General features: G+C 40.8%; 4 protein-coding genes across 7 annotated transcripts; 2 read left to right on the top strand and 2 right to left on the bottom strand.

Moving 5' to 3' along the window:
- Positions 1-3,845: 3,845 nt before the first annotated feature.
- Positions 3,846-4,658, top strand: LOC127574445 (leucine-rich repeat protein lrrA-like). Its single transcript, XM_052023461.1, has one exon. It carries the CDS (start codon positions 3,846-3,848, stop codon positions 4,656-4,658), a length of 813 nt encoding a protein of 270 aa, XP_051879421.1.
- Positions 4,659-11,209: 6,551 nt separating this feature from the next.
- LOC127574446 (collagen alpha-3(IX) chain-like) lies at positions 11,210-26,349 on the bottom strand. The gene is made up of 9 exons (XM_052023462.1): positions 26,281-26,349; positions 25,649-25,684; positions 22,517-22,561; positions 21,908-21,940; positions 17,420-17,566; positions 15,010-15,064; positions 13,984-14,166; positions 12,650-12,727; positions 11,210-11,596 (listed from the first exon to the last, which is right to left on the bottom strand). Exons 1-9 carry the CDS (start codon positions 26,347-26,349, stop codon positions 11,385-11,387), a joined length of 858 nt encoding a protein of 285 aa, XP_051879422.1. The 3' UTR covers positions 11,210-11,384.
- Positions 26,350-26,389: 40 nt separating this feature from the next.
- Positions 26,390-101,018, bottom strand: LOC127574447 (collagen alpha-1(IX) chain-like). Its single transcript, XM_052023463.1, has 29 exons — positions 100,960-101,018; positions 100,545-100,630; positions 99,298-99,381; positions 98,146-98,275; positions 92,088-92,484; positions 90,659-90,739; positions 81,610-81,780; positions 80,790-80,825; positions 78,114-78,185; positions 75,974-76,018; positions 68,602-68,637; positions 66,215-66,238; positions 65,910-65,954; positions 63,178-63,231; positions 62,755-62,796; positions 61,103-61,159; positions 59,971-60,024; positions 56,588-56,641; positions 55,597-55,650; positions 54,147-54,200; positions 52,917-52,970; positions 52,375-52,428; positions 47,555-47,608; positions 44,638-44,691; positions 44,105-44,149; positions 39,845-39,898; positions 29,349-29,402; positions 26,749-26,802; positions 26,390-26,404 (listed from the first exon to the last, which is right to left on the bottom strand). Exons 1-29 carry the CDS (start codon positions 101,016-101,018, stop codon positions 26,390-26,392), a joined length of 2,073 nt encoding a protein of 690 aa, XP_051879423.1.
- A 75,067-nt stretch (positions 101,019-176,085) lies between these two features.
- On the top strand, positions 176,086-425,550 carry LOC127574218 (protein FAM135B-like). 4 transcript variants are annotated; one of them, XM_052023030.1, is made up of 21 exons: positions 176,086-176,292; positions 182,467-182,540; positions 231,021-231,116; positions 255,616-255,695; positions 289,798-289,937; positions 317,792-317,862; positions 326,519-326,692; positions 327,444-327,570; positions 344,085-344,238; positions 346,890-346,939; positions 350,719-350,874; positions 354,199-354,272; positions 361,011-361,165; positions 368,462-370,526; positions 376,802-376,968; positions 379,734-379,825; positions 386,420-386,517; positions 403,776-403,927; positions 410,318-410,428; positions 417,069-417,182; positions 418,865-425,550. In XM_052023030.1, the coding sequence occupies exons 3-21, from the start codon at positions 231,040-231,042 to the stop codon at positions 419,068-419,070; spliced, it is 4,263 nt and encodes a 1,420-aa protein (XP_051878990.1). In that variant the 5' UTR covers positions 176,086-176,292; positions 182,467-182,540; positions 231,021-231,039; the 3' UTR covers positions 419,071-425,550. The 4 variants fall into 4 exon arrangements, with proteins under 4 accessions (XP_051878990.1, XP_051878989.1, XP_051878991.1 ...); XM_052023031.1 differs by lacking the exon at positions 176,086-176,292 and adding an exon at positions 176,795-176,896; XM_052023029.1 differs by lacking the exon at positions 182,467-182,540.
- Positions 425,551-576,716: the final 151,166 nt, after the last annotated feature.

Consider the following 576,716-nt stretch of genomic DNA (forward strand, 5'->3'; position numbering starts at 1 on the left):
AAGGAAGTGATGAGCCGGTGATGGACTGGGTAGTGTTGACCACTCTCTGTAGGTCCCGTCGGTCCAGAGCAGAGCAGTTGCTAAACCAGGCTGAAGCTCCAACCCATCAGGATAGGGAAGAGTCAAATGGAGAAGGGCAATAATTATTCTTGGCTACTCTTTGTCTGATGACCCGTGGCATTCACGGGATTCTTCTTCTTGCAATCTGCTGGGGCTCGTTGACAGCCGCTGAAATTTGACACCCAAGAAGTTTGTTTCATTGTCTGTAATCCTGGCAACATTCATGTGGGTTTGACTCCACACTCACAGGTCCATAGAAAAAGATTGCAAATTACTGGGGTTGATGAATAAACAATTTATTGAAATGCATGAATAAATCACCCACTGCAGGAAGGAATGCAAGAGACGGGCGGTGGAGGGCGGCGGCCCCGTCACGCCTCCGATCTGGGCAGCTTGGTCCGCGCCATGGCAACGGCGGCACGCGGCTCCGGCCGTTTCCTAGCGACTGGCCGACGCCGGCTTGTCCATCACCGCCTGTGGCAGTTGTCTCCTCCAATCCCCGAGCGCCGCGGCTCCGGGCCCGCTGCCGTCACGGAGAGCCGCAACCGCAGGAAAATGGTGGCAACAGCTGGTGGTAGGGCGTAGATGGAGTCGACTAAATGCAATGGTTCAATGACGGTAAGGTCTATATTAATGCTTTATGCATATATATGCTTATAATAGTTTGATTGTAATGAAACTTTTAATGGTATACTGGGTACAATCGCATTTAGTGGTATACTGGGTGCAATCTGCCTATCCATAGCAGCTGTGGAATTTAATTGCAATTAATGTTTACTCTGCAATCTAAAAAAACGCAACTCATCTTAAGTAATTGCAACTGGCGTGTTGCAAAACCCATCTGGGTCACGAATGTCTTTACCCAGTCTGGTCTATGTGCAACTCCAGAACCACCAACGTGTCGAATTCTGAAATGACCTCCCACAAATATCTAAAAGTTGTAGTCCGCCTGGATGGTGGTGCCGTGAGCCCAGTTTGGCTAATCCAGAAGGATTGCATTGTGCTAATGAAACAGTTTGACAGTCTGATGATGATTAAAAGAGGCTAAATTTCACGTTTATACATCCATGTGGAACCCATATTGGCCAAAAGAAGGACAAATGCTAAAAGTAAACTGCAGGAAGGACTCAGCAGTTCAAGTAGCATCTGTGGAGGCAAAGGGATAGTTGATGTTTTGGGTCAGCATTGAGAGTTAGAGAGATGAAAGCCAGTGTGTAGAAGTGAGAGGGAGGGTTGAGACAGAGGCTGGTAGGTATTGGTTTATTATTTTCACTTGTACCGAGGTACAGTGAAAAACTTGTCTTGCATACCAATCGTACAGGTCAATTTATTGCACAGTGCAGTTACATTGAGTTAGTACAGAGTGCATTTAGGTAGTACAGGTAAAAACAATAACAGTACAGAGTAAAGTGTCACAGCTACAAGGAAGTGCATTGCAGGTAGACAATAAGGTGCAAGGTCACAACAAGGTAGATTGTGAGGTCAAGAGTCCATCTCATCGTATAAGGGAACCGTTCAATAGTCTTATCACAGTGGGATAGAAGCTGTCCTTGAGCCTGGTGGTATGTGCCCTCAGGCTCCTGTATCTTCTGCCTAATGGGAGAGGAGAGAAGAGAGAATGACCCGGGTGAGTGGAGTCTTTGACTATGCTGGCTGCTACACCAAGGCAGTGAGAGGTAAAGACATAAGTGGAACCAGGTTGGGGGAGGGGATAATGGGCAGATGGAGCCAGGTGGGGGAGAGGGAAAGAGGCAGTGTTGAGACAAAGGTTGGCAGGTGATAGGTGGAAACAGGTAAGAGGGACAATAAGCAGATGGAACCAGGTGGGGGAGGAGATGGGAAAGGTGAACCAAAGGAAAAGAGAACCAGGTGGAGAGGTATGAAGGTGATAGGTAGATGGAACCGGGTGAGGGTGTGCAACAGGTCTTGGTAATGAGCAGGGGAGGGATGGAAAAGGTGAACAAAGAGAGAGGGAACCTGGGTGGACCTGGTTGGGGAGGGGGAAGGAACACCAGGTGTGGGTTACCTGAAATTGTTGAAATGACAGACATCTGGAAGTTAAAGTTGGCCAGTGTAGACAAAGTGCAGGTGCTTTGCAAAATGTCATCTAGTCTACACTTGGCCTTGCTGATGTAGGGGAAGCAACATCGCAAGCACCAAATGCAATAGACCAGGTTAGAAGAGGTGCACATGAATCTATGTCTCACTCAGAGTGTTGTTTACATCCCTGGATGGTGGTGAGGGCGAAGGTGAAGGGACAAGTATTGCACCTCCTACAGTTGCAGAGGACAGCGGTGGATGGTAAAGGATGAGCAGACCAGGGAGTCATGGAGAGAGTGGTCACTGCAGAAAGCAGATAGGGGGGAAGATATGACTGGTGGTGGGATTTTGTTGGACCTGGCAAAAATAACTGAGGATGATATACTGGAGGCAGAGGTTAGTGGGGAGAGGAGAAGATGAGAGCAGATGTGCGGGAAATGGGCGTTAGGGCTCCATCAACCATTGGCAGAGGGGAAGCCACATTTCCAGAAAAAGAATATTTCAGAAGTCTTAGAGCAGAAAGCCTCGTCTTGACAACAGTTGCAGCGGAGATGGAGAAACAGAGAAAAAGGGATGATGTCCTTGTAGGAGATGGGGTGTGAGGAGGTGTAGTCAAGATAGCTGTGGGAGTCCGTGGATGTGTAGTAGATATTGGTGTTATTTTATCTCCTGAGATAAAGACAGAGAGATCCAGAAAAGGAAGTGAATGTCAAAATAGTCCATGAATTTGAGGGCAAGGTGGATATTGCTGGCAAAGATGATAAAATTGACGAATTCCACATGAGTGCAGGAAGCAGCACCAATGCAGTTGTTGATGTAGTGGAAAAGAGTTGGGGAGGGATGGCAGAGGACTGCTCCATGTCACCAACAAAAAGGCAGGCATAGCTGGGACCGATGTGAGTGCCCATGGCTGCACTTTTGATTTGTAGAGAGTGGAAGGAATTGAAAGAGGAGTTGTTGAGGGACAACCTCTTACAGAGCTTGACAGGCTGGATGCAGAGAGGACATTTCCTTTGGCTATAAACTCCAGAACTAGAGGTAACAGTATCAGAATAAATTCTTCAAATTTATTCATGGAATGGGTGGTAAATTTTTTTAAATTCTCTGCTTTAAAGGGCTGTGGAAGCTAAGTTATTGAGTTAATTCAAAATAGAATGATTTCTGTACATTTAAAGGAGTTAAGGAGCGTGGGGATAGTACAAGTAAATGCTGTTGAGATGGAGGAGCAGGTATAGCCGGTTCATAAGGCTGAATGTTTCACTGCAGCTCCTATTTCTTGTGTAAATATGTTTATATCAATTAAAATAATTCAAAATTGCAAATTGTCTGAAATCTTCTTCTCTTTCTCAGAGCTAATCCTCTCCTTTGAAATAAATGGAGTTTCTAAACGGTGCCAGAGTTAACCTTACATAGGTTCAGGATCTGGATTTTCTGACACAAGTTCTGAGAAGCATCAGGAACATAGCGCTTTACCACTGGGAAACCCAGCGTCAGGAGGGCAGGCAGTATAACAGTGGCAATAACCTGTTAGGAAGTTTGTGACTTCCATGATAACAATTGTTGTCCTCTGCATGTGTGTTGCACAGGGTTTGTTAAACAACCCCAGAACAATGTGCAAGTTTCAGACCGTTGAAACACTTTGCTCTAAACTGGAACAGATGCTTCAGGATTCTGCTGTAGAATATTGTGTTTGTCTGTAAGTGGCTATACATTTAAATTTCCGTCAATGTAAGTGAGTCGCCAAAATGTCCGAACAACAATTGAAATCATCTCAGACCAGCCCGTCACTCTACTCTGCCAATGGCATTGTGGACAACCTTTGGAAGCACAGGATTGAGGTTGATTCCTTCAACAATGGCAAGAAGAAATTAAAGCTAAAGGGCAGAGAGCTGCAATCAGTTCCCCGGGAGATATTTGACCTGAGGGGGCTTCAAGTGCTGGAGATGAGCCCGAAATGGGAAAGCTGCTTGAATTATAGGATGGGCACTGTCCCTCGGGAAATTGGTCAACTGACCACCCTTACTGTGCTGAATTTGGACACCAATGAACTGCGGGAGATCCCACCTGAGATCGGGGCCTTGCAAAATCTGGAAACTCTGACTCTCAGTAACAACCAACTGATCTGCCTGCCTGCCGAGATCGAGAAGCTGCAAAAGTTGCAGAGCCTGCACTTGGCCAACAATAATTTCCTGGAGCTCCCTGTTCAGGTGTGCCAGCTCCGCCGCTTGACATTTCTGGATGCCTGTGACAACAGGATAAAGTTCATCCCCCACAGCATTTGCAACCTGGAGTGTTTGGAGACTCTGCTCCTGTACTTCAACGCATTGCAGAGCCTGCCTGACTCCATCTGCAGCCTCGCAAACCTACGCACTCTCTGGCTGGGAAATAATAGCCTAAGGAGCCTTCCCATCCAGTTTGGGCACCTGGTCAACCTTGAGTGGGGCCGCAGCCACTCTTCTTCAAACTTTGAGGGCAATCCACTTGAATCCCCCCCTCCTAAGGTATGCAGGGGTGGACCTGAGGAGATCAGCCGTTACTTTGCTACATGGGATGAATGAGGCAAAATGACCAGGTCAATCATTTTGGAAATTGTAAATTTATAATTAACAGAGTGCACAGGTATCTAACTACATTGAACTAATAATTTTTTTTTAAAAAATGTTAATTTTATACATTTCTCTGAATGACAAAATGAGTTACCTACCTCCGGCAGACTGATAACATCTCATGATTGTTGCCTGCTTAAGTTAAAAAATATGCATTTTTGTGAATGGAACTAATGAATGAGGGACTTAGAAAAAAATCTAACAGCTATACAACAGTTGAATACTAGAGATTTGTGCTGTTCCATGTTTAATATTGTGTTGGAGTTTTAACTTTTCAGCTGGCATCATTTCTGTGGTGCTAATTGGTAGGTGGGAGAAGTTAGTTGCATTTGTTTCTGGGGCATTGTGATGCAATTAGCTGTCTGAAGAGGGCAGGATAAAATTTGGCATCAAGTTCTTGGTGTAGTCTGCCAATTGATGCCTTGGAAATGCAATAGCGGGAGAGTCCATTCCTTCCTAGGGTGTCACTTAGCCAAGGGCACTCACTATTCAACAGTCCAAGCCTTTTATTATAAAAAAAACTAAGCTGCTTGGATTGTCAGTATGGAGGCCATCTCCTGATGCACAGAAGGCTGAGAGATTCAAAATTCCACAGGAGTTCACCAACACAGCAAGGAACCACCTTGACTGACAACAGGGGGCCACTAGATGGATGGAAGATCATGACTGGTATCCTCCTCTGCCAAGGGACTCATCTTCCAATCCCAAAAATAAATACAGGCATTTATTTCTGAAGCTGCCCGTCAAATAGTGGATATTCCAGTCCATCATTTCAAGTCAATAAACTCAAGGAGTTTTGCCCAGCTCCTCTGAGATCTTTGTCGGTTGAGGGAGGGGAAAGAAAATGGGCTAGAAGGAGGGGAATAAGCCCATGTTGACAGATCTCTGTAGTATTAAACTGGTGCTGCTAGTTTCCAGGTAGCCTAAAGGTACCATACTTGAGTAAATGGATGGAGTATACTGTGCAAGCTGCACAACTAATTTTCTGCAAGCTTCTCAACTAGCATTAGGACCCAGATAGGATATACTTGTTTCATGTGGATGTCCTATCAGAGTTAGAAACATTAGCTGCCACTTGTATTTCCAGGAAAACAAATGATGTAAGAGTCCACAACCCAGAGTTATTTGTTATAAAAACAGAAACTGCTGAAAGTATTCGGCAGGTCAGGCAACATCATTCTCTGTCCACAGAATGCTATCTGAACTGCTGAATGTTTTTAGCACATTTTATTTCAAATTTCTAGTATCTGCAGTTTTTGATTTTCAAAGTAGAGGGATGTTTGCCTTAAAATCAGAGGTAACAAGTTGTTACTCCTTTACAACCCCAAGCACTTCCCTACATGCCTATCATGTGTCCCAGCATCTGCAGTCTCTTGTGTCTTCATTTTGCTACTCCACTGTGGTCTCTTCACTTTGAAGACATTTTCCTCCTCTCTTCAATGGGAGTTCTATGGGGCCTTCTCTCTGCTGCTGTCCTACGCTTCGATCACACTGTCACCCAGACTCACTACTGCAGCCATGTGTCCTTCCTGGGTACTTGACTCCACCACCATCTTGTCCCAAGTGGCTTCCAGCTCCGTTTCAGGCCTCCCAGTTCAGCCCCAGCCAGGAACTAAGGTATTTATACTCCATTCATTTCTTCTCCCTATGTTTCTCCCTCTGTATCCTATGCGCCACCCTCTCTGCCATGCATCGATACCTTCAGGCCCTCTCCCTCCCACAGCTCCGGGCCTTCCGTGACTTGCCACAGACCTCTCCTCCACTTCGTCCTCTGCCAGATCCACACATGCAACAGCTAGTTCTTCTCCGTCCTTCTCATCCACGAAGGCTCACAAGCTTGCCCACCTCTGGGCGGAGGTCCAATATCGCTGGAGCCCACCACTGCCCCGGCTGCCTCCAGGTCGAGGACCCCGACGCTGCCGCTGAGTCCTGCCGCTCTTCCTCCACCAGTCATTTTAACATTACTCCCCACCCTCCCCTGGTTTTTCACACCACCCCCAACCTCTCACTCCTCTGAGCCCTTCTCTTCCCACTATCTCAACTCAGCTGAGCCCTCTACCCCATTGGCCTTCTCTGATCCCATGCCTGACCCCTGCTGTGTCTTTACCATCCCCTCTGACCTCCCCGTTGAGGCAAAACAGTCTGTCCTCAGCAAAGGCCTCACCTTCATACCCCTTCGCCCGCACCTAACAAGTTCTGGGCCTGCCGTGACGTCAAGTTCTTCTTCAGTCACCTCTGCACCTATTCCTTCAGCTCCCTCACTGACAACCCCTTCTCCTACCTTAAACCTTCCTCCACCTCTTAGACACCCCCTTCTGGCCTTTCACCGTCTCTTTACTTTTCTCACTGCTGACGTGACATTAACCATCTTGACATTTCCACTCCTCTCACTCACTCCAACCTCTCTGTCTCTGAACATACTGCTCATCATTCTCTCCATACCAATTCCAACATTGCCATCAAACCCACAGACAAGGGCAATGCTGTTGTAGTCTGGCAGACTGACCTCTACCTTGAAAAGTCCAGACAGCAGCTCTCGGACGCCACCTCTTACTTACCCCTGGACCAGAACCCCACTATGATCATCAGGCCACTGTCTCTAGTAACATCACAGACCTCATTACCTCTGGAGATCTCCTCTCCATAGCCTCCAACCAGATTATTCCCCAACCCCAAACTGCCCGTTTCCACCTCCTACCCAAGATTCACAATGAGACTGCCCTGGTAGGCCCATTGTTTCTGCCTGCTCCTGCCCCACTGAACTGATTTCCTCATTCCTCGACTCCATCTTGTTCCCCCTGGTACAGTCCTTTCCCACCTACATCCAAGATACCTCATACATTCACCACCACTTCAACAGCTTTTGGTTCCCTGGCCCCAACCGCCTCACTTTCACCATGGATGTCCAGTCCCTGTATACTTTTTTCTCTTATCAGGAAGGCCTGGGGTCTCTCAGTCTCTTTCTGGAACACAGACCTAACCAGTTCCCCTCTACCAACACCCTCTTCCGCCTGGCAGAACTTGTGCTTATCCTTAATAACTTCTCTTTTGACTCCTCCCATTTTTCCAAATCAAAGGTGTAGCCATGGGCACTCGCATGGGTCCCAGCTATGTCTGCCTTTTCGTTGGCTATGTAGAGCAGTCCTTCTTCCAAACCTACCCGGGCACCACTCCTCAGCTCTTCTTATCAACTGGATGGAACTTTTGTTGCCTATGAATTTCATGTGAAAAGACAAAATAGGGAAGACAAGGTTGGCAAAGGAATTCCAAATTCTTCAGAAAGTACAAATCAGCACAAAATCATGAACTGGATGTTGTAGAAAAAGAATTTGACAGGAAAATAAATACAAATAAAGTGATCAGAGTGAGGTACTATGCTTCTTAACATGAGCACTTTCATGTTGCCTTTGACTAACAATTATTTGGTTATGTAAACTCTGTAGCCAATAAAACATTTTATCATTGATTTGTTGGTTGAGAATTCTTCACATTGATAGTTCTTAGTACATAATGCAAAATAAAATCTTCTTGGATCTTCTCACCACCAGAACACACTAACAGATAATTTTAAAATATTGTAATCGGTGTATGTGCTGGCATTGTCAACATCTTGGAATAAATTTTAAACCCCATTAACCAGCCAGTATCAATTGTGGAAAGGTTCAAACTTGTCTGAGTCCACCTACTGCTGGGCAAGATTTTTACCTTCAACAATATTGAAGTCAACCACAGCTCCCACAATATCTAAAAGTTGTAATTCACCTGCATGGTGGTCCCATGACCAGATTTTGGCAAATTCAGAAGGACTGCGTTGTGCCAATGAAATGGCATGACAGCCTGAGAATGATTCTTAAAAAAGGCTAAATTATATGTTTTTACAAGCATATGGGGCCCACATCGGCCAAAAGAAGAATGACAAATTCGATGTGCCTCAACTGACCGCTACCTCCCATTCGTTCTGCAACCCTATGGGGCCCATCAGGTCTTTGCTGGCTCCCAGCAGAGCAATCATATCAGTCGCACTCTCCCTCTTTATCTGTACCTCCATACGATGCCTCACAAATACCTATCAACTCCCCTTTTACAATGTTTTTTTTGTTTGCTACTGACCTACACAAACAATAATTTGCGGTATTCAATTAACCAGCCAATACGTCCTTGGAATTTGAGAGGAAACCCACATGATCATGGAGAGGTGCGGCAAATTCCACACAGGCAGCAATCGAGGCGAGAATCATCTCTGGAAGATCAACCATGTCCTTGCCATTGTCCACCAGTCCAAATATTATTTCTACCAGCATAGATAGGGAGGCAGACATTTTTAAAAATATCATGGCTAGGCATTATAGAACAGCACAGAACATGTACTGGCACTTTGCCCCACAATGTTGTACTAAACTAATTAAGCTAATGATGCCTACTTAAACTAATCCCTTCTAACCGTACATGGTCCAATCCCTCCATTCTCTGCATATTCATGTGCCTATTAAAAGCTTCTTAAATGCCTCTATCATATCTGCCTCCACCACTACTCCTGGCAATACATTCCAGGCACCCACCACGCTCTATGTGAAAAAAAATGGCCCCACACATCCCCTTTGAACTGTCCCTCTCTCACCTTAAATGCATGCCCTCTAGTGTTAGACATTTCAACCCTGGGAAAAGGTACCAGCTAGCTATGCCTCTGATAATTTTATAAATTTCTATCAGGTCTCCCCTCAGCCTCCACCCCTCCAGAGAAAACAACCCTAGTTTGTCCAACATTTCCTTATGGCATATGCCCTCTAATCCAAGCAGCAACCAGCATCTCTTCTACACCCCCTCCACTGTGCCCCTACTTTGGACATCCTACACATAATTCCATCCCCATTCTCTGAGTACTTGTACAATATTGTTGCAACATCCAAGTTCTAGAGAGAAGAAAAATAAAATCAGATTTACGTTCCCAGTTATTCCACAGTTACCAATCTCAGAAGAATGCTGATGTAGGTGACAATAATATTGAACTTTACTTCATATTCTTTATGTTCACATTTGCAAATGAAGGACACCCACAACTGGAACGATTTGTCCAGAAATACCACCTTACGTCATATTCTAAACTGGACTCTGGATGAGTCTTGTTGGATGAGGTGGCAATGGAAATCAGGATCTTTCCATTCTCAGCTTTGCTTTATTGCTAATGAAAATCGTTTAGTGATACAAGCAGCACAGTTTCTACAGTCAGGTAAGGGGAACTAAATCTTCAATTTGAATAATACTACTTGTTGCTTACTTTGGCAATGTTCCAGCACCAGCAACTCACCAGTCCAATTATTTGGTCCAAACCCAGAGACATTGCATAGATAATGATAGGAGTCTTGGACTAATTTCATAAAGTGGCTGTGTTAGGCATCTTTACCATTTACTTGTGTTGGACTTTTTAACAGTGCAAAGATGCCTCCCACCTCTCCACTGCTTCCATTATTATTGCATAACTGCCTTGCTAAAACAACTTATCAGGCTGGTAATTTATTTCAAGTTAATTTCGATGGGGTCAGCAATCAAACAAAGCAATAAAAATAAAATATGCGAAATATTTATATTTCTTCCAAAGAATATACCATAGTATGAATGCTAATTGGGAATTTGTGGAAAAATGCAAGAATATCTCCAAAATTGGTTCAAGATTTACGCAGAAATAATCAAACCATTTAATGATTGGATGACATTCCCATTTAACTGAGAACAGGAGAATATCTACTATGCTTTTATTATTTTGTGAATGAAAAGGCGTAGAGATGCAAGAGTGTACAGGGTCATTACATTGCATTCCAATCAGTTCCACTCACCACATACAATGACCTGGATATTGACTGGGGTAGATTGTGCAGAGGGAGAAGTGAAATTTCTGATAACCTGATGTTTTAGAATTTTGAATCTACAGTGTGTACCTTGAGATAAGCCTGATTAACCCTTTAATTGCCAGTCATTCAAAATAGATAATGGTCTAATCCTTGACTTTAGCAGTGAGTGGGACTGTTGAAGTGATTTACAACCACATAAGCAGATTTAAAATGCCAGCTTTTCTCTGGAAGCAGTTTAACTGTTTGCCCTTTGGCCCACTTCAGTAAAATACAGAAACTGAAAGGTTAGAATCAGTTTTTGACATACATTTTCCTGATTTAATCCTCCTCCCACCAACTCCCAAGGCCACATGCTTCTGAACATTACCCCATACCTGAAATGTGAAGTTCCTGAAATATGAGGTTGTTCATTTCAGACAAGTGTGCACTTGGTAGGTGTGCATCAAGTAGCTTTGAGATGTTTTAACAGAAAATATGATAAAGCATAAAAGTATGACTTGGTGAAGAACAATCACTTTCAATGCTTGAAATGTAATTTTGATTCTCAACAAAATGTGTTTTATTGGGTTAATATACAATCCAAAAGTTTTTACGTTGATTGAAGACTTAAAGCTTCCTCTGATAATCAAGATTTCAAATATACATCGTTCTGACAGACAGAACTTAAGAAGCATTCCTGAGAAAGTGAAGCTACTGGTTCAAAACAGTTTAAAATTCTGGGAATCAAGACAAAGTTTTTTTTTAAATTCATGGGCATTAAGTGAACTCTTGATGCTTTTGGAGCTGAAGAGCAATAGGTAATACATCAGTAACCTCTGCATCTGTTTTTCTGTTATTTGGATGGCCCTTTCATGCTCATAGATTTCTTGCCAATCCCCATTCCCATGTAGAGATGAGGTGGACCCATGCATGAAGAAGCATCACAGATACCAGGAAAGCCTCTTAGTCCAGGTGGGCCAGGATGTCCTTGTTCACCTGGGAGGCCAATTTCACCACGGGCACCATCACGACCATCCTTTCCAATACCAGGCATACCATCAACACCTGCAAAAGAGAATAAATGCAGTGAGATCTTTTCAATACGTAGAAGTAACAATGCTTGTTTTTTATAGCCATGTTGCTTGAAAGTGAGTGGGGATAATACTGGATCCCAAAGAAGCAAGTTCTCTTTTCCAAATTGTAAAACCCATATAAAAGTGTTAAGCACTGCCAAAATTAAGTTAAACATGAAGTGAAACTACTGGTAGCAAACCTTTTAAAACTCTGGGAATCAAGGTGAAGAATTTTCTTTTAGAATACATGGGACTTATCTAAACACTTGATGCAACTGTAGCTGAAGACCAGTAGGTAACTGGTTGTAACCTGAATGGTGCTTTCATGTTCATCAATTTCTTGCTGCTGCCCATTTCCAATGAAATTGGAGTGAAACTGGTCTTTGGAAGAAGTGGAAAAATGGAAAGGTGGACTAGTTTTTAAATGGTGAGAGACTGGTGTTCAAGGTGCTGGGTATCCTTGCACATGCATCACTGAAATTAAATATGTAGATTCAGCAAGTAATTAGCATGGCAAACAGAATGAAAATCAAAAAGGGTTCCACTTTACTCTGTTAATGCTTTCTGTTTCCGTAGATGCTGCCTGATCTGCTGGTCCATTTATAGAGATCCCTGCTGAGACTGCAGCTCTGGTCCCTCTACATAATGAAGTGTATACTTATGATAAAGGGAATACAGGAATACAGCAAAGGTTTTCTAATTTGAATCCTGTGAATGTAGGTTTGTCATGTGAGGAGAGATTAATGGTTTATTCTTCACCCTTGCCAATGATAGCAAAATTATTAGCATCACTGTCATTACCCCGTGAAACTAACAGTAACTTTGGAATTTTCCTACAGATACTGTTGAGGATACAGAATCATGTTTTGTATGCAGATTTTATTTATCAATTCTGCTTTGACTTATACCACCTTATCCAGCCTTTTATGCTGTGGTGTTACACACGTACATGTCTTGCCAATACCAAATGGATCATTTTTCACAAGAATGAATAGCTTGTATTAAGAGGAGTTGTAATATTAAAACAGGAAATCTTAATGTTTACCAGGTGGTCCTTGGGGTCCTGGTGGCCCACGAAGTCCGATACCTTCTTCGCCCTTCTCGCCTCTTTCACCTTGTTGTCCTGCCGCACAGAAAGTCAGAGTTCCAGTCAATTTCAACAGTGGAAATCAACACGAGAATAACTTTCATTATTTCTGAAGAAGTTGACACTTGTTCATCTGATCCTGATGCCAGGGTCTCAAACCGAAACGTTGACCATCCCTTTGCCTCCACAGATGCGACTTGACCTGAAGAGTTCTTCCAACAGTTCATTTTTTGCTTTGGGACTCCATTAATGATAAAGCCACCTCTGACCCTGACAAACCATTAGGGCTGAGATTTTTAGAAGACCGGTGTTTTCCCCATTCAAAGCCCTCATTTAGGACCAAGCATAATTATATGAATGGATGCACTCAACGGCAATGTTCCTAGTTTTTGTTTGTAGTGGCAATAAGTTAGAGTTTTGAGGCAGAGTCGAGGCTGGACCCCTCAGGAAGTGGGCTGAATGAAAACTAGTACCACTTTATCCAGCCTCTTTTGCTGTGGTTTAGCACATATACACTTCCCACAGTATCAAATGGCCTTTTCTCTTACTCAGCATCCATTCCATAAATGTCAGCAATTTCAGAAGCAGGAAAAGAGAGCAGGTACATTCTGGCACTTACTGGGACTTGGGAAATTTTTAGCATTGGACATTAGTGAAGTACACCAACCGATTCAAACTCTCAGGGTGAAAATTTTGCAAAATTTCTCTCTGAACCCCAAATTGCTATATGGAAGTGAAGACAATCATGGAGTGGTCAGTTTGTACCATTTGGTTAAATCAGTAAGACCTAGATAAACTGAGTCTGGATCTTAAGCTAGAGTTTCATTGATAGCAGAGGTACCTCTGACCACTACACGGCACAAGGGCTGGGATCACTGGAAGATCAGTAGTTAAAGCAGATCTCAGATTATATTTGTGGCACATGGACACATCATTTACCAATCAACAGACCAACACACCACCTGGTATTATCAATGTCCAACTGTACTTTACATGGAAGTGAAAAAAAGTGTGTAGACCATATTCTTCCACAGTATTCAGGAGACAATTGTTCTACCTGTACTGTTTTAAATACTTGGAGTCCCATGGCAATGCTCAGTGTGGAAGCAGCAACCCCTGTATTTCTCCAAAACAGTATAGCTGAGATCAGTGTATTGCCATTGCTCCTAATCCACCAGTTAAGTTACTATTCTTGCTCAAAAGAGATCTTGCCAACAAGTATGTTGACAGAAACCAGACACACATCTCTTTGCTTTCATAACTGAAACAAACAACTCAAGTAGTTTACTTGCCTTTTGATCCTGGTTGACCAGGGTAACCTTGGTGACCTTTGACACCTTTTGGGCCTATAGCACCTGGATGGCCTGCAACTCCTGGAGGCCCAGCTGGTCCTGGAGGACCAGGTGATCCAGGCCGACCTGGTTCTCCAGGCATTATTGGTCGTCTTAGGCTAGCAGACAGCTGAGCCATTTGCTCTAGAAAAGGAAATAATGGAAATGAGAACTCATTTCAAAAACCCATTAATATATTTAATGTTCTTTTAATATTCTTTTAATATTCTTGTTGCTCCAAGAAGATGAGTCACTACCAATTTCCCAAGGGTAATTAGAAATGGGCCGTACATGCTGGCCTTTTTGGTGAGAACAGCATCCCACAATTGAACAAATGTCCACTGAAACTTGCTGGATTGGGTAGAACAATCTTTACAGGATTTTCCCTTCCCCATCTCAAGGATACTTAAAGGGCAAAACAGGCTTGAGAGGTTGATTAGAAAATTAATGTTCTTTTGTTCATACATTTTAATTGCCCTTGCAATCCCCTACCTAAAGGTCAACTTGTTCAGACTTTGACACAACTTTGGGTAAAATCTCAAGCCAGAAAGAATAATAGTGGAACATTACTTCTTTAAGTAGAACGTGAATCTGGAATTCTCTACTACAAAACTGATATTCTTGATGTTCAGTCTTCTAAGAGAAGAATTTAACAAATATTAATAGTTACCAGCAGAAAATTACCACCAAATTTTATCCTGCTATTTTGCTCAAAAAGTAATTGGAAAACAAAGTGAAAGACAGAGGCCTTTGAAATTTCACTGGGCTTATACACACACTTAATGAATTCACATACATACCTTCTATTGATTAATTTAAAGGATTAAACTCCTCTAAATAAAGTAGAAGACAATGGATTTTTACACACATTTGTTAAGTAAAATATTTTCTCAGGATAATTTCAAAGCCATAAAGATCAGCAAGGGAGAAGAGTACCAGACAGTTGGAGGGTCAGATGGAAAATTTCAAAGTCCGGCACTCACTCACCTTGAATTATGCTCATGCACACTTCTCTGATCCGGTGCTCACTTGCATCTTTGCCCTGTGGAAGAATTGTTTAACACAGCACAATATAGTCAGCGCTTCCCCCTGAATTTGCATCACTTAAATACTGAGGTGAATTTTAAAAGAATTTTGGTGTCAAAACAATTGATAAATTGTAGATCCATAAACTTGTATGGTTTTTAATGCATGACAGCTCTGAGAAATAAAAAAAATTAATGATAACTTTACCAAAAGCACAGCGACCATTGTCTCTTAAAACCCAACTGAGAATCATGCCCATCCTGCTGTGATATATGCAAAGGCATTATGTCACAATCTGAGTCCTAGGGGAAGTAAATATGGAGCTAAATTTAGGAAAATTGCCATTAATACTTGGCATTAGGCATAAATTTATTAAATAGATTTTCCTTTTCAAAAGGTAGGCAGAAAAGGCAGAATCATTTATTGCCTAGGCTAAAAGAGGGAAATCTGCATAATACTATCATTCCCCGTTTGCCATCACCTCACACACTGCCTTTCATTGGACTGATTGGTTGGAGTGCTGAAAGGGAACTTCAAATCTTAACCAAAAATACAAAAGCGATCTTTCCTCAGAAACTTAATAAATAGAAATCTCACCTCAAAGTCAAAGAAAATTAATCTCTAAAAAATAATCAAACATAATTCTTGGCAGTGTCTTTAACCAAATGGGAAACAGGGACCCCCATGATGAATTAATAGATTGTGTTTCATTAAATCTGCAGCTGTGACATATACAGTTTGGCTAAACAGAAAAACAGACAACAATATTACATCGAGGTAATTAACACACCCTGAAAGGTGCAACATGATTGCAGCCAGAATGGCGTGGTATCTCTGAGTTATGATCCAGTTAATAAAACAGTCAATCTTCGTAGATGCAGAGCATATTCTTGCAGTTCATCTAACTTCCTTAAAATGGATTCCACTCTTAGGATGAGCATTGCATAGAGTCATACAGCATGGAAACAGGACCTTCAGCCCAACTGGTCCATGCTGACCAAGATTCCCATCTAAGCTAGGCCCATTTGCCTGCATTTGGCCCATATCCCTCTAAACCTTTCCTATCCATGTACCTTTTCAAGTAGCTTCTAATTATTGTTAATATACCTGCCTCAACCACTTCCTCTGGCAGCTCATTCCATATACTGACCACCCTCTGGGTAAAAAAGTTGCCCCTCAGGTTCCTATTAAATTCCTCACCTCTCACCTTAAACCTATGTCCTCTTTTTCTTGATTCCCCAACCCTGGGAAAAAGACTGCGCATTCACTCTACCTATGCCTCCCAATGTTATACACCTATAAAATCACCCCTCATTTTCCTATGCTCCTGCTGATGAAAGTCCCAACCTGCTCAACCTCTCTTCACAACTCAATCCCTTGAGTCCTAGCAACATCCTCGTAAATCTCCACTGCACTCGCTCCAGCTTAATGGCATTTTTCCTATAGCAAGGTGACCAAAACTGAACACAATATTCCAAATGCAGCCTCACGAGCTTCTTGTACAACTGCAACATGATATCCCAACTCATATACTCAATGCCCTGACTGATGAAGGCAGCATACCAAAAGCCTTCTTCACCACCCTGTCTACTTGCGACGACACTTTCAGGGAACCATGTACTGGTACTCCTAGGTCCTGCTGTTCTACAACACTCCTCAGAGCCCTACCATTCACTGTGAAAGTCCTACCCTTATTTGTCTTCCCAAAATGCAACACCTCGCACTTATCCAAATTAAACATTTTGCCATTCCTCGGCCCACTTACCCAACTGAGCAAGATCCCTCTGTAAATCCTGATAACCAACTTCAATGTCAATGACACCACCCATTTCAGTGTCATCTGCAAACTTACTAACCATGCCTTGTGCATTCTCATCCAAATCATTTACTGTATAAAGATGACAAATAGCAATGGGCCTAGCACTGAGCCCTGGGGAACACAACTATTCACGGGCCTCCAATCTGATAAACAACTTTCCACCATCACCCTCTGCTTTCTACATCAAGCCAATCGTGTATCCAATTAGCTAGCCCTCCCTGGATCCCATGTTACCTAACTTTCCAATAGCAGCCTAACATGCGGAACCTTATCAAAAGCCTTACTGAAGTCCATATGGACCATGTCTACCATGCTGCCCTTATTGACTCTCTTGATTACTTCTTCAAAAAACTAATTTATTGAACATTCCTGGTTGTCCTTGCAAAGATGGTTGTGGTACATACTCTTGAACTTCCTTAAATGAGCTGACATTGGAACGTGGGTCTGGGTTTGCTCATTGTAATGTAACTACATGCAGTCTTTGAGAAGCAGTGGGTTCAGGATTGCAGTATCTTCCCCACAGTAAACAGGGAAAATCTCTTAGATACTCACCTGTTTACCTGGTGAGCCAGGAAGCCCAGGAGCTCCTTGTACTCCTTCCATTCCTCGAGCACCTACTGGACCTGGTGGTCCCTGAAGACCAGGCCGTCCACGGGGCCCCTGTGGCCCGGTTGGCCCACTTCCCCCAGAGGCTCCAGCCTATGAAAGCAAAGCAAAAAGGCTCAACTCTGGCAGTTGCATATATTTTACCTTAATAGAGCCAAACAGTTGAAAGGCTGTTTGTGAACTGCACAAATTTCTTCAGCCAATTAATTCTGGATTGCTGTGTAACCTCACTTTACTTATTGTTGATTTAGCATAAATATTCTGGTTTCAATACATAGATCTTCATTTGCACTTAATTGATATTCCTGTCCAAGTTGAAGATTTGAATATATTTCTCATGTTTGAGCAAGTTCTTCCAAAAGACACATTAAATCAAATAGTTCCTGGCAGGATTAAATAGAATGTTCACTAAAGTAATCCCCATACAATCATGTAGTGGTTTAATTTCTTTACAATTTTAGAAAACAGACTGTTAGGATATGCAACTCATTCCTCCTTTGTTGTTTTGTTCAATTCTATTAAAACATAATGTATCTCCTGGATTCTAGTTTTGATGAAGTTCTACATTTAATAGTCTAATCTGTTTTTGCTCCTTGCAGATGCAAATTGACTTGCTGAGTATTTCAAGTTCTTTGCAATTTTACTTCAGATTATTAACATTTCTAGCTTATTACTTGCTCAAAAAATGCCATATTTGAAAAATCCTTTTGGTCCTAAATCTTCTACCCCTCTCCAGCACAATTGTTCATGTCTTTCTGTTTTATTGATGCTTTCATGTTCATTCCAGTTTGACATTTCTTTTTATGATTTTCATTGAGTGGAATATTCTCCTTCAGTTTTGCATGCTATTCCCTTCTCTCGTTATTGCATTAAAAAAAACTTGGATCTATAGAGCTTCTTCCCTAACCTCCAAGGACAGAATTTCCTCAGTACCACACTGTACTGTCAGTGAAGTCTCTGGAGTGGGGCTGAACTTTCAGCCCTTTGAGTCAGAGGCTAGAGACTGAGAAACATACAGCACGGAAACAGGCCCTTCGGTCCAACTCACCCATGATGTGGGTAGAGTTAAGAAACTACAAGGGTAAAAACGACCCTGATGGGACTTGTGTACAGGCCTCTGAATAATAGCCAGGATATGGGGTACAAATTACAACAGGAGATAGAAAAGGCATGTAAGAAAGGCAATATTACGGCAGTCATAGGGGACTTCAATATGTAGGTAGACTGGGAAAATCAGGTTGGCACTGGATCCCAAGAGAAGGAATTTGTAGAATGCCTATGAGATGAACTCGGGAAAAGGAAATTCCGGATTTGGTGGTATGCGATGAACCAGACTGGATTAGGGAGCTTAAGGTAAGGGAACCCTTTGAGTGATCATAATATGATAGAACTTGCCCTGCAGTTTGAGAGGGAGAAGCTAAAATTGGATGTATCAGTATTACACTTGAGTAAAGGTAACTACAGAGGCACGAGACAGGAGCTGGCCAAAGTTGATTGGAAGGGGACCCTAGCAGGGATGATGGTGGAGCAGCAGGAATTTCTGGGAGTAATTCAGAAGATGCAGGATCATTTCATCCCAAAGAAGAAGCAGCATTCTAAAGGGAGAATGAGGCAATCGTGGCTGGCAAGAAGTCAAAGACAGCATAAAAGCAAAAGAGAGGGCATACAATATTGCAAAATTAGCGAGAAGCTAGAGGATTGGGAAGCTTTTAAAAACCCAACAGAAAGTAACCAAAAAAGCAATAAGGGGAGAAAAGATGAAATATGAAGGGAAGCCAGCCAATAATATAAAAGAGGATACCAAAAGTTTTTTCAGATATATAAAGAGTAAAAGAGAGGCAAGAGTGGACATCAGACCCCTGGAAAATAACACTGGAGAAGCAGTAATGGGGAACAAAGAAATGGCAGATGAACTGAATAAGTATTTTGTGTCACCCTTCACCGTGGAAGACACCGGCAACATGCCAGAAATTCGAGAGAGTCAGGGGGCAGCAGTGAGCGTAGTCGCTATTACTCAGGAGAAGGTGCTTGGGAAGCTGAAAGGTCTGAAGGTAGATAAGTCACCTGGACAGGATGGACTACATCCCAGGTTCTGAAAGAGGTAAGCTGAAGAGGTTGTGGAGGCATTAGTAGTGATCTTTCAAGAATCACTAGAGTCAGGAATGGTTCCAGAGGACTGGAAAATCGGAAATGTAACTCCACTCTTCAAGAGGGGAGGGAGGAAAAAGACAGGAAACTTATTGGCTTATTATTATTTATTATTGGTTTATTATTGTCACTTGTACCGAGGTACAGTGATAAACTTGTCTTGCATACTGTTCATATAGATCAATTCATTCCACAGTGCATTGAGGTAGTACAAGGTAAAACAATAACAGAATGCAGAGTTAAGTGTCACAGCTACAGTCCAGTGCAGGTAGACAATAAAGGTGCAAGATGATAAGGAGGCAGATTGTGAGGTCAAGAGTCCATCTTATCATTTTAGGGAACCATTCGGTAGTCTTATAACAGCAGGATAGATGCTGTCCTTGAGCCTGGTCATACATGCTTTCAGGCTTTTGTATCTTCTGCCCAATGAGAGAGGGGATAAGGGAGAATGTCCGGGGTGGATGGGGTCTTTGATGATGCTGGCTGTTTTACCAAGGCAGCAAGAAGTATAGACAGAATCCACAGAGGGGAGGCTGGTTTCCTTGATGTGCTGAGCTGTGTCCACAACTCTCTGCAGTTTCTTGCGGTCCCAGGCAGAGCAATTGCCATACCAAGATAGGATGCTTTCTATGGTGCATCGATAAAAGTTGGTGAGTGTCAAAGGGGACATGTCAAGTTTCTTAAGCCTGAGGAAGCAGAAGTGCTGGTGAACTTTCTTGGCCATGGCATCTACATGGTTGGACCAGGGCAGGCTGTTGGTGAAATTATAGGCTGGTTAGCCTGACTTCAGTGGTTGGTAAGGTTAACATCTTTATTATTAAGGCTGAGGTTTCGGGGGACTCAGAACCTCATGATAAAATAGGCCAAGTTAGCATGGTTTCCTTAAGGGGAGATCTTGCCTGACAAATCTGTTGGAATTTCTTTCTTTTTCAATCTTTTTATTAGTTTCCAAATTAATACAGATTAATATCTAACATTGATGTTTGTACATTTAATACAAAGAGATCAAGAGAACAATCATGGCATAGATAATCATAAAGAATAAAATATAAAAAAATCTGTAGATCTCACAATCTCTTAGTAAATGAATATAATACAAAAGAAAGGAAAGAAAAAAGATTTAAATTTCTTGAGGAAGTAACAGACAGGATAGACAAAGGACAGTCAGTGGATGTTGTTTACTTAAGTTTTCAGAAGGCCTTTGACAAGGTGCAGCACATGAGGCTGCGAAACAAGATAGGAGCCCATGGTATTACAGGAAAGGTACTAGCATGGATAGAAGATTGCCTTCTGCTAGTCAGCCAAAGAATTGGAATAAAGGGGGCCTTTTCTGGTTGGCTGCCAGTGACTAGTGGTGTTCTGCAGGGGTTGGTCTTGGGTCAACTACTTTTCATGTTATATGTTAATGATCGGGATGACGGAATTGATGGCTTTGTGTCCAAGTTTGCAGATGATACAAAGATAGGTGGAGGGGCAGGTAGTGTTGAGGAAGCAGGGAGCTTGCAGAAAGAGTTGGACAGGCTGGGGGAAAGGGCAAAGAAGTGGCAGATGGGATGCAGCATAGGGAAGTGTACGGTCATGCACTTTGGTAGAAAGAATAAAGACGTAGACTATTTTCCAAACAGGGAATGAATTCAGAAATCAGAGGTGCAAAAGGGACTTGGGAGTCCTAGTGCAGGATTCCCTAAAGGACAACTTGCAGCTTGAGTCAGTAGTAAGGAAGGTAAATGGAATGTTAGCATTCATTTAGAGAGGACTAGAATACAAAAGCAAGGACATATTACCATGGCTTTATAAGGCATTGGTCAGACCATACTTGGAGTATTGTGACCAGTTTTGGGCCCTATATCTAAGGAAGGATGTGCTGGCATTGGAGACGGTCCAGAGGAGGTTTATGAGAATGATCCCCGGGATGAAAGGGTTAACATATGAGGAGCGTTTGATGGCTATGGGCCTGTATTCACTAGAGTTTAGAAGGATGGCGGGGGGGGGGGGGGGGGGGGGGGGGGGGGGGGGGGGGGGGGGGGGTGGTGGAGATCTCATTGAAACCTGCCGAATATCGAAAGGCCTGGATAGAGTGGAGAGGATGTTTCCAGTAGTGAGAAAGCCTAGGACCAGAGGCCCTAGCCTCAGAATAAAAGGATGTCCCTTTAGAACAGAGATAAGGAGGAATTTCTTTCGGCAGAAGGTGGTGAATCTGTGAAATTCATTGCCACAGACGGCTGTGGAGGCCAAGTCATCAGCTGTATTTAAAGAGGAGGTTGATAGGTTCTTGATTATACATACCTCTCCTTTCTTGCCTTGAACACCAGGAATTCCCTGTAAAATACAAAACCATAATTCTCTATAAGAGTAAGAACTGTGGTAAAGATGAGTAATATTTATATTCCAGTAAAGCAATGGGCCTGACATTCATCTCCCTCTGCAATGTATTGGGAATCCGGTGGGGCAGATCATAGTCCCTTTGAAGAATTCTCATGATTTTCAGCTCATCTCCATTCAGCTATTTCTAAAAACACCCCTTAGTCTTGACTCCCATGGGATGCTTTGGAAGACTGACAAATATCTCTTCATCCAAATATGCACAGAAGCTGTTCCTTACTTGGAAAAATGGGACAGTGGCAATTACTGCCAAACCAGCTTCCAACAATACCATTATTTCAGAAACCATTATGGTTACTAAATGAAAAGCAAAGGAAATCAATTTTTAATAACTTTAAATTAGTGAGGAAACATTCTTCCTCAAACACTCAATGATTATTAAATATTCAACTATGGCTGAGCCACAAGTTGGCTTGGGGCATTTCATCAGCCAACATGTGAAGCAAGAGTCAATGAACCATCTTTAAAAAAAACTCAGTATGTAGGACTTGTAACTTTTTTTTCATGACTTACCTGCTCACCCTTTTGTCCAGTTTCACCTTTCACACCTGGTTTTCCCTTTTAAGTTAAAAATCAAAGACATTCAATTAGCACCTCAATCCACTGGACCCCAATAAAGTAACATTGTAGTTAATGTCCAGTCAGCGGTATTTTTGAGTGCGTCACCCTCAGAGTTACCAACCATCAATTCTCAGCCACCTCTCAGTGTTATTCAGATTATTGCTATGCTGCCTGGTCTTCACATTAGTAAAAAAAAATTCCCGTGTAGCGGTTGCTACCGCGGAATAAAACAAGACTCTACTCGGAGGATTGCCGAACAAGAACTGGTTTATTTTCCCGCCTTGCGCGGGCCCTTTAAGGGAGAATGTTCCCGCCCAAAACAACCGGCAATGACGTAAGTCCTACGTCATCAGGACTTTCCCGCGCGCGGGTTCTCCCCGTCGCTCGGAAAGACGAGGCCCGCCGCCATTTTGGGCCTCGTCGCTCCGACGCCGCGCAACCCAACTGCCGAGCCGGTTCGCCCGACTAGACGGTGAGTCGCCACACCCATAACAATAATGAGTAAATAAAACAATTTGAAGAATGCAATTGGAAGTGCATTTCAAAGATATTTCATTGGTGGGGAAGAATTTTGGTTGGTCTGAACATTATGAACAACACTTTAAAAATGCAAATCCTTTCATTATTTAACAACCACCTTTACAGTACCCTTATTATAATAAAACCCAAAGCACTTCACTGAGGTTTTAAAAATATGGATATTGAAACAAAGGATATATTGGGAGGAATACCCTAAAACAGCCAAAGAAGTGTGTTAAATGAGGAGTGAGGGGTGGAGATCAAGAGGAACTTAAGGGAGTGTTTTGGTGGCTGAAAGAATGATTACAAATAGCAATTTGGGGGAAGGAGATGTGCAAGAGGCCCGAGTTAGAAGAATTGACAATTGTTTGGTTGTAGGATGTTACAAACTTAGGAAGTAAAGATATAAATGGATTCATTGGTAAGAATTTTAAATTGAAGTGCAAAGTTCAATCAGCATGACTTGGTGCAGAATAGGGTATGGCAGCCTAAATACTTAACACCAGCACAGCTGTCTATTAAACCAATTGGTGAATTCACCATTCTGTACACGAAATGGTGAATTCAGTACACAGAATGGTCAGATAATTCACCTCCAGAGTGGTGATTTTGTAAAATCGAGGCTGGGAATGAAAAAGAACTTATGTTTATATATTGTGCCTCTAATGTTTGTGAAAAATCTCAGGCTGAATTTTGACAAGATACAACGTCAGATGAGCAAGAGCTTAGTCAAAGAGGCCGGTTATAAGGAGCATTTAAAGGAGGAAAGAGTTTTAGAAAGAGAGATTATAAAGGGAAATCAATAATATATAAGTAGGTAACAATAGTAACAATCAAAGGTAACATTAGTGGAGCAGCTAACTTCAGGAATAATCAAGAGATTGGAATTGGAGCAGGTATCTTAAAGGATCAGAGGCTGGTAGAGATCACTGAGATAAGGAGCAGCAAAGCCACGGAAGAACTTGAAAACATTGCTGCAGTGGGAGCCAGCATGATCAGCAGGCACAGAACTCACATGAGATAGAGCACGAATTGCAGCGTTTCGGATGATCTCAAGAACACAAGAAAATAGGAGCAGGATGAGGTCACCAGGCCCCTCAAGCCTGCCCTGCCATTCAATACGATCATGGCTGATCTATGCTGGCCTCAAGCCCTCCTCCATGCCACTTCCCCTTAGTTCTCAGTTCCTCCATCTTTCAAGTATTTCTGTATCTCCACCTTAAATATATATAGTGATCTGGCCTCCAGCTGGAGGCAGAGAATTCCAGAGGTGCACTACCCTTCGAAAGAAGACATTTCTGTTTACCTCTCACAGGCATAAGGCAGGGCCTTATTTTGTAAAGTTTATGACTTTCTCACTATTGAAAACATTTCACCCTGTCAAGCCCCCATAGGATCTTGTATATTTGAAAAAGGTCACCTCTCATTCTTCTAAACTCCAAGGAATACAGACACAAGTTGTTTAGCCTCTCATGGTGAGACAATCCCATCATCCCTCGAATTAACCTGGTGAATCTCCTTTGGTCTACCTCCAATGCTACTAGATCCTTTACCTATAAAAACGTGCACAGTATCCCATCAGCCCTTCTCTTTCCCCTCAGGTGATCTGCCGCAGGTGATCTGCCTATCACCTCTTCATTCCTCCCTCCAGTTCCCCTCCTCGCCTTCTCTTTTCCCTATGGCCCACTGTCCTCTCCTAACAGACTCCATCTCCTTCAGCCCTTTGTAACTTCCCCTTATCACCTCCAGCTTCTTACATCATTTCCACTCTCCCCCTCCCCCACTTGCCTATCATTGCCCCCTCACCTGGATTCATCTGTCACCCGCCAAGCTCTTGCTCTAGCCCTTCCCCCCAGCTTTTTATACTGGTTATCTCCCCTCTTTCTTTCCAGTCCTGGCGAAGGGTCTTGCCCCAAAACGTCGACCGTCCATGTCCCTTCATAGATGCGCCACCTGAAGCGCTGAGTTCCTCCAGCATTTTTTGTGTTGCTACAGTACTCCAGGTTTGGCCTCAACAACATAATCTCCTTATTCTTAAATGCCAACATCTTCGCAATGAAGACTAATGCATTTGCCTTGTTAACCTCCCAGAACTTAGAGAGTTTTGAAAAATATTAACTAATGGTTCCATTATCTCTGCAGCTATTTCCTTTAAAATCCTTGGATGCAGGCAATTGAGTCCCAGCCACTTGTCTATCTTTAGCCCCATTTGTTTTTCTAATACTTTATCCCTTGTGAATGGGATTTTTTTCAAGTCCCTCACTAGTTATTTGGTTATTTTTAATTAACCAATCTGTTATCTCAGGAATATTTGCAGTGTCCTCCACGGTCCTCCAAGTTAATGGAGGGTAAACTAAGTGAGGCCAGCCCAGTGCGTTTTGGGCAAGTCTGGAGATAACAACCACTTTAATAGCAGCAGGAGAATGGAAGGCAACTAATAGGCGAGGAGATAAATTTAACTCTGGCTAGGATTCTCTGCCAAAACAAAATCAAATGGCTGTCATCATCCTTTGCTCGTTGTCTTTCTGAACACAGACATTATAGGATAAATGCACATTATTTTACCTCACTTCCTTTAAGGCCAGGAATCCCAGAAGAGCCCTGAAAAGATGAAATAAATGAGTTCACAGTATCTAAATAAATCAGCAGAAACAATCTAACATGATCCTCAGTTCCCGGACTTAACCAATTAGTAGAGGAAAGCACTTGGATTTGAAGTGGTTTTCTGCAATAAACTGATCAGTGAACCCAATTCCGATGACGATAGTTTACGTCTGTAGTTTAGGCAATTTTGCCCTCATTGATGTACAGTAAACCACTGATTATCTGTTCTCTGAAGTATACAGAAATTCTTACGGTTGGCATCTGGTTCACTGAGTGATGTTCCTCACACTCCTTTTAATCTCACCAAGACCCTCTTTTCCTCACTCCCTTGAAACTCACTGAGATCCCATTTCCCTCATTACTTTGAGACTCACTGGGTTCACTGAAAAATTTATTGTACTACTTTATAACATTTAAAAAAAAGTGAATTAGAAGTATATTGAGGTATCCAATAGTTAAGAAAATCTAACACTCTGGTACTATCAAAGTCCCAGGCATGCCATATTAATGAGTCTTACTATGTTAACTTTCTATATCAGTCCTTCACAAATACACAAAACATATAAACTATAACTATTTACGCAATGTCTTACCTTATCTCCTCTCCCTCCAGGAAAACCATGAGGGCCCTGAAGCCCTGGACGACCACATTCACCTTTCATTCCCTATTAACCAGAAAATAACAACTAAGTAAATATACAATTAAGCTCTTTCAACCTATAGAATACAGATCCAGGATAAGAATCAAAGCACTATAATGCTATATTCCTTGCAAATGTGACTAGCCATTAGAAATCTGGAATTATCATAAGTTGAGTGGGTCAATTGCCTTGTCAAAAAGAGCCTTAGAGGCAATGGGAATACTTTCATATTCAGACAAAAGTTGGTGAAAAACTTCACAGGCAACTTTGCACCATATTCAAATAGATTTAACTCTTCTTCAGTATACCTTCAGTGGAAAATTATGGATGAATTGTTCATGAATATAAATGGAGCAGGTTTCTCTTTAACTTTACTTAAAATACTAGTTAATAATTCAGTTGAGGCCTGATTTTACTCACAGCAGAACCTGGTAAACCTGGAGGTCCAATGAGTCCTGGCTCTCCAGAAATTCCCTGTTAAAAAAAGGCATTGCATTAGACGTTTACCACTATAAAATACAGGGGGTAAATTGGAAGGTTTCAGTATGGTAAAGAACTAGATACATTTTAAAGAGGTAATGAACGAGTCTGGCAAGTAGGAACCACGGGAACATGAAAGCTGATTTTGTTATCAAATCTTTTCTGGAGACAAATCTACAAAAAATTATATTTACTAAACTGTCATCTTAAATAGGTGGACAAGCCTTAACAGGGCTTAGAAATCTTATTCAATGATGTTGAGAGCTCTACTGAGTTACTGAATAGAAGGCCCCATAGGACCTTACCTGGATGTTCTTAATTAACAGTAATGCCAAATGGTGATATCTATTCTTTGATTGATACATTGATTTATAATACTTAGGCGGGATTCTGATTTAAAGATATTCGGTCATAATCCTGCGGATGGTAACTTCACACCCTTGGCTCCTCAGCCAAGCACACATACCAAACATCCAAAACTTCAGTTCCTCTCATACCGAGCAGGATTACTATTGCAGCAACACGTCATTAGTAGGGCAAAACTAATCCAGAGTCTCAAATAATTTATGGAAGTTATTGGGGTTTGAGATTAAACTCCAGGATTTGTGAGCCTCATTAAGTTTCTCACAATGGGACAAAAGGCTGCCATTGGTGCTGTTAATTCTGAGCTATTTTAGGGCAGAGTTTAACACAGGTGAAAATGAACAAGCCAGCACTGAATGCAATTTATAATTTAATATCCAAAAAAGGATAAAAGTTTAAATATATTCTGCCTAATCAAGTCATCAACTCAAGACTGAAGCAGAATGGGAAATAACCTTTCAGGAGTTTGAGTCTCCCGATGTGCCTAGTAACTCTCCACATTATCTCCTGTGTGAGTGCTTACACAGTGAGCAATGAGGATCTAGAATGCACTTCCAGCGATGGTAATGCAGACAGATTCAACTGTAGTGTTCAAGAGCAAGCAGGATAATTATCTGAAAGTGAAGATTTGCAGGGCTACAGGAGAGGACTAGAGCGTGGGACTAGCTATATTGCTCTTTAATAGACTGATACAGATTTGATGGGCTGAATGCCCTTTATCCATTCTGTGACTCTATGATTAAAAGGTGCTGGTCAAAATATAAAATGCAAGTTGTTTGTTTGTATCAGCACTAGTAACTGGAGACTGTATCCTAAAGTGACTCAAGGTCAACTTAATGCAAACCTTTCTTTTGTGAGAAAGCAGGAGTCAAAATTTCCTGCCTGGCAAAACTTATCAAGATGCAACCAAGGATCTCTGTAGACCCTAGGTTCAATACTTTCAAATCAGTGATATTTCAGCCCAGTCCTTAAATGCTTCACCTTTGTTTCTCTTGTCACTTTTAATCTTCTGCCTTGTCAGCATTCAGAAAAGCTGCTTCTAAGTTTAGATGTCATTTTGAAGCTCTCCTAAGGCTGGCTCAAGTAATAGGCCATTACTTAAAATGTTTATTTTAACCAAACTAATTTGGAAGATGAGAAAATATGTCATTCACTGTTGAAAATAAAGCTGAGAAATGGAACAATGAACACATTTTTGGAGATGTCTTATGCCCTTTATTCATTCAACTACTTTTGATACAATTCTCCGCAGACTTCATCAGTAGAAACTATGAAATTAACTTTGCTAGACTTAGTTCAACAGAGAAAAAACTACAGCCTTGAAAACGTCTCATTGTCATTAAGTGACTGCTCATCCATACCACAGTCAGTACTCATTCTATGTCTCAACACAAGGGTAGCATTATCAGGAAATGTTAGCAAGTTAAAAAAGGAAAATAGGGAAAGATAACTTGAAGTGTGTATTATATTTAAAACTGTAAAAACAGGATAATATGTTCTTGGATCAGATAAAATATTTCATTTTTATTGCCTCATTGTATAATTAGTTTACACAACTAATGCAATAAGTAAGTTCATATACTACCATCACAAAGGATTCCAGCTCTTGGCCTGACATAGTGTAAATGAGCAAGATGGATAACCACACTTTAAACATGGTTACTTTAGATAGTGACTGGCTCCACTAATGCATGACCTGTCTTGCTTTTGAAAAGACCCAAATATCACACACTGATTAATTGCCCATTATTTTGTGAAACCATCATCAAAAGCTGGGTTGCACAGGGGCTAGCCATCCTCTAACACATTATGCAAAAGGCAATCTGTTGATTCGTGCTGAAAGACTATTTGTGTGTGGAGCCACCATGGCCAAACATTATTTGTCCTGCTGCCATGAGTTTCCAGAATGAGTTACTGATTAGAAACTTTGTTATTGGGTACCTTCTCTTCATTACCCATCGTATTTCAGACGAAACGTGGCTTATCTGCCACTGGCCTGGCTAAAATAACTATGGGATCTGATCCTTTTAGCTCAGTTCCAATAGGGCAGATTAACACTAAGAATTCAATCTCTTAAGTTTTCCGCCCATTGTGGTGGGAAAATAACATACTTTTCACCTTATACTGTACATGTGGAACAAATGAAAAAATAATGGACTGGAAGTTACAGTACTTACAGGAGGGCCACGTGGACCTTGGGCTCCTCCTTGTCCTGGTGTTCCTGGGTCACCCTTGGGAATAAAACACTATTATTAAAATATGGAACATAGCTAACATACATAAGAATATACAAGAACATTATAAGTTAAGGGTGCAGGATTAGTTCATTCACCAAGATCATGGCTGATTGTTCATCATGCTGTCACTTTCCTACACATATCCCTTACCCTTTCCTTCCCATAATTTCCAAAAACACATTTTACAGGCATATATTGTTGAATTTTGAGAAGTGCTGAGAAGATGGCTGTAGGAATAATAGGTGTGTAATTTTGTTCAAATTCACCCTATTGATTATGCTGAAATCAAAATTTATTGTAAACAGTCTGCCACTCTAACCTATTTCATTGTTCATGATCTCAAAAAGTGAAGAATTCCTTATTCATTCAATGGTTCTTCTGGATGTAAGCATCACCAGAAATTACTGCTCATTCCAAGATTCCTTTGTGAAGATGGTGGTAAGTTGACTTCTTGAAGACAATGCAAATTTGCTCCATCGATACTTGGACTTGAGGTTTAATTACTAGGAGAGACTGCATAAATGTAATTCCTAGAATATGGGATATTAAGATTTAATCAAAGTTTTCTTGAGAAATTATCAGGTAGATGTACAGAAACCTTGTTGGTTGGAGAATATAGAATTGGGGGATATCACCTAAACAGGCCTTTCAGAAGTGAAGTTGGGAGATAATTCCACATGCATATTGTGGTAGAATAAAATGGGAGTTGTTGTTAAGTAAGTGTTATTTTTCAAATCTGAGATCGGTTAGATTTCTGTTAACTAAATTTGTGTACTTTCAGACAAAGATGGTTGTGTTTTATTTCTAAATCACTTATGGGATGTAAGCATTCTTGGCCAGACCAGCATTTACTACCTTTACCTTGTCGCTCTAGAGTTGTTGAGAAGTTTGCTCAGGTACTTCAACCACACTTCCATTGATCTGGATTTACAATAGCCCTTAGAGCACAACATGCCCACAGTGATTTCATACTCTTTGAGTCAACTATCATATAGCCAGTCCAGTGAGGACAGTGACCAATTTCTGTCCTAAGGAGACATTCATAAACCAAACAGATTTTTGTAGCAATTCAGTGGTTTTATGCTTACCATTACTTTTTGTTCTTAATATATTTAAACAATTTAAATACTCCAGCTGCCTCAGTGCCATGCATCTCAAAAACATCAATGAAGAATCTATGTGTTACTAGTTCACCAAAAGAACCACTATATCATCATACCATAAATATATGTGACCCGACTCCTTTATACAGTACAGAAATGTGGCGCTAAATTACAGATTAGCCAAAGTTCTACTAAATAGTGGAAGTAGTCTTGTGGCACAAAATGGCCAACGCCTGTCTTTATGCTGTTTTTGTTTCTGTCTGCTCTCTAGCATTTACAAGGCTGATCCATTTGACTTTGTTAAGCCTGTCTTGCTTCCTGTGATCCACAGGACTTTAAACCTGATATCATCAAACTTGTTCTTTATTTATTTCATCTACTCTTCTGTGCTTTGCATCCTGTATAGCGCACTGTGCCATAAGTCCTGGCTTTTCATCCAGTCCAGTCTTGTTAATAATAAAAGGAAGCTTAATGTCGTCATAAACCACAGAACTGCAAGTAACACATTCTTTTACTCTCACTGTCCTACAAAGTATATATGGTCTCAAATGTAGAACCAATGCTCATAGTATGAAATCAGTGAAAATAAGATGAAATCAGTGCTAGTGACCATAAAAGGTACAGCTGAATTGTCAAATTCAGCTTTTGAGCAACATGCTATGAAATCACCTGATCAGGATAAATTGATTATTTAATTTACAAAGTGATAAACAAAACTAAGATAACCCATCTGGGCTCAAAAATATTTGGCATCAATTTGGACTGACTACTTTTTGTTTTCGGGTCATGAATCACATATACTTGGCACTATGTCATTGAAAATCTCATTTCACATGACTAAAGCTACAGTGAAAACAAAAAATGGTTGACTCAAAGAGTATGAAATCTCCGAAGGCATGTTGGTGCTTTTAGGGCTAATCTAATTGCTGAGTTGAGAATTTGATGCCTTCAGTCTTTTGCACTGTTACAGCTTGGCCAGTGATCAATGAATTTACCTCCTAGGTTATGTTATGACGTGTTGGCTTTAAGCGTATTAAGAATCAATCACTTAATTCAAACTTGGAGTCACATGTAGGCCAGACCTTGTGAGAGCAGCAAGGCAATTTGCTCCCAGATATTACCAGATTTTTTTCAAGTGAAACCAAAAACCTTGTTGTGGGATTTAACTCAATGAACTCTGGATTGCCAGTTCAACATCACAACCATAGAGTCATACAGCATGGGAAAACAGGCCCCTTGGCCCCAACTCAATCCATTCCAACCAAGATGTTTATCCAAACCTAGTCCCCATTTGCCTGCATTTGCGCCTGTATCCCTCAAACCTTCTGTGTACCTCTAAAGTAGGAAAGAACCCTGATATCTTACCTGAAGTGATGCTATAGAACTGGAAGATTATAAAGATAAATCCAGCAACTACAGTCTAATTAATCTCAGTGATAGGGAAACTGCTGATAACAATACTCGGGGGCAAAATTAAGTCATTTTTAATAATGATGGATTAAAGGAAAGCCACCATGGATTTGTTTGAAGGCTAATTGTGCTTAATTAACTGGATGGATCATTTGTAGAGGTGACAGAGAACTGATGAGAATAATGTGACATACAAATTTACAAAATATGTTTGATAAAGTACCGCACAATAAACTAATCAGCAAAATTAAAGCCTGCCAGACTTCTTCCCAGAGTTTTGAAAGAAGTGACTAGTGGAAACATGATGCATTGTATTTCCAAAATTCCAGAATTCAAGCAAGGTTTCTTTCACATTGGAAAATAGCAAACTTCTTCAAAAAGGGAAGGATTCAGTAAGCAAAAAACTTGAGGGCATTTAGCTTAACCTCCGGCACTGTAAAAATGTTAGGGGCTATTAAAATCATGGCACTTAGAACACTTCAAGATAAGCAAGCAAAGTCAGTGTGGTTTTGTGATAGAGAAATCACGTTCAATCAATTCTTTGGAATTCTTTGAAGGAGTAACATATACTGTGGGTAAAGGGGAAGCAACGGATGTATTACACTTTGATTTCAAGAAGACATTTGAGAAGATGTCACATCAAAGATTATTGCAGAAAATAAAAGCATGGTAAGAAGATTAGCTGGAGATCAGGGGTCATTCTCCAACTGGCAACATAATAAATGGTGTGCCACGGGGATTGGTGCTGGACCCTCAACTTTTTTATAATTTATATAACAACCAGGATGAAGGCAACAAAAGTATGATTGCTACATTTGGTAATACTACAAAGACAGATAGTAAAGTCACATAGATCTCGCAAATGGATTAGAATATTGGATTGTTTATTTTGGCAGGAACGTTTTTTAAAAAAATCATAGATTCTAAATGGCAAGAGAGTGCATAGTTGTGAGAGGCAGAGGCATCTGGGTGTCCTGATGCATGATTTACAATATATAATAATGTTGGTAAAGCAAGTAATTAGAAAAGCTATCAGATTAGTATTGCTTCTTGCTAGGAAAGCTGAATACAAAAATATGTTACGCCTCAATTATCGAGGGCATTGGTGAAACCACACCTGGAGTACAATATTGGCCTCCTTATTCGAGGATAGGTGTTCATACTCTAGAAGCAGTTCAGAGAAGGCTTAATAGGCTAATACTTGGAATCGATGGGTTATTTTGTGAAGAAAGGTTGGACAGCCAAGCTTGTACCTGCTGCGGCTTAGAGAAGTGAGAGGAGATTTGATTGAAACATAAAAGATCTCGAAGAGTCTTGACAGGGTGGATGTGGAGAGGATGTTTCCTCATGTGGGAGAATCTAGAACCAGAGATCACTGCTTAAAGTTAAGGATCACTAATTTAAGACAGAGTTGAAAGTTTTTTTTCCCTCTCAGAGGGTTGTGAGTCTTTGAAACAACCTTCCTCAAAGGATGGTAGAGGCAGAATCTGAACATCTTTAAGTCGGAGTAGATAGACAGCAAGAAGATGGGAGCAGGGGAGAGGTCACTGCAGGTAGACGGGAGTGCAAAGTTCAGTTTACAATCAAGTCAGCTTTGATCTTTGTTCAAGAGGCCCTATGGCCTATTCCTGCTCCTAATCCACATGTTTGTAAACCATCAGAATATAAAAGGCAATGATAGTATAAATTGGCAGATGAAATTTAATGCAACAAATTGTAAAATGCTACATGATTAAAGAATGCAAAAAAAATGCAACATAAAATAAATGGCACAATTCTAAAGTGGTTGTAGGAAAAGAGGGACATGTTCTAATCTTTGAAAGAGACAAGACATTGATAGAGTGATTTAAATCACATACAGGATCTTGGCAAAAAAGCATGGTGGTCATATTGAATCTCCATAAAACACTGAAATAGCTAGAAATAGAGCAATGCTTCCATTTCTGGGTACCATATAATGAGAGGGACTTCAATGGCCAAGAGAGAATATGGAAATGATTTAGTAGACAGGTTCCAGGGATAAGGAGATTCAATTATATGTATAGACAGGAGAAGCTGGGATTTAGACGATTATATGAGTGATTTGATATGTGTTCAACATCGTCAAATGTTAGTATAAAATGAATATAGAAAAACCTTTTTCCCTTTCTGAAGTAGGTGGCACTGATTTTAAGTAATTAGCAAAGCCTTTACATATAGCTAAGTAGCCTATGATTTAGAATTTCAATTCCTAGAGAAGTGACGGAAGTAAGTCCTGTCAATGGTTTTCAAAAAGATAGTGGATAGACATTTGAGAAAGGGAAAACTATAGGGTTCTGGGAAAGCAATTGGGGATTGGAACTGATATCTAATGCGGAAGCCAGTTGAGGCTTGATGGACCAAATGACCTTCTTTCATGCTGTCATGATTTCTGCTGATTTAGGTTGATCTATTCCTCAATCAACATCATTAAAATAAATGTATGTGCACAGTTTGGCAGCTGCAACTGTCATTATATTCTTTAGGAGAACCTGAAGTCATGAAGAAACACTATATTAATTCAGGTCAATAGCCCAGATCAGGTCCCAGTGACTCACCTGCCTGCATTTATCATTGATCTGTAGGGAAGGTTCCTAATCGTATCACACAGTTTCTACCCAGTCCTTTCCCACCACCAGCCCAACCCCTGTGGGAACATGCAGGACAGAAGCTACCTGCAGAATTTTACAGCAAGGCCCTACACAGCAACAGGGCTTCCCATCATATGGTTGGGAGCAGGGCAGAATAAGCTCTGCTCACAAAACAGCTGAATAAAACTGATGGCCAGCTGGCCCACATCCTCTGACTTAACTGACAGTAAAGCTTGTAAAAAAGAATCTGAATGTCCCTGATCAGACTATTAAAAACCACTAAAGTCATTCAAACAGTTAAATGATTTTAAAAATGTTAAATAGTTTTAAAAATATTAAAAGTGTAAAAAAAATTAAAATAGAAGTATTATAAATACCTAAAAGATTTAAATAAACTAAAACAATTAAAACAAATCCAGAAATACAGCAGTTGCCTTTGCGCCTCATAACTGTTCTCCTCTCTTGAAATGAATGGGAAACACTGGCACAGGTGTTCAGTATTAGTAGTAGGGAACTCCCAAAACTTTGCAATCCCTCACAAAGTTAGAGTGCAGTCAGCATAACTATTGCCAACAATCCGTTTACAAATTTGATACTTCGATGCTCGTGAGGAAATCCCACAGTTTAAATTTAAAAATTTATATATTTTTTTTTAATTTTGAATTTTTTAAATTTTAAATTAAAAAAAAATTATTTACAGTGTGGTAACAGGCCCTTCCGGATGAACGAGTCCATGCTGCCCATTTTAAACCCAAATTAACCTACCCGTACGTCTTTGCAATGTGGGGGGAAACCGGAGCACTTGGAGGAAACCCACGCAGACACTGGACAAGGTACAAACTCCTTACAGACAGTGACGGGAATCGAACCCCGATCGCTGGCACTGTAATAGCATCGCGCTAACTGCTACGCCACCGTGCCGCCCACTTGCAGAGACTTGTGCAAGGAAATATTGGCAAATGTGCAGAGAACTATTGACATTTTCCCACAAAAACCAGGGCATTCTATTTTTTTTGGCATGCTTTCTACTGGAATCGCATGCATGTAGTTTGGAAGACACCTAATGAGAGGTTGCTTACAGGAGCTAAACAGAGTCAGAGAGCAACACAGCACAGATACAGGCCCTTCGCCCCAATGAGTCCATGCCCACCACATTATCCACCTTGTTAGATTCAATTTCGTGCATTCACCCCACATCCCTCCAGGCCCCTCCGCTCCATGTACCTATTCAAGTGCCTCTTAAATGATACTACTATACCTGCCTCAACCACATCCTCTGGCAGCTCGTTCCATATACTCACCATCCTCTGCGTGAAAAAGTTGCCCCTCAGGTCCCTTTTATATCTTTCCCCTCTCACCCTAAATCTATGTCCCCTAGTTTTGGACTCCCCTACCCTGGGGAAAAGATCATTACCATCCACCTTATCAATGCCTCTCATAATTTTAAACATTTCTATAAGGTTCCTGGTTAAATCACGTAGAAACCACGGCCAAGAAAGCTCACCAGCGCCTCTACTTCCTCAGGAGGCTAAAGAAATTTGGTTTGTCCCCTTTGACTCTCACCAACTTTTACCAATGCACTACTGAAAGCATCCTATCTGGATGTATCATGGCTTGGTACGGCAACTGCTCTGCCCAGGACTGCAAGAAACTGCAGAGAGTTGTGGACACAGCCCAGCATATTACGGACACCAACCTCCCCTCCTTGGACTCTGTCTTTACCTCTCGCTGTCTTGGTGAAGCAGCCAGCATAATCAAAGACCCCACCCACCCGGGACATTCTCTCTTCTTCCATCGGGTAGAGGATACAGGAGCCTGAAGGCACGTACCACCAGACTTAAGGACAGCTTCTACCTGACTGTGATAAGACTATTGAATAGTTCCCTTATACAATGAGATGGACTATGACCTCATGATGTACCTTGTTGTGACCTTGCACCTTAATGCACTGCACTTTCTCTGTAGCTGTGACACTTTACTCTGTACTGTTCTTGTTTTTACCTGTACTACATCAATGCACTCTGAACTGACTTAATGTAACTGCACTGTGTAATGAATTGACCTGTAAGATTGGTTTGTAAGACAAGCTTTTCACTGTACCTCGGTACAAGTGACAATAATAGACCAATACCAATACCAAGGTTGCCCCTCATTCTCCTACATTCCAAGGAATAAAGACCTAGCCTGGCCAACCTCTCCCTAGAACTCAGGCCCTCTAGTCCTGGCAACATCCTTGTAAATCTTTACTGCACTCTTTCCTGTTTCACCATGTTTTTCCTATAACCGGGTGACTCCTCACCAATAACTTACACAAGTGCATCATAATGTCCCAACTCCTATACTCAGTGCGCTGACTGATGAAGGCCAGTGTGCCAAATACCTTTTTTACCGCCATCTACCTGTGATGCTGCTTTCAACGAACTATGAACTTATACTCCTAGGTCCCTCTGTTCCATTACACTCCCCAGTGCCCTACCATTCATAGTGTAAGTCCTACTCTGGCTTGACTTTACAAAATGTATCACCTCACACTTATCTGTATTGAAATTCATTTGCTACTCCTCTGCCCACTTCCCTAACGGATCAAGATCTCCTGTAATCTACAATAACCTTCTTCACTATCAGCAACACCTCCTAATTTTGTGTCATCAGCAAACCTGCTGATCAATCCTTGTGCATTCACATCCATATCGTTTATATAAACAACAAGGGTTCCAAAACTGACCCCTGCAGCACACCACTAATCACCGTCTCCATTCCAAGGAACAACCTTCAACCAGCACTCTCTGCTTCCTACCCTCGGGCCAATTTTGAATCCACCTAACTAGCTCTCCCTCTATTCCATGTGACCTAACCTTACAGACCAGCCTGTGATGCAGAACCTTACAGACCAGCCTGTGATGCAGAACCTTACTAAAGTCTAAATAGACAACATCCGCTGCCCTACCCTCATCTACTCTTTTGGTTACCTCTTCAAAGAGCTCTAAAAGATTCATCGAACATGACTTCTCACGCACAAAGCCATCCTGACTTCTCCTAATATGGGTTAGGAAGTTGTGGGCATGCTACGTTGGCACCAGAAGCATGGCAACACTTGTGGGCTGCCCCCAGAACACTCTATGCAAAAGATACATTTCACTGTGTTTTTCGATGTACATATGACTAATAAAGATATCTTATCTTAATCTATCCAAATGCTGGTAGATCCTGTCCCTCAGAATTCCCTCCAGTATCTTCCCCACCACCGATGTCAGGCTGACCAGCCTGTAGTTCCCTGGCTTGTCCTTGCTACCCTTCTTAAACAATGGAATGACATTAGCCACCTTCCAGTCTTCAGGAACTCCACCAGTGGCTAATGATAAAGCAAATATCTCCGTAAGGGCCTGCGCAATTTCTTCTCTAGCCTCCCACAAAGTCCAAGGATGCATTCAGTCAGGCCCTGGGGATTTATCCACCTTAATGCACTGCAAGGCTGCAAATACCTCCTCCCTGGCAAAATGAATTTTCTCCAATACATCTCTACTTGTTTCCCATATCTCTCAAGCAAACATGATTTTCGCCTCATTAAACAGAGGAGAAATATTCCTTTAAAATCCCACCCATCTCCTGCGACTTGAGACATAGGTGGTCCTGCTGATCTCTAAAGAGACCTACTCTCTCCCTCGCCACCCTAGTATTCTTAATATACCTACAGAACCTCTTGGGATTTTCCTTAACCTTACCTGTCAGGTCCATCTCATACCCTCCTGATTTCCCTCTTAAGTATATTCTTCATCTTTTTATAGTCATCAAGGGATTTACTTGTCCCCAAACTCCTAAACTCAATGTATGCTTCCTTTTTTGTTCTTGACCAGAGTCTCAATACCTTGTTGGCCAGGGTTCCCTAAACTTGCCAGGTTTACCCTTCACCCTAACAGAAAATAATGAAATTGCAGCAAAATAAAGCAAGAGTCCATGCTGCCACTGGACTCTTGATATCACAGTCTTAAAAGCCTCCCACTTGCCATTCATTCCTTACCCTTCAAACAGGCTCTCCCAATTGACCTTTGCTAGATCCTGCCAAATTCCCTTGAAATTAGCCCTGCTCCAGTTTAAGACTCTAACCTGTGGGCCTGTCCTAACCTTTTCCATCACTAACTTAAAACTAAATTAGTGGTTGCTCGAGTCAAAGAGGTCCCTGACTGCCCCCTCTGTTACTTGCCCTGCCTAGTTTCCCAAGAGGAGGTCCAGTATTGCACCTGCTAGATATTGACTCAGGAAACTTTCTTGAACACATTTCACAAGTTCCACCCCATCCAAGCCCTTAACACTCTGGGTGGCCCAGCCAAGGCCAGAGAAATTAAAGATTCCCACTAATATAACCCTGTTATTCTTACAACTATGAGCAATTTCTCTACACCCCTGATTCTCAAGTTCCCACTAACTACTGGGGAAGTCTATAATACAGCCCCCTGGAGTGACGCTCCCCTTCTTGTTCCGAAGTTCTACCATAGGGCCTCACTGAACGATCCTTCAAGGATGTCGTCTCCAAGCACTGCTGATACGTCCTCCCTTATCAAAAAGCCAACACCCCCTCCTCACTTACCTGTACCTCTGTCACACCTGTAGCATCTGTATCCTGGAACATTGAGCTGCCAGTCCTACCCTTCCCTTAGCCATGTTTCCCTTATGGCTATAGCATCCAGTTCCCAGAGCTAATCCATGCTCTGAGTTCATCCGCTTTACCTGTTAATGCTCATGCTTTGAAATAAATGCAGTTTAACTTTACTGTGCCCCTGGCTATCCTGAATACTAAACTTGCTCTTGATGGCTACTGCTTTATCCCATGACTTGCTCCTGCTCAGAGTCCCAACCTCCTGCCAATCTAGTTTAAAGCCTCCTGTGTAGCACCAGCAAACTTCCCCGCAAGGACATTGGTCAAGTGCAACCTGTGGTTCAAGTGCAACCTGTGCCTCTAGTACAGCTTGCCTCTACCCCAGAAGAGATCCCAATGGTCCAAGAACCTGAATCCCTGCCCCTGTACCAGCTCCTCAGCCACAAATTAATCTGGCCTATTTTTCTGTTTCTGACCTCGCTCGCACGTGGAGTAATCCGGAGGTCACTAACCTCGAGGTCCTTCTTCTTAACTTCTTACTTAACTCCCTATACTCATTCTGCAGGACCTTATCCCTTGTTCCTAATTCATCAATTAATTAAACCTTTTAAAAGTGGGGAGAAAATTGCCTGAACACAGAAAAGCATGTTTTAACATCATTCTCACAAAGGGTATCCAAGTGTCTAGCTGGAAATATTCTTTACAGAAAAAGATACTTACAGGCTCCCCTGGGATTCCAGGAGGTCCCATCGGTCCCATCTCACCAATATCACCCTGAAATTAGGCCAATACACATACATAAGCAGTAGTTTTACCAACATGAAAAAAAAACATAAGAATAGAAGGAAATAGGAGCAGGAGTAGGTCACCAAGGCCCTCAAGCCTGCCCTGCCATTCAATGTGATCAAGGTTGATCGATGCTGGTCTCATTTCCTCTTCTTTGGCAGTTCCTCACAGTCCTCAGTCTTTCAAATGTTTATCTATCTCCACCGTAAATGTATCTAATGATCTGGTCTCCACCACCTTAGGGAGCAGAGAGTTCCAGAGATTCCCTACCCTCAGAGAGAAAAAACTTCTATGCACCACAGTTTTAAATGGCCAGCCACTTGTTTTGTAGCTATGTCTCCTAGTTTGTGACTCCCACACTAGTGAAAATATATCAACATCTACCCTGTCAAGCCCCCTTAGGATCTTAGGTGCTTGAATAAGGTCACCCCTCATTCTTCGAAACTCCGAGAAGCTGCAGAGAGTAGTGGACTCTGCCCAATACATCATGGGCACATCTCTCCCCACCACCGATAGTATCTACAGGAGGCACTTCCTCATGAAGGCAACATCCATCATCAAAGATCCCCACCATCCAGGTGATGCCATCTTTTCACAGCTACCTTCAGGCAGTAGGTACAGAAGCCTGAAGTCCCACACCACCAGGTTCAAAAACAGCTACTTCCCTTCAACCATTTGGTTCTTGAACCAACTGGCAAAACCTTAATCACTACAGTTAAGCAACACTATGACCACTTTAATTACTTTGCAATAAAATAGACTTTGCTTTTTTTTGTTCTAATTGTGTTCTTTCTTGTAAAAATTGTGTATAATTTATGTTTATGTTTTTTCTTATGAATGCTGCTTGTGATGCTATGTGCCTGTGATGCTGCTATAAGTTTTTCACTGCTCCTGTGCACACATGTACTTGTGCATATAACAATAAACTTGACTTTAACTTTGAATACAGACACAAACTGTTAAGCCTCTCTTGAAATAACTACTTTTCATTCCATGAATTGGCTTGGTGAATCTCCTTTAGACTGCCTCCAATGCTTTTACATCCTTTGTTTTTACAGGACCAGAACTGTGTACAATATTCCAGGTGTGGCTTCACAAACACCCTGCACAACTGTACCAAAATCTCCCTCTTCTTAAATTCCAACCCATCTGCAATCCTCCGGGTGCTCCGGTTTCCTCCCACATTCCAAAGACGTATGGGTTAGGAAATTATGGGCATGCTATGTTGGCACTGGAAGCATGGCGATGCTTGCGGGCTGCCCCCAGAAAACTCTACGCAAAAAGATGCATTTCACTGTGTTTCAATGTACACGTGACTAATAAAGATATCTTATCTAAAGGCCAAAGTCCCTCGTGATTGGAATTTTTACTTTTTACTCCATGTTATTTCAAATTGACCCATCTGTTATCTCAGGGATATTTGCAATGTCCTCCACTGTGAACATTGTTACAAAAAATTGATTCAATATATCTGCCACTTCTTTGTTTCCTGTTATTAATTCACCAGCCCTTTTAGCTTCCCAAAATGCATCACTTCACATTTATCTCAGTTTAAATTCCATGAGCAATCCCCTTGCCCACTTTACCAGTTGATCTAAATCCTGTTGTAACCTTAAATAACCTTCTACACTGTCCACTATATTGCCAATCTGAAAACTTACTAATCATGCATTCTCTTCCAAATGATTAATATATATAGAACATAAAACAGCAGAGCACAGGAACAGGGCCTTTGGCCCATGTCTGTGCAAACCATGATGCCAATTTAAACTGCACATCTGCCTGCACATGATCTATAACCCACTATATCCTGCCTGTTCATGCGCCTGTCAAAATGCCTCTTAAGCACTGCTATCATATCTGCTTCCACCTCCTGCCCTGGCACAGCCTTCCAGGCACCTACCACACTCTGTGCAAAAATTTGCTTTGTTATTCTCCTTTAAACTCCCCCCCCCACCTTAAAACTATGCCCCTCTAGTATTTGATACTTCCACCCTGGGAAAAAGACTCCAACTATCTTCTCTATCCATTTCCTTTTCAATTTTATATACTTCTATCAGGCTGCTCCTCCACAGAAAACAATCTAAGTTTGTCCAACCTCTCCTTATAGATCCTACTCTCTCATCCAGGTAACATCCTAGTAAACCTCTTCTGCACCCTCCCCAAAGCCTCCACATCCTTCCTGTAATGCATTGACCAGAACTGCACACATTACTCCAAATGTGGCCTAACCAAAGTTTTATACAACTGCAACACAACTTCTCAACTGCTCAGTGCCTGACCAATGAAGGCAAGTATGCCATTTACCTTCTTTACCACCCTATTTACTTATGTTGCCACTTTCAGGGAACTATGGATCACTTTGTACATCAATGCGCCCAAGGGTCCCACCAATTACTCTGTACTTTCCGCTAATGTTTGATTTCCCAAAGTGCGACAGAGCACACTTTTCCAGATTAAATTCTGTCTGCCATTTTTCTGCCCATATTTCCAACTGATTTATATCCTTTGACAACCCTCCTCATTATCCACAACTCTGCCAATTTTTGTGTCACCTGCAAACTTACAGATCAGCCCACCTACATATTTTGTCCAAATATATATATATATAAAAAAATCACAAAAAAAGAGGTTCCAGCACAGATCCCTGCAGAACACCACTGGTCACAGGTCTCTTGTCAGAATAACACCCCTCCACCACTACCATCCGTCTCCTATGGTCTAGCCATCTTTGAATCCAATCCACCAAATCTCCATAGATCCCATGTGCCTTAATCTTCTTGACCCAGTCTACCATGAGGGGCCTTAATGAATGCTTTACTAAATTCCATGTTAACAACATCTCCTATCCTACCCTCAAACATCTTTGTTACCTCCTCAAAAAACTCAATCAAGTAAGACATGACCTCCCCTGCATAAAACCATGCTGACTATCCAAGTCCATCCTTTTCCAAATGCAAGTAAATCCTGTCCCTAAAAATTTTCTCCAAAAATTACCTTACCAGTTGCGCAAGGCTCACCAGCCTATAATTTCCTGGTTTGTCCCTAATGCCCTTCTTAAACAAATGAACAACATTGGCTGTTCTCAAGTCCTCTAGGACCTCACCTGTCGCTAAAGTGGACACAAAGATCTCTGTCAAGGCCCCAGCAATCTCCTCTCTTGCCTCGCTCAACAATCTGGGATAGATCCCATCAGGTTCTGGTGACTTATCTACCTTAATGTTCTTCAAGAGACCCATCAGCTCCTCCATCTTGTCATCAGTATGCCCTAGAATTTCAGCATTCACCTCCCTGATATCACTATCTCCCATGTCCTTCTCCTTAATGAATACTGATGCAAAGTACTCATTTAGTATCCTGCCCACTTCCTCCAGCTCCAGGTATAAATTCCCTTCTTTGTCCTTGAGTGGTCCTTCATGTCCGTAGCTACCCTCTTGCTCTTAATGTATATATACAGTGCCTTGGGATTCTCCTTAATCCCACTCACCAAGGACATTTCAGGCCCCTTTATAGCTCTCCCAATTCTCTTTTTTAATTCTTTCCTGCTTCCTTTATATTCCTCAAGGGACCTGTCTGATTTCAGTTTCCTGAATCTTACATGTGCTTTCTTTTCCTTTTTGACTAAATTTACAACCTCTCTTGTCACCAAAGGTTCCTGAACCTTGCTATCCTTGTCTTTCTTCCTCACAGGGACATTAAAGGACTCAGCACTGATCCCTGTGGCTCATCACTGGTTACAGGTCTCCAATCTGAATATTAACCCTCCATGGCCACCCTCTGCCTCCTACCACCAAGCCAATTTTGTATCCAATCTCCCCAGATCCCATGTATTCTAACTTTCTGGATGTTAAGGGCACAATATACATTGCTATGTGCATTTTCCAACAACTCCACATTTCAATCTTTTTCAAATGTGCCCACGTGAAACCACATTTACATTGGGCCTCCCTGTGCCAACATTAGATTTCAAAGTAAGACTCATCACTACCTCTAGTCCAAACTCATTGTTTGCACCAGTTTTGCACTGGATGTTCTAGAAATATTCTAGGTATGTCGGCAGGTTCATAACTTTTGTTTTTGTACTTTTCAAGAATCTGATGGATTTCCTATTTTGGTTTTCCTTGCTCTGGGACTGTCAGTATTTGGGAGATTATATTTGTGTTATTTCTCAATCTGAAAAAATAAACCAATTACCTTTTCCCCAATGGGTCCTTTCTGTCCTGGTGATCCATGTAATCCCTTAAAAAAAACATATACCAGATATTATCAACTATCCCCACTGGATAAACTAAAAAAGTCATTGTTATCTGGCAACCAATAACCTGGCAATGAACAATCAACCTGCCACATTTATTGCTAAACTTCAAGTCCTGTGATTTGTGGAAGTCACTATTAATGCTCACATCTTCTACAGGAAATTCAAAACAGCATAAAACTGCCTTCATACAAACATTTTAAGAATTTGTACCTGCCTGTAACTCAGAAATGATCACATCTCTTCAATTACTTATCAAAACTATGCTTTTTTTTGAAGTTTTAGTGACCAATATGCATTTAATCATCTCTCTCAAATATATCATGAATATGTTTCAGAGAATTAATTAATAGGTGCAATCATTGGTTTTAGGGAAATAGGAATTTATACAGGAAATTGATTTTGTGAAGTAAATAAATGGCTTAGATTTTGCCCTGGAGATTTTTTTTATTATTGCAGCTGAAATACTTACAGGTAAACCTCGAACTCCAGCTTCTCCCATTCGGCCGGGTATTCCAGCATCGCCCTACATTAAAAACATAAAAGCATAAGGATTTGTAGGAACGTGTAATACCCATGATCCCAGCAGGATCGATCTGTTCAAAGCTTGCCTATCGTATTGGGTGGACCACATTACTTCACAGGCAGTCTGGGTGGGTCAGAGCTGCTAGCCCATCAACTGCTTTCCCATCACTAGGTGCACAGTTTCCATTGTGAATCCCAACAAAAATCAGGAGTGACCTCGCGCCCTGTTGCATTCCCCGCTTTCACTTCTTGTGTTAAACTGGTGCAAACAATTGGAAGATGCATTTTGGCACTCAGTCGAGCAGAAAGGCTGCTCCAAGATTCTCGGATGTTCCACCGGAAATGAGCAAAAAGAGAAAGCAACGATTTCCAGAAGTTGGAAGGACAAGGTAAAGCAATCTGGAGACAAGACATTCTGCAAATGCTGGAATCTGGAGCAATACACAAAAAGTGCTGGAGGAACTCAGCAGGTCAGGCAGCATCTATGGAGGGAAATAAACAGTTGACGTTTCAGGCTGAAACCCTTCATCAGGACTGGAAAGGAAGAGGGCAGAAGCCAGAATAAGAAGGTGAGGGGAGGGGGAAGAGCACACACAGGCAGGGGATAGGCGAGTTCAGGTGAGAGGGGGAAGGTGGGTGGGTGGGGGAGGATGTAATAAGTTGGGAGGTGATAGGTAGAAGAGACAAAGGGCTGAAGAAGGAGGAATCTGGTAGGAGAGGGCAGTGGACCATGAAATAAAGGACAGAAGAGGGGGAGAGGTGGGGAAGGGAGCCACAGGAATAAGGGAAGACAAAGGAGTGGGGGGGGGGAAGAAAAAGAAGGGGTGGGGTCACCGGAAGTTAGAGAAATCAATGTTGAGGCCATCAGGTTGGAGCTCCCCCAAGGCGGAATATGAGGTGTTGTTCCTCCAACCTGGACTGAGGTGGCTAGAAGCCTAAATTCCTCCATCGTTGTTGCTGCTTTCTCAACAACAAATGGGAGCAGCCAATGAACGTTGGCTTTTTCAGTGATGCACATGTCCCATGAGAAAGGAAAACACAAGAGGGAAGTTCACTTTTGGTTTGTAGAGCAAAAGGCAAATGAGCATGACACGTCATTGTACTGCATTTCCAGTTCATTGAAGTCAATACAATCAAATTAATGGAGGTGCCAATCAATACTGTCATAGTTAGAGATGCAAATCAAAGGCAAGTTCTTCACTCCTAATTACTTAACCTCTTTTAATACTTCACCCATTTTTTTCCAATTTCTCTGATATCATTCCAAACAATTCCCTTGCTTTAGTTACCCCAGCAAACTGCTACAGCTTTTCTCATTCTATCAAACCCACCTTTCTTTGTAACATATTAACACCCATGCCTTGTCATGCAGTTATGGGTCCACATCCGTGACCTATTCATAGCACTCCTTCATTTCCCACTCCACTGCATTCTGCTTGTCCCTTACTTCACATTCCACGTTCAGCTTAAATCTATTGTCATCTTTATCTCTTTCCATCTAGCATCTTCTCAACATATCTGCCATATGTACATCACATCTCTCCTTGTCATTTCAATAGCTATTATCTTACTAGCAACCTCTCTCACTGTAACAATAAACAGGGCACAATGAGATGGAGAGTCAATACCTCGAGAAATGTACCCAGCTTCCTTCCCCTCATCAAGTCCTGGAGATCAAAGGCCCAAGCAGAGGGAACACAATCAGAGACAGCAAAAATAGAGGTATATTATACCAGAACAAGGCTTCTTTTCCCCCTTGAAAATGATGGGTCAACTTAGATAACTTCAATCCATTCTCTCAAAATTATCATCAACAAATGTCCAATTTATCCATCCTGACTCTTTTTTTTTCTCTTCTCCAGGTCCAGCAGGAACAGGAGCATCCTGTATCACATGACATTTTGGAGGAGGACAGACCTTGAGGATGAATTACCAAGTACCAGCACATTGCAGAAATCAGTTAAATAGTGTGTTTGATTGAAGCTTTAAATGAGCATCAATCAGCAGTGGGTGTTGACGGCTGGGTCCCAGCACATCAAGGTCTCTGCAATGACCCAGCCATGAAAAGAACATTGATGGGATCACACAAAAAACAGCAAGAGCCATAGGAAGGCCAACCAAAAATCTTTCACCTTTTCTGCCTCAATCTTTTACAAACATTTTCTGTTTCTCTTCAAATATTAAACCATAATTTGCTGTGGCAGGGCAAAGAATGGCTTCTGCCCGTGATGGTGTCTTCATGTGATATTTGTACTGCTGAAAGTATGAGCTGATTTCTTCTTTGCTTTACAGGAAGAGCCACTGTGTCTCTTCTTAACCACTAAGGTTGAAGAGCTGCAATATTAACAATGAAGTTAATGTCAAACCAGCTACCGAAAGTGAAATAAAAATGGGAAAGAATGATTGGATTAAGAAAGAGTGAGAAATTGGAAAAGTGAAAAAAATTGTACATCTTTAATATCTATAACACCAATCAAAACCTGAAGAAATAAGATTCATTGCCCATAACAATAATTTTCAGTGCCAGTGAGATTGTTTGGCCATTATTAACACAACATTAAAAGGGCACTTGCATTAAAATGAATGTGATACAACTTTAGCTGACGAGTTTAATTCATACCAATCACATGAAAACAACTTTGAGTCATACTGGCATTCAGTGATGAAGCAGGGCCATGATGTTTTCTTAAAGCCAGAGACAGAAAAGCTTATCCTTGCGTTTAGCAGCATCTGACCTGATTTGTAACTGAAGACAAACCATTAGCCTCACTGTTACTTTCACTGCAAATTATGGGCCAATCTAAATTTGTGCATAGAGAACATACTGGCAACTTAGTAGGCCACATAGCTTCAATTCTTGTTACCTTTATGCCATCAGCTCCAGGACTCCCATCTCGTCCAGCAGGCCCAGGATCACCCTAAAATGAAAAGGATAATGCAGTTGTGACACCATTGCTTTCTTTTTCCCTTTCAAAACTTTCATTTTGCAACATTCTCCTTTCTGAAGTTGCTGATGCATTCCCAGGACACGGTATCATTCTCTAAGATACCAGAAGACAGCCAACAAGTACTTCACTAAACAAAATAATTTATAGGGAGACAGTATTGCTTTCTGTATGTCTCCTTCATTATAGAGGAAGACTTTTTGGAAGCTTTTCCCTAAACATTGTTACAGTATATACAAAGAGCAGTTGACCAGATGTTATATTCCTTAGAAGGTTATGCACCCAATATTACATGAGCCTAAACCCTTTTTTTAAACAATGAAAAACGAGTAAAATTAAAAACATCCAAAATAACCACCGTGACAAAGGGTCATCATCCCAAAACATTAACTTTGTTTCTCCTTCAGCAGATGCTGCCTGACCTGCTGAGTATTTCCAGCATCTTTTATTTTTATTTCAATCTCTGTGAGCTTTGGCATAAAGTTGTTCAGGTACTTAGGTGGATGGAGTATCCTTTCAGATTTGTCCTTGTGTCTCTTCCCCCAATCTGTCCACCTTCTGTCATGAACTCGTGTGATCTGGTGTGTGGCTCGTGTTGAGTCACTACCATGTTCTGCCATATCTGATCTCAGTGACGGTTCTTTGGCACATATGTGGTGGTAGTGTAGCTGACTTCTTTTCACTGTTTCCAGGATCCTGCCATCATGTACCTTTATCAGTATCATCCACTGGAGTGCACCACATCCTACTATAGATGTGGCATCTTTCAATCTTAATGTGTGAAATCCGCACCATAGCTTCCTTGATTCTTTGGGTTCACCTCTTTCACCCCTTCAGAGAACATCTCTCAACCTCACAGTCTGTGATCTTGTCCATCAACAGCATGTGACTAGTTAGTTTTGACAGTACATGAGTGGTTAGTTTTAACAGCAATGCCTAGAGATTAATGGCTTGCTTTAGTACATATTATGCGTTGCTCCCAAAATATCACTGGTTGCTCTTGCACCAACATCTTGAATAAATACATTACTACTTTAGGTAATGAAATATTATAGTTACTTCCACAGGATGGACCTCTTTTGTGACCAGATACTATGAATCCGACACTTACTCTGCCTTGCATAGCTCAGCTCAACCATAGACTTCAATATCCACTTCATTATGCACTGTTTGTAGAAAATGTTTTCTAGTCCATGGCACGCATACTTTTTCCCATATGTGGAGTATTTCTTTGCCAGCTCCTCATGTTGCCATCCATAATACTTGCAACATCTAAGCAACCTTGGCTGTACTCCCTGTCTTCCTTTTGTACCTCAACACATGTACTTCCTTCTGTCAGCCATCTTTGGACAACCTTAATGTTTTTAATCACTTTTCTAGAATTAACTCAGTCTCACAATAGCTGTTTCTTCAGGCTGGACTTCTGCATTTTACAAGCAGATCTGTGCTAAGCAAATCCTACAAAGCTGCAAAGTTTGAAATCATCTTCTATCAGTTTTAACTCTATTAAGTAAGTATCAGAAGATTCTCCTTGCTAATGACTATAAGGATAAAATTGGTGAAGATCCACTGTTTCATTCCCAGGTGAGCTGAAATGTGCTAGTAGTATATCAAAAACATTTTCTAGAGTCCCATTTGAGGGCTTTATGGTACAGTTCAATTCTCTGCCTTTGGCTAACGAGGTAACGAGATATAACAGCATCTTTGCTTCCATTTGTTCTGGTTTATCTTGCATAACCAGCTTAAAATGGAGTGTAATCTCTCCCCCTCTTCTCCCCACCCACACCCTTGTCTCCATTCTTTAGAATGGAAATCCTGTGGCTTGAGCACTTTTATTTGTTACAATTTGTTCCATGGTATGGCATCTTGCTTGAATCAAACAGCCCTCAGCATACGTCTATGAATCTTGATTTTCAGGCAGACTGCTCAAATTTCATTGGTTTAATTAAGCAGCACTGCTGGCACCATATGTCAGTATCACTTGCTAAATTACTGGAGGATAGCCAATAAGTTAAACCAACAAAGTGATTTATTAAACAAAAGCACTTATAGGGAGAGAGAGAAAGCATTTCTTGCTTTCTTCCAGAGACAAGCAGGCAGCTTCTGGTTTAGTTGTAACTCGTTTGAGGATGGACCAATCATGTGAGAGGTGTACTAATATGATGCTCACGTAGGTAACGGTAGCATGGAGATTAGAAACATGACAATAAATGAAAGTCGAATCAGTAAATCCATGGATTTGTGGAGTAGCACCACAGAGTAACAGCAAGTTCACTAATGTTAACATCCACCTCTCTGGTCTGCCCTGATCTTCCTTCTTGTTGCGCCCTGGGTATCTAAAAAAAATAAAGCCGACTCTCACAGCCTTTCAAGTCACTGGAAATTGATAATGAATGTCACCTCACCATATAACACACACTCTGGAAACTAATATTGTTACCGACACACTGATTACTGTGCTCCTGTTCTGTACACACCTCAAGCACATAGACATTCTCCTTGGTATTCAGTACTTTAGTTAAGTTAGAGCTCTCAGTACCAGCATTTTCTGCCACTGCATGATTTATTCAAACCAGCTGGCATTTGCCTGTTTTTTATGTCTGTAAATAATATGGAAATTAAGGCGATTTCCATCCTAACTGCCACTTACAACAGGAACTCCAAGGACCATAGCAGAGTAGATGAAACAGTCCACAAGTTTGCCCATTGAAAGGAGAGGGGCTAATTGTGCCCCCAATTCCATCCCTTCAGTCCTCTACCTTGCCCTGTGACGCCACATGGAGCCCTTTCTTTGGTTGGTTAAAACATCCTTCTGGGCAGATTTGCCCCTTTAAAGCAGGCAGCTGCTCCTAGGGTTCTGCAGGTCACCATACATCACCAATGGGCAGGCACGGTAGTGTAGCAGTTAGCATAATGTTATTACAGTGCCAGCGACCCGGGTTCAATTCCGGCCACTGTCTATAAGGAGTTTGTATGTGTCTGCATGGGTTTCCTCTGGGTGCTCTGGTTTCCTCCCACATTCCAAAAACGTACAGGTTAGGAAGTTGTGGGCATGCTATGTTGGCACTGGAAGTGTGGCGACACTTGCGGGCTGCCCCCAGAACACTATGCAAAAAAAGTTGCATTTCACTGTGTGTTTCAATCTACATGTGACTAATACAGGTATCTTATTTTATACTTCCATTGTATTGAATAGCAGGCTGTGTGTTATGAAGTAGTGCACTCAGAGCATATCAGAGCCTTGGCCCAGGAAGGGCAGAAATCCATCTTCACTTACACCAGAGAAAAACCCAGCCCCAAATTTGTGACAGCCTTTCCCAACCATAACTCATCAGTGTTCAGTGCTTACAGTGAGCACTGCAATGAGCATGAGTAATTAAACCAATGAAATTTGAGCATCCCCCTGAAAATCAAATTGCATTGACATATGCTGAGAGCTTACAGGGATCAGACGTTTCTTTCCCTCAGATTCAAATGTTGCCCAATGTGTAAGCTCCTTAGGGGCTTTGGTGGTACAGCTCCACACAACTGGAGTACCTAAAAACAATCATTTACATTAATCTCCTGCCATAGGCTCACAGTCAAAATGTATCCCTCAGCCACTCAGATAGGTGCAGCAATAATCAATGCATGGCAGGGGATGCGTTACAAAATTACAGATTGGCGAAAGGATGACATAGTTCTTATCAGCAGGAAAAATAATAAAATGATACAAATTATCTATATGGTAAAAACATTGCAGAACTCCGAGATGTAGTGGAACCTGGGTGTTGAAATACATGAGTCATGAAAAGCTTGTAAGAGGGACGAAGGAGTGATTAGGAAAGCTAACAAAATGTTATTATTCACTGCAAGGGGAATTGAACACAAAAGTAGGAAGCTTATGCCACTGTTTCACATTCAAGTTTATTGACATGGGCATACACAGCCAGGGTGTACATGCCTTGAAAATGAGCTTTTGGCGGCAGCAGCACAGTACCTTAGAAACACGCCAAACAAGTTACCTAAACTTAAATTCACATAACTTATACACAACTTACGCAATAGAATAAACAAGAATAAATATAACAACACTTGTGCAAGTTGAGGGTAATATTAGTCCAAGATAGAATTAGGGTCTTTCAGGTCGGTTCAAGAACCTAATGGCAGTGAAGATGAAGTTGTTGTTGAACCTTGAGGTGTGCGTCCTCAGGGTCCTATACCTCCTGCCTGATGGCTCAATGAGAAGAGGACATGGTCTGGATAGTGGGGGTCCTGTTATACAGGGCATGGGTGATACCACACATGTAGTATCGGGTACAGTATTGGTCTCCTTATTTAAGGAAGAGTGTTAATGCATTGATACCAATTCAGAGTAAGCTTACTGGATAAATAACTGGAATGGTTGGGTTGTCTTATGAGAAAAGATTGGACAGGCGAGGCTTATATCCATGTTTAGAAAAGTGAGAGGGGATTTGATTGAAAAATACAAGATCGTGAGGGGTCTTGACAGGGTGGATGTGGAGAGGATGTTTTGGTGGTGTGCCTACAATGAGTGCAGAGGTATACCCAGCTGGCTTATAATCCTTGGTCAGATAGCCCAGTTGCATTCAGGCCTATAGTTGTGTGTGTGGAATGGGGAGGAAATCAGGGCATCTTCAAGGATAGGGGAAGAAAACTTAGGAATATTATATATCATGTTCACCAGATAACGATATATTTATTTCAGTATTGTAGTTACCATGGTAATAAATACTTACAGGTTCGCCTTTAGGTCCTGGAGCACCATAAGGCCCTCGAGGTCCCTCTGGACCCTGGAAAGAGGCAAATCACTGTTGAAGTATTTGATGCACAGAAACCTCTCGCTACCAGAGGATTTAATTTGTCACTTCAATATCAGTTCAATCCTCAGTCTGCGCCGAGTTGGTTCTTTTCCATCAGACATCTGTGGAAGCCATCCTCCACTTTGCTTCAATTTGGGGAACAAGCAAATTCACCAAGACTGTCACTCTTGCTATTCACTAATTGCTCTGGAAACTGGATGTTGGGGAACAATAAGGCTGTGCTCAACTATACCAATAACTCCAACATCTGGAAGGCAGGTAATGTGCACATTAAACTGTTAGTAAATGAATGAATTTTTCTTAAATCACCCCTATTTTTATTTGAAACGTCAGTTAGATTATTGCCTCATTGTCACTTGTATTCACCATTCACCTGAAAGAAAGATTCTGATAAACAATGAATTATACAGAAAATAACACAATTTGTATGCAAGCAATATAAAAAAAGAAATAATTACTTTGGCGCCATTGATGCCCGGTTCTCCGATTGCACCTCTTGCACCTTCAGGGCCCTAAAATACAGAAGATTTATTGATGACATTCTTTTCATCGCATACAGTTAATCACATCTGAGCAATGGTGATTTACAAATAGTTTCTTTTCTTAAAACATTTTGATGCACAGTATCAAATATGAATATTGCCTCTATTTATTTTGCTGCATTTTAATTGCCACTGATTTAATTGTGATTTAATTGCCGTATTAATTTCTTCCTTTGAAGGATCACCTGGGCATTTACATGCATCAGTGAATGGAGGAAAAGTAAAAAGAAATCCCTATACGAGTTTGAATTCCATGCTTGTAGGTCATCCAATTTATTAGTCTGACAACTGTTAGTCAAATTGCTCCAGAATGTTAGCTTGCCTTATTCCCCAACATTAGGATTTGAGTAAATAATCTACCGTATCTGATATTCAAATGCAGCATTGTCAGAAGAGGTTTGATGGACTTTAAACTGAAATCTACTTAAATATCCCACTGATTGGCCAAACTAGAATCTGCCCATTGTTACAATTGTAAAGTAAGACACCAAGGCTTTGTGGGTTTATACATCCTGTATGAACCAGATGAAATTCCCAATGAGACAAAGCAGAGCCATTCATTCTGCCCATTCAACGGCTGCAAACCATCATTGTCTGGTATACTGATCCAGTTAATGCTTTTACCAGAGACACAAGAGACTACAGATGCTGGAATATGAAGCAAATCACAACTGCTGGAGGAACTCAGCGGATTAGGCAGGCATCTGTAGAGGGAAGTGGATAGTCAACATTTCGGGTTGAGACCCTCCATCTGCACCTAGAAGGGTCTCGACGTGAAACGTCGAATGTTTACAGGTGTAACATGACCTACGGAATTCCTCCAGCAGTTTGTTTTGTGCTCTAGTGCTTTCACTGAGCCGTTTACAGCACATCAATATTTCACCTTTGAAAACAACACAAGTTACAGCCTTTTAGGGCTTTAATCAATCAGACCATTTAGAAAGTTTTTGATGCAGAAGGCAGCCAGTGTGTCTGTGACCATTGAAAAAGAGCTTCCCAACCTAATCCCACTTTCCAGCAATAGGTCTGTAGTCAAGGGACGTAAATCAGCACTTTGTATTGCTCATTGGTTCTACTCTCTAATCTACTTGAAAAGAACTATCATGCACCTTTAACCTAACGACCATAAAACTACTGGAAACTTACAGTAGGCCCAGGTGAGCCTGGAGGCCCTGGCAAGCCATTAAATCCTGTAGCTCCCTGAAAAAAAAAACACACTTAAATATTGATAAGCTTTAGACTTTACATTTCCTGCTTATAAAACTGTTTCAAAAGTAGCTGGAAGCCTCTTATTGTGGAATGGCTTGTAACTTCAATTTTATGTGTTCTTTATGTTGTGAAGTGCCACATAAAGGTCACTGTATAAGAAATAAAGCTGCAAGGGAGAAACTTGTTAAAGACTGTATGAAGGCTGTATTAAAATTTGAAAGCTACAACATTAATACCGGTTCAGTCCAGTAATCGTTATCCTGATGGTAACCAACAGCAGGGTGCCTTCCACTGGTTACAAATTACACCCAGTCAAAGCTTAAATGTTCCTAAATCATCCCTGGACAGACTAGGATTTTACAATAAAATAATAGTAATGAGCAAAATAAAAGTTCAAAAAAAATTTTTTAATTAGTTCTCTAATTAGCAATTAGCAGCTCTAAATAATTCAACACCAACACATACCTTTGATCTTGTGTCTGCTAACAGGCCTGACTTGGAGTCCCAGAATTGGATCCAAAGTAAGTTTTTATTAGTGCCACGTGGCTCTATATTTGCACAAGCATGCAGCACACTGTCCACCACATTGGCAAGCACAAACAAGAGGCTTCACTTACATGTATATCAAAGGGTAGAAAAGGGAATTTTTGTCAAACTGAGAAATTAGAAAAGGAGAGCACTAAGTTATTAAAAAGCTGCAAAACAAAAGGAATGATTGATTAGTTTTAATTCCAGAAGTTATTACTTGATAAAAATTGAGTGGTGATATTCCTTCTCTAAAGCTTTCAATTGCTCTGCAGTTCACCCAAATGCCCTTGATGTTTAATGAGATTCGATACCAAACCTTTATTTATTAATATTGTTAAAGTACCACTTATCGTTATTATTTATTCAGGTGGACTGAAAATCTGAAAGGCAATTTGAAAAAACTAACTTGGGTGTCACTGCCATGTGAATGTAATCTTCCAGGATGATGCCACCAAAGAGGAACAGAAACAGTGTAAAAGAAAATGCAATGGCAGGCTTAGGGTAGAACTTTTGGGGCTTTGGATGGAAATTATAGTAAAGCACTGAGGAAGTGTATTAAGTGTGTTGAGACATCACAACTGGATCAATGAGAACCTTGCTATTGCAATGGAGAGGACAAGCATTGAAGGAGAATGAGATGCTAACATTGCGTTGCAGAGGATCAGGAAATTGGCTTGGAAAAATATCACAAAATCAGATGATTAAATGAGACATTGGTATCTGTTTCAAAAATATTAATATGTGCATTCCAGAGATGATGCAGAAAGCAAGAAAATCTTTCTTTGCAAGTGTAACTGATAAAGTGACTGAAAATTATAATATACATCCTCTTGGAAAATACTATTAATATGGTACTCACTTTGCTCCCTTTATTTCCTGATGCACCAGGAAAGCCTCTAGGTCCACGAGAACCCTGTAAGAATTATATTCCAGAGTAAAATAATTAATCATAGGATAAAAAAAAACAAAGGGCCTGGAACTCTTGGGTTACTGCTTCAGTGCTGGCATTGTAATGGGGGACCCCAACCCAAATTCTGGAAACAAAATAGTTTTAATATTTTTGACAATCTGCATCTGAAATTGAGGTGCACGGCATGATGTGGTGTTGGAGAATTGGAGTTGATCCCTGCAGACAATTGGGACAGACAGACGCTTATGATAGCCTGAAAGTTAATGAGGGAACAGACCTTGGGATATGTTGGGCAGAAAAAAAAACCTTCTTATGAAGAACTTACAGAACTGTCCCTGAGCTCTCAGGTAGAAATCATATAGGTGCAATCCTCTTTCCAACTTTGATCGATTCTACTGCTTAGCAATGACAAAGATGCTTCACCTGAACTAATCTTTATTACTGATCATTTAAACAAAATTGTTGAGGAAAAGCCTGCAAATACTGTAATAAACACAATCACAATTTACACAGGGTTATTATATTGAGTCTTGCATTGGACTTTAGAACTTTTATTTTCAAAAGGTTTAAGATGGAGAGAAAATTAGATAGTCAAGCTTAACATTTGAAAGATGGAAGGTAAACACCTGCTATTTACACTATGGTTTGAAATCACTTTCAATATGAATGAGGGTAGCAATGATTGTTGAGGGGATGGTTATAAAAAATATTTAACATACCTGTATGAAGTGCCTAATAGAGACATCAGGCCAGTTATAGTAAACTAGTTAACTCTCATGTTCCTTCAGCAAATTGAGGAGCATAGTATGAATATTTTAAACATTTGTGTCATAACATCACAGATGGTATTTATGAGGATAAATGGAAATTGAAATATACTTAGGAAATCTGTATATATTCAGAAAATCTTTGCTTTAATTGGATGATACCACATACGTACCTCAGATCCAGGGAGCCCGCCAATACCCTGTGGCCCAGGAGAACCTCGATCGCCCTATATTTTAAAAGCAATAACGTGAAAGAACACATTTTACAGATTATATACAACTTTGCAATAATAGCACCGTTACTGAGAAAGTGTTTATTGCTGAGCAGGGAATTCCCTCAGTCTGAGTATTGAAAAATCAATCAGAAATCTGAGTTGCCAAGACTCCTTTGGATGGTGCTACTTAGATCAGGAAACTTCCAGTTTTCTTCATTTCTCTGTGCTCAGTGCTTCTCAAAACAAGCTCTCAACAATAATGATGTACACTTTGTTGTACATTTGCACAGAACAGAGCAATATCAAAAGGTGATTGCAAGAAACTGCCCATCTATATTAGTGAAAGCAGATTCAGACTCTTTTACAATGTCAGCTCCTAGACTGGACAATATCTAACATCCACATTTTCCAAGGTATCCACTTGGATGAAACAAATGAAATAATATCATAGTGGGATTCAGGCCAATTAGCGCAAACTGATGAAAGTTGACGTCATTCTTCTTAAGTCACTGGACCAGCAATGTGCCCTTGTTCAAAATGGGGTGCAAGGGCATACCTGACAACTGCTGGCCAGTTGATGTAATCCTGGATTAAAGTGGTGCTGAAGCTTTTAGAAGTAATAGACCCTTGGAGGTATTTGAATTAATAAAGGACAGACACATGGATTTGTTAGAAGTATAACGTATTTAACTAATCTGATTGAACTTTTTGATGAGGTAACAAAGAAAGTTAATGAAGGGATTCACTAAAGTTATGTATACTGATTTTCAGAAGATGCTTGAGAAAGCCCCACATTAAAGGCGGTTAGCCTGTGGATACAGGCATCAGTCACAGTGTGGATAAGAAATCATGTCGGTCATGTTAATTTTCCTAAGTATAGTTGACAGTGTTCCTCCCTAGTGGACAGTACAACCTTTTTGATTATATAGCAGTTTGCTTGGATACGGTGTGCATGCTAAAATGTCAGTTTGCAAATGGCATAAAAATTGAAGATATGGTGATGAGGATAGTAAATGACAACAAGAAAACATGGATGGACTGACAGAATGGGCAGGCAAGTTGCAGCAACATTTAATACAGATAAATGTGAAGTGATACAAGTTGGCATAAAGAACAAGGAGCGACAAATGGCTCAGATACCATAGGTTGTGTAGAAACAAAGGGACTATGGTTTACATGCGTGAAAATCTTCAAAGTGTCAGGGTATGTTGAGAGATTGGTTAGTAAATGTAAACAGAGGCCCAGAGTGTGGTTCAGCCATGATCTTATCAAATGGTGGAGAAGGCTTGAAGGGCTGAGTGGCCTTTCCCTGCTCTTAATTTGTATGTACAAGTAGGGAGGTTATGTGGAGCATCTATAAAACACAGATTAGACCCCAAGTGGAGTACTGCACCCAATTCTGTTCACCAGACTTTTGGAAGGACATGAAAGTATGAGAGGATTCAGCGAAGGTTTGCTAGAATGGTTCCAAGGAGGTTGGATTTCAGCTACAATGTTAGATTGGAGAATCTGGGCTTGTTCTCTTTCAAAATCAGAATGCTGATAGAAGATTTGATGGAGGTGTTCGTGATGGGTCCAGTTATGGTAAATAGAGGGAACCTATTCCGGAAGGAGTGAGGAAGAAAACAGGAAACTAGACTAGTTAGCCTAACATCAGTAGTGGGAAAAGTGCTGGAGTCTATCATAAAGGTTGAGATAATGGGACATTTAGAAACCATCAAAAGGATTATCCAAAGTTAACGAGGATTTCTGGAAGGGAAATAGTGTTTGACATTGGAACTCTTGAGGATGTAACTGGTAAAATAGATAAGGGAAGAGGGTTCAAGAGGCTTCAAGATGACAGACATATTGAGTGAATGGGTAAAAACTTGGCAGATGCAGTACAATGTGCATGTACTTGCATTTTCAGAAAGCCTTTGATAAATTCCTACATAAAAGGTTAGTATGAAAATAAAACTGCATGTTATTGGGGGTAATACAGTGACATGGATTGGAAATTGGTTGAGAGACTGGAAACAGAAAGTAGTAATAAATGGGTCATCTGGGTTGCAGATGGTAACAGGTGGAGTAGTGGAGAGATTAGTGATTTGGCCTCAATTCTTCATGATTTGAATGGCCAACAACACTAAACTGGGTGGGATTCTGGATTGTGAAGAGGGTTCAAGAGGCTTCAAGATGACAGACATATTGCGTGAATGGGTAAAAACTTGGCAGATGCAGTACAACTTGGATAAATACGATATTATCCACTGTGCTAGGAAAAATCGTATGGAGGTGTGTTATTCAAGCAGCTTTAGATAGGGATGTGTTGGTGTGCCCTAGGTACAGAGAGCAAACATGCAGGTGAAACAAGCAGTTAAGAAGTTAAGTGGTATGTTGGCCTTCACAGCAAGAGGATTTGAGGAAAGGAAGAGGGATGTCTTACTACAGGTGTACAGGGCTTTAGTGATACCATACCTAGAGTATTATATGCAGTTTTGGTCTCCATTTCTAGGAAAGGATATACTTGGCAGAGAGTGATTACAGCAAAGGTCCACCAGGCTGATTCTTGGGTGGCAGTACTGACAAATGAGGAAAGATTAGATCGAATAAATGTCTAGTAACTGGAGTATAGAAGATAGGGGATCTCACTAAAACTAATTAAATTATGACAGAGCTCGGCAGGCTGGTTTTTGAGGAGGATGTTTCCTCTGGCTGGGCTATCACGAAGGAAGGGTCAGAGTCTTCGGTAACAGGGCAAAACATTGAAGACATTGAAGCATTGTGGAATTTACTACCACAAAGGGATGTAGAGGTCAAGTTGCCAAGTATATTAAAAAGATCAAAAAAGCTCTAGATGCTTAAAGAAGTAATGGGCCTGGGGAGAGAGCGAGAATATGGTATGGGAGATAGACAGTCAGCCATGATCATCATAAATGATGCAGCAGGCTTGAAGGCCCTGTGGGCTACTCCTGCTCCTATTTTTCATAGTTTCTAAGTTTCCATGATCCTATTATGGATGATTTGAAGACTAGAGGAGAAACAAAACATTGGTCAAAAGCAGGAATGCATGGAAAAGCTTTCTTAAGCTAGGAGTGGTTATGGTCAGAACTCAGTGCCAGTAAAGGTGGCGCAAAAATAGAGTCAATCAGACCTTTCAAAAGGGAACAGGGTGAGCATTTTGAGGAAACATAATTTGCAGGTCTATGGGGCGGGGGGTGGGGGGTGGGGTGGGGTGGTGGGAAGGCAGGGAATAAGAGCTGGCAGAGACTTAATGTGAAGAATGGCCTCTTTCTATAGCATAGCAATTCTTAGAGAACTTGAGAAATAGACCAAAGGGAAATTTGGCTCTGTTCACCTACCTTCAGACCCTCCTTGCCCACAGCTCCAGCAACACCTTTTTGGCCTTTATGTCCCTAGAAGAGAACAGGTGATTAGTTTTAAGTATCAGTACTAAACTGGCTCATGTAGGGAACTGAAATTCAGCATCATGGAATAGTGAAACACAAAATCTTCTCAACTTAGCTCAGTCATGGCCCCTTGAAGGTATAAACCAAACAGCCCTTCACAAGAGAGAATTGGAATCCTGCCTTGTCACTCTGATGTGCTGCAAGATTATGGGCAGAGATGGGAAGACTCTGGAATGACACAGTGACACAGCTAGTAGAGCTGCTTCCTCAAAGCTCATGATCTAGGTTTGATCCAAACCTCTGGTGTCTGTGTGGAATTTGCACACACTCTCTGTGACCATATGGATTTCCTCTGGGTGCTTCAGTTTCTTCACACATCCCAAAAATGTGTGGGTTGGTAGGTTAATCGACAACTGTAAATCATTCTTAGTGTGTAGGTGAGGGGCAGGATCTGGGGGGAATTGATGAGAATGTGAGGAGAAGAAAATTGGATAGAGTGAATAGGAGCTTGGTGGTCAGTGCAGACCTGGTGGGCCAATGTGTCTGTTTCTGTGCTGTATGGTTCTGTGACTCTGTGGAACCAATGACTACTCAAACACAGTGATGCAATAGTGCAGCAACAGACCTGACGGTAGACAAACCACAGAGGAGTATTTATCTCTCCAAACCCTCACACAACAGTGAAAACGGTGCTGCCACTGGCATAATACAAAGAAATCTGTCAACACAACAGAAAAGTAAGCCTCTTTCTAGGCAGTACCATCATCTGTGAATCAGCAGGTTGGGTATTCAACATTCAATCTAGGACTTAAGCATGTAACTTAGGCTACCACTATCAAAGATTCCACAGCATAATTCAAAGAGCAATGGGGTCTCTGTCCTATCCAATATGTCTCTCCAAATGACATCACCAAATAAATAGAACCTTTCCTCAAATCTGAAGTGGCTGTGATATGATAGATTGTTAATGGACAGTAAATAAAATCAATTTGTTTGATGTAGTTCTTAACCATGGTTTCTTACAGGACAGGATTCAGTTCTCAGTAAAATTTGGAGTAGCACAATATAAATGACTGTTGTTTACCTTAAATCCTGGTAACCCAGGTGGTCCAGGAGGACCTGGAGGACATGATACTGTACACTGAGAAACAGAACAAAGATTCTCTTAGTTAAATTGCACAAAAATATAAGAGCAAAGCATTTAAATACAAAAAATATATAATTGTTCTTGTAAGTTACTTTTATCCTATATTTGGGAATTCTTTGTTCAATTCTATGTTGATGGGCAACCTCCAATCTCATCTCCTTCCAGCTGATCAATAGGGTAGTTCAACTGGCCAACAACAGAATCTCCACTGATCCCACTGACAAATGACTGAATGTGTGAATCAATGAACTAGAGAAACCAACTGATGAATAGCTTCATTGATAACATTCTGACCTAATCTCATTAGTACAAGTCCAAGTCATCTCATCTTCACTGGAGTAATCAAACAAAAATCATTTGGGATTCTCTGTACCTTTAGAAAAAAGGCAATTTTTGCACACCAGACATAGTTATATCCCCTTGGAGAGGTCAGTAAAAGCAAATCACAGTACGCTGAACTGTAAACTCACCAACACCATCAGTAAACCAGGCTTCCTATATTGTGAGTATTCAGAAAAATCAGGTGGTAGATTTTTTGATCTCTGCTTAATTTAATATTCCCTACTACCCCCCCCCCCCCCACAGCCCTTAACATCCCAAATAAATTTCAATTTCTTTTTCAGACATCTTAATTGGCTCAACAAGATGCTTAAAAGGGTGCTGGACATTCTCCTCAATATCCTCATAACCTTTTGTGCTTTAAAATGTTCCCCAGCTGAATTTAAATGTTAAAACCACATTTCTTGGCATATTCAAATTTACTTTTGGCAGTTCATTAAAAGTTCTCCCAGCATGATCATGTCCAAACTAATTAAAAACCTCACCAGATATGGAAAACAAATAAAAGTGCAGATGCCGGCAACTGAAATAGAAGCAAAAATTGCTGGAAGAACTCATTGTATTAAGTATCTATGGAAAGAGATAACAGTTACTGTTTTGGGTCAGGGACCCTTTATCAGAACTGGGATATTATAAAATGCCTGACAGTCAGTATTCATGCCCCTTATCACCTAATCTGTCTTAACTAATCTCCATATAATATTTTGTTTTATACTTCATTCCTTCCCCCTGCTCAGTTTTTAAAACTGTAACACCTCCACTCTTCCCCCAGCTCTGAGAAAGGGTCCCTCATTCAAAACCTTGACTAGTTTCTCTTTCCTCAGATGCTGCTTGACTGGCTGAGTTCTTCCAGCATTTGAGTTTGTCTCACCAATTATGTTTTTCAACCTCTCCCTTTTCCATCTGCTGGGCTATCCTGTTGGTTATAATTCATTTTAACTTTTTTGTTAATCAACAGGGTATAAGTTGCATTTGGAAACACATACAAGTAGAGTTTATGGAGTGCACACAATCATTTTTGGACACATAGAATTAGGAGCAAGGAAGCCAAGGGGAAATAAATGGGAGGGGGAGGGCTAACACCAACCTGGAAAAAGACAGCTTCTGTACCAAAACCATTAGATTGAATAGATGGTGATGAGGTATTCAGACACACAGCTGTGTTCTTGGATGCCTATAACATCCAGATGAGGGGCAGATTGAATGCCATTCTGTATAGATTTTAGCTTTTAAATATTTTGTGCACTTACCACAACTTCTCCGCTTCCATCTCCAGCTGTACCTGGTGGGCCCTTTGCAAAGGAGAAGAGCAGGATTTAGCATTTTGTACTGTACAAAGTACATGAAAACCAAAATATAATACACAATCTTACTTTAATAATTAAAGTATTTTCTGCAATTCTATTTTTGCCTCAGACTCGATCAAGAATACCGAATGCAAGAGGACATTATACATGATTATAGAAAATGGGGGTCAAGATGCTACTCAGTTATGGGAGAACAAATAGTTGGGATGGATGTTCAAGTAAAGTCTGAATCATTCAAGTTTAGGATCTTCCTTGTAAGTCTTCTAAATGGACTTTGCACACAGTTAGGAGCAAATATATAGAGCAATCCATGGTCAATGGAAATACTGAAAAAAAAAGGCATGGAAAGGATAACAGTAAACTTACCATGGGCCCTGGAGGTCCAGGCAAGCCGGGTGCTCCCTTTGTTCCAGGTTCACCCTAACGTTCAAAATAAAGCACAAAGCCGAAAACTTTCTGTGATTTTGTAAGGCATCAGAAGAACCTTAATTCCAAAGTTTGTCCGGTAATGCACATGTCCATAAAATCGTATTTAAGTAAAAAGGTATTACTAAGTAACTGGAGGTCAAACCATAGTATTTAATAGAGAAATCTAAGCATCAAGCTGGAAAGTTAAAAAAAAACTTTATATTGTAAGCTTAGTAACATTATGTGAACCATTAGAAATAAGAAACAAAAGCAGCATTATTTATAATGCACCTTTTAAAACCTTGGATTATTTCAAAAAAATAATTGAAAAGTAAATCCATTGCAGTTAATTTGCTTACAACATCACACAAATACCAGATAACCATGACCAGATCAACATTTTTGTAGATTAAGCAGTAAATAATGGCAAGTCAACAGTGATAAGTCCCAGGCATTCATTCAAAACAGGGCACCTAAAATGCCTTGTCTGAAAACCAGCACTTCTGACAGTGCAGCATTTCGACTTGAACCAGTCCCATCTTTCTCTAGCTTGTTTAGTGGTGATCCAGTGGGTTAATTTCACAAGCTCACACCCTTCAAGTGTTTAGACATTGAGTCTCTTGTTTGACACTGGAGTAGCAGACCTTTTGGAGGAGCAAGGCAACTTAATATCAGCTGCTGATATTTTGCATTTAACTGCATGTGTGTGGAGACATGATGCTTCTGTCCATTTTAATCTTAACAATGGTGAGAATATTGATAGCTCATCATTGCTTCTGCTGCAAAATAGATGCTACAACACAGAAACAGCAGTTTCAACCAAACATGACAAAGTTTACTCAACATATAAGTAGTAACTTTTAGCCAGTACAGCCATATAGCCAGTATCTTTTTCTTTCCCAGAATTGAAGTGTCTAGTACTAGAAGGCATGTATTTAAGATGAGAGGGGGAAAGTACAAAGGAGATGTGCGAGGCAAGTTTTTTGTTACACAGAAAGTGGCAGAGGCCTGGAAATGCACTGCCAGGGGTGGTGCTAGAGGCAGACAGCATTTAAGGAGCATTTAAGAGACTCTCAGATAGGCACATGAATATGCAGAGAAGGGAGGATATGATCAATGTGCAGGGAAGAGGGATTAGATTAATTAGGAGTCATTGGTTTAATTAGTTTGGCACAACATTGTAGGCCAAAGGGCCTGCCCTGTGCTGTACTGTTCTATGTTCACAACAGAAAATAGTCCTAATCACAATTTACAACTCTTCATCTTTCTTTCCTTTATCTTGAATGTTGACAAATTTTCTGCCTCAACTATTAACTCTTTAATTGAATCAATTTTGGAGACAGTGTGCAGTGTGCTAACATCACTGTAAAGTGCATTTAGTGTTACCAACCAGGGATACAATGTTCTGCAATCATGCATCCGTCCATCAGGAACCACAGATTAGTGGCAGCAGTACTCTCATATTTTGGAAAGCAATTCATATTGGCAAAGGCTCTGGATACTGGAATGCAAAGGGTTTTAAGTTCTGTAACAGTTTTGTGATGGTCGTGTTAGAGTGAATTTGGAATACCATATTCCATTCTGGACATTGAAACTCAAGAAGGAAAAATTGGTAATGAAATAGCTGTTGCGTTAAATTCTCAGAATTAGGCAGGGTTCAGTTATAGCATAAAGAAATTTTGGATACACTTGGCTTATAAACATTTAAATATAAAAAAAGATTAAGGAATGGCATCACTGATCTGAGAAAAACCATTTCTGCAGTCAGGGAAGTACAAATCAAGGAGACGTCATCTTCAAATTAAAGTTAGGCTGCCCAGTGATGATGCAGAAAGCACTTCTCAGAAGAACTAACGTAAATCTAAATTCATTCACCTTAACAGTCTGAGGGGAGATCAACTGCTAATTTCAAAACTGCAATTAATAGCTTTTTTTCAAAAAAAAAGGGCATGGAAATAAAATGGGTGTTCAAGTCTAAAATGTGGCTCAGACAATATCTAACAGAGGGACAGAACTGAGTCAAAGAACAAAATAACCTTTTCCTGCTCTTGTTTCAACAGCAGCACAAGAAAATATATAAGCTTAATTACTCCTAATTATTATCTAAGTAGTTATCACTTAATTGATTATCTTCTGCAGGAGCTCAATTAGATGAAGACAATCATTTTATAACATCTGCTGCAAAGAAAGCTGCTGCTGCCACGCAACAAGAGACTGGCCAACCCAATAAGAGTAGGACATAACTGCCAGCCAATGGGTGCAGCAGCTGAACCACGATGTTGACTAGTTGGGAAGGTGTTGTGGAGTGGTGTAGGAGGTGACCTTCTTTGTAAGCACCCCATGCCCCATCACTTGTACATAGTCCCAGATCCACACCTTGGGTTTCCTTTTGCTCAGACTCTTTACTCCCTCCTGTTTTTGGTCTGATAATGGGTTTGAGATTGTGCAAAACTTTAGGAAATTTTGTTTTCATGGTATAAAATGTAATACTCCCTTTAAATTATCTGCAATCTTGTAAATTTCATTTATAGCATCTGCTGCCATCACTAATTTACCTACATTGAATTAAAACTGACAAACGTGATAATGAGCTCGAAAGCTGGACATAAGCAGCCCATTTTTTATTTCAGACTTTTAAAACACCAAAATCAAAAGATCCAATTATTATTGCTTTGGAGTTAGTGGCTTACAGGTGGTCCAGGTTCCCCATCGAGACCATTTTCACCAGGTGGTCCCTGAAAAATTAGAAGATAGCAAATCATGAGAATGGTGAAGCGTTAAGATTAATGATGCCAGTCATGTGTTTAATATAATCTGACAGGAATTTTAATTCAGGTAAAAGGGCTGATACTACTCCACATAAAATTCTGAGAATAATGGAAAGGAATATTAAACATGTTATGTATTGAATATCTAATTTTTTTAAAATACCAATTTTACAGAATGGTTCTAAAATAAGATTCGACAATACCACAAAATGGTGTTGTTTACTTACTGGATTTCCAATTTTCGACACCCCCTACAGAAATACAAAAAAGAAAAGCATTTATTAAAATATATTATGTAAATTACTGATTGTATTTTATATCCAAATGTCAATTGAATGATCAGAAATATTTGATCTGTAGCCAGTCATGTAGAGTGTCAAATGTATTGCCAGTTTCTTGGCTCCTCCAGACAGTTGGACATGAGCTCCCATCATGAGTTGTTGCTAGGGTAAAGGCAGCAATCAAAATAATGAACCAGATCATATTCAATCTGGCCCATTCCTTGTGCTCAATGCCCACACTATTCCTGCAGCCCAATTCGGACCAGGTCTTGCTGCTAGTGCCATACTGTGAAGTAGAACTGTCTGCAAGTAGTGCTGGAACTCAGATGGAAGATCCTGAGGTCTCACCCCAGAGCCCCGGTGACCTTTTGATAGTCTACTGCTGCCAATGGCCATTTCAACAGTTTTTAAAAGTAATTGATAATCAGATTCTTATAAAAAAAAGTTGAAGATTTAAATAAAGTAGAACATTAAAAAAGAACTAGAAATCATACATTTATTTAAAACATTTTGTGATGGAATAAAAATATGTTTAAGTGATTGAAACTAACTAAATCATTAAGAAAAAAGAAATAAAGCACTTACCTGGACTAACCTTTTTAATCCAACTTGGTGACCCTATTTAAATGAGTAGGGCTGCACCACATAAACCAAACTGAGAAACTACAAAGTGCACCTGACCCCTCAATTCATTGCATTTGAGCTCTACCCCTGGACTCAACGCCAAGTCTACTGGCAAAGCCAGAGACCAGATGCACCAATTAACCTCCATCTCTTCCTGAATTCCACCCTTCAACGTAGCTGACCCATGGACTGTGGCTAGTTCAGGACCCTCTGACCCTGGCTGATGAACAGAATGATCCAGATGCAAAAATGTGAAGTACAGGGTCTCAAGAACTCACTGCATGCAACTACCTGCCATACACCAAGAATTTTAGAGAAACTGGAATCATTGCATTTTACCAACACACGGTCTCTGCTTCCCTTGTGGAAGTAAAATGGTTGGTAGGCAAAACAGCTGCTAATTTCTTTAGCTATTACACGTTGTTGGGAAACAACTTGTGTGTTTATTCAGCAGTTAACTAATGCAAGGATAAAAGTCTGCAAACAGCCCCGGGCCTCTTGTTAAACAATAAGCCATTGTGGTATAAATGGGGATTAATAAAATTGATCCAGCTAAATTGCTCTTTATGATAAAGGATTCAAATATCAAGATTTAGGAAACTGGGAGGCAAAGAGAGTAGGAAAGTTAGACACTGCAGAATACTGTATTAAGATATCAGAAAACCAATTCAAAAGCGGTCCCTACTCAAATATTCCAAAACTTTCCCAGCAAGCCCACCATTGTTAATCCTGTGTAAACTTCAGATCCTACTTAAAAACTATTCAATTCAACAAAACCTTTGTTTACCCATCCCAATGCTTCCATGCTTACCTCAGGGTATGTCTTTATTTTATTGCACTTCTGTGAAGTTCCATGAGAAGCTAACCATGCTACTAAAATGCAACAAACAATCTGCTGGAGGAACTCACAGGTCGAGCATCATCTGTGGGGGGAATGAATTATCCACATTTCGAGTCGATACCCTGCATGCAGTGTCTTGTGTCTTTATTTAAATGCAAGTTGTTGTGAAAAGAAATTGAGTGATATGGTATGAAGACAGGGAAATGGGGAAAATTTACCGAGCTTGATAACTCTGTTCTCATCACGCACCCGAAGGAATGCTGTTCCTAGACTTAACTGCATTGATCATAACCTCTTATTCTGTGGCAACAGCTATAGAAGTAGCTTGGCATAATTTGGAATTATATTGTATTTGTTTCCACTTCAGTATTAATTACTTATTGCTGATGTAGACTGTCCTTTGGGATCAAGGTTGACTTGCTTGTACTGAAGTACCTGATGAAATCAATGTGGGATCCACAGATTTGGGCACAGGTGCGGCAGGAGGTCCTTGACGAGGAGGTAGGCACTCTTTTTGCCATTTTTGCTGATGTTCTCAAGGTTTCCTGTGACATCATGGATGTTCTCTCTCTATTTTAATCAGTTGTGGGCACAGGATTCCAACAAGTCGGTGAGATGCTACTTTTTTTTATTAAAGGAAGCTTTGAGAACATCCTCAAAGTGTTTTTTTTGTGTCCTGATAAGCCCATGTTATGACAGGACTCAGATTAGAGGGCCTGTTTCAGGAGTCTGGTGTCTAGTCTGTAGCTAATTTCAGTAAATTAGACATTGGCTCAGTATTGCTGTGTCAGTTCCCTGGCATTTTCCAATCAGATCAAGCCCAATAAAGATTTCAATGTGCGATAGTATTATAAAGGTTAATACTTACTGGTGGACCTTCTGGACCAGGAACACCAGGAGGACCCTTCAAAAAGAAATTATTGGAAAATGATTACAGTCATGTATTTCAAGTCATACTTATGCAATAACTCATTAGATGATGTAGTAATGAAATTCTTGTCTCCATTTTATCTTTCAGCTGAAATAGGATAAATAAGTCATTCTTAATTCATTTGCTATAAAAATCTAGCATGATTTACTTCAGCTTTCTCTCTTTGTTTTGTCAAGAGCAATTTGTGTTGCAGCCGTGTACCTGGATACCTTTGCATAAGTGCTGCCTTTTTTATTTCATGGACCAGTACATGTAGAAAACATTTACCTTCACTCTCAATCTTTCAACACAAGGTTTTTCTAGTTACAGCAGCCAGAGTAGCAGAGGGGAGGAGCCATCAGATTTCAAAAAGTTGTTTCTGATTGGCTAAGTGTGTGGCAATTCAGCCAATACAAGAAAGTAGGGTAAAGCAAAGTGGCTATTGTGAGAGTGTGGAGGCACAGGTGAGTAGCAAGTAAGAACAGGTAAGGTTTTTACTTTCCTGTTGGTCTGTGAGCTTTGAGTTAGTATAGACAAAATGGTGGTCAGGGCAGTAGAATACTCCTCCTGCAAGATGTGGGAAATCAGGGAACCTCATGGCCTCCCTGATGACGACCTCTGTGGGAAGTGCACCCAGCTGCAGCTCCTGTCAGACCAGGTCAAGGAACTGGAGGTACAGTTGGATCATCTGGGAGGCTGAGGATATCATAGATGAGAGTTTTAGTGACATGGTCACACCTAACATGCAGGCTGCAGATAGATGGGTGACCACCAGGAGGAGTAAGGGGAGTAGGCAGACAGTGCAGGGTTCCCCTGTGGCCATTTCCCTCAGTAACAGCTATACCCCTTTGGATACTCTTTGAGGGGGATGGCTTTTCAGAGGCCAGCAGCAGTAGCCAGGTTAGTGGTACTGTGACTGGCTCTTGAGGCAAAGAGGGGAAGAGTGAAGTCAGGCAGAGTGATAGAGGACTTGATAGTAAAGGGTGCAGATTGGCATTTCTGTGACCATAATTGAGACTCCAGGATGGTGTGTTGCTTTCCCGGTGCCAGGGTCAAGGAGGTCTCACAGTAGGTACAGGACATTCTGAGAGGGGAGGGTGAGTAGCCAGAGGTCATGGTCCATATTGGTACCAATGGCACAGGCAGCAGCAGGGATGAGGTCCTGCAAAGTGACTTTATGGAGCGAAGTAGAAAGTTAAAAAGCAGGATTTCTAGGGTTGTAATCTCAGGATTACTACCCGTGCCACGTGCTGGTGAGGGGAGAAATAGATACATGGTGCAGTTCAATACGTGGCTAAGGAGCTGGTGCAGGAGGGAAGTCTTCAGATTTATGGATCATTAGGCTCTTCCAGGACAGATGGGACCTGTAGAAACAAGATGGAAACCAATATCTTCGCCGGGAGGTTTGCTAGTGCTAGTCGGGAGGGTTTAAACTAGAGTGGCAGCGGGATGGGAACCACAGCAGCAGGGCAACAGGTGGTAGGGTTTGGTATAATGCAAAGACATTTGGTATAATTTGGCATCAAGATCGGCACAACATAGTGGGCTGAATGACATTCTATGCAAGATGCTCTGGAACATCACCACCCCAATTTTGCTCCCAGCTCCAAAGACTTTTTTTTTATAATTCACTACACAATGGAATTAACAATACATTGCAACTGCAGGAGGTAGAGAGGGGGAAAATATCTCGTGAGAGAAGAGCATATCAAGTCCAGTTTGCATTGAAAAGGAAGGAAGAAGGAGAGAATACATGTGAGAAAGAGAAGAAAAGGAAATCCAAGTGCTGAAGAAAGGAAGTGGAGTGTGACACTTGAGGAGAATGTAGGAAAAGTAGCATCAGTGAAGAGCAACGTTGAGTGACAAGAAGAAACAGGAGTGCAGTGCTAAAGTGTGTGCCAGTGTGAAAGGAACAGCTAGGAAAGTGGAAACAAATTTTAAGAATATGCTTGAATGCACTGGGATGTCTTCATGAAATGGGGATGTTGGAGAGACATGAATTGGGGAGAAGACATTTCGTAGGAATGCCTTGTCATCTGAAGGTGTTAATGGAAAAGAAAGTCCTTATGATCTTGAAGAGAAACAGAAAATGCTGGACTGATCACAGACCAAACGCAATGACTGTTTCTCTTTCCACAGATGCTACCTGACCTGCTGAGATTTTCCAGTGATTCTGTTTTTATCGTCATTTACTTATGATCTGGGGGCATTGAAAGGGAAGAGGGTCTGTATGTATTGATTTGGGTGTTAAAAGAACCCAAAATTTTCAGGGAGAGCACAGCTCCACACTTGATACTTGGAAGAACTAAGAGCACTAAAGTTTTGAGGCTTACTGCCTTTTGTATTCACATTGGGCTTAAAACATTAATTATGGAATCCAGAAATTAAAACAATACTGAGACTTATTTTTGTTAGGGAAAAAAATAAGGTACAAGAAGGAAAGCATTCAACTGAATGGCAAAGGGATTTTCATTGCTTATTGCTTTCCAACTGAAAAATTGTCTTTCATTTTACAATTTTAAAATTATTTCCACTCTAGAAAAATTAAAATGCATCAGATAAAATGTACTTTTTAAAAAATTTCAAGGGAGGTGGAAAATTTCCTGAGTTTTAATTTCACTACAATTTATTCCTCTTGAGACTTGAGATATTTCTCTTTCTGTCTCACATGAGGAGGTAACGGGTACCTCTTAATTATAAGCCCATTGACCCTATTAAATCTTCAGACTTATTCACCTTCACTTACTTTTTCCATGTACAATGGAGTTATATTTAGACTAGCCTTGGAATTGCCGAGTTTTCTGGAGTTTTGTTGCCTTTTTTTGAAGCAATTGATCAACTTCAGTTAGCTTTCTGTTGGCATGTGTTGAGTATATAAATGCATCTTATCAGTCCAAGTTACATGGCACATTAATAATATTTTAGGGAAGCAGAATATTTTGATTATCACTTGAACAGGTATTGGGTAAGGAGTCATAATCTGTGACTGTATCAAACCAAAAGGTTTTCATAAAGGTATGAAAGACAATTGTTGGTAAGACCACAATTTTTTTTGTCTAGACAGAAGAATTCATTGGAAAATTTGTCACTTCCTTTACTCTGGAGCATGTTCAGAGAAAGAGAAATTTGCTTTAGAGTCCTAAATGTCTTGGGTCCCCTATTTAAATATTTTAATAAGGCTCCTACCTGTTTTAAATGGAAACATTCACCTTGTAAATTGAGACTGGGTTGAAAAGCCTCTTTTTTTTGAAAGCTCCACCAAGTTTATCATCTGCTGTACAGACTAGAAAGTGAGGCAGCAGACAAATAGAAATGGCCTCCTACCAACTGGCCCCCAACTGTTTAATGTGTTTTACAAACATTCTTATTTTGGTGTAAATTATCTGTATCAAGTATTGTTACAACATTGGCAGTGGTGAAAAGATTTGAAGACCAGTAAGTCATTAGGAGGATGATTACTTTTGCAAGAATAATGAAAATTAAGCTCAATATTGTTCAGTAAATGAGCTTGCAGTTATGAGCAACATTAAAAAAAATGCTGTATTAACAGCACTGTGATGCAATGTTAGTTGGTTTTTATGCGGGAAGCTTAGAAACAGAAACGTGGGGGATGTATAATTTAGGACTTAAGATAAAATAAATATTGTGGAATTTTAAAGTTGGCTGGAGAGCATTATATTGTCTTGTAAATTCAAATTTGCTATCTAATGGTTGTTTTATTCCAAATGCCAATACATTCAACAATAATGTTTAATTAAAACTAAGTTTGCAGCTCAATCTGTTCAAACTATCATAGATTAACCTTTCTAAATAGAACAGCTCAAAGCTTGGAGGTTAAAAAGCTGAAAACAATTGCTATGAAGCAATTGTCTCTTGCATTGTTTATTGGTTTCTAGTAAATTGTACAAACTAATCCTTAAAGTTAAGAAAATAATTCACTACATTTATTCTTTCTTTTGCTGTTAAGAATTAATGACTGAATAGAAGATCGCACAATATCAGATAGGGTCCAGTCTTCCTAATTAAGTAGATGCTACTGGTTGGTCTCAACACCCCTGAATCAGGAATTATGAAAAAAAACATGGTCCTCATTGGAAAGTTCATATCCATGGATACCAGGTAAGGATAGGGTCGGGTTCACTGTTTAGACAAATCCTCCATCACGCAAAATGGCCTCTTGAAACTTATAGCCCAGCTCAGGTAGAAGAACAACCAACAAGGAGGAATACGAAGCACAACTGAAACCTGTGAATCTCTAACCAGGCATGACACTGTATCTTCAGAAGAGGCAAATACTGAGGAAAGAGTGAAATCAAGCTTTGTTAGCAGTACTGAGACAAATATTTTGCATTAGCATTCAATGAAGTTGCTTTAAAAGAAGCTGCACATCTCCATCTCTTGAATTTCTATCTATTGAAAGTTATAGTTTCCTTTCAGTTTACAGTGAGACTCTAAACTAGAGAATCCCCACTATCTTTAATTCCTAGAAGGGTGTAAAATGCTTACGGATGTTCAGCCATATTAAAGGTGTTTTGTGAGTATAACTTGCTGTTGTATTATTTCTAGATCAAAATGGCATCATTTGTGTTTCCTTATTTTATTGGTACATAAAGCTTTACAAGAGCTAATATTTGGTAAACCTATTAACAGACAAATATGTATTCTGAAATCTGTCATAAAGTCTCATTATATTTGAAATAACTAGGGCAGCTCCATAAAATCGTGACTCAAGAATTTCCTTGGGAGCCTTGCAAATGTATAATTTGAGTCTCTCACAGCATGAGTTTAATAGCAGCCTGAAGATCATCAGATTCCTTATTAAAAAATAGTTCAGCATCTGGTAAAAGAGCAAAGGCTGCAACATGTTGCTGTAATTGTTAATTAGCTCAGCTTCTAGGCACTTGCAGTGAGATGAAAGAGAAGAATTTTCATTAGCTCCCCTGCTGTGATTATCAATGATTTATCCGGCTGCTATTCTGAGGTGTTGAAGTTGTACCTCTGGGCCATGACAATGAAAATTTGTGTCTGTGCTTTGGTGCATTTCCTTTGAAGATGAGGGAAAGTGGACCTTTTTTTCAAACACCTAACTCAACCACTACTGCTGAGCTTTCTCTGAGGATGTGCAGCAAAAACAGAACACTGTATTAGTTACTGCATGGAGAACCAGATCCATGTGTATCTATGAAATAGATAGACTTTCACTCTGGCTCTCTTTAAGAGGGAGAAATAGAAAGAGGGGTTCGCAGAAGAACACATCTGGCTATCACCAAGCAAGGGATAGCACTGATGAAACTTTGGATAAATTGTGCCTACTATTTTTTGACTGAAAATGAAAGTGTGGTAAAAAAGCATCATAGCAATGAGACAAGGAACAGATGTTACACAGATGTTATGGCTTTAATGTAGAATTCCCAGACAGGACAACAGCAGTTTACAGTATAGCACCACATTTTACTTATGTATTTTTTCCTTTAGATTTTTTACCCAAGTAAATTGATCATGTAATTTTAAGTAAATGATTATTAGCACTGATCAATGGTATGTTGGTAGCCTTGTCTGAAGGATCTTTAATTCAGACTTGTAAATCATGTCCCGTATTTACCACTTTCTCTTGCAATTATGAAGGTGGTGTCTCATATTAGATGTTCAATTTCATGAATGACATAATGAAAGACTGACAGCATCTGTAAAACAATGCAAGGCTCTCTTTCTGGCTGACTCTAGAAAATGACTATTGCATTAAGAGTGAAATGTCAAAACTGAGGCTTATCTTGATTTTAGTCAACTATCCAACTGGTCAACAGGGTAGATACTGGATACAGGATCCTGGGTTGATCTTCTTTCATTTTTTCCTTTAATTTTAGATACCATGTTCCCTACCTGAAATCAATCTGCACTGAAAAGATTTTACCTGCTTGCTGTAAAATAGCCCTTTATATCAAATATAAAATTGAAGTTCAGACACTTGAGAATCCAACATCCCTTTAGGTGGTCCTATAAAAATTCCTAGTCCTTACCACTGCAATCTTAAATATTTATTATGACTAGCTACTTTTTGAATTGTTTGAAAACCATGTGATTATTCCGATTTCCATTTCACAATTCATCTTCTGGATTTACCTGAGGATATTTTGTTACAGTTTCATGAAACAAATACCACACTATTCTACATAGCTTTCCCCATCTGTTGGTATCTAAGTGAGGCAGGTAACATTATGACATGATAGATTCTAAGACATATCAATGAAGCCCTGATGGAATTTTGCAAGAATAGTAACTCAAGATTAACTGTTCCAAGATTCTCTTTTATTCTTATATATGGCCCCTGATTATTAGATATGAGTATTTGCCATTCTCTATTTAGTAACTCTCGAGTAGTGGGTGTGAACAAAAAAAGTGCCCAATAAAAAATAAATTTGTCTGAGCCATCTGATTTGTACTTAGTCTTCTTGGCGATTGTGGTTGTGAAATGCAACAAAAGTTTAAGAACAAAAGAGCCAGCTGACAAGCAAATATATTGCAGTTTTGATCTCTATAATTGAATTGTGTAGATTCGTCTCCAGTCAGTTTTTATAGTTGGAACAATACATTTTACTCTGGCTCTCATACACTTCAGTTCTATAATGGACATGAATTTCAGAGATAGAGGGTAATCCACTGTCACCATGATACACTATGCTTTCAGTATTCACAAGAGATAGGGGCACAACTTCCTGTGGATAACAAAAAAATGCAGATGCCACCAAGGCCACTCCCAATGATGCCAAGACTGCAATGACAAACAGTGGTCAACTCCTCCATGGATATAACAACTTCCATGTAAGCTTCAGCTTGTTTTGACATGCTGAAACATGCATGCACTCCCAAACCTAGTTCTGGTCATATCCCTGGCTCATGTTCCTGACCAGTGGTTTTCCCAATCTTCACCCCAAGCCCCAGCTTCAGTCATACACTGACTATCGATACTTGACAGCACAAGATATCAAATGCAATCCCTCTCATGGTAAAATTTTCACTGGACATCACAGGAGAATAATGCAATATTTACAAATGCTCTCAATAACACACAGCCAACCTCGTGTATGTGAATCTCAGATTGTAAATAAGCAGATAAGGAAGACTTAGTGTACAACACATTTAGCATTGTTAAGCAGGGATGAATTTCTAGGTGACTTTCCTTTGTTGATTTCACACATAAGCTGTGTGCACTTCCTCAAGTATATGTTAGAAAAACACCTTTGAGTGCATATTATACCTTTGAACTTGAAATAGCAACAAGAATAAAAAGCACCTTTCATACATTTAGATCATCATCATTTTTGTCACTTACCACTCGACCTTCTGGTCCCATTGGTCCAATTGGACCTGGCCGTCCCTGGTGAAAGCAAACAGCAATATTTAATCATTTAGAATTTAATACAAATCTCCCTGAAAACATAATTTCCATGTATTGATTGAACTCAACAAGGATAAGAGATCCATGGTACAACATAAAGCAGTTTGCTTCCAGTAAGAGTTGAGTAGTTAGACTGTGGGAATACAAATGTATAATTAATATCCCAATTTTCCACCAAATAGTGTCAGCTGTATTTGTGAGCTTTTATCTCTTTTTGGGAAGGATCTGAGGTACAATGTCAGCTGTGCTTTGCTTTCTCTATTAGGAATTTGAGGTAAAGTCCAAGGCCCTCAAAACAATGCATTCCATTTGTAATAGAACATAAGAAACGCATCAGTTTGATGCCTTTTAGAAAGTATGGGTTAAAGTAGTATAGTGAGTTTTCATTTTAGTGTGGTGGACAATGGAGCCTTTGTAACTCAGAAAGATCATATGAAAAATGATTGGATTAATATAAGATAAAAGAATTAAGCAAATGATGATAAAACATTTGAGAAGAGATGAAGTTTGGCTATGAGAGACCAAAGGGTCTTCGACTTTGAGAAGAAAAGCTTTTAACTGCTTGTAAGGTGAGCCTATAGACCCAGAGATTGGAATGCTATTCATCTAGAATGAACTTGAGACTTATTAAGAAAGAGGGGATTGCTGACCTTACTACAGCCTTGGTCCAAACATGGACCAAAGAGCTGAACTCCACAGGTGAAGTGAGAGTAACTGCCCTTGACGTCAAGGCAGCATTTGATCGATTATGGTATTAAGGAGCCCTGGCTAAACTGGAGTAATGCAAATCAGGGGGAAACCCCTCTGCTAGCTAGAATCATAGCTAGCACCTCAGCCACAGAACATTTCTGCAAGAATTCCTCAGAGTAGTCCTCGGCCCAACCATCCTTAGTTGCTTCCTTCAATTATAAGGTCAGAAATAGGGATGTTCATGTTCAACACCATTTGTGACTCTCAGATAATGAAGCAGTCCACATCCAAATGCACCAAGACCTGGCCAATATCCAGGCCTGGGACGATATGTGGCAAGTAACATTTGTGCCACATAAGTGCCAGGCAACGACAATATCTAACAAGAGAAAATACAGTTATCACCCCATGACATTCAATTGCATTCTCATCACTGAATCCCCCACTATCAATATCCTGGGATTTACCATTGACCAGAAACTGAAATGGAGAGGTCATGTAACGCTGTGGCTAAAAGAGTAGGTCAGAGGCTAGGAATCCTTCGGCAAGTTATTCATTTCCTAACTCCCCAGTGCTTGCCCACCATCTAAAGTCTCAAGTCAGGAGTGTGATGGAATACTCTCTACTTGCTTGGATGAGTGCAGCTTCAACAACGCTCAAGCAGCTCAACACCATAAAGGATATAGCAGCCCGCTTGACAGGCACACCATCTACAACCATTCACTTGCTCCACCACTGACACACAGTAGCAGCATTTTGTACCATCTTACAGGATGCATTGCAGAAACTCACCAAGACTCATTAGACAGCACCATCCAAACCCACAAGCTCTACCAGCTTAAAGGACAAGGGTCACAAAAGCATGGGAACACCAACACCTGGAAGTTACCCTCCAAGCCGCACATCACCCTGAAATATATGGCTGTTCCTTCATCGTCACTGGGTTAAAATCCTGGAACTCCCTCCCTTACAGTATCGTGGGTATACAAGCACCTCAAGGACTACAGCAGTTCAAGAAGGCAGCTCACCGCCATCTTCTCAAGAGCAATTAGGGGCGGACAATTAAATTCTGGCTCAGCCTGCGAAGCCCACATCCCTTGAATGTTTTTTTTTAAATGTGGAATATTTTCACACCCTGCACCTAGCAGTGAAAAGGTGCAAGGTTTATTTGGGGTCATAGGGGATAATGAGATGGAGAATATCAATAAAGATTCAAGATGGAACTGTCAAAGGAAAAATGATGGAGCTATGACTCGGACTTCCAAACAACATGCAGAAATTGTAGTGAACTGAATGAAATCTATATACCCAATAAGGAAACTCAGAAACTAGTTCTGCAAGTTTCATAATACAGAAGAATCTGAGAATAGCTTGTAGTACTTACATTAATTCCTGGAAGGCCAGGCTTTCCAGGTTGTCCTGTGAGCCCAGTATCACCACGCTCCCCTTTCTGACCCTGAATAGAACAAATTGGCACATTTCTTACAAAGGCTATCTTACTCAAATGAATTTCAATGAGAATATCCACAGGCTAGGTATTTCACTGGTAACATAGATATCAACGCTTTGTCAAAATTAAGGTCAATGGGGAGATGATAGTCTTTCAAGGAGAACATTTCAATTTGAGATGTAAAAGGAAACTGAAGGCTTGGGGACTGATCATGAAGTATCACTGGTATCCTCCACTATGTTTGACAAATTTTGCATCTGGACAATTTCTTGTTGTGGAATTCTATCTGTAATTGCGATTTGCACTTACTGTGAACATGGCCATTAGTACAAGGCAAAAGTCAGAAGAATAAGATACTCTCCACTTGTCTGGATGAGTGCAGTGCCAGAAACTCTTAAGAGCTGGACATTATCCAGAACAAAGCAGCTTGCCTGACTGGTACCCCATCAACCATTCCAAACATTTACATCCTCCACCAGAGACACATAGTTGCTGCAGGGTGCATCATATATGAAATGCACTGCAGTTACTGGCCAGGGCTACTCTGACAGTTCCTCACCAAACCCACAACCCTTACTACCAAGGACATGGGCAGCAGGCACACATGAACATCTCCAGGTTCTCCTCCAAGTCACACAACATCCTGACTTGGAAATATACTGACAGTCCTTCAGTGTCACTGGCTCTAAATCCTGGAACTTCCATCCAAATAGCATTGTGGGAGCATTCTCACCAGAAGGATTATCCCAGTTCAAGAAACTGGCTCACTACCACCTTCTTAAGGGAAATTAGGGATATGCAATAAATGCTGGCCCTCCCAGCGAATCCCAGATCCCAAAATGAATTTTATAAAAGAAAACAACGTGGTAATTGTTTTACAACTTTATGTTTAAATTGTTACCTTTACTGTGAATAACTAAAGAGAGCAATAAAAATGGGTACCTCCAACTAATCATTTAGCCCCATTTTGCATTATTTTACATTGAAAAAAGTAACGACAGGCAGATTGGACATCAAAATTTCTAAAATATGCCAAAACCAATAAATAAGAAATGATTTCCCTGCATAATTTAATTAAATAATTGTTACTTTTTCCTTTAAGCATGTTTACCCAGCGTATCATCTTTGGCAAGAATCCAAAACTGAACACAAGGTGTATTGCAGTACATTGCTGCAAAAATTGCCTCAATAATACAGGTCACAGTATGTTTATGAACTTGCTTTCATTGGAATTTAGTTATTATGGTACTGCAGAATTCAAATTTAAAAACATGGCATATACAAACAAGTTAATCACATGTATTAACACCTCACAGTATTTGACAGTTAATCACTTTTTAAAAAAAAGATTTCATCAATTGGCTTTTAACCAGGCATACTGGATGTACAGTATCATGTGCTTTGTGATAGGAACTTTCTTAAGCTTGAGGATATGCACTTAATGAAGAGCTTTCCTCAAAGCTGAACAGAAATACCTTGAATTGTCAAATGTTATTCAGCCCTGAGATCTGATGAGGCGAAGGCACCATCTTTACACAAATCCTACCCTAACCCATGTTATTCTTCCCCCATTTCGATTAATCCCACTCTTTCCCCTCCCCCCAGATTCTACCACTCATCGGCACACAAAGGGCAATTTAGGAGGTCCATGTAACTGTACGTCTTGGGTAAAATGGGAGGAAACAGGAACAATTGGAGGAAACCCACCCGGCCACTGGAGCTGAGGCAGCAGCTCTACAAGCTGCACCATTGAGTTATCCCACATCTTTAAATGTTGTTCAAACATCTACGCCTGGGATCCATGAAGTTCATAAACTACTCCTCACATTCAGATCTGTTGCAGACAAGTTGAAAGAGATTACAAGAGGAGAATAAACTGCAGCAACATAGGTAGAAAATAATGAAAATTTGCAGCAGATCAGGCAACTTCTCTGGAGAGGGAACAGAGTTAATCTTTCAGGTGATGCACATTTGTTTGTCTGAAATGTTAACTGGCTTAAACACTTCCTCATTATTTCCCTTTTGCACTATTTATTTATTTTTGTAACTTATAGTAATTTTTATGTCTTTATGCCTTGCAAAACAGCAAATTTCACAACATATGTCAGTGATAATAAACCCGATTCTGATTCTATATGATTTCCTGCACTTTCTGTACTTAATTAACAGGGATTTACTCTTGACACTGGTGTGCAGCTCCATTACCACTGTATTGTCTGACTGCTAGGATGGCAAAAAGTAATTTAGATGGGCCTTGGTCTTTTACATCTTTCAATTATCTCTTCCCTGCTGAAACAAAAATCAGAAGGTTAACAGACCCAAGTTCCCAAATGAGTAAAATAGAATCCTACTAAATTCACTCTCAAACCTCAATTGGCCATGCAACATTGACAGTGAAAAGTACTAATATACTGAAGGTTGGCTGGAACTAATTTTGAACTTGTGGGGAGAAACTTGCAGCAGACAGGGTAGTAAACACAACACCTCATGGAATCTCCTACAAGATGGTGCAGAATTCATCTGGCTTCACTAATTGTACCCTTGTTCTTTATATAAAACTTCACATAGTTGCTACTAGCCAAATGACTCTTGAAAACAATCAATACTTACTGGAAGACCTGGCTGACCAGGAGGGCCCACTCCTCCCTTTGAAAAGAAAATTGGACACAGTTACATTTACAATAAGCACACAGTATTTCCTACATATTTATTTATTTTTAGAGTTAATTTTGAACGCAGGTCAAAAGATGTGGGAATATGTACGTGAGGCAGAGGATTAGCCACAACCTAAATAACTTGCAAATGAGGTTCAAGAACTGCAATCCTTCCATAAAATGGTCACGTAATCTTACAATTAGAACCAGGCCATTTTGTAGTCAGGTGGTACTGTATTGTGCATTATGTAAAGGGTAATGGATTTTTTGGAACTTACTCTTCTTTGGGAAGCTGGGTCAATTGGGATTTTCAGACTCTGATTAATAGATTTTTGTTATTTAAAAGTATGAAGAGAATAAATGTTGCTAAATAGGAGTACAATCCCAGGGAGTTCAGCAACCTATTGATAGTATTTTGTTCATAGGTACACAAAATGGAATTGCCCTTGGCGATGCATGAATCAGGAATTGTATGCTGCATTCTCAATGAATGCACAAAATCAAATGTATGAAACCAATTCTGGAGATCTGATCAGACCTTTATATCAGTACTGCAGAATCTACAACTTAACAGCCAGACTAATAGCAAGGCCAGGTAGTTTAGGATCTTACACTGACTTGCTATGAGAGGAAATAAGTTTTGACATCTATACCGAGCTTATTGAAGAATATCTGCAAAAATAAGTGCTTTGAAAAACTGAATATGTGGCACTGATTCCATGAGAGCTTAAGAAGTCTCTCTGGGCATTTGGAATAAATAAGCAGTAAAGACTTACATCAGTTCCATCTCTTCCATCCAGCCCAGGTGATCCTGGAATTCCTGGAGATCCTGAAGGACCTGGTGGACCAGGAGAACCTGGTGGTCCTGCAGGACCTGGAGGACCCATTGGACCTGGCAGGCTTGGTTTTCCATAATCAGGCCCCGGACCTCTGAAACCGAAATCAGGCTAATAAAAAATAACACATCAGTAAGAATTAATAAAATGACATGCTAAGAGGAATAAATTACCATAAAATCTACCTAGGTGGGGTATCATAATTGCACAAAAAGACCTATTCATCAGTCTATAATTGGGGAAATGCTGAACAGTGAACTTGAAGAAATGTCTTCAATTCCTCAGTTATAATGTCAGTGAGTATTCTGCACCTTTGAGTTTACCTTGGGAATTTTATTATTATTTTTCTAAAGATCTACGAGACATATCTTTTTCTAAAGATATGTTTAATTCACTAGCACCTATTATGGCAATCAATTCCAAGATAACACTTGACAAGAACTCCTCTGAGATAATTAAAATGGAACATTTGGATAAATTCAATAGTTTTAATAGCTTCTTTCTTCTCACCTCATGCTCATAATTGTGCATCCAGTTCAATTAAAAATATTCCACTCATTACTTTTTCTTTCTAATACATTCTTCTGATATGTAATCAAATTTTTCCCTGATTTTTGCAAATGATGCAAAGTACGAAGCACATACAAGAAGTTTTGCATTACTTTATAGCCATTTTAGAAGGAAGGAATTTACGCTTTTTAAAAGCTTTCTTTATTAGCATATTTATTTATCTACCCCTGAAGGAAAGATGTTCCACCACAATCCTAACACTCTGTAGTGAAGAAACAAAGTTGTTTTCCCAGAGGAAAGGAAGATTTACAAAGAATGTAGGGCAGCATTGGGAAGGCATCTATCTCACTCAGGGTTTGCTTGTCTCCTTAAGTAGACCACAGTGTATCAAAAGCAGATTTTACAATTTCATTTTGGGGAACTCTTCACATGCAAGTACAAACTAGGGTGGTATTACACTTTGATAACAGTGCAAAGTGGACAATGGCAAATTGTCAACCTATATTATACCTAAATTGCATTTTTTTCCCTGCATTGATAACTAGGGTTAAGCATAAAATCTCATTATCAGGCCCTTATCACAGCCTCTGAATTTCAATTTCACCTTCTAGTGAACACATCTATGGCTCCATTTATTATCCACTTTCTGTTTTGAAAGAAGATTAGATTAAGATAGAGGATTTAAGTATTTACATTTTACCAGAGAATTTCAATTTTCAAATCTTAAATTTAACACACTCAGGACACCCCAAAGTGCTTTGTAGCCAATGGAGAATTGTGAACTTCAGCCTGGGATATTTTGCTTCAGCTCATATGGTACAGGCTGGGAATACATCAGAAAAAAAATCAGCTAATTTTCCATATGTTAAAATTAATGGTCATAAGCCCACAGGTCAGCAGTGAGTTTTTCCCTGCAGCATACCAATGGGCTTTGCCAAGTATCAGTTAATTGGACAAGATGCTGCAGGAGTGCCTGTGAATGTGAGTCCATTCCCACTAATGGTTCAGCAGCTTCAGGGGAGAAAGTGAGAAGACTGCAAAAAGGCAACAGCTCACAGGTGCCACACAACATTTCATTAAATCCCCAAAGGCATTGTAATCCTCATCTAAATTAGCTTTTACTTTCTTTTGAAACATGGGTGATTACTAAACAAAACTTGGTACCACTCATGAAATTCCCACTGGGACTTAGTAAAATAGAAACTAAATTAAAACACTGCAATCACTGAAAACATTTCTTCAAGCAGTTCAGATCATTTCGTCCCAAAATTTTGATCTTACTGATAACATACAGACAAGCATGCAACTACTTGAAGAGACAGCACCTCATCTCTTGCTGTTTTTTCTTTAGGCACCATATGAGAAGTTGCTTAGCTTACACTAACTGCAATGTTTTGCACCGCTATGTTTATGTATGTGTGCATGAATATGAATGTTGTGAAAATGTGACTGTACATAGGCATGAATATATTCTACGTGGCGACAAATAGATTTTATTTGCATTCCTGTACCTGCCAGAGACATTACTTTGGTGGATGAACGTATGTAATGCATGACTGAATGCAAATTTTCATCTACGGTTCTACATCTCAACATGTAGCCTGCCTGACAGGATGTGCAAGTTTCTCTCTCTCTATCTCACTTCATGGAGCAAATTTAACTCAACAAATTGATGCATCAGGGTCAGATCAGAACTTAAAATTTAAAAAGTGCTCATACAACAAAACTTCTGGAGCAGGAGAAGTAGGCATGACTTTCCACAGTTCATTGGCCTTACTTCCTCCTCAGAAGCCTACCACCTTCAACACACCCTTCACCCCTTCTGCCTAGACTTCCCAGCCAAACATATCCCTGTTCAGGGATTGGATTCCATACCCAGATCAGATTAGACATTCTCTCCAGGGTTGGGCATCAGATCCTCTTAATAACAGCTGCCTACCTTCATTTGTGGCCTGCATGGCCACTTCATAATAAACCTTCCCCACCACCTCTATCAATGTCAAGGCCTTTATTTTTCTCCATTGCACTGAATCTCTGCTGACCTGTGCATCTGGCTGTACATTATTATATCATTGGGAATCATAGACCATTGAGCTAAATATGACCCTTTCTGAAGAAAGGCACCTACAATAAGAGAGGTGAAGGATGCAAGGCTTGCAGAGGGTGGACTGTGCGGGGCAAAATGAACATCATGGTTTTTTGTTGACATTGGTGGAGGAGGATTCTATTTTCTTCACGCTTGGGTATCTGTCAAGCATAAAGTAGAAAGATATCACTCAGGAGGTCAATGCCAGGAACAACATCCAGAGAACACGGCTACACCCAGGAATAAAACTCAAGGATCCAATTGAAGATATTAAGATCAGACTTCTCTCGTACTCTTTCATTACAGTCACAGCTTTGTTATTTATAATACCCAGTGCACCACATAACATTAAGTACTCGAAGTTTCGGGTCGAAACCCTTCACGAAGGGTCTCGATCCGAAACGTCGACTATCTCTCTGCATAGATGCTGCCTAACCTGCTGAGTTCCTCCAGCATCTTGTATGTGTTGCTCCAGATTCCAGCATCTGCAAAATTTCATGTCCACAATAAGCACTTGTTTCCTCCTGCAGAGATTCTACCATAGCCACATTCTACAAACCTCCCACAAGGTTCTCACTTTAATCCTTTTTGAGAGAAGATGACACATGAGTGTAAGCATCAGGTTGCAACAAGAGGAGGTAGAACATGCCTTCACACCAGATTCTAGAGAGTGAAATTCAAAAAAAAACTGCAAATGCTGGAAATTGTAAATGGAAACAGAAAAAGCTGCTGCCGACGCTGGAAATCTGAAATGTTGGAATCACTCAAGAGGTCAGGCAGCACCTGTTGGGAAAGAAACAGGGTTAGCATCTCAGAATGAAGACACTTCATAACAACTGTTCTGACAACGGGCCTTTGACCTGACAAGTTGACCTCTGTTTCTCTTCCATGGATCCTGCCTGACCTAATAAGTGACACCAGCAAGTGATTTCTAGAGGGTGTCCAGGCAACAATGAGAAGAGGAGGGAGGCCATGTCAATGCTCGAGGAGATGTGCTTAGTTTCTTTCTATGAAATGCTTTTCCCTCACAACATGAAAACTGTCACATATACCTGCACTTTCTCTTTGCTCTCCCACATCGCAAGTTCCATTCTTTTACTTCAGATCTTGAGAACAGTGACAGCCTTCAGCCAATTGAAGAAGGAAAGTGCCAAGCTGCTAAAGAGGCCGTGTCAGACCATCTAACTCTTTGAAGCACAGCCCAAAATGTTGACGCTATACTGACTTTAAAGGATAGATAACACTGGAAACCAAGATTTAATTGACCTGATACTGTGTAGATGCAACAATATCAGAACTGTGCCTAGAGGTTCAACCATGATAACCGCCACTGTCCTGGTTCACGGAACTCACTAATTAGACTATGAACTAGACATCACTATTCCCTTTGCACTGCACAAAATCTAATGACAAACTTAAACTGCTGTTGAGCGTGTGCACAATGGACTTGAGTGAAGATATTTCCACACTAAGGTCCATTGTGCACATGCTCAGCAACAGGGTTTGCAGTGCACCTGGCATTATCTGATGGATGTGTGTTAGCCTTCTTCAGGAGCTGGGAGTTCAAAGCATCTTAGACCTTTCTGTGGCATTGGTTGGGGGGAGGGGGGAGGGGGGAGGGAAAATCATTAACGCTAACAAAGCATGAAATTAAATTGCTGGACTGGAACAATCAAATAGCTGTTGCAGTGTTTTACGCCTCTCTTGAACTGCTAATTTAAGCACAGCAGAATTTCTGGGCCCATGTTGCTTTAATCCTACTTGGTCTAATTCTCCCTTATCTCAATAACCTCCTCCAAGGCACCTGTGCCTTCCTCAAAATTTCCAACCCTGACGTTTGGCAAACCTTCCTCCTTCACCTCATTTAGTGTTTGAGCCACTCTCGAAGTTGCTTAAATTATCACCGCCTTCTTCCCCAACACAGAATCCCACCTTTTTGAATGAGTTTTTGGCCACTTTTCTAAATTGGATTCCTATTTGCCTTACACCTCTGAGAATCACCTCAGATTATTTTCCACAGAGCCACTGGTTGATAATACATCTTGAAGACATATAAATAAGGGTTATTACCATTTTTATTCTCTAAATTGAAAGAAAGATGTTTTCTATATAGAAAAATAAGAAAAAAGAATTTTTGTGTTTTAATGACATGGTGAAGAGTTTAGTACAACCATTAATCCTCTTAATAAACCAAAGGAAAAATTCAAAAGAGATTGATACTGTCTCCTGAATCTAAAGTATTTTAAATATAAGTAATTTATGGCACTTACAGCACATGCAGGCAAATAAACAAATTAAGATTTCTAATGGGATTGTACCAAAAAATTTGCATGCGTTCTATTCTACTGATTCGTGCATAAATTGAGATACTACAAGGTACTTTATTTAACACACACTAATTCTAAAAGCTATTAAAATTGTCAACTGCATCCATTAGAAGGAGTCATGGAATACCTCAGAATTAGGGATAATTCTCTGAGGGAGGAAAAATGGAAAAAGTAATTGTTAGTACAATCTTAAATGTGCAAATAACTCTCCCATAGTAAAGAATTCTTCATGACCTTCCTGGTTCCAACCGCATCCAATTAATCTCATTCGGATTTAAAAGAGTGATACTCTACATACCACCTGGGTCCCTGGAGACTTTTTCCACACTACATAACAGTGTCTCATGAAAACATGCACTCTTGTTATCTACATTTGCTCATTGACAGAAAAGATGCCGCGTGCAATTGAGTTGGTCAATTTTATGCAGAGAGAGACAACTGTTTATTTTGAGTATCTGAACATTTGTATATAAATTTGTTTACAGGCAGTGGTGACGTTAATGTACATTGTCCATCAATTATTGGAAGTCAACCACATGGTATGGCCTGGAGCCAATCAGGCTTTCCTTTTGGTGAACTACAAGTCATTGCCATGAACTCACAAACATGGAGATTTATTAAATTTAGTTACACAACTTGCTTTTGCCTTGATTTGAACTCATGGGTTGTCAGCATAGTATGATAACTGTGCACAATTCTGAGATATATTATTGTTTTTGGTTTAGTTCGCCACTTTTTGTTTAAATAGAACTTCACCAAACAAGACTAATCTTAGATCTAGCCAAATACTGGTCCAGAATTTAAGTATATACTTAGGTATATTCCACAAACATTAAGCTTAGCTGGCTATCTGTTCAAAAGTTTCTGTTTTTGTTTTCCCAACCTGTTTTTCTCCCTACTTCTATTAATGTGGATGTTTTCCCACTGATACCAAATCACCATTTGTCACCTCAGCCAGGTGCTTATTCTCAATTTATACTGGGTCAGCCATAATTCTTTAAGTAGTTTTTTGCTGCCTCATCAGCCATAAGGCTGCTGGCAATGAATCAGCAGTCATGGTGCCCAAATCTCCATGGACGTCATATGACAGAGTCACTGCTTTTTCATTTCATTACTGCCACCCAAATTTGGATTTTATGGCCAACATCAACTCAAGTGAGAGATTACAGAAATGGCAGCACCTAGCTGTGAGTTAGCACAGTTATTTGCTGAACAGTTTCTTGATGTATTCATGGATGTGGGCAGTCCAGCAAGGTAAACATTTCTAATCCACTAATTTCTTTGAAAAAGGTTATGGTAAGCTGCCTTCTTGAAACAAGCATTTCACTGCTCTTCAGTGTAGTTAGAGTTTCAGGATCTTAGCCCAACAATGAAGAAGGTTTGACAATAGATTTCCAAGTAATGATGGTGAGTGACTTGAAGTGGCTGCTCTTCCTTCTTAGATCCATTGGCCCAGTATTCAGATACGAGATCTCCTTATCTAGGTGGATCATTGGACAATGCTGCACAACTGAGACTTAGAGACTCCTAATAAAACTGAATGCACTCACCTCCCTTGCTCCTATAAAGATATCATTCAGTGATGGGAAAGGACTTTAGAACTCACTCACCCCTCATTTTGTACAAAACATGATTCTATACTTATCTATGCCGAGGTTTAATTTTCAAGGGTAGTGAGACAAGAATTAGTACATTAATTTAAAAGAAGTATGTCAGTTGAAGGAAATCCTTTCAGAGTAAGAGTTCATCTCTTTTAAACAAGCACATAAATAGTCCTTTAAATGGAGATTATCTGGCTCATAAATTCAGCAAGATGTTCAATCAGTGACAAGCTGAGCCACAAGAGGCCAAGGGGATCTCAGTTTTGATTCTGTTAACTAATTATATCCTCATAGAACTTAAGGTTCTCACTGTGATTTGTCATTCAATATCACATAAAGACATGTTATTGTCCAGATCAGTCTCTCATGGCCGTAGTGCCTCTGATGATCTGATGTTTAGTGTCTTAGTGTGCATCTGTGAACATAGAACACTACAGCACAGTACAGGCCCTTTGGCCCACACTGGTGTGCCAACATTTTATCCTGCTCTAAGATCTACCTAACCCTTCCCTCCCACATAGCTCCCCATTTCTCTATCATTCGTGTGTCTACCTAAGAGTGTCTTAAATGTCCTTAATGTATCTGCCCCCACAACCTCTGCCAGCAGTGCGTTCCACGTACCCACCACTCTCTGTGTAAAAAAACTTACCCCTGACATCCCCCTTAAACCTTCCACTTTGAAAGTGGGTTATTTGGGTCAATCAACCAATCCTGTGAGAGAATATTTGGGTAAGAGTCACCGATTTTAGGAACAAGATTGGGAGGGGTAAGGAAGTAAAAAACTGAGAAGTGAGGAATGGTTAATGAAAAACACTGTTGTTGACAAGAAATTAAACGATATAAAGGTCATAGCATGGAGATAGTATCTTACTAGATTGGGTCCACCCTGGCACATTAAACCAGGACATTGCTGCCAAAGCACGATAAATGGTATAATGTCTTCTCAACTCCCTTGGTAGCTCTATTTTTAGATGCACTACCCGATGTCAGTGGGTAGTTGCACTACCCAATGTCAGAACAGGAAAGTTGTCTGTCGTGAGCATCCTGATTTCAAAGGGAACAATCAGAATGTTACTAGCAATTTGTTCAGAATACCTGAACTAAAAACAATCAGAAACAGTGGTTATTCCTGTTTGCTATCCAATCATTTTCAATGACAAAATGCTCAAGGACATCATGGAAATGTCACCACATGGTTGAATACTCTACTGGCATCCACTATTCTGGATAACAGAGCAAGAGTAGATTCTTAGGTGAGGTGGTAGAGAGTGGCTATTGCCCATGGGCTCACATTATAACATCAGCGTCTTTGGGGATACGGAGAAGCAAAAAAATGGAGAGAAATTAAAGAATAATCTGGAGTTACTATAAATGTTTTCTATTTGTCAAGATGTAGTAAACAACAACTATACTTCAAGGGAAGTTAATTGGCATTAAATTATTTTGAGAAATGTTAAAGTTATGAAAGCTACAAAATAAATTCAAGTATTTTCCATCTCAATAACCTGTCTTCCAGTGTATTACTTTGCCTTTGTTATATGGGACAAAGTTCTGAATAATAAAAAAAAGTGTTTAAAAGGACATAGTGTGAGGGAGAAAGTGAGGGGTGCGATTTATAGAATCACGAGCAATGATGCATGCCCTCTGGTGGAGAGCAGAAATTGGAGAAAAGCCCAAACAGACAAAGAGCTGACATTTGAATTATTCATGGCAATTTAGGGGCTGCTCTGGGCACCGAACCTGCTTCAGAAGCAACAACAACAATTAGTTAATTTGTTTTGAAGGGATGTGGGTGTCTCTGGTAAGTACCCAACACTTGTTGCTCTTAAGCCATTGCAATTCCTTTGACAAGTCTTCCTGGGTTATAAAGCAATGCATTTCTATTGATAGAATCAAGGCACTAATGCTCTTGGCATCATTCTACACTTCTCATTATTGTGTTCAAAGAGGAATTGATGGGAAGCCTGTGCATCACAGGGGTCCGAGGGTGTGAAGTAGAAGATTTTAAATCCTCATCAAAACAGATTCCACTTGCTAAAATTACAATCAACTGCATTTCAGATTGATAGCAACAATGTCTCTAAACCTAATCTCTTTTATTGTTTCTTGAATTGTAGCTCTGTGACGATTTATGTGACTCACAATCTAATATAATTTAAAATTAACTCTAAATATTTTGTGATAATAATCTGCTCATGTCAATATATCCAAATAAAAGAAAGAGAAGGAGAAAAAGAGAGGTGGAATCACACACAAAAAGTCAAAGAGGAGAGGGCAAGAAAGGTAAACACAGGGGGAAGATATAAGGGAGCACAAACACAGAGCAGATAGGTGGACCAAGAAAGACAAAGTCCAGAAAGGAAGTTAAAAAAGGAATAAAAGAAGCATAGAAAGATGTGGAAAAGTAAGATAGGCAGGAAGAGTTCAGACTTACGGATTGCAACTTGGACCAGACTTTACATTACCTGCTGTATGGATAACTCGGTGCAAGCTTCACGATGTGCTCGTTGTGGGTCACAGTGAATCAACATCCACTGTAGTTCAAACTACAAGGAGAACAGAAACAATCACAATTACAGTCCTACTGAGTGCTGTTGCTTCATTACAGTGTTTTCTCGTTTGTGCACTCACCACTGAGCAAGTTGCTGATTCATGTCATGTACCAAGGAATACTGACTATGTACCACCTTAGATCACACATAACACCACACTCCCATCATCGTAGCCCACACTCTATTTCACAGAAGCTTACAAGTAAGCTTCAGTCCCGGAACAAGTATGTGTTATATTTACCGTGGGTTTGAGAATGAATGTGACAGATCAAAGAATCCATTAAAATGGGTCTATTTTTTCAAAAAAACTTTACAGTAAGAATCTAATAAATACACCCTTATTTTGATTAGGTAACAAATCAAAAAAACACAAGTGTACAGAAAAAGAACTGTTGCCAGATATAAAAAAGATCTCAAAATGGCAAATCTTAGGACCAGTCACATTTTGCTAGTTCATCAGGAACTTTTCTAGTGTACATTGCAATTTCATAATGAGTATTTGGAGGTGGAGACCTAACCACTCAGTTTCCACCCACTTAGTTATAGAACTAACAAGCTCTATATCCTCCAAGGCAGCTTCTTCAGAAAGGAGTATCTGTTTAAAAATGAATCATGACATTTTATCAGCACCTCCTTCCCTGTACCACACCCACCCCCCCACCCCAATCACCAGTCCTTGGGATACTTGCATTGTCATTAACTGGCACTTAAGTGTTACCTTTTTGTATCCCTACTTCACCCCTTGTCAACTCCTTGTGCAGAAAGGCAGCCATACTTCTGTTAGCTCTGAAACCTATGTAAAACCTCCACACATTCTTGAGGACAGAATCTCAGTTTTACTTCCAGAAGCCTGTAAATGATGCCTCTTACACCTGGCGCTAATCTTCTGGAGGGTGGGGGGAGGAGGGCTTCGTGCTGTGGGATGGGGGATATTGTTGGTAAGCAAATCTTCTCTGGATTCCATCAACAATCTGCCAATGGAAACTGGAACTAAATCCACCCCCAACAGACAGGTCAAGCCAATACTTGAACCAGGCAGCTCCAAACTGACTATTGGAGAGTGAATAGCCAGCTTGCTCACTACTGAAACCCATTGGCATGGACCTTTCTCTGGGTGCTGGGAATCTTGCATGTATTTTGTACTGGTAACTTATCTCATTTTAACTTCAGATACAGTTGGAAGTTCCTCGGTTTTGCTCCACTAAACTCTGGAGATTTAGGTAAATAGAGTATGAAAGAAGTAAATACTCAATGCTGGACAAATGGAAGTGATAGGAGCAAGTATTTCACACTAGCTTGATTATAGCCTCAAACATAACAAACAAGAAAAAGGTTGGCTCACCACCACAGATACTTCAGGGTTTGCATCCAGTCGTCCTATCAGAGTATCACCATCGACATTAACGGTTCCTTTTGGTTTGATGGGTTGGGATGCTACACGATGGCAGTCCACGAATAAGCTGACAGTGTCCCTCTCCACACCCACTAGGATCTTATGCCAGTCAGTATCAAAGATCTGCAAAACCCCTTGAAAAATGGCAGATTGCAAGCTACCATCCAATCCAACTAAATAAAACTCCAAGGACTGGGTGTTCCCGTTCAGCCTCAGACCAACTTGCTCATTGCCAGTTTCGTCCACAATCTGCCACACATTCCACACTTTGTTAACCGTGTTTTTTACCATCCTGAAGGTGGTGACAAAAGAATACTCTTCAGGCAGCCCTCGTGGGTAGATTATTCTGGAAGACATCAAATAATCATTAATATTAGATGGAGTAATAGCTTTTAGCTTTTACAAACTGCCAGCCATTCAGTTAGTTTTCTATATTGTTCTTATAATGTCTTCACAAATGCATTAAGGCACAGTAGAAATACATCAAAAGAAGTAGTAGTTTTATTTGCAATGGATGAGACTTGACCAATACATATGCTAAAGCTTCAGATTTCTGCTGAACACTGCTTGTTTCATAGAGCACAAAATAAAATGTTGGAGAAACACAGCAGATCAGGCAGCATCTATGGAGGCAGTGAGATGGTTGACGTTTCGGGTTGAGACTCTGCATCGGGACGGTCGACATTTCAGGTCAGGACCTTGCATCAGGATTCTAGTGTGTGACACAGCATCATTAATGACATTTTTGATTCATCTGCTTCTGTTCAACTCTAAAAGCCAGATTCAGTTGTACAAGGCTCAAACAACCTCATTCTTCTTTTCATCAACAAGTCTGCAGATGTTTAGTCTATAATAGTGTGTGGAATTGTGGGGGTGTGCATCTCCCCCTTGCCAGTCATTTCAACTCCCCCTCCCACACCATCAGTGATATGTCAGTCCTCAACCTCCTCCACAGCCAGGAGAATTCCAAGCTCAAACTGGAGGAACAGCACCTCATTTTCTGTCTTGGAACCTTGCAGCCTAACAGCATGAACATTGAATTCTCCCACATTAAGTAATCCCCACACAGCCACCACCACCCCCAAATATGCCTCTTCTTTTCTTCCCTTTCCTAGCCTCTCTCTTTCTTTTTACTACCCCCTTTTTTTCCTCCTTATCTTTGACCCATTCCCTGGTGGATCTGCTCTCCCCACCTCCCCTGCACCTGCCTATCACTTTCTCTTACCTGCATCTACCTATCACCACCTTGTGCCCACCTCGCCTTTGTCCACCTATCACTGCTCTGCTTTTCCCTCCTATATAATTGGCTTCCCCTTTTCCTGTCTTCAGTCCTGAGAAAGGGTCCTGACCCGAAACATTGACTCTCTGCTTTTCTCCACGGATGCTGCCTGGCCTGCTGAGTTCCTCCAGCATCATCGTGTTTTTCATCCAGATTCCAGCATCTGCAGTCCTTTGTTTCTCTAACACAAATCCACAGTTCCTTATCTGGCTCCCATTTCAAATGCACTGAACAGTGTGACAAGTCTAAACTCACGTCTTAAATACTAGGGTGAGCCATTCAGTGCCTCGAGCCTGTTATACTTAATAAAATCCTGGCTAATCTGGTCACCTCATTATAGGAAGGATGTGGAAGCTTTAGAGAGGGTGCAGAGGAGATTTACCAGGGTGTTGCCTGGATTGGAGAGCATATTTTATGAAGATAGGTTGATTGAGCAAGGGCTTTTCTCTTTGGAGAGGAGGAGGATGAAAGGTGACTTGATAGAGGTGTGCAAGATGATAAGAGGCATAGATTGAGTGGACAGTCAGAGACTTTTTCCCAGGGTGACAAGGGCTAACACAAGGGGGCATAATTTTAAGGTGAATGGAGGAAGGTATAAGGGGGATGTCAGGGGTAAGTTTTTTTTTTACACAGATAGTGGTGGGTGCATGGAATGCACTGCCTGCAGAGGCTGTGGGGGCAGATACATTAGGGACAGATAAGAGACTCTTAGATAGACACATGAATGATGGAGAAATGCGGAGCTATGTGGAAGGGAAGGGTTAGATTAATATTAGAGCAGGATAAAATGTCGGCACAACATTGTGGGCTGAAGGGCCTGTATTGTTCTATGTTCTCATCCATGATCTAACTTCATATACCTGCTTTTATACATTATGTAAATCTGTGAGTCTTTAAACCTAACAATTGACCTAGCCCTTATGAAAGAGAATTTTAAACTTCTAGTACTCTGACTTCAGACACAATAATGTGGTTGATTCTGAACTGGCATTGCAAGTCATTTAGTTGAAGGGCAATTCAGGATGAAAATTAAGAGCTGTCCTTACCACTGATGTTCACATTGCATGAAATAACCATTTTTATTCTTTCTTTCTTTCCTTTGGTTGATCCAGAAATGCAGAACTAATCCTAGCTAGTGGGATTGCCTTTAGACATTTCACTTTATTTGAAGTATTGCAATTACCCATCAAAAGCAAAACTGTATTATATTCAGTCTGATATTGCCTCAGTTCACTTCCTTGAATCACACAACTTTGATCTTCAAGTTTCCAAAATACCTGTTGCGCAGCTTTCTAAATTTATCCAAAAGTAAAATGCTGCTGCTGGAAATTTAAAATAAAAACAAAAAATTTTGGCAAAATTCAGCAGGTTAAGCAGCATCTGTGGAGAGAGAAACTGGAAGAGTTGGTGCAGTTATGGTGCAATTCCAACTCTAAACAGAACTGTTTGTATGAAAGGTAATCAACCTGATATGTTAACTTCCTAATATTTCTGACCCCTTGAATACATCCAGCATTTTCTGCTTCCATTATTCATTGTTTCTGCTATTTCCTTCATCCATTTAATTTCCATAAAATCCTCAAAAGGATAAAAATTCCCACTACGAGTTTCCTAAGTACTCAGGGAGAAAGCTAATAGATTTTATTCAATGTCTTCTACCCGAGCCTGGTGTTTTGTGTGGGAATCATAGGCAGGTTTCCATGTGCTCTGCTTCATAACTCAGAGAGGAAATCCATTGCCCTGCACCATGGTCCTATTCTGCAAATGACCTTGTCAAGAGGTATGAAGATCTTTACATAGTTCACATCTCCGTTAGAACTGATGTATACAGTTTCAGGAATTGCTTAACATTGAAAGTTGGTGGTATTATGTATAACAAGGTTGTCTAGGGGTACAGCAGGCTGTGGATCAGATGGAAAGTTGGGAAGAGCGTTGACAGATGGAATTCAACCTCAACAAGTGCGAGGTGATACATTTTAGGAAGTCAAATAAGGATATGACATACTGTATACAGTAAATGGTAGAGCACTAAGGAATGTTGATGAACAGAGGAACCTTGGGGTCAAGTCCATAGTTCTCTGAAAGTGGCAACACAGATAGATAAGGTGGTGAAGAATGCATATGGCATGCAGCTTTCACATGTCAGGGCATAGAATATAAAAATTGGGACATTATGTTGCAACTTTACAAAACCACACTTGGAGTATTGTGTGCAGTTCTGGTCACCATGCTATAGGAAGGATGTGGTTGCACTGGAGAGAGTGCAGAGATTCACCTGGATTTTGCCTGGACTGGAGAACTTTAGATATGGGGAGAGATTGGATAGGTTGTATTCGTTTTCCCTGGAGCAAAGGAAACTGAGGGGTGACCTAACAGAGGTATATAAAATTATAAGAGGCATAAATAGGTTGATAAAAATCTTTTTTCCTTAGTAGGGATACCAAAAACAAGAGGGCATAGGTTTAAGGGGAGAGGAAGGAACTTTAAAGGGGACCTGAAGGGAAAGTTTTTTTTTTACACAGAGAGTGGTTGATATCTGGAACTCATTGCCAGAGAAGATGGTGGTATCTAATATTATCTAATACTCATAATACAATCACTATCTTTAAGAGACATTTAGACAGGCGCTTAAATAGGTATGGCATAGAAGGATACAAACCAAATGTGGGTAAATGAGATTAGTGTAGGTGGGCAAAAAGGTTGGCTGAAGGGCTTTTTGCCCAAAAATGTTGTGGGCTGAAGGGCCTATTTCTGTACTGTACAACTCTATGAAGTTAAAAGGAACTGAAGTGGTAAAAACTTTCTTAATAGGACAACTGGGAGACCAGCAGTGGTTCAATGAGCTGGCCCTCCCACTAAGAAGCAGCACTTGCATGGTATGGATCTCTGAAGCTTCTGGGAATGCAGACCATGATTTTCTATCCATTTTGGAGGTAGGCTACCTGTGAGTAGCACTCCCCACACGGAGTGCTGGGCTGTGAAATTCCTTTATCATTTGTTGATCCATTCGGAAGGTTTTAGCATGATCCAATTTTTGATTAATTATTAAAATTATGCAAAATTAAGTATTCCAGGCAGATGCTGCATTATAATAAATTGCTGCTGGATGTTAGCTATTTCATAATACAGCAGCCTACCACAGCAAGACTGTCGCTTTCTGAGTTATATTACACTGCTCATCTTTGTGGACATTTATGCTTGACATTTGGTCAATATTAGGTGTCTGTAATGGTAAGATGGTCACTTGATGATTAATATCACACCTTCCATTATAATGTGATTATCACACATTGACTAATATTAAGAGTCCTGTAATAGTGCAATTGGAACTCAGAGAATAATATTATATAACCATAACCTGCACTTTCCCCTCATATAATGGTAAGATTGTCACTTGCTATCTAATATGACAGTTCAACTAAAATTTAAATTATAAACAAATAATAGAGACCAGTTTTGGAACCACTCATTACAAAAAAAATGGCTTGGATATTTGACAGGTTAATGATATGCTGTGGATAACAAATTATGGTTGGAATTTCCCAAGAGCTTCTCCCAGCCCACTCCTGTGACTTCACTGAACATACAGTGGAAACTCTTGCACAAGAAAATAGGACGAGGTCATCTGACCCCCTCAAGTTTACCTGGCCTTTCAATATGATAATGGCTGATCTACCCCAGGCCTCAACTTTCAGTTGCATATTTAGCAAGTATGCAGTAGTAATGCAGGAATAGTTGGCCAGAAAATACTCCAAGGAATCTGTGAATCCCTGTTCTGTATGTAGAGAAGTAATGCTGAGATATTTTGTTTACCCTGTGTCAGTGACGGCAACATAGCTCACCTTGACAGCAAAACCATTTCTAAATAGTAGCATTCATAGCCTGTGGGAAATGGGTTAATCATCCTGCTTTAAACACTTTGGAGATACTTTTCCCACACTCAAGTTTAAACAATGCTGCAGATCTTTAATGGCATGCTTCCTATTAGTTTTGTAACAAATTTCCAAAAGAAAGGTTGCCTTTAAATACTCAAGAGCTCAAAGTCACGTCAAACTAACTGACTTTATTGTTACAACTGCCAATTACTATGTTGTTACAGATATTATTTGATCTTGGATGGTCAGTCCTCACCAGTTTCCTATTGAGTGCACACATTGATATTGATTGGAGCTCCGATTCTCTCACTTTGAGAGATTTTGGCCACTTCTTATACTGTCAATCAGGTTGGTGCAAACAAGCAGGTGGGCCCGAACTCTCTCTCTCTGTATCTCTCCAATGAGCCCAAGTTTCATACACTTCATTATACTTTGGACTCCACAAGTGTACTAAATGTATGTTTGTTTGTTCATTTAAGCAACGTTTGAGTCTATCTGGCCACTGCCTGACAAATCCAATCATGCTTGACATTTGGTCAGTAAATGTATCATCTTTGTTTTCTCTCAGTACCATTCTTCAGTTCAGCTCTACTGACTCTACAGTTTGTCTCTCTCACGTAGACGCTATAGTGATCATTCCTTGATTAGGTAATATAATGCACTTCTCGCAGTAACACAGGTTTTAACAATCAGTGTGAATACCGTGTCAAACAATACTAACACATTAAATCAAACATGTATGTAGACATATTAAATACTGCTAAATTATTACAGTTTGCCTTTAAAATCAATTTCCATTTGGCAGGATTGCTGGTCAGCAGAGTTCACACAGATTTTGACATGTCTTTCCTACCTTGTTGGAATTTCAAAGTTTGCCTCTCTGTCAAGTCTGAAGGCAATCTGCAGTGGTGTGGAACCTTCCACTCTCCTCACACCCCGCAGTGGAATGGAATCCAATTGGAATTGTGTGATGAGGTCAAATCCTGACAGGACATGCGAGCAAAAGGAGATCAGAATACAAAAGCAAAAGCTGCAGATGCTGGAAATTTGGAATAAAAACAGAAAATGCTAGAAATACTCAGCAGGTCTGGCAGCGTTTATGGAGATAATATTTCCAGATGTTAACCCTTCATGAGAACTGGTGAGCAAACGTAGGTATTAAGTGTTTCTCTGTTTGCAGATGCTACATCACCCGCTGAATATTTCAAGCAATTTTTACTTTTATTATGTATTGAAGAATATAGTGTTGGTTTCAGTCACTAAATGGGGCTCCTTCAGTGTCAGTGTCAATTCCACTAAATGGATTGCACATCATATATAATTAATGTTTGAATTAATCATAATAAAGAAATATCTAACATATTAATAGATGCCATGTATTTTAAATGAAAGCTTGGCAACCGCACAATACAAGATAATAGTTTAAACAATTCCAGCAATCAGCATTCATTGCAAAAAGGTCTGGAGTTTGGAACCTTTTTTAAAAGCTTCTGATTTACTCAGGAAATTGTACTTATCATGTATCATGGTGACTGGAATTACGAGACTCATAATCAAGCAATGGTGTGTTTGCAACAGTTATTGAGCGACTCAAAGCACTGCAAGAAATTCCTCCATAACAGTAATGTTCTTATTTCTTTGATGGCAACAGAGGGATTTCAGGGATCAGCCTTTTTGTGAGAATTGTGACAGAATATTCATCTGCATTGAAGAGGGTAGGTGGTAAAGGTTGGAGGCAGAGAAAGAGAAAAATAACTATAGCAGCCCCCACAACAGTAGCAGGGGAGTGAATCAACTGCCTGTGCTACAGCTCACAAAAGTAGTTCAAGTACATTTAAATCAAAGTCAAAATGAGGTACGAGACCCTTCAGATTTCTTCTTCTGCGAATCTGTGCCAATCTGGATTGAAACAGAAGTTGATCATCTGAGATGAATTTTGCTCTCTGTTACAAGAGCCATCAAGTGCATCTTTGAGCAAAGGTTCTCTTAACATCCAAAAACTTACCTGGTAAGTCATCTTGTCCAATCCTAATATTAGGGCACACAGTGTTGTCATCCAGGCCATTGTAGTTGAGTTTCTGTTCCACAGCTAGATAAAAGCAAACATAATTAGAAATGTGGATAGTATATCATACTTAAATAGAGTCATCTCCACATTCAGTGAGATAACAGAGTTATGAGAGTTCAAATTCCACGACAGAGATTGGATCATCTCAACTAGTCTGATATTTCAGTGCAGTTTTAGGAAGAATGAAGGTGCTTCTTCGGTACATACAGTAAATTCTGTTCTTAGGTGGATTTTAAAGATCTCCTGGCACTCTTAAAAGGGGCAAGGAAATTCACCTGCCATAAATGCAAGCTCTTTATCATTTAAATGATTTTAAATCATGACTGAAAGGAATTGGGGCAATTTGATTATTAAACAAATCCTTTTGTGAAGACTGGACACAGATTTTTGAGAAACTGGAGGGAAGTTGGACAAACAATCTAAATCAGATAAAGATTATTATCTGCAGTTGTAAACAATGTTTTATGGATGAACTTATCAGGAAGAACATCTTAACAACCCATAGAATATAACTGGCAGGAAATTAAGCTGTTTTAAAGACCAGATTTTATGGAAAAGTGGGAGTAAATGGAATAACCTGGATTAGTACTCATTGATATAAATTGTCCATAGATAAAATGGGAGTTTGAGAGGAAGGGAAGTGTCAAATAGATAACAAGCTTTTCTTATCTGAGAGAACTTTATCCAGGAGTATAATCCATAAACCATGACAATAATAATCATGAAACAGTGGCATTCTTGGAGAATGGAACAAAATGAGCATGAAATCCATCTACAATGCACAGTGCATCTGATACCTACCACAAAACATTTGATCATGAATTGAAGGTTATCTCTTTATACCTGGTAAAGTGGCCTTCATAAAGTTTTACGGACTTTTCCCAGATTATTTTTCTTTTGACTTACTGGCAGAGTAATTCTTTTTCTGTTTTTCTTTCCTCTCCCAGGATAGTACATGCCGGATGTTGGAGGGAATAAGGTGTAGTGTGGTTGGTGGAAGGAACAAGAGAGGTGGTGTAGGTTGGATGGGACTGTCAATCACACCCTTACACACAGTAACCCTAATGCAGAGCCAGCTTTATGGACAAATTAGTCTTTTCAAGTTCATCAATTTCATATGTCTGCAGTATTTGTCTTCAAGCACCTCAAAAGTCAAATACATCATTAAAAAAAATGTTACTTACTACATAATACCGGAGACCAAACTGCAGTCTGAAAGGTTGCAAATATGAAAATACACAGCTTCTCCAAGAACCTCTCCTGCTTTTTCCTGGTTCAAGGTGAAATTCAACAATTTTATTTTATTTATGTTTATTAATTATATGCAATTATTAGTACTAGATATTTTATTCAAACAGAAAACAGCATATTATTAAAGCACTCATAGCAATGTCATCGGTAAGTAGGGTTGAAAACTATCCTGTGTTGTACAGGACTTCCCATACCTGAAAGAAAAGATGTCTGTCCATATGGGGTTGATGCAGGAAGTTATTCTTTCTTAAAACCAGCAAAGGCCATGGGATAAATCCCCAGGGTAGTCACAGTTCCTTAAAAGCAGTGACTAGTGATATCATCACTGAGTTTGCCCTGATGACCTACAGGTTGCAGCCGAAGACTTCTGGCTTCAACAAGGTCCTTGTTGACAACAACGCTGACATCTATGTCCTTGTTCTCCAGAGCCCAATTGATGCTGGGACCAGGAGACTCCCAGCATCAGGCCTTGTCACAGGAACTAGTCTGAAAGAGGCATTCGTAGAAAGGTGGTTTTTGAGAGTGGACTGGGAGTTTCATTTGGCTAAGTGCGAGATGTTGCATTTTGGAAAGTCAAATCCAGGTAGGACTTTTACAGGGTCCTGGAGAGTGTTGTAGAACAGAGGGACCTTGGAGTACGAGTACACGGTTCACAGAAAGTGGAGTCATAAGTGGACAGGTTTTTGATACACTAGCCTTCATAAGTCAGGGCACCGAGTATAAAAATTGGTCATGGTGCGGTCATACAGGGCGCTGGTGAGGCCGCACTTGGAGTAGCGTGTTCAGTTTTGGTCGCCCTGCTAAAGGAAATATGTTATTAAACTGGAAAGAGTGCAGAAAAGATTTAAGGATGCTGCCATGACTTGAGCGACTGAGTTATAGGGAGAGGTTGGACAGGCTAGGTCTTTACTCCTTAGAGCATAGGAGACTGAGAGGTTTATAAAATCATGACGGCCATAGATAGGGTGAATACACTCAGTCTGTTTCCCAGAGTTGGGAAATCAAGAACTAGAGGGCATAGATTTAAGATGAGAGGCAAAAGATTTAAGAGGAACATGAGCAGCAACTTTTTTTTTAAACAAAGTGTGGTATCTCTGTGGAATCAGCTGCCAGAGGAAATGGTTGAGGCAGGTACAATAACAACTTTTAAAAGATAGTTGGACAGGTACAGGGATTGGAAAGGTTTAGAAGATTATGGGCCAAATGCTGGCAAATGGGACTAGCTTGGATGGGGCATCCTGGTTGGCAGGGACCAGTAGGGCCAAAGGGCGTGTTTTCATGCTGTACAACTCTATAACTCTATTCTAATCTGTGTTAAAACTTATTGAAAATAGCTTAACCGTTTTTAAAATATCCTTATTTTACGACAATTTTTGAATACGTTTGATATTCAAATATTCACTTGACAGTTGGCAAAGCCTAGGGCATGGCTTTGCAAGTCATCAATAATTTTCCAGCCACTTCCTGAGTAAGACTTGCTCATCCCACTACACCCCTTTCCCCACCAAATATATTTGACAGCACTATAATCACACAAGGCCCAGATGCCATTCAGGATCTTGCCATTTTGGCTCAGGACAGCTTAAGGCAGCAAGTCAACAACAAAAGATCCAGGAAAGGTCATGGTTGATAGAAAAGTCAGTGATATGTGCAATCATAATATCCTCAATGTAACTCGCTACTGATCACTTTCCACTTAATACATAGAAAATTATGTTTCCCAAAGTACAACTGTTAATGCTATTCTAAGTCTACTCCGAACCATGACAGCCAGATCTGGTACTCAACTAATTTGAGATATGTCATGACTATCAGGCTTAGAAGGTCAAGAAAGCCTTGGACCGCAAATGGGGAAACTTGCCTTTGATTGCCAACTCTAGACTCATGCAGGAATATTAGATGCCAGTTGCAACTGCCTCTGACATACTGGGTTCCACTGAAATCAATGGAATTGAACATGTGGAGATAATTGAAACCAGCAGCTAATACATTGGCATGTGTTTAGAGCTGGCAACCAAAGGTCTTCTATATCAATGCCTAAAGATTTTACACTTCTGTATTTCCCTCTTGCTATTTCTGGCTTTGTTGTAGGCTAATTGATAAAGATTAAAGACAAAGAACATAGAAAAGTACTGCACAGGAACAGGCCTTTCGGCTCAATATGTCTGTGCTGACCATGTGCCAAATTAAACTAATCCCATCATCCACTGTACATGGTCCATATTCCCCTATTCCTTACCTGTTCACATGCCTGTCTAAATATCTCTTAAATGTTGCGATTGTATCTGCTTCTACCATTTCCCCCCGCAGCGGGTCCTGGATAACCTACCACATTCTATGTAAAGAAACTTGCCTTGCAAATTTCCTTTAAACATTCCCTGCCTCACCTTAAAAACCATTTCCACCCTGGGAAAAAAGACTTTGATTATCTACTGTATTTATGCCTCTCATAATTTTATGTACTTCTATCCCCTCAGCCTCTGATGCTCCAGAGAAGAAAATCAAATCCTGGTGAAGCTCTTCAGCGTCCTCTCCAAAGCCTCCACATCTTTCCAAGTGTGGCAACCAGAAATGCAAACCATATTCTAAATGTGACCTAACCAAAGCTTTGTATAGCTGCAACATGACTTCCCAACTTTTATACCCAGTCCTCAGACCAATGAAGGCAAGCATGCCATACTCCTTCATTACCACCCTATCCAGTTATGTGCCACTTTCAAGAACTATGGACTTGCACCCCAAGATCCCTCTACACATCAATGCTCCTAAAGGTCCATTCACTGTATACATTCCTCTTACATTTGACCCCCCAAAGTGCATCACCTCATACTTGTCTGGATTAAACTCCATCTGCCATTTCTCCTTCCAGCTTTCCAACTGATCTATATCCTGTATCCTTTGACAACCTTCCTCGCTATCTACAACTAAACTAATTTAGTGTTATCAGCAAACTTATTCATCAGACTGCCTATACTTTCATCTAAATCATTAACATATATTGCAACCAACAGAAGTTCCAGCACTAATCCCTGTGGAGCAACACTGGTCACAGACCTCCACTCAGAAAAACACCCCTCTAACACTACCCTGTCTTCTATGAGCAAGACAATTTTGGATCCAATTTCCCAATTCACCATGAATCCCATGTGGCTTAATCTTCTGGTCTCCAGCCTACCATGAGGTAGATCTTGTGATACCTCATCAAATGCATTACTTAAGTCCATATAGAAGACATCCACTACCCTACCTTCATCAATCATCTTCTTCACTTCCTCAAAAGACTCAGTCAAATTTGAGAGACAGGACCTTCCCTGCACAAAGCCACGCTGACTATCCCTAGTAAGTCCATGCTTTTCCAAATGCAAGTAAACCCTCTCCTCTCCCTAAAAGTTTCTCCAAAAATTTCCTTACCAGTCATGTAGGGCTCACTGACCTACAATTTCCTGGTTTGTCCCTGGTGCCCTTCTTAAACAAAGGAACATTGGCTATTCTCAGGTCTTCTGGTATCTTGTCCATGGCTAAAGTGGATACAAAGATCTCTGTCAAGGCCCCAGTAGTCTCCCCTCTTGCTTCCCTCAGTATTCTAGGATAGATCCCATCAGGGCCTGGGGACTTATCAACCTTAATGTTTTTCAAGGCACCCGACACCTCCTCTTTAATATCGACATGCCTAGAGCATCAACATATTCCTCCCTAATCTCACCATCATCCACATCCTTCTCTTTGGTGAATACTGATGCAAAGTATTTATTAAAGACGCATTATTTTGATTAATCATAGCTGCGTATTGGTGTACCCTGGAAAATGCATATGAATTTAAATGTGACTCTGGGAGGATGGCAATAAACATACATTAAGTACATTGTAAAATATTCTATGTATGAGCTCAATGCTAAAATTATCTACTTGCACACATTGTGCATTGTACCATGGTATTAACAAGAAGACTGCAAACTTTATTAACTCTCGTCCTTTCTCATCCAGCAATTTCTATGTTCCCAAGTGGAGTCCTAACAAGAGGACACAGGTTTAAGGTGCTGGGGAGTAGGTACAGAGGAGATGTCAGGGGTAAGTTTTTTACTCAGAGAGTGGTGAGTGCATGGAATGGGCTGCCGGCAGATACGATAGGGTCTTTTAAGAGACTTTTAAATGGGTACACGGAGCTTAGAAAAATAGAGGGCTATGGGTAAGCCTAGTCATTTCTAAGGTAGGGACATGCTCGGCACAACTTTGTGGGCCAAAGGGCCTGAATTGTGCTGTAGGTTTTCTATGTCCTATGTTCTAACATGTTCCCCATGACTGTGGTCAAATTCACTTTATGCACAGGTTAACTGTTCAAGGTGACAACTACCACCTCCTACCAATACCTAAGCTGCTCTACTGCAATAATATGACATTCATCCTCACAGACAGGAAATTACATTGAGACCCATCATGTGACAACACACAAACAGATCCAAGCTCATCTCCTCACACAGACAAAGGTGGACACATGGCAACAATCAAAAAGTAAAACAGAAAAAATTCCTCCAAATCATGTAACAAGTGGCAAATTGAAATAACACAAAAAAATCTTCAGTTTTACAATGTATAAAGTACAAAATTAATGTTTCTTCTGGTTCTTTCATTAAGGTCCATTCAAAGAATGTTTTGAACTTGAAGTTCATGAGACAGAGGCAATCAGCCCAGGCTGTCTGTGTAGGGGTGAAGCAACGAACCTTTTATCTGCTCTGCCTTTCATATCTCTTTACTGAATTTTTCTTCATTCACTCATTTCCATCTGAATGAAGAATTGACATTGTTTTGTGGCCCTGGAGCTTACTTCAAAAGATGTAGCAAGTGCCTGCTTACATCTAACTATACAGTAAGTAGCATACTTTAACATAAATTAACGACTGATTTGATTTGCTGTTGGAATGTTGTTATAATCCACCCGAAACAACACCCACCTGCGCTATTTCAAAAAGTTTACAACTAAGTCTTTGAAACAGTTCAGTTAAACCAAGCTCTCTCCAGTTAACGTATAACTTCCGAGGTAAATTGAAGTGTTTAATCATTCAAACAACAGGTGCTACGATTTCAATCTTCACTTAACACACGGCAAATATCACTTTATATACGAACACAAACTAAATATACATTGGATTATTTTCCTCTGGGAATATTCCCTACAAAGTTTGGTCAGATAAACGCTAGTTCATTTTCTTGGTTAGGATATTCGCATAGAGAACCATGATCCTTAGGAAAATAATACTGGCCTATCATGAAATCAATAGAAAATTAGGTGAGGCTAATGATGTCCGTTTAGTCAAGGTAATATTCTTCAATTATTTTAAATTTATAAATGTACCATTTGTGATGGTTAAAATCTATTTGTAGAACAGATCAACTTTTACAATTGTATTGGAATTCCTACCTTGATCCGTGAAACAAATATAATCCCATTCTCGTTTCAAATTACAAAACAGGCAAGTGGGAAACGGAGAAATCCTGGGCGAGTTTAGAAGCAGAGAAGGCGAAGCTTTAGAGGCAATTCATTTGCGTCGTGCGAGGATGCGGCAGGACTGGTGGTGCAGGGCGAAGTTCCATGGAAGCTGAGTTCCACAGCCCCCAGCGAAAGCTGCGACCCTACGCCTTCCCATTGGCTGCCAGTTTCACCAGGAGACCTCGCAGACTCCAACTTTTCTCAATAAACTTCCCCTCCTCTGTCCCACCAAGTACAAAGGTAAACCAAGGAAAGGTTTTAATTTGGTGCAGTTTTTATGGTGCATTTGCGCGGTTGTAAAACAGATTCCTCATTCACGATGCAAATCAGCTTCTGTTTGATGCATAGAACAAATTTACTTTTGATGTAGTGGAGCGGACAGTAGCACAATAACTGGGGCGTGCTGGGGAACATACGGCAATAAGATTTGAAATGATATCCTAATGCAGCATCCACGGGACCTATTGAAAACCGTGGACTAGATTTGAACAAAGCAGATGAAACAGTTTTGTTTTCTTCCAATAATTATTTTATAGTCGTCCATGATTTGTCTGGATACAACCTCCGAATGCTAATCACAACAGAGGCCTGGTACCGTACTGCCACTCAGCTGAAAAAAAGGTTGTGTAGTAGGTGCCCAAAGAAAATGAAAGGCGAGGGAAATGATGCAAGGGAAAGAATGATTTATATTTAGAAGCTATAATAAATCTTCATTAAAATATAATGAGATGAGGCAGGTTGTTCAGAGCTGGGGGAAATTCACTAAACATTGATCAGATTAATTTCATTAATAAAGTTAATGAAGATTAATAAAGTTAGCTTGGGAAATTACATTTAAGCATGTCACAGTGAGCAGGAAGATTAATTAATACATGATTTCCCATAAAAGTTATACATTCCTTCAATGTGCAAAAACACAATACAAAAAGTTGTCCAATTATGGATTAGAAGGGAAACTAAAGGTAATATGAAACCACAGAAAGCAATAGTTCAGTGCCAGGCAGTGTTTGGCAATTAGTACAGGGAGTTACACTGGCATCCATATGCCATGAATGAGCAGAAAGAGAACCAAATAAGATCCATTTAATCCCATTGTGTTCAATTATTTGTCTTCATTGGCTGAGTATTTCTACAATTTTCTGTTTTTATTTTAGATTTCAAACAAATGCAATATTTTCCTTCAGAAAAATTAATCAAGATTACCATTTGTGATTGATTTGTTATAGTCTCTGTCGTACATAAACTCGAGATGCCATCAGTTAAAGATAGGATCACCTTTAATTCTGATTCTATTCGAACCTCTGTCCCTCTTCCCCCTTTAGAACTGTGTCTTTGCCTCACACATGAAGTATGTGTTAATGGTAATGTACCAAAAGTGGATGTGATCCAATACAATATTAAACTTGAACGCTTCTGGTATAAAAGAAGTAAAAGGAAGAAAGAAGTTGAAAATCCATTTGAATGGAAAGGAAAACGTGATGAAACAATTACTTAATTTTAGCAATGGAGGGACTTTGAGAGTTCCATTTCAGGTCAAGGGGATATTACAAGGCATGAGCCTTTAATTGTTATATCATTTATGGAATTGTGAGTGATGTTAGCCTAGATTATGCTCAGTGAGGCCCAGTACCTGCATTCATTGTTTGACTTTCCCATTGCCCTGGTCTTAGCTGGTTCAGATCCGTGAGGCTAACCCCTCCAGCAGGGACCATCCTGGAACAGAGCAGTGAGGTTCTCTGTGGATGCATGGTCTGATTATACAACCTAATTGCATCCTCAAAGGAGGTCATTGTGTCCCAACAAAGTCGTCAGAACAAGCACTGCCCATAAAATGCCTCTGGAGACTTTTGAAAGGCAACAAAGCTTCCAGCATTCAAAGTTAATTTTTAAGGTGTCTGAAATCCAGATCTCTTGATTTTATTGCATTAAATCATAGAAGAGAAAGGAGGCCAATCAGCCTATTGTGTCCAAGCTGCACAAATGCTCTCTTAATTATATTAGAGTCTTGTTGGTTATCCAGGTACTTGTTAAGCGAGATGAGGGTCTCCTCTTTCACTATCCATTCAGGCACTATTTGTAAGGTGAATTTGATGAATTTCTTTTTCATCAATTCCTTTCTAATCCTTTTACCAATTGATCAAACAACTTTCTCTTCTTGTTATCCTCTCTGGTATGGGAAATAGATTCTAGCTGTTCACTTTGTATTTATCTCTCATAATTTTATACGTGTTATTTAAATCTCCCCTCAGTATGCTTGTTCTACAGCAGATGATCCCAGCCTCACTGATCTCTGCTTATAACTAAAATTCTACAAGCCTGCCAATATCATCTTAATCTACTCTGGATCTTATCTGGTGCCATTACATTTTCCCTGTAGTGTGAAAACAAGCTGATTGCAGTTCTCTGGTTGTGGCCTAATTAATGTTTTACATTCTAGCACAACCTTGCTGTTCTTATATTTTGTATCTCATCCAACAGAGGCAAGTATTCCTGATGGGGCAGTAACCCTCTTATCCCGTAACATTCTGCAAACTTGCTGACAGAGATCTTTTATTCTATACTTCTGAGTAATCAACTCTTTATTGTGCATTCCCTTGTTTGGTTTGCTATCCCTAAGTACAATACCTCATACCTTTTCAGGCTGAAGTCTATTTGACACTTTTGAATCTAAACCCATCAACATCTTGCTCACTGTCACCCATATTGCTTGCTTTTGTATCACTGCAAACCTTTTAATTATGACACCTACATTTTAAGTCCAAATCACTGAAATATACATAGTGGTGAACCCTGCAGAACTCCATAGTATATGGTTTTCCAGTTATTAAAGCTCCCTTTAACCATTACCCACAGAACCAATTTTAAATCCAACATAATATTAGATTTAAGATTGGGCTTTTACTTTACTGATTAGTGTGCCAATAGACCTTTGTCAAAATCTTGCTAAAATGTGCATAGACTACACCATTTAGTCATTGATCAGATGCAACCTTCCCTTAACAAATTTGTACTAATCTCTAAATTTTGTTTAATGTTGTCCCTTAGAATTTTGTTCCAATAACTTTTCCCCTATGGTTGTTGGGCCAACCAGCCTGTAGCTGGTTGGTTTATCACTTTCTCCCGCATTAGCAGTCATCAGTTCCTTCTGCGCCATAAAAGTAGCTAAATAGAATTGGAAAATGATTGTTTGATCCTCCTCTATTTCCACCTCTTCAGACATTGGGATACATTTTATCTGGGCCTGAGAGTTTATTTATTTTTAATGATGTTATGTAATGGCCCGGATTTTGTTGTATGGGCACACTACTCAGCATCCCAGTGACAATGCAAAGTTGTGTATATAGTCATGCATGAAAGAAAGTGTGACAGGGAGCTCTGAAATCAGCATTGCCTGTTTGGCAGCAGAGATGTGACAAACCATCTCCATGAGCCCTGATAAATCCATCTGGAACGAATGTGGCAATCTCCCCTGTCACAGGCTACGACCCGTGCTTCATTGTAGCAATTGGCAGAGCTCAGACCTTTACTCAATTTAAACTGCAGGCAATTCGCCTGTCTTGTCAGTGATATCATCCCAAAACCACCTGACTTTGTGTAGTTGCAGTTGTGAATTGAGGTGAAGGCAAAGTGATAATTGAGTGTTATAGCACTTGGGATTCAGGCAAGGCTTAAAAGACTGCCGATCAAATTAGAATTGCTGCACACTTAAAATGAAAATCACTCCTGTTGATTGTTGAGCTTGCCAATGCTCTTAGATTCACCTTTGTATTTACCTGTAATTAGTTCTGAAGCCTCCCTAAAATATTTTTCCTATCTTGCACTTAATTGTTTTCTATTTTACCCTAAATCCAAACGCCACATTTTTGTTGTTGTAGGTATCTATCTGCTTTGCAACTGCCTCTGTTTAATATTACCTGAGGATTGGACATGTTTGTTTTCACAGTTTCTGTATCTGGGTGATCAGTGTATCCTACAAACCAGAGAAACTGCAACACCAAAAACTATGCAAAACAAAAACTGCTAGAGGAACTCAGTCAAGGAGCATTTGTGGGGGGGAAAGAAATTGTCAACATTTTGGGTCAAGACCCTGCATCAGGACTGAAATTGAAGAGGGAAGATAGCCAGTAGCGTAGTGGCTATAACACTATTACAGCGCCAGCGACCCGGGTTCAATTCCCACCGCTGTCTCTAAGGAGTTTGTATGACCTCCCCATGTCTGCGTGGGTTTCCTCTGGGTGCTCCGGTTTCCTCCCACATTCCAAAGATGTATGGGTTAGGAAGTTGTGGGCATGCTATGTTGGCGCCTGAAGTGTGGCGACACTTGCGGGCTGCCCCCAGAGCACTGTACACAAAAATTGCATTTCATTGTGTGTTTCGATGTACATGTGACTAATAAAGATAACTAAAGAGGAGAGGGGCAGGGGTGAAACAGGGGCCCATCATCCATTTTAATCCCCCTCCCCCTTGTTCCATCTGTCTTTCACCTCTCCCATAATGGCTTCCATTACTTTCCTTGCTTATCAGATTCCAGCACTAGTAGCCTTTGTGTCCCCATTTATCACCCTCCAGCCTCTTTTTCCACCTTCAACCTCCCCTCCCCACCCCCACCTTGCTCTATCTGCCCTTTTTTTCCTTGTCTGCTTCCATCCATCACCCACTGTCTCCCAACTCCACCTGTCCTCCTCTCCATCATCCTTCACCCTTCCTCGGTCCACCTCTCACCTAGTAGCCCCTGTCTCACCACCAGCCCCCACCCAACTTCTATACTGGCTGTCTTACCTCTCCACTCTCAGTCCTGATGCGGGGTCTCGACCTGAAACATCAACAGTTCCTTTCCCCCACAGATGCTGCTCAACCTGCTGAGTTCCTCCAGCAGTTTTTTTGCTTCAGATCAGAGTCAGGTTTATTATCACTGACTTGTGTGTCGTGAAATTTGTTGTTTTGCAGCAGCGGTACAGTGCAAAGACATAAAAATTACTATAAGGTACAAAATAAATCAATAGTAATTTATAGATTCCAACACCTACAATCTCTTGTCTCCAAACAGAATGCAGTCTGGCAGCAGAATCACAGAATGATTACAGCATGGAAGGAGGTCATTCAACCCATGGAGTCAGTACGTAAACTATAAGGGGTACAAGAGAATATATACTTACCGTTGAGGGAATGTGGTGAAGGTTCTTCAGTCGGATTCCTAGGATGGCAGGATTGCCCTATGAAATCAACGAGGCCTGTATTCAGGGCAGAAAAGTATGAGAGGGGATTTCATTGAATGGTGTAAAACTCTGACAGAACAAGACAGACTGGATAGAGATTGGATGTTTCCTCATGCAGAGAGGTCTAGGATGAAGAGTCCCAGTCTCTGGATACTGCTAAGACATTTAAGACTGAAATGAGGAGAATTTGTCTCAGTCAGAAGATGGTGAACCTGTGGAATTCTCTACCACAGAAGACAGTGGAGGCTAAGTCACTGAAAATATTTAAGAATGAGATGGTTAGTTTTCTAGATATCAAGGGATATAGGGAGGGAGTGGGAATATGGCATTGAGATAAAGGGTCAGCCTTGACTGTATGGCAGAGTAGGCTAGGACTGATTAGCCTACTTCTGCCCTGTGTGTCCTTCAGCTACCAAGGATAAATCTCATCTGATCTTGGTGATTTATCCACTTTAAGTACTATTAGGTTTTATTGTACCTTCTCTTGATTAAGATTTAGCCTACTCAATATTGCAATTAATTTATCTTTGCTGAGGCTTCAGCAGAATATTTATACTTTGTAAAGATTGATGTAGAGGATTCATTTAGTACCTTGGCTCTGCTGTCTGTCTCCATGAATAGATTTTTTTGGATCCTGATTGACCTCGTCACTGACTTAGCTTACTCTTTACATGTCAATATATTTTTGAATTTCCTTTTATGTCTTCTGCAAATCTTTTCACACATTCTTTGCCTCTCTTTTCACTTTCCCTCTGAAATTTCTATAATCTGCTTCACTCTCACTTGTGGTACTAACCAGACATTTATCATGTGATTATTTTTCTGCTTTATTTTGCTCAATACCTCTTTGCTCATCTGGGGAGTTCTGCCTTAATTGCCTCATCTTTCTCCCTTGCAGGCATGCATCTAGGCTATATCTGAATTATCTCCTCCTTAGAGGTGTTGACACCAGGAATAAATGAAGTATGAGGATTGGCAGGACTCCAAGCACAGATCCTGGACAATGTGATTCAAGTGGTCACAAACAAGCTGGGCACTGTTGGAGTAGAATCTATTCAGAAAAATGCTAGCTTGGTGATGGCAAGGAGTGCAGAGCATGGCATCTTGCACCACAGAGATTGCTGGAGAGCTCCTTACTCCTGCATTGCTCCTGCTTTCCCCTGGGGAAGTCGCAAATGTTCCTTCTGAAATAGAGAACCTCAGTGACCTCCATGGTACAGTACTTGACCGCAAATTGAGTAGTGCAGTGAATCTCACCTGAGGCATCCTGTTAGAAGTCTTTTTTGAGTCAGAAAACCAGAGAGTGGAGGCAGCGGTAAAAGAGCTTGGCATTGTGCCGGGCTCAGAATTCATTGAGGTGGGGGCGTAGAGGTACAAAAGTGAGGCCTTTGCTGAGAACAGACCCCTCAGACTCAGAGAGGGGAAGGTCAGGGGGGATGGTAAAGACAGCAGGGGTTAGAATTGGGGCTAGAAGAGGAAGGGTGGGGGTAGGGGGGCTGGGCTGGCGAGAGGAAAGGGGTGAGAGGGGTTGGGAGTGATACAGGGTGAAGAGTGCGATGTAGGACAGGAGCTTGATGTCAGGGAGGGAACGAGGGAGAGCAGGAGGAGAGCTCAGGTTTGGGGGAAGGGATAAGGGGGCTGGGACTGGGCTACTGGAGGTGCAAGTTCATTGAGGTGGGGGCATAGAGGTACAAATTCGTTGAGGTGGGGGCGTAGAGGTATGAAGATTTTTGTGATTGGTAAGTGGGACATGGACATTGTGGGCAAGACCAGATTCATTGCCCATCCCTTACTGTACTTGTGAAGTTGGTGGTGAGGCAGCTTCATGAACCCTTGCTTTCCCTGGGTGAAAGCACTCCCATGATGTTGTTGGGCAGGGAGTTCCAGGACTTAGACTCACAACAGTGAAACAATGGCAGCAAATTTCCAAGTCAGGAAGGTGAATGACTTGAAGAGTGTAATATATTAACATGCATTGACTTGTTCTCCACTGTGTATCTATGTGTGGATTTGCTGTGATCCATTGGACAATCATATGATGAGCCTGCTTTGTAACAATTATTAGAGCACTCATTCTATGATAAATGAGATTTTATGTTATTGGTCATTGGAAAACACAGTGGGGGGAAAAAAATCAAACTCATCTGCAACTTGTAAACAGAAAGCGAGTGACAGACAGACAGCATTGAAACAGGTCCTTCGGCGCACTGAGTCCACACTGACCATTGAGCACCAAACCCATTTTATTCTCCACACATTCCCATCAACTCCCCCCAGATTCTACCACTCACTTACACACTAGGGAAAATTTGCAGAGGCGAAATAACCTACCAACCTGCATGTGTTTGGGATATGGGAGGAAATCAGAGCACGTGGAAGAAACCCATGCGGTCACTGGGGAGAATGTGCAAGTTCCTCATAGAAAACACCAGAGGTCAGGACTGAACCAGGGTTACTGGAGCTATCTGGCAGCAGCTCTGTTAGTTGTGCCACTGTGCCACCTCTCTCATTGGGCTGTGTGAATATTAACAGATAATAACAAGAGTGCATGGCACTGCAAACTACTGTTGTAGCAAAGTGTGGAATCCCTGGACTATCTTATGCATCAAGGTAGGCTGAATAAGATTGGAGCAGCATATCTGCCCTGGCTGGCTCTTTTAGGAGTCTAGGTATGTATAACAGCTTGAAAACCCCATTCAGCTTGTATATCAAATTACAAACATATTCATTAGAGCAAACAACATTATGGAAATTGAAGAAGAAGGTGATATCATGAATGACCAAAATGATTGAATGTACATGTGTTTAAAACAAATTTAGTACTCTTAATAGAGATTTGGATCAATGTGGCATTATGACAGATTTCCTCAAGCCATGCAAAGCAAAAGGTGTCACATTTAAAGATCTTCCTCAGAAAATGGAATTGTCTTTATCCAACGAGATTAGAAATAGGTGAAAGGAGCTGCAAGTAGAGTGAGACAATTCATGAGTACATTACTACATCCAATAACTTAGCCTTGCTTTGCAATTTTTGATGCCCTTTGAGATTTGTGTGTTTGTGTTTGAGTGAACTGGTAGGTGAATAAATTCAGTCACTGCTGTTGGCCACACAAAACCTGATGTTCAATTTTGTATGAAAGTATCAAGGGTAGTGAACCTCTGAAATTCTCTACCTCAGAGGGTTGTGGAGCCTAGATCACTGAGGGCATTCAAAGAGGAAGTAGATTAATTTTTGAAAGATCAGGGAGTTGAGGACTATAGGGAACTGGCATAAAACAGGAGAGACATGGGATATATTGAATGGCAGAATGGGTTTGAGGGGCTGAGTGGCCTGCTCCTGCCCCTATTTTGTTATGTTCCATGTACTTATGTAAATGACTGTGTTGATGCATCCAAAACTTCTGGAAATTTTGTTTACCATAAGTGACTGGTATAACTGCAGTCCACAGTCAGTGAGCCAAAGCTCTATCCAAAGCCATGAATGGAAAATGTTGGAAGAACTCAGCCAGTCAAGCAGGATCTGTGGAAAGAGAAACCAATTTACATTTGACATCAGGGACAGCATTTTCTATGATGCTAAGCTTACAAGTGAGATCAGTTCCACTAGTTTCTATCATTGCAATGGCCATCACACACCAGTCTCTTAAAAGGGAAAGAGCCAAATGGTTCAGTTGCTAAAAGAAAAGTCAATTTTTGACAGCCTGTAGACGTAACAGTGAGTCAAGAAACTAAAGCAATTTCAGTGGCAATTTGAAATGACAGCTCGAAGGAGGACATTGTAGCCTGGAAGTTCATTTAGACATTGAGAATGGTACAGTATCAATGCCACAAAGCCAAATGGCAGCAAACTGACTTTCAAATAAGAAAGTTGACACTTGACACTGTTGGGCCAGTTGACACTTCAAACTGTTGGGCAATGAATAAAGGTACTTATTCTTTCAAATTCAATCGGGTCCATTAATGGAATTCACCATCAAACTGAAAGCCTGCTTTGAAGTTTTGCAGACATTAAGGCAACTGAAGTGGAAAGTAAAGTGGAAAGGCAGTGAGTACGCTCTCCATCAATATAATGACCTGTGAAAATAGACCATCCATGGGGAAGGGGTGGCTGAGACAACGCAAGCAAGATTGGAAAAATGTTTTCAGCATTGACACGTCAAATTCAGACTATGACGTGTTGTTGGAATGGCATGATAATATGTCTATGACTATAGTGGTATAACAGGGTAGATTGTTCACATTTGCACCAGACTAGTTACAAAGCCAATCTATTGCTACACTGGATCAATTCTGTATGCTCGAAAAAGTTAAACTGAGAAGGAATAGGCTAGAACAGAATGGCATGCTCATAAGATCCAACAGTAAATTGGATACACTAATAGTGAAGGTGTCTAAGGCAAACAAAGCTGTACAGAAACAATCACACACTAAATTCAGCTGTAGACAATGAACAATGCCCACTCCTCACTTCACAAGGCTTGTATGTAGAATTAGTAGAGCTAATTCACTATTTATGTAATTTATGATATGATACATTAGATGCCTACAAAGAAGCCCAAATGAATTTATTAATTCCTTCACTTGCAATAAGAATTGGTGCTTCCTGCCACATTAAATTCTTGGAGATGCACTTAATAAAATGAACACCATGCCAGCAAAGTGATTTGCTCATTGCTGGAGTGCCTCAAGATACGAAATACTTCGTAATGTGGTTCTCTCTAATCCTTGTAGGTCAATGTCACTTAAGAACAAACATGACTTTATTTGCTAGCTATGCCTCACAGCCTCCCCAAAAAGAGACAAACAAGTTTATTCTGATCTTAACTGCTAAGTTAGGACATCTGGTCTCACCCTATCAAAGATACTTCCCTTGTTCTACCTTCTCCCTCCCCAGTTCTTCAACCACCTCAAATTATTTTGTTTTCACTCTCTCTCTCTCCCAGTGCTCATGAAGCATTGAAGACCTGAAACATTAACTGTTTCTCTTTCTATAGATGCTTCCTGACCTGCTGAGTGCCCGAGCATTTTCTGTTTTAATTTCATCTTTCAAGCGTCTGCAGTTTTTTTGCTTCATTTTCATGACTTTAGTTTTAATGCCACCATTTCCATTTCTATAGTGCCTTTAACATTGATAACTTGTTTGATGAAACATTTTGCGTACAGAATTGCATGAGAATTTCTTGAAGGAAGAAAGAGTATGTGGGTAATTTCAGAGGTTAGAGTCTGGCAGCTGGAGTAATTAAAGTTAGGAAAGTATTTGTGCCGAAAATGGAGGTGAGCAGATATAGAACACTGTTAATGGGTCGGAAAAGATATTGTGGGGTGAAGCCTTGTTTGGATTTGAAAACAAGGATGAGAATTTAAAAGCAAGGTTTTACTTAACCAGAAAGCAGTGGAGGTGAATGAAAGCTGGGGAGGTGGATTAACCGGAAATGGTGCAATTTAGAAAATGGTCAACAGAGTCTAGGATGACCTCCGGTCTTCAAGGCAACATTTGTGAAGGGTTTGTTGGTCTTGTCAGATTCAGGGGTAAGAAATTAATGCATCAGATGAGCTGAGCAAGGATGGGGCCATGCATTGTTACAGGACATAGCAAATGATGGGGATGGTGTGATTGTGATCTGAAGTCAAATATGACACCAAACTTGCAAGCAGTCTGGTTCAGATGCAGACACCTGAAATGCATGCAGTCAGTGACGAGGGAATAATATTTGTGATAGGATCAGAGATGGTGACTTTCATTGGCAATATTCAACTTAGTTGTTAATACTTAGTGTTTGGATTTAATGATGTTTTGCTGAACAATGTGTGATTAATGAGTGATATAACATAACTGACTTTCTTGTATAGAAGCCAATATTTTGCACCAGCAATTCAAACAAAATGTTCAGTCTTACCCATGAAATCAATTAGTTTTTGATTCTTCATGAAACTACAACATTGTTTACTTGTCTATCCAAAAGAGAAGGAAAGACTTGCATTGCTAAAGCACCCTATTAGCATTAGGATAGCGCAAAATCCTTCAAAGGCAATAAAGTACTTTCTTTATGTGTGGTCACAGTTGTAATTTAGTAATGGTAAATCGCAGGATGAGTCAAATTGACTCGTGTTCATACATCTCATATTAGCATTGGCAGAGATCAGGCTACTTCATATACAGTTGGAGCAGATTGTCGATAACTGCTATTGACTCAAAAGCTAATAAGTGCTCTTCAAAACAACACAAGGAGGCCTTCACATCTGACAGTGGACAACAAGCTTTACAGAGGCCCAAAAGTACCCAAGGAGATTTCCCAGACCACCCAGGGAGTGAGTGCAGCAACTGGAACATCTTCATTGTTTCAGAAAAGGTACCTGCGGGTAAAACTGAAACGCAGGGTCCTAAGGATCCCCTCCCCTCCCTCCCACCATCTTCCTGGCTAATGTACAGTCTCTGGAAAATAAAATTAAAGACATCAGAGCAAGACTGCAGTAGCAGAGGGACATCGGGGACTGTTGTGTACTCTGCTTCACAGAGACATGGCTCACTCCCAGGTCTCTGGACACAATGCTCCAGCCCGAGAGCTTCACCATCCATCGCATGGACAAACAGCTGCATCAGATAAAGGCAGAGGTGGCAACGTTGCTTCCTAATTAATTCATCGTGGTTCACAGATGTGGCAGTTCTGTCTCAGTCCTGCTCCCCCAACCGGGAAAATCTGGCGGTCAAGTGTCGTCCATTTTATCTGCCAAGGGAGTTCTCCGCCATCATCCTGGTAGCGGTGTACATTCCACCCCTGGCAAATGTCAAGCTGGCACTGGAGGAGCTGAGCACCGTGATAAGCAGTCACGAGACAGAGCATCCTGATGCCTTCCCAATCATCACGGGGGACTTCAACCAGGCCAGCTTGAAGAAGTCTTTGACAAACTACCACCATGTCACCTGTGGAACCAGAGGAGCCAACACACTCAATCACTGTTACACCACCATCAAGAATGCTTACCGTGCCATCCCATGCCCACACTTTGGCAAGTCTGATCACCTGGTTGTACTTCTACTCCCGACATATAGGCAGAGACTGATGAGTGCAGCACCAGTGGTGAGGACCGCGAAGGTATGGTCAAGGGAGGTGGAGGAGCGTTTACAGGACTGCTTTGAATCGGTGGACTGGACCATGCTCAGGGATTCATCCTCTGATCTGAATGAATTATGCCACAGCCGTCACCGACTTCATCAAGACCTGCGTGGATGAGTGTGTGCCGTCAAGAACATACCGAGTTTTCCCAAACCAGAAGCCTTGGATGTACTAGGAGATTTGCAGTCGGTTGAGGGCTAGATCTGTGGCATTCAAGACCAGCTTTCCAGAGCCTTACAAGAAGTCCAGGTACAACCTACAGAAGGCCATGGTGAGAACGAAAAGGCAATTCCGTGTGAAGTTAGAGACACAATTGGATGCATGACAGCTGTGGCAGGGTTTGCATTGCCATTAGTCCCTATGAGGCAAAACCTAACAGCATAACTAGCAGTGATGCTTCACTCCCTGATGAGCTCAATGCCTTTTATGCATGCTTTGAAGGGAGAATAACACTGCACCCGTGTGAATCCCCACAGCATCTGGCAACCCTGTGATCTCTGTCTTGAAGGCCAACGTCAGAACATCCTTCAAGAGGGTGAACCCTCACAAGGCATCAGGCCCCGACCATATACCTGGCAGGTAACTGAAAATCTATGCCGACCAACTGGCTGGAGTGTTCAACCTCTTCAATCTCTCACTGCTGCAGTCGGAGGTTCCCACCTCCTTCAAAAGGGCATCAATCATACCAGTGCCCAAGAAGAGCAGGGGGAGCTGCCTCAATGACTATCGCCTGGTAGCACTCACATCTACAGTGATGAAGTTCTTTGAGAGGTTGGTCATGGCTAGAATTAACTCCTGCCTGAGCAAGGACCTGGACCTGCTGCATTTTGCCTACAACCACAACAGGTCTACAGCAGACACAATCTCACTGGCTCTCCACTCTGCTTTGGAGCACTTGGACAACAGTAAAACATACGTCAGGCTGCTGCTTATTGATTTACAGCTAGGCGTTCAACACCATCATCCCCTCAGTACTAATCAACAAGCTTCAAAACCTGGGCCTCTGTATCTCCCTCTGCAACTGGTCCTTGACTTCTTATCAGGAGACCACAGTCAGTGTGGATCTGTAGTAACGTCTCCTCCTCGCTGAAAATCAACATAGGTGCACCTCAAGCATGCATGCTTAGCCCACTGCTCTACTCTCTCTACACTCATGACTGTGTGGCTAGGGACAGTTTAAATGCCATTTATAAATTCGCCGATGACACCACTGTTGTTTGCAGAATCTCCGATGGCGATGAGGCGTACAGGAGTGAGATAGATCGGCTGTTTGAGTGGTGTCGCAACAACAACCTCGCACTCGACGTCGCCAAGACCAAGGAATTGATTGTGGACTTCAGGAAGGGGAAGTCGGGAGAACACACACCAGTCCTCATTGAGGGGTCAGCAGTAGAAAGGGTGAGCAGCTTCAAGTTCCTGGCATCAACATTTTAGAGGATTTATCTTGGGCCCAATATATTAAGGCAATCACGAAGAAGGCACGCCAGTGGCTCTGCTTCATTAGGTGTTTGAGGAGATTTGGTATGTCACCAAAGGCTCTTGCAAATTTCTACAGATGTACGGTGGAGGGCATTCTGACTGGTTGCATCACCGCACGGTATGGAGGCTCCAATGTGCAGGATCAAAAGAGGCTGCAGAGAGTTGTAGTGTCAGCCAGCTCCGTCATGGGCACAGCCCTCCCCACTGTCAAGGACACCTTCAAGAGGCGGTGCCTCAAGAAGGCAGCACCCCCACCAGCCGGGACATGCCCTCTTCTCGTTACTACCATTGGGGAGGAGGTACAGGAGCCTGAAGACCCACACTCAACACTTCAGGAACAGCTTCTTCCCCTCCGCCATCAGATTTCTGAACAGTCCATGACCCCATGAACACTACCTCATTATTCCTCCTTTGCACTATTTATTTATTTTTGTAACTTATGGTAATTTTTACGTCTTTATGTCCTGCACTGTACTGCTGCCGCAAAACAACAAATTTAACGACATATGTCAGTGATAATAAACCTGATTCTGATTGTCCTGTTCATCTATACTAATTCAAAATATGGAGTTTGTGACCAAAAAATTACTGAAGAAAATGACTTAGCAATGTGATCATGGAGTATTTACAGCAATGTTGTTCTTTTGAATGATAGGATGTGACATAAACCTATATCTTTCCCTGTCTATTCACAGCCTGCACTCTGTCAAGCCCAGTTGAGTGAAAGTGATCATTTTCCATTCAGAGAACACATGGAGGGAAGATCAGTGTTCTCATGAATCCTTGAGCACCTGCTGGGGGCTTTGGCAGAAGGTTATCAGTGCACTCAGGCAATCATCTATCATCATACCTTTGTCCGGATAAGTCTGCTGTTGAGAGGAAGAAAGAGACTGCATTTGTGTAATACTTTTCATAGCCTCAGGCTGTGTCACAGCATCCCACAGCAAATGCACTACTTTCAAAGAAAAGTCATGGTTGTTTGGTAATTTGGATACAGTAAGATGGCCAAACAGCAGTGAGAGAAATGCCCAGATAATCCATTTTTTGTTGGTGTTGGTGTTGCATTGAGTCTTTTACAGTGGCTCAGTTTTAACTTCAGCTCTGAAAGATAATGTCATCATCCAGCACATTGCACAGAACATGGCAGATTAGAATGTGCTCAAGTTCTAGAGAGGTTCTGGGATACCTTTGCTTTATTCCACTTCAGAAAAAAAAGTGTTTCACCCAAAGCTAAAATTACACTTTACTAAATTGTTTAGATATTTCTAAAGTATGTATTAGCTAAATACCAAAATTGTCTGACTTTATCTGACTTATTTCTGAGTGTAATAAAGCAAAGGTATCCCAGCTGTATGATCTCCATCCTGCATGCCACCTGGTTGTTCAGGGCTCCTGTCGACTGGTATGTTCTCAGCAGCTACCAAGTGTTGTGACTGCAGGAATGGGTCACTTTTTTAATTGAATCAAATTGGGGCCACATTCCTGAGGTTGAAGGGTGTTGGTGCGGAGGCTGCAGGTGCAAGTGAATACGGAAGGAGAGTATGTTAGAAGTGAGCAGGAATCCACCACTTCCCCGGGTGTGTTGTGCGCCAAAAGGAGCATAGTGTTTTCTCCAGCTTCACAAAACAGTTTAACAAAATATAAATATTTTTGGTGGTCTCCACTCCTTCAGCTACATCAACAGCAGGGAAAGCCAAATGGGGAAGACGAAAGTCCATGTAGACTCAATATACTGCCTAATTTCCGACAGGCGACTTGAAGATGATGTGGCTCTTAGTTACATCAATAAGAGGCACAACACCTCTAAGGCACAAGCCTAAAATAGATTTCTTCTTCACATATTAAAACTGAAAATGTTGGAAATACTCATTTGGTCAGGCAGCATCTGTGGAGAGAGAAAGAGTTAACATTTAGGTTGATGATCTTTCATTAGAACTAGGAATGGTTGGAAATCAAGAGTTGTTGAAGACTGCAACCCTTAAATGCATGAATGGAAGGGAAGATGAATTTTTGATGAAGCTTTGTTTGCAGCAAAGGGTGAAATGGAACTGCTGATCAAGACAGCTTTGAGGTAGAGTGAGTCAGCACTCTTGGAGAGAAAGATCAAGGGCATGAATGTGTTGATGCATTACTGAGGACAGTCATTCAAGAAATGCTGAATATCATGAATGCACCTGTAATTATGAGAGAAAATAAGATAATGACATGTGAAGGAAAATTTCAGTTGGAATCCATGTGGAAAAAGTCCATAAAGGAAAGAAATTAGGATGTTGAAATGAGTTTCAATCAATATCACCTCAAAAACAAGAGGGGAAACACAAAATAATGAGGGTGAGCAAGGTAAAAGAGAAATGGAAGTCCTGTCAGAGAGAAGAGCAGAAACTCTACGAGATGCGCATTCCTGGAGGGCAGAATTGAAAAGCAAAAAAAAACTATAGATGTTGGAAATCTGAAATAAAAACAGAAAATGCTGGAAACATTCAACTGAGAACAGCAGATAAGTTATTCTTCTCATCTCCATCCAACAATTCAAAAATCTTTTCATTGAATGGTAAAATGCAAAGCTTGCCATTTGGTGTTGACAGGTCTGAACTGTGTGTGGGCCACCAGTGGGGGGATGGAAATGTGCCCCTCTCCCATAACAATATGGTGAGACTTGGATCTGGCATTGATATTGCTCTCCAAAATTGGACATTTTTTCCTCTTGCACTGTAGGTCACTTCCCTGCAGGCTCTACAAGTTACCAGTAGGTGGAGTGTTGCTGCAAAAATTGTGCTCAGAGCTCTCCTTCAGCAATGAAAGAACCTGGAATGCTTAAAAAGCAGCAGGTATTTTTCTAAAAGTATGGCATGTAAACTGATTTTCTTTCTTAATGTTGTTATAAATGAATTTAATGGAGTGTAGTGCACTACACATCATGGCCTAGTTTATAATAGAGTTATGTGTTGGTGAAACTGTAAACCAAAGTGGAAAGATTGTTTTGTGTCACCTATGTCTATAAAAGTCAATAAAGCAAACTGAAAGAATTGATTAAAAATGTTGCTGGAAATAATCACCAGATTATTTCTGAATTTCACAAGATTTATATTTTTGAAAAATTAATTGTTTACTGATGTCACTTTTATGGGATAAAGTGGGGATGAGAATCAGTCCTCGGTTTCATTAATATTTTCATTTTGTTAATTTTGCAATCTCTCTTTGAAATCAACTTCTTGTCCTCCCTCTAGTTCCATTAGTATTTGGATTTCTCATGAAATTTTGTTGAACAGCAATGCTTTGCTGAACTTTAATTTCATTTGAACCCTGAGATTATATTGTCTTATTCTGAATTCTCCTGCAGAAGGAAGGAGTTATTTCACATCTGGATCCCTTCATTATTTTCTTTCTCTGAGTCAGATGGCCCCTTAACCTTCTCATCCCTGAGGAATACAGCCCATGTTTACCCACCCTTTCATTGTAGCTCTCTCCTGGCAGCAAGTATTATTATCCTGATTAATCATCACTGGACTTTTGCCAAGGTCAATATGCCCTTCATAAGGAGAGGTTTCCAAAAACCTGAAGACGGTGCTTCAGATGCTGTCAGGCTTCTGAAGTGTTATTGTTCTAGCAGAAAAAAATGCAGCGTTTGTTGTGTGAATAGTTAGACCCTACAAATAGCACTGGCAAAAATGACCATGTAATAAACTTCATATTGGTATTGTAATAAATATTAGCCAGGACACTGCCCTTGCTCTTCCTCGAGCAGTACTGTGGGATATCTTACTTTCATCCTGAGCTGGTATTCAATTTTGCATCTCATTCCAAACAGAGCCTAATAAAACACTCCTCTGGTACTGAACAGGTGCGGATACTGTCTTGAATTAACAACGTGGAAAGGCAAAAGTGCCATCAAAGAGCCTGGTACATGGCTGTACCTCTGTTCCTCTCCAGGTATCTAGGCTTTTCTTTAACTCCATTAAAGGAATGTGAGCATTACAGACAAGACCAACATTTATTGCCCTTTAGAGGATAGTGGTGTGCTGCCGCCTTCAACCTTGTTGATAGTGATAGAATGGAATATATATCCAGATCAGGGCTGAGAATGTCTAGAAGGTGGAGGAAGATATTGGAGAATTGATAGCAAAGAAAACTTGACAAGTTGTTACAGTACATTTTATGGGTGCTACAGACCCAATCATGGGAGGAAGAGAGATAAAAGTTTCATCCACCACGTTAAACACTTGCTCCCTCCACCAGTGGTTCACAATGGCTGCAGTCTGTAGCACCCACAGGTTGTACTGTAACAACTTACCTACTTCCCCTGGTGAAGGGAGCAAGTGTTTAACGTGGTGGATCAAACTTTTATCTCTCTCCTCTCACCCTTAAATATGCTTAGACCCTTCCCCTACTGAGTGTGGTGACTCGTTGCAAGCTGCTCTCTGCAGATCTACTCATTACTTCTATAATCATTCTACTCTTTTAAATTTAATTTCTGTGTACACCTTACTCTGTATTCTGTTATTGTTTTTACCCTGTACTACCTCGATGCACTGTATAATGAATTGTATGAACGGTATGCAAGACAAGTTTTTCACTGTACCTCGGTACAAGTGACAATAATAAACCAATACCAATCCCTCTCCCTCTCCCTGTCCCTCAAAATAATATCTGGTATGACTTATTGGGGAAAAAAAGTGGTTTGTTTAACTTCAGTGTAAATTCTGCAGTGTGACAGGAAGGTTAAATATCCAGAAGTGAGATCCATTAGAAGAATATTTCTAAATCTGCACAGATTTGTTCAAAAAAAAACCTTTGCTTCATGAGACATGATTGCTATAGCAACACTCCCAGGATGAAAGCAAAGTCACATACAAATGTTCGTTCTTAACGAAAGTCTGCTTTCTTGCAGATAAATAAAAAGGAAAGAATGAGGAAGGAGTCACAGCTGCAGAAAACCAAACGAAATGAAAAAGAAGGAAACATTCAAAACATGAAAAAGAAGGAAACATTCAAACACAGGAAGTTCAAGACAAATAAAAGATAAAAGGGAGCTAGAAACCAAGAATTAATGAATATCAGCCTAACTAGTCTCAGTTTTAGTAATTCTAGAAGGTAGTTTTATAAAACACAGAACATTGAACACAGCACAGAAAGTAGACCCTTTGGCCCACCATGTCTTAGCTGACCATGATGCCAAATTAAACTAATTCCATCAGCTTGAACATGGTCTGATCCTTCTGTTCCCTTCCTTTTCTCTCCATTGTCTTAAATGAAATATTAAACATCTTATAATGAATTCATTTTATTTATTTATTTGTTCACTGCATGTAGACATGGCTAACAATGAGAGAATTTATTGTCGATCCCCTAATTACTCAAGAAATGGGGATGCAGTTGAGCATTAACCTTGTTGGTGGGACTGGAGTCACATATAGATAAGGCTGGCAGATTTCTTTCCCTGAAGGATATTTGTGAATCGATATGAATTTCTAGCTATGGAGACAAGCAGAGAGAAAGCTACTGGAAGAGGCACAGCCCCAACCATTTTTGTTTTCTTTTTTTGCAGGTGGCCAGGTTTGCAAGAGCCCTAGTAGGTTTTGAACAGAGTGGAAGAAAATTAAAGGCAAGATATAATGTAAAAATTGAAAGTTGTGGAAATGCACAGTAGGCCAGGCATCAAGAAGAAAGATGTTTTAGGAGTGACAAAGTATCCCAATACAGCGGAACAACTCGATGTTTTGTAAGAATTAGATAAGATGCAAGTGGTTAAAAGACAGACAAAATGCCAGCTACTAATACAAAGTAGTAGCTGAAGAAAAACAGGACATTTTGGTAATTTGGTAATGCAAGGTAATGATGCAGCTCTACAAAACTCTGGTTAAACCACGTGTAGAGTACTGTGTCCAGTTCTGGTTGCCTCATTATGGGAAGGATGTGGAAGCATTGGAAAGGGTGCAGAGGAGATTTACCAGGATGCTGCCTGGTATAGAGAGTATGCATTATGAGGAGAGACTAAGGGCGCTAGGACTTTACTCTTTGGAGAGAAGGAGGATGAGAGGAGACATGATAGAGGTGTACAAAATATTAAGAGGAATAGATAGAGTAGACAGCCAGCGCCTCTTTCCCAGGGCACCAATGCTCAATACAAGAGGGCATGGCTTTAAAGTAATGGGTGGGAAGTTTAAGGGAGATATCAGAGGAAGGTTTTTTACCCAGAGAGTGGTTGGGGCATGGAATGTGCTGCCTGGGGCGGTGGTGGAGGCAGGTACATTGGTCAAATTCAAGAGATTGCTAGATAAGCACATGGAGGAATTTAAAATAGAGGGATATGTGGGAGGAAGGAGTTAGATAGTCTTAGACAAGGTTTAAAGGTTGGCACAGCATTGTGGGCCTGTATTGTGCTGTACTGTTCTATGATTTTTGGAAACAGACAGCAACTCAGATGCAGCATCTGCCCTGAGGAGTGACAAGCTAATATCTCAGGCACAACACTTCATGTAAGCTCATGAAGTATTGATAAAGGTTTAGGCCTGGACTTGCCTCTGTTTTCTATAGGTGCCTATGGTTTATTCAGTGCTTCCAGCAATTTTTGTTTTTGTTTAGACATTATGCGTCTGTACTCTTCTATTTCTTTCAAAAATGCTTGGTATCCATTGGATTAAAGAGACTTGAAGCAGTTTTAAAAAGTTGGAAGGAGGTGATAAAATCTGCAAAGTACATAAGAGACATAAGACCAAAGGAACATATAAAAAAAGAAACAGGAAGCGGCCATGCATCATCCCCTCAAGCCTGCACTGACCTTCAGTAAGATGGTGCTTGATCCTTTACCTCCAGTTCACCTTCCTGCCTAATCTTCAAATCACTTGATTGCTCTGTTGTCTGAAAACCTATCAGTTTCAGTCTTTCAATTTTTACTTCATATCTTGTCATTTAATTTTCTTCCACTTTGTGTTCAAAAGCTACTTGGGTTCTTGCAATGTGAGCCACAAGCAAAAATAAAACTAAATGGTTGGGGCTGTGTCTCTTCTTGCAGTTTTCTCTCTGCTTGTCTCCATAGCTAGAATTTCATTTTGTACACACTGTTGTAGAATCAATGACACTTACAGCATCAAGAATGGCCAGTGAACAGCCATGTCTAGTCTCATTGCCTCACTTTTTGTCCATGACCAGGCAGGTTTCTCATCTCAAATACTTATACAACTTCCTTATAAATAATTTATGTTATCAACTTTTGCTGTCTTTACAGGTACTTAATACCAGGTACATAATTTACAGGTACAGGTACATATGAGCAGCCAGAACCCTCTGGGGTAAAGAATCCAAAAGACATTTCTTCTCAGAAATGGCTGACCTCTTCTTCTGAGACTTGGTTACTTCCCTTGGTTCCAGATTCTCCAGCCTCTCTCACCATGTACCCTATCAATCCCTCTTTGGATATTGCATGTTTCAATGATCACCTTTTACTCCTTGGTGACAACGTCTCAGAGGATCTATTCTGGACCCAGCACATAGAAGCAACCATGAAGAAGGTGTGCCAGTGTCTCTACTTGCTTAGAGGTTTAAGGAGATTCGGCATATCATCAAAGATTCTGACAAACTTCTACAGATGTACAGTGGAAAACACTCTGGTTGCATCATGGCCTGGTATGGGAACTGCAATGCACAGGAATGCAAGAGGCTACAAAGAGTGGTGGACTCAGCCAGTTCCATCACAGGTACAGCTCTCCCAACTATTGAGGACATCTATAAGAGGCGATATCTCAGGAAGGCGACATCCATCATCAGGGACCCCCGCCATTCAGGCCATGCCCTATTCCTGATGCTGCCATTAAGCAGAAGGTTCACACTTCAAGGTTCGACAACAGCCTCTCCCACACTGCCACCATATTCTTGAACAGGTTCTGAGAAACTATAACACTACCTCGGACTATATTTTTCTCTCCCTCTCAATCTTGCACTAGTATTGTTTTTTGATGTAAATTATGTATAATTTGTTAATTTAAGTTTATGTTAGCTCATATTTGTTCTCGTCTTGTAACATACTTTGCTGCTGCTGCAAAAAGCTAATTTTCATGACATCGGGTGCAGTGCCGGAGGACTGGAGGATAGCTCATGTTGTTCCATTGTTTAAGAAATGCTCGAAGAGTAAACCGGGTAATTACAGGCCAGTGAGCCTGACATCAGTAGTGGGTAAATTATTGGAAGGTGTTGTGAGAGATAGGACATATAAGTATTTGGACAGCCAAGGGTTGATTAAGGATAGTCAGCATGGCTTTGTGCATGGTAGATCATGTTTAACAAATCTTGTGGAGTTTTTTGAGGAGGTCATTAAGAAAGTAGATGAAGGTAAGGCTGTGGATGTTGTCTACATGGACTTTAGTAAGGCCTTTTACAAGGTCCCACATGGGAGATTAGTTCAGAAGGTTCAGTCAATGGGTATCCATGGAAAGGTTGTAAACTGGATTCGAAATTGGCTGAGCGGGAGAAGACAGAGAGTGGTTGTGGATGGTTGTTTCTCAGATTGGAGGCCTGTGACTAGTGGTGTGCCTCAGGGATCTGTGTTGGGGCCATTGTTCTTTGTTGTATATATCAATGATCTAGACGATAATGTGGTAAATTGGATTAGTAAGTTTGCAGATGACACTAAGATTGGAGGTGTAGTGGACAGTGAGGAAGGCTTTCAAAGCTTGCAGAGGGATCTGGACCAAATGGAAAAATGGTCCAGAAAATGGCAGATGGAATTTAATGCAGACAAGTGTGAAGTGTTACATTTTGGAAGGACAAATCAAGGGAGGACATACACAGTAAATGGTAGGGCACTGAGGAGTGCAGACGAACAAAGGGATCTGGGAGTTCAGATACATAATTCCTTGAAAGTAGAGTCGCAGGTAGACACGGTTGTAAAAAAGGCTTTTGGCATCCTGGCATTTATAAGTCAAAGTATTGAGTATAGGCGTTGGAATGTTTTGGTGAGGTTGTATAAGTCATTGGTGAGACCAAATTTAGAATATTGTGTGCAGTTCTGGTCGCCGAACTACAGGAAGGATGTCAGTAAGATTGAAAGAGTGCAGAGGAGATTTACAAGAATGCTGCCGGGTCTTCAGGAGTTGAGTATTAAGGAAAGATTGAGCATGTTAGGACTTTATTCCTTGGGGCGGAGAAGAATGAGGGGAGATATGATAGAGGTTTATAAAATGATGAGGGGCATAGACGGTTAATGCAAGTAGGCTCTTTCCACCTAGATTAGGAGAGATAAGTACGAGAGGACATGGCTTTAGGGTGAAAGGGGAGAGGTTTAGGGGGAACATTAGAGGGAACTTCTTCACTCAAAGGGTGGTGGGGGTGTTGAATGGGCTACCATCTGATGTGGTAAATGCGGGCTCGCTGTTAACTTTTAAGAGTAAATTGGATAGATACTGGACGAGAGAGGTCTGGAGGGGTATGGGCTGGGGGCAGGTAAATGGGACTAGCCGAATAATGTTTCGGCACAGATTAGAAGGGTCGGATGGCCTGTTTTCTGTGCTGTAGTTTTTCTATGGTTCTATCTATACCCTGCTTATAAACAACAATAAATTTGAACTTGAACAAACCTGAACTTGATTAAATTCAAGTGAGTACAGAACCATTTTATTCATTCCCAGTCATCTTCGAGTGACATCCCTCAGTCATCCTAGTTTGAACTGCCTGTCACTGCGTTTACTTTTCCATCTCAACCATCCAGTCTTTGCTCATAACTTACAGGAGGGTCATCTTCTGTTGCTTCCATGCCTTTTTGATTCAAGTACTCCAGGCCAGAATCTTCCTATTGTTTTTAATAGCCTCCTCTCCCTTTGAAAATGTATGTTATGATACCCTTGCATATAAAACCCATCATTATCTACTACAGCACAGAAGTAGACTATTCAGCCTATTTCGTCCGTGCCAGCTCCCAGCAGGACAATCCCATCAGTCCCATTCCCCTTTCCCTTCTCCCTGCAGTCCTGCAACCTATTTTCTCTCATTTGATCATCATCCTTTGATTCTTTGAAGGGGTAATTTGCAGTAGCCAGTTAACCAACCATCTTTGGGATGTGGGAGAAAACCTAATGGAAACTCACATGGTGATGGGAGAACATGCAGACTCCGCACAGAGAGCACTCATGGTCGGGATTGAACCTGGGTTTTTGGAGTTGTGAGGTAGCAACAACGCTAACTGCTGTGCCACCATGCCACCCAATCTCATCTATCTTCTCCAGTTGCCATGTTGTCCTTAGCTTTATTTTAAAATATATTGTCACCATACAGTATTACCCTTTCTGTCTGGGCAGTTTTGGTCCAATTAAAGCCTTGTGATTTCCTGTGAAAAGTCAGGAATGATATCCTTTATAATTATGACTCTGGTGCATTATCCATCCTTGAGTACTCTACACCAGTGATAGCCCTTGTTGTTAGTGCTATAGTCCTGCATTTATATGGTTCTGCTGAGTAAAACCATTGCATCCCCAGAAGTATGGTGAGGAAACATTTGTCTTGTAATGGAGAAGGGATGAGGTAGTGAACAATCCAGCACAAGTGGTAGAAATCCAACACAAACACTGTGGGCTGAATGGCCTCCTTTCTGTGCTATAACCATTCTATGAATCTGTGAAATGAATTTTCTTTCTGCCATGCTCAGTCACTTCACTGTTTTATCTTGGGAACCTTGTACCTGCCCCTAGAGAAACAAAGGATTGCAGATACTGGAATCTGGATGAAAAACACAATGATGCTGGAGGAACTCAGCAGGCCAGGCAGCATCCGTGGAGAAAAGCAGGTGATCAACGTTTCAGGTCAGGACTCTTCTTCAGGACTGAAGATAGGAAAAGGGGAAGCCCGATATATAGGAGGGAAAAACAGAGCAGTGATAGGTGGACAAAAGAGGGGAGGTGGGGTGGGCACAGGTGGTGAAAGGTAGATGCAGGTAAGAGAGAGTGATAAGCAGGAGCGGGGGAGGAGGGGAGAGCAGGTCCACTGAATGTGTCAAAGGTAAGAGAGAGAGAAAAAAATAAGCTAGGAAAGTAGGAAAAAGAAGAAACATGGTGGGGTTGGGGGGGGGGTGTGGTTTGTGGGGAAGTGGGGTGGGAATTACCTAAAGTGGGAGAATTCAATATTCATGCCGTTAGGCTGCGAAGTTGCAGGGGCAGGGTACTTGCCCCTTTTTAATACCATCTGCATCCCAGCTTCTACCACGTGTGTAATGACAGTCAGCCGTACCCACACCCTTCTTCCTATCCACATTCCTTCTACATTGCTTAGTTTCTTTCTCTCTATTAACTGGATCACCGATTATCACTTCTCATTTGCCTCCATCTACTTTCTTCTCTCCTTTGCCTCCCCTCATCATCCTTCCCTTATCTCTCTACCTGCTACATTAATTCATGATTTTCACCGTATCACCCTCACTGACCTGAAAAATACACAGTACGTTAAACCTTCTGTGCAGAGTCCTTATGTTTGCTTTTGTTCATTAATTGAAACCATTTTATTGAGTATAAGCTAGAAAATCTTAAGACTGGTATTCCAATGAGCTTTAGTGAAAATGCTGTCTAGGCATTCTCAGCATGCTCCATTATTGAAAGGGAATCAGTCAAACCACCAGCTTTAATTCAATCTGGAAAGATCTTTGTATGAGAATCACCTTCCTCTATCTGACAAGGGAGGAGCCTGGAATAAGTACTTTTATTGCAGTTTATGACAAGTCACATGTAATTCAAATATTAAGGTATTTGCAGGCAATCTTCTTTTATCCAGTGACATTCTGCCTGGCTGTGGTTAAGAATGGGGATGAAGATGAAGACAACATTTGAGAAGTAGTTGCATAATGGGTTAGGTTGGGGTAGTGATAAAGTGGGATTAGAAATGATGACGGGGATGGTGATGATGCAGGACATGGTACTGGAACTGGTAGTAGGAATAGAATTGAGATGGAGGTAGAGATAGGGATATGGATGGAGATGGAACTGTGTGGAAATGAAGATGGAAATGGGAATACCTTAGGTGAGTCTAGAGAATCGTCACATGCATGTGCAAAGCACTTTTTGCATCAATGTTTTACTGATTTTTACCTATGTAGATTATCAAAACTGCAGGTATTCACCCTGATTTTCCATCCATTATAGGATGATTTTTAGTCTCTATGCTTCTGGAATAGAGTTTCACTGGCTGCAAATATACTTTTGGAGAATTGTGGGCAGATTCTCTACTGCAAGGCCATTTTATGAATGTATTCTGCTGGCATGGAGCTTTGCTTACTGGATGTATGAACCAAGGAATCCTGGATGAATCTGTCAATATTTCAGAATCAGCCCTCATATTGCAAGCTCAACTAAACCACTGACACGTCTGTTCACTGCATTTGGTATTTTAGTAACCAATATTCTGAATGATTGAACTTAACAGTTAACCTCTATTTTAGCAACAAAACAGAAGACTTTTGACAAATTCAATAATTTATTATTAGCAGATGGAAAATGGCTGCTTATATAGAACTGTGTTCACTCATTATGAAGTAGTCAATAAACTATGATAAATTTTGATTGTTAAGTCAATACATTTTTAGTTTCACTTGTGCACAAGACATTTATAAATTGCAGATTTATTGACAATTTACAGTGTCCTAAGATGAGTGGTGAAGCTCCCACCTGCAATGAAAGTGAGGACAACAGTAATATAGAGTCAAAACTCTATGATGTACAATGAATCTTCATTGTAATTTTTGAGGTATGTGAATGGATTATGGATAAAGCCCACTTTGTCCGCTAATGCTTAAGACTGCCTAGCAAATGAACTCTAAGTTAATTTATGTGAGGTCAGAAGCGGAAGCTACAAAGCTCCTTGGAAATGCTTTTTGTTTATGCTGTTTTTAACTACACGATGCTAGATAATGGGGAAGGTCACCTGATGTGTTAACCCAGTTTCTCTGCAGAACTAAAAATAGAAAATGCTGGATATATTCAGTAGATCAGGCAGTATCCACAGAGAGACAAAGAGATTTAATGTTTTGGGTCAATGACCTTTCATCAGAACTGGAAAAGTGAGAAAGCAAGATGTGCTTTAAATTGCAGAGGTGGTGAAGGGGTGGAGAGAACAAAGGGAATGTCTGTGATAGGGTGGAGACCAAGAAAATTCAGATGACAGAAATGCAGAAGGTGGTGAATGCTTGTTAATCGCAGCTGATCTTTTTGAAGGAGTTGTAAGTACAAAAGACGAATGAAAGCAGAGAAAAAGCAGACAGTGCTCAAACTGTGAAACGCAGAACACAGTGGTTACAAATGCTTTACAAATACTGTCTGACCTGCTGAGCATTTCCAGCATTTTCTATTTTTACTTTAAAGCCTGCTGGCTGTGTATACATTTAACCAATTGCAATTCCTCCATTAATGCTGAGCTGCCTTTGTTCTCTTGTTTGGTGCATGTCATTCTTGGCACTATATGAAACAAGCCTGAGGCTCAAAATAGCTCAGGTTCATGTGTCTCACAATGGGCAGCTTTTTGACACATTTCATCAGCTAACCACCAAGTGCATGCCTCAGATTAAAAATGACCCCTTGAAGTGTGAATTGGATCACAGCTCCAGTGACCCTGGTTCAATCCTGATCTCCAGCATTGTCTATGTGGAACTTGCACATTTTCCCTGCAACTGCATGGGTTTCCTCCAAGTCCTCGGGTTTCTTCCCACACTCCAAAAATGTGCAGGTTGGTAGGTTAATTCATCACTTTAAATTACCCTAGCTGTGTAGATGAGTGGTAGAATCTGGTGGGGGAGTTGATAGCAATGAGGAGAGAAACAACAGTGTTAAGGTAGGATTAGTGTAAGAATGGGTGGTTGATGGTCAACATGGACTTGGTGGGTCAAAGGGCCTATTGCCAGGCTGCATTTCTCTACAACTCTTATCATATTTTCTTGTTATGTATGTTGGCAGCAATCTACAAAAACCCTTGAGTAACTTAGCAGAGGGAACCATTTAGTAACAGAAAGTTGGAAAGTGACAACCTGATCAGTATTTTCTAATCTTTGCCAAGATTAGTAACTGATTTTAATTACTCTTGATAGTAAGCTTTCCTCGGGGAACTCATTTTAATCAGAAATGATAAATAACTAATTAATAAATGGACATTTTGTTTTTAAAGCTTCTGGTAATTATATGTCAGGGATCAATCTTAAGCAACAAGAAATTATCATAGGGACAGCAGACTAAAGCAAAACAGCAGCCAATAATCATGGATCAGCTTTATCTTTCACTGAGCCGGAAATACCTTTTCACAGTTGCGGGCACATATTTAAATGCATGACTGTAGGCTCACACTCAACCTCCTCTTCAAATTAAATTTTATTTACAGCGTGGTAACAGGCCATTCCGGCCCAACGAGTCCGCGCCGCCCATTTTAAACCCAAATTAACCTACCCGTACGTCTTTGGAATGTGTGAGGAAACTGGAGCACCCGGTGGAAACCCACGCAGACACGGGAGAACGTACAAACTCCTTACAGACAGCGATGGGAATCGAACCCCGATCACTGGCGCTGTAATAGCATCGCGCTAACTGCTATGCTACCATGCTGTGCCTCTGTTACCTATTATTGCATGGTCTGAAACAGAGAATGTATTATGCACTATCATGAATACATATCAGTACAGAGTCTATAGTGGGTGTTAACAAAAGCTGCAGATCTGGTTTAAGATGTCTTTTGGGAACACTGCTATGTTTATTGCCTCATAAAGGTAACCAATTAGACCCAGGTTCTATTTCAGGTCTCCAGCATACCCATCATCAATAAATAAAAAGAAAGGCTTGTATTTATACAGCACCTTTCATGTTCCTTTCAAGGCATTTCAAAGCACTTAGAGCCAATGCAGTACTTTTGGTGTAGTCACTGTTGCAAGATAAATAAGCAAGAGGACATCAGTGCAGATGGGTAACCATCAGGTGCCTACTTCATGCCAAGTTAGCATAGACTTGAAATGATTGTATTGGATTATTAACAATCAGCACTTTATATAACTGTTTAAGATTGTTTTATCCATTAAGTTAACAGAGACATATAATTTATCTGTGCAATCAAATGAGAAAACCAAATCTCTGATTCACTTAAGGTCTTTGAAGGACCATGGCAAATTGGTCCAATGACTTCCTTCATCTACTGCTGGTCAGCTCTGGGCACTAGTCACAACCTGAGAGGCAGATTGCTGATTATCAAACAAACTTGCTCAGCTGGCAAATTGGTCAAAGATCTCAGCCTAGACCTGGTGTGATAGGAAATCAGATGTAAGCCAAGATCTGCCTCCTAATTCCACAATGATAAATGTTAAATGATGAGGTTCATCAGGATCTTGCCTGGATTAGAGAGCATTAGCTATAAGGAGAGGTTGGACAAACTTGGATTGTTTTCTCTGGAGCGTCAGAGGCTGAAGGTTGACCTGATTATATAAAATTATAAGAAGCATAGATAGGGTAGATAAGCAGAGTCTATTTCCCAGGCTGGAAATGGTAGATACCAGAGGGCATAACTTTAAGCTGAGAGGACGAAAGTTTAAAGGAAATTTATGAGGCAAGTTCTTTTTTACACAGAGTGTTAGGGGCCTGGAGTGCACTGCCAAGGGAAGTGGTGGAAGCAGATACAATAGCAATGTTTAAGAGGCATTTAGACAGGTACATGATCAGACAGAGAATGGGTGGATGTAGACAATAAATTGGCATCATGGTTGGCACAGATATCATGGGCTGAAGAACCTGTTCCTGTGCTGTACTATGTTCTATAGTCTGTGTTCTAAAAACATTCCATTTGGGTGGGAGAACCCAGTAGTGCCCTAAGAACAGTTGGTTTGAGTGCTGAGAACCTCATGAAACTGAATGAGTGCACACAGCCCAAGCTGCAGCCTTTTTCTATTGAAATAAGTAAAGAGGTATTAGGCTCCCAATGCAAATAGCATTCATCCAGTACTGAGATGTAAAATGGGTGCACTGTAATCCATTTTTCAGGATCAGAAGAGTTTTTAATTGGTAAAACCAGTTTAACTGGTATCTGTATACCCATCTATACCTTGGCTGCCTTTGCTGTCTCAGCATAGTAGAAGTTGTCAAATGCAGAACGAAGGAATAATTACCTTTGATTTCTTAGGGTCTACAGATATTCAAAGGCTTAGTTGCTCATCTCAGTCCATTCTGCACTATGAATAAAGTGATTTAAATATCATTGGTTTCATGCATAATTAATAACCTCAGCTGGTTGATAAACAGGTGCATCTCAGATAGTCTCCAATTGGTTGTCGTATTGTGTTGTCACTTGGCTAGTATAGATTCCATCAGCTGATGATGGCAGTTTCAGTCAATTTTTGAAAAAACATTCATTGCAGCTGAAAAGAAAAAGCAACAGCTAAAGCTTGCAAATCCGTCAAACCCTTTGTCGATGGAACGGGGCCAAGTATGATAACTAATTGGGAATGCTAACCTTCCGTAGATTCCGACACATCGTGAAAAATACTGTACTTGTAAACTTAAGGAAATTGAAATGTTTTTGTCTGCTACTTAACAGCAGTAGTTTCCAGCCCATTGAGTCTATGCCGACTCTGAGCATTCCCATTAATTCCATTGCCCCACTTATTTCCCTGTAACCTATTCTCTCTCACATGTCCATCAATTCCACTATTGATTTTCCTGCCAGCCACCTGCTTGAGGGGTAATTTATAGTAACCAATTAACCTTACATCAACATGCTAGACAAAGAAATTTTACTTAAATGTATACTGCAGATGACTTGACACAAACCACCATTTCAAGGCTACCATCACAGCAAATTTATAAATCTAAAGTCTAAAAACCAAAATCCAATTTACTATATTTATGCACTCCCCTACTTTCCCTCACAATGTATTTTATGAATTCATTCACAGAATGCAGGTGTTTCTGGTGAGCCAAATATTCAATGCTGATCTCTATTTCCCCTTGACAAAATGGTGATGAGCCACCTTTTTGAATTTCTGTGGTGCTGGTAAATCACTACTGAGTCCATATGGGTGTTAACAAATATATGATGGTCTATCATGTCTCTTGGGATTCCTGTTGTGTGCATTGCCTCATAAAGGTAAATTGTTAATTGGAAGCAAGTTCCAGGATTTAGAACCAGTTATCGCAAAAGGATGGCAATATAGTTCCATGTGACTTGGGGAGGAATATGAAGCTAGTGGCAGCTCTGTTCATCTACTACCCTTATCTTTCCAGAGGTGCTGTTGAAATAACCTCAATAAATCACTGCACTATACCTTATGAATGTGATACACTCCAGCTATCGTGAACTGGTAGTTGAAACAGTGAGCGTTTAGAGTGATAGATGGAGTTTAATGGGTCCTTTGTTCTGTACGGCATTGAATGTGTTGGAACAGTACTCATCCAGGCAAGTTAAAAAAAATTACACCACATGTTGTGATATCAAAATGAGTTTGGGGTGTATGAGGTGAGTTATTCACTGATATCTTCCATCCAATGGTGAGATTTCCATTCCCCTTCCCTGAACATTGATGGTATGGAATTTAGTGATGGTTTTTGCAGTGAAGAAAGATGATCTGTGGATATAGGACAGAGAGCAACAGCAAGCATAAGGTACAATTAGATCGTAAAGCTCTTCCTGTCCATTACAACATCGCATGTGAATTAGGTCGCATGTGAAGCTTCAGACAATGGCTTTGGGGCAGCCATTTAATGAATAATAGCCAGGAAATACCACATTGCTTTTGACAAACAAAATTATGCCCAAACCGAAAAGGGAGCTCCAGTTGTCATATGTGGTGAAAAAAAGTTAGTGGGCAGCACGATGGTGCAACCGATAGTGCTACTGCCACACAGCTCCAGTGATCCAGGTTCAATCCTGAACTCCAGTGCTGTCTGTGTGGAGTTTGCATGTTCTCCCTGTGACTACTTGGGAGCCCTGCGGGTGCTAATAAAATAGAAGACCAGGACAAAGAGTAACAGTATGCTTATGATATGTGTAAAGTATAGCAGCCGTTTAACCCTGCTCCCACATCCCAAGAATGTTCTGTTTGGAAGGTTAATTGGCTGCTATAAATTACCCCTGGTGAAGATGGATTACACGAGAATTGAGGGCAGAGGAGAGGTTTAGGAGGGGAGTTGGTGGGCATGTCAGAAAGAATAGGTCGCAGGGAAATATGTTGGGGAATAGGATTAATCGGATTTTTCTGAGAGAAGGCATAGACAGTGGGAGGAATACATAATAAGGAAAAGTTAGGAATATGAAAAATAAGCAAAATTACTACAGATGTTGGAAATTAGCAATAAAAGCTGAAAATTCTGGAAATACTTAGCAGGTCAGGTAGCATCTGTGAGGAGAAAAACAGAGTAAACATTTTACATCAATGAGAACTCATCAATTAGTTGAATTTATTGTGGAAGGCCATTGACACTAGCACCAGTGCTGGGAAGCTGGGACCCAAAGTTGGCTATACCACTAATGACAGAATCACAGATGCAACAGCAGACAATTCTTCAATTTCATTGTGAACACAAGATAAAATACAAGACTTTGAAGCAGATTGAAGCAGCAGATGCACTATCTAGTCTTTTCCATGAGATTGTGAGCTGTGAAAGTAATGTTCACACTCTAATCAAGTGATTGATGATGTTCTGGTATCGACTTAGGAAAATGCAAAGCAATTATGGACACGCTTTTTGAGCCTAGTCAGAGCTGGAAATATATCAATGAAGAGCTAAGATCATTTAGTTCCACTGAAGTGAATTGTCTTGTGATGAAGAGAGAAACATGATGGGGGATGTGTCAGGTATTAGCTGCTGCTTTAAGACCAAAGACATTGACTGAGTTACATATGGAACACACTGGTTTGGGGTAATGAAAGCAATTGCTCTAATTTTACATAATGGCCAGGTTTGGATAAATTTACAATCTGCCAGCTGTGTAGATTAACACATGTGGAAGGATTGCAAGTGTGGACAAGATCTGAGGAACTCTTTCCATTTGGGCCCATAGATTTTAATGAAGAGAGGCAAGGTTATTTCCAAATTCTAGTTGGAAGTTAAGCTCATGAGAAATCCGACCTTTCAGTAATATTTACAAATCCTGGTCAGCTAGAGGATGTAGTCTTTGAAGACAGACCACAGTTTGGCTCGTGGTAGTTCAACAATTTCAGATGAAGGAATGATATCAAACATACCCTCGTATTCCCTGGTTACTAGAGAAGCAGAATGAACTAACAGGGAAATCAAAGATGCGGTTAAAGATGAATTCTCCTAACAAAGAGGATACAGATAAAAGGGAAAGTGGAACTGCTGCTGCTGTTTGTGGTTCTAAATGGGACCTTGCTCAGCTTATTGACAAAATCAGGAGCATCCACGTAAATCATATGGTTCCAATGAGAGACATATGCCACCTTTGATTTACAGGCACATTTTGATTATGATCCTGATTTGCATTCCACTGTCTGTGACAACAAAGTGTCCACAACGCCATCACAATTGTCAGAGTAGATGATTCAGTGCAGCCAAAAACTGCAGCATTGCCTATTCAAATTGTAAAGGATAGATCATTTCCAGAGGGTGAGTTTCTTGACAACAGTCATCCCAGCAAGTTAGAAAGCGAGAACATTTCTTCTGAAAGTGAAGGTAGAGAAGAAATGAAGCAATGAGAAGAGCAATTAGAATCAGAATCAAATTTATTACCACTGACTTATATGATGTAAAATTTGTTGTTCTGCAGCAGTACAGTGCAAAGACATAAAAATTATTAGGAATTACAAAATTAAATAATAGTGCAAAAAAGGAATAACAAGGTGGTGTTCTTGGGTTCATGGACTGTTCAGCTTGTAAACCCATGGTGAGACTGGATCTATGGTTTGTTCTTAAATGTACACTATCAGTATTTTTCATGATTTATCTATATATAGGTATAACTAGTACATTGAAAACAAAAGGTACATTATGTACTGCATGTACTATATTTTTGGATTAAGGAATGATGTGATACACTTATTTACAGTATAATAGTAATTAGAACTGTCAGTATAGAATAGAAGCTTGTAAGCATACATGCAGATAGTTTAGGTTTCAAGTTTTCAGCTTCGTTTATAAACCATTGATGTTTTTTGACACCTATAGTGTCCACCAGTATGTGCTAGCATTATATATAGAAGACATTACATGAATGTAACTGAATGAAAAGGGGAAGTGGTTACACTTCCTCCTGTTGGAGACACTCCATGAGTTGTACTTGTGGATGTAGATGTTATTTCCCCTACCGAGCCCATGTCTGAATGTGATCTGGGTTATGCTGCAGGCAGACGTAACCTGCTTCATTATCCAAGATTCTTGAATAGAAACAAACACTGTGCAAACATAAGTGAACATTGACTTTCTGGTCTAATAATGGAGGGTAGGTGAAGGATGGAGCAGCTGTAATTGGTTGAGCCTCTAGTACTTCCCTGAAGAATTTCCAACAGCAATATCTTAGGAATTAGATGACTGACCTCCAAAAACCTCATCCACCTTTCTTTGTGCTTGAATGAATCCAGTCAGTGGAAAAAAGTTTCCTTAATTCTCATTGACTTCAAAATTACAGTGACTCCTTATTGTCACACATGATCAAATACTGCCTTGATGTCAAATGCTTCAACTGATATCACACTTTTAGAAATCTGCTCTACTTTCCATGGATATAATGAGGTCTGGCAGGTCACAAACTGAGCATTGATGAGTAAATTCTTTTGTTAGCAATATGAGAACAAAAGAAATTGACACAGTTTGGGAGTCCAGACCAGTAAACAGTATTTCAACTGTGGTCTTAATAGGGCCATATATAATTACAGTAAGATGTCATAATTATTGTATTCAAGTCATCTTAACAGCTTCTTTCCTGCTGTTATAAGACTCTTGAACAGACCTCTTGTACAATAAAGATGAACTCTTGACTTCTCAATCTACCTCGTCATGGCCTTTGCACCTTATTGTGTACCTGCATTGCACTTTCTCTGTAACTGTAACACTATATCCTGCATTCTGTTATTGCTTTTCCCTTTGTACTACCTCAATGTACTTATATTTTGAAATGATCTGTCTGGATGGCATGCAAAACAAAGTTATTCACTGTACCTCGGTACATGTGACAATAATAAACAATGACCAATTACCAAGAAAGGCTTGCCTTCCTACTTGCTTGCTGCATCCTTAATTCCCATTGCTGCTCCACACTGACTCTGCCCAATCATGTTATTATTTTCTACGTGCTCTGACAATTGATGTAAAGCCAATTTGTAGTTTTCTCTTTCCTTTTTTGGTTCTTTAAATTGTTGATGCATATTTCCTTATTGCTGAAGATTGAGTGCAGATTGATGGCTGGTAATTGACCAGAATTCATTTGTCTTCCTTCTTGTGGACAAGACATACCTGAGGAATTGTTAGGTAAACAATTTGCACTCATCGATCTTTCTCTCACTTCAGTCCGGACCAGTTGGGGGTCAGTGGGAAGGAAGCCAGACCAATCGAGGGGCTTTGCAGAGGGAGCCACAAGACTGACAGAGGGGATGTAACAAAGGAACAACCAATCTGACACTTGACGAACCAGCGCCAGTGAAGTTCAGCAAGGGCTGGATTACAGACCTTTTACTGTAATTGAAAAGCAAGAAAAACTGCTGATGTTGGAAAACTAAAATAAAAGCAGAAAATATTGGACATACTCAGCAGGTCAGGCAATACACTAGCTAACCTATTGGGTATCTAGCATTTTCTGCTTTTATTAAAGCTTTCAATGTTCCTTACTTAGTTTAATGTCCCTAATTATTTCCCTAATGTCCCTAATTGTTTTATGTATTTCATTAATGTTAGTTTTATTTCAATATATTTTTATAAACTTAATTTTATTTTCTTAGTTCTTAATTGTCTCTGAAAATCAATGATGTTTAAAGACTGTTGAAATCATTTGCAGTTTATAGTGCTGGCTTTCTGCACAGTCTGACTCAGAGATCAACAGTTGCTAGGGCCAGGGAATAGGTCTTGAGGTTACAGAGGACCAGCAAAATGGGGCCACCACATCTGGCTGAAGTAAGTGGAGGTATGTGAAAGTTGCAGGCAGCATTTCCAGACAGTGTGCCTGGTCCAGCACAACCCAGCCCTTGGGTCTCCATCTATTCACCTTTTAGGACCTTTGTCACCTCTCAATCCAGGAGAGATATGAGGGTGCAGCGTCGATCTACGAATGAGGGGCCTAGGTAGACCAAATAGGAAGGATCTATTTCCCATTTGAGTGTTTAGGTAATGAGAGATATAGATTTAAAGTGATTAGTAGAAGATGAGAGGGAGATGAGGAAGAATTTTTTCAGCATGAGGATTGTAGTGGCCTGGAACTCATTGCATGAAAAGATGGCAGAAGCACAAACTATCATCACATTTATACAATACTTAAAGAACGGTGACCAAGCAGGCCAAGTGTTAGAAGGTGAGATTAGGTTAGGAAGTTCCTTTTCCATTCACACTGATGTGATGAGCTGAACAACATCCTGTGTTGTAAATTTTCTGTGATTCTAAGATTTATTTTTATCCATCTGCATTCCCTTAAACATGATGGGTTTTCTGTTTCATAGCAAGTGTCTCAAATGGTGTATTTTCCAATCCCTCCTCAAGGTTAAGTACTTTCCAGAAGTGCTGTTCAATCCAGCAATTAAGAGAGAGAAGGCCTATTGGCATAAAGACAAAAGTAAAAGATTTCTGTAAAAGTAGGCAGCATGAATTAACTTATGGTAGCCTCAAAGCATCCTTATCTTTACTCAAACGAAAGAGCAGATGTGGCGCAGGCTTGAAAGCGGAAATTTGTTTTTTTGCTGAGATGACCAACTGATTAATTAATACCAAGTTCTATTGAAAACAACATTGTCACACCCTTTGGAAATTACTAGTATAGAATTGTGGTCATATGGGACCCTCGTGGTCCTATTCACAGTCAACTTACACAAAGGACAATTAGTATTATCTGGCATTTGTCTGATGCAATTATCACCTGGCACATCTCAGAGAGAGTCTGGATGTTATCCAGGTCTGAGTTTCAGCTGGCATGGGAAGCTTATTATCGTAATCATAGTCAATGAACTGAATGCTGTAGAGTGGTCAATCAATTGATGACAGCTGAGATGACTGGACCATTCTAATCATCGCAACTTTCATTCTGTCAGGTGTTATCACAACCATTGAAAAGTTTGTTTTTTCCTCTGTTGACTCCAGTAATATCAGTTGGGCCATGTATCCTTGCTGCTTTCTTGTTGAATCCTGGGACAACCACTCTCATTGTGGTATTCATCTCTCATATCGGTGTCTGGTAAAGAATTGTAGTGAGGCCCAGCAGAATCAAATTACTGAAACACAGTGGGGAGAACACAGATGACTGGGTGTTGTGGTGGCATATGTGATGACCATCATCACTTTGATGAATTGCTAGGAGGCTGTTAGACACTGCTCGCAAGGATTAGATGAAAATCAAAAAATTCTGACAGGGCATCTAGAACTGAAAATGTTAACACTGTTGCTTGACCTGTTTGGTGTTTACAGCAATTTCTGTTTTTACTTCCTCGAGATAAGATTTACCCAGTGCTTCTGTGAAAAGGACATATTTGGATAATCTTCCACATTTTCAGATAAATAGTACTGTCATAGCTACTTTGGAACAGTTTGGTTCGAGGAGCAGTTAGTTCCTCTCTACAAGTCCAAAGGTTTACAATATTAAATAGGTTTAATGCATGCACTGGTGTATGTATAAAAGATTTTATGTTTAACAGTGCATCAAAATTTGGGCAAAACTGTAAAGAGAAATGAAATATTTTCAATTCCAGAGAACTACAAATTGTAGATGATGAGGCTAATTAATATGTCCACCGTCCACACATGCACTTTCTTAGAATTAGGATGTAGGCATCACTTCCATGTCCAGTATTTCTTACCCATTCCTAACTGCCCTTTGAGTAGATGGTGGAGTGACCACATTGATGCACCACAGCCATTCTAATGAAGCTACTGGGTTGTTCTGTAGCAAGTTCTTCACCCAGTGATGAAGAAAGAATGGCGATATATTTCCAAATCAGAATTGTGTGTGACTTGGAGGGGAACTTGAATGTGATGGTATTCCCAGTCAATGGTTACTCTTGTCTTGCTGGTGGGGGTTGTGGGTCTGGAAGATGGTGATGACGTCGCTGAGTCTAGTGAATTCAGTGCATTTTGCAGATGGTGTACACTGCAGGTGCTGGTGGAGGGAGGGAATGTTTAATCAGTGAACCAGGTACCAATTTAGCAGGCTGCTTTGTCCTGGATGATACTAAGTATCTTTAATATTGCACTTATCCAGGTAAGTGGACAGAATTCCATTGCATTCCTGATTTTCAGGCGGGGGGAAGATGTAGGGAGTCAGAAGGTGAGTCTCTCACCTCAGGATGAATAACCTGGAAAATGCCCAGGAAGTGCATAGTAACCCATGTATATCCTGGTCAAATTCATTTGAACTTCAAGTTGTTTTGCAGACAAACTTTAAACCATATGCACCAAAAGTCCTTTGAACTTGTGAATAATGGGAAGCTCCGGAATAGTCTTTGCCTAATTGACCCATGTCCATTATACTCACTTCAGGATGCAGACAAAATTTGGCCTCTCCTCATTTGCATGACTTCATTGTTCAGGCATTGCCTTAGAGTACATTCACGGGACCCAATTTTATTAGTGGTTAACACCAGATGAAGCCGGCTATTGCTGATTGAAGCAATGCCACAAGCCCTTAAAGGACAGGTGCTGACCATCTGAAATTGGTTGTGGAAGTCATTCCATAGGTTTAGAAATCCTCATGGAGTTAAACCACACATAAACAGGCCTTTCAGTTCACTAACTCTGCACTATCACTAATCTGGCACTAATCCCATTTTATTCTCCCCCATTCCCTTCATGGGTTAGACTGCACTAAGAGTATTGTGTACAGCTCTAGTCACTACACTACAAGAAGGATGTGACAGCAATAGAGAGAGTGCAGAAGAGATTCATCAGGATGTTACCTGAGATGGAGGACTGTAGTTATAAGGAGAAATTGGACAGGCTGTGTTCATTCTCACTGGAACATAAAGAGGCTGAGAGGTGACCTTATCAAGGTTCATTAAATTATGAGGGGCATAGATAAGGTAGATAGCCAGAACCTTTCTTCCAGGGCAGGAGAGTCTAGAACTACAGGGCACAGGTTTAAGGGAGAAGTTTAGAAGAGATCTGAAGGATAAATTTTCTTACATAGAGGGTGGTGAATATTGGGAGCAAGTCAAAAGAGGAGATGGTGAAGGAAGATATAATTACAATGTTTAAAATGCCTTTGTACAGGTACTTGGATAGGAAAGGCATAGAGGGATATGTGTCTAAGGCAGCAAATGGATTAGTGTAGATAGATATCACAGTCATAGAGTCATACAGCATGGAAACAGGACCTTCGGCCCAACTGGTCCATGCCGACCAAAATTCCCATCTAAGCTAGTCCCATTTGCCTGCATTTGGCCCATATCCCTCTAAACCTTTCCTATCCCCGTACCTGTCCAAGTACCTTTTAAATGTTGTTAATGCACCTGCCTCAACCACTTCCTCTGGCAGCTCATTCCATGTACTGAACACCCGCTGCGTGAAAAATCTGCCCCTCAGGTTCCTATTAAATCTCTCCACTCTCACCTCAAATTTATGTCCTCCACTTCCTGATTCCCCAACCCTGGGAAAAAGACTGTGTGCACGTTCACCCTACTAAGCCTCTCATGATGTTATACACCTCTGTAAGATCATCCCTCATTCTTCTACACTCAGCATGGATGAATTGGGTTGAAAGAGCCTGTTTTAGTGCTGTACAATTCTATCATTCTAAGAACTCCACCATCCCTCCCTGCCCCCACCCTCACACACCACACCCCCCAGAGAGTACCACTTACCCACACACTACGGGCACTTTAAAGTGGCCAGTTAACCTACCAACCCATGTGTCTATGGGATGAGGTAGAAGACTGGAGGAAACTCACCTGCAAACTCTACATAATTAGCATTGGAGGTCAGGACTGAACCGGGTTGCTGGAGCTGTGAGGCAGCTGTGCCATTGTACCACATGTTAACATAGAAAATAGAATGTAGAACATTACAGCACAGTACAGGCCCTTTGGCCTACAATGTTGTGCTGATATTTTATCCTGCTCTAAGATCTATCCAGCCCTTCCCTCCCACTTAGCCCTCCATTTTTCTATCATTCACGTGGCTATCTAAGTCTCTTAAATATCCCTAATGTGTCTGCCTCCACCACCTCTGCCAGCAGTGTGTTCCACGCACCTACCACTCTTTATGTAAAAAACTTGCCTCTGACATCTCCCCTATACCTTCCTCCAATCATCTTAAATTTATGCTCCCTTGTGTTAGCCAATTTCGCCCTGAGAAAATGTCTCTGACTGTCCACTCGATCTATGCCTCTTATCATCTTGTACACCTCTATCAGATCACCTCTCATCCTCCTTCGCTCCAAAGAAAAAAGCCCTAGCGTGCTCAACTTATCCTCATAAACATGCTCTCCAATCCAGGCAGCATCTTGGTAAATCTTCTCTGCACCCTCTCTAAAGCTTCCATATCCTTCCTATAATGAGGCAACCAGAACTGAACACAATACTCCAAGTGTGGTCTAAGCAGAGTTTTATAGAGATGCAACATTACCTGGTGGCTCTTGAACTCAATACCCCGACTAATGAAGGTCAACACACTATATGCCTTCTTAAACAACCCTATCAACCTGCACCCCCAAGATCCCTCTGTTCCTCCACACTGCTAAGAGTCCTGCCATTAATCTAGTATTCTGCCTTCAAATTCAATCTTCCAAAGTGTATCACTTCACACTTTTCTGGGTTGAACTCCATCTGCCACTTCTCAGCCCAGCTCTGCATCCTATCAATGTCCCGTTATAACCTACAGAAACCTTCTACACTAAAGGAATATATAATAGAACATGGGCAAAATTGGCCAATTTTAATTTTTCCGACTTAACATTGGCCTCTTGGTGGATGTAATGAAAGGAGGATTATCTACCCCTTTTTGTGCCAGAGTTGAGGTTTTCATCTTCAAAAGCTCTTTTTCTTAGATGGCAAAGACTAAGTTGGTGCACTGGTGATGGTGGTAAATTTCGTCATCAATATCTGCCTTCATTGAAGAATGGCTCCCGAGGTATGGAAAGTGATTCACATTTTCCATGGTCTCACCATGGAACTTTGTTTTGGGTGGCTGTGTTGTGTGGAGGGGAGTAAGCTAATAAAGGACCTTTGCCTCACAGTTCGGTATAAGGCCCATTTTCTCATAGGCTTCAGTAAACAAGTGAACAATGACTAGGAGTCCAGCTTCCAAGTGTGTCCACATACAAGTGCGATGATTGAGGTTGGAGTGACCTTGGTTCTGGAGTGGAGGAACTGGAAGTTTCCCATTTGGCCTCTAGATTATCTCCATTCCAGTGGAGAGCTTGTTTGAGATGAGGTGCAATTTTGCAGTGAGAAGAATTGCAAAGAGTGTTGGTGCAATGATACAACCTTGTTGATGCCAATCTACACTGGTAGATCCATTGGTTAGAATCATAGCTTACATACCTTTGTGTAGCAGACATACAATGAATTTCTGCAGGTAGCCAAATTTAAGAAGAATGCTCCACAATTCCTCTTAGTTAACAGAGTCAAAGGCCTTTGTGAGGTCAAAAAGTGCCAAGTATACCAATTGATGCTGCTCCCTGAATTTCTCTCGGCTTTGTCAAGTGGTTAATATCATTTCCATTTACCAATCCTAGAGAGATGAATGAGAGTGGGTGAACAGAACACTGGAGGCAATTTGGCCCAAATAAGCAAACTTAATGCAACCATGTGGAGTGGAAGGAACAAACTGAGTGAATTGCAGCTAATAATTCAATTTTTTGAGGGGAATAGCATGCCAGACAGTACTGAAATATAGTAATAGGATGGTCAGGTCTGGGAACTGAACATAACACATTAAAAGTTTTGTAGTAAAGATATGGAAAATTAGAGTCTTTGGGGTTAAGATTTAGGAATGTCATTGATGATAATGTTTGCAGGGACTGGAGACTAGATTGGTAAAATTAAAGCATTGGAAAGCCACCTTCTTGAACCAGTGCTGAGTTTGTGGTGAAGGGACCTCACATTGCTAAATTGGTGGAAGTGTATGTACAAATATTTGCACACCAAAAGTGCAAGGATAAAATATAAGATATTTAAGATATTTATTTATTAGTCACATGTACGTGGAAACACACAGTGAAATGCGTCTTTTTGCGTTACTGAGAATGTGCTGGGGTGCAGCCTGCAAGTGTCGCCACTCTTCCGGCGCCAACATAGCATGCCCACAGCTCCTAACCTGTACGTCTTCTTGGAATGTGGGAGGAAACCGGAGCACCCGAAGGAAACCCACACAGAGACGGGGAGAACATACAAACTCCTTATAGACAGTGGCCAGAATTAAACCTGGATCACTGGTGCTGTAATAGTGTTACGCTAAACAGGATCACCTGCCTAGTGCCACTTTAGCACGTGTTTTCAAGTGTGAATTAAGTTCTAAGCTTTGGTGTTCAAATATAGGATACTCCAGGAATACAAAGGTATATCTAGGGATGCCACTAGCAGTTACTGCCACACGGCACTAAACGTGGTGGAGTACACATCTTTTGTGCATGTTTTTGATGCATGGAATTAAATCTTGCGGAAAGTCATGAAATGATTGGCAGTACTGGGTATAACAGCCACCTCTTTAGGTAGCATATGGATCTCTCACTAATGCTCAGACTGCCATAGTATACTCAATATATTATAAGGCTCTCCTCATTGGACAAGTTTGCCGCTAAGCTTGACAAAATGAGGGCAGAGATCATTGTTCTTTGCGCATTGCATTTGCTGCAATGAGATCTATACAGTCTCAGTAAGCGGAGTGGCTTGGAGACTACACACAGGACTAGCCAGAGTTGGCAAAAGAGAAAAACAATGCTTCTTCTCCATATGTCTACATGTTTGCGACAGAAACTTTTCCCCACATCCCCAGCTGCCTGATGTAAACTGTAGAAACAAGAGAGATTGCAGATGCTGGAATATGAAGCAAAAAACAAACTGCTGGGGAAACTCAGTAGGTCAGGCAGCATCCTTGGAGACAATGGGATTGTTGTGTTTTGAGGCAAGCCCCTGCAATCAGGATATCTGATGCAGGGTCTCAACCCATAATGGTGACTATCGTTTTGCCTCTCCAGATGCTGCTTGACCCATTGAGCTCCCCAACAATTTTCTTTTTCCCTATGTAAGCTCTTGATTACACAAAAACCTGAAAATACACAGAGCTTGATTGGCAATGGAGCTGTAGCAGATAGCAGGACTGTCCAAGACCCTTGCTCTCAGAATCCAAGAACCTCCTCATCCATTAAGTTCATCACTAATCACCAGCCACTGGCTTACTGCCCACCTCTCACCCTAGTGACTGCACTTTGAAGGAGAAGAAGGTCAGTCGAGTGATTATGACACCACTCACTGACAGGAGCAGTGAGAGCAGACTCAGTTCTGTCTTTGATTAATAAATGCTTTCATGCAGTTAATACTGTGTACAGTTTAATTTAGATCAATAAGAATGAGCTAACATTTGTCCTCAGATAACGGTGCTACTGGGGAATCAACAGATTCTTCATGCATATATTATCGGCCCAGAGTGAATGCATACAACATTAAGAGACTAGGAAATAGGTTGGTAAGGTTGAATGGTTGTGGGGTGGATTATCAGTAGATGCTTAAATTTCCTTAAAAGCCTTAAGATGAAAGAATGGTGTGAGCTGCCAGTCAATCTAGCACTAAATCTACATTGTTTTTAAGGGATTGCAGCAGCTTACTTGAACATTGATAAAAGCAAATGCTTTCCTGTGAAAAATGTCAGTTTGTTTATTCTGATTAATATTGGTATAGCTGTTCTGAGCACATGAAACAGTTGCAAATCATCCTGCAGCATGTTACACTCCGTTGTGGGAACAATGGCCATTGGTCTGTGGAGAAGTGTGCAGACATTCTGTTGGGGCAGTACTTCTACTGGATCAGTAATGGCTCGAAGGTGCTCCTCAATCCTTTCAAAGTTACTTCTGTTCCTGAATCCAGTAGGACTTGCTGCATATCAGTATTCCATCAGCACTTTGTTTGCTCAACCATTCAGGCCCCTGTGGAAACACAGCACAAAACCTGTCAGTTGTCTTACTGAAGCAGGCACTGCTCTGTCCAATCTTCCTTGCGTTGCATCTGAAACATGATCAACATTTAGCTACTGTGTACAAGTATATCAGCCCCATAATTTACAGCTGGGACTATTTGTTTGTCATTTAAAAGTAGATTATGTACACTGAGATATGTAATTTACTTTTTCTTGAATATGCCTGTTTCCAATATTCAAGCTCCTTTTGGATTTGTTATTATTATTTGTAGTATTATTATTATTCACTCTTTTCACCATTGGGATAAGGCAGAATGAGTTGTTAAATTACTGGACTAGTTATTCAGATATGTGTACTAATGAGCCAGATAAATTAATTCCAATCCTTCTATGGCAGCTGGAGATTTAATCTGTTATTGTTAATATTTCATCAGAGCTAATCAAATGCAAATGTTAAAACCGTCTCACTGTCTCCACAGATACTGCCTGATCTGCTGAGTATTTTCAGCACTTCTTGTTTTTATGTCATATTTTCAGCAGAATTTTGCTTTTGAATTATTGATTGACTCTTTAGTGCCTCTGAAATGATCCAGCAGGCCATTTAGTTTAAGAACAAACATTGATGAATGTTGGCTTCACCAGTGATATGACTATCCCGAAAATGAATAAGAAAATAGGACAAGCGGTTCTCAATCAAAGCTGTCACTATATATAAATTTTCAATCAGGCAATCCTTTCTTTTCCCTGCTACAGTACCCTCTCACTTTTGTTTGACACAATCAATGACTTAATCCAAAGCAAATTTACAGTCAGCTACTTTTTCCCTTTTAATGTTAGCTTAACATCAGGTTCCAACTTATAAACAAAATTTGTGTTCATGTATTCACTGGATAACAGTATTGCAACAAAAATAGTTTAACACTTTGTAATTGTGTATTTGTGACCCATTCTCCCTTCTTTCTCCAACTTTGCCATCATTAAAAGTTGATAGTTAAGGGAGTCCGAAGGAATGTGTTGTTAGGTTCTGTCAAGAGAGAACCTGGCTATATGTCAGAAGCATTTCTATTCATGGAGTCACTGACCCTTGGATTGAGTTGTAGGCTGCAAAAAAAGTATTGATTTACTGGAAACATTCGGCAAGAAGCAGGATGAATTCCTGGAGGAGGTGGAAATGTTGAGTGATACACCTCTTGGTCACTCTTCTCTCCTGAAGAGCATTGTAGATCAGCTTTTGGAGGAGAAGATGAATTTCCAAAGATCTTTTTTCATTTTTCTGTATAATTTGTTATTCCACTTTGGAAACAATGGCCCAGAAATTGATAAGATAAGATAAGATTTCTTTATTAGTCACATGCACATCGAAACACACAGTGAAATGCATCATTTTGCATAGAGTGTTCTGGGGGCAGCCCGCAAGTGTCGCCACATTTCCGGTGCCAACATAGCATGCCCATAACTTCCTAGCAGGTACGTCTTTGGAATGTGGGAAGAAACCGGAGCACCTGGAGGAAGCCCACGCAGACACGGGGAGAACGTACAAACTCCTTGCAAACAGCAGCCGGATTTGAACCCTGGTCTCTGGCACTGTAAAGCGTTACACTAACCACTACACTACCATGCCTGCCCTCTACACTGCCGTGCAGGGTGTATATTTTTTTCACCTGCTACATAAGCTAACATATTTCCTGGTAGTAGATCTTGTTTTGGATGAGGTGTGTTGATTGTGAAAATAGATCAAGCATTTTCGGATCAATCCTGCCTAGTGCACCTTTCTTTTACCTAGCAACAGGTGAGCACCAAATGACATCACTTGTCACACAATGACTAATTTCACCAATACTGATGTAAATTGCAGAAGAAAGGTCCAGACTGTGACCATCATTGAATAGTCTCAGTAGAACATGGTGCTAATCAGTTGCTTTTTTTTTGCCAATTAAAGGGGTATGCTGCCAACATTGGGAGATCTGACTGGGCATCTTCAGAATTATCTGCAAAGGTCACACAGTGTGCTACAACCAGCAGGAAGTGTTTCCTAAAGCCTTCAGGTCCTGATGTACTCTTTCACTAGGCACCTTGGTGTTGAAACCACCGGCAGCACTCCATTACTGGAGGCATCATCAAGGCCTTGGCTGGCCACTTAGGATGGGTCAGGACCTGAGGGATAGGAGACAAAGACATATCAATTAACCTACTGACAAGAGTTTTCAGCGATTCCGCATCCAACCCAGAATTGGTTTTTTGAGACTGTCACCACTACAATATGTGAGAGTTTGTGGGAAGATATTTGGTCATACTTTTGTGCACGCACTGCTTTCTCCATAGAGATCAAGGTCGTGTTGACTCCCAAGTTCCTCGCCACTGGATCTTTCCAAGTATTCACAATTCATCTCTGCCATGTCTCCCAATGTGCAGCAACAGATGCTGTATTTGTCAGGAATTGATTTCATCTATTTTGATTTCAGTGAAGAGCAGGTGGCATCTTGGGGACTAGGATCTATCAGTATTTGTGGATTCCCATGACTGCAGGCAGCTAGTGACTGCACTCTTCTACCCATAATCGTTTCAATAATAACCCAGATCTTTTTGTAAATTGAGAAGATTTCCACCAGCTCAATGTGTAGATTTTTGCAGATCATGAGAATTTCTTCATGGTGCATGCCATCTTTCAGCGGAGCTCACACAACTTCTTTATCCTGAGGAAGTTCACAATGCTGGACATTTTCAGTGGGTATCACTGCCTGGAGGGACAAGGGCTACTCTTTACTTCTCTGGCTACTCATACCCGTCCTGCCTCTAACCATAGCAGCTGAATGCAGATTAAAATATGTTGTGCATTAGGTCTCCTGAAGAAATCATTTCATTGTCAGCATCAGTCCAGGAGTGAACCAAGCAGATGTGAAGATTTCAACAAAGTCTACTATGTGTTGTAGAACTTTACCACTTGAAGGTAGAAGCCAGTGGTGGAAGAAGGGAAGAAGGAGACTGGAGGTCCATGTCTCAGAGTCTCAGAGCAGCTGGAAAAAGAGGAAGACTACCAGGGATATGTCCTTATTCAGAATCTGTAGGCTCACCTCCCAGACAAGTGAAGAAAACAGGCAGTTGTCACATGGGATATATAGGACTCCCTGATATGGAAATGATTTTCATAAGTATGCTGCAAGAGAAGTTTCCTTCATGTAATGCATACTACAATAGTTAAGAAACATAAACATACAATCCTTTCCACCAATGTAATATGCTAATCAGCTGGGAGAATACAGAAAACACATAAAAATCCCTCACATCTTACATTGCAAGTCCACTGCACTGATAGAATAAATCTCTGCTTCAGTTACTTAATCGGTTTGCTAAAGCATCTCTGCATTTCCTGATGAATAGCATCTCACTTTAGTGCATTCTCCTGGTGAAGATCTCTTCAGGTATAAGCAATACTATGCAGTGTAGTAGGAGAGCACATGGCTGTCACGTGACAGTAACAACACTGACCCCTCTGGTTGGAGGACAGCATTTCTCCTCAGATTGGAAGTGACACCACTGTCAATCAAGGTGTAGCTCCCCACCCATCAGGTGTGGGCATAGGGATTGGACCTGGAGAGCACCTTTGTTCCTGAACCTGCCTGACCATTGGCCTGTCTAAATCACCTGGCCAGGCCCCACCCAGCACTATAAAAGAATGTTGCATTGCCCTAGCTTTTCCTCTTTTGACTGCCCCAGGAATAGTGAGACAATGCTGCAGAGACCACTGGTAAGAGTCTGCACTACCATGTGGTTTGGGAGCATCTTAGTCAGATTCCAGGGAGTGTTAGGGCCAATGCTTGTTTGAGTCAAGGTATTCAGGCATTGAAGTGTTTATCCCTCGATAAGCTGCACCTTGCTTATTGTGTGTGTGTGTATCTCATCCTTGTTGCGATTTCCTCCTCACGTTCGCAGTCTCCTGCGTGTGTGTGTGAGTGTGCATCTGTTCCATTCATTCTGTCCCCATGTTTGTCTTTGTTAATAAACCATTTTTAAATTACAAAGACTGTCCAGAGTTCCTCTACCTTTAAGATTCCAAAAGAACCTTTTCACACAACATGCAGATCACCACACTGGTCCCTGCCTCCCAGTCCCACCAGCACATGGAACCTCCTCCTGACATGTTTCTCATTGAACATGACTTTGAGTGACTGTGGGGAACTATCTTCCCTTTGTTAGCAGTATTCGTCAGCCAATGTATGTGTTCCTGACACCCTGGTTGCTATTGGCAGTTCATCTTTAAGAGCTGATGTCCTATTCTGTCTGTAGTATTAGGAGATATGTGGAGTTGCATGAGGTCTTTCTCTGTTTTAGAGGTTGTCACTGGATTTTAACCAACCTAACATTCTTTCAATATCTTTTTGATTAATTTAGTTACTTTTTTTCTGGGGTGTCCAATTTATCATTGACAATAAATATAATCATGTTCTAGTACACAACAACTGTTTGCAATCTCATTTCTAGGCATGCATAGGTACTGATGAGTCATAATACTTAAATGTGACACAACTTGATGGGTCAGCTTTCTCTTTCTCTCCATCATTTTTGAATGGTTGTAAATTTAATTCATTTTGCAACTAAGGATATGAGTGTGGTTGGTTCATTTGCACTCATACAACTCAAAATTGTCCAATCTGTAGTTTAAAAGAGAAGGCTGAAGATCACTAATATAAATGGGTAGTTAATCCGGTTTCTCCTTCACTGCAACCTGTTTCCCATTATATTTAGTGCTGTCACGTATTCCACAATAAGTGAGGCGGTGATTGGATGGACAATAAGTCCATGAACCATAATATGTAGAGACAGGTAAGAACTTGCTTAAGTCCAGGAAAACATTAATTTTCTTGCAAGATCCTTGGATATTCCAATCTCTGAGACTAGAGTCATAGAGTAATACAGCAGCGATACAGGCCCTTGGCCCGATGAGTCCATGCCGACCACAGTACCCACACAGCTAGTCCCAATTTCCTGCATTTGGCCCACATACCTCTAAGCCCCACCCTTCCATGTACCTATCCAAGTGCTTCTTAAATGATACTATTGTACCTGCCTCAACCGCTTCCTCTGGCAGCTCATTCCATATACTCACCACCCTCTGCATGAAAAAGTTGCCCCTCAGGTCCCTTTTAAATCTTTCCTCTTTCACCCTAAATCTATGCCCCCTAGTTTTGGACTCCCCTACCCTGGAGAAAGAACCGTTACCATCCACCTTATCTATGCCTCTTATAATTTTAAACATTTCAATAAGGCCACCCCTCATTCTCTTACGCTCCAAGGAATGAAGGCCTAGCCTGGCCAACCTCTCCCTATAACTCAGGCCCCCTGGTCCTGGAAACATCCTCATAAACCTTTTTTGCACTCTTTCCAGTTTAACCACACCTTTCCTATAAGAGGATGACTGAAACTGTACACAGTACTCTAAAAGCAGCCTCACCAACAACTTACACAATTGCAAGATAATGTCCCAACTCTATACTCAATGCCCTGACTGATGAGTTGACTGAATGTTAAAAGGAAATAAGGTTCAGCATTAGCTTGACAAAGCCATAAATTATAGATTTACTAAAAGGAATATTACAGAACAATGAAGGGTGAAAACATTAGCAGGTGGAATTAGTGAAAGGTATTAAATTTAACAAAGGGAGATGCTAGAATTGCTTGACTAACAACAATAAGGTATCATTTAGTAAGCAGTGCTGAAGGTCTCTGCTTTGACAGGGCACTGTGGCTGGCTGCTTCCTGGAGCAGTCTGTGACGAGGTCATTGTGGCCAAGACTGGCTTAATGAGCAATGACCTCCTCACTGTGATGCATGTGCTGTGGGAAGTATGGTCTGGTATGGCATGGTCAGGTCAGAATTGCCTGTCGGCTGAAGATTGATATCTTTTACCTAGTGATGGAACAGGCCCAGACAAGAAAATTCAGAATAAAAAACAAAGCTGAGGAAACAATGCCTCGTACGGGAAAACCTGTGGATAGCATGACCACAAACCATTGTGAGAGTTTGTGGTTATTTCCAGGTAGCGAGGGCCGTGACTTGGAGTGAGAAAGTGAGGAGCGGGACTCTTGGTGCGAGAAGTGGAAGCCATATGAAGAGGTGAGTGTCGGGACCCAATTCTTTTCCAGGTATTTCCAGACAATAATAAGAGGTACGGCTGCAAATTGTTAGGTGATAATTGAACAGGAAATTAGCCAATTGGCAACAACCAATAAAAAGAAGGTAGGGTCAAGCAGAGCAGTCATTTTGGAGCAGACCAGTGTTAGAGTGGGGAGCTGAGGCTTTGGCTCAAGAGGCTTCAGCGAGACGAGGTTAAGTTTCTGGTAAGTTTCTTCCTTTCTTTCTTTGTCCATTAGTGCCTAGCTAAAGTAGTGACAATGGATCCAGGGTCAGTGGTGAGTTCTTCCTGCCAGATGTGGGAGATCTGGGAGACCTCAAGTCTCCCTGATAGCAACATCTATGGGAAGTGCATCCAGCTGCAGCTCTTTACAGACCGTGTTGGGGAACTGGAGCTGTAACTGGATGACATTTGGCTCATACTGGAGAATGAGGAGATGATAGATAAAAGCTACAAGGAGGTAGCCACACCTAAGTTACAGGAGGCAGGTAGCTGGGTGACTGTCAGGAGAGGGGAAGGGAATAGGCAGGTAGTGCAGAATATACCTGTGACCATTCCCCTCAATAACAGGTATACCGCTTTGGATACTGTTGGGGGGGGAGGGGGAAACCTACGAGGGGAAAGCCGCAGCAGTCAGGTCGCTGGCCCTGAGTCTGGCTCTGTGGCTCAGAAGGGAAGGGGGGTGAAGAGGAAATCAATAGTAATAGGGGACTCTATAGTTAGGGGAACAGACAAGAGATTCTGTGGATGTGAAAGAGACTCCAGGCCCGGTACATTGCCTCCCAGGTGCCAGGGTCAGGGACAGCTCAGATTGGGTCCACAGCATTCTAAAGGGGGAGGGTGAGCAGCCAGAAGTTGTGGTACGCATTGGTACCAACGACATAGGATGAGGTCCTGAAACATGAATATGAGGAACTAGGTAGGAAGCTGAAAAGCAGGACCTCAAGGGTAGTAATCTCTAGATTGCTGCCTGTGCCACGCACCAATGAGGGTAAGAATAGATTGATTTGGCAGATGAATGTGTGGCTGAGAAATTGGTGCAGGGGGCAGGGTTTCAGATTTGTGGATCATTGGGATCTCTTTTGGGGAAGATACAACCTGTACAAAAGGGACAGGTTACACCTGAACTGAAGGGGGACCAATATCCTTGCAGGCAGGTTTGCTAGAGCTGTTGCGGAGGGTTTCAACTAGTTTGGCTGGGGAATGGGAACCAGAGTGATAGGTCAGAGGATGGGGTAGTTAGTGTACAGGTTGATGCAGCATGTAGAGAGACTGTGAGGAAGGATAGGCAGTTGATTGGGTAAAACTTCAGTCAGTTGGATGGACTGATATGTGTCTACTTTAATGTGAGAAGTATCAGGAACAAGGGTGATGAACTTAGAGCATGGGTCAGTACATGGAACTATGATGTTGTGGCCATTACAGAGACTTGGCTGTCACAAAGGCAGGAATGGCTGCTGGATATTCTGGGGTTTAAATGTTTCAAAAGGGATAGAGAGGAAGGTAAAAGAGGTGGGGGAGTGGCATTACTAATCAGGGATAGTATCACAGCTGCAGAAAGGGAAGATGTCCTGGAGGGATCGTCTTCTGAGTCAGTGTGGGTGGAGGTCAGAAACAGGAAGGGAGCAATCACTCTATTGGGAGAGTGCTTTCCAGATAACAGGGTTGTTATGGCTGATTTCAACTTCCCTAATATTGATTGGCACCTCCTTGGCTCAAATGGTTTGGATGTTGCAGAAGTTGTTAGGTGTCCAGGAAGGATTCCTGACACAATATGTAAACAGGCTGACTAGAGGAGAGGCCATTCTGGATCTGGTACTAGGCAATGAACCTGGTCAGGTTTCAGATCTCTCGGTGGGTGAGCATTTCAGAGACAGTGATCACAACTCCCTTGCCTTGGAGAGGGATAGGAGCAGATGGTATGGGAAAGTGCTTAATTGGGAGAGGGGGAATTATGATGCTATTAGGCAGGAACTTGAAAGCGTAAATTGGGAGCAGATGCACTCGGAAATGCACAATGGAAATGTGGAGGTTGCTTGGAGATCACTTGAGGGGTTCTGGATAGGTTTGTCCCATTGGGGTAGGAAAAGGATGGTAGGGTACAAGAACCATGGTGGAATATGTAGTGAAGAAGAAAGAAGCTTGCTTCAGGTTTGGGAAGAAAGGATCAGACAGGGCTCCAGAAAGTTACAGGGTAGGCAGGAGGGAGCTTAAGAATGGATTTAGGAGAACTAGAAGGGGGCATGAGAAGTCCTTGGCAAGTGGGATTAAGGAAAACCCTAAGGCATTCTACTCGTATGTGAAAAACAGGAGGATGACTAGAGTGAAGGTAGGACCAATTAGAAGGAAACAAGTGCCTGGAGTCAGAGGAGGTAGGGGAGGTCCTTAATGAATACTTTGCTTCAGTATTCACTTGTGAGAGAGACCTTGACGTTTGTGAGGACAGCATAAAGAGGCTGATAAGCTAAGCATGTTGATGTTAAGAAGGAGGATGTACTGGAACTTTTGAAAAAACATTTGGATAGATAAGTCTCCAGGACTGGCCGGGATATATCCCAGGATATGACGGGAAGTGAGGGAACAGATTTCTGAACCCTTTGCAATGATCTTTGCATCCTCACTGGCCACAAGAGTAGTACCAGATGATTGGAGGGTGGCAAATGTTATTCCTTTCTTCAAGAAAGGGAGTAGGGATAACCCTGGGAATTATAGACCAGTGAGTCTTACTTCAGTGGTGGGCAAATTATCAGTAAAGAGTCTTAGCGACAGGATTTATAAGCATTTGGAGAAGCATAGTTTGATTAGGGATAGTCAGCATAGCTTTGTAAGTGGCAGGTCATGCCTCATGAGCCTAATTGAACTCTTTGAGGATGTGACAAAACACATTGAGAGTAGAGCAGTGGATGTGGTGTATATTGGCTTTTGTAAGGTGTTTTGATAAGGTTCCCCATGATAGGCTCATTCAGACGGTCAGGAGGCATGGGATTCAAGGAAACTTGGCTGTGTGGATTCGGAATTGGCTCTCCCATAGAAGACAGAGTGGTGGTAGATGGAGCGTATTCTGCCTGGAGGTTGATGACCAGTGGTGTTCTGCAGGGATCTGTTCTGGGACCCCTGCTCTTTATGATTTTTATAAATGACTTGGATAAGGATGTGGAAAGGTGGGTTATTAAGTTTGCAGATGACACGAAGGTTGGTGGTGTTGTGGATAGTGTAGAAGGTTGTCCAGTGTTACATTGGGACATTGATAGGATGAAAAGCTGGGCTGAGAAGTGGCAGATTGAGTTCAACCCGGAAAAGTATGAAGTGATTCACTTTGGAAGATCAAATTTGAAGGCAGAATACAGGGTTAATGGCAGGATTCTTAGCATTGTGGAGGAACAGAGGGATCTTGGGGTCCAAGTCCATAGATCCCTCAAAGTTGCCACACAAGTTGATAGGGTTGTTAAGAAGGTGTATGGTGTGTTGGCCTTCATTAGTCGGAGGATTGAGTTCAAGAGCTGCCAGGTAATGTTGCATCTCTGTAAAACTCTGGTTAGAATATTGTGTTCAGTTCTGGTCACCATGTGGAAGCTTTAGAGAAGGTGCAGAGGAGATTTACCAGGATGTTGCCTGGATTGGAGAGCATGTCTTATGAGGATAGGTTGAGTGAGTTAGGGCTTTTCTCTTTGGAGAGAAGGAGGATGAGAGGTGACTTGATAGAGGTGTACAAGATAAGAGGCATAGATCGAGTGGATAGTCAGAGACTTTTTCCCAGGGCGACAATGGCTAACACAAGGGGACATAATTTTAGTGATTGGAGGAAGGTATAAGCGGTATGTCAGTGGTAAGTTTTTTTTTAAGAGAGGTGGGTACATGGAATTAACCCTGTATTCTGCCTTCAAATTCGATCTTCCAAAATGAATCAGTTCACTTTTCTGGGTTGAACTCAATCTGCCACTTCTCAGCCCAGCTTTTCATCCTATCAATGTCCCATTGTAACCCTTGACAACCTTCTACACTATCCACAACACCACCAACTTTCGTGTCATCTGCGAACTTACTAACCCACCCTTCCACATCTTCATCCAAGTCATTTATAAAAATCAGGGGTCCCAGAACAAGTCGCTGCGGTACACCACTGGTCATCGACCTCCAGGCAGAATATGCTCCATCTACCACCATCCTCTGTCTTCTATGGAAAGGTGCCGGGGTGCTGGTAGAGGCAGATACATTAGGAACATTTAAGAGACTCTTAGATAGGCACATGGATGGTAGAAAAATAGAGGGGTATGTGTGAGGGAATGGTTAGATTGATCTTCGAGTAGGTTTAAAGTTCAGCAAAACGTCATGGGCCGAAGGGCCTATACTGTAATATAAATAGTTCTCTGTCCTGAGAGGGAAGTATTTATTCGTTACATTCTGCCTCTTTCCAACTCACTTTGGTTTATCTACACAGAAAAATTTTTGAATTTGCACTGTCAGATTTTTGCGAACTAAAAGCAACAGGGCATGTGAGGCCGGATCCAAAGAAAACAACTGGTGAATACATGATCCAGCTAAAGATAGTGGCAAAAGGCTACAATTTCCAGACCCTTTCTGATTGTGCATGTGGGATCACCCAGTTTACATTCTGACTGATGAGAGAAGTCAGACAAAGCTATTTAATACAGTGCATCTAAAATTCAAGGGAGAGTGCAAGGTGTCTACCAGTGTGGAGAAGATCCTGAAAAATGTGAGATAGGAATGATGCCCAGACTGAAACTAAGTAAGGGGCAAAAAACAAGCCCACTAAAATGGTAATGATGGTGTTCTCTTCACAGCTGAGCCATATGCTGCAAGTAGGTTTGGTGGGAAACCAATAGGTCACATGAGTGCAAAAGGGAGGAAGTCTAGTTTGGATGTTATAGTAATCACCAGTCCTCAGAATGCCCTTTCAAGATGGTGCAGTGGTTCAGTTGCCATGAAGTAGAGAATATTGCATGGGGAATAGGTTACTAATGAAGGTAAATGTCAGTAAAGATAGTATTCCCCATATGTCTTGAACAAAGGGACCAAGTTTATTGAAAAGTCCTTCTGGATTATGGACACATGGTAGAATAAGGCAGGCATGGTAGTGTAGCAGTTAGCGTAATGCCATTACAGTGCCAGCAACCCAGGTTCAATTCTGGCCTCTGTCTGTAAGGAGTTTGTATGTTCTCCCTGTGTCTGTGTGGGTTTCCTCTGGGTGCTCTGGTTTCCTCCCACATTCCAAAGACTTATGGGTTAGGAGCTGTGGGCATGCTATGTTGGCACCAGAAGTGTGGCAACACTTGCCAGCTGCCCCTAGAATACTCCACACAAAAGATTTATTTCACTGTGTGGTTCGATGAACTTGTGACTAATAAATATATCTTATTGTATCTTATAAGATAATAAGAAGGTGCCAATGGGATGGTACCTCAGGGCAGCTAAGCCAATATCACAGATGAATGACTGATGCAGACAGAAATTGAGTTAAGAATCTCAAAGTTGCAGCATTCAATATTAAGTCCAGAAGGCTGCAATGTGCCCAGATGGAAGATCGGGTGCTGTTCCTCAATCTTGTGCTGGGCCTCATAACAGTAGAGGATATCACAGACTGATGGATCACAGTGAGAGTGGGGTAGAGAACTAATGTGATAATAAGTAAGTCTGAGCATGGGCCAGGTGACATATCCCAAAGGAAAATGCATTCTGAGTTGAGAGCAGACAAAGGTAATCTATTACAAGTAAGCAGAGGCAAGGGTGGAACTTCAACAATAACTTGGTATTTTCAGAATAATTGGATTATTCACCAACCTTGAAGGCTGGCAGTTAAGGGGAAGAGACTGTAGTCTGTTAAAACAACATGAAAAATAGTTTACAGAAGTTTTAGAATAACAGGTCTGCTACTGCAAGAGTTCACAAAGTCAGAGACAACAGGTGAAGCATAAGTTGCTGCAGTGCAGTGATATGGACTGAGGCTGTTGGAGTTAATAGAGAAGCTGAAAGCAGCTGAGTTCTGGAAAAGAGCTCAGTATCCGCAGGATTCCTGCAATTTAGAGTTGCTAAATGGACTGAATGCTGTGCAGATGGTGCTGAAGCATGGAGAAAAGACAATATGGCAATGTAGAGGCAGTCCATAAACTCTGAAAATCATCTGAAGAATGTATATCAGGAATGAACATCAATATCAGCTTACCACAGTGTTGCCTGAATGTGACCAGCAGACTGACAACAGTCAATTCAGAATTGGAAGTCTTGGATATGATCCTGAAAGAGGAGTTAGCATTGTGCCTTCAAAGGTGGCAGCAAGAAAGATGAAAAGCCCAGTACCTTTAGTTATAGAGATAAGATATTATCCTCTGTGTCAAGGTTTATGTGGACACTTTAGTATGTGGGTGAGGTAGTACAAATTATTCAGAATTGTGAAGATAACTGCGTTGAGGCAATAGTTGCAGAACAGGATACAAGAGCTGATGAGTCTTAAGCCTGCTTGGGAAGGTAATCAAATACAAGTAATTGTGCCTGGAGCAGATATTTAAGAGACGTCAAATGAAATTTGCAGTATTCAGTGAACAAGGAGAGCAAGAGTTTGAGTGAATTGATAACAGGTTGAACTTAAACAGTGAATAAATCTAAATAGTTAACTGATTGAAACAAAGGTGCATATAGGTGTAGGATATCCTTCATGACCATTTTAAATAATGCATTATGATTCTTGATATGTTGCTGTACACAGACATTGCACATTTAGTTATTACTGCCTTCAATAAAGAGTTCTGTTTACAGCTCTCCAACTATCTTCTGTTTATAGTTGGTTTGATTATGCAAGTACTAACATAAAGGAATCTACAGACACCGATGCTGCCAACATTGCAAAATCAATTGTAACATTTTAGTTGGTGTTTCCAGGTCTAAATCTCTAATGAGCTCCTGTGATGACCCTTGTTACTTCCTTGATGCAGAATTACGTAGTCAATATAGTCAGTCGTACAGCACAGAAACAGCCCTTTGGCCCAAATGGTCCACGTCAGCCAAGATTTGCATCTAAGCTCATCCCACTTGCCTGCATTTGGCTCATATCCTTCTAAACTTTTCCTATCCATGCACCTGTCCAAGTTCCTTTTTAAATGTTGTTACTGTACCTTCCTCAATCACTTCCTCTGGCATCTTATTCCATATACTGACCACCCTCTAGGAAAAAGTTGCTCCTCAGGTTCCCATTAAATCTCTCTCCTCTCACCCTAAACCTGTGTCCTCTAGCTTTTGATTCCCCAACCCTGGAAAAAGACTGCACACTTTCTATGTAATGTAATTTTTATCTGTGATCCTGCAGTAACGGTCCAGGGCCCAGGTCCAAAAATCTAGTTATGAGTTCAGATTGTATTTTGCAGCTGGGGAGCTTAATTTCTGCTAATTTGATAACAAGAGTCGATATCCAATGTGTAACTAAGAAACACCGAGCCGTTATAGCTGGTTCACTAGTGCCTTTAGAGAAGGGATTCTGCTGCTTTTCCACTCTGACCTAGATGTGACAGCAATGTGTCCTTGTGAAGTGGTCCAGCAAGCCATTCAGTTCAAAAGCAACTGCAGATGGGATTAAATACTGATTTTTGCTAGTGGCAGCCTTATGTGAACAGATCATAAAGTAATCCTACTTTTGTAATCAAGCAATTGCTTTATTAATCGAGTCGGTATCATTTGTTATATTGGAGCTGAATATATCATAAAAGGTCATTAACCTGAAGTATTAACATCCCTTCTCAGATGTGGTCTGATCTGCTGAGCTTTTCCAGAATGTTTATGTTTTTAAGGTTTCCATTATCCATGGTACTTTGCTATTAAAATAATAATCATTCAAGTTTGCAACAGCAAGTTCATGACTGTTCAAACACTTTCTCATGGAACTCAGCTGAGGCCTAAAACAATGAACTTCATCAAGCCTTGGATGCTTTTGATGGTACAGTAAGAAATAATAATGGATTTTGAATTTGAAATGTGTGGGTACTTCCAAATGTTAAATGTATAAATACAAGCAGTTGATCTTGAGAACCGGATGTCTTCCACATTGAGGAGTTCTTCACTCAGTTTGGTGTATTGGCAGGATTATACTTGTGGTCAGCATCTAGTTTTGGTTCCCCGTGCGTCTCCCATTGTCTGTGGCACCACAGCTCTAATCAAGGTCCAGACTTTACTGCTCTGGCCACTTGCAAAGTAGAGCGCTCCAGGAGCAGCAACTAGGCCTGCAGCAGTGGATCCAGATACCCCACACACAGGTCATATTGCTGGCATTGTGACAGCTTGCTTTGTTTTCAAGTTTATTGTAATAGGTATGCATACATAGGGTATAAATGTCATGAGAGTTAGCCTTTTGCAGCTTTTTGACAAACATATGTTAACATAAACTTTAACATAAATTACACGTGTAAAAATAAACAACAAAGTAAACATAACCACACCAGTCCAAGCTGAGAGAGAGAAAAAGACATATAATCCAAGGTAGCATTAGGGTTTTTATGGATCGGTTCAGGAACCCGGTTGTAGTGGGGAGGAAGCTGTTGTTGAACTTTGAGGTGTGGGTCTTCAGACTCCTGTACCTCCTACCTGATGGCAGCATCGAGAAGAGGGCATGGCCTAGATGGTGAGGTCCTTAAAGCCTTCCTGAGACATGTCCTTGTAGAGAGTCCATCACTCTCTTGTTTCCAAATGATAAAACAGTTGAATCAGATAAAAGTAATTATATTTTTCAGAATTATTTAGACACATATTTACCTGATGTAAATAATTAACTAAAAAAGACACTAATCTTTTTGATCCAAGTCAGCAGTCCCATTCAGATGACTGGAGTTGTGTTACACGAGGCAGCCAGGGCTGACGAAAAGCTAAGAGATGAAACATCCGGCCACTCAGCTTGGAATACGTGTGTCACACCCTCAGAGATATCACCGAATCAGTGGCAGAGTAAGAAGTTAGAAGCAATGCAATCTGACCTCTAGTGCCGCAATACTATGACCCACAGAGAGGGTCGGTTCCAAACCACCAGCTAACTGAGTTAGAAGGTTTCAGCTCATTGTTTAATACAGTCTTAAAAACAAAGGACATGCCTTTAAAAATGCAGTTATCCCTGGCAAATATTTAAACTACAGCCATCTAAACAATTAAAATTAAATCAGCAAAAACAAAATATAAATATGTTACTCTTTACAGGCTCTGCCTTTGGAATATAGTTCTCAAAGATGTGAGAAATTTTCATCTTGAAAAATTACTCATGCAGCATCCAATTTCCATAAGTTTATTCAGATTCAAAATCAATTTTGTAGTTGCAAAGACTGAAATGCAAAAACAACTGGGGTTCCAGACCATAAGACTGCATTCTCTCATGCATTCCATGTGATCTGCCTTGTGATATTTTAATTAAAAATACAAGAATATGTGCTATTATAGCATTGAAAATAATTGATTTCTCTCTTTAGATTTCTGGTGAAGGTTCAGACAAGTCAACACATATGAAATTTTTGGTCTAAACAACAGTGCAATTTTAAGAACTTAGTGGAGGGAACTGAAGAGTATGGTTGTGAATGTTGTACTTTATTATTTTTGTGAAACCTTTATAGCTATTAATTACTAATTGCAAATAAATTGAATTGGTTGTTTTTAACTTCACAAGTTAACTGAATGCACAGCACAGTTCATACTCTGACGAAGAAGGCATGGTAGAAATCCTACAGATATTTCATTAAGCAAATTACTGTAATTTATTTTAATTATTAGGCTTAGAATATATTCTGCATTGTTCAAACACAAAAATACTGGGTTTGGATCATAAAACATGCAGTAATGTAAATGTATTTTAAATCTTCTTTATTAAAAGGTGGAAATAAAGAATTTCAATGAAATTTCATAATTAACAAATAAAACATTGCTATTAATCTGTGCTCCTAAACTTGCAGTCATTATTTCTCTCCTGCCTAATGTGGAGTAGGTGACTGGTTTAATAATAAATCCACCAATGCCACCATTACACCCCCAACAATCCAATCAATTGTTAAGTCTTATTGTTCACAGAACTGTTTCTTAATTACAGTTTAAGATTCAGATCTGTGGCTCACATCATATTTATTTTCAGATACAGGCTGTGTGCTGCTGAGAGATACATTGCCTAGAAATTGGGTTTCACCTATTTTTGGTGTGCAAACTGTCCTTGTGTTTAGTGTTAACAGCAATTTGGGTCTCCTGCAAAGCATTGCAAAATTGGTCAATAAGATGTCTGAAATGGTGTTGGAATGGATCACACATAGAAAGCAGCCCTGAAATGGGACCTAGACTGTTCCTGGCTGGATCTCACTCAGCTACATGCAATTTCTGCCATTTCAATGCACACTAAACTGAGGTGCACTCAGCCCTTAAAGGTACACTCCCCTCGGCAACCAGACAACTGCAACACATACCATGACTAGCAGGATGGAGAAGGAGGCACTTGGGCAGAGGGAGAGAGGCTCCACATTTGGGGAGAGAGGGAGACATGGACATTCTCATGAATGAGATAAGTGCTTGCGGAGAGTTTCTGTGTGCCGGGGGACCAGGAGATCTGCTAGGGCCAACATAGTTCTGCTGAAGATAACTACTGTTGTCTCCTCCAGTTGTCAGAATCCACGCTCAATGAAGAAATATTATGTTCTCACAAAAAAAGCCGGCACTGAGCTGCGTAGCACTGAGAAACACTGCAGCAAAATTAAATAAGCAAACCATAAAAGGATATGGTCCTCGTGGGGAAAATGGGATTGGTGTAGATGGGCAAAAAGGTTGGAATGGATGTGGTGGGCTCAAGGGCTCATTTCTGTGCTGTATGACTCAAGTTGCAGTTGTAACTCCTTGCTGCACTTCCTCTGGTACCAGTTGCTGGGTTTTGTTTGCAATGTTGTGCATCTTGCAGAACGTGATGATGAGGTTTCCATATTGGTTTGGCTTGTACTAGAAGGCTTCCCCTGAGTGTTGCATGCCATGCAATCATTTTCTACTACAATCTGTGACATTTTGTGGATCTCTTGCATCTGCCCTCACTGGAGAACAAAGTAGTGTGAGCAACCAGTGAGAGGGTTGTCACCAACCTCTGGGATCTGGCTCTCAGAGCAGTGCTGGCCACTGAAAATACCCAACAAGGATGACTCCATCACGATGAAGGAGTCGAGTGTACTGTCGGGAAACGTGGCATGAGGAAATTCTTCCGGCTTTTGTGTCATCGTTCCATGGATTTCTATGTAGTCATCCAATCTACGATGAATTGGTGTGTTAAGTTGGTGATATGGTAGTGTTTTACATGTGGCTGATGTTGCTGCTGATATTCCCTGTATTGTCAGATCTCATGTAGGCTGGAAATGGATTCTGTTCTATCTAATCTGCAGTTCATTTTGTTCTCGGCCTTGCCAACCTTATCGATGACTTTAACTCGGTTCCAGGTTTTCTTGTGTTGTACACATAGTTTGCCCTCAGCAACTTTGGTAGTGATTTGGGATGGTTGTTGAATTGTTGGCTTTTTTCCACTTCTGCATCGGTAGCACTGTTTAGTCTTGAGGATATATTTTGCTCAGCAAAGTCGTCTTGTACTGCTTGCCACTTAGTAGGTATATAAGTATAGCCTGGAATGACAATAGGCTATGTTTGGGTCCTGTGTATCTCTGCATTTGATTAGGATACTCTTGACTGTCTGGACACATCATTCCATGAAACTGTGTTCTTTGGATATTGTGGGAGATGAGCTATGTTGGTGAACCTGTTTTACTTTACAAACTCTTTATTTTCTTTTTGAAAATTGGGTGCATGATTGACAGCGGGGAGGAAATCTTTAGACTGCAGGCAGGTATAGATAATCTGGCTGGTTGGGCAGAAAAATGGCAAATGGAATTTAATCCCAAGAAGTGTGAGGAAATGCATTTGGAGAGGTACTTTGTGGGTGGAGTGGAGGAATAATGGACCTTGAAGGATACATTCACAAATCCTCAAAGTAGCAAGACAATTGAATAAAGTATCTGAAAAGCTATGTAGGTTGCTTTTCTGTATTAACCGAGGCATAGGGTATAGAGGCGGAGATTATGCTGGAACTGTATAAATTCGAGTGAACCATGTACTTGCACTCCTAGGTCCCCCTGTTTCACAATACTCCTCAGGGCCCTACCATTCACTATATAAGCCCTACTCTGGTTTGACTTCCCAAAATCCAACTCCTTGGATTTACCAGAATTGAACGTCATTTGCCAGTCCTTGGCCCAATTACCTAGCTGATCAAGATTCCCCTGTAATTTTTGATAACTTTACTATCTAGGATACCACCTATTTTAGTATCATCCGCAAACTTACTAACCATACCTTATACTTTCATTTCTATAAATAATGAACAACAAAGGTGCCAGCACCAACCCCTGTGGCACACCATTAGTCAAGGCCTCCAGTCTAAGAAACAGCCTTCCACCATTACCATCTGCTTCCTATTATTGAGCCAATTATGAATCCAGTAAGCTGGTTCTCTCTGGATCCCATGTGATTTAACCTTCCAGACTAGCCCACCATGCGGAACCTTGTCAAATTTTTGCATAAGTCCATATAGACAACATCCACAACCCTGCCCTCATCTATCCTCTTAGTTACCTCTTTGAGAAACTCTAACAGATTTGTCAGACATGATTTCCCATGCATAAGGCCTTGCTGACTATTCTTAATCAGACCTTGTCTATCAAAATGCTGGTAGATTCTTTCCCTCAGAATCCCCTCCAGTAACTTACCCACCACTGATGTTTATAGCATTAAAATGACATTTTCCAATAAGATGTCATCTCTGATTAACCAATGATATTTTATTGCTGGCTGTGTTTGCCTCAACTTTTCAGGCCATCCTTGAATCATCTGCTGACAAGGCACTTGTAACTCATTTTTACTGTTGGTTTCTTCTCTGAACTTATTCAGTTTTGTTGGTGTTACATTAACTAAATAGTTGGTGTTACATCCCTTATCTAATAGTTCCCTGACACATGAGAAAATATATCTGCAACTGTCATTTCTTTTGCTGGTTTGTATTTTAAAATGAAATCATAAATCTAAATCCTCAGATGTAATCTTTGCAGCCTTACTTGCACTCTACACGATTTTTTTGTAGATTTGCTCTACTTTCACCGTGAATTTCCTTCCATAGAGATAAGTATGGAGCTTCTCACATCCATATGTGCCTGCTAAGAGCTCTTTTTCTATGTTGCTGTTTCTTGTCTACACCAAGTGTGTGTGCTTTAGCTGCAAATGCTATCAGTTTGCCTTATTGTCCTCGGGCTACTCTGATGCATTTAATATAGCCTTCTACCTTTAGAATAATATTTTCTATTGCAGTTGGACAAATTTTCTTTGTGCACACTACCTCCTTAAGTTTGCTAAAAAATCAGTTCATGGGTATTAGTTCTTTCAGGTTTAATGTGTCTTCTGACATAAGGAGAAGGAAAGAGATTTCTGTTATCGCTGTAGCCTCCTCTGGGGTTTACTTAACTGCATCCAGTGTGTATACCATTCCAAGGAACTGACATTCTTTCTGTTTCATGATACTTTTGTCTTCAGTTAGCTTGAGTCCATCCTTTTTTTTCCATTGCCTTGTAGAGATGACTCTATAGATCCGCAATGCCTAATGATCCTTTGTATCCTCTGTAGGTCTTGTCTATTTTCTGATGAAAACTGTCCCGACTTAAGGTAGATGTTGGAACTTGTCATTGCCCAAATGATGTATTGTGTTGTCGTTGGTGAAGATTCTTCATTAGGTTTCACTTCCTAATATCACCAAGCTTTTGGCCTCTGCCAATGACTCAGTCCAGACAAAGGGTCTCGATGTGAAACATCGACTGTCCATTCCCTCCATAGATACTGTCTGATCCATTGACTTCCTCTAACATTTTGTTTGTTGTTCCAGATTCCAGCATCTGCTGTCTCTTGTGTATGTCTCTTTCTGACATTTTTTTCATCTGGGTATTGGTCCCTCTTGAGTACCTAATTCATGTCCATTCAAAATTGGGTCTATTTGCATAATCAAAGACCCCACCCACCTGGGACATTCTCTCTCCTCTTCTATCGGGTAGAAGATACAGGAGTCTGAGGGCATGTACCACCAGACTTAAGGACAGCTTCTACCCCACTGTGATAAGACTATTGAACAGTTCCCTTATACAATGAGATGGACTATGACCTCATGACCTACCTTGTTGTGACCTTGCACCTTATTGCACTGCACTTTCTCTGTAGCTGTGACACTTTTACTCTGTACTGTTATTGTTTTTACCTGTACTACATCAATGCACTCTGTATTAACGTAACTGCACTATGTAATGAATTGACCTGTAAAATCTGTTTGTAAGACAAGTTTTTCACTGTACCTCGGTACAAGTGACAATAATAAACCCATACCAATACTAAGCATATGCTTAGTCATTATTGTGATCAGAGAGAAGACCAATTAACGTTCACCCATTCATAGGTGGAGCAAGATTAGTAGTTCCTTCTTCCACTCCATCTGTTGGACTCCCTTTTTAAGCTTTCTCTGTAACTTGAATAATACTCTTTTGGGGGGAGGAGAGGAGGATGGATCACTGATTTCATTTGAGGCTCAACAGTGATGAGATGATCAAAATTCTCTAAGCATCCAAGGATTTCCAGAATAACATTCTGGGTGCATTTGGATAGGTCTGTTTAACCATATAGAGCCTTGGTAAGACTACACCCGGAGTATATTGTACAACATTGACCTTTTCAATTAAAATAAAAGAAAATTTGCCAGACTGCTTCCCAACATGGCAGATCTGTCACAAGAGGGGAGATTGAGTATGTTAGGTTTCTATGCTTTAGAGTTTAGAAGACTAAGACATGACAAAATTCTAATGAGTCTTGACAAGATAGATACAGGGAGAACATTTCCTTTGGCTGAGGAGTCTAGAATGAGCTCTTCAACCAAGGGAAATATTCTCCCTGTATCTATCTTGTTTGAGGAGGAATCAGTTTCAAAATAGGGGTAGGCCCATTTAGGACTGAGATATTGTGACATTTCTGCCTCCACCCGTCTGAAGGGCTATGGAGTCTCTGTCATTGATTGCATTTCGAACTGAGATTGTTAGACTTTTAGCTATTAAAGGAATCAAGGGATATGGAGATACAGCAGGCAAATGGTGTTGTAGAAGATCAGCCATGATCTTACTGAATGGTGAATGTGGCTTGAAAGGCCAAATTGCCTAATCTTTCTCCTATTTCTCATGTTATTATGTTCCTCACAGCTTCTCAGACTCAGAATGGCAGGTCCTTCATTGACATTCTACATATAATTACTAATTGTGCTTATTATATCCACGCAATGTAGGTCATTCTGAGCTGTGGAATGTTGACTCCTGCATTTGCCATTAGTACGACATTGGTTTGTTTCAGCATAATCTCCTTTGGAAACCTTTTCTCTTCCAGGATTTTATGGAAGATCTTTTGTTGTAATCTGAGTGGTATGGTGTTACTTTATGTTTCTAATTTTAACTTGATTTTGATGGTTGTGAGTTTATTTCATATCCCTTTTTTTGATCTAGACAGTCATTTGATCTCACTTCTCTGGTAAATGCCAGATCCATTCATTCCATTCTGATGTACGGTTCCAATATTTGTGTGTTCTTAAACTCTCTGCCACTTCCCATGATGCGGATGATTTTGTTGCTTTTCCATTCTCACTCTTTTAGCATTAGCTCCGTATATTTTCCTTTTGATTTTTACATTTTCTCCCAAGGGTTGAGGTTGCCACATAAACTTCAGCTTAGTCATTACACAACACTTTTTTTTCATGAACTCACAGGGTCTTCTACCACTCTTGCACAGACATCTCAGTCTGGTTCTCATTCTTCTGTAATTATTGTCTAACTTGGACCATCTTCTTGTCCCAGGAGTGATCATGAGGTTGGTAGTCTGGTCATTGTGGCTTCTTGTCTTGCTATGGCTTCCTGTGGTCTGGCGGTACTTACAGCCCGTGCCAAGGTGAGCTCTGTTTTCCTGACTCGAGCTTTTAGTGCCTCTGGGTATGCTGAACCCCAGATGAATTGCTCCACAAACCTTTCACCCATTTTCCTGAATTTGCATTAATTGACTGTGTCTCTAAGCCTTGTAAAGAAACTTGTCAACTGGCTCACCTGGTTCCTGCCTCAGGCTTTGGATCTCATATCTGTCATTCTCATGATTCATTTTGGATTCAGGTGTGTGATTTTTTTTTTTGTAGAATTTTTCAAGACTTTTATTCTCTAACTCAATTACTGTATTTCCCTGTTGATCCAGATCTTACTCTCCCATCCACAGGAGCAGGTAACTGAGTTTTCTTTATTCCTCATGTCTTTCAGAATAGTGCTTGAATGTCACTTTACATTTTTGCTTAAAGTTTCCTAAACTGTGTCAGCCTTCAAGGTCATCAAAGGCCAAAACAATACATACAATCACCACAAATGATGATATTTTTTAAGTGTCGAATTCAACATTCACATCATTCAGGTGATGTGGAATTTTATTCCTTAGATTGCTGCCACCATGTTACATCTTGCTATTCCCAGAACATTGTGTGTAAATTATAGTCCAAGGTTTAAATCTGCAGCTTACATCATGTTTATTTTCAGACTGCAGGCCATGTGCTGCTGAGAGATACAAAGTGTGTTTAATACATGGAATATAATGCACTGGTGAGTGATGTATAATAAGCATAAATAATATTCTGGCACTAATGACAATATATATCCTTATTCATGCAATAACTTAACACTGACCAGCCAAAAATAGTATTCATTAGCACTCTTTCAAACACATTTCTGCTTGTTCCTTTCTCAGTATTCATTAGTCAATTCCAGTCATTCTAATAAGCCTTGGTTATGAGTTTCCTCATTGTTGCATTCAGTTACTTTGTACTTTGTGGTTAATGTTTGGTGATCAATCAATACACCATTTATAATTTTACAACTTAAAGTATAGATGCAGTCAGCCGTTGTAATCAATAAATGATAGCTCTTCTATTAATACAACTCTGGCTGTGTCTTCAGTTGGCCGATCTTGTCTTTCAAATTTCTCAAATTAAGTAAGCCAGATATCTGGCATTTGATCAGTTAACTCATTTTTTGCCTTTGGTACTGATGGTATTAATATTATATCAACTCTTGGAACACTTACAACTGGCCAGATTCCTTCTCGTAAACAGCCATTGCCAATGCTTACTATGTTTGTACATGTACATATGCCTAATTTTGCCTTTCTGATACTATGTGGTCGATGCCAATATTAACAGTGTTGTAGCTCTGTGTGTTGTCCATTTTTAACTCCCCTTCCTGCTGACCACTCAATGATAATGGGTATAATACTGTAATTTTGTTGGGGCATGGAAAAAAGCTTCAAAAATCTCCCACAATAATAAATGTACACAGAACAAAATACTGTGGATCTGGAAACCTGAATATATTGTGTAAGGATGGCAAAAACACATTAAGTGTAAACTGTTTGTCAAATTCAGTTGGCAACCAAGGGTTGTTGTGAATGAATGGACTGATACCATTTTAAGATACCATTAAACTTAATCAGTTGACATACATGATGAAATAACTGCAATGAGCCAAGCATGAACAATCAGTAGTACACACATGTCTAGAGGGATTGTAATATTCACGTGAAAATCAAGACAGATATGTGCATAAACAATATTAGCTTCTGGAGTTTTCACTGAAACTAACTTACATAGAATGGTCCTAAATTAGTAGAAGAATACATGAAAAGATTCAATAGACTTTGATCGATCATCGCTTTGGCCAACTGGATCTTTAAAACTTGAAGATGTCAAGAGATGCCGTTTGATTTGTTGTCTTTTTAATCCACACTTTAGGATTTTTATAAAAATGATTGGTCGGAGTTTATTCAGTGCTGGTCGAGACCAGCTGCTGTGCAGTACGCCAATGTTGATTTTGGGTGTAGGGGCCAATTAGAAATTCAAGGCTTCACACTTGCCTGAATGCATGTTATGTGTTCATTTCTGGGAGACATTTGTATTTCATTTATATGCCACTTAATAAATGACTAAATTTCAAAACGTGTGTTCCTGTTACGGACTCTATAAATCCCAGTCCAGTTCAAACTTCAAGGGTTGTAAGTGTCTTACAGGGAGGATGTCCCATTGGGGGACTTCTCGTAACTGGAATGATCTCTTCAGCACATGGAGTGTACAAAGAAATTCAGGTAAGACCAAAGCTGAGGCTGGAGGAGTGGGGCTGTTGTGGGAAAGGAAAGTCCAGAGATGGGGAGGGTTATGTGTTCAAAGAAGGATTGGGGTGAGCATCAGCAAAGCTTATGATTTCTGTTTAGCAGTGTGGGTGCTGCTGAGTTGGAAAGCTGTATTCAGTGATGTGAGTGGTCAATTGATTGGTACTTGGGACCGGGTCTTAAGATAGTCATGTGAGTGTCAGGAGGTTGGTGTGTAGGTGAGTTGGGGGATTGATGGGTGAGTGGAGCAGGTGATCTGTTGTGAGGCTTGTGAGCTTTAAATCTTCACAATTTTGTAGAAGAAAGGACTTCTATTTATAAAACTTTGTATGCCCTCGGGGCATTGAAAGATACTTTAGAACCAAAGAAATAGAAGCAGCTTTGAGGGAAATAAGACATGCAAATTGTCCAAACATCAGTGGTAATAAATGATCAGATGATCTAAGTGATATTAGTCGAGGGTTCAGTGTTAGCAACATCTCGGCTAAAACGTCTCTGCTGAAACAAGAAACTGCAGATGATGAAATCTGGAGCAACAATCTGCTAGAGGGGCTCCACCCAAAACACGGGAGGAACTTAGAAGGTCAGGCAGCACCTATGGAGGGAAATGGACCTCCCCAGATGCTGCCTGACCTGCTGAGTTCCTCCAGCGTTTTGTTGTGTTGCTCCAGATTCCAGCATCTGCTGTCACTTGTGTATCCATTTTGCTGGAAGAACTCAGTGGGTCAAGCAGCATCTGTGGGAGGAGAGTGTGAGACCCTCACTCTCAGTCCTGGTGCTGGGTTGTGAACCAAAACGTCAACAGCTCCTCTCCTCCCCTAGATGCTGCTTGACCCACTAAGTTCCTCCAGCAGATAGTTTGTTGCTCTAGTACAAAGGTTGCTCACTCTGGCCACCTCTGCACACCTCAGTGAGGGCATGTAGAAAAATCAAACCTCTGGTTCTTAATCTATTCCTCTTGCTGTTCCATAGTACAAGATGATAAGAGGCATAGATCGACTGGACAGTCGGAGACTTTTTCCCGGGTCGACAATGGCTAACAAGAGGGGACATAATTTTAAGGTGATTGGAAGAAGGTATAAGGGGGATGTCAGGGGTAAGTTTTTTTTAACATAGAGTGTGGGTGCGTGGAACGCACTGCTGGCAGAGGTTGTGGGGGCAGATATATTAAGGACATTTAAGGGACTCTTAGACACATGAATGATAGAAAAATAGGGGGCTATGTGAGAGGGAAGGGTTAGATAGATCTTAGAGCAGGATAAAATGTCAGCACAACATTGTGGGCCAATGGGTCTGTGTTGTGCTGTAGTGTTCTATGTTCTATAGTGCTTCACTACTTGTAATGTTTTGGGCCAGTGATGGTTATGTGAGCTGTTGCTCAGAAACCACACGCACTTGGCCACCCACTCCACTTGCAAACGGTCAGCAGAAATAGATGACTGGAACTCCGGGTGCTAATGCAGTTGGCCGCGCGTCTCTTCACTTTCTCATTACTTTTCGTTGCTGGGTTTTAGTTGTTGCTGTGACTGACGTGACGTCAGCAGCCCAGAAGAAATTTCCTTCACAACAGTTCTGCACCCAGAGACAGAGGAGAGGAGAGAGATCCAAGCTGCAAGGAACACAGAGAGAAAACACGCTGCTTCTGCAGGAGACAAGCATGTGATAAATTCCATCAATTCATGTATAATTGGGCAAACATGGGAACAGGGGGATTAATCAAATAACAGAAAAAATAAAGAAGGAAGATCTTCCGTCTGGAAGGGAAGAAACTGCAGATCTCTGGAAAAAACAGGTAGGAGATAATGATTGTTATGTATATGCTTAATATGTGTATATTGGTATAAATGCATATATCAGTAGGTAGGTGCATATAACAAGGTATTTGTATGTATATGCTTGTCTGTATACATGTGAATGTATAATTCCTACCACGTGTTTAAAGAAAAATATCTATTACATGTTAACACAACGTGGAATCGTAAAGATCAATGAATGAAATGAGTTTTCACTTTGTGGAACGTGTTGGCAGGATTGCTTCATATTTCAGGGCTATTTGATCGGTCTGAAATCGACCCATTCATTGCACTGGGTGCTGGAGTAAACGCATCCTGCCAGTGGCGGTGATTGTTGTGCTGCGGATTGAAGTGTTACACCGCGAGCGACGGGGTGGCTACCGTGTCACCGCACTGAGCAGCGAGCGAAGGTGGTAGCACGATACTATAATGCGGTTTGTCTTCAGCGTTTAACCCTGTTTAGTGCGTGTCTCTGCAGCCCACCGTAACAGCGACAGGCGCAAAAAATCAGAACCCGAAGGGGGTGGCGAGTGGGAAACAAGTCATCGACGCAGTTTTGTTAAAGTCATGTTTCATTGCGGTCAGATCTGGGATTTTTTGAAAGTTCTGTATTGAACGTATCTGGCTTTATAGTTTGTATATTGCATTGTTTTGGGAAAATCCGGGTTTAGAGACGAATTAAACTGCAGATGTAACCAGTTAAAGCTTTGCATTATTTTCAGATAATTAATTGGGATTAGTTAGAGAGTGATTCATTATCTTTCATTTCTTGTTTTTCTTCTGAGATTTACGAATACAAGCTGATCAAAAAGATGAGGGTTCCACATATAGTTAATATATATTCATGGCATCATGATGCCCGTGATATCATTCAGACCACGTACTGTGCATCAAATCAGGCCTTTAATGCATACGGTGTCCCTTTTGATCGTACCTTCATCACCCCGAAATGCATTGGCCCATTATTGTTCAACCTTAACCTTAAATGTGGCATTTCCATGTGTGTGCATGAATAATGAAACTAATATATTAATATTTTTTTATATTTAATGTATTTGTGTATATACAATGCATGTATCTACATGCATTGTATATACATGTGCATCAATGCATTCAGGTAAACGTACACATGCATGTGTATTTGCATATGGACATGTATGCATGTATATCTTTCTGCATTTATCTGCATGTGCGTGCCATAGAGTCATACAGCACAGAAACCAGCCTTTTGGCCCACCATGCTCATGCCAGCTATGAAATCCCATCTCTACTAATCCGTTCACCAGCACGTGGATTGTATCCTTCTATGCCTTGGTGATGCAAGTGCTCATTTCTGTATGTTTGTCCACCTATCTGGTCATATACACAAAATAATATATTTGTGCATGTGGAAATATTAATGCATGTGTGTATAGATATATGGGTATGTATATGAGCATGTGTTTATATATTGAAATGAGCAGGATATAGGATGTATGTATAAGTGTATTTACACATCTGTATATATGAGTATGTTTGTTTGCATATGCGCACCACATATATTAGATTTTTTGAAATATATGCTGAACAGGCTAATAGAGTCCCCCCCCCCCCCCCCCCCCCCCCCGCAAATTGTACTTTAGTCATGAGATGTAAAAATATGTACCATACATTAATTTGTCACCATTCATTGTACAAGCCATACTATTTTTGCTTGGAAAGATTATATTAAATCAATATAATACCAGTTTTTCTTTCACATATATTTTATGACAGAGTTGGCTGAGAGGTTTACTTTATTGAGGTTCCAGCCCCTCAGTGACAATTTAAATTGTCACTTTTCCCATATCACTTTAGGAGATGCCCGCACCAAGTCTCAGTGTCTCTCAGGACATGGTCCTGGACCTTGGACTTTGGACATAGCATTTGGTTGCAGACAACCCCTTGTACTGGAAAACCAGCATGATTTGCCCCATTGAGTCTATGCCACTTTCCAGAGCGTTCCCACCTGTCCCATTCCCCACCAATTTAACATATTCTCTCACATCCCCATCAATTTTTCCCCACTTGTTCTGCTAGCCACTTAATCCATACGGACAACTCACAGTAGCCATTTAAAGGAGCAGAATGTCTTTGGGATCTGGGAGGGAACTGGGCCATATGGAGAAAGTCCATGCTGAAACAGGGAGAACATGCAAACTCCATTCAGAGGCACCCATGGTCAGGATTGAACCCAGGTCACTGGAGCTACGCAGCGGCAACACTACCTGCTACGCCACTGTTCTGGCCAAGTTGATAACCTTCCGGTAATAGTTTGTTTCAGTTTGTGTCTCTGGGAATGGCCCATTGAGCGTGGAGTGCTGTGTCACTCAGCTGTATGGAGTGAACCGTCACCCTTTCTAGATCTTGGTGATAAACACACATTCCAGAAGGAGATGGATGACAACCTCATCAGCACTGCAGCCAACTTGAGGTCAGTGTAAGGTCGCACTGAGACTCCGGCTGTGCACTTAGGATCTGACAGGAGGGAGCTTCTCACCACCAGCCAAAGAAAGTTGTAGTGCATGTTTGATAGTTGTCATGACGACCCATTCTTTCAGATGACTGACAATCTGCTTAGGAACTGTACAACTTGATCAAGCAGTTGGTCTCACTGCAAGGGCTGGAGGACATTCTGTGCAGATCACTGATTGACTTGTGGTCAAAGGTGCTCTTCTGAATAAACTTTTCTACACAGGACTGGCATGATCTAACTGAGCGGAGCATTCCACGGCAACGTGGCTAGAGATATGCTTTGCAACGCTTGGCATTTGCATATCCAGTGACTATCACAGATGGATGCAGCTATGCCATATGTAGCCTTCAGGATGAGGGCTGTGCTGGATACATTTTTCCTATCTTTCCTGGGAAATTTTTATGTAGTGCCTCTGCAGACATGATTCATTTTCAATCTTCAGCTAAAGTGGGGAGTTATTCCTTCCCCCATTATTGCTCACAAGGTTGCATGCAACCATAGGAATACAAGATGGTCTCAACGTGGTTTAATGATAGCACGGTACAGTTACGTCAGCTTATCTGGGCATCTGAATTCAAATAAGGTTCATTCCCTTCCCCATGCCCTCCCCACATTGTATTCATTTGCAATCTCATATTGCTTTACTGCAGAAAGTGATGTGTCCACAAACATCCCTCCATCTCTTTTGAATTGCATATTGGCAAATGCAATCCCACAGAAAGGTAACAGGAAAAGTTTTTTTTTTCCTTTCTTTGCCGTGCAGGACATTAAGACCAGATAGCCAAGCTGCATCGAGACTGAGTCCTGAACTACCAGTTCAGCAGACCTACCTCAGTTCAAGCAGTGGTATTACAAGTCTTAATTAGTGCATTGATATCGATCAATTGTAGGAAAAATTGGAGTTGAGCCAATAGACTTTCAATGTTATACAATATACTTTTATGCAAAACCATTCAGCGCCTTAAATTAGTCCTAGCACAGCGCAAGTCAGCAACAGTGAACGGTTCATCTAAATTTTCCATTCTGCCTGCTGCTATTCAATATTCTAATTATTGTTATGGGAATTTTCAGATTGCATTGCTACTCAATTTAAAGTAGGGGATAATTTAACTTTTTTAATGAACAGTATTATCTCAAATTACTTCTACCAATTGCAACCCAGTTTGGAAGACCAAGTTGTATAATTGTACTGCAGACTACATGATACAGTTTAAGTGGATCTAAGAAAATTCTTATGCCAACCATTATGAAATTCTGTCAGTCTACTATGATAGCAATTTGCCACATGGGTGCAAATGATATTTTGGTATAAGTCTTATACAAAACAATATTAAAGAAAACAATATTAAATTGGTAGAACAAGTTAATTTGTTAGTTTTATAGATGGTATGTTTGATATAAAATTAAGATCTTTTGGAGCAAAGAATAAGATAATCACTCAGCCATCATATTCATAAACAGGGAATCTACAATTTATAAACAATACTTTTTAAACAATATTCTGATTTTTATCAAGCTATTTCAATGTAGTCAAGGAAAGAAAGACTTGAACTTGTTTAGTTCCTTTCATGACCCTGTTGTATTTTTCTAGCAATTAAGCATTTTTTGAATTGTGGTTATCATTGTAATATGGAAAATACAGCAAACAATTTACATACAGCATGCATCCATAAACGACGTAAATGACCAGATCATCTATTTTATTGATATTGTTGAACATTGACAAAAGTGCCAGGAAGGACTCCCACTTCACCAATTGCAGTGAGACTTATTTTTACAGTACATCCAATAATATGGCATTTCCTCAGTACTTGTCCGGAATATGAGCCTAGATTTTGTGCTTGCTTTTCCAGAGTGGGATTTGTGCCCACAGATTATGACTCAGAAGTGAATGCTATCACTGAACTACAGCTGATGTAATGAATAATAGGGCAGAATTAATGAAGCGATGTACAGCCATATATCATACTTCCAAGTTTACAGGAGCAATGGACAAGTTAAGTGAGTGACTGAGAACATAGCTGATAAAATATAATGTGAGAAAATGTGTAAACATCCAATTTGGTGCACATAACAGAAAAGCAGAGTATTTGTTAAATAGTGAGAGATTGGGTGATGTTGATATTCAAAGGAACTTAGCTGTTTCTGAAGTTGCAGAAGACTAATGTTCAGGTGCAACAAGTGATTAGGAGGGCAATTGTTATGTCAGAATTTTTTAATAGGGTAATGGAATTCTTATTGCAATTCTATAGGGCCTTGTTGAGACCACACCTGATGTATTATGTGCAATTTTGATCTCCTTGCCTAAGAAAGTATATACTTGCTATTGAAGGAATGCAGCAAAGATTGCCACTACTAATAGCTGGACGTCTCTAGAGTTTAAAAGAAGAACAAGAGATCTTGTCAAGAGATACACAATTCTTAAAGAGTTTTGCAGTCAAGCTACAGGAAGGATGCTTCCTCTGGTTGAGGAGTCTAGGACCAGTCTAGAATAAATGGTAGATCATTTAGGATAGGTAATAAGAGAAATTAGAGGGTTGTGAACCTTCAGAATTCTGTACCCTAGACATCTGGAAACTCAGATTTTGTGTTCATTCAAAACTGAGGTGGATAGTTTTCCAGACATTGAGGGAATTAAGGAATATGTGGAGAGCCTTGGAAATTGGTATTGAGGCAGAATTAACTATGATTGTTAATGGCAGCAGTCTCAAAGGACCAGATGGCCTGTAAGTGTTCTTAGGATTCCTGGTGAAGTGGGATGTAAAATCCATCTTGATTCTCAATTTTGCTTGTCAATCAGTGACCTCTTTCTAAAAGAACCTGGGCTAGGTCGGAATTCAGCTGTGATTTAAAAAAAAAATGCGGCTCTCAATTATGTATGGTTAATTATGTAAAATATAGGAGAGCTGCTGTTAGCTGTGGGGCTTTACTGGAGCAGAACTCACTGCTTTTCAGTGGGGATGGTAGAGAAGGAAAGAGAATTGGAAAGGGAGGTTGTGGAGTGCGGGTGGTGAGATGGTGGACTGAAAAGTCAGGAAGCTAACGTCCTTTACTGAACATTAGCTATACATTTAAATAACTTGAATATGACCTCAGAATTTAACCAGAAAACATTTCTGTTTAATATGCCAAGAAGAATGTCGGAAGATGCTCGTGTGAGATGGGGTGGAACTCAAAAGGAAAGTTACTGCTGGCAGCTGACCAAGATAAGCATGCATAATCATAAGTGGTTGTGTAAAATCTTTCTCCTTTGAAATTAAAATATGTTTTACAATATAATTTGGAAATACTTTGCTTTCTACTTAGGGAAAATGGAACATGTGTAAATCTTTGATAGTCTAGGTAAGTCCCTCTGAGGCCAGATTGTATTACTTCAAAGAAATGACATCATTCTGTCTCTCATTGTGAATTTATGGCACATGTGACATTGAAGGGGTTTCACCTGGTGCTCTGAATCTGATGTGAATAGTGTACTGACATCTCTTAGCTGTTTTGCTGGTAGCAATGTTAGATCATTGACGCAATGCTATTGTTACAGGCACTGCGCAAATCAATTAATCCATCGGGAACAACAGTGTCAGGACTGTGTTGTGAGGTGTAAACCTTTGGAGGATTGCGATAACTATCAATTTCATTTCAACCTCAAGATGTGTGACTACCAAAAATTCTTTTTTTTCAGAATATGAAGAAATGCGGGTGTGTTTTGCTTCAGCTCAAATGACTGACTTCAGGGAATGGTGCTGCATTTATGAGGTGGGCAAACAGCACATTAGTAACAGCCCATCATAAGTCTACCTACTTGCTAATTGTAATATTTACTTCAATGTTTTCTGTGATTTACTTGGCATGGTGTCGCAACAATTAAGCAGTCAGCTTCTGCAACAGTTGGCCACAGTTCGAGCCTTATCCAAAATTTGGACATGTAAGCTAGGTCAATACACCAGTGAAGTACTCAGGGAGTCTTGTGTTGTCACGGTTGCTGTCTTTCAGATGTTAACTGAGGCCTGTGTGTCTTTTCAAAAGGAAGTGAGAAATGCCCTAGTAATGTTGAAGGACAGGCAGGATGTTCTCCTTGTGTTCTGCCATCAGTTTTTTGCAAATATTTCATGAATTTAGGGAAGTTGAATTCAGATAGCTCTCATAATGGGGCATGAAAATCACTGTGTGTGATTAACCATTACCGAGTGATTGTTTAGAGTGATAAAGCTAACAAAGATGCCTGTTCATTTGAATGATTTTGTTCTCAGACAGGGTTCACACTGATGTTGATTGGCTGGAAGCATCAGCAGAGGGATGGAATGATGAGCTACCAGTTCTGATTAAAACTACTTTACACAGCTTCAAGCTCACCTGTGCCTCTTATAAAGGACATATATTGTGGTTGGCAGCCATGTAGGAAGTGACTGTGAACTGGTTAAACTGGAAGAATGGCATAAGGGAACAAGCAGGGTCCAAGGTTTTCTGCATTGCACTGCTGATCTTGGAGGAGGGGTTGTAGAGAGCCAGTGTGTCTTCTGGAGGTGTACATAGTAGGCAATGGGAACTAATAGTTATGGAGGTCACTGCGACAGGTCAGTCCCCAAGGTGGAGGTTGCAAGACCACAGAAAGTTTGGTGACCTCACATGATATTCTCAATAAGTGAATTCATCCTCTAATGCCTTATCCTTTTAACTAAACCACTTGCCTTTAACAATTCCCAGAGCCCCATCACACAGACATTAACAGTGTCTATTCAGAAGTAGTCTTACATAATATTCATTTTCCCTATCACACCATCATATACTTGGGACTTACTAACAGCTTCAGACACATTCAGCCACGTTTGAAAACTGGTGGCTATTCAGCCACGTTTGAAAACTGGTGGCTATTCAGCCACGTTTGAAAACTGGTGGCTATTCAGCCACGTTTGAAAACTGGTGGCTATTCAGCCACGTTTGAAAACTGGTGGCTATTCAGCCACGTTTGAAAACTGGTGGCTATTCAGCCACGTTTGAAAACTGGTGGCTATTCAGCCCTGATAACGTCATCCAAAAAGATTGCTCAGCAGTCATGGACACATTTTGTTCATTCTTCCAAGGTGAGGTGATGCACAATATGAGGAAGCAGAAGCTAATAGGAAATCAATAACACTGCTCGCAAATCCTAATCCCAGTGGAGGACATGGTATTGCGTATTAAGAGAATGGCAATTGCTCAGCTCGTAGTCGGTGACAGGATGAAATCAATTGAAGATTAATGGATCCTCAGATCCAATTTTTCTTCTGACATTCCACTTCCTTTTTCCTGTAACCGCCTCTGGTTTACAAGCTGTAGATAGATAGTGTAACCATTTGCCTATTATTTCCTCCCTCACCTCAACCTTCTACTTCTGCCTTTCTCCTTTGAGGTATCCAGGAAGTGTGACCTGGTCTGGCTGTGAAGAAACAGGAAGATAGTCCCACTGACAACTACCTGCTCGATTGCTGTTCCATTGCATAATTTTGAAGCTATTGAAATTTCAATTACTTCCCTTGCTGCAGATTCTGAGATTAGAGGGAAATCTTTCCACAGCAGAAGGTTAAGTGGTTTGGGTTTAATCTGTGATGAAGCAGAGTAATCTGCAGCCAAATAATACTGCATCTGGAGGAAGAACCACAAGAGATTGTGGAAACTGAAGTCATTGGGTTGAGTGCACGTCGCTTTGCAATTTATAAAATGAATGCTCAAGCTAAGAAATATAATTGCAATGTGTATAATGATGCTTTATTTAAATTTCACATTGATTTTCCATTGGAAACGCAGAACATGTCATAAGATTCTGCAAACTACTGCTACAAAGGTCAGCTTCGCTACTTTTCAATAGCATACTGACTTGCATCAGCTTTATGTTATTATGATGAAGTTCAAGTTAATGTTAACAAACCTGTCACAGTCCTTCCCAGTTCTGATGAAGGGTTTTGGACCTGAAATGTTAACTCTGTTTCTCTTCCCACGGATGTGGCCTGACCTGCTGACCGCTATTTTTTGTTTTTATTTTAGTTTTCCAGCATCTGCAGTTTTAAAAAAATGTTTTATGTTAAAGCATATTTCAAGAAAAATGGGTAATATAACAGATTAAAATATTTTCCTTCAAAGAGTGGAAGTGGGATGTGAGAAGAAAAACTGGATACAGGATACGATTGTCTTCAGTTGCCTTTCTGATAATACTCAATACTATCTTCAGGTCCTGCAGTATGATGATATGAATCTGGCCAGCTGACCATGCAGTATCAAGGGTTTCAAAGCCTTTTGAATTGTCCAGGAGAAATAGACATGAATATCCAAGACAATACTGCTGTCAGTCTGGGAGAACTTCAGCCCTTAAATTTCCTCTTGCCTCAGATAGTTTTCTCTGCTTTGTAACTTCACTGACTGCTGTAGAGAAAGATCTCTGACATGAGCAGACTCTACCCCGATTCCCATGGTTATTAGCCAAGCGAGTAATAGTTGGGAGCCTGGATTGAGGGAAATAGTGCAGGGCACTCCAGATATTGAGTTACATGTGTCAATGCTAAGCCCAGCAACCGTGTGATTAAGTACAAGAGTTATGACACCATGTTACAGCTGTACAAGACATTGGCGAGGCCCCACCTGAAATATTGTGTTTGCAATACTATGGGAAGGATGTGGTTAAGATATTGAGGGTGCAGAAAAACTTCATAAGAATGTTGCCAGGACTGGAGGGCTTGAGTTATAAGGAGAGACTGGATAGGCTGGGACTGTTTTCCCTGGAATATAGCAGTCTGATTTTAAAAACCTTTTAGAGGTTTATAAAATCATGAGTGGCATAGATAGGATGGACTGTCACAGTCTTTTCCCCAGGGTATGGGAGTTTAGAACTAGAGGGCATAGCTTAAGGTGAGAGGGGAAAGATTTTAAGAAGACCTGAGAGGCAGAGGGTGGTGGGTATATGGAATAAACTGCCATAGGAAGTGGTAGAGGCAGGTAAAATTACATTGTTCAAATGACATTGGGACAGGTACACAGAAAGGAAAGGTTTGGAAGGATATGGGCCAAATGCAGGCACCTAGGACTAGCTCAGGAAGACTACTTGGTTGGCATGGATGAGTTGGGTTGAAGGGCCTGTTTCCATGCTATATAATTCTATGATGCTATGATTCTAATGTCAGATGGTTGCTAGAGTCGTGGCAGTGAGGTCTGAACTGGATTTTTCCGTGTGACTCCACTGGTTCAAATGGGCAAGGGCTACTCGTTCAGTGAGTCTCAAATTATTTGTCAAATTATGAGTCGCTCTTGAATTTAACATCTTCCATGAACAGTTTCCTGTTCACCTGTTTCTGGGTAGCCGCCTGGCACTCCCTTGTGAATGATTATGGATGCAAAGTCACCAGCAAAGCTTCTCAATGACAGGAGACATAATTACCATTCAGTAAGGGGCAGGCACGGTAGTGTAGCGGTTAGCATAATGCTATTACAGTGCCAGTGACACAAGCTCAATTCCAGCCTCTGTCTTTAAGGAGTTTGTACGTTCTCCCCATGACATACGTTTCCTCCGGGTGCTCCAGTTTCCTCCCACATTCCAAAGACATACGGGTTAGGAAGTTGTCAGCATGCTGTGTTGGCGCCAGAAGTGTGGCGGCACTCATGGGCTGCCCCCCAGAACACTCTACTCAAAAGATGCATTTCACTGTGTTTCGATGCACATGTGGCTAGTAAAGAGATCTTACCTTAAATACAATTAAATTTGCAGGTGTCACATGACTGAGCCTTCAACCAAAGTTAGCAATTTCCCTGCTAACTAGGGCAATGAAGCCTCAGAGTCAAAAAAGATTTTCTCTGGTTAGAGAGGTCAAATGGAAGGTTGTGCAAGAAGTAGACATGTTTTGTTGAAGGTGAATCTGATGAAAGTATGCTGATTAAAGGACGTTGAGCTGGAACATTGACCCGGATTTTGCTGAGTGCATCTTGGCAACAACACTCACCAGTGAGATATGCAGTTGTCCTGCAGTTACCCTCTGAATATCTGTAAAGAATAATTTGCTGGATGAAAGCCACTAGTTCATAATTGGCGAAGCACTGTGTAGCACAAGGGCCTTGCATGATGTAATTGGGTCATGTGGTTGGATCAGAACAAGCTCTGCCTATCAAAGGACTGAGAAAACCTTTGACAGATGGCAGAGCCACACTCCCAGTTTTGCCAACGATCAAATCTGTCAAGCTTTGTTGACAACTTTCTGAATCCCTGACATTCAAAAGGACCCAAAACTGATCAAAACTGAAATTAGCAAGTAAAAAAAAGATAGAATTTTAAAAAATCAATTAAAACTCTCTTAAATAGGTGAAAGCAAATACAGATAATATAAATGGTGTAATTTCTTCTTACCTTCCTGGTTGTTGTAAAATCGGCATTCAAATGAACATGTTGGACATTTGGACAGGTACCTGGACCAGAAAGGTTTAGAGGGACAAAGGCCAAACACAGGCAAATGGGACAAGCTTGGATGGGCATCTTTGTCTGCATGGACGAGTTAGGCTGAAGGGCCTGTTTCTGTGTTGTATGACTCTGGCTCTACAACAAGATTCAAGAGCTTAAATACTGGGAGCTTCCAGCAAGTTCATAGTCCACGCTGAGGGTTGGCAACCGGAATCTGGCAGTAAGTTCAGGACTTTCGTACTCGGATACACATGTACTGATGTCCCATTCTTTCTGGTTGTAAAGTGGGTAAATGATGTCAGTTGCTAATGATCTCTTGGCATTTATCAGCCAGTTAAAGACCGTTAACTTTGTTATTCTTTCTACAGATACTGCTTGACGTGCACAGTCTGGCTTTCTTCTATATTTATTTCAGATTTTCAAGATCTGCATTGCTTTACTTTTTTGAGTGGGTGAGATCATCTAATTGGGAAGGACTGTGGAACATGATCAGATGGAAATAGTTAGAGGTGGGAGAAAACCTTTTCGGAATTCTGTGCAGATTAGTGGGACCAATTGTCATCTTGCACTGTTTTAATGCTAATGCAATCAGTATCTAATCTTGTTCATTATTGTTGAATGAATAGTAAAGTCCAAAATTTGATTACTCGATTTTGGGGCTTTTGTTTTCTTCAATTCAGGTCAAAATATTTGCCTGAGTTTGAGGTAATAGCCCAGTGCTTTTAAATTATTTGGAATCAAAACCAGCTTCTCAAAGTACGATGCTGATAATTGATGTAAATTATTAGCTGCTTTTAATCCCTTCCCCATATCAACAACCTCTGCAGAGCACTGCAGCATTGTGGATGAGCAATCCATGAGTCTGGAGATATGAATTGAAATCCCGCCAGGGCAGATGATGCATTTTAATTTAGTTAATTAAATAAATTCTGCAATCGAAAGGGTAGTATCAACAATGCAACAATTGTTTTAGGTTTGATTATGTTAAACGCTAAGACTACTGATTGTGCAAGCCACCACAAAGATTGAACAAAGTACAACATAAAACATGCAGTTGTCCAGGGCTTGTGATCCTGACTGCAAAACTGTGTAAATTAGACTTTTGGATTTGCTGACTATTAGAATACCAAGTGTATTATCCATGTCGGCTTTTGCTACAGAATACATTTCCCATTTATCAATTGACTGTTGCTTAGTTGGCTTCCAGTCATTGTGTTACATTTGTTAATCTTTTAGGTTAGGCAGAATTTACCATTTAATTGACCTGTTATATCCTAATTAAGGTGCAGAGATGTACTTGAATGAGGGATTTCGGTTACATGGCCAGACCAGGTTAAGTGGAGCAGTTATAACTGAAGATGTTAAAAGTATGATGGGTTTCAATAAACTAAATATATACAAACTGTTTCCACTGCCAGAAGGTCAGTAACCAAAAGCTATAGAATTGAGATAATTGGCAAAAAGAACAAAGAGGTGATAAGATTTCTTTTTAACACAGTGTATTATGACTGAAAATCCACTGTCAGAAACGGTGGTGGAAGCAGATTCAATATTAGCCTTCAAAAGGAAATTATGTACAGTGGAAAATGAGATAAAATTCAGGTCATTGGTGAGTTGAACTAATTGGATGTCTCTTTCATGGAACAAGCACAAGGATGGTGGCTAAGTGACTTATAGCTTAGATCTCAGGACCTGAGTTTGCTGAATGGCTTGATGGTTCAGGGAGCATGGAAAATTCAGGGATGTGTAGATCCTTAAATGAATCTTGCTGTTACTGCAGGCTCTAGGTTGGAGGTTTGTCATGATGGGTGATGGAAGAACAGGTTTCAGCTTTGATCATGAGCCATGCTGCAGTCTAGGCCAAAGATGAGGTGTGTTATTTAACAGAGCTCAGATTGGGCCCCAAAGAAGGTTGAAGAATTCTTTGAGATGTTGAGAACCATTCTGCTTCACCTGGCCCACAGTGATTGACATAAAGAGACCCTGTCTTTTGGAGATAGCAGTCCCAGCTCCATTTCACTGCTGGGTTTCCCAAACCTTACGACAAACTCTTGACAGCAGTTAAATTTTATTCATGTTGCCACTTGCACCATGCAAGCTTGATTTAAACACATTAATGAAAAGTTCCACCTCTCCAAGATAGTAATCTGACAGGTTCTGTTATGTGTGCTGTAAGAATGATGGAAAATGCGAGTTGGCTGCTGTGATGTATATCTTTTGGAGTTAAGCCATGACTTTCTCACAGCTATTGTGTAAGTTAAAATCAATGCTCATGACTTAAAACCAACCTAACTTCTTACAATAAGAATTTATTATGGCTGTAAGTAATTAGCAACGTTCATGAACTTTATTTTGTATGCTTTACCTGTGCTGGCATCCTATGTGCATATTTGTCTATAAGCTTTAGAGGTGGTTTTTGCAGCCACCACAGTCTGTGTTTTAGTCAAGCATATGACAGCTACACTTTTTGGTTTCAGTAGCCTTGTGCTGGAGGAGAGTGACAATTAACTAGGGTTCCTGCTCCTGACTGTTATCTAGTGACCCATGTTGTGAAATACACAACTGAGAACATGCTTGGGCATGGCTTTGATGTTGCGCCAAAGCATTGTAACCTGCCAACTATTCCATTCTTGTACCACATGCCATTTGTATGACGTAACCTTTGGCAATGGCATCTGTGACCATATCCCAGAATGAATTGGCATGGAGAACAAGATTAGTTGAATACTCATTTGCATTTCTATGACCTTGTTTAAAAATGAAGATGCAGTTTTGCTGCAGCATTAAAAGCTTTTTCTATAATGTTAACATTGCCCTGAATATTCCATCTCCAATTTCTCTCCCCTACTTTTACCAGCACTACCTCCAAAAGGTTTACCTTTTCCTGAAGCACACTCTGCAAGCATGTTCAATTTTCTATCTAATAATTAATGAGCACTGAAAAATGTTAATCTGCATATTCTGCTCTAACCGAAGCAGCTGGATTTTATAAATAAGATATGAATGTCTGAATGATGTCACAGGAATATTAAGACAATATTAGGCCATTCAGCCCCTTGATGTTACTCTGCTATTCTGGACACTTATGGCTAATTTATTTGTACATCAAGGCACAGCAGAAATGTTTTATTCAATTGCCTCTGTCACCTGCACTGCAATAGGAGACTTTGTGCAGCGGCTAGGACTCACATCAGAAAAGATGGTTCTGAGTCATTTTGCAAACCTTTTGGGGCTGACTTGAAGTAATATATCTATACATTTTTGAGTAGGTATACCAAAAAAAAAAGAGAATACATCTAAGATGCTCCAGTTCAGACCATTCTGCATTCTGTACTTATGTAAATCTGCACATTGTTCTGATAAATTCGCAGGAGAATTCCCATTTACGTTTGAAACATTGCTGAACTTTATATTTTAATGCCTCATTACTCACAAGCTGGTGTTATACTTAGTGCTGGATTACCTATCAAGAATAAAACAGATTTTCAAAATATTTTTCCATAAATTCATCAAAATTTAAAGTGGAGCTGGAATTGTATAAGTAAAAATGATGGGGTTTCATAATACTCCCCACTTTCCACTCCCTGTTTGAGGAAATCTATAATATCTGCAAATCTGTGATTCAACTTGTATGTTGGTGATGGATATAATATAGAAAGAAATCTTGCATTTAGACACACTTCCTGCATGCATGAGCTGATGTGGTATTGGTTTATTATTGTCACTTGTACCAAGGTGCAGTGAAAAACTTGTCTTGCATACAGATTGTACAAGTCAATTCATTACACAGTGGATTTTGTGCGGTTTCCCATTTAAGTTGCTGTCTCTACATTTATATAAATGCTTTATTCTAATCTACCGATCAAAGTTCTTATAAATCACTTAAGAAAAATGAGAATTTATTTTGTTTCTTTAGAAACTGATATTTCTGACATGCAAAGTTTCAAAAAAGGTACATAGAGTTTTTACAGTCTAAATATTAGATTTAGCAATTTAATTTTTCTTTGAGTTTTAATTACCAATAAAGGCTTTAAAGGTTTTGCTTGGAGGCTCATCCAAAATCCTAAGGTTCAAGTTAGTACTTTTGTTAAGGATTGTGCTTCTGAATTTTTATTGTTCATTCTGATTATGTGCAATGTGAAGAATTTGCCAGGATGCATCACTAATTTTTTTTCAAATGTTTCTTGAAGAAAAGCTAAATGACAATATAAACAATCTGTTTCTTTACATATATAATGAATGTTCATTTAAACAATGATTGTGTGCTTTAGTGAACAAAACATGGCTACAGAACAATTGTAGTTTTTGTGTTCTTTTCTAGAAACTTTAGGAAGTGCAAAAGCCTGAGAAACAGATGATTTCCTTACTGTAATTCATTTTCCAATTGAATTTTGAAACAACAGCCTCCAGTTGTTACACCTGACGATCAATCTCTTACTTTGACAGTGGAAATATTTCTAATTAATAAAATAAGTCTCATAACTAGACACAATGGGTACCTTTCATCATTATTTTTTAAAACCAAATGAGCTGTAATTGTAACCTCTGTTTTGATAGTAATTATTAAGATTGCATTTCTACATTTCCTAGTAGATGCAATTCAGCGGAGTGTGAGAAAGAAGGTGAGGGTGAGTGACAGACATAAAGATATATATCAAGGAAACTTTCATGCAACACTCACCTTAGTATTTAGAGGAATGAATGTCACAACTTGCATCAAAACATACCTGGCAGAGGTGGGGGAGGGGTTGGGATGGGCAGAGATTTATCCATTTCCACAAAATGCCGAATCATGTATTCATCTGAGCGTGACTAAAGTCGTACTGATGTCTTCTTCTTAGGACTGAGGATGATTGCTTCCACTCCAGTATTGTGGGTTCCAAGGTGGTCAATGAAACCATTAGGGGAAATATAAACTCTTCCATATATGCAGGTGTAGGCTGATGTTGCATGGAAGGTAATTTTTGAGGTGTTCTGCTCCTTCTGCTGTTTCTGTAAGGGCCTCTATCTCCTCCTGATCATAGCCTCAAGGTTCTCAATACTTTCCTAAATGCTCCTTCTCCACTTTGACAGTCATGGACCAGATATACCCAGGAGTCAGTGAGAATGTTGTATTTCTTCACGCAGGCTTTGAGCACATCCTGGAAACTTTTCCTCTCTCCACCTGGTAATCTCTTCTTCTGATAAAGCTTCTGGAGTTTAAATTTGGGGCATGTGAATGACATGGCCTGCCCAATGCAGCCAACTAAGTGTAAGTGGGGCTTCAATACCGGGAATGTCAGCCTGGTAGAGGATACAGATATTGGTTTGCTTATCCTTCTGGTGAATTTAAATGATTTTGCAGTGAACGCATTTCTCCATGCCTTGATAAGCCTGCTGTATGTAGTCCAGGTCTCAGAGGCATATAGGAGGACAAGGATCACTGCCATCCTGGTAGACCATGGGTTTTCAGCCAGGTTTAAGACCTTGATCTTCAAATACTCTTCTTCTTGAATCAGCGAATTACCCCAAACTCAGTTGTTGAGCTGCAGTATGGAGTCAGTGCTTCCATTTGCGCATCCTCAGAGGTTGAGCTCCAAGCCATCACTGTAACTTTCACTGAAGTGTTTGATAGGATGGGACTTTCACTCAACATCTACAAGACAAAGGTGCTCCATCAACCTTCCCTGCTTTGCCACATTGTCCTTTAACAATGAAGGTTCATGGCAAAATCCTGGAAAATGTGAACCACTTTTCATACCTTAAGGACCAATTCCCAGCAATGGCAGACATTGATGATGAAATTCACCTCTAGCTTCAAACTGACAAAAGTGTACTTGTTACACAGGTGCATCAATCAGGAAATGCTTGGAGGAATTTTATTAAACAGCAGACGCAAAATGAAAGCTTTGTATATATTTCATTCAATTCTAGGAACTGATAACAGTCAAATTAATATAAACCTACCTTTTCCATTGTAAATGTAGCAGTGAGGGAAATTCTCAAAGGGAGCAGTAATAATGGAATCAGGATTAAAAAAAAAACTTGGTAGTGTTAGTTAAGAGGAACAGCAGCCAGATTGGAATCTGGCATCAGGCCAGCTTCTTAACCTTTGAGCATTGAATTTACACTGAAGCACTCCTAGAACTGCACATCCTCTGCATCTTGCAACACTTGTGAAATATTTTTGTTTCTCTCGATTTGTTCCACTGATACTTAAAGCTGTTACAAAATGTCAGTATTATGAAAGCTTTATTTATTTGCCATACATATGGACGTATATTCGGATCAAAGACTTACTGTAGCTTCTGATTATGCTCTCCTAACCTGTTCAAACTCTATTTTAATTTCATGCACTTATAATCTCTCTTTCTTTCACTCTTTGTCTCTCCATGTTTCTCTTTTTCATGCTGAATCTTCTCCTAATTTCATACTCAAAGAAATGGTGCTTTGAAGAAGTGAAAACTAGTTCCATTATTGTTTCATTGAATAGGTATTTCCAAGCAAATGATTCACTCAGTTGAAGGATTCATAAACCTTTAATGCTCAATATTCAGTTAAGTTAGAGAAAGTCACTAAAGCTGTCTATAAATTGGGCTTCAGAAGAAATTTAACCATCAAGATTAAAATCATTCAAAGAAGTAGCTCAAAACCACCTTTCCCAGGTGTGGTAGAGAGATGGCCAATAAATGCTGGCCATGCCAGCAATGTCTATTGCAGGAATGATTAAAATGTTATATATTCTCTTGGAAATAAGGAAGTTTAATGTTTATTGGGGAGGGTGGGCAGCTCTGTGAAACAGGAGAATGTTTCCTGGAACTAATTACATGTTATTGCTTTTATTTTTTTAATTATTACAACATAAGAAAATGGAAGTAAGGTTATATCAAACACTCTTCAAGGCTGCTCTGTTATTCAATAAGATTTTGATAAATACTTTGTCCCCTTTGTCATTGACCCTCATAACCTCTGATTCCCTGTTGTTTGAATATTTATCGATCTCTGCAATTATTGAAAAGAATAAGATTTCAGAAGCTTACAGCCCTCCGCATTAAGGAATTTCTCATCTCTATTCCATGTCACACTGTCCAATGAAGATCCAAGTTAGAATCTTTGTTAAAGTTACTTGCTCTCAGCTGTCATGACAATGAAATGGACACACTGGGATTAGCATACCTGAGGTACATAAGAAGGGAAGCAAATCAGCATGTTCTGCCTATAGATGGCCTTCCAGCAATTCTTGATGGAAAGTGCACAGGTGTGAACTTTAAGTTAGAACTTGACAAAGCTGGTTATGGTACTCTCAGTTGAAGACACTACACATAATTACTGTCTCATATTGCATATGAAGAGTTGTTGCTAGATGAGAACTGAAAGAGTGCTGGTGGCTGGATGTGAAAGCAGCTCGAACCTTCCATAGAGTTGGTGCCAAATTCAGCCTCTAGCATGCAACAGAATTGTTTTTATGGAGCATGCAAACATAATACACATGAGAAGCATTTATTTTAGATCATGGTACAAGATCAGAAACAAATGCTGTAAACTTTAGAGGATATAGTGGCACACAGTGTTTTGTCTAACCCTGTGGTTTTGGGAGAGGAGTAGCAACTTAGAGTCTTGGAGTTCAAATCCCACAAGACATATTATGTAATTGAATTCAATTAAGCTTCTAATTGTGGGCTAGCACCAGAAAAGTAACAATCAAAGTTGCAATTGTATTGGAAAGATCTGACCCCAATTTGCTTTGGTCTATATGTGACTCAATTTCCATAGAATATGGAACACAAGGGTTGGATTGATAAATTCCCAGCATCTATACATTTCAAGAACAAATTAAAAAAAAATAGTAAAGTAACTATGACACTTGTGAGAATATCAGAAAAACAGTTGATCATTAGTATTCTTCCTTCTGGCTGACATGTCCTCTGTCCCACATGCTTGGTTAATTAGAACATAGAACAGTACAGCACAGGAACAGGCCCTTCAGCCCACAATGTTGTGCTGAACTGATTAAGCTAATGATGCCTGATTACACTAATCCTTTCTGCTTGCACACAGTCCATATATTCATGTGCCTATTGAAGAGCCTCTTAAACACCTCTATTGTATCTGCCTTTCACCACCACCCCTGGCAGTGCATTCTAGGCACCCACCACTCTGTGTAAAACAAAAACTTGCCCTGTACATCTTGTTTGAACTTTCCGCCTCGCACCTTAAATGCATGCCCTCTAGTACGAGACGTTTTGACCCTGGGGAAAAAGATACCGGCTGTCTACTCTGTCTATGCCTCTCATAATTTTATAAACTTATATCAGTAGTTCTTTATACATTGCTGCCTTCCCCTACATTTCAAGAACAAATTAACCTTTACCATAAGATTTGCCTCAATAGCAGTAGATTGGACTTATAAAGAGATGACTTTATTTATGTTGTGCTTCTCACAACTTCAGGATGCTTTGGCACTAGAGATCTGCCAGGCAAATATAAAGGCAAAAGAAACAGAGGTAGGAGTGGATTATTTGGCTTCTTTCAGTCTGCCTGATCATTTAGTAAGATCATAAAGTTCTGATGAAGGGTCATTGATCTAAAACATTGATTCTGTTTCTTTTGTCACAGAAGCTGCCTGACTTTCAGAGGATTTCGGGTATTTTCTGTTTTTATTACAACTTATTGTATCTTGATTTTTTTTAATTCTAATAATCTCAGCCTTCATCTTCAAAAATTGAGCATCAGATCTTCAAGGGTGAGCAACTCAATGAAATGTAGAACACAGAGGCAGCACCCCATGAACGTACAAAGAATGAATTAAAGAGCATGGCAAAAACGTTCAATAATGCCCTTGGTAAAAGGCATTATGTGCGAATGAATCCCCTCGTACAGTTTTGGTTACATGTAGTGAAAAGAACAAGCATGTGAGGGCCCAAGGTTGGGTACAGATGGCTGTGGGTAAGAGAGATCAGTGGTTGGGGGTTGAGTGCAATGAGTTGGGCCACAGTTGGGGGAACTCAAAGAATTAAGGCTTGATTAGGGAGTGAAAGGTTTGATTGGAGAGTTTGGATCTGAGCAGGGAGACTGTTGAGTGTCTGGGGGTGATCGGAAAGTTGGGTCCAAAATCATGATCCGGAACTGGGGTATGATCCAGGAGTTGGGTATAGATGGATAGTAGGATCAGGGAGTTTGCAGGCTGGGTTGGTGTTGGGGAGGGTGGTGTTACTGGACACCAAGTGGGAAGCTTGGAGCACAGTCAGAAGGTGATTGGAATGTCTGGAATCACGAGATATGAGACAGAGTTGGAGGAGATGTCTACCGTAATAAAATTACTTAGATCAGGTAGTGTCTATGGAGAGAGAAAAAAACAAGTTAACACTTCAGATTTATGATCTTTCATCAAAATATGACTTTGTTATAGTTTGTTTTGCTTGTGGGACAGATTTACGTTCCTTATGGAGGCCATTGTTTTGCATTGTTCACATTTTTTGTTACTGGATAAATTGTTCATATGTTCCATTTTTCTTAGTCTGATAATTATCTGATGAAAGTTCAATAACCTGAAATGTTAACTTTCTCTTTCTCTGCATATGTCTGCTGATCTGCTGAGTATTTCCATTCTCTGTTTTTATTACCAATGATAATTTATACCAGTCTAATAAGAGCGAGGCTTCAATTCAGAAAATTCTTATGATGCAAATTGTTGAAAATGCAAATTGTTAGTGGCACAGCTGGCCGCCTTAGATCTTGGGAAACAATGGAAACAACGGCCTGTATCCTTAATTAGAAAAAATAAGCATAGTGGGAAAACGGGGGAAAAAAAACGAGAAGGTAATAGTTGAATGTAAAATTAGATACACAAAAAGAAATAAAATGAGGGAGATATATTAGATTGAGAGAGGGAAGAAAAGGGCAGAGAGAAAATGTAAGAAGAAAATAAAATTGAAAAACCTAGAGGTTCAGTTTGCTCCCTGTAGGATTGAAATATCAACATTTCACTATTTCACTTCTGAGCAGCAAATACCAAAAGTGATTGAGGAACACAAATCACATCATTGCAAGGGTCTTTATGACTTTAAATACCAACTCTAACTTTCTGTTCCAAGAACAGTTTGTTTTAACAGCACAATTGCATCAATTTCTTAGAACTCATGGGAAGTTTTTTTGAGGCTTGTGCAGGAGTGGTGCAAATCATAGCAGTTTGTTGTGCTTAGCAAGTCATGGTGTTTCTCTTCCTCACCTAAAGCTGCTGGATGTTTTACACATTAATTAATGCATTTTTTTATGTACATGTGAATGAATTTGCAGAAAATATCAATAGCAAAAGATTTAAACAAACTATTTTGGTTTTGTGCCACTTTATATTCCACACCTCAATGCTCACTCATGAACTCCATCTTGAGCACTGAATTCTCCTGTCTGCATTTCAACTCCCAAAGCTCATTATCAAACTAATATAATAGAAAAAAAAACTTCAAGTGCTTCACAGATTAATAATGAGTTCATTTTATAACTTTCATTTCTAATTGTTCATGCAAGTTTACAAACTGGCTCTCCAATACACTCAGAAAATCTATTTAGATGAGCCGTACAATTCAACAGATTTCCACATCTGATTATTTTCTGTGCTTGCTATGGCTAGAGGAATTGTGTGTGTTTTTAACTCAAAATTCTCTTCCTCCTTAGGGGAGGGAAATACAATCCTGTGACTCCTATCCAGGGAACAGCACACATGCAGACAAAGCCTAATGATATTCACATGACATTAGCTTTGAAATGCAAACTGTTTCTCTCTTCACAGATGCTGCCTGATCTGATAAGTAGTTCCAGTATTTTTTTGTTTATTCAGGTCAATGACATTCTTGGGCTTGCTTACCTTTTGTGCTACTTGTGTTTGAAAACCCTGTCAGAGACTGGCAAATTGTTGAGCTGCTATGGAGTAGTTCGTTTTCCAACACATAATATCTTTATGGCTGGAGAGGAACAAAAATAAAATTCAAATAATTTTATTTTTAGAACAGTTGTGCAACTTAGATTTTTGTTGAGCATTTTAATCAGTATATGCCCAGCTTTTATTTCTTGTTATCATTTGTTGAAGGCAGCTGGATCCAAAAGTTGATTGGTTTCTGTTTGGTGCATTTGGTGTGGCCTTTCTACTTAAGGCAGGAATAGCACTACATAAATAATTTGTCTGTAGTTCTAAAAGGCCAGGTCATCAATAACTTTAATCCTAACAGTTGTAAGTTACAGTAATGCAATCAGGTTGAAACAGACGTGACATTTATTGCTTTGATTTGATCAAAAAAGTCACTTTTATTCAGGCAATCCACTTAGTTGTTACTTCTCCTTTGGGTTGGACTTAATGTATGTTTTTGCTTTTAAGAACATTAGAATTGGAACATAACAAATAGGAGTTGAAAACAAAAATGTTGGAGATACTCAGAAGGCCAGGCAACATCTGTGAAGAGAGACATAATTAACATTTCAGGTCAATGACCTATCATTGGGTAGTTGGATAGGAAAGATTTCCTTTGAACTTTGCAGAAATGAGGAAGTGACAAGAGTGTAACTACTATGTAATTCCCAACTCTAATGTGCAAATGCAAGTTCATATGTGGCAACTTCGAAGTAATTATCCCCTCATCAGAAGGATCCATTGACTTGAATTGTTAATTCTGTTTCTCTCTCTACAGATGCTGCCTGCTAAAGATTTCCAAAATGTTCTACTTTTATTTCAGATTTTCAGCAGAAATCTTTCTCATCCAACTGGGCAATGCCTTTTGTATAGCTGCAGATGGTCCCTACTCACCATCTACAATTGTGCTCCATTATTCAGTTTTCTTCATGATACATCCATCCCTTCAATCACCAGTATTGCTGTCACTTTCAATAATTTTATTGGTTCTCCTGAACTACAAATGTATCTGCAAAATCACTCCTCCCCCCCCACCCCCCCCCCCCCCCCCCCCCCCCCCATCGCAAAGTATTTTGGGGCAAATGTTCTTATCCTGTACAATAGAACTATAGACTGGTTGCTGATGTCCTTGGTATTATTTTTAACTTACCTTCCTCTGTGTTTATCCCTGATGGCTTCCTGCAGTTGCTAATTTGAGCCTCAAACGAATAGCCCAATACTACTACACCCTGCAGTTGAGCAAAAGAGCAGAGGATGAGTTGTCGCTTGGCTTGGAAACTTTTCTCCATTTGGGATTGTGGTTTTGAAGCTTGTTGCTTCATTGGTTAGGTATATTAAGTAAGGCGAGTGGATCACTCATTTATGACTGGAGTAGAGCTGAAAGCCATCTTGTCATCCAGAGCTCAGAATACCAGCAGTTCATTGGAGTTGAAAATGAGTACATTCCTGCATTTTGAGATCACACCAAAAGTAATTAAAAGTTTATGATTTTCAGGGATGTTCCCTCTAGGGCTGTTCAACCAATAAAACTGGTCAGAGAGCATAAAGTGAACGTCTAAAATCTTTGTAAATGCATAGAACATAGAACATTATAGCACAGGAACAAACCATTTGGCCCACGATGCCCACGCCGAATATGATGCCGAATTAAACTAAATCTCTTCTGCCTGTATAGGATCTTTATCCCTCCATTCTCTGCATATTCATATGTCTATCAAATGCCACTATCGTATCTGCTTCCACCACTACCCCTGGCAGTCTGTTCCAGGCACCTACCACTCTGTGTATAAAAAAAACTTGTCCCACACATCTCCTTTAAACTTCCCCCCTCTTCCCTTAAATGCAAGTCCTCCAGTACTTTCTACCCTGGGAAAAAGACTGACTGTCTACCCTCTTTATGGACCTCAAGATCCCTCTGCATAGAATTAGAATTGATTTATTATTGTCACTTCTACCGAGATACAGTGGAAAAACTTGTCTTGCATACTGTTCATACAGATCAGTTCATTACACAGTGCATTGAGGTAGTACAAGGTTAGATAATACAGGATGCAAAGTGTCACAGCTACAGAGAGAGTGCAGTGCAGGTAGACAATAAGCTGCAAGGTCATAACGAGGTAGATTGTGAGGTCAAGAGTCTATCTTATCGCACTAGGGAACCATTCAATAGTCTTGTAACAGCAGGATAGAAGCTGTCCTTCAGCCTGGTGGTATGTGCTTTCAGGCTTTTGTATCTTCTGCCCGATGGAAGAGGGAGAAGAGAGAATGTCTGGGGTGGGTGGGGTCTTTGATTATGTTGGCTGCTTCACCGAGGCAGTGAGAGATATAGACAGAGACCATGAAGTGGAGGCTGGTTTCCATGATGCGCTGGGCTGTGTCCACAGCTCTGCAGTTTCTCGCGGTCACGGGCAGAGCAGTTGCCGTACCAAGCCGTGATGCATCCAGATAGGATGCCTGCTATGGTGCATCAATAAAAGTTGGTGAGTATCAAGGGGGAAATGCCAAATTTCTTTGGCCTCTTGAGGAAGTAGCGGCGCTTGTGAGATTTCTTGGCCTTGATGTCTATGTGGTTGGACCAGGACAGGCTATTGGTGACATTTACTCCTAGGAACTTGAAGCTCTCAACCCTCTCAACCTCAGCACTGTTAATGTAGACAGGTGCATGTGCACTGCCCCTCTTCCTGAAGTCAATGACCAGCTCTTTTGTTTTGCTGACATTGAGGGAAAGGTTGTTGTCATGACACCATGTCACAAAGCTCTCTATCTCTGTACTCCGATTCATTGTTATTTGAGATATGGTCCACTACAGTGGTATCATCTGCAAACTTGTAGATGGCGTTAGAACAGAATCTGGCCACGCAGTCATAAGTATATAGGGAGTAGTGTAGGGGGCTGAGGATGCAGCCTTGTGAAGCACCAATGTTGAGAATAATCGTGGCGGAGGTGTTGCTGCCTATCCCCACTGATTGTGGTCTGTTGGTCAGGAAGTCAAGGATCCAGTTGCAGAGGGAGGTGTTGGGTTCCAGTTCTCAGAGCTTGGTGATGAGCTTGTTTGGAATTATAGTATTGAAGATGGAGCTGTAGTCAATAAACAATAGTCTAACGTAGGTGTCTTTACTTTCATTTTACAAATTTAAAATGATAGTGTCCAACATTACAGAAGGATGGAGTCGGTACTCTGAAATACCATTTGTGGCAGCAGGAGCCAATTCAGTATTTGGATTGAATATTTAAAGTCTAGTCGAGTTTATTATCATATGCACAAGTATATGTAGAACATAGAACACTACAGCACAGTACGGGCCCTTCGGCCCACAATGTTGTGCTGACATTTTTTCCTGCTCTAAGATCTCTCTAACCCTTCCCTCTCACATAGCCCTCCATTTCTCTATCATTCATGTGTCTATCTAAGAGTTTCTTAAATTTCCCTAATGTATCTGCCCCCACAACCTCTGCCAGCAGTACATTCCAAGCACCCACCACTCTGTGTAAAAAAAAAACTTAGCTCTGATAGGTGCAATGAAAAACTTACTTGCAGCAGCAACACAGGCACATAGTATCAGATAAGCAGCATTCTCAAGAAAAACATAAATTATACACTTTTTTTTACAAGAAAGAACACGATTAGAACAAAAAGTTGTAGTGCAAAGTGATCAAAGTGTTGGTATGCTGATTAGAGTTGTGCAGGTTGATTCAAGAACCGAATGGTTGAAGGGAAGTAGCTGTGCTTGGATCGAGTGGTGTGGGACTTCAGGCTTCTGTACCTCCTGCCCGATGGTAGCTGTGAGAAGATGGCATGGCCCAGATGGTGGGGGTCTTTAATGACTAATGCTGCTTTTTTGAGGCAGCACCTCATGTGGATACTTTCGATGGTGGGGAGGAATATGTCCGTGACGTATCGGGCTGAATCCATTAATCTCTGCAGCTTCTTACGTTCCTGCTCATTCGAATTGCCGTGTGATGCAACCATTCGGGATACTTTCAACAATTCGAAGTTTGTTTGAGTGTTCGGTGACATGCTGCACCACCTCAACTTTCTAAGAAAGTATAGATTCTGGCGTACCTTTGGACAAATTTTCCAATACGTTAACGCCCAGGAATATAAAGCTGCTGACCCTCTCCACCACTGCTCTCCACTGAAGGTACTTTGAATATGAGCACCTTGGGGAAGTGGCTTCTAAAGCAGCGATGGCTCGAGGAATAGGGTGAATAAAATCCAGATAACTCCATCTGAGGCTGTTGGAAATAGTTTCTGCAAGATTAAATCTGCCGGAGTGTGCCATCTCATGCGTATGCCAAATCTGACATCTTCCGATCTGATTTATAACTTTTTATGATCTAATTGCTTTCAAAGAACGTGCTTCTATACATGAGTGATAATTTCAAGAGGCAAGGCAGCTTTCTGCAATGTTAGTCAGTTGGGAAAAATCATTCATCTGTATCCTGATAAAGATGAAGGGAGAAAATGAGGGAATGAATATGTAATGCCACAAGATTGCAGTTTGAAATTGAATTGACCTTATTCTGTTATCATGATACAAAAGGCACAATGGAAGGCATGAGGCTGCAGTCTGGCAATAGCATCCGCTTACTGACACTGCATATGCTTAATTTGTTCCATTTTACCTGTGGAGATGTTCACTGTTAGCAATGTTGCAACACGTCTAAAGGAACACTTAAGAAACAATTGGGTCTGGTGATAATTTAATGATAATTCAGTTAGTGTGCTATATATATAGGTAATCAGTAGGGGAATTGAGATTTTGGATAATTAACTCACTGTTGCACTATAACACATGCAGGTAACCAAATAAGTCATGTCCCAGTGTACCGAGCCAAGCAAATGTCTTTATATACTTTTAGAAGATTATTTTTAGAAATTCTTTAAATATACCTTTTAAATATTCAATCTAAATATTGGGAAGAATAACTTCATTGTCTTTTGCTGCCACAATTAATATTTATGAGAATGAACTCCATCCCTTCTGAAACCAAACTCTTGCAACTTTGGTGTCATATTTGAGTCTCATTTTATCCTCAGGTTGCATGTGCATGCCACCTTCAAGACCAACCGTTTCCACCTCAGTAACAACACCTTCCCAAGCAAAGCTGCGAAGGAACCTTCCTTTGAATCTTGGCAACTTCCAGAAACATTATTCCAATGCACTGCTGGTTGGTATCCCTCATTATCTATCCTCTGGAAACATGAAGCTATCCCGTGCTAATTTGCATGAAGCTCTATCTCCCCACTGTTTGTTGACTTACACGATTCCTGATTCACTAATGTTTCCATTTCATAATTGTCATTCTTCTGAGCAAAGTCCATTCATGTCCTTGCCCTTCCCTTTTCTGTACTCTCCAACAGCATTCCGGTGTGTTGAGGTATCTGCACTCCCTCAGTTCTGCTCTTCCCAAAATTTAATCATTGTTGCTCCTGCCTTCAGCTGCCAAGGCCCTAAGCTCTGGGATTCTCTCCTTAAATATCTTTGCATGTTTATTTCAGCCCTTCTTCAGTTTGAGAAAACGTGGACGAACTTCTCAGCTAAAATGTTAAGCTAGCTCACATATTTGGGTGAAAGTATTTTGTTGCATAGGTTATGTATAATTTATATCAACTTAAGTTTGTATTAACTGACAGAGACACAAGCGACTGCGGATGCTGGAATCTGGAGCAACCCACAAAGCGCTGGAGGAACTCAGCGGGTCAGCCAGCATCTATGGAGGGAAATAGACAGTCAACATTTTGATTCAGTCCAGATAAAGGGTCTCGTCCCTCGACCCATAGGTGCTGCCTGCCCCGATGAGCGTTTCCCACATATTTGGGTGGATGTCTTACATTTTATGTTACCTGTGAAAGAATGTCCTCCCATCATCTGAGCCAGTACTGACCTCTCATCCAGCATCATTTATCTGCTTCCTGGTTCGTGATGTTGCCACTGTGGAATAGAATAGGAGCCTTTATTTTTGCTAAAGTAATGAGAGTCACTGCATTCTAAAAACAAGTGCAAAGAGTAGAACTGTGATAACCAGTTGCTATCTAAGTGCAAGTGCATAATCCTTCCATTATACTATGGCTCCAAGCAATCCTGAGGCTAGTACAATGCTCCTTCTGTTAGCATGTGTTGTTTACATCCTCTAAGTGATCATGAGGTTGTCTAGATTGTTCCGGAAATTCATTTTATCTAAAATCTAAGCTTTGAAGTACTATACTCAATTTATTACTTTTCTGCTTTGATAACCATTATGTTTGACTGATTTGTTGTTTAGTTCACTTTTTACAATTTTCCATTTAGAATTTGGTCAGTTTTTTGCTGAGTGTTGGAGAAAACATAGAAGGATAATGTCAAGGCAATTTGTGCATGTAGTACCCTTACTATTGAGTGAATGGGTAGACTCTTTAAGGGAGACATGGATATATCTGCCAAGGTTAAGACAGAATACAAATCAAATTGTAGCAGCCAAGATGAAAGTGTTATGAGTAAATATGTCAGACGTGCATACAGATTTCACATCTTGGCTTTCAGTGAAATATGTGTTGAATACTGCGGATACAATAGGGTAAATTCAATGATCCTGGGTTTTCTGTTCTGGGAATTCTGTTTAGCTGGAGGAGTCAGCATTGTAGTTAGTATTGCCTCTCCCAAAGATATGATCTCCCTTTGAGTTCAGCTCCCTATTGACATTGCAGCATCAGAGCATTTGCCCTTACATGCAGCTTTTATTTTCTTATCTGTGAACCCAAATGATATACTTGAGCAGACCATTGATTGCTGGTCATCACATTCTGCCTCATCTGTGGACTCGACAGAAGATTAAAAGAGACTGCAGATGCTGGAACCTGGAACAACAAACAGAATACTGGAAGAACTCAGCAGGTCAAACAGCATCCATGGAGGCAAAAGGTGTAAGCTGACGTTTTGGGTCGAGAGGGAAGAGGAAAGGTTGCCAGTGTATAGCAGTATGAAAGTGGGGTGGGATAGAAGTTGGTTGGTGGTAGGTGGAACCAGATGGGGAGGGGTTGATAGGCAGATGGAACCAGGGTGGGCAATGCAGACCGAGTGGCCTGAATGGCCTACTCTCCAGTTCTTTCTTCTCATGGTCCCAAATGAGGATGAGCTTGCACAGGGCATTGAGCTGAAGATGGAATTTGTTTAGGTATATCCAGTATCCTTCATATTCATGTCTGTACTACAGCAGACTTGGATGTTCCTATTGCAATCAGACAGGGTTGCTGGTGTTAAGTAGCAGGCTCCTGACCAGCTCTAAAATATTTTCATTGCTGCATCCATGACTTCCTGTAACCTTGCATGCCATTGCGGAGATGCTTGAGAGAGGCTGTTGATGACATAATTATATGGCATCTCTTTTATTGCTATGGAATAGCACCAGCAGGCTTTCTTCATAGTTCAAAGAAATTGATTGCCATTGAAACCTAATTGCGATCACTGAGGCTGACTGCTGTAGATCGTTTTAAAAATTGCTGCAATGTTATGTTACTTGTAGTTTGATGTGAAATTTATGGAACCAACCACGTATAAAATGATGAAAATCTGTCACTTTTGCTGAGAACAATTTTGCCCTCAGTTCTGCACTCAGAGTTTTGGTAAATTTACCAGTGTACACTTGGCTGATATTGTGCATTTGGGGAAGAATTGATTTAGTAGGTGGAGGAGGAATGCAAAGAGTTTCTGGAGGAAGAGCAAATTAACAACCCTGTAATGGAAGGAAAGGTTGGAATTGGGAGTTAAAGAAGTAGGTTAGGAAGCTACAAAGATGGGAAGTGTAGGGGGAAAATTGACCATTGTCCTCCTATTCTTTTCTTGCATTATTCCATTTCCAGCCTCATTGCCATCCAAATCTGTACATAAGCCATAAACAATTGAAGCAAGAGGCAAATAAAAGACTAAATAGAGAGCAAAGAAGTGTAAAATATTGAAGAGAGAAAAAAAACCCAATAAAGCAAGACTTTTAGAAGGAGAACTGAGAATTAAAAAGAGTAAATAGTGAAAAGAAATGTAAAAGAATGGGAGAATGTAGTTAACAGATAAGGGCATTTTTTTTCTTTAGAAAATAGGGTCTACAAAGATAGTCTTTCATTACTATATTTTTCTCCGTAAATCAGAAGTGACGCGGATGTATGAAGCACTGGTCGCACAGAGTACCTTGTCTTTGCACAAAATGTCCTCCTCTCAGTGATCAATTTTGAACACTGACTGCAGTTAAAAGTAAAGGGAAAACTTAACCAAATGCATTTAGGAGAGAACTTCCAAGTATTGGATTGTCACTGAAAGCATTTTGTGTGCTGAATCATCAGAATCCTTTATGATTCTTGACTCTTTGAACAAAAGGCCAACTATAGAGAGTGAAAAATATCTTAGGCTTTGGTATATCCAAAACCTAAGATATTTTTCCCTCTTAGGTTGAACAGGGCACATCATGTCATACATAAGTGGAGTAAGTGAAATAAAGCAGGGGCTGAATGTGAGCTGAGTTGGTTGTTGCAGCCTGTGAAGGTGAATGGTGAAGACAATCTATATTTAACCCACTCATTTGCTCTTCAACTTGGTTGAATGATCACGGAATAACCTTGTGACTGGATTTACTTTTAGGCCAAAAATGTCAAAGTAATTATTTTAATTACTTTATTAATAAATCGTTTGTAAAGGATCCTAAGATGCTTTTTCCCCTCAATTTCCTTCTCTTTTCTCATTTTAAACACTGGTCAATTAGAGACTTACTACTTTTCTGGTGACTTTAAGCAGTTGTTAGGAATCCATTTTTGTAAAATTGTTATTCCATTAACGTAAGGAAGGAAACCTCAAAAAAAATCCCGGAAGAAATATTCAGAAAGGTCCCAGACAAATTACTGAAGTTCAAACAATTTCTCCTAAATGAACCATTTTGCTTCTGTCTTGAAGCATGCTGTGTATTGTTGCATGGATCATTATTTAGAGCTGCCATTTTGTGCAGAAATGCAGATAGATTTTAAATGTTTTCTTTTCACATTTTTATGGGTTGTATAGTTATGGATCTCAATACTGTTACCAACCTTATGATCTAAGATAAACTTAAATATCCTAATACAGAGAGACTTAAGAAAGCCTAAAATTGATTTTGGCCATGACTTTATAACATTGGACATCATATTAGTATTATGTGCATTAATTGCAGAGCTGATACTATATATTTTCCTAAACCTTATCATCTCCAAATATTTCTTTCCTTGAGGATGCTTTGCCATTGATGGTAGTTTTTTATCCTCTCATTTACACTTCTTTTGTGGCCAGCTGACTTTTTGTATTAGTCTTGCTTTGTTTTGAAGAAGAATCAGGTTTATTATCACTGATTTACATGACATGAAATTTGTTGTTTTGCAGCAGCATTACAGTGCAAAGACATAAACATTACTACGGTTTACAAAATAAGTAAATATTTGAAGGAATAACGAGGTGGTGTTCATGGACTCTGCAGAAATCTAATGGTGGAGGGGAAGAAGCTGTTCCTAAACCATTGAGTGTGGTCCTATACCTCCTCCCCGATGGTAGTAACGAGAGGTCATGTCCTGGATGGTGAGAGTCCTGCTACCACCTTGTCATTTCCAGGCATGTATGCATAAGGCATAGTTTAACATTGGTAAAATAATACTTAAAAAGACAAATTGGTAAAGCCAAGGTTAAGCTGAAGTTTAGGTCGCATTTCATGACAAAACTAGAATTCTTAACTTTTTGTTGCCTGATATTCTATTAACTCTGCTGCTGTAGTCAAAGTTAACAATCTAATTTGCTCCTACTAATTTGCTTAGGGTGTAACTTAATTCAAAATTAAATCTTCTGCAAGATTTTCTCAGTTATGTGCCTGTTGGATTTTTGAATTTTATCTAGTTATGGAAGATCTGAGTGGATTTGTTTACTGGTTCAAATCAATTACTTTGATCTAGACCTTTAGAGAGGTCATTTCACTGGAGTACGTGAGATGCATTTACAAATGCTGTGCAACTTTGCTAGTTTATGAGAAATTATTTAAAAGTAATAATTATATTCATAGTTTTAGAATTACAATTAGTTATTACTGAGATGAGTGGCCAGCATATGTCAGAAGTAACAGCTGACAACATTTGTGCCTCTGAGTCAAAACTCCACAGATTTGAGCAGAAAATGTAAGTTTACCTTCCAGTGTTGTACTGACAAGAGTGAGACACCATTGGATGTACATCTTTCAAATGAAAAATCACAGCAGCTCCCTCAGGTAGACATAAAACATTCCTGGCACTATTTCAAGTTATCCCTAGAGTCCTGACCAATATTTATCTCTCAATTGATATCACCAGAAGGATTATCTGGTCATCATTACACTGGTGTTTTCGAGTGAGCTGTATGTAAATTGGATACTTGGTTTCTGATAATATGAGGTGCTGCAAAAGCACTTAATTGACTGCAAAGTAATTTGGGATATTCTGAAGTTAATGGGTTCCTTTTATGTGGAAATTATGTAGAAATTATGTAGAAGTCTCAAAATCAGCTTTTGATGTGCTTAACCACATTTGGTAACACATTTTACAATCAGGGCCACTAAATATATCATGAAATTGAGACATTTTCCTTTAAGAAATCCTTACTCTGTTTAATTACCTTAAGGAAGCATTGTCATGATTTGCATGATTAAGCAGGCAGTGCTCTCTTATTCGCCCTGCGTCCATCAATCTCTGTTGTTACCTCCTCAGAAACTTCAATCAAATTAGTGAGGTAGAATTTCCCCTGCACAAAGGCAGGCTGAGAATCCCTAATCAGTCCCTGTTTACCCAAATGAATATAAATCCTGTCCCTCAGAATATTCTCCAATAATTTCCCCTCAATCTTCTCCCTTGTTTCACATAACATTCTTGGATAGATGTCATCTGGCCCTGGGGTTTTATCCATCTTATGCATTCCAAGACATCTAACACCCCTAACTTCTTAATAGGTACAACATCCAGATAACCAATGTATCCCTCCTTGAAGTCGCCGTCCTTTGTGCCCTTCTCCTTGGTGAATACAGATGAGAAGCGTTCATTTAGGACTTCAACTGATCCTGTGGAATGGTTAGCCCCAAAGCACTGTAAGAGTGGTACCATTGGCACCACAGAGTGGGCTGAAATTATCAGTGTGTGAATGCTCAATCTGTGCTCAGGTTGCTGACTATAAGATTTTTCACTCATTCGTTTTATGAAATATAAAGGCAATGTTCCAGCAGAGTTACTTTAAGTCACCAGGTTCACTGTGTTCAGCACAAAGTATTCCTTGTTTTATTAAGAGTTTAAAAATGGCTTGTAGGTCATGGCTTGTGAATCAAAATCTGTCACTAATTAATGAGCACTGCTCACTTTGATGATGACATCACGTGTGATACACTACAGGGTAATGACATGTGCATTAAGGTGAATTGCAACAGGAAGTGATTGGTCCAATTCCTTGACAGATGGCAATTCAACAGAAAATACAAGCAAGCACATTAAAACAAACATATACACAATTAAATATTTTTTGTGATTCAGGCATAGAAAACGGGTACTAATGGTCTTTTTCTTATTCAGCTCCTAGACATCCAGTCCATTGGTTAATTAATTTGTTTTCCAGAAAGTAATGTTACTGACATTAAGCAACAAAATTTCTGCTAAAGGAACTCAGTGGTTTGAGCAGCATCTGTGGGGGGGGGGAAGGACATTGTCAGTGTTTTGGGATGAAACCCTGTATCAGGACGACGAGTGGAGAGGGGAGATGGTCAGTATAAAGAAGAGGGGGGAGTGGTGAGACAGAGGCCAGAGGCGATTGGTGGACCGAGGAGGGGTGAACGATGACGGGCAGATCGAGCCAGGTAGGGGAGGGGGAGCGGTGAAGTTGGGAGACAAGAGGCAGGTGGATGATAGATGGAGGCAGACAAAATAAAAAAGAGGCTTATGGAGGCAAGTCAGGGGAGGAGAGGGTGAGGTTGGAGATGGCCAGGAGGATGATAAGCAGGAACACAAAGGCTACCAGTGCTGGAATCTGATAAGGAAGGAAGGTGGTAATAGGAACCATTAGGGGAGAGATGGAGGACAGATGGAACCAGATAGGGTAGGGGTGGAGTCAAAGGGTGAAATCTGTGGGTAGTGGGTGGATAGAATCAGGAGGGGGAGGGGGCAAAAATGAATGATGGGAGCTGGAGGGGGCTAGAGTAATGCTACTAACATCTCTCTGTTTATGTCCAAACGTAAGAAAGGTATAGTATATTTATATAGTTTTTATTAACGAATAACTAGTTTCTAGGATAAATTAAAATTTTACTTAATTATATCACAGGAAAAATATAGACTTAGCAACATTTCTTGTATCTAAAACAACCTCATCCATTTCAGTTGGCCCACCTTTTTGAGTACTTGGAGTACCTCCCTGGAGTGTGAGCGGCGACCTTATCGAGGTTTATAAAGTCATGAGGGGCATAGATAAGGTGAATGGCCACAGTCTTTTTCCCAGGGTCGAGAAGTCTAAAACTAGAGGGCATAGGTGTAAGGTGAGAGGGGAAAGATTTAAAAGGGACCTGAGCGGCAACGTTTTCACACAGAAGGTGGTGGGTAAATGGAACGAGCTGCCAGAGGAAGTGGTAGAGGCAGATAAAATTACACTGTTTAAAAGTACATGGATAGGAAAGGGTTCGAGGGATATGGGCTAAACACAGGGAAATGGGACTAGCTCAAATGGACAGCTTGGTAGGCACGGACGAGTTGGGCCGAAGGGCCTGTTTCCGTGCCATATAACTCTGTGACCCTCTGATTCTACTTGTTCTTCTCTTCATGATGTTGATGTGATGGTCGTCATGGTACTTTGGCCTTCTGCCAAAGTTTGGATTATTTTCACTTTGACCTGAAATCAAGGTTGCAAGATAATTCAGATAAGGATTAAATTCAGCTACAGAAGTCCTTTAACTTTGTCTGGTTTTAAATGATGCCACAAGGTAATGCAAGATAAGGATAGTTCTCCAAGGCACCTTACAGCTTGCCGTCTAATTCAGAAAAGCTTGGCGCTGCCTACATTTGAGAACCAGATGCAACCAGTAAAAGATCTGTTAACCTATCTTATGTGCACATCTTGGGTGTTATATTTCCTGTTTTCCCAGAGTTTGGCACTTGTGAACTATTTTTAGGTTAATTCTACAGAGCACACAAGCCATGGCAGAATGACACTGCTCTCTGAAGGAAGAGAGAGAGAGGAGATTAGGGGCTGTGGAAGATGATAGCAGTATGAAAGGGGGCTGCTGAGGCTATTGCAGTGGTCGATGGGACCCAAGGTGCTGGGAAATGGATGGCTGGGGAGTTGATCAGGTAAGTGCTAGAAGATGCAAGTGGGCTTGTGGAAAAGATTGGAACAGCGGACTTGTATTTATACAGCTCATTTCCTGATCTCAGAACATTGAAAAATTTTATATAGCTTATCAGGTACCTTAGGAGTGCATTTACTTTTGTAATGCCTGAAATGTAGTAACTGGTTTGCACATGGCAAGGTCCCACGAACAGAATTATAATAACAACCAGTGAATCTGTTTGAGTGATGTTAGGTGAGGGATAAATATTGACCAGAATGCCCTTGCTCTATCGTGGAAAGTAAACCAAATCCTTTATGCTCTGCTGAGAGAACTAAACAGCTCTTCCCAAAGATAGTTCCAATAATAGTGCAGCATCCTGTTAGTGTCTTGCTGATGTGACAGTCTGGATTATATGCTTAAGTATTTTTTACTGTGTTGTGACATTGGTTTTGTATCTTCACATAAAACAAAACCTCAATTTGCATGTTGTGATTGATTATATAGAATCAGTGCTGGCCTTGAAATAACATAATACCACTGTGTTTGCTCACTGGGGATATTAAGTTCCTTAACTACAGCATAATTTCCACTGGTAAAACAAGCTCTCCCATCTTGTTTGTTAATTTTCTAGTGTTCTGTTTATTCATTATTTTTCCTAAATCGGTGTGGAATGCTTTACCTCTTTCTCCTTTGTCTTTCAGTCTTCATCTCGCACCATTTGCATGTTTTGTCATTTTATTATCATTTCCTGATCCATTCTATTTTTGGTTATTTTTAAAATTCAGGATATGTGTTGACAAAGGAGAATAATTCATACAAGAGGTATGCACCCATAAAATTATCAGGACAGGAGTGATCTTTACAGTCAGTTTTGACCACCTGAGGGGATTGGAGAGAATTTTCCTCAGTCTTTTTTCCTCCAATAAAATGGTTGTTTTTTTTATCTGATTCTTTACCTCTTAGAGGAAATCAGTGGATTTGGATGGAGCGTTAAGTGTACATGCTATTGCCAATACCTCCAACGAGATACCAAAGACATCTTTGACTTACTTTCCCTTTCAGCATTCCCATTCAGACCATTTATTCATTCCTCCATCTCTATCTCTGTCCACTCTCCTGCTTATGCCACTTTTTCATGTAACCACAGAACATGAAGCACCAGTACTTTTTCCCTCCCACCATTAAGAGCTCCAAATTCTCTGACCCAGACTCTCCAGTTTAAGCAACAATTTTCCTGAGCTTATTTCATTGAGTGTTCAGAATCATTACTTTAATTCTCTATTTTACTACCAGTCTGAATATTCTGCATTTGGCATTGTGCACTGTTTCATTCAAGCTCCATGTAAATTCGAAGAGCAATGCCCCATTTTTTTATTGGATGCATTATATTTAACAATTTCAGTTAATGAATAATCCCAGCACTTTTTTCTCCAGATTTCCTGCATCTACAATATTTTCCTTTTATAATTTTGGATAATGATTCTGTTCCTCCTGAATTTTCACTTGAACAATTGCCACCCTCCTTTTGCCTTACACTATCATTTTTTTTTATCATTTAATCTCTACTTCTTTCCCTTTTGTTCTGTCCTGCCCATCCTCTTTAAACTGCATCTCATAACCTGTTTATCATTTCCAAACCTCATGAAAGGTTGTGATATGAAACCATGGCCCAAATTGTGCTTGCCTTCATTGAACCCCGCCCTCACCCTGTCCTCCCTGTTATCTTCCCTGAAACCAAACCATCTCTGCATTTTGGATCTTCTCCCTCAACTGATCATCTCCCCAGCTAATCAGTTGCCTCACCAGCCCCTTCCAATCCTCTGTCATGATCTTCCCCGGCCTCTGATCTGCCACTCCCAAACTAATGTTAATGGAAGATAAAAAGAAAAGAACTAGGTAACTTAGCCCTGCATTCTTCCACTACCATTCAGTAAGATCATGGTTGATATGATGTTGGCTTTACCTCCAATTCTTTCCAATTTCCCTATAACATCTGATTTTCTTGTAGTCCTAAAATCTATCTCAGATTTGAATACACTCAATGATTCAGCATCCACTAGTCTCTGGGATAGAGAATTCCAAAGAGTTACAATCCACTGGGAGAAGAAATTCCTTCTCTCCATCTTAAAAAGGTGATCCCTTATTCTGAAACAAGATGGGCTTTTGTTCTTCCAAGCTGTAGTAAGCACTGGCACAGTGTGTTCAATTATTCCTTATAAGACAGTCCCCTAAATCCAGGAATCAACCCAGTGAACCTTCTTTGAACTACCTTCAATACAAGTGTATCCCTCCTTAAATAAGGAAATGAAAATGTACACAATATTTCAGGTACTCTGGAGAATTGTTCCATTTGTCTTCCTGATTATTAGCTGAATCTGAATCCTAACTTTCTATGTTTCATCTATAAGGATACCCAGATCCTCCCAGACATTATGTAGTGCTTCTCCATTTCAGAAATATTCCACTTTACTATTCTCCTTAAGGACCCCACCACCTGGGACATGCCCTCTTCACATTACTACCATTGGGGAGGAGGTACAGGAGCCTGAAGACCCAAACTCGAGATTTCAGGAACACATTCTTCCCCTCTACCATCAGATTTCTGAACAGTCTATGAGCCCGTGAAAACTACCTTGTTATTCCTCTTTTGCACTGTTTATTTATTTTTGTAACTTATAGTAATTTTTATGTCTTGCACTGTATTGCTGCCACAAAACAAATTTCATGACACATATCAGTGATAGTAAACCCGATTCTGATTCTGAAAGTAGATAACTTAATATTTTCCCAAATTATACTCCATCTGTCAAAGTTATATTTAATTCCTCAACCTATCCTCTGCAGAGTGCTTGTTCTGCTTTCCAAAAAAATTTGGCTATTATTAAGTTGATAGCTTCCTCTAAATCTTTAACGTCGCTTGTGAGTAGTTGAGGCCCCAACACTGATCCCATTGGTTACAGTTTGCCATTCTGAAGAAGCCCTGGTTTTTCCTCCCTTCTGATATCTGTTAGACAGCCCATCCTCTCTCCATGCTAATTTGTTACCTGCAGCTCCATGAGTTTGTCTTGTGCAGTAACCTTTCATGTGGTTTTTATCGTTTGCTTTTTGAAAATTTTCTGCATTTTGTTTTACCACATTCAATCCTGTCCCTAGTAAGCAACTGTAACCCCATGCATCCTACTCCATACATTCTCTGCTGAGCAATTGAGGATGAATTTTTAGCCCTGAGGATATGTGGAAAATAGCACAGAAAGTTCATGTTTAATGTGAAAATTAATACAGTGAAAATCATTAAGCTTCTGTAGTCCCTGTAGGACACTGCGGACTTTGTCATAATCTGCTGGATATGTCTTTGGAAAGCATCTGGAGGAGGTTCATTTGCAAATATGTTCTGACACAGTGTGACTCACTGTAATTATTGTGGCACTTACTACGGATTCTGAAGACTGGTTAGGATTTTAATGTTGGACTTCCTGCAGTGCAAAACAAGTTTTTGGAAGGAACCACCCACATGTTTGCATTCCAGAAACTATATCAAGATAGGGATTTGAAGTGTTCCTTGAAGGTTGGTGAGGTTGATATTACCTTAAGGGACAATATCACGTGTTCAGCTATTGCAAGCAGACAGCTGAGTTTTGGATGCTATAATAAGCAGGTATGGTTTCCTGATACCACATTTTCTAAAATTCATTTGTTGGAATCTTGGCATTGCTGGCAGGCCAGACCGGGTAAGGATGGCAGATTTTCACCCTTCAAGGATATTAGTGATCCCAATGGATTTTTACATTGTCATCATTATTAAGGCTAGTTGTTTGTTGCAAATTCCAGATTATTAACTGATCTTTAAATTCCACAGCTGCTGTGATTGGTTTTGAACTCAGATTTCTGAATTGTTGTTCAGAACCTCTGTTCAATACAACCCAATAAAATACAGAAAGAGAACAAATTTGGAAGGTGAACTGATATAGGTTATCAAAAATGGAATAATGCATGAGGAGGGTTTATTTTGGTAAGGGAAACCTGTGTGGTAAAGTTCTGAAAATACTGGAGACTATGTAGGGCAGGGGGTCATGTTGGTCAAGACACAGAACCGATTGAACTCAAGCTTCCACATTGTTCATTGAATTCTTGCCAATTCCATCTCTCTGCCCACCCACTGCATTGGGATAAACCAGATAACACAGAATCTAAATATGCCAAGATAATAGTTCACACCCTCAGACAGTTTTGCCAATGAAACTCATATCCTCATTGGCCAACTTCAGTGCTCTACGAGGTCCTTTTGACCTATTCTACAAGAACATTCCCATTCTCTTCCTGTTCTCACTTATCTTAATTTTTCATAACTTAATTTTTATTTGTTGTGTGGATGTGAAACTGTTGTTTAAGCAAATAATTTCTTACTACACATATTACAGGTAAATATTACATTTCTGGAAGGGTACAGAAAAAATGTCCTGATTTGGAAAAAAAAATCCAGTGGAAAAATATAAAATGTGATTTACTTTGAATTCAAGATGCAACAGAAGGTTGTGAGTATTGGAAAAGTTAAACACAAACAGAATCGATCTGGAAGCTTATAGAAAACCGGTTTATCACCACCCAAAATGTAAAAGGCAGGTTAATGTTTCAGGTGAGTATCTTCATCATAACAGCTGCAGGGAGATGGAAGAGGCTGCCCAAAATGGAGGAGAAATCTGTCACTTACTATTATATTAAGTAAGGGACCAACAATTCAGTTTCTTAGTTATTTAAACTGCTGTCAATATTCTAGTTTCGGTAAACATTGTTCATTGATACTGATGTGTTATATCCTTGAAGATGAAAGTATAGAATGGTATAAGGCATACTGAAATATGCTTTGGTAATGCAGACATAGTACAGTTCAGCTGCGTTTTAGCTATAACTTGATAAATTGCTTTACTCTCCAAAATAAACTGTGAACAATGTTTAGAACAAAATTCAATTTACTTTCAGCTGACTGCTTTTCAAATGAGTGGCCTTTTTAAGATTAAGCATTCTTAATGGCAAGAGATCATGTGGCTTTGATCGTAACAAATAAAGTGGCTGGAAGTTCATTTTTTTTAAAGTGGCTCTAATCACAGTAATTGCTATTCTGTGGATGTTTACTTTTGTATAGGAGTGTGTAATGATAATTATATGAAGTTTAAATGTGCCTTTTTGTCAGTTCTATTTTTATGCTAGAGTGTAATACTGCAGACTTTTTGCATAGAGTGTAACCATTTCAAGGAACATGGTGAGGCTGATTTAATGCGAGATGTTGTCTGGATATATGAAATGCAGTAGTGAGACTGATGTTTGCAGTGAATTAGAGGCACCAAGCTAGTTAAGGTGGCATGAATTTTTCTTCTAAGCTTATTGAAAATGCATGTCATGTGCATTTGTCCCCATTGCTGAAAATCAGTGTTTAAGAGAAATAAATTGTACCATCTCTCTATCCTTGGGACCAGGATTAGGAAAGGAACAGTGAATGGGGGAACGTTGTGTACAGTGAGTCAGAGATGAATGGCAAAAGCAGATGAAAATTTATTCTGCTACTTGTTGAGATTATGGAGATATTAAACTTTCCTACTGGAGATTGATGGGTGGAGCATACTATGAAATACATGAAAAGAAGCGGTGCTGTTTTACGGTCTTTTATCCCTCTTATCAATTGCCTTGGTGAAAATGTTGTTTGTGTAATGTGGGATTGTAGATCCTGATAATGACTATCTTAAAAAGCTGCTGGGAGATAAATGAAAGCAACCCAGGAGGAATTTTTGATTGGTTTTTCTTTTTTTTTATGTCACTGTTCAGCTCTCTTTGACAGGACATCTCAAAAGCACAACCAACACAGGCACCATGAACCATATTCTGTTGCTCTATAATGCATGCTGACTCAAAGCAGATGAGTTTGAATTATCAGGTGTCTTTTTTTTTACCCTCGTTAAAAGATTTGACATGGTTAACCTTTCGGAAGTCTGGATAGATTCTCTGTCAGAATGTGGACATGTAAAGGATGGCAAGCAGAGTTTCCACAGTGATACTGAAGGCTCTTGACACTGATGAAACTAAAATATTATTCTTATTGCATAGTATGAATTTCCTCAGATTTGTGTTGGAAAATATGGCAATGATTTTGCCTCTCCATTATTGGTAATGAGCGCCATCTTGCCAACACTTACAACAACATAGAAGTATAGGCCAACACTTCTGTGACCCACTTACTGAGTTTGTCAATCTCTTTATACACAAACATATCTAATTGCCACAAGTTCTGATATATACTCATTATTTCAAAGCGTGTCCACAACCCTATTACACTTTCTATGGAGCAGCTGTACTTGTCTTCTCTTCATACACTTGACTTAACTTTTTATTTCTTTTAGGCTTTGAACTTTTGATCATAATAAAATATTTGTTCAGATCAATGTTGTTAACTATTAACAATACAGATTTTGTATTCAGTTGGTATTTTGAAAACCAAGTGTCGGTTTCTTCACCCTTGTCTCTTGATAATACATTTGAATTCATGAAGCCTTTCACGTTCAGTGTATTGCTTTTGAGATTTAAGATGAAGACATAAATATTTGAAAGATCAAGAATTGAAAGCTATATGAACAGACAAAGAAAGGGAGTTGAGGCCAGAATAGATCAGCCATGATTGTACTGAATGGGAGAACAGGTTTGAGGAGCCTGGTGGCCTATTCCTGTTCCTATTTTTGTGTTCTCGTGTGTTGCTGTTCTTCTGGAGGCAAAAGTAGCAATTTGCTGATTATTAGTGATTAAAAGATCCCATATACAGAAAATGAGATAAATAGTTGTTTTTGGTGATTTAGGTTGAGAAATACTGGCAAAGCTATGCTTTGAAAAGTTTGCTTTGAATATTATTTCACTTGAACAGGTTGATGAGACTTTAATGTAACAACTCTTTAGAGAGGTGCCATCTCATACAATGTTGTATTCTCTCAGTACTAAACTGACATGCTGGCCTAGATTGTATAATGAATGAAGAGCAGGTGCATGGTTTGAACTGGCTGTGTTTATTGACTCACAGGGCTCTCAAATTGACCTTAAGGTTCACGTGATAGTACTCATTCCCCAAAGTGAGTTTAATGAGTTCAAACAGAATGCCAACTCTCTTCTGGCCTGCCTACCTCTAGATCATATAATGGCAGACAAGCTCCCAGGAGGCAGACTTAACCCTTAAACATTATAGTTAGACTAGGAGCCTCGAATTTAACTTCCAGAGTTTAACTCTGGATCGCTGCGCTTGCCATGTTTGGGGAACCTGGCAGCTGAATGGAGGTGAAAATAAGTTTGAGGAAAATGTAAGAGTGCTCACAGCCCTACTGTGGGCCTTAAGGAGTTCGAGTACTTCCTGCTAGCTCAACAAACTAACATGCCCTCAGAATTGTCATATGTGGCCCCACCACCATCCAAAGATTCCCTCACCTTTGACTCAGGCCAAACTTAAACACCATGTTCTGTAATTTTAGCCCTAGTCACACCTGTAATGTAAACTGTTTCACCAAGATCCACCCCCTCTGCTATTACTCAGCACCCGCACCTGATCTGTCCTCATTGTTTCCGCAGCTGTCACCTTCTCCATTCCTTCTAGTGTTCAGTGTTGGAGCTAAGCCTGTTAATCTGACTCTTTGCTTGACACAGAATCTGTTGAAATGGATACACAGCGTGGAATTTAACATCCACTATGTGCATGGAAATTGAGCGCGTGCATCACTGCAATATGGGACCTGGCAATTTCATTTCCACAGCTACTGATAAAGAAGATTTATTACCCAGAATCATTTTGCTTTCTTTCCCTCTGTAGAAGAGTACTCTTGAGATTAGTTAACCAGAATTTCTCACTGTCTTCACTGGTGACTGACTAATGCATTATAGAATGACATTAACCTCATGCCGTTTTATTTATTGGTGTTTTAACAGCATGCCCATGATGATCCATCCAGTACCAACAAATTATTATAGATCATTACTTTTCTTACAAATTACACTTTGTAATTTTGTATTGACATTTATAAATGTTGTAAGTCTGTTGAAGTAGAAACTTTATTCCTTTAAGTTTTAAAATATTGATTTAAGTGTATAAGAAGGCATGAATAAGGAAAAGCTTTGAATTTTTTCATTCATCTAATGTACTGGTCAATTTTCAGGACATAGCTCACAATTTATCTCATGCTCTAGATTTAACATAGGCAATATATTTTTTCACCCTTACTCAGATCTAAGACGCCATCAATTTCTGTAATTAATTCTTCAACCAAATGTACAGTCTTGAAGTGTACATCTTCATGACAGTAACTATGCAGTAGCTATTCATTGAATCTTACCTGGTTTGTTGTTATCTCCTAAGGATATTATGGTGCAGGAATTCTATACTGAAGTACAATATTTTTGTGTGTCATGCCACAGAACGTTACTAAAACTCAATCTTTAAATATGATCAGGCACTTAGGACGTCAACTTGCACCCATTCCCTCTGTGCCTATAGCATACTTGTATACAAAGCCATCCGACATATGCAGTGGTGTTATGTGTATGTTTGGATGCCAGTCACTTAAACTGCACAATCTGTGACCTTGGCACAGGCTGCTTGGATGGAAGTAGGTTTTCACCACAGATGATGTCATTAGCTTTATATATTGTATTTACTGGGTGTATTTATGACTGTATTTCATGATGAGTTCTGTCTGTACATAGTTTTAAATAGCCTCTTCATCCAATAAGGACATGGCTTAGCTTAATACCGAGTATCCAGTATGTGACTACAGTAGTGACTATGATGCTTTATGTGTCCCACCCATCTCCCCTTCACACCCCTGCAACCTTTCCTGATGCTCCATTACGACTCCTGGGTTCCCAATCCTTCACTGATTGAAACTTGATACTTCTTGCCCTAACAGGGTTTCTCCCCACTGAACTACTAAAAACTTAAAAACTTTATTTATACAGCACGGCCCAACGAGCCCGCGCCTCCCAATTACACCCATGTTAACCTACTAACCCGTATATCTTTGGAATGTGGGAGGAAATTGGAGCATCCAGAGGAAACCCACGCAGACACGGGAGAACTTACAAACTCCTTACAGAAAGCGGCGGGAATCGAACCCCGATCGCTGGCGCTGTAATAGTGTTATGCTACCATGCCGCCCATACCATACTATGACCCACAATCTACCTGAATTCTTCTACAAACTTGAGCAGAAGTCCCTTGTATATGTTTAGTTATTACGACCAGCTCTATTGTACACAGTGCATTGCACCTCATGGACAATAGAATATTGCAGCTGGGGGCCCAAGCAGAAAATGTGCATCAGGAAACCCTTGCAAGCTAGCATAATTCACATTTCCCAGTGTGGAACAGTTTCTTGGCCCATATCACCCACATCAGTACCTTATAATTAAAATAACACTTGGCTCATAGGTCTTCTTTGTTTCGCTAAGTTGCTTGATATTAAATTCAACAGTTATTGCTCAGCCATGTTAGCTAACTATATTAAACTAACAACTGCAAAAAAAAAACTTCCAGTAATATTGCTGTATTGTTCGCAGCATCTCTGCCTTTTACGTGTGTCCTAAACAACAGGAGCAGGATTAGGGCCATCCAACTTATTCTGCTGTTCAGTTGGATCATAGCTAACCTGCATCTTAATTCCATCTAATTAGTTTGATAGCCCTTACGCCCCTTGCCATACAACAATCTATTAATCTTAGTTCACAAAGCTGCAGCCTTGCCTTAAGAGAAAGAATGACAGATAGCCGCTGCTCTTTGCCTGAAGAAGTGCTTCCTAACATTAAACCTGAATGGCCTATCTCCAATTTTAAGGATTGTTCTTCTATTAAGCCCCATTGTGTTGTTTGTAAATGTTATGATTACTGTGATTTATGACCACGGGGTAGGGAGCTGAGAATGCTGTTGATAGTTATTATCATTTTAAATGCTGCACCACTTCTGTGCTGCTTAACATAATATTATGTCATTGCTAATTGTAAAGGCACTTTGGAAAAAAATGTCAGGTCCTCTGAGTGCAAGCCTTACAGTGTTGTACTGTCTACCTGTTTTAATTCATCATTTTCTGTCATTTATATTTTTCTGTCTTGCTGAATTATAAATTACATTGCAGGCTGCAATATAAGGAGCATTATGGGATGATGCATAACTGAATGAAATGGGAATGAACAAGCATTGCTTTGGGAATCAGAATCACAGCACTAATGGAATCAATTTTGTCTGGTGACCTCAATGAATAGATCTATAAATGATGCAACTTATTTATGGTTCACCAAATGATTGCAGTGCTTAACTAATAACCTGAGTGATCGAACGAATATTAAGATAAAGCTTCCTTGGTTACAACGTCTTTTCTGCACTAATGGATTTCTTATTTACTTTGTATTTTACTAATTTTCCAAATAACCTTCAATTATTTAACAGCTAATGTTGTTTTGAGAGGAAATGCTGGAAATTCTCTGTGGGTTAGGCAGCATCTGTGTAGGGAGAAGTAAGGTTAATGTTTCGGGTTAATTGAATTTTCATCAAGAACTGGGGAAGATTAGAAACAGGAATGTTTTAAGAGACAGAGCAGGGGAAGGGGTGGAGAGAACGTGTGCTAGGTTGTGATGGCAGTGCTGGCTGAGAGATAGCAGTGAAGGCTTGTTCATCAAACCTGGTCTGTCAGGAGGAGATGAATAAAAACAGGGATGGAGAGAGAAAGAAAAATGTTAAGAGATGTATGTATGTCTGTCACCCTCTCTATAAAATTGGAGAATCATATATCACAGGTTGATAAAGCACAGAAGAATGCCATTCTGGCCTTGTGTCTGTTGGCTCTTTGAAGAACTATCGAATTAGTTTTGCTGCTCTTTCTTGGTAGGCCTGTGACTTTTTTTTTCCTCGAGATATTTTTATTTTCTTCTGAAATTTATTGTTGAATCCTGCTTTCACTACTTTTCTAGGTGGTATGAAGAATTCCTTGCTTTCTTGCCTATCACTTTAAATGTGTGTCTTCTGGTTACTGACCTTTCTGCAACTGGAAACAGCTTCCCCTTATTTACTCAGTCAACTGTGCAGATCTTAATCATCCTTATTAAGAGCTCTCTTAATCCACTCTGCCATAAAAAGTGTAATCCCAGAATCTTTGGTCTTTGTACATGACTAAAGTCCATCACCCTGCTACCATTCCAATAAAACTTCCTCAGCCTTTCCAAGAGGAAGAGAGATACATATTTCTATCACTCTTCAAGTGTCCAGACTTAAGCCACAATCAGTTCTATTTACATTATAATGCTATTCACTGCCCTCTGTGCTTGTGTTTTGGCTGCTTTGTGCATTCATATTTTTGCCATTTATCATTCAATCCTAGCTTAATTTTTTAAAAATTGATGCTGTACCTTTTTGTGAATTGGTCCAATTTTTTGAATTATCTTCTGTGCTGTATAAATATCTTACTTCTTCACAGATCTTTTAGCTTTGGCTATTTATTTTAGGTAAGCCTTTTGGTTTAATAGCAGTTTTGCTAATCCTGTTGTAGCTCATTGGTCTCAAACCTAGCAAAAAATGTATTCCTAACCAGCTTTCTCCAGCCTCCACCATCCTGATTTCTTTTCAAAACAATATCATTGTTCAAAGCCATTTTAACACATACCTACCCTCAGATTCTCCATAACACATTTGGCAATTGACGTGTGCACCTCAACCATATAAAGCTGAAGGTTCAGGACAAATTTCTAGATATGTTGAGTGAGTCAACTCAAGAATAGCACTCTACTCTTTCAGTCCAGATGAAGGGTCTTGACTCAAAATGTCGATTGCCCATTTCCCTCCACAGATACTGCCTCGCCTTCTGAGTTCCTTCAGCAGTTGTTTGTTGCTCCATATTCCAGCATCTGCAGTCTCTTGTGTCTTCAAATGTTTGTCAACTTATTCACTGAAGCATACAAATATAGGAACCTTATACTTAATAACTGCTAAACGAAGGTCCTCCACTGATCTGCCCTGTTGTACAACAATGCCAATGACAATTTAAGTGCATGATGAGATCCCGGAAAATGTGTACTGCTCCCATTGCTTGAACAGAACTTGTCAGAAGGCAGATATCGATGATGATTCACCATCATTTTAAGTGCAGGAGCATAGCCTTTAATCATCCAAGGAAAAAAGTGTTTAAGATTAATACTTCAAAGTTAATAGTTGGCCAGGCAGATGTGATCACTGCCCTCCTGTATATTTCCAAGATGTGGACTACCCACTGCAGGCACGTCAGAACTCTGGAGAGATACTATCAATGCCATCTCCACAAAATCCTTCAAATTCACTGGCTGGAAAAGCAAGTCTATGTCAGTATTCTCTCCCAGGCCAACACTGCTAGCATAGGGAACCTAATTACGGTCATTTGGCTTTGATGGGGAGGCAGTGTTGTACACATGGCCAGCACCAGATTCCAGAAATGCACACTTTATTCCAAAGCCCTTCACACAGGAGATTACCAGATGGGCAGAGGAAATGATTCAAGGATGTTCTCAAAGCTTTCTTGTAACAGTGTAATATCCCCATAGACTTGTGGGAATCCCTGACTCGTGGCTGCAAGAAATGGAGAAGGACTATTAAGAAGTTCCAAGCTATTTGCCTGGAGCACACAGGGGCCCACGGAATGGTGGAAGAAGCAAAATGTAGGAGGCTGAGGGGGTGACCTTACAGAGGTATATAAAATCATGAGGACCGTAGATAGGGTGGATGGTCACAGTCCTTTTCCCAGGGAAGAGGAGTCCAAAATTAGTGACACAGATTTAAGGTGAGAGGGGAAAGATTTAAAAGGGAGCTGAGGGGAAACTTTTCTACACAGAGGGTGGTGGGTATATGGAACGAGCTGCCAGAGAAAGTGGTAGAGGTGGGTACACTTAAAATGTTTAACACACATTTGGGCAGGTACATGGATAGGAAAGATTTAGAGGGTTATGGGTCAAATGCAGGCAAATGGGACGAGCTGAAGTAGGCAACTTGGTCAGTATGGACGAGTTGGGCCGAAGGGCTTGTTTTTGTGCTGTATAACTCTTATGACTCTACACTTATCCTATCAACATCTCCTGCCCCTCCTGTGGCAGAGCCTATGGGTCTCATAGCTGCACCTCAGAAACCTCACAATTGGAGTAGAAGCAAATTATCCTTTCCCTTGAGGGACTGGCTATGAAGAAGAAGGATCTAAATTGAAGCATCACACAGTTAGCATTAACCACCTGGGATAGGGAGGTGAAAATTGGCCACAATTTCTAATCCCAATCACTGTGCAGCCCCCACTGTTGAAATTGAAGCCACGTGAAGTAAAAACCCCTTAGTGTAGAATAACATGTCAGCATTTAGCATCTATGCTGACCCGAACAAAATGACCACATGGATAGGGTCTGGGAGGTGATTATTGCCTTAGAAACTGTACTGCAACGTGAATCAGTGACTTGAGGAGAAGAGGAGTGAAAACTAACAAATGAAGCACTCTCTTAAATCCCATTAGGGGAGGATAGTTTGGCGTCATGGTGATCAAATGACGTGCTTGCTACACAGTGCCTTTCCTGTGATTAGAGTGAGCTTTACTACTGAATATTTTTAGTTATTGAGACATAAAGTCTCTGCAGCAGCTGGAGGAGCAAAATTAAATGCTGCATAATTAAATTATTTATTTCATTCCAATATTTTCTCACAAAGTAAGGCAGCTTCATGCTGAACTGTGGAAGATATTTACAATTAATATCTGTAAGCAGAAAATTGTGTTACAAAATACTTCCCTACTGTGAACTTCACAATATTGTAGTGGCCTGAGTTACTTCCAGCCTTAAGGTCCACTGGGAAAAATGCGTCATTACCTTATTTTCTTTCCACTAGCTCTCTCCCAACCCATCCTAACCTCTCTTCTTCCTTATGGTTATGTGTCTCCATAGCTCTGGAGGGTGAACTGGTTAACAACATTCATTCAGCACGGGCCTTCTCACAACTTGGGACTGGGTTCTTCCTCAAGAAGCATTTATTTACTTAAGTGAACTGGAACTGCAATGTTACTTCTTTTCTGCCCAGAATGAGCAAACTGAAACACTCCTGTATGGATGACTGGTCCACATGATGATGGCTGGTCCTCCTGTTGGGTCATTGCTTGAGGCAAAAAGTCATACAAAATCATAAGGTCAGTAAGAAAACAGGCCTACAGAGGCCATACCAACCATCAAACACTTATTTTCTTTTCACTCATTTTTATTCTTCCCACATTCTCCTGAAATCCCCTAGATTTTACTACTCACCTAAACATTAGGGACAATTTACAGTGGCCTACTAAATTACCACCCCTTTCTCTGGGAAACCAGAGCACCAGGAGGAAACACACTCGCTCACAAGGAGAATGTGCAACCTCCACATAGATAGCACTGGAGGTCAGGATGGAACCTGGGTTGCTGGAGCTGTGAGGCAGTAGCTTTACTGGCCCTATCTGTGGGTTTGGAACAGTTGTGGTATGTCAGCACCCTCTGGACACATATATAATGTACCTGCAAATGTAAGACCTTCCCTGTTCATGGTTGCTTTTAATAAATTGATGTACTTTCAATGCGATAAGCTACTTTATAGCATTGGTTGAATGAGAATTCCACGATATAGCAAAGTAGTGCATCGTAAGCATATGCCAGTACATTGTGCTGAGCCTAACATCATTGCTGATCAATTAAAACCTGACTTAACATTATACTTCAATTAGTTAATTAAAATAATATACCTTCTTTTCAAGCCCACATACTTCATCAGATATTTTATTGAATAACTGAGTGATTGTGTAGTACAAAATGCATGAGTAGCTTTTTTTGTTCAGAGTTTAATGGATTTCTCTGCACTGCATCCCCCACAACCCCCTCCCTCCCCATTCTACCCGACATCCCAATATTGTTTTTTTTCATCTTTTTCTTTCAGGAGAGTGGTAACTTTAAGTCAGGCCACCAGTAAAATATTTGGCTAACTAACACATATTGGACAATCTTTGGAATCTTCAGGAATTAACCAGTGTGCAGTTTTGGTCACCACACTACAGGAATGATGTGACTGCACTGGAGAGGGTGCAGAGGAGATTCACCGACATGATGCTTGGGGTGCTTCAGTTGTGCATGATGAGAGACTGGGTGTACTGGGTTTATTTCCCTTAAAGCAGAGGAGGCTGAGCAGGGACCTGAAAGAGGTAAACAAAATTAAGAGAGCCACAGTTGGGTAGATAATAGGAAACGTTTCCCCATAAGAGGTATCAAAAACTAGAGGGCAAAGGTTTGGGGTAAGGGCTCAGAGGTTTAAAGGGGATCTGAGAAAGAACTCTTTCACCCAGGTGTTTGGAATTTGGAACAAACTTCCTGAGTGCATGGTGGAGGCAGGTACTCAAACATTTTAGAAGCATCTAGATGAACATTTGAATCGAGAACATATAGAGGACTACGAGCCAGGTGTTAGAAAGTTGGTTTAGTTCACTAGATGGTGGGCTTTAGGGCTTGTTTCTGTGCTGTTGGTCTATATAACTTGAATTATGAGCAGGTATCTACTGCTATGATACTTAGTTCTAATCTCTTAACTTTTCAGAAGAGCAGTGTATTCTTCAGTCTTCACTTTAGGCTATGCCTGAAGTGTTTCCTGTGATTGCCTGTTGTTCAGCCTCTCATCAGTTACCTGTGGAGTACACTGTTGAGCAGAGATTCCGTCCTTGCATTTAGACAAAATAGGAAAAATTAGCAAAAAGATGGGAGTGGATAGTGAAGAGCTAACACAAGCCCAGTGGACAGATATTCTCATCAAAATTGAAATCATGCTTACATCATTATTTAGTCTCTGGTTATAATAGTTTGCACCAGAACTTTCGCAGTTTGAAACAATATAGTCAATATTTCTGTGCTGTAATATTTCAGTTTGTTTCGCATGCCAAAGGTAGAATTCAGACTTTGCTTCATATATACATACTGTATCCTTGGAGTCAGTTGTATCTGATCAAGCTGGAGGTCATAGGCCCCATCAGTCCTTTTGATGTGCCTGGAAGGATTAGGATGTGTTAGGACTATCCGCAGTTGCGCTCACATCTACTGTGGTGAAGTGCTTTGAGAGGTTGGTTATGGCTAGAATTGACTCCTGCCTGAGCAAGGACCTGGACCCACTGCAGTTTGCCTACTGCCATAACAGGTCCGCAGCAGATGCAATCTCACTGGCTGTCCACTCTGCTTTGGATCACCCAGACAACCTCAAGACATACTTCAGGCTACTGTTTATCGATTATAGTTTGGCGTTCAACACCATCATCCCCTCAGTACTAATAATCAAGCTTCAAAACCTGGGCCTCTGTACCTCCCTCTGCAACTGGATCCTTGACTTCCTTATAGGGAGACCACAGTCAGTGAGGATTGGCAAAAACATCTCCTCGCTGACTATCAACACAGGCGCACCTCAAGGATGCGTGCTTAGCCCACTGCTCTACTCTCTTTACACTCATGACTGTGTGGCTAAGCACAGTTCAAGCACCATCTATAAATTCACTGATGATACCACTGTTGTTGGTAGAACCTTAGATGGCGATGAGGAAGTTTACAGGAGTGAGACAGATCGGCTGGTTGAGTGGTGTCACAACAACAACCTTGCACTCAATGTCAGCAAGACCAAGGAACTGATTGTGGACTTCAGGAAGAAGTTGGGAGAACACATAGTAGTCCTCATTGAGGGGTCACCGGTGGTGAGCAGCTTCAAGTTCCTGGGCGTCAACATCTCAGAGGACTTAACCTGGGCCCAATACATTGTTGCAATCACAAAGAAGGCACACCAAAGCTCTACTTCACTAGGAGTTTGAGGAGATTTGGTATGTCGCCAAAGGGTCTCACAAATTTCTATATATGTACGATGGAGAGCATTCTGACTGGTTGCATAACAGCCTGGTATGGAGGCTCCAATGCGCAGGATCGCAAGAGGCTGCAGAGGGTTGTAGACTCAGCCAGCTCCATCACGGACACAACCCTCCCCATCATCGAGGACGTCTTCAAGGAGCGGTGCCTCAGGAAGGTGGCATCTATCATTAAGGACTCTCTCCATCTGGGACATGCCCTCTTCTTGTTACTACCATCGGGGAGGAGGTACAGGAACCTGAAGACCCAAACTCAATGATTCAGGAACAGCTTCTTCCCCTCCACCATCAGATTTCTGAATGATCCATGAACACTACTTTTTTTTTGCACTATTTATTTTTGTAATTTATAGATTTTATGTCTTTGCACAGTACTGCTGCTGCAAAACAAAATTTCCCGTAATATGCCAATGACAATAAATCTGATTCTGTTTCCTGCCCTGTTATCTATAACATCAGACTTTGGTTGGTGTGTAATTGTGTATAAACATGAGTGGAGATAATTTATTGTTTATCTATGGGAGTACAGTAGTATAGTGACTAAGTTACTTGACCACTATTGCACACCTTCCTGACTTTTAAATATTTTGCTGGTTCTTTGTTGTCACGGGGTCTAAATCCTGGAACACTAGCCAACAACAATGTAGGAGTACCTTCACGAGAAGGACTGCAGCGGTTCAAGAAGGTGACTCTTCAACTTTTCAGGAGCAATTAGGATGAGCAATAAATGACAGTGATGTCCAGATCCTGAACATGAATGATCCAGGGATGTGAGTTCAAATTCCACCGTGTTGGCTGGGAAATTTAAGCAGCTAAATCATTCTTGGATAATATGCTGGTGTTAGTTACGGTGACCATGAAGCAACTGGATTGTTTTTAAAACCTATCTAGTTCACTGATATCCTTCAGGGAAGTAATGTGATTCCAGATCCATCTCAATAGGATCGACTCTTAACTGAAGTTGCTGAGGAACAGTCAGTGATGAGCAATCAATGTTAGTCAGTCAAGGTACATTCACAACCTTTGAATGATTAAATGGAAAAATAAGATGTATTACTCTGATTTCTATTTGTCTTATGGCAGGCAAAAAGAAATTTAGTTATAAGCATGCAGTGTCTACAATGGTACAGTGGAAATAACATTCCTTAGACTGTTATTTAGGCTGTTTTCTGGTGTTTATACAAAATATACAGTCAGTCTTTTGTGAGAAAAATGAGCAAACAAATTGCCCGGAAGCTATTCAATGTGGAAGCAAAATGGGGAAGACAGAGCACTGTTTGTGAAGAATGTCTTACAAGTAGCTGTAAGCATTGTTTTAAAGCAATTGTTTTTTTTTTGCCTAGCTCTGTGTCCCAAATTACTTGAATGTTAAGCTTTACCTCTCAGAGAATCTGGAATACCAGAGTAAGACAGTCATGATTAATTTTTGTAATGAAAATTTAAAAAAAACAATTGCAGAAGTTGGAAATCTGAACCGGAAACAAAAAACACTGGAAAAACACAGCAGGTCAGCCATCATCTGTGGAAAGAGAAACAGACTGTTTTACTCTCTCTCAACAGATTGTTTCAATTGTGCAAAGTTTGGCTGAACTGCATTTTGAATTTTGGATGCTATATTTCAGAAACTTTATATTATTAACTAAATATTAACTGTAGAGGACTCTTAAAGGGCTTCAACAAAGATTCACCAGAACTCTGCAAGTGCTTAAGGTATTAAATTGTGTTGGTCAAGTGCAGAGACTTGATAAACTCTCCTTTTCCAGAATATCTTATTGACCCTCTCTCTGAGCTTAACCATGTTGAATTGCTACTCCTAGATATCAAAAGGTTCCTGATTCACAAGGAACTGTGTAGTAATTGCATTGTGGCTTTAAGGGGGAGATAAGGGAAGGGGTATTTAACAACCTGATTTATTTAAAACTGATGGCTTGACAGAACATTCAAGGTTCCCAGCAATTCATTCAGTGGGTGGCAGAAGAAAGCAAGCACAGTAGTGTGTTCCAAAGAAAGAAATGGAAACCAGTACACACAATCACTGTGATGAAAAGGTTGGGTATTCATAAATCATAGAAATGTGCAGCACAGAAAAGCACCATTTCAGCCCACCTCATCCATGTCCACTGTAATGCCTATTTACGCTAATCCCACTTGCCTGCATTAGGCCTGTATCCCTCCATGACAAGTACTTGCCCAAATACCTTTTAAATGTTGTAATTGTATCTACCTCTACCACCTCCTCTAGAAGCTCGTTCCAGATATTCATCACCCTCTGTGTGGATAAACCTAACCCTCAGATCTCCTTTCAATTGAACCTGTACCCTCTCGTTCTAGACTCCCCTGTCCTGAGGAAAAAGATTCTGCTGATCTATCCTTTCTATGAGTCTCATAATTTTATAAACCTATGTTTCAGTGAGAATAAGCTCAGCCTATCCAATCTCTCCTTATAGTTACAGCCCTCCATTCCAGGATTGGTTTTCCTTTGTACTATCTCAATGGACTGAGGTCATGGAGTGATCTGTATGGATGGCACGCAAAACAAAGTTTTTCGCTGTACCTTGGTACATGTGTCAATACTAAGCCAATTTACCAATTTACATCCTGGTGAAGTTAGGAATACCTTCATAATGGTTTTTGGTGCACTGAACTTAGAGTCACGGGCTCAATTCTGTATGATGATGTAATTTTTTATTGATTTCTTTTGTTTCCAGGTGATGCGCTGGATAGATCATGTCTGAGGTACAAGGAACTGTTGAGTTCTCAGTCGAGCTGCACAAATTCTACAATGTGGATCTCTTTCAGAGAGGGTGAGATTCTGTACTTTTTTTGTTTATGAATGCTTGTTTAGTATTCAAAAAGGAAATATTGAACTATCTTCTGCTATTTTAAAAATGGCTTAATGAATCAGTTTCTTTATTGGGCCCAGCTTTAACTACCCCAGACTGGCATAAAGTGGGCATGGGGGTAGGAGGTTTAAGGTCAATCCTGTCACTGTGGTCCAACCCCTGTGTCTCCATTGAGTGGATAACTACATAAGAATGTAAGAAATAGGAGCAGGAGTAGGCCAAATGACCCGTTGAGCCTGCTCCACCATTCACTAAATCATGGCTGATCTTTGCTGTCATCTCAGCTCCACCTATCTGCCTTTTCCCCATAACTCGTAATTCCCCTACTATACAAAAATCTATCTAACTGTGTCTTAAATATATTTAGTAAGGTAGCCTCTACTGCTTCCCTGGGCAGAGAATTCCACAGATTCACCACTCTCTGGGACCCACTCACCCGTTCTCCTCACCTGTCTGCTGGATCTTATTGCCCTGGGTCCCTGGATAGTGCCTTCTGCTGCCAGATTTCCATTCCTTCTGCCAGCTAATTGTGGATTAATTTGCTTGGGCAGGAAACTGTGGGAATGCCTGGGCTGAGCCTCCACATTTCTGGATTCCTGGACCATTGCACAATTAAGCCTCATGCACACCATATTCACCCTCTCATTAAAATTGGGCCTTGCTTCAGTCTGGAGTAGACTATGAGCTATGATAACCAGAGACTACTTCATCCAGTTTTAATATGAGCTATGATGAGAAGTGACTCTTAGGAGATGGGAAGAATTGTGAGAAGTCAGTAAGATAGATTCTGTTTCACTTTCCAAGGGTGCTGCCTGACCACTGAGCATTCCAGCACTTCCTGTTTTTATTTCATATTTACGACCTCTGCAGTTTGTTTTTTAGTTTTTAGAATGCCAAAATGGTTGTTTCAGTCTGAGACACAACAAAAGCGGGATTGAATTAGTTACGAAGGAGTTTATGATGAGTCTGAGACAGTGAATTTTTAAAGAGATTTTGGAGCAGTGATTGGAAAAATTAGAAGATAAGATGATATCTTTATTAGTCACATGTACATCGAAACACACAGTGAAATACATCTTTTGCATAGAGTGTTCTGGGGGCAGCCTGCAAGTGTCGCCACTCTTCCGGCGTCAACATAGCATGCCCACAACTTCCTAACCCATACATCTTTGGAATGTGGGAGGAAACTGGAGCACCCGGAGGAAACCCACGCAGAAATGGGGAGAACGTACAAACTCCTTACAGACAGTGGCCGGAATTGAACCCAGGTCGCTGGTGCTGTAAAGCGTTACGTTAATCGCTACGCTACTGTGCAATGAACAAAAAAGCAATAGCAGTCCTGCTCAGTTGGACAGTGGAGCCAAGGTATTTGGGGGGGACGTCAGCAGTAAATGTGTCAAAGGTTGTGGATAGATCAAAAAGGATGAGAAGGGATTGTGAATTACAATCAAGGTCACAGAGAGGGCTGTTTATGACTTCGGTCTGGGGTGCTTTAGAGCTGAGTACAGGGACAGGACCATTTTTGAGGTGCTTTAAACATGTGTGAAAATGGTCTCGAATTTGAGAAAAGATCAAGGACGTTGGAGGGGAAACGTATTTGGGATTTAAGGCAACAGTTTTCAAGAATGGAGAGGTCAAATTTATGTGGAGGGGATGATGTCAGTTTGAAAGTGGTTATATCAGGAGATGAATCTTTAACTTGAAGCTCACAACTCAAGTGGGATCAGCACCTTGTCCTGCAGGAATGGTCAAAGTATCCATCAATGTAACAAACATGTACCTTGTCATTACTTTAAGGTAGTACTTTGGCAAACATACATCAACGATTGAGATTGGACTGAGTATGGTATCAAGATACTGCAGCAAAACTGAAGCCAATCAAAGCGAAAACACTCCCGTGGTTAGGGTCATACCTTACACAAAGGAAGATGGTTGTGATTGTCTGTGGTCTACCATTCCAACTCACTGTGGACGTTTGTGATGACAGTGCCCTAGTCCTAACTATCTTCAGTTGCTTCATCAATAACTTTCCTTCCATCATAAAGTTAGAAGTGGAGATGTTGACTGATGATTGTGCAATTCCATTTGCAACTCCTGAGTAAATGAAGCAGCCCATTTCTCTAGACATTCAGGTATGGGCTGAAGTGCAAGTAAAATTTGTGCCTTCAAAGTGCCAGGCAGCAACCATCTCCATGAGAGAATGTAACTGCCCATCCTTGACATTCCAACACCCCACTTAACTGCATTAACCACATAAAAACCATGGTCACAAGAGCAAATTAGAGGCTGGGTATCCCGTGACAAGTGACTCCTGATACCCCAAGGTCTGCCCACCATTTACAAGGCTAAAGTCAGGAGCATAATGGGATACTCATTACTTGACTGGAGGCATACAGCACCGACAACTTTCAAGAAGTTTGACAGTATCCAAGACAAAGCAGGCTGCTTGGTAGGCACCCCCTCAACCTGCCCTAACCATTCATTCCTTCCATCACAGCAACACTGTGGCTGCATTGCTTATGATTGGCATAATGTCCTGCATTTAATTGTGAAGGCTACTCCAGCAGAACCTCTCAGACCTGTGATTTCTACCAGCAAGGAGGTCGAGAGGAGAAAGTACATTTAAACACCACCAGTGCATCTTCCCCTGACTTGGTAATATATCGCCATTATGTTATCATCACTGATCAAACTCCTTATTTAACAGCACTGTGGATATTTCTTCACCAGAAGGATTTCAACAGTTTGGAGTTGTAGAGTTATACAGCACAGACACAGGCCCTTTGGCCATCGTCCGCACCAACGAACAACTGCCCCTTTACATTAATCGTACATTAATCCCATTTTTATTTTCCCACATTATCATCAACTTCAATTTCCCCTAGATTCTACCAAGTAACCTACTGACCTCATCATCTTTGAGAGGAGACCTGAGCATCTGCAGAAAACCCTCATTATCACAGGGACAACATGCAAACTCCACACAGAGAACACCTGAAGTCAGGACTGAACCCTGGTCCCTGGCGCAGTGACGCATTGGCTCAGCATCACTTTCTCGAGGGCAGTTGGAATAGATGCCAGTGATGCCCAGATCAGAAAATATATATATAAAAAAAGTAAAAAAAAAAGCAGAAGCATAAGAGTTGGTTGTGACTCAGATGATTTTGTTAAAATCATCTGAGTTGAGAGAAAAATGGATTGTTGCAGCCCCACAACTAGTGGGAGGATATAATTACAGCTTAACTGTCGTGAAGTTCAATTGCATTACATCATTTTGGAAATTTTATGTGACTTTTTTTTAATCATCGGTGGAACTTGACAATGTCCATTTCCAACATGCTTCTTATCAAGAAAATAAAACCAGGCACTTCTTGTCATGTGGTCACCCTTGTGATCCTAATGCTAAGATGGCATAAGTGGTGTCATTCCCCAGGCAGTGTTCCCTTTGGGGCATCTCATGGAAACCTGAACCATTGTGTTCTACCCATAAGATTATGTAAGACATAGTCTCACTCCCTGGGAGACCTGCGGGGTAAGTAAAATCAGTTTTATGTATTTTCAGTTTAAATTCCTGTATCAGCATTGCAAACAGAATGCATCAATTCATCCTAATGTAATACATCTTCACATAAGAGTTAATGCTGCCGCAACATCATTGGTGTAATTACAACATAACAAAAAGCCAATTTTGCATATTAAGAGCTGGTATCTTCCAACTTCCCCCTTCAATGGCTGCGTAGTATCCTTGCTTCTGAGTTGGGCAATCATGATTCAAGTCTCAATCCAAGGCCTCAGCTAGAGACCTGACATGACAGGGAAGTACTCCAGGAGTGTTGCATTGACAGGGAGTAAATAAGAACCTAAACCAATGCATTGTTTGCATGTTGAGATGACTATAATAGATCCCATGACTTTTTGAGGAAGGGCAGGGGAATTCTCCCTGCATATGTTTAAATGTCCATCTAACATCAACAAAGCATTTGTTTTATTGCTATGCATGTCTGTGTTGCTGTGTTTCCCTTTATAACAATGACTGCACTTCAAAAGTAATTTATCAGCTGTGAAACACTTTGGGGTCATCTGGGTACTTGGAGAGTGTTTTTTAATGCTTGTTCTTTCTTTTCTGTCTGGAAATCAAAAAAAAGGCTGTAAAATGTATGAGTTACAGTATGTTTCAGTGAATTCCCAAAAATGTGCTTTGAGTTCTTTATCCACCAAACCTATTGTATATTCTGATTACAGGCTAAATTGCATTTCTTATGAATACTCTTCCACTGTGGCTGTTCGGCTGCACATGAAGCAAAGTTGTATTGAAGTGAAATTGTAAGAAATGTGTAAATTTTCTACTCAATTGGAAATACTAATCATCAGTTCCTTGGTGGCTCATTGAGCTCATTCAGTGAGTGAGTTAAGCCAAGAGGGTTCCAGCTTCTGTTGTTGGTTTTCTGAGCAAAATAGTGGAAGAGATTGTTAGATGGCATCAGGATTACAAAGGACCTCGGTTCCAGTTCTGCATTTCCCATTGGTTTCTTTCTTGCAATGAATTCTGGAAACAAAAGCATCTTTTAAACTCACTTATATATGAAAAACTGTGGTGTATGGGATAGAACATGGAACAATACAGCACAGAAACAGGCCCCGCTTCAGCCCAAGATGTCTGCGCCAAACACAATGCCAAATTAAACTAAATCTCTTTTGCCTGAACATGATCCATATCCCTCCATTCCTTGCATGTTCCTATATCTATTTAATGCCACTATCATATCTGCTTCCACCACTCCCCCTGGCAGCCCATTCCAGGCACTTACCACTCTGTGTAAAAACAAAACTTGCCCTGCATATCTCCTTTAAACTCTCCTCCTCTCGTCTTAAATTCATGTCCTCGAGTTCTTTACATTTCTACCCTGGGAAAAGGATTCTGACTGTACCCTATCTATGCCTCTCTTAAATGTTATGGATGTTCTTTTCCATGGCTGAAGTGTATTCAAATGATCAGTTTACTCAAACAAAAAGATTGGACTCTAGCAATTTTTGCTGTGGTAAGTGGCTGATGCCTCAAAGTCCAATATCAAGCTAGAAGTAAAAAAAAAGTGGAATTCTTGATTTAAGAAATTGTTACTGTGATTAACTGGGATTTACTCCCTTTAAGGGATTTTATAAACTGACCAGTGGGTTTCACACACACTTCCACTTGCTGGACAGGAGCCAGCAACGACATTTGTCTGCTGACCCATCAGAAATGGTTCATTGCTATTATAGGGAAAGCTCTGGGGTAGCTTTGGGACAGATCAAAGTCAGAGAAGATGGGGAAATGCAGCAGGAGGGTGGGTACTTGAGTGTTGGGGAGGGGAGAATGGATATATTGATGGGGTGGTGGGAGATTTTTAATGGCATATGGACCCCCTAAACAATGGAGCAGCCTGATGGGACTGTGGGCTGTATAGGTGGCAAGTTCCTCAGTTAGGTTGGGGGGGTGAGGAGGGGGTCACAGTCACACCCCATGCTGAAGGTGGTAGCTATTTTCAATACAATAGAATTCACAGGGGAAACAGTGAGCGGTTTATAAACTGTGGTTATATCCCAGTGATATCCCTTGAAATGATGCAGAATTCACTACCAACATAAATGTTTTATTGTGAGTACAAAGATCATAGATCACAACCTATATATCCAAGAAGCTGAACACTTAAGACATGCAGGAATTGCCAGAGATAAATAAAACATTCATTGGGATGAATGGTGACAGGAAGTGCCTGGTCATTTTCTCACTGGATAGGACTTCCATGGGAAGTGGGCACAAACACATATAAATAGGTGAATTTGGCTACATTTCACTAATTATGTATAAAATACACAACCAAAAATAGGTCTAGTTTCTAGACTTTTTTTTAAGGAACTGACTGACTCACTGGCAGCGTTGTACATACAATATTGAACCCATACTGGAATGACAACTCCACAAGATAGCCATGCATCATATACACATGGTGACATCATTACATTGCTCATCTCATGATCTCATAATAGCCAATTATTGAACTGGATATATTATCCAATTACAAGACTAAACAAAACTGTAAATATATCACATGATCTTTTCACTTTTAAAGGCTTGTTATCCATCCTGCTGCCACCACCCCCCCCCCCCTCCCCCCCCCAAACATCCAGTAACAAATTAATCTTTTGATGGGTTTCTTGAAGATGCTTGAAGTTCTTTTGTACACTCTGGCTTGCAGCACCATGCTTCAACTTGTTCATGGTTGAGTTACAGCTGTCCTTCAGTGCCACATTTGAATACAATAACTGTGATGTTCTTGGTTCGAAATCGTATGCTGATTCAAATAAAGGAGATCTTCTATTGGTCACAAAAGAGGGCATCTTTTGCGACCATCTGAAAATCTCCTATATTTGATTTGGCAGATGAAGAGCAGTAATTGGTGTCCATCCTTGCCATTTTGGGGTCACGTGATCATGGAACTGCTGCATGGATGAGGCTTCCAATAACCCTCTCCCCATCACCACCACCTCTGAGCTGCCAGTGTCTCTAACCAGTGCTAACCAAGCTTCTTTGGCTTTTGCTGTGGTTTTGTTATCATGACCATCAAGTACTCATTGTGTCCAGCATACGACTTGGCGTGTATGTTGACTTTGCGTGAATTATCTTCACATGCTTAGTGGGCAATTCTGAGGTTTTGTTGAGTGGTCACATTCTGTCAAAGTGCTCAGTTTGAATTTCCTCCACTGTAAAGTCATAGAGAGATACAATAGAGAAACAAGCCCTTTGGCCCATTGAGTCCACGCTAACCTTCAAACATCCATTTACACTAGTCCTACATTAATCCATTTTTTATTCTCCTCACACTCTCTTCAACTCCCCCCAGATTCTACCACTCACCTACTCACAAGGGGTGATTTACAGTGGCCAATTAACGTATCAATCACACATCTTTGGGTTGTGGGAGTAAACTGGAGCACCCAGAGGAAACCCATGCGGTCACAAGGAGAACTTGCAAACTTCACACAGACAGCATTTGAGGTCAAGCTTGAACCTGGATCTTTGAAGCTGTGAGGCAGTGGCTGTACTAGCTGCACCGCTGTGGAAATTCTCTTCCCACTGTACAATTGGATAGTAGCCTTGTGCTGAAACAAAATACCTGTGGCTTATTCACAAAACAAAATGACTACTCCCTACTTATGCACTGCTCAGTGCTACTCTCCTGCCGAAGTGTTCTCAGATGCGCACTTTTTTTCCTTGAAATGGATACAACCAACTCAGCCTTGTGTTCTGTGGTCTGCTCTCCTCATTCAACACGCCGTATCTTTGTACACCTGCTCTTTAGTAATGACTGTTGTTTGGGCTGGTTGGAATCTCAAGTGCAGCAGCCCACCTCTTGGATCAGCAATACAGCCTGGTGTCCTTCTGCCTCAGATATATGGCAAATTTGGAAGAGTTGTGTCAGCTTCTTCAGTCTCACGATCACAATTTTCTCTCCTTTGGTAACAGTATCGATTCTTGTCATCACTGTAATGCGTGGGATACTACTTTAATTAGTTGGTGCACATCTGTCAGTTTACCAGGGTTACAAATACAAACCAGCTTGTTTTATTAAGGAACTGACTCACTAATAATTATGTACAGTATGTGCAGGATTAAACCCCTAATTGAATCACCACTCCAAGAGGTAGTTATAAGTTTGAATGTCACATGATCTCATTTTAGGCAATCACAGCACTGGTTATATCATCCAATTAGAAAACTGTACAAATTCCTTAAGTACTGTGGATGCAGCACTTGTGTGTACCAGGATGTGGACTATTGCTGCTGAGAAGTAGATATCTTTTATTATTCAAGCTTTCAAATCTGTTTTGACATGGTGGTGTCTAGAGCAAAGATTTCTCTACCCTGCTCGATATTAACCTAGAAAATAGATCGTAGCACACAATTTTTTTTTAAGCACTGTTAAACTGAAAATCAATTCAACGTGTTTGAATATTTCTGTGTCAAATAACCTCGGGCAGGAATCTTAACTGGGCACTGCCTATCATGAGTCTCTCATTTGTCCGAGACGATTCCCTCTTCAGGATAATGTCATTCCCTGTGCAACGTCCTTTTGGAGAGCATTTCATGGGAATTTGTATGTTTTATTTTTGCCCTGGAGGTCCCCATTGTAAAGTACATGTAGGACAACGGTTCCTTAAAAACACAACACTGATCTGGGACAGAGGTAAAATATTAATTAATACCAATTTTACCCTCCTCCTCCACCCCCCCCCTTACATGCATGTGTATATATACACACACACACACACACACACACACACACACACACACACACACACACACACACACACACACACACACAACTAAAACAACACCTCCCCTCCCTACTGCACCCTGAGCCCCTAATTTATGACCTTCACTGCCAATGCCATCCTGCCCCCTCCAAGCTTCTATTTCAGTGCAGCTCCCAATCCCTCTCCCGGAACATATCAGGCCGACATCCTCCCCAAACCTTGAGCTGCTCTCCAAAGAAACACCTCCCTAGTGCTTTGCTGATCTTCTCTTCCTCTTCCCCAAATGTTGGACTAAACTCCCCATCCTCCATTCTAAATGCCAGTCTGAACTCAGTCCACACCCATGCTCCCACCCACTGTTGGGTCAATCCTCCCTTTGCTACAAGCAACAGTTTCTGCCACTGCAGGCAGTGGTATCTCAAGGACCTTTCTGCTTCCCCAGCCTCACCTCACCCCTACCACAAATACAAGACGGCACTGGAGTACCTCTGATGACCAGTTGCAACGGCATCCACTTCCCCTCTTGCCTCAGGACTGATTGGTGGGGTGGACAGCACATTTTCAAGGATAAATACCTGTTACTTGTGCCAGAGGTGTTGTAATTATGACCGAGTTAGTAGCTGAATATTGGTGCTGAGGGATAACAGTCATAGTTCCATTGCTTTAAGGCCTTTCCAGCGTACCCTTCAGGATGCAGTGGAATTGCTGTGCAAATATATTTCAGCCTGAACTCCAGAAGAGCAGTACCTAGTACACCTGTAGGATAGTTCTCTAATTCTTACATTGTCATCCTAATGGCCCCTTGTGAATCAATTCCAGTCCAATTGATTATCAAATTTGAGATGGTCGTCCCAAACCCTTTGTTCACAGGATGCATACTGCCAGTAGTGAGGGATATTTTTGTTTTCTGCATGCTACAACTGAGCCAAAATCTTAAGACAGTGTCCAATATAATGTAGCATGGAATTTGTTTAGGTCATTTGGATAATGTCCAACACATTGCAATACTAAGACTATTTTAGTTAATTATTGCAGATGAATGGAACCTTTGTTATTTATTTGCAGGTTCTAGATATTGTGTCCTTTCTATTTTAAAAATAACATCATAGAACACATCTAGAACCTTATGTGAGGGGAATTTATTGCTAGCAGGATCTCTGTTGTATCAGGAGAAATGTAATGGCAGTATTTGAAAAGTTGCATTCGGTTTGGGCCACCAATCTTAAAAAAAAATCAGAATATGCTGCAAAATTATAAAATATAATGTACCTCGTTCATCTGGGTACTGTCAATCACACTGTTCTAGACTGCACAGATCAGTTTTAGTTTTACCATAAAAACAACTTGACTGATAGATTTGTGCAAGTAAAAAAACATTCTGTTTGGCCTGTGTTATCACTATTCATATTTAAATGACTGAATCTTATCAAAAGATTCCAGTCATTAAAATTATCATCCTTGACTGATTTTCATTTATAGCTTGACATTTCTGATCTTCCAACAGCAAATCATTAGAGCTCATACATTGATATATTGTCTCCACCTGCTGCTACCCATCACTGGCATGAGATAATGACTGATTGATTTTATGCAGGAAGAGTCCTGAGTATGAAATAGCAATTAGAATGACTGCAGTGGGTCTGATATCATGTTGATTGATTCAAGTTAGTTGGTCCCTGCTCTTTGGAACATGCTGTTTCTTCCAGTGTGCCCTGGGTGCTGTAATCTATTGGGAGAACAGCCTTTAAATGGATGGTGAGGTCCAGTGTACAGTGTTGTATATAGGCTAACCAATAAAAGTGAAACACGTGGCATAAAAGGGGCATTGATGGCATGGATATGAAGTTGGCTAAGTAACATGCAGCACGGTCGTGGTGAATGGTTGTTTCTTGGACTGAAGGTGAAAAGTGCCGTTCCCTAGGAATCAGTGTTAAGGCCAATGCCTTTTTGTTGATCTTTATTAATGACCTGGATTTAGGGGTATAAACCTTAATTTCTAGATTTGCAGATAACACAAAATGGAGTAATTGTGAACTATGAAGAAGGTAGTGATTGCAGCAGATTATAAACAGGCTGCTAGAATGGGCAGATGTGAGGCAGATGCAGATTACAGCTGAGAAGTATTTGTAGGCAGAATTAGCAGAGAATACAGAATAAAACAGTTCTTAAAGGGGTGCAGGAGCAGAGGGATCTGGAGTTAAGAGTGCACATGTTATTGAAAGTGGCAGTGCAGATTGAGAAAGAGGTTAATAAGGCAATAGACAGTTCTGGGATATATCAGTAGAGGCATACATAGAGTAGAAAAGCAGGTAAGTCATGCTGAGCCTTAGGCAGCACAGTGGAGGAGCTAGTAGAGCCACAGCCTCACAACGCCAGAGATTAGAGTTCAATCCTGACCTCGGATTCTACCTTTGTGGAGTTTGCATGTTTTCCGTGTGACCACATTGGTTTCATCTGAGTGCTCCAGTTTCCTCTGACATCCCAAAGACATGCGAGTTGATTGGTTAATTGGCCAGTGTTACTTGCCCTCAATGTGTAGCTGGGTGATAGAATCTGGGGAGAGTTCACGAGCACGTGGGGAGAATAAAACAAATAGTGACTGAATTAATTAAATCAGGTAAGATTATCTGATCATTATCACAATGGTATGATTCTTCCATGGCCTAACCTGGTGCAGGCTCAGCAGACATATTTCTCATCCAAAAAACATGGAGATCAAAGAACATTCACACTGCCCCACTAGACTGAAGTACAGTTGTCCCAGGTTGACACTAAACTGAAGCCAAAGGCTGCTCCTCAGCTAGCACTTGGGAGTTGCCACCCAGTTAAATGGTTAAAAGTTCTGTTGGCTTTCAAGTGGAAGATCTGCCCCATTAAGTTTCAGTCTTTTGAGTTTGGGAAGGCAAAACTACACAAGTCTCGGCAGGATGTTCAGAGTAGGATTCAGTAGGGCAACAAGGGATTCTTAAAGATGCTGGTCTTCTGGCACCAGTTTAGATGAACACACTGCTTACTGACTTATTTGGTAATGCTCACGTTCTTTTGTTCTTGAAGTGTATTTTTATTGCTCTATTTAGATGATTGGCATTCATTACTGAGGTGTCTTTAGCTCATTCCAGATTTTAAAAATAATCTGTTGGGGATTCAGGCAACTAGCTACTCCCAGTGACAGCATTAGAGCATTACTAATTTGTGATTTCAACCTGTTGTTTTTGTTTCTTCCCCGTGATAGTTTTCCAAGGTTCCATTTATTTTTGGAGCTCCATATTTCCGGTATTCTCTGTTATAATTTTAGATTTCACATTTTGGATGTTTTTCTTTTTTGGCTTTCCTCATTCTGATGGTTAACAGTTCCCACCACCTTTCTCCTACATGCCACTGAGTTTAGAACTCATGTCCTTTTTTTGTGTTATACACTATGATACAGGTAGGATTAGACTTTTACCCATCTAAGCCATGAGGGTGAGTAGTTTAAAATTACATTGCACATCAGTGGCATACATCTCAGGTAAAGAATGGCCAGATTTTCAAAGTGCTGGAGAATATTGTAGAAAATGAAGCTGGACAGAAAATAAGAGCTGTGAAAATATATAAACAGCTCATTGCTATGCACCATTATTCCCATCACTCTCGATCATTAGTCATCAGTGCCCATGTGTTTCAATATTTTGCATCAAGCATTAGTTTCCTTCCAGACTTAAGATTCTGATGCAAGCAGCATTTGAAGTAGGGGAGCACAGAGTGAGTGAGTGAGAGAGAGAGAAAAAAACAAAGCCTGTTCTATCCCAGAGCCAGTGATATACGCCAGTGCTATCTCTCTCTCTCTCTGTCCCCCCTCATTCTAACAGAAGATCCCCATAATGAATATGGGCAAAAAGAAATTACAGTACCTTGAAATAAGACCAGAACATGCTGCAAATATTCAGAAGGCCATGTAGCATCTGTGGAGAGGAAAATAGAGGGAAATAGAATTAAAGTTCCAGATCATTAACTTTTCATCTGAATCTTGAAATTGTTTCATTTCCTTAATGCATGACTTACATATTTGTTTTTAGCATTAGTGTTACAGCTTAACTCTTTTGTACTTATCCTTTAAGTCCCAGGCTCTGGGTTCTCTACATAAAATGAAATTCTGTCTGGGGAACAACCAATGACTGCTGTGCTAACTGCTGACCTATTTTGGAAATGCGCAGTTGAACAAGCATATTTGAGGGCAAACAAAATATGGCCACCCCAATTTGGCATCAGGACCAATGCCTGTGAAATTTGGATGCAGGATGTTCCCCTATTAAATCAGTCTGTTCATTTATCTCCTGAAGGAAAAACACCTAGTCATAGAGTCATACAGCATGGAAAACAGGCCCTTTGGCCCTACTGGTCCATGCCAACCAAGATTCTCAAGTAAGCTGGTCCCATTTGCCTGTGTTTGGCCCATCAAAGCCTCTCATAGCCATTTACCTGTCCAAGTGCCTTTTAAATGTTGCAAATATACCTGCCTCAACCACTTCCTCTATCTGCTCATTCATATACTGACCACCCTTTGGGTGAAAAGTTTGCCTTTCAGGTTCCTATTGAATCTCTCCCCTCTTACCTTAAACCTATGCCCTCTAGTTCTTGATTCCCCAACCCTGGGAAAAAGACTGTGTGAATTCACTCTGTCTGTACCCCTCATAATTTTATACACCTCCATAAGATTGCCTTCTATGATCCGATGAAAAAGGTCCCAACCTGCTCAACCTCTCTCTGTAACTCAGTCCCTCGAGTGCTGGTAACATCGTCGTAAATCTCCTCCAGCCTGAGGAGAAGAAAATAATCACTATCAACACTTCCTGACAATACAAAAGTAAAGATTTTAAGTATTAAATGAAAGCTTCTGGAGAAAATAAAATGACATTTCACAGGCAGATCTTAAGATATCAGATTGCAAAATAAAGATTAATTGCTTTTGAACTGCCACACTTTAGCCATAAAGCTTCTTGTCAGTTTCATTTCCTGTGTTCTTAAATACTAAATCGATGTCTCATCTAATTAATTAAATGGTTTATAATTCTGCAGAGCGCACTGAGACTGTTGGCCGCAGCAGCCACAGCAGTGTTTGTGGTGTCAGGTCTGGCCCTAATGTCTTTGATTCAGTAAGAGTGAAGCTTAGACCTTTTTTCATCACCATCCTCTGATCTATTCTGAAAGACGTGATGATTGGTTGAAACCGGGGGGGGGAAGAAAATCACCTGTGATGCCTTAAACTGTGGAATAGCTGGAGAATGTGACTATCAAGGATTGCATGGGAAGAATGGCCAGTTAGGTCTGAAGAACTGTTTATCTCCCTCCTGGATGGTGCAGAATTTCCCATCTTTCTGTTGATTAGGAATCTGTTAACTACTACATAGAACATAGAACAGTACAGCACTGGACAGGCCATTCGGCCCACAATGTTGTGACAGTCTTGATGCCAATTTATACTGAATGTCCTTGTCCTGTGTCTCATCCATATCCCTCTATTCCCTTCATATTCTATCATGCGTCTATCTAAAAGCCTCTTAAACACCAAACTTCCTGCTTCCACGATTACCCCTGGTAACCTACTCCAGGCATCTACCATACCATAAAAAAACTTGCCCCTCATGTTGCCTTTAAACTTCCCCCCTCTGACTGTAAAAGCATGTCCTCTGATGTTTGACATTTCTAACCCGGGGAAAAGATTCTGACTGTCTACCCTATCTTTGCCTCTCATAATTTCAAAGACCTCTATCAGGTCTCCACTCAGCCTCCGATGTTCTAGGGAGAACAACTCAAATTTGTCCAACCTTTCCATGTAGCTCATACCCTCTAATCTAGGCAGAACCCTGGTAAACCTCTTCTGCACCTTCTCCACAGTCTCCACATCCTTCCTATAATGGGGTGACCAGAACTGCACGCAATTCTCCATGTGGTCTGACTAAAGTTTTGTATAGCTGCAGCATGACTTCCTTACTCTTATATTCAACACCCCTACCAATGAAGTCAAGCATTCCATATGCCTTCTTTACCACCTTATCCACTTGCGTAGCCACTTTCAGTGAGCTATGGACCTGGACCCCAAGATCCCTTTGTACTTCAATGTTATTAATGGGCCTACCATTAACTGTGTACTTTCTCCTTTTATTTGACTTCCCAAAGTACAACACCTTGCACTTGCCTGGATTAAACTCCATCTGCCACTTCTCTGCCCATATCTGTAACTATATCCTGCTGTATTCTTTGATAGTCCTTTACACTGCCCACAACAAATCTTGGTGTCATCTGAAAACTTGCTAATCCACTCATCTACATTTTCATCCAAATCATTGATCTATATCACAAACAACAGAGGTCCCAGCACCGATCCTTGCAGAACACCACTGGTCACAGACCTCCAGCCAGAATAACAGTTTTCCACCCCTACTCTCTATGGGAAAGTCAGTTCTGAATCCAGACTTGCAATACACCCTTAATCCCAAGCAACTTTATCTTCTGAATCAACCTACCATGAGGGACCTTATCAAATGCCTACTAATGTCCATGTAGATAACGTCCACTGCCTTACCCTCATCAAACACCTTTGTCACCTCCTTAAAAAACTCAATCAAGTTTGTAAGGCATGACCTGCCCTGCACAAAGCCATGCTCTCTGTCCCTAAGAAGGCGATGCCTTTCCATATGTGCATAAATCCTATTCCTCAGTCTCCTCTCCAATAGCTTCCCTACCACTGAGGTGAGACTCACTGGCCTATAATCACCTGGATTATCCCTTTTTAAACAAAGGCAGATTTGCTACTCTCCAGTCCTCTGGGACCTTGCCTGTTGCTAGTGAGGACACAAAGATCTCTGTCAAAGCCCCAGCAATCTCCTCACTTATTTCTTTCAATATTCTGGGATATATGCCATCAGGCCCTGGGGACTTATCCACCTTAAATGCTTTTTCAGAAGACCCAGCACTACCTCCTCCTGAATCTCAAAATGTCCCAGCACATTAGCATGCCCCACTCTGTTTTCACTATCCTCCAAATGCTTCTCCTTGGTAAATACTGACGCAAAGTACTCATTTAGTGCCTCAGCCACTTACTCTGACTCCAAGCACAAATTCCCTCCTTTATCCTTGAGTGGACCTACCCTCTCCTTAGTTATCCTCTTTTTCTTACTGGAGGTATCAAATGCCTTGGGATTCTCCTTGATCCTGCTCACAAGGGACATTTCATGGCCTCTTTTGGCCTTTCTAATTGCTTCTCAAGCACTTTTTTGCTATCTTTATATTCCACAAGGGCCCAGACTGATTTTAGCTTCCTCAACCTTACATATGCTTCCTTTATTTTCCTGATTAAATTAATGACCTCTCGGGTCATTGAAGGTTCCCTTACCTTACTATCCTTGTCCTTACTCCTTACCAGAATATGCCAATCCTGAAGTCTGATCAGCTGGTCTTTAAACAACTGCCACATGTCAGATGTGGACTTGTCCAACAGCAGCTGCTCCCAATCAACGCCCCTTAGCTCCTGTCTCATCCTGCCATAATTTGCCCTCCCTCAGTTTAGTACCTTCCCACAAGTTCCTATTATATCCTTACTCATAACTACCTTAAAACGTAATGAGTGGTGGCCACTATTCCCAAAATGTTCACCCACTGTGAAAATAGTTGCTGGATTTCAACCTTGTTGATTTTTTTTTATTATTTTCTATCTTTCTTTGTCTTCTTGGGACTATTTGGAAGACGTACTTCAGAAGGCATGTTGTTCAGAACCATATTTTGTCAAAAGCAAGAGCTTTGGATTAAGGGAGAGAGAAAGGGATTCAACAAAATAAACTCTGCTGTCAGATTGTGTTGCAAATCCTACTTACTTTTTCTGTTGACTAACTTCTGACTCAAGTGTCTATTATTTCTTTTTTGCCTGCATCCCTCATTCTGCAAAACCTCCCTTAGTAAGTAAACCAATTCTGGAACTGCAGATTGTCTTTGTGTTAAGGGCAGAGTGCAGTACTTCAAGTCTGTTAAACTGATGTCACCAGGAGATCACAGTTGCATCTTTTCCTTCAGACTGGTTCATTCATCTTCCTGCTCACTCAGTTTAAAGTTTCTTTTTACATTTTTATATTAATCCTACTTTACCAGCCTAGGCTTTAAAATCCTCATTCTTATTTTCAAAGATGTCTGTGGCTTTGCTATTCTGTAAGTGTCACTTTCATTTCTATAATCCCCTGTGATTTCTGCACATTCCTTTAATTTAGGCCTCTTGTACCTCTCAGATTTTCACCCACCATTGGCAACCATACCTTATGACCATAAGACGATAAAATATAGGAGCAGAATTAGGCCATTTGGCTCATCGAGTCTGCTCCGCCATTCAATCATGGCTGGTTTTTTTTCAACCCTGTTCTCCTGCATTTTCCCCGTAACCCTTAACCCCTTTACTAGTCAAGAACCTATCAATCTTTGCCTTTAATACACTCAATGACTTGGCCTCCACAGCCCTCTGTGGTAACGAATTCCACAGATTCACTACCCTCTGGCTGAAGAAATTCCTTTTCATTTCAGTTTTAAAGGGATGTCCTTTATTTTGAGGTTGTGCTCTCAGATCTTAGACTCTCTTGCTAATGGAAACAACATCTTTACATCCACTCTATCCAGACCCTTCAGCGTTTGGTAGGTTTCAATGAGATCCCCCCTTATCCTTCTGAACTCCATCAAGTACAGGCCCAGAGGCATCAAACACAACTGTCTCCTTCATAACTTGGCCCAATTTCTGTAATTCTTTCTCAATTTCTGCTTAGAACATAGAACACTATAGCACAGTACAGGCCCTTCAGCCCACAATGTTGTGCCAACATTTTATTCTGCTCTAAGATCTATCTAACCCTTCCCTCCTACATAGCCCCCTATTTTTCTATCATTCGTGTGTCTATCTAAGAGTCTCTTAAATATCCCTAATGCATCTGCCCCCACAACCTTTGCAGGCAGTGCATTCCACACACCCACCACTCTCTGTGTAAAAAAAAAACTTACCCCTGACATCCCCGTTATATCTTCCTCCAATCACCTTAAAATTATGTCCCCTCATGTTAGCCTGGGAAAAAGTCTCTGCTTAAAAACTACACCTTTTGTTCACTCTTCTGAATATATCTCAATGTGGCTCCATGGGAGATCTTGTTTAACAATACTTCCATTAAGTGCCTTGAAATGTTTTCCGAGTCAAATTATCGCTTCAATGGGACTCCCCATGAGAGCAAATTGGACCACTGAATAGGGGGTGGATTCCTTTGGGAACGTACGTCGGTTTGCTGTGGAGGCCCCACAACTCATTTCATGAAGGGAAATTGGGTTTCCTTGGCCTTAGTTGCCCATAAGGAGGTAGTCCCAAGATAAAATAAATTGAGGAAAACAATGCAAAACACCCCAAATGTTCTTTTCCAGTAACGGAAAATAAGATCTTAGTGCATGGTAGTTTAGTATAGAGATCTCGATATATGGATGGACAGGCTCAATGGTGATGGAACACGGAAACAGATTCATGTCCACACCGATTATCAACCACCCATCTGCACTAATCCTATTTTTCCAATTTCATTCTCATCAATTTACCCACACCTCTCCCTCCACTGATTCTCCGATTGTGTAGACTCTACTTCTGGCATTATCATGCAATTTTATGGATTCTGTTTTACACATTGATTATGGATGAGAATCAAAACAGAAATTACTGAAGAGGAAAACTCTAGCAATCAATATATTAAATAATTAAAACATGCTCATGCTTCAAATTAATTAATGTGATCAGTTTGCTGAAGTGTGCTTTATCATGCTGACCAGAACAATGCAGTGCTTGCCAAGAAAATGAGGAGAGACTCCATTTAGACATGATGAATAAATGCCTATCCAACTAATTTCACAAAGAAGAATCTGAAGTTAATGCTGTATTCCAACAGCATCATTTTGGACAAACTTTCTGATGACATAATCTGAGATAAAATAATGATGCATAAAATTGTCTGGGGACAGCCAACATTGATTCAAAGGCCAGCTGTGTTTGACAAATTTAAATGAGTTTTTTGAAGCAGTAACAAGATAGCAATTGGTTTAATGTATGTGGATTTTCAGAAAGTGCTCGTTAAGGTGTTTTGCAAGAGAATTGTTAGAAAAATTCAAGGAAATGATGTAAAATAAAATTAGCAATTGGATAGTAATTTGATTAATGGGTACTGTTTATGGGGAATAGTTGTCTAATCTGGAGAAGATGGTCTACCTCAATAAACATTTGCTTGTGAAATATATGGATATTCTAGACTAAAGAACAAAAACAAATTGCTGAAGGTACACAATTAATATATTTGATAGAGTGAGAAGGAACACATCAGGGGAAAGCTCTCCAGTGGTTGGAGTCATTCCTTGCCTGAAGATGTAGTTGTTGAAGGTGAATCATCCCAAAGGCAAGTTTTACACTGGACCTCGGTACCTGTGACAAATAAACCAATTCCAATTCCAAACCCAGAACATCATTGTAGACATTAATCAGGGTAAAGTCCTAGGTCCAGGCTGCTTCATCATGGACCTTCTGTCCATCAGAAGTTAGAAATAGAGAGAATGTTCAATTCCATTCACAACTCCATGCCTGCATACAGCAAAACCTCGATAATATTCAGCTGTGAGATGATAAGTGGCAGGTAACTTTCAGGCCATATAAGTGCCAGTTATAGAGAGTTTAACCACCTGTACTTGTTGTTCAATGGCATTACAATTACTGATGATATACTTATGAGCCAATTTATTTGTAAAACAAGAAACAAGATATGTAAGTATATGCTTAAAGCAAAGCCCCTGAAGAGTGTGCATGAGGAATGAGACCCAGGGTCTCCAGTGTGTGTCCCTAGAATTTCTAGTGCAATCTAATGGGTCTATACCACATCGTCAGTTTAGTGACATTCTGTCCTCAGTGGCAACTTGGGCCTTGAGTACTACTGAATAGGCTTTGCATATTTTCATGAGAGAAAATGGGTTGGTCAGGAGTGAATCTGACTACTGAAAGTTGGGAGAATTGGTGCTCATAAACCTGGTTGTGGTCTGAGATTGAGTAGGCAAGCAGGCAGGGGATCAAGTTGTATTGGTGATCAGGTAAGCATCCGCAGTTGACGGGAGGGAGTTGGATAGTGATTATGATCCAGGCCTGGAGTCAGTTCATTTAAGCATCTGGAGGAAGGGAACATGTAAGATATAGAAAATATGGGGTTTGAATTTCATGAACACTGGGGGGAAAAGAGCAACTAATTCTAACTTTGTAGCCTTGCCCAGAACAAACTTCAGGAATAATACTAAGAATTGAATATCATTTGAGTATCCATTCTTCATGTTCAAGGCAAAACAGCAAGCATTTGTCTTCAGAGCATTGCACCCAAATGCTTGCCATTTCTCCCTCAGTGTGCATGCAGACAGCCTGCAGCAGATATCATTGGATACCAGTTGAGAGTGGAATACTAGCCAGTTTTTATTTTACTCTCCTAGTCAAGTTTGCATCCAAATTGTTCTCATTGAAAGCAGTGTAGACCGTAAATCAAATGTGCAACTTTCTGTTCCATATCCAATTTTTGAGCTTCTCTTGAATATCCTTCTTGGTACAAGATTGCAGGTCACTACTATAAACAGTATAGCACTGTTTGTTCTGCCTCTATTGGCCAATAACTAATTGTACAGTCACGAATCATCAACAAAAGGACTTCTGTTAGCTGGACTCGATATGTGCTTTTGATGTTTACCCTACCACACAGTTCTATTATCTATATGAAGATGGACTGAACAGTGCTGCAAAGCACCATTTTTTAAAAACTTTATTTATACAGCAGGGTAACAGGCCCTTCTGGCCCAACGAGCCCGTGCTGCCCAAGTACACCCATATTAACCTACTAACCAGTATGTCTTTGGAATGTGAGAGGAAACCGGAGCACCCGGAGAAAACCTACGTAGTCACGGGGAGAATGTACAAACTCCTTACAGACAGCAGCGAGAATTGAATCCTGATTGCTGGCGCTGTAATAACGTGACACTAACTGCTATGCTACTGTGCCGCCATTTCATAGCCAAAGCAAAGAAGTAGAGAATCCTGGAGATTAAATTTCCCCCTTATTTTGTGCATAAAATACCATCTATGGTACAATGCTAATAGCAAACTGAAAATTGCTAAAATAACAAAATTGCAGAATTAATGCTTGAAGACATTGTTTTTATAGTTTCCTCCCTTTTGAGGAGCATTAAAACTCGACCAGCATGTTTAAGCAGGCAGCTCTGTGTTATTGGCATAGTGACCCAGGTGGTGAGCCAGCAGAATAAACCAGCTCCCTCTGTGATATGGTTGATTGCTGGGAGTGAGGGGGAATGTGGAACATTGTCAAGGAGGAGTGCAGCAGTGCAGGGTTCTTCATTTGGAGACCCCTACCTGATACCTACAGTGCAGATGACTGCCAAGTCATTCTGACCAGCAGTTGAAATTCCTGTGAATGAAGATGGCAGTATCCAGATTTTTAATCTGTGCTCAGGGTTGCAGGCAATGAAATTATTAATACATTTAAATGATTGGGCAATGGGTATTAGGATTTATAACGTATAAAATTGTGTCACAGGAGACTGCAGATGCTGGAATCTGGAGTAACACGCAAAAAGCTGGAGGAAATCAGCAGGTCAGGCAGCAACTATGGAGGGGAGATGGGCAGTCAACGTTTTGGATGAGACCCTTCAGTGTACCACTTTAGCTCACGGATGATTTCCTATTTCCTGTATGATTTATGCTTTGTTTTATTGAGAGTTAAAAATTAAGGTTATAGGTTGCGAGTCTTTAATTGAATTTTAATTAAGAAGGAATTAATGGGTACCAAGCATGTTGTTAAGGCCGCCACATGTTGGGAAATATGTCGGAGAAATGACATCAGCAGTATGGCGTATCATGACAGTGAGTGAAAAACAAACTGCTGGAGGAACTCAGTGGGTCAGGCAGCACCTGTGGAGGCAAAGGGAGGGTTGATGTTTCGGGTCAAGACCTTGCATTAGGATTGAGAGTGGGAGGGAAGGTAGCCAGAAAAAAGGGGGCGGGGGTGGTGGGTGAGGCAGGACTGGCAAGTGATTGGTGGATCCAGGTGACGAGAGCTTGAAAGGCAGATGGAACCAGGTGGGGAGATAGTGACAGAGACTGGGAGGTGATTGGTGGAGACAACAAAGGAATGTGGATTGTGGACTCTTGACAAGAAAGGAAGGTGATGAGTGGAACCAGATCGGGGAGGGATGGTGGGCAGATGAAAACAGTGGGGGGAGAGGAGAGGAGGGGATTGAGTGTGCGTGGGTGAGAGGCAGATAAAACCAGGTAGTGGAGGGGAAGGAAACCTAGTAACGGGGCTAGGTGGGGGTGGGTTGGAAAAATTGTGTGAGCGAGAGGACCTGGTTGGATCAGAAGGAGAGACTGAAGGAGAGAGAGGAACAGGAGGGGTGCAGGTTACCTGAAATTGGAGAATTCAATGTTAATGCCATTGGTTGTAGACTACCCAGGTGGAATATAAGGTGCTGTTCCTCTAGTTTGCGTTTGGCCTCACCCTGGCAATGGAAGGAGGCCAAGGACCGATAGGGCGGTGTGGAAATGAGGAGGGGAGTTGAAATGGTTCGTAACCAGGAGTTCAAGATGGCCGTTGCAGACAGAGTGCAGGTGCTTGGCAAAGCCATCACCCAGAGAATGCCAAGTTCAATTTCTTGCTGGTTGGGACTTCCACCAGAAATGGATACAAATATTTCAGAAACCGGACAAATACTTTTTTTAGTGTGAGTCAGACATAAAAAGGCTTTTTAAAAAATTTCTAATGATCTAATCAGATCTCACCTTGATTCAAGCAACTGTACATACTCTTTGAGAAAAATGAACATGACAGTGTAGCAGCTAGAGCAATGTCAAGTATCCCTCAGGCTTTGGGAGGATCTGCCTTGGAAATGATGGTGGAAACCACATGACAAAGGGGCACAGTGAAGGAAGGTCATGTAATTGACTCCTGGTTAGTCCCAATTGAGAACCAGGCTGGGATAGCTTTACAGTCCTGTGAACTAACTCATTGTAAACCTCACACTGTGAGTTATCTGAAAGACAGGAAAAAGCAGATGGAAGTATTTGTGACCTGACATCCTGTGGAAAAGGATATTTGGCAGATTACAAACCTCAGATAAAAATTCTGATAATTTAGGAAACATATGGTTAAAATAATGATAGGATGCCACCAGTTGAAGGAGTTAAGGAAACACGTGCTTATATTGGTTAGGATCAGAATTAAGGATGTTTAGGGCAATAAAGATTTCAGCAATGTTTGGGAGGTATGTGAAGAAATGTATAAAAAGGTACCTCATGAGATGACCAGCAGCAATAACGCTGGAGACCAACAATTGCAGAAGGAGACACTGAGTCAGGGACCCAGAGAAGAACTCGCCAAGATTGAACCCCAGCCAGGTTCATCCGAGTGGGTAATATCTGAATACAAGTAGTAGGTTTTGGAAATTGTGAAAGTAAAAGAGTTGTGAAACTAAAGAATTAATTAATCATTTAAAACTACATAGTGAATCTTTGAGTTGTCTGAACTAATTGTGATTAATAAAGAAGTATAATTGTTCGGCAAAGTCATTGTCTGGTGTGTTTTTATTGTGTGCTGTATTGAATTGGTAACAACAGCTTGTCCACATTGAAATCCAGCCTTTATCAGTAGAACAAAATAATGTGGAGATTGCTTTGTTACTTATTAATGGTGTTAAACAGCATTGTGGGTCACCTTACTGCCATTTGTGAAAGTCCCATAAAGATCTATCTTTAATCATGAGTTTTTCAGAGCAGTGTTATCAGGTTTCCCTATGTAACACTGTACTGTGTCAGTTCTAGTGTAATGTACTCCATCAATGTGTTTCAAGTTCTTGCAGCTTCCAGCATTTGACTCTGCAGGTGTGATCTCTGTAGCAAGCTCATGACAAAATATAGCACAACACAAGCAACACTCCCCCAACCATGGGGGAGTATTGCTGCATATCAAATAGCTTCTGCAATGATGAGAGGCAAGTGGTAAAGTGCACACAGGGGTGACAGAGATCTGGACAGATTGGTGTGGAATTGTGCCCTCAGGTAGCATGTACTATGTGCAAATTGGCTATGAAGAACCTGCAGGTCAATAGCCAGGAGCTCCTGGCAGGGTGTTCCCTGGAAGGTCTCTCCAAGGAGTAACGCTGTATGAGTGCAGCATATGAATGCCTGCATGTTGGAGAAATCTGCAATACAGAAAGGTTCTTGTGCTCCTGTGGGCTGAAGGAAAAGTGACTGAGGTCTTCGCTCCTTGAGTAAGGAGTTTGAATGACCTCACTAATGGAGTGAGCAGCAGGATGTGAGATGTGGAAGAGATCAGCAGCAGCAGACTGGAATGGTCCTGAGGCCAAGAAACTGAGGGACTGTGACCTTGACCTCCACAAACAAGGTAGTCCAAATGTCCAAGAGATTTTATTTAAAGTCATAGGAGATCAGGGATACTATTGAAGACCAAGAGTGTTGACCCATTAAATTGCACATTGCACACAGTTAGTAAAACCTGACAAATCTGTGAGTAAATAAGTTGCTTTTGAGACCAGTGAGGTTGAAGATGATACTGGTGATGAATTTTATAAACCACACTACTGTGGACAAAAAATCCCCTTGAAGTTAGAATTCACGATGAGTGTTAAGATGCTCAGAAATGAGCCGAACATTTCTCCCCTCCAGCTTAAGCCAAATTTCAAATGTTGAATTTTCATTTCTTGGTTGTGCATGGAAGCTTTTGGGCCACTAATAGCATTAGTGCATGTATTCGACCTCAGATATTCATTTTGTGAGACCACAAAAGTCTCACAGCTCTGGTGGAAGAAGAGGTTAAGTGAACTGTGCAGTTAGCCTTGATTTCAACATAGGATTACATGGGATGGCATAGTTGGTTGTTAGAGGGGAGTTTCGAGGTTCACTGGCCATAATAATGTGAATAAAACAGAGACAGAAAGGTACGACAGAGCAGAGCTACCCTCAAGGAAAAAACGCCCTGCTGAAATTCCCAGAGCATGTTTCACAATCAAGCCATAGAATATGCTGCCAAACCAGCAGGTTTTTCTAATCTTTATTTCCTATTTTGTCCTCCAGATATTACCAGGTGCGTACTGCACTGAAAATCCCACCCCGAATTCCTCACAGGCTGACAACAACACTGACAGGACCCACAGGTAAGAAAATAGAATGCAGACTGCTGAGCTGGTTTGGTCAATTACTGCCTCACACCAGACACAAGAAACCTGGCAGGAATATATTTTGAGTTATTTTCATGCTACAAAGATGTTCTTTATTCTCTTTCTCATTTTTAATGTACTCTTCACCTCCAACTAATGTCAATGTCAAACAATATTCTGCATTTTGTTTCTGACCTGTCGTTACAGCTGCTGCTTATGATGGGGTGTCGTACCACAGCTGACCTCTTTACCTTGCCAGAATGCCCATATTGCATTGCTAATATGGGCAGGCTATTCATCCCTTGCTTGCCTCGTGCCTTTGCCTCCTAATAGGAATTGTTGGATAACATTCAAAAGGCAGGAGCTGCAGACTTTAAGATGCTGAGCTCAGTTGTAGAGTTATGACAGTATCTTAACTGTGCTGAATTAACTCTGCAGAGATCTGTTATCAGAACTGTCAGTCAAGGGCATAACTAGGACTCCAGTTTGCAATCAGCTGATCTGGTCGCAGCAAGCCTGCACAGCAGACCCTGCAATAAGCAAGAGTACGTTTTATGTCAGAAAGCATCTGGAATCTATCCTTGGTTAATGCTGGTTCACAGCATGGAGCCTCAAAACTACTGTGGCTTCAGCAAGGTGCTGAATGTTTTGGCATGTATGCAGTGATTAACAGCTGGCGGGTAGGATTCACAGTAAATACATAATTTGAAGACAGTTGTACCTGAAGGTAGCTTTTATAATTCAGTAGACTCTCTTATAATTGGTTGAGTTGGAAGACTGAGATACTTCTAATTAGGCTTTCCTTCTATATATTGCTTATATACTTTGAGACTGTTGTGACTGACCTGTGACATCCGCCTACAGTGACTTGACAGCTGCTGACAGCCAGCTGTTAGAATTATTTAGCGGCAGGAAGTTTTACAAGTGTTTACCAGTAACCTGCTGTGTTAGAGGAGAGTAACATTGCAGAACTGACAGAAGAACAAATGTAACAGTGTCACATTGAGAGAAGATGGTCGGATATGGTGTGCAGAGAAAGAAAGAGACCTTAGCAGAAAGAAATGAGGGAATATGTACATTGAATAAGCATAGAAGAAACAGGCCATCAAACCTAACAAAGTCCATTGCCATGTCATGCTCCAGTTAAGGCTCTTCCCACACTTTCCCATCAACATAATCTGTTTCTTCCCCTCGTATGCTAATCTAGATTCCTCTTAAAATTCATCGATATTGTCCACATCCATTATTCCCCATAGTTTGACTAGGGAAATACATTTATTCTGTATTCTGCCACTCTCCCTCCCACCCCCCAATTTAATTTTGTTGACAATCTCTTGCTAGTTGCCTCTGGACTTGCTCTGTTTCCTAAGTGAAACATTCTGAGCTTAGACCGCTATGGTAATTAAAGGTTGAACTGTAGCCTGAGTTGGCAAAATGGCAGCCAAGGAGAGCTCTGTGTAAGCACACTTACACAGAATTCTGCTTCTAACTATTAACTTCCAAGTAATATGAGAAAAGGTAATCACTTTTTCACAAACCTTCAGTGGTGCTGGACCCAGGCTGGTTTTCTCTGTGTTCCTCACCCTGACCAGCAACAATATTCTGTTGCACTCAAGACCCAAGTCATCCTCTGTGATAGAAGGAACTTGCAACACAAATCTTCTTAAAGGCTTTTCCTGTACTAGTTGGTGTTTGGGTTAGGTATGATTGGGAGAGGCAAATCTGGAGTTAAGCATCTGGCTTTGATATGTGGCAACAATGAGGAAGTATCTTAAGTAGGATATATCAGAGACACTCAACACTTCAGACTCAATGATCACAATTGTAATGTTAAGACCTGTTTGTAAAAGTGGCTCATGCCATTCGCAGGACCCTGATGTGCATGTGAATTTTGTGCAAGTGAGGTCAAAATATCTGTTGCACGTTGCTTGGTGTCATTGCTCATGCTTGGCAGTCTATATGTGTATGGGCATTATACATAAGGAGGATATGGAATGAATTTTGGAAACTAGATGATCTGTTTAGTGACCAACATTCCTTTCTTTGACTCAGAAAAGTTGTGCTTCATGAAAAGCCTTTAAGGTGAAGGTGTCTGAAACCTGCTCCATGTTTTTAAGGCATGACCTCTTTTATTAAACCTAATTTTCACTGTACTTTAGTTCCATGATGGTTAGTTAGATAATGAGCTAACAAAACCTTTTAAGTATTGCTTAAAGTTTATTTTCTGTTTCAAGGACAAATACACTATGGCCTGGATTTATCTATGTGATTAGGTAGGTTGACAGTTAAGTACACAAGTTCTGAATCCTGCCAGGAAACATTCACAGAGTTAGTGAGTAACTGACTTTTCTAAGGTGGAGATTACAGTTTCAGAGATATGTGTAAATTCTCAGTACAAGGTCAGGATAATGCAAGAGAAAATGACTGCTTTTTATTTTCGCAATATAAACTTTTTATACTTTGGTGCATAGTATTTCCTGAGGGATTGGTGCTCTCAAACCCTTACTGTTGATACTCTGTTAGAATAGAAAGAAAAGTTTTGATGTTTGACCCATCAGGTCCATGCTAGCTCCCAGGAGAATGATCCCATTTGTCTAATGCCCTGTATTCCCACTCCCTGCAACCAACTCTTTCTTGCACATGCCAACTCTCCTTTGATTATCTGTGCCACTTATCTATACAGAGGGGTAATTCCCTGTAGCCAATCAACTTAACAGCACATCTTTGAGATAGGGGAGGAAACTGCAGCGCCTTGCGGATCCCGACACGGTTTTGGAGAGAACATGCAAAGTCCACACAGGTCGGCATCGAACCTGGATCCCTGGAGCTGAGGGGGCAGCGGCTTCATGTCACTCCCACTCGTGAAATCTTGATTCTTTTGAAATTGAGTCCTTTGAATTCTACCCTGTAAAAGGGAAGTATTTTTAAAATAAAAAATAGGATAGGCAATAGACCATTTGGCCCTTTAACTCTGTTCTGTCATTCAGTAAGATCATGGCTGATTCTGTGCCTCATGTGATATTTTTTTGTGTCCAGAAATCACAATCTCAACCTGTTTACCAAAAAATACCAAATCTTTACAGCTCTAATGGATGAAGGAAGTCCTCCTCATCTTAGCTATAAATGGCCTGCTCTTCAGCCCTGAGACTGCAGCCCCTAGTTCTTGACTGTACAGCTGGAGGAAACAGTTCTCATCGTCTGTCTTAACAATCCCTCTTTTAAAAAATAACTTGGCCATCTCAATGAAATTGCCTCTTATTCCTTTATACTTAAGATGATTATTGGATGGCCTAACTCAAGTGTCTCTTCATAGGTCAATTCCCTAATGCCTGGAATCAATCCTGCAAGTCAACTCTACACTGACTCCATTGTCCACTATTATAATAAAAGATTAGATGACTGCAAGTGTAGGCTAAGGTCAAATGCCAAAGGTGCTCAAGAGCCTAGTGAGGCTCATGCCTTTGGACCTTATTTTTGTAATGTTCATCGATCTTCCAGCTGAATGGTGTGGATCATTACCCTGGTAATGGGTGGCATGAGCTCAGGCAGCAGCCCTCTCTGTCGCTGTCAGTTGGGAAGACCTCAAGGAAACAAAATTACGTGGTTATTTTCATCCTTTTGGTAGGTTTGAACCAGTTAAGCCACGATTGCTTCTTCATTCATGCTTCAGGTTAACATTACTACCAAGCCTAATTGACATAAAAGGAGGGCCCTGCCAATGTCAAAGGATGTCGTGCAGCATGTAATTTAATATTGCCATAGCCTCCCTTAAGTAGATAAGTCTTCAGCTCCATTTTAAAATGGGGTTTACAGTTCCTCCGAAACATTTTTGAAGAGTCCTTATTTACAACTACTGGTTCCTATTCAAGGAAATGGACTGTGGACTGATGCACATTGTATCTGGAATCCATTAAGGACATCTGCTGTGCTGGTAGTTTGTGTTTAGAAACCACGAAGACGAGTCTTGAGAACTGAGCTCACAGGGATCTTGGTTAGCAGGTGATCGCATACTTTAACAAATGGAACGAGACGACTGCTCCAGACTGCACCAGGAGAAGCTTCCAAATTAGATTCGCTCACCACAGTGCTGAAGGTGAGGCATTGTGCCACTCATTTGATGTTGTTCAATAATGGAGATGACTGATTAGCAACAGCAGCAAGCACTGCTTATAAAATTCAAAGCCTGCAGCCCAAGTCACAGATGTTCTCTCACTAGGAAACATGTCATGCAGCAGATTGGAGGTATAGGCAGTTCTCTAGTTGTGAAAACTTCCAACAGTTCTAATATGCCTATTCTCCTCTATAATATATGCTGATTAGAGTAACAGAAAGGATTTGATTCACAGCAATATTTTTCTACCCACTGATTGTGTAAATTGTCTTCAGCCAAAGGCATTATTCATCCTGTTGGCCAGAGTACTCACTCCCCTCATCCATAGGGTTCCACTTTGGATACATTATCAGTTGATTCCTGTTCTTCTGTCATTAAGATTTATCACATTGTTCAGGCACGCTTTCAGTGTGATAAAGAATCATCGAGTGATGCAGCATAAGAGATCTACTGGTACAGCAGTACAGTGGTTAGCACTGACAAAGTTCTGGACTATTCACCTGAAAACCTGAATTGAAATTCCACTATGGAAGCTGGAGTAGTTAATGAAGTAAATCTGGAATTTGAAATGAGTAGATTAGTGATCAATCTTCCAATTTGTAAAAACCTATCTGGTTCAATAGTGCCCTTTAGGACAGGGAATCTGCTGTTCTTATGAAGCATTGCTCCATCCCATAGCAACGTGGTTGATTCATAAGTGCTCTCTGAAGTGGCTGAAAGTCAGACTGAACATTTGCTGTGTTGAAATAGAGCTGCTGATTTAATTATTAGAGGAAATGAAAAGACAACTGGTAGTGCATTCAAGATAATTGAACTTATTTGGAATTAAGTGAAATGAGAAGGTGAATATGTGGTTAATCTTTTTAAAAATACAACTTCTTGGGCCTAGTGGCCTTTTCCAATTCCATATTTTGATATTGAATTTGAGAAGTGTGCAAGCTTGTTTCCTTCAAAAACAAGTACTGCATTTGATCAATAATGGAAAAAGCTCTTCAATTTGATCATTGTTTGAATAGAGCTTTAAAGCTGTCATAATCAATTGGCTTTTATGCTTCCGGGCTAGGGAGGAGAAATAACAGACAGGATTTTTTACTCTTGAGCCCTATTGAGTAGTGTTGACTTGAGGTGGTATAGTAGAACTGAACTCAGTTGTTGGGATTTTGCCAAAGTGAGCAGTGAAAGTTGATTTTTCTCCTTTTGGGAGACAATGATAAACTATTTCAATCAAGACAGTTCTTTGACCTTAGACAGTTGTCGAAACAGAATCCATTATATGTCACCCAGGGCGACAATGGCTAACGCGAGGGGACATAAGTTTAAGGTGATTGGAGGAAGATATAAGGGGGATGTCCAGGGTAAGCTTTTTTTTACACAGAGGGTGGTGGGTGCGTGGAACACACTGCCAGCAGAGGTTGTGGAGGCAGATACATTAGGGACATTTAAGAGACTCTTAGATAGACACATGACTGATAGAAAAATGGGGGGCTATGTGGGAGGGAAGGGTTAGATAGATCTTAGAGCAGGATAAAATATCAGCACAACATTGTGGGCCAAAGAGCCTGTACTGTGCTGTATTGTTCTATGTTTTAAGGGAAAATTTAATAAATATTCTGAACAGATCAAGGTTTGTGACTGCAATTAAAGCAGAGGCATTGGAATTGTTCTTGTAAAGGTTTGGCTTCGATGAACTAGGTTGATTGGCCTTCCCTGCTATAAAGTTACACATAGAACACTGTATTAAGTTCTGTGTATTACATTGTCTTCTAATTTATATTCTCAAAACCAGGGTTTGTGAGGCAGTTGCTGATGTTCTGCTTTAACACCCTGCTGTTTCCATTGCATTTAAGTGAAATTATCTTGATTGGACTAATAGCGTAAGAGAAAAAGGGTTTAGCAATACAGTTCAGAATTCCACTGATAAATACTAGATTTACGGATTAAGTTAAAAGCACAGCATAAAAACAGCTGTAATCTCTTCCTTGAATGTTTCTGGTCACTTTCCCAATCCTGGTTTTTTATTTTAATGGCATAGATTAAAATAATTTATGGAATGGCATAGATTAATCAGGGGCAGTTACCACAGATTTATTAAGGGAAAGTCCTGTCTGATTAATTGAACATGTTGAGGAAGTTGCAAAGTGGTTCAGTGAGGAAAGTCTGTTTCATGGTAGATTTTAGCGAGGCTTTTGTCAAGATTTTATATAGGAGGCTGGTCAAAAAAAGTAAAAGCATATGCGATCCAAAGGTCTGGTGCAAATTGGATCTGAAATTGGTTTGGCGTAAGGAAAAAAAGGGTATTGGCTGACAGGCAGTTAACGTTATGTTTCCATAGAGCTCAGTACACCATCCCTTGCTGTTTGCAATATATAGGAATGACCTCCACTTAAATGTAGGGGAATAAAGGAGATTGCAGATTATACAAAACATGGCTTGACAGTGAGGAGCAAAGTTTTACCCCGCAAGATGTTATACATTTTTTGATTAGTGACAAATGACAGTCCAGATAAAAGGGAGGTAATGTATTTCAGGAGTTGCGGCAAAGCAAGGGGAGAATGCTGAGAGGTGTGGAGGAACAGAGGAATGTTGGAGTATATGTCCCCAAATCCTTAATGGAAGCACGACAAACCAATAAGATAATAAAAAAAAGACATACATGAAGCTATCCTTTAATAACTGACACATAGAATATAAGAGCAGAGAAGGGATGTACACTACACTGTTTAGACCACTGTCTGTGTAGTGTGAAATGTTCTGGTTACCACTTACAGGAAAGATGTGATTACACTGGGGGTTTTATTTCAGAATAACTGAGGCTGAGAAGAGATTTTACTGAGATGCATAAAATTGTAAGGGGCCATGATAAAGTAGGAAGCAGTTTTTTCCCTTGATAGAGGGTTCAGAACTATCTATTTATCTGTCTCTTTTTTTGGCTTATAGCACTCTTGTGAAACACCTTGGGACATTTTACTAATTCAAAGTGCTGTATTGCTGAAAATTGTTGAAAGTTAAAAAATTGTGCTGAGTTACCGAATCCATCTTCGGATTTAAATGAAATAGTTTACTCTATCTCAGCCTCTGAATTAAAGAGTGGATGAGTGCATCAGAATTCCAACCCCAGTGGTTCTCTAGTTCTCCCACTATAAACCTGGTGGCCTCCATAAACTGAATATTATCCAATCAAGTCCTCTGTCACTTTTTTCTCCCAGCTCAAGTTGTGATCAAGAATATCACAAGTAGTCTAGATCTGGTCTCCTTCTCAGACCCGCCACTTGTGGTGGCTGCTTCTTGCACCAGATATGGAGAGCCAGCCCATCTAGCCCTTTGTATCTGAGTGGCGGGGCCAGCTCTGTACACAGCTTGAAGATGTAACCAAAAATAATAGTTGTGAATAATGTAGCTGATATTTCTTACTGAATTTGCCTTTAATCCTTTTTCATACTTGGAAGGATGAGGATTTTGTCCATGTGATGTGGTAAGAGAGGTTGAAGCCTGAAATGCATTCGGATGCTGATTTTTTTAATAGAAAAAACTATTCCACTTAAAATTCTGAAGTCTGAGATAAATCCCAATTTGGAACTGATAATTAGCAGTGTTGCAGTACATCCCTTGAGTAAGTCCAAGGGCCATAGTGAATGCTTGGACATTCTTACCAATGATGGTGTCTGCTCCCTGTCCTGACTTTTAGTGACACTGGCTTGCAGATGGCTACATTCCAAACTAAAGAGGAAACTCAGTAGGAGTCATAGAATCGTGAAGTCATACAGCTCAGAAACAGGCCCTTCAGCCCACCATGTCCATGTCAACCATCTATGCTAATACCATGTACCAGAACTTCTCCGTGGATTGTCACCTTGTCGTGGTGGAGAAGCTTGTGTGGTCCTGAGATCCCGAGAGCAATGCCGCCTGGAGCTATGCTTCTGGTAGGGTCACCCATGGCGGTAAGGTCGATGGTGAGGTCCCTGACAAAGAATAATCCAACCAAGACCTCAACGGTGGAACAGGCAGATGAAGTTATTCCAAACTCAACGGCTGTGAAGGCAGATGAAGGCTGCAACAAATCCATCAGCTCCAATCATCGTGGTTTCCATGCCATTGGAATAGGTTGGTTGATTGTGAAGTATCGTGTGCTTTTTGTAGTGCAACATCAAGTCCACGTTAAACAAGTACATGCACAGGCGGCTTCGCTCTGTGGGCTTGAATTTTCAGAGCCAAGGTTGGACTCATAAGCCACTTGAGAGCCCATAAGTAGATCAACGGAATGAAGACCATCATCCTCGACCTCGAGGGATAGCCATGACGATGACCAGCACTTGGTATGAAGCCTAAAATGCCTTGGGAATTCAAGTGCTGGTCCAGATGACACAAATGTTGTTAAGAGTACCTACCTCCATCACCTTTTCAGGCAGTACATTACAGATTACAGCCATCCTTGGTGAGAAAGTTTTCTTGGATCCTCTCTGAAGCTCTTGCCCCTTACCCAAAACGTATACCCTATAGTTTTAAACTCCTCTGCTATGGGGAAATGTTTTTTAATACCTGCTGTACCTGTGCCTCTCATAATTTTGTATACCTCTTTCAGGACCCCCCAAAGCCTTTCTATTCCAAAGAAAACAAATCCAGCCTATCCATTCTCTCCTCATAAGTGAAACATTCCATCCAAGGGAACATGCTCTGCACCCTATCCAACGCAATCACACCCTTCTTATGGTGAGACAATATTCAGCTGTAGCCCAGCCAATGCTGGGAGTCAACATACCTGCTTTCTGGCTGATCCTTGCAAGTATTATTGCAGAATACGTGGGACTTTTCTGCCTTGTTTTATGACTCTCAGATATCGCCTAATGACTAAACAATTTTGAGTGTTCCTTTGAAATTGGATGTGATGGAAACCTGATGTTCATTTACATCCATCTATTTCTCTGTCCACATGTATTAATATCACAAGCTAGCCAGGAGGGCATGTTGCCATATTCATAAATACTACAGAAACATTAAAGGAACAAGGATCAGAGCTGAGTGAGTTCATCCTCCATTAGATATACTACCGGATTGTTTGGTTAAGGCATGGAAACTGGAACTTGTCACTTTCCTTATGTTTTACTTCCACCTCCAACCAGTCTTTTGAACTCCTATGGTGTCATCAAATGACTTGTTACTTTTTTATTTTATGTGGCTTTCACATTTTTTGCAGCCTTGTCATTGGTAAAGCACATTGCATTTAATGGGTAGCTCTTTCTGGTGCCCCACTCTAGAAACCGTAGAACATAGATTTGTTTCAATTTTTGAAAAGATATTGTAAATATATTTCAAACAAAATTTGCTTCAGTTTTTAAAAATATATTCTACCTAATTTAAGTATTTGAGACATCTTTCCAAGATTTTTTGTTATTTCATTAACCATCAGAGGATCCCAATCTTGTCTGCTGATTTTAGAGTATACTTCTAACGGGAATCCCGATCAAGCATCCCAGCAAAATCCCCTTGGATTAACATATCTGGCTAGCAGGTTTCTGTTAATCTCCAGTCACATGCGGGGTTCTAATGGCCTGTGATCTGTTCTGGGACAATTCCACATACATCGTGCCTGCTGTCAAACCATAACTTTGCTACTACTTACCTAGGTCAAGGAAAACATAGAGCTTCACACGAGTATGTCCAGCTCTTGTCTCAAGAAAGTGCCTTTGTTGTAATGATATCTATCTCCTGCTTTTGCTCTGCTAGTTGTTCTGTTAATTGATTCCACTCCTATAAATTTGGGCTGTTTTACTTTGACCTCCTAAAGAATGCACAGTCTGTATTCTTCCCTGGACTAGTTACTACCCCAAGTCTACCTGAACTTATGCCGATAACACATACAGCTTTTTCTTTGGGCAGCAACCCACTGTGTCAGCCTCCCTTGGTCTTCAGGTTTTTTTTAATCTCTTCTCCTCCTCTGGCCTTCTGTATTGCTCAATCCTTTCCTGTCGTCCAGCTTTCCTTTACCACCACCACCACCTCCCAGCCACCAGCTCATTTCATCTTCATGGTGGCATTTAAGAGGTTTCTAGATAGGCACATGACGACGCAGGGAATGGAAGGACATTCATCATGTGCAGGCAGCAGGGATTAGTTTAATTTCCATCATGTTCGGCACAGGCATTGTGAACCGAAGAGCTTGTTCCTGTGCTGTACTGTTCTATAGAACATAGAATGGTACAGCACAGGAATAGGTCTTTCGGCCCATGATGTCTGTGCCAACTACGATGCCAATTTTAAATATATATCTGCTGCATGTTGTCTATATCCTTCCATTCCTTGCCTGTTCATGTGCCTGGCTAAGTGCCTTTTAAACATTGCTATCATAGTTGTTCCCATTACTCTGGACAGTATTTGTCCCTCAGCTAGGGAGAGAAGCAAACCTAACTCCCAAAACAGACACCTTATTCTGATTACCAAATAACTGAGGAAAATGTTCAAAAATGTGCTCAGAGCTTCCTTGAAGAAATGCATCATCTTCATGCATAAATAGTCTTAGGTGTGGTTTAAAGGTTGGCACAACATGGTGGGCCGAAGGGCCTGTTTTGTGCTGTATTGTTCTATGGTTCACTAACTCCTGGGAATTTCAGGTCCATGATCTCTCAAAGTGGAGTCTCTAGTCCATGTACATGATGCACACAGAATCCTTGCATAAGTGGTGAAAGGAGCGCACGGCCTCGCAAAGTACTTGCCTGTCCATCCCACCAACCGCCTGTGGCTCCTACATTGGTCTCATTAGCCATCTCAGAACCCCAAAGTTCGAATGGAAGCAGGTATCCTTGATCGTGACAAACTGCCTCAGAAGACGGTAAACACATATAGCCACTGTTGTGAGAGAGGTTTTTCTGTGTACAATCAGCTGTTTGGAGTCCTACATTATAATGCTTACTACACTTCAAAAATATATAAGTGGTTGTATGGTGGTTTAGACAGACTGATTCTGAAAGAATTTTTTTTTAATACCCTAACTTCTCCAATTTAAGTGTTATTGGTGGAGTTCAAGAACAGTTTGCCTGAGAATTATTTCAATACATACATTTATGCTTTTAATTCTCTTTCCAGTTTGTTCCTTATTCTTCTCCAGTCTTGAAGACATTGAGCCAGGGGTATGGACATTGGCGTAAGCTAGTAATGGTGTACTAAACTGGACACGCAAAAGACTGCAGATACTGGAAACCACTGGCTCCTGTCTCACCATTGACCATCTCCTCTTCATACTGGTCATCTTCCCTCCACACTCAGTCCTGTTGCAGGGTTTTGATAATTCCTTTCCTCCCACAGATGCTACTCAATCCACTGAGTTCCTCTAGCAGACTGTTTGTGGCTAGTAATGGTGTAAGTTTTTAAGGGTGATTGACTTAACTGTAACTGGTTTATTATTGTCATATGTGCCGAGATATAATAAAAAGCTTTGTTTGCATACCATCCAAACAGATCATTCCATATATAAATACATTGAGGTAGTACAAAAGGAAAAACAAGAACAGAATGCAGAATATAGTGTTACAGTTACAGAGAAAGTGCAGTGCAGGTAGACAAATAAGGTGCAAGGGCCATGACGAGGTGGATTGAGAGATCAAGAGTTCATCTTTACTGTACGAGAGGTATGTTCAAGGGCCTTATAACAGCAGGATGGAAGTTGTCCTTGGGCTTGGTGGTACGTGTTTTCAAACATGTCTATCTTCTGCCTGATGGAAAACAAGTTAACCTGAGGCAGAATAACTTTGCATACATTTCCTGGTGCCTTAGCACTTCTTGGAAAATTCTTCTCAATTTTGGTGGGATTTTTGTTTAGAACTCCCACAAATTACCTAAACAGACCTGCAATTTAAAATTTGTCTGCAGTGGAATTTTCAGCTGAAATGGGCTAACAAATGACTTATTTACTTCTGGAACAACCAACTTATACTGACATCATTTCCCCAGAAACTGAACTATTTAAAGGGTGAACACTCAAACTGCATTTATTATCCTTCATGAGATCCTTGACTTCCTTTGACCTCAATTGTGACTTCATTTGTGAGACTGTACTGTTCTGCATGTGGAGTCCAGGGTAACAGTCACTTCTAGCTTCATAGAATTAGCATCATTCAAGGATCTCTGACAGAGTTTTCTGCCCATGCCTGTATTGGGAAGGTCATCTAAACTCCACATTTAAGGACAGGAGGCTTCCTATATTTTTCCTTCAGCCCATAGGAGCAGGCAGAGTGGTTGTCTCTGAATGGACCGCTGGCATTTAGAGACAGCGCTTTGTTCTTATAGAGATGTCCCTGTCAACTTCCTGCCAAGAGTACCTGAAGGGACTCTGTGGCCCCACGTGCACAAAGAACAAGTCTCCTCCATGCACTGTTCATGTCCAGGTTCCTCTGATTGCCTTGGAGCACACTCCCAGCCTGGTGACATTCAGTCATTGGCGACTGTTCCCAATCGCTGGAAGAGTTTGTATAGAGGTGTGTCCCTCATTGAATTGACTGCAAATATTATAACAACAACAAGAATTTGCAACAGATCAATACAGAAAATGAAGCTGAAGCCAATGTTTGGAGCTCTTGCTTTTTCTACAACTTTCACAAATTGTGTTAAGTTGACCCACAATGCTGCTTTACTGCCAACAGAAAAAACATGTGGAGCTGTGTTTGGGTCCTGAAATTTCCTGGTCTTGGACTAGTTAAACTGAGGTTAATTGTAGTCACCTTGTTGTGTCCCATTTGAGATTCATCAATATAATTCAGATCAAGAATTAAATCTCGAGCTTTCTTGTGATCCATGAGGCTCAGGCAATCATGGGATAAACTCTCTGCATCTCTTCGCCTTTTCCCTTGTTTTAATTCAAGCAATTATAAACACAAATGGGAATTAACACTCCTTTCTTCTCAGACTGTGTGCTTTGGAATGAGTGTTTATTCTGGATTAAGTTTTGGATTGTGATGCATTGATTTTTCTTCAACAGGATTTGTGCTGAAAGATTCACTTTGGCTTTGAGTATGAAACAATTGAACATGATGTACTCATTACAATGTGGCCACACATTTGCTGCTTCAAATTATTTTATTCTAGTTCATACAGTAATGAGTGTTCAGGAAATCATTAACATGTGGTTGATCTACCAGAATGAATAATGTTTTTGCTAATGATGTTTGTATTAGTGTTTGAAGTAATGTTACGTACCTTACTATGTTTGTAGTGCAGTACTTTAGCACAGGATATTGCACCTGCAGAGCACTCATGGGCTTACTGTCATACCTATGAACAAAAGATTGACATTAAATGAGAAAACAGTAATAATGCAATAGTGCAAATGTCTCCTATCCCTGTGGGTAGTGGTTGTAATGATTATTTAAGACATCTGAACCCTATCATCATTAAGGAAGGTGATAAATGCTCAGAGGAGAGCAATCCAAATAACCCTCTTATTTAGCCACCCTGTCAGTTCTACAACTTCTACTAGTCCCATCTATGGTAGAGTTGGAGAATCCCACATGGAACTAACCCATGGCACCCACAACTGGTCCTCTATATTAGGTCCCTTTTTACCAATACCTCAATATTATTCCTCAGTTTTGTTCCTCTGTGTTTTCCTTCGGTCTTACAACCTTATAAGAACTTTGTATTTCTCCAATTTGGTCACATACCATTTGGCCCATTTGTAACCTGCTTTCAGTTGCCAGGGTCTAATTTAAGAAATTCCTTCCATAAACCTTACTGACTCTTCATTTTTCTTTCCTCTTTTTAAAGTCAAATTGGCCTTGTATCTCCTTCTCTAACTTAGTGTTAATTTATTTGTAATTACGGATGCCCTATGACACTTTACAGCCAGTGAAGCACTTGGAACTGAAGTCACTGATGTAAGGAAAGAAATGCCCAGTTGATGTGCCTTGGAATACTTTTCTACATTAAGGGTGCTGTATGGGAATTTGTTTCTTGGTGACTTTAGCTGTCAAAGCTGGGCTTTGCTTCCTTTTTAGCCTGCATTTACTGCAATCGTAAGGGAATTGAAGTCGGTGGGTGGCACAGTAGTGTAGCAGTTAGCATAACGCTATTACAGCACCAGTGACCCGGGTTCAATTCCCATCGCTGTCTGTAAGGAGTCTGTAAATTCTCCCTGTGACTGCGTGGGTTTCCTCTGAGTGCTTCGGTTTCCTCCCACATTCCAAAGACGTACAGGTTAGGAGCTGTGGGCATGCTATGTTGGCGCCAGAAGAGTGGCGACACTTGCAGGCTGCCCCCAGCACATTCTCAGTAATGCAAAAAGACGCATTTCACTGTGTTTCAATGTACATTTGACTAATAAATAAATATCATCTTACTCTCTAAGAATGGCTGCTGAGCAGAACACCATTGATTCAGCCACCTCTCTGAACTCTTTCTATCCAATTAAAGTTGTAAAACCACCTGAATTTTGCTTTTAGATCAAGCTTCTCGTATGTGTTCGTGAAGGTTACTGACCTAGATGATGGAAAGCTATGCTGCCGTCAAATTGAGGCACTCAATAGGAACATGAATGATAGAAAAATTGAGGGTTTTGTGGGAGGGAAGGGTTAGATAGATATGAGAGCAGGATAAAATGTTGGCACAACATTGTGGGCCAAAGGGCCAGTACTGTGCTGTAATGTTCTATGTTCTAAAACTCGTGAAATCATTTAGCTGCACACATTCCCATGATGAGGGCCTAGCAATCGCTCCACTCCATTTTCCTTTTTTGGTATGACAACAGCAATGTGGATCACCCTAATGGTGTTAATGGAAGTAGCATGAAGTGTGAGAAACTCAAATGTGAGGTACACAGCTCAACATGGTTGGGCTTTCCTGTTTAACAACGTTTGTTGGTTCCAATGTGGCATTCTCTATTTACTAATTAATTGCAAGTTCTTGCAATTGTTACAATGTAACACAGCAGGTGTGATATTTGCAGGCAGCACTTAAAGGCATGTGTCACTTTGTGAGCAAGATCCTTCCAATTGCAGAGGAGTGTTAGCAATGAATAAATGGAAGCTGGGAGTGCATGGGGCTCAGTGGAACCTGGACTGACTGACTGGGGAAGAACAGTACCCACAGGACGTATATTCTTTCTGTGGGGTTGGTGGGGTGGGAGGGCGGGGGTGGGGGGGGGGGAAGGCGTAGTAGGGTTGCGCAGGGATCCTTCAGAGGCACACCGAGATAGGATCTGTAAGGACATGACACTCAGAATGGCGGCAGTTTGGGGAAGCCTGTAATGCAGGCAAAAGCCCATACCCATTCTGCCTTCTCCTGTGGGCCTCCGAACACGGGAGTCAGCAGCAAAGTATGACATGTAGCAGAGATCAGCAGGAGCAGCCTGGAGTGATCCTGAAGCTTGCAAGTTAAGAGTGACCGTGCCCTTGACCATAACAGGCAAAATGTGAAAGGCACATAAAGGTGATTATGTTGAAGTTTTTTCAAGATCAGAGATCTCACTGAGGACAATGAAAGCAGTTTGAGAGCTGGCCCTTTAAATAGCTCTGTTTGAGGGAAAACAGGAAACAGGATTAGCATAATCTGCAGGTTTTGTTTGGAATTGTGTGAATGAATTTCTAACACTGGGATTTTGACGTTGCTCTCCATTTCCTAGACGCAAACTTGTTTCCAGGAGCTGCAATTATCTGCTACGTCAGTCACGGCCTTTGCACTATTAGACTGATGTTAGCTTTGGAAAAGAGACTATTGTTGTGTCTCAATCACTGAACACTTGCTTTATGATTTAACAGATTGCATCTACATTATCACTGACAGACAACAGCTCCCTGTGCAACTGTTCTCTTGTGTATTCAACTGCTATTTGAAATATTTAATTTGTGTAAATGTAAATATACTGTAAGAAAAATGTTTTATTTTCTCTGCATTCCCTACATGTGTGCTTGGCTAATACTCCTCTCAGGTTAACATTCATGGTGGTCTCTAACTGCTTTATCCCAGGTGCTGGGAAATTAATGCATGAGAAGCAAGGAACAAGTGCCCTATGGGAAAAAAATAGTGCAGCAGGATCCAGTGAATATTTAAGGTGGCCGTTGTACATAATTATACTCTGTCAGTTAAATACAAACATCCAAATGAGATATTATGGCACTATTTCAGTGCCATTGATATTCATTGATTGCCTAAGACAATCTTACCAAGCTTCAGCTGGCAACAGAAGAGATGCTTTCTTTCTTGGATCACCTAGTTTGCTGCTAGTGTCACTACCTCCCACAATAGCCTTTAAACACTGAACACATGCATTATATTTTCATTCTGACATGAAATTGTAGTATAATGATGTTAGCTATGAAAATGTATATTGATGCAGTAAGTCAGGAGTAAATACACTTTGGAATAAATAAACCAAGCAAGCAGATGGACTTAATGGAAAGATGCTAAAGGAGGGATGTGGAGGATCAAGGAAACCCATGGGCATAAATCCCTTGTTCGTATGGCTGAACACTTCAAAGCCAGAAACTTCAATCAAATCTTCTCACCCATAGTTTCCATTGTGCTGCCTTCTCTCCTGGTGCTCCGCCCTCCCCCAACCAACGCTGCACTTAAAGAACTGATAATCATGGCAGGGCTATCTTGAGCTCTAACATCCAGAGGACATTTGCCAACAGCAGTTCTGAAGTTTGAGCGGGTGTGTGTGTACGCCTTGATCTTCATTTAAGCCACATGGGCTACATCAAGGATAAGTGTAAATGGGTGCTTGATGGTCATCATGGACTCAATGGACTTAAGAACCTCTATCTGCACTAAACTCAAAAAACACATGAAAGACTCTTCTGTTTCTTGTTGGAATGAGTAAGAACTAAAATTGGCAAACAATATGCTTAGCACCACAGTTTTGTCACAAGATTGTTTTCATTCATTGATGGGTTATGTGTACCATTGGCAAGGCCAGCAGTTATTGCTCATTGTTCTTGAGATTGATGATGAGCTGCTTTCTTGAATTGCAACACTTCCTGATTGAAGGCACTCCCACAGCACAGTTCGGGATTGATCTAGTGATGGTGGGATGCCATCTAAATATTTCCAAAATCAGAATGGTGTGTGACCTGGAAGGTGGCTCTGTTCCCATCAGCCTGCTGCTTGCTGAATTTGTGTTAATTTGCTACAGAAAAATAGAGGCAGCAACTGGGGAAGAAGCAGACCACCACCACCTTATCAGAGAAAACAGTGGTCGGGTAATAAGAGCCATCCTGGTGATTCACAGGTCTTGAGAGTAAAAGAAAAAAAACACCTAGAAAGATAATTAAAATTACTTCTTATGGTTACTGTAAATTTAAATTATTCTAAGATCAGAACTATCCATGATATCATCACTGTCCTCATGTTTTATTGACTAAGCCTCAGAAAGAGTGGAATTTTACTGGAGTGTTTGGATTTACTTTAAATGAGAAAGAAAATCCTACGTAAAGCATCTGACAGTGCTACAGCTATGAAGAAAGACAAAGCAAGCACAATAAATACAGAAATAGTAAGACAGCAAAGAGTGAAGATTGAGATTATACTTTTGACGTGACCACTGCAGTCCCTTTTACAGACGTACTTTGTGTTGTTTATTTGTGCCTCAGTATTAGAGTTAGAGGATGCAGTGAGATGTCTGGCTACCATTTGAAAATTTTACATCAAACATTTCTCTAAAGTTGACTCCTGTGTGTTAAGACATTTTGTTTTATTGATTTTGTTAGTATCGCTAGGAGTATTGATTTTTTTTTCATCAGGTCAAGGGATGTTGGTGCTGGGGAATGGAATGGTTTGCATTTCAGGCACCCAATGTCAAAATAATTACTTGGACTGGAGTCAGGTTTAGAAGAGGCACTAGTCTGCCCCAACAACATGCTTGAACTTATGGCAGTTCTCTTAATTCACTCAGGTACCAGGAACATTGTTAATTTCCATGCCTACCTGCCAACCAACTGAATGAATTACAAATTTCTGTCAAATACCTTTCACATATTTCTCATATTTTCTCACAGCATAGAAGGAGGCCATTTGATCCATTGAGTCTGCACCACTCTCAGAGCAATCCCATCAGTCTCATTCTCCTGCTTATTTCTCTGTAGCCTGTTCCTCTCATGCACCCATCAGCTCTTCCTAATTCTCCTGACATCCACCTACACCAAGGATGCATGGTACCAGCCAACCAGCATGTCTTTGAGATATGGGAGGAAACCAAAGCACCCAGGGGAATTCCACAGAGTCATAGGGAGAAAGTCCAAGCTCCAAAACAGGCATCAAATGTCTTGACTGAACCGCAGTCACTGGAGCTGTGGTGAGAAGATGAATCAAAACCACAAGGGAAACCTCGATGAAAGATATAGAAGAATTTTAATGATGAGTACTCCATTTACTATGCTGGTTCATTTACGATGCAGGTTTGCTGAAGAACATATGATGGTGGCATTGCTGGGGTTATGGTGAAGGAAATGGACAGTTTCCTGAGCATTCAATCAGCATTTTCAAATTTTTAGTCAGGAAACTGATTTTACTTAGAAGGAAGAAGGTTTCAAACTGCCTGAATTGTATTTCAATCTCTATGTCAAAGGGCACTCTGCTTCCTCAGTTCCCACTATAACTCCTTCTCTGAATGTCCCTTTTTCCATTTGCTTCTCTTTATCCTCATTGTATTAAAATCAGAACAGATCACACTAGCTCCTTCCTAACATTCTTTTTAAGAATTCCAGAGTGTGTTAACTCCATTACTACTTCCTGCAGTGGGTTATAAAAGTCAATTTTGGTATTGTCTAATCACAGTTACATGAATGACCATTTATTGCCCGTGACAAGGTGATGGTGAGCCACCTTCTTGAATTGTTACAATCATTGTACTTCCACAGTTGACAGTTCCCAACAACATGTATTTCCAAGTCAGAATGGTGTATGACTTGGAGAGTAACTACGGTAATGGTGTTCCCATGTGCTCGCTGTCCTTGACGTTCTTGGTGATCAAGGTACAGATTTCAGAAGTGCTGTCAAAGTACCCTGGGCGAATAACGACACTACATTTTGTAGATAGTACACCCTGCAGAGACTGTGTGCTGGTGGTGGAGGGGATGGTTGGAGTGCCAGTCAAGTGGATTGCTTTGTCCTGGATAATGTTAAACTTCTTGAGAGTTATTGGAACTGAACCTTGTGATGGAATGATGGCCATTAATAAAGCAGCTGAAGATGGTTGGGTCTAGGATAATGCCCTGAGAGCTCTTGCAACAATAACATGGGGTTTGGTTGATTTCTTTCGTGCATTCACAACCTTCCTCCTTTATGCAAGGTAATGACAATAACCATATGTTGAAGTTAATGCATCTGAATTTCAGAAGTGGAATACAATGCACATCTTACACTTTATGCTGTATTTAGCTTAGACGGCTGTGGATGAATTTCTGCTCTTCTCCTCCTTTCAACCTTGCCGTTAATTACCAGTTTAAAAAACTTCACACTTCTCCAAAATCTCTTTAAAAAAGAAAAATAAACTAATTATTTGAAAAATCCTGATGTTTTAGATAAAAGAGTATTTGCTGTTCAACTTGAAAATAGATCTTGAATTTATAAAACTAATTAGATATTACATGTGAGGATAATATACAATTTAATTATATGTGGTTTGGTTTATTAAGGCTGTTTCTCTGTTTAATATTTGATAATATATACCAACTTCTCTTTTCCAATAATGAAATACACAATGTAGCTATTGTGATTTCAAATATCTTAAATATTTTCTGAACAGTTTAGTTTTTTTTCTGTTAATATTGCAGGTACTTAATGGAATATTGTCGGTTTAATGATTCATCTGGCTAGGCTGCTTCACAATCTCTGACTGTTGCCCCCTGCTGCCAGATTTCCACTCCTGCCCACTGACCAAGTTGTCTAATGTTGCTCCGGGGAGTTTTATTTTAATGAGGCACTGGCATTAAAATTGTCAAGCTTCCACACCATTGGATTCTCTGTAACCAGCTCCAGTTTGGACATCTTGTACAGCAATCCTGCTTCCCTTTTGTAATCAGGGCAGATATTTCTAAAGTATTTCATCAGATGTGATGCGCTTTGGGCTAATCTGAGATTGTGTAAGGCACTGCATTATTTCAGGGTTTTCATATTGTAGTCCCAGTACCTACTCAAATATCTGTCATGCTATAATTAACTCTTCTAACTTCTTTCTTTCAAAATATAGTTCCCTATCCGTTACATGCTTCAAATAAAATATTTCAAACGCTCAATTTATAGTCCGAACAAGATGTCTGTTATCTGCTGGTGCGTTTTCAAAGTTCGTGATTTCCAGAACAGAATTATCATTTATGGGCTCAGCCCATTATTTAAACATGTACTAAAATAATCTCTAACCTTCAAAAAGGTGACGAGTTTGAAACTCAGTCACAAGTATTCCCTAATTTGGTTTTTGTTTCAAGTTCCTTTTCATGTGTATGCAGGGGTACATTGACTGATTCTGTCTTCTCAATCATATTTTGCATGCAAGATCAGCAAATTTACTTATTGATGGCTTTATCATCCTATTAAAATTGTGCTGATGAACCAGTTAGAATTTTAGAGTGTGTCAGAGAAGTAATAATTAATGAGTTACCTGTCAATTATATTCCATTTATATCTAAATGTTGTATAAAAATGCTGGTGTGTTCTAATCCTGTTTTGGAAAATGTAATAAAATGGTACACCATCAGATAGAATCTAAATCTTACACGTGCTTGGAAATGTACATGTACATGTTTCATGATATCCTTAAGGCAATTGGTTATCATTGGTTCAAAGTTGACAGTTCAGTACAACAGTTGCAGTTACCATCTTCAAACGGAATGAGGCACTGAAACAAATGGAATCTGTTCCTGTACTACAATGAAAAGTAAAATCAAAAACAATGGAAATTTGAAATAAAATGAGAATATACAAGAAGCCGGCATCTGAGGAAAAAGGAAGGTGAACGTTTTGAAGACTATTTAAATTCAAGGATCTATTTTCAAGATAACCAGAAGTAAGGCAGGTAATGAGCACAGGAAAATGATGGAACATACTTTAAATTGGGTGGGGAAAGAGCAGAGCTTAGGATAGTTAGTGTGTGGATGGAAGGAAAACCTAGATGGGTCAAAGCTGAGATCCCAGTCTGATTTATTTATAGGACTTTACTTTAAATGTTAGCATGCAGAACAACCTCAGGTCTGTATATAGATTTGGCTTAATTTTATCCCCACCCTCCTCAGCCCTCACAGCCCCCAACACTCTATTTTTGTAATGGGAGGGGGGTTAAAGTCGAGACCTGGAATTCTGGAGTCTTCAGACCTTACCAGTGGTACATTACTCATAGTGAGAACTGCCCACACCCCAATGACTCACTGATTAAACAGTGTGTAGTTGTACTGTAATTTATAGAGAAGTCTCAGATTTGATCTGTACTCTGATGTTGAATTATTTGATCTTGATTAGATAAGTGGTAAAGAAATTGGGCCAAATGCTTGTTGGTTAGAGAAGGTGGAATTGGCCCAATTTTCCAATTCTGATTGCTCACCACTAAGTGCTGCTGATGTGCAGACATATTGATGTTGATACTGAAGAGAACTGTTCATTTGCAACGTCTCTTGCAGTCAGATAGCCTCACTGATAAAGAATGGCCACCTTTACGCGATATTTGAGTCCAATGCTTGTGGAGTAGTAGCTCATCTTGAGGGCAGTAACTTTGAGAGAAGAAAGATAGTTGGACCAAAAGTAGAAATGGTATACCAACAACTCAAAAGGTGTGAAGTATCCAGAGTAAACAAGCTGTCAGCAGCTGGAAATGTTGCTTGTGTTTTTCCTTTTTAATCTGGAGCTGTCGAGTCCAACTTTAGTAGCTCAAAGCCAGACTTTAAGCTTTCAACCAAGTCAGAAAATAATGTTGATTTATTATGTGTTTTTATCTATCAGATGATTCTACAATCTACAGTGTTGTCCTTATTAATGTAAAGGAACACAATAAGTCCAATGAAAGGCTGCAGCTACAGGTTGCAGAAAGCACAATATGCTTGCAGAATCGCCTTTAGAACACAAAGAATATTTCTTTGCTATTCTAATGGCTAAATGTTTCTCCAATGTGTAAATGCACCTGATTGTACAATACTAATCATTCTTCAGAATGAAGGATTCATTTTTATAGTGATTTGTAGGAAAAGAGAACTATTTTTAAATCAAGCATACCAATTTAAAAAAAATCTATTTCTAAATTGCTCCAATCCTCCTGTTTTACTCACAAACCCCTTAATGTGTTTTGAGTCAGTTATTGGGGCCATGTTGTGCTTTTATTTATTTTTACTTAAGACATGAGGAACAAGCAATAGGCTGGATCTTGCTGAACCCAGTCTGCACTTGGAATTGCCGCCCATGGTCCCTATTCTCATTTGTACTGCATACAAAGGATTGATCCCACTGGCAATGCATGCTCACAAGCAAGGTGTTGATGTCACTAAGCCTCAGATGGCTCAGTGCGGAGGCCCTGCCCTCTAATTGGCTTTGACAGAAGGCAAAACTGAGATAGAGCCTTAGAGAAACAAAGGACTGCAGATGCTGGAGGAACTCAGCAGGCCAGACAGCATCCGTGGAGGAAAACAGTCGGTCGACATTTCAGGTCAGGACTGAAGATAGGAAAAGGGGAGGCCCAATGTATGGGGGGGGGAGCAGAGCAGTGATAGGTGGACAAAAGAGGGGAGGTGGGGTGGGCACAAGGTGGTGATAGGTAGATGCAGGTAAGAGATAGTGATAGGCAGGTGTGGGGGAGGAGGGGAGAGCAGATTTACCAGGGGATTGGTTAAAGGTATAGAGGCAGGTGCCTCACGGGGGAAGAGGAGGAGGGAAAAAAAATGGCAAGGAGAACAAAGAGAGAGGCTAGGAAAGGGAAGAAAAGAAGAGGCAAGGTGGGGGGCATGGGGTTTGGTTTACTTAATGTGGAAGAATTCAATGTTCATGCCCCACCACCAACCATATCTTCCACTCCCTATCCCTTTCTGCCTTTTGCAGGAACTGCTCTCTCCGCGACTCCCTAGTTCATTCCTCCCTCTCCACCCATCCCGCTCCCACCCCGAGAACTTTCCACTGCCCCCACTGTAGGTGTCACATCTGCCCCTACACCACCTCCATTCAGGAACCCAAACAGTCCCTTCAGGTGAGACAGATATTTACCTGCACTCCTCTAATATCACCTCCTGATATTAGTTGGGACCTCTGTCTCCAACCAGCGAGAGTCATCCAAATGTAACCTGGAAACATTGTTCAAGACTGTAAGAAGATTGTGGATTCAAATTCCACTTCAAGACTGCGGTATACAACCTACTTAGTAGTGGTGAGATCATGTTTCATTGTCGGGACTGCTTTCCTTCAGAAGAGACAGTTGTCCTGGCCATTACACCTCCACCAACTAACACCACCAGAAACAGTTTAACAGGTGATACGACATTGCCATTTGAGGAATCTTGAAATGTGCACAGTGGAATTGTGTTTACCTACCAAGCAAGTGAGGGCATTTCGAAGTGATTCAATGTATCTGAAGTGTTTTGTATTAGCCCTAGAAATACAATAAGGTGCAAAATCAATATAAGTTTCTTCTGGCTAAATACCACTCATCTGATACTAAATCAGATACTAGAGTATAATAAATTTTAGTGAGGATGCTTCAAGCATCAACATCTAATGAAATTTTGAAATATAATACCATAAAATTCTAATGTGGATTGAAGTGCACATCATTAACTTTGCGGTAAACTATCTTTGAAAATGCAGAATAGGAATCATCTTATTTAACCTTCACGTTGTGTGTGATATTACACAAGGTCATACCTTGTGCCTGTGAGCTCATCCAGCAATAAATTGCTAATGCTATCAGCAGTCACTAAAGGCAAACATTAATTAAATTAACAGCACTGTACTCATGGAAATCCAATTTCAGCTTTTGATTGTTGTGGTGCAGATGTGTTGTACATTGTGAAAAATGCAGCAAGAACCTTTTATTACTAATTCTCAGGATGTAGGTGTTGCTGCCAGATCTCATATTTATTGCTCATTTGTAGTTGTCCTTGAGAAGTTTCTTAAACTGCTACCAAATATAGGAAGTTCCAGGACATTTCGACTGCAGGAGGGGCAACATCTCTCCTTGCACTTCTTCTCTTCCCACCATGTAGGGACCCAGTCTTTCTTGGTGAAGCAGCAATTCACTTGGATTTTCTTCCAATCTAGCGTATTGCAATTCGTTGTTCACAATGTGGTCTCCTCCACATTGGAGAGGCCAAACACAGATTTGGTAATTGCTTTGCAGAACATCTGAATTCAGTCCATTGTGGTGACCCTGCACTGTCTGTTGTCTGCCACTTTAATTCACCATCCCACTCCCACTCTGACCTATCTGTCTGTGGCCTCCTGCACTGTTACAATGAGGCCCAATGCAAGCTTGAGGCACAACATTTCATCTTCTCTTCGACCGCATTGCAGTCTTCCGGACTCAATATCAATTTCTCCAATTCTTAGTAACTCACTGTTACTTTCTATATGTATCAGAAATGGCTATTTCTGCCAATTACCCATCTGTGATTTTTTTTGTCTCAGTTTTTCTCTCTCCATTAGAATAGCTTAGACGACTGAACATGTCCCACAGCCTTGTTTTCAACAACACATAATTCAAAGAAGGATTGTGTGCTTTTAACTGCCACATTAACTCATTGGGCCTCATGTTAAAAGGCATATTCCACATGTTCTTCCCCTCTCTCCCCCACCTTCCTTGTCACTGAAAAAAAAACGTTCTCTCTCCCAATTCCAATGAAAGGTCTGGGACCTGAAATGTTAACTGTTTTTCTTTCCATAGTTGCTGTCTGATCTGCTGAGTGTCCCCAGGAGTTTCTGCTGTTATTTTGTCCAAGCCAGGCTCATGTATCACTCAGAGGGAATCTTGGTGATGCTTCCGTGCACCTTTGGCCCTTGACCTTTTAGTTGGTAGAGGTTATGCTGTCAAAGAAGCATTGGAAAATCACTTTAATACAATCTGTAGATTAAAAATGCTGCATTTCCAGTGCACCTGTGATTGTCCAAGTTAGTGTATGGGGTGGGTACTGATTAAGTGGACTGTTTTGTCTTGGGTATGATGGTATCATGGTTTTGTTATTGGGGTGCTAATCTAGAGGCCTGCATTAATGATATGGAGCAATCAGTAGCAGTACAAATCCAACCAAGGTACTTGGGGAATTAAATTCATCTGATAGGTTGAGAATATTCCATCATGTCATCGAGACACAAGAGACTGCAGGTGCTGGTATCTAGAACAACGAACGAGATACTGGACGAACTCAGTGGGCCAGGCAGCACCTATGGAGGAAAATGGATAGTCGATGTTTTGGATCAAGACCCTTCATCAGAAGTCTAGCTTTCCTTATCTGTGGTGGAGAGCCTTTGATGGTTTGGAGGAGACCCACACACTACAAAATTCCCTGCATTCATTTGAATAGCTACAGTAATTACATGGTGGGTCCAGATAAAAGCTACTGATCAAAGGTGACTTCAGGAATCTTGATAATTGAGGTGTACAGATGGCAAAGGTGTCTGATGTTGGTGATATCATTGCTTGGACTTGTGTTTTTTACCACTTAACAGTTGAAGATTGTTCAGGCCATGTTACACGTGGGCACGAACCACTTCATTTCTGGCAAAATGAACGTGGCGCTAAATGCAATTATCTTCACAATGGAATAGTTAGCTTGCAGTGTTGGTGAGTGCCACTGTCATTGATAATACGTGATTCAGGAACTGCATGTTATCGTTTTTCATTAATTTAGTCATTCAACATTGTTGCATCAGAATTCAAAAACAATTATAAACATTTCTGCTCCCCTTTCAATTTTCTTCCTCCCCTTCAGGAGTAGCTTGACTTTGGGGAAATTATATTACTGACAACTGAGGAACCCACCTTCTGTCCCTTAGAGGGAGCCATTCCTCCCATGTTTTTGTATTAGAACATAGAACATTACAGCACAATGCAGACCCTTCGGCCCATTTTATCCTGCTCTAATATCTATCTAACCCTTCCTTCCCACATAGCCCTCCATTTTCTACCATTCATGTGTCTATCTAAAAGTCTCTTAAATGTCCCTAATGTATCTGCCCCCACAACCTCTGCCGGCAGTGCATTCCATGCACCCATCACTCCATGTAAAAAAAAACTTTTACCTCTGACATCCCCCTTGTACCTTCCTCCAATCCCCTCAAAATTATGCCCCCTTATTGTTAGCTATTTTCACCCTGCTGTTTTTAATCAAGTTCTATTTCTGAAGCTCATAGAACTGAAAAGCACAGTAGAAGTTATTTTAGCCCACTGTGTGTGTCCCTGAAAGTGTTCAGCATTTAGTCCCACTCATTTGCACTTTCTAAATAGCCCCGCGATTTGTTTTGTAGATGTCCAATTAATTTTTGAAAGTTACAGTAGAATCTCCTTGACGGTCACTCTTGACTCCTTTGTCTAAGGTCTGGGTGGTGGCTTGGAAACAGAATGTAACCTTCAAAAGCATATTTGAGGATGATCTACTGCAAAATTTAGAAGTACGCAAGGTCCAAGTGTCATGCACAACTGTATTGGCCTTGCATATCCATTGGACTTCCTTTTGCATCATATCAGTGTGTGAAGTCTAAGTCTAAGAGAGTGGGGGGAATCTGTGATGTCATCAGACAGGAAGGATTTTTGGTTGCAGGGAAGAGAGGCCCAAGATGCAGTAGTGAGGACCAGCTAAGTGGTCCAGGAAGGACAGGGATGTGATAGATGGCAGATCAGTGGCCAGTTTGGGGATAGGGGAGTGTTTGGGCAACTGATCGATGAATATAAGATAAGATAAGATCTTTATTAGTCACATGTACATCAAAACACACTGTGAAATGCATCTTTTGTGTAGAGTGTTCTGGGGGCAGCCTGGAAATGTCGGCACACTTCTGGCGCCAACATAGCATGCCCACAACTTTCTAACCCGTATGTCTTTGGAATGTGGGAGGAAACCAGAGCACCTGGAGGAAACCCACGCAGACACGGGGAGAACATACAAACTTCTTACGGACAGCGGCGGGAATTGGACCCGGGTCGCTGGCACTGTAATAGCATTGCGCTAACTGCTACACTACCGTGAATATCTGGTTCTTCGTTCCACTTTTCTAAACACATTTGGAACCAAGCCTAATGCTAAGCTTTGCTTTTTGGGTAATCACATCAGGTCAACATTTAAAAATAGAAATCCAAACTAGCTGCTTAGAACCCAACAGCTCCCACTTGAGCACGATCCAATGTGCAAATCAACGCAGCCATATTTTTAATGAACTTTTAATAATTTTGCTTATATTCTCAAGCGATTAGAGAGAATGCTAGAACAATACACAGTCATCAATTTAAATATGAGATTTATAGAACTTTAAGCAATGAAATTGAATATAAGGCAAAAGCCATATATGAGGTTAAGAAAGGAAATAGGTTTACCCCTGCCAAGGACCTATATAATTGTGTTAAGACATCATCATTCATGTATTTTCTCATAATAAACACCAACATCCAATTTGCCTTCCTAATTACTTGCTGCATCTGCATGTTGGCTTTCAGTGACTTGTGTACAAGGACACCTTGGTCCCTATGAATATCAACATTACCCAATCTTTCATCTCTTAAAAAAAAAATTCTGCTTTTCTATTTTGTGCACAGAAATCTTCACTTTTTTTTCACATGATTTTTTTCCATCTGCTAGGTTCTTGTCCACTTTGAATGACAGAACTAGAACCATGTACTCACCAGCCTACTCCTGTCCCTATTCTCCAAGGGGATAGCAATGAATCATTATATCTCCGTATTCATGGCTAATCTGTGACTAAACCTCAAATGCTGCTTTTGCTCTTCTTTAAAATGTCTGGTAAACAAAATGTGATAAATTTTATATTTAAGCTTAATTGTTGACTACAAACCATTGAGGACCCTCTCCAACCTCTTGGGAAAAAATGGACAAAGCTATGTTTAAAAGTAGCACTGTGGCATTTCACATACTGAATTATGGGCTAAAATGGGGTCTGTGAGGTTCCTAGCGGGAACTGCACATAGAGCCTTGTCGCACTGACTGTTGGAAAGGTAGTTAGGCCTTAAAGAAGCTCTCACGAAGGCAGCCACAGATGAGATGCAGAAAAGGCTGGAAAGAGTTCTTGGGGGTGGCATGAGAGAAATGAAAAGCTCCACAGAGGGGGGGGGGGGGGGGGGGGGGGGGGGGAAGAGAGAGAGAGAGAGAGAGAGAGAGAGAGAGAGAGAGAGAGAGAGGAGGGAGGGAGGGAGGGAGGGAGGGAGGGAGGGAGGGAGGGAGGGAGGGAGGGAGGGAGGGAGGGAGAGAGAGAGAGAGAGTGTGGTGATACCCACTGTGATTGAATGCAATGATCAAGCCCCTTCCTGCAGGAGATATGCTGCTATTATCAGGTACCAGCTGCTCAATCTGGCAGATGTTGCAGCATCTTACAATGAGAGGCAGAATATAGAAATGCTGCAGGCATCATGGGTGCCCACAGTGATGCCTTGAGAAATGAAATCTGAGTCTGGCAGTGGCTGCGAGATGAACATTAACGTCACATTGGGGGCCCTTTAGATCTGTTGTGGGCTTTGGTTATAAAACACAGAAGAAGCAGCAAAGGTCAAAGGTTGTCTATTTTTGTACTGTATAGTACAAAATTGCCACTGTGCACATGATAACATGAGCTGCTTGTCTGATGCCAAGAAAATGTCACCCCATCTAAGGAGAAATTGTGCAGAGTTATGCCCAGGCCAGTTTCCCAGTGGATGCAGATTGACAAAGAACAGATCTAACCCACAGAAAACCACTTTTATGCGGTGTTCCCACATTTTAAAAAAAAGTGCCCATGGGTCCAATTCCTAGGATCCAATATAATTCCTTGCAGGAGTAATCACACATTCGGCCAATTAAGGGTATCTGCCATTTTCTGCCAGTCAGGCAATTTCCTAATCAGGTCAATAATTTTCCATTAATTCCATAAGTTTCAGCTTTCACTAATGGGGGACTCTGATGAGACACTTCATTAAGTGTCTTCTGGAAACCCATATAAATAATCTCCATAAATTCTACCCTTACTATTACTTTGGTCAGCTCTTCAAGAAAAAATAGGTTTGTCAGGCATGGCTTAACCTTTGTAAATCCATGCTGGTTTGCTGATCAACTAAAAAAGTTCAAGGTGATGCATGTGGCCTACTTGCATGATTAGAAAGTCCCAAAGCCTGTGTTGTACCAGTTATTTTTTTCTCCAGCTAAAGCCAATTTGTTCCTTGCTTTTTAGCTGTAACTTAGAGTTTGGGTTGAAGCTTCAAGCCTCTCTACGCAAGTATGGTTGAAACAGACATATTAAATCTTATTTGTCCAGGTTTATATATTTCTATTATAGGCAAGTAAGGTTGGTTTAAAAAAAAGCCTGAATCAGCTCTTTCAGTTTCGATGGATTCATTGTAAAAATATTTTGGTAAAAGTAAATCTTTTTTACATTTTGAAAAGTAGATCACATAACCTCGGTCTGAACCTGAATGAAGTATTTGCACTTCCGTGAAATTGATGACCTATTTGCTTGCAAAAGATTAAACATAAGCAGATTGCAACATAATCAATTTAAAAGCCTGATGGAAAAATAAAAGGATGATTTTCATTTCAATGAAATAATGTGCCGCAAAAATAAATTCAATACCACTAACAAAATGGAGCCAAGAACTCACTCCTTTTGGATTAGATTTTAAAAGAAAATTCTGGTCTTTGTCCATAAAACCTTCAAATGTTTTAATGCATTCCATCTCACTTATCCCTCCACCTCCACTCAACTTCCCACAATGTGTGGACACATGCACACATACACTCCCAGATACAGATGCACACACATTCATATACACACACACACACACACACACACACACACACACACACACACACACACACACACACCATCAGTACGTACACATACACACACAGGCTCCCAGACAAAGACACACACATGTTCTCTCACACTCCCAGAAAGACACACATACATTCACAGGCACACACTCATTCCCCTGTCGGGGAGATGGCCAGTATAAAGAAGAGAGGGGGAGTGGTGAGACAGGAGCCTGAGGTGAGTGGTGGACTGAGGACAGGTGAAAGGTGATAGGCAGGTTGCACAAGATGGGTGAGGGGAGGTGGGGTGGGGATGTGAGACAGTGGCAGGTGGATGGCAGACAGAGAGAAAAAAGTGAGAAGCTCATGGTGTGAGAGAGGGGGAGGGTGAAGGTTGGAGACAGCTGCTGGAAGGTGATAGGCAGCAACATAAAGGGCTACCAGTGCGCAGGAGTCTGATAAGTAAAGGAGATGATCATAGGAATCATTTGGGGAGAGGTGAATGGCAGATGGAACCAGACCAAACATCATGGGAATCTGTGGGGCATGGGGGGGGGGGGGTGGTTGGGGGAATGAAGATGGGTGATAGGGGGCTGCAGGGGAGGGGGTGGTAAATGGGACAAAAATGGGAGGATCAGAAGGAGACCACACATGCAGTTTTTCTTTCTTCTGTTCCTGTAACTCTTGTTAGTAGCTTTACCTCTTGCAGTTTGCTTTCAGTACTCCGGTCAAGTTGCTTGTTTGGATGGGAGAAAGTCATCATAACCTTGCTACTTTCCACACAAACAGTTTCAATTAAAGACTATGGAAAAGGAGCTCTTGCTAACCTTTCACTTCCTGGCACAGAGGTAGTAATGCTAATTATAGTGCAGCAGCTGCTTTCCTGATTCTGAGATCAGCAAGATTAGGACTGAATTGTTGATTTATCTACAAAGCATCCAGGCTTCTTTCACAGATCTATGGCATGAAAGTGCTTTTGACATGAAAGCATCTTCAACACACTGTGTTTGCATTTTTGGCTCTACCTACAGAGAAAGGTGTCAAGCAGAGACCAGAAGCTTCCCTATAGGGCAAATAGGGAAAGAGAATCAAAGTGTGAATCGAGAGAGCCACTGTTGCATATCTTCTAACAGATGGATTAACAGTAGTGTTAGCAATGGCTTGGCAGGAGGTCATCAGTCCCCAGGCTAAGAATGGTGGATGCCCAGTTGGAAAGACCTAGAGAAAGAGAGAACTTAGAACATGAATCAAATGGTAAAGCAGGCACCAAAATTGCACCTAGGGGCTCTGTAATGGAAACTTTTGAAACAAATATGCTTATCTTACTCTCTCTCCATTTATTATAATTAATGGATTGACAACCCTGCTGAAGTAAAGGGGTGAGGATGGACAGTGAAAAAGGACTGCATTTTCTTTAATTTTGTCTGTGTTTAGAAAAAGGCATGACATTTTATTTAACAATGTTGGCAGAGTAACTTTACTATTGACAAATTTCCTCTGTATTTTGGTGCTGTTGTTAATGAATATTCAATTCCAGCTGACAATTTAAAAGCACATTGCTCTGGAAATTGCATGGTGCCTGGAAAATTTCATTAAAATCACATTGCACAGGGAGGTGGGGGAAGAGGAGAGATCAAAAAGGGAGTGCAAAGTCACACTGCCATTGAAATTCTATCCTGCTCAATGCATTGTGTGCACTAGAGCAGGTCCTGGTGATTCCATGTGAACAAAGGCCTTTTCTTCTATTGCTCCTGGCATTGTAGCTTGTGGAGGAAGTGAGTTCAATAGTAGATTGTGGGATTTTTAAAAAAAATCAGTGGGGCAATGTGGGGGTGTGGGTAGAGGAAGATTTGACATGGTAATGACAATATGGAGGGATCGCAAAGAGAGGCTGGATAGGGTGGCATATTGACAGGGGAGAGGATCAAGCCAGGCTCAGAGGGAGGAACAGTGATTATCTCAGACTCCTTGACAAGCAACCAGGTAGTATCAGGTCCTCCTTAAACAATGTCAAGGCAGACTTCAACTTGCTATTTGTCAGACCTGTGCATGGAACAGTTTTATGCAAATTATGTCAGAATGGGCCTTGCACACCACTTGATATCTTTGTGCCTGCCCAGTGGTCTCTTGTATGCATCCTGCCTATAGAACTCTAGAAATAATCCAAGCTATGCAATGAATGCCATTTTCTGTGCACTTGGAATATTTCTGTCACCACCGTCTTGTACGATGACTCCATCAGATGCCTCTTCCTCATCACTTCCTTTTCAGCATTACCTCTAGGACTCCCTGTTCACACTCCCACCTCCATTAAGACTCAACACTCCCTTCTCTTGCACTGCTTCTTCTTCCAATCTAGTATGCTGCATTTAGTGCTCATGATGTGATCTCAACATTGGAGAAACCAAATGCAGATTGGGTAACTGTTTTGCAGAATACAAAGGCCTGCAAAGATACCCATGAATTTTCAGTTTCTTTTCACTTTAATTCTCTATCCCATTTCACTCTGACCTCTCTGTCTTTAGTCTCATACATAGTTCCAACAAATCCCAATGTAACCTCGAGGAACAACATCTCATCTTTCATCCAGGCACTCTATAGTCATTGGGGCTTAATGTTAAATTCAACAGCTTCAGGTAACTAACTTTCAAGTTTGCATTTGAACATGGTGAGTTCTTATACAGGAGAGGCACATTCTGGGTGTGGTTAGCAGGTGGAGCATTATCTTTGGAGGGAGGGCAAATAATTCAGGTTGATGATCCTTCATAATAGGGAGGAGGGGAAGGGTCTTCAGCTCAAGGCATTATCTCTGTTTCTTCCTCCACAGATGTTGCCTGGTCTGCTGAACATTTCCAGCATTTTTTGCTGTTGTTTCAGATTTGCAGCATCTTCAGTACTTTGCTTTTCAATCCTTGGCCAATTCTGTTCCTTTTTCCCAATCCTGCATCAGTCAATACTTATCATGAGTCTGTGCATTTTGTTCTGTAATCCCAGTGTCTGTTTTCAATTGTTTATCATGTTTGAACCTTTTTTTTTTAAAAAAAAACTTTCCCCTCCTTCACATTCTTTACTTACACAAATTCTGTTTTTTTCCAAATCAGATTTCCATGGCACTTCTCCCCCCCTGTCTTTGTCCCTCCATTGGTGACTGTTCCTCCAATCCTAGAGCCTTATACTTGTTCTGTGCTCCTCTCTTTTTGTGAGGTTCTCCTTAAAAACTACCTCATTGACCAAATTTGTCATTCAATGTTTGTTTTTCTATAATAAAGTATACATAAGTGGAAGTATTAATGGCCACAGAGTAGCAGCGTATAATGATGGTAACAGAAGTAGAGCTGATATTACCTTACATATAGAAACTGAGGCTGCGATTTCCAATACTTGTGCCAATGATTAGGAGCTGAGCAAGAATTGAGTCCAGGAGCACAGCACAGATGATGGTTACAGTAAGAAAAAACATTTGAAAGAGCCCAAGAGGGGCCCAAAAGTGATTGAGGAGCAGTTTGGTTGGAGAATGTGGTAACATGAAATGGATTCAAGGAGTAATGTCAATGGAGCATTTGAAAGCATTGAAATTGGTGAAGAGATTGAGGGAGTACATTTGTTGTAGCCTCGATTGCAATGAAAGTCCTTGTTCATTCTGATCATCAGCCACAGATGTATGCTGGAAATTTAAAATAAAGATGGGAATGCTGTACCTACTCAGCAAATACAGAATATCTGCAGAGAGGGAAACAGATTTAGTGTACAGGAGTGATAACCTTGGAACTAAATGGCTAAGTTCACTTTGATTAGGGTAATTTCTGTGGCAAGACAGAGCTTGGTCTAGAGTGTTTGGAACAGAGTAAATGGCTGGAGAGATGACGTAGAGGACTAGGAACAATCACTAAAGGAGACAGTGCAAAAAGTGAGGAGTGTGTATGGAGCAAGTGATTGAGAAATATGATGAGAAAGTTGGATCTTCAGAAAAGGGTTTCACTTAGTTGCGGCTCATCACGTTCTCTCTCAGTCTGATGAGCGAGCAGAATTAGATTGTACTGCAATTTTGGACAGTAGTTCTTTTCTTTCATACTTAATAGTTGATTGTTTTGTTTTGCAGGTGATTCAGTCACCAATCCACCCTTCATTCATGACAACACAGTTTACAGTAAGATATTTCAGATCCTGTACAGAAACGAAGAGATCGTGGTGAACAGTTCCAGTCTCTTCAGAGTTCACCTCTTATTGGATGGAGAAAGGGTGAGTTATTTTATTGAAAACTATGCCCTTGAAGACATTACAAAAGGGAAAGATGAATAATTGCATAGTTTGTAGTGGTTTCATTGAAAAGCAACAAAGATCAATATTGGCGTATTGGTAGCCATATGGTTTCTTAAAGCACAGGCATCTTTTACAATCAGATTGTAAGGTTACCCCATAATGTTCAAAATAAAAGCAGAAAATGATGGAAATACTTAGCAGGTCAGGCACTATCTGTGGATTGAGAAGCACAGTTAATATTTCTGGTTAATGAGCTTCCATCAGATTTCTAGCATCTGCAATTTTCTGCATTTCAACCCTAATATTCCCTTTAGAATTCTCTCTCCAAATAAATGGCAGCACTATATTTGTAATGTCTTGCTTGAATAACTCCCTAGTATAAACTTTAAAACATTAACAGCCCAGAAATTTGAGGCCATAGAATCTAGTTTGGTGCACAAATTATGCACAAAGGCATTTCACACGTTTAACATAATAACAGTAATGCCTGTTACTGATTGGCCCAGGCACCAATTAGCATGATTCACCATGGAGGACCTGTCACTTCACCAGGGAAACAGATCTTTAAAAATTCAGGTAGGCACATGTAGATACCACACTCAGCAGGCCAGATAATGTCTATGGAAAGAGAAAGTTAATATTTCAGGTCCAAAGCCCTGGAATTGTTTTGACAAAGGGGTCTCATAGTACTTACTGTATCTGGACATAGCAAAGATCAGTGTGGAGAGCTGAGCTCATGCCTCAGTGGCTGCGGTCTGCTTCTTGTAATGGATGATCATCTGCAATAATTGATGGTAGGGCAGTGTAGGGGGTGAGTTAGGCATGGGTTGAGAGTGGCCACCCAAACTGTCAACATGTGCTTCTCTCCTCCTTGTGTTTCTCCTCATTTCCATGACAACCCTTTCTACTGCTGTTCTGGCTGCCATGGAGACTGCTCCTCCAAGTCAATGACTTGCTTCCCATGGAGCTGGGCAGCAAAGATGCATGAAGGTGCTACTGTGAACCATGCAGGTCAAAGTTTAAACACAGCAATCAGCATGAAAACCTCCCTAGCAAGCATTTAAAGGTACACTTTCCCAAATGTGCTATTTTTTTGGATGTCCTCTGATTGGCCATTGCTAAATGCAACAACCTTCAGTGCACAAATTTCAATGCAAGTGTGTCAGGTGTTGCCTGTAAAAGAAACACACACAAACAATAGAATTAACGATGAAGTATTAAACACTTAAAAGAACAGACAATTGAGAAAAGCTTTGAATGAATTGAGTATTCCCTGCCTAATATATTTTTGTTAGACCAGCCTAAGTCAATATAGATGCTACAGGACTTTTGATATATTTTTATCTGTGCTTGCATGTTTAATGTTTATCAAATTAGGACAGAAATTGACAAGACCAAGATATAATATTGAAGAGGGACCTGGAGTGTAAAAATAAGTCACCAGAATTATAGAGCAAATTGCAGATTATGCACAATCATTATGGAATTGACCTGTTTCTTGAATGCGAGCTGGCAGATTAGTTCACAGATCTTTCACTTACACTACAGTTTAAGCATTGTAATGGAAGCAAGAGAAAAAGTACTTTATAGGATATTACAAGTATTCAGCTGATAAAGTGCTGCTGATCAAAATTAAAAATATTTGTACACATGGATACAAATGTTAGAGAAAGGGGAGGAAACTCAGAGGTGAGGCTCAAGCAGAATCTGTGAGCAAATAATGGATAATGCTGTTCCAATTCAGTGTTTTATTTGGCAAAACAGATGAGAAAAGGATTATAGGAATAGGAGGAAAAAAAAGGAATTGAAGTAGATGATTAGCCTTGATCTTCGTGGATGGTGGAGGAGTTTCATCCATTTTGCCAGTGTGGAAAAGGAACTGGAAGCATTATCCATTATTTGCTACTGATTCTGCTTGTCCTCACCTTAGGTGCCCTTCTCTTTTTTCATCATTATTATTTCTCCCATATCATTAATGGGACTCTCACATAGGCAGACTCAAGGGTTTGTATTATTCACTTCTGCTTTGATTTCCTTGTTCTAAAGAGCTGTTACCTGAGATGGACAGAAGAATGCTGCATACTTTGCTCTTTCCACTCTTTACTTTCTCTTGCTTCTGCACCCCAAAGTAGATTTTGCGAACCTCTATGATGTAGTGTATTGAAATATCATTGTTGAGCATTTCTTCAACTGTTAAATGATAAGAAATGTACGTGCATATGCATTAAACAATTTGAATAGTGAGTGATTAAATAAGTACAGAAAGTGACTCGTTGTTTTGCTACAAAACTATTTTATGAAATTCTGTTGTATTTTTAAATGATGCTTTGATAGTTCCATGGAAATTGTTTCAGTCATGAATCTACATTAAGATAGCTAAAATAAAACAATTTTATCAGTGTGATAATCTGCCAGATTGCTTTTGAGTATTCTGCCTCCTCAGGCAAATGAAAGAATGTTGGGTTGCAACAGTTCCATTTTAAGTGCTAGGTGGTTTCATGAAATCTCTTCCTCCACCTACTCCTCACCCCAGGGCCCCTTCCATCCTGTGGAGAAACTCATTTACTTGGCTTCAGACTTCAGATGTAAACCTTGTTTATTAATCAATTCAAAAGTGATTTGAAACAAACAAACAAAAAAAAACACCACGTTTGCAGAGATGCAACTGAGCAATTAGTCCATTACTGTATGATCACAAACTTTGGGGAAATCTACAGCAGCTGAAATGGAGTGCATGCAGTCCAGGAGAAACATCAGGGGATCTTTCATTATAAATCAAAGTGCTATTTAGGGAAACATATATCCTGTTGATGCAGCAAGAGAGTTGTAAAAGGAATTAATCAGACAGGGTTACAAATGGAAATATCAATTACAGTGGCCACAACACAAGCAGCTTTTATTATAAGCAAGTCCTTCCCATGTTTTTCAGTTCTCTACAAATGGAAATATCTGCATGTTTTTTTATTACAATATTTTTTTTTCCTGTTCTTTTGCATTTGATGTTTCCTGTTCTGCTTTATGTTGGTTTAAAACTGAGGATGACAGTTTGCTTTTGGTCATGACCGTTGTTCATTAGATGCTAATCATAAATGAGAACACCTGTTGATTCTCCTCTATGTACATTACCCTGCTTCTCCTTTCAGTTCGCAGCTGAGGCTAGTTGTAGCAGATCTACCATTGCTGCAGAGAATGTGAAATCTCCCTGCTCTGGGCTTCTCTCTACATCACTCACTGGCATATTTCTCATCTAAATCATGAGTGGAACTTCTTTACCATTCTAAACACAAAAATAAGTGCTGAGTTGCATTCATTAACAAGTGTGTGTTCATGGAACAATAAATGTTCAAGAACTTTTTAAATAAAGTATAACCTGATTTCCTTTTGACTTTCAGCAGAGTAGTTGGTTTATTACTGTCACATGTACTGAGGTACAGTGAAAAACTTTGTTTTGCATGCCATCCATACAGATCATTTCATCACAACAGTACATCAAGGTAGTACAAGGGAAAAGAGTGGGGGTTAGGTTTTAGCAACACAAGACATCCAGATGCTAATTTAATCACTGTTCAGAGAGGATGACCTAACACTGTATTGCTTATGTAATACAGCTTATTTAAGAAACTTTTCTACTTTAGTATTAATTGGTTGACCAGACCATTTGTTGAACATGGTGTTATCACGGTTCAGGAAAACTAAGAGAGAAAAGACTTTCATTTTAAACAATGGCATGTATAAAAATATAGAATTCTCAGAACATAGTAATGGCTATGCAAGACATCTCAAAAATTGTAATAGTTACACATGTCTTGTGGTATTGAAATGGTAAATCAGGTGTATTAAGACTGGTGCATTACACCTACATAACATATAACAACCAGGTATTTCTGTGTTTCATATGGTGAGAAAATTCCTTATTCCTAAGTAAATATAAAAATCTCTTTGAACTTGAGAGTAATTTAGTTGAGGAACACTGTAGATTTAAGTTTACAGATTAGCTTTAGGTTGCGGTTGAGAAGTACCCGGTATTTTCTGATCGATTAAATATACAATATGGTGTACTGCTTGGAATATGAGTGGTCTAAACTCCTTTGTTGGTAATTCATAAATAGGAAACTTCACTTTTGCTGATAAGAGGCATAAAGTAAATCTCACGCATCCTTGTGCTCAATATCTTATATAAGTTTCAAAATGGTAGTTTAAAAATAAGCTAATTTTTTTTTTAATTCATTTAGGCTGTATGGTATTGGCTTAGAGAAATTAATGGGTTTTATTCAAATTGCATCGGATTGGCACTGTTGCTGCAGGTACAGTCAAGAATGGTGAATGTCAGTGCTTGATAAAGGAATATTAAAAGCAAAAAGTGAACAGATTGTTTAATTAATACCAGAAAAATAAATCTCACAATCTCTTCTCTGCCAAGGCAAATTTCATTATAACCACAAATGTAATACATTGCATGTCTTGAAGATTACAGACACATATCTTATTGAAATCTTGTAGGGTCTTTGTTGAACAAATTGGCCAACTGTTCCTTTGGTATTTCACAAGCATTTCCAGTTTGAAAAATTTTTTTTTCATCTTGTCCTTTTTACACATGGAACCTTCAACCTTCCTTTCTTTTAGGCAACAATTTTTCTTTTGTTTTTCAGAAAGTTACTGATAATATTCTGCTGATTGTTTGCCAAGCTGTCATCTCCCATTCTTCCTAAGCTCAACAAACCCTAATTTACAAATGTTTTGTTTGCCCTATCCTGTCTACTGAAATAAATATTCTAATATCATTATAATATCTTCTAATCCATGTTTCTCAGTGTCCAAACCTCAATATGGTAAAACTTCCTTCTATATTTTCTTTATTGTATATGTTTTCTAACTTTAAAAAAAATGTTTACCATACAGAGTAAACGCACTAACCCACCCATCCAAGTTTTCATCCAAGTCATTTATATGACCAGAGGTCCCAGTACAGATTCTTGTGGAACACCACTAGTCACGCTGCAGCCAGAATAAGTCCCATCGACCACTACTCTCTGTCTTCTACGGGCAAGACAATTTGGAATCCAAATGGCCAAATCACATTGGATGCCATACATCTCAATCTTCTGGAGGAGCCTACCATGTGGGGCCTTGTCAAACACCCTACTAAAATCCATGTAGATTACATCCACAGCTTTACCATCATCAATTACCTTTGACACCTCCTCGAAAAAGTCAATCAAATTGGTAAGACATGACTTGCCCCTCACAAAGCTATGCTGACTGTCCCTAATTAAACCATGGTTTTACAAATGCTCATAAGTCTTATTGCTAAGGATCCTCTCCAGTAAGTGTCCCTACCACTGACGTGAGACTCATTGGACTGTAGTTTCTAGGATTATCCTTATTTTCCTCTTTGAAAAGCAGAACAACATTAGCTACTTACCAGTCCTCTGGGATCTTGCCTGTGGCTAGAGAGGACGCGAAGATCTTGGTCAAGGCCCCAGCAAATGCCTCTCTTAATAACCTGGGGCATATCCCATCAGACCCTGGAGACATATCCATCTTGATGTTCTTCAAGAGACCCAACACTACCTCTTTCTTTTATTTCAAAGTGCACCAGCATATTAGCACACTCCACACTGATCTCACTATACCATATCCTTCTCCTTGGTAAATACCATGCAAAATTCTCATTTAAGACCTCAGTCACATCCTCTGCCTCTCAGCACCTATTCCTTCCTTTATCCTTAAATGGTCCTACCATCTCCCTTGTTATCCTCTTGCTCTTGATGTACATATGAAATATCTTGGATTCTCTTTAATTTTACTTGCCAAGGACTTTTCATGGCCCCTCCTGGCTCTCCTAGTTCCCTTCTAGAGTTCTTTTCTAGCTTGTTTATAATCTGCAAAGGCCCTGTTTGATTTTAGCATCCTAAACCTTACATACGCTTCCTTTTTCTCCTTGACTAAATTCACCACCTCTCTCATAATCCAAGGTTCTCTTACCTTGCCATCCTCATCCTTCCTTTTTACTGGAACATTCCTACCCAGTACTCTGTGCAGTTGGTCTTTTAAACACTCTCCACATGTCAGATGTGGACTTGCCCAAAAACAGCTGTTCCCAATTAAGCTTTTCCCTAAAAAAAATCATGCAATTGGCTGCAAAGATGTATGCAACAGGATTAGTATGATTTGCATCCAGAACGGTTCATTGAATTTTTATCTTGATAGAAGCAGCAGCATTATAAAGCAGCTTCCATCACTTGGCTGCATGGCACACACAAAAAAAAATCAGCCCTTAAAGGCACAGTCTCCATAGCAGTCAGACGTTACTGTCACACAGGAGGAGAGTTCCAGGAAACAGCAGTTTCATACGTGCATTTCTGTGCATCTTCCCATAGGCTTAATTTCTCTCAGGAAATCACTTGCTGTAAAGAGCTAAATAAATATTTTTGCAGTGAATCCCCATTGAAAGTGCGTTTGCATATATTGAAGGAGAAGAAGATAGTTTCAGAGTCAGTCTCTGAAAGTAACAAACAATATTAATTGTAAAATGCATGGCTCCTTGATTAATTTCACTTTAAATAAAAGTTGATTTCCCTTTGTAACACGACTTGGTACATTTATTCTTAAACTGAAATTGCTTCATGGTCATAGTGGAGGTAGAAATGATTGTTTAAAATGACTATCTTTATTTTGGTCAACATCTTGGAGCTGGTCATGTTTGACAGTCACTTAACAGTGCTCATGATGACTTTGGGATGCCCACTATCACAAGCGTTCAAAATGTGGCGGAGAAGTGGAAGACATTCAAGTCATCTTGACTGAGTTATGCTGGGGCAATTGAGCTCGAGCAGAAGACTAGAATGAGTCAGGTAGGAAGACTTCTTACAAGTTTATTCCACTTTCATAGACTGGGCTGAAGTAAATTGCCTTCAGGAAACTTGCTCAGTATTGCCAACCATGAACATAACATTCTCTGCAAGAGGTGTATATGTAACTGTAGTAGATGCTGGTGAATCCTATAATGAAAATAGAACAGAGTTGTGAAAACTCACCAAAGCAGGTAAGTTCCATGCAATTATGTCGGAAAAAATGCTCAAGGACAGACTTTTGTTTGGAATTACATTCTTGAGGGTGTGAAAAAGCTTAGAGAAAACAGATAACGTTTGTCATGCAGTAGAAAGCATAGAGGTTCAACTTAGAGCAGTGAGTGATTCAATAGGACAGACTGTAAGTAAAATATGTAAATGTAAGGAAATCTGCAGGGGCGCAGGGGAAATCTGAGAATATGTATGTGTTGGACCTCTGGAAGGAAAGTTGAGTTTTGTGGGAGAGCTGTGTATCCTGAATTTGGTAAAATATAACATAGAAAGTACAATTAGTTTGCAAAGAAATGCTGTGGAAAAGAGTCTGCATATAGACAGCCAGCCAGTACAGATGATGAGGAACCAGGAGCAACAGATTTTGTAGCCACTGAGGTCAGTGCTTGTGATTTGGATAGTGACAAGTGTGTTATATAAGACTTCGAATAGATATGCTAATCCATTGCAATGTAATTCCACTTCTCTTACATGTGGAAGCAGCCAAAGATTTCAGGCTTGTCAAGGTGGAATCATTTTAATCTGCAGTTACAGTTTATGGTGGCTCTTCTCTTTTAGTGGACAAGTATAGTTCAGCGTAGTGTTGTACATGTGAAATGGATTTTAAGCTTGTGGGTAGCATGACTATAAAATCTCTGCTGGGCAGAAAGGCATATTTTGGCACAGGTGTTATAATGACAATGATAACAAAACATGATCAGCTGGACCCATGACCTGTGTTAAATGACTGCAAGCCATTTTTAAAGCAAAGAAGCCCTCAGTTGTTTTTTAATGGAACTGGACAACTTAAAGCAGAGTGTCAACTTGATGAAATGGTAGATTTGATGCAAGGTACATGTTGTAGGATGACAGTGACTTTAATGGATAGATTGAAATTAGCATTGAATGAGGGGGGCAGACAAGTAAGCTGGCTGCAGTAACAACATCAACTGTTGGATAAGTTGATTAGTGGCACTGTGCATAAGTTTAGATCCTAAAGACTTAAAGAGAACATTTTCCACTGCTGGTAAAGGATGTAGTTACATGCCTACATTGTGTGATTGCTTTTATTGTTCTGGATGTTCTAAATGGCTTTTGGCACATGCTTAGATGAACATTTGTCAAATTTAATTACCTTCCGTACACACATCGGGAGGTACTGCTGGAAGCAAATGCCATTTGGAATAAATTCTGCACTAGATTCTTTTCCAAAGAAAAGTGCATGAGATACTGGAAGGACTGAAGAGAATTGAACTGAGGATTTGGCGACTACAGGCTTTGGAGAAAAGCCAGAAGAAACAATTCAAGAGCATGATGAATACTGAGTTACATGTCTTAAAAGGAGCAAAGAGCATGGGGCAATGGCAAGGGTACCTCGGTGGTGCAGCTAATAGAGCTGATGCCTCACAACTCCAGTGAGCCAGGTTCACCTCTGACACTGTCCATGTGGAGTTTGCACATTTTCTCTGTTTCCTCCTGGATCCCAAAAATATGTGGATTGGGAAGTTGATTGGCCACCATAAATTGCCCCTAGTGTGTTGGTGAGTGGTTGAATCTGGGGGTGGGGATTGGGAAGATGGTGGGAAATGTGGGGAGAACAAAATAGGAGCTTGATGTGGACTGAAGGGTCTGTTTTTGTGCTCTCTATCTTGACTGTAAAATGCAATTGGAGGCAAATATTTTCATTGGACATACAACTTTGTGTATTCCAACCAAAAGTGAAGTAGTTTAGGAGGTGCCTGCACTGTCAGATGGTGCTGAGTTTGCTTTCACTAACTCGATACCCAAGTAAGCTTCTTCCTAATCCACCAGAGATGGTGAAGCTGCTCAGCAATTTAACAGGGACAGATGTACAGTGGTTCTGGGGAGAATTTCAAAGAGTGGTGCTGTAATTTTATGCATGACCTGGGAGAAACTGATCATTATGAAACACTTGCAGTTGGAGATGCACATTGGGAACAAGTTAACTGATACAGTTCGGAGGCATTGTTCTGTTAGGATGGCTTACAGTCAAGTCAGAGGTGCCTGAATGTCTCCATCGTTACTTTGATTTTCAAGATGAATTAATTGTGCAGGGAAATCTAATATCCAAAGGGATACAAGCTGTGTTGCATATAGAGCTAATGTCAGCTGCTCATTCAACAAACGTTGGCATAAAGGATTGTAATTGCAGAATCTGAGACTGTCTCTGTTGGCCCAAGGTGACATCTGAGCTTATACAGTTCACATCAAATTGCGATATTTGTTTGGCACATCTAAATTCACTTGAATACAACATTGTGGCAAGGCTGTGGCTGCTTTTTGTGAATTAAATAACCTTCCTTTACTTGAGCATGATAATTACAGTACCTTTATTGAAGTGATATACTTGCTTCAACCACAACTAGTAGAGCTTTTAAAGAACTTCAAATAATGACAATTAATGTGTGGACCTGATCCTGGGAAATGTCACAGAAGCTTGCATACATCATGACTGGAAGTGCCTCACCTGTTCTGATTGGTGCTGTTTCACACAGAAATTATCATTAATACATTTTACTCCAGGTAAAAATGAGTCTGGATTTTATAGCTGATGCAAAAACTGAGCTATTCAGTCCATTTTCTGGGCTATAATAACTTACTTTGTCTTGTGCAGCTCAGGCCAAAAATATTTTGTTTCCCTTCAGGTTTAGAAAGATTTCTTAAGTTGTCTTGTTTGGAAATGACTTGTGGTTGTGCTAAAAATCTTGTAGAATGGGCTCTTTTGGTTCTGTCAGATCTGATGTTGGTTCATGTACATTACCACAACCCCTGGCCTACCTCTGACATCTCCCCTGAACTTTCCTCCCTGCACCTTAAATGGGTGACTCTAGTATTGGCCATTGCCACCCTGGGGAAAAGATGCTGGCTGTCCACTCTATGCCTCTCATCTTATAATACCTCGATCAAGTCTCCTCTTGTCCTCTGTCATTCCAAAGAGAAAAGCCTCAACCTCTCCTTATAAGATGTGCTCTCCAACCCAGGTAGCATCCTTGTAAGTCTCCTCTGCACCCTCTCCAAAGCTTTCATATCCTTCCTATAATGTGGTGACTAGAACTGAACATACTATTCCAAGTGTGGCCTAACCAGAGTCTTATAGAGCTGCAACATTATCTCCCAGCTCTTGGACTCAATCCCTGGCTCAGGAAGGCCAGCACACCATACGCCTTCTTAACTGCCCTAGCCACTTGTGTGACATCTTTGAGGGATCTAGGTATTTGGACCCCAAGACCTCTCTGATCTCCCACACTGCTACAAATCCTGCCATTAACCATGTACTCTGCCTTCAAGTTTGTTTTTCCAAAGTGCTTCACTTCACACTTCCCTGGATTGAAGTCCATCTGCCACTTCTCCACCCAACCTGTTCTGCAACCTGTCTAAATCCAGCTGTGATCTACAACAACCTTCTTCACTATCTACCACACTACCAACTTTTGTCATCTGCAAACTTACCAACCCATCCTTCCACTTCCTCATCCAAGTCATTTATATAAAAAAAATCACAAAGAGCAAGGGTCCCAGAACAGATCCCTGCAGAACACCACTAGTCACCAACCTCCAGGTTGAATATTCCTTCTACAACTACCCTCTGCCTCCTGTGGGCAAGCTAAGTTCAAATCCACACAGCCAATTTTCCATGAATCTCATAGCTCATGACTTTCTGAACGAGCCTACCATGGGGGAACCTTGTCAAACACCTTGCTAAAATTCATATATACCACATCTACCACATTACTTTCATCAATTTGTCTTGTCACTTCCTCAAACTATTAGGGTCATGAGGCACAACCTGCCCTTCACAAAGCTATGTTGACTATCCCTAATAAGGGTAGGCTTCTCCAAATACTCAAATCCTGTCCCTCAGAATCCTCTCCAATAGTTTGCCCACCACTGATGCAAGACTCACTGGTCTACAATTCCCAGGATTATCCCCTTTACCTTTCTTGAAGCATGGAACAAGATTTGCCACCTTCCAATCCTCCAGTACCACATCTGTAGCCAGGGAGGACTCAAAGGTCATTGTTAACACTTCAATCTCTTCCCTTGCTTCCCATAGTAACTTGGGGTACATTCTGTCTGACCCCAGCAACTTGTCTATCCTAATGCTTTTTGGGCAGTCCAACACTGATTTTTTTTTAAAACTTTGATGTGCTCCAACACATTTGCCTGTTCTACACTAACCTCATGTTTGTCTAAGTCCACCTTGCTGGTGAGCAAGGAAGCAAAATATTCATTATGGACCTTCCCCTACCTCCTTCGCCTCCAGACACATTCTCCCCCTTTATTCTTGAGAGGTCCTACCCTCACCCTAGTCATCCTCTTGTTCCTCACATACGTGCAGAACACATTAGGATTTTCCTTAACCCTACTTACCAAGGCATTCTTATGTCCCCTTCTGGCTCTCAAGTCCCTTCTTAAGCTCCTTCCTGGCTACCTTATAACCTTCTCAGTTATACCTTATAACCGTCTGATTTTCACTTCCAAAACCTTAAATATGTTTCCTTCTTCCTCTTGAAACCTTCCACCTCTTGTTAATCATGGTTCCATCACCCCACAATCCTTTCCTTGTCTCAGTGGGACAAACCTATCCAGAATTCCATGCAAGTGGTCCCAAACAACCTCCACATTTGTGGTGCATCTACCAGAGAACATCTGTTCCCAGTTTATGCTCCCAAGTTCTTGCCTAATACCATTGTAATTTGCCCTCCCCCAATAAAATACTTTTCCATAATATCTGCTCCTATCTTTGTCCATGGCTATGCTAAACACCAGGGAGTTCTGGTCACTATCATAGAACTGCTCACCCACCAAGAGGTCTTTCACCTGACCAGGTTCATTGCTTAATACCAGATCCAGCATGGTCTCTCCTCTAGTTGGTCTGTTTGCTTACATCAGGAATCCTTGTACACACCTAACAAATTCTGACCCATCTGAACCTTTTGCACCCAGGAGGTGCCAATCAATATTAGGGAAGTTGAAGTCTAAGACAACAACCCTGTTATTTTTGCACCTTTCCAAAATCTGCCTACTTATCTGCTCCTCAGTGTCCTAATGGACATTTTTTTTGGGGGGGTGGGGGGGCTATAGAATACTCCCAGTAGAGTGATCACTCCCTTCCAGTTTCTGACTTCCATCCACACTGACTCAATAGATGATCCCTCTATGATGTCTTCCTTCCTACAGCTGTGATACTGTCCCCGATTAGCAATGCCACCCCACTCCTATTCCTTTTGAAACATCCAAACCCCAGACCTTAAGTAGCCATTCTTGCCCTTGCAGTAGCCAAGTCTCTGATGGCCACAACATCATAATTCCATGTACTGATCCATGTTTTAAATTCATCCCCCTTATTCTTAACACTTCTCACATTAAGGTAAACACATTTCAACTCATCTGATTGCATTTATACCCTACCCCCTGCCTATCCTTCCTCATCTCTGTACACATCACATCTACACCAACTGATCCATCTTCTAATTTAACAGTCTGGTTCCCACCCCTCCCCCAATCTAGTTTAAACCCTCCCAAACAGCTCTAGCAAACCTGCCCATGAGGACATTGGTCCCGCTCCAGTTCAGGTGTAACCTATCCCTTTTGTACAGGTCATACCTACCCAGAAGAGATCCTAATCATCCACAAATCTGAACCACTGCCTCAACTCTTCAGCCTTTCATTAGTCTGCCATATCTTCCTATTCTTTCCCTCCCTGGCACATGGCACTGGCAGCAATCCAGAGATTACAACTCTTGAGGTCCTGCATTTTAGCTTTCTTCCCAACTCCCAATATTCATTCTTCAGGACATGATCCCTAATCTTACCTATGTCATTGGTGCACCACAACTTCTGACTCCTCACCCTTAAGAATGCTGTGCACTCAATCCAAGATATCCCTGACCCTGGCACCTGGGAGGCAACGTACCATCTAGGAGTTTTATTCCCCTAACCAACAAATCCTCTATCACTATCATACTGCTCTTCCCTCCCCCACTCTTTCTGAGCCAGAGCCAGATTCTACACCAGAGACCCAGCTGCTGTAGCTCTCCACCAGTGAGTCATCCCCCCAATAGCATCCAAAACAGTTTACTTGTTATCAAGGGAAACAGTCACCAGGGTATCCTGTATCAACTGCTTATTCCTTTTCCCTCCCCTAACAGTCACCCAACTACCCACATCCCACACTCTAGATGTAACTGCCTGCTGGTAACATCTATCAAGCATCTTCTCAGCTTCCTAAATGATCCAGAGTTCATCCAGCTGCAGCTCCAGTTCCCTAACACAGCTCCCTTACAAGGAGCTGCAGCTGGATACACTTCCTGTAGGTGAGGTCATCAGGGATACTGGACATCTGCCTGATTTCCCACATCCTACAGGAGGAGCATACTTCTGCCCTGACTGCCATTCCCACTGTTCTATACAAAGAAAGAAAACCTACCAGAAGCCTCCAACTCTCCTACTCCACCTCTCACACAAAAGCCTCCAATGCTCCTACTCCACTTCTTCACACAAAAGCCTCCAACACTCCTACTCCACCTCTTTGCACAAAAGCCTCAACTCCAACACTCCTACTCCACCTCTTTGCACAAAAGCCTCAACTCCCCCACTCTAACACTGTCCACTCTGCTTGACCCTAACTTCTTTTTATTGGCAGCTGCTGTCTAATTATCCAATTAGCTAATCAACAGGCCTATCAACTCACCACAGCGACAAGGGGCCTACCTTTTTAAACTGCTTCCCCAAGTTCCTTTGGGCTTTAGTTCCATCATTTTAATCTTTTTTTAAAAAAAGCAAAATGCCCATAACAAAAAGTTCAAGATATTTATCTATTGCTTGCTACAATCAACAGACTTATTACTTGAGAGGTTAACTGCTAAGAAATTTGTCCCTGGTGAGCAGCACTAAACAATAGCAGCAGCTTGTTATACTCTGCCTCTGAAATTCTGTTCCACTGTCGTCAATAGTGAACTTTGGAGATATAATACAACACGTTAACACTACTTTATGGGGTCTTTAGCATTACCAATGGGGGATTGAGGTTCTTGGAATTATTTCCTTGCTTTCACTTCTTGAGTTAACTCCTCGAAATTGGTCCTGCCTCTTCACCGTAACTTCATGGGAAGTGTGATGGACGTAAGTAAGATTGGACTGGCATGTCCAGTGAGTTAATGCTGGTGGAGCACAACCAACCGCAAGGAATTTCCTTGCCCATTGTGGGTGTGGTGTAGTGCTCTTGTTTAATTTGATCCTTTGCTGCTTAAGTAGTCTGTCCATAAGTGTTGTTTGAACACTGGAATGCTTTATTCTGAGATGGATGAACACAGATCAACAACCTATATTAGAACAGTGCTTATGGTATGACAATGGCCAATCACATGGTGAGGTATCAATTATCCACTCAGAGAGCTTCTTGAATACCGTAAATATTGTGAATTTTCCACAGAGGGGATGGCTGGCTTAACAATTCTCTCATCATTTTAATTAATTTTTATTAACTTAGATTTATATTTATGCTAAGGGGAAATTATCTCCCAAACTTGAGTATTGTTATCCCGACAATAACCTGCTGTCCAGAGGTACGTTTGTGTCCATATTTAATTCTTCCAAACTGTGATTAGGCTGCAGCCTTAAGGGAGACATCACTGATTTAATCTTGTCTTCATTCACATTGTAAACTACTCTCAAGGTTATTTTCCTTACCTCCCATTGAGGCAGTATCTTGCATGGGTTTCTATTTCTCAGCAAACACTGTATTAACTATGTGGGTCACATCGACATGAGCCTGCTGTGTTTTGGTATTCAAAGCATTATACTGCCATGTCATTTTTTTCCAAAGGCAAAATACCGCTGATTCTGGAAATCTGACATTTGATATGGTGATTGCAGAAGATTTCTGTGTGGTTCACAAATGTAGCCCTAAGCTTCCAATTGCCTATCATTAATCATCCCAGTCCCACTCTGACTTTCCTGTCTTTGGCCTCCTACCCATTTCAAATGAAGACCAATATCAGTTCAAGGGATAATGTCACATCTTCTAAATTGGCACATTATTGTTCACTGCACTGAACACTGAATTGAGTAATTTTAGATCGTCAGCCATTCTACCCTTTTATCTCACACTTCCAGCATCACAGTTTTTGTTTCTGTCTCTTGTGGTAATTTCAAGTCGTCTTCATCCTCATCTATTTACACTCTCCCTATCACTCACTAATCTTTACCAGTCTTTTTCAGCTCGCTCCATCAACAGTTTTGCCACCAAAAATTTCCTGCCAACCACCCTTATGACAAATATTCCCTTTGGTTCTATCTATACCTCTTCTCTGCAACTTGAAATGTTTTTTCTCTAACTGTTCCCGATCCAGGTCATCAGCCTGAAACATTAACTCTCCCTGTACAAGTGCTGCATAATTGCTGAATATTCCCAGCATTTTCTGTTTTCTATTCAACCATCATTTCTGTTTGTGAATTGAGAGGATGACTGAATGGTGTGGATAAAACACCCTCAAGAATTTTAGTCTTCCAGGATTTCATTCTCTTAAGGCTTTTTGTGGCTTGGAAAAATTACAGTTAAGAGAACGATCAGCTCTTTAATTTACATTCAAATTTGAGAGGAAAAGAACAGAATTTTCTTGAAAATATCATCCAGATCATTGTTGTCACTGCACTCATTACACTAACTCCAAAGGCAAAACAACATTACTGTGCAGTGCTGCTTCCAAATAACTCTAAGAGGATTAAACTTTGAGGATGTTCAGTTGACACATAATTTCTTGGAGCTGATAATGTTCATATGTGTAAAGCACAGTTATTATATGCTGTTAGTGTTCTAACTCGTTGGTTTGGTTGCCATTATAACCATTTCATTGTACCTTTCATTGTGAAATTTTTTAGTTTCACTTTGGGGCTTGGGGCTGTAGCTTGTCCCATTGCTGTTTGTGACCAAACAATTCACGAGTATATTTTCTCAAGAGGACACATGAGTAGCCCTGATGCATTGTAAATAGAATGTATTGATTTGGTGGCACAATGAATGTAAAAAGAGACATGCATTGATTGTATTGTGTTTCTCATATATATTTTTATGAATAAAATATATTTTTTTAAAGTAAAATAATTGTATATGACAAGCAAAAGAAAAATCCGGACCATGTCCAATATTGTGGGGCCACCTTTTGGATACAGTTTTGCTGTCATTGTGGGAACTGCAGAACAAGAGTGTGCTATAGCAAGAATATTAGGAGGCAGAATACTCGGGCAGTAAGTTGATCAATATGGTAACTTCATTTTCTGTTCTGAAGACTTGGCGAGTCACAATCACCAAATGCCTGTTAGATTACTGAGGGACATCAAATTGACAAATGGTGACTGGACAGAGCGGAAATTTTGCTGTCAGTCCTTGCATTATGTTGATTTTGATTTTCTCTAATTGGATATCCAGTGCTACACGGTCTTCTATTTTCTATATTTAGTATATAGAAAAATACCAATTAAACTGGTATTTAGTTATTGTTGTTATGAATCTCTCTGACTAATTAGTTCACTTCTTTGTTGCAGTAATAATTTTTAATATGAAGAATGACATAGTTTTGGCAGCAAGTTCAGTTCATGAAATACATTGCAATATTGCTTCTGAGAACACAGGCAATTAGTATTTGCCATTAGTCACTGTGTTTTAGCAGTAGTGGGAGGCAGTGCCTCATAGGAAGGTTATACAAGCAACATATTGCCTTTTGTAGCTGAGAAATGTCAGCACTTAGTTCCTGCATTGCCTTTGGCTGTCTTTATTCATCTTGCAACTTGTGCTTTATAAATAAATCAAGTCCATTTACATGCAATTAGATTATTTTAGGAAGAGCCATTTCTTTGCACCATTTTTCTTCCCCACTCTTTAAGCCAGAGGGATGATTTTGCTCGAATCTTCATTTGTCATACCGTGGAATTTTCAGGTGCGTATTGAAGTTAATGAGCTGGATAAGTCTTGTGGTCCAGCATCTCATCCCTATTTTCCCAAATTGAGACCATCCCCCTTGCTGCCACACCTCTTCCTTCCCCTTGGCTCTGGCCTGCCAGCTTTTGGTGAATTCAAGAGACTATGCACCTGAGGTTGGTAACCTAGGCATGGGAAGACAAGTAATTACAGGTCATTGCAAATGGAGTCCAGTGTACTTGCCAGGCAAGTACAGGAGAATGGCACCAACAGGATGTATTTGTACCAGCACAGAATTCTTTAGATACCTCACTTGAATGGCCCTTTGGCTTCTGTGAACATTGATGGTGGCAGGCTACATTGAGAATTAGACTGGTCTTTATAGCTATAATTCTATCCTCATTTAATATTCACAGGTCATTAAAGTTTTTGGTTGGGTGATGGAATAAAGGCCATTTGTCCTTTCAGCAAGGTTTGTTTGTTGAAAAGGTCTGATTTTATTTCTACCCGTGTGTGAAGGTATTTTGTTTATGGATGAATGGCAGTTGGCTAGAGGAACTAATAGAACAAGCTGTTACATGTTAATAAAAGCTGCTTTTCCTCATTGTCAGCTGAGATAGTTGACTCAATGCAAGGAAAGCAGTGAGTGTGATTGTGCAAACTAATGGATACGATGTGACAAATGTAATTTTGCCATTGCAATGTATCATCTATTATCTTCCTACTATTTTGTTTACTTTGAAAACTCAGTTCAAAATTCTAAAAAAAGTTTACTCTGCTCCTGCTAGGATAAGATATCTTTATTAGTCACATGTACATTGAAACACACAGTGAAATAAATTTTTCTGTGTAGTGTTCTGGGGGCAGCCTGCAAGTGTCGCCACACTTCCGGCGCCAACATAGCATGCCCACAACTTCCTAACCTGTACGTCTTTGGAATGTGGGAGGAAACCGGAACACCCGGAGGAAACCCACGCAGACATGGGGAGAACATACAAACTCTTTACAGACAGCAGCCGGATTTGAACCCGGGTTGCTGGCGCTGTAAAGCATTACGCTAACCGCTACACTGCTGTGCGTGGACAGGGCTCATATACAGTCTCCTTCCTCAAGCATTTCTTCCAGCTATCTGATCAAAGGATTTCATGAATACCTCACGCAAATAGTGAGAACAAGCATTACAATCTCCATGTCTGCAGATCTGTTGTCTTGTTAAAATACAAACATACCTAAGTCTGTTGATTAACAGAAATTGAGGGAATACTTGACTTGAAATTAGAAGTATTCTTTTGCGGATGGATGTAGACTGAGATGATTAAGGAACACGAGATATAAAGTGGCTCTTTGCAGTGGAAGCAAGGGAAGAAAATGTTCTTCAGAACAGCTGGCCAGTGAAGCAGGAATGAAGGAAACAAGTAATCCTTCAGAGTGAAAGATGCTAAATAAGCAAGTGGTCAGAACAAGCAAGTCCAAATTCAAGTCGAGTTGACTGTCATCCATTCCCTCAATGTCAGCAAAACAAAAGAACTGGTCATTGATTTCAGGAAGAGAGGGGTGGGAGGGCGCAGTGCACACGCTCCTGTTTACACCAATGCTGCTGAGGTCGAGGGAGTTGAAAGCTTCATGTTCCTAGGAGTGAATGTCTCCAATAGCCTGTCCTGGTTCAACCATGTAGATGCCACGGCCAAGAACGTGCACCAGTGCCTGTACTTCCTCTGGAGGCTAAAGAAATTTGGCATGTCCCTTTTGAACCTCACCAATTTTTACTGATGCACCATAGAAAGCACCCTATTGGGATGCATCACACCTTGGTATGGCAACTGCTCTGCCTGAGACTGCAAGAAACTGCAGAGTTGTAGATGGCTCAGCACATCATGGATTCCACACCCCCCCCCCCCCCCCCCCCCAACACATAGACTCTGTCTACATTTCTCATTGCCTTGGTAAAGTAGCCAACATAATCAAAGCCCCCACCCACCCAGACACTCTCTCTTCTCCCCCCTCCACTGAGTCGGAAGATACAAAAGCCTGAAAGCACGAACCACCTGGCTCAAGGACAGCTTCTAGCCCACTGTTATAAGACTATTGAATGGTCCCCTAGTATGAAAAGAGGATCTCTTGACCTCATAATCTACCTCATTATGGCCTTGCACCTTATTGTCTGCCTGCACTGCGCTTTCTCTGTAACTGTAACACTTCATTCTGCATTTGGTTATTGTTATGTATTGAATTGCTCTGTATGGATGGAATGCAAAACAAAGTTTTTCACTGTACCTTGGTACATGTGATAATAAACTAATTTACCAACTTACGAAGAACATGTATGCACAGGTGCAATGAAAAACTTACTTGCAGCAGCATCACAGGCACACAGCATTAGAGACTCAACATTCACAACAAAAACATAATTAAAACATAAATTAGAGAAAATAGAACATAGAAAACCTACAGCACAATTCAGGCCTTTCAGCCCACAAAGCTGTGCTTAACATGTCCCTACCTTAGAAATTACTAGGCTTACCCATAGCCCTCTATTTTTCTAAACTCCATGTACCTATCCAAAAGTCTCTTAAAAGACCCTATCTTATCCGCTTCCACCACCGTTGCCGGCAGCCCATTCCAAGCACTCACCACTCTCTGAGTAAAAAACTTAACTCTGACATCTCCTCTATACCTACTCCCCAGCACCTTAAACCTATGTCCTCTTGTGGTCACCATTTCAGCCCTGGGGAAAAAGCCTCTGACTATCCACTCGATCAATGCCTCTCATCATCTTATATACCTCTATCAGGTCCCCCCTCATCCTCCGTCGCTCCAAGGAGAAAAGGCCAAGTTCACTCAACCTGTTTTCATAAGGCATGCTCCACAATCTAGGCAACATCCTTGTAAATCTCCTCTGCACCCTTTCTATGGCTTCCACATCCTTCCTGTAGTGAGGTGACCAGAACTGAGCACAGTACTCCAAGTGGGGTCTGACCAGGGTCCTATATAGCTGCAAAATATCGGCTCCTAAATTCAATTCCACGATTGATGAAGGACAATACACCGTATGCCTTCTTCACCACAGAGTCAACCTGCGCAGCCGCTTTGAGCATCCGATGGACTCGGACCCCAAGATCCCTCTGACCCTCCACACTGCCAAGGGTCTTACCATTAATACTTTATTCTGCCATCATATTTGACCTACCAAAATGAACCACTTCACACTTATCTGGGTTGAACTCCATCTGCCACTTCTCAGCCCAGTTTTGCATCCTATCTATGTCCCGCTGTAACCTCTGAGAGCCCTCCACACTATCCACAACACCTCCGACCTTTGTGTCATCAGCAAACTTACTAACCCACCCCTCCACTTCCTCATCCAGGTCATTTATAAAAATCACAAAGAGTAAGGGTCCCAGAACAGATCCCTGAGGTACACCACTGGTCACCGACGTCCATGCAGAATATGACCTGTCAACAACCGCTCTTTGCCTTCTGTGGGCCAGCCAGATCTGGATCCACAAAGCAATGTCCTGTTGGATCCCATGCCTCCTTACTTTCTCCATCAGCCTCGCATGGGGTACCTTATCAAATGCCTTGCTGAAATCCATATACACTACATCTACTGCTCTCCCTTCATCAATGTGGTTAGTCACATCCTCAAAAAAATTCAATCAGGCTCGCAAGACAGAACCTGCCCTTAAAGCCATTGCTGACTATTCCTAATCATATTATACCTCTCCAAATGTTCATAAATCCTGCCTCTCAGGATCTTTTTCATCAACTTGCCAATCACTGAAGTAAGACTCACTGGTCTATAATTTTCTGGGCTATCTCTACTCCCTTTCTTGAATAAGGGAACAACATCTGCAACCCTCCAATCCTCCAGAACCTCTCCTGCCTCCAATGATGATGCAAAGATCATCGCCAGAGGCTCTGTAATCTCCTCTCTCGCCTCCCGCAGTAGCCTGGGGTACATCTCATCTAACTTGATGCTTTCCAAAAGCTCCAGCACATCCTCATTCTTAATATCTGCATGCTCAAGCTTTTCAGCCTGCTGCAAGTCCTCACTACAATCACCCAGATCTTGTTCCATTGTGAACACTGATGTAAAGTATTCATTAAGTACCTCTGCTATTTCTTCCGGATCCATACACACTTTCCCACTGTTACACTTGATAGGTCCTATCCTTTCGCGTCTTATCCTCTTGCTCTTCACATACTTCTAGAATGCCTTGGGGTTTCCTTAATCCTGCCCACCAAGGCCTTCTCATGTCCCCTTCTGGCTCTCCTAATTTCCGTCTTAAGTTCCTTCCTGTTAGCCTTATACTCTTCCAGATCTCTAATATTACCTAGCTCTCTGAACCTTTTGTATGCTTTTCTTTTTGACTAGACTTATTACAGCCTTTGTACACCATGGTTCCTGTAGCTTATCGTATCTTCCCTGTCTCATTGGAACATGCCTATGCAGAACTCCACACAAATATCCCCTGAACATTTGCCACATTTCTTCTGTGCTTTTCCCTGAGAACATCTGTTCCCAACTTAAGCTTCCAATTTCCTGAGTGAGAGCTTCATAATTCTCTTTACTCCAATAAAATGCTTTTCTAACTTGTCTGTTCCTATCTCTCTCCAATGCTATTGTAAAGGAGATAAAATTATTATCACTATCTCCAAAATGCTCTCCCACTGAGAGATCTGAAACCTGACCAGGTTCATTTCCCAATACCAAATCAAGCACATTCTCCCCTCTTGTAGGCTTATCTACATTTCGTGTCAAGAAACCTTCTTGAACACACTTAACAAACTCCACCCCATCTAAATCCTTTCTGTATGGAGATGCCAATCGATATTTGGGAAATTAAAATCTCCCATCACAACCACTCTGTTATTATCACACCTTTCCATGATCTGTTTCCCTATCTGCTCCTCAATATCCTTGTTACTATTGGGCGGCCTATAAAAAGCATGCAGTAAAGTTATTGACCCCTTCCTGTTCCTAACCTTCACCCACAGAGACTCTGTAGATAATCCCTCCATGATGTCCACCTTTTCTGCAGCCATGACACTATCTCTGATCAACAGTGCCACTCCCCAACCTCTTTTGCCTCCCTCCCTGTCCTTTCTGAAATATTTAATACCTGGCACTTGAAGTAATCATTCCTGTACCTGAGCCATCCAAGTCTCTGTAATGGCCACCACATCGTAGCTCCAAGTATTGATCCAGGCTCTAAGCTCATCCGCCTTGTTCACGATACTCCTTGCGTTAAAATAAACACATTTCAAACCGTCGGTCTGAGCACGTCCCTTCTCTATTGCCTGCCTATCCTCCCTCTCATCTACAAGCTTTCTCTATTTGAGACCCAACCACCTATTCCCCAGTCTCTTCAATTCGGTTCCCACCCCCCAACAATTCTAGTTTAAACTCTCCCCAGTAGCCTTAGCAAACCTCCCCGCCAGGATATTGGTCCCCCTGGGATTCAGGTGCAACCTATCCTTTTTGTACAGATCATATCTGCTCCAAAAGAGGCCCCAATGATCCAGAAATCTGAATCCCAGCCCCCTACTCCAATCACTCAGCCACTCAGTTACCCTCCACCTTATTCTATTCCTATGCTCACTGTCGCATGGCACAGGCAGTAATCCTGAAATTACTGCCTTTGCGGTCCTGCTTCTCAACTTCCTTCCTAACTCCCTGTAGTCTTTTTTCAGGACCTCATCTCTTTTCCTACCTATGTCATTAGTACCAATATGTACCACGACCTTCGGCTGTTCTCCCTCCCACTGCAGGATATCTTGGACGCGATCTGAAACGTCCCGGACCCTGGCACCTGGGAGGCAAACTACCATTCGAGTTTCCTTCCTGCGTCCACAGAATCGCCTGTCTGACCCCTTAACTATAGAGTCCCCTATCATAACTGTCTTCCTCTCCCTTTCCCTACCCTTCTGAGCCACAGGGCTGGACTCTGCGCCAGAGACACTACCACTGTTGCTTCTCCCAGGTAGGCTGTCTCCCCCAACAGTACTCAAGCAGGAGAACTTTTTGCCAAAGGGTATAGCCACAGGGGTACTCTCTAGTACCTGCCTCTTCCCCTTCCCCTCCCCCACCCCCCCGACTGTGACCACTTGCCTGTCTCCCGTGGCCCCAGTGCCTATAACTCCTTTCTATCATCTCCTCACACTCTCTGACCAGACGAAGGTCATCGAGCTGCATCACCAGTTCCCTAACGCGGTCCCTTAGGAGCTGCAGCTCGGGTGCAGATGTGGCCGTCCGGTTATGCAAAATTATACAAGAAAGAACACAATTACAACAAAAAAAAACAAAGTCCATTGTAGTACAAAGTGGTCATAGTGTTGCTATGCTGAGGTGGTGATGAGGGTTGTGCAGGTTGGTTCAACAGTTCAGTGGGTGGGGTACAGCTCTTGTAGGCATTTTTATGTCATGTGTGAAAGTACTGGGAATAATAAGGCAACTATTCTTGACTACTTGTTGATGTTTTTATTCCCACCATCTTTGATAAACTCCAGCAATGACTTGCATTGTTCCTTCCATTAGGAATTGCTTATCCACCCTGATAAGTGGGTTATGTTAATATGCCTGCCCTCATTTAATCATAACCATTAAATATCTGCTTGTAATAATATAACTAACTCTGGTATTTACAGTGGTGACAAAACTGAGGCTAAATGCAAACAAGTTACAAAGGCACACAAATTATTTTAAAAAATAATTCTCTGTGGTATTTTTGACGAATGATTTATATCATTAATTAGAATTGATGGATTTGAATCACCTCTCATTTAGTACAATGGTTTTCACAAATTACATTTTTTGGGATTATATTTCATGGGTGATTGTTTCAGACAACACTTACTCCAGTTCCATGAGATTATCTGGTTATTTTTTATCGTTGTTTATCATTTCATGTTGTGTCATTATTATCTGTCTATTACATTAGTATTGCAGCAATGAAAAGAGTTTAAAAATATGTTTATCTTTCGGCTTGTTCAATCAACAGGAAGTGTTCCTGTTAGTGGGGAAAATATTGTTCCTCAAGTATTGAGTGTTCTTCATTTATCTACCTTCTACATCGTTGAAACACTTCACTGTTGTGAACAGAGTAACTGTTATTAGCATTGATACAGCAGCTTTCACAGAGAAAATTATTTATTCCCTTTTCAGAGGCATAATCAGTCAAAAATTGATATCCCACCAAAGAATGAGAAATTAGGAGTGTTGACTAATTTTTAACGCTAGGTCTGGAGGAAAGACAGTGTTGGTGGAAAAATGAAATGTTCAAGGGGTATGAGATTGATATCCTTCAAGTTTTATAAGTGGATTATTAGAAGAGGTGGTAAAGGGAGAAAGCAAAATTGCCTCATAAATGCACTGAAAGGAAGAGCATCTTAAATGGTTTTGACCACTGAGTGATGAGACCCACAAAGGTCAATCTGCTCTTGTTAAGACAAGGGAAATCAATTGAAGTGTTTTAAAATTAATGGGAATCAATAAAATTGAGATAATGATGTTCCTTCAGAAAGAATTTAGAGATAAAGCAATGAATCATAAACTAGCTGTGTTTTACAGAACTGTGCTCTATATATGGGTAACCTTATCTGTAGAGTTTCATGGATAGATGCTGTGCCCATGAATCGAGGAGAATATGACCCATGATGGCAATATTGAAGGAACACTGGTAATCTAGTATCTCCACATTTGCATTTACAGCTGCTACTTTATAGACCTTCATAGAGAAAGTCAACCAAGCTTGTGGCTTTATGGTAAATTACAAACTCCGAATCAATTGTTGCAATCACTGCTCCAGTCTTGGCAAGTGAAGATCAGAGATTGAACTCTGAATTTTGGATTGATGTCCAGAGGGTTAGGCATTTCATGGATGTGATTGGTCCTGACCCTTCCTTCCTGCAGATTCCACTTTCATCACCTACACTCACATCAAATAGACCATGGGGGCCCATCAAAGCTTTGAGATTTTGCTTGAAAATAATATGAGAAGATCTTATTGCAGATGTTATATTTTCTCTTCTGTGTGGAGTTGCATTCTACTATGAATTTAACAAAGCAACAAAATTTTGTTTGTGTCAAATTTTAACCAATTAGCTTATCCAACAGTTTTATATTCTATTAATTTTATCTTATGTCAAAGTAAATTAGGGCTTCCCTAATTCTATACTCACTTTAAAGTTGGTATCCTATCTAATAGTCAGTCAAATGGAGGGGCTCATAGCAAATGACAGGTAACCAAGGTGCTTAAATTGGATCTTAAACAAGTTGTGCCTCTTTACATGACGCACTGAATTTAACTCATAGACAGTATAAATAAAATAGATAAAAAGCAGAAATGTAGATAATAAAAGAAATAATGTGTAGTTTTAAGGTCTCACAGAAGATTCAATGATGTGAAAATTCTGGCTGATAATTACAGCCTTGATGATAGAGGTTTCATCGTATGTGCAACTGATTTATAGAGGGAGTGTTATCCTGATAACAAGCCACTTACTTGAGTGCCAGAAATGGGTCAGTCCAGAGTCCTTTTAATTTCACTCTTAAATGGTTTCATTTTAGAAATGTAGGCCATTTTGATTATTTCTATCCAGATATTTTTGTTTTAAACTATTGATGTGAAAAAAAAATTTAAAAAGTGACCACCAACCTCAGTGATAGCATCCATATTCAATGCTAAATTCGATATTTTTCGAAACAAGATTTGCACTTTAATTTGAAGACATAATCTCCAATATCCTATGAACTAAAGCAAGACCTTACATGCTCTTATTGATATTAGGATGTCCTTAGAGAACTAGAACTTGATTACAAATTAACACTACGTGCCAGATTCACTTCGCATGATTAAAATGTGTCATACCAAAACCATTTGTAACAGACTAAACTGGCATATGTACTAATTTACAGGGTCAATCATTTGCCTCATTCCACAGGAATCAGTCACTTGATTTGGAATTGGAATTGGTTTATTATTGTCACTTGTACCAAGGTACGGTGAAAAACTTGTCTTGCATACTGTTCATACAGATTAATTCATCACATAGTGCATTGAGATATTATAAGGTAAAACAATACCGAATGCAGAGTAAAGTATGAATATTTTAATTTTCAAGCAAAGAGTTGTCAGACATTTCATAGGAAAAAGTATAGGCCAAATGAAGGGTCTTGACCCAAAATGTCAATTGTCCATTTCCCTGCCTGACCTACTGAGTTCCTCTAGCGCTTTGTGTGTTTCCCAAAAAGAGAATGCCTGACTGATCCTGATTGGAACTGATCCATCTTGGAACTTAAAAAATTCTTACTTGTCTATCTCCAAATGGTTAGCCCTTGGATTAGTACCACATCTAACCAGCCTTACAAAAGTGTTGATTCCTTTAACTCAGAAAACTTTTGAAATAAATTGGGTAAATGAAAATTAAAACAAAACTGCAGATGCTGTAAGTTTGAAATTATAACCGAAAATGCTGGAAACACTTAGTGGGTCAGGCAGCATCTGTCAAAAGAGAAACAGTTAACATTTCAGGTTAAAGACATGCAAGAAGATAACTTTATTGGGTAAAAAAATTACCCTTACTGCTGTTCAATAGCCAGCGATTGTCTTAATTTTTAAAACAAACAGAATAAATCAGTAGGTCATTTTTGTTATATTCTGGCAAGTTCATTTTCTGACATTCTGAATTCTGCTGTAGTGTAGTCTTTCACATAGTAAAAAATCCTCTGAGGAAATTAAATCTGCAGATAAAAGAAACTGTATGTATTTCTCCTAACTTCCAAATGTAATCACGATACGTCCATTGAAATCTATTCCTAAATGTATCATGATTGACATGAGCTAAATCTTTTCTAACACACCCTTACAATAATGCTCACCAACCCTGTATCCTACAATTATAGCATAACTCAGGCTGACCACTCTCACATTTGTTCCTTTCTCAGGCTCCTTGGTGTCCCAAGGAAAGAGGTTAATTAGATTGGAGAATATTATTTTTTAAGATATCTTTATTAGTCACATGTACATCGAAACACACAGTGAAATGCATCTTTTTGCATAGAATGTTCTGGGGGCAGTGTCACCACGCTTCCGGTGCCAACATAGCATGCCCACAACTTCCTAACCTGTACGTCTTTGGAATGTAGGAGGAAACCGGAGCACCCAGAGGAAACCCACGCAGACATGGGGAGAACATACAAACTCCTTACAGACAGTGGCCGGAATTGAACCCGGGTCGCTGGTGCTGTAAAGCGTTACACCAACCGCTACACTACCGTGCCTAATGCTAATTTATGTATTTTTTTAGAGACACAATTCTCAGTTATCTTTAACAGAAAACCTTCCAGTGCAGCAACACCCTGATTTACCCTGACATTTCCATAGTAGGGACGCGGTTAGCAGAGATTCTTAGACTTGCCTTCAAACAATTTTCTTCTCTTCTTAATAGGCAGTTCCTCATGGTTAAGGACTTTGGTTCTAAGGTGGCTGATGAGGCCAATGTGCGATCTTGTAGACTTTGCCACAGGAGTGGGTGTGTGGGTAATGTAGGAGATGGCTTGTTCTTTCCACAAGTTTTTGCCAGGCTTCCACCTGCTCCCAAGAATGAGGTTCTCAGTGCTATCCTAGATTTTCCATCCCCATTCAAAGCAGCCATGAGCTAGGGATTTCCATAAGTTGGCGAGGATGTTACTTTTTTACAAGAAAGATTTGATAACTTCCTTAAAATGTTTTCTCTTTTCACAATATGGCTATCGACTGAATTTCTGGGGCACTTTATACTTTGTTCACTGAGGAGACAATTTTTGTTTACTCTTTTAACTTGTTTTGCAGGTGGAAGAGGCATTGAATGAAGTGGACTTTCAGCTGAAGCTTGATCTACATTTCACAGACTCTGAACAGCAGTGAGTAATATATTTCATGCCCTCCAAAAAAAATTTTTGATGTTAAATTGGCTAATTTTACATTGTGGGTCTCTGTTGGTCATTGCTTGTTATTATAAATATATCACCAAGAGTTCGGAATCAATAATTTCCCTCTGTTCTTGCTAGGTTTGTGCCCAGCATGTGGTTCAAGCTCCAGAGCAGGTCATAATCAGAAGTTTAAGGACCATCTGGTATTAGTTAAGGAACCAATCCTTACCTCAGGAACCAATCCTTACCTTGGCCTCTGTTAGATCGGCTTTGACTTTCCCTTGGCCAGATTATTTTTTTAAATTTTCCCATCTCTAGTGAACCGTCCCAGTTTCTCCTTGATGATGTCCTTATGCTGCTTAGGTCCATCCTTAATTCCATCCCCCTCCTCAGCTCCAATCTTCTCACTTGCTCATTATCACGGTAGTGTAGCGGTTAGCGTAATGCTATTACAGCACCAGCAACTCAGGTTCAATTCCGGCCACTGTCTGTAAGGAGTTTGTACGTTGTCCCCATGTCTGCGTGGGTTTCCTCTGGGTGCTCCGGTTTCCTCCCACATTCCAAAGACGTACAGGTTAGGAAGTTGTGGGCATGCTATGTTAGCACCGGAAGCATGGCGATACTTGCGGGCTGCCCTCAGAACACTGTACGCAAAAGATGCATTTCACTGTGTGTTTCGATGTACATGTGACTAATGAAGATATCTTATCAGTTCCTGCCCTTCATAACATCTACCTATTTCTCTAGCTTCCACCCATTCACTTCCAATCTTCCTGTCAGTTCTGTCCCTGGCACCCTGAGTATTCTCCCCACACCATCCCTTTACTCTGTCTGCAACTTCCACCTGCAATCTTGGTTTCCTGCCATCTCCTAGTCTCTCTCCATAACCTAGTCTTTTCCAAAATCAATTCCAACACAAAGAAACTCCATGCTCTCCCCATCGATCTTCTCCCACATTGAAGGATACTGAGTCAACTTGCTTTATTTATTAGAGACGTAAGCTTCCTGAAGGGGTAACACAAATAGATTGGGTGGTAAAGAATGTGTATGGCATGCTTGCCTTCATCAGTCAGGGGCACTGAGTATAAGAGTCAGGAAGTCATGTTGCAGCTGTATTAAAGTTTCGTTAGGCCACATTTGGAGTATTGTGTGCAGTTCTGGTTGCCACACTATAGGAAGAATGTGGAGGCTTTGGAGAGGGTGCAGAAGAGGTTCATTAGGATGCTGCCAGAATTAGATAGTATTAGCTATAAGCAGAGGTTGGACAAACATGTATTGTTTTATCTGGAGTGTCAGAGGCTGAAGGGACACCTGATAGAAGTTTATAAAATTATGAGAGGCATGGAGAGGGTGGATTTTCCCAGGGTAGAGATGTCAAATACTCAAGGGCATAAGTTTAAGGTGAGAGGGGGAAAGTTTAAACTGGATGTGTGGACTCGGTTTTTTATACGGAGGATGGTAGGTATCTGGAATGCACTGCCAGGGGTGGTGGTGGAAGCAGACGCAATAATGGTGTTTAAGATGCTTTTAGACAGGCACATGACATGCAGGGAATGGAGAGATATAGATTATGTGCAGGCAGATAGGTTTGGTTTAATTTGGCATCATGGTTAGCACAGATATTGTGGGCCGAAGGGCCTGTTCCTGTGCTGTACAGTTCTATGTTCCATGTTAAAGTATCAGTTTGTCCATGCTAATTCTACCAGATTCATTAGACGAAATGTTTAGCATTAACTACAGAGATATATTTTAATAAAAAGTTCAATAATACCTCTCATATTACTGAGGTGATGCGTTCCTAGGAAAATAACTTTGTTATGTGAAATTTTCTTATAGAGGTAATTATATAGCAACCAAAAATATTTATTAACAAAGCATGGCTGAATAATTGACAGCAAAAATAAAGGGTGATCCAGGACTGACTGTGCTATAATAAGGTTTCATAATAGAGCGCTTTGTAATATGAGGAATTACTATATAGCAATCAGGAGTTTGCTGTGTCTAATTGTGTAGAAAATAAGGCAACATTGCTCTCTGAAGACTGTGCCACATTTCACATGAGCACTTGCAGTACACATTCTGAAATACTTATTAAGCAATCTTGTTGCATGGTTTCACAGCAGTATCAATTTATGGCAATTCAAGCTAGTTGTCAAAAAATATCTGTTTGATCATTTCTCAAAACCAAGCAGTTAGATGCAGTAAAGAAGCAAGATTATATCAAAATAAATGAATACGCTGTAGAAGGCTCATAAAAATTCTGTGTGTGAACTTACCATTGTTATCTGGACATTCCCAATTTCAAATATTTAATTTCAACTTCTGGTACCTGTCTCATTTATTGGGATGGTTGTAAGTTTTTATTATTGTCCCATTTTCATTAGCACTCTTAAGTAATATGTGGAATTGGAGAACTGGACATAAAAGTAATGAAATAGCATGCCAATATATGCATGAAATTGATGCACCTGTCTAATTCTATCACGTTGTGGAGTGTACTTGTTATTTTCTTCACGTATATTTAGCCACTCTACTCAACTAACTCTCCTTATACAGAACCTAACTCAACTAATACAGAAGGAGATTCTCACAACAACCTGAAACCAGTCCTTTTTTTTCTGGTTCATCACTCATTCTTAAGTGAGACCATGACATTTAATCTATAATGTTGCGATGTGTACAGAGATAGCTGGTTAGACCAACCTGGGCCCTAACGTTCCTTCCACACAGGTGACAGAGGTGTAGGGATGCTGTAACATTAATGGTTCTTGATTTTCAAGATCCGCTTGCCCTTTGTGTTTCCTCCATTCTAGTTTCCTCATATAAGCGAGCACTGTTTTCAATACAGATACATTAAACAGGATGATCCAATGCTTGTTGTTCTCAGTGCTATGTGTTAATGTTGAAGCTCTTCAGGGAGGTTCTAAGAGAGACTATGAATCTCTTTTTTCTGTCCACCACATGTTCGTTTGCTCTCAGTCAGTTCTCCATGGAACAGCTGGGGGATTGGAGATGTCAGGGATAAGTTTTTTACACAGAGAGTGGTGGGTGCATGGAACGCACTGCCTGCAGAGGTTGTGGGGACAGATACATTAGGGACATTTAAGAGACTCTTAGATAGACACATGAATGATAGAAAAATAGGGGTCTATGTGGGAGGGAAGGGTTAAGTAGATCTTAGAGCAGGATAAAATATCGGCACAACATTATGGTCCGAAGGACCTGTACTGTGTTGTAGTGTTCTATGTATTGGTTTGGTATTCTGTCAGACATTCTTCTGACATGTCCTGCCCAGCTAATCTGTGATTCTTTTAACAATGTGTAAATGCTGGGGTGGTTTGTTTGGGAAAGAACCCGTGTTTCTAGAATCTTGTCTTGCCACGTAATGTGGAGTATTCTACACAGACAGGTCATGTGGAAGTGATTGAGCTGTTTGGCATGTCTGCTGTACACTGTCTATGTCTTGCAAGCATAGCGTAAAATGGGTGTGACAACAGCACGGCATACCCTCACCTTGGTCTGTAGGCTGATTCCTCTTCATTCCTACACTTACTTATGGCTGATACACACAAACATAACCAGCCAGGGAGAGTGAATGGCATGTCACTTTAAAAACCCTAGTTAGTTTTTCAATTTGCTCAGCTGTCACTTTAGTTATTTGTAGGTGCCTGCTGCTGCCTTGGCTTAGATAACAATAACTAAACTACATGACCTGTCATTAGTCAACTAAGTTATCAAGACCATCCTCATATTGGCCTTTTGCACAAACACTTAATAAGCAAGAAGAACGGAAATCAGACAGATGCACAACTGCCTTAGAATCCTTTTAAAGCATTTAACCCAGGTACCGATAGTAAGATTTTATCATCAGGCAGACATCTGAATAGACAAAGTCTTAATTACTAGACTTGGATGAATAAGAAGCAGATTGTTTGTTGCTTGCAAGTTTTTTGAATGCCAGCTTGTGCATGAGTAGCTCAGATACAGCTTGGGCCACTGTTGAGTGAATGGAAATTACAGAAGGCACTTGCACAGGAACACCTGGCCCCTCAAGCCTGGTCCTGTCATTGAAATGACCGTGGGCGTTCTGCCCCAGGCATTAGTCAAATGTCCTTGGAATTCTGATTCCTCCTTGATTGTGAATGTTTCCCATGCCAATCAAATGAAGGAGCAGGGAAGATCAAATTCCTTGGAAAATGACTTCTTGATGGTTGGCAGTGCAGTATAGTCATGGTGGTGGTGCAGTTGCATTACAATCTCTATAACTGTGGATTGCATTGCAACAGAGTTGAACCATAGATGAAATGCAAACACTGCAGGTGGTCATCTAAGAAGTAGTGTTATTGTCAGGGGAGGGACATCAAGGAAGTGTTACAAATGTACAGAGAAATGGTCAACCCTCATTTTTAAACAATGGCCCATGAGTTCTAGATGCTTCTACAAGATAATCTCCCTGTCACATTCACCAGGACATCTCAGGGTATTATATGATTCATTCAAGTAACCTCACACTCTTTGAAACTCCAGTCGATCAAAGCCCAGCATATCCAATAATTCCTCATAAGACAGTCCGCCTATTAGTCTAGTTAACCTTACCTGAACTGCTTCTGACGCATTAACGTCATTCCTTAAATAAAGAGAGCAATACTCCACACAGCACTCAATATATGGTGTCATTGATGCCCTCTATAATTGAACATAACCTCCATACTTTTGTATTCCTTTCCCCTTGCAGTATGAAATAACAATCTGCTAACTTTTCTAATTACTCACTAGACCTGCAAACTAGTTTCTTTCCAAGTCATGTACTGTACCAGGACATACAGATCCCTCTGCATCCCAGAGCTCTCCAATCTCTCATCATTTAGAAACTATACTTTTTTTTATTTTACCTGTCAAAATAGACAGCTTCACATTTTCCAACATTGTACTCCATTTGCCCGAACTTTACGCAATGCCTTACCTGATCTGTATCCCTTTCTAGTCTGTTTATGTCCTCTTCACAACTTGCTTTCCTACCTATCTTTGTGTCATCAGCAAATTTAACAGTGCGATTTCGATGTCATTATATAAATTGCAAAATGTTGAGGGCCCAGCACCAAACATTGTGACACACTACTCATTACACCAGAAAAACATACTATGACTATGCTCTGTTTACTATGAGCCGGCTGTAGAGAAAGACAATTCACTTTGTTGACTGCTCTGAACAGCTTGAGGATAATGGTGAAGAATTGCTTACCATGATGACAGTTACAGGGAATCTCATTACTGTCTCGCAACCCAAAGGCAGAATCCATTATTTAGTAATTTAGTCTATAAAATCCAAGTTTACCTTCCAGTCTTTTTTTCATTGAACTTCGCACTTGTGATGAGGCAGATCTGGCCTAGGATGATATAAAGTATGAATGCATTTTGAAACTGCATTCTGCTGCCTGCAAAAACTATTTGTTTCAGAAAGACAGGTTTAGAACTTGCTTTCCTAAACCTTAATGGCATTAGAAAGAATTTTGCATCACCTTTACACAGTAAAAGCTCATGAAGATTTCAGTCTTCAGTTCCAAGGTTCTGAGAACAGCATTCTTGTATTACACCAGTTTCAGCATGTGTTAATTGTTATTTATTGCAAGATCTTGTAACTCCCTGCACTTAGCCCAGCAGTTGTGATTTTGGCAGCTTGTCCTTAGTAGGGCACACTTGTAGCAACTGGAGGGTACTGTTCCTTAAAGAATGGATGCTGTAATTATGGGAGGATGCTGGGAAAGTGCTTCCAGGGGGTCAGAAGGATCCAGACAGGCTGGTACAGTACAGTACCCAGAGGAAGCATGTTCTTTATGCAAGGGAACTATGGAGATCCTTCAAATCTGCAGCCAGGTGTTCATAGCAGGAATCTGAAAGCAAAGTACTGCAGCTGCTGGCATAAGAACGGAAAATGCTGGAGATACTGAGCCGGTCTTTTTACTCCTTGCAGGAGATTGGCAGAGAGATAACTAAAAGTAGTAATAGGTTTTGAGTATTGTTTATGAATGCTTGTACTTCAGGGAAGCCTGCATTGCAGACAAATGCCTATGCCCACTCTGGTTTCTCCTGCGAACAGAAGGAGAATTCAATGAAGTCTCCTGTCCTTGCGAATGGAGTTTGGGGGAATCTCCCCAATGTGCTAGTAAATAGCAGTCAGTGAGATGTGGCAGGAATCAGCAGCCTGGAATGATCCAAGTGTGTGGCATATGTGTGAGCCTGTATTTGATGCTAGGATAAAAATACAGATCTCAGTGAGGACAAAGAAAAATTGTTTGAATTTTGCCCTTTAAGTAGCACAGTTTCAGAGGAAATAGTTGGTAAAAGCTGGTTGATCACTGAACAAATAAGAACCTTGGTTTTCTTGTGTGCAGATGAATGTTGAGCATTGCACTATCAGTGACATCATTTGAGGGAGTTATATTCTGAAAAAAGGTGCTAGGGCAATTCAAAATCCTACTGGAAAATTAGGGGGCAAATTTGCTGCCTGATGCTAAAAGTTCTGGAAAATGTTAAAGCCTATTTTCAATTGCACAGTACTTTTTTTTTCCAGAGTTGTGTAAAGGTATGCTATCTATTTGGTAGTCCAGAAAGGTCAGATGGATAATATACAGGCAGAAGAGATTTAGTTTAATTCAGCATCATGTTTGGCATGGATGTTGTGGGCCGAAGGGCCTGTTCCTGTGCTGTACTGTTCTAAGGTCACAATGTGGTTGGCACTGGTTTAGTAGGTTTATAAAGCATTCTCTTCTGCATTGATACACCTTTTTTTCCTGTTTAATTATAAAAAAGGAAAAAATTACAACAATGTAGAGTTGGAGAGTTTATTGACTATTGACTATTGGAGAATTTCTTGACTAAAGACAGAAACTATGATGATAAATAGTTCATTGACACAGATAACCCCCACATACAGAATAGTAATAAATCGTATTTAGATTGGCTCATAAATTCCACTGAGCAGTTATGACTGTGATTGTCACTAAATGTCTCCCATTACAACACATGATTGACATTTAAGTGAATCAAAATCACAAGGTGCAACATTTTTACATTGGAAGTCTTGTCAGCGTAACTGGAGTTCAGTATGCATTGTGACTGGTTTAAAATATCTTTCATATTACATGTAGAACTGTGATATTACCAGGAAGCCATTGCAGTTCCAGTCCAATTGTTTCAGTCACTTTGATGCCAATATTAGATTTGCAAAATTTAGACGTGGCAGCCTGAATGAGCTTTACCAGGTGTAACAGTGAATTACAGTCAATATAATTCTAAGAATACCAGTTATTTTCTCTCAGTATGAATGTTGATTGACACTATGAAAATATTTTGACTTCTGTTGTCACTACAGAACTGTTCTGACAACACAGGCATTATTTCATTAAAGAGAAATAGAAAGGTGGTAGAGGGTGAAGCCTTCACTTTCTATTGCACTTCTCTGAAGCCAACACAGTTTCTGTGCTTTGTTTCTCAAGGGTGGGAGAGAGACAGAGGTGAGGTGCTTGTTGTTTGACAATGTTCACCATTTTGGATGTTATCTCAATTGAATCTAGCAACTGTGATAACAGTATCAAAGAAAAGAATTACATCAGCATTCGCAAAGTAGTGAAACTGAGATCAAGAGTAATCATGCCAACTCTAACTCTAAACCAAACCTGTGCATCTGCTTCACTATATAATTCCACCACCCTTAGCATGCCACTGTAACCCATGGGTTTTAAAAAGACATGCATTTATAAAATACAATTTGCCACCTCATTTCATCACAAAGTTAATAACATTCAATGAAATACTTTTGTCATTGTTGTAATGTAGGAAATAACTAAATAAGTTGTCTTAACTGTTATTGATTGTGGGTTAAAAATTGGTTAGTGCATTGGGGGGAACAACTTTTTCCTTTGAAATATCGCTATGAATCTTTTACATTCGTCTTAGAAGGCAGACAGGACCTCAAGTCTTATCCAAAAGAGCACTCAGTACTGCAGTTGGATGGTAACCAAGATTTTTGTGGTCCGGTCTTCAGAACAATACTTTGACCCTGCAAAAGTAAAGAATGTACCACCTGAAGTGTAGTTGGCAGTAAATTGAAATTTGCAACCCAACCACAGATATTTTGGTTTATCTTGCTTTCTACCCATATCCATTCAAGATTGCTCTGAGGCTCAATTCTCCAAGATTCACCACAAGTGCTAAGGTCATTCTGTTTTCTATTAGGATCATCTAGCCTGAAGCATTTGAAGTGTGCATCCAAAATAGCAAAATCTGGATGGTTCATTGTAAACACAAATGTGTATGAACTAGAGAGCAGATTGTTTCTGGCTCAGTGCCAAGTCAAGAGTTAGATGAATGTAAACTCAGTAAATCCTGAACCACAGACTAAAACAAATCCTGAATCGTCCTGTTGTTTGTAATCATGGTTCCTTCTCTCTGCACTACTAATACCGAGGGATTTATGGCTGAGTGATTTAGATAATTGCCTTATTTGTTGAAGAAATACACCTTTTGGAATGAATACAAATGTTGTGGGATTTTTCAGAGCATTTTCCTCATTGCTTAATGTTAAGAAATCTTAGTATACTCCTTGTCTCCAAGTTAAATTTGTAATCCATCTTCTGTTTGCTTACAGACTGAGTGATATTGCAGGAATACCTTTGATCAGTAGCCGAAGACTGGGTCTTCACTTCCATCCGAGGAGAGGGTTACACCATCATGTACCTGTCATGTTTGACTACTTCCACCTCTCGGTCATATCCGTTACTGTGCATGCATCACTTGTTGCTTTACACCAACCCTTGATAAGGTACAGTGGTGATCTTGATTGCAAAAATTCATCTTTACTTTTTACATACATTAATAAAGATGTTTTACCAGAAAATTAATTATAAGGCCACCTGCTGCTGCAGACTATTCTCAATATAGAAAGAACTCCAAAACCACATCCCTTTAGATACCTCTGCTGCACAGAAAAGTTCTTCAATTCATTGGTGTGCTAAGAAGTGGCAGAAAATAAATTCACACTGACAATTAGAAAATAAATTCTACTTGTCAGATCCTTAATTCACCTGAATAACAGGATGGAGGCACAATACTCATGTGTACACAAGTGTCTGACAGTAGATGCTTTAACTTGGCTACTATCAGGCTCTGCCTTGTGATGAATGTGGAAAAGTTTACTGAGAAAGATAAAACAGTTATCTTTCAGGTAAAACTCAGGGAAATATATTTTCTAAGATAATCAGGTACAAATGAAGTTTAAAATCAGCAAGTGTACTTAATTCACACATCTTTCTTCCCACTAAACTGCTGTTTATGTCCGAAGTCAAAGAAGGTTTACCAAGCATCTACCTGAAGTCCAAAATGACCTTCAATTTGCAGCAATATGTAAAGGGAAAAGGGAAGAAACTAAGGAAGAAAAGACTTCAATTTCCAGCCCTAAAATTCCTCATTGAAGTTACCATAAAATGTTATGTCCTCTTCAGCGTTGTCCAAAAAATGGGACAAAGCTATGTTACTACTTCATTTTTATTGAGACTTTTTTTATATCTCTTTAGTTTCCCTCGCTTAGGCAAAGGCTCATGGCTTAGTAAAGGTGGTCAGGAGATGGATCCAGATATATCAAATCTAACTCTTGAAAACTTGGTGCTTGGACCCAGCTATTACAAGCAGCTCACAGCTGAGGTAAGAGAGACTCCAGTTCATCACTTTCCAAATGATATTTTCCAGGATCTCACAATGCTTTGTCACATTTACTGTACCTGTTGGACCTAAGCATCATTTTATACGAGTCATTGCAGCATCAGACAAGAGAGACAAAAAGAACAAGGCCAACAGAGAGGGAGAAGCATTGATTAATAATGATAAACAAAAGGTGCTGGAGAAACTAGTGGCAAGTAAGGTAAGAAAAGCATGCTAAGCAGGCTGAAAAAGGATCTGGATAGGCTCAGTGAGTAACAGAAAAAAGATGTTAATTCAGTGGGCAAGATGCGCAAATGAAGTATAATGAGGGGAAATATAAGGTTATTCACTTGACTAGGAAGAACAGGGAAGCAGAATTCTTTTACAAGTTGAAAGGATGCTGAACAAGGATTGTGTCGAGCACTGACCCCTGTGGCAGGCTGTTGTCAAGTGTTCCTGTTTGAATGGTCTTGTCACCAAGATAGATACAGAACTTTCAATGTGTCAACAGGGCACTGATAATCCTAAAATAAAGGCAGCAAGTGCTGGACGTACTTGTTGGATCAGGGAGCACCGATAATATTGGAGGCAGATTCAGTCAAAGCATTGGAAAGAATTTACAGAAACAAAGGCGGAATGGTCTCCTTCCAGGCTCTTTCAATATTTAATGACTTATGTTTTCCCAACTTGCAGCCTTCCCAGCCCTCTCAATTTCCAAGCCCTACTATCCTCCAAAGCCCTCCTGATCTCCCAGCTGTCCCAAATCTAGTGCCTGCAGCCTTCTCCCAATACTCTTACTCTACTAGCTCCCCAAGCCGTCCTGATCTCCTGAGATCCGCCAGCCCTCCTGATCACCTGGCTTCCTCCGTCCTCCCTGATCTCCTGACTTCCCCAGCCATCTTGATCTCTAGGCTCCCCACAGCCTAATTACTTGTGCATGAATGAACCCATTCAACTTGCCCTCTCTGGCATCAGACCTGACTTTGCTAAACTGGAGATTTGGAAGTTGCTTTGTTTGCCAGATCAGTGCTTTGGTTGCATCAGTTTGAATGTGCAGCTGAACCTGTTGTATCATATGGTTGTCTTTAATATCAGGGCATAAAATGGAGGATTGGAAAGCAAAACGTTGTAAAATGGCCTTCCTTTCCAAATGATTAAAGTAGCGAGTTTCAGCCTATTGAACACACTTGCTGTAATGATAATTAAATCTGTGTTGAGACACGTTTGTGAACAGTCAAATCAACAGTTGTCATAACACCTTAAATTCTTTTGTTTGAAAACCACTCAGAAGCCCCTAGTTCCTGTAAACAAGCACATTTATTCTCCATCAATCTGTTAACTGATATTTTGCAAACCTTTTCAATCTTATGCTTGTCATTTGTTTGGAGCAATCAAATCAGGAGCGTTGGTTAGTTGGGAATAATCAGAAAATTCTTCAATCAAAAAGTTCAGATATTAAAAGGAGAAGTATCTTAACCCTTTTCTTAAAAGTGCTTCACAAAAAGTTACCCTGAGTTGCTATGTGGGATATGATCCCACAAACAAGAACAAGATGAATGGCCAACTGTTGGGTTTCTTTTGGTAGTGTTGATTATTAACCAGAATATATAATAACAGTGAAATAAGCATTCCAATATGTTTTTACCCATCGAACTTCATTCTTTCAGCTCACCTTGTCCACGAGACCTGCCTTCAGCTCATTCAATCCTCCTCTATCCACACTATGGACCGCCCATTTCCCGTTCCTGACCCACATTAGTTATTATTATTGCCATTGGGTACTGCCTCTCACCGCACTTCTCTGAAAAGAAGCACTCTTGAATCATCTGTCATTGCAAATTTCTGCCACATTTATCAATTTCACTCAGTTTTACCAGAAATATGTTGTTTTCCAAATCCTTGCCCAGCTTTCCAGTGGTTCTGTGTTTCAATCCCTCCAATTAGATTCTCGGAGCACTTCTAGGCCAGTCAATTTTGAACAGGGTACAATAGCTTCATCTACCTTTCACTGTGAGGTAGGAAAACTCGATCAATGATAAATGATTAAAAGAATTTAAGGTACAAGCAAAAAAGTAAATATGTTGCAAAAATCATTTACACTAAATGCGACATTATGCATGTGGAGTAATTCTGTGTTCACAGGAGGAAGGTATGCTTAAAGGCAGAGATTTGAAGCTATAGCATTCATAGCTTGATGCCGGATGTACATAATTTTAAATCTATTTGCAGATATAAAAAGTAACCAATTTAGGGTAATAACCTTACACAATCAAATATTCAGTTTGCTGTTCCCTGGTATGAGTTTAGGACATATTATTTTCTTTGCTTGCAAGTATATTTCAGCAATGTCTGAAACTGCTTTATGTTCTTCATATTGTGAGGCACATCATCCTGTGTCATTTGTAACATTGTTTGCCCGCAGTGAGGTTTGATAATTGGACTCTGCTCTTCCCAGGAGTCCTGTTTGATCCCTGGTTAATAGGCTGGACTTTCCTTTTCAGCAACTGCAGGCACCCCAGAGTGAAATCATCAAAAATTGCTTCCAAACCTTGAGGCTTTACTCATTGAAAGGGGAACATTATTTTTCTTCCATGACTCTAGTGCTGCATAATCACTTATATTTTTAAGCTAGTTGCCTTGACTTGATTTATGGAGACAGAAGAAAGGCTTTCCCCCAAGTTCATAGGTTGAAAATCTAAAATTTACAGTTTGTAGGATACAACTGAAGGATGTTGGCATGACTAGCCCTTTAAACCTAATTTAATTGAACCCTGGTGTATTAGGAAACAGCACAAGACAGTTCATCTGAGAACATGTGCACTTGCTATCACAAAGGTAGGTATTATACCACTGGAAGCATGAGAAAGAATTACTTTTCTTTTGCTTTACAACTCCAATTTTCTCACCCCCTAGTCTCTGGAGTCGTGTTCCATCCCACTGATCCTTGATATGATGGAGATGTGTTTTCGATTCATAGCCTGAATGATGGCTGCTTTTCACTCTCTGCTAACCTAACCAGATTTAAGTTTTTTTTTCTCTATTTTAGGCTCAGCTCAGGCTCATAGATGGCTCATGACAATGAGTTCAAATGATCCACTTTTTGGTTGCAAGATCATTCTGCTGAAATTGTACCTGCTAGTGAGCCATGAAGTCAGTTTCCAATCTGCCAGACTTTAGATAGAAATGGGGTGGTTTTGGAAGGTGGAACAGATCTCCACACTAGACACTATTTGGGAATCTTTTATTGAATTGTATACATATGGGTCTGTCTAGGAACATATGGCATTTGTCCATGTCCTTTCCTTTCAGCCACTACTGATTGAATGCATGCATGGTTGACACAAAATGGGTTGTTCTTCCACTGACCTGCCATGTAAAAAAGATTTTTTTTAAAATGGAGGGCTTAAATCCAAATTAAAACTTGCCCAATTTTCAAAAGATAATTGATACTTCCTTACCTAATTCCGCATTACATACTCAATGTATAAGACTAGTTGTATTAAATGCAAATGAAGAAAATCTATTCCCTCCCCCCTCTTTCTGGGATGAAAAATGACATATGGAGGGGTGAGGAAAGTGAGCCAGTGGTTAAAGCACATGCCAGAATCTTCAAGAAAGGCTGAGCAAAAGTCTGAGAGAAAAGGCAAAAATCGAAAACAGCTGTCTAAGTAGAATGGCAAAATCCTTGTTTCAGAAGAATCTGATCTTCTTTACTGCATTTCACAAATTTCACTTTGTCGCAGCTTAAGTGCTTTCTGATGCTGTTGAGTAGAACAGAGAAGCAAGTGCTTTGAAGCTGACTTACAAAAGAAAAGATTGCCACTTTGATAGCAAAATTTGGTCATCAAATATGATATTTCTATGAATAATCATAGAAAACACGTAAAAGGGAGATTTAGTTGATTTTCTAAGACATAATGCCTTATAGTAAGAATTGTTAGCAATGGCTTGTTTATTAAAAGTATTAAATTGCATCATCAAATCTACATTAATATTTCCTATAACAGGAGCAGATGTATCAATTTGTAATTTTGGATCACAACCTTTATTTAATTCAAACAAAAATATATCTGTATCATTTCCCATTAATATTCTAGTGAATGGCTTTCGTCATGCCAGGTAAGGGCTCTAAGCCACTGGAAGCACAATATATCAATTTGTAGCGGTTGCTACCGCGGAATAAAACAAGACTCTACTCGGAGGATTGCCAAACAGAACTGGTTTATTTTCCCGCCTTGCGTGGGCCCTTTAAGGGAGAATGTTCCCGCCCAAAACAACCGGCAATGACGTAAGTCCTACGTCATCAGGACTTCCCCGCGCGCGGGTTCTCCCCATCGCTCGGAAAGACGAGGCCTGCCGCCATCTTGGGCCTCGGCGCTCCGACGCCGCGCGACCCGACTGCCGAGCCGGTTCGCCCGACTAGACGGTGAGTCACCACACAACCCCCCCAGAACCGGCGAGACAGTCCCCAAGGTCCGTGGGCTGTGCCAGCTGCCGCTTAGGGGGGCGGCCTCTGCGTCGCGGCGTGGCAACCTCGACAGGCTGTTGCAGATCCAAATGGGCCGGTTTGAGGCGGTCCGCCGTGAAAACCTGTTCCCTGCCTCCAATGTCCAAAATAAAAGTGGATCCGTTATTCCGTATGACTCGGAACGGTCCCTCATATGGTCATTGCAATGGCGCCCGAGGTGTGCCCCTGCGAACGAAAACAAACTTACAGTCCCGTAGTTCCTTGGGCTGGCAGGATGGGGCTTGACCGTGCCGTGAGGTGGGAATCGGGGCCAAGGCGCCAAGCTTCTCGCGCAGTCTTTGTAGGACTGCTGGGGGTTGTTCCCCTTGGTCCCGAAGGGCAGGTATGAAATCCCCGGGGACAACTAGTGGCGCCCCGTATACAAGCTCAGCTGACGAAGTGCGGAGGTCTTCTTTGGGGGCAGTGCGTATGCCGAGCAGGACCCAAGGCAGCTTGTCAACCCAGTTAGGACCCTTCAGGCGGGCCATCAAGGCCGATTTCAGATGGCGGTGAAAACGTTCCACCAACCCGTTTGATTGAGGATGGTAGGCCGTGGTGGTGTGCAGCTGCATCCCTAGCAGGTTCACTAATGCAGCCCAGAGACTGGAAGTGAATTGGGTGCCTCTGTCTGAAGTGATGTCGGCCGGAACGCCAAAACGTGAGACCCAAGTTGTGAGCAGCGCCCGGGCGCAGGAATCAGTTGTGATGTCAGCCAGGGGGGTTGCCTCAGGCCACCTCGTGAACCGGTCCACGATGGTAAGGAGGTACCGGGCTCCTCTTGAAACCGGCAGAGGGCCTACGAGGTCGACGTGTATGTGGTCGAACCTCCTACGGGTAGGCTCGAACTGCTGTGGTGGGACCTTGGTGTGTCGCTGGATTTTTGACGTCTGGCAGTGCGGACAAGTCCTGGCCCTCTCACTGACCTGTTTGCGCAGGCCATGCCAGACAAACTTGCTGGCGACCAGTCGGACAGTAGATCTGATGGACGGGTGCGCCAACCCATGTACGGAGTCAAAAACGCGTCTCCGCCACCTGCAGGGACTATAGGGCGGGGCTGACCAGTTGCAACGTCGCAAAGTAGGGTCCGCTGACCTGGACCAACCAAGAAATCTCGGAGCTGCAGACCCGAGACTTCGGTTCTGTAGCTGGGCAGTTCGTCGTCGGCTTGCTGTGCGTCAGCTAGGGCCGTGTAATCGACACCCAAGGATAGGTTGGGATGGTTGGTCTGGAAAGTGCATCAGCAACGACATTATCCTTTCCGGAGACATGTTGGATGTCAGTTGTGAACTCAGAAATGTAGGATAAATGTCTCTGCTGACGAGCTGACCAGGGATCGGAGACTTTGGAGAAGGCAAAGGACAGAGGCTTATGATCGGTGAAAGCGGTGAAAGGCCTGCCTTCTAGAAAGTATCGGAAATGCCGGACCGCCAGATACAGCGCTAGAAGTTCCCGATCAAAAGCGCTGTACTTCAGTTCGGGCGGTCTAAGGTGTTTGCTGAAAAATGCCAAGGGTTGCCAGCAGCCTTCGAGTAGCTGTTCCAGTACCCCACCCACCGCAGTGTTGGACGCATCTACCGTGAGGGCAGTCGGGACGTCAGTCCTGGGGTGTACCAGCATCGTGGCGTCTGCCAGGGCGTCTTTGGCCTTAACGAAAGCAGCCGCAGCCTCGTCAGTCCAGGTGATGTCCTTGCCCTTACCAGCCAGCAGCGAGAACAGAGGGCGCATGATACGGGCTGCTGCAGGGATGAAACGATGGTAAAAGTTGACCATCCCAAGGAATTCCTGTAGGCCTTTGACTGTGTCGGGGCGGGCAAAATGGCGGATAGCATCCACCTTGGCGGGTAGGCGTGTTGCCCCGTCGCTGGTGATTTTGTGGCCGAGGAAATCGATAGAGTCAAGTCCGAATTGGCACTTGGACGGGTTAATCGTGAGGCCGAAATTGCGGAGGTGGGAATACAGCTGGCGGAGGTGGGAAAGGTGTTCCTGGCGGTTACGGCTGGCGATCAGTATGTCGTCCAAGTAAATGAACACAAAGTCCAGGTCTCGGCCTACCGCGTCCATCAGCCACTGGAAGGTCTGCGCGGTGTTCTTAAGGCCGAACGGCATCCGAAGGAATTCGAACAGGCCGAATGGGGTGATAATCGCAGTTTTGGGGACGTCATCCGGATGGACCGGGATTTGGTGGTATCCCCTAACGAGGTCCACTTTGGAAAAGATGCAGGCCCCGTGTAAGTTCGCTGCGAAGTCCTGGATGTGAGGGATGGGATAGCGGTCCGGGGTGGTGGCGTCATTCAGCCTGCGGTAGTCGCCGCAGGGCCTCCACCCTCCGGTGGCTTTGGGGACCACGTGCAGGGGGGAGGCCCAGGGGCTGTCTGACCTGCAAACAATCCCCAGCTCCTCCATGTGACGGAACTCTTCCTTTGCCAGGCGGAGCTTGTCTGGAGGTAACCGTCGTGCTCGGGCATGAAGGGGTGGCCCTGTGGTAATGATGTGATGTCGTACCCCGTGTGTGGGCCTAGAATTTGTAAACGAAGGTGCCAAAATCGATGGGAATTCGGCTAGGAGCTTGGCGAAATCGTCGCCAGAAAGGGAAATGGAGTCCAGGCGCGGGGCTGGTGGGCTGATTTCTCCCAGGGGATAGGTCCGGAGAGTGCTAGAGTGGACTAACCGCTTCCTTCGCAGGTCGACTAACAGGTTGTGGGCCCGAGGGAAATCGGCTCCTAGGAGTGGTCGGGCGACGGTGGCAAGGGTAAAGGTCCAGGTAAAACGACTGCCGCCAAAGTGTAATTGAAGCGTACGGGTGCCGAAAGACCGTATCGTTGTACCGTTGGCGGCATTGAGTAGAGGACCTGGTGGCCTGTCACGAGTGTCGCGGCCTGTCGGGGGCAAAATACTGACCTCCGCTCCAGTATCAACGAGGAAACGCCATCCAGATTTCTTGTCCTGAATGAAGAGGAGGCTCTGTCGGCGGCCAGCCGCCGTAGCCATCAGTGGCGGCTGGCCCTGGCGTTTCCCTGAAACTTGCAGGGTGGGCGGCATCGACAGGCCTCCGCACCCCACCTCTGATGGTAGAAGCACAGCTGGTCACCCGTGTCGTCGTCTGCGTTCCTGGGGCGTGGCTGCTCGGTTGCTGGGGCCGGGCGAGGCGGGCGTTGGGCTCGCGGCCTGGTGATTTGACTGACGGACGAACCGCTCTCGCGCTTGGCCCTCCACAGGACATCTGCCCGGGCGGCCACCTCACGGGGGTTGCTGAAGTCGGTGTCAGCTAACAACAAGTGGATGTCATCGGGGAGCTGTTCGAGGAAGGCCTGTTCGAACATCAGGCATGGCTTGTGTCCCTCGGCCAATGCCAGCATCTCATTCATTAGGGCGGTTGGGGATCTGTCCCCCAGGCCATCCAGATGAAGCAGGCGGGTGGCGCGCTCACGACGGGAGAGGCCGAAGGTCCGGATCAAAAGGACTTTGAAAGCCGGGTACTTATCTTCCTCCGGAGGCGACTGGATGAAGTCTCCAACCTGGGCGGCTGTCTCCTGGTCCAGAGAGCTAAGCACATGGTAGTACTTCGTGGAGTCGGAGGTGATCTGCCGAAGGTGGAATTGCGCTTCGGCCTGGTCAAACCAGACGCTGGGCCGAAGTGTCCAAAAGGTGGGCAGCTTGACGGCCATTGCGTTGGCTGCTGCGCTGTCGTCCATTTCGCGGGTCCAAAAGCTGTTTGGACCGTCGGGGTCACCAATGTAGCGGTTGCTACCACGGAATAAAACAAGACTCTACTTGGAGGATTGCCAAACAGAACTGGTTTATTTTCCCGCCTTGCGCGGGCCCTTTAAGGGAGAATGTTCCTGCCCAAAACAACCGGCAATGACGTAAGTCCTACGTCATCAGGACTTTCCCGCGCGCGGGTTCTCCCCGTCGCTTGGAAAGACGAGGCCCGCCGCCATCTTGGGCCTCGTCGCTCTGACACCGCGTGACCCGACTGCCGAGCCAGTTTGCCCGACTAGATGGTGAGTCGCCACAAATTGTAATTTGTTTTGTCAATTAAGCTGACAGAGATCACAAGAAATCATGGTAGAGCCATCCTGTTTAAAAAAAAATGGTCATAGAATCATACTCCACAGAACAGGCCTCTTGGTCAATCGTGTCCGTACCGACCATTGAAAACCTATCAATACTAATCCTATTTTCCAATACTCAGCCCATAGCCTTCTATGTAATGGTGTTTTAAGCACTCATCTAAACACCTGTTAAATATTATGAGAGGACTTGCCCCCCCCCCCAGAGTCACCTCAGGGAGTGTCTTCTTGATGTTAACCACCCTTTGGGTGAAATAAGGTCTTCCTCTAATCCTCACTAAATCTCCTTCCTTCTATCTTAAACCTATGCCATTTGATTGTGGGCACCTCTGCTCAGGAAAAAGAATTCTTACTCTCTATCCTATCTATGTCCCTCATAATTTTGTACACCTTAATCAGGTACTGCCACACACTCAAAATCCTTCACATTGGGCATTCCCAGTTAATATTGAGGAAATTGAAGTTCCTGATCACAATTCCCTTATTATTTTTTATAATTCTTCATGATTTGCTTACATATCTGCCCGCCTATTGCCTGCTGACTGTTAAGAGGCCTGTAGGACACTCCCAGTAGTCCTCCTCTTTTTGCTCCTGAGCTCTACCCATGTAGCCGCATTTGAAGAACCTTCTAGTACATCCTTGTTCCTTCCTGCAGTAATCGACTCCTAGATTGATAATGCAATTCTGTCTACTTTTTTTTCACTTTATCACCCTTCATGCCTGAAAATTCTGTACCCTGGAATGCTGAGATCCCAGTCTTGTCCATCTTTTAACCTCGTCTCCATGTTAGCAACAATATTTTACTCCCAGGTGTTAATAAACACCCTAGATGCAATCCGGTCTTGCATTCCTCCCAAATACATTATATGCTCGAGACTGACTATGTTTTCATTTTCTATTTGGTTGTTCTCCTGCTCTACTCTTACTCTGTGTCCCATTCCCCTGTCTATGGGACTGACTTAATTTGGCTGTTCCTCACTTCCTACTGCATTCTAACTCTGCGTCACAACCGTGCCCAACACCACTAGCAAATCCAGAATGCAAGGAGCATCCAGGTTACAACACATGGGATTAAGCTCTCCTGTCATACTTTTAATTAAAAAGACTACCTTTAATTAAAATGTAATCCAGTTTGAAAAGAATTAGCTTTAACTTTAGCTCTTAGTTGTTCTCTCCACCAATGCCAATCACACTATTAATCACCTTGTCTTTGTTTTAGCTTAAACTTTAAAGTACTAAACTATAAAAGTAGTGAAAATACTCACCTGATCCTATTTACCAATAAACTGCCTCCCTCACCACGTGTCACTCCCTGAAACATAATGCCATCTCCAACTCTGGAGCTGGAGATATAAACTGGCTGCCAGTTAACAATCAATGATTTTGCACTGGCATGGATCTTCTGTGCTTGATGATAACATCAAAACAAGATGCCCATAAAGATGCAGCAATTTCTGTGATGTGTTTTTCACCTGGCATTCATTGCTTTCATAAATCTGGGGCATCCTTAATGTCCAACAGCAGCTGGAGGGCATATAGAGCATAGCTTTACAAGACGGCATATCTTTGAGGGAGATTTACAAAGGAAATTTTTTACACTGAGAGTGGGAGGTGCCTGGAATGTGCTGCCAGGGGAAGTGGTGGAAGCAGATGTGATAGCAACATTTAAGAGCCATTTAGACAGGGAATGGAGGGATATAGACCATGTGCAGGCAGAAGGAATTTGTTTGGATTGGCATCATGGTCAGCACAAACATCATGGGCTATGTTCTTTGTTGTAACAGCCATAATGCCAACAGGTGAAGCAGCCAATCAGTTTGAAACATTCCAACAGGCAACAGATGAGCAATTTTCAACTTACATTTTAAACATTTTTAAGAGCTTAAATAGAGTGAAACATGCTTTTAATATTAAGATGTATTGTAAAATTTCATAAATGGATTCTTTAAATGAAATTTATTAAATATAATTTAATATTTTAATATCCATTACATTAAATATTTCTCTGATGGAATTATAATCTATACAAATAAAAGTTTTTCAGGCCAATGAGTTTTTCAAAACAGTAATTTTAGTTTATGACATCATTGTTAATTTACTTACATCTGCTACAATGCATAATGATTTCAGATTTTACAGTGCAGGTGGTTTGTAAACAACAGACAATCTCACGAGTTTATTTGTAATTCAGCAAGAGAAGATTGCTTACTTTATAGAGAAGTAGAAAATTAATGACAGTAATGTCCAGACAGTTTCATCATCATTACTGCTGAAAAGTCCTACCCATTATTGCACAGTCAAATCTAGCCCAAAATAGTGCAGTAAATTAACTGGTTACTTCAAGCATTTCTGAGCTCCAGTGTTGTGGTATTTTGATATGAAAAACATGTCCATTTCACAAACAGTGTATGACTTGCCTCAATAGATTAGTTACCAGGGAGGGTGTGGGTGTGATGGAGGCAGTGGTGAAGAAGAAAAGCCACCTTGTGTTATAACAGCACAATGGTTTTCAAGTGCGATATGTTATGTACTATTTTGCTTCAATAGTGGAGATGTATTTCAAGTTGCCCTGGAACCATAATTTAGTGGTTCCAACAAAGAGAGCTTGCTTACTGACAACTCCAGTAAATTACCAGCTGCAGATCAGCAGGAAGTATTTGCCTTTCTTCCACTTTTTACTTCTATATTTGAAGTGTGACATCAAAGTCTGTACGTGTGAAGAATTGAACTGCTGGGAATGTGTTTCCTGGAGTGACTGACCTACTTCAGCACTAAAGTGGTTCTATCCTGGAGGGATATATTCCAGGATCTGAAGGGCACATGTGTTGGCTGACCTGGGTATGATCCATTCATGGGCTGGTACTGAAATAGGTGATCTTTTGGCTGATGGTTAGGAAGTGAATAGAGCCTGATACCAATCAGCAAATCCAGTGAGGTGGTAAAGTTAGAGATGAATAAGGCCAGGGATGTTTTTAGCAGCCAACAAGTCAAAGTCAAAGTTGAGTTTATTGTCATATGCACAAGTACATGTTTGCACAGGTGTAATGAAAAACTTATTTGCAGTAGCATCACAGGCACAAAGCATCATATAAGTAGCATTCACAAAAACATAAATTAAACATAAATTATACACAATTTTTACAAGAAATTTTTACATTTTTGAAGCCAAAACAGGGTTGCAAAACAAAGGCCAAGGCAGGCATAGCAGAACTGTGGTTCTTGAGAATCCTTGCACCTTGCTTTGTAATTTTCTAATCTGTTTGACAGATTGAGAAAAAATTGGTTGGGGGTATTGGCATAGTGAGTAAAATACATCCATTAGTCAGGATGATTTGCAGGCCATAGGGTAGACTACCTCTCCAGTTTTGTCTAAAAAATTTCCAATGGAGTTCCCACAACTGACATTCGATGCCAGTCTGCACTTTCAAGTAGGCTCCCACCAGAAACAAGGAACCAGACTGCTCGTGTGAAAATTGCATCATTGGCCCTCTGTGTACTATGTAATTGAACACACTGCCAAAATCTGTTGAAATGCTACTGTGTGCCGGAAGGAGTTATGTTGCGATGGAAAGATTTCCTTCCACTCATCGGGAATAGGGAACATCAACCCCACCTTGTTAGGTAGCTCGTCAGAGGTTGCTCCAGAATATCTCTCAGGAGGCAGAATGGGAAGCAGCTCAAAAGTTACTCAAGGTTAGCAAGCATAACTGCAGCTCCTCTTTCACCGTAATTTTGACAACACATTGTAACACTCTTATTGTCCCTCTCCCAGAAATATCAACGATTCATTTGAAACATATGAGCACTTCTCTACCATTTGTATCATTCCCTTCTCATTCCATAGCCTGCAGGGAATCATCAAATTCTCTTGTGGGTTCTACCTCAGTTTGCACCCTGCACACTGACTTTCAATTCTCTTTGTTCTGGTTACTTCTTGCTTCTCACTCTGCCTCTGCATAACATATCTCCACATACCCACCCAGTCCTTTGTCAGAGACATTAATTCCCTTCTTCTTGTCCTCCAGGACACAAAATGAGAACAAATCTGAAATAGCGGAGAACCATCCAATATAATTTATGAAGATATTGTCGGGACTCAAAGGTCTGAGTTATGGAGAGAGGTTGAGCAGGTTGGAACTTCTTTCGTTGGAGCGTAGGATAATGATGGGTGATCTTGTAGAGGTGTATAACATTGTGAGGAGCATACATAGGGTACACAGTCTTTTTCCCAGGGTTGGGGAAGCAAGAACTAGAGGGCATAAGTTTAAGGTGAGAGGGGAGAGACTTAATAGAAACTTGTGAGGGACAGCTTTTTCACCCTGAGAGTGGTCAGTGAATGAGCTGCCAGAGGAAGTGGCTGAAGCAGGTACATTAACAATGTTTAAAAGATACTTGGAGGTACATGGATAGGAAAGGTTTAGAGGGATATGGGCCAAGCACAGCCAAACGGGATGAACTTAGTTGAGAATCTTGGTCGGCATGGACCATTGGGCTAAAGGGCCTGTTTCCATGCTGTATGACTCTTTGACTCTCTATGACTCTATAATAAACCACTTGAAAAAGCAAGTACCGGAAATGAATGTGCTGTTAAGAGAGGTGTAATCGTGCCAGCCTTTTGGGGGTAATACTTACCAGCTGTGAAGAAGAATATAAATGGGTGCATTAGAAAGCAGATATTGTTACAGCTACCAGTGCACAACCAGGTAGCAATGCCGCTGCACTGGGATAAATAGGTTAGTGGCATTTGTCTTCGATCTGTTTGCAAAGCTTCCTTCTCCTCCAGCTGTTCATCCATCTAAAGTAATGAGCCATAAATAGTCTTCATGATCAGCAGTTAGAACGTAGTCCTATTTAAACAATAATGGCAAAGCTACTGGAATTCCTTGGAAGTGGGCTGTACATGTAATCAGCTGCATCAACAATGACCTTTCATGATAAGGTCAGAAGTGGGGATGCCCACTGATGATAGCACAGTATACAGTTTGTTTGCAACTCCTCAGATTATTAAGTAGCTCATACTTACATACAGTAAAATATGAACAACTTTCTAGCTTAATTATGAAGTAACATTTATCCATAGAAGTCCCAGGCATTGACCTCCTTGAACAAAAGTGTGCATAACATGTCTTGACTATCGAAAACATTACCACCATCCACATCTTGGCATGTCAATCATTGACTTGAAAAATCCTGCAATAATACTGAGGCTACGGCAACAGGTGATGTGCAGTGCCCAAGCAAGATCAGAAAAGGAATTTGGAAAGAGAGCATCTAATTGCACAGTACTATTCAGAGATTTCCACAGTTGACAAAGGTGAAAAAGACTTTCTGATCTTCAGATTAGCCGGAACCATTTTATTATCCATATGAGGGCTGTGGGGGTATAAACACGTCACCACTAAATCATTCTGAGCTGAGTTTTATCTTTGGACTGACTTGATTCATACTTTCAGCAGAATTATTCAGAGAACAGGCGGCATTTATCTTATTCCATCTCTCTTCTTGTAATAATTAATTGTTTTGCATTCAGTATTGATTGACAGCAGTTACATTTTGGTAGACAAATTTATCAATATCTATATATAGTAAAATTAAAACAGGAGATTCTGGAAATAATCAGTAGGTCAATGAGCATCTGTGGAGAGAGAAACAGATTTAACTTTTCAGATCGATGTGCTTACACCAGCTTGTGTTGGCCTTCATTACAACAGTGCAGGAGCCCACAGGCAGATCAGAGTGGAAGTGGGATGAAGGACAACCAGAAACCCAAGGTTGTCTCTGCCAACTAAACATAACAGCTCCTCAAACAGTCTACCGTAGAGGATACCACATTGTGAACACCAATGCGGTACCATAGAAGTGCACGTGAATGGCTGCTTCACCTGGGGAGACTGTTTGGATCCCCTACATGGTGGGAAGGAAAGAGGTGTAAAGACAGGTGTTACAACTTCTGCAGTGGAATGGGAAGGTCCTGTAAGAAGGGGAATGGTTGGTGGAGACAGAAAAATGGACCAAGGAGTTGCAAAGGGAACAATCCCTTTGAAATGCTTAAAAGGAAGGAGAGGGAAAGGTGGGTCTGGCTGTGGAGTCTTGTTGGAGCTAGTGGAAACTGTGGAGGCTGGTGGGCTCCAAGGTGACGGCCAGGGAAACTCTTGTTCTTGCTTAATACAGGAAGAGAGGGTTGGCAAACGGATGAGGTGTGATCAAGGGTTCTGTCCACCAGGGTAGCGGGCAAGCCACAGTTCAAGAAGCAGCAAGATATGTCAGAGGCACCTGCATGAAGTCTCTTCACAGAGCAAATACAATGGAGACAAAGGGACTGGAAGAGTGGAGTGGAGTCCTTGCAGGAGGCAGAGTGGGAAGAACTTTAGTTAAAATATCTGCATTACGTAAACTGTAGTTAATTAGAACAACTTGAGAGTATCCAGTTCTAGTTCTCTGTGTTGATGCATGAAATATTGTCTTAAGGAGAAATTGGAGACGGCACTGCCTGTTCAACATAAATGTTATTCTAGATCTGAGATCAATTTTATTAACTTTAATAGAAAAGAACTTCCATGTAATTATCTCATCTCAATTTTAAGTGCAGCAATATGTCAATGGTCCTTTTTACAGTTTCTTTCCCATGTGTGCCCCCTTCCTCATTTGGAGGTAGGTTCCTCCGAATATATTTTTATCCTGTAGCTGTAAATCTTAGCAGTGCTTCAGCAAAGAGAGCATTAAAAGGCAGAACTGATTCTGTCAGGACTTGTCCATTTTCTCGGAGGACACTGTAAATAGTAATAAGTAGAAATTGAGCAGTAGGCATTCGATATCTCCCTGTTTGACCTGACAGAAGTTGATAACTGGTTGAGCTGTAATCTGAGTTGTTCCTGCTCTGTGATACTTGGCATTAGCGAGCAAGGATTTTAAGTTCAATAGACTGCAAATTACAGCATCAAGCTTTTATTAACATTTTTTCCCAAAAACTGAAATCTTACCCATCAGATTTATAAAATTAATATATCGTATGCATATTTTATAATGCTTAGCAAGGCTCTCTGCCTGTATGTGATATATATGCAGTTTGCTGTGGAATTCTAGTCTCCCTTCAGACTTCAAAACTAGTAAAATACCCACTTATCTCAGAATGGCCTAGATGTTGACATGTAACTTTTCCCCGGATGCTCTGGTTTCCTCTCATGCTGATTGGCGGGCTAATTGGTTACTGTAAATTATCCCAAGTATAGGTAGGTACCGGGAGAATCAGTGTGATGTTGATGGTCATGTGAGAGAGACTAGATTACAGGGAAATAAGTGGAGGAATGGGATTAATGGGATTCCTTTGAGAACCAGTGTATTCTCAATGGGATGAATGGTTTCTTTCTGCACCATAAGGAAATATGAAATAGGTCAAAGGGGGATGTAAAATCCCAGAAATGTTGCTCAGATTGTGCACTTCCACCTAGAGGTATCTTGAAAGAAACTTGCGGGATTTACAATCCACGGTGAATCCACGATTATCATTCAACTTTTATTTTTCACAGAAACTGGATCACATAGCATATAAAAACATTTCTGAGGTCTTGAGAAAAAGTGAGTTACAATGAATGACAGCATACTTCATTTTAATTTCAAAGCAGTGGGGATACATGAAGAAATCTTCAGAATTGCTTAATTGTTTCTGCAACTGGTACTGTTTGAATCAGGGAAAACAACAACAACTTTTATTTATGTAGCTCTCAAATAGTTTCAAAGGAGCATTATCAAACCAAAAATTAACACTTTGCCACATAAGGCGACATTGGGATAGATAGCATAAACTTGGTCAATGCATTCAATGAGTAGCCAAGATAGAAAACTAATGCAGTTGTGTTAGTTTTAAATATAAAAATGGATTTGCAGTAAATGGATTTGCATCATGAATGTTCCTAGATTGGTCTGTCTATTCTTTTTGCTAGGGGAACAATACCGTCACCTCTGAGAGTTGCTTGCAGCAAGCGTATCGATGGCACGAAAGCCTGTGCCGAATCTTACTCTCTGCCTACAAAGGACTCTTCTGCTATTTCAGTACAATAATGAAACAGGTCCCAGAAATGCATCAGATTCAGCTGGGTAAGAGGTGTGATTGTGTTAAAATGTACATTCCTGTTTGACTGGCGAAATGGCAAGCTCACTCTTTTTTTCAGAAGGCAATGGCCATGTTACTGTACAATATGGATGTGTGCCAACTGTTCTCCAAAATCATACTCTGAATTGGGTAACCCAATGGTTATGCTAATGGATAATTAATTCAGAAACTAAGACTCGATGAGTTCAAGTTCCATTACAGTAGTTTGGAAATTTGAGTTTAGCCTTTTAAAACCTGGAAATAAAAAAACTAATTCCTGTAAAAGTGACAGAGAAGCTATCAAATTGTTATAAAAGAACTGATTTACCACTGAATTTTGGATGAGGAAATCTGAATGTGGCACCAATCATGATCGACTCTCTGCTGCCCTCTATAGCAAGTTGGCAACATCATACGATCTTCTCAGAGCAACTGAGGATGGGAGATAAATGCAGACCTTGCCAGTAACACTCACATTCTGAGAATGTTCAATGGTTCATTTAATACTGAAGTATCTTTTCATAATACTCCCAGTTCCCCAGTTCTCTGTTATGTTATTCCCACACCCTTGTTTTTTCCCCCAGCGACTCAGGTTCAATTCCCGCCACTGTCTGTAAGGAGTTTGTACTTCCTCCACACGTCTGTATGGGTTTCCTCTGGGTGCTCTGGTTTCCAACCACATTCCAAAGACGTACAGATTAGGAAGTTGTGGGCATGCTATGATGGCGCTGGAAGCGTGGTGACATTTGCGGGCTGCCCCCAGAACACTCCACGCAAAAGATGCATTTCACTGTGTGTTTCGATGTACATGTGACTAATAAATAATATCTTATCTCCTTGCATTCTTACACAAAAAATGGACAGTTAGCACAGCAGTTCCCCTCATTGAAATGCATCAACGTTATGAAGCAATCGACCCCTCACAACTCTTCTATTTTTAAATCTGAAGAAAGACAGTACCTTTATTTTAAATTGCCTGTGAGAAAGAGTAAATTTGTAATACAATATAACAATAATTAAGACTCTGTCTTAAAGATGGCAAGGTTTTCAGAGCAGTTGGCATAGATTGCCTGTTGTAATCCTGGGAATGATCATCCAACCAGTCCTTCAGCTCTGAGAACTGGCAGCAGAGAAAATTTAACAGCACTGGGGATGTCAGTGTTTTCAAAGGTTATGAAAACTATGTTCCAATTGAAATGTTATATAATTTTTATGAAAGAGTATCATAATCGTTGAATGATTTTTTTCAGATCTCCATGACAAAGAGCTGTAGGGTATAATTTTGATCCAATGAGTGTGCTAACATAATACTTGAAAGTGAAACAATTGCAATTTGGTTACAGTTGAAACTCTCCATAAATTATATCCCTTGGCTTATGGTGACATCTGTTCATACAGGCAGACTTCGTGACTGGAATGGGATGAATTCAGAAAAGATTTATGTTGATTTTAAATTTGATATTTATTGAGTGGAATCAGTCTGACTATTTTCTTTTAAGAACTGCAACCTATAAAAGGCACACCATATGGTCAGGCTGCATGCCTCAAATGGCATTACAGCCATGGAGCTACTGTTGCATGGCTCAATAATACCAGAGGCCAAGGCCAAAACATGTGCAGGAAGGTACAGCATCAGGGTCCAGCAGGATTGGGGGGGGGGGGGGGTGGGGGAAGTCCAGTGGTCAGACCACTGTTGAGGGTCCAGGTTAGTGGTGGGTGGGGGGATGGTGGGGGAAGGTACAGCAAAGGTCTGGAAGCCAGTCAGTGTGCAAGAAAGAATGGAGTGATGCTGCTTCTGTGAAGCCTGGAGATGTCCTGAATGAGTGCTGCCTTGAAAATCTGGTCGGGATCTATGGGTGGAAGGTTTAGAATTTCAACTGACAGCAGATTAGTGTCATTGAGAAATGGGTTGGCTCCTTTGGAGATCAGGACTTCATCGAGGAACTCACAGGATATGGTGTTGGTGTTTGGGGGAATTGGGTCACGATTTGGAAAGTCAGAAGGGGAAATCAGTAGGTTGTTGCGAGTTTGTATTGTGTGAGTCCAAAGAATAGAAGTTAAATAATGGGGAAAAGTGTCTCTATCCAGTTTTTCTGGGAGTTCCCAATGACAGGAAAATGTGGATTGAGGATAGCGTGAGAAATGACATCAGAAGGAAAGGTTTCAAATTTATGGAATGGTGTGAATCCGCCCAAATATATTTATTTTTGTATTTTGCCCCGAGAAAGGTCGCAGAGTAGTGTAAGTAACCGTGTTACACAGTTGACGTTCTTGTTACATGTTTCTGAAACATTTAATCTCCACTGTCACCTTTGAAGGAAAGTACAGGAAAATAAAAACAGCAAGAATGTTAAATTATTAAGATGGGTGAAAAATTTAGCTACGTATCTCTTAACAGAACGGTTCCAACACAAACTACACCAAAAATCCAAACTAGACTCCTCTGTCTCAAAAGCTGATGGGATTATTATTTAAAGCTGAATGGTATACAGGCCATGGTGGGGTGGAGGAGGTCATAAATGTAATAGATCCCTTTCTGGGCTGTTTATGAGTCTTATTCCAGCTTTTTCTATTCACACACTGTTGGGTGCTGTATTTTAGTGCTCTTGTTCCTGTGGGATTGAATTCTCAAAATCTATATTTTTATCTTTGCCAGAGGACTGCCTTATAGACGAGACTCTGTCACAGCTTTGTGTTAACCTACAGGTGAGGAATTCTATTGCTTATTTCACAACAGCTGTTTGGATATTGGAATGCAAAAGTGAACTCTGGTAGTGGAGTAGGGCAGCCTGTACAGATCACCCTCTTGGTGCCCATCCTTTCCTTTCCATTGACATCCACTTCTACCTGTTATGACTAGTATTTTCATTCCCTTTCAGAAGCGCAACGTGAAGGCATGAGAAACTAACAGAATAAAAATACAGAGACAGAAGGGAACACAGAACAGACACTTGATGGTGTGCTTAGCACTGTCATCAACTAATTCATTTCTGGGCATTCCACCAAAGCTAAAATTCCCACTAATTGGGCAAGAATTGAAAAATAAGCTGAGAGTGAATAAAATAATTGCTGTAAAGTTGAAAGCACCAAGATTATTCCACACGAGTTAAAACAAAATTGTTACAGAGATGTCACTTAGGATAAAAATTTTAAAAGCTCTTTAGTATAATTAACAGTCATTTTGGATTTTCTTCAAATTGAGTGAACCCACCCAAATTCACAGTGTGCCATTTTTAGTTCAAGGAGCAGTTACCCACAGAGTAAGGGAAGGTGCTATAATTGCAAGAGAAGTGGGAGGCAGCCAGTGTGAGTGGCTGCCTTAGGGACCGGTGTCAATGAGAGTTCTCTCCCTACTGTACATGAATTTAGAAACACAACAGGAAACCTGTCTGGTCTGCATCAAGGAGAAGGATTAGTTGTATCTGAAGAGGCAATTCAGGAACTGCAAAATCAGTTGGACAAAAAGTTGAGGTTGCTGGAAAAATAGTCAATTAAGTATAATGTGTAATGGTAATGTAGAAAGACTAAATTGCCAATTATAATACATCATGACCATTGTTAATTGACCAATGTATTCAACTGTAAATGATCCCCCACCTTGGCTCTTTCTGCTACTGTCACAGCATCCACCTGACCACAATGCATAACATACAACACCATAAATAAACATTCCAAATTAAATTTAAAGATAAAATCATTCCTTGTTGTGGTCAGACAACAACTAGTGGTGCTCTTGTGCTCTACAGTGTACGTCGAACACCTTCGCTCCATCTGCTGCAACAGCCAGGACCTCCCGGTGGCCACCCACTTCAATTCCACATCCCAATCCCTTACTGACATGTCTATCCATGGCCTCCTCTACTGCCACATTGAGGCCAGGCGCGGGCTGGAGGAACAACAGCTCATATTCCGCCTTGGGAGTCTCCAACTTGATGGCCTTAACATCGATTTCTCTTACTTCCAGTAACCCCATCCCTTCTTTTACTTCCCCCCCTCCCAACTCCATTGTCTTCCCTTATTTCTATAGCTCCCTTCCCCTGCCTTGATGACCTACTTATCTCCTCTCCTTCCCTCCTCCATCCTTTATTCCATGGTCCACTGCCCTCTCCTACCGGATTCCTTCTTCAGGCCTTGGCCTCTTCTACCTATCACCTCCCAGCTTATTACATCTTCACTTCCCCCACCCACTACCTTCCCCCCTCACCTGGACTCACCTATCACCTGAACTCACCTATCCCCTGCCTGTGTGTGCTCCTCCCCCTCCCCCCACCTTCTTATTCTGGCTTCTGCCCTCTTCCTTTCCAGTCCTGATGAAGGGTCTCGGCCCAAAACATCGACTGTTTATTTCCCTCCATGGATGTTGCCTGACCTGCTGAGTTCCTCCAGCACTTTTTGTGTATCGTTGCAGATTCCAGCATCTGTAGAATTTCTTGTGTCTCCACAGTGCCATCCTTAGGCAGCCCCTTGGGATCGAGGATGACCTACTTCCACTCCAGTTTTGTGGCTTCTGAGATTGGCAGAGAGATCAGTGTGGAAGAGTCTTCCACAGATGGGACAAAAGGTTGCTGATGAGTCTCGCGGGTGGGTGGTTTGTGAGGCAGTGCGTTCCTTTTGCTGCCTATGCGGGGCTTTTGTCTCCATCTGAGTTGTTGGAAGGAAACCCTCTGTGTGTGGTGTCATTGTGCACAACATTCCCTTAATCTTGGCCATTGCCCCCTTTTCCCCACTGGCTCACTACTTCCAGATACAGCCTCAATGTTATCCTCTTAAATTAATGCGAGAAACCATATCTGAGACGATGGTTCCAAGTGTAACCCGAGTGATAGTCACCGTCATCTTCTCGAGGCGCTTCTGCTGTCTGGCCAGGTTGTACTGCTTGATTGTTCCAAAAAAGGGTAACAATAAGTCATCCAGTAAGTTATCATCACAAAGACGTGGGTTGGTAGGTTCCTCCAGCATCATCGTGTTTTTCATCTAGATTCCAGCATCTGCAGTCCTTTGTTTCCCTCGTATTAGAAGCTGGAAATAGGGGAAGAATAAAAAAGGGTTTAGTGTAAATGGATTCTTGATGTTCAGCATGGACCTGGTGGGTTGAAGGGCCTGTTACCATGCTGTATGACTCTATGACTCTAAGTTGAGGCACAGGGTGGTCGGATAGGAAGGGATAAGGATGTTAGAAAGAGGTGGCTTCTTCAGTTATCTGCGCCTCGAAAATCAGAAGTGTCTCTGAGTTGAGTGAGAAGAATGCGTATAGAGGATACCGTCATTTTCAGTGCTTCCCACAACTTGTCCTGGCCTCAGCAGGCATCCCCACCCTCCAGTCCTTAATTCCTGCTGTCCCTGTTTAAGCACCTCCTTATACCCAAGTGAGAGTAAAATGTGTCAATAAGTTCATCAATAAATCTGATGATGAAGTCATCTTGTTTGAAAAGTTGGTAGTGTGTGGTTCATAGCAGTGTTTAAGCTTAGAATGTAGTGGAACTATTGAATGTTCAACATGAGTCCAAATGGACAGCCTGTTGGTAAATCAGTGATGGTAATGTGGTGACTGAGTTGTGTCTGAGGCAGTTGGTAGGATAGGTGTACTGTGTACCCTCACTGAACTTCCTGCTGCACTGAATCCAGCTCTTCAGAGTCAAAGTCGAGTTTATTGTCCTGTTTAAACTTCTGACCTTGAGCTTCCAAGACCAACTGCTCCCACTGCCTCACAGTGTTTGTCTGGAGCAACTCCTCTTGTTGATGCACTGTTGTCTCCAGTGTAGCATTTGAAAACTCACTGCTATTCTCCACTGTTTCCCAGTTCAGAATCACCTGTAGAATGTTTATGAACACTTAATCAAGCCAGAGCCTACACATCCCTTTAAGAAGAGCAGGAGAGTTTTAAGCAGTGCTGGATTGCTTTAACCAGTCATGATGCATTCTGTGGAAGTGTTCAGCCAGACTGCAGCACAGTTTGCAGTGTTGGAATGTTGAAGTCATTGAGCTTTGTGCTGCCTGCCTTGGAATTAATGAATTAAGTTAATTGTGCATATTGCTACCCACCTGTAAATTCTGGGGCTATTGAGTCCATCTCCCATTGTATTGTTAACAATCTGATTCTTTGTTGATGTTCATTCAAGGGATGTGGGCTTCACAGGCTGAGCCAGCATTTAATTGCCCATTCCTGGTTGCTCTTGAGAAGGTGGTGGTGAGCTGCCTTCTTGAACTGCTGCAGTACAAGAAACGTGGGTATACCCACAATGGTGTTAGGGAGAGAGTTCCAGGCTTTGACCCAGTGACAGTGAAGGAGATATGTTCCTGAGCCTCTGTTCTATATTCCTTTTAAAACTTTTTACCATTTAATACACTCATCCTCACCTGTTTTGTCCTCTGCAGAATGTGTCACCACACATTAATGACATAGTCGGTATATATAGATTGCTATACATCACAGTTAGTTTGTGAGAATGTGCTCTATGTAATGTTCTTTCTTGACCTTTTTGCAGATGTTTAGCTGCCCGGATAAAGTGGCAGAACAGATTAGCAAGGATTTGCAGCAGCTCTGCTCCTGTCTTGCAGCTCTGTGGAACCAGTTCCGGGACAGCACAACTCTTCAAGAAGATGTAACAGCTTTCTTACGCCAAGACCACCACAGTCTAAGGGTAGTCATGCTACAATTTATTTTATAACTATTTAGAATTCATCTTTCAGGAAAATCCAGTTAGATAACAAAGCTTCCAAATTATTTACTCCACCTTCCATGCATGGTGATTACTTTGTTTTCTAGAAACTAATTGCTTCCCAATGTAAGATTGTAAAGAAGCAGTCCTCATGACTAATGTAACAGGGTTTCCTTTAACAGATCTGCTCTACATATATTTGCTTCAATGAATCTGGCTGCTTTCTGCCAACACTTGAAAGTGAGGGTTATTTGTGAAATGAAATCCTTATTAGATTAGAAACTATAATTTCCTCCAATGAATCTGTTGATCTAGATATTATTTAAATCAAATCCTTAATTGGTAAAAAGTTTCATCCAGCTGTAGTTGACTGAAACTGCTAGTTGCACATGGATTGGGCTTTGAATTTGGGAAGAGAAATTAGGATGCAAATATTAACTAACATCTCTCCTGGAAACTAGGTTTGTTAGATTTTGCTCTATGTCCAATACAGTTGAACAGTTTGCTATCACTCTGCCAGTGCTTAAGTTTGTTCACTTGAATCAGTTGACAGAGAGCGACTGGTGTTTATGAAGTGTTGTCCCTGTGAGGAACTGCAGTATGTGGAAGAAAAAGAATTAGCATGAAGTAACAAAACATAAACTGGAAATGTTCAACAGGTAAGTCAGCACCTGAAGAGAGAGAAGAAAAAACAGGGAATAATGTTTCAGGTTGCTGACTTTTCATCAAAGCTAGAAATAGATGGGAAATAAAACAGGTTTTGGGATGCAGAAAAAGCAGGGTGGAGCAAAGTATAAAAGGGAAAGTAATGATTGAGGGAGACAAAGGTGATTAAAAGGCAGAAGGAATGATGTTTCAAGGTGAAGGTAATAGTACTGGAACAAGTGAAGAAACAAGAAATGTCTGTGAGGTTGATGTAATTGGTAAAAGCCGATCATTATGCAAAGTTGTTAACCTTAGTATTGAAATGAATAATCCATTGAATTGAAAGTTGTGCTGCTATTCTTTGAATTTTTGTGAAGTTTCAATGAAGTAATGTTGAAGGGTGAGGACATTTAGGTCAAAAGTGGGAGAGAGACAGATAATTAAAGTGATGAGCAACAGGAAGTGTGGGGTCATGCTTGTAGACTGAGTGGAGTTGATCCATATCATCAGTTCTGAGGATCAGCTGTATTATTTGGAAGACTGCCAATTAACTTCATTTCCAAAAAGCCTGATTCCAATTTTTTTCAGACTGTACCCAAAGTCTATGGATTCTCTAAACAACAAAAATTGTTTTCTCTAACTAACATATCAGTGTGCTTTAATATTTTGGAAACTTGAAACAGATCACACAATAACCTTCTAAATTCCAGGAATGAATGCCCAATTTCTGCAAGTTCTTTAGAATTCCCTTGGAATTCAGGTATCATTCTTGTAAATTAACACTGCATCCCTTCCAAGGCTAATATCTGTTTTAAGTTGTATTCCCCAGAACTGTGCACAATACACCAGATCTAATCAGACGGGTGTGACTGTAGCATAAATTCTATCTACTTATATTCCAGCTCTATTGATAGCGAAGCTAGCCTATTTGATTACTTTCTGAACCTCTCCATGACATTTTAATGGTCCATAGATAGTGATCCCTAAATTGCTTCAGGCTGCTATTTTAGGTCTAACATGGATGTCCTCATAACATCATCAAAATTGAAAGGAGTTGTCACAGTTCTGTTTATTTATTAGCTTCTCTGTAATTTTATGCTTCCATGGGCATTGTTTGCAGTTTATCAATGGCAAGCTTGGATATGCAGTTTACTAATCCGTCATCTAAGTCATTTATAATTAAGTTATATAATCCTAGCACAAATCCTTGCAGAACTCTACTTATCACACACTGTCAATTTATGAACGAGTCACTGTTGCTGCTCTTTGTCTGCTGACACAAACAGTTTTCTTGCTGAGTCAATTCCATGAGCTTTAACTTTAGCATTTGAGGGACTTCATCATTTGCTATTTCAAAGTCCACATCATCCATGGATATTTTCCTTTCCCCAACCTTAGTCATCGCTTCAAAATATCCAGATGGCTTGTCCACCGTGACCTACTCCTTACTTGCTCTGTCCTCAATTATCTGCTCTGGATATTTCTCAAGAACAAAATTTAAGCTAACTGTTCACTAATTCATTGGGTTCCCTCTGTTATTTGTCTTAAAAAGTAGTAACATGGTATTGGTTTATTATTGTCACTTGTACCGAGGTACAGTGAAAAACTTGTCTTGCATACTGTTCGTACAGATCAATTCATTACACAGTGCATTGAGGCAGTACAGGGTAAAAACAATAACATAATACAGATTAAAGTGTCACAGCTACAGGGAACTGCATTGCAGACAATAAGGTACAAGGTCATAACAAGGTAGATTGTGAGGTCAAGAGTCCATCCCATCATATAAGGGAACTGTTCAATAGTCTTATCACCATGGGATAGAAGCTGTCCTTAAGCCTGATGGTATGTGCCCTCAGGCTCCTGTATTTTCTGCCTACTAGGAGAGAAGAGAGAATGACCCAGATGGGTGGGGTCTTTGATTATGCTGGCTGCTTCACCAAGGTAGCGAGAGGTAAAGACAGAGTCTGTGGAGGAGAGACTGGTTTCCATGATGCGCTGGGCTGTGTCCACAACTCTCTGCAGTTTCTTGCGGTCCTGGGTAGAGCAGTTGCCATACCAAGCCATGATACATCCAGATAGGATGTTTTCAATGGTGCATTGATAAAAGTTGGTGAGTGTCAAAGGGGACATGCCAAATTTCTTTAGCCTCCTGAGGAAGTAGAGGCACTGGTGAGCTTTCTTGGCTCTGGCATCTAAATGGTTGGACCAGGACAGGCTATTGGTGATGTTCACTCCCAGGAATTTTGGGCATTTGGTTCTGAATCATGGAAACGTTGGATGATTATAGCTACATCATTTCAGCAGTGTGGCAAGATGGTGTTTTCATTGTTAACATCATTATGCAAAGTAACCCATACTGTCACCTTCAGATTTTTGGGGTGTGCTACTCACCTGACCCTTGCCTAAAATCATTCTCACATTTGCACTCCAGTGAACACCTCTAGCCTCGCAGTTATTTTGCCAGCAACATCATAGTACAGGAGACTGAATCTTGCATGGGAAAGCCTTTAAGCTAATACTCTCCTGAGGTTTGGGTTAAGGAATATTAATAGGTCAGAGTCCCAGTACTATGGGACATACTGAAAGATGAGTAAAGGCGCAAGGTGAATACATATAAAACTAGGGAGAGAATTGAGACTTATATTTGTTTCTGCACAGGTAAGAAGATTCTCAGAGGCCTTCTTCTACATGGAACACCAGAAACAGATGGCACTTACATTCCAGGAACACGTGTGAGTATTTCTGTTAATTATTATCAGATGCTGCTTTTCTATTAGACAAACTTTATTTTTGAAATTCTCAGTTAACTTTCTATGTGTAGGAAGTCCTTGTGCTAGCATGTTTTTATGCTTTGGTCTAGACTATCAGTTATTAGGCAGATGAGCGAAAAGGTTAAGGGAAGTGTACTACTGATCACTTCTTTGTAATTCTTTTGGTGGACCATTGGCGAAGGTCCATCTTGGGTAGGAAGGATGCATGATCAAGGAGTCACTTACTCTTGGGCAGTTCTCTGGGGCCTCGGATGACTTGGTTCTTCTCCATTTCTGTGGCTTGGACATCGCTGATGAATCCTTTATGGGATCTGGGTACTCTGCCATCAGGGGACAGCTTGTGATTGATGGAGCGGGTGGGTGTTTTTTTTTCTGGGATGTTGTACACTGCTTTCCTGTTTGCACTTGGATTCAGTGTGTCGTTGTCCTACAGAATTAAGGTGCTCGGTGCTCCTTCTACATTTGAGTGTTGCAGGGCAGGGATTCCCCGAGCGTCAGTGAGTACGTTACATTTTTTCCAGGAGGCTTTGAGGACATCCTTCTGGAGGTCCTGTGAGTGTCAAGCTGTAGTGTGGACCACCCATCAGAACTGAATGAGCTTTGAATCTGAGGGTTAGGGTTTGGGAAAGGACACTGAACTTTCATCACTAATCCTGATAATGGATTTGAAAGATTTAGGATTTTGCAGAGGCAATGTTGATAGTACTTTGAAGCACCTTCTATAGGTGGCCCTTGTCTCCAAAGCATACAGGTGGATGCAGATCACTGCTGCCCAGTAGACCATGAGCTTAGTGCCATGTCTTGGTCTTCAAAAATCTTTTTCCTCAGTCAGCTGAAGTTTGTATTGGAGCATTGGAAACACAAATATTTTTTGTCATCATTGTCTGTTGAGAGGTGGCTCCCAAGATATGGAAAATGATCCATGTTTTCTAGAGTCTTGTTCACTGTAAAACCTTGTGTTTTGTTTAGCTGTAGAAAATTAAACACTTCAAATGCATGGTTTACTCCAAACCCTATTCATGTATTTTTTTATAATGCATCTTTAAACTAAAGAAACAAAGGACTGCCGATGCTGGAATCTAGATGAAAAACACGATGATGCTGGAGGAACTCAGCAGGCCAGGCAGCATCTGTAGATAAAGCAGTCAGTCAGTGTTTCAGGTCAGGACACTTCAGGTCCTGAAGAGGGGTCCTGACCCGAAACTTTGACCACTTGCTTTTCTCCACGGATGCTGCCTGGCCTGCTGAGTTCCTCCAGCATCATCGTGTTTAATATCTCTAAGCTATTCTGTAACTGGAGTGTTAAGGGTAGAGTATTACCCACTTGTTTCCAAGCTGCCCAGCTCAGTTCTACAGGGATTCTGACTATCACTCATGTCCCAGATCCGAGGTTCTTCTTCTTTCTTATCAACTGTTGGCTCTGGAGTCGTCGCTGCCAATGTACTCGATGCTTCTTCACTTATTTGTTTATATGCCAATCTTCAGAATGCTGGGGCTCTTCAAACCTCTAAGCCAATGAAAAACAGGAATCATGGAATTGATTGCTCTGGAAAGTTTTCCCACTTGGGTGTCATGACCAAGTCTTCCCACATAAGTATTTCACTTTTTTAACCTGGGCCTCTAGTTATCTCTTATTACCGTAGGAACAACAAGTTCTTCTGCCTGCTCTTGAGGCCTTGGGTGCCATCAAAGCCAGATTAACCCTTACTGAAAATAATGAGTCTTGGAGAAATCTACTTCGCTTCTTCGTCTCATGAAGGTCTAGTTTCAATCTGTATTTCACAGTTTAGTTACTACAGATGGCTTCTCAAAGCAATTCCTGATTCATAATTCTAAAATCAAATAATGGAGAACACCTTTCCAATGTAATTGTTATCAATGTTGTTGAACATTCTCAGAGAACTTTACAGACCATTAATTATTCTTGTGCCTGACTTATTCAAACTGAAAACACTGCCCAGTCTTCTATTCTGGGATGGCTATGAGTCACATTGATTTCTCTTCTTACAATAAATTGTTGCTCATGTGAAGTTGGCTTCCTTTTGCATCATGCCTCGTAGAGGTTTAGCTGTTAGCCACCCGGCTACAGTCATAGTCTTACAGTCTTGCTCTGGATCGCACTTGTCAGGTTGATTGCAATGTGCAGCAGGGGGCAATGTGGTACAAGATCTTTGTCTTTCAGCTGATGAGTGTAAGGCTCAGGTTTTTGTGCATTTCAGTGAGGAAATCAACCATCATTTAGGGCTCAGATTCCGAGTATTGACATATGCAAGTGATGGCTTTTTAATAAAGAAGAAAGTGGAAATAGAGCTGCAGGCCTTGCTTTCATAACCTCAAATGTAGATACCTTCTGAATACACTTGTTTCGTTAACTGTTTCAATTAATTGTTTTCTCATAAACAAGAATAACAAATTAGAATTATTTGGAACCTTCAACTTAACAGAAAAATTATCAGACACGACATATCTCAGAGTCTTCAGCAAAGAGACCAGAGCCAGTGAGAGAAGGATAAAGAGACTTGAGTATAAGCCTCTTTGAGAGGAAGGGAGGATGTCAAGGAGCCAAAGTGACAGAAAGAGAACATTCCATGGAGTAAACAAGTGAAGGGAATAATTTGTTCAAATGACTGGTGTTAGAGAAATGTTGAATTTTGGTGGGGTTAAAGGACTCGTAAAAGAAAATTTTTAAAAATTGCAAATGCTGGACATCAGAAATAAAAAAGAAAATACATGAAACACTCAGCAGGTCAGGCAGCATCTGTGAAACAGATCTGGTTATATCGTTTCAGGTCTGAGAACCTTTGTGTATATGTAGACACTAAACTGGTGTCTGCAGATGATACCACTTGAATCAACTTTACAGATGAAGAAAAGAATTATCTTTTGCAGTAATCGTGTTCCTTCGCTACTGCTCATTTCTTAAATATTTAACATGTCACTTGCTTTTGACCTGTATCATCATGAAAGATTTGCCTGGACCATATTTTCAATTATCTTAGTTCTAAAAATTTATTTCAGTCACCTTTAATTCTCCTTTTGAGAGGAAGAGGAAAAGTTGAAACATACTCTAAATGCTGAATGGAGTTTCTACATTTCATTTTGCTAAGAGCTGTTTGTAGTTAATCAATGAACTCCATTCTATTTTGAGAGGTAGGAAAGAATGTTCTGTTTGATGCATTAAGCGGATGGAAAATGTAGCTTTCATGGACCAAGGGAAAACAATACAACCTTAAATTAAAAGGGATAACTACTTTTTATTTCCCTGATATTATCATTAATTCCAAGAAATGATTGTGTTCCAAGCAGTGCATCTCATTGCTCAGCCTGACTTGCTGAGTTCCTCCAGCTTTTTGTGTGTTGCTTCAGTGTATTTCTTTGTCAGTATCCGTCTATTTTAATAAAAAAAAATCTGTTTACAAATATTGATGTTAAACTTCGGATTCTTTTGGATATTATTAATCATTTTTTGTCAGCTTCTTCGATCTTGTGCTCTGTGCTAAATAACTGAGATTCACAAAGTGTTGCCTGAGGGGCTGCTCTTGATATCAGAACCCTTGTGCTGTGGAGACAGGAGATCAGCCAGGGTTAACACTGCCTTATCAATGTCCTTCGAGCATTCTGCTGGAAGCTGTATGTGAACACAGTTCAGCCTCATTCATCAATAGAAGGTGCTTGGACATGGTAACACGGGAACTGATTATTGATGCCATGGAGCCCAAGGATAAAACATTGCCTTCAGTGAAGGAGAGGAGAGATTATGAAAAGTCCTTGGCACCATTGTGTCCTCACAAACTGGAAGGTATGATTAGCTTTTATGGGAAAAGCAGGGAAAATAAGGAAAATGTGCAGCCGAGCTGAATTGTCAGGTGTGTTAATCGCCCAGTTGGCTGCAAGTGAGCATGAGACACCGAAAGCTTTCCTTTGAGGTAGGGATAAGCAAACCCTTAGGCAAGAAAAGATTAACCTTAACTCCTGAATAATATTGGCTGATTACTGCAAATCTGCCAACTTATCATTAGGGCTGTTCTAATCCTTCTACTAATAATATTGTATATTCCTGATACGTATAAGCCAATGAAATGGCAACACTTGGCTGTAAGGAGAGGATGAATTGTTGTTAGTCTTGCCACATGATTAAAAAGAAATCATAAATGAATGCTTTAAATTCAAGTTAGTAACACTTGCTCCTCAGACCCTGCTGCACAAAACTAAAATCCAACTTGATTGTCTTCCTTAAGGTTTTAGTTGCGTGATTAGTACTGTCTAAACTGCTATCATTCAGAAGAGAGCTGATACGTGCAAGAAAATCATCTTTAGGCAGTTCTCATTACTTCCTGCATGGATTATGGATTGATGTACAGGATTAATGGTCAGTGCTGGCTGGCACCAATGCCCTTCATAAAGGCAGGGCCCCAGATTTTCTTGAGGGAATTAACTTGCCTGCTTGAGTGCTTTAACCAGTTGGTCAGTGTGCAGCAGGCCAATGAGTATCTTGTATAAGGTCCCACTGCTGGGATGTTCAGTGGCATGTCACAACCAGGAGGTAATGCCCCACTGAACAGACCTTGCTTATAGGGATGGCCTTTTAGGAAATCGGATTGTCCAGGGTCAGGCTATGTGAGGATGGAGTTGGAGGAGGGAGAGGGCTGTGATGGAATGAGGGGTTGGTGATAAGTTCAGGGATCTGAAGGTAAATCAGCTGGTCAGACTTGGTAAGGTGTCATCAGGCCAGAGGGAGATCATGGTGATGTTTGGTAAAGGGATCAGGCCAAGGATCAGAAGAAGGTTTGGGTAAGCAGATTGGTAGAGGGGTCAACCCAGCAAGAAGGTTGAACCAGCAGATTGGTAATGGGGTCAAACTAGGGATCAGAAAGAAGTACAGGGCAATAAGTTGACAGGAGGAGTCAGGCCAGGAGGATGGCTGAGGGATCCGTCCAACAGATTCGTAGAGAGATCAGATGAGAATCAAGCATTGGGACTTGGACGAGCTGCAGTTGTCAGTCATTAGTGGTTGAGAGTATGGTATTTTTGTGTTTGCAAATCAGTAATCATTGGTGGGATCAGGAAAAGTTTGCAAACTGAAAAGAAGGCAGAGATAGCTATTGTGGTGGGGATGTATGGTAGATCTGAGTTTAACCAAGAGAGTAATGCACAAAAAGTGCTGGAGGAACTCAGCAGGTCAGGCAGCATCCATGGAGGGAAATAAACAATTGACATTTCGGGCTGAGACCCTTCATCAGGACTGGAAAGGAAGAGGGCAGAAGCTAGAATCAGAAGGTCAGGGAGGGGGAGGAGTACACGCAGGCAGGGGAGAGGTGAGTTCAGGTGATAGGTGAATCCAGGTGAGAGGGGGATGGTAGGTGGGTGGGGGGGGAGATGTAATAAGCTGAGAGGTGATAGGTAGAAGGGGCAAAGGTCTGAAAAAGGAGGAATACGGTAGGAGAAGGCAGTGAACCATGAAATAAAGGATGGAGGAGGGGAGGAGGGGAGATGGGTAGATCATCAGCGGGGGGGGGGGAGGGAGCCACAGGAATAAGGGAAGTCAAAGGAGTGGGGTGGGGGGGAAGAAAAAGAAGGGGTGGGGTCACCATTATTCCATGATCCACTGTGCTCTCTTACTGGATTCCCTCTTCTTCAGACCTTTGCCTCTTCTACCTATCACCCCTCAGCTTATTACATCTTCCCCCGGCCCACCTCCCTTCTCTCTCACCTGGACTCGCCTATCACCTGCCAGCTTGTGCTCCTCCCCCTCCCCCACATTCTTATTCTGGCTTCTGCCCTCTTCCTTTCCAGTCCTGATGAAGGGTCTCGGCCCTAAACATCAACTGTTTATTTCCCTCCATAGATGCTGCAGACCTGCTGAGTTCCTCCAGCACTCTTTGTTTATTGCTCCAGATTCCAGCATCTGGAGAATTTCTTGTGTCTCTGTTAACCAAGAAGGTATATTACTTGGATGGGACCTACCCGAGGAGGGACAACACTAGACACCGCTGAAGCAGATCTTACAAGCATTACAGAAGCCTGATTCCATTGTGGCATCAGCGTGGCAAACACTAAAATGTCTCTGAAGGAAAATAGTAAACTTTGTGCAACTTGCATGAAGTTCACACTTCGGCCTTTGCCTTCTGGGAAAAAATACCTTTGGTTAACAGAAAGCAATCAATCTCAGATTTAGAATTAACAATTGGAACATCATCAACTGAAGTTTGTGGAAGAAGTTTCCAAAACTCGACCAACCTTAGTATTACTTTAACCTGCCTTCAGGATTGAGAAAAAAGAATCAGCCGTGATTGAATGGCAGAGCAGATTCGTTGGGCTGAATGGCTTAATTCTGCTCCTATATATTATGGTCTTACTACTTACTCTGTTTCACCCCTTTGGAAGTGATTTTCTCATTAAGGCCAACTGTCAAAGGATAATATATGTATCTGGATTTCCTTATTGCTAATGGGTTAAAAAAAGTACCCTTGATAGAGCTTCTGTAGGAACTTAAACCCACATTCCTTTGAGGGCTGACAGGAGTCAGGCTAATTTTCCAGTTCCTAGAAGAAGCTCATTGTGAGAGTTTGAGGTAAATGTTAAACCTGTATCTTGTGGGCACCTACCATTCTAGTTTAATGTCAATAACCTTATCTAGAAACCTAGTCATTCCTATTCTAGGGGGTTGTAAGAGCTCTAAATCATTTTTTATGCTTCTAGAATCCAAAGTCACAGTCAGATTGCAGCAGCTGTCAGAAATTCATCCTACCTCACCAGCATGCCTCCATTGCCTATCGAGTGTCTGGACATAGATGGAGACTGGAGTAATCTTCCTATTATATTTGAAGACCGATATGAGGAATCCATTTCCAAAGGTTTGTCATGTTTCCTTTATTTCATTCAACATATTACATATGTATTACACTTTGTAATTTTTATTTAACTGTATGAGATTGTGATCTGAAAATTGGTGATTGACACACTTCATAATTTTTATATACTTTGTGTACCTTTTTATGTATTACAGCGTATAATGTCTGATACCGCAAATCTGAATTTAGCTATAAAGTATTATACTCTACAAACAATTGTAGTTTTTCCCATAGCAGTTTGAAACAATGGGAGTTCCATTGACATCCCAGAAAAAATATTAGATTATCCTGTACAGCATGAGGAAGCTTGTATGTTGCAGCTTAGAAGCTAGTTTAATTTCAGATGAACCACTGGGTCCTTGGGTTTCCATTACAGCTAAGAAAGTACATACAGAAAGAATTTACAGGCTGCATAACAGGGAGCAACAACTTTCTCCTCAAACTTAATTCTAAGCCATTGCAGAAGGAATTACTGGTCACTAAAATTGTATTAAGCGTGTTAACAGAGTAATGTGGTATGCTGTGTTGTTTTCATTGCTCTGAGGAATGTTATAAGATGAAATATAATCTCTGTAATCATTACTCTTTGTGGAGTCTAATGTTAAATTTCATTTCCTTTTGGAAAATTGAAAAAAAACATGCATGACAACATGATTAAATGATGTGTCCAGGTTTGAATAACAAGAAGAATATTTGCCACAATAAACACGCCATTTCCCCTACCATGACCCAATGGTCATTCAGTCACCTGATTTAATTGTATGCATTGAAGGTGAACTCCTAATCCTGGTGCATGAAAACTACTTACAGAGGAGATTGTTGTTATTGAACTGGAGAGCATATCCTGCACAGATCATAAATTTGTAACAGTAATATCAGCTGGTAAAGTGATTTTGTATGACAATCTCCAAGGTGACTCTTCAACAGAGTTGATAAGCTTTTGGTTTAAATGAAATATTGACTTTGTTAAACTGGTAAGTAGAAGAACAGCAAAAAATTATCTGAACTATTAATTTATTCATATAGTCAATAGTGATTTCTGCTGTTATGAATCAATTAAGTTCACTACTGTTGCTGGTTGTCAGTGAAATGTTTTAGTCCCAAGAGGAGAGAGGCATATGTGAGTTTGATTACCTTTATTAACTAAATTGTAGCTACTGTCATACAGCTTATTAAAGGATTAGTTTTGGTTATTTTTCCTAGCAGATGGTTGTGCATTCATTTCACACACTCGGATTTAAAGACATGGTCAAGGCACACACCGATGTAACAGAAGGGCATGCAGGCATGTCTTATGACTGCTTAATGCTTAAGTTCCACTTTGATGAACTACTGTACCTTAAAATCATTCCATTTTAATCCCTTCAATCTATGAGCTAGTTGTTCTCGATGCTGTTCTTAATTATAGTCCTACGTTAGCAGCCAAAGAAGAGAGTTATTGGGGCAGCTGATAAAGCGGTTGATTATCATATTCGGGCAGCATTTGTAGAAAGAGAAACAGCTAACAATTTAGGTCTGCAGCCCTTCATGGGAACTGGGAAAGAGAGAAGCAAGTTCGTAGAGGCAGCAGAGAAGGTGGAGGAGAGGTGGGGGGAAGAAAGGGAATTTCTCTGTTAGGTTGAGACAGGATGAACTCACGTGGCAGTCAAGGGGTGGTTAAAATCAGATTAAGCTTCTTTGTGTATGTAATGTGATGTAAATGGTAAGGCAGTGGGATATGCCCAGTGAAAATGGCCAGTTCTCATGCAAGGAGAAAGAAAGAGTGAGGTATCTAAAGTTAGAGAATTCGATATTCAGCCCTGCAGGCTGCAGCGTGCCCAGAAAGATGAGGTGAGTTGCTCCTCAAGCTTGTGTTTAGCCTTGTTGTAACAGTGCAAGAGGCCACAGATGGTCAAGGTGGCAGTGGAACTCCCCATTCCACTGCCACCCTGACCTCAGGTAAGGGAAACTGAGGATCGCCCCTGTGGACTGAGCATAGACACACCGCAAAGCAATCATCCAATCTGCATTTGGTTTCTCCAAGGTAGAGGAAGCCATATTATGAACACCAAATGCAGTACACCAGATTGCTTCATCTGTTGATGTAGATCATGAATAACTAGGACCCAAAGACCAATTCCTTTTGCATCTAACTATTCACAGTCTGTCAAATTGAGAAAGATCTGTTTATTTTACTTTCTGTCGGATAACCAGTTCTCAATCCGCGGAAATGTATTACGCCCAGTTCCATTTGCTCTGACCTTGTTGACCAACCTCACTAGTCTCTCATATGCTGCTTTGCCTTTCTTTATCAAGTTCTCGGTCCTCCTTTGTTGACTTCTAAAATTCTCCCAATCCTCAAGGCTACTGCTATTTCTGGCAACTTTGTAAGCCTTTTCTTAGGACATAGAACACTACAGCACAGTACAGGCCCTTCGGCTCACAATGTTGTGCCGACATTTTATCCTGCTCTAAGATCTATCTAACCCTTCCCTCCCATATAGCTCCCCATTTCTCTATCATTCATGTGTCTATCTAACAGTGTCTTAAATATCCCTATACCATCTTCAATATCATCTTTAGTTTGTTTTCAACCTAAAACATTAACCCAATTTCTCTTTCTGCAGATGGTCCCTGGCCTACTGAGTGTTTCCAGCATTTCTGTTTTTATCTCATATTTCCAGCATCTGCGACTTTAGTCAGCACGTGGGAATCACTTTTTATTTCGGGATTTGGTGTATTAAAGTTTGGGCCTACTTGCCAGGACCATCTGCCGCCAGACTTCATCACAGCTTTGGTCCAAATATAAACTAGAGTGCAGTATGTGTGAGGTGAGGTGTGAGTGACAACCCTTGAATCAAGCAGCATTTGACCAAGTGTGGTATAAAGGAACTGTGGTGAAACTGTGGTCAATGAGCATCAAGAGGAAAACACACCAATGGTTCAAGTCATTCCTCACTTAATGATAATTTTTGAGGTTATTGGAGGCCAATCATACCAGCCCCAGGATATCACTGCATGAGTTCCTCAGGATAGTGTCTAAGGCCAAACCATCTTCAGTGGCTTCATTGATGACCTTCCATTATAAGGTCAGAAATGGGGATGTTGGTAACGATTGCAAAAGTTTTCACAACTCCGTATTAAATGAAGCAGCCCATGTCTGCATGCAGCATTCATATCACAGAAGTGCTAGACCATGACCATCTCCAATAAGAGATGGTCTAACCACCTATCTTGGCATTCAATGGTATTGCCACCGCCAGGTCTTCCACCATCAGTATCCTGGTAGTCACCATTGACAGGAAATGCAGCTGGACCAGCCACATAAATCCTCAGCCTGCCAATGCAGATCGGAGGCTGGCTAGAGAGTGATGCACCTTCTGATGCCCCAGTGCCTTTCCACCACCTACAAAGTGCAAGTCAGGTGTCACGAACCAGCAACAAAAGAAACACACTGAGCATGATTCAGTGTTAAAAACTATTTTATTAATCACTACTTATGATAATACGTAAAATAAAAGTAAAAATGTTAGTATGTTAGAATTCAAAAATGTTAAACCTCGAACGTTAACCCCAAAACTAAACTCGTCGTGTGTGTGTGTGACAAAGTCCCAAACTCCAAGTTCCGGAATGGTTCTTAAAGTTCAGTTCCGCAAGTCATAAGGTGAAACATGAGCAAGGGCTTCTTCAACAACCACCGTTGTCTGAAGATAAGACGTAGATGTAGAAAAACAGAGAGAGAGTACATACGAAATCCAAATGTTCCACGATGGAACCCAAACGACACTCCAGTGTTTACTCGGTAGTGACTTCCTCACCCCGAAAAGCATCCGAATCGTGGTCGTCCACACACAAATACCTGTTTCCTTCTACAGGTCAGCAACAAAGTGAACTCCACCGGATTACTTCCAACTTCCATACATGGATTTCAGTGGCAGACACAGTTATTGTTTCTCATCCATCGATAGAGAAAACAAGCAGGCTGGTGTCTCTCTCCCTTCTCTCTCTCTCTCCTTCTTCTAACTTCTTCAACAACATCATTACGTCCTTTATCTTCTATTGACGTAAGCACACCCCACACACACATACACACACACTCTCTATCTTAAAGGGACTTTCACTGAGTCCGTAACACAGGAGAGTGTTGGAATACTCCGAATGGCTTAGATGTGTGCAGCTTCAATAGCTCTCAAGAAGCTTCCTATCATCCAGAAGAAAACAACTAGTTTGAATAGTACCTCATCCACTATCCTAAGGATTCATTCTCTCCACCACCAATGCATTGTGGCTATAGTGTGTGTGCTATATATACTTACAACCCTAACCACCAGGAAGGAAAAGGGTGTTAAGCAACTGTGGGTCCCCTTCCAAGATGAACATTGCCCTTACTGGAAAAAATATCAGTGTTTCTTTGTTGCTGGTCCTCTATCCTGGAACCACCAATCCAACTGCACCATGGAATTTACTTTCATCAGAAAGGCTGCAATGGTTCAAGAAGGGCATTTAATGATGGGCTATAAATGCTAGCCTCATCAGTGGTGCCCAGATCCTGAAAAATGAATTAATAATTCAGAAGTTTTCTCTTCAACAATTCTGGCATTTCTGTTGCAAACATTTCAGCTTACTTTCCAGTCTCTTTCTATGCATGAACATATGAACTAGGAGCAGGCCAAGCCTAATACTCCCTTTGATATCATGACTGATGTAATTGTAACCTCAACTCTATATTCTTGCCCACCTATGTTAAGCTATCATCGCCTTTCTTACTAGGTTTTCACCTACCTCCGTCTTAAGAGTATTCAAAGATTTTGCTTCCACTATCCTGTGAAGAAGAGTTCCAAAGACTTATGACCCTCTGCAGGAAAAAAAATCTTGCCTTATCTCTGTCTTAAATGAAAGACCCTTTAGTTTTAAACAGTGACCCACTTAACCTGTAAGCTCTCCCACAAGAGGAAAGACCCTCTCCATCCTGTCAAGACCCTTCTGAACCTTAAATGTTTCAACCAAATCACTTTTCGATTTGCTGAACTCCAGTAAGTACAAACCTTTCCTCGCAGGGCGACTGCCCATGAAAGATATTTGGAATATTTTGTTTATAGCCATTTGAAAGAGTCAAAGCTTTTGCTGAGATTTTTCCCAAGGCAGGGTAACAAATTGGTTATTTACAACGTAAGAGGCACTGGAACCACGGTTCATTGTTATCATAACTATCATATATCTCAACCTCTTTTTAATTTGTCTGAAAGCGCCATACTTTTTTTTACAGAAGGCTATATTGTATGCAACTATTTTTGCCAGATTCTCTTTGTGAAAAATTCTTCTTCTTTAAATGAAGCAGTTTCTTTGTGGAAAAGCAATTTCTGGCCCATACCAGTAAAGTAACTACAAATTTGATTATGATTTCCCCCCCTTCCTACCTCTGCAATATCCTCCATTCCTATAATTCTCCATGAAACCTGCAATCCACTAAACTTTTTGCTCATCCCAGGATTTAATAATTCCATCTTTGGGAACTTGAGGTGCCATTCCCTAAAACTGTGGGATTCCCTTCCTAAATCTCTTCATCTCTCTTTCTTTCATTTAAGGTTCTCCTTAAAGCTGACATCGGTGGCTTTAAGATCTGTGACCCATCCTTTATCACGAGCCATAATACCTTGTGCACATTGACATTAACTTTGGATAAGACTCCTGCAAGGAGCTGGGGATTTTTGTTGTTTTAGATGTGAAATGTGGAAGTTATGTTTATCTAGCTCATCCATAAAGTTTAGTGTTAAGAAGTTTAACAAAAAAGTTGTTATTATGTTCCCAAGCACACATTAAGGAAAAGAACATTTATTAGAAGTATAAAGGGTCTGAAAAATGTACGATAGAGGAACTAATGTTTGACTGAGGTACACACTTGAAATGATAACTGGAACATTTGTAAAACAAAATTGAGTTGATGTTGAGAGCAGATTAAAAACGTGTGATTTGCCTTCTGCAGCCATCTAGTGGTGCTGGAACACAATAGCATCCTTGGTACTGGGATATTTATTTCAAAAGAAAATGACAGTCTGTTGAAGATTACAACACTGAAAACAACCTTTGGCCCATAGAACAATCCAAAATTAATCTAACTGCTCTGCTTCCTCTTTGGACTTGTATTCTCATTTGATCTGAATATTTTTAATCTTCCACAAAACAAAGCTATTCCATCTGCCTCAGTTGCACATTGTGATAGAGGATTCTTTTCTCCTGCACTTAGATTACATCATAAAATACTACCATATGAATGCTTATTACATAATTCTCCTTTCTGCTCTTTTAAACTTTGTTTTAAATAAAAATGCTTCTTCAGTGGAAAGATGTGCAAAGTGTATGCTTGAATCCTACAGAACAACTTCATGGACTAATTAAAACCGAAAACAGAATTGTTGGATGAAGTCAGCCAGCGAAGCAGTGTCTATGCAAAGAGAAAGCAGTTAATGTTTTGGGTCAATGACACTTCCTTGGAACTGGAGATAGAGTGGAAGTTTACAGTTTTCAAAGCAGAGCTTTTTCAGGGACTACTTGTTCTTTTTTCCTCAAGGACTAATGGTTCTTTGCAGGTGTTCATTCTTTGTTATTTTTAGACTTGCATATATATTGTGATTTCCTTATTATTCTATTTTTTTGTTTTGGTTAGCAACCAAGGGAGAGTACTTCATTTTTTTTTTGTAGTCATACATTGGAAATATTGTGGGGAACGGAACAGCTTTTTTTTTGTGCCCTTCAAATGTTATGGGGAAACTGTCACCAGTTTGAAAAGAGTTCCATGCTGAATCCATGAAACTTTAATATGTGCTTGTTTGCATCCAAAATCAGGATCGGACACTTGTCAGGTGAGGTGAAATAAGATAAAAGCCTAAAAATCTTCGGCATCTTTCCTCCCAGCAAGCTTAGCACACTATGATCAATCAACTCTGTGGGCTCTCCTCATTCTACTGCTAAATCAGGCCTCCTGAAATGTATCTAGTTTCTGCTTTATTCCATCTGCCATTCCTATATTCAATAAAACAGTGTATCCTTTCATTCCTTCTGAATCCTAACATCCTAATTTGGAAAGTACATTACTTTTATGATGCAGAATAAACTTCCTTCAATTTTGCACTTGCTCATTAGCAAGAGACTCAGCTCAGCACCCTGGACATGGCAGTTTGCTCCTTCAGAACGTTAGTTGGAAAATCACTGTGGTTTATTTTGAGCTCATACACTTCAGAATTGTCTTGAGATTGTTGAGTATTCCATTGGCACTTAGTTTTTGCTCTGCTTCATTGTAATTTGTTTACTTTACCTTCACAGCAAACCACAAATTTGACAACAGCACATCCAACAAGGAGGTGGGAACTAAGCTTAACCATGTATTGGACACTCACATTTCGGAGTTTGCAAGCTTACCGGCTGGAATGAAACAGTACCAGCAAGCGCAAAATAGTGGCTTAACCTCTGAAACCTTCAAAATGCTTACGACAAGCATGTCTGGGTCGCAACCTCTGAATGAAACTGTTTCCTTGGAAACGATGTACAACTCTGTGGATCTGGCTGCTTTTGTCAGCCAAGAATATGACGAACTTGGTGAGATTGAAATCAAAAGCATTCGGAGCTTAGAAGTGGACAGATTTATTGGACAAAGTCAAGGGGAACTCTCAACAATCTATGAACATCAAACTGATTCACTCAGATTGAATGAAATCTCAATAGGTGCTGACCAGCAAGAAACAGTTCCTGAATTTGAAAATGCAGCATTAGTCAAACAAACTGGGTCAGCTTCAGACTTGACATATATTGAAGTAAAACTCAGCAACAAGGATCTTTATCATGGAGACACTGTGTCAGGAGTTTGTTCTCCAAATAATACAGATACAAATGAATCATCTCTATCTAACGACTATGAAGTTAGTGAAAAGGAGGAACTGTTACATACTGTAATGAGCTCTGAACATGTAGACAGTGAGTCTGTCGAGCAAGAATCTGTGAAAAGAAAAATTGAGAATGCTGACTATCCCATTATTTCTGGGGTTATGAAGCGGTCTCTTTCAATTATATCTGACTCTGGCATAGAGAGTGAGCCCAGTTCGGTGGCTTGGCCTGAGATACGCAAACCTCTGGATTCATCTAATGACCGGGACCTCATGCAACAGATAGTCAGAGCACAAGCAATGCATAGGAATTCCCTGGAAGGCGGTCAGACTGAAAGTGGCACCAGTCTGCCAAGCGGCATTCAAGCTTCTTTGACATCAATCAGTTCGTTGCCTTTTGAAGACGAGGAAGAGGTAGAACTCAGCAAATTGACTAAATCTGTGTCAGCCCCGCAGATCAGCAGTGCTGATCAGTTGGATGAAACTCCTGACTCTTTAGCACAGAATCAAACAGCGGATAAAAAAGGCTGGGTCAGTGGGCTTCCCTCAGAAAAGGCAGAGGGAGGCAAAGATGAAACAGGTGCAGTTCAAAGAGATGTCAATGATGTTTTTGATTCCCCTACAGATAAAGAGATCCTACAAAAGAGCTTAGAACAACCAGTGCAGAATGATGGTTGCACAAAGGCTGCTGAAAAAAACTCTAATGAGGCTAGTGAAAATCAATGGCTATCCTGTGAAATGGATGATTGCCACCATTATGCAGATGAATTTGATGCCAAGAGCCTGAAGGATAGCACAGATCTTGCCATTAAAGAGCTCATGTGCAAGAAGGTGAATTTCAGTGAGTTATTAGATAGAAGTAGTAATACATATGACCCTAACGATCCTACAGAAGAGATTAAGTACTCACTACTTCCCCTTTCTGATGAGATCCAAACTGGCCAATCTGGTTCGTTTGATGACAGGCTGCCAAATGGAAAACTTGTGCCAGACAGTAGTGGCGAACTATCCACATATAAAGTGGCTGCACCATCTAAGTCAACAGAAGCTTTAGAACCAACCACAGCTCCTTTCAGTGAAGTGATTTTGAACGACAGGTTGTGTCACGAAGAGCTCCCTTGCCAACGTGAAGAGAAGGTGGAGACTGCAATTAACAAGGATCAGCACTGTGACAGTTCTGCCCTGCAACGTGATGAGTTTGAGGGTGAAAAGCCGCCCGTTGGCAGCAACGATGGTGAGCTTGAGCCTCTAGCTGATGGTGGAACTTCCTCTGGAACTGGTGGCTCAGGCATGGTGTTTGAAAAAAGGAACATGGTTGAGGTTGTGAATCTTTCTGTTTCATGCACAGCTACGTGTCTGCCATTTTCTTCCATGCTCAGGGAGTCTCCAGTTGCCTTTCCTTCAAAGCAGGTAGCATCGCCCATCACAAGACAGCCCATGGGCTCTTTTGGAGTTGTCTCAGCTAATTCACAGGACAGCGATGAAGAAACCAATGAGAGAATGGTGAGGTAAACTTGCTACCGGCTATTGATTCATACTCTTTAAAGCCAGTATCTTACCCTGTGGCTTAGTGGGTTTCAGCATGACCCAGCATGGCACCGAGACATCTGAAGTTGGCGGACGCAAGCTCGGTGTTGGAGCTGGGTTAGCCAACTTCAGCTGGGGCATCAGGATGGGTGCCAGAAACTGATTGAAACACTATTACTGCCAAAAAGGTGAGAGGGGGAAGATTTAAGGAGAGAGGGGTTTTAAAAGGGCATGAGGGGCAACTTCTTCACTCAGAAGGTGGTGCGTATCTGGAACGAGCTGCCAGAGGAAGTGGTTGAGGCAGGCACGATGATAACATTTAAAAGCTGCTTGGACAGCTGCGTGGATAGGAAAGGTTTAGAGGGATTTGGGCCAAATGTGGGCAAATGGGACTAGCTTAGATGGACATCTTGGTTGACATTGTCAAGTTAGGCTGAAGGGCCTGTTTCTGTGCTGTACTCCTCTATGACTCTAAAAAGAACAGATTAAAGATAATGCTCTGAAGTTCAAATGTCCTGAAGTCAGGACAAGATTAAACCTTCCTGCAAATGGTAAATTAGCTGGCCAGCAATCACTATGCACGATCACACACAAACAGATTATAAGTTAGCTCAGCTGTGACTTTAGTAATCATACCAGTCCCAAGGTGGGAGCTGAGGACTTTTGGAACCAAATCCGAATGTTTGTACTTGCAACCTAGGAGAGAAAAATGAATTGGGATATTACTTAAAAACAAAGAACATTTATCTAGTCATAATGTCAGCTGGGAACCGAGGGCAGGATATACGAAATGAAGACTGCCCGTTTCAAACAGGAAGATTTAAGTACAACAGGAACCTTGAATGTGAGAACTCATTCAGACACAAAGTTGTGTCTTAACTTGGCATAGACTGTCACCTTGAACCATCCAGCAGGAACGTATGAACTGGACAGAGTTCATATTCAGCCCCTCAAACATTTTCCACCATTCAATAAGATCACAACAGTTGTACCTATCTTTATCTATGTCTGTATCCATCTATCAGCACTGGTTTCTTACCAAACAAAATAAAGGTTAAGTAAAAATAAAAAAGAACACTGCAAATGTTAGAAGATGGCAAAATCAAATATTAATCTTAGTTTTCAGATTTCCACTTCATCTGGCTGGGAGGGAGAGAGTTCCCTGACACCACCTAATGTCACAAAATTGTACGTAAAATCTTTGCTTTCTTCACCAGAGACCATGAAAATAATTTTAAGTAGAAGAGGACAGAAATAGAAACATCTGGCCCATGTACCTGAGACAAATTACTTTGTTTAAAGTCTTGTCTAAATAGCCTCTGCAATCCAATATGAGCTACTCCCAGAACATTCACTTGGGACACTTAGCCACTTAGTTTGTCACACAAATAATAATAATTATTTTAAATCATGATTATAATAATTAAGTCTTACTTGACAACCAGAAATCTTTACACCTAATTAAGGAGCCAAAGTACTAAAGTAATTTACCTGAACAAATTCACATATCTCCAAATTTCACCTTTTGAGAATTTGTTGTTTAGCAAAGGTCTGTAATACTGGCGTATAGGAGCTTGTTAACTCAGGCAGGATCTGATGGGTATTTTCTTACGTAGTTGTAAATCTCAGTATTTTGGTGTTCATCGAGGCAAAGTATTTTGTTGCATTGGGGAACATAACTTTTCACGATCAGTAAGCAACTTTCATTAGAAAGAGCTCCCCAATCCAATTAATAAACAGATCCAGGGAAGAATAAAGAAACCACATCAGCACAAAGTAGGTGGAGGCGTTAGATGTCTTGTAATACCTGACAATGGATAATTACCCAGAGCCAGATGAGATCTGTCCCAGAATGTTATGGGAAACAAGGGAGGAGATTGCTGGGACTCATCTGGAGACTTTTGCATCTTCATTGGCTATAGGCAAAATACCAGGAGACTGAAGGATAGCTAATATTGTTCCTTTATTTAAGATGGGTGGCAGGGATAAGCCTGGTCTCTACAGGCTGGTGAGTCCTATGCCGGTGATAAGGGAATTACTGGAGAAAATTGTAGAAAAGGGACAGGATTTATGTTCATTTGGAAAGATGATTAGGGATAGGGAAAATGGCTTTCTGAGGCGGAAATAGTGTCTCACTAATTTAGTTTGCTCTTTGAGGAGCTAACCAAGGAGGCTGATGAAGGAAGGGTGGTAGACATTGTCTATATAGATTTTAATAAGGCATTTGCCAAGGTAGGCTGGTCAAAAGGATTAAAGCACATGAGATCCAAAGCTAGCCGGCTAATTCGATGCAAAATTGACTTGGTGATGGGAATCAGAGGGTAGTGATGGAAGGGTGGTTTCTGATTGGAAGACTGTGATAAGTGGTGTCCCACAGGGATCAATGCTATTTATGGCAACTTGGATCTGAACATAGGAGGAATGATGAGGAAGTTTGCAAATTACATGAAAATTGGTGGTGTTGTGGATAGGTTGGCTAAGGCTGCAGCAGCAAATAGATTGCAACACAGAAAGTGCTGGAGGAACTCAGCGGGCCAGGCAGCATCTATGGAGTGAAATGGACAGTCGGTGTTTCAAGTCGAGACCCTTCATCTGGACTCAGACAGTCCAGATAGATCAATTGGAAAGTTAGGCAGAGCATTGGCAGATGGAATTTTAATCCTGACAAGTGTGAGGTCATGCATTTTGGGATGTCAAGTTGGGATAGGACATATTCATTAAATGGGAGGGCACTAAGACCAGAGAGACGTAGAGGTCCGATTGGTATTGGTTTATTATTGTCACTTGTACCAAGGTACAGTGGAAAAACTTGTCTTGCATACCTCGTATAGATCAATTCATTACACAGTGCATTGAGGTAGTATAGGGTAAAAACAATAACAGAATACAGAGTAAAGTGACACAGCTACAGGGAAGTGCATTGGAAGTAGACAATAATATGCAAGGTCAAACAAGGTAGATTGTGAGGTCAAGCGTCCATCTCATTGTATAAGGGAACCGTTAAATAGTCTTATCACAGTGGGATGGAAGCTGTCCTTGAGCCTGGTGGTATGTGCCAGGTTCTGCCTGATGGGAGAGGGGAGAAGAGAGAATGACCCAGGTGGGTGGGGTCTTTGATTATGCTGGCTGCTTCGCCAAGACAGCGAGAGGTATAGACAAAGAGTCCATGGAGGGGAGGCTGGTGTCCGTGGGGAACAATTCCATTGTTCCCTAAAAGTGGCAACACAGGTAGATAAGGTGACGAAAAAGGCATAGTTCAGGGCACAGAATGTAAATGTTGGAACATTATGTACAACTTCACAAAACACTGGTTAGACTGCACTTGGCATTCTGTGAGCAGTTCTGGTTGCCAAGCTATAAGAAGGATCTAAGAGAGAAGATATAAAGAGGATCTGAGAGACAAGTTGTTTTTTACACAGAGTGGTTGATATCTGGAACTCACAGCCAGAGGAAGTGGTCCGTAGAAGGATCCTGTCTGAATGTGGGCAGATGGGATTAGTGGAGATGGGGAAGAAAGGTCGGCAGGTGTGATCAGCCAAAGGGCCTGTTTCTTTGTTGTACGACTCACTGACTCAATCAAATTGCATAAGTATTGTCCAGTGGTCCAAGTATTCCCTCGTGGGTAGGTAGACCAAGGAGGCCTTGTAAACAACCTGCTTTCATTTTATTAGATTTCTGTTTTAAGTACCAAAATCCTACCTTTACTTTTCCTCATTTTACAATTGGATTACGTTTAGTTCTGTGAGTTTAGAGAAAAAAATCTTGTTGATCCTGATCTTGTTACCTGATGATCTGAAAAGTGAGTTTTGGTTAATGTGCATTTGATATTCTGACATTACTAGGAAAACTGATTCATAATAGATCAAGTAGAAATTCATCTTGAACAGGAGATGTTTGTCTGTTCCATAACCTTTTGATATTCTGTTCTTTTGAAGTTATTGCATTGAATATTCCCCAGAAAATTTTAAATAGGGGAGAGAGACAATGCTCCCAATTTAACACAACCAACCAAGACAAATTTCTACACCCAGAGTCTCACAATTAATGAATGCTGGAGATACAAAGCAGGTCAATCAACTTCTGATGAGAGAACAGTAAAGTTATGTTGGTAGTGGATCCTTTTAAAAATATAAGCATCTATAAAATCAACCTTACTGTGTCATAGTATGCTGACCGATGTACTGAGAGCTTACAGCATTTCAGATGAAACATTAAACTAAGGTCTTATCTTCCTTCACAAGTGAATGTAAGAATCCTCATGGCATTATTACTGTAATGCAAGTGAATTTTTCCCAATGTGCTGGCCAATATATAGGTATTGGTATTGCTTTATTATTGTCACTTGTACTGAGGTACAGTGAAAAGCTTGACTTACAAACCGATCGTACAGGTCAATTCATTACACGGTGCAGTTACATTGAGTTAGTACAAAATGCATTGATGTAGTACAGGTAAAAACAATAACAGTACAAAGTGTCACAGCTACAGAGAAAGTGCAGTGCAATAAGGTGCAAGGTCACAACAAGGTAGATCGTGATGTCATAGTCCATCTCATCGTATAAGGGAACCATTCAGTAGTCTTGTCACAGTGGGGTAGAAGCTGTCCTTAAGTCTGGTGGTACGTGCCTTCAGGCTCCTGTATCTTCTACCCAATAGAAGAGAGAATGTCCTGAGTGGGTGGGGTCTTTGATTATGCTGGCTGCTTCACCAAGACAGAGGTAAAGACAGAGTCCAAGGAGGGGAGGCAGGTGTCCATAGTGCGCTGGGCTGTGTCCTCAACTCTCTGTAGTTTCTTGTGGTCCTGGGCAGAGCAGTTGCCGTACCAAGCCGTGATACATCCAGATAGGATGCTTTCTATGGTGCATTGGTAAAAGTTGGTGAGAGTCAAAGGGGACAAACAAAATTTCTTTAGCCTCCTGAGGAAGTAGAGGCGCTGGTGAGCTTTCTTGGCCGTCAGTTTTGCCAACATTATCCGGTCATTCTCACACTACACGTGGCAGTTCTTAAGAAGTCACTGGATGCAAAATGGATATTGTGAAGTTATGAAGAGGACTGAATAAATGCATCTTTCCTGTGGTGAGGAAAAAATGGCACCTAAGACCGACCCGTTAGAAATTAGGTTTCTCCTTTTCCTAAATCGGAGAGGTAGTTGCAACAAAAATCTTGAAATGATCCATTCTTAATATATAAGTAACGATAAACTGTTCAGTAATGACTTGAGAAGTGAAAGACGAGCACCTTCAAGTCCCTCTCCAAATAGTAGCTTTTAGAACATAGAAAAGTACAGCACAGAAAGAGGGCCTTCAACACATGATGTCTATGCTGGCCATGATGCTAATCTAAACTAATCCCATCTGCCTGCACAAGGTCCATATACCTCTCGTTCCTACCTGTTCATGTGCTTGTCTAAGTGATTAAACATTGCTGTCATATTTGCTTCTTCCACCTCCACTGGCAGCGTGTTCCAGGCACCTACCACCTGTGTAAAAAAAAAACTTGTTGCGCAAATCTCTTTTAAACTCCCCCCCCCCCCCACCTTTAAACCTATGCCCTATAGTATTTGATATTTCCAACCAAGGAGAAAGACTCTGACCATTCACCCTATCTATACCTCTCATGATTTAATATACTTCTATCAGGTTGTCTTTCAGCCTGTGATGCTCCAGCAAAACCAGTCCAAGTTTGTCCAACCTCTCCTTATAGCTAGTGCTCTCCAATCCAGGCAATGTCCTGCTGAACCTCTTCTGCAGCCTCTCCAAAACCTCTGCATCCTTCCTGTAGTATGGCAACCGGAACTGTACACAATACTCTGAAAGGGGCCATACCGAAGTTTTATACAGCTGCGACGTGACTTGCCGATTTTTATATTCAATGCGCCAACTGATGAAGGCAACACCTCATACACCTTCATTACCACTCTATCTACTTGTGTTGCCACCCTCAGGAAGCTGTGGACTTGCACTCCAAGATCCCTCCGTATATCAAAACTCCTAAGGGTCCTGCCATTTACTGTATATGTTTCTCTTACATTTGAACTCCCTAAGTTTAACACCTCACATTGTCTGGATTAAGCCCCATCTGCCATTTCTCTGCCCACATTTCCATCTGATCTGTGTCCTGCAGTATCCTTTGACAACTTTCTTCACTGTTCGCAATTCCACCAACTTCTGTGTCATCTACAAACTTACTAATCAGACCACCTACATTTTCGTCCAAATCATTTAAATATATTTTACAAATAACATTTGTTTTGCAGTTTTGTGCAGGCCAAAAATGAGTTGATAAAGGGCCTGAAGTTTGAAGGCATGCTGTACAGCAATCTGCCGTTTCTGGCTTCCGATGTTCCATATTTCACCCCAGAAGAAGAGGAAGAGAATTTAGAGGAGGGAATCCACCTGGTGGTCTGTGTTCATGGATTGGACGGTAAGTACCAACTGTTAAGTTAGCATTGAGAACTTCAAGTAGCACCAAGGAGTGGAATTAATGAGAGGTCTGTCTTTGTTCTTGCGATCACTGGGAGCCTCATTTGTGACCACATTCTCTCCACCTTGTTTCCCTTTCTGTCTCCAAACGTGATGATCCCTGTGCTGTCCTGGATGGCTTCTCTCATTCTACTTTATTAGAACTTGAGTCATCTAAAAGTCTTGTCCTAGTTTGCACCTAGTCATCTTCAGCCATCACTCCTGTACTTGCTCACTTGCACAGGCTGCCCATAAAACAATGCAGTGATCTTAAAATCATCATCATCTTTCCAAACCTCATCCTTGTTACCCTTTCCAATCACTGTAATCTCCAGCAGCCCTCCAAGATATCTGCTGCAACAGCTGCTGCACGTTGTTCATCCCTGGATTTTATCGGTCCACTCTCTTCAGTTGCCAAGGCCCAACTTCTGGAATTTCCTCCCTCAATCTCTCTCCCACTTTCATTCTCTTTCCTGCTTTAAGATTTTGCTTAAAATACCTCTTTAGCCAAACTTTTGGTGATCTGCCCTTGTATTTTCCTATACAGCTCAGCGTCAGTTTTTGCTTGATAATGTTAATCAGAAGTACCTTGTGATGACTTTTTGTAAAAAGCGCTATATAAATCAAATTTGCTGTTGTTGCTGAAAGGTGAACCAGTTGTGTTATATGTCATCTAGATATGGCAGTGGAAACTTACCTTCAAAAATAGTGTGGTAGGTTGTAAATTATAGAACTGAGCTGGACTTGTTATTGTACTGTACAATCTTTTGAAACACCCCAAAGCCATAACCGAGGTTAGCCAAGACAATCTGAATCAATAGTGATCCAACAGCCCACTGGACAACAAATCAGCAGAGCTGGTTTTAAAAAAATGTACTTAAGTGGGGCTTATTTTAAGGAGAAAGTACTTAAGCAAAGCAGCATTTTTGAACAGCAAGAGGTAATTAACTTTTTCAACACTCAACATCTAGCATATTCCATGCATGGCAACCTCAAACTTGGATTCCAACTCCTCCCAGCATAATCTCTGATTTTTCTTTCTTATCCCATTGCGGATCAGACAGTTCCATTGACACTTCTTTAACCTTCTTTCTCAACTAATTATTTTAAAAAAAAATTTTAAAACAATGTTGGCACAGCCTCAGAATGAAGGGACATCCCTTTAGAACTGAGATGAGGAGGAATTTCTTCAGCCAGAGGGTGGTGAATCTGTGGAGTTTGTTGATATAGAAGGCTGTGAAGGCCAAGTCATTGCATGTATTTAAGGCAGAGATTGATAGGTTCTTGATTGGTAAGAGGGTTAAGGGTTATGGGGAGAAAGTGGGAGAATGAGGTTGAGATAAGTTAATCAGCCACGATTGAATGGCGGAGCAGACTCCATCGGCGGAATAGACCAAATTTGCTCCTATATCTTATGGTCTTGTGGTTAAACATATTTTGGCTAGCCTTTTCCTCTTAGCAGATGGTCCAATAAACAGGAGACACAGCTAGAAATATTCAGCAAAAGAATTAAGATGGGGGGAGAGATCTGACTTTTTTTTGATGCAGTGGATGGTTATAATCTGGAAGTCACTGTTTGTAGGGTGGAAGAAGCAAAGTCAATAAAGGTTTTCAAAAGGGAAGTAGACAGACACAGGGGAAGTTAATTTGCAGGGCTTTGGGGGAAGAAACCACACTCAAAAGCTGGAGGAACTCAGCAGGTCAGGCAACATCTATGGAGAGAAATGGGCAGTCGATGTTTCAGGTCTGGACCCTTCATCTAGACTCGGTCCATAGATGCTGCCTGACCTGCTGAATTCTTCCAGACTTTTGTGTGTTGCTCCAGATTCCAGCGTCTGCAGTCTCTTGTGTCTCCTTTGGGGAAAGGGTCTGAGTGGATTGCTGTACAAAGAGCTGGCAGGGGCCTGATGAACAGAAGGGTGTCCACTGTGCAATAACAATTTTACAAACACTGTCCTATAGATGAAGCATTTCTACTAATGTACAAGCCTTTTCAAGTCATATTACTTTAATAAATACATCCTCAGGGTCAAGTCCCTAAGGTTCATGTATGAGGCCACTGCTCATTGTTTGCAACCAACAGAGTGGATTCCATTTCCCAGGCTTCTGACAGTAGTGCACAACAGAGACCCGAGTTCCAATTCTCCCCTTGGCCGCGTCTGTAGAGACATGAGGTTCTGCTGCTGCACAGCTGATGAACACAGAATGGAGCAAGCTGTAAGTGCCTTGTTGGTCAGTGATGCAGTGAGGTACACCCTTGGCACACAGTTGGTCCACCTGGTGTATTTTTCTTTCTGAGACAAAATTGCCTAACCTCCTTTCACCGCTCCCTAGTGTTGATGAATCATGTTATTGGACAATTGATTTAAAGTTGATAAACCTCCAGTCTCCCATTGAAATATCCATTCATCAAGCAGGCAGTTAACGCCAGCTGTCCACTTCATCAATAGGAGGTGCACATGAAATCAGTTTTGTGTATTAACTCCTTCCATAGATTTGCCCAAATACCAGAACTGCTAATACGCTGCTTATCTGATGCTATGTGCCTGTGATGCTGCTGCAAGTAAGTTTTTCATTGCACCTGTGCATACATGTACGTGTGCATATGACAATAAGCTTGACTTTGACTTTGAGAACTCGGTGGGATTGGGAGTATGAATTCAGCTGAATCTCTTCTTTTGCAACTGCATGCACTGAGACTAATGCAAGAATGCTTCTTCATTTCAGGTAACAGTGCAGATCTACGACTTGTCAAGACGTTTATTGAACTGGGGCTTCCTGGTGCCAAGCTGGACTTCTTGATGTCTGAAAGGAACCAGGTAGGGCATGATACGGTTACCTGGGCTACGTATGTGCAGAGGTGTTCTGATAATCATTTGTTTGACTGCCACAGGAGATGGAAAGAAGGCAAAACATGAAATAAAAATGCCGCTATATTTGGGGAGAAAAAAAGTTTATGCTTTTTGTTCTGAAACTATTCCTATCTTTTGAATGAAACATGAAACTAAGCCTTCAGCTGCTCATTCAGGAAAACAGAATGGGTAGAGTTTTGAAGATCATGGAGTTACCTCTGAATTTCTGGCCTATAATGACCCCTCAATCAATTATCAGATTGGTATTTTTAAGAGATTCACTGGTAGGCTTCCAACACGCAGACAGTAACTTCACCTCATGATGTGCTGTTGGCTGTAGAGTGCTTTGAAACATACTTGTGATCATGGAGATGAGACATCAATGCAAATCTTGCTTTGCCTTTCCATCTTTTTTGTCAGACTGTGGAACCATTCGGACATGTTAGAAAACTAAATCCATAGCATTTTCAAGCTTTACACCCAGTAAGATGCCTAATTAACTACATTTGAGGAACTTAATGAGGGTAAGTCATTGTTGCTTTAGATGCATCAGAGAGAAATCAGTTGGTATATGGGGCAATTGTGCTATTTCTCCTGTGAATAATTCGTGTTTAGGTGGATGATTAAGAACGAGAATTGCAGGGCTCTCTAGTTTAAATTCAGCACCCACCTCTTCCAGCCTTTTTCTCCCTGCTGACAAACATGAGAATAAATTAAAGCTGAATCTTAAAGTGGTTGCAAAGATTCTGAGACAACACATAATGATAAAACAAAACTGAATCACAGATTAGGGAACAATGTAGTTCGACATTTAGCAATAGCATGCCACTACACAACTTTGTAACAGTCTACTGATCTGACTGAAAGTTCATGCTTGTAAATTCAAGTTGTTGTAATGTATATAGCACCTTTAATGCTTTAAAATGTCCCAAGGCATTACACAGGTGAGTATCTTGACCAAACTTAACACTGAGCCAAGGAAGAAGACGTTAGGGCAGGCTCAGTTGAAGGAGTAAGTCTGAAGGAAAACCTTTACGGAGGAGAAAGATGCAGATGTAGAGGGAAGATTAAGGAATAATTGACTGGAGATTAGCTTGTCTATGTTTTCATAATGTTTCCAACCAGACGTCAGGGAGCTAAGGCATATAGCAGTTAATCTGCGATGAAATTGTGTTGAAAAAGTGATGAAATCAGTCAGAGTTCTTGCTCTAATCATCTGTTCAGTGAGCCTCGCTAGAATGTAAGGGGAGAACAGCGTTGGTCTTTTCTCCGGTGCTGTTGCTTGCCAAACAGTCTGCAAATATGCATTGGGTCATCATAAAACTAGCTTCATTACTGTGTTTTTAAAGCCTATCAACTATCACTAGGAAAATTATATTTATGATGCCCCCACCTCCACTTCCCCTCAGCCCATAGTCAAACAGCATGACCAAGCACACTCACTGTCTAGACTTGCACATAAAGAACGGCGGGGAGGAAAAATTAGTCCAGCATTTAAACACATGGTGTGAAAATAATAACACCTACAGGCTTTTACTGGCGTCAGTCTCTGGCGAATTTGGACTGTCAGCGGCTGATATCTTTCCTGAACAATGGTGCATAATACCTTGTAAATTAAAAACTGTAGGAAGCCAAATGTTTCAAAGCAGCTCCAGTTTGATGCTACTAACAATGTACACAAGAGGGAGCTATTGGCTTAAAAATGATCCAGTCAGACAAGAAGCAATTTGCGAAGCTTGTTCTGTTTGTATTCAAATAGCACTTTGGGTTTTCACACTCTGATGCCGAGTCCCAGATATTCATGGGAAATCTAAATTACTTGGACTCAGTGATTATGCTGGTAATCTCACTTGCCTGACATTTACCAGTTTAAATCTTTCCAGAAATAATTTAAAAGTTGGGAAGTCTGCTTGCCCCTTAATGGATGTTCACACGTATAGGTTTCTCAGCGAATAAACTACAGGGTCTTCTCTCAGAATTGCTAATGTCACTATTTTTGCAGTGTCTCTGAACACCACAGCATCTCCCTCTCTCTCACTCCACACTCTTGCCCACACCCACGTACACAAGTTGCTGTGCATCTCAAAATTACTTACTTCTGGACCAAAATGCATTTGCAACTATCTCTAATTACTTTAACCTGCAAGTTTGACCAGATATCTGCAGTTACAATTAATAACGTTTGTGTCAGTTGTACATGGGGCTCCATGGTGCTGGGGAACTTAGTCCCCATTGTTCCAAGGGGCCTCTGTCATTGATCATACCCAGAGCACCCATACTTTCACAGTGTTGCTCACTCACTACAGCAGTGCTATTTAAAGATACTCTCCTTCCACAGGTTCAGACAAGTGCTGGAACTTGGCCCAGATAGGATCCACTGATTCCTGTAACTTCCCAGTTATCCACAGGTCTCCTGACCATCGACACTCCCCCTCTCACCACAACCTCATTACTTACAAAAGGCCCCAATTTTGCAACCCAAGCAGCTCCCTTCTCCCAATCCTCAGACTCTGATCAGGCACTAATCCAATCCCACCCCCCAACTCTGGCTCTGATCTCCAGACATACCCCACTCATCCTCCTCCTCTCAGGTTCCAACCTCTGGGCACCTCCACCAAGACTCCAAACTCTGGGCAGACCCCCTCATCCCAAACCCAGTCAGGCCCTTGACCACTGGCCCTGTCTTCTCTTGACCAGGCAGGCACACACTTGCTGTGTTTTACCACCACTGTCTGTGATGAGTGGCTTGCAGTGGGCAATTAAAATCACCCAATGCCATTGCTCATGCAAAACTCGAATATGGGGCAATGGCCCATTACCCTGACGGCACTTTGATGCTGCTCCAATCACAGAAGATCAATTTCTTGGCCAGGGACTTAAAAGTATTCACATTGAACTGCCATGGGGACAGGGAGCCCATGTCCAACCATTTCAAAGTGAGGATGTGGAATATAGCAGCTATCCTACTTCTTGAAAATTCTCGCTTGGATCTTGAGCATTACTGGTTGGTTACTCCCCATGCCTTCGGCACCTTGAGAAGGTGGTTCTTGAATTGCTGGAGTTCATGTGGTGAAAACGTGCAGATAGAGTGAGACTTTTTCCCAGCGATATTGAAGGAACAGCAGTATAATCTAAGTCAGGTTGGTGTATGACTTGGAGGGGAGCGTGAGGGTGATGCAGTCCCTGTTAGCCACTGCCCTTGCTCCTCTACATGGTGGAAGTTCTGTCAGAGCAGGCTGAACCCCTTCAAGTCCCACTGGGGCAAATTATGAAACTGAATTCAATCTCTGGAAAGATGTGGGCTGGCTCTAGAGTAACCAGGCTGGCTCTTTGATGTTCACCAGGGAAGAGACGTCTTACACACGTTTGCCTCTCAGTGGCTTGAGGCCAGGAAACGAGCAGGAAAGGGACATAAAAAAGAGCTGACCCTCTCCAACCCAGGACATTGAAAAACTGGGCATCACGTGGTCCATCCTCATCTCTACATCCTAGAACAAAAAGAAAACAGCCTCAGCTGTACAAAGGAAATTCATTTTGTCACTAAGCTACCTTGCAACATAAATGTTATGAACTCTGATTCATTGGTGCCAGCTGTATTCACCACATACTATGTCATTTAAAGAGTATTAGACATTTTGAGGAGAATGAATTCTGCTGTCGTATTATCCCGACAAGATGGCTTCCAGTTGAAGATGGTCAGTGAAACCATTCATTTCCTCCTTCCTAATTACCAACCTCACCACAGTAGAATATCCAACTGCATTATCCAAACTTAACTTCAACTACACATCCTGTGGTACAGCCGGTTGATTAAGGTCAACTGCACAAGAGGACCTGAAATATCCAATAGTTCTCTTCAAAGCGTAGTCGAGGAGCTTCTCTATTTCTCTCACACCTCTCAGTAAGCATCAGTGACCCAGCTTATCTGGTTATTATCTCCCAGCTCTTTATGGAATCTTCCTGTGTACTAATTGGTCGCTATATTGCCCTAATTCACAACAGCCATTACGTTGTCAAATTGTCAATAACAAACAGCTTATTACATTCCTACAGCTGCTGCTTGTATGATGCCAACATTGTAGGATCATAGAACATTTATGATGTGGGAGGAGACTTTTTGGCCCATTGTGACTGTGTCTTGTAAAAGTGCTCCCCAGCCTAATCCCACCTTCCAACACTTGAGTTTGTGGCCCTGCAAGTCACACCTCTTCAATTACGCATCCATGTACTGCTCAAATGTGATGAGAGTTTCAGACTCCGCCACTATCTCTGGCAGTGCATTCCACAGCCCAGCTTGTCTCATGAACAGCCTGCATCACCTGAGCACGGCATCGAGGCAAGCATTGCTCGCTGTTGGACACTCCTCTCATATGTTAGCACATTAGGATGGGAGAACATGTCAGGAATTTGTTGAATGTCACGGTGCACTTGATAAACCTCTGATTTCCTTTACTGAACATATCTTTGAAATTTCACCTAAGTGGTGAGCTACATGTTAGAATCTCTAATCAGTAATTCTAATTTGGCCATTTTTCTGTCAAATCAGACCTATGTAGATAAACCCTACTTTATCTTGTGACAAGCATCAAGTACATCAGCAAAGCAACAGCATCACTGTAGCACCAAGCTGTTAAAAAGCAACAATAGCAATCAGATTACAATTATTATCTCTATCCTGGGATCTGCACTAAACAAGGTTTCTTTTTTCTGTGAATAATTAACCCCCATTCTTCCTGTCCCTTCCCCTATCCTGTGGTAGCAGTTATCCAAGCAACACAGGCACCTTATCTGAACTCCTTTTTCTGACTTAGCACCCTCATATCTTGGGAGCCTGTTACCATTACTTCCCTACCTTCCTCCTCCCCCCTCCCTGATTCATCTAACACACAGGGCTATCTGCACAATGCTCACAAAACAGTCCATGGACTGATTAGTTACTTCAAAGTATTGTGGCTTATAACTAGATCAACATGTTTCTCAGATGAAAAGTAACATTTCCCACAGTGAGATTGAACTCAGAAACCTTATTATCTAAAAAAGAAATCAAACCACATCATGTTAGCGGGCAGAGTCTATCACTGTCAAATTAGCAGCAAGATCTTGACTGCTGCTCCAATTAACCCTTTCCATCTGCTCTGCTGCATTCACTCAAAGTTAACATCCAGCTCGATGAGTCTTTTTCACATTCAGGAAAAAAAATTGCACAGATTGCCTTTAAGCAGCAGTTATGAAGCATATCAGAACAGCAGCTTGAAATCTGCTGATTTGAAAGAGAATGGCTTGTCAGAGAAATCGGACCAAAATGAATAATGATGCAAAGGGCTCGATTGTTCAACCCAACATCTGTCAGCCAACCACAATGTCATCCCTCGCCTCTCTTCACATTAGGAAGCCGACCAATGGCCTACTCCGTACCAGTTAGGATCATTGGCTTAGGGCAGGGAGGTCGGCCCCGTGACTACATCTTGTTTTAAAGATGCCGCATCTTTCAATTCACAGATGCCTCTGATGGAAATCCTTGGTGAAGCTTGTCAGTCACGCCCTTTTATTCAGTGGGGAATGGCATCTCTACCTGCCACACCCTCTGCCCTGCAAAAAAGACATGGCTGAGGAATGTCTCTGGGGTTTCTATTATCAATCTAGAAGGAAGCTAGCATCTGAATAATTTTTACCATTAGATCTATCTTCTGTCTTCATCTACTCGTTCACCCATGATACCTATGTCGTGATGGATATATGGGACAATTCACTTCCCATCGCACACGAAGTCCCCGTCTGAGCCGGAGGTAAGCATCTTCCGCAGCTGAAGGTTTCCTACCATTTGGCAATCCAGCTGTGCCGTGAAATCTCGGCAGAGCTGGATCACTGAAAGGCAGGGCCACCTGCTGAGATAAAGGACGGAAGGTTCCAGCTCACAGCGGCGCAGTGGGGCACCACTCACCAGAGGGCATGCAGTCAGAAGGTGGCCGGCTAAGGAATCGGCAAGCCACTCCATCGATCCATCCACCTCTCCAACAGAACCAAAGGCAGGACCTGACAGATAGTCCACTCTGCAGGTCAGACAATCCAGCCCACACTTTAGCCACTTAAAAGGAAATGGCCTGATGTGTTTTGGAGGAATCAGAATAAAATGGATAATGATGTTAAGAAAGATAAAAGTTTGATCCAATGGGTTAGTTTCTTGGAGGAGAGATAGCCAGAATAAGATAAGCACTATGATTGGACTGCTAAAAGCAAATATACACAAATAGACAGTGACTGAAACATAAACATAACACATACTTAACAAGTAAGAGTTTGGAGTAATTCAGTGTACTATACTGCATTCATTGAGCATTTATTGAGTTGCTGTTTTTTGTTCAATTCTTCTATGTAGAATTAATTAGAAAATGGTCTGAATTCTGCTTTGCTGATTTACACATTTTCTTTTTTGTGGAAATGCCGTCAACTTTACACTTTCAAAATTTATGTGCTGCCTGGTGAATAGAGACAGATGGTAATCTTCGTCCTCTGACCAGAATGACATTGCCACTGTTTTGTTTTGAATTCATTTGACTGCAGAGTGACACCTTTGCTGATTTTGATACAATGACGGATCGACTCTTGGACGAGATTGTTCAACATATCCACCTCTACAATCTGACGATATCTAGAATAAGGTAACAGATCTGGTTTCCTACCTGATACATAATTTTACATCAGCAAATTATTCATATCTTTCATTGTAAAGTGGACATATGTAAAAAGAATGTTTTGAAGCACGTAAAGTAATACTTCCAAAGTCAAAACAACATAAGGAGGGATGCATTCAACATTATTTTATGTGATAAAATAGGGTTGTTAAGAAGGTGTATGGTTTGTTGGCCTTCATTAGTCGGGGTATTGAGTTCAAGAGCCGTGATGTAATGTTGCAGCTCTATAGAACTCTGGTTGGGCCACACTTGGAGTATTGTGTTCAGTTCTGGTCACCTCATTATAGGAAGGATGTGGAAGCTTTAGACGGTGCAGAGGAGATTTACCAGGATGCTGCCTGGATTGGAGAGCATGTCTTATGAGGATAGGTTGAGTGAGCTAAGGCATAGATCGAGTGGACAGTTGGAGACTTTTTCCCAGGATGAAAATGGCTAACATGAGGGAGCATAATTTTAAGGTGATTGGAGGAAGGTATAGGGGGGATGTCAGGAGGAAGTGTTTTACACAGTAAGTGGTGGGTGCATGGAACGCACTGCTGCAGAGGTTGTGGGGGCAGATACATTAGGGACATTTAAGAGACTCTTAGATAGGCACATGAATGATAGAAAAATGGCGAGCTGTGTGGGAAAGAAGGGTTAGATAGATCTTAGAGCAGGATAAAATGTCGGAACAACATTGTGGGCCAAAGGGCCTGTACTGTACTGTAATGTTCTATGTTCTAAAACCAACCCCATGGCCCAGAACTTGCTGGCCATTTCAAACTAAACGACCAACATTTACCTATCTAAATAGAAGCGAGACCAGGACTTTCCCAATGCCTTGTCAAAACGTGGAATTCCTGAATGTTAGAATAGATTTGGAATGTTGAGTCAACCAGTTTGCTCTGTGGTAGTGTGCTATCTTGCTGAGATACTCCAATCTTGTCTGTCTTAAAAATGTTAATGTTGTTATGGTTATTCCGTATACTTTTTTGAAATATCTGAGAGACTTAAAATGATTTAGTGACCTTCAGCTTTTACAGGCTGGAAACGTGGAGGTGGGGTTTTATCAGCTATCAGTGGTTCTAAGGTCTGGGGCAGGGCTTCCTGAGTTAGCCAGCAGAGAACCTGCTACAGTCCTGGGTGCTTTGGTCCTAAGGTAGGCTTTTCACACCTGGATCTTTGTAAATACAGGTTTAGAAAGATTTCGGCTGCTGTTCGTGGTGGCAGGCCAATGCCAGAGAGATTCGCCCCCTCTTTTACATCTTTATCAAAATAACTTCACTGTCAGGAGTAGAGTGATGGTACAGTAGTTAAGTTACCAGTCTTGTAATCCAGAGGCATAAACTAACAATACAAAGGTCAGATTTAAATCCCACCATGGCAACTATGATAAATAAAAACCAAACTGCTGGAAGAACTCAGTAGATCAGGCAACATCAGTAGAGGCAAAGGGATGGTCGGCGCTACAGGTGGAGACCCTGCACCCGCAGTGTCAATCATCCCTTTGCCTCCACAGATGCTGAGCAACCTGCTGAGACCTTCTGGCAGTTTGGTTTTTTGCTCCAGAATCCAGCATCTGTAGTCCCTTGTGTTTCTAACTACAGAAAGCAAGTTCAGCTAATAATCTGGAACTGAAAGAAAAAGTTAGTATTCTCATTTTTATGTTCATTTTTACTGAGAGCTCCAAAAACCCCTTGTGATTTTGAAAATTGGGCAAGAGAAGTAAAAACTCTTTGGTTGAAGAAAAATGAAAGAAATAGTTATTCATAAACCACTGAAGGGAGTCAATGTGATAGGTTAATCATCACAATGGGAAAATTAGACTAAGAGAGTTAAATAGCCCTGTGCCTGAACAGGATAAGTCCAAATCCTAACCAAAATTGGGTCTCCAGACACTTTTAAATTAGAGTTCAAGGTACAGATGGCTGTTCCTGTGTCACTGGCAGAGACCACCAAATAGGAACTGGGATAGGAGAATGTGATGATTGGGAGTTAGTGATCAGAAGGGAGAGAGGTTGTAATTAGGGTGTAAGACGGATGAAATGGAGGAAGGGGGAGAGACAATTCCAAGGGGGAACAGAACCATCAAGAGAGAGGGGAGGCCATCAAGGAATGACCAATAACAGTCTCCTGGGCTACTGTGAAGCTGTTGCTGACCTCCTGACTCCAACTTCTGATTTAGTACTTTCGTGTAATGGCTGCTGACGATGTAACATGTAGACATGGCTATCCTGACCACAGAAGGCCCAGAAAGAATGAGAACCCTGAACCAATATTTAGTTATTAGTCATTCGTTTTTTGAGGTGCTGCTTTCAGACCATTGCCATTTTAAAATTGTTATTAAATTCATTTGTAAATTCAATGACATTGGTGGAAGTTATAAAGAGTACTGCTATGATAGGTGATTGATATAAATAAGCTGCTCAACCACATCCAAGATTAATCATTCCAAGGGCATAGACAATGCTGGTTTTATAGGGCATGTTATGTTGTATAATGCCTTACTTTTTCAGCAGACTGAATACTCCATTGAGTGTGGACATCAATCTTCCAAATGCTGAACCTGATTACAAATCTAGTTTAAGCTATTGAGATGAAAGTTTCTTTACTCTGTTGCCTGCAAGGCAGCAATGGGTAATTGGAAAACTTCAATCTAGTTCTGAGTAGCCTTGGGCACACATAATGGGAGTGTTCTTAATTTACCACCAGTTGTCAAATCCACTCAGATAGCTAATGTGGAGAAACTTGAGGTTATCCACTTTGGTGGAAAGAATAGAAAAGCAGAATATTGCATAATGGAGAGAGCATACAGAATTCTGTTGTGCACAAGATTCTCTGTGTCCTTGTGAATGAAGGACAGAAAATTAGGATGCAGGTGCAACATATAATTTGGAAGACAAATGAACCATTGGCCTTTGTTGCAACAGGGATCGAATATAAAGGTAGGGAAGACTTGCTACAACTATGCAGGATACTGTGAGGTCACACCTGGAGTACTATATGTAATTTTGGTCTCTTTAAGGAAGGATATATTTATATTGGCAGCAGTTCAGAGAAGATTCACTAAGGTTAAAGCTGGGATGAAGGGATTGTCTTTTGGGGAAAGATGAGCTGGTTGGGCCTGTTCTTGTTAAGAGTTTAGGAGAATGAGAGGTGACCTTACTGAAATACATTACATTTTGAGGGGGATTGACAGTGTGGTGCAGAAACAATATTTCCCCTCATGGGTATCCCCTGTACTGTGCTGTAGCATTCCTACAGGAACACTACAGGATGTGTCCCTACAGGATGTTGTTTTGTAATAAGGATCGTTCATTTAACATGGAGGTGAAAAGGAATTTCTTCATTAAGCAAATTGTGAATCTTTGGGATTTTCTACTCCAGAGAACTAAGGATGCTGGATCGTTGGATATATTCAAGGCTAGTTTTTGATTTGTGTTTTATGATTTCAAAGAATTAGGAGAACATGCAGGAAAGTAGAATTGAGGTCAAAATTGGATCTCATTGAATCGAACAGCAGTCTTGAGGGGCCACTTGGTCTACTCCTGCCCCTGTTCCTCATGTTCTTATAAAACAGGTTGGCTGAAAACCAAGAAGGATTATACAGAAACAGTGCTTATGTTAGGATTCAACACGTTAGTCTAGAGTAGCTTTTAACGTACAGCTAAAAGAAAATCTGTGCTACTTAGTGCAACAAATTGCAAAAGATTTTGAAGCCAGTGGGAAGTGCTTTTTTTTATTCCCACACTTATTTCATAGAACATAGAACACCACAGCACAGTACAGGCCCTTCAGCCCACAATGTTGTGCCGACATTTTATCCTGCTCTAAGATCTATCGAACCCTTCCCTCCCACATAGCCCCCTATTTTTCTATCATTCATGTGTGTATCTAAGAGTCTCTTAAATGTCCCTAATGTATCTGCCCCCACAACCTCTGCTGGCAGTGCGTTCCACGCACCTACCACTCTCTCTATAAAAAACTTACCCCGACATACCCCTTATACCTTCCTCCAATCACGTTAAAATTATGTTCCCTCTTGTTAGCCATTGTCACCCTGGGAAAATATCTCTGACTGTCCACTCGATCTATGCCTCTTATCATCTGTACACCTCTATCAAGTCACCTCTCTTCCTCCTCCTCTCCAAAGAAAAAGGCCCTAGCTCGCTCAATTTCGTGGTGGCAGTTCAGGGTGTGTATTGGATTTGGCGCAGATCATTGGAGGAATCCATTCATTGTACTGAACGTGCTCTGATGAAGACCAGGCAGGATTGGGGTTTTAAGTGACAGGGCTGAAGATGCAGTGTTGCTCATCTGCCTCGTGTTTGAGGGAATCATGGGATGTGGCTTTGAGAAGACTAACATCATTTGCAGTACCTGCCTGCCCCTCAAGTTATGCAAGAGGTGCACCCCTGTCATCGAATCGTACAGCACGGAAACAGGCCCTTCGGCCCAACTCGTCCATGCAGACCGACCAAGATGCCCATCTAAGCTGGTCCCATTTGCCCATGTTTGGCCCATATCCCTCTATTGTACTATCAGGGTTATTGTTCTTGCTGTTTATAAAGATTCTCCACCTCAGCATTTGAATTTGGGTCACATCTGGAACAACACAAAAAAAGCATTTATCCTGTTATTATCTAACCTGGGATAAATGGTCTAAAAGCATGTCATTTGATTCCTTGGGACTAGATTTCACCCCTCAGTGAGAACAAAGTTCAGACTAGCAAAATATTCGAGAGGAAAGAAGTGCGCAGACCTGCAGCAGCTGTGCCAGATGTTGAGTAAAGCAATACATCAAAAATAAAATTAACTAGCACTAATGCCTTTGGGAAGAATTGCTATCAAATTGCAGTGATCCACCATGTCCTTCATCCTGAAGTGATGGATAGCTCATAAAAATCATTTCATGTTAGATTGTCTAAAATGCTTTTCCTGCAAAATGTTTGGCTCCATTTACAGACTAATCTCTGCCTCTCCTCCATGTCTCTCCTGAGACGATACCAAGTGGGCATCATAGATCATATCCAGTTCACTCAGCAAGCAGCACTTATTCTGTATTTGTTGAATGAGGAGTTATGTGAAAGGAAGAGGCCAAGCTCTGAAACACAAGTGATTGTCTACCACCCAGCAGTAAATCATTTCTTCCTTTTCTCCACGGAAAAAAAAACAATTTTCAAAATGGCTTGTTTTTTTTCTAACCAACTGGAGAATAATTGTCAGCAACTGTGTATTGCCAATGATAATGTTACGCATGTTATAACTGATTGTACTTCCAAGGCTCAGAACTTCCTGTATTTCAAATGGAATATAATGACTATGGGGAGTACATTTTATTTGTTGTACTCCCATTTTTAATTAAAGATAAATATAGAACCATAGAACAATACAGCACATTACAGGCCCTTCGGCCCATCATGTTGTGCCGACCTTCAAACCACTCCTAAGACTATCTAACCCCTTCCTCCCATATATTCCCCTATTTTAAATTCCTCCATATGCTTATCTAACAATCTCTTGAACTTGACCAACATACCTGCCTCCACCACTACCCCAGGCAGTCCATTCCATGCACCAACCACTCTCTGGGTGAAAAACCTCCCTCTGATATCTCCCTTGAACTTCCCACTCATTACTTTAAAGCCATGCCCTCTTGTATTGAGCATTGGTGCCCTGGGAAAGAAGCGCTGGCTGTCTAGTCTATCTATTCCTCTAAATATTTTGTATATCTCTATCATGTCTCCCCTCATCCTCCTTCTCTCCAAAGAGTAAAGCCCTAGCTCCCTTAGTCTCTCCTCATAATCCATACTCTCCATGTTTATATGTTTATAAAATTGTCCTTCCAGATTTACATTAGAAGTCATAAGCCTCCAGTGTGATAGGACATCATGAACCAGATGTAAACTTCCACCATCTTGCTTTTTGCAGAGCAATGGACATCCTGAGCCCATGAGTGGACATACCTCAGCAAAAAAGGGGCTATATATTCTTTTGAGATCATCTGTACAAGATAAGATCATTGAATCAATAGCATTCAGGGCAGCTAGATCTATGTTAAGCCCATTGATCAGAGTCAAAGTGACGATCACAGGTGAAAACAAAAAGTTTAAAGCAAACTGAATGGGAGCTGTTGGAAGCAGGAATTTCAATTCCACATTAAAGCCATTGACCAGCCCACATTCTGATTGTAACATAAACCGTTTTGCAATTGACCTCCACCTCAGTCATCCCTTTTATGGCTTTTATCCCTCAATCATCTCCCTTCTAAAAATCTCTTGACCAACCAGAGATTCAGTACCCTCTTCTCAGATAAGATATCTTTATTAGTCACATGTACATCGAAACACACAGTGAAATGCATCTTTTACGTAGAGTGTTCTGGGGGCAGCCCGCAATTGTCGCCATGCTTCCGGCGCCAACATAGCATGCCCACGACTTCCTAACCCGTACGTCTTTGAAATGTGGGAGGAAACCAGAGCACCCGGAGGAAACCAGAGCACCCGGAGGAAACCCACGCAGACACAGGGAGAACGTACAAACTCCTTACAGACAGCGGCCAGAAATGAACCCAGGTCGCTGGTGCTGTAATAGCGATACACTAACCACTACACTACCATGCCTGCCCTCAACATTTAAATGAGGTCTGAAGCTGTACATGCCAGAAAGATGCATTCATCAATTACTTGTCTGAGGTGGGTGTGCTGCTGTTGGATCAGCATCATTTGTGTTCGGATCAGGAAAGTAGCAGGGCTCTGTAAAAAGTCTGGATGCCAGTTGGTATTATGACTGGGTTCAGAAATGATGGCTGGCAGTACTCCCGAACAAGGACAAGGCATAGCCATGGGCAGTACTCACTGGTTGAAGTTCTGGATGGTGCCCAAGGTTTGCAGAACCTTAACCCAACAGAGTTAAGAGGAGACAGAATGAGAATTTTTACTTAGACAGTGATTCAGCTAGTCTGTTTTTCACTCAGAGAAAGATATTCTGGTTGCTGGAAATCTAAAACATAAACAGAAAGTTTTGAAAGATGCTGACAGTCTGGAGCAATGAATACAAAGTGCTGGAGGAACTCAGCAGGTCAGGCAGCATCTATGAAGGGAAATGAACTGTCAACGTTTCGGGTGGAGATCCTTCATCAGGACTTGTTTTGAAAGTACTCAGGTCGGGCAGTATCTATGGAGGGAGGAACAAGAGCTGATGTGTCAGATCAGTGTCCTTTCCTACAGAGCATGAAAGAGTAAAATGTGTGACAGATTTTAAGTATAGAGACGGGGGAATGGGCAGAAAAGAGTGAAAAGAAAGCTCCGTTTCAGAGTTAAAGACAAGAGAGATGATATGATAGAAGGGATTTGAGTTCAAAGCCAAAAAAAGGGTAGTGAAGGGATAATACAAACTAAAGATGGGTCTGGGGGGTGGGAGTGTAAATGGCAGTAGTAGAATGATCACTAATGGTTGCTGAACCAAAAAATGGGAACACTGGTTTTGACCTGATATTGTTGAAAGATATCGTCAAGTATGAAAGGCTGTAAAATGCCTAACGATTAAGGTGAGGTATTGTTCCTCTAGCTCCCTGCTGTTTCTTCTAAGGAAACATTGCCTTGCTGGGAAGCTTTAGGAGCTGTACAGGGAGATCATGATGATCCTTAGGGAGGAACAGAAGGGTTTTGATGTACAAATCCAAAGATCCTTGAAAGTGGCAGCACAGGCTGATATGGTGGTAAAGGTAGCATACAGCACACTAGCGTTCATTAGCCCTGCACAGAATATGAGAACAGGGAATTTATGGTACATTTGAAATATCGTGTGCAGTTTTGGTTCTTACAGTATAGAAAGGATGCGATTATTCTGGAGCGGATACAGAGGAGATTCACCAGGAAGTTGCCTGGGACGAAGTGTCACAGTTATGAGGAGAGACTGGATAGGCTGGGTTTGTTTTTTCTTGGAGGGGAGAGGGTAAAAGGGGGACCTGATAGAGATGTACAAAATTATGAGGGACATAGTTAGGGCAGACAGTTATAAACTTTTCCTCATAGCAAAAGTGTCTATAACCAGAACATAGGTTTAAGGAATAAGAGGTTTAGAGTAGATATAAGCAAGCATTTATTTTCACCCAGAGGGTGTTTGGAGTTTGGAATGCACTGCCTAAGAGGGTGGTGGAGACAGAGACTCCCACAGCACTTATGAAGTATCTAGACGAGCACTTGAATTGCCAAAGTATGGAAATCTATGGACTAAGTGCTGGTAAATGGGATTAGCATAGATGGGTACTTGATAGTCAGCATGGACACGGTGGGCCAAAGGCCTTGTTTCTCTGCTGTATGGCTCCATGACTGTATTGTAACTGCTGGCCTTAACAGTAATGTTAACTTCTGGTGAATAAACATCTGAAAAATGGTTCAGGTTCATGCAAGGCTTTGAGGCTTCCAATAATTCACAGTTGGCCATCAGAGCTTTCAACAAAGGATAGTGTGTGGACTTGTCATCATCGATGAAGAATCTCAAATATGAATGCAAAATCAGAAGTGCATTGCCTTGGACACAGAACAAAACTTGATTTATATTTAGGCCATAGACATTTGAACTAAAATAAGAAATAGAAGCAAGATTAGAAAATTTGGCCCTTCGTATCTGCTGCACCCTTCAATAAGTCCATCGTTAATCTTCCAACCCGGCAGCGCCTTCCTGCATTAATCCGATTTTGCTCAATTCCCTTAATAGCTAAAGCTCTATTGATCTCTGTCTTGAATGTACCCAGTGACTGAACCTGGACAGTCTATCTTTGAGAGAAAATTCCAAAAATTCACTATTGTCCAGGTGAAGAATATTTTTCCTCATTTCTGTCCTGAATGGCCGACCCCTTATTCTGAGATTAGAACTGGGGGCACAGTCTCCCAGCTGGAGGAACATCAACTGTGCATAAACCCTGTCAAGCACTGTCAGAATTATGTATATTTCAACAAGATCGCCTCCAATTCTTCTACACTCCAGAGCTTATGTTCCCAGTTTGCTTTGAAAGGATATGACTGAGAAATTATTGATGTATGCCAATATTTCTATTCTATTTCCAGAGAAATAAATTTAGAATACTACTTCAAACTAAACCATGGCAATAAAATGGCAACATAGGCTTTAACAGATATAATGTTATCTGGCTTCTTTTGCAAGCCAGAATGCAAAAGACAGAACATATTTTAGAAATGATTTTCGTGAGTTTCTTTGCTTGATTAGTGAATGCATTGGTCTAGTGTTCCCTGTACCACTCCCCACTCCTCAATCATAATAGAAGATCTGTTACTGATAAAAGATTAAGAAGTTTTTCATAGAGGAAGCAATCAATACACACCTTTGACTTTTGCAGATGTCCATATATTATGATTGGGGAGACGATTGTGTGTTTGGTAAGAATGAATAGGTCAAATAGCTTTCTTGTCCATATCTTGTGTGGCTACAAAAAAAAAATCAGTATAGGGAGCAGTAGGCCAATGTGTTCACTGTTCAAGCAAAGAAAATCAGCAAAATGATTTCTATAAGATACTCTGTATTTTTGTATTGTGGCTTACAAAACAAGTCATGTAAACTTCAATTATCAGGACATAGTGAGCAATTCAAGTTTTCTTTAAATTCATGATGGAAGCCAAGGTTAAGTGTTAGAGTCATAGCAGTCCCTAGAGAATTTCTTTACATTGCAGAAAACCTATAAAATCCAACAATAAAAGCTACCAAATAATCTATTTGACTGTGAGATTTTCAAACATCTTTTGCTCATTCAAACTTCCTTGACCCTGCAACTTCAGATATTAAAAAAAGATAAAGCTGCAGGCTCTTATGAGAGCTCTCAGTTGAAGCTACTAAAGAACATTTCTCCCATAGATCAATCTTGATAATGAAATAGAATAGAAATACACAGATGATCAGTCAGCATGTAAAAGAGAAAGAAAAGTGATAAACCGTGATGAGCTCGGTGAACATCAGAAACGTTAACTTTGTTTCTAGTGCTGATGAACTTGTTTCATTTCCAGCACTTGATGGCCTCAGGGTGGATCTTTACCACGTGTCTCTCACATGTCCATTGCAAGTTCAGGCACTGCCATTCTTTGGGGAATAAGAGGAGACAGGATCAATTTTCTGAAAAGGTGATTTGGGAAATTCCTATTGTGCTGCATTAAACAACTAAGCAGCCAACAAAAGGCTATAGATACCCATGTGACAGCTGAATTTAGTTACCTGCCATATTCATCCTCAATATACATAGAAATTGATTACAACAAGGAAATAGACCAATCCATTTTGATGTTCATCCACTACATGCCATTTAATCATACCTTCAAGCACTGCTCTCGCATCCCTTTAATTATTTTCCTGTTACCCACCCTTTCAATACAATCTTGAATGATAGATGTAGTTTTTGGACATGGAACTAACCCTGCAACTAGATTTCCCTTACTCTCTGACCTGAAGTTCCTTCTGCCCTCTGTTTTAAACATCTTTCATTTAGTCTTGTTAGTAATGATGGGAGCCATCAGTTTCTGTATCGTACAGGACTTCCCAGATCCAAAAGGAAAGTTTCATCATCCAATTTACCTTGAGACCCTGCATGGTGTGGTAACTAGAAGTACTGTAGAGCCTGTAGCTAAAGACTCAAGATAAGAGCCTGAATTCCCTGGGGCAAGTGCCAGGTCCACCTCTGGCACTGTCCCTGGCTCTCAGGACCCATCCAACACTAGAACAGGATCCATGGGATTTTCCCCATAATCCTGCATTTCCTTATGGCATAGAAGAACGTCATTTGCTTATCAGATCTATACCAGTTCTCAGAATATCCCCTTCAGTCCCATTCCTCCACTCATTTCCTTGTAACCTATTCTCTCTCACATGTCCATAACTCACCCCAATTCTCCTGCCACTCACCTACCTATATTAGACGTATTTTGCAGTAACCAATTCACCCACCAGCACATCTTTGGAACATGGGAGGGAGACCATGCAAACTTCACACAGACAGCACCAGAGATCAGGATTGAATTCGGGTCGGTGGAGCTATGTGGCATCAGCACTAACTGCTGTATCACTCTGCCTATGAGACTCATGCGGTTACCACCCACCCAATGTTGGGCATGTCTCTTGCTGGACCAGTTGCAATTTGAAAGAGCTTTTGTGAAGAGCTGTTAGACCATGAAATCTTGTGAATTATCATCCCTGCTCAGGGCACCCACACAAATTTTAGTTTTAGAGTAAAGTTTTGCTCTTCACTTGGACAGGTACATGGATGGGAAATGTTTAGAGGGATATGGGCCAAACACAGGCAAATGGGACTAGCTTAGATGGACATCTTGGTCACCATGGGTGAGTTGGGCCAAAGGGCCCATTTCCATGCTGACTCTAAGAGATAGGCAAAGTTACATGAACTTGGATGATTTTCAGATAAAGCAAGGAGGGAATGTTTGCAGCCTCCTGGCTTAAGTGGGATGGGAAATATTTGCCCTCAGAGATTGAGGTGTGAACAGCAGCCTTTCAAAAAAACACTTAGCTTTTATGTATATTTTGAGTGAGCTGTACATGAAAGATTGAAGCCTGATCATGCTTTAAATGCTCCAGCAAGACCTGGAGGCCAAAATGCACTTAGTTGAACAGGCAGAATGCCAACTCTCCTGCACATCTGTTCATTTGTGTGCACCATTAGCAGAGGAGGGAGAAAATGGAATAAAATAAATATTTAACACTGCTGATAGTTTGACCATTTCATTTCTCCCCCCCCCCCCCCATGACTTATTTAATAAAACAGGTTTATTGTAATTTGAAAAATTAAACCTCAAAGAAACAAGGAGAGGCAACCAAGACATTTTACTGGAAAATAAACTCATACAGCACAGAGACAGGCTCTTCAACCAATCAAGTTTGCGCCATCAAGCACCCACCCACACTAATCCCATTTTATTCTGTTCACCTCCTTGCAGCTTCTACTACTCTCCTACACAGTAAACCACATATTGTGGCCAATTAACCTATCACACCTTTGGGAAACCAAGAGTATCCGGAGGAAACCCACATGGTTACAGAGAGGATATGCAAACTCCACACAGATAGCAGAGGTTAGGATCAAACTCTGGTTGCTGGCACTGTGAAGCAGCAGCTCTGCATCAAATCAGGGCAACGCAGTGGCACAGCTAGTAATCAAACTTTTCAAGTTTATGATTGATCTAGCAAGGTTCATGCAAACAAATTGCTTATAAAGGGACCCTGCTATTTGGAAACAAGTTAGAATATTAGAAAGAGCCGTCAATTGGAACTTTCTTACTCAAAGCATAATAGAGCTATGAAATAAGTGATCAAGGAAGACCATTGAAACAGACATTATGAATGATTCCTAAGAACAACTCACTGAACATTCAAACAAGAATGGATTAGGGCTTGAATGTGAAAATGCTTAATTGGGGTTGACTTATCAAAATTATCCTGGCGTCTTGACCTAAATGCATTAAGAGTTTCTGATAATTCTCATGATCTCATGCTCTGTCAAGTTGCTTTCCTTTATAGATTAAAATAAAATTTATCATTCTGTTTGCACTACCTATTCAACCTCTTGGGGGAAATCTTACAGAATTATTTGCCAATTCTCTCACAATTAAGAGAGTTAACCCCAAGTATAACCTATTCCAAGTGGTCTCACAGAGGTATTACCATACAGAAGTTGAGAATGAACCACATAATCGATATTAGAGCAGGAGATCTGAAGCTTGCTCGATGGCTTATGTTTTAAGAACGGTATTCAAGGAATAAAGAGAGGCAGAGAAGGTAAGGGTAGGAAATTGAACTCAGGACCTTAGTAGATGAAGACAAAGCTGTAGAGAGTGGAGTACTTGAATTCTAGATGATTAAGAGAATAGAACTGGAAGACTGTAGATATCCCAGAGATTAGGGGAGATTACAGAGTTAAGAACGAGGCAAAACCATGGAGAGATTTGAAAGCAAGGTTGAAAATTTAAAAGTAAATACATTGTTTAACCAGGGTCCATTGTACATAAGGTCTGAAGGGGCTTTGTATATAAGGGCAGATCAGAGGGCCACAGGAGGGTAGAACAATGGTTGGAATAGTCAAGCCTAATGGCAACAAAGACATGAATGAGAGTTTCAGTCCTTGAAAACTATAAATCAAAAAAGACCTTTAAACCTATCAAGTATACTCTATCCATTGATCAAGACATCATGAATATCTAATTTGATTTTCTTCATGGGTCATTTAGTGACTATAATGCAGCTTCAAGTGCTAGTTGTGTGCTTTCTATCACAGCTCCCACTGATTGTCTGTAATCTGAGACTTGCACATTGGCAAATTTTGGAAAATCACTTCTCACTCAGTGAGGCAATGCTACCACAGGAAGTCCTCAGGTTACGACAAGGTCCTGAACTGTTCACAAGTTGGAAATGAGCATAAACAAGTGTGTGGGAGAGGATCGCAGAAACAAGTGGGAGGGGAGAGCAAGCAGGTATGGCAAGAGCAGCTGCCAGCCAGCCTTACTGACTTGGTGAGTGAGTGAGTCTGCTCAGTGCTCCTAGCTCTGCTCTCTTCAACACAGCCCCTGGTTCTTTTGGCTCGGGTGGGGGTGGGGGAGGGTGTTGGTTTGGATGGTGGGAAGAGAAGGCATGCAGAAATGCCCCATTTCCACCTGGCAAAGGATGCCTATAGCTCCGCAGCAGCCAGTAAATCCATCCCCACCTCTCTCACCAGTCTCCCAAACGCTTGTTCATATGTGCGTAAATTGGGCATTCGTAATCCAGGGGGACCTTTATAAACGTTAACTTCAAAACCTGTAGTACCACAAAATTTACGCAAAATAAACTGACCCTTGAGCAATACCGGGCCAGTTTTCCACAGCTGATTAAATGAAGCTGGGACTGTCTATTAGCCAACATAAAATCACACTAAGGCTATCTGCCTATCATGAGCTCATTTGAATTCCTTATACCTGGAACTAGCCTAACAGTGCACATGGAAAATCTGGTTAGCATGCAAACGTTAAATCATAGCCCTTATTTTTCTTAGAAATTGTAACAACTCCACAAGCAATTCATTGGCAATCCCCCACATAATCATTAAAAAGATCAGCACAGAAGTCCTGAACTTCCACAGAGGTCCTGAACTTCCATAGAGGTCCTTTCATCATGGCAATTGCTTGTATTGAGATCAACTAAATATCCTGACCTATCTTGAATTGTACCACTACTCTCTAAATTGGCTTTCCTCAGATCTTCCACCATAACCTACAATTGAAAGGAGCACCACATAGATTTCTGTAATTAATGTTGATCCTCTCTGCCTTTTAACCCCATGTTCTTCTTCACTTCTCCTTGTTTCCCAAGCTAAATCCCTAATGGTTCACCCGTCCTAGACTTGGGCATTTCTCATCCTCTACTGCACTTCAATGTCATGGTGCCCAGTGATGAAGGCCCAAATCCCTGCAGTTTCATAGGAACTCCCTTTTGGAGCTAAACTTTCTGAATCTGTGACAGGTTCCACAGATTTAGCGACTCCATTCATTTCAACGGAGTAGAATGCTGTAAGGGAAGGATAAAAAAAGATTCAAATAATTTACGTTGTTTTGAATTAGTGGAGTTAATTTAAATGTTTTAGTTTTACTTGTTTCTATTCTTAATCAATGCATTTATTTACTCATATATTTATCAATTTATTTTGCGCTAAGTTTTAGAACAATTTAAGATCAGTCTTATTTTAATTTTGAAAGCTTGTGAATTTTGAAAGCCAGCGACATTCAGAATCATTCAAACTGTGTGATAGTAAGTTCAGTTTATGTGAAGGCCTCACAGTGCAGAGGAACCTGGCTGATCAGGTTGGAGCTGACTTCAGCGACCCAGAAACGTGTGGACCAAGTGGCTGGAGGAATGCCGAGCACAAGTGCCTCACTGTTTCCAAGAAATTCCAGGCCATAGATTTTAAGAAAAATGTATGGCACGGAGCAGCCTTTCCGCCCATCAGGTCTGTGCCAGCCAAAGAAAGGGCTGTTTAGGCCTATCCCACTTCCCATCTCTCAGACCATGTCTTTTTGGTTTCAGTACAACGACTGTTCGCCCAGGTGATGAGGGCTTCTGCCTCCACCACCCTTTCAGGCAGTGTGTTCCAACCAATCTTCAAAAGAAATTGGGAGCATGTTTTTTGTATCCTTGCATGGAAATGAGAGGGGAAGAAAAGATCTACTGGTGGATCTCGAGGCCAAGGTTGGGCAGGCTAGGACTTCTTGGAATGTAGGAGACTGAGAGGTGATCTTATAGAGGTGTATAGAATCATGAGGGGCATAGATATTGTGAATGCATACAGCCTTTTTCCCAGGGAAAGGGAATCAGAGACCAGAGGGCATAGGTTAAGGTGAGAGGGGAAAGATTTAAAAGGGACCTGAGGGGCAACTTCTTCACACAGGGTGGTGCGTATATGGAATGAGCTGCTAGAGAAACAATTCTTCACACAGAGGGTGGTGCATATATGAAACGAGCTGCCAGAGAAAGTGGTTGAGGCAGATACAATAGCAATATTTAAAAGACGTTTGGACAGGTAAATGGATAGGAAATGTTTAGAGGGATATGGGCCAAACGCGGGCAAATGGGACTAACTTAGATAGGCATCTCAGTCGGCATGGACTAATCGGGCTGAAGGGCCTGTTTCTATGCTGTATTACTCTCTGACTCTAATCCGAATGCTGCCCTTTCCCTAATGCTCTGGAAAAGCTAGAACTTCCACGCAGATGTACACAAGCAATGGTTGTTCAGTGTGAGCTCTGTATGAAGTTGCCCCAGGAAGCTACCATCTGCCCTTTCAGTGTTGGAAATTTGCAAGACCGAAGTAGCTATATGCTTCAGGAAGGTGGAGAGCTAACAAAGTGTGTTGGTAAAAAAAAGGAGCAGGATCTAACTGGATAAATGATCACCTGCATGCTATCAGTCCTCAGTGAAGCAATGCATTAATATTTGCAAGCAAGGCAGACTGCTTTTCCTCTTCATCATTAGAAGAGAGTCAAACGTGCAATGATACTTACTGCTGCTTCCCTCACTTGTTGGATACATTGATTGTCAGCTCATTAAATGACACTGCAGCACTTGGCTGAAATGAGCTGGAGCCAAAAATATTGAGCCCTGCAGTGCCATTGACAGAACCACCAGGTCAACTGCAGATGGCACAGCATATGGTGAAGTTCTGTAATTGTCCCTCCACAGACGTGGAGCCTGCGGAGACAATTGCCTCCCAGTATTGCCGGTTAGGTGCTTCAAGAGTTGCATAATGGGAAATATAATCAATGCAGTTCACATGCCTGTAGATATGCCTTGGAAGCATCACATGTTTGCTGCACAGGAGGTCATTTGTGTCGCGTGCTGCTTTTTGAGGTGGAACAATCCAAAATCATCTTATAGCTGTGATTTGTCCCCTCAGTCCCATGACTGTGACAGATGTCTCTCCAGTCTTCCCCATCAAAAATTGCAATGATCTCTGCTTTAACTATTACCTGAGATAGTTTTTATGTGAGAAAATTTCTCTTAACCCTTCTAGTTCCACGACAGCCATGCGATACTGCATTGTGAAAGCAAACAAAACACCACAGCTTACCAGGGGCTCTGCAATTTAATTGGTCTGTGATTCAGCCTACTTCTGTGAATGGGGTACTTGGAAGACACTTTCTCACAGACCTTCTTTATGTAAACAGGAGTAAGCCATTGAGTCTGTTCTGCTGTTCAGTGAGTACATGAGCAGTGTGCAACCAAACTCCAGGTTTTGCTCTATAATTTTTAATACATTTGGTAACAAGAATATTGTTGCAATTCAGTTTTGATGAGGTCCACATATGATCCACTCTTGTGTGACAAGTAAAAGAATGCTTTGAAGGACATAGGGAAGGCAGCTTAACGCAATGGCAGCAAATAGTATACAGAAGTTTCACTATTTATGCCCCACAGTATGCACAGGACAGTATGTATCAGGAGAGGTAATTGTTCACTGGAAAGTGTTTGCTATAGAATTATTTCAGGTATCATATATTGCTGTGATGCAACTTTTATGTCTCTTGCACTATGGACATGAACCACAATCCTTTGTGATGTATTTTGTGATTAGAGTTTGATATTTGTCTCGGGAATTACTTACGCAGCTTATTAAATATTAGCAACACATATTTATCATTCAGTGGAGTTGTCACCCAATGTATTCTGTGAAATTTGAATTTACCTTCTGTGTTTCCATGCAGTTTCATTGGCCACTCACTGGGCAACATCATCATTCGCTCAGTGCTGACACGACCAAGATTTCGGTGTTACCTCAGCAAGCTGCATACGTTCCTATCGCTGTCTGGGCCACATCTGGGAACATTATATAACAGCAGCACGCTGGTTAGCACAGGTATGTTGGTGGATAAAGCAAAGCTGGGCTTGTAAAAATACATGGAAAATACAGTGGGTGGATGTTGGACGTATTGGTTATGAAAGAGAGTCTTTTGGTAGTTGTTTTGAAAGATCTTACTTGGCTGTTTAAGAAAGTATCAGAGTAATGATTCTGATGCAGCTAGTAAGAAACACTTTAGGCTCCCACATACATGTTAAAGGCACCCAACTCACGGAAACTAGCCTCCCCTCCATGGACTCTGTCTATACTTCTCACTGCCTCTGTAAAGCAACCAGCATAATCAAAGACCCCACCCACCCCAAACATCCTCTCTTCTCCCCTCTCCCATTGGGCAGAAGATACAAAAGCCTGAAAACACATACTGCCAGCCTCAAGGACAGCTTCTATCCTGCTGTTATAAGACTATTGAATGGTTCCCTAGTATGATAAGATAGACTCTTGATCTCACAATCTACCTCATTATGCCCTTGCACCATATTGTCTGCCTGCACTGCACTTTCTCTGTAGCTGTTACGTTTTATTCTGCATTCTGTTATTGTTTTACCTTGTACTACCTCAATGCATTATGTAATGAATTGATCTGTCCGATCGGTATGCAAGACAAGTTTTTCACTGTACCTCAGTACAAGTGACAACAATAAACCAATTCCAATTCCAACTCCACTACTTCAGAGCTGGATGTGCCAAATTACTTCTAAAGAAAGCCACTTTTCATTCCACAATAAATTGTGCTCTCGATGCTAATTCTATCATCTTCCCCAGCCACCTGCTCAGATTAAACCAGACTATGGATATCCTTAATATCAGTTGAATAGCACCTCCCATACCAAACTTGATGTATCTAATGCCATGTCAATGATCCCCACCATTTCATCTCACTTTGGTCGCTGCTGAGACAAGTGCCCAAGACTTGGTCAACAAACTCCAACTTGTTTGAAACTTATGTGTTTGTATCCTGCTTCACTCTGTATCCCACACACCCTGTAGTGAGGAAGTCACACTGATAAGGATACTGTTTGGATTTTTGTATAAGAAGATAACCAAGGTACTATAAGAAATGGGAGTAGGTCTTTTGACCCCTCATACCTGCTCTGCCATTCAGTGAGATTATGGCTGATCTTTTACCTCAATATCACTTTCCTGCAATGATCATATTTCATGATTTACTTTAATATCTAAAAATCTACATGGCTGTCCTGAATATGCTCAGTGACCGAGCCTCCATACTCCTCTTGAAAGGTGAATTCTAAAGATTCAAAAATACCTGGATGAAGAAATTTCTGTTCACCTCTATCCTGATTGAGTGACTTTTTAACCTGAGATTGTGAGCCTTTGTTCTAGACACCCCAATTTAGGGAACCAGGTATCTAGAGATCCACGAAATTCCTATCAACCCCAGGAAGTTTCAGTGAAGTCCTCTTTCATTCTAATAAATCGAGGAGTGTGCAGGCACATTCTGCCCAAACTGTCCCCATTTGACAAAGCCTTCATCTTCAGAATCAAGCTGGTGAACATTTGCTACACTCCCTCCATTGCAAGTACCTCCTTCCTTATGTAGGGAGACCCAGCTCTATACACAGTGTTCCAGATGTGGGTTCACCAGGGCTTTATATAATCGGAGCATGGTGCCTTCACTCTTGTACTCATATCCCCTTGTAATAGATGTCATTTGCTTTCCTAGTTGTTTGCAATATTTATACATTAATGTTCAGGTGATTGCTGTACGGAATACCCAAGATTTTCTGAACAGCAAAATCTTTCAATCTGCATACCATTTTGCTTTCATATTTGCTGAAGAATATAATTGCACTCAAGGTAGTGTAGAGAAAGTTTATTAGATGAGGTGGAGAGATTGACATATGAACAAAGGTTGAGCAGGTTGGGCCTACATCATGGGAGTTTAGAAGAATGAGGGGTGATCTTATTGAAACATTTGATTCTGAGGGGGATTGATAGGGTGGATGCTAGTGGGGGGACTCTCAAAGTAGAGGGTATCGTTTCAGAATAAGGGGATAGCCTATTCACGACAGAAATGAGGAGGGCGTGATTGTTTTGAATTCTCTACCCCAGAGAGTTGTGGAGGTGGAGTCATTGAATATGTTCAGAGTGGTGACTGATTGACATATGAACTACAGGGGAGGCAGGGGGTAATCATGACAGAGCAGGAGTGGCATGAAGGCCACAGCTGGATCAGCAGAATCTCATTGAATGATGGAGCAGGTCAAAGGGGCAATTGGCCAACTCTGGCTCTTGTTTCATATGTTCCATGTTCCTTCACCAATTAGAAAATGTTCCAGCTTTCTATTTTCCCTACCAAAGTGGAGGAGGACCCCACAATTTTCTGCATGATGCTCCATCTGTGTCTTTGCCCAGTTGCTTCGTCTGTCCGTATCCCGCTGAAGGCTCTCTGCATCCTCCTCACAGCCCACACTGCCTCCCAGCCATTTTTTATCATCTGCTCCTTCAAAGAGTGCATTCAGTGGTACAATTTTGAACACCAGGGGAGTCCTGCCCAGTGCTCTGGACTTTATCCAGCACCTCAATTAGCATCATTCAAACCAATTACCTAGCTATTATTTCATTGTATATTTATGCACAAATTAGCTGCTGCATTTCTTAAATTGTAACAGTAAATACACTCCAAAATACTTCATTAGCTTTAATTGGGACTCTGAGACATGAGGTCACTGACATGCTATATAAATACAACTTTTTCTTTCAATATTACCATTCTTATTGTCTGTCTTTCTTACTAAATTTTAAGTCATCATCCACCAATCAGATGAGATGTGGTGAGGTACAGTGAGGGGCATCATTGAACACCATCAGTTTATTTTTATAATAACAATCTGATAGCTTTCCAGACATCTTTTTCTTGTACAATCTCATAAAGTGCTCTGTTGCGTTTGGAGCCTTCAGTTTCTAGGACGTTCGTTTATTTTGTGTCTGTCCAGAGCCAGCACTGAATAATTCTATTTAACCAAGATACCGGAGTTAATTAATGATAGCCCATCATCATCAGGGTGGGAAGAAGTCATAGACAGAGAAGTTTATATTACCTGTGCACAATTAGCCAATTATTCTTGGCAAACAGGAGTCCAAATTGCAGTCGCAACAGCTTTTCTGACTGAAATGTCAAGAGTCTACTTTTGGTAAATTCAAATCTCTTCAGGAAAGATTTTTTTTTACAATCCTCTTACTTCTTCTGCCTGAAAATGGAAATATTTCTTCCCATTTTGTTGGAAACAAATGCTTGCTAATGAAAAGCACTGGAGGCAATGTTAGAGAGTGCAGAGCACACACCAGTCATTCAGTTGTAATCTTAGACAACATCTGTTCCAATAGTTCAGTACTAAGACGGTATAATCTATAAAATCCACTCAGATGCTAATCAGATCTAAACAAACCTTTACCAAGTATCAATTTATTCACAGACAGATTTAAGTGTCACTCCTTTGCAAGTACACTATCCTGCCATCTCTGGAGTTTACAGTTTAATCCTTCTCAGATTGCTGAGAGTAAACTGTATCTCATCTCTGCACAGGTGTCATGACATCTATGCTTTCCACTCTCAAGTTTTAGGTGTGCCTCAGGGGTGCTGCTTTTCTGAAATGTCAAGAGTCTACTTTTGGTAAATTGAAATCTCTTTAGGAAGGGTTTTTTTCTAACAATCCTCTTACTACTTCTGCCTGAAAATGGAGATATTTCTTCCCGTTTTGTTGGAAACAAATGCCAGGTGATCTGCATAACCTAGTGAAACTGGCAAAGAAAAAAAGATCTTTTGGGAGAAGTTCACTCTGATTTGTACATTCAAACATCAGATAGCTCACTGGATCCACGACTGACATTGGACAAACGTCAAGTACATAAAGAGAAGTTGTACCCGGACACTGGTGGACACTGATTGACCTGGAAGTGATTACTAGTATGATCTAATATGCCCAGAATGGCTTTTATATGCAATTTGTGCATAAAAACAGGTGCAAGTGAGTCCAATTTCTTGGCAAATGTCTTTCTTCCTCACTCTTAATTTTAGTCACTGTCTGTCTGTTCCACTATCAGTATATTTTTCTCTCTCCCATTTTTGCTGTTTCTCCTGAAATGAATTTGGCTGCCTCACTCAATTGCTGATGTTGTGATTCACAGCAAACACCTGCCGACAATTCTGCATTAATTGGCAGTCTCGATCAGAGTGCATCTGGTGTGGGGAAATGGGAATGTCACGCTGATGCAGCAAGAGTCAAAATCACTTTCTCACGAGTCTGAGCCAGGACAGGCAAAGGAGGATCTGTTGAAATAAATTTTCTAATCCTGGTGGTAAAGAACTGATTCTAATTATAATAGAAGCCTCATTGCCTGGCATAATGGTAGAATGCTTGGCATATTGTCAAAACCGCATTGATGATTACAAAACTGGGCAAGTCAATCTTGAGCACAGTGCTTCTGAGAGAGAGAGAATATACATTAAAAAGCAGGCTCGATATGATATTAACAGCAGTTTTCTTTTCTTTCCACATCTGCGTATATTGACGGGTGATCCACTCTAGGAGTGATAGGTATCCCATGTAGAGAGGCGAGAGCCTTATTTAAAGTCCCTTTTACTCATTGCCCTTCTCCCCCATTTGTACTATGAAACTAATTCCCAACTGCCTGTCCTGTGATCTTCAATCAGTTCCTGGTTAACTTTCTCAATGACACTATTATAGTACTGGCAAAACCAACTGTGATCAGCGATGTTTGCTATGAATATTTTAGCTGCCTTTCGGATGCTGTTTCTTTACTTCATCTTAGGCTGCCCCTTGGGATTGAGGATGACTTGCTTCCACTCTGGTTCTGTTGGTGACTGATGAGGCAATTGCGTGAAGCACAGGCTCTTCCACAGGTGGGGTAGGAGACGGCTAGAGGGGCAGGAGGGTTGTCTAATTTGAGGCGATGCACCCCTTCCACTGCTTACGAAGCGCTTCTGTGCGCTCCTACTGCATAGCCTCGAGGTTCAGAAGATAAGAGGTTATGGATCACTGTCCTGAGGGACGGAATATGCTGTTACTATTCTATGATTCAATAATCCATCGTTGCAACTCTTCTAAACTTGTCTTGCACTGAAAAACAAATGCCATTGGTCTGACTCCCACTATTTTAGCCCACAGACCTCTTTATGCATTTGATTTGATTCTATTTTTTTTCACTTGTTTTGGTTCAGCATGGAAGCAGGCCATTCGGCCCAACTCATCCATGCTGTCCAAGGTGCCTCCCTGAGCTAATCCCATTTGCCTGCATTGGCCCAGATCCCCGTAAACGTCTCCTATCCATGTTCCTGCCCAAATGTCTTTTAAACATTGTAATTGTACCCACCTCTACCACTTCCTCTGGCAGCTCGTTCCATACACCCACTACCCTCTCCTCATTGCTAATCCTGTCAGTCCTCCTTCAAAGCAGCAAACTGTAGCTATTTCAGACTTCTTCCCACAATCCACATGCATTGAAAACAAGCCAGACAGCACCTAATAATTTATTGTCACTGGCTTGGAAATACATGTTTGTATTTTATGTTCCAGTGAAGGATTGCTGTATGACAAGACAGCAACCAGTTTGGTCTTGTGCCCACCACAGCAAAATGCAGCCATATCTGAGCCCCAAAGCAATGGATGTATTGTTTGTCTATTGGCTTCCAAATGAACTAATAGTGAGTCTAGCACTGGAGGATTCGGTGGGGAGGGTGGTGAGATATTGCCAATTGGGCCAGAGGGTGGGAATTGATACCAGGAGAAAAGAGCGGCAGTGCTTAGACATTAGGGCCTTGAAAGGATGGGATTGCTGCAGATCAGGGTTTTGTGCTGTCAGGTCGCTCAGGGATTGTTAGCTGAGTGAAAAACGGGTATGGGGTTGGGCCCAGATATTCAGCAGATGGTTCTGGGAAGGGTTGGGTGTTGTCTCACTATAGGATGAGAGAGAGAGGGTCCGAAGAGAACAGGGGATCACAAAAAAAAGGGAACCTACCTGGATTGGGCTCCTGACTCTGAGTTTGGATCTGCTCTAAGCAGCCACCTTTAATAAGCTGTGCAGCAGCACTATAGAAAGGCAATTATTTAGGGAGTACCCGACAACAGTCACTCCTTGCAATCACCTTCCGCGATTCGCTTTCCAAAGATTCATAGCATGACTACTGACAGAAAGATTGCATCAGACATGCAAGGGTGGAATGCAATAAGAAGTTCCTAGTAAAATGTGTGATTCAACCCAGGAATAAATAATTCTCAAATAAATGTGCAGATTCGTTGCTGATCCTATCTTTGCAGTAGCTTTTTAATCTTGATTGTGAACCAGACAAGAAAGTTGCTTGTGCTTCAATAGTTATAGGTGCTAATTATATCTCTTCTACCACCTTAGGCCTCTGGCTCATGCAGAAACTGAAGAAGTCTAGCTCACTGTTACAACTAACCTTCAAGGACCAGGCTGATCCTCGCAAGACTTTTTTGTATAAACTCAGTGAAAAACCAGGTAGGTATAGTTCCTACCACAGCAAAATTCATTTGTAACCAAGGACCCAAATGTTGGGCATGCTATTTGCTTTTGGTGTGCAAATGAAAATATGGCGAGTCTGGGACTGGGACTGGGCTGGGGCTGGTTCAGAGCACTGGCTGGGGAGCTACTTGGGGCCAAAGGGTTGGAGGTGGCAGGTGAAGCATGTGCCTGGAAAATGGAGCCTTGAAGATAGTGAGGGGTTGGGTACATAGGACCTTGCAAGTAGTGGATTCTGCGGAACAGGGCTATGAGCTATGTGGCTGCCCAGAGATGTGTGTTTGTGTTTTAATGTGTACTTTGCCTTCCTCCTTTTTACCACAGCCTCATTAGTTATTTTTACTTTGAAAGCAAAATCTACAGTTGGCTACACAGGCGCACACAGTCCCATAGTACATCATTCAAAGGCATGTTCATCTCATGTGCCTCCAATGACTGGTGTTTGGAAACTAACCAACAACTGTGAGCATTGAAACTGAAACTTTTATCATCCGAAATCTGCATTCAAATCCAGGCAATTTTGACACTGTTTTCTCTTTCAAGGCCGGATAACTTCATCCTCTCTTAAAATTTTAATACTACACTTTCACTTTATATCTTGAAAGATGACTTGGTTCAGACCTAACAATTAATTCTTATTATGTTAAATCACTATCTCAAATCTATTTAGAATTCCTTACAGGTATTCCACATATCAACTGAAAGAAAGTATGGCGTGCTGAGTAGTCTCACATGAACTAAAACAATTATCCATTTATTTCCACAAGATATAAAACCTAATCTATTAGTCTTATATTGTAAGTGCTACAAATGTTTAAAATAATTGGAGCTCAGTCTGCAAGAAGCCGATTTACACTTTTTGGGTTTTATAACAATGCATAGTTAATCAAATAATTCCTCCACAGAATCTATCAGTACCTCCTTCAAAGTGTATGTAATGCTTGTTAGGGACTTCAGGGTTGGGGTGTCTAAACAAATTTTCAGAAATTCAGCAAAAAGTTAAAGGTCTGCTTGCTTGATACACTTTGTTCCCTTGAAAATGAAGTTTTCCATCAATCATGAACAAAGCAACAGTGTATTTTGATGCAGCTCATACTCACTCTTAGACTAGAGTATCATGAAGTAAGTGTCAAAAAATAATAAAGCAAAGATGAACACAATTTGTCTGCATTCTCGGCTGGTAGAACACTTCAGTGTGAGCGGTTGAAGAATAGTGGCAGTAGCAAACATGGCCTATATTTACAAGGAAATGTCAGCAAAACTGGTGAAGTATCTGTCAGCAATTTGGCAGATGTTCACACATATGCACAGGAGCATAGAAGTCCAGAAGTTGCTGGGAATGGTTCACTGTTGTTTTGCCAACAGTGTTTTGGAGAAAACGTGAGAGTGAGAGGCTGCAGTGATTCCCCACAACTTAAAATAGGGAATCCCCATCAAGATCCTGCGCTAGATCGGATATAGTGCAATGAAAGATTCCTCATTACTTTAAATTTCGGAGCATGGTGTGAGGGACCAAGGTAAGAATTAGATAATGTCGGCCTTTAAAAAGTTTTGAGTGTAAAATCTTTATGTTTGCAGGTTGCAATTATTTTTTCTTTTACAAATTTTCAGAAAGATTTCAATAGTTTTAACCTTTAATTGCTAATGTTTGTTTCTGAACGTTTAAAACATTCAGAACCTTTGTGTTGGATCTTCCTTTTCCATATTGGTGCCAAGGACAGTATTTGTGTGTTGGCCCAGGGATGCCCAAGATTCTGGTTCCTGTGTGGGCTAAAGCCGGCAGTGGCAGCTCATGACCTTCCACCTATCCTGCTGGTTCTCTCTATCCTGCTGGTGCCCCTATGCCCTCAGTGCTGGGCTCCTCATGGAGTCTGATTGGGCAGCATGAACTCCCACAGGAAACCAGCCTGCGCCAGGTTAAGTAAGACACAGACACAGCAGCACCTTTCAAAATAGTGGGTGAAATTGATCCTGGGAGGAAGGTAATCATTATTTAATTAAATAAGTTGCAAACATTTTTGGATTTTGTTTATCTGGAGAAAAAAGTGTATACATTTTTGGCAGGTTTTCTGTTTTTTCTTTAAACAGAACATAAATGCTGCTGAATGTTTGTGAATGTCAAAGGTATTCACAAATATGTAATAACAGTGATAGATTTGAGAGTTGGTGAACTTGGGATCTCACCAGTTCTTTAAGCTATTCTGTGAGTGCAGTGGATTGCCTGCACTGAGACAGTCCCTATGGGATGTCCCCTGGGTAAATGCTGGGTAATAGGCTCCCAGAGAAAGCATCGAGAGCTGCAATGCTGCATCTGATCTGCTTGATCCTGGCCTCTGGTGCTGTCTGTGCGGAGGTGGCTCGTTCTCCGTGACTGAGTGGGATTCCTGTGGGTGCTCGGGTTTTCCACCACGTACCAAAAGACATGCTGGTTGGTTAATTGGCATTTGCAAATTGCCCTGAGTATAGGTGTTTTTAAAACACGGTTCAGAGGTAGAACTTAATTAAACATGAAGATTAATTAAAATAAGTAAAAAGAAATCAACCATTTACCTTTTCAATCAAGGTCAATGATTGATTGAGGTTCTACTACATTATGCTAGGTACCCCTGATGTAAAGCAAAGGTTCTGAATGCAAAATTCTTTGCCCCTGCACTGCATTGGGGAAGCAGGAGGTCCCCGAACTGCCAGTATATCCCCTGCAGCTCATTGTGCAGGTTCGGAAGTCCAGATCAAGCTAACTCACTCATTGCAGCTGGCCAGCAGTTCTGTATGATCAGCAGGAACCAGCCTACTGACTGAAAATCAACAATTACTGCAGAAACTGGGAAATCTGAAATAATAACAAATGAAAATGCTAGAGCACTCAGCAGGTCAGGCAGCATTTGCTGAAAGAGAAGCAGGTTCGAGACCCTTCATCAGACCTGACATGAAACATGAATTTTGTTTCTCTTTCCACAGATGCTGCCTAACCTGCTGAATGTTTCCAGCATTTTCTGTTTTTGTTCATCTAGCAATGCTGTTGTTACACATTACGACCAGATATTGAACTTGAAACTCCAGCCACAACTCCTATTCTCCTTAGCAATAACAACTTGCATTAACGTACCACCTTCAACATCGTGGTGTTATTGAAATATATATAGTATTGTTGAAATATCGAGCATTAGTAAACAAAACCCTACACTGAGTCACATAGATACTGGGAAAAAATGAACAGAAGGTTTGTGAATGAGATAGATTTTTAGGACAATCTAAAAGGTGGAAAGAAAAAAACCAGACATTAAAGACAGAATCTCCTGAATTTCATCCCTGGATATCTCACGGTACAAGTGCCAGTGATGGAATGTTGAAACTTGGGGATGCACGAGCGGCCAAAATTGGAGTAGCACAGTAGTCTCGGAGGATCGTAGCAATGAAAGCAGTCATAGAGGTAGGGAAGAATGAGGACGTGGAGAGATTTGATGAGAATTAAAATATTCAAGTATTTCTGAGCGTAAATCATGAGCATGGATGAGGAGGGATTGGCACAAGTTAGAAAGGGACAGCAGTTTTGCACGAGTTTGTTGATGGAGGAGGTAAGGCCAATCTGAGGCACATTGGAATGATCTAGGCTAGAGGAAACAAAGACATGTGAGGCTTTCACCAACAGCTGTCCTGGAGTACGTTGCAAATTGGGCATTGTTATCGTGGGGAAGATATGTTGTCTCAGTGATAATGAAGATATTTGGTTAATTGAACATCCCTGGGTCAGATATGACAGCAAATCTGTGATAAGTGTGATTCAACCTCAGGAAAGGGATAGAGCCAATCGCTACTGAACTTCTTTGTGTACTGAAGAGTCAACTAGATTTTTGTGCTGGAATGGATCTTGAAGATATAATCTTCTAACTTGGGTCAGAAGGTTTTCAGGATAAAATTAGTAACCAAATTGGTATTGTCAATATGTAATATGATTTGAAATCAGAGATGTAATTGGCAGCCAGGTTTGTACTGCATATGTATACAAATATTATGTAGATTCTAATAAAGTAGAAACATCTGTCAAAAAACAAACAGATGTCCTTGCAAGACATCATGCAGCAGTAAATGTTGCATTGACAGTTTTATTAACTGTTGTTCACCAAGTTGTAATGTAATCTGCATGACAAAACTCATTACTGCTAATAAAAAAGTCACAAAGTCTTTCTTTAAATATCTGGCATGTGAAATCGGCTGAAATTCTGTCAGGAGACTGACAACACCTCTTCTGAGCTTCTACAACAGTATACATGGAGTGTACATCTGGGAATGACTGTTACTGATCGTCAGTGCAACCAGTTGCAAATTGCTCCAAGCTCCTGCAATGAAATAACTCACTTCAAAGACCATAAATATGAAAGTCACAAGAACTGTTGGGGGGGGGGGCGGTGAATTTGTACTCAGAAAAAAAGCTCACTGATCAAAACAACAAGGAGCTAAATGTCATGTTCAATAGAAACTTACTGCTTCCAACTGATAGGTAAAGAATTAGAGGCTATGACTCAGCCAGCCTTGCCATATAATAAAGGTAAGGTTGACAAATAGACATTTCTTATATCACACAGGCCATGCTCTGTTTACAATGCTTCAAATTGTTTCTTTTAAAGATATTATGTTTCATCCTTTCTAAACTAGTTAAAGTTGCCATGTCATTTCCAATGGAAACATAAATTATGTCACTTTTTCCTTTCAATCTTATTCTCTCCCTCCCCTGAAAGAAATGTTGTGTACCCTGGGCATTAGCATTCAAAAGGTATCTCGCCAAGTGACCCACTCTTCATGTGTGAATGTGCCTTACTGACAATGCTTGTCTATTTGTTCAAGGATAGAAGATAATGGAAAAGCCAAACCCTGATTCTCCTCGTTTATCAAAGAGGGGCAGTGGTAAGGGAAAGTCCTGACTAGCTACACTGATGCGAGTAGAAACAGGAGTTGGCCATTTGACCCCCTGTACCTGCTCCACCTTTCAGTGAGATCATAGCTGACCTTTTACTTCAACACCACTTCCATAAGAGCATAAAAACATAAGTAACAGAAGCAGGAGTAAGCCACCAGGCTCTGCTCTGCTATACAATAGATCGTGGCTGATCTTTTACATTGGTGTCATGTTCCCATACTAATGAGTTATTCCTTAATTCCCTTAATATCCAAAACTCTGTCAAGCTCCTTCTTGGATATACTTAGCGACTCAGCTTTCACAGCTTTGGATAAAAAAATTCTAAGGTTCACTATTCTCCAGGTGGATTTTTTTAAAATCATCTCTGTCCTGAATGTCTGCTTCTTTGACTCTACAACTCCTGGTTTTCCCAGCCTTGGGAAATAATCATTCTCACATCTACCCCAACAAGCCTCATAAGAATTTTATACATTTAAATGCGACTACAGCTCATTCTTCTGAACTCTAGAGAGTATAGGCCCAATTTGCTTAATTTCTCCTCAGATAACAAAACCATCATCCTAAGAACCATCATGGTGAACCTTCATAAGTGTGTCCTTCCATATATGTGGAAATCAGATCTGTCTAGTCCAGATGTAGTGTCACCAGTGCCCTATATCACTAATTAATATTTTAAATGTTAACAATTGCACATTCACTGTCATACCTTTTAATATGGTTTTCCAATCTATTTAGTTAACTCACATTTCACGCCTTAGTAGTTTGCTTTATTCAAATTTAGTACCGTAGTTTCAGATTGAATAAAATTCTTTTTATATAAAATGCCATATCATTTTGATCAATGTTCCCTAAAGGTCTCTTAACTATTAGATCCTCAATTAACTATTTCCCATAAGACGTACAAGATCCAAAATAGTCATTCCTCAATGTGCTGATCTAGAAAACCATCCCAAAGATATTCCATGAATTCATTATTCCTGCTAATTGGATTTGCCCAGCCTATGTAAAGATTAAACTCCCCATGATTATCATCTTACTCGTTACATGCACCTCTTCTTTCCTTATTTATAAACACACCCTGCATTAACCCTACTGCTTGGGTGACAAAAATATATAACTGCTGCAATATTTTCTGCCCCTTGCTCCTTTTTGGCTTAACCCAAACTGATCTAATGTCTTGATTTTCTAAGGAAGTAATAACAGTGCAAATGCGGTAGTTTCATTTGATGAGATCTGCATGAATTTCAGCAGCACTTTGAGCAACGTCCCACTTGTTAGCCTGGTTAATAGCAAATGCCCATGAGATCCAAGGACACATTGAGTATTGGACATATTTCTAGTTACCATGCTACTTTATCCTGTCATTTCCTGAATTTCTACAAATCAGACAAATAAATGAAAATACCTGGTCTTCATTCTGTGTTTGTGTGTGTCTTTCTCTCTGTGGTGGCGGGGAGGGGGGTGGGGGGGGTGGATACAGGGTGAAGAGGTAGAGGGGAAATCAAGGTTGGCCTCTGATTATTTGCTTTCAGCAAGATCCCCTCAATTAACTTAAGAGTGACTTTGACAGAGGTCTGGATTTAACCATTGACCTTTCTACTCAGCAACAGATGGCTTAGTGAGACCCAGGGAACGAAGGGGAGAAGATAGAATATTTCAATAACTAGATCTCTTTTCTGGTTGCATCTCATTATTCTGATATAGGGCTACAGTACTTCAAGAACGTTATGCTGGTGGCATCACCACAAGACCGATATGTTCCTTTTCATTCTGCCCGGATTGAAATGTGTAAGACCGCATTGAAAGATAGACAGATCGGTAAGTGTTGTCTATGGATGTTTTTTCCTGAGCTTTTGTTCTGTAAGCCTCAAAAATTTATATTGCTGCTTTTTAAATTGAGGCATCAACAATGATGCAAAAATTAGGGGAACACAAGTGCTTAGGTGACACTCTGACTTGGTTTTAAAAGTCTATGAAAGGAAATATTGAGAGAGGAAAGGACTATGAAAAAACATCATGATTATGTGTTTGAGTTCACTTGCATCACAATTTCCCATTGTAATAGTCCAGCAATTGTTTTTCTCATTTCACTTAGGCTGGAAATATCATTGCACTATCCCTCATTGTAAATCGTTACTTGAATATTACAACATTGGAGCTCATTACCATTGACAATTTTCCTTCAACTTTCCTTCCCCCTCACAATCCAAATCCTATTAAACAATATTTGGTAGCAGGGAGCCAATACATCCAGATTTAGCTTGTCCCCTTATTCAGTTCAACATTACCAGTCTCTTATATTGTATGTTTGGCCCTTCACTGTAGTTTCCTAGAAAGTAAAACATAAGATTACCATTGCCCAATGGTGGGGAATGATGGAGATGAAGGAGGAAAAGCCCATCTCCAATCAATTCCTGTGAGAAATGGCACAAATAACCAAGAAAAATGTGTTATAACACCTACTTTAGGATAAGTAAACTGGAGTTTTCTTGTCAATTAAGAGATAAAGCAGTTATTGGTCTTGAACTCTGAACAAGGGTGGCACGGTAGCATAGCGGTTAGCATAACACTATTACAGCACCAGCGATCGGGGTTCAATTCCGGCCACTGTCTGTAAGGAGTTTGTACGTTCTCTCCGTGTCTGCGTGGGTTTCCTCCTGGTGCTCCGGTTTCCTCCGACATTCCAAAGATATACACGTTAGTAGGCTAACAAGGGTGTAATTGGGCGGTGCAGGCTTGTTGGGCCAGAAGGGCCTGTTACTGTGCTGTATAAATAAAGCTTTAAAAATAGAGTTTTAAGTGGTGATGCACCGATAAACATTTTATGAAGAGAATGGCTTAAAGGCTTGGGAGAAGGGAATGCTTCTCATATCAACTCTTTTTCTCTAGCTCTTCCACTCATTCTATGCAGCGTCCTGGAATCCCCTCATATTCTTGCTGAAAACAAGGTTGAGGGGAGATTTCTTTTTTATTATGTCATTGCTGCATTTAAGCTCCTATAACATGGAGGTGGTTAGTGATTTCACTTTATCTGAATAGGAAAACTGATAGGAAGAGCCTGTGACTCACAAGAAGAAACTCAGATCTGTAAACAGTGGAAGCAAATACAATTAATTCATTCAAATAAAAGTTACACAGCTTTCTTCCTTAAAATATAGTGTTGGGGTCATGATGTGGTAAGTGCAGTATGTTCAGAATAAACAGGAAAGTTTGGACCTGTGGTTGCAATAAGGTTTTCTCATGCCTGTATCTATTGTAGATAGATTGATTACTACAATTAGTCAATGACTGCAGTTATCAGGAAGGGAGAAGGTGAACTACCATGGCCATTTTGTCATCCTACAATTCCTTTGTTCTTATAACGTGGTACCTTGCAGATCCAGAATTTGCAAATTAAATACGTTAAGCTGATTTGATAGTTTTATACTTCGGGACAGTATAAGAACGATTGGTATTGGATGAGTGGAATCATTTTTAATGTTTTTGTTATGATAACTCAGGTTGCGTTTACACGGAGATGATTAACAACCTCCTTCGGCCAGTGACAGAGGCTGACGACTGCACCCTGATCCGCTACGACATCTTCCACGCATTGCCAAACACTGCCAATGCGCTAATTGGCCGGGCAGCTCACATTGCCGTCCTCGACTCTGAACTCTTCCTGGAAAAGTTCCTTCTGGTGGCAGGGCTAAACTACTTCAAATAGTACTACTGCTTCACTCACGGCACCCGAGTGTTCCCGTGATAACATTTCCAGGTGCTTTCATGTGGGAAAGCATGGACCGAGTCGGTATTGATTCGATTCTGCATACATCCATATATTAACCCTTGCAATCAAAATGATTGTGTTGTAAATAGTACCAAAAGAAATTTACATTTCAGATTAAATTTATCTAAAACTGCTTTCCTGCCTTAAATTCACAGAAATTATTACTAGGCTTTCTATGAAAAACAACTTGAGTAGGCAATTTTGATCTATGTTCATATTTACTGTTAAAGCATCACGTCTATCGCCATGCGGAAATGAATGTTTGTTAATTGCTCCCCCTTGGACTGAAAACTGCACCACAATGATTTCTTAGACTATACACATTATTTTGAGTAAAACTAAGATGGAGTTTTTAGCATCTGCAATGTTCCTGTGTCAGTTTAAGCCCAAGTTAATCTGCAAAAGCCTTCTCTGTCACAGTTGCACGTTTTAAAGAGAGCTACTTCATGCAGCGTCAAGAGACAGTCAGATTGATGTGTGAATATAATCACAATTCAACCTGCTTATTATAAGATTTGGGTGTCACCAAGTAGTTATGAAAGACTACCCGGCACCCCACTACTAATTAATTAACATTATCTATAGCCAGGCATACACTGACACTATGTGGCCAGTCTCTGCTGCACTGTGTGACTTGAAATTGGAGCAAAAATGTGTTCATGAGCTCAGCATGGTCAAGAATACCAATAATGAAGAAGGGAATCTAACTTCACCATGAACACTAAGTTTCAGCTGCTTGAAGCACAACTCTGTACTTTTTATTCTGTACTTTTGGAGCCATGCTTGTTGCTGATCACCGAGTAAAATTCACACCTACCTGGTATGATCATCCATCCCCTCCCACCCCCCTCTTCCTGCCTCCACTCCCCAAGGGTTAGGGAATTTGTTGGGATTCTCAGCTTTGAGACCCTCTGCACCAATAGAGGCTTCAGCAAAGTAATGTTGTCGACCATCCGGGTGGGGTAAGTGGTGCAGGTGGAAGTGGAGGGGATGAGGGTTGAGGTGGAGTAGGGAATTGTTTAATCAAAATATGCCATAAAAAAAGAGGAAAAATGTTGATAGCCAGTTGAATCACATCCCTGGCTTAGCCTGGGCTGTCAAAACTGCCAAATGCTTAAATCTTCCTCATACAAAAACAATCAAAACATATTTAAAACATTTAAATTCCTTTCCCTAAACATAAAATATCTAAAGCCACAAGTTGTTGGAAAAATTCCAAATTAACTATTATATTCCCGAGTTCTTCACAGCTGCCTCACACCATTAAGATGAAGAGGGAAACACCTCCTGCATCATTTCTATCCTGGTGCATTTACTCATTCAGTTTCTCCATTATACATCAACTTTGCTCTGCCTTGCTGAACTCCAAAAGAGTAGAACAAGGAAGGCCTGCCAATCTAGACCATTAGGTGTCCATACAGAAAATAAAAATGGCAAACTGATGACCACACCTCAGGTAGTTCTGCGTTCATGTGGGAATCCCCAGGTTGCTCAGAGTTACTCTGGGGAATGTGTGTAGTGTTATGCACGTAAATGCGGATATTTCCCTGCAAAATTTGGACTACTACATTGCTAACTTTTGTTGTTTGCAAATGCAAATAAAAGCAGAAAGTCATAAACAGGCTCATGTCTCGAAAATACCCAGTTTACCTACAATGCAAAGTCAAGATCTAACCAAACAAAAAAAATTAGTAGGTTAACTTACAAGGCTTTGGTTTCAAAAATATTGATCATTTCTAGATGGGAAAAAGTAATCACCTTAAAATTGAAACAAGAACTGACTTTGTTAAATAATATTTGTGGAACTGAAAAAAAGAATAGGTGACAGTGACAGCAGGGACATTGGGGAAGGAGTTGAGAAGATCACAGAGCATCCTGTTAGAAGACATGGAGCAGCAAGGAGAAGGAGGATATTGTTGGCATCAGGTATGTGGAGAAGAGTGGTGTGTCTAGATATATTAACAGTTTTGACTTGGGGCCCATCCTCACTCAGTGCTTCAAATTGACTATCTTGCATTAACCTGCTAAATCAATCAGTCCTTGCTACCTGGTTTCCAAGTGTCAGGAAACTTATGCTTTCAGAGTTAAAGGTGTATGCCCAGTCCAGTTGAAATATTTGAATGAGGACACTTCCACTTCCTCCCACCTATCAACCTCCTTGGAATGAATTAATTGCTCATCTCCCATCTCTTTCCATGCGTGGGTTGGGAGAAAAGACTGAATTTTTTTCTTCGTTTATGTAAACACCTTTCCAAAAGGAAGCTGGTTGCTTTTGGGGTAAAGGGTATAAAATCCTCCAGACACCCAACCACACAGACGTAGAGATCAACTGACGATTCGTTGACTAATTACTGAACATGGGACATGTTGTGCTAATTCAGTTGCAGGTTGGATTTACAAATTAACCTACTGAGCAGCTCCGAATCTTTGAGAAAATGTTACAATCTTGTCAAAAATGCAGCAAGTATGCTACAGTCTTGTGTAACATCTCCAGCCCTTTGTTATTCCCAGCATGAACATCTTTGAAGGGCAGAGATCAAAGATCTACTCTGAATCTACAGTATTATTGGAGAATTGATTTTAATGCTCAGTTTTGGTTTAATTATGTTGTGTTTGGGACCTCCTTCTGTAAATTGTTGAAGTGCCATATCCTAATTCAGTGTTATTTGTTATTAAATATACCCATATCATGATTGTGTACTGCCTATATGCACTGTTTATCTTTCCATAATAATTAATATTTAAACAGTATGGTAATATTAATTCTGACAGTATTTGAGATTGTACATGTAAGAATGTAAAATCCAGTTTATAAATTGCACATTTAAGTGTTTTTTTTACTGAAATGACAGGGTAGCAAAAGATGTGGACATAATATATACTCAAGAACAGTATGTTATCTGGATGTTATTTACTTTAGGCCCACCATATTTGTGCAATACGAGTCTGTGATTAACTGATGCTTGCAATTGACATTGAAATGTGGCATCCGTCTGGGTATCTTTGCGTTAATCAAAATACGTAAAATGTACACAAAGTATTTTTCTACTCGCAAAGCAAGTTCTGTGCTTACATTTTGCGTGTTGTCTAGCTCCCATCCTTTCCCAGCATATCTAATTCCAGCTCTGCTTCATCTTGAAGCCCAGGAAGAAATCCTGGAAATCTGAAACATAAGCGACTGAATGGGTTGATCAGCATCTGAAAGGGAACCAACACAGGGGTTGACTTTTATCTTCACATGTTCGGTGTTCATCTGCTGGATTGAATAGACCACACATTGTAAAGTCTGTCTGAATTCAGATAAATAAAAAATAATGACATATTATACAATGGACAGGCAATTCACTACCAGAACCATGTCTTCAGAAAGTTTACCAAAGTATTTCTGAAAGGTTCCTTGCAAAATCTATTTTCCTCATTCTAATCAATCTATTGAAGTAATGAGCAACAGGCTCCTGTGTCTTTGGCATAGATTTAATTTAACCATCTTTGCATGATATCATTTTTGGTAGTTCTACTTCTTTGAGATGATATATTGCCACCCACCATGGGAGCTTCTCATTAGATGATGTTCCAACATTCTTTTCTTCCTGACTAGTTCAAGCAATTTCAGCGTGATGTTAAACCTCATTCTCTATTCCCTATTCAGCTACTGTGAGAGTGTGCACCAACATTTAATATGGAGATTCCAAATTCAAGAACCCATTTCCCAGAGGTAGGAAGGCCAGCAATCAGTGGTTTCTTTAACCTAGATATTGTCAATTCATTCATGCACAACAGACTTATATGTAGATGGGGGAAAGCTTTTGGGGTGTCAAGAAGCAAGTTACCTGCCACAGACACTGATTTTCTTTTGCAATCTCATTATTTCTGCAGTTCATCCAATAATGTTTCACCCATCAATCTGTAGGCTGTTGATGGTTGGTGATTTGCTGATTGTAATGCAATTGAATGTCAAGGGTAGGTGGTTGGACAACCTTAGAGATGCCCATTGCCGAGCGCTTGTGTGGTTATTTCAATTTCAAGCCACTATAAGGAGTAATGATTACATTTAACTTTCTTTTCTGCCTGTCAATTTGTATTGATTTTTTGTGTAAAAGTCATACGTCTGTTAATGACACCATCAGCAGAGCTATTTGAGCAATGTTACTAAGCCGCACTGCTAGAAGGAGCTCTATGAGCTGCTGCACATTTGACATGGCAAGGTCATTGACACATTGTTGGGTAATGGGCTATATCTTTTGTTGTCCTAAATCAGTTATGAGCACAGTTGGATTCAGTGAAACTTCAACTGCAGCATCAACCTCTCCGTAAGATCTCTTACATGGACTGATCATGCTCCTATCAGAACTATGTTATGTTGTACAGCAGAACCATTATTTTGAGGGCTTAAGAATATGGCTGGGATTATGCTCATACATGGAACATAAAGGGAGCTACAGGTTCCCCTGTTTTGTACAATGGCACAATCAACAAAACAATATTTATTAACTATTGTGATGGCTAGCAAGATTCATATGAATATTAAATAAACTGAAAGAAATAATAAAGAAGCTTTAATGCATTCTTGTTTAACACTTTAAACTAGCTAAGTTTAGCATTTAATGCTTTATGATGATGTTTTTAATGTTTCATTGGAGCAATTACAGTTTGTTTCGTGCCTCTCTGGGTCTTTGTCACACATTAACATTTTGCCACAGGTCCACTTACATCTTGAACTTCTATCAGCCTTGTCTGCTTAACGATGGAATGTGCACTTTACAAAAACTAATGATCCTGGTTCAAGGTGCTAAATTTGAGTAAATTGAGTGAGAGATGAACTCTCAACCCATTTCAAATAGGTAGACACTAAGTGAGCTTTTCACATAATAAGATCTGCAATAACGCAAGTAGATTGTGCTGGGTCACAGTTGAATCTATGATTAAATTATTACCAGAGACATACTCATGAAATGAAAAGAGCTTTTCATTTTAACCTTCCTAATCAAAGGCTTCACATTACATGGATCAATGAACTGGTTTGGTTATTCTGTTCATTTATATCTCTTTATCCCCTACAGATCACACTGTATTGCTGAGGACAAATAGTAGCCCACTCTTTCTTATCCAATCTCTTCCTGTACTTCTGTCAATCGCATTATGTGCATTACTTGTCTAAATTGTTCATAGTGTCTTCTAATCCCATAATTCACCATTTTGTACAATCTCCACATTTTTCCCTAATCATGACATCAGCCATATCAGAAAATACCAGCAGCTCAAAATTGTCAAGTTCTGCATATTTAATTTTACTTTCACTTGCAACTTCCAAACTTCAAACGAAAAGCAAAGCTTTGCATTGTCTTCAGCTTTCCTCACCCTACTCTCTTTAACCTTTCCTACTGCCAATCGTGCCTGTAGATCTTAATCCATCACACAAATGAGTCAACAAGACTTGTCCATCTAGATGTTAATTATTTCTAGACTTTCCAAACTAAAGAGGCTAAGCACCTATTCAAGCTACATGAAAGTAATTGGGTTGACCGCAGGTCAGGAATAAAACCTCACTTATTGTAGGCTCATCCAAAAAAGGAGCCCAGTCATTCCAGTTACCCACCATCCGACAGTTCTCAAGCAGGAAATGCTTCAGAATGGAGAGCAGGTCAGTGAGAACATAAAATTGCAATATTCTGAGCAAGACCATTTACACAAATTCATGATCAACTTATTTGTTTCAGTTTCAGATGCTATTTAACCCTTACTCTTGTTTCTGCTTTTAATTCAGATTTCCAATATTCACACCTCTTTTTGATCCAGGGTTTACAAATATTGACTTGGCACTGTAACAAGGTCAAAAGTGCTATCACCAGCAAAGCCAACTAAACTTCCTGGACCCAGAATCCCACCTTTAATATTAAAACCATTGAGTGCAGAGAACCATATTAGCAATCCACAAACAATTCTTCCAGAACCAGCCCACATCCACTCACCTTAATGGTAACTGTGATCTATCAGTTGACTTTGGGGCAAGCACCACGGACCAAACTGGTTAATTTAACAGATTGGATACAAGCAAGGTGGGGTGCTTTCAGTCTTTGACTGAGAAGTTCCTTGGAGTTGCTGGCAGAGCGTTCCTTCACAGGCAGAATGGACGTATGTAATTCATATCATTCAAGTGAAGTAATGCTGGAGCAGTGGGAGTAGCACCAAGGAATTTCCAGTCCTTTATAACTATTCATGTAAATGGAAGCATAAATTTATTGTATACACTGATGTCATTGCAAGATGGAAATCTTCTATTTATTTTGACTAAAACTGTACAGAATGGATAGTCATCAATACCAATATGATTCTACTATTTTTCTACATTTGCTTTTGCATCATTCGTGGTGGCTCGTGTTCTGTGTACAAACTGAATAAAGTTGTTGACTTACTTTATTTGGAGCTCGTGTTGTCTTTCAACATATCAGTGTAAATCAAGACTTAACAATAGTTATTTACCATGTATGTTTCCGCTGGCAACTGTAATCATTAAACATGAAGAAGAAAGAACTGATGAATTCTGATGAAAGATCGTGTCTTAATTCTGTTTAGCTCTCCATGGATACAATCTGACCTGCTGAGCATTTCCTATTTTTATTTCATTACTATCTCTGTTTCCAACTTTCACATGCAGATAATTGTTACCACTCCATTTATCTTTAATCAGTCAACCTGATGGGAGATACCTTTGTAAGGATTTTCTTGATATGCCAAACTTTAGCAGGTTTTTATATTAAATCAATTTATACATGGAGAAAATGAGCAAAAGCTCATCCATAACTAAATAATGCCTTAAATAGTTGAATATTCTCCTACCTTCCTTTGGGTTCCAATTCAGTTTTCTGCTTTGAGGAGATGATGATGATGTGGGGGGAGGAAAGACTTCTTCTCATAAAAAAATAATTTTGTGTTACTTGTTTGTCTTTGGTGTCCTTAACCAGAAATCACTTATAAAACATGCGAGTGTACTTTCCATGTTTATTTCCACAGAAAGTCAGTAATATAGTAAATATTTATTATGGTATTGGTTTATTATTGTCACCTGTACTGAGGTACAGTGAAAAGCTTGTCTTACAAACCGATCATACAGGTCAATTCATTACACAGTGCAGTTACATTGAGTTAGTACAAAGTGCATCGTTATTAAAGTTATTAACTTGAAATATTAAGTATCATAACCAATTTTTCCACATTTCCTTATAACATAGGAGGCCATACAGCCCATCAAGTGTATACCAGCTCTCGGTGCAATTCCATCAGTCCCATTGCCCCACTTATTTCCCTGTGACCTAAGCCCTCACATATGCCCATTGACATACATGCGACCCCCCTCCCTCAATTTTCCTATTACCCACCTGCACTAGGGGCAATTCACAGAAAAGAATTAACCTAACAATCAGCACACTTTTGGAATTGGGAAGAAACTTGAGACATGGAGAACATGCAAACTCTACACAGACAGCACTGGAGGTCAGAATTGAAGGTGGGTCACTGAAGTGTGAGACAGATAAATGTCAAGCCTTGGGATATGCAGTCTTGGAACTCAATTTTGTGGTAGAAGTGAACTACTCCATGAGTCACAAATGCAAATGCCAGAAGAAGATTAAGGGTACAATATTTTAACATTACATTGCTGGTCTAGATTCCAGTGTTGTAGGCTATTGATCTGTGAACGAGAGTCAAGTCCCACCAGAGCAGCTGGGGATTCAAGTAATTGAATAAAAGTACCAGTAATGATGGCAAATAAATTACCAGATCTTCATAAACACTCATCTGGTTCACTAATGTCCTTCAGGGAAGGAAATCTGCCATCTTTACAGTTTCATAAAGAACTGGTTGGGCCACAGCTGGAGTATTGCATTCAATTCTAGTTGTCCCATTATAGGAAGGATGTGGAGGCTTTGGAGAGGGTGTAGAAGAGGTTTACCAGGATGCTGCCTGGATTAGAGGGCATGTGCTATAAGATGAGGTTGGACAAACTTGTGTTGTTTTCTGTGGAGTGGCAGAGACTGAGGGGAGACCTGATAGAAGTTTATAAAATTATGAGAGGCATAGATAGAGTACACAGATGTAACTTTTCCTCAGGGTTGAAATATCTGATACTAGAGGGCATGCATTCAAGGTGAAAGGGGACACGTTCAAAGGAGATGTGTGGGGCAAGGTTTTTTTTCCACACAGAGAGTGGTGTGTGCCTGGAATGCGCTGCCAGGAGTGGTGATGGAGGCAAATACGACAGAGGCATTTAAAAGTTTACATGAATAGCCAGAGAATGGAAGGGTATGGACATTGTGTAGGTAGAAGGGATGAGTTTAGTTAGGCATTTAATTAGTTCAGCACAACATTGTAGGCTGAAGGGCCTGTCCTGATGCTGTAGTGTTCTATGTTTACCAGTCTGGCCTTGTGCCGACAGATCCACAGCGAGCCGTCCCTTAAAGGACATTTTGCGATGAGTAATAAATTCTGGCCGAGCCAAAGGTGCCTACATTCTACACGAATAAAAAGAAATGCACAGAAAATATTCTGTTTTGGCACTTGAATTCAACTGAAAAAGCACGTTGTGTTGCTTGTAGGTTAAGTATTTACTATCCATTTTAATACACAAGTTGTTTGCAAGGGCACTTCAGAATGCAACAATAATCTTTGGTTTGGGCCTGGAGGCACAAATTAGTTGGATACATCAAGGGCTGCCAAATTTCTTGCCTAAAGGATGACAATGGAACAGTTGGGTTTTTATGACAGTCTGACAGTTTCATGGTCTCTTTGATAAATAAGTGTTTTATTTCTGACTACAATTTTCATCAGAAAATTGATCAAGTTTAAACAATACAAATAAGAATACATAATGAATTTGTTTCAGTTACACAATAGAAACAGAAATAGGGGATTTAACCCACTGAGTTTATTTAAATGCAACTTAAAGTACCCAAATGAGGGTTGATTAACATTTTTTCAATTAACTTTCTTTAATTTACAGTGGTTCATAAATCTTATACCGCAGAGTATCAAATGAAAGATAGTGTTTACATAATGCCTTTTAAATCCAAGATTTACAGCTTTTGAAGTGCATACTACCCTTCAATATCGTGAGAAATGCAGCAGCCTATTGCAAACTCTTAGAAAAAGCAAGGTCTTAATGAAGCAGATTGAGGTGTAAACATGGAGGAGGATACCAGGAAAACTTCCTTGCTTTTCACTAAATACTAACTGGGAAAATGAACGGGGGCCTTGATACATCGTCTCATCTAAAAAGGCAGTACCTCTGACTTCGACAGAGTTGTTGAGTTATACAGTACAGTAATAGGCCCTCCCGCCCAACTCATAAATGCCTACCTGAGCTAGTCCCACTTGCCTGCATTTATCCCATATCCCTCTAAACCTTTCCTATCCATGTACCTGTCCAAGTGTCTTTTGAACATTGTTATTGTAGCTGCCTCTACCACATCCTCTGGCAGCTCGTTCCACATACCCACCACCCTCACCTGTGTGAAAAAAATTCCCCTCAGTCCCCTTTAAGGCTTTCCCCCCTCTATGCCCTCTACTTTTAGACTGTCCTCTAGTTTTAGACTCCCCTACCCTGTGACCATTCACCTAATCTATGCCCCTCATGATTTTATATACCTCTATAAGGTCACCCCTCAACCTCCTACACTCCAGGGAAAAAAGCCTCAACTTATCCAGTTTCTCCTTAAAACTTAACCCATCCAGTCCCAGTAACATTCTTGTGAATCTTTGCTGTACCCTTTCCAGCTTTAATGACATCCTTCCTATAGCTAGGCAATCAGAACTGAACACAATATTCCAACTGTGGTCTTACCAACATCTTGTATGGTTGTAACCTGACGTTTCAACTCTTGTAATTCCACTTGATTGTTAGATCTCTGGAATAGAACTGCCACACACAACTTTCTGACACAGCCAGGCTGGCATTGTCAAAGAATAAAATCTCAAAGTGCTGAACAAAACAAGTTGAGTTTAAAAGGCTGCACCTGCAAAAAGTTATGAGATAAACGATTAATCAGCTTTGCAATGTTGATCGAGGAAAGTACAATGCTCTGATCTCGAGGAAACGCCAGACTTTCTTAAGACTATGCCATGGGTTCTTGAATGACACAAGAGATCCCCTTGTAATTAGATAAGGTATAACAAGTTGCATTATGAGATGGTTATAATCATTATAATAGAAGCCACAGGAATAGAATTGGAAAGACATAGTACTGTCACACTCTTCTTTCCTGTCATTCACTACCTTGAAGTTATTGTTCAATCAGCACTACTAGAATTTAGATGTCCCTTGATAAGGAAGTAGAAATGTGAAACCAGAGAAATGTTGGGGGAATCAGAGGCAGTAATTTGTCCTTGGTGACTTGTGCTAAATATGTGATATAGAAGTAGCTGCAGACAGTATTTCACTTGGGAAATTAGCTTTCTTTGAAGTCAATGCCTTTGGTGGGTGCCAACGTAGCACTGATGAATTTAGCAATGCCAAAAGGAGAGGGAAGATGAAAGTAGCTGACAAATTTCCAATCTGATCTTTGTCAAACAGAGGGGGACACCAAACAGTGTTTCTTAATGGGACAAACAGTAAATCAGAGGGGTAAGAGTTATAGCTATGTATTTTTTTTCACACTATCTCATTACCAAGTACGCAGAAACAAGAAGACAAGGAAGAGCAAAAATAACTTTGTGGGATGAGATTCATGCCTGCAATCTGGCAGATGGTGGAGTATTATAAGTTCTTTTCTTAATGCCCTTTTTATCTAATCTTTAAAGATTTTACATTGTTTATTTTGTCAGTTGACATTAAAATCTCATTGCATCTGCTTGGAAAATATGGGATTAATCTTAATTCCAAATAAGCAGCTTTGCACAATGGGCCGCACATTAATCTAGCTTCAAATATAGGTTCCTCCCCTACCACTCTGTAGTGACCTCTAAGGGTGTATGAAGGTTGCCATATATAAAAAAGAGCAACTCTTTTTCTGTTAACACTCTATGATAAAATATTAAGTTTCTGTTTGAATACTCTCAGCAATCCTATTGTCATGAAACTAAATTCAGGATTATGTTGACAGTATAAAATCAGTCTGCATTTATGCACTGTTTGATTTAATGTTCCAGTATTTGATCATACAACATTATTGTGCAGCTGAAACATAATTTGTCTTCAGCTCAGTCTGCCTGTTTATTCTTCTTTTCAGATCCACTGAAGTGATGAACATGATAGGGTGAAGTGGGTTGAGGTTGCTCGTGGTCAAACCAGGGTTAGTGAAGGAGTAGCTGAAGTCTTTTCCTCTAAGGTCATCAAAATGAATCGTTAATGCCAGATCTCTCTCTGCAGATGCCAGAATCAGAATCAGGTTTATTATCACTGACTTATGTCGTTAAATTTGTTGTTTTGCGGCATCAGTACAGTGCAGGACATAAAGACATAAAAATTACTATAAATTACAAAAATAAATAAATTGTGCAAAAGAGGAATAATGAGGTAGTGTTCATGGGTTCATGGACCATTCAGAAATCTGATGGCAGAGGAGAAGAAGCTGTTCCTGAAACGCTGAGTGTGGGTCTTCAGGCTCCTGTACCCCTCCCCAATGGTAGAAGAGGGCGTGTCTCAGGTGGTGAGGGTCCCTAATGATGGATGCCCCCTTCTTGAAGCACCGCCTCTTGAAGGTGTCCTCGGTGGGTGGCGAGGAGGTTTATGCCCGTGATGGAGCTGGCTGAGTCTACAACCCTCTGCAGCCTCTTTCATTTGGAGCCTCCATACCAGGCGGTGATGCGACCAGTCAGAATGGTCTCCACCATACAGCTGTAGAAATTTGCAAGAGTCCTTGGTGACACACCAAATCTCCTCAAATGAAGTAGAGCCACTGGCGTGCCTTCTTCCTGATTGCATCAATGTGTTGGGCCCAAGATAGATCCTCTGAGATGTTGATGCCCAGGAACTTGAAGCTGCTCACCCTTTCCACTGCTGACCCCTCAATGAAGACTGGTGTGTGTTCTCCCAACTTCCCCTTCCTGAAGTCCACAATCAATTCCTTGGTCTTGCTGATGTTGAGTGCAAGGTTGTTGTTGCGACACCACTCAAACAGCCAATCTGTCTCACTTCTGTACGCCTCCTCATCGCCATCTGAGATTCTGTCAACAACAGTGGTGTCATCGACAAATCCATAGATGGCGTTGGAGCTGTGCCTAGCCACAGAGTCATGAGTGTAGAGACAGTAGAGCAGTGGGCTAAGCACACACCCTTGAGGTGCGCCTGTGTTGATTGTCAGCGAGGAGGAGATGTTACTACAGAACTGTTGTCTGAACTGTTGAGTTTCCACTACTTTTTTGTTTTAATTATTGATTTCCTGCATCATACCAAAATACAAGCTTGCACTTATCATGATGTGATTCAAGTATGTGCAGCTCCCATTAAAGTGATTCTTGTACTGATATACAATGTATGAACTCCTGTCTCACTATCACAGTTGCTAAAATACCACCTTATCCTCTCACCACTTTGAGCAAAGGAGCTAGATCATATTCCAATTCTCTTTCCTTATCTGACTTTAACAATCCATTGGAAGTAGCAAAGAAAAGGTGACGAACATAAACTGTGATAATAAATATCAAGCTTCCCATTGTAAATCAAGAATACTTGGGATCCAAAACTTCCATTATCAGGTTAGCTGAATGGCAACAATAACAACAAGATGCAATTATAGAGTGCTGGTAGCATAGAAAAATGCTGATTACAGGAATATAGAACAGGCCCTTCAGTCCATGATGTTTGTACCGACCATGATGCTAACTTAAACTGCACATCTGCTTCCACATGGTCGATATCCTTCCATTCTCTGCCTGTTCATGTGTCTGTCTAAATGCCTCTTAAATTGGATTACTTTTACAATAATCTTATTATTAATGATATCATATCTTTCTTCAATTCCAGATTTCTTTAATTTAAATCCCCACGCCCACAAGTCCCTTGTGTTAATGAGATTTGAATTCATGATAGCATCTCAGCACCATTGGCTATTACAGCAATCACTTAAACACTATCCTACCATATTTCAAACCAGTCCTTGAAATAAAGAAAAGAAAAACATCCAAATTACAGCAAATCTGCAGTGACAGGATTTTTTACTGTTAACTGAATTTTATACATTTCAGGCATTCTCTGTTAAAGTGTGCAATTACCATTAGTGGATTGTGTCTGCATGCGACCTTGTTTGATGTTAGTAAAGCCGAGCTTCTCAAAGAAAGCAATTTTCATCTTCTCTTCTTCGACTTAATTTTGCTTTTAGCAATATAGATTCAAGACAACGTTAAAAATTGGCATGTTCTTTACTGGTTGAAAGCAGAGCCATCTTCACAGCTGATGGGCATTCCAGACTAATGGGAACAATTAACGTAATTGCAAACTTCAGCAAAGCAAGGCTTGTTATCCATTTTATAAATAGATATCACAAAAGGCATTTACTCTGGTTCCATGTACCAATTTCTGGATCAGGCATTGATGATACAAAACATTAAATCAATTGTTTTAAGCCCCATTTCAGATAAAGATGGGGGCAGTGGTATCTCAGAATTGGGACTTTATTTTTTTATCTATGCAGTCAAGACCCTTTTGGCTTCATATTTGGAATTTTTGTTAAAAATATGGGCCCTAATTTTACTTAGGCTGAGGTGGGCAGAAGTGGGGAAGGATAGATAAACTGCAGGCAATGATTTAATCCTGGTGACCTTGCTGCCCTCCGACTATTAGCCTGTGCTTTCGAGCAGGCAGGTAGAACGAAGGCCAAAAGGAAACAAGACCCTGTTTTAAATTTGCTGCTTATTTCTAATGACATAATTAAATGGAACACTGGGTAACGTTTTGGACTCCACATCATTGTAGAATGTACAGGCAATAGACGATGCAACACTGTTTCACTGGAATGTCTCTTAGGCATGAGGTAATACAAAGACACACTTTGGAAATGTCTTCTTTGTTTTAATGACTTTGCATTAGGAGTTTGAGTTCACTATGTTTCCCTGCACAAGAAACTTGAGTGTGGAATGTTTGGTTTATGTGCAAATCATCCATAAAAGCCTTTTTTTGGCTTTCCTTCCTATTTATACAGATTCTTTATTTGATCTTTTTAATCATATCACTTCATGTTTTGCATTTTGAATTTGAATGATGTGTTTGCCTAATTTAATTGCTTTTCTCTTCTTGAAATCTCATCCTTGCCTCTCTATTTTCGTGTTATTTGCAAATGTTGATAGTATAGTCTCCTAACGTGGCCTTTATATGTAATAAGTCATTCACTTCAAATGTTTTTCGAAGAGCCTCACCCCTCCTTCTCTCCTCTTTATACTGGCCATCTGCCTTCTACAGTCCTGATGCAGGGTCTTGACCCAAAATGTCAACCATCCCCCTGCCTCTACAGATGCTGTCTGACCCACTGAGTTACTCCAGCAGTTTGTTTTTTTTCTCCATCACACTGTCAATCTGTCACCATCAATACAACTTCCAAAATCTCATACACTGCGATTAGAGCCGCCTTTTTCCTATATTTTCACCAAGTATCTTGAGTATACTGAAATGCATACTTTGTGTACCCAATGTCTTCTCTTTGAATTGCCACAAGCTATTTCTCATTCGACTCTTTAACTTCTTGATCCAACTGTTCTGCTTTTCTTGTAACTTTTCATTCTTGCTGTGAAAACTGAGCTAAGATACCTTTTATTTCAAATAGACATCTTTCCATTCCATTTTTGCAATCTTTAATCATCCTAATTTGTTTACGCACTATCCATTTTCAAACTCCTTGACTATTTCCCTTTGAAGTTATTTAGTCTTTCTTCAAATGCCAGATTTCAGGAGGGAAGAAAAAGAGAATTTACTTTTTTATATGGCTTGATCTATATTTTCATTTTTAGACTTGCATTTGTTACATGTCTTTTCTTTAAAAATCCATTTTCAGTATTAATTTTCCTACTCATCCAAGAAATTCCAACTTAAGCTGTACCTTCTTGCGATTTTCTGTTTGAACATACACCATCTTGATTTATCTGAAACGATAAACTATCGAGTATTTTTCTCCCTTGTTAATTAGTGCAAGAAATTTAAATTCTCTCGATAGTTATGAAACATAAGCAATCTACAAAATGCCCACAGCTTTATTCAGATTTTTCAAGCTTTTGGTTAGGTAATATAGCTGCACTAATTTTTCTGGGAATCCTACTTTGTAAATGAAATCACAGAGCTGCACAGTGGTGGATGAAACAAACTGGTGAGAGGAATCAGTGAAGGTGATTATCAGGAGATTATCAGTGAAGCTGAAGAGGAATGTCTACAAAATACGTATATGGCTAATGCTAGTATGGAGAGCAGAGACATGGCTGCTGAAGATAAAATTTGGATAGTTTATTATTGTCACATGTACTGAGGTACAGAGAAAAATTTAGTTTTTCATGACATCCATACAGATAATTTCCAAACACAAGTACATCAAGATAGTACAAGGGAAATGTAATAACAGAATGCAGAATATAGTGTTACAATTACAGAGAAAGTGCAGTGCAAGTAGACAGTAATGTGCAAGGGCCATGACAAGGTAGATTATGAGGTCAGGAGTTCATCTTTAACGTACAAGAGGTCTGTTGAAGAATCTGATAACAGCGAGAGAGAAGCTGCCCTTGAGCCAGGTGGTGCATGTTTTCAACCTTTTGTATCTTCTGCCCGATGGAAGGGGGGAGAAGAGAGAATGTCCAGGGTGGGTGGGGTCTTTGATTATGCTGCCTGCTTTTCTGAGGCAGTGAGAAGTGTAGACAGAGTCCATGGAGGGGAGGCTGGTTTTCCTGATGGACTGAGCTATGTCCACAACTCTCTTCAATTTCTTGCGGTCTTGGGCAGAGCAGTTGCCATAACAAGCTGTGATGCATCCAGATAGGACACTGAGAAGGATCCAACAAATTAGTGCATTAGTGCTCCAACTATATTTCCCTCAACTTGCGTTAGTGCAGGTTGAGGGAAATATAGTTCAAGGTAGAATTAGGGTTTTTCACATCAGTTCAAGAACCTGCTGGAAGTGGGGAAGAAGCTGTTGTTGAACCTTGAGGTGTATTTTCATCTAATACATTGATACAGAATAGTAAATAGAACAGGATATATCTTTGATTTATCAAAGAAAAATTGACAATAGAACATAAGGAAATAGGGAAGTTTAGATTTCTCATTTCCTTTTGAAATGTCTTTATGAACAGAACCAAAACAAAGATATTTGAACAGTTTTTAATCTGAACCTTGGGGATATTCTTGAAATATGACATTTGTTACTTACTTCAATTGACAACAAGGCATGTTCCAGGAGCTTGAAATTATGACTTTCTGTTGCTGAGGAATGTTTGAAACTGCTATGTGCAGTTTGAAAACTTCTTATATTTCATAATGGATAGGAAGGCACGACCAAGTGAATAAGCTACATGCGTTTCTCTCTTGGGTTAACTCTGTTGTTAAGTAGCATAGAGGGGAAAATAATATAAACATGTTCTCATAATATTAATTTCTATCATATTTCAAAACCTTTATGAATCTTCAGTGTCTCAATTTTTTATTTCTGAGAGCATCAGGCAGGCTCTAAGAATAAGCTGGGAAATTATAGGCTGGTGAGCCTGGCATCAGTCGTAGGTAAATTATTGGGATGTATTCTACGGGACAGGATGTGTAAGTAATTGGATAGACAGGGCCAGATTAGGGATAGTCAACATGGCTTTGTGCATGGCAGGTCATGTCTAACCAATCTTATAGAGTTTTTTGAGGAGGTTACCAAGAAGGTTGATGAAGGAAAGGTGGTGGACGTTGTCTAAATGGACTTTAGCAAGGCCTTTAACAAAGTCCCACATGGGAGGCTGGTCCAGAAGGTTAAGTCGCTTGGCATTCAAGATGAAGTAGTCAAATGGATTCCACCTTGGCTTAGTGGGAGAATCTAGAGAGTGGTAGTAGATGGTTGGCTTTCTGACTGGATGCCTGTGACTAGTGGTGTGTCACAGGGATCGGTGCTGGGTCTGTTGTTGTTTATCATCTATATTAATGATTTAGATGATAATGTGGTAATCTGGATCAGGAAATTTGCAGGTGACACCAAGATTGGGGGTGTAGTGGACAGTGAGGAAGGCTATCAAAGCTTGCAGCGTGATCTTGACCAGCTAGGAAAATGGGCTGAAAAATGGCTGATGGAACTTAATGCATACAAGTGTGAGGTGATACACTTTGGCAGGACAAACCAAGGTAAGACTTACACAGTGAATGGTAGGTCACTGAGGTGTGCGGTAGAACAAAGGGACCAGGGAATACAGATCCATAATTCCTTAATAGTGGTATCACAGGTAGACAGGGTCATTAGGAGAGCTTTTGGCATATTAGCCTTCATAAATCAGGGCATTGAGTACAGGAGTTGGGATGTTATGTTGAAGTTGTACTAAACATTGGTGAGGCTGAATTTAGAGTATTGTGTGCAGTTCTGGTCACCTACCTACAGGAAAGATATCAATAAGCTTGAAAGAGTGCAGAGAAAATTTACAAAGATGTTGCCGGGACTTGAGGACCTGAGTTATAGGGAAAGGTTGAATAGGTTAGGACTTTATTTCCTGGAGCACAGGAGAATGAGGGAAGATCTTATAGAGATATACAAAATTATGAACGGTACAGATAAGGTGAATGCATGCAGGCTTTTTCCCTTCAAGTTGGGTGACACTAGAACTGGAGGTCATAGGTTTAGGGTGAAAGGTGAAATATTTAAGGGGAAGCTTCTTCACTCAAAGGGTGGTGCTAGTATGGAACGAGCTGCCAGCGGAAGTGGTAGATGTGGGTTCAATTGTAACATTTAAGAGAGGTTTGGATAGGTACATGGATGGGAGAGGTATGGAGGGCTGTGGTCTGGGTGCAGGTAGATGGAACTAAGCAGAAGATCAGATTGGCATGGACTAGGTGGGCTGAACAGCCTGTTTCTGTGCTGTAGTACTCAATGACTCTAGAGAAGTAGCTTTAAGACAAAAACACTGAAAGAACATTGAGTGGCAGAACAGGCTTGAGGAGGTGCACAACCTCCACCTCCCTCTCGTTCTTCTGTCCTTCGATAGCTGGAACCTCTGAAATCAGCTGTGATATAGACACACATATATTGGTATTGGTTTATTATTGTCACTTGTACCAAGGTACAGTGAAAGGCTTGTCTTACAAACCAATCGTACAGGTCAATTCATTACACAGTGCAGTTACATTGAGTTAGTACAAAGTGCATTGATGTAGTACAGGTAAAAACAGTAACAGTACAGAGTTAAAGTGTCACAGCTACAGAGAAAGTGCAGTGCAATAAGGTGCAAGGTCACAATCTCTCTCGCTATTTATAACTCAACACTATGTCTATGTAGCTCTACATTTATTGGGTTAGAAACTACTTTTTCTCCCTTCAACAATTTTCCAGACACAAAGACATGAGTCATGCAGTGTGAAAATCATTTTCAACCAAGCGTGAGATAAATACGAGTCAGGCACATCAGGATATCACTTTCATTTGTCCTGAAGTGTTCAGAAAGTGAATTGTTCTCACAGGTTCCGGAAGTGTCAATATAACATTGTGCCAGTTGAGTACATCTGCTGTAAATGGGTTGATTAATCTATATGGAATATTCCCTGGAAATTCATAACCCTCCCTTTTCTAAATAAAAGAATTACTGCGCTGCAGACTAGACAGTGAAACTTTGTGGAACTGATTGTGGACTTCAAGAAGGGGAAGTCAGGAAATATACACCAGTCCTCATTGAGGGTTCAGCAGTGGAAAGGGTGAGCAGCTTCAAGTTTCTGGACGTCATCAGCACAGAGGATCTATCTTGGGCCCAACATATTGATGCAATCATGAAGAAGGCATGCTAGCAGCTCTACTTTGTTAGGAGTTTGAGGAGATTTGGTATGTCACCAAAGACTCATAAATTTCTCTTGATGTACGGTAGAGAGCATTCTGACTGGTTGCATCACTGCCTGGTATGGATCTTCCAATGCACAGGGTCGCAAGAGGCTGCAGAGTGTTGTAGACTCAGCCAGCCTCATCACAGGCACAACCCTCCCCACCACTGAGGGTACCTTCAAGAGGTGGTGCCTCTAGAAGGCAGCAGCATCTATCATTAATGACCATCACCATCCAGGACATACCCTCTTCTCGTTACTACCATCAGGGAGAAGGTACAGGAGCCTAAAGACCCAAAGTCAACAATTCAGGAAGAGCTTCTTCAGCCCCCCCACCCCCGCCCCCGATTTCTGAACGATCCATGAACACTACCTCATTATTCCATTTTTTTTGCACTATTTAATTTTGCAATTTAGAGATTTTGTGTCTTTGCATTGTACTGCTGCAAAACAACAAATTTCACATCATATGTCAGTGATAATAAATCTGATTCTGATTTGGAAAGTTAAATTATGAGAATTTGGAATTCTCATAATTTGTGAAATTTAATAAGTGCCTGGAAATTTATCCAGGTTGGGAATGTGATATGTTAAAAATAGATGTGTTGAACTCTGCTTCCAAAATTCACTCCATTGACCTTAATAGAATGAACTTTGAATGGAGAATATAGCTTGCAGAAGCTGCTGTATACAATGCTTAATACACTTCACTAAAGACAGTTTCCAGGCAAATACTTAAATCAAATAAAATGTCTTAATTAAATAAGCGCTTCTGCCTAGTTCCCAGTTATCAGTGCTTCCACTGAAAATGATAAAAACTAAACAGGGCTCCAGTTTGAATTAAGTGAAATCTTTACAGAGGACAGCTGCAGCAATGAGGCCTCAACGTCATTAGAAACCATGTAGCCTCATAAGGTTAGTGGGGGAGGGAGGCGACGATGAGACATTGGCCAAATTCAGAGTGACCCAGCCCAGAATTTTAGCACCAGGAGAAATGGGGAGATCCTTCAGAGTTAGTGGAAGAGATCTGGACCATCTCAATGAGGTAAGTAGTATCAGGAGGGAGTTTGTTTCTATCAGTGATGGGTTGGAAACTACTTGAGCTGATGCAAGGCGAACCTGGCTGGCGAGGGCTACAGTTGTGTATGAGAATACTCAATCTGCAGTGTACAAGAGATTCCTGGCATCACAATGTCAGGGGTGGGCCCACAAAGCTGATGAGGGAGTTGCAAGTGTTATCAGAGTCCCTTGCTTAATTATTGGTGTTCTGTGTTGAAGGTAGCCATCTGACAGAGGCTTTCAAACTTGAAACACAAACTTGGTTTCTCCTCCCACAGACATTGTCTGCATTTTTCTGTGTTATCAAGGAATCCTCGCATGGACACTGTTTGTCACCTCTGTCCAGATGAGACATAAGGCTATGGTTACTGAACAGGAACATCCATATGATGGCTGCCTTCTTCCTTCCTGCTGCTGTCTCATGGCCCTCAGGCTGCTAGTCCTCCATTGCCTAAATTGTGTGGCATTCAGCACACCACAAGAAGGCTGTGCACCAGCCCAGTGTATACTGCAGGGTGCCCCCAACCTAATGCAAGCAACTGAATCTGATCTCAGGGAACTCAAAAGCATTTCTACACAGCAATTCTGGAACTTGTGTTGCTGTCATTGTAGTAGTGCTCAGCAGCTGGGGTTGGAGAGTGCACTGCTCTGAAGAGCCAGCAACAGAGGGCAGACCTTGTCCACAAGGATCCATCCCTCTAGGCAATGGCTGCTACTTAAAGTGTATGTGAGCTTCTTCCAGAGGCAATTCTATTGGTGATAATCAACCACCTTTCAAACCATTCCTGTTGATGAATTGAGCTGGCTTATTTTTGGAAGGACACAATTGCAATTAGTGATTGCTTGCACTTGTGGAAAGCCAGCAATGCTGCTAAATATCAGTGCCCGAGATGCCTCTTGTTTCTCACTGAAATCAAAGCAGATAAAACAAAATGTTTGGGAGACCTCTCTGACACTGCTGACAGAAAAAAAAATTGGAATACACAACAGACCTGTTGCAGCTGCTTGGAAAGACACTGGAACGAAGAAGTCAAGGGTTAACATGACCTTTACTTCTAAAGAGAGAGCAGTCCAGACACGAGAGTGGGGCTAAATGCCCTCCTACATCATTTCACATATCCCAGTGATCACACCCTCAGACAATCTGAGCCTAGGAATAGTTTGTTCATCAGGGACGTTCAGGTGGTATGTGGTATCTCTGACCACTGTGCACGAGTAGCCTATATGCTGATGGGAACATCTACTACTTGGTCAGAGGTCCCTGACCAATCCTGAGTGGCCACTCACACCTCCTGCAAAGGGATACTGCCAATAGAATTGTTGCTGGGAAGCACATTCAATATCTCAGAAACTAAGTGATGGAAGAAGCAATCCCTTTAAAAGAGGAAAAAAAAACAAAAATAGCGGAATGTCTTCCTAGTTGCACAGTGACTATTGCACGACAGTAATAGGTTGCACTCAAAAGTGTCAATTTGTATAAACAAGGGTGGAGATCAGCGTTGCACAAACAGTAACAACCCTCAGTGTGCATCTGATACAGGACAAAGGTCAGGAAGGCTAATATGAACAGTACATGGAAATGGTCTGTCCCATTTCCTGATGGGCTGATTTCACCTGATAATGGTCACCAGGTAAATCTTTTCCAGATTAAATCTAATTTTAAGTGTTTTGTGCTTAGAAACCAGTAATTAATCATTTGAATTTCCCACCTCCTGGTGGAAATCCTAATGAAACTCATGCATGATAAAGGAAGTTGCTTGCTTCTTGTTCTAGTTCAACTCCCCGAGTGCAGCTATTTGTGACGTATAAAATTTTGGCTACCTCTTGTGATGTCACAGCAACTTTTCATATCAGCACACAGCTTAACAGTTTGAAGTGTTGACAATTCACAAGAATGCTTCAGCTTTGGTCTTCAAAGCCAGTGGAGAACAAGGTATTTTGTTCATGCTCAAAGAGCTTGTTTGGGAGGTGGGAAAATCAGTGTGGCTTGTGCTTGGGGAGAGGGAAAAGGCAGCATTACAACTGGATTCTTGGAGGAGGAGGAAGGATACTTGAAAGCCATGGATATCCTGCTCACTTCAATGCAACAGAGAAACACTGAGCAATAATAAAATTTCAGAATAAATTGCACTGAAAGTGAAACATCTCTTGAATGCAAAATGGGCAACATTTTGCCCAGAAGACATTGGTTTCCCATTACACACACTGAAAGAAGCTCCCTGGCGAGGTTCAGAGATATAAAGCTCCTTTACATGTCTGAATTCGCTCATTACACCCTTCCATTTGACACCTCTGAATAACAGAATAATTAACGAGTTCATTATAATTAATTTCTTACAATATACTTTTGTCAGCTGCGATTGCTCTACACCTAATTTAGGATATCATTAGCCACCAGAGCTGAGAGTTGCCCCCTGTGACCTGTAGTCTTCCTTGAGGGACAGAAATGGGCCTGTGATTTAATAATCTTGTAATAGCTGCCATTGCATTTATTGCAATTTATGGAAATTGTTTTTGTCTTATCACTAGGAAGTAGTGCACTGTTCTAACACACAATTTCACTTTGTTTTAAATTAATTCAAAAGGAAATCCATGCAAGATGCTCTTCTCATTTAATTAGGTCATACAGCTGGCTACACAAAGACATATAATAGATCCAACCAGAGAACTGTAATGTATCTAGTCACTTCCCAGTTATTGGCTGCATTATAATTCTTACTGAGAGGTGCTGGATAAAACACGCTTTCTTTTCAATAAAATAGAAAAATGCACTTAAGTCTTCTGTGTTCCATGGGTGACTCAGTGGTAAGTGCTCTGAGTGACACAAACCAGGAAATCCCCAGGGTTAATTCCTTCCTTATGGATCTAGGATAGAACTAACACAAAGTGCTTTGAGAAGAAAAGCAAAGCAAATCTGCTGAGGCTTTGTTGTCTTGTCTTATGTTGTTCACTGTCTGGCGAGTCCTTCTACAATCATCCAGAAATCAAATAAAAAGCAACTAGGGTATAAAGTCGAGTAGATAAAGAGGAAGCTGGGGTGGTGGGGTAGGGGGAAAGAATGGAAATAAATCCAGCCTCACAGGCTTTTTTTCTCACTCCTCACACCGAGGTATAAAATGTTAAAAATGTTGTCATAATTCATTCATTATTATCCACTTCAGGCTGCATTTTACAAATGGAAGAAAGACAGATATTTTTATGGCATATTTTACAATTCCAGAAATCCCCCAAAGTGCTCAGCAGCCAATTAACTGCCTTTGAAATGTTGTCACTTTAACAGTGTAATAAAATCCTTCAATAGGACTCAGAAAATGTTCAGAAATCTTTTGGTGATCTTGTTTGGGGGATAAATGGTGTCCAGGAAATAGTGAACCGAGTAGAAGCATTAAATGATGGTAGTAGTCAAGATGAATCAGTAAGGGATTAAACCTGGAATTTTACCTTCTATGTGTCTTAGAACTTTTATGACCCAAGTCACCAAATCTTTAAGTTATCAGATCCTCTCTAGATAGTCCTACTGTATCTTTGAACTCCGCCCAAGAGGCAGACAGGTCATCAGTTTACAATCCCAGCCGAAACTGAAATGTCAGGTTAGAGGATGAGCAGAGGTATCTGGAATGGGATAAGTTGCCGAATTTGGAGCCGGAGAACTACTGCTGAACGAAGGTTGAGGACAAAGCTGGATGCCATATCCAAGTTCAGCATGGTGCACACTGCAGTGCTCCAACAAGCAAAGGGATCTGGATGTCCATGTGCACGATTTGCAAATGGTGAGATGGCACCGGAGAGTGGCGACTCGTTGCAAGCTGCTCTCTACAGATCTACTCATTACCCTAACTATAATCGTTCTATACTTTTAAGTTTAAATTCTATGTCACTTACTATTACTAATAATGTTCTTTTAAATCTTCTTGCTCTACACTGTAGCTGTGACACTTTACTCTGTACTGTTATTGTTTTTACCTGTAATAGATCAATGCACTCTGTACTAACTCAAAGTAACTGCACTGTGTAATGAATTGACCTGTACGATCGGTATGCAAGACAAGTTCTTCACTGTACCTCAGTACAAGTGACAATAATAAACCAATACCAAATGACCAGTAAGCAGGCATAGGAAGTAATTAGGAAAGGTAACCAAATTGTTATAATTCATTGTGAGAGGAATCGAATACAAAGCAAGGATGCTATGCTTCAGGAAGAGTACTCCAGATATGGTCTCACCGATACTTTCTATTGGTCTTCTTATTCAAGGATGTAATTGCACCAAAAGCATTCAGAGAAGGTTTACTGGACTAGGAACTGCTTTGGGCTGGTTATTTTATGGGAAGTCGCACAGGCTAGATTTTGTATCCACTGGGGTTTAAAAAGAGTCAGGTGACTTGATTGAAACACTAGATCCTGAGGTGGTTTGACAGCTCAGATTCAGATTACTTTATTGTCACATACACCAGGGTGCAATGAAATTCCTTGCTCATGTGAAGATCAGAGTAAACAATATACATGGCAATAACAAATACAGCAACAAGTGTAAAATGGAGAGATGCAAAAGTTTGTAGTGCGATCTGAAGTATTGCAAAAGGAAATGCCAAACTGACAATAACGGAGTAACTGAGAGAGGTAAAATTAAGAGTCTGAGAATATAGCAGCACTATTGGGTAAGGGATGTGAAAAGAGGTGATTGGTCCAGAAGTCTGACAGCAGAGAGGAAGAAGCCATTTTTGAGTCTGGTCATCCAGGCTTTCAAGCTCCTGTGTCTTCTCCCAGAAGGTAGGAGAGATAAAAAGGGAATGTCCTGGGTGGCAGGTGTCCTTGATGGTACTAGTCGCCTTCCTGAAATAACACAACATGAAGATAGACTGGATGAAAGGAAGTGATGAGCCAGAGATGGACTGGGCAGTGTTTGCCACTTTCTGCAGCTTCCATTGCTCTATAGCAGAGCAGTTGCCGTACCAGGCTGAACTGCAACCCGTCAGGATACTTTCTATAGTGTATCTGTACAAGTTCAGGAGAATCCTGGTCCACATACTCCTGTTAACCTGAGTGCTGAGATCGAGAGGGTTGAGCTTCAAGTTCAAGTATTGGTGTTGAACATCACCAATAGCCTGTCCAACCACATAAACACCATGGACAAGAACATGCACCAGCACCTCTGCTTTCTCAGAAGACTAAAGAAATGTGGCATGTTCCCATTGACCCTCACTGATCTTTATGGATGCACCATAGAAAACATCCTATCAGGATGCATGACAGCTTGGTATGGTAACTGCTCTGCCCTTGACCACAAGAAACTGCAGAGAGTTGTGGACACAAGTCAGCACATCACGAAAACCTGCTTCCCCTCCATGGAATTCTGTCTGCATTTCTTGCTGCCTTGGTGAAACAGCCAACATAATCAAAGACACCAACTATTCTCTCTTCTCACCCCTCCCATTGGGCAGAAGATACAAAAGCCTGAAATCACATACCACCGGGCTCAAGGACAGCTTCTATCCTGCTGTTATAAGACCATTGAATGGTCCCCTTGTAGTAAGCTGGACTCCTGACCTCATAATCTACCTCATCATAGCCTTGCACCTTATTGTCTGCTTGCGCTGCACGTTCTCTGTAACTATAACGCTATTCTGCATTGTTATTACTTTTCCCCTTGTTCTACCTCAATGTACTGATGTGATGAAATGGTCTGTATGGATGGTATGCAAAACAATTTTTTTCAATGTACCTTGTGTGATAATAACAAACCAACTTAAATTTAATTTACCTATTTTCTTAAACATCTATGGAAGTACATATGGAGCAACAAACAACATATTGCAAGAACTCAGCAGGTCATTCAGCATCTGTGGGAGGAAAAAAATTGTCCATGTTTTGGGTCAAAACTCTGCATCAGGACTGAGAGTGGAGAGGCAAGATGGCCAGAATAAAGAGGAGGAGAAGGGGAGTGGTGAGAAAGGATTCCGAGGAGATTGGTGTGAGGAGGGGTGTGAGATGACAGCCAGGTAGTGCCAGGGATCACCGCGTCAGTATGGAGGGGCCAGGAACGATTGCTGGTGATATGGATGCCAAGGAACTAAGCTGTCAACCATCTCTACAGCAGCTCCATTGAAGAGGACAAGAAAGTGTTCACTCACCCCTAAGAAAATAAAAGCAATCAGTCCTTTTGTCTTTCCGATGCTAAGGGCTAGGTTGTTGTTCTGACATGATGGTTCACGATCTCTTTCCCGTACTCTATCTCATCATCGTTGTTGATCTGGCCTATAATGGTTGTATTATCGGCAAACTTAAAGATTGATTGGTGCTGCACCTGACCACACGGTCATGGCTATGCAGGGAGTAGAGTAGGGGACTGAGCACACAACTTTGGAGCACCAGTGTTGAGGTGGACTCAATTTGGAGGGGTTAGAATTTCATTTGCAGAAGCAAAACAAAAATAGAAAGTCAATCAGGAGCTGCAACTGGAAACACTTTCCGCACTGAAACTTTCCCCGATCTCCCACATCCAGCAGGAGTATGCAAGTGCCCTGACTGCCATCTCTAAACCTACCAAGGATACAGAGGAAAGCAAAAGAGCTGAGTGTGGGTCTTCAAGCTCCTGCACCTCCTCCCCAATGGGAGTAACAAGAAGAGGGCACGTCCTGGATGTTGAGGGTCCTTAGTGATGGATGCCACCTTCTTGAGGCACCACCTCTTGAAGATGTCCTTGATGGTGGGGAGGGTTGTGCCCATGATGGAGCTGGCTGAGTCTACAACCATCTTTCAATCCTGCACATTGGAGCCTCCACACCAGGCAGTGATGCAACCAGTCAGAATGCTCTCCAGTGTACATCTGCAGAAATTTGCAAGTCTTTGGTGACAGGTTTTCTGCTTTGGAAGCTGTTGAGGGGGATGACCTGCAGGGATCAAGCAGCAGTAGCCAGATCGCTAGCACTGGGACCAGTCCAGCTGCTCAGAAGGTGAGGTAGGAGAAGAGGAGGGAATTAGTGATAGGGAACTTGATTGTCAGGGAAACAGATAGGAGGTTCTTTGGAAGTGGGCATGAATCCCGGATGGTATGTCGCCTCCCAGGTGCCAGGGTCCAGGATGTCACTGATCGGGTCCACAGTATTCTTGAGCGGGAGGGAGAACAGCCAGAAGTCATGGTACTTATTGGTACCAACAACATAGGTAGGAAGAGGGATGAAGTCCTGAAAAGTGAGTTTAGGGAGCTAGGTAGAAGGCTGAAGAACAGGACCTCAAGGGTAGCAATCTCAGGATTGCTGCCAGTGTCAAGTGATAGTGAAGGTAGGAATAGGAGGAGATGGCAGATGAATGTGTGGCTGAGGAGTTGATGGAGGGAAGGTTTTAGATTTTTAGATCATTGGGATCTCTTTTGGGGAAAGTGGGACCTGTACAGAGAGGACGGGTTACACCTGAACCCGAGGGGGGGCCAATATCCTTGCAGCCAGGTTTGCTAGGGTGGTTTGGGAGGGTTTAAACTAGTTTGCGAGGGGGATGGGAACCAGAGGGGTAGGTCAGAGGAAGAAGTGGATGGGGAAAAGTCAGATCTAACATGTAGAGAGGCCTTGAGGAAGGAGGAGCAGAGTACAGGGTATAAAAGTAGTAAGGTGGATGGGCTGAAGTGCATTTACTTAAATGCAAGAAACCTCAGGAATAAGGGTGATGAACTGAGGGCTTGGATAAGTACATGGGACTATGATATTGTGGCTCTTGCAGAGACTTGGCTGTCACCAGGGCAAGAATGGATATTGAATATTCCTGGATTTCAGTGTTTTAAAAGGGATGGGGGGGGCAGGAGGAGGGGTGGTGTTACTGGTCAGGGATACTATTACAGCTGTAGAGAGGGTGGATAATGTAGAAGGATCCTCTCTAGAGTCAGTATGGGTGGAATTTAGGAAAAAGAAAGGAGCAGTTACTCTACTGGGAGTATGCTATAGGCCACCCCGGTAGCAGCAGGGACACTGAGGAGCAGATTGGGAGGCAGATTTTGGAAAGGTTCAAGAATAACAGGGTTGTTATCATGGGAGACTTCAACTTCCCAAATACTGATTGGCACCTGCTTAGTGCCAGAGGTTTGGACGAGGTGGAGTTTGTTAAGTGTGTCCAGGACGATTTCCTGTCACAGTACGTTGACAGGCAGGCTAGAGGGAATAGATCTAGTGTTAGGTAATGAAACGGGTCAGGTGACAGATCTCTCGGTGGGTGAGCATTTGGGGGACAGTGACCACCGCTCCCTAACCTTTAGCATTGTCATGGACAAGGATAGGAGCAAAGAGGATGGTAAGATATTTAATTGGGGAAGGGCAAATTATGAGGCTATAAGGCTAGAACTTGAGAGTGTAAATTGGGATGACATTTTTGAAGAGAAATGTACTATGGAGATGTGGTCATTGTTCAGGGATCTCTTGCAGGATGTTAGGGATAAATTTGTCCCGGTGGGGCACAGAAAGAATGGCAGGGTGAAGGAACCATGGGTGACAAGAGAGGTGTAACAACTAGTTAGGAAGGAGAAGGCAGCATACATAATGTGTAAGCAGCAAAGATCAGATAGGGCTCGTGACGAATATAGAGTAGCAAGGAAAGAACTTAAGACGGGGCTGAGGAGAGCAAGAAGGGGACATGAAAAGGCTTTGGCGAGTAGGGTTAAGAAGAATCCCAAGGCTTTTTTCACGTACGTGAATAGCAGAAGGATGACGAGAGTAAAGGTAGGACCAATTAGAGACAAAGGTGGGAAGATGTGCCTGGAGGCTATGCAAGTGGGTCAGGTTCTCAATGAAAACTTCTCTTCAGTATTCACCAAAGAGAGGGGCCTTGATGATGCTGAGGACAATGTTGGTAAGATTAATGTTCTAGAGCATGTAGATATCAAGAGAGAGGATGTGTTGGAGCTGTTAGAAAATATTAGGACAGATAAGTCCCTGGGGCCTGACAGAATATTCCCCAGGCTGCTCCGCGAGGTGAGGGAGGAGATTGCTGAACCGTTGGCTAGGATCTTTGAGTCCTTGTTGTCCACGGGAATGGTACCGGAGGATTGGAGGGTGGCAAATGTCGTCCCCTTATTCAATAAAGGTAGTAGGGATGGTTCAGGGAATTACAGACCAGTAAACCTTATGTCTGTGGTGGGCAAGCTGTTGGAAAGGATTCTAAGAGATAGGATCTATGAGCATTTAAAGAATCATGGACTGATTAGGGACAGCCAGCTTGGCTTTGTGAAGGGAAGATCATGTCTCACAAGCCTGATAGGGTTCTTTGAGGAGGTGACCAGGAAGATTGATGAGGGTAGTGCAGTAGATGTGGTCTACATGGATTTTAGTAAGGCATTTGACAAGGTTCCACATGGTAGGCTTCTTCATAAGATCAGAGGGCACGGGATCCAGGGAGGCTTGGCCGCGTAGAAAGCAGAGGGTTGTGGTGGCAACAGTGCATTCGGATTGGAGGGCTGTGACTAGTGGTGTCCCACAAGGATCGGTTCTGGGACCTCTATTTTTCATGATTTTTATTAATGACTTGGATGAGGGGGTAGAAGGGTGGGTTAGCAAGTTTGCAGACAACACAAAGGTCAGTGGTGTTGTGGATAGTGTGGAGGATGGTTGAAGCTTGCAGAGGTATATTGATAGGATGCAGAGCTGGGCTGAGAAGTGGCAGATGGAGTTCAATCTGGAGACGTGTGAGGTGGTACACTTTGGAAGGACAAACTCCAAGGTGGAGTACAAGGTCAATGGCAGGATTCTGGGCAGTGTGGAGGAGCAGAGGGATCTGGGGGTTCATATCCACAGATCACTGAAAGTTGCTTCACAGGTGGATAGGTTAGTTAAGAAAGCTTATGGGATGTTAGTTTTCATAAGTCGTGGGATCAGGTTTAAGAGCCGCGGGGTAATGATGTAACTCTACAAAACTGGTTAGACCACACTTGGAGTACTGTGTCCAGTTCTGGTCGCCTCATTATAGGAAGGATGTGGAAGCGTTGGAAAGGGTACAGAGGAGATTTACCAGGATGCTGCCTGGATTGGAGAGTATGGATTATGAGGAGAGACTAAAGGAGCTAGGGCTGTTCTCATTGGAGAGAAGGAGGATGAGAGGAGACATGATAGAGGTGTACAAAATATTAAGAGGAATAGATAGAGTAGACAGCCAGCGCCTCTTTCCCAGGGCACCAATGTTCAATACAAGAGGGCATGGCTTTAAAGTAATCGGTGGGAAGTTCAAGGGAGATATCAGAGGGAGGTTTTTCACCCAGAGAGTGGTTGGTGCATGGAATGCGCTGCCTGAGGTAGTGGTGGAGGCAGATACATTGGTCAAGTTCAAGAGATTGTTAGATAAGCACATGGAGGAATTTAAAATAGGGGGATATGTGAGAGGAGGGGGTTAGATTGTCTTAGGCGTAGTTTAAAGGTCAGCATAACATGGTGGGCCGAAGGGCCTGTATTGTGCTGTATAGTTCTATGGTTCTATGGTATACCAAATTTCTTCAAACTCGTAACGAAGTAGAGCCGCTGGTGTGCCTTCTTCATGATTGCATCAGTATGTTGGGCCAAGGATAGATCCTCTGAGATGTTGAGGCCTAGAAACTTGAAGCTGTTCACCCATTCCACCACTGACCCCTCAATGAAGACTGGTGTGTGTTCTCTCAACTTCCCCCCTCCTCAACTTACCCATCTACCATTTTATATATTTTCCCTATCCTTACACCATTGTAATTGTTTTATTTAAGTTTAGAACAGTAGTTTCATACCAAAGGTTCCCACCGTCAAACTGAAACTGATATTTTACCTTGGCATGATCATATTTTCTTCGGGGGGGGGGGGGGGGGGGGGGTCTTTATCACTTAAACTACAGCTCAAGCTTTTGAGCCAATATCGTTCATCACTCTTGCATTGATCTAAACCTTCATTAACAAATCTACCCCAAATACTTTTCTGTTTTTGTCTATCCTTCAGAAATGTTACATACCATGGACTATCCTCTTTCCAAACTTAGTCACCTTGTGACCACATCACCATAATGGCCATCAAATCATATGCTATTAATTCACCCATTTTGTTATGAATGCTGCCCGCATTCAGGTAAATAGCCTACAGTTTTTCCTTTGTCTGACAATTTTTTGGTGCACTTTTATGCTTGTACACTGTTCTTTCCTGATGACCTTTGATTATCATTATCACTGTCATGACCCTGCACCATTTCCTTTTACCTCCCTAAATAACTCTTCAAGTGAACCTCCTTCTTCCACATCCAGCTGAGCCTTTCTCCCTTCTGATTCTACCTTCAGGTTCCCAAACCCCTACCAAGCTAGACAAGCGCTGACTGAAACCTTCCTTACCTGCCAAGATACCGCTTAAGACCTACCTCTTGACTAAGCTTTTGATGTCTGCTATTATTTCCTTCTGTGGATCAATATCAAATTTTTGTTTGATAGCACTCATGTGAAACCACTTTAGAATGTTTCTGCCATGTTGCTGTTGCTAAATAAATGGATATTATTACAAGGATACATCCCTAGTCCTCAATACACATTTATTCTGCAAAGCTGGATATCCAGTTCAGATCCCTGCAGAGCACCATTTATCACTGCCTGTTATTCTTAGACATTTTTCTTCATTTCCTACCTTCAACTTCTACTTCCCAGCCAATTATCAAACCAAGTCACAAGGCTACCTTCAATTCCTTCATATAGAAACAAGTCAGACACCATATGGAGAAAGGAACAAGGTTACTCTTTCAGATCAATGGTTGAATAGAGCCCCAACCACCTTTCCTACTTCTATTTGTCCAAATACACACTGAATCATTTTTGCTTCAACTCCCTTACTTACTGCAGGAAAGGTGCTGTTTTAGAAATTCACAAGGGTAAAGCAAAATACTCGATGCCGGGAATCCAAAGCGTCTTTCGGGAAGAAGCTGCCCTATCCTTATTCTGACTGGTCTGTAAGTAACGTGAGACTCAAATGTGGCAGAGCCTCAGCTGTCCTCTGAAGTGAGCCAGTTCATTCAGGATACAATTGTCAATGGACTATAAGTGGCCTTGCCAGCAATGCCCACATCCCATGAACAAATAAAAAAATCCATTGATTTCTTCCACAATAAAGAGACCATGCCTCGACTAGGTGATTGACGTTCTGTTTGTAAGGGTGACCAGGAGCTTTCAGTTACCCGTCACTATAATTCCCAGTCCCTCACCTCTTACACAGTGCCAACAACGCTCAAAGTAAACAGCACCTCTTCTAAGGGACACACTGCAAACTTCCAGGTTCAAAATCAAGTTCAACCACTTCAGCTATTCAGGTTCCCGGTATTCAAATCTTTCCGTCCTGCTGCAGTTAGATTGCACTATCCCCCTTTACACTTCTTGCTCACTGACATGTATCACTCCCTGCATCATCACCACTTCTGCAACTTATTCTTTCCTGTAATCCATGCTACTATGTGCCATCCCTTTGGTTCTCTCCTCTGCCTCACATCTTAAAACTTGGTTGTCTCTACTTTATCCCAGTTCTGGTTAAAAACTCAGTTTAAAGTGTCAAGACAAAAGAAACTGCAGATGGTGAAATCTAGAAGGAAAAAACAGAATGTTGGAAGAACTCAAAGGGTCAAGCAGCATCTGTGGAGGCAAAAGGCGCAAGTCTAAGTTTTGGGCTGCTCTAGTAGGCCCATTGTAACTGCCCAATTTTGCCCCACTGAACTAATTTCTTTATACCTGGACTCTATCCTGTCTCCCCTTGAGAAGTCCCTACCCACTTACATCCACGACAACTCCTACCCACTTACATCGAGGACACCTCTCATCCCCTCCATTTTGACAACTTCCAATTCCTTGGTCCCAACCAGCTCATTTTTTACCATAGAAGTCTAATCTCTATACATCGTCTTCGCCCATCAGGGAGGTATTAGGATCTCCATTTTCTCTTGAAGATCCAACCAGTTCCCCTCCACTAACACTCATCCACTTGGCAGAACTGAGGCTTAACCTCAACAACTTCTCTTCCAATTCCTCTCCCTTTCTACAAATCAAAGGTGTAGCCATGGGCACTTGCATGGGCCCAAGATACATCTGTCTTTCACACATAGTGCTGGAGGAATTCAGCAGGTCAGGCAGCACCTATGGGGGGAAATAAACAGTCAATGTTTCAGTCCTGATGAAGAGTCTTGACCTAAAATGTTGACTGTTCATTTCCCTCCAATAGGTGCTTCCTGACCTGCTGAATTCCTCCTGCACTTTGTGTGTGTTGTTCTAGATTCCAGCATCTGCAGAATCTCTTGTATCTACATCTGCCTTTGTTGGCTAAATGGAACAATTCTTGTTCCAAACCTATTGTGGCACACCATACCACCCCCCTCCCCAATTTCGTCCTCTGCGAAATTGTCAGTTGCACCCATTCAGAACTCAATTTCGTCATCTTTCCCTCAAATTAGTCTGGACTTTTTCTGGACCATCTGCATCCATTAGGAGATAGGCTTGCCGCCAACATCTTCTGTGAACCCACCAACTCCCACAGCTACCTCAACAAAATTCCGCCCATCCTGAAAAGGATGCTATCCCTTTTCCTCAATTTCTCTGTTGTATCTGTTCAAGATGAGGCCAAATCTAGGGATTCTGAAAAGATGGCTTCTTCTCTGCCATCATTGAAGGAGGCCTCAGAAGTACTTCCTCTATTTTCCACATGTCTGATTTCAGCCCAGCCTCTAGACTGAACAGCAATAGAGTTCCCTTTGTCCTTGCCTTTCATCCCACCAGCCTCCACATCCAACACATCGTCTGCCATTTCTGCCAGCTCCAACGTGATCCTACCAGTCACACCTTCCCCTCTTTCCATAGGGACCACTCTCTCTGCAAGTCCATGGTCTGATCATCCCTCCCCATCCCCTGGCACATCCCTCTGCAACCGTAGGAGGTGCAACACTTTTCCCTTCACCACCATCCAGGGACCTAAACAGCCCTTCCAGGTGAGACAGGAGGCTAAAGAAATTTGGTATGTCCCCTTTGACACTCACCAACTTTTATCGATGCACCATAGAAAGTATCCTATCTGGATGCATCAGGGCTTGGTATGGCAACTACTCTGCTCAGGAGCACAAGAAACTGCAGAGGGTTGTGGACACAGCCCAGCGCATCACAGAAACCAGCCTCCCCTCTTGTCTTTACCTCTTATTGCCTTGGTGAAGCAGCCAGCATAATCAAAGACCCCACCCACGCAGGTCATCCTCTCTTCTCTCCTCTCCCATTAGGTAGAAGATACAGGAGCTTGAGGACACATACCACCAGGCTTAAGGACAGCTTCTATCCCACTGTGATAAGACTATTGAAAGGTTCCCTTATACGATGAGATGGACTCTGACCTCACGATCTACCTTGTGACCTTGCACCTTATTGTCCACCTGCACTGCACTTTCTCTGTAGCTGTGACACTTTACTCTGTACTGTTATTGTTTTTATCTGTACTACCTCAATGCACTTTGTACTTACTCAATGTAACTGCACTGTGTAATGAATTGACTTGTACGATCAGTATGCAAGACAAGTTTTTCACTGTACCTTGGTACAAATGACAATAATAAACCAATACCAGTGGTTCACCTGCACCTCTTCCAGCCTGGTCTACTGCATTCAGTGCTCACACTCTAGCCTCCTCTACATTCTGCTTCCCTCACTCCTAATACAGGATCTCAATCTGAAGTGTCAACTGTTTCTCTCTCCACAAATTCTACCCTATCCATTGAGTATTCCACATTTCCCACTTTATTTTCAATTTCTATCATCCATAGTGTTTTGCATTTGACTTGTTTTTCTACTCTTCGTGCAGTTTCTGTTTTCCTAGTGGTCAATTGACCTCATACTTGCATTTTTCTAGTCTGCATTATCCACTGGGTAGCCCTACTGATAGCCAGAGATACAAATTAAAGCAGAAAAACAGGAATTAATGTCAAAAGTGAACAAATATCATCTGAATATCTAAGTCATGGCCTTGAAATGACTGTGTAAACCAATTATACTCAAAAGGTTTTGTCTTCAATTATATAGAGGCATTGGATGGAGTTAAATTTTTATTAACCAGTAAAGGAATTGATTTGCATTCCATTTACAGTTCTTCCACTGATAGTCATGCAAAGCCATTTCCAAGACCAATGTTTTAATGTGAATGAACTAGTATTGGAAATCCTCCTCACAAATTTAATACCATTCTGTCTGGTTTCTGGTAAAATACACATGGAAGCATTGGATGCAATGCATAGGAAACATCCTGTTAGACAATGAAACTGTTCATTTTTTTTCCCCGTGATCACATTATAGAAATGTAACAGATGGCCACTGCTGTGCATATCCAGGGAGATTTAAAACACATACCAAGAATTATACACTCAAAGTGAAAATAAAAAAAACATAAATGGAGAAATAGCTAACAATAAGTCTTAATTTGATGATATATTCCCTGCTACAGTACCATTCATGGAAACAATTCAGCTTCTCCATTGCTTTTGAGGGCATTGCATCAGTATATTGTTACCAGAAGGTGGCACCATGAGTTTGCAGAACAGAATTGATGCTAACTATTGTGCACTTTTCCAAAAACAAAGAGCCATGCATTCACCGGCATCCATCATAATCAAGGGTTATTGCTGGGTCATCAGAGGTCCCCAGCTTTTGACAATGACAAATAAATTTCCTGTTGTTATCTTAAAGATTATATGTAATACGAAATTTGCCATAAAAGCTTTCACTTAAGTACTCATTGGAAACAAATTCTCAATTAGATCTTTAATCAAGAAAATCTATTTAACTAGGAAATGTACGCAGCAGGATTTAGTAAGACTTAACTTCCATTGTAACAGATTAAGACAAAAGCAGCTTAACCTTGCAGTAAATGATGAGAAAAAAAAACACAATCTCACAAATTATTTACATGCTCCAATGATAATTGTGCTCTCTATTGTGGTGAACTTACTTCCAACAAGGATCTGAGGTTCTGTCCACAATCTCATTGGATAGAATCTGGCCAGATGCTACACACAATTCCCATCTGCTATAGGAATGTACTGCATAAGTGTGGGACTTGCAATTTTATACAGCTCTGCTTTAATGAACTATTATGTTAATAATGTCTTCCACAACTAGACTAATACACACAATACCACATGCTGATTTCCAAATGTACAACAGTTCACACATTGTATAAACACACAAAAGTTACATTCCTACATTGGACACTTTCTGCCAGCCAAACTAACATGATTTCAAGGTTAGGTAAGTTAATTGAATTAAAATACACAAATTAAAAATAGGTTTTAAACTGTGGCTTACCTATTCTCATCATCCACTGTCACCCCTGAAAACATAACTGTACCCAAGCACATGTCAGCCAACTTTATTTATTCATTTCCAGAATGTGGATGTCACTGTCAAGGCCAACATTTACTGCCCATCAATAATTGCTCCCTGAACTGAGTACTTGATAGGCAATTTCAAAGGACAGATAGAAGTCAATCATATTAAGGGGGTGGTAGTCACATCTTGACCAGACCAACTAGGGATGGCAGATTTTCTTCCCTGAATGACATTATTATAGTAGATGGGTTCTTATGACCATAGAACTATACAGCACAAAACAGGACCTTCGGCCCACCATGTTGTGCCACCCATCAAACCACCCTCACACTATCTAACCCTTTCCTCCCGCATATCCCTTATCTCACATTCCTCCATATGACAATCTAGTGGTTTCTTGGTTGCCATTACTGATTCATTTTGGATTTATTTAATTACTTGAATTTAGAATCTTCAACTACTGTGGTGGGACTTGAACTATTTTCAGATCATTAGCTCAGACCTCGGATACCAGAACAGTAGCCTAATTATTATGCTTGCATGCCCAAACTGAGAAGCTGAACAGAAATTAGATGAGAGGTACAAGACTATCTCTGGAATATGTTTCAACATAAAATGAAGAAACAGAAAGAAAGATTCAAAAAAAATACCTGCAGGATCATTGCCCACACACTTCAATCAGTTTGTCAAGGAATCACAGAAAGATCATGACTGGTTCAGGATAAATAGAAGGAAGTCATTTTCATTAGTGGAAGGTTCACTGACCAGGAGATGTATTTAAGTTTCTGGGTGACAGATAAAAGGGAAATGTGAAAATTAACTTTTTATTGTCTTAGAGTTGTTAGAATCTGAAATTCATTCCTTGCAAGGTTGGTGTAAAGAGAAGCAGTGTCTTAAAAAGGGAGTCAGACAGACACTTGAAAGAACAAAATACTGGGCTGTAGGCAAAGACTTAGAAGATGCAACCAACAGGATTGCTCCATGAGCCAATATCAACTCAATAGACCAAATGGCCTGTTTCAATGAAAAGAAGGATGTTTGCAGATAATATTGCATCTTTGATTGAGGATAACATTTAAACCCTTTTGTAATAATGGGTCAGAAAATGCTGCCAGTGGTAAGCCATTCACAATCATTGCTGACAAAGAACATCTGTACTTGGCATTTTCAGACCTCCTGATGTTGAAGTGCTGCTAAGTAAAGTCTGACTCCAATTTGGAAAAGCCCCATGTGCTAACAAGGCAACTGTGAAATCAGACAGTAACTTGAGTGGGGAAGAATAAACTCCATCATCCAACAGCTGGAAAGACATTTGACAATTGACAAAGTAACAATTTTACCAGATGTCCAGGTCTCTAATTTCTTCTGAATGTCACCAAGTTTGATAAATATTCAAGGACTATTAAAAATCTATTAATCATTTAAAACTTTCACAAAAGAAGCTATCAAAATAGCTAAAGAAAGCACTTGGAATTATAGGTACTAGTAATTAATTTAAAACAATTAAAAAAATGTAATGACCTTACAGTTAACTTTCTCCCTTAGAGTTATTCCTCTCCATTTCAAATCAATGAACATTCTTCCTTCACCAAGCTTAACCTTGTACAAGTTCAACAAGCAAATTCTCCAGTGCAAGTGCAAAAGAATTCAACAGGTTCAAGCTCTGCTTCTGAGCTCCAAAATTGGAGCGTAGCTAGGAAAATCCTGCCAGATGCCAGCCAGCAAGTTCAGGACATTTGCATTCATGCAGGCGTTCTGAACTTGCTGGAACATGTGAGAAGGCAGTTGTAAATTTCAACAGTTAGATGTAGGGCTTATTGTATTTCCCAGCACATTCTGACCCATTTCCATGCATTGCATGAAGCTGAAGTGAATTCAGAGTATCCAAGTATGATCCTACACCTTTTAACTAAATTAAGCCTGACCACTTATACATGAGCTGCATCATAATGGGCATTGACGTAGAAAATAAACACCATATTGATTTAAACCATTTTATATAATTAATTAACTGGCTTAGAATTGACTTTACTGATACTTTATCTTGACATAATAATTGTCATTTGTTTGGAAATTATCATGCATTGGACATATGAAGTGACATATGGCACATTCACAGGTTCTTAAGTATGTCCCCCTGAAGATTTGCAATTACACTGTCCCGTGATGTCTCAGCCCAAATGGATCCATGTGTGTACAGATGACAATGATTATAGCTGCATCAGCTCAAATATGCAGACGGGAATTGGTGAAATGTCAAATGAACAGGAGAGAAAAAGCTCTCTCTCAGAGAGGACCAACCAAAATAATTAAAGTAAAATGGCCTGCTATCTTTAAAATAGTGATACATATTTAAACAGGGAAACCATAGATACTCTGAAGGCATGGTACCTACAGCAGTCAACTCAAAGCATCAGTGCTGGCTCTACAAAATCCTCAACAAACAATCTGCTGGAGGAACTCAATGGCTCGAGCAGCATCTGTGGGGGGAAAGGAATTGTTGATGTTTTGGATCAAAACCCTGCCTCAGGACTGAGAGTAGAGAGGGGAGATGGACAGTAATAATGAAGGGGTGGGGGCAGGAGTGGTGACCAGGAGCCTGAGTGATTGGTGGACTGAAGAGGGGTGAAAAATAATGGGCAGGTCGCAACAGATAAGGGAAGGGATGATGGGTGGAATTGGTAGAACAAAGGCCGGTGGATGATAGACGGAGGCAGGCAAAGAGAAAGAAAATGAAGGTGCATTTGGAGTAAGATGGGGGGAGAGGAGGGTGAAGATTGGAGGTGGCTGCTGGATAAGATAAGGTATCTTTATTAGTCACATGTACATCGAAACACATCTTTTGCGTAGTGTTCTGGGGGCAGCCTGTAAGTGTCGCCATGCTTCTGGCGCCAGCATAGCAGGCCCACAGCTTCCTAACCCATACGTCCTTTGGAATGTGGGAGGAAACCGGAGCACACGGAGGAAACCCACGCAGACACGGGGAGAATGTACAAACTCCTTACAGAGAGCGGCTGAAATTGAACCCGGGTCGCTGACGCTGTAATAGTGTTATGCTAACCGCTACACTACTGTGCCTGATAAGCAGGAACACAAAGGGCTACCAGTGTAAGTAAAAGAGGTGATAATGGAAACTATTAAGGGAGAGATGAATGGCAGATGGAACCAGAACCAGAGAGGGGAGGGGAGAGGCGGGAGGAGGAGGGGAGCGGTGGGGGGGGGGGGGGGGGGGCGGGGAGGGGGAGGCTGTTGGTGAACTATGTGTCTGGTGGGTGGATGGAACCAGGAGAGGGAGGGGGGATGAAGAGGGGTGGTGGGGGCTCTCGTGACTCCATCTGCTTATTAGATAAGTGACAAAGCATCCACATCCTCTCCTGGACCAATATTCCTAGCAATAAAGCTCTGACGGCCAGACCATATTGTTTGCAAGTCAAACACCAGATCTCTAAAGCAGTCACTCTACTTTGAAACAGAAATATAGAAAAGCACGGCACAGGAACACGCCCTTCGGCCCACCATTTCTGTGCTGATCATGATACCAAACTAAACTAATCTCATCTGTCTACACATGGTCTGCATGCCTCTGTTCCCTGCCTATTCATCCATCTGTCTAAATGCCTCTTAAATGTTGCTTTCGTATCTGCTTCTATTCCTTCCCCTGGCAGCGTGCTCAGGCACCCACCACTCTCTGTGTAAAAGGTTTGTCTCACAAGTCTTTAAACTTTCCCCTTCTCATCTTAAACCTAAGCCCTCAGCTATTTGACATTTCCGCCCTGGGAAAAAGAATATCTGCTCTATCTATGCCTCTCATCATTTTGTATACTTCTAACAGGTCTCCCCTCAGCCTCTGATGCGCCACAGAAACAATCCAAGTATGTCCAACTTCTCCTTATTGCTAATACACTCCAATCCAGGTAACACTTTGGTGAGTCTCTTCTGCACCCTCTTCAAAGCCTCCACATCATAGAACATAGAACACTACAGCACAGTACCGGCCCTTCGGCCCACAATGTTGTGCCGACATTTTATCCTGCTTTAAGATCTAGCTAACCCTTCCCTCCCATATAGCCCCCTATTTTTCTATCATTCATGTGTCTATCTAAGAGTCTCTTAAATGTCCATAATGTATCTGCCCCCATGACCTCGGCAGGCAGTGCATTCCACGCACCCACCACTCTGTGTAAAAACTTACCCCTGACATACCCCTTATACCTTCCTCCAATCACCTTAAAATTATGTCCCCTCGTGTTAGCCATTGTCGCACTGGGAAAATGTCTCTGACTGTCCACTCGATCTATGTCTCTTATCATCTTGTGCACCTCTATCAAGCCATCCTTCCTATAGTGTAGCAACCAGAATTGCACACAGTACTCCAAATATGGCCTGACCAGAGTTTTATACAGCTGCAACTTGATTTCCCAACTTTTATACTCTACAGCCCGACCAATGAAGGGAGTCATGCCATATTCTTTCTTTACCACCCCATCCACTTGTTTTGCCACTTTCAGGGAGCAATCAACTTACATCAATGCTCTTAAGGATCCTGCCATTTACTGTGTACTTTCCTTTTGCATTTGACCTCCCAAAATGCAACACCTCACACTTGTCTAAATTAAACTCCATCTGCCATTTCTCTGCCCAAATTTCCAAGTGATCTATATACTGATGTATCCTTTGATGACCTTTCCTCACTATCCACAGCTCCACCAACTTTCACATCATCTACAAACTTACTAATCAGACCAGCTACATTTTCATCCACATCACTAATATACAGCATATTACAAACAACAGAGATCCCAGCATTGATCTCTGTGGAGAAACACTGGTCAGATACCTCCATTCAGAAAAGCACCCTTCTACCACTACCCTCTGTCTTCTATGACCAAGCTGATTTTGGATCCGATTTACCAATGTACCAAGGATCCCACGTGACTTAATCTTCTGCACCAACCATCATAAGAGACCTCGTCAAATGCCTGACTGAAGTCCATGTAGACAACATCCACTGCCCTACCATCAATCATCTTTGTCACATCCTTAAAAAACAGTCAGGTTTGTGCGACAGGATCTCCCCTGCATAAAGCCATGCTGACTATCCTTAACAACTCCATGCTTTTCCAAATGGGAGTAAATCCTGTTCTTAAGAATCTTCTCCAATAATTTCCCTACCATTGGTGTAAGTCTCACAGGCCTTTAATTTCCTATTTTGTCCCTGTTGCCCTTCTTAAACAAAGGAACAACATTAGTTGTTCTCCAGTCTTCTGGCACCTCACCCATGGCTAAAATGGATACAAAGGCCCCAGCAATTTCTTCTCTTGCTTCCTTGGGATAGGTCCTAACAGGCTCTGGGGACATCCATTTTAATGTGTTTTGAGAAACCCAACACCCTCTCCTTCTTAATCTTGACATGCATTAGAATATCAACATACCCCTTCCTAATCTCACTGCTATCCATGTCCTTCTCATTGGTTAATACCAATGCAACGTACTCTTTAAGGGCCTCACTCACTTACTCTGGCTCCACTCATGTATTCCCTCCTTTGTCAATGATTGGAGTTATCCTTTCCCTAACTACCCTCTTGCTCCTAATGTATGCATAAAATGTCTTGGGGTTCCACTTAATCCTACTTGCCAAGGACACTTCATGGCTCCTTTTAGCTCTCCGAATTTCTTGTTTAAATTTTACCTGCTTCTTCTATATTTATTAAGGCCCCTGTAGGATTTCAGTTTCCTAAAGCTTGTGTGCTTCCTTTTTCTTTTTGATGAAACTTACAATATCTTTTGTCATCCAAAGTACCTGAACCTTGCCAAATTTATCTTTCATCCTCACAGGAACATGCTGGTCCTGAACTCCAATGAATTGGACTTAAAAAGATTCCCACAAATCAGATGTGGATTTACTGTCAAACAGCTGCACCCAATCCTCTTTCTCCAGACCCTGTTTTAATTAGCCTTCCCCCAGTTTAGCACTCTCACTCATAACTATCTTAAAACTTACAGAATTATGGTCACTGTTCCCAAAATGTTCCCTGACTGGACTTTGATCACCTAGCCAGATGCAATCCCCAAAATAAGGTCCAGTACGGCCCCATCCCTACTTGCACTATCTACATATTGTTTCCAAAAACCTTCCTGGGTGCACTTAACAAATTGTTCCCCATCTAAACCACTGGTACTAAGGGAGTCCCAGTCAATACTGGGGAAGTCAAAATCACTCACTACAATAACCCTGTTGTTTTTACAGCTGTCCTTGATCTGCCTACATATCTGTTCTTCTAGCTCCAGATGGCTATTGGGAGGCCTATAGTGTAATCCCATCATAGTGACTGCACTTATCTTATTCCTGAACTCTACCCAAATGGTCTTACTGGAGGAGTGATCCAATATGTCCTCTGTTAGTGAAACCATGACGTTCTCCCTAATCAGCAATGCAACTCCCTCACCTCTTTTACATTCCTCTGTCACTTCTAAAACATCTGTACCTTGGAATGCTGAGCTGCCAGTCCTGCCCTTCTCTCAACCAAGTTTCTGTGATGGCCACAGTTTTGTAGTTCATGTACTAATCCAGGCTCTAAACTCCTCTACCTTTTCCTCTGTTATATTCCTTGCTTTAAAATAAATACACTTCAAACCATAATTCCAAGTCAAGTAAGAGATGAACAGGAGGAGAGGAAACAATATAATGACATTCCTAAAGCCTCCTGGTTGATATGTAACATCCCTACCTACTCATCGGAATCCCTGGCCCATGAATGTTTAAAATGAAGTGAGAGGATCCTAGACGGTGGTGTCGGATCCGGTTATTTTCGAATCCACAGGTTCTTTCAGGAGTCCAGGAATGAGTTGAAAACTTGGTGCTTCACAAAGTTTTATTGGAAAAATTTAAAACAAAGGAACAGTCACAGAGCACGTGGCACTAGCTTTGATGAGCCGAGACAAAGGGAACTAAAGAAAACTCAGGCCAGGGGGAGGAAGAGCAAGAGAGATTAACAAAAAAATGACACCTTTTATACCTGAGATAAGAGATACTCTTTAGCTAACAATTGTCCGATCAGGAAACCTATTAGATACTTGTGGCCAAACCAACCAATGAAAAAAAAACACATTCACCTGATGGACGAACCAATAAGCTAGTAAGTGGCCATTCCTTGTGCAGCCACTTGAGGTGTATTAAACACTATACATGTTAAAAAAACTAATTAAGACAGTCGAATCCAACAATCCGCCCTTTGATTCTAAATCACCCATTTAGAATTATTATATCTGAAAATTCAGAGACAGAAAAGGCTTGAAATATGTTCAAGAATATACACATGTCCTTCAAAGCACTTGTAGCTTTATGTCATGGTTAGGCAGATCAGTGGATGCACTTGCACGAGTTTGAATAATTCTACTAATGATCACCTTTAAACAAGTAATAAAGATGTAAGTTATGATAAGACATAGTATGAGCATTATAACTAAATATATAGCAACTACAACTAATATTAAGATAGACTTCATGATGTCTAGTAGTTGTCGACTTGCTTGAAGTCTTCTGGCTGGTTAGTGATTTGTTCACTGTAGCCCAGCAGCATAGGCACTGTGACCAACAGGTTACTAGCACATTAACCACAGCACTTGTTGCCTTCATCTGGTGCCACTTTAGTCTGCTTGCAGTGGCTGGCGTGTATCTGCTTTTACCTTCAACTTGACTGCTGAATTGGTGATCAGTGGTACTTGGTAAGGGTCTTCCCACCGAGCTCCCAGTGGTTCCTTGTGTGGTTTCTTGACCAGGACCCACTCGCCAGGAATCAGGGTGTGTCCTCCTTCTGATGGACAGCTCCAAGCACCAGAAACCTTTTTGAAAGCAGACTGAACAGCTTAGGTTAATTTCACACAATAATCGACCAAACTATCATACAATGTGTGCCACATGTCCACTGTGTCTGAAGTTGTACTTTGAACCTGCTCCATCTGATCAAAGTGCCCCATTCTTTGCGAGGTAGGGGATTGAACTTGTGATTGAGGCTGTGGTTGAAATTGCTGTTGTGGAGGCTGTTTCTGCCAACACTTTTTTGCACTATGTCCCTTCTTACCACAGAGTTGACATCTCATTTTATTACCTTGTGGTCATGGCCCAGACCGATATTGTTGTGCATTGCAGACCCACTTGTCCTGTTGGTTAGCAGGTGTGGGCAGTTGGTTCATCTGTACCGACCTTATTTGGAGTTCGATATCTCGCTCCACTTGTTTGGCAGTTTACACCAGATCACTGTAAGGAATGGCAGCTTCACTCCAATTTGCTTTTGTTAGCCTCACCATTTTGGCAACATTTGGTTTGAAGCCATCCATGAATGCCGACTTGAGGGGGCCATATTTGGATTCCTCTATATTATCTTCAGTTATTCCTTGAACTCCTGAATAACTGATCCAAACTGTCCTATACCAGTCTTCATATTCAGAAACATCCTCTGAAGCCTTTTGTTTGCAATCAACCACTTTCCTCCAATCAATCTGTGTTGGGGCCTGCTCATTCAACCATCTCTTTATTGCATTCCAAACACCTCTTAGGTCCTGTCTGTCATCTCCCATGCCGTCATCAATTCTCAACTGCCTGGTTTGCTGAGAAGACAACATAGTAGCCAAAATTTGGAGTCCATCATATGGATGCAGTTGGTATATGTTCTTGATTCGTTGAAGTTCAGTCCAAGTCCTTAAGTTTCCTTTTTTAGGATATGGAATTTCTCTGGACCATTTATCAATTTTTTCTGGATCCAGTAGCTGATGGTAAAGCTCTTATCTCCTTTCATAATCTCCATTCTCATTCTTGTGTGCTTTGATTGCCTTCAATTTTATTGGGGCAAGTCGTGACATGGCTGCCAGACTAATTCTCTCATTGTTGTCATCATCACTTGAGTCACCAGAGGTTTCTGCTGAGTCAGTGTTACATCTTTACAATGTTACATCGTTACGCAGTGCCGTAGAGCTCCAAAGGTGGCACTGTTCCCGAGGTCTGTTTGCCATGAGCTGTAATTCTCCAGAGTTCCAAAGGTGGCGCTGTTCCTGGGATCTGCTCAATGCTGTGCCCCGGGAGGGACTGCCCACTGAAAGTCCTGACTCTGTGTATTGTAGCTGATTCAGTCTGCTCTGGAGTTCCCCACATTTTGCATTAAGTTGGTTACACTTATTGCTTTGTTTTCTCACTCGTTCAGTTTATGCAGAAAGTTGTTCTTTGGACTTTTTACTGTCTCTATCATACTGTTCCTTCAGCATGTTACACATTTCTTCCTTCTTCTCCAATTGTTCTGTTAATTTACTTGCTTGCTCAGTCACTTCACCATGTGCTTGCTTTAGTTCACAGATTTGGCTTTTTAGCTTGGCACGCTCATTCTCAGTGATTTGGCTTCTTAGCTCAGCACGCTCACGCTTTCTTAGCTCTGTTAATACTGCAATAGTACAGCCAGATTTTGCCTTTCCCGACCACATTTTCTGAATCTTATTCCATATCTTTCCAACATCACTCATAAGTCAATCTTCCGGATTGTTTTGTTAATCACATCAAATTGATATATTTTATCCAAGTAAGCACTTAAACCCCCAGTCATCAGGTCTCTCTCAGTTGGAGATGCTATGGTTTGTTTCTCAACTCCAGCCATTGTTTCAGTTCAATCTCAATGAATACTCTTCACTTAGATGTTAATCACAGTTACCAATAGAGCTTCAACCCAAAATATTTCAAATAGCAAGGTAAAATAGAGCTTTCTTCTCACTCTTAAACTTCCTTCAGATGGTGTACTGAAGCAGAATCTGATGATTTCCCCAACAATTCAGAAATGGAAGATGCTCTTACCTTCTATCTGTCTGAGGAATTTTCAAACTCTGTTTTTCATAACCATCCTGCACGACTACACCAAAATTATCAGATTGGGTTATTTCCGAATCCATAGGTTCTTTCCGGAGTCCAGGAATGAGCTGAAAACAACTTGGTGCTTCACAAAGTTTTATTGGAAAAGTTTAAAACCAAGGAACAGTCACAGAGCACATGGCATTGGCTTTGATGAGCCGAGACAAAGGGAACTAAAGAAAATTCAGGCCAGGGGGAGGAAGAGCAAGAGGGGAGATTAACAAAAAGCAACACCTTTTATACCTGAGATAAGAGATCCTCTTTAGCTAGCAATTGTCCAATCAGGAAACCTATTAGATACTTGTGGCCAAACCAACCAATGAAAAAACCACATATTCACCTGATGGATGAACCAATAAACTAGTAAGTGGCCATTCCTTGTGCAGCCACTTGAGGTGTATTAAACACTATACATGTTAAAAAAAACTAATTAAGACAGTTGAACCCAATGGTGGCAAGAAACTCAAGTCTCTTTATCAGGAACACATGGAAGCCTTGCAAAGATGAATGAGAGAGTGAATCACTTCTCACACTAGCCATCCACACAAATCATCAAGCACCATTTGCCCCATGTGACAGAGACTGCAAAGCCTACTTGATCTTATCAACCACCTCAGTACCCACCAAAGTGCAGCAATAGTATCAAGTGATCCTTGACCCTGAGTCAAGAGAGAGAACCATTGGCAAGATATCTCAAAGAAATAACAATATATTGTATGAAGTTGTGTAGCAGTAGAAATTAATTCTATTCACTGCTCCTCATATCTATTGTTATCATGATGTTCCCTTGAACCACGAGAACCAGCAAGTTATCCAGCATCCAACAATGATGTACTTTAACTGACTGCTGAAAAGTGGTCAGATGTGGATAAATCTCCATCTATTTTTTTGCTTTTTATTGTGTGGAAGTCCCTTTTATGGCACAGTTCAAAAAGGGTGTCCTTCTACTACAGCTGGGGGTTTGCACCTTGAAGCTGCAGGTTGGTTGTGGTTTTAAGAAGAGCAGTAAGTTAGAATTTTTCATAAGATGGGGCTTTGAAATATTTAAGATATTGTTCTAATGGGTAGCTTTCCAGTTTCATTGACCTCCCCGGGTTCGTTGGAACCAGGCCTTCTGTTCGATCATTTCCTAGTTGGGCTGTTTATGTATTTACCATTAAAACAAATGCAAATCAACATATTAATCTTACTTTAGTGGCTTGATCCTGCATGTTAATTAAAAAAAATGACATTTGCCGAATTGAAGTGGTAAACTAGGGTCATAGTCATCCTGCAATGTTGCCTTGGAAACCCCACTTCCATTTCCTTAAACCTTCCACTCACTTCCCCTTGGGGCTTGGGTGTGAGACTTTGCTCCAACCCCACCATCCCCAATCAGTCTCTTCTCCCTTCTTTGTTGGAGCTGATATTTAATATCTCACCTCCAATAGTGCACTGATGTGACATTTCCAAAGCATTGCACTAGACTATCAGGTTGTCTATGTTCTCATGCTCTGGTAGGAAGCTTGAACTCAGAATCACTTACAAAGACAAGAAAACTAATGACTAAGCCAAGTGACCCATAAAGCGTGTGAAAAGACGTTTACATTAAAATATACACCTAAACCATAACCATTAGTTTTAGTAGCTGAACTGTAAAACACAAACACTTGGCTTTTATAATTAAAATATATAAAAATGTTCTCATTTGGTGTATAGCTCTTACTAGTTTACCACAGGGATTGTTAAAGTAATCTAGTCTTTGAGCACAGACATAATCTAATAATTTACTTCTTGTCGATATTTAATTAATCAATGCAGCGCAGTCCAACAATCATTTTACATCAGAGTCAAGCAGTCTCTGTACTAAATTAGCTAATTTCAGCTGGAGTTGCAGTAAACGCCTGCTAAAATTGGCTCCATTGCCTCTGAGCTACAGTCAGTATTTTTGACTATTATTTGGTGTCCCTGCAATCGAGAGCCCGTAAATGGGCTTTGAGTGAAGGCAAGTTCTGGCTCCAGTGGGATGCTTCATGTAATTAATTCTCCAGCTTGTTCACATAGCCACTGCCTGTCTGCTTCTGCTTGAAAAATTCCACCAGACTCCCTCTTCTTTTTTGAAAAATGAAGTGAAAAGCCAAGGTCTATTGTACTGCAAGTCAAGGTCAAAAATATTATGGGCGGGGGGAGGGAGGTAGGAAGATGGGAAGAAGTCAAAATAGATCAAGAAGCACCGTATCTTTTAAAAACTGTAGGTTGCAGGAGGGAGTAAATATTCACAATCAAACCTGGTGTTCAAAGGAAAAATGTCATATTGTTTTAACTTGGCAAGTATTGCCAAATACATGTCTTTCTCTGTTAAGAGATGAGGCCAAATCTCAATATGAACACTGATGAACAGGAACAGGCAGCACCTCAATTTGCATAGCTTTTTTTCAAACTGTTTATTGTAGGATAGTCTGGGGTGAAACTACCAATTGGTTTTATTAACACTAAATAATATATGCAACTTTAATCAGTCATGCAGTTCGAAAATTAGAATGGTCAAACTCCTTTGCTTCAGAAGATTGAGGGAGTTTGAGTTTCTTCTGACCTGTCTTGGACTATTTACTCACTTTACTTTAGAGTGGCTGCTTTAGTGCTGTGTTGTAACAACATGAGAACATAAGAACTAGTGGTAGGTGAGGGGCATTTGGCTCAACAACCATTCAAAAAGATCATGGCTGATCTTTAGCCTCAGCCCCAGTTCCCTGCACCATCTCAAGATCCCTTTATTCCCTTAATTCCTGACAAAAACACAAGCTGTTTTCATTCCTCTTGTCCCATTTGTCCATGATTCAAGCAAACAACAGCATTTCATGCATATGCCAGCTTCTTACTGTCATATACGTAAGAATAAATCTACCTTCAAGGATTGAGGGAACCATGTGGTTTGGTCTTCAATACATTCTATAAATATATCTGGAGAAAGAGGGTAGGATGGAAAGAAGTGGGTTCCTTAGACACCAAAGGGGTAATCTATGGATGGAACAAGGTGATGTGGGCAAGGTCCTAAATGAATACTTCTTATTTGTATTTACTAAGGAGAAGAACGTGGAAGATATTGAGTTCAGGGAAGGGTATGTGGATAATCTGGAACAGGTCAGTATTAAGCAGGTGGAGCTGTTAGATGCCATGGGATGCATGAGATTTGATAAATCTCGAGGACCTGATGAGATCTATCCCAGACTGCTTTGGGAAACAAGGGAGGAAATAGCTGGGGCCCTGAGAGAGATGTTTGCATCTTTGTTAACCATGGGTGAGGTACCAGAAAACTAGAGAATAGCTGATGTTTTTCCTTCATTTAAGAAGGGCAGCAGGGAAAAACCAGCTAACTATAAGCTGGTGAGCTATAAATCAGTAATGCAAATATACATAAATCCTATTCCTTGGGATTTTCTCCAATATTTGCAAAAGCAGGGCTGATTATGGATAGTCAGCACAACTTTGTAGTCAGCACGTCTCATTAATTTCAGTTTTTTGAGAAGGTAGCTAAGAAAATTGATGAAGGGCAGGGCGATAGACTTTGCCTGTATGATCTTTAGTAAGGCATTTGGCAAGGTGCCACATAAGAGGCTGGTCCAGAACTTCAAGGCACATGGAATCCAAGGCGAGCTGGCTAATTGGATCCAAAATTGTCTTGATGGTAGTAGACAGAGGATAGTGGTGGCAAGATGCTTTTCTGATTGGAAGTCTGCAACCTGATAAAAGTTTATAAGATTATGAGAGGCATAGACAGGATAGATTGTCAAAGTCCTTTTTTTACTAGGGGTATCAAAAACAAGAGAGAATGGGTTTAAGGTGAAAGGAAGGAGTTTTAAAGGGGATCTGAGTGGTAAGTTTTTTTACATAGCGAGTGGTTAATAAACATACTGCCAGAGATGGTGGAATCAGATAAAATTAGTACATTTAAGGGGCACTTAGACAGGTACTTAAACAGGCAAGGCGTGGAAGGATATGGTCCTAAGGAGGGCAAATGGGTTTGGTGTAGATGGGTAAATAGGTCAGCATGGATAAGGTGGGCAGAAAGGCCTGTTACTGTGCTATACAACTCTAAGATATCAACAAAGTATACACTTCCCTGATAGAAAAACAAAACTAAGAGCATTCTTCAGAACTCATGGAATCACTATGGTGATTATTCATGTGTCTGCCAGTGAGGGCTGGAGATGTGTCTATTCCACTGCAGAGCTGTAAGTGAGCCAAATAGTCCATTACGAAGGCAATGAGAAACTAAGGCAGGAGGTGTCCTTTATAGAAGCATCTGTGGAGGCCACTACGAGGTTAGAAAACAAATCTGCAAAGGAAAGTAACAAGCTGTCCCGAGATTTAGACCAGGATGAAAGGTCGCAAAGTGAAGTGTGGTCTGTTATGAGCTCATCGGAGTTCAAAGCATCATTTGGACAGCTATTTAGTATTTGCAGATCAACAGGAATATTCACAATTCTTCACAGAAAGCTGTTCAAAGGTAGAGTGCGTAATTTATTTGGACAGTATGAGAGTGCTGGTTCACTAGACTGTCAGGATGGTGGCTGTGCCATTACAAGAATCCAGAGATAGGGTGAAAGGCAAAAGTCTTGTCATGAAGTGTTGCAGCAAGGTAATATTGATTGAGATTGGCACAGACAATGCCAAATCTGTGGGACTGCACATGATCTGGGAAGAGGTCAATGGCCACAGGATTTTTGTTGTTTACAGAATTGCTGTCTAGATTGAATCAAGTATGGTTGCCTTAAAAGCAAGGACCATTGTAATGTGGGAGCAATTCAAACACTTCAATGTTACAGCAGGTGTGAACTTACCGATGTCAGCCCAAAAAAGTATAGCCAGTGTACAGCAGGACAGACTGAAAGCAGGCATGACAAAATTGCAAGGATTGGAGATGAGGAAGATAGGGTAAGTCAAAGAGACACCTTTGTGAATTCAAAAGAGAAAGGTTAGGTGCCTACCAGAAGTCAGAGTGCAAGTCAAGATACAAAACCCTGTCAAAGCAAAGGCATGAAGACAGAGAGCTATAAGAATCCACCAGGGCTCAGTTCATAGTATCTAATAACATAATAATTATGCAATGTATAATTTTAGCTACTATAGCAGTTGACAAGTGTTAGTGGCCTCTTTAGAAAATATGCAGTATAATCTAGTCATATATATGTATGATTATGAAGACAATTATGTTATGGTGACAATTACACAACAAAATGTGAGATCAGATTTATACGAAGACCATCTGGAGAAGTGATTCATTAGAGCCGTCAGTACAAGTGGATAATTCCTTGATGTGAAATATAGTACATGGTGAAATGTTTTGGTGAAGAAGACCAAGAGCCCACATAAATCTATGTTTGGTTAAATTTATATTGTGTATATCTGTAGAGGTGCCAAGCTGGTGAAACAGCAACACAGGACTATAAGTGAGTTAAACCCCAAAACAGCATGCAATAGACAGAGCTAAGTGATCTCACAGTGAATGGATCAGATCAAAGCTCTGCAGTCCTGCCACATCTAGCTGTGAATGGCAGTGAAATGTTAAACAGCTACTGTAACAGGAGAATGGGGGGCCAACATATGAGTTGAGGCATGGCTGAAGTGTTTGCAACCATGTTTCTTCAGAAGCGCCAAGACAATTTTGCCTTCTTTCTGTAATCCCCAGTCTTCAGCCAATTTGCTTCACTCTGTAATACCAAGAAATGCCTGTGTGTGCTGGATACAGCATACTCTGTGAAACCAGACAACACTCTGGCTGTAGTATTGAAGACCTGCATTCCAAAAAAGGTGGTGCCTCCAGCTAAGCAGTTCCAGTATAGTTGATGGCATCAACCTGACAATTACCGCCTAATCAGTCTGCTCTCAAAAGGCAGAAAAGTGACGGACATTGTTACCAAAAGTGCCATCAAAATGCACACTCACCAACGAGAAAACAGATGCTGGAAGAATTCAGTGGGTCAAGCAGCAACCGTGGATGCAAAAAGTGTATGTCGACATTTTGGATCCAGATCACACAGCAGATGAAAGGGAAAAGGGAGGGGTGGGGCAGAAGCTGGAAGGTGATAGGTGGAACACTGACCAGCAGCCTGCTCAAAGATACCAAATCTGGGTTTCTTCAGGAAGATGACTCAGCTCCATAGCAATGACTTTGGCCCAAACATGGACGAATGAATGAATTCCAGAGGTCAAGCAGCAGTTGACAAATATGGCATTAAGGAGATCTGGTAAAACTGAAGAACATCAAGGGGAAAATACTCAAGTCATTGAGTCATGTCTTGCACAAAACGAAGATTGTAATGGTTGTTGGAGGTCGATTATTCTATCCCCAGGATATCACTCTGAGAGCTCCTCAGGGCATTGTTCCAGGCACAGCTTCAACAGCTTCATCAATGACATCATAAGATCAGATGTACCACACATGTACTGTTGAAAGTATCCTGACTGGTTGCATCATAGTTTGGTATGGCAATTCAAATGCACAGGAATGTAAGAAGCTGCAGGGAGTAGTGTACTCAACCCAGTACTTCACAGGAACATCCCTCCCCACCATCAGTATTATCTACTTGAGGCACTGCCTCAAGAAGGCAACATCTATCATCAAAGGTCCCCACCATCCAGGTCGTGCCATCTTCTTGCAGCTACCATCGGGCAGGAGACAGAGAAGCCTGAAGTCCCATACCACCAGGTTCAAGAACAGCTACTTCTCTTCAACCATTTGGTTCTTGAACTAACTGGCACAACCCTAATCATTACTCAGTATAACAACACTATGATTACTTTGATCACTTTACACTACAACTGACTTTTTTTTGTTCTAATTCTGTTCTTTCTTGTAAAAGTTGTGTACAATTTATGTTTAATTTTTGTTTTTCTTTTGAATGTTGCTTATCTGATGTTATGTGCCTGTGATGCTGCTGCAAGTAAGTTTTTCATTGCACCTGTGCATACATGTATTTCTGCATATGATAATAAACTTGACTTTGACTGACTTTGAAGAGGAGATGTTCTCTGTTAGTGATATGACATTTAATTCCTTCAGCTCCACAACAAATGAAGGTAACCACACATGCAAGCAGCAAAACATGGATAATATTGCAAGCAGCAAAACATGGATAATATTCAGACATGGGCTGATAATTGGCATGTAACAGTCATACCACAACCACCGATCCTTGGCATTCAATGGCATTAGCATCAACATCTTGGGTGTCACCATTGACCATCAATGTAACTGGACTGGAAATATTGCGGCTACAACAGCAGATCAGAGGCTGGGAATCCTGCAGTGAATGACTCACCTGCCAACACCCTGAATCCTCTCCACCATCAATACAGTACAAGTCAGGATAATATTCTTCACTTATCTGGATGAGTCGTGAAGCTCAGCACCATCAGGGACAAAGCAATCCACTTGATTGGTACTCCATCCAAAATCCTGAACTTTGATTCCTTTCACCAAAGGCATACAGTGGCTGTAATGTGTACTGTGTAAAAAAATGTACTGCCTATGTTACTCTCTCAAACTCACCACCACCAAGAAAGGCAAGAACAGCAGGTGCATCATTACCTGCATATTCTCTTTCAAGTCACACATGATTCTTCAGTGTTGTATTGGTATTGGTATTGGTTTATTATTGCCACTTGTACTGAGGTACAGTGAAAAACTTGTCTTACAAACCAATCGTACAGGTCAATTCATTACACAGTGCAGTTACATTGAGTCAGTACAGAGTGCATTGATGTAGTATAGGTAAAAACAATAACAGTACAGAGTAAAGTGTCACAGCTACAGAGAAAGTGCAGTGCAATAAGGTGCGAGGTCACAACAAAGTAGATCGTGAGGTCATAGTCCATCTCATTGTATAAGGGAACTGTTCAATAGTCTTATCACAGTGGGGTAGAAGCTGTCCTTAAGTCCTTGTCTTTACCTCTCACTGTCTTGGTGAAGCAGCCAGCATAACCAAAGACCCCACCCACCCGGGACATTCTCTCTTTTCTCCTCTCCCCTCCCATCGGGTAGAAGATACAGGAGCCTGAAGGCACGTACCACCAGACTTTCCCCCACCCCCCCCCAACAGCATTGCCAGAATACCTTCACCAGAACGATTGCAGTGGTTCAAGGAAGCAACTCACTGCCACCTTAAGGGTACTTAGGGATGGACAATAAATGCTAGCCTTGTCAGTAATGCCCACATGCCCAAAATGAATTAAAAGAAAATTCTTCTGAGGGAAGTTGATACTCAGACAAATATAAATGCTAAAGAGGCAAAGGTCAGAACATGATCTTATTCTTCAGGAGCTCCTCTGGCACTGGCTGTAAGGACTACCTTTGTTCATTAGAGATCAATTACCATTGGAAGATCATTAGAAGGCTCTCTCAGTGGATCCATGTGAATTTCTTCATAAAGTCAGACTCAGGTACACTGTCTGCTTTAATTCTCTAACATGTGCAGTGAGAAAGCTAGCTGATTATTCTCTATTTTCTATATGCTAGCTTTTGTTTTTACAATAAATATGAAGTGCCAAAAGCAGCATCAGGTATTGCAGTTCTAATCAACTAAAAAGCACATTGAAAGTGACAAGATCACTTTACCATTTTATAGCAAATGTCTTTAAAACATTAATACTGCCTTTCTGATTACCAAGCTGATGGTGCTGAGATAATTAAAGTGACATCTCTGCTGCCTTGCTAGAAATCCACTAACACTGCACATATTCCTGTTCTGTATGGCTTAGAAGATGCAGCAGTTGCCCACGATGTTAGTAACAAGGCTCTCTGCAGTCATGGACAATTTTATTTTATACCTGACTATCTGGAGTCATCTCTTTAAATCACATTATCAGCTAGCAGGGGGTCATCAATACCAACAAGAAAACCACATACAAAGGAAAAGCCAAAATGGGTGTAATTTGATTTTGATCTCATCTATCACTGTGGACTTAATGTTATTCATTTGGAAATAACTGTCATGGGGTTTCTTAATCTCAACATTGAACTGATTAACTAGTTGCTAATTTATTCCTTCCTCCCTTTCCCCTTTGTGAAATTGGAATACTTTTTTTTCTTTTTTAACAAGTTTTCAATGACAAGTCGACTTGCTCTTGCTGCCATGGCCCTTGTCAACAAAGACTAAAGAAAACTCTGATATCATACACTGAATAATTTATGAAATAATAATCCTGCAACTTCCTAGTGACCCAAAATACCTGCATGTATCCTAAAAAGAAGAATTGATGTGCTTGGCTTTTCAGTGGTAATCTGTTCTACCAGTGTTCAAGCTAGCTAATAGAGAAGGGCACAGAGTGTGGTTAAAATGCTTTCCTCTTTGCCTCAAGGACCTGGGTTCAGATCCAATCCAAGCACAAAGAATGGCAATTCCTTTTGGTTTCTGACAAGTATCAAGGTTCCCAAGTAAATGATTTCCTGGCAGCTCAGTCTAGAGAGACACAGGTCAAAATTGCGTCAAAATTCATCGTTATTTGTCAAAAATTTGATAAATACACCAGTAGACTGCTTCGGTGAAATACAACTCAGATAAGGATTTTGGGTGTTTTTAATCAGGGAGGATGTTCTTTTGTATCCTTGTTCTAAAATGGTTCGTTGGGGTTGAGGATGTTTTGTGACTACCTCACAAATCAGCCACCTGTCTGTCCCATCAGTTCTATGGACTGGAATTATCTAATGGGACAGACAGATGGGTGATTTGTGAGGTAGTGTGATGCTTTCATCATTCACACTGAGCTTCTGTGTGCTCCTGATGCATGAGCTCAAGGTTCTTAGTATCATCCCTGAATACTCCTTTGCCACTTTTAGCGGTCACAGGTTAGGAATTTCCAAGAGTCTCTGGGGATTTTTCATGGATGCTTTGAAAATAGGAATCTTTAATGATGCTGCATGTTAAATAAATGTCACGGCTATTTTAGACATAATTTTTAAGGTGGCACAAGGGGAGAGAAAAAGAGAAGCAACTCCATAAATATTGATGAGCTGGAGAGGTGATAAAAGGTTGTGATGAATAATAGGAGTCGACGCATGGAGGTAATAGGAAGATAGATGCTTAGGAGATAAACATTGTGTTGTACCGTGTCCAAGAAGATGAGAAATGTCAGGAAAAAAAAAGCCTTCCAGACATTTGTGTAATATAAATCTTGGATTGACATGGACTCTAAAGAAAGCCAATAAAATTTAAAGAAATACTTTGACATAAAGGAAGATATTCTATTCTGGGTTGAAATTTAATCCCTTACATATCATATAGTCAACAACACACACATAGAACTACACCTAAGATTATATTTGGCTGCCTCAAGAATGTAAACAGTTCTTCAGAGTTGCTTAACAGCTCTCTTTCTCATGCTCATGTAGTCATACATACGCACACACCCACACACACACCCACACGCACACACACACACACACACACACCCACACGCGCACACACACACACACACACACACACACACACACACATTTCCACATGAAGCTGGGGTACGTCAGATACAACAGTAGGCTGCTGTTTCAGTAAAAATTCGAATTGATCTGACACAATTATGTGCTTGTAAATAGCTAATTCCACACTCTACAATTTGCTTCTGGGCCTGAAATGTTGATTCCCACGAAGAGATGAATCTCACCAATAAAATGTTCCTTGACTACATGTATGGCAGTATCTAGCCCTTATCCTTGTGTTCTGCCTGGAGTCGTTCATGCAGTTTAATAATAATAAAATAATAAAATATGTAGAGATGCAACTTGAGAGAAAGCATTTTCTTTACTGTCACTTGCTGTTTGCCACAGCTCACATCACCTTTGCAGAGAATAGATACTCCACAGTGGCTTCTCATGTCTAAATGTGTACATTTTGTATAAATTATTAGCAAAGCTGATATCTTTTGTTTGGGCTGTCAGTGCTGCAGCAAGCCCTAGGAATAATCCCTGTGGCTTGCTTGTAAACTCTTGACTCTTGTCACATTGATGTCAGAACAGTTGTAAGTCTACTGCTGCTTTTTGCATTAACAGTAGTCCACATATGGCAATACTAATCATCTTATTACATGACCTAAGTCCAAGTTTCCAACTTTAAATTGAATGAAATGCTGTTAACTGTTAATGTAACTCATCAATCCAAAGACTTTTGTGTCTGTCCGCATAGAAACACCAAGCTTGTGCTTCAAACATCTTTAGTAAAATGTCCACAAGTTTATTGTACACCTGATATGATTTCCTACAGCCTGCCACTGCCAATACACAAACACAGACATAAAGGAAAAACAGGTTTTCAGTTGTTGATATCCTTAACAGCTGAGTTTCATATGGCAATGTCCAAACGCATGAGGTAACCAAAAGCTGCTGACATCCTTAGAGCTCAGCATGAGTCAGAACATTCAGGGTAGGAGGTGAGATCATTGGAAATTACATGAGGTAAAAGTTCCATTATTGTTTCATTAGGATGTCCCTATACAACAATTAGTTTTCAAAGTGAGGTTACTGTCATTTTTGTCAATGTACGTCACAGCCATTCTGTTTACAGCAAGTTTCTACAAACTGTGGCAAATGGCCAATCAATTCCTTTTTGGTAGTTTTGGTTGAGAGAGGCATGATGGACAAGCCACTGCAAACTCACTGGTCTTCCTCACATTCCACATAACCATCCACTGGTGCAGAGTCTCAACCTGAAACGTTAACCATCTTTTTGCCTCCACAGATGCTGCTTGACTTGCTGAGTTCTTCCAGCAATTTATTTTTTAGTTCCTATAAATACTTGGCTGGTGGCAGACTTGAATCACATAAGAGAAAACTGAAGTATTGTTGACTTTGGATTGACTGATACATCATCACAAGATTGGATATTCCTCCCATCTCATTCCACCAGTAATAGTGTACAAAATTAGTGGAACATGTGGAAGGGAGAATGGAGTGTCAATCTCTCAGTGTTCTTCAGGTTCACATTTTGATAGCTTGGCAACCAAAAAATAATTTAAGTTCAAGATGCTGATTGTGATTGGGTGTGTTACAATGTTTATCAGTCTGGATTGAAGAATTACATGTATGAGGAAGGTATATTAATATCATTTCTTTTTCCTTAATATCTTCTGATAACATCTTAGCAGAATCAGAAAGAGAATATCAGTGACTTGGTCAAAATAGACACGTTTTTCTGCTAAAATTATGTCAACTACTCCATATCTCGCTTAGTGGAATATTTTATGACTTATTCTGAATGTAGAATTAGTTTATATTATCATTGAACAATATGTTATGAATAAATTACATTAAAGCTACAACGTGTCAAAGTGAAATAACACATTGCCTTCATTATTCATTGGGACAAGGATGCTATCATTAAAAGAAAGCAGAATTTCAACATAAGGGTAGGCAGAAGTAAAACTATGAGGAAAAACAATGCAGAGAGTTCCTTGGCTTTGCGTTTTCTTTCTTGTGCATGTCACAGAATTTTACTGAAGTATACAGCTTTGCTTATACACCTGTGATTTTTCACTCAGTGAAAATTTATATCAGGTGTCACAGAACACAGATCATAGAACATTACAGCACAGTACAGGCCCTTTGGTCCATGATGTGCCGACATTTTATCCTGCTCTAAGATTGACAAGCTTTTCACTGTACCTCGGTACAAGTGACAATAATAAACAAATACCAATACCAATATCTAACCCTTCCCTCCCACATAGCCCTTCATTTTCCTATTATTCATGCGCCTATCTAAGAGTCTCCTAAATGTCGCTAATGTATCTGCCTCCACAACCTCTACCGGCAGTGCATTCCACGCACCCACCACTCTCTGTGTAAAAAACTTACGTCTGACATCCCCCCTATACCTTCTTCCAATCACTTTAAAATTATGCCCTCTTGTGTGAGCCACTTTCACCCTGGGAAAAAGTCTCTGACTGTCCACTTGATCTATGCTCTTATCATCTTGTACATCTCTATCGAGTCACTTCTCATCCTCCTCCGCTCCAAAGAGAAAAGCCCTAGCTCACTCACCCTATCCTCATAAGACATGCTCTCTAATCCAGGCAGCATGCTGGTAAATCTCCTTTGCACCCTCTCTAAAGCTTCGACATCCTTCCTATAATGAGGTGACCAGAACTGAAAACAATACTCCAAGTGTGGTCTAACCAGAGTTTTATAGAACTGCAACATTACCTGGCGGCTCTTGAACTCAATACCCTGACTAATGAAGGCCAACACACCATATGCCTTCTTAACATCCCTATCAACCTGCGTGACAACCTTGAAGGATCTATGGACGTGGACCCCAAGATCCCTCTGTTCCTCCACACTGCTAAGAGTCCTGCCATTAACTTTGTATTCTGTCTTCAAATTCAACCTTCCAAAGTGTATCACTTTACACTTTTCTGGGTTGAACTCCATCTGCCACTTCTCAGCCCAGCTTTGCATCCTATCAATGTCCTGTTGTAATCTACAGCAACCTTCTACACTATCCACAACACTATCAACCTTCATGTCATCCACAAACTTACTAACCCACCCTTCCACGTCCTCATCCAAGTCACTTATAAAAATCACAAAGAGCAGGGGTCCCAGAACAGATCCCTGTGGAACACTACTGGTCACCGACCTCCAGGCAGAATGCACTCTATCTACCATCACCCTCTGTCTTCTATGGGTGGGCCAGTTGTGAATCCATTCAGCCAAGTTTCCCTGGATCCCATGCCTCTTTATTTTCTGAATGAGCCTTCCATGAGGAACTTTATCAAATGCCTTGTGTCATTTTGATCTTTTCTATAACTGTTGTTGAGCATGAAGTTGAATGCGTCTTCTCAGTTTTATTTATTTTAAAGGATCAGTTAAGTAGGAAGTGTAACACTCTTGTACTTCATTGGTGAATTTAGTGCCTGCTGCCTGATTTGGAAATGAACTCTTTAGAGCAGAAAGGTACCAAATTTGATTCCCAGCCTATCTTGATTTTTTCATTGTTGTTGGAGACCGCTAATGTTGGCAAACAGTGGGGCAAATCCAATCTAGCTAATTACTATCCCAATTGTTTATTCCCAATCATCAGCAAAGTGATGGAAAGCATTGTGAGCAGAGATATCAGGCACCATTTCCTCATCAATAATCTGCACATGATGCTCAGTTTGGCTTTCATCAGGACCACTGAAATCTAGACCTTATCACAACTTTTGACCGAACACAAACAAAAGAGGTAAGGTTTCAGGTGAGTTGAGTGTGACTGCCTCTAATATCAATGTAGCAGTTGACTGAGCAGGGCAGCAAGGATCCAGGTAAAACTAAAATCAATACAGGTCACAGAGAGAGCTCTACAGTGGTTAGAGGTACACGTTGCACAATGGAATTAGTTGTTGGAATCAATGTCTTCAGCCCCAGGACATTGCTGCAGGAATTCCTTGAGGCAGTATCCAATGCCCAACCACCTTAAGTTGCTTTATTGATGAATTTCTTTCCTTCACAAAGTCAGAAATAATGATGTTCACTGATAGTTGCACAATGCTCAGTTCCATTTGTGATTACTCAGAAAATGAAGCTATCCATACTTGCATACAGCAAGACTTAGAAAACGTGTATGTGCCGGTAACCACCTTCATGTCACACAAGTACTAGCCATTGACCATCTCTTATGAAAGGGGGACTAACTAGTTATCCTTGACATTCAATTATACTACCATTGCCATATCCTTCACCATCAACATTTTGCTCATCACAGTTGATGAGAAACCTAACTAGACCAGCCACATAAACACTGTGGCTTGGCTTCAGGATTAGATCAGAGGCTGGGTACCCTGCAGGGAGTGATTCAACTCCTAGTACTGTAAAGCCTTTACACTATCTACGAGTCTCAAGTCAGGAGTATGATAGTATCCTCTCCACTCGTCTGGATGAGTGTAACTCCACCAACACAAGAAGCTCAATACCTGCCAAGAGAAAGAAACCCAATTGATAAGCATCATATCCACCATCCTAAGCACTCATGTCCTCCATCACTGGTGCACTGTGGCTGAAGAGTTCACCATTTGCAAAATGTATTACAATTATTTTGATGACACCTCCCAACCACAAGTTCTACCATCAAGAAGGACAGGGCAGCTTGGAGGATCACCACTTGCAGATTTCCCTCCAGGTCACACATAATCTTGAAGTACAAATATATTGTCAAACCCTTTTTGTTTCCAGATCTATATCCTGGAATTCCTTGAGGCAGTATCCAATGCCCAACTACCTTAAGTTCTGCTGAGACTTTTCACCAAAAAGCACTGCTGCTGATCAAGGAGGTAAATCACCACAATTTTCCAAAGGACAATTAAAATAGGCAATGAGTGCTGTCCTTGTCAGTGATGTCCAAATCCCATAAATGAATATTAAACAAAATGCTATGTTTCGAAAAGGGAGAACAAGCTATCTATGGATGCATCTGTGGAACTGCATCCCCCTTTTATGAGAGAAAGGAATAAAATTTGAAGGGCAGTAAACAAATATAAGGAATATCTCGATGCCTACTAGCATCTAGTTGTTCTTGTTGGTGTGTTTTTTTGCTTAAAGCTGATGGAAACTGAAGCCCTGAGAAATGAGAAATCTACAGTTTAGACTCCTTTATCATTAATCAATTAAACATGAGATTAAAGATAAGGCTCAGATTGATTCTGAAAGGACTAGAGTCACAACACCGTCTTGTTCAGTCGTATTTTTTGGGTAAGGAGGCCATCACACTGGATTCAGCTCTATCGCCACTTAAACAACCAGTCGCCTCCAGACTAACTTTACTGGAGCATAAATGCACCCATGAAGATGGTGTGAATAATCTAGAAGAAGCTAAAAAATAGAACAATGCATTCTTAGAAACTGTGGAGGATTGAATCATTGATCACCCATTTGGACTATAATGATCCCTGTAACAAATTCAACATAGGGGCAATGTGGCACCTGGCCTCTGACAAAGAATAACGTGGAACTCTGGATTATGCCTCAGTTCCCGTAACATCATTAATTGATGGAACTGTCTCCAACACATCATTTTTGTTACAATATATGTTGATCTGAGAAACACAAGAAGTTCTCTTATATTCCCTTTTTCAGCATCTGTGATAACACGAAAATTCAGTGGACTACTAATACCATTATTAACTGAAGTGTGGCTGATGTGTCTTGGACGTCAAATACCACAATCAATTCTTTGAAAATTTCTAGTTATGCTATGCATAAGGGATAGGAACATTTCTACTGAAGTCCTTACATCAGCATAAAGCGATGACAGTTAGTAAAGAAATAAATTTATTGTAGGGGGGAGAATTTTTTCAGACATACCAAGGAAAGCCATGGATAAATAGATTGTTCTCTCAGTAAAACAAAAGAGTGAGTTTGCTTCTCCATTCCTGAGCATCTGATTTCAAATAGATAGAAATAGGGCTCATTGTAGCATTGGTAACTGATTCATTACACTATGTTAACTAAGTTGCATGATAAAAGAGAAATTCACCCCCACATCTCTAAGCACTTTTCATTTCGGTGACCTTGGGTAAAGAAATGAGTCAGTATGTTAATGAACCACAAAGACGTGAGACACTGATTGGTTCTCATCACAGATCAAGGCTGATTTAGCTGGTCTTAAGCACAAGTGTAATACAATTGCCCATGAACTAAGAGGAGAAACACTTCAGCTACAGGATCTGATTACTAATAATGCACCCTTCCTGTAAATTTCTTATGTGTTGTCAATGAGTCATTATTTGATAAAGCTCAACCATGATATATTCCACTGTTGATGAGCCTATTGATATTCACTCTCCGGTTCCTTGGAAAAGGACACCCTAATTTTCCAAATAAAACTCCAAGAACAATGCACCAATATTATTTACAATAAAGATATTGACAGCCATCAGTGAAATTTGAGTGGACAGAGACAACAACGTGAGAATACTAGCACTGACATTCAATTTATTAGTGCAAACTTTTCATATGCAGAACACACATAAAAGTGATTTCACCTGGGTTACATCATGTTAGCAATCATTTCCAGGTGAAATTGCCCCCATCAGGAAATTGATCAAGTAGTTTAATGCTCAGTTCACCTTGGGACATCTGTTAATTTCCTGGCACGTAATCACATCAAACGTTATGCAACACGTATTTCCTCCACTGCCAGCATAAAGTGGAACTTTACAAATTAAACCATCACAAAAAAAGAATTCAACTGAGCGTGAGATGTCCATTAACAGGTCAGCCTCAATTTCCAATGTTCAGGATAACAGAAACAGCATCACTGGTTGTCCCTTCACTGTTCACAGCCTTTTTATACAAATCACATCAGAGCTGCATGCTACAATCACTGGCCCTTGAAAATGGGGTCACTTACAGCGTAAGGATTAAGGGCAGACCATGTTATAGAACCTGCCCACTCACGTGGTGTCCCCTCTGTTTTCCCACAGTTTTATGTCTGCATTTCATGCAGCTGCTCTGTGGCTGCCAGGTAGAGTTGCTTTACAATCTAACGTTCTTTTGTAAGGTATTCAACCAGCTTCCAACAAGAACTACACATTCCATTTCAGCACAGAAATCCATGTGGAAATTATCATAAGGCTGTTTCTAATGTATTTTCGCCCAATTTCATAATTTTTTGTGATGATCTAAACAGCTTTATGCAGCATATGATTAGTTCACCAAGGACCACTGAATTCCAATATCTAGACACTGGTCTTCACAACTTGAAAATATATATTTGGACAAGAACATTTGTCAGAGTCATTATGAGGGTTTTGACCCAAAATGTCGACAATTCCTTTTGATCCACTAAGTTCCTCCAGCAGATTGATTATTGCTCCAGATTCCAGCATCTGCAGTCTCTTGTGTCGACATTTCTCTGGCTCGGCTTGGCTCATGTGTTGGGGTTGGGAGGGTTGGTTGCAGGGGGATCTTTATTTCCTGTAAATTATGGGTTTTGTGGTTTCAAGAATGTCAAAAAATAGTCTACAGCTAAGGAACCCAACACAAAGTCTCTGTCTACTGTACTGAACCTTAAAACCATAGAAACCATAGAAACCATAGAAAACTACAGCACAGAAAACAAGCCATTCGGCCCTTCTAGTCTGTGCTGAAACATTATTCTGCTAGTCCCATTTACCTTCCCCCAGCCCATACCCCTCCAGACCTCTCTCGTCCATGCATCTATCCAATTTACTCTTAAAAGTTAAGAGCGAGCCCGCATTTACCACATCAGATGGCAGCACATTCTACACTCCCACCACTCTTTAAGTGAAGAAGTTCCCCCTAATGTTCCCCCTAAACCTTTCCCCTTTCACCCTAAAGCCATGTCCTCTCGTACTTATCAGATTGTACTTATCCTCTCGTAAAACATCAGATTGTAATTGGGAAACTGTTGAGGAGAGACAGGTAAGTAACCTTTGTAATGATATGAGCTAAAGCCAATATAAAATGTGTTCTGTTGACCCATTGTTGTGTCTACCTGGCCCCTTTGTGCTAAAGAATTAAAAATCAGCCTTTAATTCTAGTTAAAGCTTCAAAAACTTTGACTTTTATCATTCAATGTGGTTTGTGTCACGTACACAGACTTTCAAAAGGCCCATAGTATTAAAGGGAGAATAATAATAATGATAATGATAACAACAACAGCAACAACATCAACAAAATAGATGTGCACAGTGGGGAACATATGTTTTCACACTGGGGGTTCATAAACGTGGAATTTTCATTCTTCTCGTAATAAGAACTCTTGTTACCATATATTTGTGATCTGGACTGAGATATGTAGAACATAATTTCAACACTTGCAGGAGATTCAGTGTGTGAAAAGACAGATAACAATAAGGAATCTCGCAGCAAATCTCATGCGACATTGGTGAGATGGATGGATATGTGCAGTTGCAATTTAACCTGGGGAAATCCAAAACAATGCACTTTGCAATCTGGCGAGGAAGAAATAAACTAAATATGACAATTTTAAGGTGGGTGCATGTGCAGAGTGGGGTCGTCTCTTTTTCCATTATGTTCAACATACATTCATAAGAAAACTCAAGGTCACTTTCAAATATTAGTTGGAATTTGCATTTCTGAAACATTACCCACATATTTATGTAGATCTTGTTCAAAAAGTGCCCAGTAAGAACTAGCCTTAGAGCAACATTATTTCTTATTTTGCAGCTTTCTTGCTAAAGCAGGGAACACTGAAGAGCTTCGTCAAATCCTTTAACAGATTTTTTTTGAGACACCAGAATTTAGATGACATTTGACCTCATTACATTTGTGAAATTATCTTTCTGTGTACAGCACTTCAAATGTTCACTAAAATGAATCATATGATCTATCACCTCTACTGCAGTGATGTTTTTTATTACTAATAAAAATCACATGCTTCATTTTCAGACAGATGAAAATTTAAACCACATTAAGTGCAAGCTGTAGCCACTTGGTTCTGCTGGACTAATGGATTCTAGCTGACAGTGAGCAAGAAATCAGTTCAATTTCATCACTGGCAAAAAATAATTCTGCCCTGTAATTCATTGCAGTGACTTTAATGACTTCAACATCATTTCTGTATCTCTACGAATTACTTGTAATTAACAGGGAATAGTGAAGTGTAAATCTTTCTGTTTGTTTGGTTGAGTTGAAAATTGAACTATGTAAAGCATAAACATGCCAAAAATGATTTTATTTTTAACCTTGTGAAATTTAGATGGCATATTTGTTTCTAAACATCTTTGAGAACTGAATGGTCATATGTGATATATTTTGTATATTTAAATTATTGGTTAGATTTTGTGTCTTGAGAGAATAACTGCAGGATTACCCAGGAGCAACACTAGGTAAGAATGACTGAAGGCTAAAAACCTTGAGGAGAATTGCTTTGGGTAATGATTGGCTGCTCTCCGCAGCCCGACTCTGTTTTATTCTGCCAGCATCAATGTATAATGTCTACCTGTAAAACAAAATGACTTCTTAAATTCTCTTTGCCACTATTGCACCTTGGGGCAGATGGAAGGATAAGAGGAAGGAAATGGAAATATGTCAGAAGCATAAATAAAAAAAAAATAGAAATTGTCAGGAGTGAAAATGTTCATAAGTGTCTGCTGGATCTTGTAGTATAAAATGGAAAATTGGCTCAAATTCTTCAATATGTGTTTCCATGCATTAAAGAACACCATGCGGGAGCCCAAGAATTCTAATATTCTACCATGCCTGAGGAATATTGCATTTTATACAACAGAATAGGACTTTATGGACAATGGCACACCAAGTTCTTTCCTCTACCATCTTCCACCATTGCAAGAAGTTGAGAGTGTTGTGCGGCCAGTGGTGAGTAGAGCGGTGACAGTGGGGAGGACTGAGAACAGAGGTGGGGAGAGATTGATTGGAGATTGGGAGGGGTTGGAGCCGAAGAGAAGATTTGTAAGCAAGAGTTGATTGGAGTGGACTGGCGAGAAGATTGGGAGTTGGAGGAGACTGGGAAGATAAATGGGAGTTGTGGAAGGAGACTGAAGCTAGAGGAATGATTAGGGAGTGTGAAATCAGAGAAGAGGGGTGAGGTAAAATTAAGGGAGGAGCTCACTGAGTAGCCAGGAATCCAGTGGCAGATAAATGGCTCTGGGTCAAAGATTATGAGAATTTGAGCTGGATACAATTCAAAAGATTGTAAGAAAGAGGGAACTAAAAACAGGGACAAGGGTCAATGTCATCTGTAGGGGGAAAGAAAGTGCTGTACAAGAGAATTTCCAAGCCCATATTTGTAAAAAATTACATTCTTAAAGAATAAGCAGTTTTAATAATTAACAAGTATTAAGGAACTGATATTAGGTTTCATGACTTTCAATTTGCTGTATAATGTCATTTATTTTCAGTCTCTGTATTGATGATATTTCAAAATCTTATCAGTTGACCAATTTATAAAAGGTTGATAAAAAGTAGAAAAATGTCTCACTTATTGGCTAAGAGCAACTTATGACAGATCAATTGGCTTCCATCATTATTAAGGTCTGCTCTGCCTCACAGTTCCCTCACATTTTGATTGAGAATGCTTTATTTTGTAATATTTCTTGAAGCAGATTTAGGAAAGAACAGTGACAAATGCAGATTATTAGTGAAGTAGTATTTGCAGCTGGTACTGTACTGCTGTTTACTTAGTGCTGCCTTTTCACTAAAGTCGATTGATAAAGGTACTGGGAATCCCAAAAATTTTTCTCTACAGGATTGCTTGCAATAAAATAAAAATGTCTATCCCTGTAATACAGGTGGACATTTGTTCCATCTCCTTTGATATTCTTACCCAAAATAAAATCAATTGACCTCAATCCTGGAGCTTGAACTAACCCTACACTGGCAGACCTTTCTGAGACACTTCCAGATTCCTATTAGCCTTTGTCTGAAAAAGTCCTTCTTGATTTCACTGGTATCATGGCTGACCATCTTTCCTCAAACAACACTACCCAAAATATAGTCAGCAGTTGATATTGTTGATGCCAAATTGCATGCCAAATTTTCAGAATCAGAATCAAAATCAGAATCAGGTTTACTGTCACTAACATATGTCGTGAAATTTGTTGTTTTGCGGTAGCAGTACAGTGCAAGACATAAAAATTACTATAAGTTACAAAAATAAATAAATAGTGCAAAAGAGGAATAACAAGGTAGTGTTCATGGGTTCATGGACCGTTCAGAAATCTGATGGCAGAGGAGAAGAAAATGTTCCTAAAACACTGAATGTGCGTCTTCAAGCTCCTGCACCTCCTCCCCAATGGTAGTAATGCAAAGAGAGCATGTCCCGGATGGTGAGGGTCCTTAATGATGGATGCCGCCTTCTTGAGGCACTGCCTCTTGAAGATGTCCTCGATGTTGGGGAGGGTTATGCCTGTGATGGAGCTGGATGAATCTGCAACCCTCTGCAGTCTCTTTCAATCCTGGGCTTTGGAACCTCTATACCAGGCTGTGATGCAGCCAGTCAGAATGCTCTCCACCATACATCTGTAGAAATTTGCAAGGGTCTTTGGTGACATACCAAATCTCCTCAGACTCCTAATGACGTAGAACCACTGGCTTGTTGAAGTTCAATTTTTTTTTATTGTTAGTGAAGCTCTGTGAGAAACATGACATACTATTTTCTCCTTTTTATTGTACAAGCACTGGACTGGAAGAGTGTATCATTGCTGCATCACTCGTATATCTGGTCTATTATGTTCTGAAATTTTAATGGCCTAAAGCACCAGTGTGGTTTTGTTTGAACAATATTGAGTGTAGGCTCATTGATTGGCAGATACTTATTCAGGTAACTGGAAGGCAATCTTCTTTGCCTGAGGATATCACTGCAGGAGTGTGTCAGGGCAGTGTCCTGTGCCTACTCATCTTTAGCTACTTTATCAATGGCCTTCCATTGTGACGATAGAATACAAGAACACAAGAAAAAAGGAGCAGTAATAGGCCACCTGGCCCCTCAAGCCTTCCCTGAAATTCAATAGGATCATGGCTGATCTACCCCAGGCCTCAATTCCTCCTCTGTGCCAGGTCTCCATCACCCTCAACTCCTCAATCCATCAAAATATATCTACCTCCATCTTAAATATTTCTATTGATTCAGCGTGGATGACTGTAGCTCCGATAACTTGAAACGTCATCCAGGACAAATTAATCATTTGAATGGCACCCTATCCACTATCCTAAGCATTCATTTACTCTATCATTATGGCAGAGTAAATGGTAGGGGGGCATGGTAGCATAGTGGTTAGTGTGACGCTATTAGAGCGCCAGTGATCAGGATTCAATTCCCGCTGCTGTCTGTAAGGAGTTTGTATATTCTCCCCGTGACTGTGTGGGTTTCCTCCGGGTGCTCCGGTTTCCTCTCTCATTCCAAAGACATACGGGTTAGTAGGTTAACGTGGTTGTAATTGGGCGGAGCGGGCTTGTTGGGCCGGGAGCGCCTGTTACTGTGCTGTATAAATAAAGTTTTATAAAATGCTTTTACCATAGAACCATAGAACCATAGAACCATACAGCACAAAACAGGCCCTTCGGCCCACCATGTTGTGCCGTCCATCGAACCACCCTCACACTACCTAACCCCTTCCTCCCGCATATCTCTCTATCTCACATTCCTTCATATGCCTATCCAACAAGCTCTTGAACCTGTTCAATGTATCTGCCTCCACCACCACCCCAGGCAGTGCATTCCATGCACCAACCACTCTCTAGGTGAAAAACCTCCCTCTGACATCTCCCCTGAACCTCCCACCCATAACCTTAAAGCCATGACCTCTCGTCTTGAGCATTGGTGCCCTGGAAGGAGGCGCTGACTGTCTACTCTATCTATTCCTCTCAATATTTTATATACCTCTATCATGTCTCCTCTCATCCTCCTCCTTTCCAGTGAATAAAGCCCTAGCACCTTAAGCCTCTCCTCATATTCAATACTCTCCAATCCAGGCAACATCCTGGTAAATCTCCTCTGCACCCTCTCCAATGCCTCCACATCCTTCCTATAATGAGGTGACCAGAACTGAACACAGTACTCTAAGTGTGGCCTAACTAGAGTTTTGTAAAGCTGCATCATCACCTCCCGGCTCTTAAACTCAATCCCGCGACTTATGAAAGCCAACATCCCATTGGCCTTCTTAACTGCTCTTTCCACCTGTGAGGCAACTTTCAATGAACTGTGAATATGAACCCCCAGATCCCTCTGCTCCTCCACACTGCCAAGTACCTTGCCATTCACCCAGTACTCTGCCCTGGAGTTTGTCCTTCCAAAGTGTACCACCTCACACTTCTCCGGATTGAACTCCATCTGCCACTTGTCAGCCCAGCTCTGCATCCTATCAATATCCCTCTGTAAGCTCCGACAGCCCTCCACACTATCCACAACACCACCAATCTTAGTGTCGTCTGCAAACTTACTAACCCAGCCCTCCACCCCCTCATCTAAGTCATCTATAAATATCACAAAAAGTAGAGGTCCCAGAACCGATCTCTGCGGGACACCACTAGTTACTGCCTTCCAATCCGAGGGCACTCCTTCCACCACAACCCTCTGCTTTCTACATACAAGCCAATTCCTAGTCCACACAGCCAAGCTTCCTTGGATCCCTTGGCCTCTGACATTCTGAAGAAGCCTACCATGAGGAACCTTATCAAACGCCTTACTAAAATCCATGTAAACCACATCCACCGCACTGCCGTCATCAATCTTCCTGGTCACCTCCTCAAAGAACTCTATCAGGCTTGTGAGGCAAGATCTTCCCTTCACAAAGCCATGCTGGCTGTCCCTAATCAGTCCATGATTCTCTAGGTGTTCATAAATCCTATCCCTTAGAATCCTTTCTAACAGCTTACCCACCACAGATGTGAGACTCACCGGTCTATAATTCCTTGGCCTATCCCTATTACCTTTTTTGAACAAGGGGACAACATTCGCCACCCTCCAATCCTCCGGCACCATCCCCGTGGACAACGAGGACTCAAAGATCCTTACCAGCAGTTCAACAATCTCCTCCCTAGCCTCTCGAAGCAGCCTGGGGAAAATCCCGTCAGGCCCCGGAGAGTTATCTGTCTTAACATTATTTAACAACTTCAACACATCCTCTCTCTTGATATCTACAACCTCGAGAACATTACCCCTACCAGCACTCCTTTCCGCATCATCAAGACCCCACTCCCTGGTGAATACTGAAGAGAAGTACTCATTGAGAACTTCTCCCACTTCCGCCGCCTCCAGGCAAATTCTCCCACCTTTGTCCTTAATCGGACCTACCTTTACCCTAGCCATCCTCCTACCCTTCATGTACTTGAAAAAAGCCTTGGGATTTTCCTTAACCCTACTAGCCAAAACCTTTTCATGTCCCCTTCTAGCTCTCCTCAGCCCTTTCTTAAGTTCCTTCCTCGCTACCCTATATTCCTCACGGGCCCTGTCTGAACCTTGCTGCTTATACCTCACATACGCTACCTTCTTCTCCCTAACAAGTCATTCCACCTCTCTTGTCACCCACGGTTTCCTTCACCCTGCCATTCCTTCTCTGTCTCACCAGGACATATTATCCCTAACATCCTGCATAAGATCCCTGAACATCGACCACATCTCCATGTTCGTTTTCCTTCAAAAGGACATCCCAATTTACACTCCCAAGTTCTCTCCTTATAGCTCATAGTTCTCCCTTCCCCAGTTGAAAATCCTCTTGTCCTCTCTGTACCTGTCCCTGTCCATGTCAATTTTAAAGGTTATGGAGCAATGGTCACTGTCCCCCAAATGCTCACCCACCAATAGATCCTTCAGCTGTCCCGGTTCATTTCCTCAAACTAGACCTAACATGGCATTCCCTCTAGTCGGCCTGTCAACATACTGCGTCAGTAATCACTCCTGGACACATTTAACAAATTCTGTCCCATCTAAACCTTTGGCACTAAGCAGGTTCCAGTTTATATTTGGGAAGTTGAAGTCTCCCATTATAACAACCCTGTTATTTTTGCTTCTCTCCAAACACTGCCTACCAATCTGCTCCTCTATATCTCTACTGCTACTGGGGGGCCTATAGAATACTCCTAGTAGAGTAACTGCTCCTTTCTTGTTCCTTAATTCCACCCATACGGACTCTAGAGATGATCCTTCTACAACATCCATTTTTTCCACAGCCGTAACAGTGTCCCTGACAAGTATCGCCACCCCTCCTCCTCTTCTCCCCCCTTCCCTATCCCTCTTAAAACACCGAAAACCAGGAATATTCAATATCCACTCGTCTCCTGACGTCAGCCACGTTTCAGTAATAGCCACGATATCATAGTCCCCCATACTTATCCAAGCCCTCAGTTCATCCCCCTTATTCTTGACACTTCTTGCATTTAAGTAAACACACTTCAGTCCATCTACCTTACTACTTTCATAGCCTGTATTCTGCTTCTCCTTCCCCAAAGCCTCTCTACCTGCTTGATCTAACTTTTCCTCATTCCCTTCTTCCTCTGATCTACTCCTCCGGTTCCCTTCCCCCTCACAAACTAGTTTAAACCCTCCCGAACCACCCTAGCAAATCTCGCCGCAAGGATATTTGCCCCCTTCTGGTTCGGGTGTAACCCGTCCTCTCTGTACAGGTCCCACCTTCCCGAGAAGAGATCCCAATGATCCAATGCAGTGTGCACCATGTACAAAATACACCATAGTTCTGATGAAGGCTAACTCTGATAGCGCCTCCCAAACCCATGGATCACCACTTCTAAAAGGGCAAGGCAGCTGGCAGATGGGAACACCTCCAAGTTCTGTTCTAACTTGGACACAATTCTGATTTAGAAATATATCACAAGTCTTTCGACATTGTAGGATCTAAGTTCTGGAAGTGGTTCTTCAGTGTTGATAGATCTAAATCCTGGCCCTCACTACCAACTACACTATAGGAATAGCTTTTGAAGGGCACTTTGGGAAATTAGGGATAAGCAATAAATGCTGGCCTTTGCAGAAATGCCCAGATCCAGAAAAATGAAGAAATAATAAATTATACTGGGCCAGGGGTCAGAAGCACAGATACAGGTCTGATATGAACACTGATCTCAGAACCAAAAACTGTTTCTGGGTAAAAAACACCTGAAGGACACAAGGACTAAATATCCTCTAACATCACTTAAAAGAAAAAGACAAAGAAGTTTCTTCTCCTTTGCCCAGGAAAGTAAGGCACTGGCCCAATAATACCAGGACCTACTCACAGCCTCATTAATCTGCATATGCTGGATCAGTACCTGGTCTTGCAAGCCCTTCTCTGCCCATTGAGGAACCCTCTGGAAATCCATGTGCCAAACATAAAGTGGCAGGACAAATGCAATTGTTATGTTTAGAAATTGATCTTCCATATCCTCCACATCATTGAAAAATGTTCACTTTGGCTTGTGCCAACCTGTTCTCTTGAAGTAAATCTGACTGAGTGCCTTTGAGAGGGGAGGAAATTGGAAAGGATAAAAATCAAACAATGCCTGAGAAATCAAATTATAATCATTTATTTGATGCGAAGATCCAACAACATGATATGCTTTAAAAGTGCTATAAATCAGTTCCATTCCACTACCTTTTCCCTGCACAAGCACTTATTCACTTCCCTTTGAAAAGTTAATGAATCTCCTCTACCCCTTTTCATGTAGTTCATTCCAGACCATAAAGCCATATTGTACAGCACAGAAATGGACCGCTTTTGCCATCTAAACTAATCTCATTGGCCCAGATTAGGTCTGTATCCTTCAATGCATTTCCTATTCAAGTGCCTGTCTAAATGTGCCCCGTTTAGTAGTGCCTGCTAGTGCCTGTTTATGGTGGGCCGAAGGGCCTGTATTGTGCTGTGTTGTTTAAATGTGCCCACCATCTCCTCTGGCAGCAAGTTCTGATATCAACCACCCTCTGCATAAAAAAAACTTCCCCTCAGATTTCTTCTTCTCAACTTAAGCTGTGCTCTTTTGATTTTTATATTGCTGCCATGAGAAAAAGATTCCAACTATCTATCCTATTTATGCCTCTTATAATTTTAAGATATCTTTATTAGTCATATGTACATTGAAACGCACAGTGAAATACATCATTTTGCGTAGTGTTCTGGGGCAGCCCACAAGTGTCGCCATGCTTCCAGCCAACATAGCATGCCCACAACTTCCTAAACTGTACATCTTTGGAATGTGGGAGGAAACTGGAGCACCCGGAGGAAACCCACGCAGACATGGGGAGAACATATCAACTCCTTACAGACGGTGGCCGGATTTTATATAACTCTATCATAACTCTATAATTTTATATAACTCTATCCGGTTACCCTTCAGCCTCTTTTGCTCCAGGGTAAACAAGCCCAGCCTATCCAATCTCTCCCCATAAAGTCCTCCAATCCAGATAACATTCTGGTGAATCTCCTCTGCACTCTCTCCAGTACAACCACATTCTTCCTGTTAAGTGACAACAAGAATGGCACACAATGCTCCAGGTGTGATCTAACCAGTGACTTGTAAAGTTGCAACATAGGATCCCAGCTTTTATATTCCTTGCCCTGACCTAAGTAGGCAAGATTGCCCTCTGTTTTGATCACCACCCTCCCTACCTGCATTGGCACTATCAGCGAACTATGGTCTTGAACCCCAAGATTTCTCTGTTTATTGACATTCCTTAGCACCCTATCATCATAGCAGTTTAATGCATAAGAAAACATTTCCTATTCTCCATTCTGATTCTTTTGCTAATTATCCAAAAAATGACTCCATACCCAAGGGAAGTATTATTGTAAAACAGAAAATGACCAAGAAGAAATTTCCATGCTTACCTTTTTCATTCACCTTCTCTGCAGTTTTCTCCATTTTTTGCCGAGTTTGCATAAGGCAGAAATGACAACAGAGGGGAATTGTACTTTAATTACTTTATCTCATCTCCAAAAAAAAGTACAAGAGCAATATAGAGCTGATTGTAGGTGAATGGAAGTTGGATATATAACAGGTCAGCATAACACTGCTTTGTTGATTAGAGGTGAAAATATTGCATTAAAATAGAGTAAATAGTTGATAAGCAGTTAAAACTATGACAAAATTATATATTTTTAATTAGCCTTTTCTGTTTCTAATGTACAGTATACATAGAACATTTTTTTGGAAAAGGAATAGACAATTTGTCATGTTCATTCTACTCTTTTCTTTTATGATGCTCAAACCCATTTTGCTATCTCATAATATCTCATATTCCATTCTATGTCCAGACATATATCTAGATAGTTTCTGAACTAATTTATATGATTTGCTTCTGTGGTCTACTTGGGTAATTTATATCAAATATTTAAGAAGCTTTATGTAAAATAGTTTCTGTCACATAACCCTTAGTTTTTGAATAATTCATCAGTGCAAACTGTTGTATAATACATTTTGATATTTTTTTATTTTTATGCTTTATGGCAGAAATCAAAATAAAATTTGAACATTTCATTGGTAGAATAGAAAGGAAAAATGAGGTATTGTTAATATCTTTCTGAGCGTGTGATAATGAGGTATCTAATTAATAATATAATCATCAGGTCAGAAAACAATAAGAAAGAATCTACAGAATTATGGATTACTGGATAGGCTTAATTTACCAATTAATAGCTTTAGTTCTCTGACTCAGAATACATCTTTGTTGCAAACAAGCCATACACCTGAGTTTAATTGTGTCAATTAGTATATATTATTATTGATGGAGCACTGCAATTAAAATCCTCACTAATGAAGTATCCCTAAGTTAATTAGGTATCCCATGGGTAATGGGCTATTTTGCAATGGAAAGAATGACCCAGTTCCCAGGTTTTTGTCAATGCTATTCTTTGAACTATCTAGCAGAACCTGACCTTCAGTTTTAATTTGTTGAAAACGTGATCTTAGTTCGATGTCTTTTTTAGTAAAGCCAGCAAATTTTGGAATAGTACATTCTGGAGGAACATTCAAGGAGTGTCTTAAGGATAGATAATTAAAATGAAACTCAACTGAGATGTATTTATATTAAATGAAGTCCTCCATAAGAGTACTTAACACTTTTTGGCAAATGTGACACAGGTAGTGGGCTGGAATTTTCTTAGAATTGCTTCAGCTATTTTTCTGCAACTTCACTCTCAGTAGAAACAGGTTTCAGTCAAAGTTCTGACGAAGTTATTACAGCTACTCGTTACTGAAAAAGGAAAGTACCTGGACATTCTGAGTGGCACCTCCTAATTCTCCAACTTAATTTTGACCCAAAAATAACAACAATGTATCTAAAGCGTGTCCCAGGGATTGCTGCTGAAATTACATTGGAGTTTCTGGAGAACCTTAATCAACAATAGCAACTGCTTTCATTTATTTACCTTTAATGCAGAAAAATGTCCCAAGATGGCTCATGAGAATGCTACAAAATAGAAAATTTGACACTAAATATCAGGAAGCTATAAGGATATAACCTAACATCTGATCAAAGTGGTTTTAAGTAGTTTAAATGAGCAAATCACATTGGAGAGCTGGAGTTGGTTATTAAGGGAATTCGAAAATCAAGGGCTCAGGCAAATTCCCAAAAAATGAGGAATTAAATGTGAACATATGCAAGCAGACACATATCTCAGAAAGTTGTAAGACTAGGGAAAATATCAGAGATAGGATCAGACTTATTTAAAAGCAAGAATGAGAATTTTATAAATGATGTATAAGAGGACCAGAAGGTCAATGAGTAGAGTAATGATAGATGAACGGGATGATGCGAGTTGAGATACGAGCAGTTGCATTTTGGATGAAGTTAAGTTCACAGTATGGGCTGTTGAGTTTTTTTTTCCACTGAGGATAGAACATAGGAGGCTGCACATGAAAATGTAAACAGCTAATTTAGAAATAACAGGCATGTACATGAGTTTCAATGGAATAATTCAGGGAAAGGTTCAGAGAATTCAAGGCGGTGGAAGAAAACAGAGTCAACAATCAACCTAAGCGCACCATTTAATTGATCCAAACACACTTTGAAACAACATAATGTCTTAATTCATCATGGTGTAATAAGTGGTAGCTAAGTGATCATTTTTATTAGTTGCTCTCCAAATACAATAGCATATTCAATTTCAGTATAACTGCACACTGATGGACCAAATAACGTCAGAAGGCAGGTTAAGGTAAAGGCAGATGCTACTGTAGTTTATTTAAGAATACTGGAGGACCAACCAATGATGATCAAATGCCCTTTCCTTTGCCTTAAGTTTTTTGTTTCCTTACATATGACCTCTGTAAAACTATCAAAGATGCCAAGAGACAATACCAGTCCAAAATCGAGTCCCAGACCAGCCATCAGTTGTGGCAGGACTTACATGCTATAAACGAGCTACAAAACGAAGTCGGGCAGCATCGCTGACAACAGCACATCCCTTCCTCATGAGCTTAATGCATGCTTTGAATAAAAGGTGATTGGTATGTCACCACCCACCCCGACAGCCTCCAATGCATCTGAACCCATAGTCACTGTTGCAGACGAGTGAACCTGCGGAAAGCATCTGGCCCAGATGGTGTCCCTGACTGTGTCCTTAGATCCTGTGCAGATCAGCTGGCAGGGGCATTTGAAGACATTTTTAACCTCTCTCTGCTTCAATCTGAGGTTCCACCTGTTTTAAGAAGACCATTATCATCTCGGTATCTAAGAAAAACAAGGTAACGTGCCTTAATGACTACTGCCCAGTGGCTCTGACATCCACCATCATGAAGTGCTTCGAGGGGATGGTCATGGCACACATTAGCTCCAGCCTCGCAGACAAACTTGACCCACTGCAATTCACCTCCCACCAAAACAGATCTCACACTCACCTCGGTAGCATCTGGATAGTAAAGACACCTTTGATCGACTATTGTTTATTGACTACAGCACTGCCTTCAATACTATAATTCCAAGCAAACTCATCACCCAACTCTGGGACTCAATACCTCCCTCTGTAACTGGATCCTTGACTTCCTGAGCAACAGTCTGCAATCAGTAAGGATAAGCAGCAACACCTCCAGCACAATTACTCTCCACACTGATGCCCTACAAGGTGCCCCACTCAGCCCCCTACTCTACTCCCTATGTGCTCTTGACTGCGTGGTCAGATTCTGCTCTAATTCCATCTACAAGTTTGCAGATGATCCCACCATTGTAGGCTGTATCTCAAACAGTGATGAATCAGAGTACAGGAAAGGGACTGAGAGCTTAGTGATATGGTGTCATGACAACAACCTTTCCCTTAATGTCAGTAAAACAAAAGAGCTGGTCATTGACTTCAGGAAGGGGTGGCACTGCACACACATGTTCCTGTCTACATCAACGGTGCTAAGGGTTGAGAGCTTCAAGGGGTGAAAATCACCAGCAGCCTGTCCTGGTCCAGGCACATAGAAGCCACGGCCAAGAAAGCTCACCAGCACCTCTACTTCCTCAGGAGGCTAAAGAAATTTGACATGTCCCCTTTGACCCTCACCAATTTTTATCGATGCACCAGGGAAAGAATCCTCTCTGGATGCAGCATGGCTTGGTATGGCAACTGCTCTGCCCAGGACTGCAAGAAACAGCAAAGAGTTGTGGACACAGCTCAGCACATCATGGAAACCACCTCCACTCCATGGACTCCATACATCTCGCTGAATTGGTAAAGCAGTCATCATAATCAAAGACCCCACCCACCCTGAACATTCTCTCTTCTCCCTTCTCCCATGAGGCAGAAGATACAAAAGCCTGAAAGAACATACCACCAGGCACAAGGACAGCTTCTATCCCGCTGTTATAAGACTATTGAATGATTGCCTAGTATGATAAAATGGACTTTTGACCTCACAATCTACCTCGTTATGAGCTTGCACCTTATTGTCTGCCTGCACTGAATTGAAAAGTGTAGCTATTACACTTTATTCTGCATTCTGTTATTGTTTTACCTTGTTCTACCTCAATGCACTGTGTAATGAATTGATCTGTATGAACAGCATGCAAGACAAGTTTTTCGCTGTACCTCAGTACATGTGACAATAATAAACCAATTCCAATTCCCGAAGATCAGTCAGCATCTGAAAGTGAAAGGACATTTTAATCTTCTGGTCACGATCTCCCATCAGATTTATTATATTTTGTCTGGAATTTTGATTTGTAGTTTTTTTCTTGCATATGTAAACAGTTTTTCCAACCTATGCTTTTCCTATCCTGATACATCATGACTTGGTATGGTAACTGCTCTACCCGTGATTGCAAGAAACTGAAAAGAGTTGTGGACACAGTTCAGCACATCATAGAAACCAGCCTCTCCTCCATGGACTCTGTTTACACTTCTCACTGCCTCGGTAAAGCAGCCAGCACAATCAAAGAGCCCACCCACCCGGTCATTCTCTCTTTTCCCCTCTTCCGTCGGGCAGAAGATAAAAAGCCTGAAAGCACATACCATCAGGTTCAAGGACAGCTTCTATCCCGCTGTTATAAGACTATTGAATTGTCCCTTACTATAAGATGGACTCTTGACATTGCAATCTACCTTGTTATGGTCTTGCACCTTATAGTCTACCTGCATTGCACTTTCTTTGTAACTGTAACACTTTATTGTGAACTCTGTTATTGTTTTCCCTTGTACTACCTCAGTGCACTGTTGTAATGTAATAATCAATATGGAAGCCAAGCAAGACAAGTCTTTCATGGTACCTAGGTACATGTGACAATAATAAACCAATTTACCAATTAAATTTACTGATTTAATTAATATTATTATGCTATATTTCAGGAAGTGGATTGGGGACTTGCATCATTGATTATGGCAACATGAAGGAGTACTTATGACATCAATGCCACCGAATCGCAGAAAGCTAGCACAACTTATGATGGACAAGCAATAGCTATGGAGTAGTGCAGGAGATTGGAAGCATCATCGGAGCTTCTTTTAAAAGATGAAATTTAAATTGAAAAATCTGATGCTGGACTGGAAAGTGGAAAGCAACAAACAAATGTTATTTGTACCTCTAAGGCTAACACATAATGTGCTGTAGAAAGTGCTGGAAATCTGCTTGCGAATTTGCTTTTGCAAAAAAAACTCAATGATTCCAGAGGCAGTGTCATCTCGGCTGTGAATCTAGACAGTGAGGGAATGCCATTGGTAAGTAGCCTAAATAAGCTGATTCTATTCCTAGGATGTGAGGTTAATTTTGATAGTTGGGGTTCATCTGTATTAGCTGAGTGAGCTTCTGGCTTTAATCATGCTGTTTATAGGTAACCTGCTGTTTAAGAGATTCAGAAATCCTGCAGATCCTAAAGGAAGTTTGCATTTTCAAAGGTGGTCTGTTGACATCATGTTACTAGTTTGAAGGCAACAATATTTCAACCAAATTACTCCAATTTTCCAAAAGAGTCAAAGAGGTGCTTACACCACAAATGAGGAAGAGTGTTCTTTTTAATTCAGCTGACCAACATTATCATAGATTGGTCAGATAAGCCTGATCTAGCATTCTACATGATCATGGTTGTTCCTCTAACTCAATAGTGCATTACCACTCTCTCCCCATATCCCATGATGATTTTTGTGCATAGAAACCTCTCTATCTCTTTCTTAAATATATTCAGTTACTTGGTGTCACCGCCTTCTATGGTAGACAATTCCATAGGTTCACAATCCTCAACGAAGAAACATCTGTTCATCTCAGTTCTAAGCATCTTACCCCATACCCTAAGACTGCAGCCACTCATCTTAGACCCTACACCAGGGCCTTGTGCAACTGACTTGTGCAGTCCTGTCACAATTTAGTAAATTTCAATGAGATTCCCTTTTATTCTAAACTCAAGTGAATATAGGCCTGTTATTACTTCTTAATGTCAGTCAATGGTGGCTGAGAGAATTTAGTGGAAAGTGAAGGATAATAACATAGTTCCTTGGATTTTACTGCAGTGCAGGAAGGAATTTAATGAGCTACACAAGATTACCAAGGGCAGAAAATTAAAAAACTACAGATGTTGGAAATCTGAAATATAAATTGGAAATCTGATGCAGAATTGGGAGGTGGAGGAGGGAGCATTATGAAATATTTACTCTGTTTCTCTTTCCACAGATGCTGTTTGAATTCCTGAGACCTTCCAGCATTTTCTGTCTTTATTATCTTTTCCAATTCTCACTCTCTATGCACACTTCAATATCTGACTGTGGCAAAAATCGTTCCATCACTTCTTTGCAAAGCTCTTCTTCAATCACAACTCGAAACATTACTTATCTCTTCTGCTTTTACTCAGTGCACCTAACTTCTGGTTTTGTCTTCATGATGACATCCTCCTCATTCACCCATCAACTAATTCTTTCTGTCAACTTTAGCATTATGTAAAGTTCATGCTCAAATTTTCAGAACTCTTCAACTGGGCACAAACTAACCAAGCTTCACTCTTCCATTGGAGAAGCTGGCACCTAATTGGAAAAAGGATTTTGATAACAGAAGGAGGTAACGATACATTACAGAGTCCAAAGTGGGTCGATATCGTGGGTGTCACTGGCAGAGAGAATTCAAACAACAGATGGAAATAAAAGTAAGAAAATGCTGGAGATATTCAGCAGGTCAGGTAGAGAGAGAAAAACAGAGTTAATGTTTCAGGTCCATGGCATTCCATCAGAATTGAGAAAGTGAAAGAAACAACTATGCTTCAGGTTGCAGAGAGGGGGAGGTTTTGAGAGAACAAATGGAGTATCCTTGATGGGGGGAGGGGGGCGTGCGAAGAGACCAGGTGAATACAGACAGAGACATAGCGATAGAGTCATAGAACATAGAACATTTTCTATGTTTTCTATGTTTCTAAAACCTACAGCACAATTCAGGCCCTTCTGCCCACAAAGCTGTGCTGAACCTTAGAGACCCATAGCCCTCTATTTTTCTCAGCTCCATGTACCTATCCAAAAGTCTCTTAAAAGACCCTATCGTATCCGCCTCCACCACCGTTGCCAGTAGCCCATTCCACACACTCACCACTCTCTGAGCAAAAAAACTTACCCCTGCCATCTCCTCTATACCTACTTCCCAGCACCTTAAACCTATGTCCTCTTGTGGCAACCATTTCAGCTCTAGGAAAAAGCCTCTGACTATCTACCCGATCAATGCCTCTCATCATCTTATATACCTCTATCAGGTCCCCGTTTATCCTCCGTCGCTCCAAGGAGAAAAGGCCGAGTTCCCTCAACCTGCTTTCATAAGGCATGCTCCACAATCCAGGCAGCAACCTTGTAAATCTCCTCTGCACCTTTTCTATGGCTTCCACATCCTTCCTGTAGTGAGGCGACCAGAACTGAGCACAGTATTCCAAGGGGGTAGAGTCATACAGCATAGAAATAGGCCCTTGAGCCCAACTGGTCCATGCCAACTAAGATGTCCATCCAAGCTAGTCTCATTTGCCAAGATTTGGCCCATAACCTTCTAAACATTTCCTATCTATGTACCTGTTCAACTGTCTTTTAAAAGATGTTATTGTTCCTGCCTCAACCACTTCCTCTGGCAGCTCATTCCACGTACATACCATCCTTTGTGTAAACAAGTTGCCCCCAAGCTCCTGTTAAATCTTTCCCCACTCACCTTAAACGTATGCTCTCTAGTTCTTGATTCCCCACCCCTGGGAAAGAGTGCATATCTATGCTCCTCATGATTTTATACAGAGAGGTGCTCTATTTGATCACCTCAGTCTCCTATGCTCCAAAGAGTCCTTGTCTGTCCAACCTCTCCCTATAACTCAGTCCCTCAAGTCCTGGCAACATCTTTGTAAATTTTTTCTACACTCCTTCCAGTTTAGTAACATTTTTCCTATGGCATGGTGGCCAAAACCGAACATAATACTCCACGCGTGGCCTGACCAGCGTCTTGTACAACCACACCATGACCTCCCAGCGTTTGTACTTAGTGCCCTGACTGAGAAACACCAGCATGCCAAAAACCTTCTTCAGCAACCATCTACCTGTGACTCCACTTTCAAGGAACCCTGTACTTACAATAATATCAATGCTGATAATGTCAATACTGTTGGCATTGTCTAAGGGACAGCAGTAAATGCTTGTTAATCACAGCTACTCCTTCTGGATTATTGTTGTATTCACTTGATGTAGAAAGTCTAAAACCCATGCACAAGTGTGTGTTGGGTATTTCCCTGCCATTTCTCTTTCCACCAATCGGCTGAACTGATTCTCTCAAGTATTGAAGGTTACACCACTTGCATGTGCCTCAGCTTATCCTTGACCTGTGTCCTTGTTTCTCTGTCTCTTTCTTTTGGTCCTTCCAGATGAGTAGGATAAGGTTCCTTGCATTTGTTAGTTTAAACAAGATGGTGTTTGATTCAGAAAATATTGTTCATTTCTTGTTTAGGAATCGAAATCAGCAAACTTCACTCTCTATCAATTAGAGTGTCATATTACAAAGTTAATTTTGAAGATGTTAACATATAAAAGCTGCTGAATTGATTAGGAGTCTGTTTATAGGGCATTATATTTTTATTAAGACATTGAAAAGGTTAATCTATCAGCTTCAAAATGTTAATGTCTATGAAAAAAATATTGATCCATGTTAAAACCTGCCAACAGAAGGGCATTTGGGAGCAAGATGAGACAGATCCAGAAAGTTTGACCCTTGTTGCTGGATCGATGTTATTGGCTAGAACACCTCAGTGGAAATATAAGAGATACAGCTAAGCTCTTGGTGTTTTCTATTTGCTGTGAGTACAATTCAGAAATTTCCCCACCTCATGCTCATCAATCCCTCCTCTGAAGCCTGCTTGATTCTCTCTTAAATGCATTTGCATAGTCCACATCATCCATCTTCACCACTAACTTATTCTAACAGCCTGTGACCCTTTATTTATTAATTATTAAAACCATCAAATTTATGACATAAATTGTCAAAATAAATACAAGGTTACAGTTATGCCAAGGTAGGTCAACATTACCTGGCACACTGATTTTACATTTATAGTTGAGATTAGTGACTGAGAATAGTCTAAACTGATGGAATTAATTTAGAGTTAGACTCCTTAGATATGTGACAAGCTAATAACATTAAGTAGCTTGTTTATCGAATAAATTGAAGTCTTTGGGCTCATAGCTGGTAAATGTTTCCAAAACATAAATGATCTCATCCTTTTGAATTTACAGGTTGCCTAGGCTTCCTTTGGGATAAATGTGCCAGGCTTTTGAGATGTCTCTGATGTTAATATCCATTGCTATCGATGGATGGCTAACTCCCAACACAACATTTCCATTAAAGCAATGTTAATTAGAATTATCTTACAGTGCATAAACAAAGAGCTTGAACATTTATTGCTGTGGAGGCTTGAAACCACACCTTCCAGTGTTTGGGACAAGAAGAAAGGAAAGAGGGGAGAGCTGAATTATCTTTTAAGATATGATACAAAGTCCTACACAAAATTGGATGCAGTAGTTCCAGGCAGAGTCAAGGATGGATTTTCTCCAGAATGCATTGAAATTCAGATCTCTTCTGAGTTATTGGTTAGAGAATGTTTCGCTTCACACTTGGCCTGTGCTGTGGTTGATTTAGGTCCAAATAAGAAAGTGATCATATCAATGTGCTAAAAGGGATAACAAGACTGCTCTGAGGTCGCCTAATGTTATACTTCTTTTAATTCTCCTTTATATTGTGACAATTTTAACCTTTAACATTTGTCTGTTAGATTAAGCAATTTTTCAACTGGGGGGGATTTGCAGGGATTATTTTTTTAATCCATAGATTGGTTCATATCTGGAGCTCACTGCCAGCGGAAGTGGTGGAATCAGATCCAATTACAATGTTGAAGAGACATTTAGACAGTGGGATTAGTGTATATGGGCAAGAAAGTTGGCATGGACGTGTTGGGCTGAAAGCCCAGTTCTGTGTTGTACAAATCTTTGACTCTATGACTTCTTTTGGAAACATTTACACTGGTAACCAGGATTGTGCTGCTTTTTGCATGAGGAAGAAAGGCCACATTGTGAAGTATTGCTCCATACCTGTGGATGTACACCACCTTGTCAATACTGTAAGTCTTCCTCTACAATGTAGTGGAGAGCTGAAGGCTTTCTCTGCTATAAATGTTTATAAGAGATTAATTTATAATGGCTTCATGACTGTAACAATGGAAACTGGAGAAAAGAAGCTTTGGAAGGAAATTAAACATGAGCTACAATATTTGGAAAGGAAAGGCACTGTGATGAAGCAAAACCTGATATAATCTACATTCAGACTTAATGCTTTGTGGAAAGGATGAAGTTTAATTTCCCCTTTACATGGCAGAAGCCATATACAGTGAGTGCGAAGATTAATCAGAGATTCTATTAATCTGACAATTTGAAAAAAAACAAGCAGCGGTCAAGTTAATTGTACGCATGGAAGGAACTGATAGAAACCATTAAATTGACACAATGGAAACAAATCAACTTTCCTGAGCCCTTGGGCCAGGCTGAGAATGATCAAAAATTATTTGATCTACCTAATTCCAAATTAATTATCTCAAGGGAGAATGAAAAGGATAAATTGCAGTTGTACATACTGTAGGTGCGATAAAGACTTTAGCCTAACACCCAAGGAGTTTGGGATCAGATAGTTTGGTTTCTATATAAGTGCTATATCTCATTAAAATGATAACAGTTTCAATGAATTTTCATCAGCAGCAAAGTAAGTTATTTTGTGTTTCTCTCCTGAACCTATCCTCAATTTGTTTTGGTTTGGAGGTATCAAAATATCGTAATCCAATATATCTCTGAGCACTATGACTTTGATCACTTTGCACTAAAATGGACTTTTTTTTTGTTCTAATTGTGTTCTTTCTTGTAAAAATTGTTTATGTTTACGTTTTTCTGGTGAATGCTGCTTATATGATGCTATGTGCCTGTGATGCTGCTGCAAGTAACTTTTTCATTGCACCTGTACATACATGTACTTGTGCATATGACAATAAACTCATCTTTGACTTTAACTTCTGTAAAACTCGATAAAACGACCTTAACTGCACTATAATATAACAAAGAAGTAAAGCGTTGGAGAGCATGTTATTAAAACAATTGCGTTTTCAGTGGACAATGGTTTCTCAACTGGCATTGTTTGCTTACATAAAAAATGTAAATAATGCACCTTGTGACTTGAACTTAATGAATGATAGCTCCAGTCACTGAGGAACCAAGCTCAGTTGACATGGTATAGAAATTTCAGTTGCTTGTGCTAAACCCTGATATAAGATATTAACTGCACAGTATATTCCACTTCCAAAATTTGATTCCATTGAATTCAATGGTTCTGCACATTTGTGCAGTCAGCTAGGAACTTGCTCAAAAAGTTAAGCCGAAGTGAATCAAAAACCAGAATATTGCAGCCGTACTGCCAAGGAAGCTTTACTGAGTTGCTGTATTCCATATTTCCCTGATTTACACATGTATTACTGGCTATCAATTCCAGGGGGAGAGATAAAGTAGTAAAGTAACACTATCTGCCTTGACAACTCAGCAAAATGAACTGAACTATATAATAATTTTGAGTGATCCATTGAGGATGTATTAAATGACTATAAAAATATTGAATTTTGCAGAGATTTCTTTCACTTAGCTTAATTATTATTAATCGAAAGAAAAGATTACTGCATCAGTAATATTATAGGCCTATGTAAAAATACTTTTGCAACAGTCAATGTTACTTAATAGAAGAGAGCAGCTATGTTGAATGATTCTGGAGGCTTGTTTTTAGCAATGAGGTTGACCATGGTTGGCATGGTGCCTGTCCATATATTTAATCTGTGGATGTGAGTCACATGTCTTATTCCAGCTCTCCATGGAGGTGGCCATCAGAGAGTTTCTGGACACATGCTCGCTCAAGTACTGTGAACTTTGTGACCAATGGTGGACCAGTTGTGCACTGACTTCCTTCCCCCATCCCCACCCCACATTCTCCCCCAATAGAAGATGAAGGTGAGATATTATTTGGTGCTAGTTATTGATCATGAAACATAATTTAAGGGAAAGAGGAAAATAATGTGTTCCAAAGCCATTTTATGAGGAATACCCATGAAACACGTTCACCAATGGCGCCAGGATAGAACCATCTCGGTGTTTTCTTCTATAACTTTTGGGGTTCAGACCAACTAGAAGAAGATCCATGAATTATGTAAAAATAATAATGAAGAACTGAAGGAACTTCCTTCAAAGGGAAGCAGGCTATCAGGAATTCTCTCCTGTGAAAGGCTACAGTTGTTGATTCAATATAACTTCCAATGCTGTGATTGGGAGATTTTTGTTAAGTATGGCTCTTCAGGGACATGAAACCAATTTATTTGAGGCATAGATCAGGCATGGCAGAACAGGCCTGAGGAACTACATTTGATTCCACGAAGTTAAGCCTCTATAATAATCCTAATAGCACCTCCCTTGAAGTACATGTGCACTGTTGAGCTCCACACTAGACACTTTAGAGAAATTTTGACACAGCTCCATTGGAATGACACCGATAGCGAGGAAGTGTACATATATCACTATTCTTGCAAAATTGTTTCTCTTCATTAGAACATCACAGTGATTACAGACACAATTTTTTTTTTAAAACAATGAAACTATGGGTCAGGATTACTCGAATTAGAATGTCTCTAATTGGTATAGTAACAACAGCAAGGAGACTCAGTTACCGGATTAAATGTAAGTGATTATGAACAGCAGGCTGAGAAGCAGCAGAGCCCACTTTCATGTTGGGTGGTCAATAAAGAAACAATGTCAACATTCAAGTTTAGTTTGGATAAGAAGATAGATGGAAGAAAGGGGAGTGAAGAGATTGAAGAGAAACAGATTCAGGGTTGGTAACATGAATAAAAACTCATATAACAAATGAATTAATTGGTGGCGGTGAATGGCAAGTTTTCCTATTGCAATGTCCATGCATTTTTATTGAAAAATCAGGTTCTACAGTACTAATTTGACTCTTTTTTTAATTGTGCACTTCACAGAATGTCTTTAACACTGGTACTTATTCTGAATTGCCCGATGAACTGAGTGGCTTGCTTGATTATTTCAGAGGGAAATTAACAATCAAGGCATCGCTATGGATATGGAGTCGTATAAAGGCCAGCTGAGCTCAGGGTGGTGGATTTTCTTCTCCTAAAGGATATCAGAGCTTTAAATTGTTTCCTGGCCATCTGTTTAATTCCAGATTTATTTATTTAACCAAATTTAAATGCATTTGCTGCCATTATGATATTTGAGTTCAATTTGTGTAAGTCCAGGCCTCAGGATTACACATCCATAACCCCTGTGCTACTTTGCCCAGATACACTAGTGCTCCTTTGTCTCCTCACCTCCCCCATTCTCCAGTCTCTGATCTTGTGTCTTCTCTTCCTTCCTTGAGTCCCCATGCTCTGCTGCCTCTGCTATGATATCTCCTTTGTCTGTCACATGTCCTCTTTTGCCTCTTCTCCTCCAAAGTCTATCACATTCTTCCCCCCCCCCATGCCCTTTTCCCAGTGCTTTACCAATTCCCTGCTTTCTTTGAGTAAACCTACCTTGTATTCTAAATCTCAAACCAAACAGAAGAGAATAATTCTTCAAAACAATAGCGTTTCAACATGAAACTTTATCTTTGAAATCTGAGGTAACAATATGTTTCTCTTCATGGATGTGAGTTTTTAATAAGTCAAACATGTAGGTTTTAAAGAAGTAAGTTTATTTCAGCACATTTGCAAACATCGTTTTAGATGTAGATTTTCAGTGCAGGAAACCAAGCATCAAGTCATTTGATTAATCAATAATAATCAGAATTACAGAAACTACATCCCAGAACTTTCCCATTTATTCCACTGCATTAGCTCCTGCCACTCATGTGAGCCAGCAATTTAAATCTTGTGATTGGTGTTATTTTAAACAAGTAATGGCTGTAAACATCTCCTGGTTAACTTCAAAGCATGCTGCAGATTGAGCAGAGTGTAAAATAAACTATTGACTAACTCTCATGCATGTCCTATGACTTTTGGCCATAATGACACAGGAGGCCACTCAGCCCTTTGGGTTGATGCCAGTTCCAAAGAGAACAATCCTATTCTTCCCCATACTTCCCCGTGCCCCTGCAATTTATTCTCCTTCTCATATGTTCATCAACTCCTACTTGTGCCATTAAGTACACTACAGAGTAATTTACAGTAGCCAATTAACCTATCAGTACATCTGACCAAGATGAATTTCTCCTCCATTTAATTCAATTTTGCAGCATGCTCAGGTGAGATTTCATTTCATCACTTTGGATTTTACAGTCCAATGATCATAATCAGCAATTATTGTACCTTCAGATTTGGGTATCTATGATGAATTCTTTACTCTTACCTTGAACTGAGGCAGTAAATAGAACTCAAAGAAGTGATTATATTTTAAAAGCAAAATAAGAAATAGTCAGAAAAGCAATTGAAGATTTATTTCCCAGTGCCATTGTATTGAAGATCAAAGAAAATGCAGATGCTAGATATCTAAAATAAAAGCAGAAAATGCTGGAAACATTCAGCAGGTCAAGCAGCATCTGCAGAAAGAGAAAGAGCCCTAACATTTCAGGTTGAAGATCCTTTGTCAGGTCTTTGACCTGAAACATTAACTCTGTTTCTCTTTCCACAGATGCTACCTGATCTGTTGAGTGTTTTCAGCATTTTCTGTTTTTAAGTCCAATTGCACTGTTCAGTCAACCTAGGTATGCAATGCTGTCCTATTCATTCTAGACAGTCCAGCTACTCAAGGCCAAGTGAGTGCTTGCAAAACATGAATGTTTCAGCATGGAACTTAATGTTTGAAATCTGAGGAAGCTTATCGTGGCTCTCAGCAGATGAAAGTGAGTGAATTCTGCAGTGTCAAAGGTACAAAATTTCAATGAGGTATTAAACCAATGCCCTTCTTACCAGATATTTATAAGAAATGGGAAAGAGAGTTGGTCCTTTGTTCCCTTGAACCTGCTCTGCCGTTTAATAGGATCATGGCTGATCCAGCTTTCTTTGTCCACTCTCCTACCCTATCCTCATGGCCCTTGATCCCTTACTGATTAGAAGTCTATCTCAGCCTCAAAGACTCTGCCACCAACCACCCCACCCCACCCCCAGCTCCCTTGACAAGGAGTTCCAAAGATGCACAATCTCAGAGAAGAAATTCTTTCTCATCCCAGTCCTAACGGAGTGATCAAATATTCTGAAATTTTGCCCTCTGGCCTTCAACTCTCCCACAGCGGAACATGCTGCTAGTATTTGCCTTGCCAAAGTCTCTAAAAATCTGTTTCAATATGCATGCTTCTCACTCTTCCAAATGAGTAGAGACCCAGCTAGTTCTACCTTTCCTCATAAGACAATCCCTCCATACATGGGATCATTCTATTGAACCTCCTCTAATGTAAGAGTGGAATATACTGCAAATGGCAGAACCTTTAGGAGCATTGATGTATAGAGTGATCTCGGGGTACAAATCAACAGTTGTCTGAAAGTGGCAACACCAGTAGATAGGGTGGTAAAGAAGGCTTACGGTGTACTTGCCTTCATCAGCCAGGGCATTGAATATAAAAGTTGGCAAATGTTGTTGCAACTGCATATAACTTTAGCTAGAACACCTTTGGAATATTGTGTGGCGTTCTGGTTGTTGCATTGATGGAAGGATATGGACTATTTGGAGAAGGTGCAAAAATGGTTCACCAGGCTATAGTCTGGATCGGAAAGTATTAGCTATAAGGAGAGGTTGGAAAGACTTGGATTGTCTTCTCTGCAGCATCAGAGGCTGAGGGATAACCTGATAAAAGTAGCTCAAGTAAATAGTCAGACTACTTTTCTCAGGGTGGAAATATCAAATACTAGAGAGCATAGATTTAATGTGAGAGGGAGAAAGTTTAAAGGAGATTTGTGAAGCAGGTTTTTTTTACACAGAAAGTGGCAGGTGCCTGGAATGCACTGCCAAAGGAAGTGGTAGAAGTAGATGCAGTAGCAATGTTTAAGAGGGATTTAGACAGGCAGATGAACAGGCAGGTAATGGAGGGATATAGATCACATGCAGGCAGATGGGATTAATTTAAATTGGCATCATAGTAGGCACAGACATTGTGGGCCAAAGGGCCTGTTCCTGAGCTATACTGTTCTATGTTAAATGTCCTCCAATGATAATACATCTTTCATTAAGTAAGGGAACTAAAATTATTTGTAGAACTCTAGATGTAGTATCACAAGTGCCTTGTACTATTACAGTAAAATTTTAGTTTTAAAATTTTCCTGTTAATATACCCCAGCTCTGCCAGCATTTCATTCACCTTTCTGATTATCTGTTAGACTTGCATTCCAGCTTTTTGTGTTTCAAATATGAGGACACAGAATGATGTTCTATCATTTTCCTTCCAACATGAACAGCTTCAAATTTTCCAACATTTAACTCTAGTTGCCAACGTTTTGCCCACTCAAACCTATCAACATCTCTCTGTAACCTGTTTCTATCTTCCTCACAGCTTGCCTTGCTCCCTAAGTTTCTGTCATCTGAAAATATAGCTACAGTACATAAGCTTCCTTCCTCTAAATCATTAATCTACATTTAAACATTTGCAGTCTTGGCATTGATCTCTGTGGCACCCTGATGGGTTACAGGTTGCCAACCTGAAAATGACTCCCTTATTCCTACTGGTAAGCCAGTCTTTCATCCATGCTAATATATGACGTCCAAGAAATCTTCTGTGTGACACCTTGTTAAACATTTTTGAAAATCCAAATATCTTGAAATTACTGGTTCTACCCACTGGCTGATCCTTCTAACAAAGTATTCTATTACATTTGTCCAACATACTGCCTCAATTTGAGCAGGTTATCATTGTCCAAATGTTCTGCTCTTACCTCCTTGATAAGATATTCCCGATAATTAGACTAACCTGCCTATAGTTACTTACTTTTTACCTCTCCCTTTTTGACTAAGAGTATCATGTTTGTAATTTTCTAATCCTTTGGTACCTATCCAGAATATAAGGATATTTGGAAGATTATGACTAATACCTTCCATTATCACTGTAGTCACTTTTCTTGGGATTCTGGAATTAAAGCATCAGATCCAGAGGACTTCTCAGCCTTTAACCTGAATAATTTGCTGAATACATACTCTCTAGTGATAGAGACAGTATTTAATTCCACCTCTGTACTTTTTAGCATTAATAGGATGTTTGTAATGTCTTGAACTGTAACGATGATGAGAAGTATCTGTTCAACTTCTTTGTTGTTTCCTTGTTCCCCATAATTACTTCCCTAGCTTTATTCTCTTGTCCTATGTTCACTTTGATTTCTCTCTTTTTTAATGTACTTAATGTACTCTAATTCCCAGTATGTTCCTCACTAGTTTGCCCTCATTGTTTATTTTCTCCTACTTGGTTATTTTTAGTTCTCTTTTGCTGGATTTGAAATTTATCCCAACGTTTGGGCCTACTGCTAACTTATGCCTCCTTATACGTTTTCTGTTTCAATTTAATATTCTCCTTAACTTGCTTGGTTAGCTATGGCTGGTTCAACCCACACCCCACCCATCTCTTTCCTCTCTACGTCGAATCTTTCCGGGATGATGCTTCAAGGAATTGTTTGTTATGGATTCATCATTTGTATCCTTCTGCCTTCTACTACCAAGCCAATTTTGAGCCGAGTGCTGGAAAATATTGTCAGCTTAGATTGGCACCTGAAGGTTAGCATGGACACAGGGGCTGAAAGGCCTCTTTCTGTGTTGTACGACTCTATGAATCTGTGACTCTAATAGGATACTTGTCCCGGGTATTGTGGCCAAAGTTTATTTTTCAAGCAACATCACCAAGTCAAAATATTACATCACTGTCTGTTGGAGCTAGCTCTGCTTAAAATGGTTGCCAGGTTTTCTACAATACAATAATAACTTAATACATTTAAAAAATCATACATTGTCTGTAAGGAACTTTCTGATATATGAACGACACTATGTATATAAATCTAAGTCTATTTCTCATTTTGATTTGTTGATTGGCAGGTTTCTTAATATTTTTGGGTGGTATTCATGTATTTTGTTATGTTGTTTTACTTCTTTTCTAATATGCTTAATGTTCCTTTTTGGTGAGTTCAGATATGCAGACTTTTATATTTGGGTTCGCTCTTTGATCTTTTGAATGATTTGATGCATTTAGAATGTTTATTAATTTATTTTTATTTAAATTTATGGGCTTAATTTTTTGAGTAAGCACCAAAACTTTGAATAATATATGGATCAGTATTCTGGACTGAAATATTCTTAGGGGACTGTCTTAAACCCTGTTGGTCATCTTATCTACCACACCCGGTACTTTTGAGCAACACACAAAAAGCTGGAGGAACTCAATGGGTTCGGCAGCATCCATGGAGGGAAATGGACAGTCAACATTTTGGGACTCTTCATCTGGACTGAAAGGAAGAGGCAAAATAGCCAGCATAAAAAGGTGGAGGGAAAGGGTGGAGCAAGAGCTAGCAAGTGATAGGTGGATCCACGTGAGGAGGGGTGATAAACATATGGGGGATGGGAGAGTGGGAATAGCACCAGAAGCTGTGAGGTGATAGGTGGAAGTGATTAAGGGCTGAAGATGATGGAAGTTGATGGTGTACCCAGTACTTCTGAATCTGGTCAGAAACAAGCAAGAAATTAACTGAATAAATTGTGCAACAAATATTTTAATTATGGATATTTTTCAACATCATATTTTATAAGGTCTCAGTTGATGTATTTCTGATATTAATATCACATTTTGTAAAGTTATGTTCTATTGGATGTTAATGACATTTATCTTCAGCTCGAAAGCTGCAGAGTGTTAAATCCTTCCACAGTAATGGATTTTTTTAGTTTAGAAAGCATTCTGCTAACCATCAATGCAGGTGAGAAACGTGAAAAAAAGGAATAGAGCCAAATGGTTTATTCTCAGGACAATATTTCGAAGAATTGGCCTGAGTACAATCTATTCTCCATCTCAGCTCAATCAAAAGTTGCTACTCCTTGATATCAATTGAGATTTTTATCCTTGCATGAAACTGACAGTGCAAAAGGCCAATTGTTCCTATACTGACAGTGAGAGGTGACAATGGAAGCTGGACACAGGGCTTCAGGCCATTAACGTGTTTGAGAATGCCAAAGACTGCCTTTTTTATCTGAACTGTCTATCATCTGATATAAAAGCACACTGTCAGTTAGATTAGGACTGTCTGACTCCAACAGATTCTTTTCTTAGACAGCTTTAACAAGATGGTAATGGTAGAGTTGGAAAATAGTGATTGGGCAGTTAGCTGAGTTGGAGATGTTTGGATAATGGGCACACAGTGTATCCAGTATAACTCTATCTAGTTTTCAAGATAAAGTAAATATTGAGCATTTTATATGATGGAGATTACAGCAGAATATGTAATTCCATTTGGTACTTTGTTTTGATCCATTGGATCTTACAAATGTAACTGGAAGGCTGAAAGAAAAGCTCATACCATTTTGTCAAAGGCAAGGATATATCATGGGTGCTGACCTGAAATATTTGCAAGACAGCATTACATGGGTTAAGCTAATGCAAATAGCCAAATGTCGCTGGAGACTGGATTGTGATCAGTTACAGTCTCCTTCTTGTGTTTTTTTCAATTGAATATTTAACTTAAAGACTCTGATGTTCTTTATCTATTTAATCATGGGTAAAATATCCAGATTTTATTTTTGGTTTGACCTTTTATTAATGTGTAAAATTCTACAAATCTGACAGATATGATTCCTAAGAGTATAAATTTATGAGATTCATTTCTGATCCACCTGGGGTGGAATGGTTTTAACACTGATGTAATTACCTGTGTACAGCTTATAACTGAACTGGACATGCAATTGGTCCAATGATAGATTCAAAACAAACTCACTTTTTAGGTGATGTGAGTTCCAGCCTAGAGCAAGCATTAGGGCCGTTGTTTAATTAGAACCTTGAAGTAACCCTCTTCTAAACTGGAATTTGATACGTCAAGCAGATGCCAGGTTTGCTCTGCCCAGAAACTGCCAGCAGCCCGAATGAGCTTTAAAGAACATTACATTTGTTAAAAAAAGTAAAATGAACAATAAAAAACCTGTGAAGCGAGGAGGAATAGGTGTGTACTTTCAACTCCATATTCATCATAATTATTTCCTTACTCATCTTACTCTTATGATTCAGCCCTATATTTGTGATACTCCGCAAGACAATCATCAAAGATCTAATGTTTAACCAAGAAAGGGCTGCCTTTGATAGCAGAACAAGTAATAATGACTCCAGCTTCTGGTTGGCCTGAGGTACCTTGAGGGAACTGCACTTTCCCTGTATAGCCTTCGGATCCTTTATTGCTTCCCAAACAATCGGAAAACTACTTGACTCATAAATGGCAAACTTTATTTATGTGAATACAGAATGCTCATTTGATATTTGGTAATGATTCATTGATTGCAGGAAAGAGCAATGTGTGGTATTTAGTCCTTGAAGACATCTTGTAAATACCAAATCAGTAACAGTAAATGTTTTTTGATTTGACAAATTATAACACAGAAAGAGGCCATTCAGCCCAGCAAGTCCATGATGGCTCTCAGAGGAGCAATCTCATCAGTTTCATTCTCCCTTGCCCTATTCCCCTATAGCCCTGAAAGTTATTCTCTCTTACATGCTCACTGACTTCCCGCTTTGATTATTTTGACATTTTGCTAAGAGGCAACTTACAATTAATAAATAGCCTATAGTACCTCTTCAGGATGTGAGAAGAAACAGATCTACCTGACTTCTCCTTGGAAAGATCTGGGTGTAATATTTTTCCAGGGTGGCATTCAGAATACATTGACCTGGAAGGTTAATGATGCTGCATGCGCCTTGTTGATTAAGAACAGGTTGGCCACCAGCTATTACTGTTCTCTGACACTATATCAATGGTGCAGTCAGATTAGTTAGACCTGATTTGCCTGAAACCAAATCATGCAAAGACTGTCCCCTTTTAAGTCATCTTCAGAAATTGGCAGTTAATATTTTAGCATGTTTCCTGCCACTAACATTAGATTTATTGGCCAGATGTTTGTCCCTCTTTTTAAACAATCCTCCTAATCTTTAAATGTTTGTGGAATATTTTGGTTTCCTTTCTGTTAGCTGGCTCAATTTTTCCTCATTCTGTTGGTCCTTCTTACATATTTATCGCAATTATTTTGTGATCATATGTTGAGGACTGAGGTGAGCCAGAGGGCTCATGAATATATGAGCAGAGCAGCCAGGAATGTGGTGAGATTGCTCTTCATCAGCAGTTCATTTTAAATTCTACCCAATGTATAGAAATCGAATTTTGCCCAAACCAGCTACTGCTAACATAGTTGAAATCAAAATATTACTGAAATGAGTGCGAAGTCATACATAGCTCCTTGGAACTCTTTTCTCCCTAATGCACCAGTTATAGGTTCAAATTCCATCCCACTAGTTAAAAGATTGGCCTGAAATTTCAGCAAAAGATGTCAACAAGTGGCACAGTGGCACAGTTAGCAGAGCTGCTGTTTCACAGCTCCAGCAACCTGGGTTCAATCCTGACCTCCAGCGATGTCTGTGTGGTGTTTGGGTGTTCTCCCTGTGAGTTTCCTCCAGGTGTTTCCTCCCACATCCCAAAGATGTGTTGGTAGGTGAAATGGCCACTGTAAATTGTTCCTAGTGTGTAGGTGAGTGGTAGAATCTGTAGGGGGTTGAAGGGAATGCGGGGAGAATAAAATGAGAGGATTAACCTAAATGGGTGCTTGATGGTTAGCTGGACTCAATGGGTTGAGGGGCATGTTCCCGTGTTATACAACTCCATGATTCAATGATATTGGTGCAGAAGTTTGGGATTCCTATCCAAGTATGTGCAACATAAGTGTGGAACATCCGAATTTCTGCACAACTGATCATTGAAGATTTCCCTATAGTGATTAGTTCATGGACTTCTTGCACAGTCCAGTGGTGAAGTGCAAACTTCTGCAGATTTCTCAGCTCTTCCTGCTCTTTGCTTGCCAGCTTTGACCTTGCACAGTAACAGCCAGCCAATTCATTTGAATGGAGAAAAACACCTATAAAGGTGAAGGATAATTATAAGACAATGTATTTTATTTAATTTTATTCTTAATTTGAATATACTTAATTACCTGAGATGTCTTCCAGTGTTTTTACGGATTTTATTGTATTATTGTTAATAATTTATAACAAAAAAGTTAATAATATGTTTGATTTTGAATAGCTTTTGTTTGCTTTTGAAACTTATGAGTGTCAGAGTTGCATAGAACTATTCATTCTTCTTCACAGCCAGTTCATCTTGGGGGCAATACTTTAAAAGGCTCTCAAAACATTTCAGTGGGACTGACAGAGAGGCTACCTCGGGCTCAGGATCTTGCCTAGTATCTCAGAGCTGGCTTCCTTTTCGAAGTCTGTGCCGCAAGACCTGTTGCAGGTAGGAACACGTTTAACAGGAAGCAAACAGTGACTGCACTGGTGCTAGTATGGGATATTAAGCTGAAACCTTTCTCTTTGTTCAGGTAAACATGAGGGATCCATTGTTCTATTTGAAGATCGATTAAAGGAATTCACTCAGTGTCTTGATCAACATTGACACCTTAGCATCCCAAAAACAAACTTGTTGCTGAGTATAAAGCAACAATGTCTGTGTTTCAAGAGTAGTTCATTAACATCAATTTTGTCTGGAACTTAATGAGGATGTGGAAGGTGCAATTTCAAGTCATTCTTAGCAGATCTATATTTCACACATGATATAGAATGAAGACACAAGAGTCTGCAGGTGCTGGAATCTGGAGCAAAAAACGAGCTGCTGGAGGAACTCAACAGATCAGGCAGTACTTGTGGAGGGAAATGGACATTCAACGTTTCAGGTCGAAACCTTTCATCTAGATTGCGATAGAGAATGTTGCAACATTCTTTAAGAATAGTCTTTGTGTAGAATGCACGTTGCAATTCTGGTATCAACCAAAGAAATTGGGAGGAAAATTGCTCCAGGATCAATGGAAGAATTAAAACGTCATCAGAATTCATAAAGTGTACAAACCAAAAGTGAAACCCTCAGCAGCCAACAGAGGAATCATCAGTTCAGTGTTTGTAAGAGTGCAGATCTATTACATGCTTAGTCTTTTCACTTATATTATATTTTTGATAAGTGGTCCTTTTATTGTTTCTTTGTTATGGAATAAACACATTACAGAGCACTAGTACTCTGAAAAATTGCTGATTTCCTTAATAAAGAACCAATGTGAACAATTCGCTTAGAGCTGGTATTCATGCCTTATACACATAAAAATACAGAAAAAGGCCATTCAGCCCATCAGATCTATGCCAGTTCCCAGGAGAGAAATTCCATTAGATAAGGTAACTTTATTAGTCACATGTACACAGTGAAATGCACCTTTTGTGTAGAGTGTTCTGGGGGCAGCCTGCAAGTGTCACCACACTTCCAGTGCCAACATAGTATGCCTACAACTTCCTAACCCCTATATCTTTGGAATGTGGGAAGACAACGGAGCACCCGGAGGAAACCCATGCAGACACGGGGAGAACATACAAACTCCTTACAGACAGTGGCCGGAATTGAAACCAGGTCGCTGGCACTGTAATAGCGTCACGCTACCTGCTACACGTCCCATTCCCCCTCTCTTTATTTCTCTGTACCCCTGCAATGTATTCCTCCTCACTCATAACCATCAGTTTCTCTCACAGCTCTCATATATCTTGTAATATTCCATCTGGTAATGAATACAACTTGGCCATTGATGTTTACCAAGCACCAAAACATAGTGCCATCATTGAACATCAACAAGAATAAAGAAGGTAAAACTCTGGGAACTTCTTAAAATAAGCTCAATCTAATTCTTAGTCTTCCTTCTTATGTTGTGTGTGCATCTTCATTCAGAAATATAGACAGCCATGGTCCATACTCCTTTGATGAGAGTTCAATGACATCACATATGTGTCAAGTGTAATATTGGTCAATGGACAATAATTGTCCCTTTAATGCTGCCCAATCTTTAAACATTGTTTCCTGTGACAAACTGAGGGAGAATATTGCAAAGGGTCATGGACTGAAAGATCCGGGCCATGGTGGTTGTGGAAGTAAAGCAACTGTAAAGTTGCCAGCTGCCTCTGTAAACTGTTTGAGTGAGCTACCTTTGGTTACAGTTTAAATTACCAACCATTTCTAGTACCTTTGAGAATGAATAATGTAAACACTGAACAATAGGGTCAGAAAGACCTATTGACAACATTATGAAAATTATTTGCTGTGTTTACCTGTGAGATAACACAAGAGCATTTGTCAAGACAGAGTGAGTCAATTGAGAAAATGGAAGGGGTGTTTGCACTGTACATTAAGTTGGCTGTGGCAGATAAACCAAGGGCAGACTCAGATAAAAATGTTATTGCATGCCATTGGTCACAAGAAGAGAGAAATGTCCAACAGCATCATGACATGCAGAGGTGTGTGGTAGTTATAGATGATTGGACTGCTCCTAGTGCCATTGCCAAAGTAACCAAGGCCTTAACTGAATGAGGAGATCCTTTAGGCACTGGACTCCTGGAGAATATATTAAATACATTTTTGAGACACAGATTCTGCAGATGCTGGAAATCTGGAGCAACACACACAAAATGCTGGAGGAACTCAGCAGGTCAGACAGCATCTATGGAGGGAAACAATCAGTGGACATTTCAGGCTGAGACTCTTCATCAGGACTGGAAAGGAAGAGGGCAGAAGCCCGAATAAGAAGGTGGAGGGAAGGGGAAGAACACAAGCTGGCAGGTGATAGGTGAGTCCAGGTGAGTGGGGGAAGGTATGTGGGTGGGGGATGGGGGATGAAAGGGAGTGATGTAAGAAAATGAGAGGTGATAGGTAGAAGAGGCAAAGGGCTGAAGAAGAAGGAATCCCATAGAAGAAGGAGAGGACAGTAGACCAAGGAATTAAGGGAGGGAGGTGGGGAATAGATTGGCAGGTCATGAGGGTAGGGGAGGGGAAAGGGAAGGGGTGAAGGGGCCACAGGAATGAGGGAAAACAAAGGGCGGAAGGGGGAAAAAGAAAAATGAGAAGGAGGAGAAGGATGGGAGGGGTTACCTCAAGTTAGAGAAATCATTGTTGAGACTAACAAGACAAAATATGAGGTGTTGTTCCTCCAGCCTGCGTCTGGCCTCAATGTGACAGTAGAGGAGTCTGTGGATAGACATGTCAGTATAGGAGTGGGATGTAGAACTAAAGTGGACAGGCATTGGGATTTCCTTGCTTTTGTGGTGGATGGAGTGATGGTGCTCGACGAAGCGGTCACCCAATCTGTGTTGGGTCTCACCCACGTAGAGGAGGCTGCACCGGGAGCTGCGGATGCAGTAAATGACACCCTTGGACTCACAGGTGAAGCACTGCCTCATCTGGAAGGACTGCCTAGGGTCCTGAATGGTGGTGAGGGAGGAGGTGAAGGGATAGGTGTAGCACTCAGTGCTGTTGCAGGGATAAGTGCTGGGAGGGTCATCAGTGGGGAGGGATGAGTAGACAAAGGAGTCGCGGAGAGAGCGATCCTTGTGGAAAGCAGAGGGAGGGGGTGAGGGGAAGATGTGCCTGGTGGTGGGATCCCATAGGAGGTGGCGGAAGTTGCGGAGAATGATGTGTTGGATGTTTAGGCTCATGGGGTGGTAGGTGAGGACAAGGGGTACCCTGTCCCTATTATGTCGGTGTGAGGCATGGAGCGAGGGCAGATATACGGGAAATGGAGGAGGTGTGGGTGAGGAGTGCATTGATGGTGGTGGAAGGGAAACCCCGTTTACTGAAAAAGGTCTCTGATGTCCTGGGATGGAAAGCCTCATCATGGGAAGAGATGCAGTGGAGGCAAAGGAACTGGGAGAAGGGGATGGCATCCTTGCAAGTGATAGGATGGGAAGAGGTGTAGTCAAGGTAACTGTGGGAGTCAGTGGGTTTGTAAAAGATGTCGGTGGTTAATCTGTCTCCGGAAATGGAGACAGAGAGATCCAGAAAGGGGAGAGAGGTGTTTAAGATGGACCAAGTGAACCTGAGGGCAGGGTGTAAGTTGGAGGCAAAGTTGACGAAATTGATGAACTTAGCATGGGTGCAGGGAGCAGCCCCAATGCAGTCGATGTAATGGAGAAAGAGTTGGGGGGGCGTTACTGGTGTCGGCTTGGAACATGGACTGTTCCACGTAGTCGACGAAAAGACAGGCATAGCTGGGACCAATGCGAGTGCCCATGGCTACACCTTTGGTTTGGAGGAAGTGGGAGGAGCCGAAAGAGAAGTTGTTGAGGGTGAGCACCAGTTCTGCCAGATGGAGGAGGGTGACGGTGGAGAGGAACTGGTTGGGTCTGTTGTCCAGAAAGAAGCGGAGAGCCTTGAAGCCTTCCTGATGGGGGATGGAAGTGTACAGGGCCTCAATGTCCACAGTGAAAATGAGGCGGTCAGGGCCGGGGAACTGAAAGTTGTTGAAGTGATGGAAATTAACACATTATTAGCACTTTGCAGCTCACCTAAAATGAAACCGGTGATTGCTACCAGTTTGTCACACATAACCAGGAGGAGGGAGAATCTTTTGATACTTCCTTAACAGAGATGAGAGTGTGAGCAGATAATACAATTTTAGGATTTGAAGGACTAACTCATCAGAGGTTGGACTATTTTTAGATCTAGGGCTCTTGCCTAAAGGAATATAGATGCATGGGATCCAGGGTTTGTTGCAAATTTGGATTTGGAACTGGCTTGCCCATAGAAGACAGAGAGTAGGGGTGGAAGGCTGTTATACTGGCTGGAGGTCTGTGACCAGTGGTGTTCCGCAAGGATCGGTGTTGGGACCTCTGTTGTTTGTGATAAATATCAATGATTTGGATGAAAAGGTAGATGGGTGGATTAGCAAGTTTGCAGATGACACCAAGACTGGCAGAGTTGTGGACAGTGTAAAGGACTATCAAATAGTACAGCAGGATATAGATCAGTTACAGATATGGGCAGAGAAGTGGCAGATAGAGTTTAATCCGGGCAAGTGTGAGGTGTTGCACTTTGGGAGGTCAAATGATAGGAAACAGTGTACAGTTAATGGTAGGAATGGAGGGATCTTGGAATCCAGGTCCATAGTTCACTGAAAGTGGCTACGCAAGTAGATAAGATGGTAAAGAAAGCATGTGGCATGCTTCCCTTCACTAGTAGGGGTGTTAAGTATAAGAGTAAGGAAGTCATGATGCAGCTATATGAAACTTTAGTCAGACTGCACTTGGAGTATTGTGTGCAGTTCTGGTTGCCCCATTATAGGAAGGATGTGGAGACTGTGGATAGGGTGCAGAACAGGTTTACTGGGATGTTGCCTGGTTTAGAGGGTATGAGCTATAAGGAAAGGTTGAACAAGCTTGGTTGTTCTCCCTGGAGCATCAGAGGCTGAGGAGAGACCTAATAGAGGTTTTTGGGATTATGAGAGGCATGAATAGGGTAGACAGTCAGAATCTTTTCCCCAGGGTAGAAATGTCAAAAACCAGAGGACATGCTTTTAAGGTTAGAGGGGGGAAGTTTAAAAGTGATGTGAGGGGCAAGTTTTTTATGCAGAGAGTGGTAGGTGCTGTTACGAGTAGTTACTGTGTGAGACAGTTAACTCTGGAACAGCACATATAGAGGTGCAAACTCGCAGAGCCACCCAAATCAAGACTAGAAATGATGGAAGGACAACAGAAGAAAGTACATGTGATGAAGAGTGAGACAAATGACCGAAAAGGGAAAGTACTTTTGGGAAACCCTAGAGACTGCAGATGCTGGTATCTGGAGCAACAAACAATCTACTGAAGAAACTCAATGGGTTGAGCAGCATCTGTGGGAGAAAGGGAATTGTCAACATTTCAGGTTGGAACCCTAAGTCAGGACTTTCAAGCAAATGACTTTCATTGCAAAGTACTTTCAAGGTTCCTTCTAAGTTGCAATTGTTGTGTCTTAATGGACCTTTGAAGACAGTAGTCACATTTGAGTAGAGCAAGCATTTTAGTATGATGGGTGCATTGAGATTCTGGTATCTGAAGCTTCCTGAGAAGGATTCATGACTCCATATTTAACCTGTTTTAACACACCATCCATTTGATACCGTTGGAGAAGAATGCCATTATGATTCAACACAGCACCGACTGAAGCCATAGGAGACTGCAGGTGTTGGAATCTGGAGCAAAAAACTACTGGAGGAACTCTGTGGGTTAAGCAGCATCTGTGGAGGCAAAGGGATGGTCAGGACCCTGCATCACAACTGAGTGCAGAGGTGAGATAGCCAGTAAAAGAGGTGAGGGTTGAGGCAGGAGCTGGCAGATGGTAGATGGAATGAGATGAGAAGGATATGGCAGATGGAGCCAGTTGGGAAATGGGAGGATGGAAGTACAGACTGAGGCAGGGGGGTGATAAGTGGAGACAACAAAGGGTTACAGATTCTCCTACTCTCATCCTGATTCAGGGTCTTGACTGAAATGTCAACCATTATCCTTTACCTCCACAGATGCTGCCTGACCCACTGAGTTCTTCCAACAATTTGGTTTGTCACTACAGCACTGAATGAATTTCAACAAAAACTGGATCTTTCACTCAGTGGAATAAAGAACATAGCATGATCTTCATGTGCCTCACAGACCCCTGCATTTGGTCAAGATCCAGTAATCTCATGCCTAAAGCATCCCAATATTTAGTCAAGGCCTTGGTTACCATGGTGATGGAGGCAGGGACAGGCCCATCATCTCCAATTACCGCATATCTCCAGAGTTTTCTGTGTTTGTTATCACATGCTCTGTTAATTAACTATTCCCATTGTCTGCATATAATTGATACAGCAAGTAGGCATCATTGCCTCCCAATGTGCTTCCACCATGTAATTTTGTCTATGTGCCCCATGACAAATCCTTGTTCTAACTCAGGCCGATGGTTACCATGGAAACAGCTTAGGTGTACCCTGGAGGTAATCTCTGATGCCATAGAGATGGTCATAAAGTCATACAGCACAGAAACAGGCCCTTTGGCGCACTATTTTTGTGCCGTCCATGAGGTAACATAGCCTTAGAGCTACCTCTGTTATTTCTACATACATTAATGTAAAGACTATTCTGTTCTTGTAGCTTCTTGTGACAATGGAGTTGTCACTGACGGGGTTCTTTGCTGCTTGGTTAGCTACATAAGTCAAGTGTAGCTTATTTGGTGAGCTGGAAATATACCTCTGTCTTAATAGTTTACAACTATCTTAGTGGAAGAAAAATCAGAATTGAAAGTGACTACTGAACTCTCGGACACATTTACAAGAAAAACACATTGCTGTCACAAGACTGCAAAGATTACTCTTGAAGCTTCGGAGTCATGATTTGATTCTGATATGCAAACGAGGGAAAGAAATGGTGCTAGCAGATGGACTGTCATCTCTTGGCAGAAGAGAAGTGTGAGATAAGGGATCTAGGTGTGAAGATACTGCTAAAAACAAAAAGTTACAGATGCTTTCTCAGCCAGTGATTCACCAGGATGTCCCAAATAGATGAAGCAAACACAGCCAGCGCTATTGCCACCTTGTCACTCCAGGCTACACCTCTTAAGATTGACATGAAATCACCAACTGAGTTACCAAATCAGAATTTTGCCAATCAAAATGTACCCTCCTTAACACCAAGAAAGAATAAGATAATGACTGACTTTCTGCACAAGTAAGCAGAAGCCAACATGACAACAACAAAATATTCTAACAAATTTCCACAGGTGCAGTGCTGAAAGTATCCTGACTGGTTCCATCATGGCCTGGTATGGCAATTCCAACATGCAGGAACACAGGAGGCTGCAGGGAGTTGTGGACACAGCCTGGTTCATCACAGACACAGCCCAGCCCACCACTGAAAGCATCCACATGAGGCGCTGACTCAAGAAGGCAGCATCTGTCATCAAGGATCCCCACCATCTGGGTCGTGCCCTCTTGTCACTGTTACTGTTACTGTTAGGCAGGAGGTACAGAAGCCTGAAGTCCACACCACCAGATTCAGCAAAAGCTAATTCCCTTCATTCATCAGGTTCTTGAACCAACCTGCACAACCCTAATCCTACCTCAGCAAAGGAACACGATAGACCAGCTTTTGCATTACTATGGACTTGTCTCTGATTGTGGTTTTTTTGCACTAATATCTTGACCATTTTTTTGGTCTTCACATTCTTGTATAAATTAAGTATAATTTATGCATAATTTATGTTTAGTGTGCTGTCTGTACCTATGTGCCTGTGATGCTGCCGCAAGGAAATCTTTCATTGGATCTGTACCTCACTGTATTTGTGTACAAGACAATAAACGTAACTTGACTGGACTTGAAATCATTATCAGAGTTGTTGAGGGGGCACACAGTGCATCTGGAGGATCTACTTACAGAAACTGGAACCCAACTAAAGTTATTGCTTACAAATTGTACATCAATAAGGCAGAGTTGGGTCGAAAGATGAGGAAAACCGGAATCAGTCTTTGGCCTACATCTAAACTAATGAACAGAGAGCTTCAACAACAATACCATCAATGTAAACATCATATTTTCATCACCTGCAATAACTGAGCATAACTCTGATGACAATAGGAGTAGCAGGCACCACATCACCAACACAAGGAACCAAGTTCAACTTCAAGTTTCCAGTTTATTGTCATGTGAATCAACTCCTGCCTCAGAGATGACCTGAATTCACTCCAATTTTCCTACCACCACAACAGATTGCAGCAGATCTGATTTCTCTGGCTCTTCACTCTGTTCTGGATCATCTGGACAACAGGAACTCATACACCAGAATGCTGTTCATCGACTACTGCTCAGCGTTCAACAAAATCATCCCATCCAAACTTATCATCAGTCTTCAAGACCTGGGCTTCAGTACCTCCCTCTGCAACTGGATACTCAACTTCTTCATTGGCAGACCTCAATCAGTGAGGATTGGTAACAACATCTCCTTCTCGCTGACCATCAACACAGGTGCACCTCAAGGCTGCGTGCTTTGTCCCCTGCTCTACTCTCTATACACACGACTGTGAGGTTAAGCACAGCTCCAATGGCATCTGCAAATTCACTGACGACACTACTGTTGTTGGATAAATCACAGGTGGCAATAAGTCAGCTTACCAGAGTGAGATAGGACACCTGGTTGAGTGGTGCCACAAAACAACCTCTCGCTCAATGTCAGCAAAACTAAAGAGCTGCTTGTTGACTTCAGGAATGGGAAGGAGGGCGAACATGCTCCAGTCTACATTGGGAGATTGGCAGTGGAGAGGGTCAGCAGCCTTAAATTCCTTGGCAGTATCGTATCGGATGTCCTGGGCCCAGCACATAGATGCAATCATAAGGAAAACACACCAGTGTCTGAGGAGGCTAAGGAAGTTTGGCTTGTCACTGAACACTCTAATAAACTTCTACAGATGTACCGTTGAAGGTATCCTGACTGGTTGCATCATGGTCTGGTATGGCAATTCGAATGCACAGGAATGTTAGAAGCTGCAGGGAGTAGTGGACTCTGTCCAATACATCACGGGCACCTCTCTCCCCACCATTGGTAGTATCTATAGGAGGTGCTGCCTCAAGAAGGCAACACCTATCATCGAAGATCCCCACCATCAGAGCCATGATATCTTTTTGCAGTGACCATTGAGCAGGAGGTACAGAAGCCTGAAGTCCCACACCACCAGGTTCGTGAACAGCTATTTTTCTTCAATCATTTGGTTCTTGAACTAACCGGCAAAACCCTAATCACTACAGTTTAGCAACACGATGAACACTTTGACCACCTTGCACTGAAATGAACTTTGTTTTTTTTTAGTTCTATTTGTGTTTTACTTGTAAAAATTGTGTATAATTTATATTTAATTTTTGTTTAACTTGTGTATGCTGCTTATATGAGACCATGTGCCTGTGATGCTGCTGCAAGTAAGCTTTTCATTGCACCTGTGCATAGATATGCATATGACAATAAACTCGACTTTGACATTGGGCATACATATCCAAGGTATAAATGCCATGAAAATTAAATTTTTGCAGCAGCAGCAGAGTAAATTGTAAACATTACCAACTCATTGCAGAGAGGATGATTACATCTCATAACCTTAGCAATGTTGTGAAGGATGTTTTAAGAAGCATGACAAGTAATAATAGTTTTTCTTAAGTTTGAAAGTAAAATATCCAATTTAAAAGTTTTAATGAAATGGGAAGTAAAACGAATTAAAAAAATGAGATGCAATTTTATTACCAGAATGAAAAAGGATCAATGCTGTTAAAGGTGAAAATATAGACGTTATTCTGGTTGTAACATATCACTTACTAATGCACTATATTCTCTGCAGATAACCCACATTGTATCATTTGGTAACACATAGCTTGCAGTCTGACAATAAGCATGATGTAAATCACACATTGGCGTCTTTGTGTGTAATTAAGAAACAGAGCTTTGGAAACAACATGAAGGAACAACAGGAATAGGAGTCACTAGTATGAATTTATTATTGTGTCTGACAAACTTAAATTCAGTTCATTAGGTAAGTCTTTAATAAATGCCGATGGATTGGTTTGAGCTCTGATGTGGTTGGCAGTTCCTCAGGGAGACATTCCCCACTGGGCATCCAGTGCTTGGCTTTCTTTGAACTTCTGCATCTGAATATTGTAACCAGGAAAATGAAAAACACTAGAAGTCAGATGCCAATGAGTCCAATGGCCCTTTTGGATTATATTGAGCTGAAAGTATTGACGCTCTTTGCATTTGATCTCTCAGCTTTTCGCTAGTTTTTGTTGGTATACCAGCAAACAACCCACTCATTTGAATGGAGTTCCCCATCATCATTAAAATAGGTAAACACATTTTTTTGTTTATTTCTCATTATTTCTCTTTAGATATGGGGTTTTAATTAATTTATTGGAATGTATTGCACTTTAACTATTTACACTTCTCAAATGCCACTTCTCAAATTCTTCAAAAAGATTTAGAAAGGGTTTTAGAATCTTTCAGAAAAGATTTAGAACTGATTTAGAAACAGATTCCTTTCACTATAGTGAGTTGTCAATGTCATCACCTGATATCAAATTCTCCAATTTAGGTAATCCATTCTTTTTTTCCGAAACGTTTCTGCCTGGATGGTGGGAGGGCACAAATTTAAAGAGCAGGTGTTGCGTCTCTTGCAGTTGCGTGGAAAAGTCCTGTGAGAAGGGGAGTGATTGGCTGAGATGGAAGAACAGAGCAGAGATTTGCAAAGTGAATGGTCCCCCTTAGCAGTTTTATTCCTCTACATGTCTTTAGAAACATAGAAACCTACAGCACATACAGGCCCTTGGGCCCACAAAGTTGTGCTGAACATGTCCCTACCTTAGAAATTACTAGGCTTACCCATAGCTCTCTATTTTTCTAAGCTCCATGTACTTATCCAAAAGTCTCTTAAAAGACCCTATCATATCTGCCTCCACCACCGTTGCCAGCAGCCTATTCCATGCACTTTGATAAATAGTTGACTAAATCTCCATTGCGCAATCACATCAATCCTTGGCATTGTTCCCTTCACACTGTATCTATCTGGAAAAATGTCTCTGTTTTTATTTGGAGAAGTCAATGTCGTTCATTTTCTCTGTCTTTTTAAATAAACTATCCACTGAGTAAATTGCTAATGGCCTCAACTATTTCCTTAACAGAAGGTCCAGGAGTAGCACAGACTCAGTGGGAGAATTGTCTACTTCATGAAATGAGATTAAACAAGCAAATGAAAGAAAAAAATAAAATGTGCCAGTTACCTGTTCCTGAAATCTGACATCAACTCAGTAGTAATGCTCTTGGCCAGCCAAGGGTTTTCCTGTAGCTGTTCACTTTTTAATTTAAGAAGGCAATTTTTTCCTGCCCCACACACATATCCCTCTCTCCTTATACCCCTTTCATCCCACTTCCAGTACAACTGCCAGACATATTCCTCCTTTCCCACACTTAAAAACCATGTCCATTGCAGCTTCACTTTCATGAGGAACCCCTCAAGCTCACCCATGTGTAGCTGTCTCTGACAATAGTAAAAACTTATAGTTTCTTAAGAGTGTGTTACCAAAGTACTACCAGGGTGACTCCTGTCCCAGCAGGGGCTCTAACACCCTTGACCATTGCTATACAACCATCAAAGATTCCTTCTGAGCCACTTCCCACCCTCATTTTGGTAAATCGGACCACCAGGCTGTGCTCCTCCTCCCTGCATACAAACAGAAACTGAAACGGGAGGATCCAGTACAGAGAATGGTGCAGTGCTGGTCTGAGAAAACAGGAGAGCTTCTATGCAACTGCTTTGAGTCAGTGGACTGGTCTGTGTTCAAAGACTCAGCTGCCTGCCTTGATGAGTATGTCACCACCATCACGGACTTTATCAGCAAATGTGTGGAGGACTGTGTATCAAAGAGGACAATATGGGTGTTCCCAAACTGGAAACCATGGATGAACCAGGAGATCCACTCCCTAATGAAGTCGAGGATTGTTACATTTCAATCAGATAACCCTGACCTTTACAGGAAATCGAGATACGACCTCCAAAAAGCTATCAGAAATGCCAAGAGACAATACTGGTTCAAAATAAGAGTCCCAGACCAGCCGTCAGTTGTGGCAGGGCTTACATGCTATAACAAGCTACAAAACAAAGTCGGGCAGTATAGTCAACAACAGCACATCCCTTCCTGATGAGCTTAACGCATTCTATGAGCGTTTTGAACAGAAGGGGAGTGGATTGCCACTACCCACCCTGACAGCCTCCAGTGCAACTGAACTCGTGGTCACCATCGAGGACGTAAAGATCAGTCATCCGGGGAGTGAACCCGAGCAAAACATCTGGCCCAGATGGTGTCCCTGGCTGTGTACTCAGATATTGTGTTGATCAGCTGGCGAGGGTATTTGCAGACATACTTAAACTCTCCCTGCTTCAATCTGAGGTTCCCACCTGTTTTAAGAAGCCCATTATCATCCTGGTACCTGAGAAAGACAAGGTAACATGCCTTAATGACTACCATCTGGTGGCTCTGACAGCCACCAAAGTGCTTCAAAAGGCTGGTCATGGCACACATTAACTCCAGCATCCCAGACAACCTTGACCTACTGCATGTCACCTACCTCCGAAACAAGTCCACAGTGGATGCCATCTCCCTGGCCCTAAACTCATCTCTGGAGCATCTGGACAGCAAAGACACCTATGTTAGACTATTCTTCATTGACTACAACTCTGCCTTCAATACTGTAATTCCAAGCAAACTCATCACCAAACTCCGAGACCTGGGACTCAACACCTCCCACTGCAACTGGATCCCCACAAGGCCGCATCCTCAGCCCTCTACCCTACTCACTGTATACTCATGACTGCATGGCTAGATTCTGCTCCAACTCTGTCTACAAGATTGCAGATGATACCACAGTAGTAGGCCATATCTCAAATAACGATAAGTTGGAGTACAGGAAGGAGGTCACAATCTGCCTTGTTATGACCTTGCACCTTATTGTCTCCATGAAATGCACTTCCCTGTAGCTGTGACACTTTACTCTGTATTATATTATTGTTTTTACCCTGTCCTACCTCAATGCACTGTAATGAATTGATCTGTATGTACGGTATGCAAGGCAAGTTTTTCACTGTACCTCAGTACAAGTGACAATAATAAACCAATACCAATACCAATAGATGAAGGCCAATCAACCCATCAGTACAGCATACTTTTGCCTTCACCCACAATTTCAAAATGTTATTTGCTTTAACTAACATGACCATTCATTCTACATAAGAACTGAAGGCTAAAAGCTATACAATAAATGCCAAGCTTTGCGATGACTGGAGTTGCCATCTTGCTCCATTTCCAGTCTATCTAAGGGTTACTGTAATTAATCATGAGTTTTGAAACTCAGACTGCATTTGACAACTTTATTACTTTTTTCAATTCTTATTCATTCTCACCACTGTAATGTACATGTAGGTTCTGAGTGTAAAGTGGACTAACATGCAAAGTGTGCAGAGTAACATGTGGGAAAGGCAGAGAACTTCAGAAGATGTATCTAATTTAATCATTCTTTTCAGATTGCACACATGTGCACAATGATATACATCATGCATTTACTTACATACGTTGCCCTCCATGTCATCAAAATGTGCCAAAGTACATTGCAGTTAATGAAAACATTTTATAAAGTAGGAAACATGACAGCTGGTCTTCACACGGTAAGGCCCTATAATCAGCAAAGAGAAGATAATGTTTTGTTTCATTGTTATTGGTAAAATAACTCTGCTGATTTTCTTTGAAATGGTAATATGTTTACTCACATGCATCTCAGAGAGAAGGAAGGGCCTCCATTTAACCTTTCATCTGAAACGCAACACCACTGACAGTCTTGTACATGATGAGGTGTCAACCTAGATTGAGTGGTCAATTTACTGGAAGGAGACTTGAAAGCATGAACATGTTGCTGCAGCGGTCAGAGCCCTACCACTGTGCCAGGGCTGATAATGAATCACAGGGGCAGGAACTTTAATAACTTTTCTCATTTCTCTCAGCACAGTTTTGAGTTGCGTATTATTACAGTCAACACAACAGAGACCAGATGTTGGATTGGGGCAATTCTGGTCAGAATCAGTTCGTTCCTTGAAGATCGTGCATTATAATAACTGAAGAAACTAGGGTGAGAGAGACCAGTGTCATTTTGCATTTCTTATTTAGAGATGTGTTTTTGTGTTTTTCAAACAGTTATTTCCATCATCTTATGTTTTACATGTATTCTATTCATTTTATCTTAGCAATAGAGCAAAGAATGTAAAAGAATGTGGTCTTCAAGAAAGTAGCTGCTTTAATATTTACGTAAAATAGACATAGACGATAACAGATGGCTGATGTATAACAAATGTTTTTTGCTATGGGTGGTACTGTTCAGTCCTTGTATAACAGCCAGGATGAACAAGTTCAGCAAACAATTTCCATTCTTTACATGCATAAAATGCTAACGAATGTTTCCTCTTCATTAGTGCGATGAAGATCTAAAATAACCACCTGAGGGAGCCTATTTCCCTGGTATCTCCAAGGTAAGAGAATTTTTTTCTATTCTCATTGAGAAACCAAGGCAGGATAATGCTTAAGCAGGATGTTGCTGAGACTGAAAAGAACAGGAGGTAAATCAATTTATTTTGGTTAGATCATCACATAATAAGAGTCGGCAGATTACAAGAGGACTGAGCAGCCAAAGAATGGGAAGTGTTCCTCATTGTCATTTCAGGGTAATGTAGGGTTGAAGAGATGGGAAAGCTGTCATAATCTGCCTGCTCTGATTACTTCTGGCAAATGCTAATGTTGCACAGGTTCAGACCTCAACCACAATATGGCAGTTGGTGTGACTCACACTATAAGTTCTAATGTTGCTTTTTACTAGCTTAAGCCTTTGATTCCTTGTCCTACTCAAACAATTTAACAAACTAATATTCTGAATTTATCTGTCCCATCGTACTTACTTTCTCTGTCAGATTACTGCTTCCCAGGCTGAAAGGTACAAGTTCATCCATGTTTTTGTCAGAGTTTAGATGTTTAATCCTGGTGATCAACCTCCTTTCCACTTTCTTCATCATTTTGATATCTCTTGTGTTTTGCCCACAAGAACATAATGATCCAGAAGTATTTAACTAGACCTCTCCACAGTTCAAACATTATTTTCTGCTCCTTCAACTATTGCGGCTTCACTCATTGATATGCTGGACTGATTTAACTTCATGTCTATGGACAATCCTGGGTCTCTATCCACTTCATCCTTAGCTGTTTCAGCACAGTTTATTGACTAATCATGATTTTAATTTTTCCACTCTGTATGAAATATTGCACATGTCTGCATTAAATTTCATCTGCTATTGATCTATTCACCAGTTTATTTTGTTCAATTTACAAGGTAAGGATTATTTTTCTCTTTCATATCACTTTTAATTTGTTTGTTAATCCATTTAGGAACATGCTTTTTTAGCCTGAGTTTATTGGTTTTCAATATGGATGTATTCTGCATGTTCAGCATAATAATTTGAAGTGTTTCTTTACTCTCTAGTTCTCCAGAATAAGCATTGCCAATCTAACATCCAGCTCATGTTAGATTTTATCAATGTATGGTCACTGTCCTGCAATGACAGTACACCTTTTTCTTTATGCTTTCTGGATACTTTGCAAATACAAAGTCAAAACAAATAGTGGCTCTTGATGCTTCCTTCACAGAGTGGTGTGAATTTTAACCTAGCTCAACCCATCCTCCAAACTTTTTCAGCCCTTTTCAGCAAATCTTCTGGCTGGCTGGATGTAAACAATATCTGACCATTAAATTAGTGATGCTAATAGAAGCTCACAGGTAGGAAAGCAGTCAGTCAACCCTATCCTACCCGTGAAGTTTCATATGGTATTGTGAAATACATTTACTTTCACTGTTTACAGAACAATTAACATTTCACAGTCTATATTTGGTTAAAATTGTCTTCCTCTTCAAATATGCCCTGCCTGTTTCATCACTGAAATATTTTTTCCCGTTCTTATACCAGCATAGGGGAGACTTTAGCATATTCTGAATAGTAGCTTAGTTTTTCTTACATTTGGGGTCTATATAGATTAGTAGACTTGTTGTTTCTACAGGACATGTCATTTCCCTTCCAGGTGCTCCTGGCAAATGACCTGCTTCTTTTGTCCATTCTTTTCTCAACCAATGAACTACCTAACCATAAATTTGGTGACAGAAGAAAGTGTAGGGGCTCTGGGAGAAATTTCCCTGATTCTGCCCCTGGCCAGGAAATTCCTGCCAATATGTGAAATAATAAATCATACTTGGTCTGAAACATTTAATGAGAAGATGAAAAACCATAGACGACCCAACTGTGAGCTGGCAGTAAGATTTATGATGTTGAAATGTTCTATTGGGGCATGTATGCCAGGAGGTGAATTTCTAATGCTTTGATGTCTGAAGCACCCAAAATACAGGAGCTGGAATAGTTTCCCAGAGCCTTTCTTCAAGAGGAGGTAAAGCATGAATACAAACCACTGCCCAGTTCTAGGCTCTGAGGACTTCACTGGGAATATGTTGGTGAGAAAGAGGAAGTTCATGGCTCTGAAACTGCTTTTTACCTTCATTCATCTATAATTTAGTCTTCCTTTCTTAGTTTTTGCTTTGGAGTATGTCATGGAGCCCTATAGGCACAGAGTGACAGAGTACAGAAACAGAGTCCTTTGCTTACTGAATCTGTGCCGACCTTCATCGATGTATTTAAACACATCTTACATTAATCCTTTCTTTTAATCCTCCCACATTCTCATCAACTCCTCCCAAATTCTATTATTTGCCTACTCATTTAGGGCAATTTACAATAGCCAATTGACCTTCCAACCCCCAAATCTTTGGAATGTGGGAGGAATCAGAGCACCTAGAAGAAATTCACATGATCACAGGGAGAACGTGCAAAGGTGAAAGGAGCTATATAAATGCCTCTGGATAAGCTAGGAATGAGCAACCTTCTCTTCCAATGCAGTTGTTTATCAAAAAGGCTTTTGTGTAGCAGTAAATAAAGATTAGCAGGGATCTGCTGTGGGACCCAGGTACAGGTCCATTGTGAGAAGGCTGCATGGCGTTATAGCAGATTAGGCATCAATTTTCTATCTCAGTTTTACCACTATTGCCTGGGGGTAGTTCAGTTTGAGTTCAGACATAAATATTGTAATGCTTTTGTCAGTTCAGAGCAGTGCTGTATCTAATGTAATCCATGTTCACTTACCATTAAATCAGACAGAAAATATTTAATTATTTAGTGGTATGTTTTCTTTTCACTGGCACAATGCTGTTCTGTATTGTTATTAATCATTTACTTTACCTTTCTTTTCTTACTGCAGGGTGATAGCTTAACCCCAAGCATGCCACATTTTAACCCAATCCATGCCATACCTTTCTTAGGCAAAGTCATGCCAACTTCTGCCTTCCTACAGGTCTTGACCAGATCATCATAGATGTAAAAGAATAAGCCTGCATTCCATTCCAGGAATCATAAAGGTCACTCAGCAGAAAGTTGGGAATTACTGAAAATATGATGCTCATTTGTAATCCCACCACGACAATCTGTGAAAGAATGAAATTACCTTGTAGACTTGCATTAGGAAAGAAAAGACTTGAGGTAACTCGATTGTTGTAAAAACCCACTGTTAACAGTAAATCAGAATTATCTTTAGTTAGAAGGATTAAAGTCCCATTTCTGGGATTTAAAGACAAAATCTCAGTTTACACAGCGGGAGTGTTTGCACAAGATAGATCCTGTCTGCTCTATCAGGCGAACAAATTAATCCATTGAAGAAGAGGAGGAGGAATTGGAAAAGGAATTGGTTCATGATTGTCACAGGTACCATGATACAGTGAAAAGTGTTCGTTTTGTGTGCTATCCAGACAAATCATGCAATGCATAATTACATCAAAGTAGAAAAAAAACAAATGTAGAAGGTAGTGCAGCAGTTACAGAGAAAGTGTAGTGCAGGTAGACAAATAAAGTTCAAGGACTCGACAAGGTAGATTGGAAGATCAAGAGTTCATCTTTTAGCATATGGGAGGTCCATTCAAGAATCTGATAACAGTGGGATGTCCCCAATACACCCATAATGCCAGCGAACTAGACCCATGTTTCATCAGCTCTCTAACATAGAGAATCCTGTGGTAGATTTCCACTGAGAAAGAGACTACCTTGGCCAATCTCACTGCACTACATTCTTCATGATATTTTGTTCCTTGGTCAAACATATTATATGATCATTATGAAATTACTGTTTGTGTGAACTAGCTGTATGACTAATTCACACAAACAGTACACTTCAAAGATAATTCACAGTATGTAAAGAACTCTGATATGCTTTGAGGTTGTGAAATGGTGTGTATACAAATACAATGTAAAAATAGAATATTCTGGAAACAGGTCAACTACCATCTGTGGAGCATTCAACATGTGCAGTATTTGGCTTTGTGAATTGAGGATTTTTTACTACACTGCCAATAGTTAGGTTCTAGAATGCACAACTGGAAATTGTAATGGAGGCAGATTTAATTATTGCATTCAAAAGAGAGTTATATGAATCAACTACTAATCTGCCAGAAGAGCTCAGCAGGTTGAGCAGCATCTGTGGAAACCCTGCATCAGGTTTGCTCCAGATTCCAGAATCTGCAATCTCTTGTGGTTCCAGAGCTATATGAAGATCTGAAGGGAACTAATGTGCAGGCTATAGGCAGAGGAAAAGGGAGTGGGACTGACAAGATTACCCTTACAGAGAGCTGGTACATCCTAGATAGACCAAATGTCTCCTTCTGTGTTGTATTAATTCTATAATTCTTTTTCAGAAAAATGCAAGTCTTTGATTTTTCTTTCATTAACTCACTAACATTCTTCAAGGAAGGAAACTTATCATTTTTGTGAGCTTGTCTATTAACACTCTGAAGCAAATAGTAAGGACTCCTGTGGAAGAATTCCTGTGAAGTAGAAGGCCCATCATTAGCTTCCTAAGGTAACTAAATGTGGTATGGTCTGTGTTTCACATTAGTACTGCCCATCTCAGAAAGAAAAAGTGAAAACCTAAATCAATTATTCAGTTTAACAATGAAACTAAATTAAAATATCTAATGAGGTAATTTCTGTGACTCAGATCTGTAAACCCTGTAGTGCATGTGCAAGTGACAGCATATGAATATTCATCAGAGATTGCTAATGAAAACCTTTAAATTTAAATCCAAATAAAGAAGAGACAATGTCATTTTCCAGTCTAAGTTACTCATTGTTAAACTCTTGTTAAAAAAGGGATTCCTAAAAAATTACAGCACTACTATACCAGGGAAGGAAAGAAAATGAAATTAAAAACATAAGATCATTTGGCCCACTGAGCCTGTTCCACCAATCAATACTATCATGGGCAGTCTTTAATTCTGTTTACTTTCCTAATCCCCATATCTCTTGACTCACGGAGTCCAAAAATCTATTGATATTAGCCTTGAATATATTCAATAGCTGAGCCTTGGAAATGTCAAAGAATCACAGTCATCCAAGTTAAGCAATTTCTTGTTTCAGTTGAGAATACAGCCTCAAAATAATGACACTGCGTATTGTCCAGTGCATATTTCCACACTGAAGCTCACCACTCAGGAAATTAGACCCACCCCTTATGGTTATGGATAACGTTGGTGCAGAGGATGCATTTCTAATGTCAGGCACACACCTAATGTTGTCACTCCCCAAACAAAATCGGCTGAAGTTTTGCCAATAAAAGTAGGTCACACAGTTGTGAGGTGCACCAGTCTCAGAGCAACTAGGTTTTGACGGCAAAGTTTTCTCTGCAGCAGTGGGATTAGGAGAATCCTGCTGTGAGCTGTGGTACATCAATCACAGGTAGGTTCCCTTTCTTTTAATTATTTCCCTGTACTCCCACAGGCCTTCCACTCTACTGAACCCCACAACCACCAAGCTTCCTATCCATGGGCAATCAGAAGATATAGAATCCTTTTGGGTAGAGTTAAGAAACTGCAAACATAAAAAGACCCTGATGGGAATTATATACAGGCCTCCAAAATGTAGCCAGGATGTGGGGTACAAATTACAAAAGGAGATAGAAAAGGCATGTAAAAAGGGCAATGTTACTGTGATCATAGGGGATTTCAATATGCAGGTAGATTGGGAAAATCAGGTTGGTACTGGACTCCAGGAGAAGGAATTTGGAGAATGCCTAAGAGATGGCTTTTTAGAACAGCTTGAGGTTGAGCTCACTAGGGAAAAGGCAATTCTGGATTTGGTGTTGTGCAATGAACCAGATTTGATTCAGGAGTTTAAGGTAAAGAAACCCTTAGGAGGCAGTGGTCGTAATATGATGGAATTCACCCTGCAGTTTGAGAGGGAGAAGCTAAAATCAGATGTATCAGTATTACAGTTGAGTAAAGGTAACTACAGAGGCATGACAGAGGAGCTGGCCAAAGTTGATTGGAAGGGGACCCTAGCAGGGATGACGGTACAGCAGCAATGGCAGGAGTTTCTGGGAGTAATTTGGAAGAGTCAGGATCAGTTCATCCCAAAGAAGAAGAAGCATTCTAAAGGGAGGATGAGGCAACCATGGCTGACAAGGGAAGTCAAAGACAGCATAAAAGCAAAGGCGAGGGCATACAATATTGCAAAAATTAGTGGGAAACCAACAGAAGGCAACTAAAAAGCAATAAGGGGAGAAAAGATGAAATATGAAGGTAAACTCGCCAATAACATAAAAGAGGATACCAAAATTTTTTTCAGATATATAAAGAGTAAAAGAGAGGCAAGAGTAGATGTCAGACCTCTGGAAAATGGTGGAAGAACTGCATAAGTATTTTGCATCAGTCTTAACTGTGGAAGACACCAGCAAGATGCCAGAAATTCGAGAAAGTCAGGGGGCAGAAGTGAGTGTTGTCGCTATTACTAAGGGGAAGGTGCTTGGGAAACTGAAAGGTCTGAAGGCAGATAGTTACCTGGAATGAATGGACTACACCCCAGGGTTCTGAAAGAGGTAACTGAAGAGATGGTGGAGACATTAGTAGTGATCTTTCGAGAATCACTAGAGTCAAGAATGGTTCTGGAGGACTGGAAAATTGCAAATGTCACTCCACTCTTTAAAGAGGGAGGGAGGCAAAAGACAGGAAATTATAGGCCAGTTAGCCTAACTTCAGTGGTTGGTAAGATTAACATCTTTATTATTAAGGATGAGGTTTCGGGGTACTCGGAAGCTCATGATAAAATAGGCCAAGTCACCATGGTTTCCTCAAGAGGAGATTTTGCCTGACAAACCTTATGGAATTCTTTGAGGAAGTAACAGGCAGGACAAAGGAGAGTCAGTGGATGTTGTTCACTTGGATTTTCAGAAGGCCTTTGACAAGGTGCCGCACATGAGGCTGCTAAACAAGATAGGAGCCATTGGTATTACAGGAAAGGTACTAGCATGGACAGAAGATTGGCTGACTGGCAGAAGGCAAAGAGTGGGAATAAAGGGGGTCTTTTCTGGTTGGCTGCCGGTGACTAATGGTGTTCTGCAGGGGTTGGTGTTGGGTCTGCTACTTTTCATGTTATATGTTAATGATCTGGATGATGGATTTGAGGGTTTTGTGGCCAAGTTTGCAGATGATATAAAGATAGGTGGAGGGGCATGTAGTGTTGAGGAAGCAGGGAGTATGCAGAAGGACTTGGACAGGTTGAGAGACTAGGCAAAGAAGTGGCAGATGGAATACAGCATAGGGAAGTGTACGGTCATGCACTTTGGTAGAAGGAATAAAGGCGTGGACTCTTTTCTAAATGGGGATCATGTTCAGAAATCGGAGGTGCAAAGGGACTTGGGAGTCCTAGTGCAGGATTCCCTAAATGTTAACTGCAGGTTGAGTCACAAGTAAGGAATGCAAATGCAATGTTAGCATTCATTTCAAGAGGACTAGAATATACTGTAAAAGAAGGGATGTAATGCTGAGGCTTTATAAGGCATTGGTCAGACCACATTTGGAGCATTGTGAGCAGTTTTGGGCCCCATATCTGAGGAAGGGTGTGCTGGCATTGGAGACGGTCCAGAGGAGATTTAGAAGAATGATCCCGGGAATGAAAAGGGTTAACGTATGAAGAGTGTTTGATGTCTCTGTGCCTGTACTTGCTGGAGCTTAGAAGGATGAGGGGGGATCTCATTGAAACCTACTGAATTTTGAAAGGCCTGGATGGAATGGACATGGAGAGGATGTTTCCAGTAGTGAGAGAGTCTAGGACCAGAAGGCACAGCCTCAGTATAGAAGTACATCCCTTCAGAACAGAGATGAGGAGGAATTTCTTTAGCCAGAGGGTGGTGAATCTGTGAAATTCATTGCCACAGACAGCTGTGGAGGCCAAGTCATTGGGCATATTTAAAGCGGAGGTTGATAGGTTCTTGATTAGTTAGGGTGTCAAAGGTTATGGGGAGAAGACAGGAGAATGAGGTTGAGAGAGAAAAATAAATTAGCCATGATTGAATGGCAGAGCAGACTCAAAGGGCTAAATGGCCTATTTCTGCTCCCAATGTCTTATGGTCTTAACTGCTCCCCCAGGTTCCAACCTTCCAACTCCCAGCCTGAACCTAGCACTGATCCAATGATTGCCATGTCTCTTTATTCACTGTCCAGGAATTTTATTCATAAAGCAGTAAGGAACAGGTGGCATATCAGGGACTGGTTGGCTTCCCATGAGTGCAGGCAGCCACTGACTGTTCTCATTAACCCTTAGTATGAACAGGAATGATTTCCACTCCCTCAATATGCAAGTTACTGTGAGTCAAGAGGATAAGTCCCTTATGGAGAACTCCGTGCTTCCTGAAGACACACAGAATTCCATCCTGTGGGACTCCACACTCTTGGACATTCTCAGTGGCTGACACTGCCTGGAACAAAGGGTTTCCACTCCCTGACTCAAACACCTATGTAATCTGAAACCAGCTGAGTGAAGATATAACAAATGTCACACAAGATACAAGCCACAAACCACCATATGCTCTAGTTTCCCTCCCACATGTCAGAAACATGTGGGTTAATAAATAAAATGGCCAGTGAGAAATTACCCTCAATGTAGAATTAATGGGAATGTAGGGAGGATCGTTTCTGGGGAAAATCAGTGTGGGGAGAGCTGGCATAGACTTGATGGGCTGAATGACTTCCGTCTGTGTTATATGGAAATATAAAACCAGTTTGATAGTGGAAAACACCATCAGTTTCCTGCAGATGAGACGTCATTGCCTCCATCAGACTAGGGGAGGCACGTTGAAGCAGAAGCTGAACAGATGCAGAGCCTTCGTCATTATCTGCTGCGTGCTGCACCACATGAAGGATGCAGCCTCTGTCATTGGAAGAAGAGCAAGACCCAGAGCCTGAGGGTCATTAGGGAGACCCTGAAGAGGGGCAGGAATAAGAGGAACAGCAGGACGAAGGCAGGCTACTAGGGGCACATCCCAGCTCGACATCCACTGCCTCATCTCCCAGTGAGAGGAGGATGCAGGCAGTGTCAACAAAGGGTATAAGGGATACCCAAGCAGACAATTTTAATAAGGAGCCTGTAAAATTATATTACTCAGAGCAAACCAAGATCTCCTCTCTCCAGGTGTAATCATTGGTATGCAGATCATTTTGATACGATATTATGAAATTTCCTTTTACATTATTCCATTGTGTGAGGGCTCTGACTGCTGGAGCAGGCAGCTGTAGCCATTTCCTGTCAAACATTTACCCCCTAGTTTTAGACACACTACCATGGGAAACAGACACTGGCTATCTATCCCATCTGTGCCTCTCATAATTTTAGGTACCCCTATCATGTCACATCTCAGCCTCCTTTCCTATAGGGTAAACAGTCTAGCCTATCCAATTGTTCCTGATAGCTCAAGCCCTTCAAATTACCTCTCAGCTTTTAAGAGCACCTCAATAGCTTCCTATTCTTGTTTCCAAAGTCAACATTCTCATCTGTCATTTTCTTGTTGGATTAATTAAGACATCTATATCTCATTGCATATTCTTTATCATCTTTTCATCTAACTCATTATTAGAGATTGTAAATAGAGAGGCCTGATACTCTTGGCACCCACTTAGTAACAGTCTGCCAAGCTGAAAAATAGCCATTTATTCTGTTTCTGGCTTTTAAGCAGAGAATTTAACCTTAGTATTCTATCCGTGGCAATATCTGATCAGCATTTATTTTGTGCAGTGATCTTTCATGTGACATGGAACATCTTCTCAAAGTCTAAATAATCTACGTTCAGTGGTTTTCCCTTTACTTTGCTGGTTATAGCCTCAAAAACTTAATTGCATTTGTCAAATATAATTTACCCTTCATAAAACCATTTTGATGCATATTATGATTTTCTAAATGCCTGGATATGAATTTGTTAATAATAGACCTCCACATTGTCTCAACAACAATGCCAGACTAATTGATTCTGAAGTTGCGAATATTCTTCCCTCAAATTTTTTTTAGAATTGTGATACTATATTTGCTGCCTTTCAGTCTATTGGGACCACTCCAGAATCTAAGAAAACTTGCAAAATCACAATCAATCCATCCGCTACCCAGGGAACTTTTCCATGGGAGATTATGGCCTTGTTTCAACATTTTTTTACATTCTGATCCTAAAGTCATTACATATACATGGGTAAGGTTCCCCAGAAATGCAAAGATCATTGAACTGCAAAAGGTTATCAGAAAAGTTCAATAAATTCTAAGTTCCAAAACATCTAAGTAGCTTGCAGTACGGATTCGGCTTCAGCTGTGAAAATGCAGTTCTCATATGCGATAAATTCAAGAAAAAGTTCATAAAATAGTTCAAAATATAAACTAAAGATTCTCTACAAAATGGTTCACAATTGCATTTCAGCATGCATTGCATGAATTCCAACAAAGTGGATTTTCAGCTGTCTGTGTCCAATTCCTTGGTACTTGTACAAATAAAGCTGGACTATCTTCCCCCTGCTCCATTTCATCTATTGCCTGTAAATCTGGTTATTTCCAGAATGCCAAGACCTTCCTCTCTTATTTAGCAGTCAGTTACCAGCTTGCTCACTTGTCCTTCCAAATCAGCATATTTCCTGTGAAATATATAAGTGCAAACACTGTCACACAAATAATAAATGCAAACATGTTGACAACTATCACTGATCGGCATACAGAATGCATAAAACTAATAAAAAATCTTGTCAATGGTTCTGTGTTCTGTTTTACTAAGTAAGAATACCTCAGCAAATGGAAGCTGAAACTAACCTTGCTTATGCATGCATCAGAAACACTGTACAACTCAGTGGTGGTGACAATAAACAATAACTAATTTGCTCCTCCTATCAAAGCAATAATAAGCCTGAATAGCCTGTGTCTTATTTACAGGACAGAAGGTTGATTTGCATAGACTAACAGATTCATGCACAATGTGGAGAAAGAAGAGAATTTGAAATAAGTTGGCTTGTCATCCACACACAACCCTAGCATGAAGTCAGTCTTGCTGTGATTATATCTATGTGGCAGTCTCAGTTTTATTTATTTTTCTCTTCCCTTCCAGGTTTTGAAAATGCATGTTCTCTTCTTATCACACATAATCTACTCTCTCCACGTTTCCTCATTATTCACAAGGGATTGGAGTTTGTTTGCAGTCCCTGTTTAAATTAATAGATTATTTGGCATGAGCTACATCTTGTCTGGCAGTCATATGCTTTTGATTAACCATGCATAATGCAATGACAGCATGTGGGTTAAAGCAATTTCATACCAATCACTATCCATTATCCAAATCGTTATGACACATTGCAAGGTCTGACACATCTGCAAGTTCCACAAAGAGCACTCAACCCTTAACATGTGGACCTGAGCGCAAATCAATGACAGCTTAGTGAAAGCCGGTCCAAAATTATTAGCATAATATAATGGATAACTAAACCAATTACAATTATAAGCAATGTTCAGGAGCCATTTTGTTCAGAGCATGACAGTAAATAAAGGGTTTAAGATGGGAAGCAGAAATGTTAACATTGTTTATGAAGCTGTTGAAGGCTAATCTGAAATACCCTGTAAAATATTTAAATCAAACATTGATTTAAGCCACACAGCAAGACTGCTCTTCCTTCAAATTCAAGACAATTAATTTTAACCTAAAATGGTGATACCTGTTGGAGTCTATGATTGCCATTCATTGATCCGTCCCAGGGTATTTCTCACAGGGAATAGTTGCAAATAGGAAATTACAAAGATTGTCAAATGATTATCCCTAGGTCAGTTCTTTATTGGTACTATTTCATGTCTGTTGGCAAGTGTATAGTATTGAGATTAAATAACCAACACTGACCTACTTGGGTTTTATCTTCATACCATCTGATTTTAAAAATTCTTGGTGGTGATAATAACTGATAAACGCTTAACAGATTTAGACTGATATAGCACATTTTTAATTTATTTGTCTGCAGGAATTACTTGAAATAAAGAATCAATTTTCATTTAAGATTTTTACAGATAAGATTTTTCTTGTATTCTTAAACAAAAACACATTTTGAGAGAAGGTTGCTAATATACCAAGGATTTATTTAGCCATCGATTTTAAATGATAAGCAATTCAGTAGCTCATGCCAGTAATCAATAAACATTTTATATTATGTTTTTTTGTCTTTACACAGTGACAAATAAAGAAACTGAGAGAGGCAGGCAGATTTTGACAAGTAAGGCAACCCATTAATGTAAGATAGCCTGACTTTGGTTTATAATACAAACTGCCAGATCCATCTCTCTCAGTGACTAGATAGATCATGCCAGTTCAAAATTCAAATCCTGTCAGAGTCATTTTGATATTAGTTTGTATTATTAACCAAAGCTAAATTACACTGATTGAAATAAGTGATTTGAACACTTACAGCAAGGCTGCAGCTCTATTTGAGATACTGTTAACTGTTTCTCCTTCCAGAGATGCTGCCTGATCTGCTGAGTTTTTCTGGCATTTTCTGTTTTCATTTCAGATTTTCATTGTCTGCAGTTTTTTAAATTTTAATTTATAGCTCTGTTTGTTCACTTTACTTTTTCGTTACAATATTTTTTTCTTTACAACATTTTTATTAAATCCATGAAAAAAATATACAGAGTACATGCATCAAAAAAGAAAGTAAAAATACTACTGAATACATTGTATTAAGTCGTACTTAGGATTACAATACTCTAAATCAATAATCACATATAGTAGTTAGTTAATAAGGAAAGAAAAAACTGAAATATTTTATTACAAAAAAAAATCTACCCCCACTACCAAAACCCGAAGCTGTTAGATAGAAGAAACAGCAAGGAAAAACCTTAAAAAAAGGAACAGTGTCAGCCAATATCTGCATTTTAGTCCCCAAATCAGAGATTTTGAAAATAATTCAAAAAGTGTCGCAACAGGGTTTGCACTTTACTATTTCTAAAGTAGCTTACAAATTCAAATTAGGCCTCATGAAGAGTCTGAAGAAAGACCCTTAAAAAAGACTACAAGCTTCCAATTCTGGGCTGTAGCTGATACATCACTTCCCATGCTACATGGTTGTACAAATAAATCAATAGTTGGTGAAGAAGTTTCTCCTGAATTCTTTATGAAATTTATTAGAGACAATCTTAGATATCTGATTAGTAGTTTTGAATTTCCCTATTTGTGGAAACATCTTCTGCCCTACATCTTCTTGACTAAAGAATAAAGACCACTGTTGGATCATCCCTTTCACTTTTCATTTTCAGAGAAGACCCCTATCTGGTACAATCATCTTCTGGTAACTTCTCACCTCTGCTATCAACTAAAATGCTAATGTCCTAGTCACTAATTTACTGGTGTTTCCCAGGGTGTGATACTTTCTTCTCCCTCTCCAAATGAATGCAAAGCAATTGCCAAGTGAGAATTGAAAATTGCTGCAGATCAAGGGAGGATAGAAGCACCGAATCCAGCAAGTTTAGCAAAAGGCATCTCACCTATCTGAATGCCAGAAAATGCATGACAACAAAATGGGCTACTCAGGAATTCAGACGTGTCAAAGCATTGTACTTATAGTTAGAATAGAGAGGGACTCAGATAAAAGAGAAACTTTTTAATGCAATTAATACTAGTAGATAAAACTGCCAAAAGTCCTTGATGGAAAATTGCAGACTCAGTATCTAACTCGGGTAGAACAGTGGCACAGCTAGGAGAACTGCTGTGTCGCAAGGTCAGCAAGCTTGGGTTCAATCCTGACCTCCAGTGCTGTCTGTGTAGAGTTTGCAGGTTCTCCCTGTAAATGCATGGGTTTCCTCCAGGTGCTATGGTTTCCTCCCACATCCCAAAGATGTGAGGGATGATTGGCCACTGTAAATTGCCCCTAGAGTGTAGGTGAGGCACAGAATCTGGGGGAAGGGTATAGTTGATGGGAATGTGGGGAGAATAAAATGGGATTATGCAGGTGGTCAGCATGAACTCAATCAGTGTGGACTCAGTAGGCCAACAGGCTGTTTCCATGTTGTATTACTTTAGGACTTGATTTGAATTTCAAACTGGCATGATTTGTTTCATAACGAACAGATGGATCTGGCAGAGCTTGAGCTGAAGCTGAACTCATGGCACTTGACTGTGAATTCAGTGTTAAAACAAAAAAAAGGGTTGGAATTAAATGTAATTGAAATAGTTGCCAGCCTGATTAGTCTCAGTTCTCCAGAGTTGCAATATTCTTCTGTTTACCTTTACAGCCTACTGAAGAGGGGTCATGGAGTCAGACAATCATACAGAAAGTCACTGTGGGATTGTCAGAATGATGTAATTCAAGCCAACAAGTATCATCACACTGCACACCTATTATGGTTCAACATATTTTTTAAACAATATTATTTTCCTTTAAGCTAATCTTTTAGCAGGAATTTGATTGTGTTTCATATCATAAAATGCCCTTATACATCTCCCCTGAATCAATAGCACCCATATAAAACAAAATTACACCCCTTGCAATTTATTTTGTTATTGATCAGGCCAATCCTTTACATGTCCAGTACTTCTACTGGTGGCTATGATACTTCAGTAACTACATTTAAACTAGTGTTACATCCACAAACCTTACAGAAGTCTAAAATGCATCACATAACTTGTACCTTAATCAAAAGAATATAAAAGAGGTACACTTTAGATTTAAAGTGGAAAGTGTATTAGATACTGGCATGCATATACATCAGGTTGGAGGAAATTACTGTTTTTGTTCATTACTCTAATGCTGTTATTCTTGCAGTGAAATGTTTACAATGTTTTCTTTATAAAGGGACAGTTGAAAAGACAATTAAGTACACATTGAATTGTATCAATGGACATCAAAAAGCATTCTAAAACAATTCTTTAATGTTTCTTATTACTCATTGACATCATTCTTGAAGCTTTTCAGTAAGTATATATTTTCATTGTCTTAGAGTTCACGAAACATTTTAACATTTTGGTTCATCCTGTTCCTTTGAGAATCGTTATTGTCATGTTTCAGCCCACTAACTCATCCTCAGTTTGCAAAGAATGGGGTGCATTAATGCTTCATTAAAAATTCAGGTGTTCTTTTCCATGGAAAAATAATATAAAGGGGCAGTGAGGGTTTTTGTTTTTATTAAGGATAAAGGACACCAGTGCTGTGTTGAGAAACGCATAAAGAATATGCTATTGAGTACAGTACAGAATAGGTCAGATTCAGTTAAAAACATGACAGCATTTCATGTTTTAAATTTAATCTAATGGCTCAAAATTCAGCATTTCTCTTACCCAGCAATCGTCATTCTAGCTTCTTGACGTGAGATGAGGCACTTAATGCTACATTACAGGAACCATTTAAGGTTGTGAACTCAAACTTAGAGGGGGCAAACGAATGTACAAAATAATGTGTTTTATGATGCAGACAGCTGCAAGTGGAAGGAAGCTATCGTGTACAGTCCATTGGATAAAAAAATGTGTCTAACAATGCTTAATTTACAGTGGCTTTTTCACTGGTGCATTAAGGACCAATTAGTTTCTCTGTAATTCATACCTTTCACTTATTAATCAGGGCCATCAACAATCTGATGGATAGGTTTACAATCTTACTCAAAAGGCCCAGTTTCTACTTGCACTGTTATATTTTATTGGCTTATTGTTCTTATTTTCTAAATTTAATGAGACTTAAGGTTTATCCTCTGTTAGCTCCTCAATGAATAGATTTTTAATTAGAACATCAAGGTCTGTCGGCAACCTGAGCAACTGGGGATTATCCATATGAATTTTGTGGAGTTGACTTCCTTGTCCCACCTGCAGCATTTCCATGAGGTTAGGAGCAGGAAAATGGTCTGCTGATGTGTTCTTCTGGTTCCCTGCCCCATTCATTGTTGCTGAGTCAAATTGCTGGAATTCCCTATCCAAAAGCATTCCCAAGTGGACTGCAGTTGCTCAAGATCAATGCCACTTTCCAATCTATCTGTCTGTCCTGCCATGCACCTCCTACCCCATCTTTGGCAGAATTAGTGGGTCATACCTTGGCCTCATCATCCACCTTAGAGTCCACAGAATTTGAGTGGAAGAAAGTCATCTTCGATCTCGAGGGACTGCCTAAGGAGAAGGAGATTTGATCTTTCACCTTTCCTATTTAAAAACACAACTACTGCCCCATCGTACTTTACTCAACAGAGAGGAAAGATATCCAAGGGGGTTTATGGAAGCATAATAGACTGGATAACACTGATGGATTGCTCTTTGTTCCCTACAGAGCCATCAGGTACTGAAGTAGGTGCAACAGTTGTTCTGGAGTTCTGTGCTTATAGTGTGGAAGTATGGAACATGCTGGATATCAAAACCAGGTACGTCTGAGCCCTCACTCTGCTCTTGGACTTACCATTGAGTCCAATATTATTCTGTAACTAGAAATACATTCCCATGATGTATTACTAATCACGCTATATAATGATCTCAGCATGTCATATTCTACATCCAAAATCTAATCCACTGAAATCAAGATAATATAACTCAGAGATAAACTCTAACAAGTTGTTGCTTTGTATAGCACTTTTAGTGCTACCAGCCAGGAATGATGAGCAGAAACGTAAGGATATGGATTGGTTAAGAAGTAGTCCGATCTAATGATGAAAGAAGCCCAAACAACAGGAAATAAAAGTTGGTTTAGCTAAGGTAAGAGGAAGCAAAATGTAACAGAGGTGCATAGGTAGATGAATGATCCCATGAAAAGGAAGGGGGTGAGGGTGAAGGAAGAGGGAGAGCATTTAAGAGGAGTCTGTTAATGCATTGTTGAGAAGGAGCAATTCAGTGTTTCGCAGTAAAGACTCATTGACCTTTCCCAGTTTGCTGGTGTCCTTAAAGGGCACACAGAGGTATCTGCAAAAGTAGAAAGACAGATTTACTTTTATTGACTTCATAATGCCACCATAAAATCTTCATGAAGTCAGTTTAAATCTGCTTTGGGCTCCAGCAACCCTGGGCCGTCATTGTTTGTGGAAAGCAGATGATCAATAATGTCCCTGTATGAACACAGTAAGTTTTCATGAAGGAAGCTATTATATCATCCTGATTGCTGCTCCTCTTGCCGCTGTGAAAGGTGACCAGGAAACTGGTTGTAGTACTGGTGGCAAACCAGCAAGACTAATCTCTTTACCTCAGTTGTTAGGCCCAAATGTCAGGCATCACGTCAGAAAATTTAGCCACTCATAATCAGCTCATGGCCTTCTTTCTTTAGAAGCTGATGGGCAGGTTATGTACTCTGCTTTTACTACCAAGACAATTAAAATGAATTCCTGCCATATTGCTGAAGTCTTTTAATCTTGGGTGGGCGGATATTTATGATAGGCTGAAAATTAATGCTGCCAGAAGGAAAAGAAAATGAGAAGCATTATGTCTTTGTTTTTCTTAAGAATGATTAAAGAGACTCAAAATCCCATATCAAAGTAGGAACAAAGCAATTACTTTTGTTTATCCCAAGCAAGCACAATCTAATGTAAAGCAGTTTAGAGAGGTCCAGATTAGATTAATGAAGAACAAGATATTTTGTTTGCTGTATGTAATCTTTTGACCTTTTTCTTAGCATTCTTTATCTCAAAAGTATTTCAATTTGCTCAGTTCATTCCAGATTCTATTTTCATATAACTTATTTTGTAAATGTAAACCTGGGGTCTAATTATAAACTAGCCTATTGTATTTGATGTAAAATTGACTTTCTTGGGATTGCTTTCGGGGCTTGTTTCATTTAGCTTAGCTGACTCTCACTTTGAATCACTATACGATGTTACTTCACTTAACCCTTTCTATATATAATCAGTAATGGTAGGATTTATATTATGGGCCTTTATGAAGTTCTAGCAGTTTTGTGACCTCTGCCCATTTTATTTTAGTGTGGCTTTGGGACAAGCTTCTATTTAGGGTGAACTCCAAGCTTCAATTGAGCTTTCCATTTCAAATAAGTATTGCATTTTTACTTCTCAGGTTTGTTACCCGTGTAGTTTCATTGGATCAATTTCTTTCTTTCTCTCTTGAAGCTATTAGTTCTTGTTGGATAGAGCTGGGTTTTCTTCAGTGAGCTATCCACATGGCCTCCCTTCATGTAAGAGTCTGAACTCTTGAATATTGCTAAACTGGATATATTTTGGCAATCAGCTCTATGGTTATAAGACTGCGTTAATTCACTGCTGCCCCAAGTCCAGCTGCTCTCTTTAATTACTCATGATGTCCACAAAGATAAGAAAAGTGTTTGGGTTGTTTTTGACAACTAAGTACACCTATTATCTTTACAAAGAAATGTTGCAGGCTCAGCCAAAATACGTATTTTCTGCTTTTATAGTTAAATTTGTCCACAAATTGATTTTACAAGCTAATACTGATTGTAATGTCCATTGTTCTATACCATGGCATGGCATGGAATGCATTCACCTGTTTTTGTGCATGCCTTTATTCAATAGATAAGGCAAATCAATGGAAGTTATTTGTGTCTCTATACTTTGCAAACGTTATTTTATGAGATTCAGCATTAGGAATAGAGGGAATGTCAGTTTGATAGATGTGGCATGAAATAGAAATGGTGGTAGCAGCTTGGAAACTGAAAACACCTTTCAGAACTGCAAGGTTTTGGACAACTAAACTGTCACCTTGAGTGCTTCTTAACAGCTATAAAGAATGACCCTAAACAATCAATCTGCTTTTCATGACTGCCACAGAGCCCCACAAGAACAAAGATCTGAAGAAGAGATATATGTTAAATCTGTTAAAATCTAGAAAGGCCAAGGTCACAAGGACTGAGTACACATATGCCTATGAATTCATCTCTAGTCAATAGTATTAAGTGTGCTCTGCAGTAGTGGCCTTTCATTCCACTCGATATTTAAAATTCCAGTCACTTCAATCAACCATATTTGGAACTGCCAACTGGAATACATTTCTGAGCATTTAATTGCCCTGTGATCTGGGCTTGCATAATAAGGTAACATTTTTAACTTTGATATTGTGTGGGGGTGTGGATACCTGTAGATATCTCAATATGTAGTTAAATTTAACTTGAAAAATTACAAATGCTAGAAACCTGAAATAAGAAAAAAAGCAGAAAACAGTGGAAACACTCAGCAGGTCAGTCAGCATCTGTGAAAAGAGAAAAGATTAAATGTTTCAGGTCAAAGACTCTTTGTCAACCACTGATAATGATAAAGTTCTGGGCATTAAAATTGCCTGGAATTTGGGCTTGCATAATTAGATATTTGTATCCTATTATATATTTAATATTGATCTTGTGTGGTGAAATGGGTATTTGTGGATATAACAGTTTTCAAACTGAAGCCTTAAGTCTGTTTCTCTTTCCATAGACCTGCTGAGTTCTTTCTAACACAAAGGTATTTGACCAATGATTTTAGTTATTACACATAAGCTTGCGCTGTGCTTAATATGATTTTCAAGTCAAGGCATGGTTTTGTTGTTAACCTGTGGCTTGCATCAGCTGCAGATTGGTACTTAAAGTCTGGCTCTTGGGTTAAGCGTGTTTTTGAACAGAATGTATTTCTTTCCTTCTAATTGGTGGGTTTCAGGAATAGGTGGAAAAATAACATAAAGCTTGTAGTTTTGAAAATGAGCTGGATCCTGGGTACCATTTAGCCCACAACTACCTTCAATAGAGACAGATCTGTTGCTTGTTAATCTTATTACTTTTTCAGTGACTGAAGAAGCAAGAATAAAGTTAATTGGATAAAGCCCATAGAAATTATTATTTTCATGAAAAGCAAGAAATTGTAGTTGTTGAAAATCGGGAAAAAAGAACGAAAATGCTGGAAATACTCAGCTGATCAGTCAACATCTCTGGAGGAAGAAACAGAGGTAACATTTTAGGATGAGGATTTTTCATTAGGCCCGGCACTTCTTTGACCCAGTCAAAGGCCAAATGTTGAAACATAAACAATAAACTAATCCCTTGTTTAACTCAATACAGCCAACCTATCATGCACCTGACAGAAAAAAAGACAGTTAGGGGCAATTAAAATGGATTGGGGAACATTCTAATCCTTTCCTTTTCTAATAACAGATTTTTGATCTTAAGTGGTTTTGTGGTGTGAATTTTTAGACAGGTACAAGATGTGGCATTTTGGGAAGTTAAACTAGGACAAGATTTATACAGTGAATGACAGTGCCCTTGAGAGTGTCGTAGAACAGAGAGACCTTGGGGTACAAGTACATAGTTCGCTGAAAGTGGTGACACAGATTAACAGAGTAGTGGAGAAGCTGTTCGGCATGCTTGTCTTCATCTGTCAGGGCATTGAGTACAAGAATTGGGACATCATGTTACAACTGTACAAGACATTGGTGAGACCACGCGGAATATTGTGGTCGCCTAGCTATAGGAAGGGTATCATGAAACTGGAAGAGGTGCAGAAAAGATATATAAGATGTTACCAGGACTGGAGGGTTTGAGTAGTAAGGAGAGACTGATAGGGTGGGACTGTTTTGGCAGGTACATAGGAGGATGAGGGATGACTTCATAGAGGAATATAAAATCATGAGGGGTGCCAATAAGGTGGATGGTCACAGTCTTTTTCCCAGGGTAGGGAGTATGAAACTAGAGGGCAGTACAAAATTAGAGGGCATAGATTTAAAATGAGAGGGGAAAGACTTAAAGGGGAATTGAGGGGCAAATTTTTCACACAGAGGGTGGTGGGTATATGGAACAAGCAGCCACATGAAGTGGTAGAGGCAGGTACTATTACAATGGATAAAATACATTTATACAGGTGTATGGATAGGTAAGATTTAGAGGGATATGGGCCAAATACAAGTAAATGGGACTAACTTAGGTAGGCAACTAGGTCTGCATGTGTGGGTTGGGCCAAAGGACCTGTTTCCGTGCTGTATAACTCTATGACTCCATGATATGTTATAGGACACCAGCTTCAACTCCTTGAATATGTTTAGGCTCTGCTGTTGTTAACCCAGGCAAAAACTTTGAATCTAGTCTAAGGACCCCTTGGGAAAGCTATATTGACTTCCCTGCTGCTTGGAACAGTTGCTGTGGTTGGTAGAATCGCAGTGAGTTCTAGTCCCTGAGTCCTTTAAAATTAACAACCATTCTCTCTGTAACCTTTCTGCACCCAAGTTTCTAAAACTGCCTGTCAAGCAGTATTTGTGGAAGGAGAAATCAGTTAGTGTCTCAGGTCACTCACAAAAACAAGGAGAACATTGTGCCTAGATTGGCAATGAAGTATAAGTTAAACATTCTTTCTTCTGAGATTGCATACAAGCATCAGTTTTCAATGAACAGGATATTTAAAACCTCATCTCCTTCATCCTATCATTGTTTGCAGCTCAGTTACACCACGCCTATTAGAACTACATGGTGGACTCTCCACCGCATTGCTCATTCTGCACCTCAGGGCACAGGACATAGTTGGAGCGGGAAGTTACATGGGAAGAGGGGTAATGGTAACATAAGTTGTGAATTCTTGATGCCCTCCACATCCTCCTCTCCATGTTTTTCCTCACTTCCACAGCATCTCATGCTGCTTTTCCATGAGAAGTATTCCTTGAGCAACTTGATACAGCAACTGCTCTGCCCAAGACTGCAAGGAATTGCAGAGAGTTGTGAACACAGCCCAGCCCATCATTAGATCCAGCCTCCCCTCCATTGACTCTGTCTACACTTCCCACTGCCTCAGGAAAACAGCCAACATAATCAAGGACTCCTCCCACCCTGGTCATTCACCTTGTCCCCCCTCATTTGCAGAAGATACAAAAGCTTGAGAACTCGTACCACCAGGCTCAAGGACAGCTTCTATCTTGCTGTTATAAGACTCTTGAATGGACCCCTCATGCACTAAAGGTGAACTCTTGATCTCCCAATCTACCTTGTTATAGCCCTTGCACTTTATTTGTGTACCTGCACTGCACTTTATTTGTAACTGTAACACTATATTCTGCATTCTGTATTTATTTTCCTTTTGTACTACCTCAATGTACTTATGTAGGGAGTGATGTGTATGGATGGCATGCATACTGTATCTTGGTACAAAGGACAATAATAAACCAATCACCAATTACCCTTCCCAGTGATTGGTGTGAAAAAAAAGGCCTCAGTTTTTTAACAACCTCCCATTGGGAACAGTACAGGTCCCGTTTCATTGCTGAATTTTGGGTGTAAATTACCCATCACTACTTCTCATATCTTTTTGGACAATTTCACTACTTCTCATATCTTTTTGGACAATTTCATGATTTTTTTGAGGTGGATCTAATTGGGGAATAGCAGCATAAGTGGCAAGTGATCAGTGCATCAAAAAAAGGATGAAATCTCATTTCTGAGCAACCATTTTTCTACCTTCCATTTCTTTCATGTACTTACACAACCTAATTTTAAATATTGATGTAGATTCTACCTCAACCATGAACCTTGGTACATTTGGGCTGGGTGGTTTTGTTTAGCCAGGCAGAGACATGAAGTGCCCAATGACTTCCTGCTTAGCTGTAAATTTTATGTAATTCATTGGTTCAATAGTTACAGTTCCGCTGTAAATATTACAATTGATCAATTTTTCAATTCCCTAAATGTTCTGGAGAATTTTATTATGAAGTTGCCTTGAAAATGCCTCCATGGTGGTACAAAGCTTTAACATCCAGCCTGTCATTGTTCAGATGACTTCCTTCAAAGAAATAAGAGAGGGAGTAGAAAAAAGAGGGAATCTTCAAAGAAATAAAGGAGGGACTGGAAGATTTTCATGTCTGTTTGAGGACATCTTATTGATGTCATTTTGTAGCAGCAAAACTGTTGAGATTAGATATTGACTAGGTAAAGACAACCACTTACTGGCAGGTAGGGCAAAACAAATGCTCTCTCACTGAGATAAAAGGAAACATCACAATCAAAAAGACTTTACTGATTCCAAAAGCAGCCAATGACCTTGACTAACAGATCTGTCCAACCTTAATATCAATTCTGTTTTAATTTTTTTCCTTTCAACCAGTCTTTACTGCGGTGATATGGCTTCATTTCCTGAATTTCATTTGTTTTTCTGAATATCAAATCCTCAGCCATTTATAAGTGGGGATGTTTTACTTCACGAGTTGGCTATAACAGAATCCATATTTCCATATGAAATAGAGATGACATTGTCCTGATGAAATTTTCAGGCATTGAATCTTTGCTGGCTCAGAGCAATCCACTTCTCCACAAATTCTCCCCTATAACCCACTTTTTCAACATTCCCATCAACTTTCCCTCAGCTTCACCTACACACCAGGGGCAATATTTAGAATTAGGCAAGATAATTAAGCTACCAGCACATCAACCTTTGAGATTTGAGGGGAAACTGGAACACCTGGAAGAAATCTATGCATCCACAGGAAGAATGTGCAAACTCCATGCAGGCATCACTGGAGGTCAGGATTGAACCCAGGTCACTGGTGCTGTGAAGCCATAGCTCTACCAGCTGCGACATTGTGCTGTCCAAATCGCAAATCATTTTCAACCTGCTGACCGCAAGAAATGGCTTACAAATTTTTCAGCAACAGGACGATGAATGATTTCTGTGAGGGCCCACTTCTGCAAAATCCCTTTGCAAAGGAGGTCCAAAGAGTGTAAAGAATTGAATAGACCTTGTACATTGAACCCATTCAAAGGCCTTTCCTTAATTTTGCAAAAGAAGTGGACGAAAACAGCTGGGTCCTAGGTCCGTCAGTTTTTGGGTTGTGGTGGGAAGAGAAGTCACGGGGAAAGGCTGAGATGGTTTTTGAGCCCATAAAGGAAGGATAATCCTTAAAGATAAAAGTAATGTTGAAAAGCTCTTGGTACCTCCCTGGGAGTCAGGACGGTTTCACAGGGCCAGTCTCTTCACCCTGAGCAGGACACTTCTGGTCGCACCTCTCTCAAACTCCCTTCGCCCCCGAGCAGGGTATCCTAGACGTCTCCCCATCGCTTCCACATGAACAGTGAACAATAAGTCAAATTACCTCTCCCTGCACTTTATCATCTATTTCAAGAGTACTACTTATTTCTTATCAAGATGATACATAAAAAAATCCTTGCATGGATCTGGGGTTGGTGCTTACTGAAAATAGTCAAGCCTAGTAATTCACCATCGTTAATGACGCTAAAACTATATTACGGAGTCAGAGTATTGTACTCTGCCTCTGAAATTTATTGTATCAGAAATTATAGCAGAAATCAAAAGGGCCATTAGAACAGAAGAGGGCTGTTACTCACCAGCCTACCAACACAATCAGGATGACAGAAAGTTTAAGTGACGTAGTCATCGGCCTTCTGGTGCTTTAGTTAATTGGCTGATTGTTCTACTGTGATGTCATTGAAACATAACTGTTATTTTAAATAACAAATAACATGCTGGAAGAACTCAGCAGGTCAAGCAGCATCTGTGGGAGGAAAGGAATTGATGCTGCTCGACCCGCTGAGTTCCTCCAGCAGATTGCTTGTTGCTCCAGATTCCCGTGTCTGCAGTCTCTTGTATCTCCACTGTTATCTTAAATGGGAGGGAAGTCTTGGTTTTCCTGTAACATTGAACTAAGACAGAAGCCAATCACTGGAAGAAGAGACACAAGAGATTCTGCAGATTCTGGAGTTTGGAGCAACATGCACAAAATGCTGGAGGAACTCAGCAGGTCAGGCAGTATCTATGGAGAGAAATAAACAGATGGTATTTCAGGTTGAGACCCTTTATCAGGACTGGAAAGGAAGAGGGCAGAAGTTGGAATAAGATGGTCAGGGGAGGGGAAGGAGTACATGCAGGTAGGTGATAGGTGAGTTCAGGTGATAGGTGAGTCCATTTGAGAGGGGGAAGGTAGGATGGTGGGGCTAGGGGAGGGGGGAGAAGTAAGAAGCTGAGAGGTGATAGGTAGAAGAAGCAAAGGGCTGAAGAAGAAGGAATCCGGTAGGAAAGGGCAGTGGACCATGGAATAAAGGGAAGGAAGTTGGGCCCCTTCCCCTTCTCTTTCCCCTTCCCCCACCCTCATGACCTGCCTATCTATTCTCCACCCTTTCTGTTTAGTGTTCATAATTTCTTCTATTAATGTGGAATGGAGTTTGCCCACAATGTTCCCCCCCACATCTCCAGCCCTGCCCTGTGTTAGCCCTCCTGCTTTGTGACTTGTTTAAATCCCATGACACCCTGCTTTTCCATAATCCTTGTGCTTGTTGATTCACCTTTCCATGTCTGCACTCAAGGTCCAGAAAGCGGATACAGCGGATGTAGGGAAGGAAGTGGCCTGGACTAATTCACAATCCACAAGGAAATTAAGGGATAAACAAGGCATAATTGTCTTATAGGATAACCATTTGAGCAATTATCTTAAAAGTCTTGCTATGAAAATCTCTGCCAGCATAATGTGAAGGCACTTACAATATGCAGCTAGTGGTTTGGGTGGGGGCTGGGTTGGGGGGCAGCAAAACTTTGAACAATTGTGGAGACTTCTCTACGATGAAGAGTGTGACAGAGGTGTGTGGCGATGTATGAAACTTCAACATATATCTTAAAAAATCCAGAAACCTCCTGAGTCAAAACTCAAAGGACGTAACAAGGATGGATCTCCAGGATCTATACGTCAACCTGTAATGGGTGAACATGAAAATAAAAAAAACTGCAGATGCTGAAAATCTAGGACAAAAACAGTAAACAGCAGGTCAGGCAGGACATGACAGACTTAGCATTTGGGCCTAATGAAATGTCTGTGACCGGAAACGTTAACTCTATTTCTCTTTTCACTGATGTTGCCTGACCTGCTGAGTGGTTCAGGCTCTTTCTGTTTCTTACAACCTATATTGGATATTGGACATGTGTGGGAGGATTTTGTTTTACAGTTATAAAGCAAACTTCCAAAGTTACCTTCTGTACCTCTTCCTCATCGTCCTTCAAAGTTTAAGTCGTAAAGAGGAGGAGTCTCTATTGCAAAACAAAATCTTGTATCTTTTCTAATGTTTTAGGAAAATTCACCAGACAAAAAAAAACATATCTCCTGTGTCTCTAAATGAAGTTAGAATCCGCAAAAACAAATTGCAAAATTAAGCCCTGCCAAGAAAATATGAAGCTCCTTTGAAGAGCACAAAGAACAAAATAACACTTCATTAGGTGTTCCACATCAATCTAAAATGCTGTCATAAATTAGAATCAGTAACTTTGAAAATTAGAGCTTATTGTGGTGCTCTAATCTAAAGCTGTTAAAATGCTTAGGAAGGGCAGACATTCTCATGTCATCTTTTTCTGACAAAATTTAAGACAGAACTATTAAGATCAGGACTTCTTGAAGTCTAAGTTTATGAGCTAGCATCAGACAAATCCATCTTCTAATACTGTGGCCTCCTGCACTGTTCCAACAGTACTCAATGTAAGATTGAGGAAAGCACCTAACCTTCAACTTTGCTGCCTTCTGGATTCAAGACTGAATTCAACAATTTCAGCTAATTCACTTTCTGATTTCTGGAAAATGGATTTTCATCAACTACTTTTCTCGGTTTGTATTTGAACTTGCCAATTCTATTGCAGGTTATCCATCTGCAATGTCAGTTCAATTTTTCTTCTGTTCACCAACACTGCCCGACCTACTGGGCATTTGCTACAGCTCTGAAATGCATTTCACAGCTTTATACACATCTCTTTGTTTTTTCACCCTCTCATTAACCTAACAACCAAATGCCTCATCAACAACACATTGTGACCTTGGCTTTTCTTGTGGCATATCCATTCCTCACCCACTGTCTTTGCAACGTAAAACTATTATTTTTCCATTGGGGACACAAGCGGCTGCAGACGAAAGAATCTGAAGCAAAAGATAAACTGTTGGAAGAACTCAGCGAGTCAAGCAGCATCTGTGAAGACAGAGGGATGGTCAATGTTTCAGGACTGAGAGTGTGGAGGGAAAGTCGCCAGAAGTGAGAGGGAGGGGTGAGAGGCTGGTAGGTGATTGGTGGAGCCAGTTGAGGGAGGGGGAGTGGGGGAGGGGGGTGTTGAGGCAGAGGCTGATAGATGATAGGTGAAAACATAAAAAAGTAAAGAAATAGGCAGATGGAGCCAGGTGAGGAAGGGGAGAAGGGTGGAGACAGATAGATGATAGATGGAATGAGATAAGGGAGGGACGATGGGGAGGGAACCAGGTGGGGAAGGGGATAGGAAAAGTGAAAGAAGGGAGAAGAAACCCAGGTAGATAAGTATGTGGGAGATAATGGCCTCAGTAAAGCAGCCAACATAATCAAAGACCCCACCCACTCCGGACATTCTCTTTTCTCCCCTCTCTCATCGGGCATAAGATACAAAAGCCTTAAAGCACGTACCACCAGGCTCAAGGACAGCTTCTATCCCACTGTTATAAGACACTGTTATTGAACGGTCCCCTTGTACAATAACATGGACTCTTGACCTCACATTCTACCTTGTTATGGTCTTGCACCTTATCGTCTGCCTGCACTGAACTTTCTCTGTTACGCTGTATTCTGCATTCTATTATTGTTTCTCCCTTGTACTACCTTAATGCACTGATGTGATGAAATGATCTGTATGGATGGCATTCAGAACAAAGTTTTTAACTGTATCTCGGTACATGTGACAATAGTAAACCAATTTACCAATATACCAGGTGGAGGAGGGTGATGAGTCTTGCGAACAGGAGTAAGGGTGGGATGGAAAAGGTGAACAAGGGAGAGAGACCCTAAATGGACTGATGGGAGTGGGAAAGGAACACGGGGAATGGGTTACCTGAAATTGGAAAATTCAATGTTGATGTCATTTGGCTGTAGGCTACCCAAGTGGAATACGAGGTGTGGTTCTTCTAGTTTATATTTGGCCTTACTGTGGCAGTGGAGGACAGGTGGATTGTTGTAGGAATGTGAAGGGGATTTAGAAATAACATGGAACCAGAAGCTCAGGATGGCTGTTGCAGACAGAATGCAGGTGCTCTACAAAATAGATCTAGTCTACATATGGTCTCACTGATGTTAATTATGTCACATGGTGAGCACTGAATGCTATCGACCAGATTGGAGGAGGTGCACATGGATCCCTGTTATACCTGGGAGTTTTGTTTGGGTTCCTCAGTGGTGGTGAGAGAGTAGTTGTAGAGAAAGGCGTTGCACTTCTTTGGTTGCAGGTAAAAGTGCCGTGGGACAGGGAGGGGTGGTGGGAAGGAATTTTCAGACCAGAGAGTCACAGAGAGAGTGGTTACTGAAGAAAGCAGAAAGGGGAGAGAGGGGAAGATCTAGCTGGTGGTGGGAACCAGCTCCAACAGGATTCCTCAATCTTCCTATCTTCCCTCTACACTCTAATTCTTAATATACTGTCTTAACCTGAAATGTCGACCATCCCTCTGCCTCCACAGATGTGAATTGACTTGTTGAATTTTACCAGAAGTTTACTTTTTGCTATTATTTTCTCCTTTCCAGTTCTGATGAAGTGTCTTCAACCTGGAACATTAACTCTGCTTTTATTTTCATAGATGCTGCCTGACCTGCTGGGTGTTTCCAGCATTGTCTGTACTTATTCCATCTTTTCATACCCTATAAAACTATATTTTTTCTCAAAACGTACAGCCAGGGGCTGAATTGTATGCATATATGGGTTACAGCTGTGGAAGAATCAGTTGTGTTTTCTTTACATAGCTTTGCAATGATACACCTTTAGATGGAACATTTTAATTGTGAATAATAAATAAAATCTGGACAAGTTACAATAAATCTCAGCTGTCTTATAAACATATTCCAATAGCTTTGTCAATAATTTTAATTCAATTGTTTTGAGACTTTTTATTTCATCTGGCTGCTCAAACTATTAGTAAAATGATACACCACAGGGGACTGCAGAGAATCTGTAATCATTTTATAGCAAGTATCATGAGAAGGTTTTAAAATACTTATCAACCACAGTGAAGGCTGGTGGGATTATTCCAACTGCATTCCCTGAACCCCATGATTAGGAGCAGTCAAACTTCACTTATTTAATTCTTAAAGTTTGACGCTTAAGTGCAGAGCTATTACACCTCAGTGCATTCTCTTGACATATTACCTAAAATAAGTTAGCGTTCATTTTATATACATACACATTTATATATGCTTCACTTAATTAATGAAATCTTATCAAGATTCATATATTATTAATTACACACAAATATACTCATATTGAACCATCACATCACTGCTACATGCTGCTTCATTGGTTATCCCATTATCATCATCATATTTTTTAACATGAATAACAGTTTATTCATGAACGAGGCCTTCATCCAACACTACTGTAATTACCTGTCCTGGATCATTGCTTCAGCATCAATGAATCTAATCCATTTTACAGGCAGCCTTTTACTGAAGCCCAGTTTCCCTGAGTATTCTTCCTTACCCTTCTGTTCCACTGAGCAACAGTCTTGCTTTGGATTAGATGTCACTGTAAGTTTAAGGTTTAGGGTAATTTTAACCTTTTGCCTGTGGTGCAACTCATTGCAACTGCATTGTGTGATGCTGCAAAAGACTTCAGAAAGAACGTACTTAAAGTAACACTACACCTGAGCCACTCTAAGAACATTGTCTTCATTCATGTCACAACAATTGCCATGTAGACTGACAGGCTACCATTGGGCTACATCCAAATTTTGCCTGAACTCGATATGCATGGTATCCACCCACTCCACTGATCTGTTCTGGATGTAGAGGGCTGACTGGGTCGACCCTCTATATCCAAGAGTCATCTCAAGAAGTGGGGAAAGCTACAAGTGATAACCGGGCCTCAGGAAGTGGATTCGGAGGCCGTGTCCCTGCCCTTAGATTGCTCTGACAGCCCTTTGATGGTTCACTGCTGTCAAAAGCTTTTGAACTGTGTTGTTACTGTTAGAAATATCTGAAACAGCTCAAATGGGTCGAAATAATAAAAATAAACACAACTTAATTAAAAATATAAAAAAAGTTAAAACAGAAAAATAATTTAAAATATTGACAAAGTAAAATAAATAAACCATTTACCAATACTTAGTTTTTTAATGAGGGTTTGCTGCTTCATTTAAATAAACGAATGTGATTCCTCTGCCAACCAGTCTGGGCATAAAGCTGAAGGGTGAGATGCAAAGAGCATCCAACTCTTCTGCTCAGTATATCTAAACTCCACTGATCAACTCTGTGATGAATACAAGGCATCCCCAGGTAACAAGTATGTTCATGTTGATTTTGTCCATAAGTCAGAAAATACTCAAAAATAATTTGATACCATAACTACACCTCCACAATATTGTAATGAATGGCATCAAATGCACATAAAACTGATAAGAAAGAACAATTATGAAAAGTGAGTGAGCTCAGGAGATCTGGCACAGTGGAGGAATTGAGGACTGAGAGATCAGCCATGAACATATTGCATAGTTGGCTGGCTTGAGAGGCCTGGTAGCCTATTCCTCCTCCTATTTCCTTATGTCCTTGTTTGTGTTCTTGTGTAAAGTATTTTTTAGTCATGATGAGTTGTAGCCTGGTGAGGAACTTGCAAGTGGTGGCGTTTCCACTTCCTTGGAACTGGAGTACTATGTACAGTTTTGGTCACCCTGTTGTAGGAATGATGTGGTTAAACTGGAAAGAGTGCAGAAAAGATTTATGAGAATGTGGCCAGGACTAGAGGGTCTGAGTTATAGGGAGAGGTTTGCCAGGCTAGGTCTTTATTCCTTGAAACGTAGGAGAATGAGGGGCAACCTTATTGAAATGTTTAAAATTATGAGAGGCATAAGGTGGATGGTAACAGTCTTTTCCCCAGGGTAGGGGAGTCCATAACTAGGGGGCAGAGGTTTAGGCTGAGAGGAGAAAGATTTAAAAGGGACCTGAGGGGCAACTTTTTCATGTAAAAGGTAGTGAGTATATGGAATGAACTGCCAGAGGAAGTGGTTGAGGTAGGTACAATAGTATCACTTAAGAAGCACTTGGATAGGTACATGGAGGGGCGGGGCTGAGAGGGATATGGGCCGAATGCAGGAAATTGGGACTAGCTGGGTGGGCACCGTAGTCAGTATGGACTTGTTGGACCGAAGGGCCTGTATCTGTACTGTATTGCTCTATGACTTTTTGGTTCTAAGAGCAGCCAAGAAGCTCGGTAATATCCAGGACAAAGATGTCTGCTTGTCTAAATATTGGGAGACAAAGAGACTGCAGATGCTGTAATCTGGAGCAACAAACAATCTGCTGCAGGAACTCTATGGGTCGAGCTGCATCTGTGGGAGGAAAGCAATTGTCAACATTTTAGGTTGAAACCCTGCATCAGGACTTCTTAAACATTAATTCCCTCCACCACTGGGTGCACTGTCACTGCAATGTGTACTATATACAAAATACCGCATTCTCAATGGCAACCAGTGATGGGCTATAAACACTGGCCTTGCCTAAAAATGTCCATATCTACAAAAAGTCACTTTATATAGTGAATGGTCCAGCAACAATAAAGAATATTTTCCCCATGCCCGGAAGAGCACAGTCCAACAGAAGTTGAAAGCCTGATAAAACTTTGGATAAGGTGCCCATTTGTTTGGCAGTCACTCTCCCAGTCTGAACTGCAGAGCTGCAGAGCTCAGAAATGGGCCCTTCAGTCCGTCACATCCATGTTGACCTTTTTTGTCTATCGACACTAATCCTATTTACCCATGTTATGTCCATATCCTACCATGCCTTCTCTATTTAAGTGCCTGTCTAAATGTCTCTTAAACATAGTGATTGTTTAGGACTTCACCATCTCTTCTGGCAGCAAAATCTAGATAACAACCACTCTCCATGTAAAAAAAGATTCCCCTTAGACCCCCTCAGACTCCTTCCTCCCACATTAAAGCTATTTCCATTATACAAGCACCTTGCCTGCAATGTGTATCTTTTACAAAATGCATTAAAGCAATTCTCCAGAGGATTCTTCATCAGCACTTTCCAAACACAGTTTCTTCTCGTGCAATTTAGGTACGAGATGGGAATGTGACAACTCTGAGTCAAAAGATTCTATGTCAAAGTCCCATTTTAGAGTGTTATACATAAATGCCTGAGACTTTAATGAAATTATATTTGAGTGGTACTATATTAGAGATACTCACTTTTAAATGAAACATTAAACCGAGGTTACATCTGCTCCCCCAGGTGGGTGTAAAAGATCTGTTGCTCTCTTGGAAACTGTCAGTGGACAAATTGTTGGCAACTTCAAAGCCTCTTTGAATATTAGTTCACCAGAGTCATAATGGCAGCAATCTGAGTTGACATGACAGCAAACTGAACGTGTTCACAGAAGCCTGAATCTTAACTGCAGCGTCACTATTGGGTTCACAAGTCGGAAATTGATATAATGGTTATTTCAATGTTGGAAAGGATTTGTTCTAGCTTCATGCCAAGCCCTGTGCTTGGTAGAATTGAACCTACCCACCCGTCCATTTTGCACTTTGACATTTTATGTAGATTTTTCAAAAATCTTGTTGAGCAAGCCCATTAACCTTCACCTGATGGCTGCCACAACAAAATCCTCATTTGATTCCTTTGGAACTGAACACGTGTGACCTTTCTCTCTGGGCTGCTGTTATCTGGTCTACTAATACTCCCTGCTCTGACTGCAGGCCACTCTAGTCTGTATTGTGTCTTGAACTTGATTAATGGAAAGCAGTGTGTTAGGTTTGAGTCATGATTGATAGAGGTTCTTGTTAGTTGAGCAAATTGTTGGGTATTCTGTATGAGATGAGTGGTACAGTTTTTGGGAGATGAGATTTGCAGTTGTCAGCACTGGTCTTGAGCACCCATATACGGTCATAAAACTTCTGCTGGCTGTGCATTATGTCCCACATGTTTCATTCTTGGCCTGACCTTGTTTGCTACCTCCCTTCTCAACAGATCTAGACGGTATTCTGGATCAAACAGATAAAAGATCTCACACAATTTCCACCTTACTTATCAATGTACCTAAGAGTCATAATGGAAAACTGAGGTGCCTGCTTTCCAACCCATTCCACAAGTACTTGCTGCAAACTTTCCAACCTTTGCAATGGTGATTAAAGGCAATGAGCCCCTCCTTTTTAAGAGGTACAGGCATGAGTCCAAGCAACACTGGCCAACTTCAAGCAATATTAGCCAACTTCAGCTGTTGTTACGAACTCAAAAAATTGCATTCCATGGATATGCATTGATGCAATAAACATTAATCATGATAATGTGGTGTGAGCAAAGTTTTTTGTGACTTTGTGTTTAACAGGCAAACTAAAGTACAAATCTTTGCCTTTAACTGTTAGTGCTGTATTATTCTAAACATCTTGGGCATTCACCTTGCCTTCTCAATAAAATATACACATCTTGACCAATATCTCAGCATCCTACTCCCAGGTGATTTAAATGACACTTCTTCACAAGCAAACTGTGATCAGAAATTGAATGTAAATCCTGGACCCCTCAGATGCAAGCATCAAATCCTATTTTATTCCAGTGCTCATCTATGTTTTCCTCCCTATTCATGCTTGTTCTAACAAGTTTTTGTCACTCTGCTGGAAATTTGTGCTCTGGTTTGTTAATATATTTTCCTGAACTTTATAGCTAATATGCTGCTTAATCTTCATTCAACGTCATTGCTCTTATCATATCTGATGACACCATCTTCCAAAAACTGTTAAATACAAATACTGATCCCACCCTCTCTTTAGTGATGAGATAAGTTGGCAGTTTTGCTTTGAGTTACATTACCTTGACTGTCTGCAATTTTGAATTTATTTCCAACAGTGAGAAATGTCGGGTCATCAGTGTTCATTCAGGATGGTTTTTCAGCACAGTTGTGGATTATATGAGAGATATAATCCATTGTGCAGAATTATGGAACAATAGCAGCTGATGAAACTTGATGAATATAAAGGGTGCAGACAGGCATCTTTATAATTATCCAGTCTACAATAAAACGGAGAAGCCTTTATCATTGTCACACTACTTTCAAAATAAAATGAAGTCATTACATGCTTCTCAATGAAAGAAAATTTGAGAAGGCTCTTCTGATACCTCAGTCATGATTCTAAACAGGAGAAAATGCTTGTCGTCTTAAGAGATAATACCTTTTTGCATTTACCATTTAACCTCACAATAACTCCCACTATGTTATTGAAACTGTACAAATCCGTATGAATTATTTATATAGGGGGAATGAAAAGGACCATCCTAAATCTGGAAAGAAGAGAAAGGGCAGATAGGTTGATAAATCTGGAAGAACGACTAGTTATAAGGAAAAGAAATAGGGCATATCTTTACAGTATAAAGTCTATTTACATTTTGAAACATCTTAGATGTGACCTTATTAAGGCAATTAAGATTTTTAACTGAATGGATGAACTGGATCCAAGGATGAAATGTAACTTCAGTATATGTTCTGAAACAAAGGAACATTCAACAGAAACTCAAATGGATGAGCTGAACAATTATAACTATGCAATCGGGGGAGGTGTTGATGTTTTGTGTTGAACAGCTCAATCCTGATTCCTGAAATACTTTTCAGTATTGACAGGGCATGAGGCAGGAGTGCATTCAATGTAATTCAGCTGCGTGCAGCTACAACACTTAGGAAGATCAATACCATCCAGTCCAAATCTATCTGCATGTGTATCACCTTATCCACTGCCTGAAACCTCCAATCCTCCAACCATCAACATACCTGAACCTAACAGCAATGCCAACAGGTGCATGATAACCTGATTGCCTTCAAGTTAAACACCATCCTACAGAACGTTGTACCTGATGGTGCTGCTGCCATATAATTCTAGTGACCTGGGCTTGATACTGACCTCTGGTCCTTTCAATGTGGAGTTCACATGTATTCCCTGTGACTGTGTGGGTTTCCCTTGAGTACTCTGGTTTCCTCCTACATCCCAATGATATGGGGACTGGTAGGTTACATAGAAACATAGAAAAAACATAGAAAAACTACAGCACAATTCAGGCCCTTTGGCCCACAAAGCTGTGCCGAACATGCCCCCACCCTAGAAATACTAGGCTTACCCATAGCCCTCTATTTTTCTCAGGTTAGATGGCTACTGTAACTTACTCCAAGTGTAAGTGAGAAAAAAATGTAGCTGGGGGGCAGTTCATGGGCATATGATGGAGAAAATGTTATAGTGAAATTATTTGGGGATTGGGATTGTTCTGAGGCCTGGCATAAACTTGATGGGCAAAATAGCTTCCTTCTACGTCGTAAGGAAATATGAATATATTAATTCCAACCTAGACAGGTATTATTCTTCCTTCGCTATTGCTGGGTCAAAAACTTAGAATCCCCAATAATTCACCTCTATTGAAAAAGACAGCCCACCACTACCATATGAAAGAAACAAAAGTTAGTCAATAAAAACTGACCTTGACATCAATGCCCACACTTAAAACAAAAAGGCCTAGTCACTGAGGACTCAATTTTTGTCTAACAATCATGATTTTGACATCTAAAATCAGAACTAATAGGAGGAAAAAGGAGTCGCTGGAAAAATTTTTGGATTGACATCAAATTAAATAAAAAAATTAATGTATGGCATGAAGAATATAGAACAGTAGAATTTAGAAGAACATAAGAAGAATATAGAAGAACAGAAGAACATAATTTTACATACTTTTATCAGGTCACCCCTCAGCCTTTGATGCTGCAGAGAAAACAATCCAAGTTTGTCCAACCTCTCTGTATAGCTAAGACTCTTTAATCCAGGTGACATCCTGGTGAACTTCTTTTGCACCCTCTTCAAAGCCTCCACACCCCTTCTGTAATGGAACAAACAGAACTGCGCACAGTACTCCAAATGTGGCTAACCGAAGTTTTATGCAACTGCAACATGACTTCCCGACTTTTATGCTAGATGCCCCAACTGATGAAGGCAAGCATAGTCATGCGCCTTCTTTACCAACTTACCTACATGTGTTGCCACTTTCAGCAAGCTACGAAATTGCACCTCAAGATCCCTCTGTACGTCAATGGGATCCTGCCATTTAATGTATACTATCATCTTAAATGTGACCTCCCAGAGTGCCACACCTCATACTTGTTCGGATTAGACTCCATCAGCCATCTCTCCCCCACATATTTCTAACTGATCTATATTCTGCTGTATCTTTTGACAGCCTTCCTCACTATCCACAACGCTGTCAACCGTTGTGTTGTCCGTAAGCAAAGAGTAAAAGGGTATACCATTTTAATATCTTTCTGTGTTATTACTTACTGATCCTCAATTGGCCATTACTAAATGATGGCATTACCGCATTTTACAAACCCTTCCACCACTTTAAAAGCTAATACATGGAACATAACCTCCACAATGAGAATGGATAATGGAAATCATCATGTCCAATCAATACACAATCATGAATGATTATTCCATTTATAGAGCTCCCTCCTGTACCCATTGTTGATCTTTTTTCAGAGAACCAATTTGTTTCCTTTTCCTAAGAACATAATGATCAAGTGTTGTTGTCTGCAACCTTCAGTCCTGCATTTCAATAGATATTGATCCAGTTCCTTAAAAGCATCAGTTGATCCCAAATGGACTTTCTTTTATGAGAAGCTGTTCCACAAGTCAAGCCTCCCATTGGGAAAGAAAAGTACATACTCAAGCCTTACTTAACAAAGAATTGGTAATTGGTAATTATTGTCCGTGTACTGAGAGACACTGAAAGGCTTTTGTTTCCATGCCATCCAGACAGATCATTCCATACATAAGTACATTATGGTAGTACAAAAGGAAAGCAATAACAGAATACAGATTATAGTGTTATAGTTACAGAGAGGTGCATGGGCCATGACAACGTAGATTGAGAGATCAAGAGTTCATCGAGAGTCTATTTGAGAGTCTTATAAGAGCAGGATAAAATTTGTCCTTGGGCCTGGTGGTACGTGCTCTCAAGTTTTTTTTAACCTCTACCCAATGGAAGGCAGGAGGAGAGAGAATGACTGGGGTGGGAGGGGTCTTTGATTATGTTGGCTGCTTTCCCGAGGCAGCGGGAAGTATAGACAGAGGCAATGGAATGGAGGCTGGTTTTCATGATAGACTGGGCTGCATTCACAACTCTCTGCAATTTCTTGCAGTCTTGGGCAGATCAGTTTTGCCCTACCAAGCTGTGATGTATCCATATAGGATGCTTTCTATGATGCATCTGTAAAGATTTTTGAGGGTCATTGGAGACATGCTGAATTTCCTTCTGAGGAAATAGAGGTGCTGATGTGCTTTCTTGGCCATGGCATTTCAGTGACTGGACCAGGTCAAGTTGTTAGTGATATTTACCCCTAGGAACCTGAAGATCTTAGCCATCTCCAACTCAGCACCATTGATACAGACAGGGACGTGTGCTCTGCCCTGTTTCCTGAAGTCAATGACCAGATCTTTTGTTTTGCTGACATTGAGGGAGAGGTTGCCGTCTTGACACCATGCCACAAGGCTCTCTATCTACTTCCTGTACCCTGTCTCATTGTTTTAGAATTAGTTGCACTTTTGTGTAAATTCTGTCAATTTTGACCTTTCTTTTCTTTGATTTAGGCATTTCTAAGAGCTGGCATCTTCAAACCTCAAAACTTACTGAGTCTTTGCTTAAAAAAATAAGTAATTGAAAAACTGTGAGGAGACACATGAACCTCCCTACCATATCGTGGATGAAATTATTTTGGGTGCCTTGTGCCCATAGCAGCATATAAATCACCTGGATTTTAGATATTAGCACAAAGTCATTGTGGATATTCCCAGCCAGTACCTCATTAGAAGCAGATGACTGGAATCAACTTCGATTAATCGTACAGGAGTATCTAGAGGAAATGAGCTAGAGTAACATATTCACTCAAAGTAATCACAGCAACACAGATACAGGAAAAGGGACCTACCATTTAAATGAAGTGGTAACGTACTGCAGAAGGTGGGGTCAGGTACAATGCAAGGGGAGGATGACATTGGCCTTAAAGTGACACCTCCCTCCCACAAAAAAGGGAATAGGTTCAGGGTTAATTAGTTTAAATAAAGAACCACCTCGCTAACTGAGTGCTATTTCCATGGTTACATGTGAATCTCCTGCTGTGGAGAGGTAGGAAAGTTAATTAACTTCTTTAAATAAGGCTAAAATTGTGTAATTGAGGTACTGAGAGGTGCAACTTGTTTTTCCAAAAATATATTTCACTTATAAAGAATGCATTTATACAAATGGGATATAGCATCATCTTCATTCACTGTACCAAGCCTAGCATTACATTTGCTTACTATATTTATAATATATCAATATTTCATTAATGTTTCATCCCCATGCATTCCATAAGTGAAGCGTTTGGGAGGTTATTACACAGGAGCCAGCCCCTCAGTGACGACTTGTAGGAGAACCCTTAACCGTGCTCTTTCCCCACAGAGCCTTTGCAGTGGCTGCACTAAGCACTTTAACTCCTCAATACATACTCTTGCACTTTGGAGTCTGCAGCATTCACTTGTGGATGACTTGTTGCACTAGAAGACCAACAAGTTTTGGGCAGATCAAAATACATCTCATACTGAGCTGATGATCTTCCAGCAGCTGTCGAAGTTTGTGTCAGTATATGTCCCTTGGAATAGCCCATAGGGCAGAGTCCTGTGTTACACAGCTGATTGAGGTGAACCCTGACAAAGACCATTGCATGCCTTTCCAAACCTCGGTAAACACACACTTCATAAGAATGTGGAGGATAGTCTTATCCCCAACACTGCCACCTTAAGGGAAGTGTGCAATGGGATTGAGACTGGCTGTACATGAAGGATCTGACTAGGATCTTTTCTCACCACAAGCCAAGGGAGGTTTAGTTTCTAGTTTGAGAGTTCTGATAGTGAGGACTTTTACTAAATGACTTTGACAGCTTACTTAGGGAATCATCCAAATGGATCTACCACCTCTCACAGGACATTCAGTGTAAACTGCTGCCTGATTGACTTGTGGTGAAAAGGTATTTTTCTATAATGGACAAGTATGGCACAATCCAACTGAATGGAATTTTCCATGGCATCGAGACCAGGCCCATCCTCACAACACTGGGGACAGGTAGAACCTCAGTACATAGTTCTCTTGGAATTTGTGTACCCAAGCTTTACATAGACCTTGATGCAGCCACACCCAAAAGTGACTGAAGTCTACATTGGCACCTTTCCCCCCTCTTCCACCCTTTCTCTGGAGATTTGTACATAACATTGCTATGAATACAATCCAGATGAAATGGAAGATGGTTTAGGTAACTGCTGTAACACAATAGCAGGGTATGGGGCCACACTTGAACTCTGTACAGTAACACTGAGAGCACCTTATATCTGATAATCATGATCAAGAGGAAGCACATTTGTTTCACTTTAGCTACTTGCTCCAGCCAATTTTTGCTGCATGCCCTGGTTCCCCTGAAGCAGATTCTCAGCAATTTCAGGTAATTGGACTTGATAGTGAAAGGAACAAAGTATCTGTTGGACCAGTTGCCAAAGAACATAGCCTCATTTTTGCTTCAATTGATTCTGGTCCGAGGCCAGGTGAAACTGGTTGCAACTGCTCATCATCTACAGGGAAGTAATGACATCCATGTACAATGAGGCTGTGACTTGAGTGCCCCCACTGCCTGGGCTCATTATGCCTTTAATGCCTGTGTCCTTCCTGATCAGTGCAACAGTTAGCCCACAGGCTTCCCAGGTACTGGAAATCAGGCATTTGGGTGAGAGCAGTTTACAATGCTGCTTTGGTTGACAAATCTTCTCCTTTGCCATTAATGAAATCTTTATCTACTACTTTGCTGATTATATCTCTCTACCACACTGCAAGCTCAGACCTTTTCACATGAAGCTTATATTTCCAGATTTCTTCAGACTTCTGTTGAGATTTGTTCCTGGATCTGTTTCATATTTATAGTAATAATAATTAACACCTTTGCTATTTAGTTTGCAAGCTTATCACACTTTACCAGTGGCTAGTGCAAGTGCTAATGGAGTGTTGCATTTTTGCAGGTACAGTCCTTTAGCTGAGATGTTATGTCACAACCCTGTGTGCCTGTTCTGGTAATTTAGGCCAATTTTCAAGTTTCCATGGCATTATATGAAGAAGAGACAGGGGTGCCTCAGGTATGCTGGCTAACATTCCCCATCTCAACAAATACCATAATAAAATCCTGTTGATTATTAGTCAGCTGATACAGTTAGTGCTGCTGCTTCACAGCTCCAGTAGGCTGGGTTCGATCCTGATCTCAAGTGCTGTCTGTGTGGACTTTGATGTTCCTCATGTAGATAAGTGTGTTCCTAATGATGTTTATAAACACTGTAGGTAAGTGCGGACAAAAGAATAAAAGGGGAATTAGTGGGCAAGTGAGAAAGAAAAAGTTACAGGGAAATAAGGGGGAGAATGAGATTCAAAGGATTGCTCCATTGGGAGCTGGCATGGACTTGATGAGCTAAATGGCCTCCTATGTTATTACAAGTTCAATAAAAAAATGAACTTGGTGGATTCTTACGAGATGCAATATATCTGCTATGTTTGTAATTCTAATGACAATTACTATATTAAAAATAAAGCTACTTCCATGAAATTGATGAAAGCAATCCTGAGAGGTACGCAAAGCAATAGATAAATCCCATGCTGTGATGCCTCCTTATATTAGGGAATTGTTGCAATTAGCAATGATTCTGTAATATGCAGCAACAGCTGATGTTGTGAAATTTGCTCCATTTACACTGCAGAATGAATTCTGCAGCACTGTCAACAACACACAAACAGCTGTTCAAACAGCTGTTAAGAAACTGCAATCACATATCAGAGTAATTTCCTGACCAGCACTCCCTTCGATGAAAGAGTGCAATGGTGAAATTAGCCCTGCAGTTGCTGATTTTTGCACTGAGGTCATTTGGAATAATGTGGGAGGGAAGGAAAGAACGTCCTGGGTGGGAATCAACAGCCCCAAGGTAATCAACATCATTTTTGCAGGCAGAATGGCAGATAATCTGTATTTGGTCTCCTTCATATAGCAGAAGCCAGACTATAAGCAGTATACTCAACATGCTGGTTCCGAAGGAGCTTGTCAAGGCTGCTTTCTCCCATGAAGGGATGCTTCAAGCAATTATGCTGATGACAGGGCAGGTCTGTATCTGGAATGATTATTCTTCACAGTGATACAGGAAAGGTGTCCAGAGGGTTGAAGAATTGAAGGATGGAGCAAGGTTCACAGGATGAGTAAACTTCTTTTCATGATGTGAGTTGATATGTTTCTGGGGAACTTTTACGTAATTTAGAACTTTGCCCTTCCACCATCATGTTCAATGGCTCAGTTTGTAAGTGCATCACCCATCGATATTGAGACTACTGGAAATTTGATTCTGATATCACTAATATCATTTGAGCATTTGGGGGACAGTGACCACCAGACTTAAGGGAAGCTTCTACCCCACTGTGATAAGACTATTGAAAAGTTCCCTTATACAATGAGATGGACTCTGACCTCACGATCTATCTTATTGTGACCTCACACCTTATTGCACTGCACTTTCTCTGTAGCTGTGACACTTTACTCTGTACTGTTATTGTTTTTACCTGTACTGCATCAATGCCCTCTGTATGGACTCAACGTAACTGCATTGTGTAATGAATTGACCTGTACGGTTGGTTTGTAAGACAAGCTTTTCACTGTACCTCGGTACAAGTGACAATAATAAACCAATATCAATACCAATACCAACCTAACCTTTAGCATTGTCATGGACGAGGATAGGAGCAAAGAGGACAGGAAAATATTTAATTGGGGAAGGGCAAATTATGAGGTTATAAGGCTAGAACTTGCGAGTGTAAATTGGTATGACATTTTTGAAGGGAAATGTACTATGGAGATGTGGTCGTTGTTCAGGGATCTCTTGCAGGATGTTAGGGATAAATTTGTCCCGGTGAGGCAGAGCAAGAATGGCAGGGTGAAGGAACTATAGTTGACAAGAGAGGTGGAACATCTAGTTAGGAGGAAGAAGGCAGCATACGTAAGGTTTAGGCAGCAAGGATCAGAAAGGTCTCTTGAGAAATATAAGGTAGCAAGGAAGGAACAAGAAGGGGCTGAGGAGAGCAAGAAGGGGACATGAAAAGGCCTTGGTGAGTAGGGTTAAGGAAAACCCCAAGGCATTTTTCACTTATGTGAAGAGCAGAAGGATGACGGGAGTAAAGGTAGGACGATTAGGGATAAAGGTGGGAAGATGTGCCTGGAAGCTGTGGAAGTGGGTGAGGTCCTCACTGAATGCTTCTCTTCAGTATTCACTAAGGAGATGCTGAGGACAGTGTTGGTAAAGTTAATGTTCTAGAGCATGTAGATATCAAGAGGGAGGATGTGTTGGAGCTGTTAGAAAATATTTGGACAGATAAGTCCCAGGGGCCTGACGGAGTATTCCCCAGACTGCTCTGTGAGGTGAGGGAGGAGATTGCTGAGCCTTTGGGTAGGATCTTTGAGTCCTCATTGTCCACGGGAATGGTACCGGAGGATTGGAGGGTGGCAAATGTTGTCTCCTTATTCAAAAAATGTAGTAGGGATAGTCCAGGGAATTATAGACCAGTGAGCCTTACGTCTGTGGTGGGCAAGCTGATGGAAAGGATTCTTAGAGGTAGGACCTATGGGCATTTAGAGAATCATGGTCTGATCAGGGACAGCCAGCATGGCTTTGTGAAGGGCAGATCATGTCTCACAAGCCTAACAGTGTTCTTTGATGAGGTGACCAGACAGATTGATGAGGGTAGTGCAGTAAATGTGATTTACATGGATTTTAGTAAGGCTTACATGGTAGACTTCTTCAGAAGGTCAGAGGGCATGGAATCCAGGGAGGCTTGGCCGTGTGGATTCAGAATTGGCTTGCCTGTAGAAAGAAGAGGGTTGTGGTGGAGGGAGTGCATTCAGATTGGAGGGCTGTGACTAGCAGTGTCCCACAAGGATTGGTTCTGGGACCTCTGCTTTTCATGATTTTTATTAATGGCTTGTATGAGGGGGTAGCAGGGTGGGTTGCCAAGTTTGCCGATGACATAAAGGTTGGTGGTGTTGTGGATAGTGTGGAGGATTGTCGAAGATTGCAGAGGGACATTGATAGGATGCAGAGCTGGGCTGAGAGGTGGCAGATGGAGTTCAATTTGGAGAAGTGTGAGGTGATACACCTTGGAAGGACAAACTCCAAGGCAGGGTACAAAGTTAATGGCAGGATTCATGGTAGGGTGGAAGAGCAGAGGGATCTGGGGGTTCATATCCACAGATCTCTGAAAGTTGCCTCATAGGTGGATAGGGTAGTTAAGAAAGCTTATGGGGTGTTAGCTTTCATAAGTCGAGGGATCAAGTTTAAGAGCCGTGAGGTAATGATGCAGCTCTATAAAACTCTGGTTAGACCACACTTAAGAGTACTGTGTCCAATTCTGGTCACCTCATTATAGGAAGGATGTGGAAGCATTGGAAAGGGTGCAGAGGAGATTTACAGGGATGCTACCTGGTTTAGAGAGTATGCATTATGAGGAGAGACTAAGGGAGCTAGGGCTTTACCCTTTGGAGACAGGGAGGATGAGAGGAAAGATGATAGAGCTGTACAAAATATTAAGAGGAATAGATAGAGTGGACAGCCAGCACCTCTTTCCCAGGGCACCAATTCTCAAAACAAGAGGGCATGGCTTTAAAGTCATGGGTGGGAAGTTCAAGGGAGATATCAGAGGAAGGTTTTTTTACTCAGAGAGTGGTTGGGGCATGGAATGTGCTGCCTGGGGCGGTGGTGGAGGCAGGAACGTTGGTCAAATTCAAGAGATTACTAGATTGGCATATGGAGGAATTTAAAATAGGGGGATATGTGGGAGGAAGGGGTTAGATAGTCTTAGGTGAGTTTTAAAGGTCAGCACAACATTGTGGGCCGAAGGGCCTGTATCGTGCTGTATTGTTCTATGTTCTATGTTCTTCTATGTTCGAATAATAATGAGCAGTGGCAAATCAGTCAGAGTATCCTTGATTCAAGAAGTAGAATACTAGCAAGAGCTGTTTACTAATGCATGACCTTGTCGCAAGTATACTGTAAATGCATGTTGAAACAAGTAAGGAAAGTGCTGTCAAGGCCAGCTAATTATTAAAGGTCATTTGTTTCAAGCAACATAAAAATATTGACATCTTTGGAATCAGAACAGAGAAATATGTGCAAGTCTGCAGGGCAGTCAGTGTAGTGGGGGGGGGGTGGGGGGAGCTGATGAAGGAATATTTTACCAACAGAATTCCAGACTAAAACAAAGCTGACTGAGTAACTCTACTGATGTTAAGTTTTCTGAGGCTGTGCTGTTCTTTTATGGTGTTAGATATTTATCATTTATAACTATCAACCAGATGTTGCATTTTGTGGAAAAAGTAATTATGATTTTAAAGAAACAGTTTTATTTCCAATCCTGATTTGTTTTTGTTATAGCTGGGAAATGCTGTTCAAGTCGACTGCTGGAAAATAGACTTGTAAGTACTGCTGCACCCTTGCATGGTAGGCATGGTGGTGTTTTGATAATCTTGAACATAAATTAAGCCTGTGTTTCTGTATTTAATGCCCATACATTGGTCCATGTTGTAAGTAGAACATTTGGATATGGAAAGCATGAGCCACAGCTGGGAAAGCCATTTGGTCCACTTAAAAAATCCTAAGAGGGAGAAATCTAGGCGAATGACAAAGAACACATCTTGCAGTGCTGATGCAGAAGTAATGGATTGACTGTCAGTTAGTTTCTTTCCTGTGCTCTTATTTTCCTATTTTATATATTTGTTGAAAATTATTTCAAAACTTGTGCCTCATTGATTCACATTTGATTTATGAGTATCATGTATAAAATGTCATGAGGTGTGAACGTTATTGCTTATTTTTGCTTTAAAACCAGTGATACAAACAGAATCAAGGTCAGACCCATCTGAAGTAGGGTTTACCCAAACTGTTTTGTACCTGGGATACTGGATCCCTGATGGCTCCTATGCTTTTATCAGAAGTCCTGGATTCAATTCCCAGTCTGTGCACTATGAGCAGGTGTCACTTAGAAGCAAATTGAAGCTGTGTTGGATCTCAAAATACATGAAGTTTGGGGCAAGATGCAGGAAAGAAAGTAACTGTTTAGAAATACCGGGCAGGAGCACATTAGACATATAATTACATAGCACAGAAACAGGCCATTCAGTCCAAATGACCCATGCATGTACTTACACTCCACACAAGTCTAACCCTATTGGTGCATCTTTCTGTTCCTTTCTTCCTACTGTCTTCAGTTGATATCCTCTTAAATGTGCCTTAGCGAGCGATTTCTTGTGTTAGCAAACTCTGCATTCCGGCGTTCTTTAGGTCAAGGGTTAACTATGTATCCTCCTTCACTTGAATGACCACACCTGCTTTTAAAGTTTGAGTGAGCTATCTTGCTGAGGCACTCAAAACTGGTAATACTTGTGAAATCATAACCCAACAATGAACAAGAGCAGAGAAAATTTGATGGATCGAAACAGGAGAGCTAATTTCTATGAACTCTACTCAAGTGAAATACAGCATGATACAATTGCTATTCTTGAACTGAATTCAAATGCGTACAAGGAAAGAATCTCACCTAAGTACAATATGCAGTGACTTGCAAAGGAAGCATTATCGGTTAGTCCCCATCTGATTTGTATGGTAAAATTCTTCCCATTTACTACAGATCAAAATTCAAAGGCTGTGGGATAATTTGAGAAGCAGGACAATTTGACAACCTTACTTTACACATTCAGGTGTGACAGAGTAGAGAAGAAATATAGGTTCTTTGCTTGCCAAATTAACTTGTGGAACTATGCTCTGCAGGAGCACAGAAAGTGCTTGATTCCACGTAAATCACAAATGCTCCAGTGGGAATCTGACTGTCCATATGATGTCTCAGTAGCTGCCTGATATTATTCCGGTCAAACAGTCAGGAAGCAGTGGGAATATGATGGCTATAACAGAAGCATTATTGGAAAATTGGAATAATAGGAGAAATATTGCTTTTAAAAAAAAT

Source organism: Pristis pectinata, chromosome 9 (assembly GCF_009764475.1).
Source record: "Pristis pectinata isolate sPriPec2 chromosome 9, sPriPec2.1.pri, whole genome shotgun sequence".
NCBI lineage: Eukaryota > Metazoa > Chordata > Chondrichthyes > Rhinopristiformes > Pristidae > Pristis > Pristis pectinata.

What these genes read in the sequence shown, in the direction of transcription:
- LOC127574445 (XM_052023461.1), top strand. Translation starts at nt 3,846, where the DNA reads ATGTCCGAACAACAATTGAAATCATCTCAGACCAGCCCGTCACTCTAC.
- LOC127574446 (XM_052023462.1), bottom strand. Translation starts at nt 26,349, where the DNA reads ATGAAAGGTGAATGTGGTCGTCCAGGGCTTCAGGGCCCTCATGGTTTT. An exon ending in CTGGACAAAAGGGTGAGCAG is followed by an intron (nt 21,941 to 22,516) that starts GTAAGTCATGAA and finishes TGTATTTTACAG; the next exon opens with GGAATTCCTGGTGTTCAAGG. An exon ending in TGGTCAACCAGGATCAAAAG is followed by an intron (nt 12,728 to 13,983) that starts GCAAGTAAACTA and finishes TCTGTGCGGCAG; the next exon opens with GACAACAAGGTGAAAGAGGC.
- LOC127574447 (XM_052023463.1), bottom strand. Translation starts at nt 101,018, where the DNA reads ATGTCAGCGTTGTTGTCAACAAGGACCTTGTTGAAGCCAGAAGTCTTC. An exon ending in GAAGTCTTCGGCTGCAACCT is followed by an intron (nt 100,631 to 100,959) that starts GTAGGTCATCAG and finishes ACCTTGAACCAG; the next exon opens with GAAAAAGCAGGAGAGGTTCT. An exon ending in CTGGGTTACCAGGATTTAAG is followed by an intron (nt 60,025 to 61,102) that starts GTAAACAACAGT and finishes GTTCTCTTCTAG; the next exon opens with GGACATAAAGGCCAAAAAGG.
- LOC127574218 (XM_052023030.1), top strand. Translation starts at nt 231,040, where the DNA reads ATGTCTGAGGTACAAGGAACTGTTGAGTTCTCAGTCGAGCTGCACAAA. An exon ending in AATGCATCAGATTCAGCTGG is followed by an intron (nt 344,239 to 346,889) that starts GTAAGAGGTGTG and finishes TATCTTTGCCAG; the next exon opens with AGGACTGCCTTATAGACGAG. An exon ending in AGCTTTGTGTTAACCTACAG is followed by an intron (nt 346,940 to 350,718) that starts GTGAGGAATTCT and finishes ACCTTTTTGCAG; the next exon opens with ATGTTTAGCTGCCCGGATAA.